The sequence below is a fragment of the Lepidochelys olivacea genome, assembly GCF_965140295.1.
Source record: "Lepidochelys olivacea isolate rLepOli2 genome assembly, chromosome: 6".
Lineage (NCBI taxonomy): Eukaryota > Metazoa > Chordata > Testudines > Cheloniidae > Lepidochelys > Lepidochelys olivacea.
Window position 1 is genome coordinate 116,862,566 of NC_140416.1, and position 487,335 is coordinate 117,349,900.

The following is a 487,335-nucleotide window of genomic DNA, read 5'->3' on the forward strand; positions in this document are numbered from 1 at the left end:
TTTTAAAGTTGAGCTTGCAATTAGGGTAAATGTGTTGCATCACACACTAGCGAGCTTGTTTCTTTCCAGCTGATTTTATTCCATTAAAATAAATCCACCTTACAAATAATTAAACTTTTCCTGCAGGTGAGGTCTGTATCTGGTTTTGTAGTGGCAGAGGGTTTCAGTAATATTTCTAAATTATCATTAAAAACGTTGCCTGAGGTTTAGGATTTACATTCCTCCAGTGTAAGGAACTTTGTTGATGAAAGCTTCAACTCACTGACAGCCTGTCTATTAAGCATAAACACTGAGGTGTTTCATCAGTTCACAGCTGAATAACGAATCCCATACAGCATAAAAAGAAACGTAAGATGGAAAGTATCTACACTATCAAGGCAGGATTGTAAAGTGTTTTGGAATTTACAAACAGAAATATATAATACCACCAATATTATTATTGTCAAGTGGAATGAGAATAGACTTGTAAATGGACAAAGGACCACTTAAAAGTTTGCAATTATCTTCCTTTCATCTTCTCAGTTTTCATTTAGGATAAATGAAAAATTATATTTTTGTTGATTACATAGCTAGATTTTTTTCCCCTTTCCCTTGCTTGCAGTTAATGCAAAAATCTCTGATTATGGAGGCAATTTAGTTAAATATTTAATGTTTTGGGAAGGGCTCTTCTGTCTTGAAAGGCTCTTTCAGTTGCAGTATTTTGAAAAGCTATCACTGACCTGAGGACAGAGAGAATTACAAATTGCTAATCTGTGTGCTACTTGAATCACAAGTGACAAACCAATATTGACTCAGGTATATTCTGTATCTTTAGTCTGACAGGGTGTAACAGTTCTGTGGCCGCATAGACTTTACAGTAGTCATTTATATCTTGTTCCATGGCCACATAGACTTCATGGTTATGTAAGTGAGGACAGAATGCAAGACTTTCTGCTCCAAGAACACAGACCCCCACCACTAGAACTTAAGAACAATTTGTAGCTGCAGTAGTAGTAGTGTGTATTTATTTGTGTGCAAGCTACGACATCACATGCCCTTGTGCACTTCATTTAGTAGAGGGCAGTAGTATACATACACTCTAGCTAGTAAATTACCAAACTGTGTGATCCATTTCAAGCTACCATATTTATGATTGGGTTTCTCACCTGCCTCAATGTTCTAGGAAAGGAGACCAGTGTTTGCTTTACAGGAAGCCTAAAACTGACATACAGCATACTAGGCTGATGTTTTCCTCCAAGTGTTTTAAGTTGTTTTAAATTTTTGGCAGCAAGTTTGGTTTAGCTAACCAGCATTAGAACCATAGCTCTGAATTGGTTTGCTTTTGTGAGTTACTAAAAATTAGTAAAGAAGTGATCGTTTATTTAAACCAAAATGAAGTCAAACAAATCTAATATATGTTTGTTTTGGGTAAACTGTGCTGCAGACCTGCTCTACTCTAAGGTCCTGATCTTGCACACATTTAGGTACATAGTATCAGATACTTCCTTTTTCTACATTATTTTACTTTCTTTGTGCAAGATAATTAGTGGCAGGTAATATATGTGTGTGTGCATAACACACACACATTGTATAGATACAGTAGAACATCCGAGTTACGAATACCTTGCGAATGGAGGTTGTTCGTAACTCTGAACAAAATGTTATGGTGGTTCTTTCAAAAGTTTACAACTGAATATTGACTTAATACAGCTTTGAAACTTTACTATGCAGAAGAAAAATGCTGCTTTCCCTTTTTTTAGTAGTTTATGTGTAACAGCCCGGTGCTTTATTTGCCTTTTTTTGTTTTTGTTTTGTTTGTTTCCATTAATGCCTGACTGCATACTTCAGGTTCCAAATGAGGTGTGTGGTTCACTGGTCAGTTCATAACTCTGGTGTTCATAACTCTGAGATTCTACTGTAGTTGTTTGTTTTTTCCTCCCTATATTGATAGTTAATACCTACCTTCCTCTTCTGATTATATCCCAAAAACAAGCGGAAGAATAAGGGTATGATCTCATTAGAAAAATTCTTAAGTAAAATTCCCAGAACACTTACAGATCAACCATTGCATTCCAATCCCCATCACAATCTTCACTTGCTGCCATGGCATTAAAAACCATTAGACTGACTGGTAAATCTGTAGCTTTCTCTAAATACATTTCTGCTATAACACCTAAAATACTCTTAGAGAGCTATGCTTTGTCATCCAGGCAACAAGGAAGTCTTATATTTTTTTTTACTGTGCTAAAATCATAAAAAAAATCCTAGAAAATATGATAGATGAAGATGGGGCAGGGCGACTGGAAGAGAATGGAGAAGTGAGTCATTGTTCTGGAAACTGAGGAACAAAGCATCAAAATGCTTGCAGATATTAAAAAGGTTGTCTAGATCTCAGCTGGATAGCCACTGTAGTATTAGATGGGTTGCTTGCACACGAGAGGAAGTTCCTGAGTAAGCAGACTGCCATAGGGGAGATGCAGGAAATATCCCTCTATATAGTTGCACACAATGGAGCCTAAATGGTAAAAAGATATATGTGCACAAATTATAAAGTACTCGTTGGTTATGGTCTGGTGCTTAATATACTGTAATAAGATTAAATAACCTTTGTCAGGTTGATATTGGTTTTTTCCAAAATGGGTCACGATTTCTTTTTAGTCTACACTTTAAAGCTTAGAAGACACTGCCTTTTTGTGTGTGTGAGTGAATTCAAAATGGATTTTCATAATTTCTTTGTATCTAACTTCTCTAATAAGGTTGGACAGATTCTCACAGTTTCTATTGCTAATACAATTCCCAGCAAATAGAGCAGAAAGTTCAGGAGAACAAAAGGAATGATCTAATTATAGTAATGGTGCAGGCTGAGCCTATGTAACCTCACTCCCTCTTTTATTCTCCTCCCCTTTTGAATGTCAGTATCTCTTCCAACGCTGCTTCTTTTCATCTTGAATTGAATTCTTGATGTGCATTGAGAACTTCACGCAGTAGATTTTTAGATAGCTTCCATCCAGAAGTATGCAACAGTTGGGAAGTTTATCAATCTATTTCCAAATTATCTTGAAGAGGTACCTTAACTAGTTCTGTATGGCTCATCTCTCTTCTTGAGTTCTTAACTTTCTAGAAAGAGCATGGAACTAGAAGACAAATTATACTCCTTTCTGTCTTGGCGGTAATAGGTGATGCCTTATTTTTTTCTTGTAATCTGAAGTTCTTCATTTGAAAGGGAATTATGTGATATGTTCTTTAATTACTGTGCCACCAAAGCTTTTCTTCTTTCACTGCAGTACAGAAAAGTCTTTTGAAAATGTAGTTATATGTACTTTTTGGTTATTAAAGTCTAATTTTACAGAAATATTTTAGTATGCTTTGACTGACAAAATGACTCAATGTCTGTGGTGGTTTTAGTCAGTCACCCTCATGGAATATGTCTTGTGTGAAACTAGGTTCACGTGCAGTGACAGGCCAGAATTATGTAGTAGGATCTTCCCTATTTCCTCTGTACTCTTTGAGGTGATATTTTGATGGGAAACCTCACATTTGCATGGAGAGGTAGTGGGAAACTGATATTTAACTGCAAGACACCTGTTGCTTTTGTTCTTCAGTTTAATGCCTGTGTTTGGTCTCAGTGCTGATGATACCACTCTTGAGTTAAGTATGGTAGATATGGATAAGGGAGCTGTGTAGGGAGAATTATCTAATGGTTAGAACTGGGAAACAAGACTCAGATTCTATTCATAGCTCTTCGAGGAACATGGTGTATCATATTGAGCAAGTCTCTTAGACTGCGTGTCCTTTAGTCTCCATTTTGCATGGCTATTGTGGGGTTTAATGGTTGTAATTCTCAAAGTATTATCCCATATTCTGCTTTGATTTGCCACTTCACTATGGTTTCTGTATACATCAACTTTAAAACTGTAGTGACATTGCTTTTAGTATTTAGGGTTCTTCTGAATATGGAAATGGCCCCCTGGAGTGATGTAGTTTAAAAAGTGTAGAGAATGATGTGAGGCATAAGCACTATGCCTGTTTCACTTTCTTGACAGTTATGCATTACAAGATCTAGTGTAAACACCATCCATGCTCATAAGGTGTGCCAGCTCCTTCCAAAAATACTGTTTGATATCTGATGCCTGTCTGTGATATAAATATGATGGCAGTTTTTTTCATTTGAAGAATATTTTGCTTTTATCCATACAAAATGCACTTCTTTCCCATCCTCACTGTCAACTACTTTCCTCATATTAAAGTATTCTCACTTAAAGGTTTAGGTTGGACATTAGGAAAAACTTCCTAACTGTCAGGGTAGTTAAGCACTGGAATAAATTGTCTAGGGAGGTTGTGGAATCTCCATCATTGGGGATTTTTAAGAGCGGGTTAGACAAACAGTTGTCAGGATGGTCTAGATAATACTTAGTCCTGCTATGAGTGCAGGGGACTGGATTAGATGACCTCTCAAGGTCCCTTCCAGTCCTATGATTCTGTGATCATCTCAAGTAATTTTATAAAAATCAACTATCCCAACTAAAGTTGTTTTTGTTAATCAGAAAACCATAAACTTGAAATTCCATGTAATTTTAAATCTCATTTATTTTAGCCATGCAACATCTTTGGCAAATTCTGGTTTGAGTTTCAGGAGTCTGTTGCATACTGTAACTATAACAAAAGTAGCAAATTTAGTTGTTGAAAAACAAATGGCAGTTTATTTTAGTCCAGTTGCTACACACAGTTTGCCAGGCGCTCAGGCATCAATTCAGTGAAACACTTAGACCTGTGCATAACTTAAGCACGATAAGTCCTACTGATGCCTTAACTGAAGGCCTAGTCCTATTGAAGGCAATGGGACTACTCGCATGCTTAGAGTTAAGCATGTGTTTAAGTGCTCTGCTAGATCAGGACCTCATGGAATAGTTCCAATGAGCATAAATTATGCTTGCATTGGTGAAGTTGAATGTTAAATACTAGGATTCCCACAGTCCTCTCAAATAAGTGAAGCAAGCAAGCTATATTCCTAATCTGAGGGGCATAAAACTCTGATGTGAGTAGAAATCTGTTGTGCAAAACTGTCCAAGAAAGCAAAAAGCTCAAGAACAACAAGGGATTTAGTGAAACTTACTAAGGGAATTTAAAAGACCTTCCTTTCCACTCTGTATTTTAACATGTGGAATGGACTACAAAAGCAGCAATATAATGTGAACATAAAAAGAAGCTAGATAGAGAGTACTTAGATGAAAAACAATTACAGGCTACAAAATACTGCCCAAAGTTATATATCGGCCCAAATGTGTTTTTTCTAATGACCGTTTTAGTCACTTTTAAAAATTCATACTAATCATTCAAAACAAGTAATTGTTCAGTGTCCAGATCTCTTTCATTATTTCCATAGATTCTAAGGCCAGCATGGACCGCCATTATGATAATCTAGTTTGACCTCCTGTATATCACAGATCATAGAACTTCCCCAAAATTTAGTGTCAAACATACAGTAGGGGTCAGATGGGCATTATTATCAAATCCATTAAATACCATGAACAGAAATGTTTATATAATGGTCAATGCTACCATGTTGTCATACAAGAATAAACTTCTATGGTTATTGTAACAGCACACAATTGTATGCAAGGTATTATTTATGTAGAGCCCAAAAGTGCACATTAGGATATATTTGATGTATTTTAGGATCTGCTTTATGCAGTATTCCCAAACACAAATGTTCAAAAATCATGAGTCAATCCCCGAAAATTATCAGACTGATTTAAAAATTATGAGATTAAAAAAACACATTGTGTTTTTATTTGACTTCTGTTTTTTGAGTCTTTAGGTGTCACATTTTCAAGCTTTTCCATGGAACCGTGAGGGCTCAAAACCTACTTAAAAAAAGAAAGAAAGCTGAAACGTATTACAGGAGCTGGGTCTTTACGACCCTTCTCCCCTCCCCCCCAACAAAAACAAAAATTCCTGAGGCTTGCAACAAAATCATTTGTGGCTATAAAGGAAGATAGGTCCCTGCACTGAAGTGCTCACAGTCTAAGCAGGAAACAGAAAAAGGAAGAGGGAAGGAACTTCCCATGCACAATTCTTCCACCACCCTTCTTTCCTCATGCACTAAGAGGCTCAGGGTACTACAACATAGAATCGTAGAATATCAGGGTTGGAAGGGACCCCAGAAGGTCATCTAGTCCAACCCCCTGCTCGAAGCAGGACCAATTCCCAGTTAAATCATCCCAGCCAGGGCTTTGTCAAGCCTGACCTTAAAAACCTCTAAGGAAGGAGATTCTACCACCTCCCTAGGTAACGCATTCCAGTGTTTCACCACCCTCTTAGTGAAAAAGTTTTTCCTAATATCCAATCTAAACCTCCCCCACTGCAACTTGAGACCATTACTCCTCGTTCTGTCATCTGCTACCATTGAGAACAGTCTAGAGCCATCCTCTTTGGAATCCCCTTTCAGGTAGTTGAAAGCAGCTATCAAATCCCCCCATATTCTTCTCTTCTGCAGGCTAAACAATCCCAGCTCCCTCAGCCTCTCCTCATAACTCATGTGTTCCAGTCCCCTAATCATTTTTGTTGCCCTTCGCTGGACTCTCTCCAATTTATCCACATGCTTCTTGAAGTGTGGGGCCCAAAACTGGACACAGTACTCCAGATGAGGCCTCACCAATGTCGAATAGAGGGGAACGATCACGTCCCTCGATCTGCTCGCTATGCCCCTACTTATACATCCCAAAATGCCATTGGCCTTCTTGGCAACAAGGGCACACTGCTGACTCATATCCAGCTTCTCGTCCACTGTCACCCCTAGGTCCTTTTCCGCAGAACTGCTGGCTAGCCATTCGGTCCCTAGTCTGTAGCGGTGCATTGAGTTCTTCCGTCCTAAGTGCAGGACCCTGCACTTATCCTTATTGAACCTCATCAGATTTCTTTTGGCCCAATCCTCCAATTTGTCTAGGTCCTTCTGTATCCTATTCCTCCCCTCCAGCGTATCTACCACTCCTCCCAGTTTAGTATCATCCGCAAATTTGCTGAGAGTGCAATCCACACCATCCTCCAGATCATTTATGAAGATATTGAACAAAACCGGCCCCAGGACCGACCCTTGGGGCACTCCACTTGATACCGGCTGCCAACTAGACATGGAGCCATTGATCACTACCCGTTGAGCCCGACAATCTAGCCAGCTTTCTACCCACCTTATAGTGCATTCATCCAGCCCATACTTCCTTAACTTGCTGACAAGAATACTGTGGGAGACCGTGTGACAAGAATACTGTAGGAGATGTGGAAATGATGTGAACCCTCAGGGACACATTGATGGACCGGATCACGTACTCCCCAGAGCACAGGGACTTCAATTGTGACATGCCCTTGTGTTGGGTGCACAGTGGGGGCACGGAGACTTCGGCACGGAAACTTCTCACCGTTCTTTCTGACTCCCAGCACGTGGGCTAGTCATTGTCATGTGCAATTATTTGGTTGTGATTAGTAACATTCCAGACATTTCTTGAGCCACATTAAGAAATCCAGTGTCTGGCCTCAGACTCTGCCCCGGTAGCATTTACATTGGAAGTCCTTCCAACAGAAACCCACACTACTCCCCTCAGATTTCTTGGTGAATTTCTAGCAACCACTTTCAACTGTGGCACCAGTTTGACGGATGATTGTTTCCTATTGCAGAACAAGAACTTTAGTACTCTCATAATCTACTCAGATCAATAACCTGGAGTATTAAAGGGAATCCTTAATAAAAAATAATTAAAGAGAACCTTCCAGACTGGGGATGGGCAAAAGGGAGTCTTAATTATGTTAGACTTCAGCAAAAGTCCATGGATAGTTGTTTTAATATTTTTTTCCTGTGACTCTTTTGCAATAATTAAAGATTTCTGATGAAAAATGGTTTGCTCCATCCTGTTACTCCTTCAGTGACACTATAATTCTGAATTTGTGCCACCACACTCCTGTCCATGACAACATGCCATGCCATCCTAAGCCCAGGAATATGACTTCATTGCAGTGTCATGCAGGAGTAGCCAGGTCATAAAGCAGGATGTTCCTGTTCAAAACTCAAATATCTGACTTGATAGCAAAAGTAAATAAGAAAATGACTGGCTGAATAACCTTTGCAAAAAGCATTGACCTGGATATTTAACTTCCTGTATTTTCATTTTTATCTTAAAATCCTGTTCTTGCAATAGTTAATTTAATAAAAATATTTTCTGCATACATAATTCATACCAACTCTCACCAAGTATATTCTCTCTATAAGGGATTTCATCCATCCAGCCAGGACACACTAGTTCTGCACTCTTATCTAACAATAGTGGGAAAGTGCGACATCATCCCTGTTGGGTGTCTCTGGTTATGCTAAATATGGGGATACAGAGGCTATGAAATTTCTCATAAACTCGACTCTCCATAAAACAGATTATTAAATGCCTAGTGAATCCATCTTCTTCTTTACTCCTGCCTTGCCATCTGTCCCTCTTGGGATGAGTGGTATTTAGGGGTTAATGCAGTGGATGTGTAGTCAGGGCTCTCAGGTTCTTTCCCCAGCTCTGCCACCTACCTTGGATTATTCACTTTACTAGAGATGGACTCAGAACTAAATCCCCAGAACTGGTGTTTTGGACTCCGACCTGAATCCAGCTTTCTTAGCTTTATAATGGATGAACCAAAATCCTTCACCAAGGCCATTTGGGGTGAAATGTTGGCCGTCAGTGAAGTCAATGGGAGTTTGGCCATTGAGTTCAATAGGGCCTGTGCCTGTGGCCCATTCTAAGGTCTGAAGTCTCCAGCTGGCTACTTTTGTTTTTACCCAAGTAACTTAGGCTACTTCAGAAACCTGCAGCTCCCTTCCTTTTATCCAGCATCATCATATTTTTTTAAACAGATGACTGTACTGTATTCACTTTTCCAGTCACTCAAGATAAAATTTCTTGGCCTTCTTTCTTGGGTTTTCTGCCGCAAATGCAAGAATATTAATGAAATCCACTTACCAGTACACCCTCATTACCAAAAGGGGAAATCTCAGAGCTGTCAGATGTGCGTATTGTTATGCAGCACCTTGGTTTCCCTGGGGTGGCAACTATCTTGGCGCTTTTCAGCATTCTACCAGCAAAATATGTGTGGAATGCTGGTGAACCTTTCCAGACTACTGTAACCCTTTCCGGAGGCTGATTTGTCTTGCATACCCCCAAGTACCACCTCACTTAAAAACGACTTGCTTACAAAATCAGACAAACATACAGAAGTGTTACAGCACACTATTATTGAACAATTGCTTACTTTCTCATTTTTACCGTATTATTATAAAATAAATTGATTGGAATATAAATATTGTACTTATATTTCAGTGTACAGTATACAGAGCAGTATAAACAAGTCATTGTCTGTATGACATTTTAGTTTGTCCTGACTTCGCTATTGTTTTTATGTAGCCTGTTGTAAAACTAGGCAAATATCTAGATGAGCTGCTGTACCCCCGGAAGACCTCAGCTTATCCCCAGGGGTATGTGTACCCCTGGTTGAGAACCACTGCTATAACACAAATGTTATATGGTTGGGTAAACAAAAAATCCCCTCACTCTAAAAATCAGAGAGGGGAATAATTTGATCTTACTTCCTTGTCCTTTTCTATCACTGAATTTCTGGTGCTATAGGCCCCATCTATTAAAAAAGTTCAACATTACCCAAATCACTCCTAAGAGTGAGAGCATTCAAAATTCAGATCTAACTCGCAGCTAAGGACTATCTCTACACTGAACCTCTCTGTGATGTAGTTTTCCCATCTGTAAAACAGATGAAATACCCACCTCGCAGGTCTTGTAAATCTTAATTAATGCATGCAAAAGTGATTTGAGATCCTTGAATGAAAGAAACTATGTAAGTGCAAAGTATTATTATTCTATTAATGTTCTGTGCCAATAAGACCAAGAAAGTGGACACCAGATTAACCTCAATGCACTATACTTTCCTAAGTCTGTTTCATTTAATTTTGGTAACATCCTTGGTGAACTAGTGAGCAGCTAAAGTAAGACCTAGAGGTCTACCCTCCTACCTTGTAACTAGAGTAACCAAAAATTATTACATATTCCCTTGTGACAAGTAACAGCTGATTCCAATTTGTGAGATGCTTTCATAAGTCTGCAAATGATAGTGAATTCACAGTTGGGCTGAACATTGTCTTCCTCCCAAAAAAACTATGAAATGTGGGGCAGCTTCTAGAAGAAGTGCCCAGGAGCTGAGCCTAGAAGGAGTCTTACTGCTGACGCTCTCTACTATACTCTTGTTATGCACCCTTACACAGAAGGAAGTTTCAGAGTAGCAGCCGTGTTAGTCTGTATCCGCTCTGTATCCGCAAAAAGAAAAGAAGGACTTGTGGCACCTTAGAGACTAACCAGTTTATTTGAGCAGTCTCTAAGGTGCCACAAGTCCTCCTTTTCTTTTTACAGAAGGAAGTATATTTTGACAGAATACAAATCTGTCCCTGAGGTTTTAATTAGGGGGAACTGCAGACTCTTTTCTTTGGGGAGGAGCATTGAGGGACCAGCCGATTGCTATGATATTGTTTTTATTTACCATAACTAGAATATCCTCATTGCAGGAGTGTTTCTAGTCAGACATAAAGTTGATCTTCTCCATTTTTTCCCAACTGTCTTTTAGTGCCCTCTTGAGGACAGAAAATTTCAAAAAACATGAACACACTTTATTCAGTCACAGAAGCTTGCCTTGCTTTTGGGACTGCTGAAGTAAAAACACAATTCTTAGTGTATGTAGCTGGAAAATCATTTAAATTTTTAAAGCAAAGTTCCATGTAACAGATAAACAACTAAAAATGAAATCAGTGGACCATTTTATACCTAGTCCTGCCTCAGCATGGGGGGATGGACTAGGTGATTTCTTGAGGGCCCTTCTATTCCTACATTTCAATGGTTCTATTATTTTAGTGCCATCATTCACATTTTCTAGGTTTCAGAGTAACAGCCGTGTTAGTCCGTATTCGCAAAAAGAAAAGGAGTACTTGTGGCACCTTAGAGACTAACCAATTTATTTGAGCATGAGCTTTCGTGAGCTACAGCTCACTTCATCGGATGCATGTGTTTCCACGGTATGCATCCGATGAAGTGAGCTGTAGCTCACGAAAGCTCATGCTCAGATAAATTGGTTAGTCTCTAAGGTGCCACAAGTCCTCCTTTTCACATTTTCTAATGTGTCAGTCCAGAAGAAGCTCTTGCCTCTTGATAGGGTTTCCTACGCATTCCCAGTGTAATGCCATACACAAAAGCTTCACTGAGAAAAGAAGTAAGGTTGGTTGAGTGTAATGTCTCCACACTATAAACCCTTTAAAGCAAGGAAAAGCCAAGTTATGGGACACCTCTTAACTGTACTCTAATGCCCAAACAGCATGTTCCCACTGAGAGTAACAGTAAGACTCTGGATCATTGCAAAGTACTACATTCTGCCTCCAAAAGCTAAGGAACCACACTTAAAACAACACAGTAATCTCTCACAATTTGACACAAAATCTTAATTACAACCTCAGCAGCATTAGCAACTATTCGGTGTTGACGTGTGCACAGGTTAAATGAGTAGTGTGTTGTGTGACTCAGATCTATGGTCCCCATGGCTGGTGAAAGCCAGTGGGAAGGTATTGAGTTGCATATGATTGCCAGTATTTCTTTGAGGAAGTACAAGCTGCCAACTTCTCTTAAAGAAATGATTGTCAGCTCCCAGAAACCGTCTCTTGCCACAAGCAATCCCTCCAGATATTGCCTAGTCTTGAGCCTGGGTTAGGGATGATACCTCTAGCAAAATTTGGAGTTCTCTCAGTCCTCTTTGAACCAGGCCAGTTAGGTTTTAGACTGGGCTAGGGTTTGTATGAAGATCAGGGGACCATGCTGATTTAGTTCTTTATTTGCTCTATTGGCTGCTTCCAATGTAGTTGACTATGGGGCATTGCTGGCATTACTGTGAAGGCTTGCAGGGGCAGATGGGTCTGTTCGAGTGTCTCCACTCCCCTCTTTCCAAAAGATTCTGTACGGGAATTGTGGGCATTTTCTCACTGTTCCCGCTCAGTGTACAAATGGGCCTTTTAGTAAGTGTGTGTGGGCTACAGTGTTTTAAACGTGTCGAACTCCAGTCTTCATATTCCCATCTCTTCCTATCCCGGCTGGTGCAGTTTGGTGACTTACCCAGTGGAAATTGCAGTAGGGACGAGGGTTAGCTGATGAGGCTCAACTAAGAAAAGATAAAGATAACGCTTGGAGGAAGGAGGAAACATCAAACATTATATCAGCATCCCCAAATGGAGTAGGAGATTGCTTGCTATTTGTTGATCAGGTCTCCAATCTGCGGGGGGGAAGGGGTGTATCTTACTGGGTTTCCAGCTGCTTTTGGATACTCAGGCCATAACAGTTGTGAAGAGCCTGTCATTGGCATTTCGCATTACAGTTTTTTCCTTTTTTTCAAGTGTGACTCTTATCATGGTTACTCATATGTTTGTCACCTCACAACTGGAGAACTGCAGAGTGCGCAAACCACTTGGAAATGGCAGCAACTGTGACACCAGGACAGCTGCAAGCAGCAAAGCCCAGGGCGCAGGCTGTCCTCAGCGAGGGGTTCTTGCCTTTAGAATTCACTTGCCCCAAGTGCTCTGCTCGTGTCAAGAGTTGGGGCCTCGCTACACTGCTGTGTGAGCCCAGAGTAAGCAGAACTCGAGTTAGCAGACCCTAGGTTTGTTGCCGACAGCTTGAACACCTACACCCATTTGTAACCCCAGGTTAGGAATTGTTGAACCCTGGATCCCAACTTGGGGCACCAGCATCTACATTGCATTATGTGGGCCCGAGTCTAACCACCCTTACCCTAGACTTCCCAGCTCCCTCCCAAATGTGGCTGCTTTAAACCTTTGTGTATGGTGCAGTGTGGGAAAACTTGACTGTCCATCAAACGTAGCTGTCCAGAGGACAAACGAAGTTCATAGATTCATAGATATTTAGGTCAGAAGGGACCATTATGATCATCTAGTCTGACTTCCTGCACAACGCAGGCCACAGAATTTCACCCACCACTCCTGCGAAAAACCTCTCACCTATAGTTGGCCCATGGGATTGTGGGATGCTTTTGGCAGATTCCCAGAACACAGATCTAGTGAGGCTGCATCTACAATGCAAAGTAATAGAACCCTGGGTCCCAGCTTGACTCAAGCTCAGACTCTCCACCCCCACAGAGTCCTGGGACCCTGGGTCTGAGTCCTGCGTTAGTGCAATTTGTGTGTATAGGGAAGGGTGGGGATAGGCTTGAGCCAGAGTTCAAACCCTGGGCTTACATTGCAATGTAGGCATACCCTGGGTGACCAAAAAGACATCTAAAAGACGCCTCTTTTCCGCTCCCTCCTTGTGTTATGGGAGGGAAACAATAGCACAGAGATGGGTTTGGGATTAGTAAGGTTTTTCATGTTTGCTTTTTAATGTCCTTCAGACCTGTTTTTGATGGAGTTTTGTATTTTAACATCTCTGCTTCTCCCAGAGAATGTTAATAGTCCCAGTTATTTGTGTCCAGTTATTCCTAAAGAACAATTTTCCAAATCCCCCACCAGGAGCTGCTCCTTTAAATTTAGACAGCAAGTCCCTGTTGCGTTGAAAAGGGGTGTATTGGGCCAAACAAGAGATAAGACATTAATAAAGCCTTGGTCACTGCTACAGCTAAGGAACAGCTAAGTGTAGTTCAGGGTTTCATGTCAAATGGTCACTGGCTTATTCCCATTGTACCAACCACCATTAAAAATCTCTTTAAACTTTTATTAAATGGGAGGGGGAAGAAAAACAGTTAATACTTTAGCTTTAAAGTGCTCTAAGTAAGGTTTTTATTTTAAAAATATAATTTATTTCCTTTTCCTGCATAGAGCCTTTTATAGGGAGAAAGTCATACTTGACAGATTTTTCGACTATATGGACTGTCCCTTTGAGGGGAAAACATAAAAATTTAGTGAGATGGTCAGCTGCTGCTGTTGGAGTCTGGCCCTGTTTTCCTTGTGACAAAAGAGGACAAACTCACAAAGCAGAAGAGAAAAGAATAGCAAAGATAGAAAATGCAGCTTCTGGCTGGTGCTGATTTTTATTTGCAACCTCACTGCTGGAGAAACACAGGCCCAGCACGTGGTCTGATCAGCCACTCTGAGATCTGGCAAACTTGTACCAGCATCACGCTGTTTAAAGTATTGCTTTTATCTTGCCTCTGCTATCACAGGCCCCGGCAGTGTTGCAAAAGGTGTTGTCTTAGCAATTAAGCCAGACTCTTTTTTTTGGTTGCCTTTATTTAATATGAGAAAAATAGGAAAGAGAATAAATAAGATGAGGAAGGAAAATGACACACAAGGAAGTGGATGATAGCAGGCACCCAAGATTCACATGCCTGGCGTTGTCCAGGATTTAGCTGAAGCCTGTAGAGGGTGATGTTATCAGTTCCCCTCTTTCTGGCCCAGTCTGGTCAGGCTGCCTTTCAGGATCAGGATCATGAAGACCCAGTGGTGTCACGGTGGATCGTGGAGTCCCAGGAGACAGTGGGGGTAGCAGCCATGATAGTAAAGCTTGCTCCCTTCCAGTCCACACATCCCCCTCTATTCCCATTCAGTGATCCCAAGCTAAACAATATCCAAGCAGGGGTGGCAACCTCATTCCATTAGAAGTAGCCAAAGAAAACATACTTCAGTGATTTCAATTATGAACATTTCCTCCCATTTCTAGAATTTTTCTGCTCGTTGTCTCATCAACCTGTGACTTTACTAGAAGCCTTGAAGACCACTTAGCACAGTTCTTTTAACTTAATTAATTTCATTTCAGTCTGTCTCCAATTTTTGCTGACTTTCATGAACAATTTTACATAACAGACTGAGTTGGACTTTTGTTAGAGTACAGGCCTCTGCACTCCACTCCACTGTAGACCCAAAATAGCTCTCCCCTTTTCAGAGACCAAAGTGGTCTCCTTGCATCCTCAGACAGCACCAGTCTTTGAAACACCCACTGCTCTGCATTGCCTCCATTAGCTACCCAAATCCTTCATGCTGCCCAGCTCATTCGCCCAGGAGTTGGAGAGCGCTCTTTGATTTCTTCCATCTTACTGAACTTCTGTTTTGAACTAAAATAATTTACTTTTAAGAAAAAGATTTGGAGTGACACAAGAACACGATTTTAATGTTTCCTGTTCACCAAGCTCAGCATGGTTAGTCATGGCTTTTGTTATATTTTTTAAGACGAGCTACTTTTCTTGAGTAGATGGAAGAACACTAAATCAGAAAACACAAGCTCAACTATAACTTTATTCACATGAACAGGGTCCTTGAAGTCACTGGGTGTACTCATGTGAGCAAAGTTATTTGTGTGCCTAGATGATTGGGGCCTGAAATAGAAAGGCACTGGAAGCATAACAATAGCTCTGCCTCATCTCTCACAGAGCAAGTCAAAAATAATGGTACCATGTGAATAAAGAACAAACATAATCATCAAGCCCTAAATATTTCTAGAAAATTAGCACCTTTTCCATAAAAGTAACTAATCCTGTGAAAAAATGGTACAAAATATTAACAGTCATCTTCTGTGTCCCACTGTAATCAACATGGATGGAGTACCTCTGATGTGTTCTCAAAACTGTTACTTAAATACCATTTAAGGTCAATTAAATAAACAGAATTTTAAAGCCTAATGACATAAAGACATAAATAACATAAAGACCTGTAATGGTCAAATGATTTGGTGTTTAGCCCTTCTTGATTTAAAACAGCAGTGAAAAATGTTGGAACCCTTGAAGGTGATTTTGAAGATGGAGAAGTGACTGTGCTGCACAAACAGCAATCAGGGACAATTAAGTGAACTGGGACAAGTGCCTCATTCTCTGCAGAGACTGCATGGGAAATTGCACTTTACATTTCAGTCTCATTGCATTTAAAATAAGGCCCCCAGCTAAGTCATTTTTCAAGTCCAACTCCAATCAAAAGATATTGCTTAAAATCTTCCTATTACTGTAGAAATGAAAGGAATGATTGTGTATGCTGATGAGCCTAGACGATTGTCTTGGAAAGAATTTGACAGTGTTGTCTACCAGTCCCATTATAATGTTATTACAGCCTCTGAAGAATACTGACAAGGCCTGAATACTAGAATAAGTGTTGGAGTTGTTTAGGATAGCTCTCTGTGGCTGCAGATTTTGTACGGTTTCTCTAAGATACTGTATTCTGTACTGCATATAGATTTTCTGTCCAGGTTTACTCTTAGGCTGATTCTCAGACAGCCTTTATAGTTACTGATTAACAGATTGGTGTAAACTTTAGCAAGGTACAGAAAATAGAAACATGTAAAGGGTGAAAAAAGGACTTTTAGAATGTTCTAAGTCTCCATTTTGCAGTTCTGTCTTGTTAAAAGCTTGTGAAATATTCACTGTTCATAAACAATGTTTTCTATAAGACTTTTATAGTCAGCATAGACTGTTCTTAGCTATATGCTCCTTGAAAAAATATATTTATGTGTGGAAGTTGAATCATTCCAGTGATTGTCTTTGTGAAGGCAGGAATGTATAGTACTTTCATACCCTTTAGAGCCTGGTGCTTTTCACACCACGCCAGCCACCTGAAGTTGGGCACCTCACTTTTATTTAGATGTTTAAATACAGATTTAAATGCCTAAATTTCAAGACTTGAAAATGTTGCCCTATATGTCTTCTGCGTATTAAAATCACTTTTATTAGCATTCACACTATTAGTGAGGAATGAGGAGGAAAGGTGACAAGGGAGATGAAATGGGTATTTGCCCATGCAGTGGAGGGACAGACTAGTTATTTTACTCAGGGCTAGATTGTGGCTTTACCAGGAGCCATGTGTCAGGGCAGTGCAGACTTGTTCTTCTCCAGGAGCAGACCCTGGGCTGAATTGTGATTCAGAGTCACAGTTCAGCCCTTGCTTCCCTCTTGCTCCAGGGGCAGGGACTAATACCTAAGGCAGCTTGGTTCCCCTACTGCTCCAGCAGGTCAGTGCGTAGGAGGGGCACAAAGCTGGCCTGTGTGAGAGGAGGAACATGTGGCTCAGCATCAGCTGCTCTATGCATCCACACACAGACCAACAATGCATCCCACCTGCACAAGGGAATAGCACTTTATGCCCCTTACTACTTTGTCAAATCACACTGAGTCCCATAGAGCCAGGCCAGATGTTTCTGTTCATTGTCATTACAACTGTAAAATGCTAGGACTACCTTTGTTTTATAATTCATATCTAGATATTTTCTTGATACAATTTCACCAAACACATGTCAACGTCTGTCACACCTTTCTACAGCCCAGTGTCTCCCACAATTCTGGTTTAAAGCTGCAGCACAGCCAGGCTGACCCTATTCCTTTCTCCAGTTTGATCTTGTCTCTGTGGCAGCAGTCAGTGGCCGTTCTTTGCTCCCATCCTTTCCTTTGCTTCGTTATTTTAAATAGTTTTCAGGCAGTAGCAAGCAGCATTCTTTGTTCTCTCTCCTCCTGGACTAGGCATTCAGCAGCAGAGTGGGTGTAGTCAGCTGGAGTCCCTGCTGCAGCACCTCCTTGCTGGGCTCCTATTCTCCCTTTCAGGCATGGCAGAGCAACTATGCAAGCACCAGGCTAAGTCCGAAAGGTGCTCCAATGGCAAGGCACCTGTAACAGGCTCCGCAGAAGGTGAATTATGCCCTGCCTGTTCGCAGCCAGCTGACTCTAACGTTGCTAGGGCATGGAGCTTTGAGTCCAAGAGGCATGTGGGGTCCCCTATCACCCTACAAAGCCACGACTCACCCCAGAGAAGCCCATCCAGAAAACACAGAGCAGAACAGGGAAAAGTGCTAAGGACAAAGAGGACTTCATTCAGCTGGGCTAGGAGGGTAAGTCCTGGGGCAATACAGGATCACAAAGATGAGACACTCATGTGGCTCCCAGCCCCTTTCCCAAGTCCTAAAATGGATCCTAAGTTCTCTCGGGAGAGAGCTAGACCCCGTCCTTCTCAGCCTTAGGGAGCTCTCGCAATGAGACCCAGTCCCCCGACCAGGAAGAGTGGAAGCCTGCAGGGGAGGGTGCCAAAGGAGACATATCTAGAGGGCTCAGGACTTGGCAGAAGGCACTGGATGCCTGTAAGCAGAAGGTGCGAGGAGGCTGCAGTCGTCCTGGCCCAGTGGAGCAAAGACCCCTGGCCAGGACTGCAAGAAGGAAGACGAGTCCCCGGTTGCAGAGGAGGCCAGGCCACCCCACCCCTGAACGGTTCCTGCCTGTGAACAGCTTGCACACCCCTGGCTGGTGAGTGAGCAAGTGGGGTCATGACAGCAGAGGGCTCCCTGCGTGCCTCTGAGGACAGTGACACTGGATCCCTGCAGGCACAAAGTGCACGGAGGAAAGGTTGTCATCCCTGGTTGTGGAGGAGACCCTGCTGCTGAATGGTTCCGTCCCCAGCCAGGAGCCATTCAGTAGTGGGGTGGTCTCCCCCACAGCTGGGGATGACTCCTCCTCCTCATGGCTCTGACTGGGGGGGGTCTCTGCTATGCCCACCAGGACTGCAGCCTGCCCCTGCTTTGTGCCCTGGTGTCTTGGGCCCCTTGGCTGTACAGGGAGCCCTCCACACCGCCACTGTCAGCACTGCCCTAATCCTGACCTGACCCCCACAACTGTAAAAATAAAAATAGTTAAAGATAGGGAAAAAAACCTTAAAAGTAAAAATCAATAAAAATAATTGAAATTACAAAAAAAAAATACAAATCAAATTCTGCCAAGCCTGCCTATCTTTCAAAGCGATCAGGGCTTTGCTCTCATCCAGGAGACTTTCCATGCTAAAAGTCTGTTCCACCATCTGGACCAATTTTGTTTCTAATTATTTTCTTCAAGTTTTTACACACCTTTGGAATGAATCATCTGGTGGCAAGCTGGAGAAGGGGACATGGCCAGCATAGGCTGTGCTACAGTTTTGAACTACCTCCCAGAAACTGCAGACCAGAAGGGAATAGCCCATATGTATCAGAATTGTGGGAGACAGTGCTAGCAGAAAGGAAATTACTGAATAAAATATTTCCATGGAAATTTATAAAAAGAAATCTGAGGCGTTGTCTACACTTGTGGCAGCATATAGTATATGTATAGCTACACACCTCAGAAAAAGGCAGACTGTGTCCACACTGTGATGTGTAGGGTACACACTCTAGGTCTTTGGGGTATCTCTACTCACCTAAGCACTGCCGCACCGTCTACACAGCTATTTATACCCGTGGTAGCTAGGCATGCAGTGTGTGTACTCTGCATACCCTACACGCTGCTGTAAGTGTAGACCAACCCTAAGGGGAAATGTGTTAATTAGCATTTAAGTTAAACAAACCAACACCTCTAATTAGCATTTAAGTTAAACAAACCGACACCTCTTATCTGCACCTATGGACAGTCAAACAAGAATGAAACATGCTTACAAGTAGCAAGAATCTAACATTGAAGACGTGTACTGTATACATCCCCAAAGATACCAATATGGAACAGCTGAACTCTGAAAATAAAACAGGGAAATATTACGGTCAAAATGATAAAAAGGGGATAGCAAAATATTTCTGTTATTTCAAGATGAATATTTTGTATCCTTTAATTCCTATTCTATAGTAAAACTATAACGACAAACCACAATGTTAAGGTATCTGTGACTGAGAAATAAAATATGGCTAAAAATTGGACACAGTGATATTCTTCTTCCTTCCAATATAACCTCTAGACCTGTTAGGGGGAAAATGCAGCATTAATTTGTAAGCATAGCAGAGCAAATGCAAGTACCAAAATTATGAAGAATTTGGACTAGAAATTATTTGGGACTACATTTGTTGGAATGCTTGTAAAGTGTCCAGGACTTGTAAATTGTCATAAGCCCAACAAGAAAATCCATCCATGGGAGAATAGAAAAAGGCATGAACCATTGAGGTCTGGGGAAGGATGTCCACTTAAATTGCATCATTCTCTTATGAGCCCATCCGAAGACTGAAAATGTTGGAGAGCCATGGTCAGAGAAAATGGGCCAGGTCCTGCCACTCACACTCATAATACGATCTTATTTGGCAAGAGTCTTATAGATTTCAGTGGGACTGCTTATGGGTTAAGGTACCACTCAACAGGCCTAAGGGTGACAGAACCGGGTCCAATCTAAACAAAGGATTTAACTAAAATACTTTAAAAATATTCCTTAGCGCTTTTGCCATTGACTTCAATGGTGCCCAGATTTGTCCCTGTGCATTAGAGAATCTATATAATAAGATTACAGGATTGTCATTCTGTTGGTGTGTCACTCTGAGCCTAGAACAGGGGTGGGCAAACTACAGCCCGCGGGCCACACCCGGCCTGCAGGACTGTCCTGCCCAGCCCCTGAGCTCCCGGCTGGGGAGGCTAGTCCCCGGATCCTCCCCCGCTGTCCTCCCTCCTCTGCAGCACCACCACCACATGGGCAGCTCGGCTTGCGCCCGCCCACCTCCCAGGCTTTCAAATAAGCCTGTCCTGCCGCTCTGAGCGGCCTGGTAAGGGTAAGAGGGGAAGGGGGTGTTTGGATAAGGGGCAGTCAGAGGACGGGGCAGTTGGATTGGGCGGAGGTTTGGGGGTGGGGCGGTCAGGAGACCGAACAGGGGGGGTTGGATAGGGGGTGGGGGAAGGGAGCAGGGGGGATCCTGGGTGGGCAGTTAAGGATGGGGGTCCAGAAGGGCAGTCAGGGGACAGGGAGGGTTGGGTAGGGGGTGGGGTCCTGGGGGGTGGTTAGGGGTGGGGGGGGGTCCCAAGGGACAAGGAGCAGGGGGGGTTGGATGGGTCAGGGGTACTGAGGGGGGCAGTCAGGGGGCGGGAAGTGGGAGGGGGCGGATGGGGGCAGGGCCCAGGCTGTATGGGGAGGCACAGCCTTCCCTATCCGGCCCTCCATACTGTTTCGCAACCCTAATGTGGCCCTCAGGCCAAAAAGTTTACCCACACCTGGCCCAGAATGTCTGTTGAGTTAGTTTGAAGTGATGGGAAAAGCTACAGGTATGGCTGAGAGCTCTTTTTGTTTAGAATAGCACCAGGTTCAATCTCACCAAGATTCGCAGTCTGTTACCATCCAATTTTTTAATTCTCAGCCATTTTGGCTTAACAAATTACACCCATGTGATGTACAGCTATAGTAAGGCATGTATCTATGCCATGCCAAGAGTCCTAGATCACTGTGCTATCAGAGTTAACTCAGCCAGTCACCAACCTCACTCCACAGCTGATTTGTATGCAACAATTTCACTGGTTGTATGAGGCCGACTGCACAGATGGTGGATTACTTGGCCCAATTGCCATGTCCTTGCGACAGCATGGGCTTTCAGCTACTAGTACAATAATAAGTATGCTTTAGCTTTTCTTAAGCTTTCATGGGTACCTTGAATATGTAACTGTTAAATATAATTATATATTTGCATATAATGGAAGTAAACTCCACCCATAGCCAGTATCAGCCCCTGGTGAAAAAGGAGGAGGGTTGGCATCAGACTTGCAGCCAGCAGTAAATCTTTGCTAAAGAAATCCATGAAATGAGACACCATATGAAATGAGGGCATTCCTGGGAAATGAAGTGTAGTAGAGTGTTACTGCGAGGGTTACTACATCATTTTGGACAGATGCGATCAAGGAAAAGAATCCAGAAAATAAGACTGGTATCTAGTAATATGGGACATTAAGTGGAAAAAGTGCAGAGCTGGTTCAGACACTGATGAAAAGGAAAGTATAGACTGCATGCATTAAAGAGGCCAAACGGAAGGAAGCAAAGGCAAGAGGTATCAGGGAAGGCTATAAGCTACTATACTATGGCATGCTGAATAAGAGAAATTGATTTGGTATAGTTTTAGACAAAGTGATGCAGGAGTGCATAGTGGTTGTGGGTATGGAAAGTGACAAGATAATTTTGGTTAAGTTGCTCTTGAAAATAGCCCCCTTTATGTTACATGTGCATATGCACTCCAAGTGAGATGTGCCAAACAACAACAACAACAAAAAAGGATTGCTGGGGGAAAAATGGACACTGTTGTACAGAAAGTGATAAGAAAAAAAGAATAATTCATCACTGGAGCCAACTTTAATGGTCACTTGGGGAGAGATGGTAAATGCTTCAAGAAGTACCTTAGCAGCCATGGATATGGACATACGAAGAAGGAAGGGGAACTATCTTACAGTATTAGACATATGATTTGATAGACATTCATACATTTAGAGTGGTGGTATGAGGGTGCAGATTACTTCCTGATAAATCGAGCTGAGCTGAAGAACATAAAGCATAGAATGCTGGTTTTTGACTATGAATACACATCATACAAGAGATGAAAATGGTCCAAAGCAGTACAGAAAACCAAGTGGAGGAAGCTTAATGAAGTGAGCAAGGAGTTTAAAATGAAGGTGTTGAAGAAGATCTTTTTAGAAGGGTTAAGAGAAAATACGAATCAATGGTGGACTCATATTACAAGCAAAATTCAAGAATGTGCAAAGAGCCTGGCTGGTGAAACAAAAGCAAGAGCCTTTCCCCCCAGTGAGATCTGGTAGAATGAGAAAGTTGGAGAGTCTGCAAAAGAAAAGAAAAAGTGTTTTCAGTTTTGGCAAGTGACGCTTCAGTGGCAGGATTTTCAGAAGTATAAACCCCCCCCCCCCAAAAATAGTGAAGAAATGGTTGCAGCCACTAAAGCTAACACGATGAAAGCTTATCTGCCCGTCTTGAAACGAAGGGTGAGAACAAAATATACAGACTGGCAAAGACTCACACTGAGAGAACTAAAGATATCAGTGAGAGCAAAGTAATTAAAGATGAAAGTGGAACTATGTTAATCAATGAGAACCAGAGTAAGGAACAGTGGAGAAATTATTTTGAAAGCCTTATGAATGAACAGAACCCAAGAGAACCAAGCTGTCTGTATCTGGTGGCACCAGTCTTAGAAAACGTAGTTGCAGAAGCAGGGCTATCCCTACCCATACACAAGGTACGCAGCTGTGTAGGGCACCAGGAATTTCCCGGCGCCCTACACAGCTGTGTGCTGCAGCAGCCCCTGCTCCGCTTCTTCCACATGGCCCCTGCTATGCCCCAGCCCCACCCCCACTCCACCCCTCCCCCAAAGCCCCGGGCCCTGCCTCTTCCTGCCCCTGCTCCGCTCCCACTCCCCTGAGGACTCCAGCAGGGGTTGGGCCTGCACTCACTGGCCGAGGTAAGTGGAGCAACCCAGCCCCAGGCCACACCGCGCTGCCTGCTCTCAGCCACGCCACCGGTGAGTGCTGGGGGGCGGTTCCCCCTGCCCCCCAAGCCTGGGACCCAGAGGAGCAGAGCAGAGCGGGCTGGGGCCAGGTCGCTCCACTTCCTGCCGCCCCCTGAGTGTGGGGTCGGGCCTGTCCATCAATCACTGGGGGTCAGGAAGTGGAGTGACCTGGCCGCAGCCCGCTCCAACAGTAAGTGCTGGGGGGCGGTTTCCCCCAACCCCCCAAACCTGCTCCTGCTCCCCTGCGGAGGCCTGGGGCCAGCCCTGCCCTCCCCCTGTGGAGGCCTGGGGCCCCACCTCCACCCTGCGGGGGGCTGCATAGGGCTATGGACAGCCCTGTGCAGAAGCATTGAGCAACATGAAAAATAAGAAAGCTCTCGGCCCCGATGGCATACCAGCAGAAGTACGGAAGTGCTTAGGGCAAGTAGAGGTGAACATATTGACACAACTGTTTAATTTTATCATGAGGACTGAGAAGATGCCTGGAGAAAGAGCACATCAGTCCCAATTTTTAGGAGAAAAGGAGACATACAGTAACTCCTCACTTAACGTCCTCCTGCTTAACGTTGTTTCAAAGTTATGTCACTGCTTAAATAGGGAACATGCTAGTTTAAAGTTGTGCAGTGTTCCCTTATGACGTCGTTTGGCTGCCTGCTCTGTCCACTGCATATAAGATTTTGTGGAAGAGCAGCAACTTTACAAGGGAGCATTGCACAAGTTCGTCTTCTCCGCCTCCTCCCCCTCTGTCCCAGCACTTCCCCCACCGCCAAACAGCTGTTTGGCAGTGCTTAGGACTTTCTGGGAGGGAAGGGGAGGCGCAGGGAAGTGCTGTGTCTCCACTCCTCCCTCCCAGAAAGTCCTAAGTGCCGCCAAACAGCTGTTCCCAGGGAAGGGCTGGGAGGGAGGGGGAAGAGCGGGGAAGCACTGCATCTCTGCTCCTCCCCCTCCCTCCGAGAAAGTCCTAAGCGCGAAGCGCTGGGAGGGAGGGGGAGGAGTGAGGAAGCGCCACATCTCCACTCCTCCCCTTCCCTCTCAGAAAGTCCTAAGCCCGCCAAATAGCTGTTTGGCAGTGCTTAGGACTTTCTGCGGGAGGGGAAGGAGCAGGGATGTGGTGTGCTCCGGGGAGGAGGTGGAGTGGGCCTGGGAAGAGGTGGGCCTGGAATGGAGCGGGGATGCGAAGAGGCGGGCCTGGAGCACCCCCCAGCAAAGTCGGTGCCTGTTCTTCTCCGGCTAAGCTGCCACTGCTGCTGCGAAGGTGCTTCCTAGCGTCCTTGCCTGCAGGGGGCTGTACCTGTATGGGGTAAGCCAGGGGCACTTCCCAACCACAGTACAGTACTGTACAGTATATAATGCCTTTTGTCTGCCCCCCAAAAATTTCCTTGGAACCTAACCCCCTGCATTTACATGAAATCTTATGGGAAAATTCGATTAGTTTAACATTGTTTCACTTAAAGTTGCGTTTTTCAGGAACATAACTACAACGTTCAGTGAGGAGTTACTGTACAAGACTGTGAACTACTGCAACATTAAAAACTCATAAGCCACACAATGAAGATCTGGGAGATTGTTATAGATAAGAGACTACAAAGAGAAATAAAGGTCAGTAACAATCAGTTTAGATTCATGCCAGGCAAGCCAGCAGTGGATGCTATCTTTGCATTAAGGTTACTTGTGGAAAAATACAAAGAGGACAACCCTGCACGTAATATTTATTGGTCTTGAGAAGGCTTATGATCACATTCTGAGAGAAGTCATCTGGTGGTGTATGAGAACGAAACAGCTACCTGAATATTGTATCAGACTTGACCAGGAAATGTATGAGGGTGCTAAAAGGCAGCCACGTGGAGAAACTGAAGAGTTTCTAGCAAGCATCAGAGTATATCAAAGGTTGGCACTAAGCCCCTTTTTGTTCACATTGGTGCTCAAAGAAAACATCCACAGAATGGCAGCCTGGTGCATGCCTTTTGCAGATGATGTGGTGCTCGTGGGGAGAGCAAAGAGGAATTGGAATGAGATTTAGAGAAATGGAAGTGTGCACTAGAGAGAAATGGCATGACAATCAGCAGAAATAAAAGAGAGTATATGGTCTGTAGACTTGATGATACCTTGCAGGAAGACAATGAGACTGTAAGTCTGGGGGCCAGCCACTACTACTACAGAAGTTCAAGTAGCTAGGTTCTATAGTACTGGATAATGATGAATTCAATAACAAACTTATAAGCAACAGGAAAGGCATGGATTAAATGGAGAGAAGTCAACAGAGTGATCTGCAATAGGAGAATGCCTATCAAATCAAAAGGTGAGATCTACAAGGACTGCAATTTGAATGGCTCCAAATGCTGGGTTTTGAAAAAGAAAGAGACAGGAGTAGAACTTGAATACAGTGGAACTGAAAATGTTAAGATGGATGCTTGCAGTTAGAAGTGAATGAACTGGGGGCGTGTGAAAGTGGTACCAATTATAGAAAAGCGGAGGGAATCTAGGCTTAGATGATTTGGACCTGTGAAAAGAAGATCAGAAGACTATATGGGAAACAGAGGGTAAACTTAGCAGTAAAGGGGAAGACCCAAAACTTGATGGATAGATGTCATACAAAAGGATTTGATTAGCTGTGGAGTTTTTGAGGAATTGCTTCAAGACAGACTGGAATGGAGGAGGACTCAAAATGTAGCTGAAAGACCAATAAGAGCAAAAGATACTAGCATGACCTAACAATCTAGTAGGAGAAATGCTGTCACAGAAGAGGGACTTCCTAGAGAAGAAATGACATTTGTGGTTATTTGGGCTGTGAGATGGGGTGTACCAGGCCCTTTGTGGTCCCCTGCTGCAGAACACATGGTCCTACTACACCCTGCCAAGAAAGGAGCAGCAAAGGTGGGTCCTAGAGAGGCCACATGGAAGTAGCCAATCATAGCCCAGAGCAGGTTCAGATAAAAGTTGCTGCAAGGCCTTAGTGGGTCAGTTCTTGGCTGGGACCAGGGGGCAAGGAAGGGTGCTCCTCTCTGGCCAAAGAAGCTTCAGCGATAACCAGAGTTTGGTTCTCGCTGCATTTGCTTAGATGGAATAGAGAGAACCTGAGAACTTTAACCTGAGCTAAGGGATGAAGATAAAGAGGCCAGGTGGGAAGAGGCCCAGGGAAACAGCAGCAACATATTGAAGTGAGCAGTATCTGGCTGCTGTTTATACGGTCCCTGGGCTGGAACCTGGAGTCGTGGGCAGGCCCAGGTTCCCCCACCAGCTGCTGGTGAAGTGGCCTAAGCCCTGAGAAGGGGACAAGACTTGTTTTGAAACCTGAGAAAAAGGGTTGAATTTAAAGACTACAGAGCTAGGGCTGAGGACTGTGGTGAGGGTAAGAGAGACAATTTTTATTGGACTTTTTACTACTGTGTTGGACTTTATGACTTGGCTGGAGGGCCGAGCCACTGAAGATCTGCCAGGCGAGGTCGACAACCTACAGAGGGCACCAGGAGCAGGAAAAGGATGGCAGTCCTGCTGTAGCAGGAGATGCTCAAAAGGTGAATGCCCCCCATTACAGGTTGTTAGTCCAAAACTATGTTTCTTTGGCACCTATACAGTATGATAAGGGTCTGAGTAACTTGTGAGCTGGCAACATACCATTCAAAGAGATGGACAGAGCTGTAAGTAGCCAAGAGGCCATGTAGGAGTGTCGTGTGTGTACTAGAGGCAGGATTTCAAGCTCAGAGAACTGACCAGCCTGAATTTTTAACACAACTACTTCTGTTTTAGGGAAACTGTTGGCTTGTTTGTACTAGGCAAAGTCAGGGATTGAATGAAGCAGGAGTGGGAATAGTAAGAGCATAGTTCCTATTGTTAATTCATGTTGCTAAAGTTGGCTTAATACACACACAAAAAAGAGGGCAGTCAAGAAGGAAAGTTTCCTTTCAGCCCCAGAGTGGAGAATGAAAAAGGTTAATGGCATTTCCAGATCCTTTTGTATCTTTGTGGTAGGCCAAAAATAGATTTCAGACAAGTCCGCAGAACAGATCAGAAGATGCAATGTCCTGTTCTGCAGTCTCCCGGAGCTTTGGTTATGTAAGAGGATGATAAAACTTACTTTGCAAACAGACTGGATGCAATAGCTGAAATGCAGTAGAAGCTAATACTGCATCTTTTCACTTTAAAAAAAACCCCAAAGTTCCAGCAGTTTGGCTGCACCAGTGGGCCATTCCATTTACAGGAATATACTACCTGCTAACATGTATGCCTTTGTGAATTCCTGGCTTATCACCAGCTGGAAGCTTGAGATCCGAGAGTGAAAATCTCATGCCACTGTGTATCTTTCTAACAGCAATAGTTTCAAATTACATGATGTCCTAAATTTAACTGTAGAAAAAATTTTAACAAATCTATTTTTCAGCTGAAAAGGATCCCAACCTTTAGAAAGTAAAATTAATTTAAATGATGTAGATCCTCGCATCAAAATCCTCTTCACACATGTACACCCTCCCATCCACGTTTCATCCCTTCAGATTGCAGTATGACTATAGAGGATCCAGATGTATTTGTTCTTTCATCCAGAATGCATTAGAATCTATCTTGTAATAATTTACTCAACCTACTTTTCAAATTTCACCTTCTTTTCCCTGTCTTCTCTAATTTGTTTATTCTTCCTTTTGAAATACTCAGCTGCGCCATATATTTTCTCAGGTGTTGATGTGTATTGAACAGCCAGGTCTGGAGTCATCCCAAGTTACTCTTCTCTGTGCTTGAACTCAGCCTAAATTTAAACCTGGAAGAATAGTCAAAAGAAGTCAGCACAAAAGAAAGAAAGAAAATATGTTCAGGGATAGTTCTCAGTGATGATGATCCTTACTCAGTCACAAATTTGAAAACAAAAGGACTGAATGGCTCAGGGGATTGGGAATGGCATATAGCTCTTTTCAGTTCTAGGCTCTTATTTTGAATCCAGCCCAGGTAAGAAGTATTTGAAAGCGGTTCCTTTCTGAGAGCTGTTCAGTGTGATGTCAGTGGTCCATCCTTTGGCTTGTTAGTAGTTTCAGAAGAGAGAGCTCAGATTTAATGGTCATGGGGCAGGAACTATATCCACACCCTTATAGATCATCAGATCAGTGTTGAGGAATATTGGTAGGTCAATGTAGGGAATCTTGCACTGCAATATTCAAGGGCAGTATCCATTCTCTTGTCAAATATGGGACTTAAGGCCTGTAAACCTGGCACTTTTCATGAATACTAACATATTAAATTTTCTTTTTTTAAAAAATCTAGTGGGTAAAGAGGACCTTTCTACTAATGCATGAAACCACAGCTCACTAAGTCTGCAGTGTATTATATTAGTGCCTATCAGTACCTGTTAACTTTGTGCTTTGATGGGCACACAACTGCACTTTAAGGGCTTCTATAGGTGATGTTTAAAAGCTTAATAACTGCTACATGCCTAAAGTGAACTAAAAAAAATACATTGAAAGAACATTAACGATACGAGAGAGCCAATGAAAGCAATTACAGTTCAGGATTAAATCTTTATTTGAGAACTCTAAGGTGTTCAGGACTTCCTTACTGTATGACTTCTTGCACTGTGGTACAAAGACCGAATACTGAATGTGGCCCATCTACTATTACCAGGGGGAAAAACAACAACAGCAGCAGCAACAATCTGATCCCAACACTAAGTCAGTGGAGTTCAAGCAGGGGGTGAAGCCGGATCAAAGACGTGTCAGACTTTTTATTAACTCACTCCAAAGAAACAAGGCACTCCACAAACACACATTCACACAGAATAATTAAAAGAATTAAGATAGGACTTAGTTTGTGTTGCAAAGCAACATGTTCTTAAGTGGAAGTTCACCATATGTTCTCCAATACCTAGATACAAAGATGAGCCACCTTAACCTCTTTCTTAATGTGCCCCATTTTGTTATGCATTGGCGTACATATTGCTGTACATGGCTGGTTTGACTTAGAGCTTTTAAGTCTTTAAATATCATTTGTTGGGATTGTATTAAATTATATCAGCATTACTTGAGTGAATTTTTTAAAAAATTTCTTGCCATCTCCATTATTCTGCCACATTTTTGGTTTTGAGGAGAAAGTAATGCAAATAACAAAATGCTGAAGGTGCTAGTAGATTTAATGCAAAGATTTTGGGGGGTGGGTGGGTGGGGAAGGATTATGTCTTCCTCTTTTTTTAAGCAGTCCTATTATGTGCCATGTAACCGCAATCAGGCTAACAACCATAATATGATGGAATATCTTGTAATCCGGTTGTAGGTTTCTATCGAGACAGTCTCCAAGTAGATGAGTTTTAAATCTCCTTAGAATTAAGAAGGGTTTCGCAACCAAATGAATTGTTTTGGAAAAATCCTCCTTTATAAATTGTGAAGAGGATAAAAAAGGGGAAAAAAAACATGTCTGTGGTGGTTAGTCAGATGTTCTTTTGGAGTTACAATGATTTCCTTCTTAATTCCTCTTCTTGTGACATTCACGTTTTAAAAAAAAAAAAAAGAGTACTACGTGCACTGCCTCATACTCCTCACCCTTGTATACATTATGAAATCTTTGCATTAAGCTAAACAAATGGATTGAATCATAGTGTAAGGCAGACAGTAAACAATTCACTCAGCTGTAAGACGGCATAAAAGCATAGTATAAATTGATACACTACAGTACAAGTGTTAATAATTGCCAGTACACTGTACAGTAATTTGTTTTAAAGAGGTGATTGGACCTAGACAACTGAGAGCATGCATCATACTGGCTTAGTGGATCTGAATTGTTTGTGTCTTTAGATTTTTAATGGGTATGTACTTACCCTTTCACCAGTATAGTTGAGACACTGGAAAAATGTATTAGATGTATTAGTAATGCCAGGTTTAAATAATGACAGACAATTGAACAATCAGCAGGTGATAATTTCCCAGGTGTATCTCTATTTATGGATATGTGATTTATTCCTACATTATCTAATTATTCCATTTTTTAAAGAGCTTTGGGGTACCCTGGAAAAGATATTTATTATTTCAGAGGGGTCATAAAGGAAGATGTAGGCTAGTACTAATAATGCTTTAATACATAAAACCAGGAGACAATTCTTTACATGGTAAATTAAACAGTAAAATATACCAATTTTGATTTGATTTGTGTCCCATTGAACTACCCTGCATTTATTTGCTTCAGCTGTAAATCCTTCCATTCTGGTGTTCTCCAGCACCCATTATAGAATTGAAGCTTGCTTTTCACCTGTCTGCTAACAGTTTAACATAGATGTCTGGGTCCAGTCCATTGTTCCAATTGTATATAGTTTAAAAATCTCTGCAGTATTTTACTCTTTCCATTGTATCTTGGCTTCCCTGAGTGCTCTGCTCGCTGCATTTTATTTGTACTGGCTCTGTTTTCTAAGCCCATTTATGCCTTTTTTTTTTTTTTCCCCCTGTACACACTTGTTCACTGGGGAGCTTAAATTGACTTCTCTCTATTCTGTATCCTTAACTAAAAATGCACCATTAAGGTTGATTGAAGTCTTTTGAAAACACTTCATAAAAAATGAAAAGCCATAAGAAATTAGGCTACCAGTGTTTGCAAATACCTGTTTTCAGCCACATTGATGGGACGGAATAAGAAAGAATTGAAAACTTAAAAATGCTGTTGATACATGTTTATATGCTACCTATTTGTGTGAATTGGCAAAGTACATGTCAAACATTTTGGGGAATAAAATATTGAGAAATGTGCCATCCTGTAGGTTTTTGTTACTTAAAACCTTTTCATCTCTTAATCCATTTCCTCTCTTTATGTTTAACTAACATATTTAGATTATCCTGTTATTATTTTCATTATTTTTAAAGGGAAAAATAATTCTTGTTCTCAAAATGTTTCTCTTTAGTTAATATTGCCAGTCACCTAATTTTAAGTTGACTCGAGTAATTTTTAAACCACACAACATATTTATCAGAGTTAGAAAGAGTGGGTAAGATACTGCTTTAAAAACAAAAATGTTCAGTAAAACTGAAACTTTAAGGCTTCTTTCAGTGAAAAGACTTATGTGCAATGGCTGAAAACATTAGGCATGTCTAATGTTCAGTACATGTGCAACTAATTAACAAAGAAACCTTATTTGGCAAGTCACCCCCCAGGAGGAAGGAGAGTAATTTCTGGACAGCACATAATATGAGAGAGAAAAATTGTATGAACATATTAAAATGAATCTTACTTTAAAAAGAGAAATATCCCGAGGGATTTGCACAAAGTTTAAAAGGAAACAAGTGCTTCAGAATCACAAGTGATTAAACTGAAAATGGCAGCTAGGTTGTCAAAGCAGTTGAGACTGCTCCCGCCAGTGAACAAGATAGCAACCAATCAAGCTGTTTCTAAACTCTCTCAATGTTGCAGTTTATTACCAATAAATATATATTTAAATGCTTTAATGATTATAGAAAAGAATAATTACTGGATTTTAAATTTCTCATTTCTTTTTTCAAACAATTGCCTTTTGAGACCTATAGGTTTGGTCTACAAGCTAACAGAGGGATTTTTAATTTTTTTTTTTTTTTTTGAAAAAAGCTACCTATAAATTCATTTTGGCAGTAGCTCCACTAAACTGAAATGTCTAAAATGCAGAAGAATTTCTCAAAAATTAATTGGCATACAATAGATTTAAAAACTCCCCCAAATTAGTTCTTCTCACCAGGGACTATTAAAATAAAAAATATGACTAATGATCAAACCTTTAGTTCTGTTAAATGAAAGCATAGCCACAGCAATGTAACATTATCTTTAGCAATACAACTCAGGTAGAGTTTTTCTTAATTATTACTACTATTTTATATAAGCAATGGAAATACTGCTAGACCTAAACTATTATTTTATGGAATACCATGCACACACATTGCAGCAGAGTGCATGTTTTCCTTTAAGAATTCTCCTATTAATGGAGGAAAAGAGCAGCAAGATCAACAAGAAAAGTAGCTAAGTACATGGAGGTCATCCAGAAGCTATGAGTTCTATAGCAGCGGTACAAGAAAAAACTGTCAGTTTCCATCCCATTAAACAAGCTATGAGCTATGTGTTAGACTCACTGGGATTACCAGCAAACCCCTACCAAGATATGTGCTAGCTGCTACTCATAGTGCTATAAATTATTCAATTCCTTTTATGCAAATAGTGTTTCACAGAAGCATAGGGAATCCATAATGGGAGGAAGAGTAACATCCATTTAGAAGAATTAAATGCTAGGTGAAGTGTATGACACTTTGCAGACAAAAGTTATTGAAAATAGCAGTACCTTTTAAAGGTCTCCACCCACCCACCCACACAGAGTTAGGGAGCTTCCAAGGTTTGTTTTTTTATACATATCACTATCTCTGTATGTGCGTATGTAATGCAGCAATGGTTGCCCTTAGAGACACTGATTCCTGCATTAACAAATATGCACAAGGGTAAAATCACAGAACTGAGGCCTCGCAGAGCATTTCTCTCTGATCTTCAAAACTAAGCCTTCATTTAAAAAAAATTGAATGTTTGGAGGAAGCCAGGCTGGAAAGGGGAGTTTAAACAATGAAAATAGGTTTGTTTTTTTAACCTTTGGAGCCAGAAAAACAAAGGGCCATTTCTTCACTACTTTCGCAGGTAAAACCTGCCATTGACTTCAGTGGATGCATAGGGCCAAATTCATCCCTGGTGGAATTCCACTAGAATTCCGTGGGCCAAATCCATCATTGGTATAAGCAGATGCAATGCCATTGATTTCAATGGAATTAAGCTTGCTGACTGTAATGGTGGTATAGCAAAGCTACTCTGAGCACACTGTCTCTTTAAGACCCTTCTCCTTACAAGAAATGATAGATGTGCACAGAACACTATGGGTGCCTCCAGCCAGGGAGCTGAGTGTCTCTCCACTATCTGACTTTAAATCCTTGGTGTTGGCTCTTTTTGAGGTTTATCCCTTTTTTATGAGTAATCTAATCAGAGAGAGTCCTTGTTGAACCGCCTGTGGGTTGTCTGCCCAATTAGGTCTGGTCTGCACTAGCAAATCAGTCTTGCTTACCTGTGTGTTAGCATTATCAAAATAAATGTTAGATAATTTGATAAGAAAGTGTTTAATGTTTTATACAATGCTTGTAGGATGCTGCATGTATTGTTCTCACTCACCTATACCCCATGTTATAAAGTGATAACAAGCATTTGCGTTATAAACCTCTGACTATATCTCATCAAACAGGGAAAAAGCCTTGTGTAAAGCAGATGGTGGTCTCTAACAAGAAGAGGTTACATTCTGTTCATTACATGCAAATGAGCCATTGTACAAGATCAAAGATCATAGACTTTGATAAGTGCATTCTTCCCGCCACCCCATGAAGAAGGGACTTGGGTGGAAACTGTTGCTATCAGCTTGATTTCTGAGGGAAGAAGATATAAAAATGTCTCACAAGGAAAAATGATAATGCTGTCTGAACTTTCACAGGGCCAGAGACTTTAAACTGAAGTGGGAGATTCCCCAGGGTTAGCCCTGAAAAACATTTTGAATTGACAGATTTCTACAACTTTGTCACTCTTAGGGTTTAGTTTGCAACTCATTTGTGTTATATGCTTGCTTTAATCTGTAAATAACTCATTTCCTTTTCCTAGTTAATAAATCTTTAGATAGTTTATTACAGGATTGGCTATAGGCATTGTCTTTGGTGTAAGGTCTAGGGTACCAAATGATCTGGGGTAAGTGACTGGTCTCTGGGGCCTGGAAGCAACCTGAATATTTTGTGGGGGGGTGGGGTTGGTTACTATAAATGACCATTTATCACCAAGTCCAGCTTGACTGCGTGGCAAGACAGACTGGAGAACCTCAGAGGACTGTCTGTGACTACATGGTAAAACTGTTATAGTGATCCAGGAGTTCACATTTGTTACTGGGTTGGTGAAATCTAATCATAGAACGTACCACCAGTTTGGGGTGTCTGCCCAATTTTTGACTGTTTGGGGTCACCCAGACTCTGCCTGAAGGCATGGGACACTTCCATTCAAAGTTATACTCGTGGCTTTCCAGATGGTTCACGGCTTGTGCACAGTCCACATGAGTGTCCCAAGAGCAGGAATCTGTACTGAACATCCTGTATGGACAATCATGTTACCCTCATTCTCCCTTCCCCTTCTCCGTCCAATCGTTAAACCCACTTATTGCATCTTGCCTTAACATTAGATTGTTAGCTTTACAGGGAAAAGACTGTTTGTATAGGGCCCAGCAGACTGAGGCCTGTGCATATTACCTCACTCCATGAGTAGCCAGACTGAAAACAATGGGATTACTCCCTCTTCTCCACATCAAACACAAACTACTGGTCCCGCCACAGTTTGTCCACTCTCATAACTTACATGGTCATCTTCCATCCCCTTTGTTCCACCAACACCACCGGCCTTCAGTGGCTGCTTTTGGCCTCCTTTCACAAGCATCTTCTTCCATGTTGCCCCTACTGATGGAATGATTACCCCAAAGCAAGTACCCTGTCCTCCCCGAGGTCCTTGTTACATCTCCCACAATGCCCATGAGACACAGCCAGCTAATAGCAGCTAGGCAGGTTGGCTAAAGAAATTCATGACCCTATCCAATTTGTTTATTTAAAGCACCCAACAACCTTCAGACTGGCAAGTTATGCACACAAGACCTACTCCTGCTCCCAATGAAGTCAGTGGCAAAAGTTCCCAATGACACCAGTGGTGAAGGATCAAGCCCATAGCTAGTCTATGTACTACGTAACCTGTGTTCCCATTTCTGCTACCCTTGTCTCCCCTCCTCATCCTCTTTGTTATTTGCTACACCCACCTGGTGCATCATGTATTAATCCAGACTGCAAGCTCTTTGGAGCTCGGACTTCCTCTCCATATAGGCCTTTCCATTGCTTTTAACAGGCTTTGGATCAAGCCCCAGGTTTGTATAGCTCCAGCATGATAGGGGCTCCAAGGCACCAACACAATACAAATAACAATGGAAATCTGTATATGACATATGTCGCTACCTAGTAACTAAGCCCCTGAACCTGCAATTTACAATGCATGGGCAGACTGCAGTGCCTGTGCAGAACCCTGCTGACTTCGCACAGAGGCAGCAGTCTGGCCTGTAAATTGCATGGCCTAAACTGTGATCTCCCTTATCCCAGTGTAAATTCAGAATAACTCTACTCAAATCAGTGGAGTTACTCTGGATTTACATGGGTGTAACAGAGCAGAAACTGATCCAATTTCTAAACTACTACTATGTTGTGGCAAATTACTAGAAAATCCAAAGTGCAACAAAGACACCTGGTGGCTGTCCTGCAAACTGCACATCTTTTAAATGACTACAAAAAACAAAGGAAAATGCCACCAAAAAGGGCTATCTGACACAAGCGGGTATAGTGGTGGCCTGATAAGCAGTCTTTGTGTTTAGCAGCTATATATTCATCTATAATTAAATGTAAGAAACACCAATTCTTTCTTACAAATTTACAGTGCTTACAGAGGAAAAATAAAACTATTTTAATTTAAAAAATTCTCTCAGATACACCACTCTCAAGAATTACACATTTCCAAAATATTAACAGACCTAACTGATGAAATTTTAAGAAAATGCAATAATTTTAGTAACCATTTACTTTGGGCCTGACGTAAAATTTATGTTGTGAAAATTACATGAAGCTCTGAATGGTATACTTTATTACATTAAAACGTGCTCTGATGTCTTTCACTGCTTTAATTTCAAAGTGTAACATGGCAGTTTACTCAATAATTATTTAAACAGTCATGCTAAGTTTTTAAAAAACAGAACCAGTTTAATGGAATTTTGATGGTTTAATAACTGATGCTAGTGATATCATCTGGTATTTTCAATTTCTGTAATATAACTTAAAAAATAAAATATAAAGTTAAGGAACAAGTACATTTGGGTTCTAAATATTAGAGGCCATATTCTGGCTTCAGCTACACTTGCATGACTCCTCCTGACTTCAGTGGCCACACTGAAATACATGTATATGCGAAAGGCTCACTAGATAAAATAGGTACGTGTATTATAACTGAGTGGTAGACTGACAGTCATATTTTCAGATCAGTTGCCCAAATCCTGCACAGGAGTTTTGCCAGAGTAAGAATTTGCAAGATTGCTCCTTATCTATTGATACTGTTCCCTCTCATTTACTGTTGCAAGATGACGGACCATACTACGATTTTTTCCAGTCCAGTTAAACCAAAGAGCAATTAATTCATATTTTTGTGAAAGTTCCTGAGGTTGTTGAAAAAAATCCTGTAAAAGATGGAGAGACCAGATTCTGCCTTCAGCTACACCAGTGTAAATCTGGACTAAGTATTTACTTCAGGGGATCTTTTCTACTGTATTCAATGGATATACATCAGCATAAGTGAAAGCAGTATTTGTCTCAAGTCGTATCCATTGTTTGGATCATGATGTTCTATGTGCATGAATGTTTGCTTCATCAACCATAGAAACTTAGTTAGTTCACACTTCATATCAATCATTATTAATTTTTACCTGGCAACTATGAATATAAACAGAACAGGACAAATTCTTCCATGGTGTAACTCCACTAAAGTCAATGGAGTAATACCAAGGATGAGTCTGGCTCAATATTTCACTTGTCCATTTTTCTTATAGAAGTTTACATTCGATTTAGCCTGGAGGGGCTATTGGCTGGCATCCTGCAAGAAAGAAACATTACAAGTCAAACCATAGTGACAGCTTTATAAAGGAGGAATTAATTTAGAGCAGTAAAAACTCTCAATTTTATAGCACAATAACAAATCCGCTAATTGGATGTTTATTCCTATCATATAAGTAAATAACAACCATCATATATATACATATGGGTGAAATCCTGGCCTTGCTGAACTCAGGAGGAAATTTACCATTGATCGCACTGGGGCCTGGATTTCACCCTCTCTGCTCTGTGAATACTTTCATAGCAAATCCTATGAAATAAGGATGATGAATAAAACGTTCAAAAGCACCTACATCATGCAGGCCTAGATTTGTAAAGGTATTTAGGCATTGCTCCACTCAGTGTTGCCAGGTCTAAGTGATTTAGATGGCTAAATACCATTTTGAAAAGCACTTAAGTCGCTTAGGAGCCTAAATCCCTTTGACTTTAATTTGGGACTTAAGCTCACAACTTACGTTGTGATGGGGCATGGATGGAGTTAAAAGTGCCAAGAGAGCCTTGGACCACATCTGCTGGGTAGCTAAGGGGCAATGAGACTGAGAAGGAAGCTCACCTGGGCAGGAACAGGCGGGGCTTCTACAAAGCCTAGGAGTTGAGGCTGGAATGGGGTTGCAGGGAGGTCAGCCTCCAGTCACGCTCCCTGATGCAAGGAGGTAGTAGGGGCCTCAGAACGGCAGAGTAGGAAGCAGACTGGGGAAGGCGCAGCAAGGTCCAAGAGGGATAGACCTGAACTGCTGGTTCAAGGGTCCCTGGATTAGAACCTGGTATAGAGGATGAGCCCAAGTTCCCCTACCAGCCACTGTGGGAGCGTCCCAGCCACTACAGTGGATTTGGGACACGGTCTGAGACTTTGAGGAAGGAGACTCTGGTAATCTGCCGGAAGAGGCAGATGATGACAACTCGGCCAGAGGGCTAAGCCACGAAGGAGAGGCACTGCAGCTTCGGACTAACGGGAGTTCGGCTGCAGTGTGAGTGACTGAAGCAACAGGCTGAGCAACTGCCAGATGCGGTGTGGACAGTGGTGAGGTAATTCCCCAGCTGAACCAAACGGTGAGTTGCAGACCCTGTGACATATGTGCTTCTGAAAATTTTACCCTACATATGTATGACTAGCTGGTTCACAGATGTTAAGCAAATGAAATGTGCCATTACTGGCTTATAAATGACAACATTCAACAGCTGATTATATGTTCCACTCGGATGGGTTTTCAGCCAATTCCAACTTGGTGATGTCTCTGAAGATGGAGGGTATGTCTATACTGCAGATAACCTGAGGCTGGGGCTGTGAGGGTCCCTGAGCCCAAATGTCTACAATGCAATTAAACAGCCCCCTAGCCTGAGCCTGCTGGCACTAGGCTCACGTCAGCCCTGGGTGTCTAATTGCAGTGTAGACATACCCTGAGAGAGATTTTGACCATTTGTTAGTGTGTAATCTGAAAGTATGTATGGTAACAGAGGGTCATTCCTGGGTCTGTGCTGTTAGCATGCGACTTGCAAGAACCCCTCCCAGCTTTTTAATGTGGGATTCACTTATACTCCACGACCAGCTGATAGGACTTTCCATTCCTGCTTAAGGGATATAGTGCCCTGAATTGTCTCCAACTGTTACCTTAGCTTAAAAAGAAGTAAAAACCAATATTTTAAAACCTAGCTGTGTGCCACTAGGTGCTTACAACCCTCTTTAGGCATTTAAATGAAAGCGTTTTTTTTTTTTTTTCCAAAAGGTGCAGCTCCTATGACTTGGCAGTATCTCTTTGGCATGAAGTTTCTTTTAGCCTAAAATGTAAATTAATAAAATGTTGAAAACTTGCCACATTGAGGCCTGGGATATTTTAATATTCAACCACTTGAGGGAACAAAGACAAGAAAAATTATATTCTGAAGGTGCTGTTTGGGAATTCAGAGTTGAGGTTAAGTTCCATTTTGCACTTAAATCAGGGATTCAACCTCTTTGCTTTGTATGGAAAAATAGGGTACATCTAAATTTACAGCACTTGCTCTCTGACTACAGAATGAATTTTCGAGAATTGACAAGTCTATTCATTAGTTTATAAATTAATTAAAAACTCTGTCCTTTGAAAAATTGTAGCATCCTTTGTGAGTCTTTTCTTTGGTCCATGTTATATTAACAGCAAAACAACACACTTCACATTTTTCATAAATGTAAAATTAATTGAAGTCTTGTGCATAGGCTGTATTTGAATAAATTAGGTTGTAATTAAGCTAAATTATTACTGCTTGTTGTCTGTAATTGTTATAATTCTGTAGGCCATGGATGGCTCAGGTCAACAGCACAGGTAACTCTTAAGTAGTGCTAGTGTGTCAGAGGTAAATCAGCCAATCATTCAACTACAGTTAATTTTCATGCAAATAGTGGTAATGACTCATTGGTATGAGGGAGACTGAACATGTATCTAAAGTTCTCATTGGTAGATTAACTGGCCCAACTGCTCTTTAAAGAGTCTATTGCTGCAGGCTAGTTTGGGCCGCAGTGCTTGAGTGGAGCGAAGGCAACAATGCAGCGGGGAACCCCTGTGCACTAAAGCACGCTGCCAATGGAACTGACGGGAGAGCCTTTAACACACAGTTATTTTGGACTTGGGCTGGGCTCTCCATGAGCCCTTTGCATAGCACAATCTCACTCATAAGCCCTGTAAACCAATCAGTCAATTGTAAATTAAGGGCTAGATTCACCAGCACACTTCAGCTGTTTTCTGCTGCTCTGGTGATGCAAAGCAGCTATAAAACACTACTTCACTGGCTGGTGCACACTGACTTTTTTGGAGTACTGGGAAGCTGCCCATAAAAGTTAAAATAAAAAATGATTTAAAGTTAATCTATAAATTTTCAAATTAAAAACCCATTTTCCTTTGGGTTTATTGTTTATTGTTGTATGTGTGCAACATTTTTAATACATTAAAAAAAACCAAAGAAATCCCCAGGCAAAAAATTATGGTAAAATAGAGCTAAGGTCAAGAGTGTATGTCCGTAATTTAAATGTAAAAATCATTACAGAGCTATCATATTATCCACAAACCAAGCATTATAAGCCCAGGAAATTCAGTTAAAGTTATACTTCAAAGAACTCTAAAAACACATTAAGTTAAGAAATGTACAGTTAAGGTACACAAAGAACCTTAACGGTGCCCTGTAATGATGTCATGGTGGGCGTGGAGGGTATTCAAAAAATCTAATGTGTCTTTAGATTCAGTTTGATCTAATCCAGGACCACAAATATTAAAATCATATGACTATTGCATGATGCTATGCAATAGTTACGTAGTTTGGGTGCCTTCACTGTGTTTTTGTTACCTTAACAGGGTTGGATTTCTTTGAAGTGTAACCTTAAGTTTGACTTTCCTCAGTTTACAATGCGTGGCTTTGTGATGTTACAATATCCCTGTAATGTTTTTTCATCAAGTTATTGAAATGCCCTCTCAACCTTAATCCATTTTAATGTATTTTTGTCTCTGAATTATACTACAATAGTAAACAGGTTACAACAAGATGGTCTTAATATGTTCGTCGTCTTCATGAAGATAATAAAGAAAACCACCAAGGAAAGCATGGCCATCGTGCAAAAGAGCTGGAAGAGATTTTAGGAACAAATGTGCTGTTTCCGGTAAAGCTGGCATTTCTATTAATGCAGAATCCTTCCCACAGCATCATCTCCACTCTCTGTGTAGTTGGTTCTTTTAAATATAAAAAGGACTGGTGTGACTACCTCTGTTCTAGTGTAAGTCAATCCACTTGCCAAGGAAAGAATAATGCACACAGCTTTAAGTGAAAAGTACTTCTGCCCCAAGTAAAAATAAGTGCACACATCAGAGCAACAACATTCTAATTAAGTAGTGTGGGAGACTGAGTCCTGCACAGACGGCCAGCAAAAGCCTACACACTGGGGGTAAAATTCACCCTTTATGAATTAGCTATGAATGTCCGTTGGTCATTTCCTCTGACCATTTGCCCTGGAACATCTGTGTTAGCTTGGAACTATTCAGGCAAGGGAGCCCACCTGCAAGGAAGTATAGGTTTGTATGAGACTCCCAGAGCTCATCTTGAAATAAGGCAAGAGTTGTCTAAGGTCACAGGAGTACCTGAGCCAGTCAGCACAAAGTGGACCTATTAATGCTAACTGTCCTTGAGGTGGTACGTTGCACAATTCTTACAGATCACGTACAAGGCAGAGTGGAATTGGCCAGGCATTCTGGAATGTCCTCATGGAATGGAGCTGCACAGGTTAGTGTGAGCAATGAAATTGCTCCATGCACTCTGAACAGCCCTGTGAATAGTGCTGGACCACTGACTCCAGCAATCTAGGTTTCAATATCACACTCATCACCCTGAGATCTGAGTTTAGGCTACCTGTGGTCAGGAGAAAATCTCACAGCAGTCCCTGATGAAGTGCAGAGCTGAACCAAACCGCATGAGGAGCGATGGTGGCATGAAACCAGATATCTCTAGCACTTCAAAGGCACTGGTCCCTGGATCTAGGTTGATACCCTGGCTCTTTTCTGCGGCCAGTCTGATGCACCAGTTTACTGTGGATGCACTTTTGGATCTGTCTAGATCTTTGGACAGACTGCAAAACACATCTGTTCAAGGTTCTTGGAGAAGGCTTTAGGTTTGCTTCCCATGTGCTGAAGGGGTGAAAAGGCTCTTTTATGTAGGTGGAGGCTGCCTGTTCCTTTTTGAATAATTATTTTAATGCTACTGAGGTTTTACACTATTAATTATGTGTTAGGTCACCCAGAGCTTCTTTTTATTATTTAAATTGAAATAATTATATCTTGCTTATTTCTCAGGAGCCTATCACTGTATTGTCTAAGTGGCAAACATAGTTGATACAAGAAAAGGAGTACTTGTGGCACCTTAGAGACTAACCAATTTATTTGAGCATGAGCTTGAAGTGAGCTGTAGCTCACGAAAGCTCATGCTCAAATAAATTGGTTAGTCTCTAAGGTGCCACAAGTACTCCTTTTCTTTTTGCAAATACAGACTAACACGGCTGTTACTCTGAAACCTGTCATAGTTGATACATGGGCTCTACTGTATAATCAGGTCAATATTCTGTTCAGTAGGTGCCCAGGATGCTGGACAGTAAAGGAGTACAGGCATAGTGGCTCAGAGGAGGAAGTTGCTTACAAATGGCAGCTGGTTTCCTGTCCTTCATGTTTCTTTTCTGTGCTAGGTTGCTTCAAAAGGGTTACTATGGCAATTGTACCCAGTCAGTACTGCTCCTTGGCATGGGACACTTTGGTATAAGAGCCATTTATCAGAACAGAGGAGCCCAGGGTTTCCCTGGATAAGCCCATGGTGCTTGGCTGCTCTGGATGCTTCAACTCAGTCACTTTCAGAAATCTGCTCCATGCTGTGTTCTAGACAGTAACCAAAATGCGGTTTGTCAGACAGGGAAGGTCAAGGACTTCAGCCCCTACAGTCTCCCAGTACCCTGAAAGTAGTGCCTTACGAGGAGGGCCTTACGCAGATCTAATACCTCAGCACCAAACTCTAGAACTCAAGCGTTTATCTTCCAAACACCATAGGGAACACATCTATCCCTCAACATTTTCATGTTCATTTCTGGACTCCTGTTTCTGGTGTATATTTTCTGAGACTGCGTAACCAGATTTGCACACACTATTCAAGGTGAAGGGTGTACCACCAACTTATAAGAAGGCAATATAATATTTTCAGTATTATTTTCTATCCAATTCTTTTTACTTCCTAACGTTTTGCCAGTGTGCTTTGAGCCCGAGGGGCAAAATGTGATTCTCCATCTTCATGCACATTTTTCTAGTAAGAAAAAGCATGGAATTAACTCTCAAAGTATGATAGACAGAATCCTTGCTATGTAACACATTTTGAGTTGTATTTTGGGCATCAACTGATTGCACTGTAGCACTAATGCAATGACACAAGAAATGGGATTTAAGCTGCCATAGAACTGTATGGTCTGTAGGTATAATAATGTGTGACATTTGTCCTAAGACAAATGCTCTCTTGGGCCTTGATCTTGCAAACACCAGCTACTGAGTGTAGTTCTGATTTCAATGTACAGTGCCTAGCATAATGGGGTCTTGCCCCAGGACTAGGTTTCTTAGGTCCAACAGTAATACAAATAATCATTGCACATTATTATTCATTAATAGTCTCACCGGCTTGTAGTCTCAAGGTAATAAGTACTATGCTTGGCATTAAGTGTTAGTGGGGTCGGGCCTTTGTTTTGAGATAATCATTTTTAACCTTGAGCATTCCTGGTCATAACAACAGGTTCACTCTTAATTGCTGCTACTGTGATATATTCAATTTTTAAAATAGTAAACAAAAAATTAGGAACTGTGAAGAAAACAAAAAATGAAACAGGAAGGCTTGAGCAAGCTACATTACAGAATCAGCTTGGATTTGTGGGACACTTGCTTGCTCCTGTTCATTACGTTATCTTAATCACATCTAGCGCTAACCTTTTTATCTGCATGTTTTTTGGTCTTACTAGTCACATTAGGAGCTTTATCAGGGGACAGGAAAACATATCCCTCAGGGGAAGCTGGGAATGAGGACTCAATTAAAACACATCTTTTGGATGACGGGAGAAGGGGTTGGAGGAAAGAAAACGCTGTCAGCCCTGGAAAGAAGAAAAAGTCAGATTTTCCCAGTTGTAGAGTGATTAAGGAAGAAGGGAAGCATCGTGCTAGCAAAAATAGGAAAAACAATGTTTCCTGCTGATAAGAGTCTCACCTGCCGTCATTTTCTCTGCTGTTCTGGTGTACAAATGCAGTTCGGGTAGTACCACTCTGTGTCAACTGGTTTAGAAGATTAGCTGTTGCTCCTTTTACTTGCCTGAGAGCTATTTCTGCATGGATGCTTCGAGGATTATTTGTCACCATTCCTGGGTTCTTAGATTTCTTATCTGAATCACAAAATGTATATGGACACCCTCCAGACATCACAACAGTAATAACAGGGTGTGCACAAAGATTTAGTTATATATAAATAGTACAAAATAAAGTCAACTATGAATGAACGAATGTCTTTTTTTTTTTTAAAAAAATGCAACTGAAATACCATTAGTTCCAGATAGTCTCCAAGATATCTTTGGCAAGTCAAAATGCCCTTATTAAAATTACTCTATTTAGCCTATATGTAATGTCCAGTACTGGAAAATATATAATGATATTTTACATTCAGGAAAGGAACCAGAATACTATACTCACGTTTATTTGCCTCATTCAGTAAAGGATCTTCAAATACATGAGGAAACATGAGGTCAGATCCAAATAAATGGTTGATGCCCTCAAGCAGATTCACATTTGTTACTCTCATGGGAGGATGTTTTGAAAAGGTAATTGGTAATCCAGGAAATCCACAGTCCATAGGGGAGTTTGTAACTGGGATTCCCTACATAATAAAACAAAAGGCAAGTAAATAGGTCTCATAGTTTGGTCTTTGAGGCAAAATACATAAGCTGCATAGATACTGTATTAGAGCATGATCCCAGAAAAACATATGCACAAATAATACTTACTAAAACAGTCTTTGAGAGGAGTCTTTGGTCTTGTAGTTAAGACACTGGACTAGGACTGAAGAGAACTCTGTTAGGTTCCTGGTTCTGTTATAGACTCCATGTGACCTTGGGCAAGTCAGATAACCTCTGTGTTTCTGGCTTTCAAATGGGGATAATAATATTTTCCTTCTCCTGCCCTTTTTCTTGTCAATGAAGACTAAGATTTCTGGGGCAGGGATTGTCTCCGTGTTAGCACCAAGAAAAATGGAGCTCCAATTCTGTTCAGGGTCTCTAGGCACTACTGTGGTACAAATAATTCATAATAATAATGTCAATGGGAAAACTTTACGTAAAGGATTATAGGATCGGGCAGTCAGTCTACTGTTACTAACTTGAGATTAAACTATTTTAGTTGCCAGTTGAACTGCAGCACAAAAATAGAAGCTGTGCATGCTGAATGGATTAACGATTATATATTTACAAAATCTGGGGATTGCTAAAGTTTGGGGAGCACTCTGGGAGCTAAGCTACGGTAGCACACCAGAGCTATTTATAAAAAAGAAGAATACATCTAATGTGTAAACTGATGATCAGCAGAGGGCTTGTAAAATTGCAGTGTTGAAAAGATCTTTATAATACCATACCAACCAATTCATAAATAAATCTATGTATACTGTTTCATAAGTAAAATCCTAGTGTCTGATGTTATGCTGAGTATAAGTCAGTGCTCATTTGTCTGGTTAAAAGAAATTTACTATTGTTTTTGAAATGCAGAAATAAATTGTAAAAAAAACCCTATAAAATATGCAAGTAAAGTGACTGTCCATCCTTAAAACCATCTCCAAGTCAATGTGAAAAGCATTAACAAGAGGAGAGAAATATAAGCATAAAGACAAAAAAGCAATGGCATACTATGTACCGAGCATTCCAACAACAACCTGAGTAGTAGGAAATAAGGTGCTAACCTACTTACTGCTGAGAAAATTTGTTTTGAAGTTTAACATCAAAAGCATTTTTTCCACTTAAATGACACCATAGGGTTTCACTCCTTACTTTCTAACAAGGACTTGAAAAAGCACAACTAGAATGCAACTGACAAACTTGAAAAATCTTTTCTGTTGTTCCACTTCAATGACCTAATGAGATAATGGCTCAGTTCTGTTCTAGCTAACTAGGTATAACATCTTCATTGAACCTTAACATAAAACAGAGATATCTCTAAAGATACTGCCTTAACATACTTCTCTTGCTTTGCTAATCCTGCTATGTTTTCTATTTAAGTGATTTCCAATGTATAAGAATACAGGTCAGTTTTGAAATAAAACATTTACACATGCAGTGACTCAATCCACAAGTGCCTTGAACTCTTGTATACAAGGACTGTGGCTTCAAGTGGCAAAAATGTGTTCAGTAGCAAAGTAACTCACTAAAGCCCTGATCCTACCAATTGACATGCTAGCATATCCATAAGGAGGTCTGTGATTGCATGTGTTTGCAAGGTCAGGTTTAAGGCAGAACCCGATATACAGGGATTTTGACATATCTGGATTGTGTGTGATTTACTATCAATGTTAGCCCTAAGATCAGGGAAATCAATTACACCTTTATTAAATTGACACCTTTATTATTTGTATTGCAGTAGCACCAAGAGAGCCTTATCACAATAAAGCATGTTGCACACATATGACAAAAAGAGTGTTTCTACCCCCAAGAGCTTACAGTCGAAATGTCTGATGAGAGAATGGGTAATTACTACAAGCAGATGGGGAGCACAAGGCAACAGTGAGATGATTAGGATTAGTGTAAGCAGCGGTCACAGCAACTGCTTAGCCATTGTCAAGTGGTTTGTAGGTATCCTGGCAGAGTTGAGTTTAAAGGAGAATATTGGCATATAATGGCTTTGTAGATGTTATGCGGAGTTCCTCTCATACATACGGGACAGTATGATACGGAGGTGTTTGGGAGAAAGTTGGACAAATGGGCAATCAAAGCTGACTAGTGATGCCTATATTAATCCTGACTACTTACAGTGTTTTATCCATAGACTTCAAAATGCTTTACTCAGGTGAGAAAGTGGTGTTACTGTGCTTTATAAACAGAGAAACTGAGGCATGAAGAGGTTAAGTGGCTTGCCCAATATAAAGCCACATAGCAAGTAAGTGGCAGAGCTGGGAAACGAACCCAGCTCTCCTCACTGTTTTACACATATGCTGTGGTAGGGATGGATGGTTAAAATGTGTACTACCTTCTGGACAGCAGGCAAATAATGGATCAATTAAACAAAGATCTGAAGAAAGTGCACCCAGTGATGTGAAAATCACCAGTCTGCAATGGAACCAAAGAATGCTCACTGCATGGCTCCTTCATATTGGGGTAGCACCTAGGAGCCCAACTATGGATCAGGCTCCCCCTATGCTAGGCCCTGTACAAACACCAAATGAAAACATGCTCCCTGTCCCACAGAGCTTACAATCCAAGTGTAAGAGAACATGTGGATACAGACCGCCCGGTGAAGGCGCATAAGGAAATATTAAGATTCCATTGGGCAGCATGATAGCCAGTGGTCTCAGATTTCAATGGTGGTGGTGGGGAACTTTCAGTGGGAGGGGATGGAGGTCCTGGGGCCACTTAGATCCCTGGAAGTTCTTGGATGTCTTAAAGTATAAAATGCAAAAATCAGTCTATGTCAAGAACATTTCCTGTGATATCTGTTTTTAATAAAAATCCGTTATGGTTTACTACAACAAAATGATTGACACAGGACAACCAGGAGACTTAAAGCTAAGCAATCTGCTGCACCTGTGGCATGCAGACTCCGTACCAAATCATAATTTTCAAGCTTATAAATCAACAAATTTCCGAACAGACTTTCCTCCATAGGAATGAGACACAGCACAGACACCTACATTTGTCTGTGGCTTCAGAAAATATAGAGGCAAGTATAATATTTGGTTGAGATGAATCGCTCGTTACCATTTTAGTTAGTTTTGAATGTGGCCTTAAGGTTACTTTGCCTTTGAAAAACTGGGTATATGGAGGTCCTGCCACCAGTGCCTGAAGTACATCTACCCTTCTGGCAGATGTTAGTGCAAAAAGAAAGGTAATCTTTTGTCAAAGAGAGAGCGAGCAGTTAAGGCTTGAATCGGGAACCCATGAGGGTAGTGAGCACAGTGTGAAGGTCCCAAAAGGGAACTGTGTTCTTTATTGGAGGGAAGAGGCGAGTAACACCTTTCAGAAACCTAACTACCACAGAGTTGGGGGAAAAACAAAAAGAGAACTTTTCTTTGGATCAGGGGATGGAACACCGAAACCACTGCTACGTGGGCCCTCAGAGAACTGAGAGAAAGGTCTGACAATTTAAGGTGCAACATGTACTCTAAAACATCCTGAATCTGGGCTTCCATTGGCTGAATTCCCTGACCAGCAGTCCAGATTGAGAAGTGTTTCCATTTGGCCAAGTAGGTTTGATCCAGTGCATTGGTTTGTACTGTTCAACATCTCTCTTCTGCTTTATCTAACCGTTTAGCATCCACACCATGGAGGTACAGGCTGCCCAGATCTGGATGCCACATCTGACCACAGTGTTCTGACAGAAGATCTCGAAGGAGGGGAAGAAGTCTTAGAGGTTGGACCAATAGACTGAGTAGATCGGAGAACTGACATCTCGACAAGGTTGGAACAATGAATATCAGTTTGGTGTGATCTTGTCTGAGACAGACCTGAGGAATGAGCAGAATGGGAGGGAAGGCATAGATTAGCAAAAACCCCAAGCTCAGTTAGAAGGCATCAGAGAGAGAGCAGGGACTGACCCACTCGAGAGCAAAATTGTGAGCATTTCTTGTAGTCATTTATTGCAAATGGGGCATTCCATCGGTTGACCTAGGCCCTGAAAATCGACCTCAAGATGCTGTTCTTCACAGATCACTTGAGATTTCTGGAGAAATTCCTGCTGAGGTGGTCAATCAGCTGATTCTTGGACCAGGTAGTGAGCGGCCATGGGGACAATGTCTTCCTTGATGCAAAATTACTTCATCGCTTCCTGATAGATCTGACTGGACTGAGCTCCTCCCTGCTTGTTCACATAATACATTGCTGTTGTATTGCTGGTAAATACATGAATGGACAAGCTCCTGATGTGAAGGAGAAAGGGTTGGCAAATGTAAATTGCTCAAAGCTTTAGAAAACTGACATGTAATATGATACGTAAAGAACAAAATTGTCAGACACATAGCTGAACATAATATGTTGAGGAATAGTCAACATGTTTTTTGTAAAGGGAAATCATGCCTCACCAATCTACTAGAATTCTTTGAGGGGGTCAACAAGCATGTGGACAAGGCTGGATCCAGTGGATATAGTGAATTTAGACTTTCAGAATGCCTTTGACAAGGTCCCTCACCAAAGGCTCTTAAGCAAAGTAAGCAGTCATGGGATAAGAGGGAAGGTTCTCTCATGGATTGGTGTTAACTGGTTAAATGATAGGAAACAAAGGGTAGAAATAAATGGTCAGTTTTCCGAATGCAGAGAGGTAAATAGTGGTGTCCCCCAGGGGTCTGTACTGGGCCCAGTCCTATTTAACATTCATAAATGATCTGGAAGAAGGGGTAAAACAGTGAGGTGGCAAAATGTGCAGATGATACAAAACTACTCACAATAGTTAAGTGCCAGGCAGACTGCGAAGAGCTACAAAAGGATCTCTCAAAATTGTGTGACTGGGCAACAAAATGGCAAATGAAATTCAATGTTGATAAATGCAAAGTGATGCACATTGGAAAACAATCTCTACTATACATATAAAATGATGGGGTCTAAATTAGCAGTTACCACTCAAGAAAGGTCTTGGAGTCATTGTGGATAGTTCTCTGAAAACATCCACTCAATGTGCAGTGGCAGTCAGAAAAGCTAACAGAATGTTGGGAATCATTAAGAAAGGGATAGATAATAAGACAGAAAATATCATATTGCCTCTGTATAAATCCATGGTACGCCCACATCTTGAATACTGCGTGCAGATTTGGTCACCCCATCTCAAAAAAGATACACTGGAAAAGATTCAGAAAAGAGCAACAAAAATGATTAGGGGTATGGAATGGCTTCCGTATGATGAGAGATTAATAAGACTGGGACTTTTCAGCTTGGAAAAGAGACAACTAAATGTGGGATATGATAGAGGTCTATAAAATCATGACTGGTGTGGAGAAAGTAAATAAGGAAATGTAGCGGGGTGGTCACCCGCTCCAGCCTTGACGGGCTTAAAACAGCCCATGAGAGGGCTGTGGCTGGGAGCAAGCAGTTCCCAGGATGATTGGGGAAGTAGGCTCAGCTATGGCCACACCCCAACCGGGGCTCAGCTGGCCCTGGCCCTTATAAGAGGGCAGTGGGCCAGGAGCTGACAAAGTCTCCTCTAGCTGTGGAGGGAGATGGGCCTGGCTATTAGGGAGCATACCTGGGTACCTGAGGTGAAGCAGGGCTGGGGAAGGCCAGAGAAGCTGGGAGACTCCAGACTGGAAAGCCCCCAGGCTGCAGGCCTGGCAGACGGCCTAGGACAGGTACTGGGGTTGCAGGGGGCAGCCCAAAGGTACGCAGAGGCAGCAGGTCCAAACCCCCCTTGCCTGTGATGATTGGCTTATACACTGCACTCTGCCTCAGTGTGCGGGAGCTCAATGGTGACTGGCAGTAGCCAAAGACTGAGGCGAAGTGGGGATAGCGGGTGGGGGTTCCCCGGGAGGGGAGACCCAGAGACTGTGGGGGTACTGCCAGGGGGCAGCACCCTGAATAGAAGGGGCACCGGGGTCTGGGAGGGACACGGGGCCAATGGCAAGCGGGACACCGGCCTGCAGAGGGCGCTCCAGAGGCTGGAAGAGCTAATTCCTTGAGAGACCAGCAGGAGGCGCCACAGGGGTGAGTCCCACACTGTGACATGAAGTGTTATTTACTCCTTCTCATAACACACGAACTAGGGGCCACCAAAGGAAATAGGCAGCAGGTTTAAAACAAACAAAAGAAGTATTTTCTCACACAATGCACAGTCAACCTGTGGAACTCTTTGCAGAGGATGTTGTGAAGGCCAAAACTATAAAAGGGTTCAGAAAAGAACTAGATAAATTCATAGAGGATAGGGTCCATCAATGGCTATTAGCCAGAATGGGCAGGGATGGTGTCTCTAGCCTCTGTTTCCAAGAAGCTGGAAATGGGCAACAGGGGATGGATCACTTGATGATTACCTGTTCGTTCCCTTTGGGGCACCTGGCACTGGCCACTGTCGGAAGACAGCATACTGGGCTAGACAGACCTTTGGTCTGACCCAGTATGGCTGTCCTTATGTCTCCTGTTCTGTCCACAAAGTTGGGCTCTCAGTGTCCCCAGATGTGTACATCAACCTATCAAGACAAATGTAACTATGGTTGTGTTTGGGGGCAGGGACGGGTGGAAATGAGCAAAATGTACAACTGCACAAATATTGCTCTGATCTGTCCACTGCTTTTGGCAGTCCTGGCATCCCTGAGGCACCCAAACTAGAATGGGCAAATAATGACAGTTTGGGCGTAAAACCAATTTTAATCTTCCCTGAAGAGTATGGAGCCAATCTTGCATGCCAAATGACATAAGTACAAAGGGCCATGTGGACAGCAACTTCAAAACATACTCAGAGTGTGGAGAAGGGGCAAGATTTTAGAACTAATGTGGATTTTAAATTTGTACAGGATGAGTCCCAGATGATCAAAGAGACATGGTATAAACTGGACACTACTAAGGACTTGGTCTTCTGATTTGCCCTGCATAAGCGAATAGTCCTGTTAAGGGAGACACTCCCTCCATCCTAAGATATGGCAGTAATGGCGGCATGCATTGGGTGAATATATGCAAGGCAGAGGATGGGCAAAAGGAGAGGACTGTGTATTGCTAATGTTGGTCTCCTACTACAAGTCTCAGCAACTTCCTGTGGCTGTGCCATATGGAAGTAGGTGTCCTGAAGACTGAGGGCAGCAAACCAGTCATCGTGATCTAACAAGGGGAGGGTCACTAGGGTGACCATATAAAACCTAATATACATGACGTACTCGTTGCCATTTCAAAGATCAAGTATGGGTTTTTGACCCCACCTTTCACTTGGGGGATCAGAAAGTACCAGGAATAAAATATCATCCCCTAATTTTTGAAGAAGGACTTCTTCTATGACCTTTGAAGTTCTTGATGAAGTAACAATTTTTGAGATGGATCCCTGAAAAGGGATGGGAGGAATTGGATAGTGTATCCTACTCTCAAAGTGCTTAAGACCCATTTGCCTCCAGTTATGGCTTCCCAATCATAGCAAAAGTGGGACAGTCTGTCCCCAGAGAAAAGGAATATGAGAGGAGATTGCTGGTGGCTAGAATGCTGTCCTTGAGGCAAAAGTCAAAAGGGCTTTTCGCCCAAAGCAGATTGAGGATGAGCTAGCTGGTTACAGGTGGAATCAGAGAACCACTTCCTCTGTTTATGCCTCCTCTTTGAAAAGGAATGCTGCCTAGAATACTGCTGGAAGTATTGAGCATATTGTTGCTGACCCCCTCGTTGCCCTCTCTGGATGGCTGGGGTATAGATCTCTCCTCCTCCCAAAACAGCTTAATGTAACACACTTTAAATAAGCGTTGAGTCTCACTGGTTTTCTCAGAAAACAGAAGCCACCTATCAAAGGGGAGGTCTTCTATATCATGTTGAACTTCAAGCGCTATGCTGGAGTTCTGTATTTAGGAGGCTCTTCTCATTGTTACAGCTGAGGCCATAATCCTGGAAGAAGCATCTGCTACATCAAGCGCCAGCTGGAGTGATGTCTTGGCTACTAGGTAGCCTTCTACCAGGAAAGCCTGACATTCCTCCCTCGCATCTTCCAGTTCCAGTTAATGTGTTCTAGTTCACAAAATCATACTTAGATAAAAGAGCCTCCTATTAGCTATGCGCATTTGGAGAGACAAGGTGGAATAAATCTGTCCATTAAATCCAGTCTCTTGGCCTTTTTCTCTTTGGGAATCAATTTGTACCTTCCCTGTTGTGTCCTCTTGTTTGTGGCAGTAACCACAAGGGAGTTTGGACCTGGGAGAGAGGAGAAATATTAAACGCCTTGAATGCGGACTTAGTACTGCTTGCCCACATGCTTAGTTAAGGGAACTAAGGAAGCTAGCATGTGCTGCAAGGTCTTCACTGGCTCCCAGAGAGGTTCATTTATAGGGAGGGCAATCCTCCCTGGGGCTGAGGACTGAAGAATGTCCAAAAGTTTGAGTATTCGCTTAGACAAACTAAGCCTGGATGCCCAAAGCTTCTGTAGCCATCCTCCTTAGGAGGTCTTAGTAAGACTTATAGTCTTCTGGAAATGGGGAAGATGAGTCTGGGACTATGGACTGATCCAATGAGGATGACGACAGATGTTGTATGAGTGGATCCTCCTATGGCAAGTCCTGTTCCTGTCACTTTGCTGTATCAAAAGCTTATCAGTCTGGTATTATCAGAACCAAAGAGGACAGTATATTTGTGTGGAAGTCATTGTAACTGTCAATATTGAATCATGAAAAGAAAAGGAGTACTTGTGGCACCTTAGAGACTAACTGTAGCTCACGAAAGCTTATGCTCAAATAAATTGGTTCGTCTGTAAGGTGCCAAAAGTACTCCTTTTCTTTTTGCGAATATTGAATCATGGTAATAACATTGTACTTGTAATAAAGTTGGATTTTCCTGGAACTTTTTATAAAAGTATCAGATGAAGGATGCAATTAGTAAGTGCCACATAAATACACTTCTCTCCATGCAAAAGGCCTCCATACACCCGTGAACATATCAGTCCAAATTCAGCCTTGTTATAAGTGGTTGTAACTCCTTCCACGACAATGAATGGAGTTATACCTCCTTACACAAAGGACTGGTTTAGGCCCATTAAGCCTGCATCTGAAATCCACATTTCATGAAAACTTGAATTTCTCTTAAGATTCATAGATGTTAAGGTCAGAAAGGACCATCATGATCATCTAGCCTGACCTACACAAACCACAGAACCTCGCTCAGTAATTTCTGCATCAAGCCTGTAACCTCTGTTTGAGCTAGAGTCTTAACTTGAGCACAATTATATTGTTGGTTAAATAAGAGGCAAGATCATTGTACTAAAGGACTCACCAAATAATGTCAAGATTAAGTGTATCTTATAAATAAGAGAGGCAGACCGAACAAAATAAGGCAGTCAAACCCCTGTTTTTCTCTGAAAAGAGATTTAAGACTGTCATGGGTGGCAAGAGATTTAAGGGTAACAGTGAAGAGCAAAATAGGTACCAGTTCAGTTTGTGATGCATCTAGTAGCAAAAGAGGTCGATGCAATTTTGGACAGCATATGCAGAGCCATCGTTGTCAGGAAGTAGAAAGTAATAGTCCCAGACTAAGATTTTCAAAGGAGCCTAAATTAGTTGGGTGCACAAGTGCCCATGAAATTCAGTGGCGACCTGATTTCTTCATCTCAGCCCTTGTCTATACAATGTTGTATAATAGCACCTGGAGTACTGTGTTCATTTCTGTACATCTCATTACTAGAAAGCCATTTACAAATTGAAGGGAACATAGGGAAAGCATCAAAAATGATCAGGGGCTAGAGATTTGTTTTAGGAGGAAAGATTAAGAGAGTCTACAGAGCAAAGTAGAGAGGAACATGCTAAGATTCTACAAATATCTGAGGGTGGAAGAGGAATTACTAGAATAGTAAAGGTGGGTAAAACTAGGGGCAATAGAACTAAATTAAGGTTAAATTTAGGCTGAATACCTGGACAAATTTCCTGACAGTAAATTCTACAGTGTTAGGTTATGCAATAGCCTCTTAAGTGAAGTGGTGGAAGTTCCACTACTTGAGACTGAATTGAACAATGCATAAAGGTGTATGTGAAAACAATCCTTCATTAAAAGAGATGACCTTCTGGATGTAATAGGTCTTTTCATTTCAAAGTTCTAAGATTTCAGTTTGACTCTAATAATGTTGAATTTTTCTTTACTTGTTGTTCTATTAAATGAAGCTCAGCTCTTGCCCTCTCCTCCATGCTCACTGTAATTCCATCTAACACTTGCAGGTTGGGCAATCGAAACACAAGCAGTGGACGGTGGGACATCTTGCGAGTAACCTGAGGAGAGACAATATAAGTTATACAAAAAATGGAATCCTGATCCAGAAGAAAAACCTGAGAATAACTTGCCTTAAGAATAAATATCTGAACGAAACCAGAGAGCTAAAAATGAATGGAGATGACAATGCTCTGTTCCTGTCCCAGGCAGTGTTATAGACAGGACATAAAAATTGATATTCTATAATTTAGCACAAAATAGGATTGAAAGAGGAAAGATAAATATATTATCTGAGGATCTGTAAATAGGGTTCTCCTGTTATTCCACCCTGTTAGTGTCTGAACCCTGCTGACAGATGCTAGCTGATGCTTGCTGATTTATGGTAGCAGGTGTACCTTGTTAACACCACCTTGGATATGAGAGGTGAGAGTGCCCCTCTGAATAAGGATTTTAGGGTTTGGAATTATGCAATTCTAAGGAAGGAACGCCAAGTCTGGAGAGAAAGTTTGGGTAGGAGTTGATGTTGCTTGGCTTCCTGCACTTCCTGTTGGGCTTTCTGCTCCTTCATAAATTGCACCCAGGTTTTTTCCTGCTTTTACTGGGCTATAGCATGAACTTGCTGGAGTTGATTCCGCTGGGTTTTCATCCATTTCAGAATCTCATTCATTTTCCCTTTTTACATTGCTCTAATACAGAAAGTTTGAAAAATCTCACAACTCCAGAAAACATATTTGAGGAAATGGCATTTCCATCCTGCTACAAAACACAGCCAGCACATTGTCTACAGGGTCAAATCTCACTTCTTTGAGGGGTTTCTCTCTATTAACAAGGTAACACAAACAAACAACAGTAGGTTCTACAGAAAATTTTTGCCACCGTTCCAGGTTCAAGCACCTGATCAAAATTCTGCAGGGCTCATTCTAATACCACTACTGTGGCTTTTACAGTTAGCACATTTAAAAAAAAAAAAAAAAAAAAAGGCAAATCATAATACCTTTCACTTTTTACAGTGTCTTTCATCCAAGGATCTCTCAAAGGGCTTTTGTAGGTATAAATATTTGTAGGGAGAGAAACTGAGGCAAAAAGAAATTAGAGGCCAAATTTTTAGCTCCTGACCTTAATTTGAGAGGTGCAAATAAATGTGTAAATAATTCTGTGCCTGAATTATCTGCATCCACAATTTAGATCATTTGGATGTCAAAGTGCTTTAAACTGCAGGTCTAAATAAACAGAAGTCCAAAAAATGGGCCTGAAATTATGTGTGTCCACAAATTTGCACTAGCAAAATCAAGGCATGGTTGAGGTCAAACTGAAAATTTCTCCCGAGAGATTTGCTCATGGTTACATAGTGGCATAGACCAGAATAGAACCCAGAGGTGAGAACTTTTAATGCTGTGCTATAAAAACTACCTGTAGTATGTCAGCGTTTTAATAGCAGATTCTGAATGGTCCAAAACAAGTGTAAAGAACAGCAGAGTACATTAGTAAATTAAGCTTTGGTGAAATCAAAACTCACTTCAGACTATCAGCAGTTGCTTGATGCAACACTCTAGCATTCACTCTGCCTTTCATGCCACTCCCACCAGACCTGCCCTTTAATGGCCTAAAGGAATCCTGTTTTTGGCAGTATTGTATGTTTCTCTAATCAATATTCTTATTTTTATATCTTAAAGGGTATAAAATAAAATATATTGGGGCAGATCCTCAGTTGGTGTAAATTGTCATAGCCCTATTGAAATCAATGGAGCAATAATAACTTTAACCAGCCAAGGAGCTGCAGTATAAAACTAATAACTTTTAAAAGCTCTAACACTGGAAAAATTGTGACTTACCTGTCACCTACAAGTGACCTTGCAGGCTACAGGCCTGGTTTTTGATAGGTGTAACTTTACCAGTAGTGTCTTTTGGTGTATAATTGGTTCCTGCTGATCAATATGAATTCTAAACTTTGTAAAAGGTAAATAACACATTCCTAAAATGCCCCTTGCATTGTTTATACCTACTGATAGTCTGTTCTGTTAACAGATTGCAGCTGATGCAGAAAGCTGCTATTACTGTTCTCCTGTGCCTGGTTTATTTAACTATATGATCCCATTTTCAAATGTCTTCCTTGGCTAGCAGAGAGGTTTCACACTGATTTTATACCATTGTAGCTTACCTACTAGTACTGGACCTAAACAGCAACCTGACTTGCTTTTTCTCTGTGTCCCAGGCTGATTTTGTTTTTAAAGGTCAAAGTCTGCAGATTTACTAACTGTAAAAATAAATGCAGACACATTTAGGACTCTCGCTTTTGTAATTTGATCCTGCGAGGTGCTGAGTATCTCCTGAGAAGCCTGACATTGTAAACTCCAATGATACCAAAGGGAGTTGCAGGTGCTGAGGATCAAGCCCTGGTATTTAGATCTACATTTATAGTTCCAAATTTGTTTTCCTATTAGAAAGTAAATATATTTCTGTTTTAAATTCACAACTGAAAAGGTTTTGTTTGACATTGCTTTTGAGTGTGCTAGTTATAAGGCAAATTACATCAGGCTGAGATCCTGCAATCCTTACTTAAGCATGTGGTCCCAGTCAGATCACTTCTGCCCCTTTAAAGTCAATCAGTATTTGACTGATTGGACCCACTCATGTCTGTAAGGGTTGGCAGGATCCATAGTTATATATGTGTAGGACCAAAGGCACAGGACTTTCCATGTGGAAATGGTTGAGGCAAGTTTTTCACTTCTATTTTATAATCTTATAAACTTTGTGTTCTCAAGGAGAGGAGAAGCCAAACAATTGTAACCAGAGACAAATTCAAACCTAAAAATCCTGATGGACGTCTCATGAAGGGCACTGCATAAATGAACATTACTACTATCAGGGAACATCTTCTTACAGTCTATAAAAAATGGTTCAGATCTCCTTTAACATTCTTTGATCTATTTCATAGACCTGACCTGTTGTGGATTAAAAAGACAGCTCACCACCACGCACTCACTTTCTGAATTTACCTTGCAGCACTGAAAAGCATAATATGTAAAAGAATGATTGCACTCAAATCACCCCTAGAACCAACCTGACAGGCACTAAGAGATGAATCAACATCCATATTATGGCTACAAAATGGTAAGTGACTGGAACTTAGTAGTTAATTAAGGAAAAATTCCCAATTATAATGAATTAGAAAGGTTAATTACCCACAACACAAACTTAAATATACATCTAGTTTACATGATCATACAAAGTAACATACTCACTGGATTTCCATATATCGAAAGCTCTTTAAGACTAGAAACAACTTCAAGTTTTTCCAGTTCAGACAATTCCTGTCACAAGTTAAAAAATAAGTTATTTGCTATCACATTTCAAAGCTTCTGAACCAAATTTATTTACTTTGGCCAAATGCAGGGGTCTTTACCCAGGCAAACCCACTGAAGGTAATGAGTTTTGTCTGAATAAGGATCTTAATATCTGGCCCATTGAATCTATAGTCTCAACACCAATATATTTTACCTGAATTTTATTAAATCCCAGGAAAAGTTTCTGTAATTTTACTAAAGGCTGTAAATTGTTCAGTTCTCGTAGTCGGTTTTCCTCTAGGTGAAGTGCCAAAAGGGAGGTCTGTCGAGCAAAGGAGCCCTCTGTAATTGTTTTGACACGATTATGATCCAATACCAACTCCTGCAGAAGCTGTAGACCTTCAAGTCCTTCGATTTGACTGATTTCATTACCTGATGAACCAAGATTATACGTGGGAAATGAGATGAAATACAGTTGGTATTCGATTGTAACACAAAACAACCTTTAACAAAAACAGCCTGTGGTAGAGAACTTCCCAGATTATCTATACGCTGTGTAAAAAGGCATTTCTTTTGATCCATTTTAATGCTTTTTGATCCACTGCCTTCCAATACCACAGAATGCCTCTTTGTTACTGTGTTACAGAAAAGGATGCATTTGAGTGCCCAATGGGCCTTCTCTATGCCATTACAGCTACTACAGTGTTGCGCCTTAAACTTTTCCCTTTGGGAAGTACTATCTTGCTTTATATTCCCCCGTGCTTCTAGAGATCTGAATGTCCAAAACTGCTTGGCTAATCTCCATTTAAAGCAATTTATCTTTCTAATTAATAGGCTGCTGAAGAAGACTAAGATCAAATCATTATTGCTGTTCAAATGCTGTAAAATAGCTGGATTTTAATGATACAGTATCATATATGTCAGGATCAATCTCTCAATTAATGGTTCCAATCTTACAAGTACTTACTACCATGAGTAGTCCCAATGATGTCCATGAAGCTAATCATTGCTGTAAGTGCTGTGGGCAAGATTCTCAACTGAGATCCAGCCCCAGTGGCATAATGGGGACATATTCTAGCCACAAATAGCCAGCAAGGAATTTCTTTGGCATAGGAGAATATCCCCTGGCATAAAACTGGCAGAGGTATCTTTCTGCACTAGCTGTCCCTTCTCTTTTCAGTGCAGGGATGTGTCAGGGTTGGGGAGGGATTATGAGAGAGTGTGGTGAGGGACACTATTCTATACCTAAACCAAGGGCATACATTAGAGCATCCCCATAGCTGAGTTGAGCTTGGCCCTGTGTTGGCCAGTGTTTGCAGGACTGGAATCAAATTAGCTTCCCTGTAAAACATTGTATGGGGGCTGCACAAATATAAACAAATGCTCTTATTACTTACCCTGTAGAAACAGCAATTTCAAATTTTTTAGTCTACTAAGTTGTAGATGGGCCAAGTTACTAATTCCATTGTAGCCCAAATGAAGAACTTCTAAACTTTGCATTATTGGGGGCAGATTTTCACCAAATCCTGCATCCCTAAAACAATTAAGCAAGTAGGAACATGAAGCCAGATAATTTCCAAACATTTTTCCTTGTAAACAGTAATTTAAGCATTTATCTCCAATTAACATCAGTTATAGACACTTTACTAACTCAACCAGGTTCAACAGAAATTATACCTGTCTATTACAGAAAGACTAAAAAGCACTGAAAAATCTAATTTTTGAAGTTTCAATAGCTTTATACAGACTTCTACGCTTACGGAAGGTAGGTCAGGTTTTACAGGATGCAGACCATGGAAATCAAACAAACATGGAAAACCACTCTTCTGCCCACAAAAGGCCTGAATACATACAATGGCAACAGCTGGAATTTGCTGTTTAATTTAGTAAAATATTTATGTAACCTTTGGCTGTATTCTCACAAGAGCCATGTGATGGTGTGGCAAAACCAAACAACAGCATGTAATTTCTGACTACTTTACTTATAAAAGCTTCATTTTTGTAACATATGACCATAATGAGGGAGTGTGGTATGATAGATTGAGAAAGGCATTGGCAGGAACTCTTGAGTTCTTATTTCAGCTTTGCCACTGCCTCTTGACCCAATCACAGTGGTAACTGAATGATTCCTGGAGGTCCAGAGCAACCTGAATTCTCATTAAACCACTAAAATTAGTGGTTGCTTAGGTGCAAGTGATCATGACTGGATTACACTGTTATGTGCAGAGTAAAGCTCAAACCAGTGCTATATATACACATATTACTTTAAAAAAGCCAATTTCACAAATCTAATAATTATAAACCAAATCAGCTGGAAGAGAGAATTTAAGCACTGACCAAGGACAGCAACTGTGCGTGGGTTGCAGAGAAGGCACGGGCACGTTAAAGGGACTTTTGGGTTGCTAGACTTAAGAACCTGAGGGGAAAAGGACACTGTCCAACTTACTTGGAGGTGGGTCTTTTGCTCATGGTTTATGTTTATGAACCCTAGTTGTGGTGTTTTCTCAAATTAATGCTGAGTTACTTCCCTCCTTTTATTAAAAGTTTTTGCTACCCTCAGACTCTGTGCTTGCTAGAGGGGAAGTATTGCCTCTCAGAGGCACCCAGGGGATGGTGTGCAATTGTCCCAGGTCACTGGGTGGGAGCTCGAGCCGGTTTTGTGTTTGTATTGTTGAAAAGGAACCCCTAGCTACTGAACCTGGCCCTTGTTGCAGCTGGCTCCACCTGGCAGAAGGGTTACATTTGCATAAGTGTCACTGAATTAAAAAGCTAGTTTTCTAGAATATTTCAAAGGCTAGTACTGAATACAAAGCAGTTACAAATTAAAACCTACATAAACGTACATTTATATCTACCCACTATGCAGTACAAACTGGTCAGCAATCTACTGCCACTGATGCACAACTTTCAGTACGAGACAGATCTGGTCAGTACATTTCAATTGAAATGCTTTTGTAAACACTTGTGAGACACTTATATTTAAGAATATGCAATATGAAACCATTAATGTTAGTATACTGCAAAATGTTGATATTTGCCATTTTTGCTGCATGCTGAACGGCTTACTCATTTCTGAAAAAAATAGTTGTCCATTCAAAACCAATAAAAATCTTATAATACATTGTCAATTGGCAGCTTTGATCAATAAAACATAACATTAAGGTGCTGAAATGTATAAAAACTGTAGTCATAGTCATAGTGCAGTGTTTCTGGAACTGTGCAAAGAATGACACCTCTCTCATTCTGGGTACCATTGTTTCACCTTGCCTACAAGCTTACACCACCACTTGACAGCTCCGCATCATACCTGACCCTAGTGTACATAAAATAAGCTTTCAAATAATACATGATGTGGATGTGTGTGGGGTAGGGTACAATAAACTCTGAAATTCTCCTTTTTGAAGAATTGTCACATGCCTATTTCAGCCAGTGCCCTTTTCCCCCAAAAGAACTAAAAAAAGAACACCACATGCTTTTGTACAGAAGCTTCCCATTCCCTACTAAATCTTACTGTTCCTTAAATTAGTCGTGTCCCCTAGAGAAGGAGAGTTTGGGACAAGAAATAAACACATACATATACTAACTGAACACAAAAAATGAGGGTAGGAAGAGCTGGACACACATTTGAGAAATACACATACACAACCAAATCTTACATTTCTCTGTGCTGCTCTGTCACTAATAATATTTCCTAAAAGCATGGAGGGAACTCTGGGTAGCAGCTTGGCAAGTCTTGTTTGATGGGATTGGACTGAAATTGGCTATAGACACTGTCAAAGTTGTAAAGACCTGACTGAATGAAACCTGACACGTTCCTGAAGTTTCAGTCCTGTTAGAATGCAAAAATAAGAAATGCAAACTGAAAGCTGATTTGAAAAAGTTCTTCAGGACATAAGCTGACCTAATGCATTGGTGCCAAAAGAAAGAAAAAAAATCGGTATGGATTCTGCTGCAGGGGATGAGAAAAAGAGCTCTTTTAGGAGATGAGATAGGAGAAGCGGTTATTGGCGGATAAAAGACTGCTCTGACTAGACACAATATTAAGAAGGAAGTTTGGATGAATATGCAAAAGCACTGCTTGACTCTATTATACAAATAGTAGCATGAATCAGTCACTAGGGCATGGAGCTCACTGATTCGAATAATTGGTTGTAACTGCTATCAGAATATTTGCATGTCTATAAGTAGCTGAGTTTTCACAGTTTTGGCTCAAAGAGGTGTACTATTACCTCAGTGTCAAGATTACAGTGATTCAATATTATAGCAGGACTTTATATAGCTTTTAAAGATTTCAAGTACCTAATGTCCCTGATAGGCCTGATTAGAGACCTATAAACATGCCACACCTGATCAAACCAGTGACCATGGACTCAGATAACTTGCCTGTGATCAATGTCAAATGCTTGAGAGGAAGGCAAACAAGCCCCATAATATATTGGTCCAGTTATGCAGTGCTGCACAAGGAGAGCGGGAGGAGAGAAGACTGGGATAATTAGTTTGACTTCCATGGGTACAGAAGCTGATGAGAGGCCCTCTGTCTGGTGGTTAGAGCAAGCAGCACTTACTTTCTATTCCTGGCTCTGCCAGAGATTCAGCGTGACCTTCACTCAACTTCTTGGTGCTTCAGTTTACCCATCTGAATCAGTGCACTCTAGGGTGTCTCTGAGCCACAGAGCTAAAGGGTCAGTGGCACAGCTGAAGGAGTAGCCACTGCTGTTGCAGACTGGGAGTAGCACACTTTTCCCTCCCAAAGAGAGTGGGGAGAGATGGCGCAACCCTACACTGCCAGTCCCCCTCCCATCCCAATGGGAAGAAGCGAGCCAAAGAGCCTAGGAGAGAGACCAGCTAGATACTCCCAATGATGTCAGCAGTGCCTGAGTTGGGGGCAAAAGGCCACCGGGCTTTCTTGCCAGAAGACAGCTCACGTTAGGTGGGGAGAAGAGAGCATCCCAAACTCATTGTCCTCCAGGGACTGCCTTTTTCAGCAAAAGGATGAAGGAATTACACAAGTTCATTTTAAAATGTGACAGTACCTGCTTACTTTTGAAGGTCCTTGCTGTCCATAGCCACTAGAGGTCACTTTCTGGTACAGCTGCTGTCTGTTTGTTAAGTGATTTTGAGGCTTTTGTCTGGGCAGTACTGATTCAATGTGATTGTAATTCAGACACAATATCTGCATAAAGCAAACCACATGAAATGAAACAGAACACTGCTCTGCTAATATAGTAGCAAAGGTGCCAGTTACAACATACCTCTAGTCTTTCAAATTCAGATAATGAGCTAATAAGAGATTGGCTGCTGAATCACTGGTATTTAGGGCTTCAAAAATTCTTGATGCAATAGATAGGCTAGTGGTCAATTTATTTCAACATATGGTTAAATAAGTGGTTTTTAGTCTTTTCGGGACTCATTTGTACCATATGAATACTGCTGACTGAAATAACTTTAGAAAGCTCTATTTAGTAAATTAGTACATAATATAAGTAATGTAATAAAAATTTCCCCTTGCTCTATTATAAAAGAAATCTGTCAGGCAGGAGTAAAGAGATTTAGAACTTTATATAAAGAGAGAAGATACTGTCACTATAAAAATAGGAAAGAAAAGCACAGAATGAGTGAGTAACTCACCTTGACATTAGGCAAGAAGATTAAACCACTGAAAGAGGTGAGATTGTTGTTCTGTAAATTCACATTACAAACATTTCTAAACTGGTCTGCTGGTACAAGATCCACAGTTCTGAATTGGATAAAGAAAATAATTACAGAAAAAGGTATCATGCGACACAGATTTCTCACCAGAAATCTAACACCTTCCTTTTACAGGAGCATCCTGATAAAACTCTACAATAAATACATTGTGCTGTTTTCTCAGATGTAGTAATACAGAGTTGATATAATTTCTATGTTAAAGGCAAAATCCACTTCACCCACATAAAGTCTGAGTATTTACACTTTAAGTGTGTGAAGTATGAGAGGTGAGGGCTTGAGGAGGTGAAATCTACCCTACTGAAGGTATGCTGCAGACTCCCATGGCAACCTCTCCAGCGTATGGGCTGAAATACTGGCTGAAGCCCCCTCCATGCTGTTTGCATGGGACAGTAGTGTCACAGGATCTGCATTTATATAGACAGTGGTTCCTCCCTCCAGTCCACATCCTCCCGACAGCCTGCTGAAGTGCTGTATAGATTGTGAAAGCATCCCAGCTGGATCACATGCCTAGTCTGGAGATGTCTGTTACGAGGCAGAGTCAACTGAGGAGAGAGCAGAAGAGGGACAGCTCCCAGATCAGAGAACACCATCACTTGAAAGGATTCCCTCACCTGCAGTGTTATAAATAAGCTATTTCAAGAAATTAGACCCCATGACATAATATCCCTCTACAGAAGCTGAAAGCTATACCATCAGAGATACACAAGAGGTATTTTAATATTGCCTAAAAACCTTTCATAACAGCCAACATCTTCAGAGATAGAATGTCTGTGGTGGAAGAGACTCAGTCTCACAGCAGCATTTAAACAGTCTGTCCCCATGTCTAAAATGGTCTCTTTCAAACACAAGTGTTGCACTGGTAAGAGTAGAGATTTGTTTATGAATATGGTCATGGGTATGGGCATGACCGTAGTGAAGTCAATGGGAGATTTGACGCTGGCATCAATGGCATCGGGTTATAAAAGATAAGACATCTTTACAGACTACAAAACGGAGGTAACTTTCATTGACAGATGTACAACTATGCATACCACAGAAATGCTTTCCAAAAAAATATAAATCACAAATCGATCATGGCAAACAGTCACAGCATACACTCTGCTGTAGAATATGTTGTGCTATAGTAGGGCAGAGTGTGCATGGTATACTAAGCAATTTCACACCATAAATACAAAGCCATAGAATCACAGAACTGGAAGAGACCTGGAGAGGTCATCCAGTCCAGTCCTCTGCAGTCATGGCAGGACTAAGTATTATCTAGACCATCCCTGACAGGTGTTTGCCTAATCTGCTCTTCAAAATCTCAAATGATAGAGATCCCACAACCTCCCTAGGCAGTTTATTTCAGTGCTTAACTACCCTGACAGTTAGGAACTTTTTCCTATGTCCAATCTAAACTGGCCTTGCTGCAAGTTAAGTCCATTGCTTCTTGTCCCATCCTCAGAGGTTAACAAGAACCTTTTGTCTCCCTCCTCCTTGTAACAAACTTTTATGTACTTGAAAACTGTTATAACATCCCCTCTCAGTCTTCTCTTTTCCAGACTAAACAAACACAATTTTTTCAGTCTTCCCTCATGGGTCATGTTTTCTAGACCTTTAATCATTTTTGTTTCTCCGCTCTGGACTCTCTCCAATTTGTCCACATCTTTCCTGAAATGTGGCACCCAAAATTGGACACAATACTCCAGTTGAGGCCATATCAGCACAGAGAAGAGCGGAAGAATTACTTCTCGTGTCTTCCTTACAGTACCCCTGCTAATACATCCCAGAATGATGTTTCCTTTTTTTGCAATGGTGATACACTGTTGACTTATATTTAGTTTGTGATCCCCAAATCCATTTCTGCAGTACTCCTTCCTAGGCAATCATTGCCCATTTTGTATGTATGCAACTGATAGTTCCTTCCTAAGTGAAGTACTTTGAATGCATCATTCTTGAATTTCATTCTGTTTACTTCAGACCGTTTCTCCAGATCATTTTGAATTATAATCCTATCTTCCAAAGCACCTGTGACCTCTCCCAGTTTAGTATCATCCACAAACTTTATAAGTGTCCTCTCAATGCCATTACCTAAATCATTGATGAAGACATTGAATAGAACCGGACCCAGAACAGATCCCTGCAGGACCCCACTTGATATGTCCTTCCAGCTTGACTGTGAACCACTCTCTGGGAACGGTTTTCCAATCAGTTATGCACCCATCTTATAGTAGCTTCATCTAGGTTGTATTTCCCTAGTTTGTTTATGAGAAGGTCATGCAAAAAACTAATTGCTCTTGATGATTTAGTGAGGTGTTTTAAGATCTAGGCTAGGGTGATATCAGCCAGATCTTTAATCAGGAAATAGTGGCAACCAAAAAGGAGGTTACTTATCTGTGACTGGAGGTTCTTTGAGATGCATGGTCCCTATTTGTATTCCAAATGTAGGTGCACATGCGTGCCATGCACCGGAGCTGGAAGGTTTCCTTAACAGTGTCTGTTGACCCACACATGTGTCATGTGTCCCCTCAAGCTACCAGCTGAGGTTATAGTAGGCCATGAGAGTCGATACCCCTCCAGTGACCCTCATACTGCTGAGTAATGCAGTCCGCAGCAGAGGGGTGGAGGATGGGTTTTGGAATATAAATAGGGACCACACATCTCAAAGAACCTCCAGTTACAGATAAGTAACCCCTCTTCTTCTTCAAATGATAATCCCTATATGTATTCCAAACATGGGTGCGTAGCGAGCAGTGTGGAGGTAGATGTGAGGAAGCAAGAGGAGTGCACTCTGTTGTATTACGTGGCCCAGAGTAGCATCCACAGCTGCCCCTTGGGTAGAGCCCTGTGCAGATACAATATTTATATCTGTAGATGTGGATATAAACTGGATATGCGCAGAGCTGCAGGGCTCTACCGGGAACTGAGCAGCGAAAGCAGCAACATGTTGGGCTGCCTCCTGCAGGAGCCGCAGCCCCGTGTGGGCAGCTCCTCCAGCATGGCTGTACCGCCCCTCCAGCCCCACCCACTTGGGCGGGCACCAGGCTCACCAGCAGCTGTCCCTGGTCACGCTAGTGTGTGCAAGTGGCTCACATGCCCCCGGACAGGACACGGAGACTGCTGTGACCCAATGAAGTTGATTGGGTCGGGACAAGCACAAATTTCTCCTCATTGATACAGACACCTAGAGAGGCCAGGAGAGCACAAAGAGGAAGGTTGGCCAAGGCAAGTTATTGTTGGGATACTACAATAAGGAGCCAGTTGTCCAGGTACGGGTACACCAAGAAGCCAAGGTGGTACATTTGTGGCTGCCACAATTGCGAAGACCTTCATGAAGACTTGCGGAGCCATCATGATGCCAAAAGGGAGGACTTTGAATTGGAAGTGGTGCTGTCCTACCTGGAAATGGAGAAATTTCTGGTGGGCTGGGTGGATGCTGATTTGGAAGGAGGTGTCCTTCATATCGAGCACTGCAAAGCAGGCCCCATGAGGGTGACAGCGGATAACAGATGCCAGTGTCACCGTACTGAACTTGGATTTCCTGATAAAGTTGTTTAGTAGCCAAAGTTCAAGAATGGATGCCCTCTGCCCTTCTTTGGGATGAGGAAGTACAAAGAGTAGAAAGCCTCTCCCCTCATAGGGAGGTGCCACTCTCTCGATGGTACCCTTTGCAAGAAGAGCATCTGCCACCTGTTGGAAAAGGTATTGATGGGAAGGGTCCGTTGGAGGCGTCTGGGGAGGAGGGTGGTACCGGGGAAAACAAAAACTTTATGGAGTACCTGTGATGGATAATCTCCAGTACCCAATGGTTCATGGTGATCTTCCCCCAATTGTGGGCAAATGGGACAAGACAGCCCCCAAAGATAACATGGGGCACCACGGGTGGCAACAGGGAGAGTTCAGAGCTCTCCACGGATGCATCAAAACTGTGTAGGTTGTTGGTGGGCAAGGGACAAGAAGGTGGCCATGAGTGACTGTTGCTGGGACTGGTGGCACCTACATGGGGTTTCCTGGTGTCACTGGTAGTAGGCTTGATAGGGCGCACAGGGGCAGGGGTGGAACTGTTGACTGCAATGCAGGGCCAGGGTATAGCTCCCTAGGGATTATAGCATGGCTTGGCAGTCTTTTAATGAGTAAAGAGACTAATTCATCTTGGAATAGAACAACTTGTCCTCATCAGAGGGGAGGTGTTCTATAGTGGTTTGGACCTTGGAGCCTGACGCCACTGGTGGAGGAGCCTGGGTCGAGTGGTACAAGGCTTGGAAGATGGAGAGATGGCTCCCAGTGCGGCCATGGAGTGGGAGTCTGGGGGTGCTGTGGCCCCCAGGGGTACGGTACCACACCGTCGCAGCCGAGTCATAAGCTGGAGGATGAGGCAGCCGTGGATGGGAGTCCACGAGAGAGAAGGGGGCTCCAGCTCAGAAAATCCCTCCAAGTCTGAAGAGCCCAGCAGCAGTGGAGCTAGTGGTACATGGTGCTTAGTCGGTAGGGGCTGGTCCAACAGGAGCAGTTCATCCCCCAGAGTGGGGATCCCCCGGGTGAGTGAGAGACCGGAGAGAACCAGGGAGGGTGGGTATGGCGAGGAGAGAAGGGGCTCCATACAGCCGGAGGTCCAGGGAGTGCCCCTGGAAACGCTGGAAGATCAAGGTGAGGCCCACGGGGCCAGCGGAACCGAAGGTCGCGGACTTGGTGGTGGGACAGGCTGTGCTCATGCTGGAGACTGCTCCAGGTGGGCAGGCACTGGGGCAACCAGCGGTACTGCCCGATCCTTCTTGAGCTTAGCTTTAACCTTGATGCGGGGAAGCTTGGGCACTGGCGTGGCAGGTTCTGCATGCAACATCTCACTCGACCTGGTTTGGGGAGGAACGCTATACTTAGAAGCGGTCCTCGACGGGGACTTGCTCCTAAGCCCATGAGAGCGCTTCCTACCCTCATGTCTGGGCTTGTCCTTAGCCACTGGTGCTGCTGGATCCAGGGCATGCAAAGTGCTGGGAGGAGTGCTCACCACTGGTGACAGATGCTGCACTGATGGTTCCGGATCTGAGTGGGTGCGCAGTCTCATGGCTTCCTCCATGAGGTATTTTCTGAGGTGGAGCTCTCGCACTTCCTGGGTCCAGGGCATGGAAGACTTGCAAATTGTGCAACGAGCAGTGATATGAGCCTCCCCAAGGCAGTAAAGACAGTGCTGGTGCTCGTCACTCACAGAGAAAGAGTGTAGGCACAAAACACAGCTTTTAAACCCCAAAACACGAGCATAGTCGGGGGGGGGGAAATGTACCCCAAATGGGTTAAACTAATGCTATCTACAACTATCTATATGCAAGAAAACAACAAAGAACTATACACAACATACTAAGTCACTCTTTTAGCCGGAAGACTAAGAGCGCAAAGGAACAGGAGGTTCTCACTCAAGCAATGTGGCAGCAAGAGGGAACTGGAGAGGTGTTGCCCCGCACAGCCTGTTATAACCTTGGCTGGGAGCACAAGGGGATGTACAACGCACATATGGGTCAACAGACACTGCTAAGGAAACCTGGCTCCGGCATATGGAGCGCATGTGCACCCACGTTTGGGACACATATAGAGGCCATAACTCAAAGAAGAATCTCATTTACACTTAACATGGCTATCCTTGTTTGGGCTAGATTTGGGATAGAAGGATTCAGAACAGAGTCAGGTTAAGGCAAATATGATGTTTTTGACCAAAATAAGTCTCTTTTCTAGAGTTGTCTGTCCAAAATGTGCATAGGCCGCACAAAACTCTGTTTGAAAAATGGAATAATCTGCTGAGAGATAGGAAAGTCCGAAACTGAAGTCACCTTTTATTCGTGTGGATCATTTATCTACTCTGTGGACCAGTCAAGAGGATTTTGCCCATAAACACAGAGACATATGAACTGAATTATCTAAACATAGGCTCTGGTTTCGAAAGCTCATGCTCAAATAAACTGGTTAGTCTCTAAGGTGCCACAAGTACTCCTTTTCTTTTTGCGAATACAGACTAACACGGCTGTTACTCTGAAACCTGGTTTTAATTATATTTTTCTAGCCATGATATTAAATGCTATTTGTAACATTTGAAATTTGAAAATTACTGTACCTGATCGTAGAGGTTGTCCAATTTAATTCATGCATTTTAGTGAAGTCCGAATGTCCTAGTCTTTCTGCAATCATATCACAGGTAAGTCTGCCACCAAATAAATCTTTAGCACTCTCGATGTCTGCTGTCTCCTGTATTACATTTACATTTAAAATGAATTTTGTTATACGAAAGCAGACCTAGAACTGTAATAATAAGGTAGGCGTGAACATTTTCAGCCCCAAAGGCAGTTTAAAAAAAAAAGTGCCTGAAAATCAGGGCTTAAACTAAAAATGTCTCCATAACCATCACTGTAGCTTTATACCATCTATGTTGCCTGCATTCTTATTGAATAGATTATGGAAATGTTCATATGCTCTAATTAAGTTTAAACTACAGATTTGTTGCATGCCCTAAAACAATATTAGGTAATTGCTTTAATAAGGGTCAGAAATCATCAGGATGCCGATGCCATCCTGATTTGTAAAAAAGATAGTTTTAACAACAATTACAATAATCTTCTGATATATAGTATAACTTACTACTGCAGTGCCATCTAAGGCTTTGAGAGATGGAAGATGGAATATTACAAACAATCGGTAGTTATCTTGTTTCCATACAATTAGATTTCCATACATGTCCAGCATGACCAGATTATTTAAACCCTAAGAAATAAAACACATAGATCAAGGTTTAATAGTATAATTTTTAAATGTTTGTAAGGAATGAAACCTAGGCTACTCCCTTTATCTTTAACCATTCTCTTCATCTTATGACTGCATGTGTCAAATCTGAAGCATCATTTAATAAAACCCAGGGCTTAATTTTCATTTACACTAAAGTGCCTTTACATAACTCTGGCAGTGTAAAGGAGCCCTAAAGTGGGCATAAGTTACACTTACACTCACTTTAAAGTCTTTTTACTCTACCAGAGTGCTGTAAGAGAGAGTCAGGCCCCCGGTCTCCAATCAAGACAATAATGCTTGTATATATGCCAGCAGCTCCAGGTGAAAGGAACTGGGGTTGCTGCATGTGTGCATGCTTGTGCTCTTGACTTTATTTCCAGTGCAATTCTTCTAATTGCAGAGTTAGGCTAGACACAATAGAGATGCATAGAATGTGGCTCTACCTGGTAAACTTTGGGTCCAATCCTGTTAGTTACTCAGCACCTCCTTCAAAGTACTGAGCACACTCAATTCCAAAAGAAACTTCAGACTAAGGCTCTTACAAAGGACAATTACTCTGGGCCCAATTTTTAAACGTGGACATCTAAATTGCATATGCAAATACAAGAGTCAGGCACAATTTAGAGATAAGGTGGGTGAGGTATTGGACCAACGTCTGTTGGTGAGAGAGACAAGCTTTCGAGCTACAGAGAGCTCTTCAGGTCCTGAAGAAAAACCTGAAGAAGAGCTCTGTGTCTCTTTCTCACCAACAGAAGTTGGTCCAATAAAAGATATTACCTCACCCACTTTGTCTCCCTAATATCCTGGGACCAACCTCGCTACAACACCACTGCAGGTACCATTTAGGCAGCCATTAAAAAAAAATATGGCTTCCCATATTTAAAAATGGGAAAGATACATTTGTACTGACGTAACAAGCAAGTTGTGAATTTACTTTTACCCACAAATCCTAAAGCAATCAAGTCCACATTTACCTTTAAATGATATATCTCTTGGTAGGTAGAAACATAGTTATTGCTGATGTATAGTTCTATTAGTGCATAGGCTTTCTGCAAACCAACCAATGAAGTAATTCTGTTGCTCTCAAGAGAGAGGTAGTGAAGATGAGACAAGTTTTCAAAAACGCGTCTTTCCAGGGTGGTGAGATGATTATTATTTACACTAAGTCGTGTTAGTTTCATGAGTTTTGAAATTCCTGGAAAAATAAATAAGATGTTCTTAAAGCATATAGAGTGAGAAGCAAAAGAAGTGGTTAACTTAGATAGTAAAACAAGCTACACATGAGAGATGGCCTGCACACTCAGACTGTGATGCAGGCAGGATCAGGGGCGATCATTCGTGGCCTGCCCTTCTGTGATCGCTAGAACATTTTCCAGAAAGAGGCTACTCACAGTCCACTTCACCCCTCTGATTCTTCCTCCAGGAGTAGCAAAGAGCATGGTGAGGGGGACTAATTGTTCACTCCTCTCTCATGCAGCAGGTTCTTTTTCTTGCTCCCTCTTCCTTCATATGCTACAGATAGGCTTTATTTCACTACACAGAAGACTATGGCCTAGCTTTTTAAAGGTATTAAGCTCTGAGCTCAGCACTGCAACGCCTAACTGATTTAGGAGCCTAAATCTCATGTTCAAAAGGGATTTAGGCACTTTGGAGCCAAAATGTCATTGACCATCAACGGTATTTAGATTTCTAAGTGCCTATATACTTTAAGAAAATGTCACTTAGGCTCCTAACTCCATTAGGCACTGCAACACGGATCACAAAAACACCTAAATACCTTTAAAAATCTGGGTCTATGAACCTAATTTTAAAATCAACCGACAATAACAGTATCTATGTGGGGACATGAGGAAATGTAGCAACTACCCAATAGGTTTTGGAATAGTCACATAGCGGGCATAAGGTAAATCTGTTCTTTTAAAAAGTGAATTTTTGACCCTTTGGAATCATTAGTTTACGAACTTCTTATTTTTGAAATTATTGAGCCAACATATAACTGTCATAAGAAAATTTATGGTTCACTGCAGGAATGTTACATGTTCAGTAAGTCTACATACTAAAAACCATGCACTCCTATCAGTTCTGAAAAATTCCTATTAACATAAATAAATTTGTTTTGCTTTTCTGAAACAATTGATCTGCTTTGTCTCTTTTCTTCATTTCTGCTAAAGACTCACCACAAAGATAAAGAGAAGGCAATTATATATATTTTTAATATGAAAGCTTTTAAATTGTATGCTAGTGATAAAGTTAATAGTAAAAAGTCACCGTCTGAAACACTGGACTATATGGGAACATTTCTGTTGTGTCTAACTTAATGTCTTGATTTTCATTAACTTCCTAAATACAGTACCTTCTAGATTTGAGATGCAGTTTCCATCTAAAGTGAGCTCTTCAAGATTAAGGCAAGATTCCAGTCCTTCTATTTTAGTGAGATTATTGTTGCTAAATGAGGCCCATCTTAAATTCTCCAATTTTTCCAAGTTGGCAATTTTGGAGAGATGTTGTCCATCCAGATCTAAGACTGTGATCTGTGAGAAAACTCAACTTTAGTACTGAAAGATTTAAGTCAATTAATTCCAACATAGATACTAAAAGGACAATACAACAAATTATACACCAAGGACCATATATTGCCTTCACATTCTTCATAGATATTTTCCAGTAATATCAACAGGCATTTCTTTTTGGATACTGGACATCACAGAGCCCTCATTTTGCAATTCAGGACTTCATTTTTAAAACCCTCAAGAAACCCCAAACCCTCAGCATCTTGCACCAGAACAAGCAATGATTCCACAATATAAACTAACCAGCTTCCAAATGCACCTGTGCAGTTACAGCTAGAAAACAGGTACACATTTTTTCTAGTGTACATCAGACCTCAGTATTAAGATTAATTTAACCTCATCTACCAATGTTACATATGATTATATTATTGATTTGCCTGCTTACACGTTTTCATTCTATGATCTAGGGATGAAATCATGGCCTGAACTGAAGTCAATGGCGAAACATATGACGACTTCAGTGGGATCAGGATTTCACCCTGTATCTAGTATCTTTCTAGCTCAGTGTTGTGGCAGAGTTTGAGTGCTTGCTAAGGAAGGATTTATCCCTTACAATTTTGATCCACAGATAAGCATTCCTTTCGCTTTAATGTATGTAACATCCCAATTCATTCTATTTTTCTCCTTTGCAAAATTCTTGGGCAGGAACAAATTAAATTAGAATCCAAAACACATTTTTATCCTTCGGTGTCATCGCAGAACTTTCTTTCACAGACACTGGCTGTAAACACTCACTTCACAACACACTCTACAGAAAGAGAGCAACCAATCCATGATTCCACCCTTTCTCAGAAAACAACCAGTAAGGCCAAGGCTGGCATTAGTGGGTGGCAAGCAGTGCAACTGCCCAGGGTCCGACACCACTGGAGGCCCCGCAAAGCTAAGTTACAGGCCCCAACCCCAGGCAGCAGGGCTTGTGAAGGGAGCCCCAACTTCACCCTCTGATTCACCTCACCAGGTCACCCAGCCTATGGGTCAGTGTCAACTGCTGGCTGTACTCCCAGAGACCATCACAAACGCCTTCCGTGGGGGCCTACTTCTTAGTTTCTGCCCTGGGCCCCAGCGAGTCTAATGCCAGCCCTGAGTAAGGCTGCAGTTTTCTTCATCAGGCTAACCAATCATGCAATGATGAAAAAAAATGGCCACATAGCTTAATTTAGCAAGTTAAGTCTCTGGCAGCCCAGGATATTCAGCTCTGTCTCCTACCTATGCCAAACAACCTTTACAGAATTCAAAGCGGTTTCTTATACAGGCTATGCTGACAGCCAAAGGACAACTTATGTTCTCTCTTCTGTCTGTGGTGATATTCCTTTTGGATAGGATTTTTTCTTTCTACAACAACATACTATATCCCTATATGAACCCTATTTCATTTTGATGTCACAAAGCGTAACGTTGACACCATATGCTGAAATGTTGGTTCTTTTGGCAATGTCTGTAAACGTGTATTTCTTAATGCACACAGAATAAAACACTATGCTCATCAGCAGAAATGTGTTTTCCTCGAGCTATTCTATACTCTACACAACAAATTGAACTGACAGAGGAGCTTTTAACCTTTTATTCTTGGCAGATTAACATGATTTCAGAGGAGAGGTCAGGACATGGATCATGACAGGCTACAGTGAACTTGGATCTTCCTATGTAGTGTTCTATGGCTTTTTGTTATGTAGTGGAGTTGTAATTGTAAGTTGTCATGCCAGACAAGAGGCAATGTGTGTAGGCCTGAAATTAGACCTACCACCATTCTTCATGTAATATGGGCTCAGCAGTGAAAATTCAGTGCGCGAACATTGAATATTAAAGTTTCAATATCCTGCCAGCTCACAAGAAAAGAGCTAGTATGTACAGAAGAGAAGATTGTGATCCGATATGGAAACTCTTATGTTTTTATATTCTACTTCAGTTGGTACATTACATTTTTAAGTGCTCAAAAATATATATTTTTAATTAACATGCATCAACTCATAACAAATATAACAAAATAAACATGTGACAGAGATAAATCTAACACCTAATGAACTATATTTAATAGAGACAGCCTTACCCTAGGATACCAGCTGCTATTGAAATGTGTTTGTGAATCCACCTTGTTCTTGCTAATTTGAGTCAGAATTTTGGCATAAGGATGTACACTCAGAACGCGTGGTCTAGCTTCATCAGTCCTAGAATGTTCTAATAGAGATGCCTGACAAAATGAAAATACTTAAACAGATAATATAACGGTATAAATAATGTACATTTTCCACAGTGTAACATGAATAGGTCTTTATGGCCTACAGTCTCCCAATTATAAGGAGATTATCGTATGTTAGTAGATCTAATATGTCTGTAGAACTAATAGGTCTAGTAGATCTGAAACATGGTAATAGATCTCATCCATTTCTAATGTTTATTATTCTACTAAAAAAATGATTGGGGCAAATCTTGAGGTCCTTACTCTGTTTTTGATCAGTTCTTACCACAGTAAAGTCCAATTCTAGTCATGGGGGATTGCTAGAGAATGGACAGAGTAAAACCTGAATAAAGAATACAATTTGGGCTAAGATATGTAAAGATTAGTGTCAAATAATTTAGCCCTTTTTTTGCTTGCCACTGTCTGGAATACCTTCTCAGGGCTTGCATACTGTGGCGAGTTAGTGTGTAGCAAGCTAGGGTGTGAATCTACAGTGCAACATCTTGCACACACTAATGCTAAGTCGAATTCCAGGACTTTTACCGTGTTGTAGCAGTGTCCACACAGTGAGTTAGTGAGTGGCAAGCTGGTGCACAGTAGATCACACTCGGCTTGCTGCACACTAACTTGCCACGTACACAAGCTCTCAGAAGCCTAGACAGTTTTTCTGCTACTTGATTTATCCTTTTTTTATTTGGCAAACATATTTAATTTCCCGTGTTTTGAATAGAGCTGAAATTAAACAGTCATTTTTAACAACTTTAAAGTGATCTAAAATCGAACATTATGAAATACCCTTCATTGTGAACCAGCATCATTACCAATATCAGCGAAGCTCTGAGTAAGAACAATGTTTGTGAAATAACTGCTGCTTCCCAGCCAGCTGCTCAGAGCACAAAATATGGCATTTTCAGAGGGCAACTAGGTGATTTTAAAAATATGATTAAATACAAATTTTAAAATAGAAGTCAGATTGTATGATTGTGCCTATAACTTCTTGTTTCCAATCTTGCATTTGCTACAAGTTACAGCAAAATGGAATATCCTACCTGAGAAATCTTTGATCCAGCAATAAAACACAAAGCAGCTGCAGCCTCTTCTTCAGTAATCTGGACTCCATCTAAATGAGTAAGAGCCTTTAATCGGCCAATAACACTCAAACGCAATGAGGCTGGCTTGGAGAAAAAAAGTGAAGTGGTGTAATTGAGTTTTTTTAAATTGTCTATATGGTTACATACAAAAAAAGGACATATGATTGCTTTCAATCCAGTCTCCTCTCATGTTATGTATGCTAAGGGCTAGATTATGGTCCATCCTGTGTGCTCACACAAGAAAGTAAAAAAGGAGATAGAAGATGCACCCCTTGCTCCCATGTCCCAGCTATGCCTACCATTGACAGCAGTGTGCATGAGAAAGCAGCCTCCACAAGGTTGCTATGCTATGTCCTCCCTGCTCATCTGGATTGGGAATGGGTGAAAAGGGGTGGGGAAGGGGCTGAATCTTGCCACACGTGTAGAAAACTATAAGGAATAACATATTTGGGCTAGGTTTGGTTACACTGATGTTGTCATAAATATAAAGGGAAGGGTAAACACCTTTAAAATCCCTCCTGGCCAGAGGAAAAACCCTTTCACCTGTAAAGGGTTAAGAAGCTAGGATAACCTCACTGGCACCTGACCAAAATGACCAATGAGGAGACAAGATACTTTCAAAAGCTGGAAGGAGGGAGAAACAAAGGCTCTCTCGGTCTGTGTGTTGTTTTTGCCAGGAACAGAAAAGGAATGGAGTCTTAGAACTTAGTAAGTAATCTAGCTAGATATGCGTTAGATTCTGTTTTGTTTAAATGGCTGAGAAAATAAGCTGTGCTGAATGGAATGGATATTCCTGTTTTTGTGTCTTTTTGTAACTTAAGGTTTTGCCTAGAGGGATTCTCTATGTTTTAAATCTGATTACCCTGTAAGGTATTTACCATCCTGATTTTACAGAGGTGATACTTTCATTTTTTCTTCAATTAAAATTCTTCTTTTGAGAACCTGATTGCTTTTTCATTGTTCTTAAGATCCAAGGGTTTGGGTCTGTGTTCACCTATGCAAACTGGTGAGGATTTTTATCAAGCCTTCCTCAGGAAAGGGGGTGTAGGGTTTGGGAGGATTTTGGGGGGAAAATACGTTTCCAAACGGGCTCTTTCCCTGTTATATATTTGTTAGACGCTTGGTGGTGGCAGCAATAAAGTCCAAGGGCAAAAGGTAAAATAGTTTGTACCTTGGGGAAGTTTTAACCTAAGCCGGTAAAAATAAGCTTAGGGGGTTTTCATGCAGGTCCGCACATCTGTACCCTAGAGTTCAGAGTGGGGAAACAACCTTGACAGATGTCAGTAAATTACTCTGGATTTACATGTGTGTATAAAATAAAAAAACTAGCCCTGAAGGATTGCAGTTATACACAGCTATGTAAGACATTAAGTGCGGTACATAACAAAGTTGTTAGCACCTGCCTTATAAGCCAGAAGTTTGCAAATACTACAGTGTTATTAAATGCAAGGAATTTGATGACCTCAGAGGAGGTGAAAGAGAAGCTCAAGGGGATTTGGACATGTCAACCTAAACTCAAGGTGGAACAACAGCCCTAACTCTTATACAGAAACATTTTAAAATTCCCATTAAATTAAATATAGAGCAAGAAAAACACAGACTGGATAATCATACTTGTAAGGAAAGTGAACAACAACATCCTTATTTCTAGCTGGAAAATATACTTACCGAAACTACCAAAATAATAATGATCAATTTCATCTTTATAAACTAGATGGGACTATGCACCTGTGCATGGGAGAAAGGAGGAGTACGCACACCTCTTAACTAGGATACATAGCTCTCGGATCCAAGTATTCAGGAGAAGAGGACTACAGAGGTACTCAGGGAATGGATGGAGAGGGTGTGAAATGGACTGAGTCTTGGATTGCTCCCCAATGCCACAGCCAGCACAGCTAGGCTGCTGCTCTGGGGGATGTGTGTGTCACCAGGTAGAAGGCTGGCACTGTATATTTCCCTTGAAAGTGAGGGAAACTGTCTCTGCCCTGTCCCCTTGCACTGGCCAGCACAGCTGAGTCAGTGCAGTGGGGGCAAAGGGTGGCTTTTTACGGCTGGCATAGATCATCAGTAAAGTTACCACCTACTCGAAGCAAGGAGGAGACGAATTATGCCTCAGAGTAGCATCACTGAGTCACAATGCTTCTAGGAGTCACTCCTGCAGATTATGCACAACCCCTTGCTCAGGACTGTTTACGAAGTCAAAGGGTCTGACAGTGTAAATCGTCCTTAAAGTGGGCACTAATTACATATACATCCACTTTGAGGCCCCTTACACAGCCAGAGTGGTGTAAAGGGGCCTCAATGTAAATGAAAACCAGGCCCAAAATTTAGCACTATACAGTCTAATTGTTGTTTTGGTTAGAAGGTTTTCTGAGAATTTTAAGCACTGACACATACCTTATGCCATGGGTTATGTCTGATATCAAGACTGAGTACATTTGAAGTGTGTTTATGTAAGACATTTATTTCCTCTCCAGTCTTTTTCAGTTGATTCCAGCTCAAGTCTAAATACTTCAATCTGCTTAAGCCTCTAATACCCTCCAGCGTGATCACATGGTTGTGGCTTGCGTCAAAATACTCCAGATTGGGCTGCAAGACAATACCGATTTGAGAATAATTGCACAGAAAAAAATAAAGCAAGGAAATATTTGGTAATAAACTCAGTTTTAATAGACCGTCTCACAGAAGGCACTGTCACCCAGATTCAATGCCCAAAGTGCCCCTTGCCCAGCAGCAGAAAGTCTGTTTGGAGAGCAGTCTGGTTAAGCAACTGAACCTTGGAATGTATATCTGAATCCAGCCCACCCTCTGATATTTCCTGATCCACCAGTAGAATACAGTACAGTTTTAATTTTCTTTTTCAGGGTGGAATTCATCCCTAGTGTGCTCAGCCATGGAAGGCCCTGTGCACTACTTTAGCCAGGGTGAGTGAGACAATCACACCATTTGAGAGTGGCGGGATCTAGAGAGTCCTTGGAAGGTGGGGGAAGGGGTCTATATCTTGTACACCGCATGGAGGGTGACTCCGTACTGGTCCCAAACTATGCAAAAGAGAGGGTTGCAGGCAGGTTGTGATTTTAGTCACATGATCTGAAATCACACAGATCCAGTGGCCCAGAAATCCTGGGAAGGGGATACTTAACAGCTACACTAGAATGGTAGCCCTGGAGGAACAGCACTGTAGGGCCTGGAGATGAAAGTCATCCTTCCTACCCCACAGTCAGAGCCCCACTCCAAGTCTAATCAGTTGGGTGTTATTAATTGTTGTGTTACTTATTATTATTTATTTGTATTAGGATAGTGCATAGAGACTCCAACCAAGATCAGGGCCCATTGTGCTAGGCATTGTAGACACACACAAGAAGGAACGGTCTCCAACCTGAAGCATTTACAATCTAAGTAGACAAGAGAGACAAAGGGTGGGAGACAGGAAGTAGAGAGAGGAGTAACACCACCACCACCATCTACCTCTTACATAACACTTTCCATCTGCAGATCTCAAAGCGCTCTACAAAGGAGGTAGGTATCATTATTCCATCGCATGGATGGAGAACTGAGGCAAGGGAGGTGAAATGACTTGCCTAACACCACTAAGCAGGCCAACTGCAGAGCCAGAAATAGAACCCAGGTCACCCAAGTCCCAATCCAGTGCTCTGCCTGCTAGTCCACACTACCTACTACAAAGCAAAAGTAGGAACAAAGGCTCTGTTTAGAGGCAGTGAACTTCACTCATTAGGAATAAATCAGGCTTGCTGCCATGCAATAGACATTAATATATTTAAGTTGTACACACAAAGGATTTTTTTCAATTAAAATATAGAACAACATTTCTTACCATGTGGTAAACATCATCTAAACTAGTAAATTCATTGAAGCTGACAATAAGTTTTCGAAGCCCTGTCAGTTTAGAGATGTCCCGCAGTTTGCTCAGGCTGTTCCCATGCAAATTCAGAACCTAGGTAAAACATTAATGAGATTACAACTGTACCATATATATACACAACCAAATTCTGTGCTACTCCATCACCGTTTTTCAACATTACAGAGCTTCAACTGCTAGCGTGTAAGAGTAAATGTAACTCTATTCTCTAGATTATAAAAAGGGCTAAGAAAAGTTACTTGTAAGTGATATGAAGTTTGTGAAGATCAGTTGCAGGGACCCTGGGACAAAGTATTGCTTTTATTTTCTATTTTGAAGGATATTTGTTCTTCACCTCTACCTTCTCCCTGAAGTAACAGAGGATGGGAAGATGGAGATTCAGTTGAGAAATGGTTTTTACTGGTCCACTGAAAGAGGTCATGGTAGGGGCAAGAAGGGAGGACAGTTTCCAATCCTTCCCCACTAGGAGAGATCTTGTTGCTTGGGGAGACTGGTTGGAAGACTGCCAGTTGGGAATTCCTCCATGCCCAGAGTACAGTTTGGGGAGAGTGGCACCCAGAAGAGGGGAGGAACCAGCCACCTGAAGCCAAACTCAGGAAAGGGAGTTATGGGTGAGTGCAAGGGGGAGTGGAGAACTGCTACTGCATCAAAGACACAGACAGGAGAGGAGATCAAAACTATTTAACAATTTGAAAGGTCAAATGTTCAGCAGGCTTCCTGCATCAAGTTTGTACAGACAAAATGAGTAACTGCAAATGCAAAACTGCAGTTAGCTGTGCAATGAAAGGAGTTCTGTATGCAAATAGGTATTTGCATAAAGGGTTTTGTGGGCCCATCAGTTGCAATGATACTGAAAACTGCGTGTAGCTATGTGGCTGTCAAGAGTTCTCCCCTTCACTGGATTTATATTTTTCTGATGCCAAAACTGACAAAATCTTTTCAGGAGTGATCACTATGATGACGCAACCATGCAGCCAAGAAAACTTTAAGACTCGCAGTTAAAGCTGACATTTTAGGCCTTAACCGGGTCTCACAAACACTAGTTCTGCATGTGATTTCAGTGGAGTTATTTATACAATAGTCAGTAAGATCAGAATCCTGCCCAATATTTGTCATTCATATTTTTATGAAAAAAAAATGGCATAATTTAGGGACAGAAGACACTGAGATTTCACGCTAGTTTTGGATCTCCAGTTACTCCCAAAGCACTGCACTGTTGTAAAACAAGTGTAACACCAGAATCAAGCCCAAATGCTAGCCTTAATTTGTGACTTCCTACTTTTGACTAGTTTATGAGGCAATCTGAATAATATGACATTGATTATGTAATAAACTTGTCCCGCTGTAAGTTTAACAGACAATACTCACCGTTATTTGACTGTAAATATTGGCCTTAGCAACTGAAAGCACTGTCTTTTCATCCAAGCAAACAATTTTGGGTCTGGCTTTTACTGTAGGCTCCATACTCATAACTTTGTCATCACATTGCAAATCACTAGACAATATAAATCCTTCTGTATTTTTCTTTCTTTCTTCTACAATTACATTGCTGAGCGTAGAAAACAGGGACTGAACTTTGACCTATGCAAAATAACATTTGTCAACATTTGTAAAATTTCTATTTTAAATTAGGTAAATTATTTAAAATTGCATACAAATATGCAGAAAGTAGAGTTAGGAAACTATCTTTCGGTAATGCAGAACTTTCAGAAGACAGCAGCAATGCTTTTGTTTGCACAAGCATTTACACATTACAGTATGTTATGAACAAAAAGTAATGAAGAGTCTATGGGCCATATCCTGTCACATATAGAACGCACACTGAAGACAACAGAAGTCTGCTTCTTCACCCAAACCCCCTAAGTCCAAGCACTGCAATAGCTCACTCTCCTATGAAGGAGAGTTAGATGTAGACCCATCGTAGCTCATCAGTACTGCAATTGTTTTGGCAGTGGACCACTCAAATGTGACAGAAAGGGGGGAAATCTCCCCTACGCTCCCCTCCAGGAGCTGAATATTTTACTTTTGCAGCACACCCTGCTTCTGCCAGGTAGCAGAGCTCAGGACCTGAACTGAGACCCCTGCATGATGAAAGCAAATTACATAGCCACATAACCACAAGGCCAGTCCACCGCTTAGCTTATAAAAAAAATCATAAAAGCTTTTTTATTTAAGAAAAAACCTGTTCAGGATCCCAACCCAGTAGCAGAATATCTGTGCATGCTTCAAAACTACATACATCACACTTTAAACCAAACTACAAACTGATAATGAGTTGCTCTCTCATTCAGGACTCCATGAAGCAAGGTTTTAAACACTGTCAAATCTCATTCATTTTAGTGTCTCACTACCTCGATGGATGGTGCATTTAGTGAGAGAGGAGCTAATTTTCAATTGTGCTTCATTGCACTGCTAAGACTTCATTTAAGTCTCTGTGCCTTCCCATCACATTTGATAATGTTACAAAATAAGAATCTGATGTAACTCTCATTGTAGTGTATGAAGTTTCCCATTGACTTCAATGGGAGTTTTATCAAGCCTTTAAACAGTTAGAGGGAACAGAACCCTGAACTTAGGTCCTTGTCAGGTAATTTGAGTGAAGGAGGAGTAATTTCAACTAGTTGTTTTTCTCTTGATCTTTGAGATCTAAAGCTTACTGTCTAACATCCTACTAGGGAAAACAAAGTTCATACCAGTGTAGTGTACTCAAATTCAACGACGTATTCAGGCAAGACCAGTTCGTGATCAAACACAAACCACTCACACTGTCGATGGCGGCAGTCACAGTTTCTATGTTCCATGGAAGAATATGTTTCTACAGCAAAAGAAAAGGAATAAACACAAGCGGAAGGAATAAATACAAGACTGTTTCATGTTCACCGCAGGATGTAGTGAACAAACACTTCTCTCATTTAAGTTTTGAGTTGAATGCATCCGATGAAGTGAGCTGTAGCTCATGAAAGCTTATGCTCAAATAAATTTGTTAGTCTCTAAGTTGCCACAAGTACTCCTTTTCTTTTTGTGAATACAGACTAACACGGCTGCTACTCTGAAAACTGTCAAGGGAGATTTGTTTTCTTAGGATCTTAATTCTCTTTAGGTGCCCTAAAGCAGCATCTAAAAATCTTATTGCAGAACCGTATCATTTAGCTTTTTATTTTCCTATGGCAACCCTGTTCCTTGCGCTACACATCCTCAGAGGGTAGTAACATGCCCTCTTACTCCTGCACAGCTGGCAGGTTCCAGTATGAGTGGGAGGCAACCTCTCTGGGGCCATTACTCCCTCTCCTGCCGGTTGGAAGGGAGTGGGCAAGCAGGGATAGGGATTGGACAAGAGACTTGGCTCCATTTCCCACCCACCCCCCTCCCAATACCCAATGGGCTAAATGAAATCTCCTGGTACAGATTATTTTCTATCTGGAGTGAGGGGGGAGCCAAGGAGAGAATCACAGCTTTTCTTTCATGGTGGACTATTGGAAAAGGGAACTTTGCTTCGGTCCCCATGGCACAATCTGCTATACTGCACTGTTACCCAAAACTAGTCCATCATTTTATGGTGTAATCACCTAACAGATTGGTTTTCTTGTCTTCCTGCCCATGGAAGGACAGGTACAATCACAGTTCCTACACTAAGGTAAACAAACGGATTGCTCTCTTCTAGTATTCCAATGACTGCAAATCCCCCCGACTGGACAGGGAAGAGGTGAAGCCATGGCCCTGTTCCCATTCTGCACTGTCCTGCAAAGTTGACTGGCCACATGGAGCAAGCAGGATCAACCACTCAAAGTTTGTTGCATTGTACATAGGTAATACACAGACTTAGTGCGGGTGATCATGACTCCCTCTAGAGACAATAAAGCATGCTTCTCAGCGTTAAAGGAATTCTCCTTCTGCTCAAGCAGAGATGGCTTGGGGGTTTTAATGATGAAGGTGTTTGATCTCCACTGAGGTATGTGTACGTGGCCCCAGTTATTACACATACACACACACACACACCCGCCCTGAACAATGCAAAGCTGGGAGAGGGATTGTGTACACCATACTATTTCTAGTATGGACTAGTGGCTGAAGAGCACAATCTGGTCTTTCGTGCTTTCCTTTAAATTCTGTGTGAATTAAACTACCACAAGTAATCACTAAAACAGTGAGCATCTTTTATTATCCTCTTTAACATTAGTTCAAAACAACATGCACTTAGGCTGGGTCAAGACCGTATTCCGAGTTCCCACCAGGACCAAAATTCCACAACAGGCTCCTAGATGTGTGAAAGACAGTGTTTAGAATACAACACTGATACAACCTCCACTTTGTGCTAACAACAGTCTACAGATACATTACCATCATTGGCAGCAGATGTATCACTTAGTAAATGTTTCCGAGGCCTGAACACTGAATTAGCCCCTGGATAGTTGACTTGACTGATGGGATCTTTTTCACAAGCTGGAACACTATGTCCAAGAAAAACTTTTGCAATTATGAGTTTCCCTAGGGATGGAAAGAAAAGAAGATTTAATAATAATGCTACCAAATTTAGTATAAACACAGGGCAATAAAATGTTGGTTGTCAGTTCGATACCATACTACAGGAGACTACATTCTGGCCTGGCAGATTAACGATCTAACAAGTACATTTTGGGAAGAAAGACTTTCGACAATTTTTTCCTAGAACAGTAGGATTTGGCTAAGATTTATAAGCAGTAAACTCAGACGTACAAAAATAAAAGAGGGTGGTGTCAAGGATCTGTCCCCATCAGAACACTCCCTTCGATGTTACTTCACACAAGTCCAGTCCTTCTAGCTGGAAAGGTCAGTGTCAGTTTAGCAGTGGCCAGCTCTCAGCCTTCTGGCCAAGGCCTTCTGGCTATTTCTCCCCTTTTCAGAGTCTCAGGTGAAACAAACAATCCAAAGTCAGCAAACAAAGCTAAACAAAAGGGCAAATTAAAAAAAAAAACAAACCTACCTAAAGGCAGTTCTAAGCCAGGATATTGGCCTCCCTTTCTTCAGAGGGGCCCTGGATGGGCCACAGTCTATCCTAGAGGCCACTTGGGGTCTCCAGCACAAGTTATGGGACACAGTCTCTTCACCCTTTTAGCACAGGGGACCTGTGCTCCCTTTTTTGAGGGACCAGGTTCTGCTAGTTATCAGGCCTCTTCCTGGGAGCTGGGAACCTTAACAGACTGCTCCCTTCCTGAGCTGCCCACTGCTAAGTAGTGATGCCTCCTTTTAAATTTCTCCATTCCTGGCATGACTTGCCAGTGTGGCACAGTGACGCTTTTCTAGCACAAAGAAGCTTCTTAACCCATTCCATGCCGGTGAAGGGTTGATACATCCTGTCACTAGTGATGCCTGTTTCCTCAGAGTGCCCTGTCCTGGCTTCAAGTTAGTACAACCCCCTTGTGTCTCCCCTCACTCCCTAAAACTCACCCTTCTTTCGAACTGTTGAGTCTAGAAAGGTTAAACTACATCTAATTAGCTTCCAGATAGGAGTGCCTCTCTTAGGTGCCTCTGAACCAGTCTAGGAGTTAGCTCCAGGCCATTATATAGCTTGTTGAGGTTTCCTAATAGAAAGGACACTGGGCCAGATTGCAGCAGGTCTTTAGGGTCCCTCCACAAAAAGACCTGTATACTCTGTCACAATCTACTGTAGTTACAAGATTTTCTTGTACTTACAAGACAAAACACTTTGAAGTGATTTATGAAATGAGCCTTACACCTATCAATGATGTTTTAAACCACCTTTCCAAGCTATTACATTACCATGTATGAATGGTTCCTCAAGATCATTGTTATTTTTACGTTCATCCTTCATTTGTTGCTGCAAAAATTCTATTCTGGGACATTCACATATACTTAAACTGTTAGACAGGAGAACAGCTTCTTCTCTTCTTGAAAGCTGCAAAGATTAAAGTAAGGTCTAAGTATGTTTATTTGACCAATGCCCCCTGTAAGAATTTCAAGACATATATCCTAAATCAGCAGCTTTACAATATGCAAATGAATTAAGGAAGAGGTGGAGAGTGGAAGAGGGAGGAGTAAAAAACAAGAAGGGCAGGCTCATTTACTTGTGATATCACAATCTAGTCAGGAGAAAAGAAAGTTAGATCGTAAACTCTTTGGAGCAGAGTATCAGAGGGGTAGCCATGTTAGTCTGTATCCACAAAAACAACAAAGAGTCTGTTGGCACCTTAAAAACTAACCGATTTATTTGGGCATAAGCTTTCGTTGGTAAAAAACCCACTTCTTCAGATGCAAAGCTTATGCCCAAATAAATCAGTTAGTCTTTAAGGTGCCACCGGACTCCTTTTTCTTTGGAGCAGGAATCAGATTTTTCTATATCTTTGAACAGCACCTAGCACAATGGGAGGGGGCAGTCCTAACTGGGGCCTTTGAGCTCTACCACAATATAACAACAACAAAGAAGCAGAGAGAGAGAAATGGGAGAGATAGGTATTTCTGAAGATACAATCCCATCACTCAACAACAAGCTGTTCACAAAACAGAAAAACAGGGAGAGGTGGGCTATAAGTAGGGAAGACGAAATGAGGATGCTGCAGAAGAAGAAAGAGAGAAGGCTCTCCTATCCCATCTCTCTACATTTTGCTTTTCATGGGTCAGAATGAGACATTTCTTACCTGAACAGTGTTTCTTACCTAATTCAGTGTTAATAGCTTCTCTCCTCATTCATCACTAATGAGACAATGACCCCTATGTATGGAATTCAACAAGGCAGTCCAATGTTTTTGCTGGAGGCTCCAAGACAAAGCCCCACCTTCAGCTCAGGTTGCCAGAAGAGTTCTTCCACAGCTGTGGGAACACTCCAGCAACTGATTATTAGCATTAAGATAACAACTTGATATAATATGTTTTAAGACAGGTATATGTCTAAGTCTCCCTTTAGAAAAAGAATTCAGTTTGTATTCTGGTCATTTATCAGACTCCCAGGGTGGGCTGAATGAGAAGAGAATCTGCTAACAGAAACAAAATGATCAGGTAAGAATTTTTTTTCTTTCCTTTACACGGGTTCTCTCCTCATTCACCAGCAGTTGGAAGTAGCAGACAGTGATTCACACAAGTTGGAGGTAGGGAGAGGTGAATAAACAGAGTTTTCATTATTCTTCTAGTAGAATAATAGGCAGGAATGTATGTAGGAACCAACCCACCTACAGCACCTTCCTATCAAGGATGACTTTGCAGAGGAATGGAAACTTATTTTGCAAATCTTCCTCACATGAGGCTCATACTCTTTCTTCCCAGTGCCCCTGTGGAATTCTGTGAATAGTTTCCCAGATGCCAAGCATGCCATATGGTGCAGGATTTTAACATCTTGCCTGCAGGAACTTTGAGGCCCTAATGCCTTCATGTTTTGGATAGAATGAAATAAACAGCATACAACTGGCAGGCGTATTCCATATGCCCAAGCTATAACTTTACAGCACTAGGAATGCCCATTTATGCCACAAACTTCCAAAGGACGGTCAAGTGTTCAAACAAAATGATAGAAGAACTACTTCCCCAGAAGAGTCCAATGTGCCTACTTACAGAACACTGCTAGGGCTGGGACCGGGACCCATGATTCTATTGTGCTTGGTTGTAGGACTCCAATAAATCAATCTGGAGAAACTCAAGTGCAGCTGAGATGGCCAGCACCTTGTAATTATTATTATATATTTGTATTACAGTAGCATCTAGAGGTCAGGGACCCAATGCAGTTGGCACGGTACAAAGAAGAAGTCCCTGCCCCAAAAAGCCTTGTTTCCTCTTGCACATGAAACAAATTTGACCAGATCAATGAGTGAAACTTCCTGGTTGAGTTTTATCTGGATAGCCTAAACTGTATCAGAGACCAATGGAGAATCCATGCTGAACTACACTTTTCTTAGGATGCCTAGGCTGGTAACTGTAGGTGTTTCTGGTCTGAATGAAAGGGGTCCCTGCTTCAAGAGGTCTGGTCTTTTCTGTAGATGCAATGTGGGTTGCTTAGCTATCTAGCAAGTGCAAAATGCCTTCTGGGTCAGTGGAGGATTAGAAGAAGGACTTCAACTCCCTTTTCCTCTTTTCTATATTCTTTATGCAAACTATCTTGAAAGATAGTAGATTCTTCTCTTCCCACAACATTACTTCTATTTGACCTCGTTACTCCCTGATTTTAGAAGGGACAAACACTCATGCCTCAATCATAAACCAACCTCTAACAGGGAAGACTTCCTCCATGAGACACAAAATTGCCTGCAATGTGGTTTCTTGCACCGTCTTCTGAAGTAGATGGTACTGACCACTGTCATACTGGATTTGATGGACCATTGATCTGATCCCACGTGGCCATGTTTGTGGGTTTTGGGTAAGGAGGTTGTTCAGACACACTACTGACAGAGCTGTCACGGTGGACTAAAAGGATGGGTGCGCTGAGATTTTGGAAATTTGTCTTCCAAGTACGCTCCTCAACCTGAATGGCTTACTTCTTTAGTGAGTATGCAAGGGTCTAGAGTGCAAATTGGGTTGGCTTTCAGCATGTTGTTTGTACTGACCTGCCCACAAGGGGATATTTGGATGTGATCAGAGAAGGACACCTAATTTTGCATTGTAGCAGGTGTGTGGTTCCACATCCCCAGAATGAATTTCTTCAGGTGCATATTGAGAAACAACTTAGGGAATGAAGCCAATGCATGCCACCAGCAATCCTGTTCATTGCAGAAAATTGCTACGGTTAACCTCTATTAGGAAATGACTAGTGCAATGAAGTTTTGGGTCTTTGGAAATCTTTTCCATGAGGGTAAAAGTGTGGCCAGAGCCAGGCTCTTTTTTTTTTTTTTTTAAACCACAAGTGAGCAATTTTCTGCATTGGATTCAAAAGCTCTTCCTGGCTATGAAGAACAGCTCCTCACCTGTAAGTTCGGATGCACAAGATCTGTTTAGAAAGACTGATGGCTATTCGTGGGTGTAACATCCTTGTAGCCATCAAGTTAGAAGCCACTGCTCGTCACAAATCACATCAAGGGTTAGACTAGGATACAATGTGAAACATCTCACTCCAAGCAAGAATTATACCCAGAGATGATGACTTTTTACCACCAAGCAGGCTTTTCTTACTAAGTATGTGAAACACCTTTGGTCTGAATAGCTATAGCTGAGGCTTTGAAGTCTCCATGCTACCAAATACCTAATCTGGGGGGGAGGGGGGAGGAGGAAGATAGATAAGTCGCTGCTACACAAAAACAAATAAAAATTAAATTATAAAACAATCTGGTTTGGAGAAACTAAACTAACTTGTTACACTACTGGAGGCAGAAAATTTGGGAGCCTGAGCTGAAGGGCGAGACTTAGTCCTGAAGCTTCCACCAACAATGCTGGACTGCCTCCCAACTGAGTATTCGTGATGAACGAGGACAGAAGCTGTGCAATCGAAAAGGAGGGAGAGAAGAAGAAACAGGGAAGGCATGAAACGGGAGTTAAAAAGAAGTAGCAAAGCACCGATCATTCCTGTGCCAGGAAGGGAAAAAGCAAAGAAGAAAGTGGAGACAACAAGGAGGAAGGACAAGAATAAACACAGAAAACAAGGGGAAAGATGAGTGGGACAAAGGGCTAAGAAGAGACGAAAGAAGAGGGAAAGGTACAGCAGCAACAATTAGGCCTTTCTGAGCTGGGCTACCAACTACTAAGGGTAAGTCTTCACGACCCACCGAATTGGCAGGCAGCAATCAATCCAGTGGGGATCCATTTATTGCGTCTAGTCTAGATGCAACAAATCGACCCCTGAGCACTCTCTGGTCGACTCCTGTACTCCAGCGCCATGAGAGGCGCAAGCAGAGTCTATGGGGGAGCGGCAGCAGTTGATTCACTGCGGTGGAGACACCACTATAAATCAATCTCAGTACGTCAACTTCAGCTGTGTTATTCACGTAGCTGAAGCTGCATAACTTAGATTGATTCCCCGCCCCCCCCCCCCCACACACAATGTAGACCAGGGCTAAGTAATAAACATTCTTCTATGCAGATTTTATCTCACCTTGTACTCTTCTATTGCCTGGAACCCATCCTCAAGCACTTGTAACAGTTGCTTTTTCTTAACTGGCAAGTCTGGGTCAAATACATAAAAGAGACATTCCAGCATCTTCCTGTAGTTTCTTAACAAAAATAAGAAGCAGGAAAATATTTCAGTGCTTCTGTTGCAAAAATAATATGCAGCCTAAGTGGAGCACGTTCATTTTACAATGTTCACTAAGAATTAGCTGGATTGCAATTAAGGTGACTTCCACTTATTTTAAGAACTACAAATAACATTGATATTCAGTGTGCAATATCTGGTGAACATTAAAGATAAAATGCATGATAAAACAAGTGTTTTCGTCCTTTAACGCATAAGGGTGGTCTCCATTTCCGGTGCCCCCTCAAAAAAAATTTTTTTTTTTTTTGCATTTCAAATGTCAAGTTCTTACTTCCTTCTCTTTGCTGGAGGTCCTTGGCAAGATTACTGTAAGTAGCTGGGAAGGAGAGTGGATAATGGAATCCATGTGAACAAAACATCTCAAAAAACCACCGTGTCCATAAGAGAAATAACCGTTCTTTCCTCTTTGAGTGATAGTCCACGTGGACTCCACTTCTGGTGACTGGCAATCAGTGACCTCACAATCAGGATCATGACTGTAGGACAGCTTTGCCAGAATGGGCATCCTGAGCCCTCAACTAAGGAATAGTGGTGGGTGAAATCAAGGACTGATCCCTAGATAGCTGCCCTGCAAATTTCTGAAACTGATATGCTTTTCATACCATAAATATAAAAGTGCCTGAGTCCTGGTGGAGTGGGCTCTAACCTGCCTGGGTGGATCTAATCTAGCTAACTCATAGCATGATCTAATACAATTAGACATCCATGTAGACAGTCTCTGGGTATGCATTGCCTGACCTTTTACCCTATCAGCAACTGCTACAAAGATTCTTGGGGAACTCCTGAAGGGTTTTGTTGTGTCAAGGCAATATGAAAGAGCATTAACCACATCAGGGGCATGCAACTTTGCTTCCCTTCGTTGGGGTGAGGCTTGGGAAAGAAAACTGGTTGGTGATTCATGTGATTCAGATGACCATCTGAAATAATCTTCAGTAAAAACTGTGGGTGAGACCTAAGGATCACTGTGTCTTTATGTAACAGCGTGTAAGATGTACCAGCTATGAGGGCCTGAATCTCTCTTAACCATCACACTGATGTCATAGCAACTAAAAAAAACACATTTTAAAAGATGGATGATATAGAGAGAAAGATTTTAGGGGCTGAAAAGGAGGTCCCATTAACCCCGCTAAGACTATATAAAGGTCACAGGAAAGAGGGAGCACTCAAACTGGAGGAAGCACATGAATAAAGGGCATGAGGAACTTAACTGCAGGGTGGGAAAATATGGTGCGACTCTGGACAGGAAGATGGTGACCTGATATAGATACTAAATGTATTCTGATGAAGCTGATGTATGGTTCTGAATGCTTAGGGACAGCAGATAGTCCAGAACAGCAGGAATTGAGTCTTCTAAAGGAGACAGGTGGCAATCTCCCATTTTCCTACATAAGTCAGTCTAGAGGAATCCTTTCTGCTGTGCACCAGTGTATTCTGGACGTCAGCTGTTCAGCTCCTGTTGATGGTAGTTAACCAGCCAGCTTCCATGCTGTTAGAAGCAACAATGCTGGGTCCAGGGTAGGATCTGACCTTCATTCTGAGAGATCACATTGGGTAAGTCAGGTAATACCGTTGGGGGCTGAGCCGACAAGAGTCTGAGGAGATCTATGCCTCCTTTTTCTAAGTCCCAGGAGGGTGAGCTACACTGGTACTCAATCTGGGAACCATGTTCCTTCCTATCCCTTTCAGATGACTGGATGGAGGAGGACTTAGCGACTCTACCAGTCTCAGCAAACAGAAGTTTCTCTGAAGAGGGAGCCCGGGAACTTGGAGCTGAGCCACAGCTCATAAGCACACTGATGGGGGAAGCCTGCTGAGGCCCAGTAGGCCCTTTTTCTCTGACTCTGAGGATCCTGTTGAGCACTCCAGGAGAAAAATTTAAGATGGACCTCTCTCAGTTTCAGAATTCTCTTGGCGAAGGAGCCACAGAATGAGCATCTATCAGGCATATTCTCCTCTCCAAAACAAAAAAGGCACTTAACACACCCATCATTAAGTGGAATAGTCATATCACAGGAGGCAAGTTTTGAACTCCATGAACTTCATTTCAGTCCCAATGGCTAAACCTCGATACCAGGAAGCTCCCTAACACTAATAAAAGGTTTTTGCTCTTTCATATATAAATATATATATATATATATAGTCAGACATAAAAAAAGACAAAAACACATTATACAAGGTCACTATCTAACTCATTTACACACACACACAAAACATCAGTAAAGTCATACACTGTACAGAGAAGAGGGCACTGCAGGAGTTCCATCTTCCAGCCATGGGTTGCAAGAACAAACTGAAGTATGGGTGGGCACAAAGTCATCCAGGCTGCAGGCACTGCCCCAATGGATACTTGTTGGCTAAAATAATCCTAACTTGCATGCATGTGCGCCAGAAGTAGAATGCATATGGACAATCACTAGAGGAAGAATCACTGTTAAATTTTTAAAGCTTCAGCATCTGATCCTGCTATCACACCACACACAGAACCCGCAGTGAACTCATTTGTCAGTTATATTATCCACCCTGCAGGGAACTTCCGTATAAACCAATCTTTAGTTTCTATAATAGCCAAACCTTTCTAAAGTAAAGGCTGAAATCCACATAAGAAATTTGGACACACCAGCACTGGAGAATACAAATCAACTGGGTGAATATGCAACCAGGTATCTGCATGTACACTACTGAGATGTGTGTTCAATACAGAGGCATACATGCACGTATTTTTTTCCTCTTTTTGCACTATATCTCTGCCTTTCCTTTTAAAAAAAAATCTGGCCATTCACATCTATATTTAAACTGAATTCACAGCCTTACGCTGGTTTATGTGTTGCTTTGTAAAATATATCTATCACTTAAAATCACTAAGTTCATATTGCTTCACATATAACTGCTTCACTAAATTGTCCTTAAAAATAATCTACTCACTCTGTTTCACTTAAAACTTCTTTATCCAAAAACATTTGAAACTTCTCTTCAAATATCATCCTCAGGATACGGTTGTGCACTCGAACGATACGATTTATTTTCAGTCCTGTGATACTATATGCTTTGAAGTCCCAGGCACAAAATCGTGACAGAATTAAATCATAGCAGGAATTAAACCTGTGTCCAGGAATGAACCATGGAGAGCAATGAATTAATAACGTTTTCTTCATTTTTTTAAACTTTTTTTTTTTTTTTCCCCCAACCAGAACCTGGTTTTTCTTCAGTTTTCAAATGAAGAGGGAAAGAAAAATAAATGATATTTTGGGGTAGTTTCTTTTTTTTTATACTTTTAGAAAATCTCTCTTTTCAACTAGAGATGGATGACCTTGTGTTACCTCATTTTGAACATTACAGATTACATTTGGCAGCAAATACTAATGTTAATGAGTTTGTGATCCACCACGTTTCTCTCCTGCCTCTAGGATTCCACGTTGCATCGCAGATTCCATAAAGTCCTCCACACATGCTTATGGCCACAGCTTTAGGCTTCTTGTCTGGAACACTGCCACATCCTGTTTGCCTCATGCAAGTGAGTAATTCTACTGGAGTCAATGGGATTACTTGCATAAAGTGAGCACGGTGAACGTGGACCTATATTACTACACCGAAACATTAAAAGAGGAACAACGATCCAGCAGTAAGGGCACTAGCCTAGGACCCAGGAGATCTGGGACCACTTCCCTACTCTCCTACAGCCTTCCAAGGCAATCACTGAGGCTCAGTTCTCCACCAACAAAATGGAATAATTGCACTTCCATGCCTCATTGGGGCGTTGTGAAGATAAATACATTAAAGACTGTGAAGTGCTCAGATACTACAGTAATGGGGCCATATCAACAGCTTCGACAGACAGCTAAAATACAGTTCTTAAAATAAGTCTATTATGGAAATGTAGCGGTTTCCCAAAAGCTGAGAAAACCAAACTGAAAACCAAATACTCTTTTCAATAATCAGAGGACAATTTTCTAGAAAAAGATAAACAACAAATGCAGATCGACTTGCAATGAATAAAAACACTGCTCTTTCTCTAAAGGACAGCTCACCTTAAGTGATCACTCTGGTTACAGTATGTATGGTAACACCCATCGTTTCATGTTCTCTATGTATATAAATCTCCCCACTGTGTTTTCCACTGAATGCATCTGATGAAGTGAGCTGTAGCTCACGAAAGCTTATGCTCAAATAAATTTGTTAGTCTCTAAGGTGCCACAAGTACTCCTTTTCTTTTTGTGAATACAGACTAACACGGCTGCTACTCTGAAACCTGTGCTAAGACCCTGATTCAAACATTGGATTCATTTAGCATTTCTCCTTGTCAATATTAAAAATCCTTGGCTTGAAAAAGCAGCTTTAAAATAAAATTAATTAAATAAAATGACAATACTAACAAAGAACGCTGTTTATAAAGGAAAGTACAGAGAGAACCTCTGAGCACATCGCACCCGGCAGCACTTTAGCAGACATGTCTGAACATAAGAGAAAGGCACAGCTGAGGTGGACAAGCTTGGAATACTCAAGCAGAAAACTGTCCTTGAAATAATGCCAACCTAAATTTGAGTCTCCCCTCAACAAAGTGTCAAGGTTATTTATACTGAGATCATGTAAACAACCTTTAATGCTTCTTTACAACAAGTAGTAAAGCTATCCAGGAGCTCGCTGTCACTGCTGCCACAGTAGTTAAAATAGCTATTAGTCATTTCAGATTTCCATATTCCTCTTTTATCTACCATCTTATTTTATAAAGAATTTCCTGGATGTGAAAAAATATAAAAAAAGATAGCAAATAATTAGTCTACAGAGGAATCAAAGTCTTGATAATATATACTATACAAATAATGGAATATTTATCTTCTACTGTGCCTAAGTATTACTATGGACCCAACACAGCTCCCATTGAAATGAATGGCAAAACTTCAATTGACTTCAATGAGGCCCCAAACCTCTGGTGTTGCATTTGGTCCAAAGAACTTACCTAAAAGTTAATGGAATCCTTAGACATTTTATGCCTTTACATCAGGCATCAATGGAGTGAATGTTAATTAAAATAACTATTGAACAAATTACAAAAACAGTCACATTTCAGTTTTAGATATACTAAGAAGACCCCAACCCCCACAATAAAAGATCTATTTTTTTCCAAAATACGTGTGTACTTTTTGATAGTCATGATTATAGCTACTGGAACATTTTATTAAATAAAGGACTAATTTTTTTTTTTAAATTACTGAATTTCTTTTGAAGAATGTTTTATAGAACAAACGTCTTCTTTCATTTTGAGCGCTCTCTGCATTTTAAAGAAAAACACTGGTACCAGAGCGAGAGAGTATTTTTTTATTTTTATGAGAGGGTGGCGTGGCCCAGTGGACAGAACAGTATGGGGTCTATTCCCAGCTTTGCCACTGGTCTGCTGGATGACCTTGAACAATCACTGCCTCTCTCTGTGGCTTGGTTTCCCCATCGGTAAAATGGTGAATAATTATATTCACCTCCTTTGTAAAGTGCTTTGAGCTCTACTGATGGTTTATTATAGCTTATATACCACAATAAATAGATGATAAAATTGTATACTTCAGGACATAAGGCAATAAATAACTTGAGGGTTAGGAAGTAAATTCTTCCACAAGCCCGTTATTCTATAAGTCTATATTAGAGTTTCTTGCACCTTTCCCTAAAGGTGAGCAGGGTGACTATGCATTCCCTGCATGCAGCACTGATGGGCTCTGTGTTAGTTTCATATAGGGCAGGGTAGAGAGATATGGAAATGGGCAGATCCAAAGGTCACAAACTTCTATACGAGTCCAGATAGTTCACTGCTCTTGCTCAATCCGTGAATAGCATTTATAGAAGGGCTGTGTGCCCACTCCCCGCTCTGCCCATGGGTTAGATACTGATTCCATTTCTCTCTAAGCTCCTATGTAGTTCTCCCATACAAAGCCGGGGTCATGAATTTAACCACCAGGACTAAGTTTATCCATATCATAAGCACGTAGTACTCCCAGCGAATGTCAATGAGAGTCATGCCTACTTAGGCCAAGGTCAGATTTAGCCCTACACATGTTTCTGAAGAAAACAGTTCCTTCAGAGAATTTCAGGTCACAATATATTAACTGGTGTTTTGGTTTTTTGTTTTTTTTTTTTTTTGGGGGGGGGGGGGGCGAGGCAGGGGAAGTTTGTTAAAATTCACTAACTCTGAATGGTAAGAACAGAAAATTTATCAATTTCCCTTCTGCTAGCAGAATCTCCCACATCCTTGACGTCTCAGCTACTCTCCTCTCTCTGCAGCTCAAAGTTTAGAAGCCATGTGAACTGGCCAGGCCCCTCAGCTCCTGCTTGCTTCCAGAGGAGTTATTCCCAAGATGTTAAAAATGCGTAACTTCAGCACATAGTATTGGGGTTCTTATTCCCTCTCGGTTGTTCACATATGTGACTGTGGTTGTGTTGTCTGACTAAATCAGCAAGCGGTTCCTCTCTAGGCTGGACAGAAACCTTCATAGCACCAGCTTGACTGCTCTTAGTTCTAGGAGGTTTATGCTATGGGTCTCTCCTCCAAGTTCCAGAAGCCTTGAGCTGTTTGGGACCCTAGATATGTTTCCCATCTCTTTAGATTGAAGTCAGTTATGGGGATCAGGGGATCTGGAAGGCATAAGGAATGCCCTGAGCTGGTCACCACTTTAAGCAGTTGATCACCTGTGCCAGGATCCTCATTTGATCTTTCATGTACTCAGGGGTGTGGTCCCATACCATTAAGATGAAGCCCTTGAAGGCGCATGATGAGTGACTGTGTCCATGGGGCGATCCGTATGCACAATACTAGGAGGCCTAGCAGTTGAAGGCTCACTGCGATCGTGGGCCTCTTGCAGTTCCAAAACAATGCAAGGAGGTCTTGAACCTTCTGGAACCTCTCGAGAGATGGATATATCCTTGCTATCAAGGTGTCTATGTCTGCTCCTAAGTAAGTTATTTGGGTGGATGGAATCAAGGTGTTTTTCTGGATGTTAATAATAAAACCATGCATCTGCAGGAGAGTCAAAGTCAGAAACATAGTTGTTTGTGCCATTACAGGGGATGGAGCTCTGATAAAAATGTCTTCCAGGAAGGGATATAGATAGCTCTCCCATGTTCTGAGTCTGGCTATGATTATCACCAAATCTTTGTAAAGACCTGGGGATTGAGGATAAGCATAGTAGGAGTGCCTGATATTGATAATGCTTTCTGCTGTAGGCAATTAGGAACCTGCAATGGCATGTTCTGATCAGGATATGTAGGTATGCATCTGTGAGATCCACAGAAGACAGAAAATCCCTCTGGGACAGGGATGACACTATAGAAGTCAGGGTCTTCAGCCAGAACTTCATTTTCTTCATCCATTTGTTGAGCCTTCTGAGATCTAGAATGGCTCGGATTCCCCCTGCATGCTCCTAAAGCAGGGGTTCTCAAACTTCATTGCACCTTGACCCTCTTCTGACAATAAAAATTACTACATGACCCCAGTTGGGTGGACCAAAGACAAAGCCCAAGGTCTTCTCCCCCAGGCAGGGGGGCCTGTAACCTGATCCCCACCACTCAGGGCTGAAGCCCTTAGGCTTCGGCTTCAGCCCTGGGTGGTGGGGCTCAGGCTTCCGCTTCATCCCCAGCAAGTCTAATGCCAGTTCTGGCAACCCCATTAAAACAAGGTCCCGACCCACAGTTTGAGAACCGCTGTTCTAAATGATAGAGAAGATGGAGCAGAACCCTGAGAATCTTTCTTGTGAGGGAATGCTCTATATCACTCCCATACCCAGGAGGTGAGAAATCTTGTTCTAGCTTAGACTGTGATTTACGGGGTCATTTGAAATAGGGGACTGGATGAAAAACGGATGGGGTGGAGCCCGTAACTCAAGGGAATATCCCTCACTCACTAGTCCATGAGCTAAGCAACACATTCCTCCAGAAACTGGGAAATCCTGCCCCCAAGCTTCCATTCTGGGGGGGAGACCTAGGTGGTCTTTGTCATAGAGAGGCTTTGGGAGCAGCAGGATTCTCCTGGGGCTTTCTTTCCAAGCCATGGTTCCACAGCTTTCATCTGGGGAGCCTGCTGTCTCTTTGCTGGTATTTCTGTAAGGATGAGGTCCGAAAGGAATGCCTTTGTGCAAAGGCCAGTCTGTACTCTTTCTCAAAGGCATGGTGCGGCATCAGAAGGGACTGTTAGATTTTGAAGCATTGTCTACTAGCTTGTTCAGATGTGAAGGAGGGAGCTATGAAAGCTGCCGCCTTCCACAGGCGGCCACAGAGGCAGAGAAACTGGAAGCAAGCAGGAGCACAGTGGGTATAGCCAAACCATGTCATTTCAAAACTCTGATCTGCCTCTATGAGCTGCAGAGAGAAGAGATCAGCCCAATTATCAAGAATTGTGGGTGGCATTGGGCCGCAGAAACAGGGTTTAAAATGTAATGTCTAAAATAACTTTACCAAGAATCACTTGGTGAACCTTCTTCAAAGCGAGTGTTGCCCACTGTTTCCAATTCAGTCACCAAGAACTGCACTACTAAGCTATTGCTTTTCTTCTTTTTTTTAACTTCCATCTGGTAAATTTTCTCAATTCTGCAACAGAAACAACATGGTAAATTTTGGTGGGAATATAATAAATGCTAAGGACAGACACAAAATTCATCTTGCTTTTTTATAGCAAATTCAGAAAAAAATAGGGATTGAGATGGCTTTTTATGGACTTATTCTGTTCTACATATAAGAACTTGGAGCCACATTCTTTAGTTTTCTTTCCACTTATTTTTCTTAAAAATTATAAGTGAATTGGATGTTTGTGAATGGTGCTGGCTTTACCGCACTGGAGGGTGAGGACCTGCAGTGATCAACAAGACAGCTATAGCATAGGCATCTTCAGGTAAGCTTCCCTCACTCCACCCCCAACATTAACTTGAGGGATCATCTGTAGGAGTAAAAGAGAGGTTTAGTTTCTCTGAAGTACTGAAAATGATGCTAGTCTGAAGTGCCACCGCAAAAGGAGCACTGGTAGCTCCAGGGGTGACTTAAGGCACAGGCTTGATACAGGTGGCTACTCAGGACATTTCAGGTTGCAATATATTCAACCCCTCCCCACTCCCAACTCCTTCAGTTGTTTCATTACTGAACTGACACAGTAGAAGTGTGCATGCTTCTTCCCCCTCCTCATTGACAGGCATCCAGGACTCTCCCTCTGGAAACCACCTCCTGCTCACCAGTTAAAAAATCTGGCATGATCTGGTTCTCTTTTAGGTCTGATGCACCACAGAATTTTTTGCCACTTTTCATTGTACCCTGGGATGGTGTAAGAGCCCAAGACACCAAAGCACATAAAGCAAGCGCTGGCTAAACTGAAGGATCAATGATAGATCTAAGGACCATTGTCTTGTAAAACACCATAGAATATAATAAAATGCTTTCTACTATTGTTAAGCTAGCAATCCAAATTCTCTTTCGGTAACAAACATTCCTTTCTAAATAGTTACGAGGTATCAGATTTCAAAAACCAGTTAACTCATTTTTTATTTTCCCCACTTGAAATCTAATATGATTTTAGTACCAATTATCTGAAGAATCCCTAGAACTAAAAATTCAATGCTTTATTAGCATCCAATGGTAATGAGACTGGCATGAATTTTTAAAATTTGACGAATACCTCCGGACTTGCCAGGGCATTTTGCTGGATCAATGTTTTCAAGACCTGTAAACTTTTCCATTCACTAGTCCTACATGGCTAAGAAATTTTGGTTCTAGACATTTTTGTTCAATCCTTGTCCTATCTTTGAGACTGCTAATAATTTTTTTAAATAAGGACACCTGTCTACTAGGAAGTAGATTGAATCCAGCAACTCTCAGTTCACATATGGTAGTTAAAAAAAGTCATTAAAATGGCTGTTATTTACTTTATTTCTATTAGATGTTCTTGGGACTTGTGGCACATGAGGCAATGTGTCCAGTGACACATTTCTTGCTCCATTGTAGTCTGTTTCCATGACAGCGGCATCTCTCTCAATGGTTTTTTTATGTCACCTGTTGTCATCCTCTTTTTCATCTTCTGCCAAGTAGTGTCCAGTCAAGGGTTGGTCTAGAAACACCCTTTTTTGACATCCGTATATGTCCAAACCACTTCAGCCTTCTTTCTTGAATCAGTCTCTGCAGTCTGTTGGTCAGTTCTTTGTATATCAGCAGCATTGGTTACTTTATCGCACAAGTGAACACCAAGTATTTTCAGCAAGCCAAGAAGGCTGAATGCATTAAATTTCCTGCTGTGGGCTTCTAGCATTTGCCAAAATTCAGTATCACATGTAAAGTCAAGAGCTTGAATTTTTCTTTTACTCCACTTAAGTCCTGTATCTTCCTATGATGTTGCTTTGTGCATCACCTAATCCATCACAACGCCGAAAAGATGATGAAACTCTGCTGCACGCCAGTAATATCAACCTAATCAGTCTCTCCATTTTCTGTCCTTATGCAGTAGTTTGAACTTTCACATGGCATCTCGACCAGTGACATTACCTTTCTAGGAAGCCCATATCGTTGCAAGATCTTCAATAGTGACTCCATGAATGCAGGTGAAAGTTTTGGTGAAATCTATGAAGTTCAAGACTAATTATCTGTAGGCAAGCCCTTTCTCAATCAATCATCTCAGGATAAAGATGTGATCTACACTTTTTTTTTTTAATCTAAAGCCTGCTTGCTTATTATTTCAGTACTTCATCTATGCCCAGGTTAATTCTGTTCAACTTTTCTGTGTTCTAAAGTAGTTTTTTCCTCGCCAGTTATCACACACCCTTAAGTTGCCTTTCTTTGATATTTTATAAAATACATCTTTCTTCCAGTCCTCTGGACAGAACTCTTTCTCCCAAACTATATTAACAGTATTCCAAAAGTCATTAATTTTATCAGTTTGGACCTCAGCTGAAATAAATGTAATACAGGCTACAAATCCTATTATCAGTCCCTTCAATTACCAAGCCCCATTACAATGAATTGGAATGTATACATATTTCACATTGCAGCTTTTATACAATTCACTAAACATACTCATCTAGTTTTCTGTTCCAGAATGTTATCCTTTCCCTCAGTGCATCTAATTTCAGAAGGAACTTCCTCTCAAGACTTGACTCCTCACTGGCTTCATCCGTGTTCTCACCATCGTCAATTGATTTTTCAATTTCCAGCCTTTTACTCTTAATAGATTTGTTATTCTGTATTTTGCCTGATGTCTGCAGCTCTGTCAGTTCATGTTCCAGCTGTTAAAAAGAATGCATCAGGATTCAAAGGCAATAGGTGAAGTTTTGGTAGAAAATTACAGTATTTCTTTTTCCACAGAAGATAAGTCTTCTAACTATACACTATAAAGTGATCATGAAAATATTTACCAGAAAACTAATTTAATAAAACAATAATTTTCTTGATTTTTTCCTGACAATAGAATCTTCTTGTTTATTTAGTTAAATAATTCTGCAATTTGTAACAAGTTACTTAAAAACTTGACAAACTTGGAACAAATAAAAACATGTACTGAACACGGCTTCAGTTATGATACATCCTGCAAAGTGGAAACTCCCACTCTTTTAGAACTAAATACATTTCTATGGCTTGTAGTAGCTTATATTATGATCAAGAATATGAAATAATGATTTCCTGATAGCCTACTGTGTTTAAATTTGAATTTCCTTTTCCTTTTGCTTCCTGGATATCTTCAGCTGTCATGGACCTTTATCCCCTTATATTGTCATGGCTATGAGGTTTTTATATGAATTTGATACTCATGAATATGAGAGACTATCAGCACAACCTAAAGTTAGGCATGGTGAGGGCAGGCACTGTATAAGTTTCCCCACTTAGGGCTTGAAACTGCAGTGCATAGAGGAAGGTGCAGAAGGGATATGCTCAGCAGGGATACAGACAACAACTGCATGTTATACTAAAAGATAAACCATGCTCTGAACTTTGAGCTAGCATCTGCATTCACAAGCTCTTTGTCATGGGTGCTCAGCACCGACAAGTGCGTGGGTTAAAGAAATGAGGACAGGTTTACTCTGGAGCAAAGGGGCCAACCTCAGCTCTACAGCATAATAATGAGGTGCTCAGTAGCCATCACCTTAGGGGAAAAAAGCCAGTACTTCAGCAGAAGTGAAGCCAGGGTTACACTGCTCCCTTACCGACCAAGATGACAAATAGCTCAGCTCTGACCTGAACAGACTCACTGACTTTTCTAATGCACCCAGGGTGAAATCTTGGCCTTGTTCATTTCAAGGAGGCCAGGCTCTCATCCCCCTCACTACCCGCATCCAGGATTGAACCCTTCGCACTACAGTGCTGACATACAACTCCCTTGCTATTGCAATTTAGGATTTCTTTTGAGCAGCACCGTAACTGAGATTTAGGTAAATTCATCTTAAGTAGAATTGCCAGGTGTCTGGTTTTCGAACAGAACGCCTGGTCGAAAAGGGACCCTGGCGGCTCCGATCAGCACCGGTCGGTGACACAGCAGGGCTAAGGCAGCCTCCCTGCTGCCGTGCCTCTGTGCAGCTCCCGGAAGTAGCGGCATGTCCCCACTCCATCTCCTAGGCATAGGGGCAGCCAAGGGGCTCCACGCGCTGCTCCCACCCCAAGTGCTGGCTCCTCAGTTCCCATTGGCCAGAAACCACAGCCAATGGGAGCTGCGGGGGCAGCAGCTGTGGATGGGGCAGCATGCAGAGCTGCCTGGCCATACCTCTGTGTAGGAGCCGGAAGGGGTACATGCCGCTGCTTCTGGGAGCTGCCTGAGGTAAGCACTGCCTGGTACCTGCACCCCTCACCCTCTCCCATGCCCCAACCCCCTTCCGCCACCCTGTTCCCCCCCACACACCCAAATTCCCTCCCAAAGACCACACCCCCTCCCACACCCCAACCCCCTGCCCCAATCCCCCTCCCGCCCTCTGAACCCCTTGGCCCCAGCCCGGAGCACCCTCCTGCACCCAAAACCCCTCAGCCCCAGCCCCACCCCAGGGCCCACACCCCCAGCCAGAGCCTCACTCCCCCACCACAACCCTCTGTCCCAGCCCAGAGCCTCCTCCTGTACCAAAAATCCCTCATCTCTGGCCCCATACTGGAGCCTCACCCCCCCAGCTGGAGCCTCACCCCCCCACTTCCCAACCCCCTGCCTCAGCATGGACCCCCCTCCTGCACCCCAAAACCCTCATTTCTGGCTCCACACTGGAACCTGCACACCCAGCCCAGAGCCCATACCCCCTCCCACACCCCAACCCCGTGCATCAGCCAGTAGCCCCCTCCGATACTTTGAACACCCTGGCTCCACCCCGCAGCCCAGAACTCCTCCTGCAGCCCAAATCCCTCATCCCTGCCCCCACACCAGAGCCTGCACCACTAACCAGAGCCCTCACCCCCTTCCATTTCCCTCCCCACTGCCTCAGCCCAAAGCCCCTTCCTGCACCCTGAACTCCTCATTGCTGGCTCCACCCCAGAGTCCGCACCCCCAGCCAAACCCTCACCCTTTCCCAAATCCCAACTCCCTGAGCCAGCCCAGTGAAAATGAGCGAGTGAGTGAGAGTGGGGGAGAGCGAGTGACAGAAGAAGCGGGGGACGGAGTGAGTGGGGGCAGGGCCTCGGAGAAGGGCGGGGCCATAGAGGGGGGCGGGGAAAGGGTGTTCAATTTTGTGCAAGTAGAAAGTTGGCAACCCTAAGTGAAATTCACACCTGTATTGCAGGATGGCAAATGTGTCACTTAAGTAAAACTGAGGCCTCAACAGGGTTTGAGTAAGAGGTAATTACTTCACAGGCTTTGTGCTGGCCCTCTGTAGTGCAGAAAATGGTAGAAAAACAAAGGGTCCATAAATCCTCTAGAAATGAAAATATTTTACCCTTCATTTCTAGTATTAATTTACCAAGCATTTCAGGCTTAAATTGTACAGTGATTTCATCTTGAGTTGGGAGTAGGGAAGTGGCCAGACTCTAGAACTGAAATATCCCCCCTCTCTTTCTGGAAGGGGGAAAAACACTAACAGCGACATGGCCATAGGGCCAAGCCAGGAAGAGGACCCTGCAGTACTTGGATTGAGGTGGGTCTGCAGGGGGTGATGACGATAGGCGAGGCATCAACTTGCGGCACAAGTAATTTATTTTAAACAGAGCTTAGGCATTTGAATAAATGCTGGGTTGTTGTTTTTCGTTTGTTTTTTTCTTTTTAAGGTAAGTTTTCCATTGACTTCAATCAGTTGATCAGCCCCTAAGAACTTTGGGCTATATTCTGCACTCAGTTACATTGTCCAACCCAAATGGGCATATCTGAAGGCATGATTTAACCAAATAAGCCTATAAAAGAATTTCTTCATCCAAACTCATATCTCCTCCCATGATAGACATTAAAATTTCTGTCAAAGGATACATTGTTTTCTTGATATTTTCGACTATTTAAACTTACATGTTTTATGTTGCAGTTGAACAATTTTATTCGATCTTCTGGCAATTTCTGCAATTTGCATTTTCTTTCTTTCAGCTTTTCAAGCTCCACATTGAGCTGCCTATGAACACTCTTTACGCGCATGTTATAGTACATTATCTTTTTCATCACTGTAGCCTTCAAGTGTCAGGAAAACAGGAAAAGTTATTCATCAGAATAATGTCAGCAACATATAATTGTTCCTACAGGCTGTTTTCTAATAATTCAGCAACCTTGTGACATTAAATTTTATATTTAAGTTTGGCTCTTAAATTTTAAACTATCACTTCTGGAATTGTATACTAGATTTTTATGGTGTTGTAAGGGCTTCATTCATTACATTTGGGGGGGTTTGTTTTCAATCTCTTTGTGATGTTCCCAGTCCACTTAGATAAGAACATAAGAATGGCCCTACTGAGTCAGACCAAGGGTCCATCTAGCCCAGTATCCTGTCTTCCGACAGTGGCCAGTGCCAGGTGCCCCAGAGGGAATGAACAGAACAGGTAATCATCAAGTGATCCATGTAGTATTGTTTCAAATAGCACTACATTAATGCATATAAGGGGATCTTTAGCGTGCACCAACAGGGTCTACATGGATCAATTAATGCACAACATGTTTGTGCATTTTAGAAATGTACACCCTGTAGTCCACGTCTGCTCCATGTAGACAAGCCCTTAGATACAATTAACCATTTCTAGTGTTTTTCCAATGTTTATTGGATAAACACTGATTTCATTTTTGTAATATCAGGGACATTTTATCAGTGTTTATTGGTTACAACTGAAAAATCAGAAGCCCTAGGTATTGTATACTGCTAGGCTTAGCAGAGTTCAATTTTTACTTTCTTATGATTTCAACAGTAGTCATTTTTTGTATTTTTATCAATTTAAAGTTTCTCAATTGCAGACAATAGTGGGGTCAGACAATAGTTATTTAATGATATATGCTGAGATTCAAAAAAAAGCTTTATAACCGTTAAAACACAAGTGGTCAACATCATGTCAAAATATACAAAGTAAATATCCTTAAAATCAGACTCTAAGTTCCTCAAGCAGCATTTTTCTAATTTTGTCTATCTGTAATTTTTCGTTATCAATGGAAATATTTTTCACCTGTGTGTGTGTATGGTATAATTGACATTTACCAATAAAAACCTAATCCTTCCAAGCCTATATATTGCACATTGGATGATTTGTCTTCGTTAAAATATTATCGTTGTTTAAGAATGTTTAAAAAAATAAAATATCAAATATGAATACATGGAAACTGTATATGAGAATACTAGTAAGCTTTTTTATTTTTAAAACAAAGTTATGCTTGATTTTCAGCTAACTTGCTTGTAGTTATTGCTATTCTATGAACCGTAATCTGTTTACAGAATATCTATCTAAAGGCAGTCTTTGCATTCTGTAATAGAACCTTTTAAATAATGAAAAATATATTTTAAAAGGACTTGCAATCAGTTTTCAAAGGGAGGGAATGGCTTCTTTCAATACAACAACACTGCCTCTCACCAACAAAGAAAGGTGGCCAATAAGGCAAACCCCAAGCATTCAAAAATCATGAGCTGGGCCTCCCAAAATCACGAGATTTTAAAAGTAATAATAAAGATTGGGCTAGTTTTATTTGCTTTCAGGTTTTGAGCCTTTAGGTTTCACGTTTCCAAGTTTTTCTCCGCATGTGGAGTAGAAACTTACTTTTTTTAATTAACGCTGAGATTCTTTCATAATCATTCAATCACCAGATATTGTGAGACTCATGATAAAAATCACAAAAGTTGGCAACACTGCATGGTATTAGTTTTAACATAAGCACTTCAATTTTGTTGGCTGAAAGACCGATCTTGGGCAGTGGAAGTGTGTTACCAAAAAATGATAAATAAAGAGGAAAAGAGGTCATAAATATTGCTGGCATAGCTATGTGGTGAAAATCTTATCCTTACCTCTGCCAGGACCTTGATTTGCTTTTGAGACACATTATATGTATCCAGCCTTTGAAGCTGAGGCATATGATACAGCACATGTGTAGCATAATTACAGAGAAGACAAACAGGATTGGGGTCATACTGAGGATCATTCAGACTCAAATCTTTTAAATGCGGTAGGCTTGCTAAATTAGAGAGTTCCTGGAAAAACAATGAAAATAGTAAAACAACAACATGTTGGTGGTCCTTATTTCAAAAAGTCTGCATTTCAGCATGAAGGCAGGACATTACTTTTAATTATTAAGAGGATATATGCAACAGCAGAGGGGGCAAAATCAAGCAGATCTGGGGTAGTATTAAAGGCAGGAGTATCGTCGTCTTCTTCCCCCAGCCCCGGAGAAGCAACCCTGCAGGGAGTCTATTGGAAGCCAGCTCCATACAGCGGAGAGAGACAAGTAGAAACTGTGGAGTGGTCACTCTCTCTGGCAGCATATCTCCCAAACCTGTGAATTTTAGCAGGGAATAGCTAACCTGTAACAATAACTTACCTGTTTTCCCCTTGGTGTTGTGAAGTCACCTACCTAGGATCTTCAGTGGGGGGGAGGAGAGGGGGGCGCACACTTGTGACCCCTGGTGGACAAACTCCAAGCCCTAGCAGGCTGCCCCATCCCCTCCACAAAGAAGCAAGTTCACTATTTCTTGGGATTAGCGAGGTATTGTCAGCGATTCATTCCAAACTTCACTACCATTGCTGCCCCTTTGACAAACTCGCTCAAAGACCTGAACCCAAAAGGGTCCGTTGGACCAAAAACTATGACAAAATATTTAGAACACTACAAGACCAGCTGACCCAGGAACCAGTGCTATTCCACTCAGATTTCTCAAAGCCCATTCTCCTGCAAACAGACATGTCTGAGGTCATACTTGGAACTGCTATCTCAAGATGGAGAGGAAGCTTAAAAGCGAGCAACTCAGCTCAGAACAGAGAGGAAGTCAGACCTACCCTAAGGGCTCCTGAACAACAGTGCCAAAAAAGCCTCCCTGAGAGAAAGAAGACTGCCTGCTCAGCCTGGTTGGAGCTGAAGGTTTAGTTGTCTTTTCTTTTGCTATCTTATATTGGATTTGGAGACATTGGGGGAGACGGATGGTAGAAAGTGACCCAGGGAGGCAGCTTTGGGTGCACGCCAGAGTACCTGACACTGTTGTCTCTCATAGGGTCCTTATTGGAGCCTGGTGGAGTGGGAGGGCCTGGGCTCCCCTACCAACTGCTCTTTGTTGCAGGGGGCATAAGCCTAATTTCCACTGCACCCCACCCTGCACCCACCGTGAGGATAGCATAAAGACACTGAAAACCCTGAGGTGAGAATAAGCTACATACAAGGGTTTAGAACTGGTCTGAAAGCTCTTCCTACCGGGAGCTGAGAGACTGCAAACTGGGTGCACTACCCACTAGACTACCTGGCCCTCTGAGAACTATTACATGTCCCTGTCCCAATCCTGTCTCTTTCCCATCCCTAGCTCCTTGTTCCAGTCCCGTTCTCCTCACCTATTAGAAGCCTGGGTGGAGAATAAGACTCATTCCAGTTTCCTCCCACTCCAGGCTCTTTCCTAGTCACAATCCCCTTCCCTTCTGAGTCTGACCCCCACTCTCGGTTTCCTTACCCCCAGCCAGTTCCTCAGAGCTTCAGTGGGTGCAATGACTCATCCCTCAAGCATTCTGCAGCAGCCTATCCCTGGGCAGGGCCCAGGTCAGATGAACCCCCTCAGGCACAGGAATTTCACTCTCACCGTCAGAGCTGCAAGTTAGTTTGTGCATCTAGGAACACTCATCTAGGAACCCTCCTGCTGCCTTGCAGTGTTACAGATGCCCTAGGTTTCCAGCCTGCCCTCAATCCTGTCCCAGTCCAAGCCGTGTTCCAGCCTGCTTCAGCCTTATTTGGGCCCTGTTTCAACCTTGCTCCAGTCCTGCACCCACCTCCTGACCCTCAGATTGATTCCAACCCAGCATCAGTCTTTGGCCTGCTTCTGGGCTCTAAGATCCTGATTTGGCTTGTCTACGGATTCTGACCCAGGGCTTGTCCCCAGGCCCCAGTTTCAGCACTGCCCTTGGCCTGCTCTCAGCTCTACATCTGGCTTCAACCCTTGGTACCTGTCCTCGACCACCACTCCAACCACCAGGACTGATCAACTAGAATCCAGAGCCTGATTGCTACTGAGACTGAGGTGACAATTAAAAGAACATAAAAATGAAATGTGAAGCCTCAACATACCTTGAAGGAACATATTCTATTACCAGAGAGGTTTAATCTTTCCAGTTGTTCATTGGGGTCAAAGCAAGTTCCTAAAATAAAACACAAGGACAAATAGAATTAAAGAGAATATGGTTGCACCTACTGGACTTGGTGAAGTACAAATTTTCATCAGACATACAAGTTTTAACCACAAAATATAATTGCACAAGATAATTCATTATTACGAGTGAACAGATCTTACGCAGAGCAACCTTTTCTTTTTCCATGCAAAACCAAACCTAACATAAAAAAGAATCTGAGAAAAATTAGCAGATTTACTAGTTGCTGTTTAAAAAAAAAATATAGTGCCTGATTCTACTCTCACTTAAGTCAATAAAGAGCTGATTTTCATGTACACTAAAGCCCATCTAACCAACTCAGGCTGTGTAAAGGAGCCTTAAAGTGGGTGCACATTCCATTGATATCCATTTTACGGCTCTTTTACACAGCCAAAACAAGGTTAAAGGGCTTTAATGTAAATGAGAATTAGGCCAGGAGAGTTTTGCCGCTGCTTTCCGTAGGAGCAGCAATGGGCATACAGGGCTTGATTCTGCACCATTCAAGTTGATAGGTGTTTTCTGTGGACTTGAATGGGAGCAGAATCAAGTTCATATACATTAGACCTCACAGCAATAAGAATTACTAAGCAGAAATGCCAGGCGTCAAGTAAATATCACCTACCAATTTTACGTATTAAGTTTCCAGCCAGATTGAGCTCCTTTAAATTCTGCAGAGTATGTAATCCCTGTAAATATTTGAAAAGATAAAGCTTCAGTCTAATACAATATTGCAAATGATGAAGTTCCTATAGACTAAAAATTGGAAGGCAGATCATTCCGATTTAAGAGTAATTTGGTAAGGGTCTAGTCACATTTTTATTCAACAATATTAGCTTTCATTGTAAGCTTCATTTTGTTCTGGCATGTAAACAGACAATGAATGCTGCTCAAAAAGAATTACTTTGGAAAGCCTTGTAATTTACACTAAAATTAAAAATAAACTCAGTCTGGCAGCTCGTTAGCTTCACAACTGTTCATCAAAAACTTAACAGAACAATATCCCATGTCCTGGGTATTCACTAACTTTTGGCTTCAGCCCATATCTCAGCCTTGGGACATCACAGTGGGATGCAGTAGTGATGTCAATCATTTATCTGTGTGATGGAGATCATGATGTCCTGGGATGAGATGCCAGCATTATTATATATTAGATGTGTCACAATAAATAATGTTGTTAATGTACTCTGTCTCCTTTCATTTTGTTCTTCCTAAGCCCTAACTCTTCAGTCACTACTTTCTCTCTCTCATTTTCCACAGCACTAATCTCCCCTTATCATCTTATCCCCTATTTTATCACTCCCTACGCCTATCCTCTGCCACTGTAATCTCTCCAGTATTCTATTTTCTATCCATTCCCATCAGTCTTTCCTCTTTCTCCATTAATGTCCATGAATGGATTGGGTTTAAATGGAGTCTAGTGGGTTGTCTCAGACTCCAGATCAGCCCCATTCTTCTTCTCACTAGGATTCACACCTGTTTTCCTTCCACTTCTCACTCAATCTCCTATGCCCAGGGTACTTCAACATGCATCAGACAGCACCACTGAGTTGTGTGGTGTGCTGCCACTTTACTCCTCTACCTCAGAATTTCTGTTCCCTGTGAAGCCCTCTGAATTTAGTATCCAAATTCCAAGACTCCTGGTTTAATCTGCCCTTGTCAATTTCTTCTCTCTCTAAATCTTCATCTTAGGCTAGAATCTCTCTTCTGCTGTTTCTCACACTCATTTGAAGATGGGGATTGAGATTCCTCTCGTCTCCCCCGAGGTGGAGAGAGGCAGGTGTGTCCTCTTCTGGCAGAAGGTTGTGTTTATGCCTTTTTCCTCCCTTTACACAGCTCCCTCTACAACACTCCGACTGCAAGAGCTCCCACTTACTCTGTGATGAGCACTCCATCCCAAAGATTAGCAGTAGACTGGCATCCATTTATTTTGTAAAGCTTGTGCATATGAGCTGCTTTGACACAACACCAGGAGGAAAGGAAATGGTAACTGCAAAATATTCTTCTGATATTATCAAGTGATAGCAAGGCCACACGGCACATGGACGTGCTAAAGGCTGCAAGTGCCCTTGGGCTGTAAAGTGAGTGGCAAGGCCAAATGTTCTTATAAGTGAAAAAAGCAGAAGCTATTAAAAAGTAACAGTTTATTACACTGAAAGTGGCTGCCCTTTGCTAACTAGAACTCTAAGGGGTCCAATCCAGCAAAACAGATTAGTGACTCTTCAAGCTGTGCAAAATCTAATTTCAGGGAACTACAGAGAAGATCGGACAGCAAACGCCTCTGCAAAAGAGTTCTCCTCCTCCTATGCTCTCTAATTCTGAGTCTTGAGATCTATTATTTTCTGCCACCCAGAGCTATTTAGCCCATGCAGTGGTAGTACCAAGCACTAGTGCAGCCAGGTCAGGAGAAACAGGCAGATTCCCAACTTTGGGTTTTTTGTTTTGTTTTTTTTTTTTAACTGGAAGAAGTTCTGTGAGGGCTGAGGAAGCAGAAGGCTTCCTGTATCAATCACCCACATCACTGAAGACTCCAGAGCAGTCTTCCTCCTCCTCTTCTCCATAGGATCACCATTTTCTGTGGGATGTTTGAAATAGTCATTTGGCTGAATGGGCCTCTTTAACTCTCTGGCTGACGGCTTGTTCCCCTATTTTTCCTCCATGAGACAGATTTAGGTGATTGGGTTTTTTTGTTTTTGTTTTTACTGAAAACCCATTAAAATGGAAATAAATTGCAAAAAAAAAAAAAAAAAGCAAAAAAGCACTGACATAATTCTGAGGTCCTGACAAAAACAAGAAAACTCAGATTTAAAGCTCAAGTCCCTTCCTGAAATCACCTTGGTGTGCACAGGAAATGCAGAGGTCTCAGAAAAGTGGGTGATTTTGTTATGTATATGCAGCATACCATAGCATATGCCATTAGTTCTTGATGTTTCAGCCCTAATTCTTTATGACTGTGGTTAAACCTTTTTGTGGTTTAATGGTCTTAAAAGATAGCTTAGTTTATAAGTTGTATTCAGATACTATTGGATCCATGCGGCATAAATAGAATGGATTAGATAGGAGAAAATCAAAGGAGAAAAAAAAACATTTTCACCTGTATCTCCTTAATTTGGTTGTTATTCAACCAAATTATCTCCAGCTTCATTAGGGTCTCCAGATTTTCAATTGTAGAAATTTCATTGTAGTACAGGTAAAGCTTTTCCAAATTAGTGCAGTGTTGTAGACCATCAATTTTCTGCATTAGAAGAAGTTGTATTACTTCTCAATGAACGACAAGGAAGAAAGAAATCCTGCTCGTCAACATACAGTATAACTATACAGAAAACTAGAGAGCAACGTGGCAAGTCAGTCTTAGAGGGCTTAATTCAATGCTCATCACATCAATGAAAAGACTCCCACTGACTTCAGTGGGCTTTGGATATGGCCCACAAAGAAAAAGCGGTAGCTGATGGAGCACTTCTTGATTAATGTTGAAGTGATTCTCTTAAAACGATATAATTTTCAAGAAAACATTTTTCTTATCAGTTTCCTAAAATTGATTTGTACTCTGTAGTGTCAGTATTTTAAAAAGTTGTTTTAGAAACACAACAATGGGGTTCCACCATGCAAGAATATAAAAATTATCAAAAGAGGTAACTTGATCATCTAAAATAGAATCTTTTCTGATCTAACAACTGGTGTGATTACAGATAATAGAGGGCCAGATCCTGAACCCCCTTGCTCACAGTGAGTAGTACCTTACTCCTCGAGTAGGCAGATTGACATCAGTGGGATTACCACTGCAGGAATGTGCTATTCAGTATGAGTAAGGGAATCAGAATCTGATCAGTTACCTGAAAAGAAAAATCATAGAGTTAACTTACCGTTAAGCAACATTCAGCAATCCATAGGTTTTTGAGTAATGGACAATACTCCAGATCTGAAATCTTCTCAATGCTTTGTCCAACGAGAGTGAGAGTTGTCAAATTTGGGAAAAATGGCATGCCTGCTATCATGGGATAACCTGAAAAAAACATCTCCAGTGTAGACGTTTCTGGTCCCTCTTGATCAATTTTCTCATAAGACAATCCATTAGAAGTGCACTGCAAATAAAACACGACTATTATTGCTCTTTTTATTTCTCTAGTATGAAAAATGCATTTTGGAGGAGAATGCCCAACCCCCACTGAAAGTCAGTTGGAGGTGGCTGCTTAATTGTCATTCGTGCCCTTGAAAAGTCCCACCTCTCCTGCCCTCATCTTCAAATATGTATGCAACTCCGTAATGTTTTTGGCCACATCTGGTATATGATGTTTAGTTTTTCGTTCACAATGACAAAGTTCAGCTCTAGCCTCAAAATGCACCTTCTGTTTCATTAACAAAAAATCCAGTTGTATCCTAATGTAATTATAAAAAGCACCAAAATACATTTCCATTTACCATATATTTATATGATAAAAGGAATATATGATGTAGTGGATCAGTAATCTATTTTTTTCAGTTCTGGAGTACTTGGTTCAAATGAACTATAGGGTACGTCTACACTGCATGCTTCTTTCAGCTGCGTGTAAAGTATATACTTGGGTAGCCCCCCTACCACAGATATAAACAGCAGCGTAGATAGGGAGGCACTCGTTAGGCAAGTGTAAGGATAAGGCCTTTTCCTGTAGCCATATTGTAAGGCCTTTGTCTGCAGCCATATTAAGAGAGCAGCAGCCAAGAAGCAGAAAATCACATCCTCATATTCCATTTAAATAACATTAAAACAATGTAATATCAGGCTGTTAAGAAGGAAATCCTGTCCTAATAGTACCCACCATCAACAAATAAAAAAACAGATTTTAAGGTGATTAAAGAAAACTTAGTTTGATAGCATTCTGTCTAGCAAGCAATCATTTATCAATAGTTGTGGCTGTAAAATCCCCATTTCTTGTTTTGTCTTTATGGTCCCCACTTCTCTATTGTTTGTGTGTGTGGTCTTTGTCTGGTTCTTTGATTGTTTCTGTCTGTTACATAATTAATTTTGCTGGGTGTAAATCAATTAAGGTGGTGGCATATAATTGGTTAGAGAATTGTTTAGTAATATTTCAGTAAAATGATTGGTTAAGGTATAGCTAAGCATGACTCAAGCTTCACTATATAAACTGGGGTCCAAAAGGAAGTTCTTGGGAACCAATTTCAGGACACAGCCACAAAATCAGAGTTGACAGACCTCAACACCCTGCCAACCACACCGTGCAGAAGATGGAGTCCCCCAGATGACCTGATCCTGATCGGCCATCAAGAAAAGTTCATCTGCCTTATTGGGAGTGGTGAGCATTGTGTGTTTAGTGTGTGCATTTTGTTTTGGTAATTGTTAAGAAATAGAGATTAAGCAGGCTATTACTGTGTAAGGCTCGTTCACTAGTAAAAGACCCTGCAAAGCCACAGAGTGTAAGATTACGAGCCCACAGAAGGGTAAGAGTGGGTGCCTAAATTAACAGGGTTACACCTGAGCCCTGGGAACAGGGTAAAGGTGGGTGCTCCTGGAGTGTGTGAGTAACGGAGAATTTTGAGCAGGTAACACAAGTAAAGACATGCCTGATTGGTGTGGGGATATACATGAGTACATACCCTACATGGCTCTCTACTTGCCCAAGACATGCCTGTCTACACTACTGTTTTTAGCAGAGTAGTGTCCTGCTGCCTGCCTGCTGCTGCAGCCTTTCCCCGCAAAGAAATACTCCAGCTGGAGCCCTTCTTCACAGCTGGGAAAGACTCAGGCAGGGGGAAGCCTTTCACTGACACATGGACACAGCACAGCATGGATGCAGCTTGCTATTCACTGCAACATGTAGCTACACATACCCTTCACGCCACCACCAGCGTAGCCATAGTAAATACAAGTCTCTGTCCAGAAAACAAAAATTACATAAAATTTCATTAAAGTTCTAAACATGACAAAATAGCAAAACATGACTTTTCCAAAAAAGAATAAATACTGTTGAGCCTCTTCCTTCAGTACCTACCAGGTAAAACTCCCATTAACTTCACTAATGGCCTGATCCGACTTCCAACTGAGTCAACGGCAAAGCTTCCATTGACTTACCTGGTGCAAGATAGGCTTTAAGAACTTGTAAAGTAAAGGCTGTGGGTTTATTTTGTTCAGTTACATTACGAAAGCTTATTTATTTCATAGAATATCAGGGTTGGAAGGGACCTCAGGAGGTCATCTAGTCCAACCCTCTGCTCAAAGCAGGACCAATCCCCAATTTTTGCCCCAGATCCCTAAAGGGCACCCTCAAGAATTGAACTCACAACCCTGGGTTTAGCAGGTCAATGCTCAAACCACTGAGCTATCCCTTCCCCCTTAAAAATTTGAATATCTCTGCACTATACGTCACAACAAAAAGGGACGAAGGGAAAATTACCTTGAAATTCTGCTTCTCTGATGATGTCCTCTTGCAAGATTCTCACTCCTGGGACTTTTCTTCTTAACATGTGACTAGTGGCCCTCCCCTCATTCTTAAGGTTTTTGACCTTTGCAGACCCCTGTTGTCATTGTATGCCATGTACTCCCCTCTGAACAGTCCAGGAGTGAGAATCCTGCACTGATGGTATTATTAGAGAAGTATATATTTCCACATAGTTTTGGCAAAAAAATATTAATAGTGACCGATATTTTGAGAGTTAAAAAAATAACGAAAACAAAAACTTACCAGCTCTTTAATTATTTCCTCTGTGTTCTGGTTATGACTTTGGATCATTTTCTGAGTATTTAAAAGTAATAATCACAGTAGAGTATCTGCTTGAAAGAATGACAACATAATTATCTGTTGTGTATCCACCCACATAATTTAAAAGCCACAGAATTTCAAATAAGTCTGGGGGAAAAAATCTCAGTTCCAAATAGATACAGTTAGAACAGGCGTGTCTTTCACAGGATTACAGTTACATTAATGGAAGAAAATTAGCAATGTCCTGAATGTTTGGAATAATTACTTTTTTATTTACACTCATAGAGTTTAAAGTCAGAAGAGACCACAGATTAAGGTTGATCATCTAATATGACCTCTTGTATAACACAGACCAAAGAATTTTATCCAGTTACCCCCTATAATGAACCTGATAACTCATGTTTGACTAAAACATGTCTTCCAGAAAGCATCCAGTGTTGACTTGAAGACATCAGGAAATGGAGAATCCATCACTTCCCTAGATAGTTTGTTCCAATGGTTAATCACGCTCACTATTAAAAATGTGTGCCTTATTTTGTCCTTGAATTTGTCTGATTTTAAGTTCCAGATATTGGTACTCATTATGCCTTTCTTATCTAGTTTAAAGAGACCTTTACTACTCGGTATTTTCTCCCTGTGAAAGTACTTACACCTCTCAATCTTCTTTTTCATAAAGTAAATAGATTGAATTATTTAAGTTTCTCACTGTAAGGCATTTTCTGCAGCCCCAAATCATTTTAGTGGCTCTTTTCTGCTCCCTCTCAATTTTTTCAACATTCTTTTTAAAATATGGACACTAGAACTACATGCAGTATTCCAGTATCAGTCTCACCAATGCTGTATTCAGAGATAAAAATTACCTATCTATTCCTACTCACTAGTCCCCTGTTTATACATTAAAGTCCTTTTTCCCCACAGTACCACACTGGGAGCTCATGTTCAGTTGTGTAAGCACTATGGTATGGGCTGCACTCTTTGTTCCTAGATGTTTGACCTTCCATTTTGCTGCATTAAAACACATATCTGTAGTATCTGCGTTTTTAATTTGTTGCTCTTGCTGTTAATAAAAGCAAAGGAAAGGCACCTTAAAATTAGTCACAATGTTTGATAAATTCATTATTCCTCAAGAAGGAAATTCCCAAATTAAGAGGTAAAGAACCCATACACAGATATGAAAATATGCTGAAGACATCAAAACATAACAGAGATGTCCTGCTGAGAATGGACCACTTTTTTGTTACACACATGATCACATACAGTCACATTAGCTAATCCTTAACATTATCAGCTTGATATTTGTACAAACAATATTGTAATTTACATCGCATGTTTCTTCTCCAAGAATCTGAAAGCACTTTACACATTTATATTTTATTAAATATGTACAGACTACACAAAACAGATCGTTCCACTCACCTTTGAAATGCTGCTGCAATATTTAACACAAAGTATCTCTACCCAACAGTTTAAAGCAGGAAATGAAGAATATTTTATCCAGTTGAAATTGCTGGGAAAATTGAAGTAAGTGGAATTGAATGAGATAAGAGTTAGAACATAGATAGAATCCCAGAGATAACCGTGGGATCTTAAAGAACTACACAGAATCAATAAAGTTTTTTCAAACTCATCCAAAAGATGACACACCCAGCAACAGCATAACTCCTGGCGCAGTTTTGGGGGCATTGTTCCTGTACTACTAAGACCGAGGGAAAAATGCCACCTACTTAGTCTCTAACATCACCTCTAGCAGGGCAATGTCCTGTGCTGGCACAATGTCAGTTGGTATCCGCTCAGGACTGATGCAGAGGGGAAAACAATAACTACTGAGTCTTCCATCAGCAACCTCCCACAGTGAGGAGAGGCAAGCATCCCCACTCTTTTACTGTTTTGGATTTCGTGGAGAGGGGGCTTAATTCAGTTGCGGGGGGGGGGGGGGGAGAGAAATATCTGAAGACAACATAGGCAGCAGGGGCTGGAAACCCTTCCTGGGAGTAGATAGGTGTGGGGGGCTGGGCAGGGGATACACTTTGGAGGTGAGGGGGAGAGGATTGGGAAGAAGGGTGCCAGGCATGGGATACCCCCTTTGGAGGTCAGGGGTGTTGGGAAGGTGGGTACCATGCAGGGGATCCCAGACTCTGCAAAGGGGATAAGGGTTCCAGACAGGGGATACCCCCTTTGGGGGTGAGAGATGGGAAGGGGGGACCCAGGAGGAGGATACCCCCTTTGGGGGCAGAAGGCTAGGAAGGGGGTGGCCCAGGCAGGGGACACCCCCCTTTGGGAGATGAGGAGTGAAAAGGGGGGGCACCAGCAGGGATACCCCTTTGGGGAAGAAGGGGGGCCCAGATGGGGGAAACCCCGTTTTGGGGCAGAAGGCTGCGAAAGGGGACCCAGGCAGAGGGGACACTCCCTTTGGGGACAGAAGGCTGGGAAGGGGGGCCCAGATGGGGGGACACCCCCTTTCGGGGCAAGGGGTGGAAAGGGGCCCAGGTGGGGTTACCCGCTTTGGGGTGAGGTGGGGTGAGAAGGGGGACCCAGGCGGGGGGGTTACCCGCTATGGGGTGAGGCGGGGTGAGAAGGGGGACCCAGGCGGGGGGGTTACCCGCTATGGGGTGAGGCGGGGTGAGAAGGGGGACCCAGGCGGGGGGGTTACCCGCTATGGGGTGAGGCGGGGTGAGAAGGGGGACCCAGGCGGGGGGGTTACCCGCTATGGGGTGAGGCGGGGTGAGAAGGGGGGCTAGGCGGGGGGGTTACCCCCTTTGGGGGCAAGGGGGGGAATGGGGCCCAGGCGGGGGGGTTACCCCCTTTGGGGGCGAGGGGGGGGAATGGGGCCCAGGCGGGGGGGGTTACCCCCTTTGGGGGCGAGGGGGGGGAATGGGGCCCAGGCGGGGGGGGTTACCCCCTTTGGGGGCGAGGGGGGGGAATGGGGCCCAGGCGGGGGGGGTTACCCCCTTTGGGGGCGAGGGGGGGGAATGGGGCCCAGGCGGGGGGGGGTTACCCCCTTTGGGGGCGAGGGGGGGGAATGGGGCCCAGGCGGGGGGGGTTACCCCCTTTGGGGGCGAGGGGGGGGAATGGGGCCCAGGCGGGGGGTCGAGGGGGGGGAATGGGGCCCAGGCGGGGGGGGTTACCCCCTTTGGGGGCAAGGGGGGGAATGGGGCCCAGGCGGGGGGGGTTACCCCCTTTGGGGGCAAGGGGGGGTGGGAAGGGGGGCGAGGCGGGGGGGTTACCCCCTTTGGGGGCAAGGGGGGGTGGGAAGGGGGGCGAGGCGGGGGGGTTACCCCCTTTGGGGGCAAGGGGGGAATGGGGCCCAGGCGGGGGGGTTACCCCCTTTGGGGGCGAGGGGGGGAATGGGCCCCAGGCGGGGGGGTTACCCGCTTTGGGGCGAGGCCTGGTGGGAAGGGGGGCGAGGCGGGGGGTTACCCCCTTTGGGGGACAAGGGGGGGAATGGGGCCCAGGCGGGGGGGGTTACCCCCTTTGGGGTGAGGGGTGGGAAGGAGCCCAGGCGGGGGGGTTACCCCCTTTGGGGTGAGGGGGGGAATGGGGCCCAGGCGGGGGGGTTACCCGCTATGGGGTGAGGGGTGGGAAGGGGGCCGGGGCAGTCACGTACCTGGGCCTCCAAGGACCCCGCGTGGGCAGGGCCGGAGCGGGCTGAGCGCGGCGCACGCTGTGTTCGGCAGCCTCTGCCGTCGCCTAGGAAACCACCTCCCCGCCCACGCGGAGGAGCCTCAAACCGCAGGAAAGACGGTGTCACGTGATACCGGTGGGGGCGGGGCTTACACCTCTCTTTCCACCGTGTCGCGCGGGGGCGGGGGCGGGGGCGGAGGTCAGACCTGTCCGTCGCTCCATCCATCGTCTCTCTCCGGGGGGGGGATGAGAGTCTCAGACCTGCCCCCAGTCTCTCTCCGGGGGGGGCGGGGGGATGAGAGTCTCAGACCTGCCCTCCAGTCTCTCTGGGAGGGGCTCAGACCTGCCCCCAGTCTCTCTGGGAGGGGGGGGAAGAGGGGCTCAGACATGCCCCCAGTCTCTCTGGGAGGGGGGGGGAAGAGGGGCTCAGACCTGCCCCCAGTCTCTCTCCGGGGGGGGCGGGGGGATGAGAGTCTCAGACCTGCCCTCCAGTCTCTCTGGGAGGGGGGGGGGAAGAGGGGCTCAGACCTGCCCCCAGTCTCTCTGGGAGGGGGGGGAAGAGGGGCTCAGACATGCCCCCAGTCTCTCTGGGAGGGGGGGGGAAGAGGGGCTCAAACCTGCCCCCCAGTCTCTCTCCCGGGGGGGGGGGGGATGAGGGTCTCAGACCTGCCCTCCAGTCTCTCTCTGGGGGGAGGGGGGGAAAAGGGTCTCAGACCTGCCCCCAGTCTCTCTCTGGGGCGGGATGAGGGTCTCAGACCTGCCCCCCAGTCTCTCTCCCGGGGGGGGGGGGGGATGAGGGTCTCAGACCTGCCCTCCAGTCTCTCTCCGGGGGGAGGGGGGGAAAAGGGGCTCAGACCTGCCCCCAGTCTCTCTCTGGGGCGGGATGAGGGTCTCAGACCTGCCCCCCAGTCTCTCTCCGGGGGGGATGAGGGTCTCAGACCTGCCCTCCAGTCTCTCTCCGGGGGGAGGGGGGGAAAAGGGTCTCAGACCTGCCCCCAGTCTCTCTCTGGGGCGGGATGAGGGTCTCAGACCTGCCCCCCAGTCTCTCTCCGGGGGGGGGCGGGATGAGAGTCTCAGACCTGCCCTCCAGTCTCTCTCCGGGGGGAGGGGGGGAAAAGGGGCTCAGACCTGCCCCCCAGTGCCCACCCCTGCACACAGTGTCGTCTGTGAGGCCCAGCACCAAGGGTCACTCCCTGGGCGAAGCGCTCACAGCAGGAGCATTGGCAGTGCAGAGGGGAGAGGCGAGCTACCCCGCCTTCTCTTGCTGGGAAGGATACAAAGCAGTCTCCAGTCCCACCCCACCTCTGAAATCCTACGTGAAATCCCTGCATAGAATTCGCAAAAAGAAAAGGAGTACTTGTGGCACCTTAGAGACTAACCAATTTATTTGAGCGTAAGCTGTGGCTCACGAAAGCTTATGCTCAAATAAATTGGTTAGTCTCTAAGGTGCCACAAGTACTCTTTTTCCTTTTCTTTTTGCGAATACAGACTAACACAGCTGTTACTCTGAAACCTACATAGAATTATCTGCCTTAGAGCCGAAAGCAGCACGAACCCTTGTAGAATGTGAACATGTAATTTCCACTGAATGCATCCGATGAGGTGAGCTGCAGCTCACGAAAGCTCACGCTCAAATAAATTTGTTAGTCTCGAAGGTGCCACAAGTCCTCCTTTTCTTTTTATGTCATTCAAGGAGTCTCATCCATCCTGCTATGGCCTTTCCCTAGGCATGAATCTAGTGTTGTATCTCCGTTAGGATAAAAAGAATGGCGGGCCTTGATTCTCTCCTGAGACCAGATTTGTAAGTGTCCTGATTTCAGCTGAGTTACTCTGGGTTTACACCAGACCAAACAAGGGAAGAATCAGGCCCCAGGTCCTTCACTTATCACAGTGGGAAGAAAAGGGAAGGTGGTAGCATTCTGTTCTCTTTAAAAATGAAAATTTAACACATTTATGCTTGTGTTAAAAACATAGTATTCCCCAAAGGTGCAACTCTAGCTCTGCGCTACTAGTTTCAGTTGAGATGACTCGTTCTCTCTGGATCTCTAGGTACGTCATTGTCAGCCTACAAGCGACTTTGCCAAATATCCTGAAGCTTGTAGCCAGGGTGACACTTTTATTCTGGCTCATTTGTCTTTCTTGATCTGGGTGACACTTGTACACACAAGAAAGTTGCACTGGTTTACCTTCAAATGTGAATTTAAACAGCTATAGGTAAACTGGTGCAAAAAGCTATGGAGACACTCTTCTTTCAGTGAGAGTGGCTTATTTGGTCTTCACTTTAATTGATTAGAAATTTTAATTTAAGTTTAACGTAAACCCAAGTGATCCATTCCTAACCTGAAATAAGTATCCACACAGCCTTTTGCACACATGTAACTATTTAAAAACTAAATTAAACCCGTAACTTTCTTGGGTAGACAATAGGACTGGTTGAAAAATTTCCATTAAAACTAAAAGAAAAGGAGTACTTATGGCACCTTAGAGACTAACAAGATAGTCTCTAAGGTGCCACAAGTACTCCTTTTCTTTTTGCGAATACAGACTAACACGGCTGCTACTCTGAAACGTCCATTAAAACTGTTTTTGGCAGAATTTTTTTTATGAAAAGTGTCTGCTTTCTATGGAAATTTTTGAATTTTCATTGAAAACGTTTTTGTCTGAAAACATTTCTAATTTCTTTTATTTTCATCAACATTTCCAACAACTCCCCCATTTTTCAACCAGCCCTACTAGACAAATCCTAACCTCAAGCTCTTTACATGTGTTTGCATTGCTCTTTCATGTCACCAGATGTCACTCTGATTCCATATAATGCAATTTTCATTCATTTAATATTTGATTAAAGATTTTCTATTTGGGACCTGCATACCTCCCAGCTATCAACATTGCGTGTGACTTATTAGTTCACGTAAATGTAGTAGGCTTTTTTGTACCAAATAAAGTGAATTTATCAATTTTTATATGCCCTTTTAGGATTCCAATCATAACCCACATATAACACTTACATAGAAACACAAAACCTTTTTATATAAAATCAGGTTAAAAGCATGGTAGTTATGACTGCCGATGAAAAGAATGCTCATTTTTTCACTTCAGAGAAAAAACAGCCATCAGTTATCTACTCTGCCTAGTCTAATTTCTATTTCTGCTGCACAAATTTAAATGCTACTACATTGGGTTCTGTAATAAAAGTCTGTCTTGCCTAGTAAGTTACTTTAATTTATTTTCTAAATCAGTGGTTTTCAACCTGTGATCTGCAAATCCCTGGGGATCCACAGACTATGTTTAAGGGGTCCACGAAGGGTGATGATGAAAATAAAGTTTCAGATGCCAGAAAACGCTGTCCATTTTTTGATCCCTCAAAAGTATGTGAATACCCACACCTACTGGTCAAAACCCAGAAGTGTTGTCATTAATATAGAAGTCCACAGTTTAACACCCTATCTCACAAGCTGCCTTAAATGCCATGCCATGCACGTGTAACATTTATAGTTGAATTCTGTCCAATCAATTTTCAGTCTAAGACTTCCATGGTAGCGGTCCGTGGAACACAGGTTGAATTTCCACAGTGGTCCACGCCTTCATTTGAAATTTTTTAGGTGTTCACAAATGAAAAAAAGGTTGAAAACCACTGTTCTAGATCAACAAACAAGGCACCATGGGGCCAGATCCTCAGCTGGTGTAAATCAGCATAGTTCCATTTTAGCTACACCAATTTACACCAGTTGATTATCTGGCTCATAATTTTAAAACAGTGATTAGATGGCCACTTAAAAATAAGCACTTGTGTCCAAAACTGAATGCTTAGTAGTACTAAGCGTAATAATAAAACAGGCTTTGTTTTTGAGCCTGTAGCTGAATGACTCATCATTGGAATCTGTTTGCATAATATCTCTAATCTCTTCAACTGCTACAGACATGCAGAGAAGCATGGCAATATTAATTATGAGCTCAACTCAACAAGAAGCAAAACTGACATTACTGCTAGATAATTCCCTGCAGGTTTATGAAGCTGTTAACACTTATATAATGTTTGCATGTACAGCATTTTCAAACTGTAAGGCAGCAGCAGTTAGGGTCTCTCTTTTAATGTAAAGGATTTTCAAACCTCTCTTAAAATGATTGAATTAATCATTTCAAAGTTCTGCCGTGCGTTATCTTTTACCTTCTGCCCTAATACATTCTGCTTTAATTCTGCTAAAACATTTTGGTATAATTTGAGATCATTTCATAGGATAGTGAAGGGAATTCTTTAAGTGCTGATGATGCTTTACTAATGGACACTTACTTTTGGGCTTCTTCCTGTTATAGTTTTGCTGACTGCTGCAGCAACTTTTGAAATCACTGATCAGATTCTCTTGGATCACTGGGCATCCTGGGTACATACTTCTGCCATTGCCTTTTACTGCTATTGATATTTTTTATAAAGCAGCAGGCAAAGTGTTTGCACCAGGCATGCTAAGCAGACATCATTGTATGTGTTTCTGGAATCCTTATCATCCTTAAATCAATATAGTTTGCAATCTATATGCGGCTCTTAGGCAGCCACTTGTAAACTGTCACGTGTATGCTTCTGACTTCCAATGTGTCTTTCATTATATCAAAATATTTCCAGTATCATTTCTGCCTACATACTTACATTACATAAAGCATCAGATTAAGTGCTTAGATACTATGGTGATGGGCATGTAAAAATACCTAAAACAGATTACATTTTAGAAACTGGATTTTCAGTGAGTTGAATGAGTTGTAGTCAATAAGACTAAAAGAAAAGGAGTACTTGTGGCACCTTAGAGACTAACCAATTTATCTGAGCATAAGCTTTCGTGAGCTACAGCTCACTTCATCGGATGCATCCGATGAAGTGAGCTGTAGCTCACGAAAGCTTATGCTCAGATAAATTGGTTAGTCTCTAAGGTGCCACAAGTCCTCCTTTTCTTTTTGCGAATACAGACTAACACGGCTGTTACTCTGAAACCTGTCAATAAGACTGAAGACATTTTAGCAGACTCTTAGTATCAATTAAGAAATGTGACAGCTGTATGCTTAGTTTTGGCTCTATTTTTAATGAAGTTTAATTGACTAATAAAGTTATGTCTTTGGATAGGTTTAAAAAAAGACTTTTCCAAGTAAGTCATTATGTACACTAGGAAATAGCACAATTAGCTTAGGAGAAGAGATATTGACCATAGTTTATCCTTCTCAATATTTGCAGCTGAACTATGATCAACACTGGCTCCCTTGAACAGACTGTAGCCCCGGAGCAGGGCTAAGGCACTAAAGCGCACACCAAACCAGCCAAACAGAGAGGACTTCAGTTTTACCCCACTGGCTAACCAGAAATCATACAAACAATTCCCTCAGACACTCCATTTCACAGTACACGATCACCACCAGCACCACTCCTTATGGGGATGAATGGTTATGACAACCAATACCCCCGTAAAAGAAAAAAGGTTCTCCTGATCCCAAAGGACCAAGCCCCAGACCCAGGTCAATATACAAGTCAGATCTTACCCACAAATCACGCCATTGCAATACTTTAGAATCTAAAATCTAAATGTTTATTCATAAAAGAAAGGAGTATAGATGAAAGTTATAATTCGTTAAATGGAATCAAATACATACAACAATTGCAAAGTTCTTAGTTCAGGCTTGTTTCAGGCTTGATGGGATTACTGCTGATTTAAACCAATCAAGTCTCTGGAGTACAAACATTCCAGCTTGGATGGGTCGTTCAGTCCTTTTTTCAGAGCTTCAGTTTCAAGCACAGTTCCTCCAGAGGTCAGAAGCAGGATTGAAGACAAAATGGAGGCGTTTCCACGGCCTTTTATATCCTCTGCCATGTGGAAGGAAACCCCTTTGTTCTTACTTTGGAAAATCACAGCAGCAAGATGGAGTTTGGAGTCACATGGGCAAGTCACATGTCCATGCATGACTCAGTTTGCAGGCGGCAGCCATTGCTCACATGCTACCTTGAACTTTCCCCGGAAGGCTCCTCAGATGTGGATTGGAGTCTCCCAAGATCCATTGTCAGTTAAGTGTTTCTTGATTGGACACTTTCTCAGAATAAGAAAAGGAGTACTTGTGGCACCTTACAGACTAACAAATTTATTTGACCATAAGCTTTCGTGAGCTACAGCTCACTTCATCGGATGCATTCAGTGGAAAATACAGTGGGGAGATTTATATACATAGAGAACATGAAACAATGGGTGTTACCATACACACTGTAACGGGAGTGATCACTTAAGGTGAGCTATTACCAACAGGAGAGCGGGGGGATGGGGGGGGCTGAATTGAGGGTCCTTTTGTAGTGATAATCAAGGTGGGCCATTTCCAGCAGTTGACAAGAATGTCTGAGGAACAGTGGGGGGTGAGGGGTGGGGGAATAAACATGGGGAAATAGGACCTAATCACATCAGCCACACTATCAGAGGCTGGTTCACCTGCACATCTACCAATGTGATATATGCCATCATGTGCCAGCAATGCCCCTCTGCCATGTACATTGGTCAAGCTGGACAAAGTCTCTACGTAAAAGAATAAATGGACACAAATCAGACATCAAGAATTATAATGTTCAAAAACCAGTCGGAGAACACTTCAATCTCTTTGGTCACTCGATTACAGACTTAAAAGTGGCAATTCTTCAACAAAAAGAACTTCAAAAACAGACTCCAACGAGAGACTGCTGAATTGGAATTAATTTGCAAACTGGATACACTTAACTTAGGCTTGAATAAAGAATGGGAGTGGATGGGTCATGACACAAAGTAAAACTATTTCCCCGTGTTTATTCCCCCCCCCCACCCCGCACTGTTCCTCAGACGTTCTTGTCAACTGCTGGAAATGGCCCACCTTGATTATCACTACAAAAGGACCCTCGATTCAGCCCCCCCATCCCCTGCTCTCCTGTTGGTAATAGCTCACCTTAAGTGATCACTCCCGTTACAGTGTGTATGGTAACACCCATTGTTTCATGTTCTCTATGTATATAAATCTCCCCACTGTATTTTCCACTGAATGCATCCGATGAAGTGAGCTGTAGCTCACGAAAGCTTATGCTCAAATAAATTGGTTAGTCTCTAAGGTGCCACAAGTCCTCCTTTTCTTTTTGCGTAATACAGACTAACACGGCTGCTACTCTGAAACCTTACTCAGAATAGTTCCTTCTCAACAAGCTGACCAAATGCTTCACTGCTGCTACTTAGAATCAAACAAAGGGTCCCTCATCAAAGACTTCTAAGCAAAGTAAGCTTAGTAAGTCATGAGATAAGAGGAAAGGTTCTCTCATGGATCAGTAACTAGTTAAAAGATAGGAAACAAAAGATAGGGACTAAGGCTGCGCAGCAGGCTATCAAGGGACTCACAGGTGCATAGCCACAGGGGCCTGGACTGGAGAGAAGAGAGGTAGTGGCGTGTGCAGGGCTGTGGTGGGGAGAGGCATCTCTCCATCGGGCCCGGCTTGGGAGCTGTTGTGGCTGGGGAGAGGCACCTCTTCCCCAGCCCCAGCCCTGGGATGCTTCAGCAAGAGAGAGCTGGGGGGAATCCTCTCTCCCTGCCACAGCCCCAGGGCAGCCTGCACCCCAAACTCCTCATCCCCGTTCCCACCCCAGAGCCTGCACCCCCAGCCGCAGCCCTCACACCCCGCACCCCAACCCTCTGCCCCAGCCCTGAGCCTGCTCCCACAAGCCGAACCCCTCATCCCCGCCCCCGCCACTCATCACCTCCATATTGGTGCACATAACAAAATTCATTCTGCACATGGATGTAAAAAATTAGAGGGAACATTGGATAGGAATAAATGGTCAGCTTTCACAATGAAAAGAGATAAATAGTAGGGTCTCTCAAGAATCTGTACTGGGACCTGTGCTGTTTAACATATTCATAAATGAGCTGGAGAAGGGCTGAGCAGTGAGGGGGAAAAATTTGCAGATGATACAAAATTACTCAAGATAGTGAAGTCCAAAGTTGACAGTGAAGAGTTGCAAAGGGATCTCGCTGGGTGTCTAGGCAACAAAATGGCAGATGAAATTCAATGGTGATAAGTGCAAAGTAATGAACATTGGTAAACATAATCATAGAATCATAGAAGATTGGGGTTGGAAGAGACCTCAGGAGATCATCTAGTCCGACCCCCTGCTCAAGGCAGGACCAACACCAACTAAATCATCCCAGCCAGGGCTTTGTCAAGCCAGGCCTTAAAAACCTCTAAGGATGGAGTTTTCACCACCTCCCTAGGTAACCCATTCCAGTGCTTCACCACCCTCCTAGTGAAACAGTGTTTCCTAATATCCAACCTAGACCTCCCTCACTGCAACTTGAGACCATTGCTCCTTGTTCTGTCATCTGCCACCACTGAGAACAGCCGAGTTCCATCCTCTTTGAAACCCCCCTTCAGGTAGTTGAAGGCTGCTATCAAATCCCCCCTCACTCTTCTCTTCTGCAGACTAAACAAGCCCAGTTCCCTCAGCCTCTCCTCGTAAGTCATGTGCACAAGCCCCCTGATCATTTTCGTTGCTCTCCGCTGGACTCTCTCCAATTTGTCCTCATCCTTTCTGTAGTGGGGGGCCCAAAACTGGATGCAATACTCCAGATGTTGCCTCGCCAGTGCCGAATAGAGGGGAATAATCACTTCCCTTGATCTGCTGGCAACGCTCTTACGAATGCAGCCCAATATGCCGTTAACCTTCTTGGCAACAAGGGCACACTGCTGACTTTGTGTCCACTGTAATCCCCAGGTCCTTTTCTGCAGAACGGCTGCTTAGCCAGTCGGTCCCCAGCCTGTAGCAGTGCATGGGATTCTTCTGTCCTAAGTGCAGAACTCTGCACTTGTCCTTGTTGAACCTCATCAGATTTCTTTTTGCCCAATCCTCCAATTAGTCTAGGTCACTCTGGACCCTATTCCTACCCTCCAGCATATCTATCTCTCTCCCCATCTTAGTGTCATCTGTGAACTTGCTGAGGGTGCAATTAATCCCATAGAATCACAGAATATCAGGGTTGGAAGGGACCTCAGGAGCTCATCTAGTCCAACCCCCTGCTCAAAGCAGGACCAATCCCCAATTTTTGCCCCAGATCCCTAAATGGCTTCCTCAAGGATTGAACTCACAACCCTGGGTTTAGCAGGCCAATGCTCAAACCACTGAGCTATCCCTCCCTCTCCCTCCCATCATCCAGATCATTAACAAAGATGTTGAACAAAACCAGCCCCAGGCTGATGCCTGGGGTACTCTGCTTGATGGGGGGAAGGATAGCTCAGTGGTTTGAGTATTAGCCTACTAAACCCAGGGTTGTGAGTTCAATCCTTGAGGGGGCCATTTAGGGATCTGGGGCAAAAATTGGGGATTAGTCCTGCTTTCAGCAGGGGGTTGGACTAGATGACCTCCTGAGGTCCCTTCCAACCCTGATATTCTATGAATACTGGCTGCCAACTAGATATCTAGCCGTTGATCACTGTTGGGCCCAACAACCTAGCCAGCTTTCTATCCATCTTATAGTCTATTCATCCAGCCCATACTTCTTTAACTTGCTGGCAAGAATACTGTGGGAGACTGCATCAAAAGCTTTGCTAAAGTCAAGATATATCACGTCCACTACTTTCCCCATATCCACAGAGCCAGTTATCTCATCATAGAAGGTAATCAGGGTGGTCAGGCATGACTTGCCCTTGGTGAATCCATGTTGACTGTTCCTGATCACCTTCCTCTCCTCCAAGTGTTTCAAAATGGTTTCCTTGAGGACCTGCTCCATGATTTTTCCAGGGACTGAGGTGAGGTGACCAGTCTGTAGTTCCCCAGATTCTCCTTCTTCCCTTTTTTAAAGATGGGCACTGTATTTGCCTTTTTCCAATCATCCAGGACCTCCCCCAGTCACCATGAATTTTCAAAGATAATGGCCAATGGCTCTGCAATCACATCAGCCAACTCCTTCAGCACCCTTACATGCATTAGACCTGGACCCATGGACTTGTGCATGTCCAACTTTTCTAAATAGTTCTTAACCTGTTCTTTCACCATGAGGGCTGCTCATCTCCTCCCCACACTGTGTTGCCCAGGACAGCAGTCTGGGAGCTGACCTTGACTGTGAAGACTGAGGCAAAAAAAGCATTGAGTACTTCAGCTTTTTCCACATCATCTGTCACTAGGTTGCCTCCCCCATTCAGGAAGGGTCCCACACTTTCCCTGACCTTTTTCTTGCTGCTAACATATATGTAGAAACCCTTCTTGTTACCCTTCACGTCCCTTGCTAGCTGCAACTCCAACTGTGTTTTGGCTTTCCTGATTACACCCCTGCATGCTCAAGCAATATCTTTATACGCCTCCCTAGTCATCTGTCCAAGTTTCCAAACCTTGTAAGATTCCTTTTTGTGTTTAAGCTCACAGAAGATTTCATTGTTAAGCCAAGCTGGTTGCCTGCCATATTTGCTATTCTTTCTGCACCTCGGGATGGTTTGTTCCTGTGCCCTCAATAAGGCTTTTTCAAAATACAGCCAGCTTTCCTGGACTACTTTCCCTCTCATATTAGCCTCCCAGGGGATCCTGCTCATCAGTTCCCTAAGGGAGTCAAAGTCTGCTTTTCTGAAGTCCAGGGTATATATTTTGCTACTCGCCTTTCTTCCTTTTGTGAGAATCCTGAACTCAACCATCTCATGGTCACGGCTGCCACCCAATTCTACTTCCCCTACCAATTCTTCCCTCTTTGAAAGCAGGAGGTCAAGAGAAGAACAGCCCCTGGTTGGTTCCTCCAGCAGCTGCACCAGGAAGTTGTTTGCTGGAGGGACAAGATGAACAGCAGTGCTGCGCCACTGGCACAAAGGCAACGGTTTTGATTCGTCTTGGACTAACCATAAAAAAAAAAAAAAAAGCATGAGGGAGAATAAATGTGAAATTTATCATTGGCTGCAGCCAAAGCAGTGCTGGGCCAAAGCTTAGTGCTTTTAAACCATTGACTTCAATGGAGGCAGAGCCAGGCCAACACTCAGAGCTTTAGAAAATCCCACCCTACGTTTTCAAGAATAATCTCTAAGAAGAAATGTCAAGCCCTTTTTAAGGTTTCCTTTTTATTGATTTAATTTTTTCTTCCTGAAATCTATCAATAAATATAAACCTAGCAAGTGCTTAAAAGCTTTAAAAATACATTTTCCTTAATGTTTTAAAATAGTAGAATAAATCAGTTTGTCTGACATGGGACTCAAACTACTCATCCTTTCCAGGCAATATCTTCTGTTCTAGGTATGAATATTACCCCCATCACTTTAGCAGCTGAATGCCTCCCAATTTAATAAGAGAACAAACTCTGCTAGCAGGAGTAGCTTGAAAAAGTAGCAGATTTTTCTTTCTTCTCTCTTCTACACATGCAGGTTGAACTGCCAATAGGGCATGATAAAGCTCCACAGATATCACTGTGAGTCTTTCCACTGATTTCAGTGGATATTGGATCAGACTAACTCAGAAGTGGGGAGGAGCAATTTCTTGTGTTTGTGATTGAAGGAAAAACATTTTGGCTCAAATCCTCAGCTGGTGTAAATTGATGTCACTCTACTGAAGCCAGTGGGGCTATGCTAATTTTGCACCAGCTGAGGTTCTGGCCTTTGTGTAGTTTCCCTATTGAAAATGTCCTCGTTTGTAGTAGGTAGAGAGTAGAGGTTCAAGGCATTGTGGGGGGTGAGGCAAACCCACAGCGAGATCAGGGCTGCTCACTCAGCTGCCGTGATTCTGCCCCAGGAGGAGGAAGCTGAATCGGGTGGGGGAATGCTCTGTCACTGTGGGGCCGATTTCTCATCTCTTCTGAAGTCATGTCTCTTGGCAGAGTTCCTCTGAGCCGCGTCCACTGGCTCCCTGGATGCCTTTGAGGAGCAGTGGATGCTGTCTGGGGTTCTCTGCTCGTTGTCCCCCTCTGGCTCTCTGATTTTGACCTTGTAACCCTCACTCCCATCCCTGGTTTCTCATTTGTTGTTTCCCCACATTCACTTGAGTCCTGGGTCCAGTGGCCCCTCCCCTTAGGCTGGGGGGAGAGGCCTTTAGATGTGGGCAGGCTTGCGCTTGCCCACCCCTGGGAGCTCAACAGGTGCCATGACTCTCACCCAGGAGGAAGAAACTGGACAGGGGGTACTCTGTGACTGTGGGGCCTATTTCTGATCCCTGTGGAAGGCATACCTCCAGGCAGATTTCCTCTGGGCTGAGACCACTGGCTCCCTGGAAGCTTTTGAGGAGCAGGGGGCTCTGTCTGGTGTTCTCTGCTCCGTGCCCCTCTTTGGATCCCTGATTTTGAACATGTAACCCTCACTCCCATCCCTGGTTTCTCATTTGTTGTCCGCCATGACTAGTTGATGCCTGGGTCCAGTGGCTCCTTCCCTTAGGCTGTGGGGAGGGACCTTTAGATGTGGGCAGGCCCACACCCACCCATCCCCAGTGCTTCAATAGGTGTCATGACATTCCATCCAAGAGAGCTGCAGCAACCCATTCCTAGGCAGAGCTCAGGTCAGATGACCCTCAAGCACAGGTATTTTACTGACCCTGCAAGTAAGGTTGCCAAGTTTCTAATTGCACAAAACTGAACACCCTTGCCCAGCCCCTATCCCTAGGCCCTGCCCCTTCTCTGACCCCCCACCCTGCACTCATTCCAGCCCCCTTCCTCAGTCGCTCACTCTCCCCCACCCTCACTCACTTTCACTGGGCTGGGGCAGGGGGTTGGAGTGCGGGAGGGGGTGAGTACTCTGAGGTGGGGCCAGAAATGAGGGATTCAGGTTGCAGGAGGGGGCTCTGGGGTGGGGCAGGGGGTTGGGGTGCAGGAGGGGGTGAAGGCTCCAGCTGGGAGTGTGGACTCTGGGGTGGGGTTGAGGATGAGGGGTTTGGTGGGAGGGGGCTCAGGGCTGGGGCAGGGAGTTAGGATGCAGAGGGGGTGCAGGCTCTGGGAGGGGGTTTAGGGATGGGGCAGGGGGTTGGGGTCTGGGTGCGGGGTCTGGAAGGGAGTTTGGGTGCAGTCAGGGTTTGGGGTATGGGTAGAGTGTAGGGTCTCGGAGGGAGTTAGGGTGTGGAAGGAGGTTCCGACCTGGGGCTGGGGGTTGGGGTGCAAGAGGGGGTTCGGGATGTGGGCTCCAGCCGGGCGGTGCTTACCTCAGGCGGCTCCCAGTTGGTGGCACAGCAGGGCAAAGGCAGGCTCCCCGCCTGCCCTGGCTCCACACTGCTCCCGGAAGAGGCCGATACGTCCAGTCCCTAGGCGGAGGCATGGCCAGATGATGCTGCACGGTGTGTGCTGCCTATGCCCACAGGTGCTGCCCGCACAGCTCCCATTGGCCACGGTTCATGGCCAATGGGAGCTGGCGCTGGGGGGTGGGGGCAACCCACGGAGCTTCCTTGATCCCTGTACCTAGGGGCCGCAGGGAAATGCCGGCCACTTCTAGTGAGCTACGCAGAGCCAGGGCAGGCAGGGAGCCTACCTTAGCCCCACTGCGCTGCTGTCCGGACTTTTAATGGCCTGGTCAACGGTGCTGACTGGAGCTGCCAGGGTCACTTTTTGACCGGATGTTCCGGTAAAAAACTGGATGCCTGGCAACCCTACTTGGTAGAGCTGCCAGTTAGTCTGTGCAACAGCACTACCCAGGCAGGAACCTTCCTGCTGCCTCGCAGTGTTACAGACTCCCTAGGCTTCCAACCTCCCTTGATCTGATTCCTCTTCCTGCCCCATCCTTGCCTGAGCCTTGTCCCAACCCATTTCAGCCTTGTCCGTGCCCTACTCCATCCTTGCTCCAGCCCTGTTACTGACCTATTCCAGCCTTGTACCTGCCTCCTGACCCCAGACCCTCAGATGGACTCCAATCTGGCTTCAGCCTTTTGGCTTGCATCTAGACTCTGATCCTGGTTCTGACCCACAGCCTGTTTCCTGACCCCAGTTTCAGCCTTGCCCTCAGCCCAATCCAAACGCTACTGCTGGCTTTGACCCTTGGTACCTGTTCTTGACCATGGTTCCAACCACCAGGCCTGACTGCCTAGATAGAACCCAGAGCCTGATAGAGGGTTGCTCTAGAGTATAGAGGTTCAGGAGTTTTGGAACCTTCTTAACTGGCAAGGAAGGAGTGGACAGAATGGTTCTTGTCTTGTCCCAGGAGCATCTCTACAAATGCACTTTCAGGAGCAGGATTATAACTAGATGAAGACCCGGAGTAGCTGAAATAAGAGGGTTGCTTGGGGGAGTTCGTGAGTAGCCATAGCCTATTATTTAACCACTGGTGGATTACCAGCCAAAGGGGACAGTGGGACAGGGAGGGTGACTTTTCACCTTAGCAGCAGCACTACTGGTGCATTTTGTCTAATATGCAGGGCAAAAACAGCCTGCAATCAAAAGCGGCAATGAAAATGAGGAATTTTCTGCCCTTTTTCTTCTCTCGTATTTCTCTCCATGTTGTATTGGCACGTCTCTGTGTCTGCGAAGCACAATGGAAATTGAAAACCTGCTGGGGTGGAACAGTGTGCAATAGTACATTAATTGGCCTGTCTGTATGGGGTATAGGGACCAAGGCCTGTCAGTCCAGGTTAAGGCATATTATGAGCAAAAACATCCTGAAGCCAATGTTAACAAATCCTCATTGGACTATTTACATCCTATGGTAGAGATATCCAGTAACATCATTTAACAGTAAAAGAATGTTGCAACATTGTTGTATCATAGCCTGGATTTGATAACCAGTTGGCCCTGCTACAAAATCAGCTTAAAGCCAGTGGTTTTAAAGATCTGCTTTCTCAGTTGGCTTTATCGTTAATTGCATATTTTTTGATCAGATGGTGATCCATAACAGGATTTCACAAAAGTTTTTTAAAAAGTCTCCAGAAAAGAAAAATTATAAAAGTTGATATTTATTGGTTGAGAGAAGCCGTGAATGTAAGAGACAGTTGCAGTGTGCCCAATGACAGCTTTTTTCTATGCTGCTATTTAGATTTTTGCTCCAGGAAACAAAAACCTGGCAGCTTTTAATACTCTGTTAATTAAGATATGAGAGGCTTTCATTTTTCTGCATTCTCCATGCAAGTTCTTATGATGAAAAAACTAGTCATCCATCCATTTATACTGCATAATTCACCCATCTGTAGCTCAGATTCCTGAATTAAAGGTTGATACCAAGCAATAGGATAGGCGTGCCTTAGGTTTATTTTGGTGATAAAGATAGCTGATTTATAATTTTAAGATGTTATGTACCTAAAGGCCCAAGAACTTAAAGCCATTTGCTACTAACATCTAATAGGGAAGTGCCAAGCTATTATATTGCATTTCATTATTATTCAGGATCATTACATCCACATTATATATAAATATGCATCAAAATATGGTTTGAAGGATGTGACTTAATTGTCTGCAATTTGAGGATAACATTCTGATTAAATTAATGCAACATCCTTTCTAATGTTACTATTCCAAAAGGTTATTAAACAAACATTATATTTTGAGCAAAGGAAGAATGAGAAAAGGAAAAAGATTAACTAGCATAACTAAACAACAATTCCTTTCTCCAAAGAAGCACTCCAAATTCATGTTTATATTATTTTAAAATAAGATGTTTTGCTAACCCTCCTGCTCTGCTTTGAAAATCTTAACTCATGTATTTTTGCTAGGAGGATGTAGCAAAAATGGCTCTTTTAATCTTCTGGTCATGTATGTGCACATTAAAAATGTCCCAGGGTGAAAAGTTAGGTATCGGTTGCTAGTATAGTAGTAACTGTGCTAAGACTTGTGTTCAGCTTCTGACCGTGCTCAGAGCAAACTAAGAGTTTTCAGAAGCCTGCTAGGAGTCAGACTGAAAGGGCTGCTCATCTAGACAAAAAACATTCTGTGTCTGTGAGGCAGATTTCTGAGTGCTGATTAAACATGACATAGGACTTGCTTTTGCATCCAGACTGGAAATACAACATCAGAAGTATCTCTAAAAGGATCCAATCATATGTCTGAAGAATTATTTTATTGTACAGTATTTTAACAATATAATAACATTCCAGTTGTCTTTAGTTGAATACCAGAACTGGGGGACCAGACTCTGGAGACTTTCTGGAGTGAGAAATTATGGTACTTCTGTCAGTTCTGTGATGTCTGATGTAAATAACGACGTAAGTACACATCATCTCACAACCCTTATCTAGCCGACTCAGCCTCCATATTTAATAATAAAATCACATGCACAATTCTTTTTAATAAGAAGTTTGTCAGGCTTTCATACTCTGTGGGAGCTTCATTAAAATTCCTGTGAGGAGAATGTAAATGTGATGGGAAAAGAATACAGGCAGCAAGTAAACAAAACAACTAAAAGCATAGATTAAATTGAAATTGGCTCAGAAGCAGCTGACATGGCCTAATGCCAATAAACATTTATTCAAGGAATGAGCTATCTGAAGGACATGGCTCTCGTTGTAAGGACTTCAATGAGTGCAACAGGAGAGAAAGAAATACCTATCTATCCCCTAAGAACAGAGAGTAGACACTACCGGCGTAAAGGACTTTATCATTTGTTGCTTGTTATTGCTGGCAGAAAAGCCAAAACATATTGCTCCCCAGAATGTTGTTTTTGGTACCCGCACTGTATTTTCAACCCATCCTTGGTCCAGCCATAATTAAAATGATTCCTTCTGCTAAACTAAACACCACAGAAGGAAGTGGAGCAAACAAACAACAGTGGCAATGAACAGATTCATGCTGGGCTTAGTATTGGCAGTGTCAGCTGCAATACCCACATCTGAGTGACATCAGCATCTTCTGGAATTAAAGAAGAGCAGGAAAAAGAAGGGCAACCCGAGAAAACCATTGTTTCTTTAGTCTGCTTCCCACAAACCAAATGGGGTTCTACTTAGGAGAAGACCCTTTAAAAAAAAAACCAGAAGGGTGCTGGTTGGGCAGCTGCTACTGCAGCCCTGCTCTAGTTTCCATGAGTTAATCAACAGATCTAAGAAAGAGCCAGCAGGGTCTATGCTGTCAGAAGGTACTATGCAGTGCAACAATTGCTACACAGAATGAGAAGCTAAATGCTACAGCTAGGATTAAAATCCTGGGATGGAGCAAGGTATCAGGGAACAGTAAGGGAGAACAGAAGTGGAAGTGAGATAATAGAACAGAGCAGAGGGAGAGGAGACAACAGGATGGGAGAAGAACAGGGTAGTAGGGGAAGCAAGCCAGAAGGAGAGAGATGAAGGAATGGGGAAGAGATAACAAGAAGATCAAGTAGTTGTGCCTGTAGTTTATATTTTCAAATAAGGAGAATGCTTGGAAGATGAAGATAAAAGACAGAACAAATAAGAGGGAAACAAAATACTTCATAGAGTTAGGGAACAAAGAAAAAGGAGAGGGTGAGAGAGAGTGGGAACAGAGAAAGGGAGCTGGAAATAAAGTCATGAATAAAGGGTAAAAAGAAAATTCCTTAAAACACACACATAGCTGACATGTTATTGTGCTTCCTGGCAGATGTTCTGTACCATAGCGCGATAAGTTTAGGGGAAAACCTGTGACATAAAATTACTGCTAAGAGAACTTGAGTCCGATCGCTTTGTATCATTGCTGTTGGTTGGCCTTGTAATTAGCATAGTGGGGCATGTAGTTTTAAATGTCAGAAGCCACAGTGACAAGTAAACTTTCTTCCTGATTTCCAGTCTCTAATTTGAGACAGTTGGGGAGATTTAAAATTAAATAAGTAAACCAGAAAGGAGACTTAGGCCTTGATTCTGTGCCTGATGTGGGTTAAACCTCTGAGCAAAGCTGCTCACATGCTTAAAGCTAAGCATATGCTAAAGTATTTTGCTGAATCAAGGCCTTGCAGAGGGACAGCCACAAAGAAGGAAGCTCTACTAGCTTGGCTGTAGAAATCTTGAAGAGACCGGCTCTACCAGTCACCATAATTGCTATCAGCCTGCCAGCCAAGCTTTCAGACTCAAGACTGAAAAAGATAAGGGTGAAGGTTAATGCATTTGTTAGTATTATGCTTCTTTGGCATTGGCCAACCAGGGAAAAGGGTCTACACAATCCACAGCAGCTTCTCCCAGGGAGACAGATCCAAGACAGAAGTTGGTCCAAGATATTACCTCACTCACCTTGTCTCAGAAAACAAATATTGAGAAAGAGAAAAATCACCATATATCTAGAGGAGAATGAAATCCGAGCAGCAAGCAGCACAGGGGCTACATAGAATATATTGAGTCAGGCAACCCTGATTGCTTTTTTAATAGAATTACAAATGTAGTGGATGGAGGGAATCCAGGAGATGTCATGTATTTGGGTAACAGTAAGCATTTGATACAGCGCCTCATGAAATTTTTCTTGAAAAATTAATTCAAGCCCATTCAGATTGGAGGACTATCCCTGACTGAGGGGAGAGGAGAGGGGCTGACACTCAGATAAGCCCCTTGTTGAAAGAACCAGCTTTGGGGGCATGTAAAGGAGACTCTCAGTTTTCATATAAAATAAATAAGTCTTGAGGGAAGAACTTTTCCTTTGCAAAGATACCCTTGAAAGTATAACCTAATGTAATCCAATGCAAACCAGTAGCCAAAGTTGATAGCAACATGCAGCTGGATACTACTTCTGCTGCAGGAAGCTAGGGGACCTAATGGTTCCCCATCCACTTAAACACTTTGATAGGGATTTTCAGAAGCAGTCAGCATTGGCCTAATTCTGCTGAATTAATGGTAAACATAGTTAGTCTGACAGCTGAGCGTGGAGTGTATCCCAAAGAATCATCTAGATCATGCTTCCCCGAGTCCTGAGGCCAGCTCTGTGCATAACGGTAAAACAGTCATGGACACAAATTGGTTGCACTTGTCTGGGAAAACAGCAAAAATTGTTCTGCACCTTGTCCCAAAATACAAATTCTAGCTCTGCTTGTGAAAATGGCCACCCCACTCTGACTGTACAAAATCAGGGTTGCCATCTTCAGCAGCTACTGCAAGAGGAATACCTTCCTTGGGTCACCTACCAGTGACTCTAAACTCACCAAGTGGTCCCTGCGAGCCCCTCCACCAGCAATGCAGAAGGAGGAGGAGGAGAAGAGGCTGAGCCAAGCTACTGCTGGGAGTCTTCTAGCCTCTCCAGCCTGCCGGCCTTCACTCTGAAAAGCTGGTGCTGAGAGTAAGCATGGAGCCCTATTCCCCAGTCCACCAGAGACCTGAAGCTAGGGGAGATCTTCCCCCCATAAGAAGTAAGCGGGTCTCTCTCCGCAACTGACCACTCACCACAGAGCCAGAGACTGAGGGATACCTTGCCTGCCACTACGGCTGCCAATAATGGCTACTGGACAGTCCCCCTGCTATAAGGAAATGCTGCCAGGTAAAGGAGCATCAATGAGATGCTGAGAGGGGAGTTTCGCGAGAAAAGCAGAACTGGGGAGAGAAGTAAAGGACTGACCGATAGGAGAGTGGGGAGCTGATGGATTTGTGACAGTAAGAGGGCGGGGAAAGGTGAGGGAACAGTGTGGAATGAATGGATCTGGGGAGGGGAAAGGAGGGAGAGGAGAGTATTTTACCCAGGGAGCATCATCTGTATCAATGAGTGTGGAGGAAAATTGTAGAAAGGAGCCTTTTGGTATACATTTGTGGCCACAAATCACTGTGTACTGAAACCTGGCTAAAAGATCACAAGCAAAGGGGAAGATAGCCTAGATCTAGTTAGACCAGGGGAGAGAGTTAACAGCCCACAGAGGGGAACAGGGAGAGAACTTGCCTGAACTGCTAACTCAGGAGGGAGAGACCTCCAGTTAAGAGGAAGATCAAAAGAGGAGGCAGGCTGGAGCCAGGGCCCTGAGAAAGGGAAGAAGTAGCATTTTTCTTTTCTTTCTGGGGAGGACTGAAGGATTGGGGGAGAGGGGTGATCTAAGGATTCTGGGAAAGAACAGGTGAGCTGTTCAAAACTTTAATCAATAATTTGGAAATAAATGATAAAATCCCTGCTGATAAAACTTGTAGATAACATAAAATGTATGTCTACACTGCATGCTTCTTCAAGTGACATGTAGACTACATACATGGGTAGCCCACCAATGATAGGTATTAATAGCAGTGTATGTGGTGAGGCATGACTTAGGTGAGTACAGTACAGACATGCCTGAAGCCTGTAGGTATGTACGCGAGTACCTACTCTATGCAACTCTCTACTCATCCAAGCAGTGCCTCCCCATCTACACTGCTATTTTTAGCAGTGTAGTGTCCCACTGTCTCCCCATTGCTGGAGCCTTTCCCCGCTGCAAGACAAGGCTTGGGCAGGGGTGAAAGACTGTGGCAAGGGGGAGTCACTGGGGAGCTGCTGAAGCCTTTCTCTCTTGTCTCCCCCATCCTGGAGCCTTTCACTGCCACATAACTTCACACCAGAGTGTGGATGCAGTTTGTCATTCACTGTGGCATATAGCTACACATACCCTACATGCCACTGACACTGATAAATAGTGTAGACATAGCCAAAGATTAGCAGCATGGTAAGTAATGATGAGGACAGGGCAATTATACAGAGCAATCTGGATCAGTGGGTAAACTGGGCCCTTTCAAACAAAGTGTCTTAATACAGCCAACAGCAAGGTCATATCTAGAAATAAGGAATACTTGCTGTACCCACAGAATGGGAATTGTATCCTGGGCAGCAGTGACTCTGGAAAAGGTTTAGGCATTGTAATGGACAAACAACTGAACACAGGCTCCCAGTGTGCGGCTTTGGTGCTAGTAAAAAGGGATCATCTGATCCTTGGATGTATAAACATGGTAGTAGTGAGTAGGAAGGTGTTTTTTTTAACACTTCTGTATGCGACGTTGGTGAGGCGAATACTGGAATACTCCGTATAGTTCTGACGTCCATATTTTAAATAGGATGTTGAAAAAATAGAGATCACAGGAAAGAGCCACAAATTATTCAAGGGCTGGAGAAAATGCCTTGCAGTGAGAGACTCTGAACTCTATCTATTGTTTGTCAAAAAGATTGAGATATGACTTCATTAGTGTATAATGAAAATACACAGAGAGAAAATACCTGGTACTAAAGGGCTCTTTAATCTTAAAGGCTCCTTAATCTAGCAGAGAAAGGCAAAACAAGAACTAAAGGATAGAAGCTGAAGCCAGACAAATTCAAATGAGCAACTAGGCACAAATCTGTACCTGTGAGGTAATTAACCATTGGAATAAACTAAAAAGGGAAGTGATGGATTCTCCCTCTCTTGATGACTTCACATAAAAAAAAATCCTTCCTGGAAGATGTGCTTTACACATCTTCCCTAAGAGGGAAGGTCCCTAAGACATAGATAAACATGGTCTCCATTTTACAGATAGGAAAACTGACACATGGAGAAGTGGGAGACAGGCTGGTTTATTTGCTGCCATCCCATTACACCCTTAGCGTTGCAGCTGCCCCAAACTCCAGTTCAAAGTCTCTCAACTCCACAATGGTTTTTCCTCTTGGGAGTCTGCTGTGTCACTATGGGCTATAAAAAGGAGGAGCCTATTCATGGTGACAGGACCAGCAGCTTGGCTAGAGGCGAAAGTGGCATCTCAAGGCACTGAAACTTTCCATGCTTTGGAAGAGGACTGTGCTATGCTTGTGTCGTGTGAACGGGAGAACTGGAGCATACTGAAGGTAGAACCAAATAGGGAACATGGTGATGTGAATGCCATGAGCAGAGTTAGTGCACTCTAGTGTCTCTCACCCTTACAAAAAGAGGACACTGCTAGATCCCAAACCCCTCTGCTCCATTACCACCATGTTTTGTTGGTAGTGCAAAATGCCACATCCTTAAAGGCCCACAAATTATAAAAGATCGTAGAGAGGATGGGGGGAGAATGTCCAGAACTTTGGCTGCCCTACAGAGGGGTAAATCTCTCCTTCAATGCAATGGGCTCAAATGTACTGGGTTTTGCTGTATTTTACAGTTCACTATACAAGCTCTGCTGAATTTGGCTCCTTGCCTTGATAAGGGTGGCTTTAAACAAATGAGGGTGTCATGATGGGGGCAGGGGAGACCGGTGTGACAACCCTATTTATAGCAACTGGCATAGGAAAATATGTTCTACCATCATGAGTACATACTGGCGATAGCCTTCCTAGAAGGAGGTTGCTCTCTGAAGTGTGGCTTCTGGTACTGTCCCCTTGTACTGAAAAGCTCTGCTATTGATGCTGGTGACTAAGCACTGATTTGATGATATACCGACTGCTAGTGAGGCTAGAGAACACTAAAATAAAGACCAGGTGGAAATTGGTGAACCTAAGAGAATTAGTTGTTAGAAATCTGAGGATAACCAAATAACCATCATTATAGATAACAGAGGGAAAATAAGCCCTAAACCTCAGTCAGTCCCTGAAGGCTTGCAAGCTGTTGAAATCTACGCTACATCGTTTTGTCACTAATGTTGGCTTCTACTTTCTCAATCAGAAATGCAACCCAGGATCACTTGACAGAAAAACTGCTTTCAGAACTAGGTTCAGAGAGATAAATAATAATTGAAACAACATTGTATAGAGTTCTACCTCCGAAGGCTATACCCAGGGATTTTAAATTGTGAGTGGTTAATTGCTCCCTGATGGTGAGGGGTGGAGCTGAACTAAGCAGAGAGACTCAGTATATAAAAAAATCACTTGCTAGATGAACTCAAGAGCAGCAAATGGAAGCAGATAACAGCAAAGTTGTGGAGGACATTTGGAGAGGGAATGTGAAAGGCTTATCTGTCAGGGTCAGCTTTTCATGCAATTCAAGATGGTCAGCAATGGAACAGTGGTGGTGACCTGCAAAGGATGTGCCATGAGGCTAGAGGCCAGAAGGGACTTCCTGTGCATGAAGCGCAAGTTGGTGGCTTTCTTGTAGGAAAAGATTCTTGGATTGGAGGGGCAAGGAGAGATACTACTGAGAAGCTGAGGAGTTCCTAGACAGCCAGGTTTGGGAAACGTCAATACTTCTTGTTCAAGGAAGAAAGCAGTTGATCACCAAGGAGTCTGGGAGAGGAGGTTTGGCAATTCATAACCACCAGAGGCAATCGGTCACTTTGGCATTCTTTGCAGAGGGGATGGAGGGGAGATAGACAAGGATGGGCAGGCTGTGGCCACCACGGAGAAGAGGACCAGGAGGAATTGCCAAATTTAGAAGTTTCCAATTGACAGCAGGTCCTCAACATGGAAACTATGGAAGATACCTCTCAAGATCCAGCTTATCTGATGGAACAGAGAGATGTAGAGGACACACCTATGGATGGCAGCTCAGCCTAACCTGTATGAAAATCACACTTGACACAAAGAATTCTCCAACCCTCCAGAGGATGACAGGTGATCTTTGTTGGGGATTCAATACCCAGAAGAACAGAAAGAACACTTTGGGAGGGACAAGAGGATAATAGGACAGAGTGCTGTCTTCCCAAAGCCAAGACACAAGATGTCACGCTAAGATTGGATAGGCTTTTGAAGTCAACAGGCAAGAATCCATTGGTGATGGTTCATATTGGTGCTAATGACCGTGTGTTGTAGGATCTCTCTCAGAGAATAGATTGCTTCAGGGAACTTGGAAGCGTGCAGAAGAAGATCATCACTTGGACATTCTCTGAGATCCTTCCTGTCCATAAGCAAAAGAAGACAGAAGGCAGAAGATTCTGGAAATGAACCCCTGGCTAGGTAAATGGTGTAGGGTTCTCATTTCGTGGAACATTGCTCCACCTTCTATGGGGAGAGAGAGCTATATAGTTTGGATGGCGTCCACCTCAGTAGAAGGGGAACCAATTTCCTTGGGGTGCTAGAATAGTCAGGAGGGAGTGAAATTAATAACAAAATGCTGGGGTAAAAAGGAGGAAGATATGAGCACTCAGCACAAAATTGAGACACTGAGACCATTATTATTCAAGGAATCAAGCTCATGAAGAGAAGAAATTCTTTAATTGCCTCTATGCCAACGCGAGAAGCCTGGGTAACAAACAAGAGCAATTGTTCATAAATTCGATCTAGCTGGTATTATTGAAACATGTGGGATGATTCCCGTGATCAGAATGTTAAAAATCAACGATAATAGACTATTTAGGAAGGACTGAGTGGGCAAATGGGAAGGGGGAGTGACACTTTTGTGTCAAAAATAGCATTATCTGTTTGAGTCACTGATAGCTCTGAAGAAAATTATCTTGAATGCTTGTGGATCAATGTTGTAACAGATAAAGCACAAGGTGGGGGTATTTGTTGGTGTCTGCTACAGACCACCAAGTCACACTAGGGAACAGGATGACTGCCGTCTTGCACGCTTGTCTATAATGTGTAGGGGGAAAAGTTGCATGATTATGGGGGACTTCAGTTTGAGTGACACATATTGGCGGTTTCACGCTGCAGGTACTAAAACATCCTTAGACTTTCTAAATATTTCCTAACTCAAAAATGTTGTACCCAACACAAGGGAATTCTATATTAGACTTTGTCTTAACAGACAAAGAGGAATGATCACAGACCTAAAACTTAATGGTAATTTAGGTACCAGTGACCTTGAGTTGATTACATGATGATGTGCAAACTGAATAAAGGCCAGAGTAGTTATATATATATATATATATATATATTTGGCTCATAATTGTTTTCAGCTTCGTGAAATTGGCCTTTTTAAAGCACTATATATTTATATATAGTGCTTTAAAAAGGCCAATTTCACGAAGCTGAAAACAATTATGAGCCAAATCAGCTGGGAGAAAGAACTTTAATCAGGAAAACATAAATGATAGTTGGGAATTGTTTAAGAACACTTCAGTAGACGCCCCAAAAGCCACAATCGAGGAGGAAGGCTGTATTCATTTAAAAAACTATGTGGCTTAGAGCAGAAATGAAGGTAGCATTAAAAAATAAAATGAAAAATTTTAAATGAAATTTTAAAATGAAAAATAACAAATGAAAGAAGGAGAAGGTGATAGTAATGAACATAAATCAGAAGGTAGAAATTGCAGAAACTTGATAAGGGAAGCAAAGGGACACAAGGAGAAATCTATGGCCAGCAGAGTTAAGGATAATAAGAAGTTTAGGTATATTAGGAACAAATGGAATCCTGACAATGGTATTAGTCCATTACTACATGAAAATGGTAGTTATTAATAATGCAGAAAATGCAGAAGTGTTGAATAAATATTTCTGTTCTGTACTGTAGGGGGAGATAACACTTTTTCCATTCCACTAGAATATCAGGAAGATGTTAAATAGCAGCTACTGAAGTTAGACATTTTCAAATCAGCATGGGTAGATAACTTGCATCCAAGAGCTTTTAAAGATCTGGCTGAGGAGCTTGCTGGACCATTAATGTTAATTTTTAATAAGTCTTGGAATACTGAGGAAGTTCCAGAAGACTGGAAGAAAGCTAATGTCATGACAGTATTTAAAAAGGATAAACGGGATGACTCATGTAATTATAGGCCTGTCACTCTGACATTGCTCTCAGGCTAGATAATGGAGCAGCTGAGATTATCTAAGAATTAAAGGAGATTAATATAATTAATGCCAATCAAAATGGGTTTATGGAAAATAGATTCTGTCAAAATAATCTGATTTTTTTAGGAGATTAAAAATGTAGTCGATGTAAGATTGTTTGACTTGGTCCCGCAAAACATTTTGATTAAAAATCTAGAATGATGTAAAATTGACCTGGCACACATTAAATGGATTAAAATCTGACTAACTGATAGGTCTCCCAGTGTAACTGTAAATGGGGAATCATAATTGAGTAGGTTTCAGAGTAATTGAGTAGGTGTGTCTTCTAATGGGGGTCCCACAGGGATCTGTTCTTGGCCTTATGCTATTTAAAATTTGGATCAATGACCTGGAAGAAAACATAAAATCATCACTGCTGAAGTTTGGAGATGCCCCCCAAATGAGGGAGTGATAAATTAATGAAAGGACAAGTCACTGATACAGAGCAAGTTGGAGCACTTGGTAAGCGATGCACAAGCAAACAATATGCATTTTGATATGGCTAAATGTAAATGTACACATCTAGGAACAATGAATATTGGCCATACTTACAGTACAGGTGACTCAATCCTGGGAAGCAGTGACTCTGAATAAGATTTGCGGGTCATGTGGATAATCAGCTGAACATGAGCTCTCTATGCAATGCTATGGCAAAAAGGGCTAATGCGATCCCTGGATGCATAAACAGGGGGATCTTGAGTAGGAATGGAGAGGTTATTTTATCTCTGTATTTGCCCTGGTGCAACCAGTGCTGGAATATTGTGTCCTGTTCTTGTGTCAACAACTAAAGAAGGTGTGACAGGGTCAGGCCAGATGGCTACAGGAGAGTGATAGAAGGCAAATATATTAGCCCCAGGTTAAGCAGGTCCCTTTTCCCTGGGTAAGATAACAGGGGCAGTTCCAGAACAATCAGGAACTTGCTGGAACCAATTAAGGCAGACAGGCTAACTAGGACACCTGGAGCCAATTAAGAAGCTGCTAGAATCAATTAAGGCAGGCTAATCAGGGCACCTGGTTTAAAAAGAACCTCACCTCAGTCAGAGAGGGGCGTGCAAGGAGCTGAGAGTGAGAGGGTGTGCTGCTGGAGGACTGAGGAGTACAAACACTATCTGGCATCAGGAGGAAGGTCCTGTGGTGAGGATACAGAAGGTGTTGGGAGGAGGCCATGAGGAAGTTGCCCAGAGAGTTGTAGCTGTCACACAGCTGATACAGGGAACATTGTAGACAGCTGCTATCCATAGGGTCCTGGGCTGGCACCAGGTGTAGAGGGTGGGTCTGGGTTCCTCCCATCCCCCCAACTCCTGATCGGACACAGGAGGAGTTGACCTGGTCTGTGAGAAACACCAGAAGGGAAGGTCTAAATTGGAAAGGGATCTGGCCTGTCCCCTACCCACTAGGTGGGACACAGAGATTGCAGGGATTGTTCTCTGCTTCCCCCTTGCTGGCCAGTGATGAGGTTAGCTGAGTGGATGGCAGGTTTGAGCCACTAGCAAAAGTGGCCAAACTGCAGGCTGCCGTGAATCTCTGAGGCAAGCAAATCTGCCAATAAGCGCAGGACCCACCAAGGCAAAGAAGGAACTTTGTCACAAAGGATATTGGTAAATTGGAGAGGGTTCAGAGAAGAGTCATGAGAATGATTAAAGGATTAAAAAACATGCCTTATGCATTCAAGGAGCACAGTCTATTTAGTTTAACCAAGAGAGGGTTAAGGTGTTGACTTGATTACAGCCTATAAGTATTTACAGTGGGAACACATTTAATAATGGCCTCTTCAGTCTAGCAGAGAAAGTTATAATACGATCTAATGGCTGAAAACTGAAGCTTGACAAATTTAGACTGGAGATAAGTTATAAATTTTTAACAGTGAGGGTAATTAACCATTGGAACAATTTTAGTAAAGATCACAGTGGATTCTCCATCTATGGCAATTTTTAAATCAAGATTGGCAGGTGGGTTTTTTTAAAGATATGTTCTTGGAATTATTTTGGGGAAGTCCTATGGGCTGTGTTATACAGAAGGTCAGACTTGGTGTCCACAATTGTCCCTTCTGGGCTTGGAATCTATGAAAATCTTAAGGTGGCAAAATTAACTGTTAATGTGCAGACTGTGGAGGAACTATGCCAACTTACGCCCTCCAAAGATCTTGGTATATAGACAACATTTTCAAAAGCACCTAAATGACTTGGGAGCCTAAGTCCCATTGAAAGTCAGCCTAAACACTTCTAGAAATTTTACCCTATACCTTCACTTCAGACTCTGTTATGTCTGTCTCATGCTGGCTTCACTTCTTCCTAATTCTAGTGATGCCACTACTTAAATCACTGTACCCTTTGAATAATTCTTGCTTTCCTGGATTTTCTTAAATATTATTCAACCAACTGTTCTATTTCAAGGGCAAAACCTCATTTCCTTATACAGCATCTTCAGTTCTGTTGTTTTCTTTTTCATGCTGTTTAATGGGAGGAAAATATGTTTGTTCAAATCCACTAGAGAGCCTTGCATTGAATGTGGTACATGATACACAGGGTAACTTAAATGACAGAGCGAGATTGTTTACAAACTGTAACAACCAGCACAGCTGTTTCCAATGGGTCATGTTTTCAGAAAGGCACTTAAGGTGAAGTTATAGTCTAGAAAGAACAGGCCACTCGTTCAAGTTACAAAAACATAGTCAAAAACGTTTACACAACTGTAAAATGCTGAGAATAAAAATTATTTTTTCAAGGTTATTCATAGTGGAACTGAAAACGGCATGAGTAATGTTAGTTGGAGGACTGGGTGTGCAAAGACTGTAGTACTGGGTCCATTATCAATATTTTAATTCAAGGAACAAAGTAGCAGATTGGTACAACAGATGTAAATTTACAGCTTGTTGCCTGCCATTTGAATAATGCAGTCTGCAGAAAATACTACAAAGTGATTCTAAAATGTAAAGCAAAACCTTTTTCTTTAAGTATTGATCTGAAGTGCTAAATACCATATCAAGTAAAGGCACAAACAAATCCTGACCCTGCAAATGTTATAGGAGAACAATTTCTTGAAAGTCAGTGGGCCTACTTCCAAAGGTAATATCAGGCCCGCTTCTACAACCTGTATGTGAACACAATTTTAAGGTTATAAAATGATTAAATTTCTCATAGTACTGTAACTCACCCACACAAATTTAGCCTTGTATTTAATGAGTCCAGTCACTCATGAATACTTTATAGGCTCCCAGTACTGTAGTAGCTGAATGCGTCACAATCTTATTTATCCTCACAACACCCATGTGAGGTGGAGAAGTACTATTATGCTTATTCTACAGATGGGGAACTTGGGACTGCAAAGACTAAGATCAAGGCTTTCAAAGGTATTTAGGCACCTAACTTCCATTGAAATCAATTGGAGTTAAGCACCTACATACCTCTGAGGATCTAGGCCTTTATGTTACTTGCCAAAGCTGTCAGTCTGTCACAGACTAAGGAATTAAACTTGGATCTTCAAAGTCCTAGCCTAGTGCTCTAACCACTTCTTACCTCTCCCTCCTTTATATTGAAAGTTAAAAATTAGAGATTTTTTTTGCATCATTACTTTAATACAGTCAGTAGAACTGGGACCTGTGTCTTTAAGGGCTGAGCTTCCTGGAAAGGGACTCTGGTTGGGGGTGAAGCTCTTGTTGCACACAGCCAATTGGAATTGGACACAGAATAAATCGCATCTGTTAAAATTACCTGAAGCTCTGAGCCATCACTGAACACCACTCAAAGTCACTGCCAGGTTGTGGGAAACCAGACCTAGTAGTCAGAGTGAGAGCCAGAGTTGGTGGTCACCAGACAGGAATCAGTTGGGTCAGGATACCCAACAAAAGCAGGAGACAAACTGGAGATCAGAACCATAAGTCAGGCACCAGAATCAGGCTGGGTCAGGATACCAGGAGGTCAGAGTCAGGAGACAAGCTGGAGGTCAGAACCATGCATCAGATGCTAGGAGTCACAGTAGGTCAAGATGCCAGGAAATCAGGGAGCAGAAGCGAGAGTCACATAGTCAAGAATAGGATAGAGCCAAGCTTTTCAGACAGTTTCCTGTTCCTGCTGCTGGCTTAAGTAGGGTGTAACAGTCTGTACACCTCTGTCCACCCCTTTTTCAAGACTATGATAAATTTTGTACAAAGTATGGCCTGTGAGGTATCATTTGAAAACTCATAATTTGCTGATCATTATTGTCTTGGTAAAATGTGTGGCAACATTGTATGTAAAGTTATAACATGCTATTCTGTATGATATTACTAAGAGCAATCACAAACCAGTTCCTCAGAGCCAAAAGCAAACTGATGTCTCAGCCAGGTGTCAACAAAATCAAATAGATCATCACCTCATTAAGTGGCCATTCTTTGGCAGGAAAAGGTGTGAGTGAGAAATTTACATCTTGGAAATAAACAACTGGGAGGTCCCCGGCCCCACAGACTTTCTGTCTCCAGAACCATAGCTGAAGATGATTCTCAAAGAAGAGGAAAAGATATAAAAATGAGGGAATATATGCCCCAAATGATCTCTCCCTTCATCTTTGCTCATGGCATTGAAACACTTGAAGGACAAAGGACTGGGGAGGGATCATGGCTAAAAGACTCAGCCAGTAAGACTCCTGTAACATGGTGAGAGAGACCCTTTGCTTAGAATTCACTTTAGCTTAGGATTGCCACCCATCTGGGTTTTACCTGGACAGTCCGGTTTTTGGCTTCTGTGTCCAGGTGCCATTTAGGGTTACCGGGTACCTGTTTTTTAACCAGAAAGTCCAGTCGAAAAGGGAACTTGGCAGTGTCTGGTCAGATGTAGTGACTGGACACCAAAAGTGTGGGGCGGGGAGAGGTGCCGGGTCATTAACCCGCACCAGCCACTGATCAACCAGGGCCACCTCCTACCTGTAGGCAGGCTCCTTGTCAGGCTGCAGCAACTCCTGTCCCAGCCACAGAGCAGAGGCAGCCCCGCTGGGGGCCAGGTAGGGAGTTGGAGATGCTCCAGCGAGCGATGGGCAGCGGGAGGAAGAGGAGCAAACAATGGGGGCAGGGCCTTGGGGGGAAGAGGCAGAGCAGGGGATGGAGCCTTGGGGGAAAGATGCAGGGAAGGGGGCAGGGCCTTGGGGTCTGGTTACCAGCAATTAGAAAGGTGGCAACCCTTACTTAAGCTTCACTTTAAGTTAGGTATTAGTGCCATTTTACCCTTTATTTCTTTGTAACCAATTCTGACTTTTATGCCTCATTACTTGTAAACACTTAAAAATCTATCTTCTTGGAGTTAATAAACTTGTTTTATTGTTTTATCTAAACCAGTGTGTTTGGATTGAAGTGTTTGGGATAACAGGATTTGTGCATATCATTTTCCATTAATAAAATGATGGACTTTATATGAGCTTGTGTTGTCCAGGAGAGGACTGGGCAGTACAAGACACAGATTTCTGGGGGAAAGTTTGGGACTGGGAATTTTCTGGTGTTTCTCTGCAGTGTAATTAAATGGTGGCTGCATACCATGTAGCTGGGAATGATTTACATGCTGGAGGCTGGGTGTGAGCAGACCACGAGTGGTTGCTCTCATAGCAAAACAGTGTAAAAGGCACCCCAGGCTGGATAATTGAGGGGACACAGCTGTTCAACAGTCATAGGGCCAGCAGGCCAGTCAGCTGCTCGGGGTTTCCACAATAGGACTACAGGAGCCTCAAACTGGGGCTGGGTTTCATGGGTCCCAGGTAAGCAAGCATCAGCAGCCTTCCAGATGGAGGGCTGTAGTGAGGCTGCTTCTAAAAACACTCCAGACACAGGTTCGAGACCTGTGGGTCATGATATCACACCCTCCCCTAGGAGTGTCCTCTAGGCAATGTGGATCCAGGTTTCTCAGGGTGGTCCGTATGGAAGGCCCAGGGCAGGAGCATGAATGCTTTCCTCTGGCTCCCAGGTGCATTCCTCTGGGCCATAACCTACCTTGCCAATCAGTCAGGTATCATAATTTGCCCTTAGAGTCGAGGACTTCATGTACAATGTATTTCACAAGGTGCATGTGGACTCCTAATGTATTCCTGTATTGGTGGGGGTGGTGATTGGACTTTATGTGGGAATGTGTTCTCAGTGTACCTTTTCAGAAGTGAGACATGGAACATAAAGTGGACCCTGAGAGTATGACTACACTGCAAATAAATACCTGTGGGTGGCCCATGCCAGTTGACTTGGGCTTCCAGGGTTTGGTCTGAGGGCTGTTTAACTGCAGTGTAGACTTCTGGACTTTGGCTGCAGCGGGAGCTCTGGGACCCTCCCACCTCACAGGGTCCTAGAGCCCAGGCTCCAGCCCAACCCCGGAAGTCTACACTGTAATTAAACAACCCCTTAGCCTGAGCTACATGAGCCCAAGTCAGCTGGCACAGGCCAGCTGCGCGTGTTGAATTGCAGCATAGACATACCCTAATGGATTGAAGGAGCTGAAGCTCAGAGGTGATTAGGTTGATTTGTCACTGAATGCAGTATTAGCCAAGGAATCAATGGTCTTGTATCCAGGAGTGTCTGCCCATGCAGAGATGTTCTGTTGAAAGCCATACCTTTTGTCCTACAGAGTAGGTGGGACCCTGTTGTCTGTGTTTGTCCACGTGCCTTTTTCCTTTTCAAGATGTCCCTTCACCTCCTCTTGGATGCAATGGATGTGTTCTACTAGGTCTGAGCGAGATGGATTGGGGGAGGATGTGGTAGTTGTGGGTGAAGGTACGGGTGGTACCCATAGTTGCTAAAGAAAGGGCCGTGGCCTATGGTGGCTGGTCCACATTATTGTATGAAAACTCTACATATGGTAACAGTAAAGAACAGTTATCCTAGTGACAGTTGATGTAGCTTCATAAGTATTGTTCAAGGATCTGATTGAATCTTTCCGTTTGGACATTTGACTGAGAATTGTAGGCAGAGGACAGGTGCATATGGACTCCTAATAAATGTAACTCCCAACTTCATGCCAGAAGTGGGAAGTAAACTGGGGTCCCCGTTTTGAGCTGGTATGATCTTGGAGGCCATGAAGCTGGACTCAGTTGTTTATCCAGAGCCGGGCAGTTTCCTCTGCAGAGGGTAAACCTGTGCAGGGAATAAAGCGAGCCATTTTAGAAGAACAATCTACTACTGTTAAGATGGCAGTGAACCACTAGATTCTGGTAGTTCCACCACAAAGTCCAAGGAAATGGCTTCCCAGGACCAAGATGGTGTGTCCAGATGTTGGAGGAGACTGAAGGGTTTCTGGCAAGGGATCTTGATGCGGGCACACATCTCGCAGGAAGCTGTAAAGGTCTTTACCGTGGTGTTCATTCAGGGCCACCAGAAGAAATGATATGCTAATTGTTGAGTTTTATATCACCCTAAGTATCTTGCCAAGGTGCTGCGCAGGACACTTGCTGTGCACAGTTGGAGAACTGCCACCCTTGCAGGTCCAGGGGGAATATAAATGCAGTCCTTCACAAACATGATCCCCTTCTGGGTGTCGTGTGGTTCTTGGCCAACTCATTGGATGGAATTCTGCAGTCAGAGGCAGAGCAGATGAGTGCAATCAGGTCCGAGCAGGGAGTTGCATTAAGAAAGTTACGGGATTTGCAAATGTGGGCTGGTTCCAGACTGGGGCCTCATGAGTCAGGGTCATATCTTCGGAACAAGGCATTGGCCTTGCCGTTCCTGGGTGGTAAATCAGGGTAAAGTTGAATTGGGAGAAAACTAGGGCCCATCAGAGCTGTCGTTGGTTCAGAGTCTTGGCCCTGTATAGGTACTGCGGGTTCCTGTGGTCTGTGAACACTTGGACCCAAATGATGGGCTCCTTCCAAGTCAAGTCTCCACTCTTCAAAGGCAGTCTCAATTGCCAGGAGTTCCTTGTCCAGGATCTCATAGTTTCACTCAGCTGATGTGAGCATCCTTGAGTCATAGGCGATGGGATGCAGGATTTGCTTGTGTCCATGCCTTTGGGAGAGGACTGCCCTTATCGCTACTAGAGGCCTCTGCTTCCACAATGGAAGCTTGCACTATGTCAGGGTGGGCCAGTACTGAAGCGGTGGTGGAGGCAAGCTGCAATTGCTCATACGCATGCCGGGGCATGGAACTTGGTGTTTTTTTCGGAGTAGGGCAGTGAGGAGTTTGTCTTGTTTTGAAAAAATTAAAAATAAATCTCTGATATTTTTGCCCCTGGCTGAAGTTGTGTGGGGCAGTCATAGTCCCGATGTGGGGGGGTGGTTTTCTGCATTCTTCTTCTCAAAGACATCAGTGTAATCACGATGCTTGCGGGGGAAGTTCCATAGTTCTCCTATTAGACATTTCAGTGCACACAACTACCCCTACTTGAGCCTGATTGGGTCTGGGTGCAACATTCATTGGTTTCTGGCCACGCTGTCAGCAGAGTTCGGACAGGAAGGTAGCTTTATGTTCTCACCAGTGAATGAGGGGGTCATGAAGGTCCAGCCAGGAAATGCGGGAAAATGCAGGGAGTGGATCACAGCAAATTGTGTCATTTCTCCATGTCCCTGAATAATGGCCTCTAGGGCAACAATCTCCTCCATAACTGGACCTGAGGACAGTGGGGAATCATCTGTAGTTTTGGTTGTGTTGAGCATGGCCTTGCATAGCAGGAGTATCTGTAGGAGCTGAAGCTGCATCCATTAAATTGTCTGCTGCTCCTGAATCAATGAGGGCCTGTTGGAGGGCAATATGTTGTGTGTGTGCGTGTGTGTGTGTGCGTGTGTGTGTGTGGTGTCTCCCAGGATGTGCAGCTAGATAGACACCTGCAAATGGGAAGCCTGTGAATGGGGCTCCGGGTGCATCTCAGAGAGGACAAGGGTGCAGGGAAGTTCTCGTCTCTCAAGGTCCAAGGTGGTTCCTCCCACCAGACCTGGGCCAGCCTGTTTCCCCAAGCTCTTTGCCAGGCTGGCATGGCCAGTTTCACCCCAGTAGGTGGTGCTGACACCGCTGCTCCTTTTCTTCAGGTGCGAGTTGCTGGACAGACAGATGTGAGAAGAATGGACTCAGCAGCACCACGGCAGCCACTACTAGAAGCATTGGATTCACCCAAATGGGCCCTCTGCCTTCAGGCAGAGAATTAAGCATGGCAGGCCCAAGTTGCCCAGCTGATCTCAGACAACCAATGGCTGCAAGAGCAAGTGAAGCATCTTAGCACTGAGAATACCATGCTGCAAACACAGCGTGCAGTGCCTTGCCTGCAACAGGGGCCTGCAATACCCTTGCCCCAGTAGTTTGATGGTTTTTAATTTGGTTTCCCAGTTATGTCAAAAGGCCTTTTACTTTTCTCTTTAATATCGTAGCCAATTTGCTCTAAAGCCTCAAGAATAAATCCTTCAGGAAGAGAGGCTGTTTTTTCTACTGCTGTATCAGCTGATCCCTTTCATCAAGCCCCATGCTCTTTGCCAGCAATGCTGCTTCTGAGACCAAAAGCCCCACTTGGCTCAGTCACTTTGGTCCAGCAGCCTATGTCAGCCCCAAAACACAAAGGGCTACAATGCAAAGCGAAGCAATTTGTGTGTGGATGTTTTGAGATTCTGCATTGTGACCACCCTTCTTCTGGATTGGACTGTCATGGGGTAGAGTCCTCATTGCCAGACTGGCACCTCCTCCTGGTTGTGATGGAGATTAGCTCAAGGCCAATACCTACATTCGCAGTCTGCATACCGACACTGTCCTTGCTCCCACCTACAGCGCCTCTCTCAGCTCCCAGAACTGCAGCATCCTCTTCTCGCCTCAGCCCTCTAGCTCATCATCATCTGTGTTCCCCCCTTCCGGGGATAGGTATATCTGCGCAACAGTCCAGTCACTACCCCAGTGGCAAGCAGGGAGGACCCTGGCAGTGTTCCCTCTAATTTTTCCCACGCATGTGCAGAATGAATTTTATGTGCACCAATATGGAGGTGATAGCTGACACATCACCTCCATATTGGTGCACATAACAAAATTCATGTGGTGGGGGTGGGGCTGAGGGGTTTGGCGTGTGGGAGGGGGCTTAGGGCTGGGGCAGAGGGTTGGGATGCGGGGGGTGCGGGCTCTGGGGTGGGGCTGGGGATGCAGGGTTTGTGGTGCAGGCTGCCCCAAGGCTACAGTGGGGAGAGAGGACTCCCCCAGCTCTCTTTCCCCGCAGTAGCACCTGGGCTGTGGGAGAGAGGCGCCTTTCCCCGCCATGACAGCTCCTCGGCAGGTCCGGGCTGGGGCACCTCTCCCCGCCGGCCGGGGCTGGGGCTGGGGCCGGAGGGGAGAGGCGGCAGGTCTGGGGCTAGGGGAGAGGCATCTCTCCCCGCCGCAGCCCTGAGCGGCACTTAATAGGCTGCTCTGCAGCCGCACGGCTTAGAGGGAACTTAGGACCCAGGACCACCCACTACACCAGGCCCCAACCCAGGGACCCTGTAAATAGCATCCTCCGGCTGCTCCTCTGTAACCTCTTTCAATGCCACTCTGTTTCCCTGGACCACTTCTCCATGGCCCCAGCACCTTCTTCGCTGTTATCTCAAGCCTCAGCTGTGCAGTCCCAGGAGCCAGCTACTGCTCTGTCCAAGGTGCTTATAGTTTTCTCAGCCCTCCAGGGACACAGGCCTTACTCCCTGGGCTCCCAGCAGCAACTGACCCTGCTCTGCCCGGCAACTCTTTTTATATGGGTCTGCTGGGCCCCGATGGGCTGTTCCTCACAGCCCCTCTCCTATTGGCTGCTTCCTGTGCAGCCTCCCTGAGGCTCTAGGAATTCCTTCTCTGCCAGTGTGGGGCGGATGCTCCATCACATGGAATCTCTTCTATGTTGTTTGATCTCATTCTTAGGCTGGAAGGGCCAGTAAGAGGCTTTCTTTTACAGGGGCTCTTTTACATGTTGCCTCTAGAACAGAAGTAGTCAAATTATGGCCCGCGGGCCACATAGAATCATAGAAGGTTAGCGTTGGAAGGGACCTCAGGAGGTCATCTAGTCCAACCCCCTGCTTGAAGCAGGACCAATCACCTATTTCTGCCCCAGATCCCTAAATAGCCCCCTCAAGGATTGAACTCACAACCCTGGGTTTAGCAGGCCAATGCTCAAACCACTGAGCTATCCCTCCCCGGCCCGTGGAACCGTCCTATCCAGCCCCTGAGCTCCTGGCCCGAGAGGCTCGCCCCCGGCCCCTCGCCCGCTGTTCCCCCTTCCACGCAGCCACACCGCCGTGTGGGCAGCGTGGCTGCGAGCTCCTGCTGCTCTGAGCAGCATGGTAATGGGGTGACGGTGGCATGCGTGCAGTGGTAGGAGGGGTGTGGGGGTCCAGGGGGCAGTCAGGGGACAAGGAGCAGGGGGCGGTTGGATGGGGCGGAGGTTCTGGGGCAGTCAGGGGGTGGGGAACGGGGGTGGGGGAGTGGGTTGGATAGGGCATGGGAGCCCCGGGGGGCCTGGCAGGGGGCGGCGGGGTGGTGGTGGATAGGTTGGGGCAGTCAAGGGACAGGGAGCAGGGTGGATTGGATAAGGGGTGGGATCCCGGGCGGGTGGTTGGGGCGGGTGATCCCAGGAGTGGGCAGTCAGGGGACAAGGAGCAGGGATGGGTTGGATGGGTTGGGAGTTCTGAAGGGGTCAGTCAGGAGCGGGAAGTGGGAGGCGGTGAATAGAGGTCGGGGTCGGGGGCCAGGCTGTTTGGGGGGCACAGCCTTCCCTACCTGGTCCTCCATACAGTTTCGCATCACGATGTGGCCCTCGGGCGAAAAAGTTTGCCTACCGCTGCTCTAGGAGCACACCTGGCCCATGTCAGTATGCAATTCTGGCAATTGTGATTGATAAGGTCTTCAGATGATGACCATGCTTCCGCTATTGTTTGTTTTATTAATTTGGAGTGTGTCTGTCTTTATGGCCATGAGGCATTTGTTATAAAAATTAAAATGACACAGGCCCCATGCAAAAACAAGTGTGGTCTGTCCAATGGAAAACAGAGTAAATGAGCCCTCCCTCTTGCTCTGAAGCTTGCAAAGCTTTTAGACTGGCCATCCTGGCTGCAAGCTGAAGCTCTCTGGGCATCTCTGGTTTCACACCGGACACCACTCCAGCCTGCAAGGGGAGGCTGAGCTTGTGTAATTTGTGCTGCTTTCCCCTCTGCCTTTCTACACACAACTTCCAGGTGTGTTCTAGTGACAGCGGGGTTGAGGGGAGCCCATGGGGGCATGATCTCCAGTGACCAGAGGAAGCCACTTGGCCTGGGTGGCAGAGCTATCTTGACTGGGCCTCCTGCAGAACTGCCTTCCCCCCAAGAATTAAGCAGATCTTGAGGGGGATTTGAGGGAGGGTTCTGGAAGGAGGGGGGCAAATCCCAGAACTGATGGAGTTAGTCAGACATGCTGAACTTCCTCTTCTGCAGGTAGATCTGGGAGAATGGGGCTTAGGTTTTGAAAATATATACTGAGTTTAAACCCTGCCTCTGCTGACATCACCCTACAGTAGCCCAGTGCCTAGGAATGACCTTGAATACAATGAAACTGGTGTTAAGGCCCACTGCTGGTAGTTAAACCACCTCCAACAGGCAAAGCACAGGTCTCAGAGTCACATGAATGTGATAATTACTCCTGGCTTTGCCACCAATTTACCCTGTGACAAGTCACATGTCCCCCAGGGTTAAATCCTGTGAGGTGATGATTGCCTCCTGCAAGATACTCCCGCTAGCTTCACTTAAGGGTGCTTAGTATCTTGCCGGAAGAACTTATCTTGTTGTAGGATCAGGCCCTTAGTAGCCATCTGTCTCAGTTTCCCCATCCAACTAAAAGTGGGGTAGTAATAATTCCCTAGTTCACAAGGGTTTTGGGCAGTTTCATGTTGGAGATCCTTGGCTCTATAATTCCCAGCCATTATTATATAAAAAACCATTAGGCTCTCACTAATTACAAGGAAACCTTGGTAGTTCACAGCTAATGACTGGGAAGCCCAATGTTGTATGCAGTGTGGTTGTAGCCTTCTTGGTCCCAGACCTGAAGAAGAGCTCTAGGGTGGCTTGAAAGCTTGTCCCCCTCACCAACAGAAGTTGGGCCAATAAAAGATATTACCTCGTCCACCCCGTGCCTGTGGGAAGCCCACGGTAAGTTCCTGCAGTCTGTGAATTAGTAAGTGCCACTCATGAGTTTATTGTGACAGCTGTCGTTTAGTTGTAATCTCATCCTTCCCAGCCTAGCTGCACACAGTAGTGTATTCTGTAAACACATGGAAATGCTCTGGGAGCAGCGCACATCTTTTATGGGGTGCCTATGCCCCCCGGGAACTCCCTGGAGTTCTCTGGGAATGGCACTGGCCCCAAGCATGCAGAGCCAGGTTCTCCTGCCATGTTGCATTCTCTTGTGCTGAGCAACTGGTAACAATGCGGGGGGGGGGGCTCAGAGAGGGAGAATGGGCAGGGCACGTTTCTCCCTCTGTACAAAGCGCTCGGTGCCTGCCTGCCTGAAGCAGTTAAATGGGGCAGAGTTAGAGCCCGGCTGGCAGATCGCTGCCCTGTGATATGCCAGCCACAGGGTGACGCAAGGGCTGGAAGGCTCCAGCTGAACAAGCCATTTTCACCTGCGTAATCAACGCTAGCGGAGCTTCAGCAGCCGCAGCTCTGAGTTACCCGCAGCCGCCCGGACTCCGAGCGGCCAGCGCCTCCTCCCGCTGCCTTGAGAGCCAAAGCCGGGAAGCCAGCATGTCTGCGCCGCCGGATCGCCGGGAGCTGCCGCTGTCGGGCTCCGGGGCGCACTGGGCCGGGGCCGGGGCGGAGGAGCGCGCAGCCGGGGCGCAGCGGAGGGATGGAGACGGGGCGCAGCAGCTGCCGGCCGGCTCCCCCGGGGAACACCCGCCCGTTGCCACGGCGACTGCATCCACAGGTAAAAGGCGAGGTACCCAGAGATGCTCAACAAAGGGTGGCAGGCAGCATCCTTCCCCTCCCCCCCGCTGTGATCTCTGCCGGGCTGCTTGGCGATTGCCAGGAGGGAAATGCTAAAGAGCCAGAGAGCTTGGCCTTTAAAAATAACCAGGCGAGGGAGTGCGCTTCTACAGCAGCTCTGGGGTGGGGGTGGGGGGTAGGGGTATTTCTGTCCGGACTGCCTGGGCTAGACCGTGATCTCCCTTTCACCTGGGTCATTTCGGACTGATTGGCTGAGTTCAAGGAATTAATTCGCATTTGCTTCGGAGATCCCAACTTGGCCCTTGTTTAATTTCAACATGTGGACTTGATTAATTGAACTTCAGTATTTGGGAGGAGGGGAGTGTGTGTATTTTCTATTTGCTCTTGGGACACAGCTTAATTTAAATATTTCTTGTTGCTGTGTTTATTTCCCATTTTCTTGTAGGGGTGTATTTCATGTCGTTTGCTTTGGGGATGTATTTGGTTTCCCTAGGCTTGGGAACACCTTTCATTTGGTAGGTGGGTTAGCAGCAGGCACACATCCGTTAATCAGTGAAATCCAGAGACTTCAGCTTCTGGGAGTTCATGGGAGAATTATATGAGGAAAGTGCTTCTATATTTTCTCTGTGGTTCCCCCCCCCCCTTCCTTTCTCAGTTGCCAGCTGGTGGGGGAATCTAACTAACCATCTACATGTGGGAAGTTGGCTGCTCTGATTTAAATTCTTATCCACTGGGAAACAGATGCCCCCATTTGCAGCTGTACGGTATTAAACTTAGGTTGACTAAGTTGGAGGTGAGAGGCTTGGCATCAACACGAGTCCCAGTTATGCAATAACCGCAGATCCATTAGGAGCAACGTTTTGGGTTGGGTCCCTCTCTGATCTCCTACCATCATTCAGCACAAAAGACTTACTGTCCAGGAGGAACCCACTTTACATGGCCATTTGTTGCCAGCTCTATTGTGGAGGGGCATGATTCCACTTACACACAGCCCTGGCCTTCTCGGTGGGTGTGTGCTCAACATGGATGTTTTGCTGCAGCCTTCCTGGCTGCTTGGTTCTTCTGGGTTCAATAGTGACATGGGGTCTAATGCCCATCAGCTGATGGAGACAGTGTCATACTGTTTTAGAGCTTTGGGCAGGCAGTAAAATCTGCCTGATGTGCTGCTCATTAGCTAACCTTGGTGGTAGGTTGTGAAACATGACTTTATACTGATGAGGGAGGTATATGGCTTGTAATGTAATTGTAAGGGAGGTGTGTGTGTGTGTGTGTGTGTGTGTGTGTGTGTGTGTGTGTGAAGGGTGGGGATCCCTCAGTAGAGAGATTTTCCTTATAAGTACAATTATACAAATGGCTATGGGGACCTAATCTTTCTTTCTTCATTTGTGGAGAGAAACATGGCAATCCTGAAGCTCAGACTATATAAAGAACAAAGACGGGTGGTTTCTTGCACAGCACAGATCAAATCCCCACTCAGCTGAAAAACTGTGATATTGTCTACATTTAATGAAAGCTTCTTTGGTGTTGAATTTATCTGTCAGGTGCCACTGATGCTCTCCAGAGTGCACTGCATTAGAAAGAGAATAGTTAGCTGGTAAAGAAAATCATGAAGATGTTGCATTTGGAGTAATTTACACAGAGGTGTTATAAATATATGTATGTGTGCCAAACTCGGGGTGGGGGGGTGGGGGGGAGGAGAGAGAGAACTCAGCAGTACAAATACTAACTGATGCTTACCGGTTGTAGATTGATGAGACCTCAGATTAGCTAATAAATGTGCTAATGTTGTTACATTTTAAAATGAGTATACTCCTTCATGTGTATTGTATAATTTTTAAAAAAAAGCCGGGGGAGGGGAGAGAGCCGATAGCACTGCATTCTACAGCACTCCATCCAGTGAATCCACTGCATTCACACACAGCCTTCTCTTTTTGTTGCTATAATATCAGTGGTTTCTACGTTTCAAGTACATAGATCATCGCACTTGTGGTCTCCTTTCACAAGGGGAAGCGTGTTGTTTACATACGCTTTCTGTGTGATTATTTTTAAGTTAGCAAATAAGGGGCATTCGCATGTTGCTGAGTATGTGGAACTGTCTTGTGTTTCTTAAAAACAGTTGGACACTGTTGTTTATAGGGTGGCATCCTGCATGCCTTGCTCAGGTGCGCAATTCCGTTAAAACCCAAGAGCTGTGGGAATAGGCCAACAGGGAGATGCATAGATGCAGCAAATGTCATCATAGAGTAGTTAGCCAGCTAATAGTCACTAGGTTGTGGAGACAGTTGGGGATAGTTTATGCAATAAACAAGACATGCAAGCAAACAAAACAAAAAATCACCAATATGTTTCCCAGTCACCCCCTAGCCATCCTGCTTGTATGTTATATATCCCCTTCCTACACCCTGGATCTGTTGTTTTGCATTTGCTAGGCTATCTGCTCCTTCAGGTAAGAACTGTGTAACCTTAAGTATTCGAAAAGTGCCCTGCACATTGTAGATGCTACTAACATACAAATAACTAAGAATAATAACAGCATTTCATCATTAGCTGTGCAAAACTTTTTTGTTATGAAATCTGAACCTCGCAAACTTTCCCTGGCTTTGGATTTTGCTATAAACTTGAAATGCAGCCAGGGACTGTTGAAAGGTATGTGAATATTTTCAAGCCAACCTGGGCTCAGTTTTGAGCCAAACCAGCTGCATGTCAAAATGATGTTAGTTGCTTTTATGTGATTTAGGAGTGAAATACAACAATTTTTACAGGGGTTTCACTCCGAGCGTTTGTGTTCAACCAAAGCCAGGGTTGACTGAAACTGAAGAAAAGGTTCACATGAATTCCTGATGGGGAGCTGGAGTGAGATATAGCTGTACTGCATAGAACTCTCATAATTAGACCCTGAGATTTCTCAAGCAAAATCTGGGCTATGGGAAGCTATGGTTTCCACATCTGTTAATTCTCCTGCATGGCTGCTATATTAGAAATCACTAGGGTGACTCTTCATCCCTGGAGGGGCAAGATGAAAGAGGGGAGGTACTGCTTCTTTTATATGTGGCTCAGCCCTTTGTGCTGAGAATGGTCTTCCCCTCCTAAAATGTGAACTTGGTTGAGGGCAGGAAGCACTGTAGGCTGATCTTGCAAGATTAAAACAGCAGTGAGAGATTGCTAAGCATTTGTATGTTTCTGAAGAAAGCTCCATGCCACCCAACACACCATCTGCACATGGATTCTGCTATTTATTTTTGTCCATTGACAGTAATTAAAATTCTTTGGAAAAAAAACATTTCCAAAAATATTGCACAGGCTGAAATCGGGCGTTTCCTGGGAGAAACACAAAAAGACAGAATGGCTAGGGGTAGATTCTGGCCCCCAGTTGGGGTGTGTTAGTGGGGTGAGGAGGGAGTAGGATGCCGGAAGAACCACACCAGAACCCTGGGAGAACAAGTAGGGTGTAGGCTGGTGCAGCCAACTGATATCTCCAGTGGGGCAGAAGTGGAACTATGGCTTCTCTCCAATTCCACACAGATTGGCAGGTCAGGGCTGGCGCTGAAAGTTATACATACTGCATTCGAGGCTGGATTAAGGGTATAGGCACTACAGGCCTGTGCTCAGGGCTCCAATTCCCAGGATCGTAAGAGGAGGTCAGAATCTCAGGTTCCATTATTTATTTATTTATGCATTTATTTATTTATTTGAAAGAGTACATTTCTAGCCCACATGCTTGTGAAGAAAAGCTTAAAAATGTGACCTGAATTTAACTGATGCAGGGACATCTGCCTGAGTCTGCAGAGAGCCTGAAACAATCACTCCAAGATGGGAGAACTGCTCCATGCACTGTAGTAAGGTGTGAATTCCAAGAGCCATTGCTCTAGGGGCCCTGCCAACATCACCCCAATAGGATTTGGTGTGTGGCAGAAGAAGAAGAGTACAGCAGGCCTAACCCCCCTACCTACCTAAACAGATATACCCTTGCTGCTGGGTAAGAGCTGGGGCTCACCCCTGTGGCCATTCTCGCCTCCTTGTGAAGGGAGAGGGGACCCCTTCTTCTAAGTAAAGAAAGGACCCTACTGCTGCTCTTGAGGGGAAATGGGGGGCTTGTTGTGACAGCCCCTGTTCCTTTGGGAGGGGCTTCCCTTGCCACTGCTACTCCAAGTTGGGAGAGATGGGGCATGGCACAGGCAGAACCAGAGTGCCCCATGTTGCCTTAAACCGGCCCTGACTGTACCCTCGCGATGGTGTAGCAGCTGGCTCTCCTGCCTTTAGCCATGGTGGCATTCAGCCTGCTTGTGTTTGCAGGCAGTGTGTGTCCCATAGCCGGCGTATTGCCCCTCACGTCCTCCCTAACACAGTTGTGGCTTTAACCCCTGCTGCATAGCCCTTTTGTTTTTAAATACGGTGGTCCTACTTGATTCCTTCAGCTCGACATGTGACAAATGTCCCTAGCAGAAATCGCTGCACAGCCAAGCCCTTAAGGGCAGTAGATTGTTGATTAGATTGATATGCATATTTGAAAGCTCAAAATTAAAACGGAGGGAGGGAAAATGATGCAGATCTTCAGGCAAGGCTGACAGCTGCATCGTGCCCTCTCCAACATATACACGGCAGCTCCAAAGAATAGGCACAAAGCCAGTGGGTCTGCAGCTTCTGCTGCAGCCGCCCACCATTCCCCTTGGCTCCCCTGCACAACGCTTGCTCGCTTGGGCTGTGAATGAGCCGGCGGCACCGTTCGGCCTAGAATACGCCTGCCTTCATGTTGATACAGCTTAGCTCGTAAATCATTTTCATTTGCTCTTTTTCCCTGTGTCTGGGGCTATCTGGGTGCCAGAGACAGCGAGGGCAGCACGATGACTAAAGACGGGAAGAGAATTTTAAATGGTTTTCAGGGCAACAAGCTCTTGAGAACACACTGACGCTGGGCCTGATGCTGGACTCCTAGTCAGGCAAAACTCGCATTGGAGTCAGTGAGTTTGGAGAGTTGGATTGCAACCCATGTAGCTACACTGCACAGGCTTTGTGCACCTACCCTGAACATCAGAACATGGGTGAATCAACAGGTTGCTGTAAGGACATGGTCGTAGTGTCTGTGATAGTCATTTCTGCCCCCTCCCCCTTTCAATGTCAGATATTGAAATGTGTTTTCTTGGCAGATTTTTTCATCCTCCTGCCACTGGGGGTTGCTCACGATGTGAATACTGGGCTCCTGGCATTTATTTATCGAATTGTTGTAGAAAGAAGGGCATTGGTAGTGACACCTGCCCTAAATGCTACCTCCCTGTATCTAAAGCAGCCACTTTCAAATACATCCACAATGTCCACTACGGTCTTGTTCACAACCTAGTTAAAGCCTTAAGGGTGAATTAAGCCCTAGTTTGAAAGTGATTTAAGTGGAGTTGTACATACTTATGCCAATACAGTATTTGGCTTCTCTTGTTCTAGATAACCAGATTTTTCCCTTGGATAATCCCTGAAAATTTTAGAAATGCCCCTGCAAATTAAGAGGTTGAACCAGGTTATATTAAAGGGGCTCCTTGCAGCCCAAACAATTCTATGATTTGATGTAAAATTTGCAAAAAGATATAGAAAAAAAAGTAGATTTATTTTTGGATCTATACCTTACTAAAGTTCCCTTATAGCTTGACTGTGCACTCCAGTCTGTGGCAAGCCAGTACAGTGTGCATTTCTTTAGCGTACCAGTCATTCAAACAAAATTCTTCAGAATGTCACTGTCCAGCACTGTGCCTCGGTTTCCCCATCTGTAAAAATGGGGACAATGATACTTGCTCTCCTTTGTAGGATGCTTTGAGGGTTATTAGAGAAAGGTGGTATGTAAGAGCTAAGTGTTGTTGCTATTGTTATTGCATAAAATCTGTACAGTAATAGGATTTCTCAAGCCCATGGAAATCAAATTCCAGGGAAAACTCTGCCATTTCCCCACCACTACTGCTGTGGAGGGTATCCTGCGAAAGCTAGCATCAGCCTGTTTATATGCAATGGCCTTTGTGTTATTAAATAAATTGATGACTCTGGGGAAAAAACTGGTCACAGCCGGTATGTTCGTGTATCTGCCCTCACCCCCCACGTACAGGACTCCCCCACGTTTAGAACTCTTAACTAATAAGGGTTGCAAATGACTTGAGGAGGACCAGGAAGAAGAAGGAGACAAGATGGGTAGGGAGGGGAGAGGTCACTCACCTCTGATGTATTAATCCCATAAATCAGTAACGAGCTGTTTTATATATCGGGGAGGGTGGGGGGAAGCGAAGTGGAAGGAGATATGAGGAAGAGGAGCTACTTTAGATGTCCCAATTCCATCGTCCTGTGGACCAGTAAATCTTGTGACATAATTTCATTTGTTTGTCTGTCTCTCTGGTCAGTGAACTACTTCTGCCCTTTTAATTCTGGTTGGAGGGGTGTGGGAGAGGGGGCATCTAATCACATTTGTCTGTAGTTGTTGTGGCTGCCATAAATATTTTCATATCATGATTTGCCGCTTAAATTGCACATCAGACTGGAAATAAGGTGCAAATTGTTGACAGAGGATAATTAACCATTGGGACCAACTTCTAAGAGAAGTGGTGGCTTCACCAGCACTTTGAATTTTTAAATCCGATTTTGATTCAAACAGGAATTAATTCAGGGCAGTTCTATGGCTTTAGTAATGTGGGAGGTCAGACTAGATGATCACCGTGGTTCCTTCTGGGTTGGAATCTATGAAATTAAAAAAAAAACCTTAAGATTTGCAACTATTTAGGGGTTTTGCCCCAAAAGATCATAGTGTACAGGTGGATTCAAGTCTGGGAGAGGAAGAAAGAGTGACAGATGCTCTCATTCTACTTATAAGGTCTGTATCCAATTACTTACTGTACCTTATTACCCAGGGGAAAGTTTGGGTAGATCCCACTGACTCACAGGAGACTTACAGCACCTGGAGAGATAAGGCCCTTTGCATCTACAAACGTTGCTGGGGTCATTACATGCTAGGGGGGACTAGACACCTTTTCTATGACTTGTTTATGGATACATCTGTTTTATATGTACTTACTTATCAGTTGAGATTGTAGTTCTTTTTCCTCCAAAGTGGTGCTAAAGCATATTCAAGTTTTGCATTATAATGGGACATTTATGTTCTAGTTTTTATTGTACTCCCTCTCTCTCTCTTCTCTTACTACCAGATCAGAGCAATTTACAAATGCTTAGGTATTTTAAACCGAAAAAATATGACATAGCAAAACTTTTTTTTCCAAAGAATGGAATATTATTTATAATGAATACTGTAAATCAGATGAAGTAAAGATACATAGTAGTATATGTTTAGCACGATTCCAGCACGAAGAGAGACTTTTCAGTGCATAGTATTTTCATGTCTAAATACAGTTTTTATTCAGGGTCAGTTATCTTTCTAACCATCTATAGGAATATTATGTGCGTAGACAAGTAAATTCACTGAGACTTACCTACAAATTTTAGGTTCTAATATATGAGAGCAGTTAAGCACATGCTTTCATTTCTGTTGAACAAAGTATTAAAGTGTGTGTTCCTAACTTCAGTGGGGCTTAAGCACATTCTTAAATGCTTTGCGGAATAGGGATGGGCTTATTTAAGCATGTGCTTAAAGTTAAAACTGTAGTTTGCTGAATCAAGACGCTGAATGGATCAGTGGTAGAGCTGGGACGAGAACCCAGGAGATCTGACTGCCTCAGTTTATCAGTGTATAAATGGATGTACTAATACTTACCTTCATTGCTAGAATGTTGAGAGAATTCACACTTATAAAGCATATCGAGATCCTTGAATGAAAGTTCTTCTAGAAGTGCACTGTTGTTGTTATTTAATTTAATCTATTATATGCCTCAAGGTCATGTTAAAAAGAAAAAGGCAGCAAAGAGTGAAAAGGGTTTCAAAGCATAACCTATACGAGCCAGTCTCTTTCAGATACTAGGAACAGTGTATGTGTTTCTTTATAATTTAATATAGCTGAGAATTGGGTTTTTTTATATTTAATTGAATAGCTGCCAACATGGAATTCTTAGAGTATTTCAGTTATTGTGATTATTAGATGCCTGCCCTTGCTACAGCATTCAATTATCATGAGATCTCATATGATAATGTCGCCATTTGCTCTGAGATTAGTTTGACACAATTGCCATTAACACCAATATTTGGAAACATCTAGCTGTTTGTTAGCATCTCTTTGTGCCGCAGTGACATGGCCCTCAAAAAATATGCCACACAGAAGTGTATGCCCCAAAATGTAAATGAGGGGGAGAAGAAGGGTGGAATTAACCAGAGGGTGTGGCTTTCTGTACCATGAAAATCCTGTAAACCCCATATAATGATGCAAGTTCTGGCTTGCATTGGGTCTTATATGGTGGGGTCCCCTGCACTGGATCACACCCAACTTTTTTCCCTTGAGTAGGGCTGAATTTATTAACTGCAGTTGAATTATTATTATTAGCAGTAACATTAAAGTCATCTTCATCCTGATCAGGAATGAGCGAATGAATGGGGCAGTTTTGTACAACATAGTAGGAAAAAGGTCCGTAGGGCCATGTGGTACATTTTGTGGTTTCCTGGAACCAGAATCCTCTTCCCTTGTAAACATTAACTGACTTTAACATTAACTTTCCATTGTAGACGCCTTAGGAGAGTTGGGCCAGATCCGTTAGATTTTGGTTTAAAACCTCCACCCCTGAAGCCCTGAGCACAATAACCCCAGAGTTACAAAGCAGCTGTTCTCCTTGCTCCCCTCTATCACATATCATTCCATCACCAGTCAAGTGACTAATACAACTTAAAAAAATGGACAGAAATCCCATCCTCAGCCCTCTACCTTTAAACAAACGGGCTTCGCAGCACGACTGTAAGGCGAATGAATTCAGGTATCAAAGTCAATGGAGCCCTGCTGATTTACGCAAGTGAGCATATGGTCCCTGCCTGATGTGAACCTTCAATCAGGGCTTAAAAAATATGCAGAGGACTTTTTCAAGGAATAGAATGAGAGAAGGGCTATGTTTAGGGCTTGATCCTCTACCATTAAAGTTCTAGCAATTTGGGGCTGGAAGGGACCTCGAGAAGTCATCCAGTCCAGCCCCCTGCTTTGACACAGGACTCCGTATACCTAGACCGTCCCTGACAAGTTTTGCCATTGACGTCAATGGGAGCAGGATTAGGCCCTTAGGAAGGAAGCAAGACGGCCTAGGAAGGAAGGGTTGGTTTGTTTTTAATACAATCCCTCTTCTGTGCTACCGTCTGTTCTGTCTGTGGCAGTGCAGGGAAGGAGGAGCTACATATACTGAATCCACAGTATGTGAACAAAGTTGTTTGTTGTGTCAGCATGAGATAGGATTGTACTAAATTCTGCTTCTCAGGGCTGGCAGGCACTTGTTGCTCATCTGAATGCCACCCCCAGCCTGCACTATGACTAAGCAGTCCAAAGATAGCGTCTTGTACACCTGGGATGTGAAAAGCACCTGACCCGAGAACAGATCCCAGCTCACTCACGTCAGCGAGAGCATCTCTCTCACTGAGTTTGATTTTAAACTAGCACTCAGTAGCAATAGAAAAAGGCCAGATTCTGGAACAAGACTCAATATATTCTGCCAAAGCAGCACTGATGTTCAGCCTTATTCAGGTCAGCAGCAGTCCCCTCCCAATCTACAAATTATTCCTTCCAGCAGCAGAAATAATCTGTGTGGGCTGCGCACAGGGAGCATTGCTGGGTCATGAGGTGTCACAGGCAGGCAGATAGATTGTTGTGACCAACCCCAGAATGCCTGGCCTCTGCTCCTGTAATGGAGCGGTCTCCCCAGATGTGCTGGGGAAGGAACATGAGCATTACCAGGTGCAGCCCATTTCTATTTTACAGAATTCTGTGTTTCTGGCTAATCTCTGTGCAGCTGGTGTGAGGGACCTCTCTTCTGGTGCCTGCAGTTTGTAGGCACCAATAATCACAAGTGCAATTTAGATCATTTAGACACTAAGGCCCTGATCCAGCAAAGTGCTTAAGCATATAGAATCATAGAAATGTAGAGCTGGAAGGGACCTTGAGAGGTCATCAAGTCCAGCCCCCTATAGGCATTTGTCCAACCTGTTCTTAAAAACCTCCAATGATGGAGTTTCCACATCTCCCTTGGAAGCCTATCCAAGAGCTTAACTACCCTTATAGAGCTTAACTACTCTTAGGCCCACATATGTTTCACTTTAAGCATGTGTAGTCCCATTGACTTAAGAACTTTGCTGAATTGGAGCCTTAAATACTTGCTATACAGCTTCATCTAAATTACTTAAGTTGTGTCACCAATATTTACACCTGCTAATTGCCGGCACAGAAAGGAGGGGAATTTTTTTTAAATAATTGGTAAAAATGTAGTTCCTGATCTTATGAGGTATGAAACATCTTCTGATCAGTGTTCAGCCCATCTCAGGAGATGCTATGTACCTCACAGGATCATGTCATTAATTGTTATCACAGAAATGATCTTCTGTACCTTTGGTATAAACATCATAGACCAAGGGAATGATGTAAATTGGAGTATTACTCTGCTCTAAATTTTAATTGATACAGCTGTCACACTTCCGCACCCAGATATGGACTGGTCACAGAGCTTGCTTATACACACCACATGTGTTCATCATAAGATCACTTAATGCTCTGCCAGGTATAGCTGAGGTTCTTTTAAAAAGGTATTTTACACACAGTACCACCTACTAGCTGAAAAGTATAATACAGTTTAGCATTCCATTACAGCACATTCCATTACAATATTTACACTATCACGCTGTCTTTGAACTTCAGTATGTATCAGTCTGTTAAGTGTCTCCAAATCCTATCGGTTTTCTAATTACATGACCTGACCATGTAACAACTTGGTCATCAGGCTGTCCATTAGTTGCAGTGACTGGCTGTGGTTGGTTTGGAATCCTTGAGTCTTCTCCTTGTTCCACGTCTGTCATCTGTAGAGTTTGCTCTGTTGATTGTTCGTTATGAGGAACAAATGGTAGATGTCAACAGTTTCTATTGAACTCTCCCCTGTCAATCTCAATCACCTCTGATCTGGGTGCTGAATTATTTTTCTTTAGGAGAGCTGGAGTTATCTATCCTTTTTCTCCATCCAATTTGACATGATCACGGTCACCAGGTTCTAGATCTGACAGTTCTCTGAGTGACGTCTGTTGTAAAAGGGATCATAAGCTCTTTTAGGGTATGTCCACACTGCAGTTAAACACCATCAGGTGGCCCATTTCAGCTGACTTGGGCTCAGGCTATGGGGTGTAGATGCAGTGTAGAGGTTCAGGCTCTGCTGGAGCCCAGGCTCTGGGTCTCTCCCCCTACCAGGGTTCCAGAGTCTGGGCTCCAGCCTGAGCCTGAACATTTACACTGCAATTAAACAGCCCTGTAGCCCAAACCCCATGAACCTGAGTCAGCTGACATGGGCCAGCTGTGCCTGTTTAATTGCAATGTAGACACATCCTTAGCATTTTTATTCAGTTTGGCTACTCTCTTCATGCCTGTTCACTTTGGAAATAGGTTCTTTTCAAAAGTTGGAACAGTACTTTTGAGTTGTCCTCCCATCAGGAGTTGTGCTGGACCATGTCCGGTAGTTGTTATTGGTGTGATCTGTAACTCAGAAGAGCGAGGAATAGATCTTCCTGCTGTAAGATTTTCTTGGCTGTCTGTATAGCTCTCAGCCTCTCCATTCACTTATGGGTAATGTGGGCCACAGCTACTCAAACAGCAAGACAGTCTGAACTGCTGAAACAGCAAACCCTTGAGTGTTAAAAGTCATTATCATAAAACCCCTAAGGTAAGGAAGTTTATCAGTTTTCTGCAGGTTTTGCTGTTTCATCATTTCAGATTGTTTTGCTATTTGAATACCTGTGGCTAGGGTTAAATCTTTCTTCAATGGTAGCTGCTGTGAAAGGTTTTTATCTATGAACCCAATAGCTTGAGCTGCCTATCTCTAATATTTTCATATTTTGCATTCTGAAAACTACAGTTTTCAGCCAGTGTATGCAGAGCTCTTATAAAACATTCAATATTTCCACCTGGTTCTTGAATTCTCAGATGGAAAAATGTTCTATCATAAACCACATTTCTCTGAGGTATAGAGTATTCATAAAAAATACCCAGAACCCTTTCATAGTCATCTTTGTGACTGGCTTCAGTAAAGTCAAAGGAGTTAAAGATATGGTCTACCTCCTTCCCCATAGCATAAATTAAAGAAGATATCTATATATTTCCAGTTTCTTTGTGGAGCTTGGTAGCAATGCGAAATGTTGCAAAATATTGTTTCCAGTCTGTCCATTCTGAAGGTTTCTCAAAGCTAAGGTTCTCGGGGGCATGGAAGAGTTACATGTTGATAAGATTCTCCAAGCTTTGTTGCTTTGTTCCTTCTGTTTCTGTTCTTAGTTTACTCCTGACACCATGTCATATACTTCTGTACCACATATGGACGGGTCACAGAGCTTGCTTACACACACCAGATGTCTTCATTATAAGATCCTTTAAAGCTTTCCCAGCTATGGTTGAGGTTTGTTTAAAAAAAGTGTTCTCACACAGTGCTATCTAGTGGCTGAACAGTGTCATACGGATTAACATTCCATTCCTCATCAGCCTTCACTGTCCAGTTCCTCTAAAGCTGATTGTTTTATTCCCTTTGGTAACCTTCCCCATTTCTTTTTATCATAATATTGAGTTAATGTTGTAGCTGTTCTCTTTATTGATCTTGTAAAATTATCATTAACATTTAATGCATAATTGTGTCTTATGAGTTCCAGGTTGTCCCAAAAGCCAGCAGATATCATATAAAACTCTTAGATTTGCAGGTTGCAGAAAAAGTTTTGGGTGAAAAGTAAAAGTTCTAAGAAAATGCATCTGAATCAGAGCAAGCCCCAAAGCAATTAACCTTCTCAGAAAACTCTCTTTATGAATGAAAATATACTTGTTTTCAGAACATGGGCAGTGGAGTAGATCTCAGTTTATTGCTTCACAATCAGAAGCCTTTATAACAAAGCGGCCCACAACTGCCACCTTCTTCAAAGAAGAAAATGTAGACTTGTGTCTCCCTTGCACATTTTGGACCAAATTTTTAAAAGGTTCTGTTCAATTCTGCACTTTCAAAATTTCGTGTGCACTTGTCTTCATAAACTGCATGCACAAATGGGAAGATGGCCAAGCAAGCAGTTTCTTGCTTGCACAGATGTGGTATCACTGAGTGCAAATGAGTGCATGCTCATTTTTTCTCATGGACAAAATAAACAGCTATTGTGAAGGCCCACTGAAAATGTGGACCAATATCTCTGATGATGCCAGTTGACCAGATCCAAATTTCCTGCATTTTGAGGTTTCAATTAAAAAAATGTCATCACTAATATTAATTTTTGAAATATCCCCTCTCTCTGAAAACTTTCACAAAAAAATTAGTAAAAAGTGTGTTTTGTTTTGACCTAGCTGTTGAGATGTTTGACATTTTCAAAAATCAAAACCTTTAGAAGAAATTTTGACATAGTTTAAAAAAACTATTTAAAAAAATTAATAAATTCTTGCCAAATTCTCAAAAGTTTCATGTTTTCTTCTTCTTTCCCATCAGCTCTAGATGTCAGTAAGATTTAGAAATGTGCTTGATCTATTGCTGGCCCTGTAACAGAAAATACAATCTTTATCTGTCAAAATTGGAGCAAGATAAATGATATTTTTAAAGCATTAGGTTATTTTTATTTTATCCAGTAAATTTCTATATTCTATTTTAGAATTACCATCACATGCAACAGTGGAACTTCTATACTTTAAAATTACTGTAAGGGGTCCTAGGTAGATGGCTTTGAGCAGCTATCATGGTTAAAAGCAAGGATCCATTGCCATTTCTTTGGATTTTTGTCTTGTCTTTCTGACATGCTGTAATTCAGTTTCCAGATACACAGGTCAGAGCTAAGGTGACACTTTTTGCGGTGTAATGCTCTATAATATGTAAGAATTATACTTGCACTTTGATCATAGCAAACGGACAGTGTATAATTCCATCTATTTATATAAGTTTGTATAAGGTTGTCCCTCACCAGGACATCTGAGTGCAACTGAAAAGCAACCTAAGGAAAGGAGGCTGAACAAAGAGTAAGAAAAAATTAATGGTTTCACAGCTCTGCAGTAGACTTTCTTTTTTTTCCTCTTGCTTTTAATAGGTCACTCTTCCAACCTACTTTACATCAAGCAGATAGCATGTTGGATGTTTCGCAGATGAATCAGACTGTGCAGTGCACTTGTGCATGTCTAGTATGCAAGTATGTCAGCTTGTATATGATCACCAGCAAAAATATTTTTTTGGAGAGTAGAGAGGTGGAATCATTCACAGCAGCTTCCGTGAAAGAAAGAGTAATGCAACTACAGTTAATAAATCAGCCCTGGATCTGAAACAGTTGAACTACCTTCACTGCTCTTTTGATTAGCTTTATCCTCTGAGACGTAAATTAAAGAGCAAAATATGTAATCTGAGAAGCTTTCCAGAGTTATCTTTAAAAATGTGAACCCAGCACTAAGAACTATGCTAAGCAGAGTCCTTTGGTCTAGCAGAATGGTCTAATAGCAATATTGGAGGTTTGTCCCGATTACATGTTGGAAGGTGGGAAGGCACAAGCTGTTTTTGCTACAACTGATCACAACCAGTTTCCCACTTTTGATGTACTAAAGGGTCTTGCAGTGATAGCGGTGGATGTTTCATCATGACAATATTTTTCTAATAGTATAAAAGCAGAGTAAGTTTGTCTGGATTGTCGTTTTCAGGATCATAGTGTACACTGTCTATATACTAGTGTTGCCAACCCTCCAGAACTGTCCTGGAGTCTTCAGGAATCAAAGATTAATTTTTAATTAAAGATTATGCCACATGATGAAACCTCTGGGAATATGTCCAACCAAAATTGGCAACCTCTGCCATATACTGTACTGTGAACACTTGCTGGGACCCCCAGTATCAAGTTGGTTGCTCCTTTTTTCCACTACTGGTCTCTGTGGAACATGCTTGTAAAGTGTTCCATGCTTCCGTTCTGGTTGGTCCACAGAGAATAACCACTTACCCCTGCTGCCAGCTAATGCACTTAGGCTCAGATCATCAAAGGTATTTAGGCTCCTAACTTTCACTGATATCAATGGGAGCTAGGAGCCTAACTAGCCCTGGGGATCTGGGCCTTAGTCCTTTAACTAGAATGGTAGAGGCATGTGCTTGGGTGATGAAGACTCAGGTTACAGCTTGCTGGCTGCCCAGAGGGGGGTTATTACTAGAAGTTATAGGAAAAATTCCATTGAAACATTTTTCACTGGAATTTGGTGATTCATCAAAATTGAAAAAAATTTGTGTGGATAGTTCAATTTTTATGATGTTCCAAAGGTTCTGTTGCATCCCTGCCTGCTAGGCAGTGTTTGAAACCTGCCTGGTTTTCTGCCACCTCTCCCACCCAGGTCCTCAGGAACTTGTCACACAGGCTGCTTTGGAGTGGGGGGACCCCAGGGCTTCCATTGTCCACTGCTCTGGGGCAGCCTGCCAGGTGGTCTGCCTGGGAGCCAGGGCTTCCTTTCCTTTCCTTTTGCAGAGAATTTAGAAATTTTTGCTTTTTGCTCCGAATCAAAACAAAACCAAAATGTTTAAAATATTGAAATCCTCCATGAAACTGAGATACCTGTCTCTGCACAGTTCTAGTTCTTATGTTTGTACTTCCTGGCGGACCACTGATTTTATAAGATGTTCTTGGCTGCATGCTCTGAAGAGAGGAAAGAGGATTGTCATGTTCTCCAGCACTTTAGGTACACATTGATTTTATCCGCTACAGTTTCTGACCCTGTGACCCCACTAGATTCTTTAGTCTTTAAGGAAATCATTCGGGGCAGGAACTAAGAGTGCACCAATATTTTAATGCTAAAAGCCTTTATTCAGAATGCCTGTGTGTTTCTATGTTCTTTGTCTAGAACTGTTCTTGGCCAATGCCCAGAGCTGGAGGAAGGTGGGGAGCAGTTTTCGGGGAGGAGCACAGAATGCAGGATTAGAAAATATGGTTCCTGGGGTCAAATCCTCTGCTGGTGTAAGTGGGAAATTGCTGACTTGCTTGGTGCCATGCTGGGGATATGGCCTTTGGTGTTTAACAGTGGTTTTCTCAGGTTGGTTGCTAGCACTGACATGCTGCTGTTCTCTAGGAGGTGTTCTTTAGGCAGATCACAACTCAGTGGCCTTGGACAACACGAGTACAGATGGTGGAAGGTATATCATGCTCTTCTATGTTAGGGTTGGTTAATCAACTCAATGAACCTGTAGATCCTGGGAGAGTGAAACCCAAAGTGGTCATTTTTCTGTCTTGTGAGATTGCCATTTTAAAAAATATGCTTAGACACTTTTCAGACTGAAATTTGTTACACTCCAGTAACTTCTGACAAGGGGTTGTTACCATGGGATTTTGCTCAGATGTATGTTTGATGCACACAGGAAAGAGAACCTAATTAAAAGTTCAGAAGATAAAACTTGTGTCACAAGATTGTGCAGGTGTCTCCTAGTAACGGCAAAAACTTAAGCCAGAGTTTTCAGATCTGGGTGTCTAAAGTTAGGCTCTTAAATCCATGTTTAGAGACCTCCATGACCATGGGCCAGTGAAATGCCAAGTATCCACAATTTCACAGATCTTGATGGGAGCAGCAGGTGCCCAGCAAGTTTGAAAATAGGGCCCTACGTTTTTAAAAGTGACGAGTGTCTTTGATTTTGGGGTCCCAGCTTCTGGCTCCTTTCACATGTCTCCTTTTCAGAGGACGGGTACTCAGCACTTTCTGAAAATCGGGACCCTTTAATAATAATCATCCCTAGCTCATATCTAACACTTGTCATCTGTAGATCTTAAAGTGTTTTACAACATATGTAAGCATCATTAGATCCATTTTACAAATGGGGGAAATGAAACACAGGGAGGCTAAATGATTTGCCTAAGGACACCCACTGGCCAATCTAGGAATAGAACTCAGATCTCTTGAGGCTTAGTCCAGTGCTCTATCCAGTAGGTCACCAGTATCTCAAGGTGAGCAATTAAGATATAAGGCACCAAATAATCACTAGTCCCTTTTGAAAATGGGGGTCCAGGCTACTTTTATTTAGGTGCCTAAATGTGGATTTAGAAGCCAAATTTTAGGTGTACAAATTTGAAAATCCTGGGTTTATTTTCTTTTTATTTTGTGTTAAGAATACTTACATACATTTTTGCTTACAGGGACAATCTCCTGATGTATTGCACCATGAGGGTTTAAGATGACGGCAGTCATGTAACTTTATTTCTAGCTTCAGCTGGTTGGGAATTTTCCATCAAAATGTTTTTTTTTCATGGAAAATGCAGTTTCCATAAAAATCAGTTTTTACTCAAATGTTTTGATTTCTTTTCCATTAGGACAATTAAAACAAAATATTTAATTTTGGGTCAGACAAACCTGAATCAAAACATTTTGGTTTGTCCAACTGGATTGAAACATTTTGGGTCAGTTCGGCGTCTGTCTGAGCTGTCATGGTGCTGCATGGGAATTGCAGTTCAGATGTCTCATGCCACAATTGTCCTCTGTGGGCTGAGCTCCCTGGCTGTACTACATATTCCATGATGCACTGCAATCAGCCCTCTGGCTGAACCCCCACAGTGGATCAGGGGACTCCTGTGACCATGATGCATCATGGTTGAGTCAGGTGGGTCCAGCTCAATGTTGAAGTGAAAGGAAACAAAACATTTTGATGTTTCCAAATAAAAAATTCACACCTTCCAATTCTACAAAAAATTGATATTTTGACTTTTTCCCCTAATTTTTTGGGACAAAACAAATATAGATATATTGAACATTCCCATGGGACCAAAATAAATCTATTTTTTGACCAGATCTGCTTCCAGCTAACATGAGTGCAACACAAACAATAAAATGCAGGACACTCAATCTAAAACAGCAAACACCACCATGGATTTATGACTTGTTTCTTGCATCTGTAGCCTGGAGAACAATTATACCTTCAGCAAGAAATTACAGACATTTTTAAACCCCAGAAAGTCCACTTATTGTATGTTTAGTTTAGTCAACACAAATGTGATCACTTCTTTCTAGCTGATGCAGTGAAATTAGGTCAGCAGCAGTGTTCAGTGTGCCTGATTGGCACAGAACTTTAAAACCAAGCAAAGTCTCTCCCTTCTTAACTGCATGTGACTTTGCTGTCAGGGCAGTGCTGAGGGCATAAAATCATTGCCAGTCTCCAGTATAATAAGTGCCCAGCACGCCTGGAGTGGACACGACAGAGCTTTCAAATGAAAATATATTTTACAGTATTTCATCTCTTACTCATTTACTAATGTGACTTCTCTGTCAGTACAGTGCAACGGAACCAAAATCAGTGATGGGCCCAGATATGCCCAGTGTTCCTAGACTAGACCTAACACAACTTTTAAAAAAATCCTCTTTTTACTTTGGGCTAATGATAAGATCTGACTGTGAAATTACAGCAGTCACTCTTGCATGATATATGAAATAAAATTTTAAAAAGCCACTTGATTCCCTTCCCAATCCATACACTTAGATTTATGTAGACAGTGCTTCATAATCCCTGCTGTGCTGCTTGCTTTAATATCCATCTCGGGGAAAAAAACTCAGCTGTTCCAGAAATTTCAGGTATCCCTCCCCCGTTGTGGGGCTTGGCTGCCCTGTAGCAACCTTGCTGGCCAAGCATGGCATGGCAGGCACTCCCTAAGGTTGGTCTCCTTAGCTTTTTAGAAACCAGTCTGTACTGGAGATGTGACTTAGTCCTCCGGCCAAGTCACAACAATGATAACCTCTTTCACGGTAGCAAAGATTCAAACTAAAAAGTCCCCACAATGAAAAGATTCTTCTGTACTTCAGGGCTTTTCTTCAGCCCACCCTCTGGACCCTATTCCCAGCCCCTTCCTGAGAAAGCCTTCCTGGCTCTGGAATAGAACACTCAGCCCCCTGGCTGTTTCCCCTGGAGGGCTATTCTCAGCCTCTCAGAGGCTCTCCTTTCCTGCTCCAGTACAGAGCACTAGGCTCGCAGGCTGGTTCCTCTGAGTACCTGGCTTTCTGCAGACCCTGTCTCAGGATCTTCTACAGGAACCTGCCCTGCGATTTCAACTCCAGACTGATCGTACACTCAGACCTTTTCCAAGACCTAGGTGTCCATCCTGACCCCCTTAGCCCTGCCCCCTCAGCTGAGAAACAGCTACTTAATTATGACACAGGTGTGATTGGCCCCATCTCCCATTAAAGGGGCCAGTCACACTGTGACACCCTCATTGAATTAGGAGCATAGGCACTGCCAGACTGGATCAGACCTAGCATCCTTCTTCAAAGTGGGATCAGCACCAGAAGCTGCTGAAGAAGGTCCAAGAAACCTTGTGTTAGGCAGATGTGGGGTAATCTATCCCCCACATAGATCTCATCCTGGTCCCTCTTTTATTGTTTTTTGTTAAAACCACCAACCCCACCCCAAAAGAAGTTTTGCTTTTTCAACCAAGAGTCAAAATTTTGTGTGGCATCCACCCCCAGTTTCTGACCCTTGTTCAAGTACATAGTCCAAACTATCCAACCCAGGTGGGCTGGGTGGGTAATGTAGGAAAATGCCCATAGTTAGGTGTATGTGATTGTCATTGGTATCAGCACATTTCCAAACAGGTTTACATAAGATTAATATCTGTATTGTATACCATATGTATATACAGTTTACCTTAGTAAATATAGAAAATAGTTCATAATAAATCATTTGTACGAGAAACTTAGCACCTCTTTCCAACTGTGTTAATGTCCAGGAGCAGATTACACTTTATCAGATTCATTCCACATTCTGAAAATATTTTCTTTATATTTTTACTCTCATCATGAATATATAAAATTTGAGTTGTGTTCCTTAGTTATAGCATATCAGATCAGTTGTTTTCCTGTTCCTTGATTGGATAAATGTGCAAACATGTCTTTCATTAATACTTGTTTATGCCAATTTTAAATCTCATTTTCTGTGGATATCAACACATGCGACTTTGAAATTAAATCTCTGCAGACATTTATGCCAGTAAAATATCATTTCTCAATTAAAAATTGAGGCATGAAACTGGCTGAAATAAAATCACTAAAACTTGAAGTATCTGCTGAACAATATTTACAGCTCTGATGACTTCGTGCTTGTTAGTATCAAAATTAAGGTAGTAAGGTTGAGATGTTTGTATCTTAAATGAATGATGTAATTCATTTATAAAATACTTGACAGTGGCAGCACAGTACATTGCAGAGTGTATATCTTAGACTATGAAAGTTTTATCATGGGAAGTGAAAAACAGGTGTATGATAGGTTGGTTGCTTATTTGGCTCTGGCTTCAGTCTGAAGTTTTATTTCATTGATATCACCTTTCTTTGACAGGGTAACAAGCCTTGTGGATGAGGGAAAGCAGTAGATGTGGTATATCTTGACTTTAGTAAGGCTTTTGGTACAATCTCGCATGACTTTCTCATAAACAAACTAGTGAAATACAACTTAGAGGGAGCTACTGTAAGGTGGGTGCATAATTGGTTGGAAAACCATTCCCAGAGAGTAGTTATCAATGGTTCACAGTGAAGCTGGAAGGGCATACGAAGTGGGGTCCTGCAGGGATCAGTTCTGGGTCCAGTTCTGTTCAATATCTTCATCAATGATTTAGATAATGGCATAGAGAGTACTCTTACAAAGTTTGTGGACGATACCAAGCTGGGAGGGGCTGCAAGTGCTTTGGAGGATAGGATTAAAATTCAAAAATATCTGGACAAACTGGAGAAATGGTCTGAAGTAAACAGGATGAAATTCAAGAAGGACAAATGCAAAGTACTCCACTTAGGAAGGAACAATCAGTTGCACACATACACAATGGGAAATGACTGCCTAGGAAGGAGTACTGCGGAAAGGGCTCTGGAGGTCATAGTGGATCACAAGCTAAATATGAGTCAACAGTGTTACATGGTTGGGGAAAAAAGCAAACATAATTCTGGGATGTATTAGCAGGAGTATTGTAAGCAAGACACAAGAAGTAATTCTTCTGCTCTACTCCACACTGATATGGCCTCAGCTGGAGTATTGTGTCCAGTTCTGGGTGCCACATTTCAGGAAATTGTGGATGAAGTGGAGAAAGTCCAGAGAAGAGCAACAAAATGATGAATGGTCTAGAAAACATGACCTGTGAGGGAAGATTGAAAAAAAATTGATTTGTTTAGCCTGGAAAAGAGAAGACTGAAGGGGGGACATGATAACAGTTTTCAAGTACAATAAAGGTTGTTACAAGGAGTTGTTATAATTGTTCCCATTAACCTCTGAGAATAGGACAAGAAGCAATAGGCTTAAATTACAGCAAGGAAGGTTTAGGTTGGACATTAGGAAAAACTTCCTAACTGTCAGAATGGTTAAGCACTAGAATAAATTGCCTAGGGAGGTTGTGGAATCTCCATCATTGGAGATTTTTAAGAGCAGGTTAGACAAACACCTATTGGAGATGGTCTAGATAATACTTAGTCCTACCATGAGTGCAGGGGCTTGGACTAGATGACCTCTTGAGGTGCCTTCCAGTCCTATGATTCTGTAATATATCTCTTGTATATTCAGTTTTGCTCTTGGGTGAGGTGCGGCTTATTCTGCACTTAGTTTTACTCTGCTATAACCACACAAGGTGTTTCAACTCTGCTAATTGCTTAAAGGCTAGGATCTTCTGCCATCCTCTAGATTCTTTCTTGCATGCAGCAGCAGCAATGTGGAATCTACAATAGCAAAAGATCACAGAGAGAAGAGACTGAAATAATGTTAGCAGATACAGTAGGCTTGATGCCATGACTGCAATCAAGAAGAATCTTGTTTGTTAAATTGAATTTGGTAGAGAACGGAGCATTCAGTCCTGAAGTCCACTTATGAAGGATTCAACACAATGGAATTAAGAATTCAAAATGACCATGACAAATTGGAGAATTGGTCTGAAATCAACACAATGAAATGCAATAAAGACGAGTACAAAGTACATCACTTAGGAAGGAAAAATCAAATGCACAACTACAAAACGGGGAATAACTGACTTGGTGGTAGTACTGCTGAAAAAGATCAGGCAGTTTTAGTGCATCACAAATTGAATGTACGTCAACAATGTGGCACAGATGTGAAAAAGGCTCATATCATTCTGGGGTGTTTTAACGGGATTGACATGGGTGGTAATTGTCTACTTGGCACTGATGAGGCCTCAGCTTGAGTACTGTGTCCAATTCTGGGTACCGCACTTTAGGAATGATGTGGACAAAATGGAGATAGTCCAGAGGAGAGCAACAAAAGTGATAAAAGGTTTAGAAAACCGGAGCTATGAGGAAAGGTTAAAAAACTGGACATGTTTACTCTTGTGAAAAGAAGATGGGGTGAGGGGACTGGACCTGATAACAGTCTTCAAATATGTTAAGATCTGTTATAAAAAGGAATGTGATCAATTGTTCTTCATGTCCACTGAAGGTAGGAGAAGTAATAGGCTTAATCTGCAGCAAGGGAGATTTAGGTTAGAGATTAAGAAAAACTTTCTAACTATAAGGGTAGTTAAGCTCTGGCATAGGCTTCTACGGGAGGCTGGGGAACCCCCATCATTGGAGGTTTTTAAGAACAGGTTGGACAAACACCTGTCAGAGATTATCTAGGTTTACTCGGTTCTGCCTCTGCGCAGGTCGCTGGATTAGATGAGTCCTCCAGGCCTTTCTACAGAAGCCTCACTGGAACAGCCATCTTGGAAGTTAGAGAGACCTGGTCCTCCAAGGCCTAGAAGGGCTAGCAACAGCCAATCAGAGTCCAGCAGGCTCAGATAAAAGGAACTGCCTGGCCTTAGCAGGCTAGTCCCTGGCTAGGAGTAGAGGTGTGAGGGAGGGGGTTCTGCTATGGCTAATGGAGCCCATCAAGTAGCCAGAGTTTGACTGGCTGAATTTACACAGCTGGGATTGCAGAGAAAAGAATCTGAGGAGGTTGGCCCTGAGCTAGGGCTGGAGATAAAAGGGCCCAGCAGGATGAGGCCCAGGGAAGTAACAGCAAAGGGTTGAAGAATTTGGCTGCTGTGGGTAGGGTCCCTGGGCTGGAACCCGCAGCAGTGGGTGGGCCCAGGTTCCCTGACAGAGAAGGGGTTCATTCAGACTGTGTGGCTGGGCCAAATGGTCAAGCCATGGAAGACCCACCAGGCTCAGCCTGCAGGGGGAACCAGGAGTGAGAGGAGAATGGGGTACTGTGCCCTGCTGCTCAGATCTGCTCAAGAGGTGAGTGCCCCTTTCAGGGGTATTCTATTCTATTAAATGATGCATTGAAGAACCAATAATACCTGGATGTGAAAAAGTCTGTGGGGGCTGTTCGGCCAGGATATTTTTCTACCTGGCAAGACTGTGATTGTGCTATGGAGTATAGACCTAGTTTCTGTTGCAGCACAGACTTCACCAAGCTAGGTAGTAGGGCTATCAAACAATTAAAGTAATTGCTGTTTTAATCACACTGTTAAACAATAATAGAATACCATTTATTTAAATATTTTGGATGGTTTTCTACATTTTCTAATATATTGATTTCAATTACAACACAGACACTATGTGTACAGTGCTCACTTTATATTTTTATTACAAATATTTGCCCTGTAAAAAAGATAAAAGAAATTGTATTTTTCAATTCACCTCATACAAGTACTGTATTGTGAAAATGCAACTTGCAAATGTAGAATTTTTTTACATAACTGCACTCAAAACAAAGTAAAACTTTAGAGCCTACAAGTCCACTTAGTCCTACTTGTTCAGCCAATCGCTTAGACAACCAAGTTTGTTTACATTTGTGGGAGATAATACTTTCTGCTTCTTATTTACAGTGTTACCTGAGAACAGGCATTTGCATGGCACTGTTGTAGCTGGTGTTGCAAGGTATTTACATTCCAGATATGCGAAACGTTTGTATGCCCCTTCATGCAAATATCTGTAATAAAAAATAATATAAAGTGATCACTGTACACGTTGTATTCTGTGTTGTAGTTTGAAATCAGTATATTTGAAAATGTTGAAAACTATCCACAAATATTTATGATAAATTTAAATTGGTATTTTATTATTGTTTAACGGTGCGATTAAAACTATGATTAATCATGATTCATTTTTTCAATTGAGTTAATTTGTTTTGAATTAATTGCTTGAGTTAACTGATTAAACAGATAGTAATTTTGTAATTCGGCAGTGATCTGTTGGAAGGTCATCCTGCAGATCTCAGGCATTTCTTGGATGATTTTCCTTAGTTGTTTTACTGGTGAGGTTATGTTATTAACAGTTGTTGCTGATCTTTAAATCTTCAGTGAGAAGTCTGGCCACAACTCTTTGAACTGTAAACCTGATAAAGGGTAAGTTGTTTGTAAAGACAACAACTTGCTTTGTATTGAAGTTCTTCCACTGGGGCTTGTTGTTGTCCAACAGGAATTACAGATCAGGTAAGAAGAGAACAAAGAAATAGCCACTGAAAATCTTCGACCTAAAATATTCAAGTTCACCTCTCAGCTGAGCTATGTTAGTGAAGAGGGGCTCACTAGAGTCCTAGGAGCAAACCGATACTGTAAATGAGGGGTTAAATAATAATAACACTTTAGCAAAACACCTGGCAGAAGCAGTGTCAGTGGGTTGTTTCCTTATTGATGATAGACTAGCATTTTTGAGTGAAATATTAAGGCCCAGTTTTCAAGCTTGAGTTCTATATCTAAGCACCTAAAATGTAAGCATCAGAATAAGGCCTCAAATGGAATTTAAGCACATGCTTAAAATTAGACATGTGCTGGAGTACACTGCTGACTCAGAGCTAAAGTAGCCTGGTTTTAGAGGTGCTGGGAACCAATAGGCCAAATCAGTGGGCTCTGTGGGTGCCCAGCACCTTTGAAAATCAGGTTTTATTGAGGGGCCTAACTTTAGACACCCATATTCAGAAAGTGTTGGCTTAGGTTCCTACATAGCAATATTTCCCTTGCTGTGTTGGTACCCGAATGACATTGACTAGGATCATCCTTGTCAGTTTCGCCTTGTTACTGACACTGCAGTGAAAGCTTGCTGCTCAGAGCTGACTCTCCCATCAATCCTGACTCCATGTCTGGTATTGCAGAGACCTGTCAGTTTCTCAGCTGCTTGTGCTTTAGAGACAGATGAGAAAGAGTGAGGAAAGGTACAGAGTAAGTGGGTTGAGATGGAAAATAACACACTTCCTGTATTGGAAGGTTTTATTGATCAAATGTTTGCAGCCACAGACATTACTTTCTACCATCAACCGTTATTGTAAGGCCAGGAGATATTCAATTTTAAAAAATTATCTTCTATACCATTTTGATTTGGCTTGGGGATAACATTGTTTTCGACTTTGGCAAGGAAACATTCATTCAGTATAACCACAAAAAGCAACAATTCACAATAAATGTATTTTCCAAATAATGCATTCCCAAAATCAATGTCTTCAGACTAATGTTAAAAAATATTCTTTAGAACATCTGATAATTCAGTACATATTAAGTGGCAGGAGAACTATACTTACTTTGTTGTTCCCATCAGCCTTGGAATTTAAATTTTTAATCCTATGTGGTACTTAATGGTCAATAACAGTTTGAGATGGCTGGCCTGATGCAGGAGCTGCCCTACAGCTGGGCTGGGCTGTCCTACAAAAACATGGTTTCAGAGGGATTTGAGGGGGTTCCTAACCTTCTGCCATTGCCTACTGGTTGTCATGGGACAATAATAAAGAAGTATCCCTACACAGTGAGCAGAGAACTTCATTAGAATACGGAAACAACAATGTCCCTAACACTACTCTGTGTCACCTTCTTTGCTTCTCTGCAGAGTTTCTGTCTAAAACCCCACCTGCCTGCCTGCTGCAGAGCTAAAGGAACACTACACATTTTCCAACCTGCATGATAGTGCAGACTAAAACATACAATCATTGTGCAGTAAATGATCCATGGGGACCCTGCTGGTGTACACTAGAAGTTCTCTTGGGCACATTAACACAGTACTGTTTGAAACAGGATGACATGAACGTGCATGAGGGAACTTCTAGTGCACGCCAGCAGGGTCCACGTAGTCCAGTTAGAGCACGACACACTAGTGTGGACTAAAGTTTATACCCCTCTGGTATGGATCAAAGCACCATGTAGACAAGCCCCCAGTGCAGTTACTTGTGTAAATTGGAGGAGAATGAGGCCCTTGTGCAGAAACGTCCCTCTCTCTGGGGTCAAAAAAGAACTAGATAAGGTTATGGAGGACAGGTCCATCAATTGCTATTCGGCAAGATGGTCAGGGATGCAACCCCATGTTTCGGGTGTCCCTAAGCCTCTGACTTCCAGAAGCTCTGACACTGGCTGCAGTCAGAAGACAGGATACTGGGCTAGACGGATCATTGGTCTGACCCAGTATGGTCATTCTTAGGTTCTTAACACTGCCCATCGTCTCAAGAGAGTTCAAACTGGCACCCTGAATGATTTATTTCCAAGACAGAAGGAAAAGAAATAATAATGGTTGTGAGGGGGTGGGCACAGAGAGCCCCTGGAAGGAGGGAAGGGGTTGGTGGGCTTGCAGGGAATCTCTAAAATAGAGTGGGATTTGGAGCAGGGGCTGCAGAGTGCCATTTAGAATTGTGGAGCCTACAAGTCCACTCAGTCCTACTTCTTGTTCAGCAATTTTTTGTGCCTGACCATCTTCTCCCCGTCTGAGATGCCTGCCCCCCATGAACCCCTACTCCCTCCAAATTTTGAGTGAGTGGCTCTGTGACCTGGCATGTGAGGTGGCAGTATCACTCATTTTTGGCCTGGCCAAAAGAAGTGGTCAAGCAATGGCCTGGGTGGCCTCTTTGGCCTGTGGGTCAGGAGGGTGGCACACAGGGAGCTTGTGGGGAGGAATGGAGGAACACAAGGAGCTCCACTGTGTACAATGCACTTGGCCTTGAGGCGCAGGCAACAAAGTGTGCACCTTCTGGTGTAAAACTGAATTCACAAATGCTATTTTCCAGAACTCAAGCTATACTCACAGGTCCTTAACTTCCCAATATAGCCTACCCAAAATACAATCTGCAGAGTCATTTATCTGCACAAAACAGAATTCTTTCTAATGTACAAACCCCGGGAGTCCCTAAATAGGGTGGAATGAAGCAAGAAGACCTATTCTAACCATAAATAAAACACTTGTATTTTATATCCCCAAGTACATTTTGGAGGGAGGGTTATATAAAACAGAAGTTTTTTGGAGGGTATTTACAGGCTCTGTGTTCACTAGGCTGCAGCTCTTTTAGATTCCTTTGAAAATCCCAGAGGGATTTCTTTTATTGGGCAGGACAAAAAGTCTTTTCGCCACCATACGTAGAACAAGGCCTTGCTTTGAAGACCAAGGGAAAGACCTAGGGCCAGATCCTCAGCTGGTGTAAATTGGTGTCAATTCCCTCACTTTGGAAGGAAAACAAGTGCAGGTCTGTACCACACTCCCAGCAGCCTCTGTATGATCTTGTGCTTTGCAGAAAGCTGCAAAGGAAGCCACCTCTGCCTGATGCTTTGTCCTTTATGAGGCTAGGCCTGGGGTTCAGTAGTTGATACTCTATTGACTTTTCACTGATAAATTCCCCTCTCCACATTAGAAAATATTTGGTAGCTACTCGGGAAGTCTTTGGTTTCCCCTTTGTTTTCTTTAGTTTGGAGGTGTAGAAATCGGTGCGCAGTACACTAAAGACTTTATTCATTTCACACTGTTTACAAGCCACTCTGCTTCATGACCTGTAGCAGTAGAAGATTAATCTGGCGTTGACCTTTCTCTAATCTGCAAATTGAAAAAATTGTCCTCTATCCCTTCGTTATGAAACTGTGATTACACCAGCTAGGATAAAAATATGAACACACTCAGCCTTCCGGGATAAGCTCATCACCAGCTGGGAGCAGATGTACGATTAGCCAGGAGCATTTTGGGGGGGGATGTTTCACCTTTTTCTGAAGCTCTTGTGAAATCCACAGTTGGAGACAGGATACTGGACCGACCAGTGATCTGTTATGTTGCCAGTAGACAGAGCCATTTCCAGTCCAGTTCTCTAATATTATCAGTAGTTGGTGCACCATCTCCAGGGCACTTCCAAAGTGATGCAACGTGCAATTTTTTGCAGGCTATCTCTGTCATTTGAGGTGGTCCCAGCTGCAAATGACCGCGTAACTTTGCTTCTGCTGAAGACTGAAATAAGCATGGAGAAGGCTCCTTACCTCCTCCCAACCCACTGCTGGCAATGTCTTTGGTGGGGGGATCATTCTACCTGCAGGTCAGACACACTGTGGCAGAGGTACCCTTAGCCCTTTCTTGGCGTCTTCCTCATGGTTTGCTGGCCACAGCTATTACACAGCCCTCCTCTCCATCAGCTCTTTTATAGACAGTACTTTCTGACACAGAGAAAATACCTTTCTGATTCCTCCCCAGAACCGATTGCACTTTTTCATCTGTCTCTTGGGGGGAAAGTGCAAAGGGCATTGTCTGCTGTGACAGTGCTCAATATGCAGAAGGGCAAAGAAGACAATGAACGAGAAGATTTCTTAAACAAACAAGAGAGCTTTCCCCTCCAGTGTTAGACTAGCAGAGATTCAACACAACAGTGCAATCTGGGGGGAAGAAAAGAGCCTGAGAGGTATGGGAATATAACTACAGTTTATAGGCCAGATCCTCAGCTACGTGGGAGCTATGCCAATTTACACCCTCTGAGGATCTGGCCCCATAGGTACAGTGTGTTACACTCTGAATCAGTAAGCTGCCTACCAAATAATAAAACCCAATCCACATCCTAGACAGAGCCCTGTCCCCTGCCAGGAGTGGCCTCGCCTGAAAGTATTTGGTCCCGAGCCAGATGTTGGAGATTCTGATGGTGACGTGACCAGGCTCCATTTTGTCTATGTTCTTGTGTTGTCTGTCCAAAACCAGCTAAAGTGGCACTGAACTGCAAGGTAAATACTTAAAAATAAAGGGGCCCATCTGATGAATGGGGGGAGGGATAGCTCAGTGGTTTGAGCATTGGCCTGCTAAACTAGGGTTCTGAGTTCAATCCTTGAGGGGGCCATTTAAGGATCTGGACCAAAAATTGGGGATTGGTCCTGCTTTGAGCAGGGGGTTGGACTAGATGGCCTCCTGAGGTCCCTTCTAACCCTGATATTCTATGATTTCAGAACCTTCTCACATCTTTCCTGCGGCTGTTGTCAGCCCAGGATTCAGCCTCTTGTGAAATATTCCCAGTCCCCCAGAAATAGGGTGACCAGATGTCCCGATTTTATAGGAACAGTCCCGATATCTGGGTCTTTGCCTTATATAGGTGCCTATTCCTCCCCTCCCACACCCCGTCCCGATTTTTCACACTTTGTCTGATCACCCTACCTAGAAATGACCTCAGTCTTCTGGGGGTGGAGGAGGGAAGGAAATTGGGACCAATGACCTTTGTGTGTTCCTTTGTCTTCCTCTACTAGGGTCTGGGACATTTCTAGACAGTGATGAGGGTGTGGCTGACAGAGGTGCATCTTTTAGCTTAGGCAGTAAGCATATCCTTAGGTCCCAGGTTCTCAGTCCCCTCTGCTGACAACCCTCCTAAGGGTGCAGCGTTACAAGCAGTGGCTCGTGTGGTGATTGAACCCAGGACCTTCAGTGGGCGTGGGTTACACAAGCAATGTGAGGGGGAAAAACCCTTTTTGTGTCATGAGCAGTAAAGAGCACAGACCAAACACGCTTTCTTGCCGTGCTGCTGTGGGCACTTTTTTTGTTTGATTGTTTGCTTTGCAGGTCACCTTTAAAAGGGTGAAATTGTTGACAAGAATGGCTGCTCCATTATTCTCAGGAGCCATGTGAGTGTCTGATTCCCCTCATTAGGGTCTCATAGCTAAAGAAGCATTGATGCCGTCTGAAGCTGGAGTTTTAGACCTGCAAGTAGCTCCATGAAAATAGACCCCAGTGTGGCACCATGCAGGTATAGAAGTCTGCGCATACAGAGCACCTTGCAGGACTGAGGCCTTAGAATTTATTCTTGGTGTGTTGTCTGACTCCCATTAAGGTTAATGGGAGGTGGGTGGTTGAATTCACTTTAGGGATCTCTTCCCTACCTTTTGTAGTGGATTTGAAATTCTTTCCCTGACGATGTTGGCTAATTATAGTAGATGAACAGTGTCTCCATGTTCGTTCGGCTCATTTCTTATTCGGTTTAAAAGTGTTTGTGTGGGGGAAGGGACTTTTCAATGTGCAACTTAACTCTGCATGAATAGGAAGAGCTTGTATGTCTCAGGGACACCATCAACTTAAAAATCACTAGATCTGGTCATAAAATGAGCCCTGACTTTTGTTTTCAATTATTATTTTTTAATTTTTCAACCAGCTCTGAAAATGACATTCTATCTTCGGTTACTAACAGCTAAGATCACTGTAATCAAAAGAATAGAGGAAAGTGGGTTTTTTTCTTGTGCATTTTGACAGCAGTTTGACTGTGCTGGGCATGTGGGAGTTCATCTCCCAGACAGAGCCTCTGAGAGAGACTTGTTTTCCTCTCACTGTAACTTCAACCCAGAACACACTTCACTGCATGCAGATTATCTGGTCCTCTTCTTTGTCACGCTGCAGGTAGAATATTCATAAGCATCTGCTACACAGGCTAGAGTTTTCAAAAGGGCCTACTAGAATTAGACACACAACTCCCATTGAATGTCAGTGAAAGTTGGGCTTTTAACTCCCCTTGTCTACTGTGCAAATCCTGCTGCCTTTGTTCCAGGGGGCGCTGAGATGAAGGGTTCTGTGTAAACTGCATGTGTGATCCTGCTCTGAAGACCCTATCTGCACGCTGAGTGCAGGGGCATCTCCGCTGAAAAAGGTATAGTTTCTTGAGCTGGTTTGAGCAGGAGTTCAGTCTGCCAGCCTAGAGAAAACAAAGTTTATTGGGATATCTGTGCATATTCGTTCGTCAGGAGAACATTTTCTGTAGGTGAAGAATCAGTGAAGTGTAGATTCCATTTATCCATCAGAGCAGATCAGTCTGACCGACCAGGCTGCTTGGGAAAGTCAGAGGAGTGACCTCATCTTTCCAGCTTGTTTACAGCTTGTACAGCCTGTAAACGGCACAATTTTTTTCTTCATTAAAAGAGAATTAATTTATGCGTCCTCTTTTATCAACTCTCCACCCCACCTCCTATAGCTGAGGGCTGTGCACTTCCTAAGGAGAAACTGCTGCTGAAGAACCATTTCCAGAATAATATGCTCATTTCATTTAATAGGTTAAATCTTTGCCATATAGGAGATTGTCTGCAAATTTTAAAAATGCTTGTTTTAGGATTTATCTACTTGACATATAACCTCTTAGTGTGACCTGAAATTAAAAAGTAAACTGAAGTTTTGATTAAGTCTGCCTCTTTGACCCCAGTTGAAAAGACTGATGGGGGTGGGGGTGAAGTATGATTAAGGGCTATAAAATCATGACTGGTGTGGAGGAAGTAAAGAAGGAAGTGTTTACTCCTTCTCATAACACAAGAACTAGGGGTCACCCAATGAAATTTAATAGGCAGCAGGCTTAAAACAAACAAAAGGAAGTATTTCTTCACACAACGCGCAGTCAATCTGTAGAACTCTTTGCCAGAGGATGTTGTGAAGGCCAAGACTATAACAGGGTTCAAAAAAACTAGATAAACTCATGGTGGATAGGTCTACCGATGGCTATTAGCCAGGATGGGCAGGGATGGTGTCCTGAGCCTCTGTTTGCCAGAAGCTGGGAATGGGCGACAGGGGACGGATCGCTTGATGACTACCTGTTCTGTTCATTCCCTCTGGGGCACCTGGCATTGGCCACTGTCCGAAGACAGGATACTGGGCTTGATGGTCCTGTGTGGCTGTTCTTATGTCCTTAGGGCCTCAGACTGAGGTGCTGCCTAGGGAATGGCAACAGGTCCCTCCCTCAGTCAGAGGGGGAGGGGCCACGAAGAAATTTTGGTTAACAAGAAAAATGGGCTATGGGGGAACTGGTCTGAGGTGCAAGAGGGAGCCAGTGGGGACACTGAGCAGAGGCCACAGGGGTAAAATGAGCTGGATTGGTAACTCAGGGTTCCCACAGGCTCTGTCCATCCACTGCAGTGAGGTGCACCCCGTGCTGCCCTGCCAGTGCTCCTGAACCCTGAGCTAAAAATCCCCTGCAAAGATGGAAAAGGCAGTTGGGTCTCCGTGTCCATCCAATTCTTGTCCTTTCACTTGCGTATGGAGCCCAAACAGTGTGTTCAGTGCTGTGTGAACAAGGCACAGTCCCTATCTCAAGAAGCTTATGATCGAAGCTTCTGCCCAGAGCACTAGTCTCAACTGCTGTGGTGGTTTGTGTGTATGGGAATACATATACCTGTCCACTGGACTGAGAGGATGGTCTCCACGCATGCCAACAAATGGCCACTGGATGATAAAGGAGGCTCTGTCTTCTGATCTGGGCCCAGTTCAGACGAGCAACCGGCAGATGTGTCTTTATAGCTTGTATCTCGAGTGTAACTAACCCCTGCAGCGTCCATTCCTCTTTATACACCAAACAGAGATGGGACACGAAGGATGAGGCTTAGGAAGAATGAAGCCCTTAGTTTCGCCCTGGTCCTGTGACATCCCAGGGAGGATGGGCGCATGTGCATATGTATGGGAATGTTTGCTCTTTCATTGCTGAGCTTTCATGAAATGCTGCTACCGTTTTGGGCAACAACTCCAAGGGGTTTGGAGGAGTTGGTTTTTTAATATATTTTTTTCCACAAGAAATGGAACCGAGGACCCAGTCCTGTTCTCCCTACTCACATGAATAACTCTAATGGAGTAAGGTGATGAAAGCTTAGCCCGTGCACTGTTCCAAAGCTCAGTACAGTCAGTGGGATTTCTCATGAGAAAGATTTCAGCCCTGACTTAAAGCCCCATGCAGCCCCATTGACTTCAAGTCAGGGCAGAATTTGACCCAACGTCTATTACTTGGAGCTAATCTTTCACCTGTTTCCCTAATGCTTGAATGCCAGGAAGAGTCTGGCCCTAATGCTCCAGGGCAGGATGGGCAGGGCACCAGAATCGTTTCATTACGGACGTGGGATGACTTTGTAGGTCAGACACAGAAGCTTTTTAGCTGTGAGACCTGGTGGAACTGCCGCCATTGGAGTGCAGAGGCATCCCTACTCCCTGTGGAGGCACATGGCACCAAGGAAATGGGGCGTGGCTCCCTCCTCCCCCCTGCTTACAGGTGAGGGGTAATTTCCACCTGCAAGAGGTGTAGAAACAGGTGTGTTGCCTCTCCTCACGGGGGAGTTCCCACAGGCATTCTACTTCTCCTAGGCAGCATGGCTCCTGGCGCTCCCTCTGGGATAGTGCAGCTGCCTGCTGCCCCTTACAATGAGCACATCCTACCCTTTGTTCTGGTCTAGTGTTAGAACTTCTTCTGGCTCTGTAGTCAGCAGGAAAGTGAACTTCTGTTGCCAGATGCTGAGCTCTGGAAGAGCCACAGTCTTTCGTGACTGGGCAGGGGAGAAAAATGCTAGTTAGATGCCCAGACTGAGATTGGCAGCGTTGTCTAGGGGATTTAGGCACATGTCTTGCATTAATTTTAATTCCATTACAATTAATGGAAGTTAAGCTTCTAATCCTAATGGAAGAAATGTAGCTAAATTCATTAGCCTATTTTGGAAAATCTAGACAGGGGTTGGCTCATAAGGGTAAAGCCTGTGGCAGGCCAGGCTGGTTTGTTTATCTGTAGCATCCACAAGCACAGAGCCCCGCAGCTCCCACGGGCCGCATTTTGCCGTTCCCAGCCAATGGGAGCTGTGGGAAGCAGTGGCTAGCATGTCCCTCAGCCCGCACTACTTCCCACAGCTCCCATTGGCTGGGAACGGTGAACTGTGGCCAGTGGGAGCTGCAGGGCTCCATGATTGCGGATGCTCCAGATAAACAAACCAGCCTGGCTGCCAACAGCTTTACCCTGACGGGCCAGGTGCCAAAGGTTGCCGACCCCTGATCTAGACTCTGGGCTTTGATTTTTCTACTCTGCCCCTCCATTTGGGTAGAGCTAGGAGACTTTCCTGTAAGTTTTCTCCTGTAGAGAGATGATGTCCCAAGGGCTACTGTGGCTGGAGTCCCACGGGAGCCAACTGAGGTCACTCAGGATAAACTGCAAAGAATGGGGCAGACAATCCCCAAAGCTGGTGGATATTCCAATACTTAGATTTACCAAGCCAGCACAAAACAGCTTCTACAATACCTCACTGGTTACCCAGAAGCCAACAACACAATTCCCTTAACATAACCCAGCCTCAGGTCTCCACCCAGACACCCAAGTCAAACATGATGAGGATTACAGAAAATCATATTCATCATATAAAAAAGTTTTACCAATCCCAAAGGATCGGACACATTACCTTCCAGGTTAATGAATATTCCAGATCTTACCCAAATGCACGCTTACAGCCAACTCTTATTAATGAAACTAAAATTTATTTTAAAAGAAAAGAGCATATTGCTTCAAAGATCAATATACATACAGATGTGAGTACAATCTTGAAATTCAGATTCATAGCAGAGATAGTCCATAGGTTATATTCAGGGTGTTCCATTTTAGGACTGGGGTCTCAATCTTGCAACTCAAACTTCCCCTGATGAAGCTTAAGCAGTTCTGAGATGACAGGATCAGGACCCAAGGGTCTTTTAATACAGTTTTTTAGTAGCCACTTGACCAGACAGTCCTGGGCAAACAATAGGCCTTTGATGTAACTTTCTTTTTTCCCAAACCTCAATGGTAATTAACTACATGAATTAACATAAGGCAATTTATCCATTAGGCAGTCTATCACAAACTTTAAAGAGACATATAGACAATGAGATTATTTCACCCAAGATTCATCTAAATGTTTATATTCCCTTTTGATCTCTGAATCAACAGCTATAGTGACAGACAGGAACTGTCTGTTTACATGGCTAACATTTAACAGGATGAGTACATACATACAATTAGCATTACCTCTAATTTCTAACAGTACAGGTTTGCATTTCAAAGTTCTAGCCTACCTAGCAAGGAATGGCCATAATTACCACGTCTAACATGTCTCTACAGGTTGACTGTAGGTCAGTTAGCCTGCAGGATGCTTAACCCTTTCTTCCCATGTGTCATACTTCGTATAAGATTCGTTGCACTTATATAACAGTGGTAGCAACAATGATTTGCATGATTATATTTTAATTAGATAATGTCACAGCTACTCTGAACATTCTTGGAGTCAGCTGTCTACTCACAGGGAAGCTTTTTAGGATTGTTTGACAGCGTGCCCAGTGAGAAACACCAAACCTCTGATTTTTCTGAACTGGGACTGCATGCAACTGGGCTTGCAAAAATTCATGTGTAATTGTGTGCCTAACTTACACTTCCATTTACTGCAGTTACATGTACACATAGGGTAACAGTACACCCCCATGGCCAGTTAGGTGCAAAACTAGTTATTTCAATAGGCAATTTGCCTAGTATGTATGGGTAATTGCATGCATAAATTACATATAAAGGTGTATGAATAATTCTTGCACATGGACGGTTTATAAAATGAGTCCCACAATATAATGCAACATCAGGAAAGAAATACTGTAACATTTCAAGTTCAAAAAAGTGTAATTGGGGCTCACTTGAGTAAGAGAACTGTACCCCCAACAAAACTAAACAGAGAAATAAAATGAGTGGCAGCATGTCTCTGTGATGAACAGAACCCACGGAATCCACCCCCTTATGTAATTCTGTGTTTCTTCAATTCCAAATACAGAGAAACTCAAACTTGGATAACATGTCTCTTGCTAGTTGGTTCATCTGTGAGTTTTCCTGACAGGTAGACTATGAATAGCTCTGAGGCACTAGCAATTCATGTGTGCTTTTCAGAACACGATACTGAGTCATTTTAAAGCCACCTACTGTAGTACTTTTAAAGCTGCACGAATTATTTTAAGTGTAAGACTCCTACCCGAGAAGGAGAGGAATTCATGCCTTCAGTTTCTCATCTGGGTTCTAACTTGTCAAAATATAAATTTTAATATTTTTTCAAAACAAGAATAAAATTGTGTGCTCTTCCACTATTCAAGGGTATGGACTTGAGTCTGCAAATCTGTGTGGCTGTCCTGTCTGTAACCACTGGACTAGACTCCTCCCCAGAGTCAGGAATAGAAACTAGGATTCCTGACTCCCAATATTCCTTTGTCATATAGCTAATTGTTATGTAAACTACCGTTAACGAGTGTGTCTCATTCCCCTCTAGAGGCTGGTCCACATAGAGACTAACATCTTGTTACTGCTACCAGTCACGCCTTCAGATAGGGGTGCTGTGGGTTTAAAGGTCTTGGGTTCCTATCCTGATGATGGTCCATTTGAAGGGTCAATATGGTTCTGCATGATGGCATCTCTGCGTTTTCCAAGTTTGCTTTTTAAAAAAACCTAGAAAATCTCACACACAAAACGATGGCAAAAGAATGTTAAGGGTGCAAAGTCAAGCACCAAAAGTTAGGAAATGCCAGAATTAAGGTTGCTGTAAGGAGCTGTAACAAAAGAAGCCATTTGCAGGGCACAACCATAAGTTTTATTGGTCCTACACCCCCAGGAAATATGCTATATATTTTTGAGCACTATCTGCTGGCAATTTATCTATTCACTATTTACATACTTATGGACAGCTCTCATAACGTGTGCCACCTTAATTTGGCCCCCTTTTGTGTATATGTGTTATGCTATGGTCTCTAATTCCATGACCTCATGCTGTTCTACAGGATCCTGCCTCATTCAGTGCACAGGATGGATAGTGAATGAGGCAGAGGGTTGCAAGAAGAAAGAAGACGCTGGAGAGAACTAACCAGGCCCTCTCCCTGGCTCTGCCACAGACTTTCTGAATGATACACTCTGATAGTCTCGCCCAGTATTTGCACTAGAGCTGATTCAAAAAATGAAAACCTATTTATGGAAAAAGAGTGGAAGTTGTTTTCAATTCCAACTGTTCAAATTTTGGGCCATTTTTCTCTCCTGGTCTTTAAGTTGTGCTAAGACAGGACCAAGTATACCATCCAAATCATCCCTGACAGGTGTTTGTCCAACCTGTTCTTAAAAGCCTCCAGTGATGGAGATTCCACGCTACTCTGAAACACAACCTCACTTGAAAGGCTATTCCGGAACTAAACTATCCTGATAGAAAGTTTTTTCTAATATCTAATCTAAATCTCCCTTGCTGCAGATCAAGCCCATTACTACTTCTCCTACCTTCAGTGGACATAAAGAACAACTGATCAATATCCTCTTTATAATAGAGCTTAACATATTTGAAGACTGTTATCAGGTCCCCCCTTCAATCCTCTTTTCTCAAGACTGAACATGCCCACTTTTTTCAACCTTTCCTTATAGGTCAAGTTTTCTAAACCTTTTATCACTTTTGTTTCTCTCCACTGGATTCTCTCCAATTTGTCCACATAGTTCCTAAAATGCGGTGCTCAGAATTGGACAAAACTCAAGCTGAGACCTCATCAGTGCCAAGTAGAGCAGGACAATTGCCTCCCATGACTTACATAGAATCTTAGGGTTAGAAGGGACCGCAAGAGTCATCTAGTCTAACCACCTGCAAAGATGCAGGATTTGTTGTATCTAATACAACATTCCTATTAATGCACCTTAGAATTGAATGAGCTTTTTTGCAGCTCCATCACATAGTTGATTCATATTCAATTTGTGATCCATTAGAACCCCTAGATCCTTTTCAGCTGTATTGCCACTTAGTCAGTTGTTTCCCCACTCATTCCCAGTTGTGTAGCTGTGGATTTGATTTTTCCTTTCTAAGTGAAGTATTTTGCACTTGTCGTCACTAATTTCGACTCATTGAATGCAGACCAGTTCTCCTATTTGTCAAGGTTGTTACCCAAATTTATCTTTTCAGTGAAGATAGAATTTTGATTTTTGTTGATTCTTTTCAAAAATAAGGCATTGCATTTTTTGTGGAAAAACAATGGCAACTATTTTCTATAACCGGCCATTTTTAAAGGAAAATAAACCTTTTTTGGTTCAAAAACGTCAACCATCTCTAATAAACGTGAAGGTGACGAATAAAGGCTGTACACATAACATTAATTCATAACTCTGGCATTTTCTAGCTTTTGATCACTTGACTTTGCAACCTTTTTTTGTTTTTGTAACCTAGCTGTTTGGCTGTAATTGTATATGTAGGTTAAGGATGCCTCTTTAATCTAGACAGGAGTTTTATAGATTGTAGTTCATAGTCAACCTTTGATCCATGTGCTGAATTGTCCATTGTGACAGGAGGTAGTTGCATAATAATCACTTACATTCAAGTGAGTGCTGTGGAAACCCCTGAGATAAATAATGGGCCATAGCCTCAGCTGGTGTAAACTGGCATAGCTTCATTGCCTCAGTGGAGTGGGGTACCATTCAACGGCACTGGCAATGCCAAGACGACGACGACGATGATATAACACTTGTTCAGTTAATACCATAGGGGAAATGTGTTATGCTGGAATCCACCCAGTTGCTCTTCTGTTGTATAATGTAACTCTAGATCTTTAATGACCATAAGCTGTTTTGTTTAATGAGCTCTATTTTCGTATTTCATCTATTTAGCACAGTACAATTCTCCCTGGCATAGTTCTCAGATGACTGACTCCCTATATCACCGGTAAAAAGAACAGGAGGACTTGTGGCACCTTAGAGACTAACAAATTTATTTGAGCATAAGCTTTCTTGTGTCTCTAAGGTGCCACAAGGACTCCTTTTCTTTTTGCGAATACAGACTAACACGGCTGCTACGCTGAAATATATCACCAGTGTTACATTTAAGTACCTGGGTCGTCAGTGTCAGTCAGAAGGAGCCCAATTCTTCTTAGCTGTTAGATACAATGGAATTGCAGCCTCAGTTGGACTGACTGCAGGCCCATATCTTTGAGTGTTGTTAAAACACACTTCAGAGGGTGGAATAATTCCCTCTTTCCTTTTTTTCTTCACTACGGGCCTGGTGAACGATGAGTCACCATAAGAGTGGCCCTGTGTCTGCTTTGCTGAACAGGTTGGATTCGTGCATGATAGAATTAGTACCATCTCACTCATGCTTCGCTCTCAGTGTAAAATCTAGGAGTTGTCTCCCTGTAACAGGATGACTTGCCCCATGCCGGGGGCTAAGCCAACCCTAAATCTATGATGAACTCCACCAGACTGGGACTGGGTAATTCTCTGTGAAGGGCAGCAGGGGGCTGCAGTGAAGGGGAGACGCTCAGGAAGAACCGACAGCTAGGAATGAGCAGGCTCCAGCAGAGTCCTAGGATTTGGGATCAAGACTGAAGCCAGGAAGGGCTGGGAGCAGCCTGCTAAACCAGGAGAGACCCTGGGCAAGCAAGGGAAAGCATGGAAAAGTTCTCCAGGTAAGGTGTAGGAAGAGAAATGCTTGGTTTGGGGACTTTAATTGGGGACTTTGTGCTATTATCTGTGAATAAACCCAAACCCCAAGGATGGGTATTTGGACCTCAGAAAAAATGTATGGCATCTGTGTAAGGAGCCCTTTGAGGGAGAAACGATTAGCAGGGCAGGGCAGAGGCACCCGGCTACGAGGGGTGCTCAGTAAGTGCCCACATCGCTATGCTCCCTCTGAGCTTTGCAAGGAAATATCCTGGGGGAATTCCTTAAGCTGAGCCATAAATGCCTGTAACTTCCCTGAAAGCTCAAGATGAAAATTAAAAATAGCCCAGTATTGCCAGGCACTTTTGGTTCTGGTGACAATATCAACCACGTGAGTGTAGCCGGAGTGATTCATATCTGTCATCAGCACCCAGGGAAGATCTGCAGCTGCCTGGGTATACATTTAGAGGTCTTGGCTCTCTGTGACTTAATCTTTCATGGCTGGTTCCTGCCATGCCTTTCGGGTGTGGGAAGAACAAGGCGGTAGTCTTTGAAATGCCATAGTACAGCAACCGTCAAAGGTGATGTCCGAGGGATCTTCTTTACCCTTCTGGTACGTTAGTCAGCACTGAACCAGTTAGGGGGAGTTACCTAGGTGCACACAGGGGAAAGCAGACATCTTAACCCCTGCCTTTATTCTTAAATTACAATGGGCCAAACCCTGCCCGCTTTACTTGAGGCTTTTGGCCCATTTTCTGTGCCTAGTGCTGATTATATAACCTTTTTACTTCTTACTCCTCTGACATGGGGGGCTGCAGTCGCAGCTTTGTTTTCAAACTTAAAGATGGGGTTGATAGACTTGGATCCACATACTATTAAAAAAGCACCAACAAACAGGCTGCAGCGGTTCTCATGGAATGAATCCCACTGAAGGCTTTTATGACATCCCAACCCACTTGGGTGCTGCTTTTGGTCTCTAATATTACAGAGCTCCACCGTAGAACGAGTCTCTTGTTAAGTTGCGGCAGTCAGTGGAGTTGAAGGATGTGGCAAACCCCCCGTTATAAGGTAATGGCACCCAGGATCCTCACAGAGCAGCCCAGACAAGTGGGGTTGCTCCTATCTCCGCTGGCATGACAGACATACAGACAGACCTTGTCTTCCTCCCAAACTCTTTTATCTCATACCATGGATGGGGGAAACTAAGAAAAGAACAAAGAGGAAGGAGAAAAGATCTTCTGCTGTTTAGGGCTGGAGGGGTGTTAGAGGAAGGAAAAGCTCCCTTCATAGACTTAAGGCTAGAAGGGACTGTTCTCATCCTCTAATCTGACCTCCTTCATAAAATAGGCCAGAGAAGATCACCAAATGGTTCCTGCATCAAGCCATAACTAGCCTGGAAGTGAGCGTGTGTGGGAGGGAGAGGATGAGGGGGTGGAGCTGCAGGCTCACTTCTGCAGCCCTTCTGAGGCTCTGATATTTTTTAAATCAATGTTTTTCCCCTAGTTCGTGTGGTGCTACAGTCTTGTCACGTGTTTAATCCTAGTAGTAATTCACCCTCTGCTCTTCAAGCATGCATGGACTAATCCTCACAGCTGCCCTGAGTAGCCAGTAAGTAAATCTTATTTCCAATTTTTCAGTTAAGTGACTTGCCCAGTGCTAGAGAGAGTAGGACGCAGTCAGGGGTAGTTCCCAAGAGTTTGCAGCTCACTGTCGTGTGTGTTAAGACCCTGAAACAGAGTCTTTCTTTCTTCCGCACCACACAGGAGTGAGAACATACTGGAAATTTCTTTATCAAGTCCACTTCTGCTGTATGGCACCGAACTGGGAAAGATTTGACAAAGTGAGCACACTCTTGTCTTAATCTTCTTTGGCACCTTCTGTGTTTAAAAATAGAGCTGGTAGAATACTGGGGCGAAACAGCATCATGAGCGTTCGTTCAAGTTCCAGTGACACTTGCTTTTATTGTTCCGTATTGGGAAACCAGGTTTATGTTCCCAATAGTATTTGGGCAATGGCTTCATTTGAACAGGGGGTATTTAGCAATTACAAGAGTATTTGCTATTCATAACTCATTGCTTATTCTTGTCATCCAGGCAGGGAGCAGAAATAATACCATGTGACTCAGTGACTACTGGAAAAATAACAAATATATTCACACAAACCAGGATCAATTTGCAATTGTTGAAAGGGCTTAATTTGCTGGATAACTTATTCACAGTTAACAGTCTGACCAGAGGGGCCAGCTTTTTTTACTGCTACTAATATGTAAGTCACAATTAAGTGAAATATATTGTGTGCGTGTTTATATACACTCAAGGTTTAAATAGTGGGGTGGTAGGTTGCCTTTTTAGAGCTCTTCTCTTTAGAAGCCATGGCTCAAAATTCTGTTTTGACCAATTGGCAAAAATATGTTACACTTTTAGGCCTCTCAATATGAGTTTGTCTCACAGTGACAAAGGAGGCTTTGGTTGTCCTTTTGTCTTGGTGCTGCTGCGGGAAGCAATATAAGTTCTGCAGAGAAGGACCTAGGGGTGACAGTGGACAAGAAGCTGGATATGAGTCAGCCGTGTGCCCTTGTTGCCAAGAAGGCCAATGGCATTTTGGGGTGTATAAGTAGTGGCATTGCCAGCAGATCGAGGGACGTGATCGTTCCCCTCTATTCGACATTGGTGAGGCCTCATCTGGAGTACTGTGTCCAGTTTTGGGCCCCACGCTACAAGAAGGATGTGGAGAAATTGGGGAGAGTCCAGCAAAGGGCAACAAAAATGATTAGGGGACGGGAATACATGAGTTATGAGGAGAGGCTGAGGGAACTGGGATTGTTTAGTCTGCAGAAGAGAAGAATGAGGGGGGATTTGATAGCTGCTTTTAACTACCTGAAAGGTGGATCCAAAGAGGATGGATCTAGACTATTCTCAGTGATAGCAGATGACAGGACAAGGAGTAATGGTCTCAAGTTGCAGTGGGGGAGGTTTAGGTTGGATATTAGGAAAAACTTTTTCACTAGGAGGGTGGTGAAACACTGGAATGGGTTACCTAGGGAGGTGGTGGAATCCCCTTCCTTAGAAGTTTTTAAGGTCAGGCTTGACAAAGCCCTGGCTGGGATGATTTAGTTGGGATTGGTCCTGCTCTGGGCAGGGGGTTGGACTAGATGGCCTCCAGAGGTCCCTTCCAACTCTGTTATTCTATGATGATTCTAAGTTGTTACAACCCAGTATGGCCAAAAACAAAGGGGAGGTTACTGTATGCCACGTGGAACAACAACATTAAAATAATTACCATGCTACTCCTGTTACTGAGTAAAACACAACCTACGATGAACTCCCAGGAGCCCTGGTGTGTTGAATGCAGGGCACCTGGTGTTCCTGTCTAGCCATTTAAGAGATTAACATCTGGTTGGAAACATTTTGTAAAAAGTTTTCCATTGGCAAATGCCATTTCAACCAAACCAGTCTTTTTTCCCAAAATCCTATAGATTTGACAGAATTGCTAGTGAAACAGAAATTCTTAGTTTTGACCAACTCCAATCAGCAGTGCTTCCCGGGTCCACGGAGAGTAGGCTCTAGCTTTAGTCACCAGTGAAGTTAGACAGACACAAGTGTCGTTAATCCACAACATATTGACAAAGGGAGTCTCTGCAGAGCACAAATATTTGCTCAAGTGAAGATAATACAGAGTAAATAGGAAGATAAATTAATTGATTAGCTGGTGGTTGTTTTATGTTTGGCACCCAAGCAAGAATCAAGCTCTGTAGTGACAGGGTTGCATGTGCTAAAATTCCCTTGGTGTTACCAACTCACTTATTCTTTCTCAGTTTTTTTAAAAAAACCCCACAAGATATAGCTAGTTCTGTGCTGCATCCCACGCACTCGAATCTCTTCTGCAGGCTGTTGCTTTCTCATATTTACACACACACACACACACACACACACACACACACACGGAAACGCAAGCAGCACTACAGTCTTGCAGCAAACACTGTTTGCGTCTCTCCTGTGAAGATCAATAGAATTCTTCCTCTCTGTTTCAGCATGATGTATTTATTTTCGCGTGTCCCGTGATGTACCGTCCGCTTTACTTGTAGCGCTTGAAGTGCTGGTCTCCTCACTGACATTCCATTCCATGAGCGAGCGTTGTGGGGTGCGGATGGCCCATCTTGAAACATTCCTGTTCAGAAGACCATTTTTATGTCCTTCTGCTTCCTGTGAGCAATTCTGGCCATGTCTACGCTAGGAGTGCTTTGCCTGTACAGCTATCCCTGTACATTAGTGTGGACGCAGCTTATATCAGCAAACTTTTGGTGGTTTACTGTATTCCAAGCCCCAGCACCTCTTCCAAGCACAATCAGCTATATTGCCAAAACTGCTTTTGCTGTTAGAACTACACTACGCTAGGGTCTACACTAGGGACTTTTGCCATTGCAGCTCTGTTGGTCCGGGATGGTACCTCCTCACACCCCTGAGCGACATAGCTGGCAGACGTTTATACCGTAGACCTCTCCTCCATCTCCTCCTTTTTTCAGATCTCCACTTGATAGTCCACTAATAGTCACAGACACCAGTGGAGAGAAACGTAGTTAAAGTCACAGTGGAGTGTCTTTATAGCCTGATACTTTACCCCTCACCTGGTGAAATACAATTGTAAATGAATAATAATATTTAATGTAGCACCCTTCATCCCAAGCACTTCACAAGCTAGGTACAAACCCAGTGAAATGTAACCTCCTGGAAGCTGGAGGCCAGCCAGAGCAGAGAGGAAAGGGAGTGTTTTAGTCAAGGAATCCAGCCCTCTACTCTTAGGTGAAATCCTGGCCCTGTTGAAGTCAGTGGTAAAATTCCCATTGACTCATTAGGGCCAGGACTTCACCCTGGGAATGCTTTACAGGATATTTACAGTTAAAGTAGGGAAATGATACAAAATAAACAGATGTTTTAATCTCCCCCAACCTTTTGCCCCTATATTTAAGTTTTTATCTTTTGTCTCAAATTTAAACACTCCCGGAATAGAGCTATTTACCCAAGGCATAAATCTAGCATCCATGATGTTCAGAATCATTGGTTGGTTTGTTTTAATTCACATCAGCCACACATTACTTTGCAATGAAGGATAAAAAGAGGCCTGTTTGCTGTTCTAGAAGCTTTGAGAGGCAGTGTGGTACAGTGGCTATGATAGTGGCCTATGATGGAGACTGGGGTTCTAATCACAGAACAGGTCAGTGGCAGTAATTGATTTCTGCCACTGTCTTTAAAAAGCATTTTTTACGCAAGACCTCAGTGTCTCTCCAGCAGAAACTACTGATGTGGACATCATTAGATCTGGACTTCATCAGAGGTCTATGAAGAGGCTTCTCGTAAATACCTACTGTAAGTAGAATGCAGTAGCATCTGTAAATCACAGTAGCTATCACATTTCATACATTGTATATATCTAGTGTGAAGTCTAATTATGGTGGTAAATCAAGCCTAATGCATCTGTGTCTCTTTGCCCTAGAGGTAGGGAAATGCAAGAGAACTTACAAAGATAATAGATGAGGACAATGGGCTGGCTTTCATCTGTGTGTGTTTGTGTGTGTGTGTGTACCCATGAGAAGTTTGGAATCACCACAAGCATGAATCCAGCAAAAGAGGAAAGGCCAAGTAAGATATATCACTCTGTGTGTATGTCTACCCACAACATATGCAAGTACACTTGTGTAATATATGTATATATGCATACCCTGTTTAATAGTTTGTCATTTTATTCTCTGCAGGCAACATCAGCTAATTCAAGACATGCATAAGGAGAAATGTAAGGATCAGGCAAAAATATGATTTCGTACTAGATACTTTCAAAGACATCACCATCACAAATGAGACCACTGTAAAAATGGAGAGAAATAGCAATATGTGTTTCTATCACTGTGGTGTTTGCCAGATTAAGCTGTAAGCTAAGCAACTGCTGAAGCTTCATGTATAGGGTGCACTTAGCATCATGTGTCAGCCAGTGCTCATATCTGAAAATACTGTTTCTACAATTCACTATGCAAGTGGAAACCTACAGTGAAATTCATAATACAATACACTACTACGTTACCCGCTTTATGCATGGGGATAATGGATTTTGGATTTTATTCTACTCTATACTGATTCTTCTAACACCATCATCCCCATAGTGTCTGAGCACCTTCCAATAGTCCATTAAGCAACATGACTAACATCTGTCACATGTCGTTTGTCCTCTCCTGGAGACGAATTGTGTGTGCAGAGTAGCGTTTTGGTAGGTTGTTGGGTTTTTTGTTTTGTTTATTTGGAGGTGTTTGTGTGAAGGGTGTCAGATGTACATGCTGCTATGTATTTGTTAGAAAAGTGCACCTTTCCACTTGGAGCAGAAGGTGGTAAGATTTTGGGATTGCCCTTAGTTCCTGTAGGAGTTCATTCCACAGTCTCGGACCAGCCCCCAACATAGCTCCGTCTCCTACGCATGAGAGAAGAATTCTTGGAGCAGATGATCAGGAATGCAATGATGCCCGACATAAGAAAAAGTGGACTATATGGTGGATAGAAAGCTGGCTAGATTGTTGGGCTCAACGAGTAGGGATCATGGCTCCATGTCTAGTTGGCAGCTGGTATCAAGCAGAGTGCCCCAGGGGTCGGTCCTGGGGCCAGTTTTGTTCAGTATCTTCATTAATGATCTGGAGGATGGCGTGGGTTGCACCTTCGGCAAGTTTGCAGATGACACTAAACTAGGAGGAGAGGTAGATATGCTGGAGGGTAGGGATAGGATACAGAGGGACCTAGACAAACTAGAGGATTGGGCCAAAAGAAATCTGAGGTTCAACAAGGACAAGTGCAGAGTCCTACACTTAGGATGGAAGAATCCCATGCACTGCTACAGACTAGGGACCGAGTGGCTAGGCAGCAGTTCTGCAGAAAAGGACCGAGGGGTTACAGTGGATGAGAAGCTGGATATGAGTCAACAGTGTGCCCTTGTTGCCAAGAAGGCTAATGCCATTTTGGGCTGTATAAGTAGGAGCATTGCCAGCAGATCGAGGAACATGATCATTCCCCTGTATGTGGCATTGATGAGGCCTCATCTGGAGTACTGTGTCCAGTTTTGGGCCCCACACTACAAGGATGTGGAAAAATTGGAAAGAGTCCAGCGGAGGGCAACAAAAATGATTAGGGGATTGGAACACATGACTTCTGAGGAGAGGCTGAGGGAACTGGGATTGTTTAGTCTGCAGAAGAGAAGAATGAGGGGGGATTTGATAGCTGCTTTCAACTACCTGAAAGGGGGTTCCAAAGAGGATGGAGCTAGACTGTTCTCAGTGGTAGCAGATGACAGAACAAGGAGTAATGGTCTCAAGTTGCAGTGGGGGAGGTTTAGGTTAGATATTAGGAAAAGCTTTTTCACTAGGAGGGTGGTGAAGCAATGGAATGGGTTACCTAGGGAGGTGGTAGAATCTCCTTCCTTAGAGGTTTTTAAGGGTCAGGCTTGACAGAACCCTGGCTGGGATGATTTAGTTGGGGATTGGCCCTGCTTTGAGCAGGGGATTGGACTACATGACCTCCTGAGGTCCCTTCCAACTCTGATATTCTATGATTCTAAGTTGCCTTCACACATTCTTGCAAGGTAAGCATGGTCAACTAAGGGCTTGTCTACATGGCTCGGGGAAAGCACTCTAGAGGGGTGTGATTTGTAGAGTGCTCTATATTGTTACTCTCTAACTGCCCCATGCAGACCCTGTGGACACACTCTAAAGGCAACCTAGTTGCACTGATGTATTCCTGTTTCAAACAGGACATGTTAATGTGAAGTCGGTACCTTTTAGAGTGCACCACCAGGGTCTGCACGGGGCAGTTACAGAGCAACATGTTGGTGAGCTTTACAAATTGCATCCCTCTGGCATGCTTTGCCACATGATATAGACAAGCCCTCAGTTACATTGAACTGTAACACAGTGATTTTTATGCCCGAAGCATGTTTAAGGTCACTAATCACATCCTCTGTTTTTTTGTCTCTTTTAGACAATGACCCAAATAATATAACACATACTGAGACTTGGGCTAGATGGGGTTTGGACTCCAACTGAATGAATACTGCATCTGTCAGATACGGTTTGGTTCCCATAAAGTAACAATTTTCCATAACATACTGCTGGTGTTTGCCTACCTATTCATTCTAAATGGATTTTTCAGAACACTAGGTCTGATCAAACCTCATTGAGCTAATGTGGCCTCAGCTGAAGATTTATACCAGGCTAGTTGCCAGAGCTACCAAAAAGGAGGTGGTGATGGGAGCGCTTTTGGAAGAAGGGGTTGACTGTCAGAGTTTAATAGATGTGCTAATCCCCTTTGCAAAGTCCTGCTATTGCTTATTGAGCAAAAAAAATGCTCTAGAGTAAGTAAACGGTCTACTTAGTGACCTGCATATGGCACTTGTGCATTTTACGTGGATTGCATACACTTTATATAGAATTAATTTTGCTAGTTAAACATAGTCCCTTTGCAGCGTATTTGAAATGCCAGAGTCAAATTCAGTAACTATTTCAGGCTCTGTTGGAACATACCCAGTAGTCCCCAACTCAATAAACTGCTCCCTCCTCCAATCACTAAAACTTGGCCTTTCATGGCGTTACGCTGCCAAACAACACGCTTTGTACTCATGCACGTGATTCCCGCTTTTTAAGGTGTCTTTTTAAGGGCAGCATACGGGTCTCGCACTTCATCCTCCTGGCAGTACATCAGTGCTAAAGCAGATTCTTCCAGCCATGTCAACAAGACATGGTGTCGTTAAGAAACTACCAGCTCTGTTTGTGATTACTGGATCAATGAGCAACTTACCAGCTGTCTTACCTCCCCATCTTTCTGCATCTCAGTGCAGGGTGGTGACATCCCATGTCGGGAATGTGATGGCCTAATGCAGGGCTGCTCTGTTTTCTGTGCTCTCAGTAGTAATAGTTGGCTTGTTGCCTGCAGAGTTATACAAGTCTCCACTTTTCCCAAACAATTACATGGATATTCAAAGCAAAGACTCTGAAAGGTAAGAAAAATTGAACATCCTAGACCTTTGTTGTGGGGGAAAAAATATTAGGGATTATTGTACCGCATCCATTTAGTTACATAACAATTTCTCACAACGTGAGTTTTTAATCATTAATTCTCGCCAGGGATTTGTGAAAAGAGATGACTACACTGCTGTATGTTTGCTTAGTGATCCACAGTGTGTTTTATTAGGCAGTCGTTGGTGCTTCTAAACGCTCTGAAGGAAATTGCACCAAGAAACTGGCAAATATTCATGACCTCTTTTTTGGCTTTAATTTTTCTGTGCCTCTATTTAGCAATTTAGGGCAAAGCCATGGCTGCTGAGGTGGTGAAAAGAGAATGTGCAGTGAGAGTTACAACTATTTAGAAAACTATCACAGTTTAGACAGGAAAATAGAGCTTGAGGGCGAGATTGGATCACTCTTACCATGGTGAGTATGATCTAACCCTAAGACACCCTGCCCCACAGTGTAAAGTGTTCATGTGTATTACACACACCTAACCCCATCCCACTGTACTCGTGCAGACCTTTGCACCTCTGTAGAGTCACACTACAGGGTGTGGGCCAGTACCGTGTGTGCCGCCCACCACCCCTGGGAGCTCAAACTGGCCGTCTACTTCTACACTGTGTTTGAGGCTCCAGAAGGGGCCAGGGACCAGCCCCTGCTGGCAGCCCAAGGGGATGTGCCGCTGCTTTGCACCCCCCTCCTAATCACCAGGAAGCTGTGGCTGCAAGAAAAGCCTCTGGTGGCTGCATTTGAGAAACACTGACTCTAGAGGCCCCATCAAGAAGGGAGCCTTGTTGTGTTAGACACCACATAGGTACAAAGCAATAGAGAGACTTACTCCACAGAATTTATAGCCTAAATAAAGGATGGGAGATAGATAAGGACGTCATGGGAAGTGAAACACAGGAGGAAAGTGACTTGCCTGAGGTAGGGTTGCCAGCCCTCCTGGTTTGGCTGGGGGTCTCCTGGAATCAGACTCTGTCTCCTGGAGGCTACTGAAGCCAATCCGGGAGATTTTAGACAGCTAAATGTCTGGCGGCACAGCCGAGCTAAGGCAGGCTCCCTACCTGCCCTGTCTCCATGCCACTCTTGGAAGTGGCGGCATGTCCAGCAGTGGCTCCTAGGAGAAGACGCAGCCAGGGTGTCTCTGCGTGCTGCCCCCACCCTGAGTGCTGACTCCACAGTTCCCATTGGCTTGGAACAGGGAACCACTGCCAATGAGAGTTGTGGGGGTGGTGCCTGCAAGGAGGGGCAGAGTGCAGAGCCACATGTCTGCCCCTGAGCCTAGGAACCACAGCTGGACATGCCACCACTTCTGGGAGCCACCCAAGGTAAGCGCTGCCTGGCCGGAGCCTGCACCCCAAATCTCCTCCTGCACCCCAACCCTCTGCCCCAGCCCTGAGCCTCCTCCCACACACAAATTCCTTCCTAGAGCCTCCAACTCACACCCTTTCCTGAACCCCAACCACCTGCCCCAGCCCTGAGCCCCCTCCTGCACCCAAACTCCCTCCCAGAGCCCACACCCCGAACGCCTTCCCGCATCCCAACCCCATGTCCCAGACTGGTGAAAGTGATGAGGGTGGGGAAGAGCAAGTGACTGAGGAAGGGGGACTGGAATGAGCAGGGGCGGGTCCTTGGAGAAGGGGTGGGGCAGGAGCAGGGCGGGGCAAAGATGTTTGGGTTTTTGAGATTAGACAGTTGGCAACCCTAGCCTAAGGTCACCCCGAGGGTTAGAGGCAGAACCAGCAATCGAGAACCCCAGGTGTCCTGTGACCCAGTCCAGTGCTCTCACTACTGGATCATGCTGCCTATGCTATGATATACTTAGGAGTACCCATTTCTGCATCAGAAGAACAGGCCTGATATCTTGAGGGAGACTGCTTCCATGGTGCAATAATGGCCTCCTTCACCAGAGGCCTACGGTGATAGAGCAGGACTGGGGGAATACAGAAATAATTAGAGGGGGCTGGAAATTTGGAGTCTTTCAGAGGTGTGGAGAAGTGAGCTTTACCGTTCTAGACAAGAAAAGGGTAACCGTCGACTCCATCAGCAAAATAATTTAAAAAACTATAGAATACATTTTACATCAGCGTGGAAAGCCTCTGATGGTCCGCCAGGGGAGGCGGAAGCTCTTTGTTGGGGGGAGGGGGGCAGAAAGATAGGAGGGGGTGCTACTAAGATTTGGTTGCGGGGGGCAGCCAGCTCCAGCCTGGGAAGGGGCATCCCAGTAACTCCTATTGCCTGCCTCGGTAGCTGGTGCCCTGTGCTTTGCCCACCCCGCTCCTTGGTGACTGGTGCTCTGTGCGCTGACGCCCCTTGCCCAGATGTCAGTGTCCTGTCCCCCACCCCACCCTGGAGGCTGGCATTCTTACTGCTGCTGCTCCCAGAGGCAGGGCATCTCTTCCAGGACCCGTGGTGGTTACAAGGCTAGACTGGGCTGGGCCTGGGAGTCCTGGGAGTCCTGGCGGCTGGCCCGATCTTCTGCGCCATGGTCTGACTGCTGCTCTAGTTCCTCTTCCAGGCCTTGCTCTTGACACTGTCCCTCCCAGTGCTGCGTGCGGGGAGGGGACATACTTGGCTTGCAGTGGGGGAAACATGGGAGAGGGGGCAGAAGCCTAGCTTCACCCCTTCAGTATTTCTGTTGAGGGGCTGTACCACCCTTGTATTCCACTGCTTTCCAGTGGAATCTGAATTCTCTCTGCCTGTTTGGCACAATCAGGCTGGCAAGGTGCCAGCATGCCATCCCATTGAGAACTGATGTTTTTGTTACATTTTAAAGTGTGTTTAGTGGCTTAATGTTCTTTGTGATGAGGCAATTTTGTATATTGCACTGGCATATTTTGTGAGTGTCACACAGACACCTGTCAGGCTACTTCCCCTTGGCAAAGCTGGGGTCAGCACTGCCATCATGTCCTTTGAAATGGGCTCCAACAACAAGGGTTTGCTACTATACTAGAACATAAGGACAGCCAGACTGGGTCAGACCAATGGTCCAGCTAGCCCAGTATCCTGTCTTCCGATAGTGGCCAATGTCAGGTGCTTCAGAGGGAGTGAGCAGAACAGGGCAAGTGAGTGATCCATCTGCATGTCGTCCACTCCCAGCTTCTGGCAGTTAGAGGCTTAGGGACACCCAGAGCATTGGGTTGCGTTCCTGACCATCTTGGCTCATAGTCATTGATGGAACTATCTTCTATGAACTTTACTAATTTTTTTGAAGCAGTTATAGTTTTGGTCTGTAAAACATCCCCTGGCAATGAGTTCCACAGGTTGACTGTGTGTTGTGTGAAGAAATACTTCCTTTTGTTTGTTTTAAACCTGCTGCCTATTAATTTCTTTGGGTGACTCCTTGGTCTTGTGTTATGTGAAGGGGTAAATTACTCTCTCTAAAATCTCGTTCATGATTTTATAGACCTCTGTCATATGCCCCCTCAGTTGTCCCTTTCCCAACCAGAATAGTCCCCGTCTTTTTAATCTCTCCTCATATGGAAGCTGTTCCATACCCTTAATCATTTTTGTTGTCCTTCTCTGTACGTTTTCTAATTCTAATATCTTTTGAGATGGGGCAACCAAAACTGCATGCAGTATCCAAGGTGTGGGTGTACCATGGATTTATATAGTAGCATTATATCTTCTGTTATATTATCTATCCCTTTCTGAATGGTTCCTAACATTGGTAGCTTTTTTGACTGCTGCTACACATTGAGCAGATGTTTTCAGAGAATAATACACCATGACTCCAAGATGTTTCTTGGGTGGTAAAAGCTAATTTAGACCCCATCACTGTGTATGTATAGTTGGGGTTATGTTTTCCAATGTGCATTACTTTGAATTTCATGTGCCATTTTGTTGCCAAGTTACTCAGTTTTGTGAGGCCCCTTTGTAACTCTTTGCAGTCAGCTTTGGACTTAACTATCTTGAGTGATTTTTTTTTTTATCGTCTGCAAACTTTGCCACCTCTTTGTTATCCAGCTTTTTCAAATCATTTATGAATATGTTGAACAGCACTGGTTCCTCTACAGATCCCTTGGGGACTCTGCTACTTACCTCTCTCCATTCAGAAAACTGATCATTTATTCTTTCCTTTGTTTCCTGTCTATTAACCAGTTACTGATCCATGATAGGACCTTCCCTCTTATCCCATGACTGCTTAGTTTGCTTAAGAGCCTTTGGTGGAGGATCTTGTCAAAGGCTTTTTGAAAGTCCAAGAACACTATATCTACTGGATCACTCTTGTCCACGTGGTTGTTGACTCCCTGCCCCATCATAGATTGATGAGGCATGATTTTTCTTAACAAAAGCTGCATTGACTCATCCTCAACAAATCATGTTTATCTATATGTCTGATAATTCTCTTCTTTACTATAGTTTCAACCAATTTGCCTGGTACTGAAGTTTGGCTTACTGGTCTGTAATTGCCAGGATCACCTCTGGAGCCTTTTTAAAAAATTGGCATCACGTTAGCTATCCTCCAGTCATCTGGTACAGAAGCTGCTTTAAGCAATGTTACATACCACAGTTTGTGGTTCTGTAATTTCATATTCATCCTGTTTCATGTATTGCATTAACATGACATGCTGTAAAATGTCAATACAGGGATTTCAGTATTCTTCTATGTAGTGAGGGAGAACCTCTGACCTCCAGCTTCCTCCATTTTGTGGAAGGGCCCAAGCAAGTCATCGATAGAGCTTTTCTACAAAATGAAGAGTAGTATTCAGGATTCCTGGGTTCTACTCCCTGCATTTCCCCTGGTTGCTGTGTGCCCTTCAGCCTCCCCATCTTTAAAATAGAGACGATGCCCCACCTTGAAAGTCCTCTATCTGCAGATGAAAAGTGAGGTGCACAGGATTGTTTGTTTATTAGTGTCCCCTCACCAGCGCCAGTATGAATGTGCTGGTGAAGCATTAAAGTTAAGGAGAGGAGAAGGTGAGAGGTGATATGGATGGAGGTGGTGGACAGAGAACAGAAGTGATGGTGTTGGAGAACGGGGTAGGGAGGAGAGCAGCTCAAATACTCTTCACTGAAACTGTTTTATGTCAAATGTAGGTTTTTGACCCAATGAGATTTGTCACAAAAGGTCTCTGGTTTCCACAGAGAACTTCATTTTTTCATCACAATATTGGCCAAAACATTGGTTTTAGAGTTTTCATTAAAAACTTCAAAATTTCCAAGGACAATTGACAACTTGTTTTTTATTGAAAATTTCGGGGTGGGGGGAGGATTTCAGACCAGCTGTAGTGGGGAGATGTGGTGGTGTGATCACTGATTTATATCCTACTCCTTCTCTACAGCAGTTCTGAACGGATGGTTGTGCTGCCTTTTCTCCATCTTGACAAGCAGCTGTCCCTCCCCCTCCCCTTAAAGAAAAGGAAATTCCCTTTGTCTCCTAGACCCAAAGCCTGAGAACCCAATGGGATGATAAAAAATGGAGGACCAGGTCCAACTCGGTCTCTGTTTGATTCTTTAGCTTTTCTCCTCCATGCCAAAAAAGCCCTCCCAGGGTCCGTCCATAATCCTAACTAAGGGCACTCCTGTAGGAGCATTGCCAGCTTTATGGCCTTTCCTCCTTATTTTTACCTTGAGATCCACACTCAAAACAGAATGGACAGAGGGTGCTAATTAAGCAGAAGCATATTTTGACAACAGAACAATAGTGCTGGTGCATACAAAGCAGGAGCTCATTAAAGCAGCATGGTATTTAGTCAGTTACGTTTTCGCAGCGATGAGCATTTCTAGGTTAAATCAGACTTGAAAAATAACCACTTACATGTAAAAGTTTTTAATATCTCAGTTATTACACACCGTAGGAATTGCTAAACTGCATTAGACCATTCATCCAGCTACCCGATTTCTTTGGCAATGGCCAGCATCTGATATATCAGTAAAAAGGTCCCTCTCTGGACCTCAGCAGTATATTTCTCTGTGCCTTATCATAGGGTGCATGCAGAACATAAGCAATGCCATTGACTTCACTGGAAGTTTTTTGCTGGGATAAGGATTTTAGGATCTGGTCCTTTTATTAGAAGTGTAACTCAACCATGTTTTATATCCAATCTGAATTTGCTGCCATAATAAACCAGCCACCAGCACAACTGTCCAGTGGGATGGCATTGTACAAACAGGGAAATATGTTTGAAGTTGAATCCACCTTGGACAATGCTGTTGTGTTAGTGACTCGTGGGGCATTTTTCAGAGTACAGACGCTCTGCCCCCTGTGTACAGGGGAGAATTACAATGCTGCATGTTGCAAATAAATCAATTATACCCGTCAAAATGTCAGCGCGCACACAGTTGAAAATGCTGACTGTGTATTTGCTGGGTAACTTCCTTCAGAGTGCCTTGTGAGATGCTCCTCAGTGCATTGTCATAGGGCCAGGGTGGAATGACAGGACAAAGGAAATTCACCTGCAGCTCAGGTTTGAACGTAAAGTCAGCCCAGGTTGGGGTGGTATTTCAGGGCTTCTGGTTTAACCCAAACTGACACCGACTTGGCAGAAGCCTACAGCTGCACATTCTTTCCACACAGTTTAAGTCTACAGACCGGACAGCGTAGCTCCTGTGTTTCCCCAGAGCTCCTTGATGGGTCTTCCGGTCAGCACCGCCTCCTTGTCACTCCTCAGACACTAACACTCTTCCTTCTTTTAAGATGCTGAACCTACATAAGCTTAGCATCAGCTAATTATGGGAGTGCCTCCCCAGGCCCACCGACAGCAATTCCAGGCCCCAGGGCAGAACAGTCAATGGGCCGAGCTGATGCCAGCTGCACTGCTGATGTCCGGGCAGCTGCTGGCTGCGCTGCTGGGCACGCTCTTCCGGCACGGCCAGGGCTTCCACATGCCTGCTTGGCTGCCTTCGCCGCTGCCGGTACCATCCTGCACGCACCTAAGAGCCCTGCGGCCTGCCCAGACGATTTAAAAGGGCCAAGGGCTCCAGCTGCCATTGCCGTTACCCCTGGGCAATTGCCCCTTTTGCTGCCTCCTCCCGCCCCCATTGGTGGGCCTGTGCCTCCCTCAGCTACTTCTGAGCTCTGGCTAGGAATTAACGCTGTGAGAACCCAGGCAGTTGTCTGGCTTGGCAAGGCCCCCCTCTTAGGGACATTTCCAGGATAGGAGGTGACAGGGCTTTGAGGTCATCTCCAAGGGCTGCTAAAAGACCATTACACCCTGTCACACATTTTTACGCTGGGAGAACTTGTAAGCGCTGTTCTTCGTGGGTGCTGCTCCACCAGCGGTAGCCATGGCGGAAGCTGTAGTGCAGACAGGGCCCTGTCGTCTCACCCTACCCTTCTCTATTATTAGTTACATTAAATGGGTCCTGCAGGCTGCAACTAAGGTCAGGGCTCCCTAGCAGTAGGCACTGCACACACACACAGGTTGAGTCAGTCCCTGCCCTGAAGAGCTCACAACATCAAGTTACCTAATGTTCATTCCTCGGGTCCTGTCAAGGTTCCTCCCCCACTCTGAACTCTAGGGTACAGATGTGGGGACCTGCATGAAAAACCTCCTAAGCTTATCTTTACCAGCTTAGGTCAAAACTTCCCCAAGGTACAAAATATTACACCCGTTATCCTTGGACTGGCCGCTACCACCACCAAACTAATACTGGTTACTGGGGAAGAGCTGTTTGGACGCGTCCTTCCCCCCAAAATACTTCCCAAAACCTTGCACCCCACTTCCTGGACAAAGTTTGGTAAAAAGCCTCACCAATTTGCCTAGGTGACTACAGACCCAGACCCTTGGATCTTAAGAACAATGAACAATCCTCCCAACACTTGCACCCCCCCTTTTCTGGGAAATGTTGGATAAAAAGCCTCACCAATTTGCATAGGTGACCACAGGCCCAAACCCTTGGATCTGAGAACAATGAAAAAGCATTCAGTGTTTACAAGAAGACTTTTAATAAAAAATAGAAGTAAATAGAAATAAAGAAATCCCCCCTGTAAAATCAGGATGGTAGATATCTTACAGGGTAATTAGATTCCAAAACATAGAGAACCCCTCTAGGCAAAACCTTAAGTTACAAAAAAGATACACAGACAGAAATAGTTATTCTATTCAGCACAATTCTTTTCTCAGCCATTTAAAGAAATCATAATCTAACACATACCTAGCTAGATTACTTACTAAAAGTTCTAAGGCTCCATTCCTGGTCTATCCCTGGCAGAAACCAGCATACAGACAGACACAGACCCTTTGTTTCTCTCCCTCCTCCCAGCTTTTGAAAGTATCTTGTCTCCTCATTGGTCATTTTGGTCAGGTGCCAGCAAGGTTACCTTTAGCTTCTTAACCCTTTACAGGTGAGAGGAGCTTTCCCCTGGCCAGGAGGGATTTCAAAGGGGTTTACCCTTCCCTTTATATTTATGACACGCCCCCCAAATCTCAGCTAGGGTGAAACACTGGCTGGGATTTCTTCCTGGAGCTCTAGGAAAAACAGAGTTAATAAGACACATGCATCTCTAAATATACTACCAAGTACATAAAGACTAACAATATTTTCCACATCTCAAGGACGATTTTAACCAGTTGATTCTGGGAAACTTTCACGGGAGAGTGCATCAGCCACTTTGTTAGAAGCTCCTGAGATGTGTTGGACGTCGAAATCAAAATCTTGGAGAGCTAAACTCCACCGAAGAAGTTTTTTGTTAGTTTCCTTGACGGTGTGAAGCCACTTCAGTGCAGCATGGTCGGTTTGCAGGTGGAAACGCCGTCCCCAAACATATGGGCGTAGCTTTTCCAGAGCATAGACAATGGCATAACATTCTTTTTCAGTGACTGACCAGTTGCTTTCCCTCTCAGACAGTTTTTTGCTGAGAAACACTACAGGGTGGAATTCTTGATCAGGTCCTTTCTGCATTAAAACTGCTCCCACACCACGCTCGGACGCATCTGTGGTTACTAGGAACGGTTTGTCAAAGTCTGGGGCCCTTAGTACAGGGTCAGACATGAGTGTTGCTTTAAGCTTGTTAAAGGCCTTCTGACACTTTTTGGTCCACTGAACAGCATTTGGCTGTTTCTTTTTGGTTAGGTCTGTCAGTGGGGCAGCGATTTGGCTGTAGTGCGGTACAAATCGTCTGTAATAACCGGCCAAGCCTAAGAAGGATTGAACCTGTTTCTTTGACTTTGGGACAGGCCACTTTTGGATAGCATCCACTTTGGCCTGTAGGGGGCTGATAGTTCCTTGACCCACCTGGTGTCCAAGGTAAGTCACTCTGTTTAGGCCTATTTGACACTTCTTAGCCTTAACAGTTAGTCCTGCCTCCCTTATGCGCTCAAGGACTTTTTGTAGATGTTCCAGGTGGTCTGCCCAGGAATCCGAAAATATGGCCACGTCGTCAAGGTAGGCGACTGCATATTCTCCTAATCCCGCTAGGAGACCATCTACAAGTCTTTGGAAAGTGGCGGTTGCATTTCGCAACCCGAAAGGGAGTACATTAAATTCATACAGCCCGAGATGTGTGATGAAGGCTGACCTTTCCTTGGCAGATTCATCTAGTGGTACCTGCCAGTACCCCTTGGTTAAGTCCAAGGTAGAGATGAACTGGGCCCGTCCCAGTTTCTCTAATAGTTCATCTGTGCGTGGCATTGGATAGTTGTCTGGGCGAGTTACAGCATTTAGCTTACGGTAGTCCACGCAAAAACGTATTTCCCCATCTGGTTTGGGAACTAGAACCACTGGAGATGACCATGCACTTTCAGAGGGGCGGATTACACCCATCTGTAACATATCCTGGATCTCCCGTTCTATAGCAGTTTTAGCTTGAGGAGACACCCGGTAAGGGTGGACCCTAATTGGGTGAGCATTACCTGTGTCAATGGAGTGGTATGCCCGTTCAGTCAGTCCTGGGGTGGCTGAGAACGTTGGCGCATAGCTAGTGCACAGCTCCTGGATCTGCTGTCGCTGCATACGCCCAAGGGTCATGGAGAGGTTCACCTCTTCCACACCACCAGCACATTTCCCTTCGTAGTAAACACCTTTGGGCCACTCAGCGTCGTCTCCTCCCTGGGCTGTAAACTGACAAACCTTTAATTCTCTGGAATAAAAGGGCTTTAGAGAATTAATATGGTACACCTTAGGCTTTCGGTTGGAGGTGGGGAATGCTATGAGATAATTAACAGCTCCCAGGCGCTCCTGGACCATGAATGGCCCTTCCCACGATGCTTCCATTTTATGGACCTGGAGCGCCTTTAAGACCATGACCTGGTCCCCTACTTTGAAGGAACGCTCTCTGGCATGTTTATCATACCAGGCTTTTTGCTCTTTTTGAGCATCCTGTAAGTTTTCTTTAGCAAGGGCTAAAGAGGTTCGGAGGGTGTTTTGTAGGTTGGTTACAAAGTCCAGAATGTTAGTTCCTGGAGAAGGTGTAAATCCCTCCCATTGCTGCTTCACCAACTACAATGGCCCCTTAATCTCACGGCCATATACAAGTTCAAATGGGGAAAACCCTAAACTGGGATGTGGTACAGCTCTGTAGGCAAAGAGCAACTGCTGCAACACTAGGTCCCAATCATTGGAGTGCTCATTTACGAATTTACGTATCATGGCCCCCAAAGTTCCATTAAACTTCTCCACCATGCCATTTGTTTGATGGTGGTAAGGAGTGGCAACCAAGTGATTTACCCCATGAGCTTCCCAAAGGTTTTTCATAGTTCCTGCCAGGAAATTAGTCCCTGCATCTGTGAGGATGTCAGAGGGCCAACCTACCCTGGCAAAAATGTCTGCTAGTGCCTGGCACACACTTTTAGCCCTGGTGTTGCTTAGAGCTACTGCTTCCGGCCATCGGGTGGCAAAATCCATGAAAGTCAGTATGTACTGCTTTCCTCTGGGTGTCTTTTTCGGAAAAGGACCCAGAATATCCACAGCTACTCGCTGAAATGGAACTTCAATGATGGGGAGTGGCTGGAGAGGGGCTTTGACCTGGTCTTGGGGTTTTCCCACTCTTTGGCACACCTCACAAGACTGGACATAGGTAGAAACATCCTTGCCCATTCCCTCCCAGTGGAATGACCCCCCCAAACGGTCTTTGGTCCTGTTCACCCCAGCATGGCCACTAGGGTGATCGTGGGCTAAGCTCAAGAGCTTGGCCTGGTATTTAGTTGGAACTACCAACTGTCTCTGAGGATGCCAGTCTTCCTGGTGTCCACCAGAAAGAGTTTCCTTGTATAAAAGTCCTCTTTCTACAACAATCCTGGATCGATTAGAAGAGCTGAGAGGCGGTGGGTTGCTCCGTGCCGCCGTCCAAGCTCTCTGGAGGCTTTCATCTGCTTCCTGTTCGGTCTGGAACTGTTCCCTTGATGCTGGAGACATCAGTTCCTCATTGGATTGTGGACCTAGGCTTGGTCCCTCTGGAAGCAATATAGAGGATGGAGCTGTTTCTGTTGCCTGTGAACCGCTCTCCGCTGGTGCACTATGTTGGGATTCAGGCTCCGGCTGAGCCTCTTGGGTAGGGTTATCGGCTGCTGCCAGTTCAGGTTCAGTGGGGCCCTCTGGTGTTGAGGTTGCAAGTACTGGATTCAGTGCTGACACGGGGTCTGGTGTTGGTTGTTCGGCTGGTTCCGGTTCTGGGACTGGTTCCGTCTGGGTCTCTGGGACTGGATCCACTACTGCTGTTGCAGACATTGGCCTGGGGTCCGGGTCCATCACCTCTGACCGGGCCCTGATAGAAGTTTCCGGAACAGAGCTAGGCCTCACGGCTTGTTTAGCCTGGCTGCGGGTGACCGTTCCCGCCCTCTTGGCCTGCTTCACATGCTTGGCCAAGTCTTCCCCCAACAGCATGGGGATGGGATAATCATCATAGACTGCAAAAGTCCACATTCCTGACCAGCCCTTGTACTGGACAGGCAACTTGGCTGTAGGCAAATTGAAAGAGTTGGACTTGAAGGGTTGAATCGTCACTTGGATCTCTGGGTTGATTAAATTGGGGTCCACTAAGGAAGCATGGATAGCTGACACTTGTGCTTCGGTGTCCCTCCACGCGGTGACCTTCTTCCCGCCCACACTCACAGTTTCCCTCCGCTCCAAGGGTATCTGGGCCTGTGGACCTCTGGTGTGATTCCGGTGCAATGAACTGTAATCTGTTGGGGTTCTTGGGGCAGTTGGCCTTTACATGCCCCAGCTCGTTACATTTAAAACATCGTCCAGCTGACGGGTCACTGGGGCGAGGTGGGTTGCTGGAGAACGGGGTGGTGGGACGATAAGGGGTCTGGAGGGTTCTTTGGGAGGTAGGTGGGGCTTTGGGCGGCCCCCGGTAATAGGGTGTGGTCTGGGGTGGTCCCTTCTGGTCTCCGCTCCAACTGCGACCAGTTTTCTTCTTCTCTGCCACCTCCACCCATCTGGCTCCAATCTCTCCTGCCTCGATTACAGTTTTGGGTTTCCCATCTAGGATGTATCTTTCTATTTCCTCAGGAACACCCTCTAAGAATTGTTCCATTTGCATTAGGAAGGGCAAATTTACTGGAGAGTCAACACTTGCTCCTGATATCCAGGCATCCCAATGTTTCACAATGTGGTAGGCATGTCGGGTAAATGACATGTCTGGTTTCCACCTTAGGGCTCTGAACCTCCGACGAGACTGCTCGGGTGTTATCCCCATTCTGACTCTCGCCTTGGATTTAAACAGTTCATACTTGTTCATGTGTTCTTTAGGCATTTCAGCTGCCACCTCAGCTAAGGGTCCACTGAGCTGCGGCCTCAGCTCTACCATGTATTGGTCAGTAGAGATGTTGTACCCAAGGCAGGCCCTTTCGAAGTTTTCTAAGAAGGCCTCAGTATCATCACCTGCCTTGTAGGTGGGGAACTTTCTGGGATGGGAAGTGGTACCTGGAGAAGGATTGCTAGGGTTTGTTGGTATATTCTGCTGGGCCTTTATCCTCTCCATCTCCTCCACATGCTTCCTTGCCTCCATTTCCCTCTTGTGGGCAGCCTCCTGTACCTCCTTCTCCAGCCGCATGAGTTCTATCTGTCTTTCATGTTCCCTTTGTTTTTCCTCAGTCTGAAATTTGGCTAATTCCAGCTGGAGTCGAGCTGAGGATTTGGTCATTCTAACCTCTCTGTTTTTAACTAACTTTACACCCGAGGTTTAGAAATAAACAAACAAAATGTGGCTGTAAAATTTTGCTGTGCTGGAATAGAATACCTATTCTCTGATAGTGACTGTCAGCCTACAGAAAAAGACAATTCCCTTGTCTCTGCTCTGGGCCCAAATCAAAGCAAAAAACCTCCAACTACTTGGAAACCTGCTTACCCAGCCCAAAGAAAAAGCAAATGGGTAGAACACACACCCCCTATTTACTTTTAGGAAGAAAAGAAAAAAAAAACCTCTGGGTTGGAAGACTGTGAATTTCCCTGCAGGAGTTAAGTACCCTGCCTCCAGGCAAAGAAAACCTGCAATTCACAAGATAATCCCCTTTTGTCTCTGCTTGGCCCCAAAGCAGAGAAAAACAAACTGCTTTCAGTTTCAACTGCTTTCTGGACTTTCTTTCCAAAGGAAAAAAAATTCCTTTTTAAAATCTGTATTTCTAGTTCAAAAAATCTCAACTGGATCTCAAAATGATTTCAGGTTAATCCCACCACTATGCCACCATGTCAAGGTTCCTCCCCCACTCTGAACTCTAGGGTACAGATGTGGGGACCTGCATGAAAAACCTCCTAAGCTTATCTTTACCAGCTTAGGTCAAAACTTCCCCAAGGTACAAAATATTACACCCGTTATCCTTGGACTGGCCGCTACCACCACCAAACTAATACTGGTTACTGGGGAAGAGCTGTTTGGACGCGTCCTTCCCCCCAAAATACTTCCCAAAACCTTGCACCCCACTTCCTGGACAAAGTTTGGTAAAAAGCCTCACCAATTTGCCTAGGTGACTACAGACCCAGACCCTTGGATCTTAAGAACAATGAACAATCCTCCCAACACTTGCACCCCCCCTTTTCTGGGAAATGTTGGATAAAAAGCCTCACCAATTTGCATAGGTGACCACAGGCCCAAACCCTTGGATCTGAGAACAATGAAAAAGCATTCAGTGTTTACAAGAAGACTTTTAATAAAAAATAGAAGTAAATAGAAATAAAGAAATCCCCCCTGTAAAATCAGGATGGTAGATATCTTACAGGGTAATTAGATTCCAAAACATAGAGAACCCCTCTAGGCAAAACCTTAAGTTACAAAAAAGATACACAGACAGAAATAGTTATTCTATTCAGCACAATTCTTTTCTCAGCCATTTAAAGAAATCATAATCTAACACATACCTAGCTAGATTACTTACTAAAAGTTCTAAGGCTCCATTCCTGGTCTATCCCTGGCAGAAACCAGCATACAGACAGACACAGACCCTTTGTTTCTCTCCCTCCTCCCAGCTTTTGAAAGTATCTTGTCTCCTCATTGGTCATTTTGGTCAGGTGCCAGCGAGGTTACCTTTAGCTTCTTAACCCTTTACAGGTGAGAGGAGCTTTCCCCTGGCCAGGAGGGATTTCAAAGGGGTTTACCCTTCCCTTTATATTTATGACAGGTCCATACTCTTCCCTTGTGATGACTAAGTGACTCCCATTAATGCTCATGAGAGAGTTGTATGTTTTTAGGGGGCAATAGACCACCACCGTGTTTTAATGGGTGAAGGAATCCGCTGCTGCTTAGCATACAGAAGTATATAGGTTATGGCACTATTCCTTTAAATCGTTTGGGACCTCTCTTGTAGGCCTCCTTGTCTTCTGTTGCAGAAGCCACCAGAGCCTAACAGAGCAGCAGTGTGTGTGTGTGTGTGTGTGTGTGTGTGTGTGTGTGTAGCTGGGCCTTGAATATGTGCATATCATTAGGAAACAGAGTTATTTAGAAACAGTCATGGCCGGGAGGGTCCGCACATTCTTAATGTTGTGTAGAGAGCAAAGACACAACAAGCCCACAGTGCCTGCTGCTACACACTGAACGTGTGCTGCACAGCTGTGTTTACCTCAATCGTAGTTGTGGTGTTTTCTGTACTTGGAATGGGAACTACCACAGCTAACATGGTAAGTGTGACCACTGTGGGTGGCTTTTCAAAGTGTTCGCCGCACATACGAGCTGAGCTTTACAGACAGCTAAGGCTATTCCTAGGAGCAAGAAATCAGGCATATAGTTATTCCAGCTTTTAGTATTTGAGGTCACCGGGCCAGATCCGCAGCTGGTGTTAATCCAAGTAGCTTCATGGACTTCAATGGATCTATGCTGATTTATGTCAGCTGAAGATCTGGCCTTGTAGCTTTAAGATCTGAAATAAGTGTCTGTCTCCTAAATGCAAATGGAGGTGAAATGCTAGTGGATGGGTAAAGGGGTGAGGGGTAGAGTGTACTTTCACATTATGATAAAGCTCTTTAGTAAAAAAAAAAAAAATAATTACTTAATCCCCAGAAGATAAATCAGAATTTAATTTTCTTCAGCAAAAGTGTTTATGGTTTGATTGGTCTCTTCAGCAAAGCGAGGCAGACAACTGCTTACTGAATCTCTGCAGTTGGAAAGAGTGAGCCTGCAAGCGATAAGTAGCTTCATCTACCCAGAGCATGCATTCATTACCTCTTCAACGCATGCCCAGGGCACTAAGTAGCATGTATCTTGTCTCAAACAAACAGCCCTTTGTCTCTACTGTGTCAGCACTGACAAGCAGACATTCCTCTGGTATTTGAGCCAGTGCGTTGGGAATAAGTCAGGATGACCTGCATTTACCTTAGTGAGCTGTTTCTAGCAAGTGACAGTAGAGGAAGTGATTTTATTTAATTTTTGTTTGAGAGGCGCTACTGGGATTTGGAATAATTATGGAAATAAAGAAGAATCAGAAAAGAAATAGACATCCATTTGGAAATGGTGGTACATTATACTGAGCGGAAACAGACAATCTGCAATTAATTAAAGGTGACACCTTAATAGCTCTGCGTCATTAATATTTATTGTTAGGTAAAATTTTGGTAATCCAAACTATTCTCTATTGTGATCAGTGAATTATTTATTTTTGAGGTCAACTTCCACATTCTCAAAACAAAACACTTGAGAAGTTAAACTCCAGTTACGGGCCTGGAAAAAATACTTTTCTCAGTTAAAAAGGAATGGGATGAAAAATTCTGTTTCCATGTAATATTTAAAGCCTAGCATAAAAATTAGAATATATCTTGCAGTACAGTAAAGTGAATGTTTGTATTGATTAAAAAAATTAGCCCTTTGTAGCGTAGTGTGTTATTCGTCAGAAAATAGCTTTTACCTTCAGTGGCAATGCTGTATGACTCATTCTCAATACTATTCAGGGCCGGCCTTATGGGTGGGTGACATGTTTGGGGATGGGGTGGGCGCCATGGTCAAGAGGCTGCGGCAGGGCTTTGCCTTGCTGGGCAGCGGGCTGGGGGGGGATAAAGAGGTCTATAGGGCGGGAGCGAGGTACTCACATGCCTCCCCTCTACCCTCCCGGCAGCTGACACCTGCCACGCCGCCAATACTCCACCTGCTGCTGCTCTCCTGCTGAATGGAAACCTGCTGCTTGGGGAGCAGTACTTAAAGGGTGCCTAAGAAAGTTCGCCCAGGGCACCATTTTCCTTACGGCCGGCCCTGGTACTATGCTCATTAACTTATTCTTGGCACCATGCCTGTAAAGCACTTAATTCAACACCATATTTAGTTGTCTTTGCTTTGAAAACTGAATAGTAAATCGTTTTAATCGATGGTAAAATGGAACGAGAACAAAGTGATTTTCAAATGTAGCTGAGTTCCTGATCTTGTGCTGCTTAGTCACAGAATTCCCTGTTGGAGTCAAGTCCTAAGTAAATTATTTCTCATTTTCTAAAAGGTATTCTTTTTTAAAAAAAAAATGTTTTGACCCAGATCCTCAGCTGGTGTCAATCAACGTCGCTCCATCGCCTTTAAAATAGAGTCTTTCTCAAAGACATGTTCTAGTTCCACCAGAAGTTATGGGTTTGATGCAGGAATCACTTGGTGAAATTCTCCGGTCTGTTTGATACAGGAGGTCAGATTAGATGGTCTCTTCTGGCCTTGAAATCTGTGAACCTACACTGATCTCCACCAGCCGGTGATCTGGCCCAGTGGGTGTTAATTGAGTGCCGGTGAAAAGTGCAAAAGTGTCAGCTCTGGACACTGAAGTCCTGTATTTATCCATAGAAATGCTGTCCCACTGGCAGAAGTAGTGCAATCTTTCCCCACGCTGCCCTGTGCAAAGCTAGAACCATCTCCAGTGATTATAGAATATCAGGGTTGGAAGGGACCTCAGGAGGTCATTTAGTCCAACCCCTGCTCAAAGCAGGACCAATCCCCAACTAAATCATCCCAGCTGAGAGGGTAGTTCAATCTCCATGCCTCTGCAGTCCTATGTATCTAGGTACAGTGATGGCTGTAGTCACTGTAGTATCTGAGCACCTTGACCTAATCCTTGGTTCTCTTTTCTGGCTACCAATTGTTATGGCTCTCTCCAGGGGATCTATCACTAACCTAAGGCCCAGTCCTGACAACCATGTCTCACATGAACAGTCCTTCCTTAAGCCCAGATCCTACTCCAACTGAGGTCAGTAGCAAAACTCCTATTGCATTCAAGGGGAGCAAGATCAAGATTTACACAAATAGTCTCATTAAAATTAATGGGCTACTCTCCTGAGTAAGAATTACTTGAGTATTGTAAGGGTTTTCCCCTACTCGTTTTAACAGGAAGTATTTTGATTTTTTTTAACTAGTGATGTTCCTTTGGAGGGCAAACGGCTAAAACAATCTACTCGGAAGCTTGCCTGAACTCTGGTGATAGACGAACAATAGCAAGGAAGCTGTGTAGAGAATAAAGACAGGACGAAATTTACAACTGCATACGGGAAGGGTCTCTCAGCTCTGTGTGGCTGGATCTCAGAACAGACATTCTGTTTCTCCTATGTGTCCCAAGTAGAAAGAGAAGAATCCTTCTCTCTAGAAGTATCTAGATCTGACCTGCAAGAATGACAGGAGAAGTTTGACTTTAGTAATAAGCAAAAGCACAAAATTCATTTTGTTCAATTCCTCATTGTGTGCAAATAATTCATCCAAAAACCAACACAGTAAATGGTCTCTTTCTCTGCAGGTTATTGTGCATGTTACTTTTAGCTTCTAATCACCAAAAGTCATATTAACAGAGATGAGATTGGACTGAATCCACTCAAACAAACATTTGCACTTATGCAGTGTTGTAGCCGTGTTGGTCCCAGGATACTGGAGAGACAAGGTGGGTGAGGTAATATCTTTTATTGGATCTTTTATCTATGACGAGATAACTGGCTCTGTGGATGAGGGGAAAGCAGTGGACATGTTATTCCTTGACTTTAGTAAAGCTTTTGACACTGTCTCCCACAGTATTCTTGCCAGCAAGTTAAAGAAGTATGGGCTGGATGAATGGACTATAAGGTGGATAGAAGGCTGGCTAGATTGTCAGGCTCAATGGGTAGCGATCAATGGCTCCATGTCTAGTTGGCAGCCGGTATCAAACGGAGTGCCCCAAGGGTTGGTCCTGGGGCTGGTTTTGTTCAATATCTTCATTAATGATCTGGAGGATGGCATGGATTGCACCCTCAGCAAGTTTGCAGATGACACTAAACTGGGAAGAGGTAGATACACTGGAGGGTAGGGATAGGATACAGAGGGCCCTAGACAAATTAGAGGATTGCAAAAGAAATCTGATGAGGTTCAACAAGGACTAGTGCAGAGTCCTGCACTTAGGACAGAAGAATCCCGTGCACCGCTACAGACTAGGGACCGAATGGGCAGCAGTTCTGCAGAAAAGGACTTAGGGGTTACAGTGGATGAGAAGCTGGGTATGAGTCAACAGTGTGCCCTTGTTACCAAGAAGGCCAATGGCATTTTGGGCTGTATAAGTAGGGGCACTGCCAGCAGATTAAGGGACGTGATCATTCCCTTCTATTCGACATTGGTGAGGCCTCATCTGGAGTACTGTGTCCAGTTTTGGGCCCCACGCTACAAGAAGGATGTGAAAAAATTGGAAAGCGTCCAGCAGAGGGCAACAAAAATGATTAGGGGACGGGAACACATGACTTATGAAGAGAGGCTGAGGGAACTGGGATTGTGTAGTCTGCGGAAGAGAAGAATGAGGGGGGATTTAATAGCTGCTTTCAACTACCTGAAAGGGGGTTCCAAAGAGGATGAATCTAGACTGTTCTCAGTGGTAGCAGATGGCAGAACAAGGAGTAATGGTCTCAAGTTGCAGTGGGGGAGGTTTAGGTTAGATATTAGGAAAAGCTTTTTCACTAGGAGGGTGGTGAAGCAATGGAATGGGTTACCTAGGGAGATGGTGGAATCTCCTTCCTTAGAGGTTTTTAAGGTCAGGCTTGACAGAGCCCTGGCTGGGATGATTTAGTTGGGGATTGGCCCTGCTTTGAGCAGGGGTTGGACTAGATGACCTCCTGAGGTCCCTTCCAGCCTTGATATTCTATGATTCTATGGACCAACTTCTCTTGGTGAGGTTATGCAGAGGTCTTCTTCGGCCAACTGGTACGGTGACTCCACACCCTACTCAGCTCCAAATTTCCACAAAAATGTGTGCCCTGAAATGTCCCGCCTAGTCGTTGCTCCTCTAAAGAATCAATATCCAACAGTTTTTGTTACTTTAACTGGAGTTCCCGAACAGTTCAGTTCAAACACAGCACTGGATTGGTTTAGATTTAAAAATAAAGCAAGTTCATTTAATTCCAAAGAAGCTGCAAGTGAGTACAAGTATAGGGAGTCAACTCAGAAATGATTACAAGAGAAAGAGGGAGCAAATGCTTTTTAGTAACTAAAATTAACAATCTAGACTTAGTTCAAGTTAAAATCCTCAACTCGTTTCCAGCAAGATGGCTGACCGAACCCCTGGGTCAGGATCCATCCCCCATAGTCAAAGGGCTGGTACCTTTTGTCTTCTTAGGTGAAAGATAAATCACTTGGGTTTCTTTGCCCCTCTCATTTATAGTCCAACGAACCACTGAAATGGATTATTCTGAGAGATATCTCCAGCTGAAAGTCCATTTCCAGATGTGAGGCAGGCAACATGGAGTGTGTTGTGAAGGAAGTGATCCACTGCTGCTTTCTCCCCATGGATTTGTCTGCTCAAATGCAAATTATTTAATTCCTTCTCCCCTCCCTCCAGTGCATTTAAGTGAACATTAGACATGTGACTGTCAATCTCCTCCCTCTGCCATGATAGCGTGGTGTATGCCTCCACCCCTTGTTAGCCTGATGGGTCTGTTTATGCAGTGTACATTCTCATTGTCTTTCAAAGTGCTTTGAAAGTAACTCCCAGGTGGGGAAAGCACATTCCTTTGTCTAGGGTGGGGTAACTCCTGCTTGGCTGGCAAACACATTTTAAGAATCATATTTTCAGTTTATGTCCATGACTTGACATCAGTTGCTTTCACCTAATTACACAATGATATTTATGACGAGTGAGTCAGAGCTTTTCATTGGCACCTTGCACGACACTTTTCAGATACGTTTCATAACATTAAAGAATTGGGGTACGCTTGAATTGGTTAAGCCAATTGAAATTCATTACCAGATATCAAGGTTGCCCTGGCACTCTGCCTTTGGGTTGTTCTTAATGTCATACCTCTCCTCCTTAAAAAGCTTCAGTAGGGGTAGCCACTGGCTGAAATGGAGACAATAGGTTAGAACTTCCTGTCCCGGATAGGGCATCTGCCACCATGTTTTCCTTTCCCTTTATATGCATAATCTCTGTCATGCTTGGAATGTCATGCTCCATCATATTAATTCAGAATGGGAACCCTTCATTTTATGTAACCAGTGGAGAATGATCACTGACCTGAAGAAAAGCTCTGTGTAAGCTTGAAAACCTGTCTTCCTCTCCAGCAGAAGTTGGTCCAATGATAGACGTTACCTAACCCACCTTGTCGCTCTAATATTGGTAATTTGTCAGACATTGGTTCAAGGATATTATTGTTCAAATTTTCCTTACAAAGGAGCAACCACTTCAAGGAATGGATGTATGGTTCTTCTTCCCCTTTTCTTTTAATATGCTGCTGCGTAGCTATGATATCCTGAAAATGAGTGTGCAGCTCATTATTTTCAAGTTAAATTAAAAAGAATATGTACATGTCATTTGAGGGACCTGCTGCTGCTAAAAGAATATTAATTCCTGTCCTCCGTTACTGTGTTACACAAACATATGCACATCCCAGAAAGACAACCTTTAAACAAAGATTTTTCATTTTTGACTGCACCATGATGCCTCTGAATTTGCTGCCACAACTGGTATCCTGATTTTCAGGTGTATGATCATGGTCGGCCCCAGCATTGCATTTAAAAAGCACTTCCTTCTGTGCAGTCAATATGCTCAAATGGTGCTCACATAATTAGAGCTGAGTGAAATTCTTGTCCAAAGGTTTTTTTGGTGAAAAATTCAGATTTGGTGACAAATTTCACCAATGTGTGTAGATGTCACCAAATTGCTCATTTAGGACCTCCCTTTCTTCTCTCCCCCATACTTCCCCCACCCCAACAAAAATCTGGGAAAAATTGAAATGTTTTTCTGTGGGGGCTTGGAATGTCTTTATGTTTCAAAAATTCCTTTAGTTTTATTTTTAAAAAATTCAAAACCATTTTTAAAATGTTCAACGTCTAAACGAAACATTTTGATTTCTGTGTAAGTTAAACATTTTCTTACCCGAAACAAAATTTTAAACTTTGAGATTTTGCTGCAAATTTTGCAAAAGTTTGGTTTCAGTTCAGCTCGACACAGTTTTCTTCTTCATTTTTCATAACTGCCAGTGAACCAACAAAATTCATTACTCATCCAACTCCACTCATGATAGAGCATCCTCAGTGGTGTTAAAACAACATTGTATAGACAATACACTGCTGGGATTGGACAGCCAACAGCCTGTTACAGGAGGTTTATTAAGGTAATATTCTCAAAGTCTGTTCAGAAAGCTGTTTTCGATTTTGGACAAATAGTTACAAACCCAGGTGTGCAGCGCAGCATGTAGAAAGAAATATTGCAAATGAGCTGGTAAAAGAAAGCAACCATTTTTAACACCTATGCATGGGAGGGCAACGGAAGGCAAACACTAAAACATAAAAATTACCATAATGTGCCTTTAGGTCACACAAAATAACTCCAGTAGAAGTGAAAATGGTCCCTAGGGACCTGATCCAAAGCCCATTGATTTCAATGGACTTTGGATCAAGCCCTTGACTGTAAAACACATATATATTCCACTAATCAAAACACAGTGCACCTAGCTATGTTCCAGACACACCCCTGCCCCTCTGTTTTTTTTTTTACCATTTTCCTGGCAGGTACCTCTTTGATACTATGAGCACTTCAGGGTTTTTGGCCTACCGATGAAAAGTGCTAAATAAGAGCTAGATTTTTATTATTCTACCATGTGTCAGATTAGTAGAATTCTTTTTCAGAAGTAGTTTCTATTTTAATCACTGTTGAACCCTGTGTGGGAAGCCCCTTTCTACTGATGCTGCTTTATGTTAGTATTTGAGTATGCTACACTTAATGTCTTATCTGATGTTTTAGTTTTAAGGCCAACATTGTATTGCATTGCATTGGTGCTCCTCAGTCCTTCCTGTTCTCTGTTTGTGAGACACAACAGTTTAGTCTTCTTAGGGCTGTAACGGTCCAGATCAGGTTGTTGGGCTTGTTACAGGAGCGGCTGAGTGGTGTTTAATGGCCTGTGATATTCAAAAGGTCAGATGAGATGATCTGTGGTCCCGTCTGGCCTTAAACTCTATGACTCTATTTTCAAAGGGTCCTCAGCCCTTTCTTGTATGCGCACAGTTTTTGAGCGCTACTGTTTGCACATGCAGATGTTGGAGTGTACAAATTCCTCATGTACTGAACTTGTACCTGCAAATTGAGTTTTCATACTGAATGCAACCATTTGCACATACCAGTGAAGGTACATCAATGAGCAAGGATGGTTGCAAGGTTGAGGCACTGGACTAGGACGCAGGAGATCTGAGCTTATTTTCCAACTGTGCCACAGACTCACTGTGGGCAAGTCACTTCATCTTTCCGTGCCTCAGTTTCCCATCTGTAATGTGGGAATAACAACACTTGCTCTGTCTGTCTTATCTTCTTAGACTGCAAGTTCTTTGGGACAGGGGCGCTCTCTTATTCTGCACAGCACCAAGAACAGAGGGCCCCAGTTTCAGTTTGGGCCTCCAAGCACTACCAAGAGATAAAGAAACTGTGCTCAGCAAGACCAGGCGCACAAAGTTGCGCGTACACAAAGAGAGGCTGCTTTCTGAAAATTTGGCTTGGGCCATATGATTCATTACAGCTTTGTGCAGTGCTTTATAAAACACATTCGTTTCTAATTTCTTTCACTTCGTGAGTACACAATTTATTCTTTCTTTCCCCCTTTCTCCCTATAATATCGCCACTGACTTTGGTGGCCCCCTGAAGATGCATTTGCCAGACTAATTCTTCTGACAAGTCCCAGTACTGCAGATGGAGTGTCTGTGTTACACTTAGAATAGAAAGTAAAACTGATCCACTGCTGGCCTTCCTGAGGCTCAATTACATCAACTACCAGTTTGTGACTCGGGCGGATGTGGCTGTCTTGCAGGTGGTACCCACAGTTATTTATCTGCTGTATGGAAAAGCCCTACAAAAACTGACTAAAGATTGCTCACCTGTCTATAGAATTTTCAGACCAGCCCATGGAATTCAGGAATATAATTCTCTATTACGTAATTCTCTATTACGTGTTTACAGTGATTTCTATAGAATCCTATTGATGTTATCCCTGATGAATTCTATAGGATTTTTCCATAAGGGAACAAGCCCTTGACCCGAAGCTCAGTGAGGTAAAGGGAAAGACTCATAGTAATTTAAATGGCCTTTCAGGCCAATCACAAATAGGCAGCATTTACAAATCCAGGGCTGTTTTTCAAAAAATCCTATAGAGTGAAAAAATGGTCCAAAACCCACTCTATTGGCTCAGCACAAAATGTGCTCCTGGCGTCCTATTAAATCTTGCCGAGTTTGTAATATGAGTAGAAAGTAGTATGGCTAGTGGGGAACATCCAAATTAGCAACCATAGCATCATCTTTATTATTTAAAGTTTCTGAAGAAACAACACACAGCGGACTGCATGTAACCATGGCAGTCGCCTCTGGTGTTTGACAATTTTGCCATCTTTATCTCTATCCTAATCCGGAGAAGGCTGAAGAATTCAATAAATATTTCTGTTCTATATTTGGAAAGAAGCAAGATGTTAATTAGTGCTGATGAAATACTCTTGGTTCCCTCAATAACTAGGGAGGATGTTAAACACCAACTATTTAAAGTGAATGTTTTTTTAAATCTGAAGTACTGGATAACTTTCACCCAAGAGTATTAAAAGAAGTGGCCAAGGAGCTCTCTGAACAAACTGGGGAAGTTCCAGAGGACTGGGGAAAAAACCTAATGTCATAACAATATTATAAAGGAGAAACAGGATGACCCAGGTTACTATAAGCTGGCATTATCCAGACATCCTTTCCAAGTAAAAACATGGAAAGATGATATGGGACAAAATCAATAAAGAATTAAAGGATGGTAGCATAATTAGTGCCGATAAACATGAGTTGATTGTAAATAGGTCTTGTCAAAGAAACTTATTTTTTTTCTAAGGTCACAAGTTTGGTTGATAAAAGTAACTTGATATATTATGCTCAGACTTCCATAAGGCACCTTAGTCCTGTGTGACATTCTGATTAATAAAAATTGGACTGTACAAAATCAATGCAGCCCATATTAAATGGATCAAAAACTGGTTCACTGGTAGATCTCAAAAAGTAATTGTAAATGCAGAATTGTCATCCTTTGCAGGTGTTTCTAATGATGTCCTGCAGAGATCTGTTCTTGGCTCAGTGATAATCTGTAGCTCTTTATTAGTCATCAGCAATAAAATATAAAATCATTACTGGTAAAACTTGCAGATGACACAAAAATTGGTGAAGTGGTAAATAATGGTGGGACACATCAGTTATACAGCGTGACCTGGATCACTTGGTAAGGTGGCATCCTTTCAACAACATGCATATCAAATCAGCCAAATGCAAGGTCATACATCTAGGAACACAGGTGAAGAAGGGGGACTGTATCCTAGAATGCAGTGATACTGAATAGGGCTTAGCTATAACAATAGATAATCAATTGAACACAAGCTCACAGTGTGATGTTGAAGCTAACAGGGCTAATGCAATCATTGGGTGTATGAGGAGAGGAATATCAAGTAGGAATAGGGAGGTGTTCCCTGTGCATACAGCAACAGTGAGACAATTACTTGATTCTAGTGTCCACACATCAAAATGGGTGCTGAAAAAATGGAAAGGTTCAGAAAAGAGCTACAAGAATGATTTGAGGGCTGGACAACATGCCTGACAGTCAGGGGCTGAAAAAGCAAAATCTGTTTCACGTACCCAAGAGAAGGTTAAGAGGTGACTCTATCATGGTTTATAAAAAACTACTTGGGGAGAAGATTTCTGATAGCAGACAGCGCTTCAGTCTAGCACAAAGTGGCACAATGAGAACCAGTGGTTGGAAGCTTCACATAAACATATTCATACTAGAAACAAGGTACAGAGTTTGAACAGTGAGGGTAATTAGCAATTGGACCAACTTTCCTAGGGCAGTGGTGGATTCTCCATCTCTTGAAGTTTTAAAATCCCAACTGGATGTCTTTCTGTTTGAGCAACAGCATATCTTTTAGAAGTTCAGGGCTGGGTACAGAGGTTTACTGGATGAAATTCTCTGGCCTGTGTTATGCAGGAGGTCAGGCTAGATAGTCATAATGGTCCCTTTTGGCTTTTAAATCTACGTTCTCATGCGTAGAAGGACCATTTCAGTGGTGTTTTGGGTATCTATAAGGTGCTGGTTCTTGATTCACTCTTTTCTTGATTCTTCTGTAGGAGAGCAGAAAGCAGGAGGTCCATGACTTGGTTTTGCCTAGCCCAGTCCATACACTTCTTCTTGCAACATGTACAAGACTTGAGCTGAGACTTTCGAAGCCGACCAGTGGATTTAGCTACAAAACTCTCAATAACTTCAATGGGAGTTGTGATGCTGAGTCCTCTTGTCAGCTGTGAAAAATTCAGAGGTGAACCTTCTAGACACATTGGTGTCTGGTCGGCACTTGCCCTGGCAGCTTATGTGTGCACTTTTTAGGGGCTGCATCTTGCATTCTTCTCTGTGTTTTGGATGTGCTAATATGTAATGTTCGGTCCCAGACAAAAAAGCTCTAACTTCCTGTAATCAACAGCACCCCTGTGTTCTGAGGTGGAAAGTTTAATAGTGGAACATGCTCATATTTGAGCCATTGAGGAAGCTGCAGAAAAATACTGATTGATTTCTTCAAATGATTTGCATAAAAATTGTAAATGAAGTTAAGTCCTGGGCATGCTCATTCGGGAAAATAAGAACTCACCCATGCACTGAGTCAAACCTTTAAGGTTTTGATGGGTTCAGATATACATGGCCTAATATCTAACAGGCCATCAAGCTGATATCCTGCATGCCACACCATCTCAGCAGGTCTAGAAATCTCTGTTTGGCTGTATGCGCTCTTTGGACCTTATGTTCTTGGATCTCACCTGGGCTAGAGGGGACTCTGAATGCACTGGCCCAGGGCAGCCTAAAAGCGGGAGAGAGTTGAGGATAGAAAAATGCCAGACCTTGCAATGGATTTGGCAAGATATTGTTAATGGTAGATGGGCTCATTGGGGCCAGGTGAGGAAAGAAGCATCAGGTGGGAGAATAGCCATACAGCTGATATAAACGGAGAGAGCTTCCCCAATAGGGCTGGGAGATAGAAAGGGAAACAGTTTAGTAGACTTGGGAGGGAAAGGAAGACCTCACAGACTTCAGCTAATTATACTTTTCACTATATTTCTCAAAGGCCCTGATTCAGCAAAGAACATGCTTAAGTCTCACTGGTTTCAGTGGAGCTACTCACATGCCTAAAGTTAAACACATGCTTAAGTACTTTGCTGAATCCCAAGGCTAAAGCAGGTGACTCATACCCATTTTACTGATAAGGAAACTTGAGCACAAAGAGGGGAAGTAATAGCAAGCCAGTGGCAGAGCTGGGACTCCTAGCCCAGAGCTCCAGCCAAACTTTCTGGGGCTCATCGCTAACAAGCCTCTAGAGCAGTGGCTCCCAACCAGAGGTACGTATCCCTAGGGATATGTCAAGTCATCTAAATATTGGCCTAGTTTTACAACAGGTGACATAAAAAGCACTAGCGAAGTCAGTCCAAACTAAAATTTCATACACACAATGACTTGTTTATAGTGCTGTAAGTACAATATTTATATTCCAATTGATTTATAATTATATAGTAAACATGAGAAAGTCAGCAATTGTTCAGTCATAGTGTGCTGTGACATGTTTGTATTTTTATGTCTGATTTTGTAAGCAAGTAGTTTTTAAGTGAGGTGAAACTTGGGGGTACGCAAGACAAATAAGACTCCTGAAAGGGGTACAGTAGTCTAGACAGGCTGAGAGCCACTGCTCTAGAGTGTCTGAGTTTCACCCATCACTGGTTAAAATGTTGCAATGGCAAACAATGCTTATTGTTTGTGAATTGAAATGAAAGTCGAGTGAAAATGCCTACACCAAGTGATGCAGTTACGCTATTACAATAGACTGTTGGTTTGGAGACATCTCTTCTGTGTCTGGATTCATTCCACAATCTGAGAATGCCTTGCTACAAACCTAGCAATCCTGCTGGTCTGTGTGGGCTGATTTTACCCAGGGCTGGCCTTACCATGAGGCAAACTGAGGCGGCTGCCTTAGGTGCCAGAGTATGGGGGGGCACCACTAGGACCCAGAGTTTCAAAGTTTTGGCCCAAGCGAGCAGGCATTGGGGCGTCATTTGAGCTCCCCACCTCAGGTGCCGAAATGTTGTGGGCCGGACCTGATTTTACCCCACCCCACACGGTACCTGTGCAACGCCCTGGTGAAGGAGTTACATGTCTCCAAAGTGGCTTCCAGGATCGAGGCCAAAACTGCAATGCTAAATATAGTAGGTCTTTCATTTATAGATACGGATGAAATTGAACACGTGTTAATCAAATGTGGAGTCCTCATTGGGTGGGGCAGCTTAGTTTATTCCATGCCCTGAATTTAATTCCAGGAACTCCGATAATAATTTGGATTTCTAGCAGCAATTTGCCCCCACATTAGAAAGTCATTTCATGATCCTATTCATGGTGCCATCTAGGGCTGAGTTTGGGCTGGGCATCTTGTTATGCGCAACCGTTTGTGAGAAGTGACTCACTCTGCTTCCTTCAAGCAATGCTCTTTGGTGTTAGCTACACATATAAAAAGCAAGCAGCCTGCAGGGCCCTGAGCTGCCCTTTTCTCTGCAGCATGAAGGGGAGCAAAGGAACAGAGAACAGCAGGCCCTAAATTCCAGGATAATGGAGCTAATGTGGTACTCTGTTCCCACCCCTCTGAATCCACACAGCTGGGGCTTTCTGGATCTGGAGGGGGCATGTTGTGACGGGGCAGTGGTGGGAGGTAGCGTGGGGCAGCAGCTCCTTTCTGCAACATGCATTCTTCTGAACCCAGCAGGGCAGCATTAAGTGATTTGTTTTTCCTGCCGGCAGGGATGCAAAGCCCGGATGTGTCAATGGTGCCACGTCTCCTCAGGGAGCTGTGCTGCCAATATGAAGGGACTTGCCCAAGAGGGAACATGGAGGAGTTTGTTTGCGTGAGTGTCCGTGATGGAGGCTGTCATTTCCCATGGGCACTTAGGTCCTCACGCTGTGTGTGGTTGAGAGGTTTCACCCATAACTCTTTCCTCCCAGAACTCCTCCTTCCTTCCTGATGAAGCAAGAGCTCTGGGACTCCATGAGCTTGCCCAAGTGGATTACCCCCCACCCTGCCCCCCGCAGGTTTTCTCAGGGGCAGTGATGGTAAGGCCGCTAAACTCTTTCCCTGCAGATTAGAGTTTTGGATCTTCCCAGCAGCTACATCATTCATTAGAAAACTTCCAAACAAAGAAATCTGCCTTACCTCAGACACGAATGACCTAGAAAAAACAGATCCCTGTGAAAACCATCCTGCGTCTCCACTCTCTGCAGTGGGTTTTGTTTATTCATCATCCATTTCATCATGTTTGTTTTACGACACATGAACTTAATAATGATTTTCACAGTGGAATATTGGAGAGAGATTACCCATCATAAGTATAGCTGTGGGTATCAGAAGCTGACCTTAATTCTGAAAGGACGCACTGAGGCAATCTAAGCAGCTGAAGCAAATGAAGACTAGAATTAATCTTAAAAAGATACTGTTGTCTATATAATTTTTCTAGTTCATGCACTATCCCTACAAAAGAAGATGTCCCTGGAATGTGATGTTAAAGATTAATGCTTCTTGTAAGCCTAATATTAAACCTCATCATTTACTGCTGCCAAATGTATTTCAATGCTGGGAATGTTTGTAGTGCTGCAAAGTGAAGGAGGGTATGAATTGCAGTTCATTTATTAATGCTCTGTTCCATTCTAGTTTTAATCCCAAACAGATGGCCAAGGGTGGCTTGGCTAAAATTCAACAAGAGCGCACTGACTTTCTCAGAGCCTTCCATTTTAAGTGCAGCATGGCAATGACACAGTGTCGGCTCCAAGTCCTGCACTGAGCCTGATTGTCATCGATTATTCCAGAATTCTGGAAAGAAACGAATGAATCACTCTGAGAACTCTTAGGGGAAAATGTTTTTCTTCCATTTGGAATGGAGCTTGGCTTAGCTCCTTTCAAAGGGCACTTCCTTGTCAGACAACCAGCATTTTCAGTGTCATTGGTGTTTGCTATTTGTCAGGTGTCATCAGTGAGGGAGGGATAGCTCAGTGGTTTGAGCATTGGCCTGCTAAACCCAGGGTTGTGAATTCAATCCTTGAGGGGGCCATTTAGAGATCTGGGGCAAAACTTGGGGATTTGTCCTGCTTTGAGTAGGGGGTTGGACTAGATGACCTCCTGAGGTCTCTTCCAATCCTGATATTCTATGATCACAAATGGAATACAGAGACAATGAATCATTCCCACAGTATCCTACATGTCAAGTTACATTCCAGCATGATTTCAAACATAAAGTCTCACACAAAGAGTCATTCTGGACCCTTTTCAGTGCTTCCCCCTCTCCATGCTGGAAAATCATTCTAACAATGGTGATAATATAGTGCCTTTCATCGCAGAAAGATCCCCAGTTCCTTTAGAAACTCACTCCTCGATAGCAGTGCTTTCTAACCCACAGATAGATAAAATAGTAGTATGATTTCAGTGCTTCACCCGCCAATGAAACACAGCTCTCTCTCTCTGGGGTTGAAACATGGCAGGAAACTGCTATGAAAATAGAGCAATGCTATAGAAGAGTTTAGGACAGGAAGTCAAGAGAATAACCAGAGTTCCCCCAGGTCAGTTCAAGGAGGTACAAATGTTTTCTCCCTGGCACCCAGGGAGATTCATCTCAAAAGCATTTGCTGTTTCTACCACCACCACTTGGGCGTTACAAATTTCTGCCAGGGGGATATAGGAGGTTCTTCAGTGTGGGTTGCTGCAGAGATTAACTGAATCCAAGCATCCAGAACAACACTGGCCACACCCCACCTTTGGCCAGCACCACCCGCTTCTTGCAGGTCTTCTCCTTACTCCTCTGGGTAAAGGGGAGAGAAGGTTGCCTTGTGTCTCTGTAGCAGTCCCAGGTGCAGGCTTCTGACCACTGGAACCTTGCTCCTGGGCTTGCCAGGGGAAGTCAGGTGTGAATATGACACTATTAAAATGATGAGGGGAATTTTAGACAGCAGAATATAACAACTCCCATCTGATCGTTAGATCTGGGTACATCTTTTATATTTGTTATCTTAGTGTGGCACAGACAATCAGACTTTTTGGGTTTTATTTAAATACCCTTTGTAAAAAGAAGAAGAAAAAAAGAGGGAATCTACATTCTTTTTTTCATGCTCTCCGCCCCCCCCCCCTTTTATTGGACCTACATCTCTGTTTAATACTGGAGAGGTTCGCTGTTGTTGATAAATACACACTTCAAGTAGATTTCCTTGGACAAGTGCCTTATGTTATTATTCTATGTGATGTACATGAAAACTGCTAGCACAGAGTGTTCTCAGGGACGAGTGACCGCCCAATTGTCTCTGAAGACAAGGAGCCAGGCTTTGGGAGAGGAAAATAATCATCTTTTCCAAGTATATAAAACCTTTCACCCACAGGGATCCTGAAGGGGCCAGCTACTTCCAAATCATGGTCACATTGAAGCCAATGGCCAAACTTCCATTGACTCCAGTAGTGCAAAGGTTCGGCCCTTTACAGGCCCAAGAATGGCTTCACCAACAGTGAAGTGCAGCCCCTTCTGGAGTGTAATGTGGCAATAGTAATGCTATATGGTCATTTGGGACAGGAAGTGAAGAGTGCTGTAGTATATCTACTTAAAACAGCGAAGGGGAGGTGAGCAGTCAGTATGCCGCTACCCAGGTCCTCTAAAATCGTAAGTGGTCAGGACTTTAGTTTTACATCTCATCTGAAAGGCAGCTCCTTCAACAGTGCAGTGGCCCCAAAACCAGTGCTCAATCTGCTGAGTCGGCTAGCCCACTGCTGGGAGCAGCTGGAATATGCTTGGGTTCTTCGCCCTTGCTCCGTGTAAGGCGATTTGAGCCCGAGACAGTATGGCCATCTCCTTCAGCAGCCATTGCAGGTGAAATTCAGGTGAGTTGCATGACTTAGACCTATGCGCCAACATAGGTCCCCTTTCAGCAACGCGGCTAACTTTGCCTAAGTGGGCTAGTGCCTTTCTCCCCAGGATATTCAGGAGCTCCGTATTAGTGCAGCTTTGTATTTTAAGACAAAAGACACTGGAGGGGAGAGGAGCTCCACCAGCAGTTTCATGTGTGTGTTTTGGCATAGGGTCACCCTACACCCCTTGGCCTTTTCTGGGACTCTCTTAACTGAAGCTGGTTTTGCCTGGGATGAAGTCACAGGGGGCCTTTGCTGTGTTTCAAACCCATTCCACAAATGAATAATCCTTAGCCCCAAGCAATGTTCCTTACATGCTTTTGTTAAAGTTTTCATTCACTAACTCCTGACCTGTACAGCGTTTGGGTGACCTCCTGGGGGATGGCTGCCAGAACAACGTCATGGTAAGACATAGAAGAGTATTAGGTCCCCATCCTGTAAAGACTCATACACATTCCCAACTTTGCATGGGCAGTCCATTGAATTATACGGGACTCCTTACATGCATAATGTGAACCACATGTGTGTTTCCAGGATCAGGTCCTTAGCACTGAACCAGAGTGTTAAGTTCACAGCATACAAACAGAGAAGTTAGATATAAACATAAAATACCCTCACTAGAAGGTTGCAATGTAACATGACTTTATTTCTCAAAACCCAGAACCTTAACACACAAGGACCAAAAATAGAGGGGGACAAAGCAGGCTGCTCCCTAAGGCAAGCAGGCGCAACTCACCCTACTTGCTGCTGTAGGCTGGCTCTTTCCAGACTGATTGCTCAAGGCCCAGAACACACACTTCCCTACAGGGCTTCTTTAGCCTGCTAGAGAGACCAGGCAACTCCCTGAGAATTAATTTTAACACAGTTCTCAACACACCCCATATTGCTATTCTGGGGATCCAGCAATACTGTTGTGATCATCTTTTTGTCCTACTCAGCTCTCAAGATGTGTTCCCAATTCACTGTGGTGCTCTCTTTGCCATTCCAGGTGGTTCTGCTTTCTGTTGAGATATCTGTGTTAAGCTATTCTCCAGCAGAGCTGCAACTCCCATTATTCATTTGGCATTTGATTCAAAAGGCTATCAGGTATGTAGGGGGTGGGGCAGATTTGGGCAACTTAACTACTTCTTCAGATCCTGTATTCGTCAAAAGACAATTGAGAGAGTGCTGTAATCTCACCACATTTTAATCAGTATAAACTGTGCAGGAGCTCAGTCCCTGGTGCAATTACAGGCATTTTTAGCATAAGAACTACCAAGAGGGCACATCTTCATTCTGTCAGTTCAGATCTAGTGAGAGTCGGTTGGGTGAAGGCAGATGGACAAGGTTGTTTGTACAGTAGCTTTTTTTGAAAGCTAAGCTGCTGCTGAAGCTTTGCAAAATGTATCAGTGTGTGGTACCCTATACATTTCCAGATGTGTAAACCTGCATAGTACAGGGCAGCTGTGAAATATTGCAACTAACAGGAAAGAAGAGAAGGTGGATACATTTTTTTTAAAAAAAAGGTGTAAATGAGCAAAGAGCAGCTAAGCCTTGTTTTAGTTCTCAAGATTCTCGGCTGATGACTATACTTTTCACCTTTCTAGATGTAAGGAGGAATTTGATTTCAAATCATATAGAGCCGGATCCTCAGCTACAGCCCAACTGCCACTACTGAGTGCAGGGCCACTCCCACTGCACGGAATTAGAGCAGCCTGGAGACTATTCTAATTTCAACCAGCTGCTAATCCCTAACGGGTGGAAACTGCCATTGAGAATTGGTATGGCATCATCACAACATACTGCCATGTCATAGAATCATGGAAGATTAGGGTTGGAAGAGACCTCAGACTGTCATCTAGTCCAACCCCCTGCTCAAAGCAAGACTAACCCCAACTAAATCATCCTAGCCAGGGCTTTGTCAAGCCAGGCCTTAAAAACCTCTAAGGATGGAGATTCCACCACCTCCCTAGGTAACCCGTTCCAGTGCTTTACCACCCTCCTAGTGAAATAGTTTTTCCTAATATCCAACCTAGACTTCCCCCACTGCAACTTGAGAACATTGCTCCTTGTTCTGTCATCTGCCACCACTGAGAACAGCCTAGCCCCCTCCTCTTTGGAACCCCTCTTCGGTAGTTGAAGGCTGCTATCAAATCCCCCCTCACTCTTCTCTTCTGCAGACTAAATAATCCCAGTTCCCTTAGCTTCTCCTCTTAAGTCATGTGCTCCAGCCCCCTAATAATTTTCGTTGCCCTCCGCTGGACTCTCTCTAATTTGTCCACATCCTTTCTGTAGTGGAGGGCCCAAAATTGGATGCAATGCTCCAGATGTGGCCTCACCAGTGCCAAATAGAGGGGAATAATCACTTCCTTCGATCTGCTGGCAATGCTCCTACTAATGCAGCCCAATATGTCATTAGTCTTCTTGGCAACAAGGGCACACTGTTGACTCTCATCCAGCTTCCCCTTTTCTGCAGAACTGCTGCTTAGCCAGTCTGTGCTCAGCCTGTAGCAGTGCATGAGATTCTTCCGTCCTAAGTGCAGGACTCTGCACTTGTCCCTGTTGAACCTCATCAGATTTCTTTTGGCCCAATCCTCCAATTTGTCTAGGTCACTCTGGACCCTATTCCTACCGTCCAGTGTCTCTACCTCTACCCCCAGCTTAGTGTCATCCACAAACTTGCTGAAGGTGCAATCCATCCCATCATCCAGATGACTAATGAAGATGTTGAACAAAACCGGCCACAGGACCAATCACTGGGGCACTCCGCTTGATGTCGGTTGCCAACTAGACATTGAGCCGTTGATCACTACCCATTGAGCCTGACAATTTAGCCAGCTTTCTATCCACCTTATAGTCCATTCATCCAGCCCATACTTCTTTAACTTAATGGCAAGAATGCTGTGGGAGACAGCATCAAAAGCTTTGCTAAAGTCAAGATATATCACATCCACCGCTTTCCCCATATCCACAGAGCCAGTTATCTCATTGTAGAAAGCAATCAGGTTGGTCAGGCATGACTTGCCCTTAATGAATCCATGTTGACTGTTCCTGAACACCTTCCTCTCCTCCAAGTGCTTCAAAATGGATTCCTTGAGGACCTGCTTCATGATTTTTCCAGGGACTGAGATGAGGCTGACTGGTCTGTAGTTCCCCAGATTCTCCTTCTTTCCTTTTTTAAAGATGGGCACTATATTTGCCTTTTTTCAATCATCCGGGGCCTCCCCTGATCGCCATGAGTTTTCAAAGATAATGGCTAATAGCTCTGCAATCACATCAGCCAACTCCCTCAGCACCCTCAGATGCAGTAGATCTGGACCCACGGACTTGTGCATGTCCAACTTTTCTAAATAGTCCTTAACCTGTTCTTTCACCACTGAGGGCTGCTCACCTCCTCCCCATACTGTGCTGCCCAGTGCAGCAGTCTGGGAGCTGACCTTATCTGTGAAGACTGAAGCAAAAAAAGCATTGAGTACTTCAGCTTTTTCCACATCATCTGTCACTAGGTTGCCTCCCCCATTCAGTAAGGGTCCCACACCTTCCCTGACCTTCTTTTTGTTGCTAATATACCTGTAGAAACCATTCTTGTTACCCTTCACATCCTTTGCTAGCTGTAACTCCAATTGTGCTTTGGCCTTCCTGATTACACCCCTGCATGCTCGAGCAATATTTTTATACTCCTCCCTAGTCATCTGTCCAAGTTTCCACTTCTTGTAAGTTTCCTATTTGTGTTTAAGCCCACTGAAGATTTCTCTGTTTAGCCAAGCTGGTCGCCTGCCATATTTGCTATTCTTTCTGCACATTGGGATGGTTTGTTCCTGCGCCCTCAGTAAGACTTCTTTGAACTACAGCCAGCTCTCCTGGATTCCTTTTCCTCTCATATTAACCTCCCAGGAGATCCTGCTCATCAGCTCCCTGAGGGAATCAAAGTCTGTTTTTCTGAAGTCCAGGGTCCATATTCTGCTGCTCTCCTGTCTTCCTTTTGTCAGGATTCTGAACTCGACCATTTCATGGTCACTGCTGCCCAGGTTGCTACCCACTTCTACTTCCCCTACCAATTCTTCCCTGTTTGTGAGCAGCAGGTCAAGAGGAGCATGGCCCCTAGTTGGTTCCTCCAGCACTTGCACCAGGAAGTTGTCCCCAACACTCTCCAAAAACTTCCTGGATTGTCTGTACACTGCTGTATTGCTCTGCCAGCAGATGTCAGGGTGGTTGAAGTCCCCCATGAGAACCAGGGCCTGCAATCTAGTAACTTCTGTTAGTTGTCTGACGAAAGCCTCGGCTACCTCATCCTCCTGGTCTGGTGGTCTATAGCAAATGCCCACCACGACATCACCCTTGTTGCTCTCACCTCTAAACTTAACCCAAAGACTCTCAACAGGCTTTTCTCCAGTTCCATACTGGAGCTCTGAGCAATTGTACTGCTCTCTTACATACAGTGCAACTCCTCCACCTTTTCTCCCCCGCCTGTCCTTCCTGAACAGTTTACACTATCCATGACAGTGCTCCAGTCATGTGAGTTACCCCACCAAGTCTCTGTTATTCCAATCACATCATAGTTCCTTGACTGTTGCAGGATTTCCAATTCTTCCTGCTTGTTTCCCAGGCTTCTTGCGTTTGTGTACAGGCACCTAAGATAACAAGCCAATTGTCCTACTTTCTCAGTATGAATCAAGAGGCCTCCCCTGGGGCACCCTCCTCCTTGTGTTTCCTCCTGGGATCCCACTTCCTCATTTACGTCAGGGCTTAGGTCTCCATCCCCTGGTAAACCTAGTTTAAAGCCCTCCTCACTAGGTTAGCCAGCCTGCCTGCAAAGATGCTCTTCCCTCTCTTCGTTAGGTGGATCCCATCTCTTCCTAGCAATCCTTCTTCCTGGAACAACATCCCATGGTTGAAGACTCCAAAGCCCTCTCTCCAACACATTAAAAATAAAATGTGGCAAGGGCATGTCCCCTTTCATTCTGCTCTGTGGTTGCAACTATTAGGTGTGTTCCACTGTGCAGGGTGGGGACAGGTTTTCTGGAACTTGTGCTGGGGAGGGTCTGGTCCATCGGGTTTCCCCCTTGCACGAAAGCACAGCAGAGCTTGAGGGGTCGTCAGGTGTCAGCCAGGCAGGTACCAAGTTATGCCAATCCCCCAGCCATTGTCTCCTGTGGAGCTCTGGCAGCCTCAGCGCTCTCCGCAGCATCCACAGAGCGACTCTGCCAGAGCTCTACGGATGCTCCAAAAGTTCCTCCTTTGCACTCGTCCCCGTGGAATCTCTTAGCCCCAACCCTTGCCGAGCTCCACTGCTCAGTATTGATGCAGGGGGAAAGATCTGGCCCTTTAGAAGAGTTAAAACCCTTATGATGGTGCAGCATTTACAGTCCATTATTATATATACAGCTAGGTGCAATCTCAAGCTGTGTTCTTTCCAGAACACCATTTTGTTTTGGGTCTCGCACAGGTCTGAGAATAGCTCTTCGCTGCAGCTTCATCCGCAGGAACCTAGTTATTTATTCATAGCCATTGGATTTATTCTGGTAGTCTGATAGGTTTACTGGATTTACTCTGAAAAGGGGATAGACAGGGCCCTTTATGTCTGTGGGTTCCCTGTGACCAAGATTTGTTTTGCCCCCTTCCTCCAATCCCAAAGTGAGATAGGCTCATCGTATACTTTGTATATAGTTAAAAAAAAAACCTTAAAACTTTGTCTGGAATGAACATGAATAGGAAACTGGAAATTAAATTAACTAACCTTGAAGTATGTATAAGGATATGTGTACGTTCTAACATTTGTAGATCTGTTTTCCATTTCTTTAGTTCCTTCTCTTTTCTCCCATCTCCTACTTTATTTTCTTTCTCTTTTCCTTTTTCTCTTCAGTCTATTTTCAATGTCATTTTAATTCATTTTCCTCTTCCCCTGTTTCTCTTTCTCTCTTCTCTCCCTCAGCCAATTCTCATTTCCCCTTTGCCAGGTCACATTCTCTTTCTTCTGTTGTCTTGTTGCCCCCTTTTATTTCCAACCGGCTCTCACACAGGCTCATTCCCTTCCACCTACTTCACTCCATGGGAAGTTTCCCTTTCCCCGGTTGTTAGCCTCTGGGCCCCGTTCTGTTTTCTCCTCTCACTTTCTCTCCCTCCATCCCTAAATTGCCATTACAAATACTTTCCTCTCTTTCCCTCCTGACACCTCTTCTGCCAGGTCCCTCTGGTCAGACCCTCCCAGCTTGTAAAAATCCTCCCACCCAGGACACAAAGATCCTTCTGAGGCAACGCAGGGAGCTCCCCTCTGCACTTAGAGTGAGCTGCGCAGAGGAGTAGGGTCTCGGCTCCCTGACTGCAGAGCCTTTTGTTAGAGACACGTGGGTAGTAGCAGAAGTCGCAGAGCTGGGAGGGAGGAACGGGGCAGCACAGAGTACGCAAGGGGTGTTATGATGCCCTGTTAACTGATGGGCAATTTCACTTGCCAGGGAAGGGTAATAATGCTTCAGACATTAACCTTTTAAGGCCCTTTGCTCAGGGCTTGCCCTGGGCACCAATTCCCATCAGTTTCCCCTGCACCAGCTAGCCAGCGGGGAGAGGACCCAGCCTTCCCTTAGACCTCGCTTCCCCCTCCCTTTATACTCTGCCCCTAGCTTAACTCATCACAGCCTGCAGCACCCTGACATTGTCACATGCCTCCTCAAGGGTAGGATCCTGGCACCTGTCTGAATCATCCCGTCTGTAAATGCGAATCAAGCCCATACTGCAGCCATTGAAGGTCATGTCCACACGGCTAAGAAAAACCGGCAGCACCGAGTGTCAGACCCCAGGTCAATTGACACAGGCTTGGGAGCTTGGGCTGCAGGGCCAGAATTAGCAGTGAGACATTCCCACTCGGGCTGGTGCCCAGGCTCTGAAACCCGGCGAGGGGGAAGGTCTCGGTTACTGGGCTCCAGTCCAAATGGGAATGTCTACACTGCTATTTGTAGCCCCTCAGCCCGAGCCCCACAAGCGTGAGTCAAATGACCAGCGCTCTGAGACTCGTTGCCATGGATTTTTCTTTGCAGTGTAGACGTTCCCTAGATAACCCACTGCAGACCCCCCCCGCATACAATCCCCTGTCCCTACAATTATAATTCTCAAAATCCCCCGCACCCTCCATTTTGAAACATTGCAGAAAAAAGATTGGCCCTCAGATGTAGAGTATGCAATGTGCATAGGAAAAAGGCATCATATAATAGAAGGCTCGGGGGTGCTTTTGCACTTAGTTCCAATGCATGGGGCTTTAAGACAGTGATTCTGGCAATATTTGATAAGTTGTTACCTTGGCAACCACACTGCCATGTGGTGAGTAGCCTCCCGGGTTAAAGCCCAAAATACATCTCACACAAATGATGCCCACATCCTTCTCTCAGGGCTCAGCCTTCAGCTGGGCCGAGATTATGCTCTCAGGGCCAGATTTTCAAAGGTGTGTCAGCATATAAATCCCATTGGTATCATTACCTTGAAAAATCTGGTCCTAAATCACTTTGCTGCTCCCCAAATCCTGGACCAGCCAGGGACTAAAATGGCCCTCAGCATAATTTAGAGCAGCCTGAGAGTTCTCACACTGAGCCGGCCCTTCTCCCCTCTGGCATGCCCCATCGTCCTCCTGCAGAGTAGGGCAAGTATGTGACATAGAGCTGCCTATACAGCCTTTATTCCGCTCATGTGTCAGATGATACAGTCTTATCATTTGGTGATGCGAGCACTCTTTCCAGTCCCATAGTATCTCTGGAGGATGTTAAACAGAAACTACTAGAGTTAGATATTTCTAAATCAGCAGGTCCAGATCATTGAACGCAAGAGTTTTAAAAGAGCTGCTTGAGGAGCTTGTTGGACCATTAATGTCGATTTTCAATAAATCTTTGAGCACTGGGGAAGTTCCAGAAGACTGGAAGAAAGCTGATGTGCCAAGGGGATGACCAGGGTAATTATAGGCTTGTCTGCCTGATGTCAATCCTGAGCAAGATCATGGAGCAGCTGATACGGGACTTGATTAATAAAGAATTAAAGGCGAGTAATACAATTAATGCCAATCAGCATGGGTTCATGGAAACTAGATCCTGTCAAACTAACTTAATATCTTTTTTTGATGAGATTACAAATTTGATTGATAAAGGTAATAGTGCTGACATAAAATACTTAGACTTCTGCAGGGCATTTGACTTGGTACCACATAACATTTTGGTTTAAAAACTAGAACAATAACATGACACACATTAAATGGATTAAAAACTGGCTAACTGATAGGTCTCATAATGACATTGTAAACAGGGAATCGTCATTGAGCGGATGTGTTTCCAGGGTGGTCCCTCCGGGATTGGTTCGTGGCTCTTCACTATTTTAACATTTTTATCAATAACCTGCAAGAAAATAAAAAATCATCACTGATGAAGTATTCAGATGATGCAAAAATTGGGGGAATGCTAACTAATGAAGAGGACAGGTCACTGACTCAGAGCAATCTGGATCATTTGGTAGACTGGGCACAAACAAACAATATGTATTTTAATATATGTAAATGCAAATGTATACATCAAGAAACAAAGTATGTAGCTACACGTACAGGATGGGGGACCCTATCCTGGAAAGCAGTGACTCTGAAAAAGATTTGGGGATTGTGGTTGATAATCAGCTGAACATGAGCCCCCAGTGTGACTCTGGGGCCAAAACAGCTAATGCGATACTGGGATGCATAAACAGGAACCTTGAGCAGGAGTAGAGAGCTTATTTTATCTCTATATTTGGCACTGGTTGCAACCACTGCTGGAATGCTGTTTCATTTTCTGGTGTCCACAATTCAAAAAGGATGTTGATAAACTGGAGAGGGTTCAGAGAAGAGCCATGAGAATGATTAAAGGATTAGAAAACATTCCTTATGGTGATAGACTCAAGCTAAATAGATTAAACTCTTTAACGAAGAGAAGTTTAAGGGGTGACTTAATTACAGTCTATACGTATCTACATGGGAACAAATATTTAATAATGGTCTCTTCAATCTCGCCAAGAAAGGTATAATAAGATCCAGTTGCTGAAAGTTGAAACTAGACAAATTCAGTCTGGAAATAGGGCGTAAAGTTTTAACAGTGATTGTAATTAACCATTGGAACAATTTACCAGGGGCTGTGATGGATTCTCCATCACTGCCCATTTTCAAATCAAGACTGGATGTTTTTCTAAAAGATCTGCTCTAGGAATTATTTGGGGGAAGTTCTCTGGCCTGTGTTTTATAGATCAGACTTTATTATCACCATTGTCCCTTCTGGCCTTGGTATCTGGGAATCTATGAATCCCCCTGTTTCAGAGGGAATCTATAGCTGAGGTTTTAGAGCATCCTTCCAGCTGGTTTGCTCTGCTGATCAGATACCTGGTCGAGGATCAAGCCCTCTCTCTCTCTTACTTTCTGTGCCTACCCTGTTACTGCCCTTACTCTCCCTCACAGAGCTGTGGCAGCCTGCCTGAACAGTACCGTATTTTCTCAAACAGAATTTCTTTCCCAACACCATTCCACATCCCGTGAACAAGGCTTATTTGTGGAGGTTTGTTCCAGCTTCCCATCACTGGACTTGCTCCAGATCTTCTGGGATGTAGGCTAGATGGTCTCGCTCACCAAACTCCTTAGGTGGGGAAGAGTGTCTTTTCATCAGAGAATCCTTCTGCACTGGTGGTCTGGATGGTTCTGCACGAGACGTCTCTGCTTCCTTCTGCTGTGGTTTTGGTATTCCAGGCGAGTGTGAGTCACCTCTCGGAAGTGCTTGCCACAGGCTCTTTCCACACCCTCTAGTGCACACACCCTCCTTCCTTGCTAAGACAGTCTCTGCCCTCTTCTCTGATAGGAGGAGAATTTGAAAGCAGTATAAAGGAGATGCTTTCCCTGGGGAACTGGTGAGGAAATATCCTTCCAGTTCCCACTTGGAAGCGTCCTACTGTAAAGTCTCTAGTATAGTGTATTTTCAGATGCAGAGGATTCTGACCATGGGTCTTCAAGATGATTTGTCTATCATAGTTTGCCTGCCCTGTCCATGTAAAAAGCACCCTGGGACTCCTCATGGAGTAACCTTTTCTCCTGAGCAAACTTCAGTGGGTATCTGCCATTAATTATTTGCAAATTTCTACTTAGTAAAACACAGACAGTGGCATAGTGATCCCAAAGCCAATTTCACTATGGCATCCTATTCCAGTAAAACCTTTCTGTTGCTTGTGGTAATGCCCCTTGGGAAACAATGGGGATAAATGTCCGAAGAGGTCTTTTGAGTTTCTTGAAATCCAGTTATTCAGAGCTATTTTAATGTCCTTGCTCTGCACCGTTGTATTCTTGACTTGTGCTATAACTACATATCTGTTTGTGATTTCCTGTATATGCTAAAAAAGTGCTTTTAAAACAGTCCTGTTTTCATGCCAAATTTGGCCTCTTTCATGCATGTCATTTGACTTTTATCTTCAAAGTGGGTAACTCTCTTTGTTGGAAACTGGAAACATAGATCCTGGTTATGCAACCCTTCCTCAAGTAGCACCAGGCTCTGCATCAGCTCCTGATACTCTTCCTCATTTTCAGTAGTACCTCACTCCACACCATTGACCTCAGCAAGCCCATTGACTTTAGTGGAGTGACTCTCAGCGCAAGGTACAGCTAGCCATGAGCAAGTGTCTCAGAATCTCTGAGTAGTCTATCTTAGATCCAGGCGACCACCTGTGTCTTAAGGTATTACTCAGCATGAGTAAGTAAGACAGAATTTGGCCCTTAGTTAGTAAGGCCAGAAAAGACATCTGGGTCATCCAGCCTGACTCCTTGCCTTTTGGATCCTATGTCATCTCTCAGGAACGTCTGCTCAGTTCTATTCTAATGCAATGATGGTGCACTGATCACTTCTCTTGCTTTGTTAGGAAAAAATTCTTCACATTTAGGCTAATATTTTCTTCCTTAAGTTCAAACCACTGCTCCATCTTCTGAGACTGTAACTAATTCCCTTCCTTCATTTATATTGATACCTTGAGAGGTATATATAGACTGTGATCGTGTCCCCCAAGTCCTCCCCTTTCCACACTACATAAATTTAGCTGCCACAGTGCCTTACCCTCCCCACTTGTCCCATGTGCCTTATCCTCCAACGCTCGTACCATTTTTTGGTGCCTTCTTTTGTGGATTCTCTAGGGTTTTTTTCCTGCACCTTTCCTAAACTGTAGGAAACCAAACAACGTTTCTAACTTATTTGTGCAAATGGTCTATAGAAACACATCAGTTTAAAATGTGACTCCTCCTGTATATTCAGGGTATCCAGGAATAGCGTTATGTTGCCCGATTCACTGAGTGGTTATTGATTATTGGTTATTTCCAGTGATTAAATTTCTGATGTTTAAAAGGTTCTAGTCCCAGAATCAGGCACAACAGAATTAAGTTCAGTATCTGGTTAGGAACCCCGATGTGCACAGCAATGACATACTGAGGGCAAAGCAAAGCTTTAGATACTGTTATTAGCATAATTAGTAAAAAAACCACGTTCCAACCCAAATGTGAATATAGCTGTAGCAAAGCATTAAGGTGGCCATGTCCTGCACCATCCCCTTACATATAGTCGCAGCCTTCTCTTGGAGACCTAGTAATGGGAGACAGGGTCCTACCCTGCCTCTGGCATGCCAAACAAATCCGATGGTCAAGATCTCAAAGCTTACATAGTGGTTTGGCCTACTATAGGGCCTCGTTACTGCCATGAATATTCCTATGGATGGATGGCCTCCATGTTCATAACTAACTTCCTCGCTGTAATAATGTTGGAGTGCCCTTATCCTAGAGGTTAGTATATTAATGATCTCAGCCTATTATCATTGCCAAGCCAGGTCTGGAGTTGTACTTTTGCAGATGTTTCTATCCTAACATATCCAAAAGCTGATATCAGTTCATATTTCTGCAGTTACCTGGTATCAGCTTATACAAAAATCCCCTAAACGTAATATTCGCAGTTCCCCAATAACTCAGGGTCACTGTTAGGTAACTCACTTATGCTAAGGCTCACAGCCCTCAAAGTCTTATGCTAACTACTTAGGTGAATGTCTTACAGGATGTAGGCTGTAGGTTTCTTGCATTACTGCTATTGAAAATACCTTAAGCTAGCTTCCTGGGCCACAGTTAGCTTTTTTCTCAATGCTGTGTTGACCTATGAGCTCTTCCTTCGCTGGCTGTCATTCTGTATGTCTTTCTTAGGCTTCCCTGTTAGCTGTCCCCATAATCTGTATCTGTGCTGTTTAGAGCCTCTTCTTAGGTGCAATCTTTTACATTCTGCCATACTGAATCTCAGCTCACTGCCCACAGCCCACTCTTTGCAGTTTGGTTCTGACCTGATTTGCTACTTCTCTGAATTGGGTGTTTTCTGCAGATAATCATCTTGGTGAATTGACACTTCCTGCGTTATAAATGGTTAATGCAATTATTTAATAATATGGATCTCTGTTTCCAACCCCTCAAACATCCTCCACTTGGAGACCTTACCATTAATTCCTACTCTCTGTACCTGTTCAATCAGTTTCTAATACACGTATTAAATGTTTATGACTGTAGATGACACTATATCATATGTATTATTGAAATCCAAGTATACGACATCCTTTTCTTTCCTTTTCTCTCCTAAATCAGTTGCTATGTCCAAGAAGGCTGTTAGATTTGGTTAGCATCACCTGTTTCTAATGAATCTATTTCTGTCAGTTATTAGACACATTTCTCCCAACTGTCCTTCTGACTCACTTATTACGGAACACACTCAAATATTTCCCAGAATAGGCATCATGCTAATTGGCCCATAGTTCTCCAGATCCTTCCTCCTAGCTTTCTTAAAGATATTGACCTTTTCCGGTCATCTGCATTTATAATTTATGCATCAATGTGTAGATGTTTTAACACTGTCTACAGAGCAGTACAATATACAATGGGAAATTATTTATGTGCTGTTTGCTGCATCTGGTGATGATAAAAGGTCTTTTCTCATAATGATATTTGTAGATACATGTTTGTCATAAACCCATATCAAATGCCCCCATTACTCATTGTTTTTCATTTGGGATCAGGCACGCAGTACACATTCTCTTTATTCTTTACATCACAATTTTTCAGGTGAAAATGAAAGTGATTGGCTCCTACATCCCCCTATGACTAGCTTGTACCGATCTGCCATCTTGCAGCATATGCCGGTGTGCTAATCTCCTCCTGAATTCCATAATGTTTTGATTGTCATAGTGAGGATGATGTTAACAGTGGAAACGTGGATGGTGTTAACAGACGACATGGAGGAACTTCCACAGTAAAAGCTAGCAGAGCAAGAACAATAGAAATGCAGGTATTCAGTCTTGCTTATGATTAGAAGATCTGTGGCACAATTGTGTGTTCCATGACTTGGTTATCAGCAGTGCAGACTGATGGGTCCTTTTGCTGTGAATCAGCCAGCCGACCACCATTTTAGGATTTCACATCTTCAGCTGACTTTTTCTTGCCTTTTCTTATCCTCTGCCATTCAGTGTCTCTCAATGACCGGTCCATGGACCGGCACCAGTCCCTGAGATCTCCCTGACACAGTTTAGGAAGGCAACAAGCTGGTCCCTGGTATCAAACCAGTTGAGAAACACTGCTGTAGACTTTTCCTTTAGATGTAGGCTGCCATGGGGCAATGCAGCCATTCCAAACACAATCAGACAAACGACCTCACTGAAAAAAAGGCAAGACAATGAAAAAAGACCATATATTCTGTCTGGCAATGCTGCAGTCTGACTTCTTTTGTGCCATTTGAACCAAGCAGTCAACGTGTCCCTTCGGGCACCATATTGTAGCATGGTGGTGCAGCTCTGAGAGCTCCATTCCTACTGCTGAAAAGTGGGAGGAAAAAAGGGAGTTTCTAAACTGCAAAACAAGTCCCACAAACTAGAATTCTAAGGCATTCCTCCCTCACCCGCTGGCCAGTTTTATTTGGCACTGCTTTTCCAATAATCAAATCCCAAGTGTCTCCTGGCACTGTACAGGTACAGCCTCTGAGTTGACACAATGACTCCTGAGGAGACTGAAAGGACTGAATAAAAAGTGGTTTGGCTTTCTCCACCTATTCTGACCGTTTGGCAAATGTTAGACAATACAGGCAAAACACAACTTACTTTTAGAGCTAGTTGGATATTTGAATTTTTTTTTCCCCCCAGGAACTTTTGACTTTTTGTCAAAAACCAAAAACTTTTGGCTGAAAACTGGCAGAAAACTAAAAGGGGTCAGTTTGGGGGATTTTGATTTTCCAATGAAAAACTGAAATGAAAAACATTGAGGGAAACAAACACTTGCCACAAACACTTTAGTTGGAAATCCAACTTTTTGTCAAAAAAAAAGTTTTAACAGAAATGTTTTGACTAGCCAGGTGACTAAAGCCTCATTAACTGATCTCCCTAAGGATTTGCTGTGAACAGTGTGGGTGGGCCTTTCCAAAGCACTCACGTTGACCTAGCTGTGACTTCAGCAGGAGCAGAATTAGACCAATGCTGAACATGTTCAAAAAGGCCTTCTTGCTTCCTTTTCCTCAGGAGGTTGAACTCAAAATGTTATCACAGATACCATGGTGATGGGTGCCTTGCAAGTACAACAGATGGAATAGATTAAGTTAGATGGTGAGCAGTTGGTGTCTTCTTAATGTCAAGCTCAGAATTTGCAGGTCTGTTAAAGCATATGTTCTATAAACAACTTAGAGAAAAACAGGGGTGGGGATTCTTAGCTCCACGGATAAATTTAGCAGTGGTAGATGGAGGTCTTGGGAGTCCTGCAGTTCTGTTAGAGAACAATATTTTCCTGTAAGGTTTCTGTTAAGATTGCCACCTTGTGACAGAGTAGACTAGGCCCAGAGGCCCCCGCCACACCCCGTCCCCGAGAGGAGCGGAAGACAAGTCCTCCACAAGGTCTAGAGCAGTTGCGGGGAAGCAGCCAATGAGGGAGGCTGCAGGGAGCAGCCAATCAGGGCCCAGCAGATTCAGATAAAAGGAGCTTCGGGGCCAGAGTCAGCTAGTTGCTGCCTGGAGATATTGGAGTGAGAACTATGTTCCTGGTTGGCTGAAGGAGCTGCAGGACCATGGACAGATCAGTTGCTGGTAGGGACCTGGGGAGCAAGAGGGAGCTCCTGGCTGGCTGGCTGCTGGGACTAAGTAAGGACTGAGCCCAGGGAGTGCTGCAGGAAGACTGCTATCGGGGGGAGGGATAGCTCAGTGTTTTGAGCATTGGCCTGCTAAACCCAGGGTTGTGAGTTCAATCCTTGAGGGGGCCATTTAGGGATCTGGGGCAAAAATTGGGGATTGGTCCTGCTTTGAGCAGGGGGTTGGACTAGATGATCTCCTGAGGTCCCTTCCAACCCTGATATTCTATGATTCTAAGACAATGTCTCCAGGGAGGAAGTTCTGGGGGTATGGCCACATACCAGGGCTGGGACTAGTTAAAGACTGAGCCCGTGGAGGGCTACAGAGATACCAACAGAGGGGTACTGGGATAGGCCCGTGGTGGACTGTATACCCTAGAAGAGATCTGTTCTGTTTCACATACAGACAGTGTGTGTGACTCAACCAGAGGGCTGAGTCACTGAAAACCCACCTGAGAAACCACTGACAGGAGTCACCACAAACTGAGAGACTTCAGGCACACACACTCAGCCAAGGGGCACTCCTGAGAGGTGGGTGCCACCCCATTACACACCTATTTCCTTTTGTCCTGAAAAATAAACTCAACTAGGTGCACTGACAACTGTCATTCAAAATGATCTTTTGGGACCGTTCTCCTGCCAGCAAGGCTCTCATGCCATGGGAACGCCCCTTACAGCCAGCAAGGTCTTGTGAAATTTGGGACACGTAGCAACTCTCAACACGAGAAAGAAAGAGCCCTGCTGAAACTGGTGAGCTGGTAGGGTCCAAATGAGAGTCTCCGTTACTCCCTGCATGGGCCAAGGGATAAAGGGATACATGCTGCAAAGTGCTAGGCACCCTCTGAAATGTGCTGGGCTCTCTCAGTGCCCCTGGAGATCACTGTGAGAGGAAGGGGATCAGCAGCTTGTTGGAAGCAATCAGCACTAAATCGGATCAGGCCTAAAAATGTCACAGTATCCATGACACTTTGTTTTCTGGGGCTAGATTGTCACAGTCCTTACTTGGCAGTACAGGACTGTAGTGGGGAGTAAGCCCCCACGTTCCCCTGCTCAGATTGAGATGCCGACCATAGCCTATCTGCATCTTTTGGTGCCTTTAAGAATCTGGCCCTGACTCCCTCCCCAGTAGAAGGAGAGAGCAGGGGAGGGACTCTGACTCTCTGAGGCAGGGTTCGTTCTCCTCTCTGTCACCCATTGCTCAGGCCAGCTGCTGTGTATTGTGAACAATAATTACACAGCACGCATATGTAGTGATGGCACAAAGATGACAGATTCAGGCAATCACATTCCGCGGTCACCCTGCAAGAACGGCTTGCTACACTGAGTAGTCTAAGGATAGAATTGCCATGTTGAACTGAAGTTAGTATCTGGGTCAGATATTACTGCCAACTACTGCAGATTTTAACTGGCTGCTTGCAACATGCAATGGGCTGAACTGGTGTAGCATTGTTATCAATTATGCATGTTTTGAATTCCTCCGTGTACCGTTCTTCCTTAGCCTGGTGGCCTCCCAGCATCTTGTTTGTTTTCAGAGGCAAGAAAATGCTGTGGCCTTCTGCTCAAATATCAGTTCGCAGTCACTGACATCAGTATGGCCCATGATTAGCATATTAGCAGGGTGGGCTACTAGTCTGTTTTCACTGCACAGGAGCTATTAGCCCACAAATCAGATAGAGAAAGAAAATGAATGCACCGCGGATAATGAGGATATTAATAATTTTTTCCTTGTGTGCTGGTTTGTATAGCTACCTGCTTTCCCTGTGCATGGAGGGAATTTATTAAAGTGACAATAGGGATTGTGATCTGGGCACTTCTGTTTGTTTTTCATTTGCAAAGCCAAACAAAGGGCTGAGCAGAGGGTGGTACATCCAAATAACCAATCTCGGCTTGTGCACAGTGTTAGATCCAGCTGTTCACTCCCACCTGTTTTAATAATATACATTCCAACAAATTATAGACCTGAAGTTAGGCTTACTCTGAAAGCGAACAGGAAAGCTTTACTAAATACCAGTTACACTGCGTAAGATCTCTGGGAGAGAGATTGTGACTTTGCCACAAACCCTGTTTATGAGGCAGTACATTGCTGTGTCTCCCCAAGTGCAACACAGGGAAGACACAATTTCCACCCTGCTTCCCCCTTGCAACAGGGGCATAGTAATTTGCTGCTTTCCTATAATGTAAGCAAATGATGATATCTGCAGTGGCTCAGCTGTGCAGGCCAGTCTGTTGAGGAGAGGGTGGGGCTGAGACAAGGCTCTGTCCAATCCATGTCCATATTTTCCAAACCATGAGTAGCGAGTCTGCAGCACTTCCTTGCTTCTGCATTGCTAGACCCAAGGACTGGGTAGTCAGAGGGATGTAGGGATGTTTGTGCGATGATCTTTATGCCTCTTGCACTGGTGTAACCCGCTGTGGAGTATGTGTTTCAGGTGTCTTCCCCTACCTCATACTCTGTGCCTAATCCACAGAGGATATGAGTCTGCTACAGCCCCAGTGACCTTTTAACTCAAGCTGTAGCAGCTCATGATTTTAGCTGTCCAGGTCCCTGGTTCAGACTCCAGTATGTCAGTCAAGGTGGCGACTGTGACAGGTTCCCTCAGGGTGCAACCTGGAGCTTGGGTACCACTGAGCCCTCTGACCCACCAGCCTGGGCTACCTCTCATACTGTGCTGCTGTGACAAGCTACAAAGCCCTCCAAGCTTGCACTTTCACCAGTATTCACACAGGTAGGGACACACCCAGCTGCAGTTACATGCAGACACTCTAACCACCAGCCTCCTAGTCTAGGACCCCCAGAGCAGTATCGTCCTGCCCTGGTCAAATCTGGCCAGTATATGGGTTTAATACCTGGTCTACCACTCCCTCAATGTGAAGAGGACCATGCACACTTGTGGTAACCAAGCTGAGGTTTTCCCCAGACACCTTAGTCAAATGCATACTGGTTTGGATTAAAACATAAAATACATTTATTAATTACAAAAGATAGATTTTAAGTGATTATAAATTATAGCAAACAGATCAACGCAGATTACCTAGTAACTAAACAAAAATGCAAACTGATCTTAACACACTAGATAGGTAGGATATGAATTAGCAAATTCTCATCCTGAGAAATAAACAGGCTGGCAGATTCGTAAGGCACAAGCTGCCTTTGCTTTGCAGCTTGAGTTTTCCAGGTTTTCATACACAGGCTAGAAATCCTTTTAGCCAGGGACCATCACTTCCCCCAGTTCAGTCTTTGTTCCTCAGGTGTTTCCACGAGTGTTGTTGTAGTGAGATACCATCATGATGTCATTTCCCCCTTTATTATCTTCTTCCAACTTGCTGGAAAGCAATTTTTCTGTGACCTGGGTCAAAGAGTTCCCATTGTGTAGTGCTATCTCTGAGAGGGTTCTATTGCACACAGTTCCTGGGGTAATCCTCGTGCTTGTGTGCATTTCCTCAATAAGCCATTAACATTGCTTGGCCTTTTTACTGTTGTACCGGAAAGGCTGCTTGTGGGTGTTTTCAAACTCACAGTGTGTTTCAGTACCACATACATAACCAAACTTCATAACTTCACATATGATGATAGCACATACAATCCAATGAGATATTAATGTCTAGCAGATCAAGACTTTTAGGATGATACCTCACAAGGCATACTTTGTGCAAAACATATCCTAATTATATGACAGTGGTGAATAAGGGGGTGCCAGGGTATCACAGTGATCATCACACAGGCTAGGCCAAAGGACAATCTAGCCCCACATCATGCCGTTTTAAGAAACAGTAGTTCAGAACGAAGGCAAACAGCACAATAAAACCCTAATTATCTAAGGTCTTTAGAAAGCCTAGAAACCTTTCAATAAGTGGGGCAGTCACTCAGCCCAGGTGGCTTTGAAATCTTCATTGCCCGCTGGCCCGGAGCGCAGATTCCAAAGCTTGCCAGGCTGGCTCATTAATTATCTGCATATTTCTGGTGTCCCCTCAGAACTTTGGAGATTCATGGTTCTACTCCCTTATTTTCCTTCATTTTGAAAAGCTCTTATGACACAAATGATGTGGAGTGTCTCATGGCTGTATTGTTTTGTTCCTGAAATAGCACATGGGTTGGTATGTTCATCAGAAATGTGCAATGGCTACAAAGGTCTTCCTATCCCTGCTTGGAGCTTCATCTCCTGCAGGAACAAAACTCAAAATTCCAATCTTGGCAGGTAAGTAAAGGAGGAACTGATTTTCATATATCTAACTTTAAATGTACAGTAGAAGTTTTTGTAGCATCTATGTCAAAACGTATAGGGGCCAAATCCTCAGCAGGTGTAAAATGAAGCCAGTGGAGCTATGCCAGTTACACCAGCTGTAAATCTGACTCATATTCTGCCACTGCCTTGGAGATTAAACTCTTCCTTTAATGTACTGTCAAAAAATGTTCAGTTGACATGTTAGACGTATCCTCTGACCACCCTCCTCCCGCTCCTAAAAATAGAGAGAAATCACTTAACACAGGAACAAACAATGCAAGCATTTTAGATCCCTGGCCCTGTGAGTGGCCAGGTGACTGGTTGTCTGCATCAGACTGTTTCTGCTTTTAGTGTTTCTTGATGCTAATTGCTCGTGATGCCTTGTCTTCTTCACTCTGCCCCAATATCTCTTCCCCTAGGTCCTACCTAGGCTGGATCTATACGACCTGTTTTCTCTCAACATTTCTCACTAGTACTACCAGTGAGTAGCACTGTCGTAGACAAAATAACAGCAGCCACGAGTGGCCGGTCTGTTCTAATGCTCCACTTACTTGTTGCTCTCATTAGTGGTGCTGCATTGCTGGAGCAATGGTGGGACACAATAGGAAAAAAATACATAGACAGTTGTTCTAGACTCTGAGCCTAGGCTCACAAAGCCATGGCCTCTCTGACCTAGATTTGGCTGCTTTCCCTTGGGCATTGGATTTGATCCTGATTTGAAGCTGATGATTTCAAATCTTCAGACTCTGTTTGCTCTAAGAGTCTGAGATGTCTCTCTTGTGACAGCTTTCCACAGGTGTAATTCCACTAGTTTCAATTGAGTCACTCCTAATTTACCCCAGACCTAAGTTCTTGTCTGTGTTGTATTGTACCTAACGCTTTGCTGTAGGTGGTATGCAGTTTTCTCTTCTGTGTTCAGTGATTCCACTGGGCTGGAGCCCAAGCTCTGAAACCCAGTGAGCGGGGAGAATCTCAGAGCATGGGCTCCAGCCTGAGTCTGAACGTCTACACTGCTATTTTGAGCCCCGCAAGCCCAAGTCAGTTGTCCTGGGCTCTGGGACTCACTGCCATGGGGTTTTGGTGGGTTTTTTTGTTTTGTTTTTGCTGTGTAGATGTATCCTCTATCTCTTCAAAGCATTTATGTTGCTGAAACAGCTTAGTAGACCTCAGGGAGTTTAAACCAAGCCCAGAGCAGAAGGGTACCCTTTCCTCTCAATGTTTGACAAGAAATGGGCTTCATTTTGTGCAGGGTTCAATCAGTCATGGCTGGCCCGCAAAAGTTCAGAGTTTCAACTCAGATCTCTCTGGACGTTTATTTGAACCGTATCCAAATTCTCTTTCCACCTCCCCCACCAAGCTTCTCTTAGGAGCTTTGAAAGCCCATGAGACTTAAGGCTCCTAAGTACCTACATCATTTTGAAAATAGGGCTGAGAGTTTGTCTACACAAGGATACGCATGAAAGTTAATCCAAATTAACTGAAGATGTATATTAAAAGTAGATTTCTGCATTAAACTCCTGTGTGTACATTCTCATTCAGAATTGAAGTGGCATTGATTCAGTGAATTGAACTAAGCAGAATTAAGGGCACTTTAATTCTGGATGAGAGTGTCCACACAGGGATTTGATGCAGTTGAACTAATCCACTTTAAATCACACCTTTAGCCAATTCAGATTAATTTTCCTGAGTGTCCCCATATAGACAAGCCCTTAGGCACCTATGTTACATAGGTGCTTCTGAAAATTTTATCCTTTGACCTAAGTTTGATCACTCTAGTGGTACCATGTGAGTAAAACGAAATAAGAGTACATTATCTCTCTTAATCGGAGCTTAATCAGCCCTAGAGACGTACATTGGATAGTTTTTTAGGAAGACTTTTCGTATCCCTGAACCATACCTTACAACTCAGGTTACTAATATTATTGTTATAACAAATACATGATACTGCCTGTACCTGTCTTTTCATTTCTGAGGATGCTCGGCTTTCTGTTGAAATGGCAAAGTGATATGAGCGTCATCCTCTGTCAGATAATTACCATGGCGATTTAGCCCAATGAGCGCTATTGGTTCCTATTTAGAGGATGTCATCACCTCCTTTTAAAACTCACCCTTACAACGCTGGAAGATTTTTTGTTGATGAGGGGGGACTCTTTTGGGGGCTGTTTATTTTTATGTTTTCTAATCCACTGGTGAGAGCTGTCAAAGACACTTATACCCGCACTTTACTGCCAGGACAAGTTTTATTTCTCTCGGCCTGTTTGCTGAAGTGGAAAGCCTGCAGGCTGTGCATGTGGTCTCTCTCCATGGGGGGGGGGGAAATGCGGAATCATTTATTATACACTCACTTTGCAAGCCTGGCTGATAACTTTGCCCTGATCCTGGGATCCCTCAGCACCCCCTGGCAGGAGCTAAGCACCTTGAGACCTGTTTATGTAAGTAGGGGTTCAGGGTGCTCAACACCTCCAATGATTGGGCCCCAAACTGAGACCTCTCCTTTTAACGGTCTAGCATAGGAATTGTTGCTGTAGTACGCAGCTTTGCCAGGGAACCCTCCTGAGCACTCACACATCGCCCTGAAGACAATGGGAGTTGGGAGCTCAGTGCTGCTTAGGGTTTAGCCCCTCGTTGTGTTCCTGAGTGTCCCTGTTCTCTACACAACCCTCCCAGAGAAAATGCTCTTGAGCTCAGCAGCTTAGCCAGTGCCATGATTTACCCAGGTTGGTTTTCTGAATTGCTCAGGAGTCTAATTGAGATAGAGCCAGTCGGCATCTCAAGGGGAGGAAAAACCGCCCAGCCCCAGCTCTGGGCTGTCTTCTTTGGACCTTCGGATGGGAAAGACGACATGCAAATGATATCACCGTTGTCTAATGCAAGATTGTAAGAGTTCAGGGCTTGCTCCTCCTATCATGTGGGTGTAAATCAGGAGACACTCCACTGAAGGCAATGGAGTTACCCAGATGTAAAACCAGTATAAGTGAGAGAAGAGACTCGGTTCTGCTGTTTCCTCCCCCATCCTTTTGCCCTGGAGCCCCTTCATCACTTGGGTTGTGACCCACAGCCTCCCTGTCTCTCCACACTGCAGCTTTCCTTCTGGGATCCTGGGGGGGAAACTCCTTGAGGAGGATAACTTGTGTCACAGCTTCACTCCTTCTCATCGGATGCATGGTCTCTGTCCTGTCTCAGAGAACTAAAGCAAAGTCTAGCCAGCTGCGTTGAGTTAGCACAAAGCATCCTCCCATCTGCCCCTGCATTCAGGACTCACATAGAGAGCTGGGGAAACGAACGTCCAGGATGTGAATGCAATTTGCCTCTGCTGCGATACATTCATTTTTTTATAATGCAGACTTCCCACCATTTCAAGTGACTAAAGCAGGACCCAACACCATTCAGGTTTGCCCCTTCTCTCCTCTGTAGGTGGAGACAGAGGGGTGGACAAGCCAAATTTGATTGGCAATCAACCTAGTGCACAGGGTTGCAACGCCACTTAAATTTGGTCTGTCTACCCCTCTGCCTCCATCTACAGAAGGGCAGATGAGCTAAACCTGAGTGGTGCTGTGACTCCAGGCGCCAGATCACAATGCCACTCAATTTGGGGGCCTTCTCAAATGAGCCCAGAGCAAATTACCCATCAACTGGGACAGGGAGGGCTTGGAGGCCAAAGGGGGATAATCTCATGAAACCCAGGACTGTTGGGAGATCTGATAATGTCCATCTCATAAATGACAGGTTTCAGAGTAGTAGCCGTGTTAGTCTGTATTCGCAAAAAGAAAAGGAGTACTTGTGGCATCTTCGAGACTAACAAATTTATTTGAGCATAAGCTTTCATGAGCTACAGCTCACTTCATCGGATGCATTCAGTGGAAAATACAGGGGGGAGATTTATATACACAGAGAACATGAAACAATGGGTGTTACCATACACACTGTAAGGAGAGTGATCACTTAAGATGAGCTAATACCAGCAGGAGAGCAGAGGGTGGGGGGAAGAAAACCTACATGCCTCCAGCTTTCACCCAGATCACACCACACGATCCATTTGTCTACAGCCAAGCTCTACGATACAACCGCATTTGCTCCAACCCCTCAGATAGAGACAAACACCTACAAGATCTCTATCAAGCATTCTTACAACTACAATACCCACCTGCTGAAGTGAAGAAACAGATGGACAGAGCCAGAAGAGTACCCAGAAGTCACCTACTACAGGACAGGCCCAACAAAGAAAATAACAGAACACCACTAGCCATCACCTTCAGCCCCCAACTAAAACCTCTCCAATGCATCATCAAGGATCTACAACCTATCCTGAAGGACGACCCATCACTCTCACAGATCTTGGGAGACAGGCCAGTCCTTGCTTACAGACAGCCCCCCAACCTGAAGCAAATACTCACCAGCAACCACACACCACACAACAGAACCACTAACCCAGGAACCTATCCTTGCAACAAAGCCCGTTGCCAACTGTGTCCACATATCTATTCAGGGGACACCATCATAGGGCCTAATCACATCAGCCACACTATCAGAGGCTCGTTCACCTGCACATCTACCAATGTGATATATGCCATCATGTGCCAGCAATGCCCCTCTGCCATGTACATTGAGCAAACTGGACAGTCTCTACGTAAAAGAATAAATGGACACAAAACAGATGTTAAGAATTATAACATTCAAAAACCAGTTGGAGAACACTTCAATCTCTCTGGTCACTTGATTACAGACCTAAAAGTTGCAATATTACAACAAAAAGACTTCAAAACCAGACTCCAACAAGAGACTGCTGAATAGGAATTAATTTGCAAACTGGATACAATTAACTTAGGCTTGAATAGAGACTGGGAGTGGATGGGTCATTACACAAAGTAAAACTATTTCCCCATGTTTATTTCCCCCCCACACACACTGTTCCTCAGACGTTCTTGTCAACGGCTGGAAATAGCCCACCTTTATTATCACTACAAAAGGTTTTCTCCCCCTCCCGCCCCCCGGCTCTCCTGCTGGTATTAGCTCATCTTAAGTGATCACTCTCCTTACAGTGTGTATGGTAACACCCACTGTTTCATGTTCTCTATGTATATAAATCTCCCCACTGTATTTTCCACTGAATGCATCCGATGAAGTGAGCTGTAGCTCACGAAAGCTTATGCTCAAATAAATTTGTTAGTCTCTAAGGTACCACAAGTATTCCTCATCTCATAAATGTATCACAAAGTGATTGCCAGCCAATTGCCGTTGATTCTGTCCATATTTGACCATACTGTACATGGCTGAGTTAAATCTTTCATACAGGCAGGCTCATGAGAGTTCTGTAGAGAAGTGTGAATGTAAAAGCTGGATTTGCAAATAGTAAGTTAGTACAAAGAGCACCATCTGCTGGTAGATAGGCATATCTAGCATTGTTGTAAAGGATGTAAGTTCAATAAAGTTGTTTTTGCACAGCAAAAGGCTGATCTGCATTGAACAGATAGTATCTGTAGATACAGTGTAATGGTGAAGGCCTCAAGGCCAATGCCTCCCCCTCTGAAAATTTAGTAGATTTGATCTGAAAAAGATCAATGAGGTACAATCAACATTGAACCTGGTGTTGCTATTTTTACAATTCTTTTTCAAAATAGAACTAGACTTTCACATTCATATGAATTAATCCAGCAATTCTATATTGGAGGCCATCACAGTGGTATCTGAGTGCCTGTCTATATTTAAATAACCTACCTTTTTGACAACTTGATAAAGACCTGTTAACATGGATCCTGGTTATTTTATACATGCGCCTAATAATTTTCTTGGCACATGCAAAAGATTCTGAACTATTCACTGGGGAAGATTTATCAGATCCTACTTTGCAGAAACTATAGTAATCACTCATTTGAATTAGCTATTTTTCTCAGCTATTATCCTCAGCTAATTTTTAGTTCCGTTCCATTACCATGGAGCACTTAATCTTTCATTGATCCAAATTGGACATCAATGGCCTTTTTTAAATTCAGAAAGTTACTCTATATGGAACCAACGATTTCTAAATTAGTTTGGTCATCAACTGTTTAATAGCTTCAGAATTTAGCCTTTAATGGAGACCATTTTGTTCAGTCAATAACTTAGCCCTGATGACACAAAATAGCCATTTTCAAAATCTCTTATTCTTTTCAATTCCTGAAAACACATTTAATAAATGTTAGTTTAGCATAAATGTAGAACTCCCATAGAGTTCCATGGCCATTTAATCAGTCACATAGTCTCTTAGCTACATACCAGCAGCGAAATTAATGGGGCTTTTACCATTAACTTCATTGGGACGAGTATTTTGCCTCAGGAGCAAAATTCACCCTGTGCAGAAAGTCAAGGCCTATGTACCACTTAAGTCAGTTCTCAAAACAAAGGTTAAGTGGGATTTACCTGGTGCATGATCCTTGGACTGGCCTTTTGCAAAAGGGGTGAATTTCTCATAGGGAGAATACAAACAATGAGCCTTTAGATCAGCGGTGGGCAAACTACAGCCTGCGGGCTGGATCTGGCCCCTCAGGGCTTTGGATCCGGCCGGTGGGATTGCCACCCCCGTGGCACCCCAGGCCCCGCGCCGCTCCGGGAAGTGGCCGGCACCACATCCCTGCGGCCTCTGTTGAGGGGCAGAGGGCTCCATGCGCTGCTCTTGCCTGTGGGTACCTCCCCCGAAGCTCCCATTGGCTGGGAAGGGGGAACTGGGGCCCTAGCCCTGGTGCATGCCACTGCCACCCCAGAGCCACTCCAGGTAAGTGGCACTGGGCCGGAGCCTGAACCCCTCCTGCACTGCATATCCCAACTCCCTGCCATGAGCCCCTGCCTCACCTCAGCCCCCTGCCGCACCCTGCACCCCTCCTGCATCCCAACCCCCTTTCCTGAGCCCCCTCGTATGCCCCTCACCCCTCCTCCGCTCCAACCCCTTGCCCTGAGCCCCTTCCTGCACACCGCACCCCCTCCCATACCCCACACTCCCTCCTGCACCCCAACCCCCTACCCCAGCCCTACATTCATGGCCCTGCATGCAATTTCCCCACCCAGATGTGGCCCTCGGGCCAAAAAGCTTGCCCACCACTGCTTTAGATAATGGACAACTTTCTTTCTGATAAAGATAAAAGTTCCCTGTTAGCAAACTAGAGTTTTCTGGAGAGATTTAAAAATCAGCTGATTTCCCTACAGTTTGGGGAGTAAACCATTACACTAGACAGGCACATTTTAATCTCCATTAGCCATCTCCACAAATGTGTTGGATCAACACTCAGATATATTATTTCTCCAAGGCTTGTATTACAGGACATCATGACTGCTTCTTTCTGTCAGTGAATTGCTTTGCTTTACCTGAATTGGCAAGCAAAGTTTTGGGGGAACATTTGAAACAAGATTAAATTCAGTGTCAGTTACTAGGGCTATTCATCCCTCCCTTTCCCACGGATATTGAACTGAATCTGAATAAATTTAAAAAGTTAGAGGGAGTCTGCTTAATCACTAGGCTCTGAATACACCACTCTTCGATAAAAGGTTAGCTATCTGCACTGAGCTAGATCCTAGATACATCTAGCCAGCAGTTATAGATTTCCCGATCTTTAATGGCCAGACTAGTAGCTTATGTATTAATATTTTCTTAAGAGACACTTTTACAACTGGAGTTAAAGTTTCTACAGTCATTTCCTATATAAATGTGGATCTGCACTGAATCCTTGTAATAAGTCAATTTAATCATACACAATCTTATGAAAGCTGCAGCGGTCCTGGGAGTTGGGATTTCTCAGTGCGCTATGCTAATTCAAAACGTTACTGAACCTAGAAACAACTCTAGTTTCACCCTAGTAACATCAGTTAGAAGTCTGGTTTCTGATCTGGCATTGGGAAATGATCAAGGATCAACAGGGAGCTTATTAAAAAGCGACAGTTATGTTTGATACCATCAACTACACTATTGTTTGTTTTCAAAAAGTGTAAATAATATTTATTAGCAGTTATTATTACATGTTTTATTTTTAACTTTTTTGCTGAAAAGCTAAACAGATACCAGCCTCTAAGAAAAATATTAGTAATCATCTGTTTTGCTGTGCTATAACCACTAAGTATAAGTGACTTGCTGCTAAGCCCCTGATACTAAGCCAACAATTTCGATTACCGTTGCACTAAGCAATTGACCAGAAATGCTAAGATCTTCTAAGGCATGGTCATCTGACATATGTATGCTGTGGGTAGAGCTGATTGAATATTGCAAACAAGCATTTGTGAATATTGGTTTTGAATTTGCTTTGTCTGGATCAGCACCCCCTGCATTCCATGAATCTTCACAGGAACAATTTTGTGTTTGCAGAAAGAGAAAGTGTTTGTGAATACTCATGTGACTGGCTGCTGTGTGTTAGATTTCTGGGTTCTAAGAACTAAAGTAGGGTTATGTTGTAACCTTTCAGGGAGAATATAAATGTTTTTTATTCTACTTCTACTTTCTCTGTGTATACTGTGAACATAACAGGCTACGGTATGGGGCCTATTGGCAAATCAGATGGTCCCGTGGTTAGGGCACTGTCACAGGACTTGGGAGATGCAGATTGAATTACCTGCTTTTAACAGGTTTCAGAGTAACAGCCGTGTTAGTCTGTATTCGCAAAAAGAAAAGGAGGACTTGTGGCACCTTAGAGACTAACCAATTTATTTGAGCATGAGCTTTCGTGAGCTACAGCTCACTGCTGTAGCTCACGAAAGCTCATGCTCAAATAAATTGGTTAGTCTCTAAGGTGCCACAAGTACTCCTTTTCTTTCTGCTTTTAACAGACACCCTGGGGCAAGTCACTTACCCTTTCTGTGTATCAGGTTTCCATATGTAAATAGGGATGATAGCACTTCCCTAATTCACAGGGCTGTCATGAGGATAAATACATTAAAATCTGTAAGGCATTTGGATACTACAGGCTATATAAGTAGCTAAGATAGATACAGCTGTTGTTAAATAGCAGCCAAAGTGTTCAGACTTCCTAGGCCCAACACTGCTTTTGGCTCCAACCATACTGAGAGTGATTTGGTCAGCAAAGTGTGTGTGTGAGGGGGAGTTATTGAGTGAGTAGCTATGGCAGGTGTGCCTGTGTGTTCTTTCAGCACCAGCCCGAGGAGTGCACCACTCATAGGGGAGAGGGCATAGAGGAGCCCAGAAAAGACAAATTGAAAATGACGGCTATGGAAAACTGGGGTTTTGACTGAATGAACGTTTCCATGACAAGCATCTGCTTTCCTGGCAAGCTCCAAATTTTCAGCAGAAAACAGAACATTTTTGGACAAAAATTGAAAATGTTCCATTTTTTGTGGTTTTCTGCTAAAAATGTTTTGTTTTTTCAATGAAAAGGTGAATTTTTTGCAGGAATTTTTTTACCCCCAATCAGCTCCAATAAGCCTGTCTTGCAGTGGGTGTTATCTCCTAGAGGAAAGGATGGGCACCTGAACACAGGTGCATTGGGGACAGCTCCTCAATCCTGCCCTTCAGCACAAAAGGGTCATAAAACTGGCTTACCCAGTGACCTAAGGGTCCTCCTGCAGTGTGGAGCCCTCAGCATGGGAGGCATAGAAGGGACAAAGGTGAGGGGGTCTGGCTGGAACACTGCAGTAAGCCCGTGTGCCATCCCCAGATCAGATCCTTAGAGTCATTGGCTGCTGGGTGCAAATTAGAGCAGCTCTGAAACTGAGGGACAAATCAGCCCCTGGCTTGCCTCAGGATGAGGACATAAATGACATAAAGCTGGTTTTGCTTCTCCCTTTGGGTCCTGTGCAACATGGAGCTCACCTGGACCCAAGGACCTTCGAGTCTGCTTGATGGTAGTAGGGTTTAGGCTAATTCTAATCTGGTGTGAATCTGGAGTCACTCCACAGAAGACAATGAAGTTATTCTGGATTTGCACCCGTGTAATAAAAATAAATAATTATCTGCCTTTATATGGTATTTTACAAAGTCAGGGAAACATTATTAGCCCTATGTAACCAAGAAGGAATCTATAGCAGAGAGAGGCAGTGACTTGTCCAGAGTCACATAGCAAGTCAATAGGAGAGTCTGGAATAGAATCCAGATGTCCTTCACTCCTAGCCATATGTTCGTTTCACAAGCCACCAGCACCCCTGAGATCAGAATCTGGCTAGCATGTTCTCTAGTGGTGTGTGAACTTGTCTGTGTGGTAGTTTTTATTGCATGATTGAAAGTCCCACTCGATGCCTATTGTGACCCAATAACCTCTCAGTGCTCACTGGCAAGGGGGTTACAGAAATGTCTTGATTCTGATGTGTACATTCTGATTCATCAAAGAATATCATGTGAGGTCCTAAATGAAAGCCAGGGCCACACTGCTCATCAATAGCACTGTGAAATGGATGTACAGATGCTAGGTAAGGAGTTAGGCAGGTGTGCTGAAAATATGTTCTTAGTCTTTTTTCAAGGCAGGTTGACCAATAGGTTTTTTGTCAGACAAGAAATGTAGATTAACCACTGTAAGCTAACACAATGACTAACCATTTACAGGTGAAGTCGGAGAGATATGAAAACAACAGGCAAGCAGCACATGGGAAAAATGATCCACAGGTGGTTATCTTGACTCTGAGTTCAAACAAGGAACTTTGCAGATATAAGCAGAAGGCAAAGAAAAAACACCTTTATTCTGCATCTAAGAAGTAAACAGGCCGTGTGTTTACATGCATAAAAATGGGATCTCCATTAACTCTGGTTTAAATGCTGCAGAAGAGTGGGATAAAACTTCTTTACGCGAGAGGTTAACCTGTCAAATTTAGTCTCTAGAAAGCATGATATGATTTTGTTTTATATGTAACTCTTTGTTTCCAACATTCTTACTGTCATTTGAATTGTGAATCTTTGATGATAAACTTGTTGTTTTCACTATAATTATATCTCAGTGCTGTGATATTAAGCCTGGTGCCACTCCTGAGTTGAAAATGTTGTGTATACTGTTTTTCCAGGGACAGCCGACCTGGTATTTCTGTGAGTGTTCAGTGGACAAGGGGATGAACACTACAGGGGAATGGTTCAATGAACTGGGGGATTGGGATGCAGCTAATAGTTACCTTTCAAGACAAAGCAAGGGCTGGCATAGCCCAGAGGAGAGTGTGTGAGTGACTAACAGGCTGGTGATGTTAGGAAACTGAAACCCAGTTAAGGGGATAACCAGGTGGCTCACAGTCCTGTATACCCCAAGAAGCATCCCACCTCTCGCAGTATTTCTGCAGGCTAAAAACCTGGCAGTGCCATTCATTCCAGGTGCAGGACTCCCACTGATCTCAGTGGGACATATGCAGAAGGATTGCAGGCTTAATGTCTTCAGATCAAGACTGGATGCCTTTCTGGAAGATATGTGTTAGACACAAGTTATTGGGCTCCCTTCATGGCTAACTGGGTAAAAATCTATGGTCTGTGATATACAGGAGGTCAGACTTGGTGATAGACACAAGTTATTGGGCTCCCTTCATGGCTAACTGGGTAAAAATCTATGGTCTGTGATATACAGGAGGTCAGACTTGGTGATTTAATGGTCCCTTCTGGCCTTAAACTCTAGGAAAATCTATGAATCTATGATTGGGCCCTAGGGACTTTAATGTACACAATACATTTTTTTCTGGGAAATGTGTTCACAAACTGCCTGGAAAGTAAAATGAAACAGAAAGGCATATTCATGAATATTTATATTTCTCCTCAACACAAAGCCATTGAGTGGTTATTTACTGCACTTTGTTACTGTTTTAATGGCTTTCTTCTGACACTCAGTGATGGCAGTGGTTATGTTTTGACAGCATTATGTTTTAGGGAAGGCATGAGCATATTGTTCTATCATTGCATTGCATAGTTCTCCCCAGGGGTGTGGTGGTAAAACAAGAAGTGGGTAAACTAACCTTTCTAGTGTTCCAGGCCAAGCAGTGCCCTTATTCAGAATGGGTTTAGGCTAGAATGACAGCAGGGTGAAAACTGGATGTGCTATTAAAATGCATTTTTGGCTGAGCATAATGAGTTGGTAGATAACACACCCATCAGTTGTGATGGTCATACAGCCAAGATTTGTTCATCACAGGAGAGTAGGAGTGATTAATTGCTTTATTCCTTAAATTAGAGGGGGATAAATACCATATTCCCCAAATGAGAGGTGGGTAAACTCCATACTATGATACTATACTTATGCTATACTACTGCATCTCCCTTAACGATGAGTTAAAATCCTTAAATAATAATTAATCCATCCAACTGTTTAGGTTGATATTAACAATTATCAACACTCATACTTTGTAGCTCATACAGAAGTTACTAAGTGATGTACACCACACTCCCTTGAGATAGGTAAGTATTAATTTTGAGCACCCAACATTCTCTTTTACAGATGGGGAAACTAAGGCAGAAAAGTTTCCAAAGTGACCTCAAATTCTGGGTGAAAGCACCCAACATTCTCTTTTGAAAATCTGGCAGTTAGCATCTGACAAATCAGGTCCTCAGGAACCAGAGCTTCCATTGGCTTCAATTGTAGTCATGGGTGCTCAGCACCCCCTGGAAATAAAGCCCCACATTTAAAAGCTGGGCACCCAGAAATTGAGATGCCTATAATTAGAGGTCACTGGTGAAAGTTAAGGGTCTAAACAACTTACCCAGGGCCTCAGAGATGGAACTGGAACACAGGAGTGGCTGACTTCCAGGCTGTGCTCGTTTAAAAACATTCAAAAACCAGTCAGAGAACACTTCAATCTCCCTGGTCACTCAATAACGGATTTAAAAATGGCAGTTCTTCAACAAAAAAAACTTCTAAAAACAGACTCCAAAGAGAAACTGCAGAACTGGAATTAATTTGCAAACTGGACACCATCAAATTAGGCCTGAACAGAGACTGGGAGTGGATGGATCACTACAGAAACTAAATCAATTTGTTAGTCTCTAAGGTGCCACAAGTATGCCTCCTTGTTTTTACAAAAACTAATTTCCCCTTGCTACATACTCACACCTTCTTGTCAACTGTTTGAAATGGGCCACCTTATTTACATTGGCCTCATTAACACTACAAAAGTGATTTCCACTCCTTCTTGTCAACTGTTGAGAATTGCCTACTTCCAACTTAAATTGAATTGGCTCATTAGCACTGACCCCTCACTTGGTAAGGCAACTCCCATCTTTTCATCTGCTGTGTATTTATACCTCCCTACTGTATGTTCCACTCCATGTATCTGATGAAATGAGTTTTAGCCCATGAAAGCTTATGCCCAAATAAATTTGTTAGTCTCTAAACTGCCACAAGGACTCCTCGTTGTTTTTGCTGATACAGACTAACACGGCTGCCACTCTGAAACCTGTCATTTGACACACTAATTTAGCACATGTGATCATTGCGTCTTCTAGTGGCTGGCCCCAGCAACTATTAATTATTAGTATTAGTATTTATTAATGATACAATAACACCTAGAGGCCTCCTGCTGAGATCAGTTAGCCCATTGTGCTGTGTTGCCCCAGGCTCTGTCCCAGTGAGCTCAGAGCCAGATTTGCAAAGATATTTAGTACTTGTGGCACCTTGGAGACTAACCAATTTATCTGAGCATGAGCTTTCGTGAGCGACAGCTCACTTCATCGGATGCATGTAGCTCATGAAAGCATATGCTCAAATAAATTTGTTAGTCTCTAAGGTGCCACAAGTCCTCCTTTTCTTTTTGCGAATACAGACTAACACGGCTGCTACTCTGAAAGATATTTAGGTGTCCAAAGGTACATATAGGCATCTCATGTGCTTTTCAAAAGCACCCAAGTCAGTCAGGAAGCCAATACCTTTGAAAGTGTGGCCTTTTGAGTCTAAGTAGACAAGACAGATGATGGGCAGGGAGACAGAGGTGAAATGATTTACCTCAGGACACAAAGCAGGTCAGTGCCACAGCCGGGAATAGAACCCAAGTCTTTTGACTTATTTCACTGAACCACATTGCCTCTGCACATGAACCCTTCCCCCTTTTTAGTACCAGGAGCCAGCAACTAAAACACCCCCATTGAATGTTAGTAAGGGGGCAACAGTCCCCTTACACTGTTACTGATGAAGGTTCCAAGTTCATTTGTCATTGATAACTGTCTGTGTGTCTATTTGACCATTTTGCAATTACATTCAAACTGGGCCTTACACTCACAGTGCTTGGAGTTTCCTTTCAAACATGTGGGTGAGACTGGGAGCTCATTTACCTTTATTTTTTCTAAAAATTAATCGGATTGAAGATTATTTTCCTCAATCTCTGGAGAAAGGGAAACTTTGCAGAAAGAGCAATTAAAAGGAGTCACTTTGCCATTTCACTATGTGTTCTTTTTTGTGTGTTTTCTTTAGGTGATGCAGAGGCCTCTCACCTCTTTGATTACGGTTCCACTAAAACATCTAAAGGAGGAGACCGGTCCTTTTACACATCTCTGATATCAGATGACTGTTACACCTCTCCACCAGATTCTACCTACTTCTCGGGAATACTGCAAAAAGAGAACAGCCATGTTACTTGTTCAGACAGCACAGAAGGATTTAACACACTAGGGCACTCTATTCAAGATGTGATGGGATTTGAGTCCCGTGGGTTGTTTAGCTCAGATTCAGGAATAGAGATGACTCCTGCAGAATCCACTGATGTCAATAAAACCTTAGCAGGTCCCATGAAAGTAGAAGCTTATAAATACATGGACATAAGTAGATCAGAAGAGGTAAAATACCAAGAAAGATGCAACACAAGCTTAGAAGACAAGAATACAAGCTTTATCGATAAGTGCCCTGAAACAGCAGCCAAGTTAGAGCATATTTCTGGATCAAAGAAACCGGCTTTTGAGGAGACAAAAGTGGCCAAAGGACAAAACTTTTTTGAAGAATCAACTGTTCCATCCTATGCAGAGGAAATATTTGGTGACCAACACAGTGCCTCATTGATTACAGCACCAGTCAAGATTACACTCACTGAGATAGAAAGCGTAGGGGAACCTGCAAACAAAGAGTCACCTCCAAATAAGCAAGAAACAGGGCTGAAACCAAGCCATGAAGTGGTTCCAACAGTGACTGTGTCAGAGCCAGAAGATGATAGCCCAGGTTCTCTCACACCACCGTCTTCTGGCACAGGTAAGATGTCCGACACCCAGTATCTTACTATGCTAGAAAGTGATTGGGTGAGATCCTGACCCCATTGAAGTTAATGGCAAATCTCCCATTGACTTCAGCCGGGCCAGGATTTCACCGACTGTGTTAAAAAAGCACCCCATTTACTTTACAGGTGAGCTCTCTGTGTGTGTTCAGAGACTTATCATTATCTAAACTAATAGCCTGATTTCCAAAGGGGCTGAGCACCTGCAGTTCCCATTGAAGTCAGCTGAACTATGTCAGGTGCTCAGTACCTTAGAGGGTGTCAACGTTGTACTGCTCTTTGCTTCTGTTCACACTGCAGAGCCGAAACCAAATGGACAGAGTGAGCTGGAGGACACATCCCTAACAAAACTCTTAATGCTTAATGAGGGCACAGGCCCCAGTGGGGGGAGGGGGGAAAGCTGCCCCCGGCTAGGGAGTCATCGTGGATCCGTGACACCCCTCTGAGAGAAACTGGGCTCCCTTTTTGTACTGGGGAGGGGAGAACTTTATAGGGCACAACATATTCCTTCCCCCGCCACCCCAGCCTCACTTAGTGAGCGGCTATTTAGTATTTCATTTTAGACTCCTCCCCAATATGTGGCCCCAGGTCTTATTCACTGCACACTGTTCAAAGCCCACTCTAGAGCAGAATTAGGACTTTCCTCATGAGTCTTTATGTAGTGCTCATCACTATTATATGTGGGTGCTTCACAAATGTGAGCCTTCCTCTCACCTCCCAGGGGTGTTGTGGTATTATCCCCATTTTACAAAACGTGGAAATGCCATCAGGTGGCATCTTGACATCCATCTGGTTCTTCTGCAGAGATGTAACCTTTAGATCCACCACACAGACCTCTGCCACTTGAGCTAAGGGGGTAACTGATAGCTGTAGTAGGTTTCCGTCCTCTGTGGGGATCAGCACTAGATGGGGATAGGATGCACACTTTGCCAGAGGGTTTCACAGATATTTGCTGACAGTAGAGGAATGCTGAGACTCAGGAATCTTGGGTTCCAATCCAGGCTCTGAAGAGGAGTGTGCACTGGTGGGCACAGATCTCTCTGCCTGTTTTCTCCCATTCCCAAGCTTGACCTTGTGCCCTCTAACCTGTCCTTGTCCCAGTCCCATCTCTTCCACACTTCTGGCTCCTCATCTCAGGCCCATTATAATTGCCTACGCAAACCCAGTCTTCACTACTCAGGCTTCTCTTCCCCATGTCAGTGTCCTTCCCCAGCCCGTCCCAGTCTCCCCTGCCTCCCAGTCTTCTTCCCCAGCCAATCCCAGTTCTCCACCCTGCCCAGTGCCTTGTTTCCAGTCTCCTTGTCCAGACAGTTCCAGTTCCTCCTTCCAACCTCCTTGTCTGATCTGTCTCTCTCCTTCCCTACAACCTCCAGCCATCCCTCTCTTCCCTGCTCCTCCCCCACTTCCCAGTCTCTCTCCTCATCCTATCTCGGTCTTCTCATACTCCCCTCCTCAGCTCCTTGTCCCAGTCTCTTTGCCTAGCCAATCCCTGTTCTCCCCCACCACCCAGGTGCCTGTCAGATCTGTCCTGCCCCCTCCCCCCGGCCTCTCCCCGCCAGCTTGTTCCCAGTCTCCTCGTCTAGTCAGTCTCAGTCTCCCCCCACTCCTCATCCAATCTCAGTTCTCCCTTTGCCAAGTGGTTCCAAGTCTCTCATTTCCTTTACTGTCTCCCAGTCTCCCCCCTTGACTACCTGTGCAAGGAGACTGGGACACAAGGCCTCCTCTTCCCCAATTTCCAGTCCCTGTCACCCTTATTCTATCCTTTTCCATCTTTCTCCAACTCTGTCATTTTCTTTCCCCATCCGCCCCCATCCCAGTCTCACCAGGCACCTTGTCACACCCTACACCAGTCTGACCCTTGTCCCCTCTGCCTTCAAGTCAGGCCTGGGGTGCCAGCAGAGGGGTCACTGTGAGAGCATAGAAAAGACGTTTCCTTGCTCTGAGTTCCAGTGCGTGGCCCCACCCTGGCCCTGAGCATCTGGAAGCAACCATTACAGGGAAAGTCTCACTTTACCCCTGTAGCCCTGGACTGGAGCAAGCTCAGCTGCTGTGTGGGGATAGCACATTTATGGTCTGGTCAGCTCTTGGAGCTGTGAGGGCTGGAATATGCTTGGTAAGGACAGAATCTTCAGAGACTTTAGCTGCTAAACTCTATGAAGTTTCTGTAGAGTATGTGTGAACTGAGGGTTTTTTTTCAAAGGCTTAGAACCTGGCCACATTTGGGCGGATTTTCACCAGGACAGCAAAAGGCACGTCCCTGACACAAAGGCTACCCCCCACCCCCCATCAAATTTGAAGTCCCTGCTCCAAAACATGGAGGCAGTAGAGCTTCACAAAGAAAAGGTTGCCAGAATTTTTTTTTTAACATGAGCAAAACAACATATTTTCCCTAGACTTGTTCTCTGAAACAGCTGAACCGTTCTAACTGAAACATTAAAAAAAATATTGGCTTGAAGCAGACACCTAGCATGGAATATTTTAGCCCAAATGGTTAAAGTTAGGCAAAATTATAGGCAACTAAAAACAGAATCTTATAATTGGAAGTGTCGGGCAACCTTAATAATAGGTGGTGTGTTCAGCCATTCCTCGAATTCAGATCTGCATATATATATTTGCTGTTTTAAAAAAAGTTTTATAATTACATAAATCCAAGTAGCTGTTATAGAATATGGTCCTTCATCTGGGACTCCAGAACAGATGATTATTCATTATCCAAATTTAATATATCGGGAGGGACCTGATTCTGCATTCCTTATACCCCCCAAAACTCCCAGTGTAGACAACAGGAGGCTTGCTCCTTTGTATCCAGATGGAGAGTGACCAATATAAATATTAAAAATGGTTTAAATATAAAAGGTCAAATTATGTCAGTCCAAATCATGAGATCTTTCCTCATATTTCACTGAGCCTTTACCCAAGACAGCCCGCATTGGTTTTAGTGGGTCTTTGCTTGAATAAGGTTAATTTCCGTTGTTACACTATGTGCATCATGAACAAGGTATTTGACAAGCAGCTCACATTGGATCTGAGTCTTTCTAATCCATGGTACTGAAAATTCAATCCCAAGTGTGAATTGCAGTGCGAGTGGAATATTGCCTTATTAAATAGAATATTGCATGTTGCATACAAAACACTGAAATGAACGTCTGTTGCAAGAGGTTGCTAAGAATTTTTTCCTCCATAAATTCAAGAAAATGTTTCCAAAATACTTATTCTGTGCGTGCATGCATGCCCCTGTACATGCACGCCCCGAGTGTATATTTATGTGTGTAATTTTTATCTTGATGATTTTCCCATTTAAAAAATAGCTAATCTTATGTTGCTGGGAGACCTTGGACATACGATGACACAGACCTCCTTGTAAAGCACATTTATGTCCATCCATAGATCTCAGAGCTATATATAATTGTTTATTATTAAATGTAACTTTGCCGGCTTGTATTAAATACATTTAATAATACTTTAGCTGAATCTGTGTTTGATTAGGCAACAGACAATGATTTAGAGCAATCAGAAGTTATCTTTGTTAACAACATTGTATTTTCTCTCTCTCTCTATCTCTGCATGGGATAACAGAACCATCTGGCTCAGAATCTCAAGGTAAATACAGCCTGTCAGAAGATGAGCTTATCAGTGCCATTAAAGAAGCAAAGGGCTTTTCCTTTGAAAGCTCTGAAGTCCAGCGTTCACCAGGACTTTACACAGAAAAACAAGATCAGAAAAGCAAGCCAGGGCGTCCAGCTGTTTCATCCCCCTTAGATAACGAAGCCAGCAGTGCTGAGTCTGGCGACTCTGAGATAGAGCTGGTCTCAGAAGACCCGCTAGCTGCTGAAGAGGTGCTACACTCCAGCTACATGACCTTCAGTCATATCGGAGGACCTCCCCCTTCGCCTGCTTCTCCTTCAATACAGTACAGCATCCTGAGGGAAGAGCGTGAAGCTGAACTCGACAGCGAACTGATTATCGAGTCATGCGATGCCTCTTCAGCTTCCGAAGAAAGTCCCAAGAGGGAGCAAGATTCTCCTCTCATGAAACCAATAATCATGGACATAATCCAGGAAGAGAGTGGTTCAAGACCTGATGCTTCCGACTTTGAAGTAAGTAAGACAACAGAGAGTAGGATGAACAGGGAAAATCTAGCTGAGTCTGCTTCCTATCTGAAATGCTCTTTTGTTGCACCCAAAGTAAGTGTGGAGCCACCAACCTCTGCCACCAGTACAGAAGAACTAAAAGAAAAAATAATTCAGAAGAAGCCACTTGAAGCAACAGTTGTTAACCAAAGTAAACTGCCTTCCAAGGACTCTGGGAAAAGAAGTCCCTTGGCTTCCCCCTCGCTGCCGTTTTTAAATAAGCAAAAAGGTAAATGCCGAAATGTATGTTGTCTCAGTAACACGTTCTCCTTGAATGCCGCTAATGGGGGATGTGTATGATTAACGTAGGAGGGTTTTTTAATCTAGCAGGCAAAGGCATAACGAGATCCATGGGCTGGAGTTTGAAGCTGGACCAGTTCACGCTGGAAACAAGGCACGTATCTTTAACAATGCAGGGTAATTAACCACTGGAACGGCTCACCGACGGGTGTGGTTGATTCTTCATCGCTTTAAATGTGTTCGTAAATGAACGTACTAGCTCAGCCACCAGTTACTGAGTTGACGTCGGAATCTGTGGGTGGAGTCCTATGGCCTGTGCTATGCAGAAGGTTTGAGTGGATGATCACAATGGTCTCTTCTGCTCTTAAAAATCTCTCTATACAATTAGTAGAGAGACTGGGGTCTGGTCTACACTACAGAGTTCAGCTGACACAAGACAGCTTACCTCAGCTATGGAAGTGTCCACACTTAAATTTCAGTCCCGCTGACATAACTTCTTCCCCCCCCCATGCCGACTTAATAACTCCACCTCCATGAGCGGCGTGGAGTCAAGGTTGATGTAGTTAGGTCAACGCAGTGTCGGTGTACACACTGTGTTGCTTTCATCAACTGTTACTGGCTTTCACGAGCCATCCCACAATGCCCCGCACTGACAGTACAATTGATACAAGCGTTCCTGGTGAGGACGCACGCTGCCGACACCAGGAATGAAGTGCCGACACGCACGAGCGATGCAATTACTGTGGCGGCTGTACGCCGACGTAAGTTGTCAACTTAATTTTGTAGTGTAGACGTGGCCTGGGCCCTTGTGCCTTTATATCATTTTCATTCGAATTTATTTGGGTCCAATCCTGCAGTCCTGACCGTAGTCAAACTGCCTTTCTACTCTATTCAGTGTCATATATCGTGCCATAACCCTGGCGTGTGGGCACAATCTAGTAGTGCATTAAGCAGTGTGACTCATACCAGTTGAGGATTCTTCCCTTCTTTCTGCTCCTCTGAGAGAAGGTTGTGATTGGATTTTTGAAAACACAATTAGGTGTGAAGTGCTTACTATTTTAATTAGCCAAGGCAGGTTGGAGAAGCACTCCTTGCAGATGGAACAGAAAGCGGTGAGGTAGTGTTGGTTCTTAGACCCTTTACCTCCACGCAACCCATTGGATGTTTACCCTAAACTAGGACAGTAAGATCAGAACTTTTCATAGTTTAGTCTTAATTTTATATCTGCTTGTTTTCATGACCTCATTATCAACAAACTAAAACATATCAATACAAACAACAAGCCTGGTTCTGTAACAGTTATTCATGTGAGTAACCTTATTCAGATGCCAAGATGTTTGTAGGATCAGCTCTATGAGCATAGGTCGGGCTCATAAGTCAGGGATCTGGTGAAGAAATAAATAACCATTAACAAATATAGTAGAAACTCAGAGTTACGGACACCTTGGGAATGGAGGTTGTTCACAACTCTGAACAAAATGTTATGATGTACTTTCAAAAGTTTACAATTGAACATCGACTTAAAACAGCTTTGAAACTTTACCATGTAAAAGAAAAATGCTGCTTTTAACCATCTTAATTTAAATGAAACAAGCACAGAAACAGTTCCCTTACCTTGTCAAATCTTTTTTAAAACTTTCCCTCCATTTTTTAGTAGTTTATGTTCAACACCGTGCCGTACTGTATTTGCTTTATTTTTTGTCTCTGCTGCTGCCTGATTGAATACTTCTGGTTCCAAATGAGGTATGAAGTGGACTGGTCAGTTCGTTACTCTGAGGTTCTACTGTATGCTCTGAAATTGTGCTAACCCTACACAAACTCAGCAGTGGAAGCAACAAGTCAGGCTCTTCCATGAGTTGTGCTGGCCACAGGAATGGGGGTGGGGGGATGACCAGATTGGAAAAAATAGTTCAGATGAACAAATAGCTTTTTGATGGCTGGAACAGTCCGCCTGAAAGAATCCCATGGTGCTGTGAGAACCCCTTTCATCCATAACAATGAGCTGGCTTGTGGTGGCCAATCTCAAGTCTTGTGAATGGACCGAGTACAACTTCATTTTGCTAATGCTCAGATCCTGGGACATGTTCCTGCTGCTGTCGGGCCAAATGCTAAAGGTCTTAGTCTAGTGTTGAGTGAAAACCTTAGCAAGAACCTCAGGACCTGGCCTGTAATTATCAAAAAGGAATCGTTCAATCATGAGTAATTCAGATTTTAGGGTTTTAAGCCTCCAGTCTAGCTTCCACTTCACCTGTTATTCTTGTCACTCAAGGGTCTTATGTCTGGGTGACCTTTGCTATGTTAAGGAGAGATCCGTGTAATGCTGTTCCCTCAGTTAACCTGGGGGTTGGGAGAGCAGGAGATTACTTAAATAAAACATACTGAAATGGGAGTCTAATCCTAGTGCCTGTGAAAAGGAGGCATTGCGTAAAGATAGGTGTTTTACAACCAGGTACTGTAATTGTATGTGGGGCAAAGCGGCTTCCCCATTACTCAGGTCAGGCAAATGCACTTGAATCCAGATCCGCAACAGCTTGAGCTACTAGGGTCCCTTTAAAACCGAGACAACCAGACTGAGTTGGTGTGCTGCCTTTTATGCTACGAACAAAGGCCCAGTAGAGACTAGATTGGAAGCACCAAACCTATAACATGACCAAATCTGAACTGAGGTCTGTTAAGGTGATGAACTAGTGCATTAATTCATGCTATCACTGTGCCTTATTCTTTTTCAGGACATCTGCTTGGGAGTGTTGGGGGGAATGTCTAGATCTCCCTCCAATGCAAACGCATAGCTGAATTCACAAGGTGTGTGAGAGAGAATGGATCTGTCTTTTTATTGTCTGCTGTTTAAGATCTTGGGGAACTTCATCTCTAAATAGACAATGGCCCAGACTCTTTGCTGCTTCCACAGGATGCAGCAGAGAGGGAGTGGATATGGGAGCTCCCTGACTGACTGGCTGGTCCTGCCAACAGCTTAGGGTTGCCTAGGGGCTTCTCTAATCTACCCCAGCTGTCGGTCATTCCCAAGGGACTCTGTCTGCTGAGGATTGCTGGAGCTCTGACCTCTCCCCTTGTCCACCTGTTCACACCACCGTTGGTGATGTCTAAAAGGGAAGATACCCACCCTGACTGGGTGAGCTCAGATTGAGTTTGTGACGCTGGCAGTTAGGGACCACCTTTCTATTTGCAAATAGAGCAAGTTTGACATGGAAATCAATGTGACACAACAAATATGGAAACTTCACAGTATCATTGTTACTGTGCAGCTTTTTAGGGCATAGCCACACTTTGTAAAATACACGTGCAGGGGATTTAACTCCAGGACTTACCATGGACCTGTATGGTGAATTTATGGGGAACACTTTAAAAATTAACCTATTGTATTACAGTGAACCAAAACCAGCAGACTGACTCAGGTGAGTGAGGGGCTGCAAGATCAGGTCTAATGCTTGCAATGGGAGATATTGTAAATTTTGGGGGTAATAAGTTAACAAAATTTTGGATTTTAAAAAGCACCTGATTTTATGTTTTAATACTTCAGAGTTGGAGGGCTCACTCCTCCGTTGTAGTGAGCTCATTCCCAGCCCAGCTGACAAGAGCACAGAAGTGGCTCTAAGCTATCTTCCTGCCTTCTCTAATCCTAGGACCACACCATGCCCCAGTGGAAATCAAAGCAGCCACAGGGCTGCTTGAACTTATGCTAGCTAGAACACTCGTCTAGGGATTGTTCCACTGGCCCAAGACATTCTGACAGGGGCTGGGCCCTTGTGAGACAGGTGCTATGATACAGGAGTGCCCTGCTGCCCCTTTCATACAACTTTAGGTCCTCTGTGCTGCAGGAGTACTGGACTGAGGAATTGACAAATGAATTTCTGCACCAGTGGAAGAGCAGTTGGGATAAATTCTATCTGTTCCCCTTCCCCCCCCACACACACTTGTTCAAATCTGGGATATGCCAGGGATGGCATTAAACAGCTGGCTAGATCTCTTCCCTGTAAACACTGAAGATTTTTTGTTTTTTTTTTAAATATTCATTAGCGGTGATAGTTTTTTCCAGAGGGTTTTTTTCATTACTTACTCACACTTTGCTGAGCAATTCCTACTGTAGTTTTTCAGCATTACTGCTTGATACGGGGCCAGTTTGTACTGTCAGAGAGAGAGAGAAATCTCCCACTGAGTTCCACAGGAATTGCACATGAGTGTCTTTGAGCAGAATAAAGAACAGGAGTACTTGTGGCACCTTAGAGACTAACCAATTTATTAAAGCATAAGGTTTCGTGGGCTACAGCCCACTTCATCGGATGCATAGACTGGAACATATAGTAAGAAGATATTTATACATACAGAGGACATGAAAAGGTGGAAGTACCCATACCAACTGTAAGAGGCTAATTAATAAAGAGGAGCTATTATCAGCAGGGGGAAAAAACTTTTGAAGTGACAATCAAGATGGCCCATTTCGGACAGTTGACAGGAAGGTGTGAGGATACTTAACATGGGGAAATAGATTCAATTAGTGTAATGACCGAGCCACTCCCAGTCTCTGTTCAAACCTAAGTTAATGGTATCTAATGTCTCCATAGGCCAAACTCATCCCTGCTGTAACCTCACTGAATTTAGTGGACTTACACCCAGGATGAATTTGGCCTGATATGTGTTTCCTTGATTTTCAGCATGTATTTTCCCTTGATGAATTCCTCCCACCCTTTCATTGCTTAAACTGATGCCAGTTCACTACCAAGGGCTATGTCCCTTTTTGATTCACACAGGGGATTCCTATAAACACCAGTGGATTTCCCCACTTGTCTCCCATTAAGTCAGCATTTGCGACTTGTGTTCCCTTCACGGTTGGTGGTGGAAACTTTCCCTACCCGGGACAGCTACTAACTAATTTATTCTCGTTTGTCACTGCTTAGCCAACAATACATATATGCTCAGCTCTGTATTTCAGTAGCTGCCACTTCCCTGGGCAGACACTCCAGAGAACTCACTGATATATCTGCAAGTGTGCCAATAAACTTATGCAGCCCATTAAGGGAGTAGAGGGTGTTCAGGACCAGGATCAGGACCCTTTATGCAGAAATAGGGCCAGATCCTCAGCAGGCATAAATCACTGTAGCTCCATTGACTTAGTAAAGCTATGCTAGTTTACAGCAGCTGAGGATCCCAATGTTGCTAACTCACAATTTCACTGATAGTCTTGCAATATTTGTTGCTCTTCTTAAACCCCAGAAGGCATGTGATTATCAGCATCCACGAAAAATAAGATAAGCTTTTAGCCCCCAGCGTTGTGGAGCAGTGCTTGAAAATGTGAACCCCAAAGGCTATGACACAGATAAATTAAAAAGTACTGAGTTTTTTGTTGTTGTTTTTGTTTTTAAGATCTCATTGTTTTTAAGCCAATCTCAAGACTTTTGGGAGGCTGACTCATGATTTTTGAACTCTTGGGGTTAGTGATGCTGGGATCTGGCCAATAATGCTTTTCTGTCTGAGGGATTAATGCACCCGTCACTGTATCTAATTAAATGGTCCCTTAAGAAGTGTGGTACATGTCTGTTTTTCCAACCTGTGAACAGTTCATTTGTTTCTCATTTGGAGAATTCACAAGGGGCTGAATGGGCTAGCCTAAAACATTCTGCAGTATTTATCTTTGGGCTGGGAGACCGAGCCTTCAAAATTTCAGCCTCACGAAAGCTCACGCTCAAATAAATTGGTTAGTCTCTAAGGTGCCACAAGTACTCCTTTTCTTTTAGTCTCAAAGAAGATATTCTGCAAAATAATTAGAGGTGAACTGGGGCTGTAATAAAAAGCATCATGTAGCCAGAACAATAGCTTTTGATCCTCAAAGTCTATAATATTGGAATTTTATCAACTGCAAGAAAAAATAATAAGGCAAAGTTCATCCTTGTGGGCAGTAAAGTCAGTGATGTCATTGAGCTACCCCGGCATGAATTTAGGTCCATACTATAGTTTAGATTGTTCCATGACTCTAGTTAGCTACTCTCAGGGTAAATGTAGTCCAAGAACTGTCAGTCATCAACCATTTAGCTTCATATATAAACATTCACATATTTTGCAATTTATCTTTATTGTGTAGTGTGTACAAAGTACCAATGTCCATAAACAATATCAATTTACAGGTCTAAACGGGCATTCTGTTACACTGATTCGACTGGATTAATTCTGGGGCTGAACATGGAAATGCAAATTGATTTTGAATTCATGCTCCATGGAATAAATGCACAGATTTCATAGCTTCTGGAGTGAGTCAATGTGAAATCACAACATTTTACTTGAAACAAGTTCATAGTCTCACTGGCTGACAACATTACTGTGAGTTTGCTGTGTATCATACCTTCAGAGAATCTGTGTGTTTGCTTGGTACCCTATAACCACTCTCTCTCCCCTCCCTGCACCGGTGCACGCCAAAGAAGTACTGTGGAACACAACAGATAGATGTGTGATTTGTACGGTGCTAATTCAAAGTCTCTATTTAATGTCTATTGCCATCCAGTGGTAATGATGAAAATGGCCATTCATTTCTCAGTTCCATTTTACAATGTCTAATAATCATCTTTTGTAAGATAAAAGACATTCCCATTTCATTCACCATGGAGAGGCCCTGCCAGCTTTTGTCAAAGATCATAAGATTTGATCAAAGATCCTATTTCTCTGTGTGGCTATAATGGGGTGTGCATTCCACACAGGAGTGGAAGGGGTTAATGGAGGCCAGATGGGCCAAATAACCTAGTAGATTGGAGGCTGAGAAGAAAGCTCTAATTAGAGGGACAGACTTACCTGTGCAGGAACAGATGGGGCCTGTATAAAGCTGGGTTGCTGCCTAGGGAAGGCTGTAGGGAAGTAGGCTGTAGTCACCCTCTTAGAGGAGGGAGTTGAAGGCTGGTAAACCCAGAGAGGGTTGGAGCTAGTGATGAAGGAAGAAGCCTAGGGAAACAGCAAGAAAAGGTAGGACTGCATGGGGACCGTGGCTGCTTGTTTTAGGGTTTCTGGGCTGGAACCCAGTGGAGAGGGTGGGCTTGAGTTCCCCTACTAGCCACTGGGGAGTGGCAAAGAACATTGGGGACTCCAGCCAGCCAGCAGATATGGAAAGACTGTGACTTCCCCAGAAGGGGAGGACTTTAGTGACCTGGCTGGAGGGCCAAGCCATGAAGAGAGAGCTGCAGATCCAGAAGTGAGACAGGATGGAAGAAGATGCCACCGGAGGGAGAGTGTAAACTGGCTGAGCTAATTCCCAGGACGGCCAGCAGGAGGTGATGTGAGCAGTGAGTTACCCTGTGACAGTGGCACACACTCATCTGATCACATGTGCTCTGGTCAGAGTCATATAATCACTGGCTACATTATTTCCCTCCCTTTCCTTTTGCAGAACAAATAGATGAAGATGGCTGCCAGCTCAGGTGACTTTGGCTTTTTTAATACTGAAACTCTAGTCTGCTCATTCATATCAAATCTTTATTTATACTCAATATTTTATATTAAGCCAAACAGAAAGAAGAACTGACATGTAACTTCTCGCTGTAACTGTAACCTGGAGTCTCTGGTTTGTTCTAGGAAAATCCTGGCTTGCAACATCTCAGATTTCAATATATCAGGAAAAACTGAACAACAGGCAGGGCTAGATCTGAAGCTGGCATGAATGGGCACAGTGCTCTTGATTTCTGTGGAACCCGCTGAGGATCAGGCCCAGTAACTGATTTAAATAGGTTTATATGCCGATTAAGAAAAGTCCTGTTGGCTATGGAAATAGGCCTGCTTGAGCACTCTGGGCATCTGCAATCAAGCCAAAAGAAGGCCAGTCAGATCAGTGGTTTTCTGTCCAGCTCTTGTATTCCCATTAATTAAAAAAAAATCTCCCAAACAAGGAGTGTATTTCAGGCAAAGGCAGAGGAACTATCTGGGGATGGGTATAACAGACTTGATATACTGGTCTCTAGCATGTTAACCTCAAGTTAAGCATATGATCAAGTGTTTTGCTAAATCAAGGCCTTCACCGTCAGTGAAGCACCTTCTTCTCACCTGTAAGTGTGTCATATACTGCTCCCTTGAACACTGTCCACTAATATGGATCATAGCTGGGGCGATGCAGCTGGGAAGCCATCAGTCTCTGGAAAAATAAATGTTTCTTTCTTCTCTACCTTTCTCTTTTTTCTCCCCAACACTGACTCTGAATGCTATGAAGGCAGTCTCTTGCCTTCCAAGGGTCCAGCATTCCTGAGCCCTAGTCCAAGCTCTACCATTGCCTTGCTTTGTATAAATCATTTTGCCTTTCTCTCTGTTTTTCCCCATCTGTAAAATGGGGATAATAATACTTACTCACCTACTTCTCTGGGATGTTGTGTAGAGTTATTTCTTATAAGACTTGTCTATGTGATGGCATGAGGTTGTGAATTGTAGAGTATGCCAATATGGAGTGCTCTAGCTGCCGCACGTAGACCCTGCTGGCATGAACTAGGAGGTACCTAGTTTGTGTTGATGTAATCCCATTTCAAGGTACTCCAGGTGACAGAACAAGGAGTAATGGTCTCAAGTTGCAGTGCGGGAGGTTTAGGTTGGATATTAAGAAAAACTTTTTCGCTAGGAGGGTGGTGAAGCATTGGAATGGGTTACCTAGGGAGGTGGTGGAATCTCCTTCCTTGGAGGTTTTTAAGGTCAAGCTTGACAAAGCCCTGGCTGGGATGATTTAGTTGGGGATTGGTCCTGCTTTGAGCAGGGGGTTGAACTAGATGACCTCCTGAGGTCCCTTCCAACCCTGATATTCTATGTTACCATGATCTACAGTTCATTCTCCCCCACTCCCTGTACACTGCACTTTGCTGCCATATATATAAGCCCAGTAAAATGCAAAATATTGTTATTGTCAAGAATTCTGGCATTGGTGAGATCTATGGTGAAAACCACACAATGCTTGTAAATATGAGCAAATTCTGAATGACAGTGTATATGGACCTGGTGTCAAACTCTATCCTCAGTTACTCCATGGGTTTTAATGGGGTTGCACAGTTGTAACTGAGGGCAGAATCTGACGCCATATGTAACTTCAGCTGGAAATCGAGTCCTCTGCATTTACCCATTTGTTAGAAAACACCTCAGCTTCTCTTAACCCCACTCACTGTGGCTGTTCATGTGTTAAAATCTACTATCCGCCCTTTTATTTTTATACTAAGGACAAATAAAACAGAGGTTTATTCTATCATTTTAAAAAAAAATCTTATTTTGAGTCCTATGCATGTAACTTTTCCTTAGTCTCTATGTCCTATCCTAGACTTCTGAGCATGGGTTCTCCCACTTCATATCTGGCTACTCCAGATAGACTGAACCAACACATTATTATGGAAGGATTCTCATCCTCACAGAGGAGGGGTGGTCCAGTGACTATCTTGAGTGCCTAGGGGTAGGAGACCTGGGTTCAATTCCTGCCTCTGTCACAGGTAGGGTGACCAGATGTCCCAATTTTATAGGGACAGTCCCAATGTTCAGGACTTTTTCTTATATAGGCGCCTATTACTCCCCACCCCCGTCCTGATTTTTCACACTTGTGGCTTGGTCAACCTTGTCAGCGGCTACCGGTGACACCTTGGGTAAGTCAGTCTCTTGCTTTCGGTCTGTCTGTAAAATGGGGTGATAGCACTGCCTTTCCTCTTGGGGGTGCGGTAAGGATAAATCTGTTACAGACTGTAAGGCACTCAGATACTGCGATAAGGGGGGCCAGATAAGTACCGTAGACAGACTTCAGTGCGTCTTGGATGGGCTCCATAGCAGTCATGTATTTATTCTCAGGGATATGACTTATTTTGCCCTCGAGCAGTTTGGCCTTTGCCCTGCTGGGTCCCCTCCTGTAAAACAGCGCCCCCCCGGACTCAGGTGAGTTCATTGTGTAGACTTTGGCAGATGGAGGCACCAGGGCAGTGGAGAATGAGAGCCAGATCACAGTCTATGCAGTGGATCAGCTGCAGAGTCTGTGATGAGCCCAGCACCCATCTCTGTATGATTTCCATCTAATCACAGAAATGAGCAATATGCCTACCGTCACAGTAGCTAAGCACCATTTGTTTCTTTGCAAGCAGTTGTAGAGTAACAGCCGTAAACGGCCCGAAGAGCTCATAAAATGGCTTCTGTTTGTGCTGAACAATGAATTGCTGTTCATGCCCTTTAAAGCCCTCTCTTGAACCTTCCCGCAACGAGCACAGTGGCAAAAGAGGGACCCTGCCACACGCTTTCAGGAGATAAGAGAAGCAAGGAACTCCTCCATTAATCTTTGCAGGGGGAGCCCCAGACTCCCTGTTGCTGCATTATGAGCCACAAGGAACCTATCAGAATAATTTGTTTCAGTGATAACATTATGAAAGACCCCTCGGTAGCCTGTACTCAATAGAGCAGGCAGTGACTGTTTCCACCCAAGTGACATTTCAGTTGTAGCTCCACGTTTCCCAAACATTATCATGCAGAGGCATTTAAAAAGAATGGAAACAAACCTTTGTCAGGGTTGGTTTTTTTTTTTTAATTATTATTATTTTAATGTCTGTGTCTACCTAGGGCTGTTGTCATGGAGAAGCAGATTTTTGCAGCTTCACAATGAATTTGTTTTTCAGTAGCTGCCTGGGAGTTCTATTTATCAGGAGCGTTTTTGTTAGAAGTAACCTTGCTGGAATAACATTAACACATCCCTTATGTTGAAAGCACATTAGTTGCTCGTGAGGTTGTTTTGGAGAAGGGAGACGTTTGGTAGAATGATTTAACAATCTGGGACTCATTCTTCATCGCCATGTTTTAAATAGACTGACTCTGTCATCAGCAGTAATCTGTGGCTGAGCTTTGAACATAAGGAAATGTTAGGTTAATATTTTAGTGCCATCTGCTGTAAGTTCTCCCACATCCTGGCCCATCTGGTTTACTTGCATCACTTTACTTTTTATCATGCTTTGCATCATTCAGAAACCCCCCATTTGTAAAAGGTGTAAATGAAGGGGTCTTTTCTGACCTTGATTTGTGTGGCATTGGGATGCAGTGGGTGCAAACAATTCCTTTGTCACAGTGCATCGTGTTTAAATTTCCTGTAGGCACCATTGTTTATCTTCACACATCTCTAATTAGAAAGTAATTAAAAATCTATGTAGGGAGGAAGGATGTTCTTGTGGTTAAGACACTGGAGTGGGAAATCTGGGTTCAGTTTTCACTTTGCCACAAACCCATTGGGTAAATCCCAGTACTTCTCTGACCCTCATTCCCCATTTGTAAAGCCAGGTATTAACACTTCCTTTCTTCTGCCCTTTGTCCTAGATTGTAAGCACTTCAAGGTAGGGACCCTCTAGCACCTAGCACAATGGGACTCCAATCTCCTTGATGGAACCTCCAGATGCTACTGAAATATAAATAATGTGAGTGCAGGGCCAAATTCTGTCCTTGGTTATGGGCATACAACCCTTGGTGACAATGCATACAGATAGTGGAGGACAGAATTTGGCCCCCAGACATTGCCTGTCTATATGCAGTGTCTACAAGGACAAAAAGCAGAGGCGAGCCATCAACATGGTTACATACTGGAGTAGTCATTCAGCCACTGTAATTATCACAGGGTAAGCCAGCCAGACTTTAAGGAGAGCTCAGGTTCCAGGTCTGACCTGTGACTAGTTTCCTCCCAGGCCAGGGGAGTTCTGGGACTTGTAGTTCCCCAGTTGATAAGCTGTAACATGGCCTGCTGGGAATGGAAAGCAGGAAATAAGAGAGGTTACCTAGTGAGAGGAGAGACTTGGAGACAGAGGAGTAGCTTGTTGATGGGGTCCACATGTTATCACACTCTATGTTAAAGACCACCAGTAGTGCCCCACAGAAAAGGGAGCCCTGGAGGGGCTTGGCTGAAGATGCCTGGGAAAGGTCTAAGGAGAGGGCCTACACACAGGAAGTCCCCTGGGGATAAGTGAAACACGGTGGCTTTTGAATGGAGTGGAGAGCAGCTTCGTGATCTAGGGGCAGGAGCCTGTGGTAGAGGGAGGAGGTGGGTTAGTGGTGGTGTGGGGGCCCTGCAACCAAGGGGAAGAACTTAGACAGGAAACTGTAGCCTGAATGATGCCCTGGTAAGAGGGGACAATGGCCCAGGGAGGGTGAAGGACAACTTGTTCTGCTGAAGCTCTCTGTTTCCTGTTGAGCCTGTTTATGTTGGAGGAGAGAGTTTTGGCCAAATTACCCAACCAACCTCAAAGGGAGAGTCTCCAGTGGGGGAACTGAGACAACAGCTGCACCTGGTGGTGGAGAGTTAAACTGCCCTTGTGCCGTAATAAATAGGACTACCTGGGAGTACAGGGATAATGCCAAGGAGGCAATTGCAAACATAATTAGAAGATAATTTACTGCAACAAACCTCAGCCATGTGGGAAACTGGGCCATGTGTCACAGGGACCTTCACCGGAACAAATGAACTGTCTCCTGGCAAACGACACGCTCTTCATCAGGTCTTAATTAGCATATTGCTAGGTCATTCTCCATCTGATTGCTCCCAGTGTAGTTTTCGGACTAGGCCTGGCTTTGAAAAGGGCCTCAGGTCACTTCCCGTTTTGCTCTGGAAATTATTTGGGGGTGCCAGTGGTAACATGTAGCCATCCAACTAACGGCCTCACTCCCAGGCACAGTGAGATAGCGGGATGTCTAAATAACATTGGCTGAATCCACACATAATTACAGGTGCAAAATGGAAGACTGCTAATCCAAATCAGACTCATTGTGTATTACGGCATGTCTGCATTGGGAGACAGTGGTGTTCTATGGCAGGGAGTGGGATGGATGGGAAGAGATCTCTAGCCATGTCCATGGTACTGGGGTTACAGGCATAAGGCTGAGGAATAATAGACTCCTTAATCATGAAGCACTTTCTGCTTTAAAGCTGCCCCACTGATGAAGCTGCTAATCCCAGTTAAAATAGTGTGAGTTTTACTTTGCTAACAATCCCATGTCTCTAACGTTTTAACTGGGGTATTTGAAGATGGGTCCTCTGGGATCCACATGTCCTTTTAGTTGGCTAAAATAAGCCCAGATTTGGATGTTGTTTAGTAGCACCTTACTCTGTGAGTAGTCCCATTGATGCCAGTGGGACTACTTATGGAGTAAGGTCCTATTGAATGTGAGTAAAGATGTTGGAATCAGGCCCATAATATTGATACTAAAGTCTGTCTATGTGCATAGCTATAGATAGAAAGACAGTGTGAGCTAGTGGATAGGGCACTGAACTGGTAGCCAGGAGATCAGGGTTCTTTTCACTGATATGCCCCTGAGCAGCCGTGTAACTTAAGTTATTTTATCCATCTGTGCTTTTCCCTCCCACACATTGTCTGTTTAGGTTGGAAGCTCCCAGAGTCAGAAACTCAGTGTGTGTGTGTAGTGTCTAACGCAATGGGGGCCTGACCTCGGCTGGTACCTCTGGTGTTACTGCTGTAGTAATAATAAAACACTGACTGAAAATATAATGTAGGCAAATCTCCTGAAAAGTTGTTCAGCTTTGATCCAAGTTTTGCACCAACCGCGTCAAATCCTGGGAGCCAGTTGTAAGGCAAAAAGGATTTGCTCATTTGGAATGAAACAGCATGGGCCAAATTCACACCTGGTGTAAGTGGGTGCAACTGCATTGATTTCAGCTAGTCTCTGGGGATCTTTGAGATGTATGTTCGGACTCTTTTTTTCAGGCTGTGGTAAAACAGCTTACTCTCTCCACTTGCTTCCAACAACCTATGTTCATTTTCTTTGTGTTAAAACACAGGGATTCTGGCAGGGATCCAGAGAGAAAAGGAGGAAAATCAGTTTATCGTGGCAGCATCTCTCACTTCTGAAGAAGCAGACGCTGCATGTGGCTCTGCACTGAAAGCTGACAGTGTCTGTGTGACTGGGTTTGTTTTGAGCAGACACACCAGGCTGGGCACTTCCCAGATGGGGTTGGACCCCATTGGTGACATCTCTTCCCCCAGGGATGAAGCCCAAGTGACAAATTCACTATATTAGAGCAAATGGTGGGTGGAGGGGGTCACATTGCTATGTGGGACATAGAGTCCTTACAAAGCAGGGTTATGCTCTGCAGCTTTCCCAGGGCTGCTCGTATTGAATCATCCCACTGTCCTGGGCAACTTCTTCTTTGCTCGCATAGGCACTGTGGTCCTGACCCTGCATTCCATCTCGGTTCAGAAATCTCCCGTTGTGGCTGCTGTACTCTGGGTCTGTCTCCTACCCAATTTCTGTTAACCCTTTGATGCCATCAGGAGCAAATGGTAGCAGGTGATGAGGGCTCTCAGCTGCTGCCCGATGAAATAGCTATGGGGCAGAGGGCCACACAGGAGAGAACATCTGCTGCATTGCTGAGTACTGTGCCAAGGCTGTGTGAGGAGCACTGTGTGGCTGCCTGTGACCCTCAGCATGAGGTTTTGCCACCAGTGGCTTTGTGGAGGTGAGGTCCAGCATTCGCAGAACTGCAGAGTACGCTGCTATATATTCCTCCGCAGTAAGTTATGCTGCGGAACAGAAGACTGGCCCTCCCCTGCTTTCAATTCCTGCTTCCCCCTTATAGATGAATTCCCCCCAACCCTTCCTTATCTGCCCTGCCTATCACCCCAATCTGACCCCACTCACCTGGGCTTATTGCCTCCTGATCTCTGTGCCTGTGCTCTGAGATCAACTCACCTTCTTGACTTGTTCCTGCCCAGGCATTCTCTGGTGTCCTGCTGGCCAGCCCAGTTTTTCCTTCCAGTCCCTGACTTGGATGGCCTGGTGGGTTGTTCCTTCAGGGGTGAATGAAGTTGCTGTGCGAGTGGAAAGGAGGGATGGGCTAGGACTCATTCCTGGTAAGAATCCCAGCCAGCTCTTGTCTCCCAGCTGTGAACACCCCTCCTTCTTTCCCAGGAACGAGGAAGCCAGACAGTTGCACAAGGGTTAAGAAAACAAGCATCAAATCAGGGTTTCTGCAGCGTACAGGGCTGCTGATGAGACGGATCGGTGTCGCTTGCTATGGCTTATTCTTACTGGGGGTAGCTCCCCCACTGTGAGGCTGCCCTCCTCATGGTGAAGGTGAGAGGGAACAGCTGCTAATCACGTGCCAGGCTTTTCTTTTCTTCAGGGACTCCTCTCCTGTTTAAGAAATGCCCTTCTCCTGACAGGCATGTTAGTGGCAGTGCTTCAGCACAGGCTGGCACCAGGATGGCAGGGTCCCTTGGCTTCCTCTGCTCCTAAGCTGTTGCTCACATGCTCTCTCAATTTTTAGAGCCATCCTCTGTTGCCTGGAGGGATTGGTGGAATGAAACCAGGACTAAGCCTGCCAAAGGATCTATGTAAGGATTTAGTAAGCTCATGTTAGAGCAACGGGAAACACCTATGGATTATCTTGTCTACCTCCTCACTAATGCAGAGTGGCTCTTCGTGGTGTCAAATGATTTAAGGGAAGGGGCTCCCGCCAGTCCGTGTAGGAGACATTTTGGCAGTCCGACTTGCCTCCCTGTCGGGAAAACTGCTGGGCCTTCAGCCGAGATCTTACGGTGTTCGGTTTCATTCTGCTGTTTTAATGCATCGCCCTCCCAGACGCACAGAGGCAGGGCGTGAGAGCAGGCTTGAGGTGCTGTCTCCCTCCCAAAGGGACCATGGACGGTCATAATTCCTGCATCTAAGGGAGTGTGCTCCCCGGGGGAGGATGTTGCCCCAATGTGGACAGGGGGGAGAAGGTCCCACCAGTCAGTCCCCAGCGTGAGAAAGTGAACCAGGGGATGTGGGGACCATGTCAAAGAGCAGCGCTCCCCACAGCCTGCACGCTACCCTTCCAACCACTGGCGCGCCTCCTTCACCCCTTTGGAAACCTGCTCACAGGTGGCTGACAGGTTCCTCTTCCTCTGTGCCATCGTCTGGGATCACTAGCCTGCAAGAACAACGGCGCCTCCACCTCCTCCAACCTAGAAACTTCCCTTGATGTGACCATGAGAAATGTCTCACTCCTCACATCCCACATGTAAAACTCCCCCACTCCTCACATGTAAAACTCTACTTTTGTCCATAGCCTTCGAAACAGCAATGTCTTGGGCCACAGGTTGTTCCTTATCCCAAACCGCTCTCCTAATACCTGGCTGTAGGCATGATACTTGGTCTCCATTGCGGCTTACACTGTTCTGTTCAGGTTTTTATAACATGTTCATCAGAGGAGTATCTGAGCACCTTCCAATCATGTGTTAAGCAGCATGACCAACATCTGCGACACGTTTGTTCTCTCATCCTCTCTCAGAGGAAGAAGAGTGTGCAGGGGCGTGTCTTGTTTTGGCAGGGTGTTTTTCTTTGAGAGTTTTCATTTGTTAACTATACTTGTTGCTATGTATTTCTATATTAGAGCAGGCAGGCCAAACAAATGGGCCGTGCAGATTGTTGCGAAAGTCAAATTTTTCAGACTTAGGCACCTGAAGTAAGGCCATAAAATGTAACCCTTCTGCCCGTCAGAGTTGGCAGCAACAAGGGCCGGGTTCAATATCTAGGGGTTCCATTCCAATAACACAATGCAAACCGGCTCGAGCCCCCACCCAGTGACCTGGGAAAATATATACCACCCCCGCTGGGCGCCTCCAAGAGGCAATACTTCCCCTCTCGCAAGCACATAGTCTGAGTGTAGCAAAAGTCTTTTAATAACAGAGAGAAACAATGTGGCATTATGTTGGGGAAACACCACCAACAGGATTCATAACACAACCCATGAGCAAAAACAACCCCACCCCAGGCAAATTGGGGCATGCCCTTTTCCCTTTGGTTCTTGAGTCCAGCAACCCCAAATCACCCAAAGTCCCAAAAGTCCAATGCCCCAAAAGTCTCTGTCCCTGGTCAGGGCAGCCCCAGAGTTCGAAAGTTTATCGGCAGAGCTTTACCTCCCAACCTGGGTGGAAATGGGACGGGGGTAAGAGGCACCTTACATGATCTGAAGCTGACCGCCCCATAGCTCCATAGCGGCGCTCCGCCAGCCGCCCCACAAACTCCTTCGCTCAGCTGCGCTCCGCTCCACCAGCCGCCCCACGAACTCCTTCGCTCAGCTGCGCTCCGCTCCGCCAGCCGCCCCACAAACTCCTTCGCTCAGCTGCGCTCCGCTCCGCCAGCCGCCCCACGAACTCCTTCGCTCAGCTGCCCCACGAACTCAGCTCCACGGCCCACAAGCAGCTCCTGCCATCCACACACTGCTCCGCGTCGAACTGCTTCACCAGCCGTCCCGCAAACTGCTCCACAATATATCTTCAGGCTCCCCCACTACTTAACACAACACTCAGTGATTTCAGCTCTTAGGTGAATTCAGCTTATAGTAGGGGAGCCCCAGTGCTGGTGCACTGTCAGCCCAAAGTGAGCTCAGCAGCCTATAACTAGACTTCTAATGAAATCAAAATTAGCTCTGATATTCCACAGTGGAGAGAGGAGGAAGTGCAATCAGCATGTAAGGCCCTCACCAAGGGGCCCATGCCACCAAGTACTACTACTTGTCCCCAGCCTCTCTCCATTCACACAGTTTTGGAACCCATGACCCTTGCCTAGCGAGTGCTACTTAGTTGATGGTGAATCCCTCCATCATAACAAAAGGCCACGTACAGTTCCAAGCACAGTTCCCATAATCAGGGTAATAACAATTTATTCTTCCTGCCCCAATAACAGAGACACTGGGGATCCCACAGCAGCCAAAGTGACCATTTGGGCAGCTATGGTCTCATTCTAGGCGTGGTGGGTGTGCCTATGCAAATGAGATCGGCCCCTGAAGTTCTTTTCCACAACTTGCCACACCTCACCACCAGATGTCAGGGTGGAGCTCATCCTGACACTGCTTACATCCTCCCCCCAGCCGAGACTTTGTCGTCCCGACAAATCACACTCCCTTTATACCAACTCATTGGTTTCCTCCAAAGGGCCTCAGGAAGCCCACTTTAGCTTCCACAAGCCTGTGTGCTAAATGTATTGGCTCCTCACTAGTCACCCCAGGTGCATCATAAGTTAACCGTTTCACTGGTCTTATCACCCTGTCTCGTCTATTGAGAATCTCTGTTGCCGAGGTAGGGGGAACATCCTCTTGAGTGACGGATGGAGAGGCTTCCCTGGAGGGTCCCTCGGCTACTGGCGTAGGCCCCTGCACTCCTAGTTCTAACGCTGGAGGGTCCAAGGTGCCCAGGACATCCTCTACCTGTCTGTCCCCATTGTCCAATAACCTGTGTGTGTCATCACAGGGGGGTCTCATCAGCAGCACCGGGGTATCAGAAATGGGCCTAAATAGTTCCGCCATTGGGTTTAGGGCGGAAGAGGGAAAACTCTCGTTTGGTTCAGCTGATCGAGACTGAAATCTTGTCTCCATCCCAGGATACACCAGGGTTGTGTCTTCCTCCTCAGACTCACTCTCAGATGTGCAGAATAGGGGTAAGTTAGCTGCAGGGGGCCCACTGTCTGTGTTGGATGGCGGCTTTGGTCTAGCACCTCTGTTCTGCCCGGCGGCCCTGCCGTGGCCCATCTCACAAGGGGTGCTTACCAATTCCCCCACAGGGAGCAAAAGGTTTCTATGCACCGTCTTTATTTGCCCTGGACCGTCTTCAGGTTTGATCTTGTAGACTGGCAGATCTCCCAGCTTTTCCATCACCAGGTAAGGTATTGCCTTCCATCTGTCAGCTATCTTGTGTTTGCCAGCAATACCCAAATTTCGCAGCAGGACTCTGTCCCCCGGCTGGAGCTCCTGCGAACGCACTCTAGCATCATATCGATGTTTGTTGCGGTCTGCGTTCTTCCGAGCCGCAGCGGTAGCTAAGCGATAAGCATCCCGCAGCTTTTCTCTTAGTCGGGATACATACTGCTGATGAGTTTCATAGCTATCTCCATCCTCTGATACACCAAAGCACAAGTCTATGGGTAATCTTGGTTCTCGCCCAAACATCAAGAGATATGGGGTGACTCCCGTAGCATCGTTCTTTGTGGCATTGTAGGCATGCACCAGAAATGCGACATGCTGGCTCCAGGTTGCCTTCTGCTCTGGTCGCAAAGTTCCCAACATATCTAATAGGGTTCGATTGAACCTCTCGGGCTGAGGATCACCTTGGGGGTGATAAGGCGTTGTCCTAGACTTTTTAATTCCTGCTATCTTCAGCACCTCCTTCAGAAGGTGACTCTCAAAATCCCGCCCCTGATCAGAGTGTATCCGAGCCGGGAATCCATAGACTGAGAAATATTTGTCCCACAATACTCGAGCAACGGTGGTGGCCCTCTGATCACGTGTGGGATATGCTTGTGCATACCGTGTAAAATGGTCAGTCACTACTAGAATGTTTCCAACATTCCTCTTGTCTACCTCCACAGACAAGAAATCAATGCATACCAACTCCAAAGGTTTGTTGCTGGTGATGTTCTTGAGATATGCAGCCCTCGTGGGCAGAGTTTTCCTTTGAACACATCGAGCGCAAGTCTCACATTTCCTGCGAACATCTTCAGCCATTCGGGGCCAATAGAACCTACTACGAATAAGTTCCAGGGTCCTCTCCATCCCTAAATGCCCAAAGTCATCATGCAGGGCCCTCATGGCCAGGGCTCTGTACTTTTTTGGCAGTACTAGTTGTGCTCGTTGTTTTTGTAAAGGGTCAGTGGTCATTCGGTGTAGCACTCCCTGAATCAGTTTTAGTTTGGTCCATTCTCTCAATAGTAGTTTACCCTCCGGGTTAGGTGGGACAACCGCAGCTGGGCTTCGCCCCTCCCTTTTGGCAAGTAGTGTATCACGAATGTCAATATCTTGCCGCTGGGCTTCTTGCCAGTCAGCCGCATTGAGCATGGGCAAAGGAGATTGGTCTAATGCAATATAGTTCACCGAAGCAGAAGGCATGCATTCAGGGGGCAGGCCCAAAGCTTCTGCAACACATCCCTGAAAGTCTTCACGGGCCTCTGGCTCTCGGCGACTCACACTGCAAATAGCTCTCACTCCATCTGTAGGTATCACAGCAACTTCTGGAGCCTGCGGACGCCTGGACAATGCATCTGCATCTACATTGCTTCTCCCTGATCGGTACTGAATGCTGAACTCATAGCTAGCCAAGGCGGCCACCCATCTCTGCCCTGTAGCATCCAGCTTAGCACTTGTTAACACATAAGTCAGTGGATTGTTGTCTGTCCACACCTGGAACTGAGCACCATACAAGTAGTCTCGAAATTTCTCAGTGATGGCCCATTTCAAGGCCAAAAACTCCAGCTTGTGGGTGGGATAGCGAGTTTCACTATCAGACAATCCTCGGCTGGCAAAGGCTACCGGTTTACATTTGCCTTCCACTTCCTGGTACAGGACTGCTCCCAGACCCTCCAAACTGGCATCAGTATGCAGGATAAATGGTTTGCTTGGGTCAGCAAAAACTAGGACTGGAGCATGAGTTAGGCAAGTAATGATTTCTCGAAAAGCCCTTTCACATCTCTCATCCCACCGTGGCCCAAATGGTGCAAAGGGGCCATTGTGTCTCTGCACAGGAGGCTTTGGGGACCTCCCCTTATTCTTGGACTTAGATTTGTTCTTGCTGGACTGATGTCCCCTGGTAAGATCATTCAGAGGCTTTACAATCGTAGCATAGTTTTTCACAAATCTGCGGTAGTAGCCACTAAATCCAAGGAAGGTCTTGAGTTCTCTGTAGTTACTTGGACGTGGCCATGTAGTGAGTGCTTCTATTTTATCAGGATCGGTACTCACACCTTCTTGGGACACAATGTGACCCACATACTTCACTGAGGTTCTGCAGAACTGGCATTTGTCAATTGAAAGCTTCAGACCATAATCCTCCAACCTATCAAGCACTTTAAGAAGTCTTTCTTCATGCTCCTCTAAGGTTCTTCCAAACACAATCAGGTCATCCAAATAAACTAACACTTGCAGTAAATTCATGTCTCCCACAACTTTCTCCATGAGACGTTGAAAGGTGGCAGGTGCTCCAGAAATCCCTTGGGGCATGCGTTCGAACTGATAAAACCCTAATGGGCAGATGAAGGCTGTCTTCTCCTTATCTTCTTCTCCCAGAGGGATCTGGTAGTATCCACTTCGAAGATCCAACACAGAGAACCACTGGCTTCCCAGCAAACAGTCTAAGGCGTCTTGCACTCGAGGCATAGTGTACTGGTCGACCACAGTACGGCTGTTTAGGGTGCGGTAGTCAATACACATCCGGATTTTCCCATTCTTTTTGCGGACTACCACAATGGGTGAGGCGTATGGGCTGCGGGACTCTGTAATGATGCCATTCGCAGCCAGCTCCTGAAGATGATGTCGCACATCTTCCATCTCAGAGAGAGCAATCTTCCTAGATCTCTCCCTGAAAGGTCGAGAGTCATGTAGTCTGATATTGTGCTCTACTCCTTTTGCACATCCCACATCCCACTCATGCAGTGAGAACACCTTGGATCTTTCACAAAGTTTCTTCCTCAGGCGATCTTTCCAGTCCTCGGACACTGGTGAATCTCCAAAGTCAAACTTTGCTGGGTCTATTGCCGAAACTGGAGTTTCATACTGGGGTTTTACAATCGACTCAGGCTCAAAGAGGTCTGCTATCTTTTGTCCTTGCTTCACAAAAATATCACGACTCGTTTCATTAGCAATCAGTATAGTCACCCTTTCCTGGGCTTCAGCAGGTAGGGTTATGACTCCACTGGGGACCAGCACTCCTTCAGGGAGCTCTCCTCCCATCGGCTGCTCTATCATTGCTAACGTCCCTTTACTGCCTTTCAGACAGGTACTCATGACAAGCACTTCTTGCTCCGTCCTTGCAGGCACTACTAAGGGGGTTGTGCCCGCGTACTTCAGTGCCCCAAGCGGTAGCTCAGATGTGTCCCTTTTAGCGCTCTCAATTTTCCTATAGGCTTCAGCACAAAGCGTATGGATCATCAGGGTATTCAGGTACTGGTCCCCAGCCCGCCTTCTGCAGTAATCCGCGAGTACCTTGAAGAGACTGGAGTTGGTCCCTATCAGCACAGACACATCGGAAGTCCCTTTAGGGTCAGGGCATATTAAGGCAGCTGTGTCTACCTCTTCTCTTACCCCAGCAACCTCCTCTGGGAATTCCAGGTGCACTATGACATACCCTTGATAGGGGTATTCATCCATGCTGAGGCCACATAGGCCAAGGCCAGTCAGTGGCTGTATAGGCAGGTGCCTAAGCATCTGTTGGTAGAATGACTGAAATATAATAGTCACTTGAGATCCAGTGTCAAGCACTGCTTTACACTCCACCCCTTCGATCCTCACCATGACCTCTGCTCGAGGCCCTATCAGTCCTGCAGGGATCCCAGCTGGACAGTCTTTTCTGGGGGAATCTTCAAATCCTGCAGACCTGGGGGGTCCCCGTCCCCAGACCCTCTGGCAGCTACCGGATCTCTCCCAACTGATCCTCAGCTTTCCATACACTAAGGAGGGGTTTTCTTCATTACGGCACTTGGCAGCACTGTGTCCATCCTGACCACATCGGTAGCAGAAGAATTGACCTTTCCCCCTTCGCCTGGGGGGGATGGTGGCTCTAAGTGCGGGCTTCTCAATCGCCACAGGTTGAGGCTTCTTATTCCTAGAAGTCTTAACTCGGTCAACGGTACTTTGCAGCTCAGCTATCCGTTCCGTCAGGACCTGCATTTGTTGGGCAAGTTCCTCTCTGGTGCTCACCATCAGTACACTGGCCATTTGCAGTGGTGTTGTGCTGGCTGGCTCCGATGTTTGGGCTTCCCAAAACTCACTGGCAGCCTGCCTTTCTTCCTCCTCTCTGACCTCTTTTATCAGCTGGGAGTAACTTGGGGGATGTTCCCGTCGTTCTCTTAGCCGGAGATGAAGTAGAATCGGGTTCTGATACTGAGTTCCTCTTACAATTTGAGCCAGTCTGGTCTGATCCATCTGCTCAGCAGTCACTGCTCCCCTCATGACAGCTCTCTGAAGCAGTCTCTCCAGTCTCTGTATGTAGGCTGAAGCCTTCTCGCCCTTTTGTTGTCGGGAATTAAGGAACTTACAGTAGCTGTCTTCAGGGCCCTCTACGCTCCCAAAGTTGTGTTCAAGGGCCTCTAGGCAGTCCTTCACACTGACCCCAGGGTCAATGAGCTTCAGGGTGCGAATCACATCTAATGCTGGGCCGCCAAGGCTCTCTATAAGGCATCTTCGCTTTTCTGCATCTGGTACGGCCCACTCTTGCAGCATTTCAGTGGTATGCTCTAACCAGGGTTCAAACTCCTCCTCCCCAGCAAATAATCTTAACTTACGACAAGAGTCTGACTCAGCATGGGGCAGCACAACCTTTTCCAATATTTGCCCCAGAGCTTTTGTCCAATCATCAGCCGAGGCTGCAGCCTCCGAGCTAGAAGCTGCTGAGCCAGGGCCCAACAAACCTGACATATTAGCCATTATACAAACAGTAATTTCCTCAAAATATAAGCACAAACAAAAAAAAATATAAATTGTTTCCCAATGTAGTGGATCACTCAACAGGTGCTTGCGAGGGGTACTGACCCAGGCGATCCCGGACGAGCCCCCAAAAATGTAACCCTTCTGCCCGTCAGAGTTGGCAGCAACAAGGGCCGGGTTCAATATCTAGGGGTTCCATTCCAATAACACAATGCAAACCGGCTCGAGCCCCCACCCAGTGACCTGGGAAAATATATACCACCCCCGCTGGGCGCCTCCAAGAGGCAATACTTCCCCTCTCGCAAGCACATAGTCTGAGTGTAGCAAAAGTCTTTTAATAACAGAGAGAAACAATGTGGCATTATGTTGGGGAAACACCACCAACAGGATTCATAACACAACCCATGAGCAAAAACAACCCCACCCCAGGCAAATTGGGGCATGCCCTTTTCCCTTTGGTTCTTGAGTCCAGCAACCCCAAATCACCCAAAGTCCCAAAAGTCCAATGCCCCAAAAGTCTCTGTCCCTGGTCAGGGCAGCCCCAGAGTTCGAAAGTTTATCGGCAGAGCTTTACCTCCCAACCTGGGTGGAAATGGGACGGGGGTAAGAGGCACCTTACGTGATCTGAAGCTGACCGCCCCATAGCTCCATAGCGGCGCTCCGCCAGCCGCCCCACAAACTCCTTCGCTCAGCTGCGCTCCGCTCCGCCAGCCGCCCCACGAACTCCTTCGCTCAGCTGCGCTCCGCTCCGCCAGCCGCCCCACAAACTCCTTCGCTCAGCTGCGCTCCGCTCCGCCAGCCGCCCCACGAACTCCTTCGCTCAGCTGCCCCACGAACTCAGCTCCACGGCCCACAAGCAGCTCCTGCCATCCACACACTGCTCCGCGTCGAACTGCTTCACCAGCCGTCCCGCAAACTGCTCCACAATATATCTTCAGGCTCCCCCACTACTTAACACAACACTCAGTGATTTCAGCTCTTAGGTGAATTCAGCTTATAGTAGGGGAGCCCCAGTGCTGGTGCACTGTCAGCCCAAAGTGAGCTCAGCAGCCTATAACTAGACTTCTAATGAAATCAAAATTAGCTCTGATATTCCACAGTGGAGAGAGGAGGAAGTGCAATCAGCATGTAAGGCCCTCACCAAGGGGCCCATGCCACCAAGTACTACTACTTGTCCCCAGCCTCTCTCCATTCACACAGTTTTGGAACCCATGACCCTTGCCTAGCGAGTGCTACTTAGTTGATGGTGAATCCCTCCATCATAACAAAAGGCCACGTACAGTTCCAAGCACAGTTCCCATAATCAGGGTAATAACAATTTATTCTTCCTGCCCCAATAACAGAGACACTGGGGATCCCACAGCAGCCAAAGTGACCATTTGGGCAGCTATGGTCTCATTCTAGGCGTGGTGGGTGTGCCTATGCAAATGAGATCGGCCCCTGAAGTTCTTTTCCACAACTTGCCACACCTCACCACCAGATGTCAGGGTGGAGCTCATCCTGACACTGCTTACAGTTGCGAAAGTCAAATTTTTCAGACTTAGGCACCTGAAGTAAGGCCATTTAAATTCAGTTGGACACCTAAATGCAAGTGGCCTGAGCATTCACCAGTCCCACTGGAGTCGACAGGGACTGCAGGTGCTCAGGCCACAGCTGTAGTTCCGTGGCTTTAAGCCCCCAGGTTTAAGCACTTTGGCCGATGGCGATAATATTTCAAAAATATTTCAAAAATATTTCAAAGTAGTGAGACTAGATAGAGCAGAACACACATCTTCTCTCAGGGCTGCCATCAATTCACTACCTGTGTGTGAGCTAGGCATGGCAGTACATTAAAAACACTCACATGTGATATGGCAGGAAGCATCGCCTCTAAGAGTGAAAGGCTCTGAAGGTTTGTCTCAAGGCCAGGTCACACACAGACCAGTGTGGAGAGCTGTCCGGTACCCCACCAGACTGGGCTGTGTTTATAAATTGCCATAATTAAAAAAAACCGCAGCACTTTGTATAATTAGAAACAAGTGGCCAGCTGTTTGTCAAACATTTAAATATCAAAACCTATGAAGCTATGAATTATAATGTCTACACCAAGAGAGCAAATCTCGGAGGGTTTATTCAAGAAAGCAGTAAAAATCTGTTAGTAAAAGGGGCAAGCTTCCTGTGCAGCGAGTACTCCTCAGGAAGCATTCTGGCTGAGTCCGACAGAATCCGACTGCAGAGTGGCCACTCTGCATTACCCAGTGCAGGCTGTGGCTTTAAGCCATCATTCGAGCCTCTGTGTTCAAGTGCTTTGAACAGGAGGAGTGGTGGTGGTGTGTTCTGATAATTCGGCACTGCAGTAATCACTTAAACAGAGAAGAAAACGGGGGCAATTCTGTCTTGTGCTGTATCTGCAGTGAAACGTTGCTTTTAAATTAAATGCACTTTTGGTACCTAGAACCTTGACTGCATCCCTTTAACTGCGTCCCGGCAATCGGAGAGATTAATGACTCAGCTTTTCCTACAAGGTGATTCTTTGAAGGCCAAGTCACTTGTTTGTTTTGGCTGTGGCATTAACTACTGTGTGTTATTGCATCTTTGCCACTAAAACAATGTCTCCAGCTGCCTGGATTTAGAGATGCTTTGCCTGGAGTTCAGATAACCTAGGTAAACCGAAGAACAGAGTCACTACTGACAAGCAGAGACCCCTAACACTTATTGGTGGTGCTGGCCAGTTAGCATTTCCATGAGTGCTGTAACATATGCATGTGTTAGGCACATTTATTCCAGTCATACAGAAAAGGAAAAAAGGGAAATTAAAAATTGTAAGGGATGTCTACACTGCATTAATGGACCTGTGGCTCTGAATCTCAGCACCTGGGTCAATTGTCTCAGGCTCCTGGGCTAAAAATCACAGTGTAGATGTTCAGACCCAGACCCTTTAATCTGGTGAGGGTGGTAGGTCTAAGAACCCAAGCTCCAGCCCTAGCCCGAATGTCTACACTATAAGATTTAGCCCTGCATCCAGGCCCTGCAAGCCCAAGTCAACTGGCTCGGGCCAGCTGCAGCTGTGCTGTGGGTCTTGTATTGCGGTGTAGATGTACCTGGAGAATTTGAACGTAAATCCCATAGAAGTGAATTGCTATTTCTGCGTGATTGACAGGTCTCCCAGTCTCCTAAGGATAGACATCCTGTCATCCGCCCAAATGACCCGACTCTTTTTATTTTCCTTAGAAAGAACACCACTGGGGAAAAGTCCCCAAAAGACGTTCTGAAATAAGAAACAAAGCACATAACACGTGACTCCCTTCACTAGCATATTTATTCCTTAGACGTAAATAGGCACAAAATGAAAAGCGTGGGTCACCCACTGGTGAAAGAGTGTTACAAGTTCCGCAGCTGTACCCAGTCCACAGAGGATGAGAGTCTGTTCCAGCCCAGCAAAGGAGCCTTGGCACTCCCTAGTTCAAACTGTAGTGGTTCGTGCTTTTAGCTCTGGAGGTCCCCAGTTCAGTCCCCCAGTGTGTTGGCCAAGATGGCAGCTATCACAACTGTAATTCTGCAAGTTACACAGTAACCAGCTCTCCCATTGTCTAGCTAGGTAGTACTTACACTCATTGGTATCTGCATTTTGAAACTGATACACAAATTAATGAATAAGGCCCCAGTCTTGCTGTGAACTCTGAGTGGGTGGGCCAGTGCCTGAGAGCCTGTTACAAAGCTTTGGCTACACCAAACTGAATGTGCTAAAAGCCCACACGGGTGATGCTGGGCTGGAGTGCAGGCCTCTTCACTAACTAAGTTCTGAATTCAGCTGTCTCCCGTGATCTTATTTCCTCAATTTTTCTTCACTTTAATACAATGAACTGTAGCCTCGCCTCATTGACAAACGGATTTGGGTGGACTTCAGGGTCTTCTATTTTAAATGCTAGGAGAAAGGGAAGGAGATCAGAATTACATTCTGTCAACCTTTTCTTGTTCTGGGCTTAATTTCTGACCTTCGTGTTTGGGCTCAGCCATGCTGGCAAAGTAATGGAAAGGCTGCATAGCTTCTCTGAATTGGTGGGGAGTTTCTTTTTGTTTGGTTGGTTTTTCTTGTTCTGTCCTTGAGTGGTTCCAGTCCTTTGTTTAATTAGCTGAGCTGGCTGAAAACAATGGATTGTTTTGGAGTTTTTATGTCAGAAAATGCCATTCTGTCAAAATCAAAACTTTCTGTGGGAACATGTTGATTTTGACAATTTCATTTAGGTGGGAAAAAAGCCTTTTGATAAGGTTGATCAATTTGGATCTTATTGGAATGGAATAATTTGGCTAGCAATTTTTTTTACATATTTTGCTTCAAGGGAAATTTCTAGGGGTGGGTTTATTATTATTATTTGGAAAACAAATTCCAAAATGCTGGAATTTCCCACAGAAAAGAAATTCTGAGTTTAAGCTGGCTCCATTAATTAGATCAATTTGGCCAAAGCCCTGATTCAAAAACACTTAAATGTATGATTTTTCAAAGTGGTCCTGTGCACTGTTCTGTGTTAGGAGTGACAGCAAGTCCATTGTGTAATTATGGAGCCTGTGAGTGAGCTTGGGTAGCATGGTTCTCATTTGGCGTGGAGGTGGATCTTGGCTTAATTGGAGACTTCCTTTATCTTTGGGGATTGTGTTGGAAGGATTTAAGATTTTTGTTTCTCCCCCCTACCCTTGGACACATGATATGATCATGTAAATTCTGAAATGTCCATTAAGAGAACCCCAATCCCCACACACTAGCCTCCCAAATCCATTAGGGTGTGATTATTTTTCCCCACCCAAAACCCCCCTGAATCTTGTGCTTTGAACGTTGTGTTTAGCTTGTTTGGTTTTTACCTTTTGGGTTACAATCCTTTTCATGAGTCTCTTTACTTCCAGACACACATGGTACTATTTTATTCTTATGTCTGTCTAACTACGGTCAGGCCCTTCAGGGCTTTGGGTCCTCAGACTTGGATCACAGATTTGGGGTCAATCAGTTGGACAGTAATTTATGTGGGGGAAGGAGATAGAATCTATTAAGACTGACTAGTAGTGAATGTGATGGTTGTCCTCAAATACAACTCGGAGACTATTAAAATAAAGCACTAAAAACAAACAAGCAAAAAGACACAAATGCAAGGGGCCAGCATGACTTTGCACAAGTGTGACAACCACAAATAAGTGTCAGTGTAGATTTGCAACAAGCTTTTTTTCCCCACTGCAGCTTAATTGGATTCTTGATGTGGCAGTAGTGGTGAACGTTTGGTGTCAAAGCTGGTCATGAAATCTGTCATGAAATCTGAGGCTTCTGACTTAAGTAATGATTATTAATTAAACTATAGCTTTGCAATCTGGGAAAGTTTGGTTTGCCAGAATTTACACTGGAGCTCCTATTCATCTGTGCAGAAACAGTGCATGGTAAAGCTCCCCAGTCTTCTAAAACACAAACTTCTTCATTCCAGATTACAAAACTAATGTTTCTTTCAGATAACATGCTTCGTTATATGGGAAGGGAACATTCGAGTTTCCGAAAGGCTTATACTTATTGATCCTTTCACAGTTTTGGAAAGGGTGTTTTTTAGCATGTCCACATAAGCTGTGGTCTGGGTTCTCTTCATTTTGTTATTTTTCCAGACAGTATCAGCACTTCCAGGAAGTGGTGACACCTTTTCAACCAAGTCAATGAGAGGGATGTGCTGTAAGCTGTGGGCATAGAATCGTACATAGCTAAAGTCAGAGTCACTTGCACGTCTTCTAGATAACCATATGTGAAACTCAAAAGCACACAAGAAACTAGTGAACACCATGGACGGGGGTGGGAATCACAAAGCTGTGTAGTCATTAGATGAAAAGTATTTTGTTTTTCAGGGGGTGTTATCTTAGGGCTTGTCTTCATTGCAAAATTAATTTGAGTTATAACTTGAGCATTGCCCCCAACTTAACTCCTTTCCACACGTAAAACCCCTTAACTCGAGCGTACTGGTGCCTTAATTTGAGTTGGCTGGCCCATTAGAGGGGGATAGGCCATCAATGCAGCTCATCAGCTGCTAATACAACTGTTCTGCAGTGTGGATGCAGGCCAGTTCCAACTGAGCACTGTTAGTCCTTTAGTGTCTTCCCACAATTCCCCCTATATGCACAGAAAAGACACACACGTTTTCCCACAATTTATTGGCAGAGAATTCATAGGGCAGTTCAATGCAAAGAACCATGGGATGTGCCTCACGCAAGTGAATTCAGCATTAGTATGGACACAACAGCCTGGGCGTTCTGCAGTGCGGCTGTTCTCACTTGAGCTTGGCTAACTCAAGAGAAGTAACTCAAGTGTAGATAACTGAAGTTTACTCTGCAGTGAAGACCAGCCCTTAGACAGGAAATCTCTAGCTAGCAAATGTGCCCTTCTCCTGGATCTTTGATATAGAGATTTAATCTACTTGAATCATTCTGATCACTGTGTGGGGAAAGTGTCACAATAAAATAAACTTTCTCCTTTCTAGCTAGATCCTAAGCATATTTTTGCTTTTTTGAAAAAACCCTCCAGAATCCTAACACAGAGAAAGTACAGCCAGTGAAGTAGTTTTCACTACTTCTTTCATTTAAAAAGGCAGTGAGCACAAGTAACAAGGTGCTGTGCATCCCTCCAAATGATTAGCAGAAAAATACTCTTCTCAAATGAGCAGTCCCGTCATGCTGTGCCAGCCTGCGTTAGCACTGGACGACATGCTCCCCCTACGCCTGGGAGCAAAGCTGGCTTTTGTTCTTCCTGGTTGCAACCAAGGGGAGATTATTTTAGAGTGAAATCAGATGAAGAAAGAACTGATGAGTTGAGCTTACTAAACACTGAAGCTGCTTTGGTGCATGTGTTCAACCATGATGAATTCAGCAGCCTGTTTGCTGGCTGAGTCAACGTAACAACAACAACCAAATGTCACCAGTGAGTGAATTTCAAATGAAGTTCAAGACAAATGGCCATGTCCCTGTGCCATGGGGGCACTCACTGTGGAGAATAGGAAGTGGGGAGCCTATACTCCCCTCCTGTGACATCCCCCAGGGTACAATCTGAACTGTTGGATCATTGTGGCCTCTTTAATTCTCCAGTCTGGTGTTCACTATGCCCTGCTTTGCTGTCTGAGCTGACACCCAGTCACTCACCCCAGCCTCTAGCATGGAAGCCACCCCCAGATTTATATCTGAGTGCTGTGCTCAGCCACTCTTGAATTACATATAGGGTGAAACCTGCATATCTCTAGTCCCAGCCTTGTACAAGACCAGAAATGTGCTATCTTGTACCGTTCAGTTACAGGCCAGTCCTTGCCTATAGACAGCCCCCTAACCTGAAGCAAATACTCACCAGCAACCACACACCACACAACAGAACCACTAACCCAGGAACCTATCCTTGCAACAAAGCCCGTTGCCAACTGTGCCCACATATCTATTCAGGGGACAACATCACAGGGCCTAATAACATCAGCCACACTATCAGAGGCTCGTTCACCTGCACATCCACCAATGTGATATATGCCATCATGTGCCAGCAATGCCCCTCTGCCATGTACATTGGTCAAACTGGACAGTCTCTACGTAAAAGAATAAATGGACACAAATCAGATGTCAAGAATTATAACATTCAAAAACCAGTCGGAGAACACTTCAATCTCTCTGGTCACGCGATTACAGACATGAAAGTCGCTATTTTACAACAAAAAAAACTTCAAATCCAGACTCCAGCGAGAAACTGCTGAATTGGAATTCATTTGCAAATTGGATACAATTAACTTAGGCTTGAATGGAGACTGGGAGTGGCTTAGTCATTATGCAAGGTAGCCTATTTCCCCTTGTTTTTTCCTACACCCTCCCCCTCCCCCCCCAGATGTTCTTGTTAAACCCTGGATTTGTGCTGGAAATGGCCCACCTTGATTATCATACACATTGTAAGGAGAGTGATCACTTTAGATAAGCTATTACCAGCAGGAGAGTGGGGTGGGAGGAGGTATTTTTTTCATGCTTTGTGTGTATATAATAAGATCTTCTAAACTTTCCACGGTATGCATCCGATGAAGTGAGCTGTAGCTCACGAAAGCTTATGCTCAAATAAATTGATTAGTCTCTAAGGTGCCACAAGTCCTCCTGTTCTTTTTGAGTGGCACAAGTCATAAGGTCCATCAATTTAACAAAGAAATTGACCAAGCACTAGCCTTTGTAACCTGAATAGGTTCTCCAAACACTTCAGCCACAAACACACTGATTTAGATTAAATATAAACCAGATTTCTTAACTATAGAAAGATAGATTTGTAAGTGATTAAGTCGTATTGGCATAGAACAGGGGTGGCCAACCTGGGCTCTGGAGCCGCATGCGGCTCTTCAGAAATTAATATGCGGCTCCTCGTCTAGGCACCGACTCCGGGGCGGGAGCTACACGTGCCAACTTTCCAATGTGCTGGGGGATCCTCACGGCTCAACCCCTGGCTCTGCCGCAGGCCCTGCTCCCACTCCACTTCTTCCCGCCCCCTTCCTGCTGTGTCCTCGCTCCTCCCCTCCCCCCCCCCGAGCCTCCTGCACGCTATGAAACAGCTGATCGGGAGGTGTGGGGAAGGAGGAGGAGGCGCTGATCAGCAGGGCTGTCGGTGGGTGAAAGACGCTGGGATCGGGGTCGGGGAGCTGATGGGGGGGCTGCAGATGTATTATTGTGACTCTCTGGCAATGTACATTGGTAAATTCTGGCTCCTTCTCAGGCTCAGGTTGACCACCCCTGGCATAGAAGACCAAAGTTGGTTACAAAAGGAAATATTATATAAAATCGCAAGCTAATTTCTATACTTTTCCGTGCTAGTATTTCTAAAAGCAAAAGGATTTCTCACACCCAGAACTTCAGAGGTTCTTGCTAACTAGAATGCCTTCTAGTTAGGATCAACCTCTCCTGTAGTCTCAATGAGGATGTCTTTGTCTTCCAGACGATCTTGCTTCCTTGTGTAGAGAAGTGGGAGGAGAGGCAGGTGAAATGATGATGTCACTGTCCCCTATGTATACTCTTCTCCTCGCTTTCTGGAATACCCCCCTCCACTCCAACTGCGGTGCAGATGTTCAGTCTGTGGTGTATGGTGAGATATGTAGTGTATCTCAGGTGAACAGCAAATTCTTCACTCACCCCTGTGTCTGTGTGAGGCTTGAGCCCTCTCCAGGCCTTTTGTTTATAGTTACTTTTAAGGGTTAGTCTGTGGGCATTTCCCAGTCTCACAACACATTTCAGTAACAAACGTATAGAAAAGTGTCATAACGTCCTATACATTGATGATACGCACTTTTAAACAGGACAATGAGTTTCAGCAAATGTCAATGATCTCTCACAAGGCATGCTTGTTACAAAATATAACCACCATATACAAGTGGTAAATATGGGGCTACAGGGTGTTATTTTGCGGTACAGTGTGTCACACCTCCGCAACCTCCTCATGCAAGGGAAGGGCAAGATCTGCACCTAATCCTCGGGACAGCTCCATGAAGGAAGATTGCTTCTTCACCCTCCAGTATGCCACACACAACAAGGGGGCATCATCTTCTAGACTGATTGTCTAAAGCTGTAGTCAGCTAGCACTTACATTGGGGTGAACAATTCATGATCTGATATGATAGAGGTCTACAAAATCATGACTGGTGTGGAGAAAGTAGATAAGGAAGTGTTATTTTCTCCTTCTCACAACACAAGAACTAGGGGTCACCAAATGAAATTAAATAGGCAGCAGGTTTAAAACAAACAAAAGGAAGTATTTTTTCACACAACGCCCAGTCAACCTGTGGAATTCTTTGCCCAGACGATGTTGTGAAGGCCAAGACTATAACAGGGTTCAAAAAACAACTAGATAAGTTCATGGAGGATAGGTCCATCAATGGCTATTAGCCAATGGCTATTAGTCCATCAATGGCTATTAGGTGTCCCTAGCCTCTGTTTGCCAGAAGCTGGGAGTGGGCGACAGGGGATGGATCACTTGATGATGACCTGTTCTGTTCACTCCCTCTGGGGAAGAAACATGTAGATTGCTCAAGTGAGATGTGAATTCACTGGAACTACCTGACTTTATGCCAGCAGAGGGTCAGGCCCGGCACAGCTGCTGCCTTCACCTTTACTTCAGTCCCCTCTGCTCATGTTGAGGATATTTGCTGACTTCACCATGGTGATTTGTGGTACATACAATCATCCTGGAACTTTACCACTAGCCACTCTGTTCCGGTTTCACTAACTCAGCAGAGATTCACCAATGTTACCTTCTAGTTCTAGGAAGCAAGGCTAATTGTGGACCATACAATGAACCTGCTTACACCTTTGGGGTCCCTCGCTGACCTGGGCACAAGGTGGCAAGGAAGAGAAAGAGAAAGCAGCTATAGGGAATTGTAATGGCTTGGAAGTGGCCGAGAAAAGCATGGTGTGCTTATATATTTCAGCTAGTTCCTGAAGATGTCTCCTTGAGCAGAGCCCTCTCTTAAACCCCCAGGCTTCACCTCTCTCCTGTTGCGGACCAGCTGTCATTTCATCAGCTGGGAGAGTGTGGTCAGTATCCTTTTCATGCAGATCCAGCCTTCCCTCCCTACTTTTCCCTCTTGGTAAGGGGTGGATTGCTCCAGCATCTCTGGGATACTGAACACTTCTCCCTGGCAAATGATCTGCATGGGTTCACATGAATCTCTTATTAATATCCTCCAGCGTCAGCTGCTCTTCCATAAAGAGCTCCTTGGAGATCAAGAGCTAAGCAGGGGCTGAAGTGTGGCTCCCCAAATTCAAGAAATGTTGCATCCTCCCATCTCTCAAAATCCCTCCTCGGTCACTCCTGCTGGGCAAAATAGAGTACCAGCCACCCAATCAGCATCCCCACCCTTCCCTGCTTCAGGAACCATGCCATGGCAGTGTATTTCAACCCAGAGCACTTAGCCACTCTGCATATAGTGCTATTACCATCTGTCCTTGTTTTCATGTGTATTATGCCCCATTTTTGTGTCCGTCCTTGACTGCTGCCAATAAGCATGAACAGGTTCGAGTGCCATCTGTGCATCCTTTGAAATGAGTGTCACATCAGAACATGCCAGGTAGAAGATGTTTCCTAGACATTGTCTACAATACCAAGAGCACAGTGTGGAAAATGTCAGTCAAAAAACAATGGAAAAATCCAGGCCAATATGCACCGTGCTTCAGTTAGAGGCAGGAGGAGTGTTTTACAGTCTGCTCTGAACCATTGTTTAATTCCAAAACCTCTTCCTTAATTAGATTGATATGAGGAATGGTCAGGAGAAAATTTCATAAATGCTACAGCTTGTACCTGCAAGTCAATACAAATACCATGATCGCAACCAATTACTGTATATGGTCTCAAGTAATCTGACTGTGTCCCCCTTTCATAATGACTAGGATGCCTGAGAAAACATGCCTAACATTTACTTTGTAAAACACTGGACTGAAACGCTAGACGCTGCCTCTTCAGGAAACGGTCAGTTTGTGCTTCTTAACTACTAACACCTCTCCTGAAGAGGGATATTTGTCAACACCCTTTCTCCCCCACACAAATCAGTACCAGGGTGCTGTGTAGCCCAGCTGTTTGTTACACAAGGCCATGGGCCTGCCTGCGTACCTGAGGTACCATATCAGCTTGGTTCAGTTGCTGCATTTTGTCCATTACATTTGCATGAACATATGTGCAGATTAATGCAGGCATTCTGGACCCAGGGCATCCCTTTATGGCAGACATCAAAATGAATCCATGCAATCTTCTGCCTCTTCCTGTCTCTTAAGGGTGGGGAAATGATACGCTGCCAGGACTTTGTACTATGTATTCTAGGAACTTCAGTCCAGTAATGGCTGGGGGACACTATGGTCCAATCTTAGCTATTTATTATTATCAAGCCTGCCTTTGTTGACATAAGTATTACATATTAGCCAGTATTATGTCATCGTAACCACAGCCATTGAGGGGATAGCTCTCTCTCCTACTTTGGCCAAGGTTTGCATTGCTGTGCACTGCTCATTGCCGCAGCCAGCTATGGGCCCAATCCAACTCCCTCTGAAGGCAAAGGGAGCCTTTCCATTGACTCCAGGGGGAGCTGGCCCAGGCCATGTGTCAAATGTTTCCATAGCTCAACGCCCTTTCTTACATGCTTGGGTCTTTTATATATATTATCCCCTGCCTCCTTTCCTCTCCAATTGTTCAAATATGTTACCGTTGCCAAGATCACAGTCAATCCATTTCTTCCCTTCTGGGATCATATATCTGGAAGATCTCCCTGGGGCTCGTTTTCTCTTCGTTGTACAAGATGGGCCTGGCTGATCATTCTTCATTTGCCTCAAGAATGTGATGCTGGTTGACAAAAACATAGTGAGTGATAGGTTTCAGAGTAGCAGCTGTGTTAGTCTGTATCCGCAAAAAGAACAGGAGTACTTGTGGCACCTTAGAGACTAACAGATTTATTAGAGCATAAGCTTTCATGGGCTACAGCCCACTTCATCAGATGCATAGAATGGAACATATACTAAGAAGATATATACACACATACAGAGAAGGTGGAAGTTGCCATACAAACTGTAAGAGGCTAATTAATTAAGATGAGCTATTAGCAGGAGAAAAAAAACTTTTGTAGTGATAATCAAGATGGCCCATTAAGACAGTTTACAAAAAGGTATGAGCATACTTAACATAGGGAAATAGCTTCAATATGTGTAATGACCCAGCCACTCCCAGCCTCTATTCAAACCCAAGTTAATGGTATCTAGTTTGCATATTAATTCAAGCTCAGCAGTTTCTCCTTGGAGTCTGTTTTTGAAGCTTTTCTGTTGCAAAATTGCCACCCTTAAATCTTTCCCTGATCGGCCAGAGAGGTTGAAGTGTTCTCCTACCAGTTTTTGAATGTTATGATTCCTGATGTCAGATTTGTGTCCATTTATTCTTTTGCGTAGAGACTGTCCGGTTTGGCCAATGTACATGGCAGAGGGGCATTGCTGGCACATGATGGCATACATCACATTGGTAGATGAGCAGGTGAACGAGCCCCTGATGGCATGCCTAATGTGATTAGGTCCTATGATGGTGTCACTTGAATAAATATGTGGACAGAGTTGGCATCAGGCTTTGTTGCAAGGATAGGTTCCTGGGTTAGTGTTTTTGTTGTGTGGTTGCTGGAAAGTATTTGCTTCAGGTTTGGGGGCTGTCTGTAAGCGAGGACTGGTCTGTCTCCCAAGATCTGTGAGAGTGAGGGATTATTTTCAGGATAGGTTGTAAATCTTTGATGATGCGCTGGAGAGGTTTTAGTTGGGGGCTGAGGCTAGTGGCATTCTGTTATTTTCTTTGTTGGGCCTATCCTGCAGTAGGTAACTTCTGGGTACTCTTCTGGCTCTATCAATCTGTTTTTTCACTTCATCAGGTGGGTATTGTAGTTTTAAGAATGCTTGATAGAGATCTTGTAGGTGTTTGTCTCTGTCTGAGGGATTGGAGCAAATGCAGTTGTATCTTAGAGTTTGGCTGTAGACAATCGTAGCAATTTCCTGTTTACAACATGAAGATCCGGAACACTACACACAGTAGCATTCCAGACTACTAGGGCTAACCCATACAGCGGCAGAAACATTTCTTCATTCCTCTCTGTGCAGACATTGTTTACCATTTTTTAATAACACAGATGGTTTTAGTGGCACATCTGTGCTCACCCCCCCCATATCTCCTTCCTAGTCTGTATACTGTTTCACACTTCCTTTTTAAGGGATGATTTTGTCACTTAATCTCATTAAAACTTCTCTTCATTGAACTCCATGAGCTGCTTATCAGAGCACAAGCCTAATCTATCATTTGTGATTAATTTGTGCTGGTCCTCTGCTGCCTCCGACAACATGGTGTCATTAGATAATGGCATTCTCCTCAAGGTCATTTATACACAGCACAAGGTACACCATCAGGGCTCTCATTAACTATGGTGGTACCCTTCTGGTTACTAGTCTCTCTGCTGTACTGTTTGATTTTATTGACAGCCACAGTTTCCTTTCCCTAAGCCAATTTCTAATGCATTTCAGTTGCCTCCTGCCCAGCATACCCGGCTTTATGACTTTATAAATCAATCTCCTGTGTTGCACAGTAGCAAATGCTTTTCTGAAATCCTCAGCACTTATCTGCACTGTTTTCCTGCTTGTCTTGCAATTCAGCCGTGTAGCCCAAGGATACAAGTACACTGATTTGTCCTTTACTAAATTACACATCTGTAAATCTTCCAAGAACCTTGTCCTGTTAGAAGCTTAATGGCTCACAGGATCAGTAATGGGATACAGAGCCTTCCACCTTCTGGCCACTGTTTTGAGTCCAGCTGTCTCACTGGTCAGTGGCATATGTGAAATTAATCGGTAGACTGTCTAGTTCCAAGTGACAAAGGGTCCACATTAAAAAGGCAGCACCATCACAACTGATACCAATTGGCATCTCCTCTGGCAGTCTCAGCAGAGAAGCCAAGCACTGAGTGGATATGGATCACAAAGCAACTTTTCACCACTATCTGCATGTCTGTCTAGGTTCTTATAATGGTGTACGGCATTGTGGTATTTGAGCACCACTCCAGACTGTCCCCCCACGTGGTGTCGAGGCACCTTTGCAGAGCAGCAGCTAAAAGCATGCATTAGTGTTGTACAGCTTCTGTGCGCTGTGGAGCAAGTCACCATCCGGGACTGTCAATTGGGCACCTCTCACCAGTACTCAAGTCACCTGAGAAGAAAGACATTCATGCGCCTCACTGGGATTTCTACTTGCATGGCAGGATTACGGGTGGTTCTTCATTTGGAGCCTCTGTGAACTCTGGGAAGCAGGGCTTGTCCGGGTTACAGGACTAGCTACGCCCTGTCCCCTTCCGGGTCTCTGAGTGCACCTCCTCAGGTCCTAGGCATCCTGCCATTACCCGACCCACAGCGGAATTCTGAAGTTCTCCCACGCTTGGCCCAGGCCCTGGGTTACAGTATGCAGTGCAGCAGCTGCACTTACCTAGCAGGTCTGACTGCGTTTGGGCACCTGCAGTTCTTCTCTTTGGAAGTCTATGACTACTGGTGTACAATGATCAAGGAGCATCCTTAAGCCCAGAGTATTGTTTGTCTTGCAGTGGGAACAAAGCATTTCGACAGGGAGAATTTTCAAACCATCTACTCATATGTCTGTTACCTTACGTCTTACCATACTCATCCTCTGATGGTAACCTAAGCAGGTCTAACTTCTTCAGACACCCCAGTGGGTGCCTGTGTCACAGCCTGGTTTTCCCGCACACCTATCCATGAGAGGGGGAGAGAGAGAAACAACCCTTTTTTAAATCATTTTTTATAGTTTTTTAATCTCCTGCATTCCAGGGCTGTTTCCTGGTGTTGTCTCTTAACAGCCCTCAAGTGTTTAAGGAGAAGTAGCTTGTCTTGAGCTTGTTTTCCCTTAAAAACCTCTATTAAATTCAATCAGCATTCATACAGTAAACATTCTGATACTTCGGTCAACAGTATTTTTAAATCATTACAGAGCTGCTCCACATCCATCACAGGGCTGTCTGAAGGAACCCTCACCACTAGGACAAAAAAGTTTTAACGTGATTTTTTTTTTATTCATTTTATTTATGTATTTGTTTTGCAGGTTTCTGGAGTGGGAGAGACCCAAAACACACATCTTTCAGCAGATGATAGAGCAGTTTCTCACCCTAAAAAGAGCACTTGCTGCAAAACTGGCAAATTTTTCGTGGGGAAAGTTCAGGAGAGCACAGGATTTTCACCATTTTGTTAGCAGAAAGCCATACTTGCAAACTGCCAGGAACATTCATTATTATTACTTTCATCATTCTATTTGCATGACAGCAAAGCCTAGAAACCTTAATGAGGATCAAAGTTCCATAGTGTTAGGGACTGTAATTACACGCAGTGAGAATCAATTCCTGTGCCAAAGAGGCAATTTAAATAGGAAAAACAAACAGATGAGGGGGGGAAGGAAGTATTACAATCCCCATTTTACAGGTGTGGGAACTAATTACTAAGGCACTGAAGACTGGGTGACTTTCCCAATGTCATGCAAGAAGGCTGTAGCAGTGATGGGAATTGAACCCAGATTTCCAGCATAGTGCATTAACCTTAGAACCATCGTTTCTCCCCTGAAAGCTAATAATTTTAAAAAAATTGGCTCCATCTGTGTTGCCTGATGGTCCCTGGAGCCATTTCCAAACTTGGGTCTTGAAAACTAATCCAGGACATATTGGCGTTTTCCTTGTGTAGATGGGGCCATACGACCAAGGAATCATTCCCTTTCCTGTGGGAACAAATGGTCCATGACCAGTTGTTGTCCTGGAGATGCTCGACAAACTTTCACTTCAGGCAGATGTACTCCCTGGTTGTGGGGAAGCTCTACTTGTGGGTATCCTCACACTGTACCAGCTTTGTCCTCTCCTTTCTAGCAAATAGAACAAAGACTTTGGGCATGATTCTGTTCTTATTTACACTGGTTTGACCCCCACTGTAACTGCATTGACTTCAGTGGAATTACTCCTGATTTCCAGTAGTGTAACTAAGATCAGAATCAGGCTTGGTGTCTATAGGCAAAGCTTCCTTTTTCACAAACAATGTGAATCTTTCTTTGCTCTCTGTAAGCAGCACATTCTCCTGAGCTCTGATGAGACCATATATATTTTCCCCCTTTATGTGACTTCCCTTTTGTGTGCTGCACTCTACCCTCTTTGCTTAGGCTATCGCAACACTATTGCGATCAACAAAAGAACAAAAAACATTTTTGTTCACAGCATGCTCCATTTCCACTGAGAACGAAGATAAATTCAGTTTCATTCAGAGGCAACACGATGCAGTCCCCAGTGCCCAAGGCTGGCAGCAGAAAGGCTGAATCTAAGCACCCATCATCAAAAAGCACTCCATTCTTTATTTTTTATTTTATTTTTTTAAATGATACATCTGTTTCCTTGTTTGAGTGGTAGCCGTGTTAGTGTGTATCAGCAAAAACGAGGAGTCCTTGTGGCACCTGAGAGACTAACAAATGTATTGGCACTCCATGCATCTTATGAAGTGCGTTTTAGCCCACAAAAGCTTATGCCCAAATAAATTTGTTACTCTCTAAGGTGCCACAAGGACTCCTCATTGTTTTATCTGTTTCCTTGGACTCGGAAGCAGGAATGGGCAGCGAGAAGCAGACATTGAAGCTAATTCTGATTTACTGCTGTCAGCTGTCAGTTCCCTCTTCTGTTTCCATGGAAACACAGGTTGGATGAGGGGAAATGGGGCAACGGCTTAACGGAATGACTTCTAAAATATTTGCCTTTCTTTTATGTTGAACGATCCTCCTCTCACTTACAAAATAGAAGGCAGGAGGAGAATCCCCACAGTAAGCCTAATCAAGGCATCTCCTTAATGTTGTTTCTGTTATGGCCTGTGTTATGCAGGTGGTTATGAAAAATGATCACAATGATCCCTTCTGGCCTTGCAGTCTTTGAATTGATATAAGTGGGAGGCTTGCAATCTGGCCCAAAGTGACTAAATTCCTTTAACTAATTGCAATATGTCTGTTTCTGACAAATGTCTGTGAAAGATACTGGGGTGCCCTGCATTTTCAACAGTGACTCGTGGGTTTGAAGGTCTGACTTGAGACTAGAGCTGAGTGAATAACAACTGGGGACCAAATTCAAAAATCCAAACATAAATAATTGGTTCAGATTTAACTGAAGCTGAATTTTTTCAGGTTTTCTCATCAAAAAGAGAAACCAGAAACAAAAATTATTTCAGAGATGCTGAGCGTGGTGTGTCCAAAAATTTCTCCCAAACCGGAGTGGTAGCTGCTGATTGCAAATGACACAAGAATGCCAGTTTTGCCCCGCGGCTCCCAGGGTCTGCAGCTCGCAGGCAGCCTGGCCAAGTGGACTGCCCCAGGGACAGGGACACCAGGGCTTCCAGACTCTAAGCGAGCCTTGGAGCTGCACTCTGGGAGCCTGTTCCAGGACCTCCCGGCTCCCACAGGAAGCCCTGGCATTGCTGGAAGCCCTGGTGTGGCGGGTCTCTGGTGCTGAGCCACAGACCCAGGAAGTGCTGGGGTCTGCAGCAGCCTTCCAGGAACCCAGACAGTGTTCTGCGGGTGCCCTGCCTTGGACTCACTGAAAGCCCATCGCACCCAGCTGTTTCACTGTGCATCCAGGGAGATGGAGGCTGTGGTCTGAACGTGGGACTGAGAACCAGGAATTCCTGAGCCGTACTCACAGCTTTGACGACGATCTTCTCTTGAAGTCACTTTATCTCTCTGCCTCGCTTTCCTCATCTGTGAGATGAAGAGTACTGAACTTTCTTCCCTGGAGTGCCTCAGAGGGTAATGGTGCGCTAGAAAACTTTGAAGAGGGTAAGCACTGTGTGAATGCTGAGCACTGTTCCCCAAGGCAAGTGGATCTCCATTACAACTGACCAGCTTGTTTTGTTTTGTTTACACTGGTTATGGCATTAAGCCAGAGCCCTGAGTTAGCACAGGCCTCTCCCACCCAGCTATCTGGTTTGTAGAGAGAGTGGTGCAGCCTCCTCTTTCCCAGTGTGCCTGGCCATGCTCCCATGTCCTCTGCCCCACCTTGCGCCCTTCAGCTCTTTGTATTTACTAGGGCTTTTGGACCACATTCTGGGCTCAGACAGCCGAGGAACTTCATTGGGCCAGATCCTCATTCGGAGTAAACTGGCATAGTCCCATTGACTTCAGTGGAGCTACACAGATGTACATTAGCTGAGTTTGCCTTCAGTAGGGTGACTCCTGCTTTACACCGATGTAACTGAGAGCAGAGTCAGACCCACTGTTTTCCATCTGACCCCAGGCTTACTGTTCATTATCGTGCCATAAGAGAGAGCATCTTCTATGGCTTGGTTCGAGTGCGGCACTGAGATGAATTCATCACTCCGCAATAAGCAGAGGGTTTGTTGTTGTTGTTTTGTTTTTTCTTAATAAAAATCATTTCCTCCCCCCCACCCCCCACTAATTCATGAAGGGCTTTTCAAAATCTGAAAAGTGCTACTGGTCTATTTGGGAGGTAGCACATATTAATAGTAATGAGGTCATTTAAACAGAGAGGAATTCCTTCTTGCAGTAGAACCTCCCACTTTTCTGTATTAGCAAAAGCACAGCACTGTCCTTTTAAACATTTTTCACTACATTCTTTCTTTGGCGCTGGTCAGAAATGTCACCTCAAGCTGTCTGATGGCTCTGCGTGATTCATGCGACTCTGAGACCTGCATTATTTACTCTGCTTTGGGGAAATCTGCAGAGGGGTTTCTGACACTTCAGACACACAACGGAATCATCACTTTTACTTGCCAGCTAATTGGGAGTCAAAAATAAGCCATGCCGGGCTGAGTTCTGCCTCTCCCTATGCCAGGGCATTAGCTCTTTCCCCTCTTACGCATTGGAGCAGGAGCCTGGGACAAGCTGTGTCCTAGGCATCACCTGCAATGCTAGCATCCCTGAAGGGGTCATGTCTGGGTGGGAGCGAGGTGACCCCTTCTCCATTGCACCAGGATGGTTGCACTGTGAGGGGCACTAGCTACACTTACCGTACATATGCAGTAAGAGGTGCCCCTCCTTGTGCTTCCCCAAGTCCTCTAAAGGAATAATACCTCCAATGCACCACACCACCCTGAGCCTCCTCCCTTCCTCAGCATTGCTTAAGCTCCTATGAGCCAATACTGAGTCCAATATTTGCTTCATTCTGAGTCAACAGAAGACAGATTAATGCCATTTAAGGCTGTTTATGGTAAGGAGCAGAAATGCATAGTGTCATGTTCTATTTGTCACTTCACACAGGCTGCTAGAGCACATGATCTAATGCAGCAGTTCTTATTCTTCTTCAATCCATATGTCTAGAGCACAGGCTCTCAACCTGAAGGACACAAACAGATCCAGAGAGTCGTCACCACCTTCCCTTTCTGTATTGCGTGATGGCAGGAGGATCCTGGAACTTTTTCCTGTTCTACCATGGAGCCATGGAAAAGCTCGAGAGCCATTGATCCAGAGCCAGGCAAACAGCTCATGTAAGCAGGGAAATAGTCCCGCTATTGTGGGGAACTTTCCTGGCTTCTGCACTACCCCGGTGAAGTGGGCTAGTGAAAGGATCTGAGTCCTCACTCCCACTTCCTTTACCCAGTGGCCTCCCTGCCCTTGAGGACTCCCCTTCCACTCTCCTGTCTGGCAGAGTCCTCGTAACCCCAACAAGGCTGGGCCCAGGATTCCTGGGGGGCTCGACCTAGGACAGGGGCTAGGGTGTCCCCACTCTGGGGTACTCTCTCTGCACTGGGCATTTCTCTGACCCACTGACCATTACATACAAGTTAAAGCAAATGCAAGTTATTTAATCAACAATTAATTTTAAAAAGAATAAGGAAAAATGGGAAAGGTGAAAGGAAACACATCAGCCCGCTCTGTGGCAGGGAACATCACAAACAGTGTCTCTGGAATGTCACGGCAGTTCACAGTCTGTTCCCTGTAAGTCCCAGGCCTTCTTCTCAGGCCCTGGCTGTGCTGCAGGGATGCTGTGGGTTGGACACTTGTTCTGGTGGTGGCCACACGTTCTCAGGCTCTCAGTGGTAGGACCCTTCTTCCCAGTGTCGCCCCCGCCCTGTCGGGGTTATGATCCAAGCCTGGCCTGCAGAGCCTCTTGGCTGAGGCGTCTCCCTGTGCTGGGCCCGCTGCCCAGGGTCCCCCTCGCTCTCCCCAGCTGCTCACCGCACCCAGCTCCAGACTGCTCCAGCCCCAGCTGCACCACTCGGTCTCTGCACTGCTGCTGCTGCTCTGCGTCCAGCTCCCTGGGCTGCTTCTTTGGCCCCTCGGGCTCTGATTGCTGCAGCTCTGCTCCCAGGACAGGTCTGCTCTGCAGGCTGCTTCTGTGACTCTGCTCCCAGCACTGACCTGCTTCCTGGGCTGCTTTTCTGACCCCTCTGGCTCTGGTTGCTGCAGCTCTGCTCCCAGGGCAAGTCTGCTCTCTCTGGGCTGTGCCTCTGGCTTTGGGGCTGCAGCTCTGCTCCCAGGACAGGGGTGCTCTCTCTGGATCTGGCACAGCTCTGCTCCCAGGACAGCTTGGGCCCCTGCTTTCTCCTTAGCTCGGCCCCACTGTCTAACCCAGGCAAATCCAGCTCACATGGAGGACGGGACCTCCCTGGCCTCCTCACTCCCTGATTAGCCAGGTTGACCTGGAGCATTGGCCTCTCCCCATTGTTCCTGGTGGCTGTCAGTCTCAAGGTCCTGATTCCCCATTGACCCGTCCCCATTTTTAGTACTGGGAGCTAGCAACTAAAACACCCCCACTGAATGTTAGTAAGGGGGCAACACTCCCCTTACACTCACACTAAGTAATTTATCTGATGGTTTTTCTCCTCTTCTTTTTCCATTCCTGACAGTCCACAAACAGATCGTGGTTTTCTCAAATATATTTATAAACTAGAAATTAACTAAAAGTGTTTATAAATTAATTCTTGGTCTTTATGTGGTTGCAAGAAATCTGAAATATGAGCTCTCTAGATTGGACATAGACAAGTAATAGTTTTTGGTCTCCTGGTTGCAAGAGTGTAACTCTTAAAATCAGGTGTTTACATCATGCAATTACATGGGATGAGGAATTGAAAACTCGCTTTCCAGGAATATTTTGCAGTATTTGTTTAGGACTGGCAGTTTCAGCAAACCACCACTTGCTGGGATATTTTCAGAAAGTAAAATGGAAAGTGGAGCAAATTTGTTTAAAAATTCCAACAAATACTTTTCAGTATTTGTCCAGCTGTGGTTTTGGACACTGCTATGCATGCTGAAATGCTAGGTTCACATCTTCATAGCTTTGCTGGGTCACACATTTCTTGTTATTTCAGAAATAATTTAGGAAGAGTCCTACAAGTGCAAATTGTACATGCATTCAGAATTAGGAGTTTGCTAAATGGCATTTTGTAGATTTATACTCCAACTGTGATTAAATGTATGTTCAGAGTCCAACAGTGTTCAATGTGCAAATTAAAAAACAAATGCATGATTTATTACATTTAAAAGAACCCTCCATGTTACAGTCAGCTCCTGCAAACACACCAGCTCACTGTATCTAGGGAATTCTCAAGGGTAGTGAAATGGGAAATGTAATGAATCAATCTGCCACTTTGCTCCATTTAGATACAGTGATCAGGTCTAAATGTTGTTTTGCTATCCCTATATGACGTTATAATTCCGTATTTCATTCGTTCACTTGCCTTCTTCAATTACTACTGCTCCTACAGTATCATCTACCAATCACTATTGAAGCTTATGTGGTTGAATATATCAACTTTGATAAAACTATTCCCTAGTTCAGTTTTGCTCAGTGTACATTCTTGCTGCTTTTTAATGAGCTAACAAAGTCTAAATAATTCCATTTACATTTGTGTTCGGTTTATTCTGTACCTTATGCACAACAGACCAGGGTACTGAGTAGAATTCCTCTTCCTGAGGAAGTAGGCTGACTGAGGGAAACTTCTCAGGCATCACTGAATTGAAATTTTCCTGGGGTGAAGGGTATTTTCTTCCTTTTGCATTCCAGTTATAAAAGCATTTGGGAAGATATGAATTGTCACATTAGGTCAGACTGGTGCTCCATCTCGTTCAGTCTCCTTCCTCTGACAGTGGAAGCAACTAACTACCAGCTGCTTCAGAGGAAGGTGCTAGAACCCCTAGTGGACAATTTGGAAATATCCTGCCCCTAAAGGAAGTTTCTTCCTAACCCCCATCTATTAGTGGTTTTGTTGTGGCCTGGAGAATGAGGATTTATATGGCATCTAAAAATGTATTTTACTCTATTTAGTGTAACTGGATTTTTTCTTAATCATACTAAGCTTTTAGTCTTGATGAATCTTGTGGCAAGGAGTATCATAGATTTGTTAGGCATTGTGCAAAGAGCATTTCCTTGGATCAGTTTTAAATGTGTTGCTTTTGAAGTTAATTGAGTGGCCTTGTGTTTTTCTGTATGGCAGATGCTAAACTGGAGCATCTGATCTACTTCCTCTAAACCATTAATTGTATAACTCTAGCCTTGTTTTCATTTCCTCTCTAAACTAAACAGGTCCAATTTTTTCCGTCTGTCCACCTATGAACGTCGTCCCGTGCCTTTCCTCATTGTTGTGATCTGACACTAAACCTCCTATTTCTGCGGGAGATTTTTACTAGTTTACTTTTCCCCAGTGCTGCGGATATCAATGATTTTAGCCTCTGGAGTGCCTGAGTACCTCTCAGTGGCGCTGTTAAGTTCACCCATGCTCCAGATACACAGGCCACCTCAGTCTCATCTTAATTGGACAGCTTATTAATGTACAGTGGTCTCTGTCAAAATGTTGAACACCCAATTAGCACTGCTGCAGTTTAAGGTTCCCTCAGCTGTATTACTTACCAATGTAGGGTTACCATACATCTGTCTGGGTTTTCTTGGACATGACCTCTTTTTTTTAGTCCTCTGATCTTCGTCCAGGAGGATTTTTGAAATATGAACAAATGTCTGATTTTTTCCTTGCTCGTTCTTTTTCCAACATTGATTCTGGTAGAACTGCAGTTCCCGGCGTACCCTAGCAGCGGCATGCGTGTTTACTGGGTTGCCACCCTTACTTCTGCGCTGCTGCTGGTGGCGGCTCTGCCTTCAGAGCTGGGCGGCTGGAGAGCGGTGGCTACTAGCTGGGCACCCCACGCAGAAGTAAGGGTGACATGGCATTGACGAGTCGCTGAAAATGATCCTGCTTGTTCAGTGCAACTTCAGGCACACACCTTGCAAAGACTTTCATGGCTACCTGATGAGCAATCAGTCACTGCTGAGAAAGAGAGGCTCTACAGAGAAATATGCATGGGCACAACAGGAAGAAGCACAGTAGGAAAGGTCTGACTGCATGTAAAAAGGTACATTTACGTTTCATTTACATTTTTTTTAGGCCATTACACTTGTTATTTATAAATGTTAAATATTCAAAGTGGAAACTGTACTCCCTCCTCTTCAAGCTCTCCCTCCCCCCGGCAGTGTTCTCTGTTAGGGAACTTGAAATATGGTAACCCTATACAAATGGTAACTACTCTAGGAAGCTTCTATGTATATTGTAATCCCTTTTGGCCTGAGCAGTTAGCCAAGATTTATGTTCTTGAGGGTTGTTTCCATTAGGGGGACAATAGAGGATGGAGCTGTTTTTTTCTTTCATATAATCCTGTTTATTTACAAAGAGTGTACAAGGTCCTGTGTCCCTGAACACAGTAGGACTTAAACAAGAGGCAATTCCTTTGCTCACGATTCCAATCCTCATTCCATCCAGCACTCTGCCCAAAAAGCTTCCCCTCTTTTCTTTCTCGCTGAACCATATTTTCAATGCTTCTCTTGGTGTCTACTTGGCTTTTCGCAGCTTCTCTCTGGTTGCATCTGGATGCTTCTGCTTGTAGACACGCACAGCTCCACCCACCAATACGGTGCAAAACCTTTCCCCCACATAGCTCAGCTCCTGACCAACCTTGCATGCTGTCTCTGTGTTGGGTAGTGACTCCTGTTGTTTCAAACATCTTACTGCAAAAAGGAGTTGAACTGCTTCTTACTAGGGCTGTCAATTAATTGCAGTTAACTCATGCAATTAACTCAAAAAATTCACTGTGATTTAAAAAATTAATTGCAATTAATCGCACTGTTAATAGAACATTAATTGAAAGTTAAATATTTTTGGATGTTTTTCTACATTTTCAGATATATTGATTTCTATTACAACACAGAATACAAACTGTATAGTCCTCACTTTATATTATCTTATTACAAATATTTGCACTGTAAAAATGATGAACAAAAGAAATAGTATTTTTCAATTCACCTCATACAAGTACTGTAGTGCAATCTCTGTCATGAAAATGTAACTTACAAAGTTACAAACAGTACCATGCGAACGCCTGTTCTCCCTTTCAGGTGACATTGTAAACAAGAAGCGGGCACCATTATCTCCTGTAAATGTAGCCAAACTTGTTTGTCTGAGCGGTCGGCTGAAGTAGGACTGAGTGGACTTGTAGGCTTTAAAGTTTTACATTGTTTTATTTTTGAATGCAGTTTTTTTTGTACATAATTCGACATTTGTAAGTTCAACTTTCATGATAAAGAGATTGTACTACAGGACTTGTATTAGGTGAATTGAAATATACTATCTCTTTTGTTTTTTACAGTGAAAATACTTGTATTCAAAATAAAGATAAAGTGAGCACTGTACGCTTTGTATTCTGTATTGTAATAGAAATCAATATATTTAAAAATGTAGAAAACATCAAAAAATTTAAATAAACGGTATTCTATTATTGTTTAACAGTGCGATTAATCGTGATTAATTTTTTTTATCATTTGACAGCCCTACTTCTTACCTTTATCCTGAATGAAGGATAGATGTGTCACACCCACGAACTTCAAAGGAGTTGCACTCAACCTGCATCAGCACCATATAATGACTCTTACACAGAAAGGGTTACAGAAGTAGTACAATATTTCTCACCTATGCACCAGGAAACACACATACTTACCTTATCCAGCAGTTCTGGACAGAAAACTTTAACTGAATGCATTTTCAGGGCTAGATTCTGCTACCCTTACTCATAATTAGTAACAACTGCTTCTCAAGTTGTCCCATTGTTTTTAATGCTATCTATCTGTAGTACATATATGGCCCCAGTTATAGCAGTATCACAAAAGATCTGTGAGGTAGGGAAGTATTTTATCCCTGTTCTACAAATGGGAAACTTAGACGCTTGTCCCAGGTCACACACAGTCTGTGGCTGAGCAGGGAACTGAACCCAGTCTCCCAAGTCATAGACTACTGCGCTAAGCTTCCTCTGTGGGTTTAATAGGATATGCTAGTAATTGGGTTTATTGTATTCTTATGCAACTCTGCATTCCCTGACTACTATAGCTTTGTTCTCTATACTTTATATGGTTTTGTGATTGTAATTTTAACCCTTTTGCCTACAGAATAGAAAATGAAATTTTCTCATATAATCAACTTTGAAAACTTCCAAATCTGGCACCCCCTTGTCACTGTATTACAAAGGGGGCGGTGATGCCCCTTTTTATTCAAATACCCTGAGACTGAATCGATTTTCCTGTGGGAGATCCCTGGTTACCTCTCTCCACCATGAAGGTCTCTGTACTTCCAGCAAATTCTACTGCCTCCCCTATTATCTGTTTGTTCTTTTCTCTCCTTCCTCGTTTCAGTTTGAATTTAGTGCCAGATTTAGCACATGCCTGCACATGCCAAATTCAACTTCATGCTGAGCCATGGAAGACCCTAAGGGTCAATGTCAATGGTGTGGAAATTCAGTATTTATTTTGCTGAATCAGGATTGGAATCTCTCTCTGTTTTGCTTTGCTCACACTATTTCCTGGGTATGCCTTCATGCCAGCGGCCCCCTTGAATGGGTACATCCCAGGTTATAGTGACTCAATGCTGCCTGTGGAAGCACGTGCCCTTGCTTTGTTTTTTTATGGCTGTTCTCCCAGGTACCATCACAAAGTAATACAAAAGTGTCCTCACACTTTTTTTTCCACCAGGAAACACAATTCTAACCATTTTACAGTCTCGGGCTCTGGAAGATCATTTCCTGATCTAATCTTTGTTTTTTAAGGTCAGGCTTGACAAAGCCCTGGCTGGATGATTTAGTTGAGGATTGGTCCTGCTTTGAGCAAGGGGTTGGACTAGATGACCTCCTGAGGTCCCTTCCAACCCTGATATTCTATGATTTCTAATTCCCTCAGGGTCCATAACATCATCTAAAAATCAGCCCGGTTATCTTCACTGGCAGTAGCATCTCTCAGCCCAAAATGTTTGTATGATTTCTCTTCACACACTCAACCCTATTCCACCTAGACTGCCCCTCTCTCAGGGCACTTGTGTATGCTCTGTGTTCTGGTATTTTCTATCCTTTGTTGTCCTTGTTTACTCACAGCCCTGTTATTGTAATAATTCTCTTCCTCCTCTCTGTTTCCAGGAGATGCATTATCTTAGGATATAGCTAGACGGCTTCCTGCTGAGCTCCCTCCTTCCCTCATCAGTAATCTGAAAGCCTTGCCAAATTTCCCATATTAGCAGCCGACAGATAGGCTTCCCTATTTCTGAGATGCAGCCTGCTGTGACTTCCCTGCTACCCCAAGCTGCATGAGAACAATCTAGAGCACATGATTGCTCATACCCGTTCTTTCCCTTTGTGATTCATAGAGAGAATTTTCTGTCTCAAAATGTCTCACTCCCAAAGAGGCCAATGATTGGACTATGACACAAAAGGCATTTTACTGCTATTTAAATTCAGTTTAATATGAGTATTGTGTTGCCATTTGCCTGAAATAGCTGAAACTGCTATGGCACTTTTAGCAATTGTCTTATATGGCCTCCAACACTCTACCATTAATATATTTATTCTCATATTGTCCCTGTGAAGTAGGGGAATATTCTTATTTCCTGTTACGGACGTGGCAGGAACTTGACACAGAAAGATTAAGGCTGAGTTTTTCAAAGGTGCTGGGTGCCCCAATCCCCTTGAATTTCAGTAGGAAGTTAGCACCTAATTTCCAGAGGTACCTTTGAAAATGCCAACCCTCATAACTTGCCCAAAGTCACAGAGGTGGAAAATGGTGCCTGATCTCCTGATTCCCAGTCCAACGCCTTAACCACAAGCCCATCAGTCTAATTTCTCTGTCCTGCCATAAACAAGCACAGTGTACCTTGTACTTGTGCACTCTTTAACTAGACTCAGTTACAGTTCTATTTCTGCACATGATGGTCAAACTACCCCTGCTCTTTATATCCGAATAGATACTAGCACTAGGAGCTTTAAAATTTGGGCTTCATCCAATAGAGGTACAGGGAGGTGCAGATGGAGAGGCAGCTGCTCCACTCTCCTCCCTGAAAGGCTGGATGTGGAGCTATGTGCCGCTGGCTTGCTGTACTCCTGCGTTTCGAAGGAGCACCATATTTTTCGAATGCGTGGCTGCTTGGATGAGTGCTGTGTCACAGCTACACTTGATCTGCCCTTCCAGCACCCCCTCATTTGAGTCCTGGCTCCCTTGGGCAAGGGAGTGCAGAGAGAGGTGTCAGCCATGAGGCACAGCCCTCCATGCTCAGTAGTTGCCAACTAAGCACTGGCTGAGCATGAGTGGTGGGACGAGAGCTGACTCCTCGACCCCCAGAGCTCTGGTTGGCTAGAAGCCTGGGAAGAAATCCCACCCCTGACTTCCTTGCCTCCCCTTGGAAAAGGGGGATGCCACTCCAAAGAGGGAGCTCAAGCCAGCCTGGGGAGAGGGGATTTGTTCAGGCTACCTGGTTGCCTCTGGCCCAGTTGGGTGGGAGAAGAGCACATGCTGATAGAAGGAGCAGGCCCAAATGCAGGCTGGACTGAGAGATCGGCCCAGAAAGCGGGCCAGGCACACTTCTGCAAGAGTGGTCCAGACCCTGCAAAGGAAGCCCTGACCAGCATGGTGACCACAGGGACAGACACCTGGAGATGCAGTAGAGACCAGAACTTACCACTCCTGATCATATGTGGCCTCTGCAAGGGGCACCAGGTGCCCTGTCTGGAGACTCAGAGACTGGGCCATTTGGACAGTTTGTTGGTTACGTTAGGATTCTTTTGTTGTTAAGTGTGGGGGGCTCAGTGTGTTGTGTTATTGCTGGGGCTGTATTTGGGGCTCCCCCAGTGGTCCCTTGCTGATCCCTTTTGCTGATTGTGGCTGGGTCCCAGCCTACTAGGAGGGGATATAAAGTCATTGGCTTTCTACCCAAGCATAGCAGTTATTCCTGGGTACATTCCTGCCTCTCTCTGAGGGTTGTGGGAGAGAATCCAGGGGGATGGGCTTACTGGGAGGCAAGTGGGGTTCTCTACCCTGACTCCCCGAGGCATGTGGGTTGGAATTTGGGGACAGTAAATGAACCAGGGTGCTCCCGCCTCCAGGCATGGTCTTGCGTTTCCTCCTCATGGCTCTGCAAGTGGAAAATGGTGATAGAGGAGGGTTAGTGGTTCTTCACTAGGCCAGCTAAGCTGCCAACATAGGAGGAGGGTGGCTCAGGGACCGAGTGGGAGGGATGCATTCGGTAGCAGTCATCGCCACTGCACCAAAAAGGTACTTTTAACAACTGCTGCCAAATGTGGAATGGGCCCAGGGCCCTGGTGTGCCATCAGAGCTTGCTAGAAGTGTATCCTCCCTGCCACGGTTGGGTATGTTGGGGGAAGGAAGCGGTTCCTTAACTCTCTTCCTCTCTCCACCCCCTCAGAGCAGCACATAGCCCTGTCCAAGTGGGAAGAGGAGTTTGGCCACCTGACAGGCAATCCCCAGGCTTCTTTAAAAGTTTGCATGATCTCCAGCCAACTGTTAGGTGTTTTATACTCCTCTTCCTATATGTCATTAGTATCATTCAAATCACAATAGTGGCCAGTAGTCTGAGCAGAGATTGTGGCCCCATTGTGCTCGGTGCCGTAATAATAAGAGGCAGCTGATATCCCAACGAGCTTGCAATTTAAATAGACAAGACAGAGAAAGGGAGGGAACTGAAGGGCTAAGTGATGCACAAGGTCACACAGGAAGTTCGTGGCAGAACAGGGAATTATCAGTGAAGTCCCACGCCAGCACCTTAACCACAAAGCTGTCCTTCCTCTTGATTACTGGTGCATTAAGAGAGAGATTAATGAAATGAGGTTATCCATAGTGCCAACTGCTGCACCTGACAATGGCATAAATTATATAAAGTTAACAGCAAGAGGCTTAAGTGCAATAGCATGGTGAGAATGTGGGGAACATGGAACAGCCTTCATGCAAGCCCCTTCAGAAAAGGTCCCAGTCCTATTAGGCAAATCGATGTGTCCATGGGAGTGGCAGGAACTTATCACCCTATAGGATCAAGCCTTGAAGGAGAAATGATAATGTAACAACTGCATCCATCTGAGAAAAGAAACACCTGATTACAAGGTTTCCAAGCATTTACAATCGTTAGCCTCACTGGAGGGAATCAAATGATTTTTCTAGTCAGTGGCAGGAATAATTTCCTTATTTTTATTATCTCTGTGAGGGAGACAGTGCATTAAAGAGCCAAGGAAAATTGTCTGTAATTGAAAAGGCAGGAGTAAATCCTGACTGGTCTTATGTATTAGACCCAGAGGACCTGTTCTAGTCCATGGGCTAAAATCTTAGCTAAGTTTGGAGTTTAGAAGTACAGTGGGGATGTAGGATGCTCAGTGAAGTGGATCTTTGTTAAGTTGACAAGAAAAAAATGGAATGATGGTTTCTTTAGAGTATGGGGGTGAATTAAGTGCTGATGTGCCTCATGCCATGTAGCAAAAGCCAATGGTTTGAGTAGAAAACTGGCGCTGAATATTAATAGGTAGGTCACCAGACCCCAGAGATTTCCCCAAATACAGACAAAGTACTGGATCTCTTCTGTAAATGACAGGGATTCAAACAAACACCCCGATCCTTCAGTGGGCTCCACATAGGTGGATGCTGGTGCCCACATGGAGCCCCATTGAGTTTAGTGAGGACTGGGGCCATAGCTGCTTGCTCAGCAGTAGTGATCTATGAACCATGATGCACCTTACCCCTAAAAGGTCACTTTTAAGCATAGGGGTATTTTTTGTTTGGTTTTGTTTTGCTTAAATTGTATTCGGTATTACTGGGAGATGTTTGTGGCCCTGTATTAAGGTGGTTTTAAAAAAATACTTTGGTCACAAACCACAATTTATATAGTACTTGGGCAATTGGGAATTAATGGCGCCTGCATCCTAAGGTGAACATATTTTCAGAATCAACAACTGGGACGTTCTTGGAGCAATGAAATCCTCAGGTGCTCTGCAGTCTGATTCCATTCTCCGGTGTGCCCAGCCTGGTTTGGGCAATCTCCAGCTGGAGCAGCAGAGCGGATCAAGGAGAGGCTGAGCCCTGTCAGTTTCCCCCCGGCTCCTCCCAAGACCCCTCAGAAAGGAGGGCTAGAAGGACCACCTGTTACCCACCCCCCCTTGCTCTCCAGTCCCCATCCCACCCGAGGGGCTAAAGCAAAGTAGTTTACCCTGACTAGCCTGGACCATCAATTGACTGGACTTCTATTGCGAGGCTGTTGCCTGATGCTATGGCAAGCTTTGGCCTTAAACAATGGTACGTGAACCATACTTGCTATGTAGGGAGTGAAACAGAGGTGTGTAATTCATCTTATACCAGTGAGGCAGCTTGTCTCAAACAAAACTCTTGTCACTGCAAACAACCCAAACACTTTGACTGGTGATATGAAAATCCCAGACATTCCAGACCTCCCGAAGGAAGTTCCTGGGAGACTGAGGCATCTCTTGGAAACTGAGACCTATGGTTTCTTTAGCCATAGACATACAGCTACAGATATGAACTTGACCAGTAAGCCCAAAGCACCTTTTTAATGGGTTTATGGGCTAAAACCCTGAAAAATGGCATCTCCTAAGATACACAGCTCAGAGAGAGTCAGGGCAAAGGTGACTTTGTGCAGCCCAGGCTCTGGACCATTGTGGAGGCTGAAATAGAGTCTGGTGTAAGTTAGAGTGACCCCAGGGGCTGCAATAACTTATGGCCTTTTTGCTGGGCTGCCTACGACTTGCTCTGCAGCCCAGAAAATCTGTAGTGCTGATTAATACAATGAATACGCCCCTAGCCCTGTACCCAGCATGGCCCCTATGCCAGCATTTCCCCAGAACAGCATGTAGCAGCCGGAGTAGGGCCAGAATGCAGTCCAAGGGTTTTTCATGGAAATATTGGCAGACCCATAACTAAACTGTATGTCTATTGGATGCCCTTTGTCTATAATATCCTTCAAACATTTCACAAATCTCTTTAGTGTTGGGATATTTTTACATAACTTCTGACAATGCATCACGGCCATTTCTGGTGCTAATTCTGAAAACAGTTTAATGAGACAAAATGTTTGCATAGCAATATTAAGGAAGACAATCAAAGTGATAAATGTCATAAAATCAAGATATGGCTTTGTCCTTAATGTGACACAGTATGCCTTGAGATTGAGAGACCTCGAGTTAAATTTGAAAACATCAAACCATTTGGAAACTCTTTCAAAAGCATTGCACCCCGGGTTGAGCTGAAGACAGTTTTAGCCTGATTTTTGAATTCCTGTGCATTAAGGGTATAAGACAGCGGTTCTCAAACTTTTGTATTGGTGACCCGTTTCACACAGCAAACCTATGAGTGAGACCCCACCTGATAAATTAAAAACGCTTTTTTTATATGTTTAACTCTATTATAAATGCTGGAGTCAAAGTGGAGTTTGGGGGTGGAGGCTGACAATTCGCAACCCCCCATGTAATAACCTTGCGACCCCCTGGGGGGTCACAACCCCCAGTTTGAGAACCCCTGGTGTAAGACCTTAAATGTTGTTTAAATATAGCTTGTCACACGCCCACCTCCTTTCAATGAATGGCATGAGTACATGAGATTTGATGTGCTAGATTGTAACAGGTGCTTCAGAGCTGTTGTGGTCTGTCACGTAAATTCAATAAAGACAAGTGCATCACTTAGAAAGGAAAAAATCAAATGCACATCTACCAAATGGGAAATAACTGGCTAGGCCGTAGTACTGCTGAAAAAGATGTGGGAGTTGTAGTGCATCACAAACTGAATATAAGTCAACAATGTGATGCAGATGCGAAAAGGGCTAATATCATTCTGGGGTGATTTAGGTGAGATGTTAGAAAAAACTTTCTAACTATAAGAATAGTTAAAACTCTGCAGTAGGCTCCCAAGGGAGGTTATGGAATCCCCATGATGGACAAACACCTGGAAGGGATGATCCAGGTTTACTTGGTCATGCCTCACGGCTGGGGACTGGACTAGATGACCTCTCAAGGTCACTGCTGACCTTTCAAGGTCACTGCTGGCCCTATGTTTCTATGATGCTATGAGTCTGGGTCCATGTACCTAAATGGCTGGAAGCATTACCATCTCAAGCTCTGATCTCACGAGATCTCGTAAGCAATGTAGGTTGGGCTGGGTCACTGTTTAAACGAGCAGACCTTTAGGAAGTGGTACTGATGATCCAATTGCTGCCACGTTCCCCTCTGAATCAGGATAGAACCATGCCACAGCGCGGTGGTACAGGGCACTGTGCTGCCCAGGGTATCATCCTGCAGCTGGAGACGTTAAACTAACATATTGACTACTTGTGGGGAGCCAAGATTTGGGATTAGAGGGGTAGACAGAAATTAGTCAGGTAGTGATCCCTACAGTAATGGCTCACTCACCTCTATTAACCATGCCAGAGAATCCTGTAAATCAGGGGCTAACATGAGGGAAATGCAACCCTTATTTTATGTATTCCTTAGTCCTCACTTCCCCCTTGCCTTTGATCATCTTCTCCATTAGTTCATCCCTCTCATTTCTACAATGACTCCTGCATGAGAGGGATCAGGTCTGCCTTTCTGGCCTTTGAAAATGATTTTAAAACCTAAACAATGAGGTCATCAGGCCTTTGGCTATAGTAGCACTAGCAGATTTTACTGTGTAAAGATCAACGGGTTCCATATTAAGATTCTCGCCAGATATTGGCTTTGACTGTGGGAGAAGTTGTCCAAGAGGAAGATAAGTGACCTGCTACTGCCAGCTCTAGGGGACCTCTGTTAGCTTAAGCGCTAGAGGCCTGTTTCTCTGAAGCAGTCCAGTCCCAGCTCCCTATGGGTGGGTGCGCAATGTACAAAGCTGTATCTGCAACACAAGGATTTTTTACAATACATTGGGTTCAGTGGGAATTAAATGTATCCAGGATGAAAACTGGAGAATTTAGCCCTTGATATTTATGTGGCTGTTACACTGAGACTGAGTTTAATGTACAATTAGAATGTATCAATAACAATATTTAATGTGATGGCATGGTCTAGAAAAGTGGTCCCCAAACTTTTTACCTTATGCCCCCCCTTACTGCTGCCCACTTCCCACCATAGGGTGACCAGGTGTCCGGTTCAATCAGAACACCCGGTCAAAAAGGGACCCTGGTGGCTCCGATCAATACTGCCAAGCGGGCTGTTAAAAGTCTGGTCTATGGTGCTGTGGTGCTAAGGCAGGCTAGTCCCTACCTGTCCTGGCTGGCACCGTGCTGCACCCTGGAAACAGCCAGCTGAGCCAGGTCCTAGGCAGGGGGGCTGTGGGGCTCCACGTGCTGCCCCCACCCCGAACACCGGCTCCGTACTCCCATTGGCCAGCTCCTGACCAATGGGAGTGGGGGGGAGGGCAGTGCCTGCAGGTGAGAGCAGTGCACAGAGCCACCTGCTGCGCCTCCGCCTAGGACCCAGACCAGCTGGCTGCTTCCAGGGTGCAGTGCGGTGCTGCCAGGACAGGTAGGGACTAGCCTGCCTTAGCGCCGCAGCACCATCGACTGGGAGCTGCCTGAGGTAAGCCCACACCCCAACTCCCTGTCCCAGCCCTGAGCCCCCCCAACCCAGAGCACCCTCCTGCATCCCAAACCCCTCATCCCCAGCCCCACCCCAGAGCCCGCATCCCCAGCCGGAGCCCTCACCCTCTCCCGCACCCCAACTCCCTGTCCCAGCCCTGAGCCCCCCCAACCCAGAGCACCCTCCTGCATCCCAAACCCCTCATCCCCAGCCCCACCCCAGAGCCCGCATCCCCAGCCGGAGCCCTCACCCTCTCCCGCACCCCAACTCCCTGTCCCAGCCCTGAGCCCCCCCAACCCAGAGCACCCTCCTGCATCCCAAACCCCTCATCCCCAGCCCCACCCCAGAGCCCGCATCCCCAGCCGGAGCCCTCACCCTCTCCCGCACCCCAACTCCCTGTCCCAGCCCAGGGAACGTGAGTGAGGGTGGGGGAGAGCGAGCCACCGAGGAAGGGGGAATGTAGTGAGTGGGGGTGGAGCCTCAGGGAAGGGGCAGGGCCTCGGGGAAGGGGCAGGGCTAGGGTGTTTGGCTTTGTGCGACTAGAAAGTTGGCAACCCTATCCCCCACCCTGGGAGCCACAGCCGGGGACTTGGTTGGAACCAGGTGCCACAGCTGGGAGTGGGGCTATTGTTGGGGCTGGGGGCCGAGGCCGGGACCGGGGCGGGGGCCAGAAACAGAGCCTGAGCTGGGGCTGGGGCCAGAGCAGAGCTGAACAGAGCAGGGCTGGGTGGCATTCCCTCCCCATCCACTATGTGGGCTGGCCCAGGCCCCACCATGGCCTTCTAAATGTTCCTCCGTGCCCTCCTAGGAAGGCGCACCCCACAGTCTGGGGACCACGGGTCTAGAAGATTAAATACCAGTCTGGGAGCTGGGTACACTGGAAGTCTAATCCCAGTGCTGACAGTGACTTGTGTGATGGGTTTCCATGTCTCGGTTTTCCCATCAGTGAAATGGGGATAATAACACTTATTAGGGGATGTTTTGAGGATTGATTAATATATGGACTGTGCTTTGAAAAGGCCAAACACTGTGTAAATGCTAAGTCTGCTTATTGCCAGTGCTATTCATCTCTAGGATGCTAGATTAATTAACCCTTGCCATGTCTCTGCAAGGGAAATGGGGAAGTACTACCCTTCATTTTACTGCTGGGGAAACTGAGGCAAGGAAGGTAAGTGACTTGGCTAAGGGGAAATCAGTGTCCAAGCTGGGATTAGAATTCAAGAATTCATGGCTTCCATGCCTTATGCAGAGAGCAGGCCCTCTTTACATTTAAGGATGCTCATACCACATGTACATCATGTGGGGCCACCTTTAATACAACGTTTGTTTAAGAACTGTCTAATGTATCTCCTAGGAACATAGCCCCAGGTCGTTGCTGTCTCCTAACTCCGTCTCTCCAAAGTCCCATTATCATACACACTCCCCTTTCTGCGCTTGCTTTTTTGTGTGATGCACAGACTGGGGGGCTTGGGCATGGTGACTGGAATCCAGTCTCTGCTCATTTGTGCTCTGTCCTGTACCCAGACTTGGAAAGCGGCGAACATTTTGGTGGTTTATTTACTCTGTCGTTTCCTTGCGTCTCTGGACTATTTGGTCAAATCTCAGTTCGCAGCCCATTTTAAAAAAAAATAAAGAGAGACTGGGCTGCATTTCTGGAGCTGGCTTCTGCCCTGAGCTGTAGCCATGCCCTCTCTGGCCCTGCACAGATGTGACCAGGAGCAGGACTCCTGCAGATGGACAGGTGTAAATGAGGGGGATTTGGCCCTCCATCCATCTGAAGAAAACAGTGGATTTCTTAATGTTCTCCAGAAATTTCTGGAACATTAATAGTCACAGGGGGAGTAAATACATAGGAAGCTGAGCCCCACCCCACCCCACCCAATTTGTTTTTGTTTCTGTGCTGTCAGGTTCAGTTAACCATTTCGATGACTTAACAGAGCTCAGCCTCCAAGCGAATGCTTTTGATTTGATAGGCAACTGCATCCCTTTTTCAAAGGAGCCTGCTCCCTAGGGCAACCACATCACAGTGCTGATTTGCTGCAGTGAAGACTGCAGCGCGTACAATATGCCCTCCCCCCTCTCCCTGTTCTGCTTACAGCATCGGTCTGTAGCCAGTGCAAGGAAGCAGCCGTGATACCCACTAACCTATTCATGCTTTGGAATGCCTCAGTGAGAACCCAGGAAAGGAGCCGCAATTCCTAATTCTTCAAGATGCAAGCCAGTGCCGATTCTACCAAGATGGACTGTCTGTGGAGCAACTGGAAATGTCAGGGTATTATATCTATTCTAGTGTTGCATGCCTAGAAAGACTGCATGGGAGAGAAGGCAAAGGCAGCATCCATCCATTTTGCATTGTTCACCTGTGGGTCTTTGCATGCTTTTTATTTCCCCAGAAGATTTTCTTTGAAGTAATTTTAAAAAACAACTCTAATTATACGCTTTGAGTTTCTTTTATTTCTCCAGTCCCCAGCTTTTACATCTTAAAAACATATAACGCAGGACGTTTTCCTCTCACGCTGCAGCTCCTATCAATGCCACTCTTCCCTGATCATGTAGCTTCTTTCCTCATCTTTGAGGATCATTGCCAGACTGTGCCCAGCATGCTTTTGTATGTCGTGGGCTTTTAGAAGAGGGCAGTAATTATGAATTTGTGTCTGTTTAGGCTCCTGAGGTTTACTGACAGTCCTGTTTTGGAGTTTCAGTGCATCCTTTTGGATGGGACACACCCATTTTGAGATCTGTGTCCACTGTCAACACAAAGAAAATGTAGCCCCAGCAATAACTGTAATAATACTCAGAATACTGTTGCATTGCCACACATTTGTCAGTTTGCTGTATGGTAGCCTTTAAATTTATTCCATGATTATTTTTTCTAGCACACCCCTAAACCACCTGCTGTAAAATATTGCGCTGTTTTGGTCATCTGTTGTGTAACTGACAAGAACAATAGAGGCTATGTTCTGTTATAACAAATTTATTTTTGAGATGGTCCATGTTAGCATTGGGTGTGGCTGGCTACCTTCCAGCTCGCCTGACAGCTTTTCAGCCATTTTTATTCAGCTTCACACTTAATAGCGAGCATCTATCCTTTGTTTTGTTAAAAGACTGTCTATGTGACACTGCTTGGGGAGCAGATTACAGAAAAATAGATGGAAAGATGGATCAGTCTTGTCATCTTATGTATGTGTGTGGCAGGCTTTGTTTTATTAATTCTGTAATAATCTTTATGACAGCAAGGTTCATTTTTTTTTTTTACTTTGAACATATTGTGAATTACACTGTAGCAGCATCTGCTTAAAGAGCCCGTGCTTCTTTTCAGATGTAATTTCTCCTCCTCAAAAGAATATAAACCCTGGTAATTGTAATGTGATCTGGAAAGCCTTCTGAATGTGTTTGGGGAGCAGGGCGGTTAATTGGATCCATCCAATTGCTGTTTCTGATATATTTTAAACCTTGGTTCTGCACATAATCATCACCACATTCTGAGGGATTTATCCTAAAGTCAGGCAGCTACAAAGTAAACAGAGGCACCTGCTAATACAAGCCCCCGGCAGATCACAGCTTCCATTGTGTTAATAAAGAACCATTTTTCACCACCAAGATTTATTATAACAACATGAATTCTGTATACTAAATTCCATGAGTTACTTTAAAACAAGGCTAGATATTAAAATGCTACCTATTCTTGTGGAAAAGAGAAAATTGCTGAGTCAAGTTGTCAAGCTCATCTTGACTTAAAGCCAGATTGGATTTTTTTGTCCATCTTTACAAAAAACAAAAAAATATATACATAAATTACAAAATAGAGGGGCACAGGGTATGCTATCTTTGCTTAACAAATAATTAATAGTATTCTTGTGCCATCTGTCTTTTTGCAGTCTGCCCTTTGAAATCAGTAGACAGTTTGACTTAAAATTGAATGACACAATATGACCCATGTTGGTGAGAAAGAACCTAGTTGGAATAAATGATTACTATCCTTTACTTATCTTTTCCTTTCCCTTGATGTAGCTTTTTATGCCTGGGGAATAGGAAGTGGGGACTTTTGTGATGAAAAGAGGGAAGATACTAAAATAGCCATAGGATATTGCCTATGTCTGTAACATTCTACTGATCAAACCCAAATTCACATGGCTGCAGAACTGTAACCCCCTCAAAAATAGACACAAGAAGAACAAACATTGGGGGGGTTTATATGGTCAACAATAGACTGTGTTGACACCCCCCCACACAGACCTCACCCCCAAATATCTATTTTCTGAAAAATAAAGTTGTTCAAATTTTCCATCTTCATTAATTATTGCTTCATGTCAGGTAACTTTTTTCCTTTCATAGGGCTGTCTATGTACATGCAGACAAAGATAAAATAATACAATGAATTTTGATTGAAGTTATGGAAAACTTGAGTGGTAGTTAGCACAACTTTTAATTTACTAGAAAACCAGGTGTGTAATTAACTAAAATTAAGGACTAGGCAATGTAATATATCAATACTATTTTGGGGTAGGGTAGTGAAAAGCTAGGCGGTGTTTATTCTGAAAAGCAGCAGATAAAGTAGTTGTTGCTTTCGTTTTGCTCATCTTAACATGCTTTTTGTAAATATTTTTTGTGGTAATGGAAATACATTCAATGTTGGTATGTAATATTCAAATATATTGCAGTGTAATTTTATCCCTCTATACTGGAAGTATGACATGATTGTATCAATCACAGATGATGTTACAATCCTAAGGGAGAACCAAAGTCATTCTCCCCTGCTAGACATATGTCCCATTTAAAATATTATCATTGAGAGTAAGGTGAATTACAGCAGACTGTTGTTTTGTTTGCATCTTTCACAGTTAGAAGGTGATGTGTCTGAAATAGACTGGGGTTGAGCTATCCAGTATGTATGATGGTGCAGAGGTAGATATACCACTGTGTATGCCAGCCACTGCGGGCCTCCAGACACGAACAGTCAGAAGAGCTGACTGCAGAAGGTAGTACTTCAGAAATGATGTCACAACACCAGGCAGTCACGTTGTGCAGTGCTCTGAAGTAATTCCAGACGTGTGACTGTTGGAAGCTGTGTTTCTGAGAGTGGCTTAAGAACATAAGATGGCAGCATCTACCGCTTCAGATATATGGGCTGCTAGACCAGGCATCCTGACCTTCTATGAAGATGTGGCATGATGCTCTAGGACAGTGGCTCTCAACCTCTCCAGACTACTGTACCCCTTTCAGGAGTCTGATTTGTCTTGCGTACCCCCAGGTTTCACCTCACTTAAAAACTACTTGCTTACAAAATCAGACATACAAATCCGAAAATGCCACAGCACACTTATTACGGAAAAATTGCTTACTTTCTCATTTTTACCATGTAGTTATAAAATAAATCAATTGGAATATAAATATTGTACTTACTTTTCATTGTAGAGTATATAGACCTCATAAAGAAGTCATTGTTTGTATGAAATTTTAGTTTGTCCTGATTTCGCTAATGCTTTTTATGTAGCCTGTTGTAAAACTAGGCAAATATCTAGATGAGTTGATGTGCCCCCTGAAAGACCTCTGCATATCCCCAGGGGTACACGTACTCCTGGTTGAGAACCACTGCTCTAGGATACCCTGTAATCGATACTTACGGCATGTACCAGTTACATTAGAAAAGACCCCCAAACGCCTTGCATTGCACAGCTAGTTATTTGCAATACTCTAGCCAGGCAGTCACCTCTGCTTTCATTTCCCCTTCCACAATCCACTTCTTAGATATCCATGAGTGATAAGTTTCTGTCTGCTTGTCTGTTGACCTACAAGTCTCAATTAAAAAAACAAATGTGAAAGATTGCAAGTAAAGAACCTGTGGAGTCTTTATAGAAATGCCACTAAATACTAACTATAGCATTCATCTCTGTAGCACCTGAAGGCCAAGGGTGACTAAGGAATGCAGGTGTCTTTGAAGTCCATCTTACTTAGCTTCATTGGAACAATGTTATGAACAGGGCTTGTACTGGCACCTGTTTTCTGAGTATTATCTTACTTTTTCAATTAAAGTAGGAGCTGCCTTTAAAATGGTTCTGAAAAGCTAGACCAAGCATTTCTCCATGGCTATGTTCTCTGTTTTCAGTACTGATAGCAGTGTTCAATGGTAATAATATTCACGTGTGCATTTAAAGTGTAATCTTGTTAGCAGCTTTGAAACCATTCTAATCAGCCACCTTGTCATAAAATAGTAGTTTCGGCCTATTGTTACTGTCGATGCTTTTCACATTTTCAGAGGTGGATCGTTTCAACAGACGTTATGGATTAGATCCTCATCTGGTGCAACCTGGTGTGGCTCCAAATGAGCTAGGCTAGTTTACACCAGCTAAGGATCTGTCCCTGAGGATCTGTTGTATGTCTTGTGCTGAACCTTTATAGATACAGATGCTTGGAGCCAGGTTGTCAGCTGATATGTATTGGCTTAGATGCCAAGAGTTCTATGGAGCTACAATGACTCTGACCCACTGAGAATCTAGCCCCTTTTTCTCTTTCAGAGGGTGTCCTGTAAAGACTGAACAAATGTGGTCAAGTTGTAGTTTAAGGGAAGGACAGTCTTCCAATTTCAGGTGTTCTTTTTTTGCAGAAATTATAAGGCTAAGCTTACCAAAATCAGTATTAAGGATGTATTTAGTCCCTAACCTGGGCTGATGCATTTTGAAGGTTAGCACAAAATAAAGTTTGTTTATGAAGTTTGAGTAGATTGCATTTTAAGCAGACTGAAATAAACAAACCCTGTTACTCCATTAACATGCAAACAGATTAAGGGCCAAACTTTCAACCCTGCCTGTAACATTTCACCTGCAAATTGGGTGATTAGATGCAGTGACCTGATTTGTGTGCATAAATGTTGTTATATGAGCAAACTTTGTGAGGGTATTATTTTAGGGTCCCATTTGAAAATTATACCCAGGTTCACCACAGACTTCTATTGGGATCAGATACAAATTCAGAAAAAGGGTTTTAGCTATTTGATAATCCAGGTTTTATGAAAAATATGGTCACTGTACCTACTGGGTTCCGGGACGGGGGCGGGCGGAAGCCCGCAATATGGTCACTGTTACTATTGGGTTCCAGGACGTGGGAGGACGGAAGCCCGCAATATGGTCACTGTAGTGGGGTGGTTACCCCGCTCCAGCCCTGAAGGGCTTAAAACAGCCCTGGGAGAGGGCTGTGGCAGGGGAAAAGATGGGCTGTTTGGGAAAGCAGCCACAGCTGTAGCCCTTATAAGAGGGCGGTGGGCCAGAAGGAAAGACCTCCTCTCTCTGGCTCTAGAGAGGGAAGGACTTGACTGCTGGGAAGCTGAGGAGGGTATCTAGGGTGGAGCAGTGCTGGGGAAGGGCAGAGGGAGCTGGTAGCTCCAGCCTAGCAAACCCCAGGCTGCAGGCCTTGTTAGGGTAGAGCAGTACTGGGGAAGGGCAAAGGGAGCTGGGAAGCTCCAGCCTAGTAAAAACCCAGGCTTCAGGCCTAGTTAAAGGCCTATAAAAAGGTACTGGGCCTGCAGAGGGGCAGCCCAGAGATAGGCAGAGGCAGCTGGTCCAACCCCCCTTGCCGATGATGAGTAGTTTATAGGCTGCAGTCTGCCCCAAGGAGTGGGGGCTAGACAGTGACTGGCAGTAGCCACTGAGGCAAGGGAGGGATAGGGATTGGGGGTTCCACTAGCAGGGGAGCCCCAGACTGAGGGGGTACTGCCAGGGGGCAGAACCCTAATCTAGAAAGGCACCGGGGTCCGGGAAGGACACGGGGGCCAGCGGCAGGTGAGACACTGGCCTGCAGAGGGCGTTCCTGGCCGGAAGGGCTAATTCCCAGGACGACCGACAGGAGGCACCGCACCGGTGAGTCGTCGCCCTGCGACGGTCACTATTATTACCTCTCCTCAATTTGTTTCCCCCTTCAACTTGATATGTGCCCCGTCACTCGTTCCCGAAGTCCATCTCACTGGCACACTGAAGAGTTACACTGACAACCCCATCCCTGGACCAAGGCTGGTGCAATACCCTGGGAGCTCTCATCCTGTCTGTCCTGATAGCCTAGGAGCTTTTCCTCTCCTCTTCACTGTGGTGTTCCTGTAAGCTGCCTTTGTATGGCATTCTGAATAATGGGGCCAGTCAACAAATCTGAAACCTCTTCCATGCATGTTTTCAAGAAAAAGTTCATTTTCTTTCAAAAATGTGTGCTGAAATTTTTAATTTTCTTATTGAAACAAAATTAAGTGCAAATTTTCCATTTGCTTTTAAGCAAAGTGAAAATTTGGGGTCTTTCTTTCTCCCCCTCTGTTTCTCTTCCCTTTTTTCTCCCATTGGAGAAGAGGGGGGAGGGGAAAGAGAGGGGAAAAACCAAACCACTTTCACTTTGATTCTAATCAAAACCAGCTTTTCATTTCAACGAAACACTGAGACATTTCGAACATATCACTCAAAAAGTCATTTTTTATCATCAAAAACCCCTTTTCAGTGAAAAAAATCTCAACCAGCTCTAGTGACTAGGCATAAGCTCCTATAAGCAGCCACGCTCTGCCCTCCTCGTGGCTTGCGTTATCAAAGTAGCCCCGTGCTAGACTTGCACAGACAACTCTTCAGCAGCACTGTACTGGAGGGGGTGGAGCAGCACTTTGTGGCTTGCTAGGCTGGTCAGGTTTAGCAGCCCACACTTAGGGGTGGGCAGCTTTATTTGGGAACAGGAAAGGTTCACATGACCAAACCTTCCAAGGTTAAAGGCCAGACTGTGCCTGGACCCCCCTGCACATGTCTGCAGTGTGGGGGAGGACACAAAGCGACTGCCCCACTTTGTGCCCCCTTGCTTCAGCAGGGCCCAGGCATGATAGCCCCTTCTTGCTGGCCACACCAACCTCTGTGCGTCACTAGCTAGTAGAGCTAGCGAAGTGGGGAGGAGGGAGCTCGTTGCACCATCCTAAGTGATAGTTCAGCAGGTGCACTCCCACTATGCCCCTGGCAGCTCTGGAAGGGGGTGCACAGGTGTAGGTGGGTGGGGTTTCCCCATTCCCTTGGGGGTGCTGTGCGCCAGGAGTTTTAGGAGGGACCACACAGTCTCTCCCTGAGGTGGTGCCTCTCCACTCCTCTCGCAAGGCAGGGCTGTGCCTGTCTGGTACAACTGAGCCCTAAGCTGTTAGTTTCATCGAGAAGAATGGGACAAGCCTGCACAAACCTTTCAGGGGAGAGCTCTGTGTGCGCAAATGAGGCGTGAGCAAACTAGTTTACATAGTTCACACCTTTGACCAGACCAAACCCTGACCATGAAGTTTGGAAAAGCTCATCTAACCTTCTTTCTTTCCTTTCTCAAATGTTGCCTTTGTCTGCTCTTGATTTTAGTCAGAACCAGAAGCATTAGCAATGCAATGCCATGAGAGAGGCTTTTCTGATGGTATTTCTGACCTGACCCTGACTATTACAATGGAGTGCTGGAAACAGAGGCAGTAGAGTCTAGTGGTTAGAGCTCTGGACTGGGAGTCAGGGTTCCTGGGTTGTATTCACATAGTTGCCTCTGGTTCCATTGAGGATCTTGGCTGAATCACTTGCATTCTCTGACCCTCAGTTTGCCCAGCTTTAAAATGGCAACAATAGAAACCACCTTGTCAGAGTGTTGCTGGAATTAGTTAGTGTTTGTAAGTAACTTTGAGCACCATGGATGAAAAGCACGAATCTACTGGGCAGGTATAAATTATTGTTAATCTTTCTTGTTCAAAACTCTCTTCTCATGAGATTTGCAAACTGATTTCAAGACAAAGATTCAGGTGAGTTTTTGGATAATAAGCAGCTAAATTCTCAGGACCAAATTCTGCCCACTGGTGTGCATGTGCAACTCCCCCAGGTTTCTGCATAAACTGCATATGCACATCTGAGGCTGGAACTTGTCCCTTTGATGCTTAACTGAACTTCTATATCTTTTGCGGCGTTCACATGTCATTCATCAGAACCGAGCCCTCGCCAACCAGAAGAACATCAGGCAAGGGACCAGAGTGCAGGAGATGCAATCTCTGAGCATGGCCCAGGATCTCAGTCTGGCTTTTAGAAAAGCCGGGGAGGCACATATTTCTGTGTAGAGTAGGTCTAATTACTATTTCACATTTTGTGGGTGTGCAGAACCTTTTCAAGATACACGCAGTGGTGGTTTTCTTAGCTGAGAGTAAGATCAACTTGCTGAGCTAAGATCCAGGAGATAGAATAAAGAACAGGCAATGGTCCTGAGTGGAGAGGAAAGAGGATACCTGCAGCTTAAGTCTCACCAAAGAGACCCAGCTTCAAACTATCTTCAGAAACTCTCTCCACAGCAGAAGTGTAGCGTATCTGAGTTGCTTGTGGATTCTCGTTGACATGAGGCAACCTCCAAAGAGCCGAGACCTATTTATGTTCTGGAGTGAAACCAATCATAGAACACCTGTACTCCGGGAGCACAGGGTTGTTGTTTTTTTGGTAAACTTCCTTTAGAATCTTCTCATTTCCTTTTGAATAATCAAATTCTTTGATTAAGAAATTGAAACTAAAACCAAGAAAGTTGACTGCTGTGATGAAAGCCACTAAAAACAAGGACAATCGTAACCCTCCAGATGTCCTTCAGCACCTCCTGTACTCAAAATGAGGCTTCACCACTAACTTCTATTTTTTCTGAGTCCCAAAATGCCAAGCTATAGGCTCAATCCTTCAGTCCTTACTCAAGCAAAATTCCCATCGATCCCAATGGGACCGCAGGATTAAGAGCCCACGGTTAGAGGGCAGACCCGGGAAGATGTGTACAACTTTGATGTTTTATTGCTTCCAGTTTTAACAAGGCCACCATGCTTATTTAAACCACTGAGATTTAAAAAAAAAAAAAAAAAGTGAGATTTTAATGGCCTGGCATTTGCTGGCTCCTGCTCATTTTATGTCCTGTCTGAAAATAAATCAACTTAAACAATACATTTCAACTTCCTTCATTGTCAGAATGAGAATGCCTTTTAAAATACAAAAACAACAAAGAGTCCAGTGGCACCTTAAAGACTAACAGATTTATCTGAGCATAAGCTTTCTGAAGAGGTGGGGTTTTTACCCACAAATGCTTATGCTCAAATAAATCTGTTAGTCTTTAAGGTGCCACCGGATTCCTTGTTGTTTCTCAAAAAGAAAAGGAGTACTTGTGGCACCTTAGAGACTAACCAATTTATTTGAGCATGAGCTTTCGTGAGCTACAGCTCACTTCATCGGATGCATACCGTGGAAACTGCAGCAGACATTATATACACACAGAGATCATGAAACAATACCTCCTTCCACCCCACTGTCCTGCTGGTAATAGCTTATCTAAAGTGATCATCAAGTTGGGCCATTTCCAGCACAAATCCAGGTTTTCTCACCCTCCCCCCCCCCCCCCCCCAAACTCACTCTCCTGCTGGTAATAGCAGGAGAGTGAGTTTTTGTGTGGTGGGGAGGGGGTGGAGGGTGAGAAAACCTGGATTTGTGCTGGAAATGGCCCAACTTGATGATCACTTTAGATAAGCTATTACCAGCAGGACAGTGGGGTGGAAGGAGGTATTGTTTCATGATCTCTGTGTGTATATAATGTCTGCTGCAGTTTCCACGGTATGCATCCGATGAAGTGAGCTGTAGCTCACGAAAGCTCATGCTCAAATAAATTGGTTAGTCTCTAAGGTGCCACAAGTACTCCTTTTCTTTTTGCAAATACAAACTAACACGGCTGTTACTCTGAAACTTGTTGTTTCTGTGGATAAGACTAACACAGCTGCCCCCTGATACTTGACACCATTTCAAAATACATCTCCTTGAAAATGGTCTACGGAGGAGTAATTCTGGCTATGCTGGGGACCTAAGCTAGCTGTGCATGCAAGGGCTGAAGTCATTGGGAGCTGGTCAGTTGAAGTCCGGCGCGTGGGGTTAACTCTGACTTCAGTGAGAGCAAAGTTGGGCCCTTTTTAGTTGCATGGGATGCTGTACCAATCTGATGTTAATTTTTCCTTACAATTAAAGATGGGCCTGAGCCCTGACATTTGAGATCTGGTAGAGGGTCCATATCTAAGCTTCTGAAAGTTTGATAGGGATGAGGAGGGGGGCTGGATCTGTGGTCCTGGTTCATGCCCATCTCTACTTAAAATTAACATTGATTGCACGAGGTGTGGCAGGAATTCTGCCTGTTTTCCTTCATTTCCATTGCAGATTAGGCAGGTTCCTATTAATAAAATCCTGTACACAAATCTGCAAGTGGCAGGCAGGCTTGTTGTTTTATTAGCAAATAAGACATGGAGTGGGCCTCTTGTCTACAGATGTTGTTTTTTTTTTTAAAAAAAACCAATGGTTGTCATTCCTAATCCTGCAGCCTTCCTTGTGTGAAGAAATCCCACTGATGTCAACGAGAATGTCACATGAGGAGCAGTGGCAAGACTGGTTCCTTAATTATTATCAGCCACCTAGTATTACCATGTATGGGGCCAATCCTGTCACATTTAATCACATAAGCAATCCTAGTTCTCCCGAATAATCCCACTGACATCAGAGGGACCATTCTTGGGATTAAGGAATACTCAGGGGAGTAGGGGGTTACAAGATCTGGCATTCATTAATTGTATGCCTGTTCTCTTGTGTCTCCTGTTAGTATGCTGTATGTCGTGCATGCTGAGTTATCTAGAATGCCGGAAACCCTAACTCACCTTGAAACTCCTGTTTGTCATTCTTGAGGTCTAGGAATGTCTTTGTCTGTCTTCTCATAACACCAAGTGACTAAGATTGCAGAATAACCCAGGCCCTGAAAGCCATTGCTCTGAAAGGGATGGGAGGCCTTTTGGATAGGGATAATGCACACTATTGCCAGGCTACAAACCCAGGGTCAACTCCCACTCCTGGCCTCTTGTCCCAAGGGTTGGGAGAGCAAGAAGGGTGACCTCTCTGGCTTATTGAGAGCTGGCATAGGTGGATTCTCAGGGGCATCCTGCCCTCAGGGAGAAGGGTGGTCTCTGTGATATGGGACTCAAGGATGAAGGGCTGTAACCCGAGAGAAAAGGATGGGATCCAGAGGGGCCCAACAAGAATGGGGGGAAAAAAACCTTATAAAAATAGCAAAGACACTCTGTCGGCTCTGCAGTTCATGGTAGCAGTCTTCCGGAGAATGGCTGGCACGTCTCAGCTTCAGAAGTTGCATCCCTCTGTATTACATTTAAATACAGATGACTGGTGGCCGGGGGGGGGGGGGGGAGCAGAGGTGGGGAAATGATATATTGGCATAGAAAGATGTCTTAACGAAGTGATGAGAGAAAACACTGAGCAGGTAGCCTTTGGATATGCTTTGATACTGGGAGAACCCTCTGCTAATCAATGCATAAATAGTTGGATACATAAATAGCTGGATACTATTGGCCAGATTTTAATCACCCTTCATCATGTGGAGAATCCACTACTTTGCCAACATGCACAAACATGTAAGTGGATCTGTAGCAGTGCCCTCTGTGCCCCAGGATTGAAATCCTGGCCCCATTGAAGTCCACGGTAAAACTCCTAGTGACTTCATTAGGGCCACGCCATCATCCCATTTCTCTGAGGTCAGAATCTGACCCTGTAAAATATATATAGTTAAACAATGGAAATAATTTTCTGAAGTTTTAAATTAGTGTATGTTTTACTGGAGCATAGGAGGGATTTTAAATACTATTGTTACATCTAGGTTTGTCTGTTTCTGACTGTTTCTAATGTGCTTATCATGATAGTCCCAAGGCATCCATTTTTCAGGGGGTTAAAAATTCATTTGGTAAGAAGTAGAGATGGAGTCAAACCAAAACCCTGGATCCAAAGACTGCAAAACTTTGACAGATCACACCTGGACCTTGGTCTATAATGAGCCCAGCGAAACCCACTGAGCTAAAATTTCCCACCATGTGAGTGATCTCTGCTGCTCTGTGGCTCAGGCTTTGTCCTAGTAATAAGTCACAGTTCTCAAATATTAGTCCAATAAAGGCTGTTAATTAACAAGACCTTCATTGTTACATTCGGTTTCCCTAGCTTTCCAGTGTCACTACTGCCACTGGACAATTAATTAGCGTTTGTATACGTGCATCAAAATTCTTTTCTTAATTTCTCATCCACAAAAATGCTACCCAGGGAATGGTGAGCCATAAGCCCCGCTGCCCCACATGCATACCATACAGGTCCTCTGGTTATGGTGTTCACATGTGAGGGAAAGTGTCTTGTGATGCCATCTCTATGCTGAGCTGTGCATAGGCTTGTACGTGGTCTTCCTCTATTGTGGGCCATTCCTTATGCTTGCAGGCTAACCCAGAATTTTTACAAAGATTACTGGTTTATTAAAATTCCAGAGAAAATGCTGCCCTCCCACATGTTTAACGGGGACAGGTGTGGGAATGCTCGTGCAATATTCTGTATAATGATACACTCCCCTTCTTCCTGCACCTCAGCTTAATGCCATAAAACACCACTGGTATCTTAGTGGATGCTTCACTAGTAAGGAAAGTTGGAATTGCACTGACCTATGTCCACAGGCATTGGGACCACAGCAGGCTCATTTCTTGGTCCTGTGTCAATCAGCCACTGAGTCCACAGGGTTGTCTTTAATTCCTGTAGTTATAACCTTACCTCCCCTTGCACTCTGATTGCACTCTGCTCTCAGAGGCTGGCTAGGGTATGACCTGCCAGGTGGGCTGCCCACAACAAAAACTTAACAGCGGCAGAGTACATCCAGTAACTGCCACACCCTGCCCTGGTCTCATCAGACATTGAGTATCCAACGAAGAAGATTCTTGTCTCCTCCCTCTGGAAGAACAAAATCAAACGCTGCAACATAAAGCGCATGAGTTACAATTGCTCGGACAATTTTGAATTGTAGAGGAAGAACTGGGGGAAACAAATATGTATGATTTTCAGACTTGAGCAGGGAGATGCCTTGTGGGTCCAAAATAACTCATCCCGTCAGTGCAGAATTGACTCTAATGTATTTATACACAGGAATCCTATCAGTCAAAAATGTTCATTTTCTGTCTCCCCACTCCTGTCTTTTTCTCTTAAAACAATATTTTACAAAGAAGAAACATGCATGAGTTTGAAGGCATGGGGACATTTTAGACATAATTTGACTAAAATCATGTATCCTCCAGATACAATTTTGGGATGTCCTTCAAATATAAAAGATAACACAGGCAAACTGGGGATATAGCAATATGCGTGTTTTGGTGACCACACAAACCATTAAAGCTCTGTTCTCATGGTTACCATGAGGTCATCACAACCCTTGATGAATGTGCATAGTAATATAGCTCACAGCAGCGCCCTCAGGCCCTTTGTCCCTGTCCTTGGTCCCTGTTTAAGTATATGCTGTCTAGTGCATCAGTGCTGTATATGGTGTGTTTTCCAACTTTTGAGATGCTAGATGCCCAATAACAAAAAACATTTTCCAAAAGAAGCAATGATGTCTGCCAGGAGAAGTTTCCAGGCCCTGTACCCAAGAAATTTCCTCAATGGGATAAAAGTCACAGGTTACTGACATTATTTATTTTTGAGAACTTAGGTCTAACTTACACTGCAAGCAATACATTTGATTCCTACCTGTACCCATCTGGAACTGTTGCTACTAAGTTCACCTAGTTGGATTGCTAGTGTGACTGCATGGCAGAGAATGGAGAATTCAGGTTAGCTTAATGAGATGAAGTTATATTTAAAATGATGGCTGAGAGTTTGAAAGTTTCTTCTTTCAAACCTAAGGTTTGTGTTGTTTGAGCTATGTTTTGCAGAGCTCTCCTGCGTTCATTTCTAACTCAGAATAATGAACAAGCTAGACTCTAAAAGTAGACCGCTAGTAAATGCATTTCTCCATTGAAAACTCTTCAAAGAAAGTGACAACACTGATTTGTCATAGCCTGAGAGCCCGATCCTGCTCCCATTAAAGTCAGTGGTAAAACTCCTCTTAAATTCAGAGGTGCAGCATCTGGCCTTTAATGAGGAGAGAGAAATGGTGCTGAACTTGAGGTTGTTTTGATAAATCATAGAGGACTTTATACCTCCACAAGTAAATAGGGCCTACAGTGGATTCTACTGGAATTAATACAAAGATATGGAGTGAAAGTAATGTCACCCTTGTTACAGTAAATTAAAAACCAATCATGAGGAGCTACTGCTAAACAGCTTTTGCATGTTAACAGCTGAGGTTATAATGTTAGGCTGGGGTTTTCAAAGAAGCGCGAGGGAGTTAGGGCTCCGAATCCCATTGAAATGGAATGCAATTTTGGTGCCTATTCTCTTACACTCCTTTGAAAATATCATCCTCAAAGGTGAGGTGCTCTATAGCTTGTCACTTTGTCTGTTTAAGATCTATCAGGTTGAGCTGTGCATGTGGCTCTGCTATCAAATTATATGCAAATCACATGTCAGTATCATAGAATCATAGAATATCAGGGTTGGAAGGGACCCCTGAAGGTCATCTAGTCCAACCCCCTGCTCGAAGCAGGACCAATTCCCAGTTAAATCATCCCAGCCAGGGCTTTGTCAAGCCTGACCTTAAAAACCTCTAAGGAAGGAGATTCTACCACCTCCCTAGGTAACGCATTCCAGTGTTTCACCACCCTCTTAGTGAAAAAGTTTTTCCTAATATCCAATCTAAACCTCCCCCACTGCAACTTGAGACCATTACTCCTCGTTCTGTCATCTGCTACCATTGAGAACAGTCTAGAGCCATCCTCTTTGGAACCCCCTTTCAGGTAGTTGAAAGCAGCTATCAAATCCCCCCTCATTCTTCTCTTCTGCAGGCTAAACAATCCCAGCTCCCTCAGCCTCTCCTCATAACTCATGTGTTCCAGTCCCCTAATCATTTTTGTTGCCCTTCGCTGGACTCTCTCCAATTTATCCACATCCTCCTTGTAGTGTGGGGCCCAAAACTGGACACAGTACTCCAGATGAGGCCTCACCAATGTCGAATAGAGGGGAACGATCACGTCCCTCAATCTGCTCGCTATGCCCCTACGTATACATCCCAAAATGCCATTGGCCTTCTTGGCAACAAGGGCACACTGCTGCCTCATATCCAGCTTCTCGTCCACTGTCACCCCTAGGTCCTTTTCCGCAGAACTGCTGCCTAGCCATTCGGTCCCTAGTCTGTAGCGGTGCATTGGATTCTTCCATCCTAAGGGCAGGACTCTGCACTTATCCTTATTGAACCTCATCAGATTTCTTTTGGCCCAATCCTCCAATTTGTCTAGGTCCTTCTGTATCCTATCCCTCCCCTCCAGCGTATCTACCACTCCTCCCAGTTTAGTATCATCCGCAAATTTGCTAGTAGTCTAGCATGCCAGGAGCATACCACCTCATGTGTATTCAATATGGACTTTTCAGAATCCTGCGACTGTAATTGGGTCTGGGTAATTGAATGGTCATAAAAATCATGCAGTAAACCCATTGCTCACAGCATGGCAATTTATTTAAGATGGGTTATGTGGACTGGAGTAAAGTCATTCATTCTCTTTCTGCAGGTCACTTCCTCCCTAGAAATATGACTGGGGATCTAATTCATTTGTTGGTGTTAATTCGTATTATGAATCACCCCTCTCTAATTTATAAGTGAATTTTGTGCTCATGAAAGACAGAAACCTAAATGCTGTCTTAGGGCATGTCTACACATATAGCGCTGCAGCGGGTCTGGTGAAGACACTCTTAGACGACAGGTCAGCGCTCTTCCATCAGCATAATAAAATCACCTCCACACGCGGCAGAAGCTATGTCAGCGGGAGAAACTCTCCCGCCGACATAGAGCTGTCCACATCTGTGCTTAGGTCAGTGTAACTTATATTGCTTGGGGAGGAGTTTATTCACACCCATGAGCAATGTAAGTTCTGTCAACATAAGCTGTAGTGTAGACGTAGTCTTAGATCAGGTATAGCGCTGGTACAGTAAATCCTACACCAATTTGTCTGCACAGCTGTGCATGTGCCTGAATCCTGGCCCAGAAAACTGGTTGTGTTAGTATTGACTGAGGCTTTCTAGAACAGAGGCTGCTAATTGTGACAGCTTTTCTGGGGGTTCTACATTGTGGACAAAAAGGGACTAGGGTGAGGCTGTGAAATGCCATTTCAGTGGTGACTCAAGGTAAGATTTGAACTTAAGACTTCAAAGATGGTGTTCCAAGCCTCTGTTTGCCAGAAGCTGGGAATGGGCAACAGGGGATGGATCACTTGATGATTACCTGTTCTGTTCATTCCCTCTGGGGCACCTGGCATTGGCCACTGTTGGAAGGCAGGATACTGGGCTAGATGGACCTTTGGTCTGACCCAGTGTGGCTGTTCTTATGTTCGTATGATAGAAAACCTACTTGGCCAGCAGACCGAGTACAACATATTGTGCACTGAATTGATATTACATTTGGAGCTGCAAAATAGTGTGTGTGCACACTGGGCTGGTATCCTTCCCCTTTGAATTTCACCTTGACTACACTTAAGAATAACAAGGGCATTTGAAGAGAGGATGTAGCCATTGTTTGTTGTTCATCTGGCGACAAGGGGTTGATTAGCCATTGCACTGCCCCTTGTGTATCATTTACACCCAGGGGAGTGTAAAGGCTTCTATTTGAGGCAGTAATGATTTACACCCCCTTTGTGGTGGGGTAAATGGCTAAACAAGGGGCAGGGGCCGCTGTGAACCAAGTCCAAGGATTCTGGCTACAGTTATTTTCACAGCCTCAGACTTCTCTTGTGTTCGACACTTGTGGTCGGTTTTGTTGTCTAGAGGAACACCCATGTCCCAACCTCCATGTTACTGGCTGCCACATACGTGAGATCTTTTGCTCTTTGTAGAAGAGGCACAGACTAAATATCTGGGGCCAGATTGTTGGTCCTGCTATGGCTGCTTTGCACTGCTCTGGTGATGCAAAGCAGCCATAAACCAAGCAGGCATGCCCCCTCGCCTCTGAGGATTCCCCCTTTGCAGCCACTGTAGTGGCTCCAAGATCATGCCAAGAATAGGGGGCATACCCATGGGAAAACTAGGACATCCATTTGTCCTGGAACAGTCAGCATCACAGTAGGTGCATTCTATCTGGATGCCACTGGAACATGCAGCACAATCCCTCCTTGAGTTCCCCATGTATCAGTCACAATCTAACTCTGAATCTCTGCAGATGGGAGCCAGGCTTGGGCAAAACGGAAACCTGCCCTGTTTGAAATGAGATTTCCCTTGTTTAAGAAAAAGTGAGATGTAAACGTTGGAAAAGACGGTTTAAGTGGCTGGCATACAGAGGCAGCTCTACTTTGTAGCCTGGTCTTTTAAGCAGCTTCATTTTAATATCATTCATTACTATGGGCCTGATCCAGCTCACAACAGCCAAATCCTGCCAGTGTGAAAGCTGCATGCTGACTTCCCAGCTGGCTAACCTGCCCAGGGGAAGGGCTGGATTGCCACAGTGGGAAACCAAAAATACTCAGTCTCCATTTAGCTCTGCACCCTGGAGTTATGGCGTTGCTTGAGGAAGAGAAGGGCTCATGTTGATGAGCTCAGCGCTTCGTGTCCTGTGCCCCCAAAAGTACCTATATTAGAGCATCTCATACTCTCTCTTCCCCGTGCCTGTCCAAGGAGCCGTCAGGGACTTGCTCACTCCATGACCGGGTGTCAGGGACGTGAGACTGAGTGACACCATCTGTCCTGACTGTCAGTTTAGCCTCTGTCCTGGTTTATTCACTTACAGCCTCAAAGGTATTTAGGCTGTTAACTTCCATTGAAATTGGTGTAAGGTAGGAGCCTAAGTACCTTTGAGGATCTGGTCCTTACGACAAATCCTTTTGCATCCCACAGGCTCGGAGGCCGTGCAGACTGACCCAGCATTGTTCCACTGCACATAGGAGGGATAAGATTTGGGGAACCCATGCATCACAGTTCTGTGGGTCCTCCCAGCCTTCTGCCATGCAGAAGGAGTTTGGGGCATCAGTGAGACCGGGACCGGCAGATCCACCACTACACGTGTCCATGAGTCATTGCCTCGGGGCTATAGGGAGACTTGGAGGCTGCTGCTGCTCCATAGTTTGGAGAGGAAGATTCCTTCTCCTAACCCCTATGAATCTCTACTATACTGACCATCCCAGATCATTCATCTGTGCCTTCAGGGAAGAATTTGGACCAACTTCTGTTGGTGAAAGAGACAAGCTTTCAAGCTACACAGAGCTCTTTGACCTGATCTGAAGAAGAGCTGTGCGGAGCTCAAAAGCTTGCCTAGTCCACCAACAGAAGTTGGTCCAGTAAAAGATATTACCTCAGCCACCTTGTCTCCCTCACATCCTAGGACTGACATGTCTACATCACTGCAGACATCCTTTGACATATGTCCATCCTGCGGTGAGTTTGCAGCAGTGTGTCCTCACTAAGAATTGCCTCTTTCTTCTCTAAAATACAATGTTTATCTTTAAAGAGAGAAATCCAGAATGATCTGTTGAGGGAGGAAAAGGCAGTGAGAAGGTGACTGATCTGTGAGCAGCTTTAACTTTTCAGCCTCTGCCTCTGTATGCCAGCCACTTTTAACTTTTCAGGGTTAGATTGTGACTGAGCGGCCTGCTGTTGCCGAGGCCAAATACTAGTAACTACCGATAATTCTTTTATTAGCCAATTCTTTAATATGCCTTAGCAAAAATTTCAGTTGTAAAACAGGTTATGTCAGGATGATGCACACGTTGGAATATATTCTCATTGCTTTAGCCATTCAGCTCCTTTTCTCATTGAAAGGAGTAGCAGTCCTGGAAAGCCCTATGTATCTAGGTGAGAATATAATCCATTTCTAGCCTATGATAGTACTGGGCACATGACCACAGCTGGAATTTGTGCTAAATTGCATTGGTTAATTAAAGAATTAGTTGCTGACTTTGGGACTTATCCTTAGCTGGTGTAAACCAATTCAGACTACTTGTTTTTGCCCAATTGACGTTGATATAGCTGTCCATTCCCTATTTAGCAGGCAGTGTTTTCTCTTGGTGGGTGGGCATACCATTTCTTCTGCAGATGAATGTACATGCACAATGCCATGAGCTAGGCAGTTAACACTTGCACTCACTTCACTGGTCTGCAGAATATGAATTAACATACGACATGAGAGGGGAATATAATCAAAGGTATTGCACGGTGGGTTTGCATTAAACCCCTAATGACATCCCCAAGCAGCAGTTTTAGGACTTTTTAGGTATAAAAATGAACAGGGGGCTTCAAATAATATCTCCCTTCCCAAATCCATATTTAGAGTCAAGCAGATGCAGACTCTCGCAGCTTATGCTCTGCAAAACACTTGTAGTAGTGAATCTAATTAGTTCTGCAGATATCCTACATATTGGCACCATGGGAATCCATCTCTTCTTAGTTGGACACACTGTGTAAATGAATCCATCATATTTAGGCCCCAATCCTGCATGCGGTCTGACATGTGAGTAGTCCGACTGAATTCAACAGGGCTAGTCCTGTGCATAAAAGTTTGAAGGATCCAGACTGAATCCATGCATTTAGAAATATGAAAGGATTCTCTTATTTATGGTCCGTATATGGAATAGAATGGAACTTGAATGGAATAGAAAGTGAATAGAATTTGACTTTAAATAGCAAAGTTTGTACTCTAGCCCAATATACTTTACAATACTGAGTAAGAGTGAGAACTGTAATGGTAATGAGTAATAGCTTATTCCGCAATGACTCACATCTCTTTGGAGATTATAATTATTGCTGGGCAAATAATCTGCAACAAATATTTTATTCTATTAATTTTGCGCCTTTTTCTTCTCTTTGTGAATTTTCTTTGAACAGATCATAATTTTACTGAATTTGTTCTTTATTCAGAATTATTCCACAGCTAACGTATAAATAACACTTGATCTGTACCATATTCAAGCAGTTCATCATGAATAGTCAATGTTTGTAATTAGAGCTGTTTTTGATTGGACATTATGTCACATGGCATGGTTCTGTTCCCTGATTGGATGAAGGCCACTGTTAGAAGCAGATTTCGGATATAAATATTTGGCATCATGAATTTTACAGGAATAGTCAACAATGTTTGCTTAAATTTTGATTTTTTTGGTGAATACTCCTGTTGGTAAAATCATTTTGCTACAATGTTCGTGGTACATGGACACAAAATGGGTCCAAGCCGGGAAAAGTGAACTTTAAAAGGTGAAGATGTAGTTACAGAAAACGTTTTGCAGTGTTTGCCCTGCTCAAATTAAAACATATAAGTTGTATAGCTAGAGAAGGTTGGCTAAGTTTCTTAAGAAGTCTCATGGGGTTTTTAACTTCCAGCTGAACGGTCACCAGACTAAATTGGACCTTTCCTTAAATGTCTCATTAGTTCCCTAAAAATGTAACAAATAGAACTGGTCAGAAAATAAGGGTTGTTGTTTTTTCTCTGCTGAAAGCATCAATGAAAATGGGGAAAAAGAACAGTTCTCATTTAAACTTTTCAATGGAAATTTTTTTTGTTGTTGTTGATGTACCAAAAACTGAAAAATATTTGGGATTTCTAATGAAAAATCTAAAATTTTCAAGGAAAGAAGACACTTCTTAGAAAAATTTTCATTGAGTCAAAAACTCAGTCTTCCTTCGAAAAAAGTTTTGATGGGAAATTTTGGACTAGCCCTAGTAATAACCCATAGCCCTGCATGGAAGAGTCATGGTGGAATAAGTAATGAGGCTGGTATGAGACTCAGATACGATGATCTGGTTTAAGGGCAAAAATGCTGCCCACTAAGCCATACTGACACTGCAATATAGAGTTATTAGGCCAGGTTTTGATCTTGTTTGCAATTTTGTGTTTCTGGAATAACTCCACTGATGTCAACAGAGTTTTACTTACACACACGCACACTGTATCTATATAGTCATTTGTTCCTTTGGCTAAGTCTACACTACGAGGTAAGGGAGTGATTCCTAGCTTGCATACACATACTCGCATAGCTGTGGTAGCAAAAGCAGCAGCCACATGGCTTAGCAATGCTAAGTATCTACCGAAGGGGTTCAGGTGGGTTTGTCTTTGGCACGGCTAACCCATGCTGCCGCTGCCCATGTTATCACAGCTACACTATTTATACTCAAGTAGCTTCATCGAGTTAACATATGTGTATGCAAACTGGGGATCACACCCTAGCTTGCAGTGTAGATGTAACCTTTGTTTCTCTGCAAAAGTGCTTGGTCACCTGAATCTGCAACAGTAGCTTGCTTTGAAATCCTTGCCGTGCTGGAGTTTGACTGATTTAGATCTTCTCTTCCCAGCTATCGACCTGTTGTACTGGCGTGACATCAAGCAGACTGGGATAGTGTTCGGAAGCATCCTGCTACTGCTCTTCTCTCTGACCCAGTTCAGTGTGGTCAGTGTTATTGCCTACCTGGCACTAGCTGCTCTCTCAGCCACCATTAGCTTCAGAATCTACAAGTCAGTTTTACAGGCCGTGCAGAAGACTGATGAAGGCCATCCATTCAAGTGAGTGCAATCATTGCCAAAGGGGGGTATATCCTGCATTATTCATTGTTAGTGACAGAGTTCTGTATCTGCTGTAAACACTTTCAGACCATAGACATGGTGGGTTTCTTTCCCATAATGGGGGGAAAATGTTATTTTCCGCTGCTTGGGGGTCTTAAAAGTCCATGAACTGTATTTGCTCAAATTTAAAAAAAAAAAAAAATCACCCCTCAGACCTTGAAAATTTTAGCCTGAAAGCTGAAAGATTTAGGAAGTTAGAAGCTACTAGAAAAAAGGAGCAACTATAGTAAAAGTTATCGCTGTCCCTGGTGTTCCAGCTATAATATACTTTCCCCCCATAGCAGCAAGAATACTGTCCTACACTTGTTTTTTACGGAATGCCTAGATTAATGAGCTTTCCGTAAAGCAACTTGGACACAGATAACACAAGATAAGTGTTAAATGTTAATACTTCTGTTTTCAGAGGGAAAGTCGTAGCTTCACCCCAGCAAGATGAGTCTCAAGAGATTGTCAGCTGGAGGAGATGACAGAAGCCTGAGATAGGAACCCCACAGATAGATTTTCTTTCTCTCATGTGGAAATGCGGGCAAGGAATCCCCAGTTTCCAAAGGATCCTAAAGAGAGCCCTCCATGGGGCATGGGAAAGGGGTGATTGGATGGGGTGGGCCAGGGGACACAAATCATTCTCCCCTGCCTCCCCACTGAGTTTCAGAGAGAAAGCTTATATGGCCTGGTGTTGGAGTACCTTTTCCACATGGACCATCGTAATGCTGGCAAGCTGCCCTTGAATTTGGCGCTGTGCTGTCAAGGAGGGGAGTAAGAGATACTGGTGTTCCAGAACTGATGCAGAGGCAGGAGACCTGTGAGCAGATGGCTCTGGTCTCTGGTCTTCTGCCATTCTCCTGGAATCTACAGTGTCTGAGAGGCTGGCTCCATGGCCCATCCCGTGGGGGGAATAACTCGCGTGCCCAATGGCAAAATATGGCGGGAAGAGCCACAGGAGGAGCCGTGTCAAGTTTCTTCCCCTTGGCCTCCTCTCATAGATTTTACTATTGGATGAGGCAATGAGGTCCATAGTTGTCCAAGGGTGAAATAGCCATGCAGGGGGGTAGTGGTGGTATTGAGAGTGCTGTGGCTGCTACAGCTGCAGAGAAAATGAGCTCCAGGGTAGTAGGGAACAGCAGGGGGAGAACAGCACGAGAGTAAACAAACTGCAAACTTGCCTGTGTTTCGTAACTGGATCTGTGTTTCTGGCAGAGCCTACCTGGAGATGGAAATGTCTCTCTCACAGGACCAGATTCAGAAATACACAGACTGTCTCCAGTTGTACGTGAACAGCACAGTCAGAGAGCTGAGGAGACTCTTCCTTGTCCAGGACTTGGTGGATTCCTTAAAAGTAAGATTTGCTTAACCATTTTGAATCCCATTGGAGAGGAGAGATTTTACAGAGCAGAGCACTGCTTTCCTTAGTTTCCATAATGATAGTGCCTTGACAAAACCTAGATGTGTGTTACTGGACAGTATAAAGGTTCTGCTCTTGTTCTCTCTCTCTCTCTTTTTTTTTTTTTTAACTAATAACTTTATATACATTAGTGATTTAACATTACACATTGGAATTGAGTGATCCATGACATAAGAATTATTAAAGATTTTGGTCCAGATCCTCAGCTGATGTAAAATGGCATAGCTCCGCTGAAGTCAATGGAGCTTCTTTGAGTTACTCCCTCTAAGGAGCTGGCCCACAGAGCGCTTTGTTTTCCACCATACTACACTCCTCCTGCAAGGTACCCGGGACTTGGCTAGCAGCGCGGTTGCCCATACACTCGCTGGAACCCTATGAGACACTGGGATGTGATTCTCCACCTCTTCCTTGCCCACCAACCCATCCCATCCCTCAGCTATGTCATTTTCTGCTGCAGAAGAATGTCCCTGTTACTGCTCAGCCATAATGGTTATTTATTATCTGTTGTTTTAGGAGTACCCAAAAGCGTGTTAGGTGCCCCCATGCCCCTCAGAACAAAGAGGAGACTGTCAAGAAGCAAGCCATTTGGACTTGAGCTCTTTTGAAAATTTTACCCATAGTTCCTGCCTCGAGGCTTACAATCTAAAGCGTCAATCGTGCAATGTACCCTGTGCAGGAAGACCCCTCTCTTCAGTGAGGCTCCACACAGGTGCAGGGGTCTGCCTATGCTGAGCTCATTGCAGGATCAGGCAAAAACGCAATGAAGAGGATGAGGAGGGGAACTGCAGGGGGGATGGTAGTGGAAGGAAGGATGGGGTTATGTAAAAAAAAAAAAAAACAGTGGGATGGCTTACCTTGGTCTGCACCCTTCCTAAAAATTTGCAGGGTTTTTTTTTTTTTTGCATTGGTTTTGAAAGTGTATCAAAAATTAAAGTCACCTACAGCAGATGTCCCTAGTTCCTAAGCATGCTGGTATTCTAGCTAGTTAAGTGAAGCTAACGGAATAATAATATGCCCATATGCTAGCTAGTTAAATGAAGCCATTTATTCTTGTGCTGACAATTTCAGTGATTGTCAGGAGATCTAATGATTTGTTTTTAATTTAGTTTGCAGTACTAATGTGGCTGCTGACTTACGTTGGAGCTCTCTTCAATGGCCTGACTCTTATGATCATGGGTAAAGATCATCATTTATTTTAAGATCTGTTTTTAAACGTGTGTTAACCATGGCAATTTTTTTGTTAGAAAAACCAGCATAGTCCCGCATTGTCTCACCTCTGAAATGTGCTTTCTCCACAGTTAGACAATTATCTTTGTTCTACTTACTAATACATATTCATCTTTATTTCTTATTCTGTTGGCCCCTGACATATATCAGCCAGTTGCTGTGCTTAGTGGCTTCTCAGCTGCTGGATACATAGTGATATAAATTTCACATTTGGAAGATTCAGGCAGGGTTCAGTTTTAATACAGCTTCTTGAATCATCTCTTGGGACAAAATGACATCATGTGCTTTTTTGCCTCCTCTTTCAAGAGGAAACTAGATAATGCATCTTGTTTTCTGTGAATAACAATCTCAACTGCAGAAATTTAACACTGTTTGTTTTTCCCCTAGCTGTGGTCTCTATGTTTACTCTACCTGTTGTATATGACAAGTATCAGGTAAGTCAAATGACTGTACAATAACTATCATTCAGATTGGATGTGTGAATGGTTCTAGCTTTCCAAGACCCTGTTGATCTTCAGATGTCTGTTTTTGCTCTTTGTAGGCACAGATTGATCAATACTTGGGACTTGTGAGGACCCACATAAACACTGTCATGGCAAAGTGAGTTGAACAGCAGATTTTTACAAGAAGCATACCTTAGGTTCACTTGTGTCCTTAGGGCACATCCATACATTGGGGATGGCATGGAAGGTTATGGCCCCAAGGGGAGCAAAAGCAGGAATTCTGCCACTGAGAGAATGCCCACCAGACCTCCTCAGTGCATAGAGGGAATGTGCCCGAAGCCACACACCCCTTTCTGGAGAGCAACATACTGCCACCTGCGGCCTAGTCCTATGCTGCAGACCAGTGGATATCAGGGGAGGAATCACATCCCTGCATCCTCCTTTCCACTCTCCTTCCCGTTTGGGTAGCTATGAAGGGAGCAGCCCTGGCACTCCCCTGAGTTCCTTACACAGGCTGGATAAGGGAGAAGATGCTCTTTGCTCCCTTTCCTCACTGCCCAGCCCCAAAAGGGCTGGAGGCAACTTGGCCCTTGATACTCTGGGCTTATTTCATCCACTCTTTGTGAATATAACGGCTCATAATAAACTAACCTGATATTGACATGGATGGTTGAGGTGCTTCTGCAGATGAGCAATGCTGTTGTCATGAACAATCTTCTTGTTCAAGAAAATTTGCCTTCTGTATGTTCAAGTGTGAAGCCAATATGTGCACTCACTCTTATGCTTCATGTGCTGAAGAATTAAAATTCATCAAGTGCAGAAAGATGGCCAAGGGTTTGGCCCCATTTTAAGTTCTCCAAATGGGGCTTAAGTGGGACTTCACGGGTGCATGGACCTGGTGCTGGTGCACAGTGGGGGATGTCACCCCAACATTTCATTTGGGCACCGGGCTTAGGACTCACCTCACATAGAGAAACAAATTGTAGCCCTTTACTTATAGTAACAGTTAGTGTTTGCTGTGACCTAAATAGCTGGAGAGCTCCGGGTTGCAGATCTGTCCAACAGCCACCTCTCTCTCCCAGCCTCTGACCACATTTCGTTGGGGTTGTATAGAGCCGCTCTGATCTACACTCCTGAGCACTCGAGATCTGCTGTATTATAAAGATTGACCAAACAAACTGAACCCCTGGCTCTGAGCACCACTATCTTCTGGGGATGTTAAAAATCAGGATCCAAATTTTGTATTTTAACCGTATCGCTAGTTTGTTACAGATGATAACATATGGTGGGAAATCAAAGGAACGGCAAGTTCACTGAGTATATCCCGGGTATATATGAACTGTTAGACCCTGACTGCTCACTCCTGTGCTCCTGGGTACAAGGTCCAGCTCATCCATGTGGGCAGGCTTTCTTACCCCTTTCCCATTTCTTTCCTGTGCAGGTGTGTAGTTTAACCCACAATCTAGCCCTCTTTGTTTCTAGTTGTTACACACACATCTTTACCAAGGCACCGAGAATGAAGGCTTAAGCAAAGGTGACCTTTTAGCTAAGAAAAGTCACAATGCTATGAAATGATTTTGATTAATTGCCATCTCACAGTGTAATCCTATTTTTTACACCTAGGATTCAGGCGAAAATCCCAGGCGCTAAGAGAAAGGCAGAGTAAAGCAGACCTCAAGAATCCATCAACAACAGTAGTGAATAATGGGGGAATCTGGAGTGCAAACAGCTCTGCTTTTACACTTTATTGCAAATTTATTGTTCCTTTTTTTTTCTCAACACCATGTTCTTAAAACACAAAAGCAGCTCTTTTTCCTTGCTGCTTGTGTACTCTTAGAATATTTGCAATCACTTGTGTCAAGCACTAAAGTATAGTAAAGAGAAAAGTGTACTAGATGTGGTTTTTGTGTTGCTTATAAAGTGCATGATGGTGAGAGCCTAAATAATATTGATTTTTTAAGTGTTTTTTCTTCTATTGGCATTGCTTCTATAACTTTAATGTTACATGTGGCTAGGGCTTTCCTGCTTAGTGCACTGATGCAATAGTTAAAATTGCTTCTATGTCACTGGGTCGCTGGTTGGGTTCATCTTTATTAACTATATAGAATTGTGGGCTAATGTTTTAGTGTTTTCCAGCACAAATGGAATAAACAGTAATCAGTACTTATAGTAATCAGTTTTGTATAACTAAAAAACAAAACAAAAACCCAGTACTTTTGTTGTAAGGGATTGATGGGCTGATTTACATGTATGGTAACTGGAGAGTTCCAGCTTGTTAAATTTATTACACTTTGTATTACATTCTCTGTAGTTCCTAATGGACTTACTTATGGACTCTGAATATTTGCACTTATGTACTTGATACCGAATGCAGAAATAAATGTTACTAAACGTACAAAGTTCTCCCTCTTGTTGCCATTGGGGTCACATTAGAATTTGTAAAATCAATACTCCATCTGCAAAAAGATTAGGGCTTGTTTGTTGGTCTCTGGGAGCTATTTATGCCTATTCCATGCAGTTTTGCCACTACAAAATTGTTCAATCCCAAAAGATTGTCTGTACTTAGTTCATTTAGCAGTTTCACATCCTGATGAGTAAACAATGGAAATAAAGCAAACTTCCTAGTGCCAAAAGTTGTTTATTTTGTTGGTGTCATTACTACATTTCAGGCACATGTAATGGTCAATGAATTCTCTTGAAAGTTGCCTGATTACCTACTTAAACATGGGCCAAATCAGACACAACACAACTCGGAAAGCAGTCAAAATGGCACTGGCCATTGTTCAGTCTCACCATACCCAGTAGTTTGACTGTTTTAGCACAGATTTCAAGGGATAAAGTGGGCAAGCTGGAGTAGTCCATATTGATCACAGGTGCTGAGAACCAAAATGAGCACTTCCTTCAGTTCAAACCTGGTTTACAAAGCCTTTTATAAATTGAAATTTAGTTTGAGAGCCAATAGATTAAAGCAAATCCCTATTGGTTGGGGCTGGTTGAAAATTTTCCATGTCCATTGTTTTTTGACAAGAACTTCGAGGCTTGACAAAATGAAAAGTTTCATGAGAAGTGTTTGCTATCTGTGAAAAATTTTGACTTTTCATTTAAACCTGAAAACCAGAATCTTTTTGACCATGCATTTATAGGTTTTGGTTTTTAGCCTGCAGTTGAAATTTTCTTTAGAAGACTTTTTCTACAGAGAGAATGGGGGGAAAGGGGATGGGAATTTCTGACTAGCTTTAATGTTGATGTCACTGGTGTATATATTTCCTCTCAGAAAATTAAGCTTCATATCTAACATGAGCTCTTGGAGCATTGAGCATTTGTCTGGTCTTTTGTGAACTGAAATTGTTCCTTAAATTCATCTATTTCCTATCTCTAACTGCCCAGTCACTTTGCCAACACATTCCTCAATCATGGATTAGCCACCATTGTGCTAGGCACTGTACAAGCACACAAAACAAACAGGTGGTCCCTGCCCCAAAGAGTTTACAAACTCCTACAATTTGAATGGCGTAACTATTGATTTACGGCAGCATAAATGAGAAGAGAATCCGACTCCTAGGGAAAAAATGATCCAGCAATTGCAGAAATACACCTGCATTGTTCCAGCTTTGAGTTATTTAATCTTCAAGATGAGTCTCGCCCTTTTTAACATTTATATTTAAATATCCTTTTTAAGCTTATTATAACATTTTATAAACCTCAGCTACATATATATTACAACAACATCTTTGTAGATCAAAGGCTAAAAACTCCAGATTGATATATTTTTCTTTTGATCCAATGGAGTAAATTTCTTTTAATTGGTGCAGTTATGAGAGTGTTTAATTTGAAGCCAGTAGTTAAAATTGAACAGAACAGCCATCCGTGCTTTAACTGCATTTCTGACTTCCATATTCAAAGACTCCTAGGGGGACAGGTTCTATGCTGCATTTCCTGAGAAGACCGTGTGGGTGTAGCTGAGGGCATAGATTGGTCTTCAGCACTTTTACTACCAGTGATGGAGTGTGAGAAGGACAGATCCCAGGGTAACTTTTGGGATGAGTTGTGGTGCTGGTGGTTAGTTTGACTGGAAAATTAAGAAAATGTGACATTGTCTCACTGTTCCCCACGCGTGTGGGACTCCCAATGTGATTTTTATAGACTCAAGTAGAACCATGTGTTAAAAATTCTACCTTTAAGAAACACTTAAATGTTGATTCTTCACCTATGACAGTGGTCTCCAAACTTTTTTGATCATGCACCCCTATCAGTAAAAAAAATTTTGAGCACACACCCAAATATTTGTATATTTATTTATGTATAAATTTTATACATGTACTATTGTATTAATGTATTATGTACATTATAAAACATACACAAAAAATAGAAATTAAAGGATGAGAAACTATTTAAAATATTTTTTTATTTTATTAATGGTACAAAAAACCTTTTTGCTCTCACTAAAAAAAAATAATATTTTTAGTGAGAGCAATGTGATTGAATATGCTTCATTATTTTTGAAAATCTTAGTTTAACACTTTGTGATACAGCAATTCAAAGGTCTGTTTCTAAGTTCAGTTTATTTCTTACCTTGGTTTTAATGGCTGTCATAGCTGAAAAAGATGCATAGATCCAAATGGAAGAAGTACATCATTGGCTGCGCTTACTAAATCATGATGCTCATTTTTCACTCCCATCCACCAATTATGCAAAGGTTTTTGTTGAAATTTGGCTAGTAAATTTCCATCTTCCCTGATGTCAATCAGTTGTTCTTGCAAACTAATCGGAAGGTGTTGCATTTTTATATTTTTAACAAATGGGTTCAAAACCCACTGAAACTCTTCATTTGGAAGATTTTTAAACAGGTTAGAAAATTCTGTTTCCAAGTTTTTTAAGTGTGCAGGTAGAGTTTTTAAAGGTGACACACTTACATTGTTTTCAGCAACAAAATCACATAATGATGGAAACATTTCCAAACATCCATTTTCAAAATGCTCTCTCCATAGCACAAGTTTCTTTCGAAAAGCAGTTAATTTCTCTCTCTCTGTTAACACATCACCTTTACCTTGCAGGGACAGATTAAGTGTGTTTATTTTTTTTGAAAATATCTGCTAGGTAGCATACTACTGACAGCCACTTGTCATCACGGAAAAGGTCAGCAAATTTGGAACACTTGTCTTTTTGTAAAAGAAAAATGCTGTAACTCATCTTTAAGTTCGACAACTCTTTCAAGCACTTTGCCATGAGATAACCAGCAAACCTCTGTGTGGTACAAAAGATTTTCATGGTCACTCCCCATCTCATTACTAAGTATTGTAAAGATTCTACTATTTAGAGGTCTTGTTTTTATAAAATTAACCACATCGATGACATCCTGTAGCACTTTGTGCACTTCTGGCTCCAACTTCTTTGCTGCAATAGCTTGCCTATGAATGATGCAGTGAATGAATTTCACGTGTGGTGCTGTCTTTGTAACCTTACCCTGGAATCCTTTCTTTATTCCAGTCAAAGCAGCCACTCCATCAGTGGTTACACTTGCAGTTTTTTCATAAAACATTTTTTTTATTAAAGAAGTCATTTACTGTTGAGAATATATCTTCTCCGGTACATCTTTCCTTTAGTGGCTCACAAAAAACGTAGTTCTTCATGTATTTCATTATTGAAACAGAATCTAGCAAATACCATAAGCTGAGACATGTGAGAAACATCTGTACTTTCATCCAACTGTATAGCAAACCTCCCACACTGCGTAATTTGTTCTAATACTTGTTTCTTCAAATTTTCAGCAATGTTTTCTATGCGTCTTCCAACAGTATTTGCTGACAAAGAAATGCATTTTAGTTTGTCGCCATATTGTTTTCTGTGTATTATTTCATCCATTTTTACCGCAGCAGGAAGAACAAGTGTTTCCCCAATGGTATGTGGCTTTTTGTCTTTTGCTATTAAGTAAGAAACCTCAAAAGAGGCTCCTAAACATTTATCGTGAAATTTTGTAAAGTACTGGATTGAGTATCACATGACTTTAAACATCGCTGAAAAAATTGTAGAGGTTTCTCTTCATATTCCGAATGCTTAGTTTTTAAATGTCTTGCTAATCGTGATGGCTTCATACTATCATTAGCTAATATCTCAAGGCATAATATACACTTAGGGTGAGGTTCCTCGTTAACGATAGTGGATGTAAATCCATATTTCAAATTGTCTTCTTGATAATTTTGAATTTTTTTGGACGACTTCTTGTCAGATCTGATTAGACAGTCATTGTTTTTACCTCGTAACGTGGCTGACGAAGAGCTTGTACTAGGAGTAGGAGAACTGTCAGCTCTGCCATTTTCTTGTTGTTCGCTTGTGCTTGCATTATTAGTATTATCTTCAATCTGCGGTTTCTTTGCAGGAATCTTTTTAAGCTACTTGTCCATTTTGTGAGGGTTAGTTTAGTTAAAACTAGATAATATAATCAATAAATCCACTTAACCGGGCACACGTAAACTGCAATACGTCGCAATACGCTGAAAGCGAATAAACAAGTGAGGGCACCCCTGTCAACCCCTCTGTGTTGTGGAACACCCACTCTTCCCTCAGGATACCTTGCAGGGCCGGCTCCAAGCACCAGCGTAGGAAGCATGTGCCAGGAGCGGCATTCTGGCCAATTTTAGGGCGGCGCTCCTCTGGCCGCCCTTTCCCCCCCCCCGGCGGCACTCCTGCTGTGCCCCCCAATGGATTGTCTTGTGCACCTCCTGGGGCACACGCACCCCACTTTGGAGACCACTGACCTATGAAACCATCATCTCCCTTTTACATTGTTACCCAGCTGCAGTAACATCAATTCCTTCCATGCCACCCTGTGACCATGAGAACCAGCTTTATCAAAAGTCCTCCATGTTGTTGGATTCCATAAGCCATATTCTTTGAAAAATCCTACAAAGCCCAGTCCTTCAATGGGATCTACTAACACAGAACCCCTGAGTTCCTGGGGAGACCTGTTCTCTATAGGTCTTGTACCATGAGCATCACCGTAGTATCTGACTATTGAGTCAATGAGACTCTGGACGGGGGGGTCCATGCTAGCAGATCCCATGCAGGATCAGGTTCATGGTGCAGTATTTTGGGGGTTTTAATATGTTGATTTTTGTTTTTTTAATAAGTAGAAAAAAATCATGCAGTGCAAAAAGCAGTGTTGAGCTATTCACACGAAAATGTAGCTGCCCAAAATAACACTGTATGTACTGTAACACTTAATGACATGAATTACAGGAATGAGGGGAGATCAGAGTACCCAGTCTACTACCTCCATTCATTTCTATCCCTCTTTTACATTCAAAGTAAAACACAACAGCAGACAAGCCTGATTGGTAAGTGAGATAAACGTTGCAGGGTTTCTAGAGAGTAGGAACCTAGGAGTTAGCTCAGACAGGGTGAAATGGGAATTCTAGTGTTGCTCTCTCTTCTTTTCTACATGCTCCTTATCAGGGGAACTTTAAAGAAATTACACTACCCCTGAGCCCCATGAATTACACTGGCTTCCCATTGCTTCTAGAAGCCATTCAAAGTGCTGGTTCTAATCATTAAGGCCTGGATTCAGCAAGATATTTAAGCATATGTCAAACTTTAAGTCCTACTGATTGCAGTGGGGCTACTCACATGCTTAAAGTTAGGCGTGTGTTTAGACCCCGGTTCAGCAAGATACTTAAAGTCTGACATGGTTTCTGGGATTTGGCTTCTCTCTCCCTGTGCACCGCCTCGAAGGTGGCTGATGCTATTGCAGACAACTCCTACATATGTTCATTTAGGAATGGAAGATGGTGCATTTTCAGCTCAGACTCTTCAGCTGTGAAATTCACTTCCTTTGGTGATCCACCAGAATACAGAGTTACTGACCTTCAGAGAGTTATACACACTGCAGCTTTTTGGTAAAGCACGTGGTTGGATATGGGTCACCACTAAGTTATTTGTGATTCGTTCGGACAGTGCAGAAAAAGTTGTGCTTCATACTGTCCAATATTCTGCTATATTTCAATCAATGTAACAGCCCATGTGCTGGGGTGATGGGCACCTTGATCATTCGGTCCATCAGCCCTCACAAAGAGAGCACCGAGCACAACACATCATTCATGTTGTTCTAGCCACTCCTTCAGCCACCTACTGGCCAGGCTGTCAGACACTCGATCGGCATAGCGCACCGCAACCCATAACCCCTTAACCCAAGCGATCCACCAGCCTCAGCCTCCCAAGTAGCTGGGATTACAGGCATGCTCCACTGCGTCCAGTTGTGATGGGAACAAAAAAAAAAAAAGTACATTGTAGTGGAATCCTTGTAAAGAGATTTGGAATCAGGGGAAACATGGGGTTGAATGTTAATTTATAATACTCCTACCTCCATGACAGTCATAGGACGTGTGCCTTTAAACTGCATACTCCTTTCTTTCAGGTCATATCGTCTATAAATTCTATGGGCCAGGTTGTCAGCAGGTGAATGGGGGAGCTTCATGAGTACAACTTGGGCAATTTACACCAGTGGAGCCACACTGCTTTACACCAGCTGAAGATCTGGCCCTTGAAATAGGCCAAAATTAAAAATATTCCTGCTTCCCTGGCTCTTTCTGTACTCACAATATTCTTTTCTATTACCTGCAGATTTACTTGCCTCAAAGCTCTTTACTGATCTCTTTTACTCCTCCTCTTCTCTTCTAATATTAATCTCAAGATAGCAGGAATATAAAACACATTAGTTCAGGAAAGTCCCTGAACTGGGAGGGAATTAGCATGCTGTACCGGTCTGTTAATCGCTGATCTATCCTCCTTCTTCTTCCCCTCCCACTTTCAAATGGTGTGGAACATACATTTCTAGCCCTGGTAGGACACAAGATTTCACGCGTTTAGACTATCAGCCTTTCCTCTTGACCCAGGCACTGTGGATCAAGTATGGCAAGTGCCAGACATCAGCCCAGGGTAACTTCCAGTCCCCAGCGGCCCCTTTTCTCACCTCAGCTGTTTTTAATGTTTTGTTTTCTCCACCACAGAAAAATGTTCTTTCAGGGAACTTACCTTTTAACGGCCTGTGGAGCACAGAAGCAATGGAAAGTGATGCTGCAAGCTCCAACAGGGTTGCTAAGACTGGCAGGTGTCCAGCTGTTGCCGGACAAGTTCCATTTGGCTAAGCAGAGGAGCAGTAACAGGACTTGTCTCCGCCATGCTGGAATGGGAGGAGAATAGCAAAGGCACCGAGTAGAAGCAATGAAGCATGCTAGTGGTTTCCATTGATTTCTGCTGGATTTGTTAGTTGTTTTCACTGTAACCCACAAAGAAATTCCATAGATTCCTGGGATCCTGTCCGCTGGCAGCTCAGGGAGAGGCACACAGTCCCTGGTAGGGAAGGGGAGCCAAGGCAGACTCAGAGTCTGCCCAGCAACCAATAGGGAGTGAGAGGCCCTTCCAGGGAGTTGAGAAAAGGGGAGAAGCCACTTTGGAGTCAGTCTGGAGCCAGCCAGGAAAAGGGCAGGACTGGCTGTGTGGGGAGCTGGTGAGTCCCAGGCCTGCATGCAGGGTTCCCCCTGAGAACAGGCCTCTAGGGACCTGACAGCAGATCGCTCAGCTGGGTTTTTCCTTCCCCACTGATAATTCCCAATTTGTAGAGTTTGCTGGGAAACTTCCCCAGCCAGGCTGAATTCACCCTCCAGCTCCCTAGGTGAGACCAGTCACCTATGGTCAGCTCTGCTCCATCTGCTAGTCCAGGGAAGCTGCCCGCTGAGTGTGTGTCTGGAGGCTGGGCTAGGAGGCTACAGTTTGGATGTTAGTGTAGTTGTGTAACCTACACCTTGAGCCCTGCATCCCTTTGTGGTGAGGGGAAATTGGGACCTGCCTAAGGAGAATCCCTGCCAGCAGAGAGCAGCCCCTCTGCAGTGACTGAGGAGCCCAAAGTCATCTTCGAACCTGAGGATTATTCATGGAGTTTGTAAGTGCACCATCTTTTAGTTAGTTAGTCAGGGAATTTGTTTTGGGGACCCACTACTCCCTGAACTGTGTCCTCGAGCCAGGGAGTAAGTGTTGGAGGATTTTATAACCTGCTACATATTACACCTGTGAGGGGATTTACCACCTTCTCCCACTTGTGAGTCCTTTGGGCTGTACTGAACCCAGTTAGCCACACTGCTAAACCACTGCAAAGAAGAATTTTGTGGTTATAGGTCATCAAGGGCCTCAGCAAAGTACGCATACCAACAGGACACTAATTTTACATTTGCTACATCAAGTCACAGGTATTTTCAGTGTGGGCACCAGTGACCCTAAAAATAGTGTTTTTCCCTGTTATGTTGTATTTGTCTCCTGTTTAATATAATTATTGTGTTGAATATATTGTATGTGTTTGTGTTATTTCTTGGAAGTCTCCAGTAATCTGGCAAGTAAGTGGGGATTACCCTGTAGTTAGAATTTTCCGCCAAAGCTGCCCTGGTGACCCTGCCAGGAAGGAACGAGGGGGGTGGAGGCACCACCAAATAATTTCATAGGAAAAAAGAAAGAAGATACACCCTGCTGAGTGGGTGGCGGGATCCAAAAGAACCCAGACCTGTAAGTGGATTGGCATTAAAGGAGGTAACCAGGTGGAGAGGGGGCGCTACATCACTGTTTAATATCAGGGGGTAGCCGTGTTAGTCTGTATCCACAAAAACAACAAGGAGTCCGGTGGTACCTTAAAGACTAACAGATTTATTTGGGCATAAGCTTTCATGGGTGTTTTCGTGAAGTGTTTTTTTACCCACGAAAGCTTATGCCCAAATAAATCTGTTAGTCTTTAAGGTGCCACCGGACTCCTTGTCGTTTACACTGTTTAACATCCTTCCGGGGTTTCCCCTCCAACTTAAATGGAACAGGAAAGGGGTCTGAGGACTGTATATGCAGGTCCCATAAAAGTCCCAAAGAGGGTTGGTGTATTGTAATACTCTACACTAATCATTACAATATCATCGTCCAAAGGAAGAGATCTCAGGTGCAGGTGGAGATTGTGCCAAGAGCTTTGTTCCACCAGTCAGAGTCGGGGGTAAGGCAGCTGAGAGTGGCTGATGCTTCTTCATAAACCTCTTTGGAATGGCTGATTATTCCTGTATGTGCTGGGGTTTGCTCGTTATTTCCTTGTTATCTGACTTTCTACTTCCTAGTCTTCAGCGTTTCTGTTTGAGCACGCTGTAAACAAAGCCTCACTTGGCATTTCTTCATGTATTGCTGCCAGGACTCTTGTAGCCAGACAGCTACAAGAACTAGAGGTTTAACACCTCTGCTGGCTCGCAAACATGCCCATGAGGTGCCACATGTACAAATCAGCCACCTTTCGCTCAGCAGCACAATCTTGCCTAATCCCAACTGCTGTCAATCCGAGCTAGATCACAATCCTCTGCAGGGGATAGTGTGCGAAGCCTGGGAGAAACTGCAGTTTACCAGCGTCACAGTTGTTCCCCTCTTGTTCCAGAGAAAGATTTTTTTACTGCGGGCACCAGATGTGTGCAGCTCACTTCCTGCTGTACACCCACCTAAATCCACTTCTAGCCATTGTTCTGTTCCTTCCTCATCCACCTCAGGGATGAGTGGCAGCTTCACGTATGTCCCAAATCGACGATCTGGGCAGCCTTCATCGTTTGTGCAGAGGGAGTGAAGTAGGTTACTCCCTGCCTGGCCATGTCCAGCCTAGTTGCTATACCAACGCCAACCTCTATCTAGTCCTTTATCAACAGCATCCTTGTTACAACCAACTGATTTGCCTCCCTTTCTCCTATTCATTTCTTTCTGCTCATTTTCCAGTCTGCTCTCTTTTTCCCATTATAGAACCAGAAATATTTGATGAACTGTCACTCATCCTCTGCAAAAATGCAAGCAAGATTTAAGTCGTAGCTTCTAAATATGCATCTGCAATAGTATGTGCATAGAAATGTGTTTACATGCACATGAAAATCTAGCACAGGGCATGTACCTTGTTGCCCTTCACCCATGGGTCTGGCAGAAATGCAGCATCTCAGATACCACAGAATAAAGAAGAAAAATAGGGGTGATAAAATCAGATCTACAGAGATGCCAGGGACCAAATTCATCCCTGGTCTCATTCCACTGACAGAGTGTTTAGTCCTGGGTTATACGGAATGGCCCAAATTTAGAACTGGTTAACGTCATTAAAACAGGTGCAGTTCCCATGAGCCAGAGTCATTACTTGCTTCTGCATTAGTGTACATTGTCCATAGGGCCTAAGAGGGTTGGACAATAAAAATGTGATGTAACTCACTCCAATGTGGCATTCAGGAAGAGTGCAACGTGAGTATAACTGACATGCTAAGCGGATGGAAGAGGGCTGCATAACGGGAAAAGCATTTAACAACATTGTAGTACAAAATAGCCCCTCCACACTTCATGGCATATGCTCCCATTACTTGCTTTTCCTGATGCAGTTTTGGACCCTGGGCGAGCAAGTCACACTCATTTCTCATACTCACTCAATACCAAACTGGTTCAATATTACAACTTACACCCCTTTATGACGGACTCTTTTCCAATTCATGTCACTGTTTAAGTCGCAGAATCATTTGGTCTAGTGGGCCTAACTCCCCTTTATATTATGGCCCACTTGCACCACTCTGCCAATGTTAAAGGTCTGTAAAGTGGGCACCCACTTTACAGACCTTTAACACTGCCAGAGTGGTGTAAAATGGCCTTAGTGTAACTGAGAATCAGGCCCTAAATATCTATAACTCTATAGATGTGAAAAGAAAAGGAGTACTTGTGGCACCTTAGAGACTAACCAATTTATTTGAGCATAAGCTTTCGTGAGCTACAGCTCACTTCATCTGTATGCATCCGATGAAGTGAGCTGTAGCTCACGAAAGCTTATGCTCAAATAAATTGGTTAGTCTCTAAGGTGCCACAAGTACTCCTTTTCTTTTTGCGAATATAGGCTAACACGGCTGTTACTCTGAAATCTATAGATGTGACTGTAAAGAATGGGACACCTTCTCTCATAGATAGTGGAGGCAACTTTAATGTCAGATTTCTTTACATTAAAAATCTACGCTTCCAAACTAGACATCAGCTGTTTCAGACCCAATTTAATTTTTGATTATTCCACAGATGCTAACTTGGAAGAAGCATGACATATGTAATTGATAATGATGTTACACAGAACAATAAAACACCACCCCAGGCATAAAATAAACATAATTACAGAACAGTTGCCAGTAGAGCAACAGCTTAATTTGTCTCTAGTCAGCAAACTTAGAACACTTAAGTAGGTAGACTGCGGTGAGAGGTGGAGCTGCAATACTCACAAAATGGCTGGAGCAAAGTGGTGTCACTTCCACCATCTCCCTGTCCGGTATTTGGCAGATGTAGCACTTCCAGGGCTGGAACATCTGCTCCTTCATTCCCTTTCTTCCCCACATCCTGCAGCGTTTAGAAGCTCATCCCGTGAGGCAACTGAGTTCAATGCACTAGTGAAAGTAAAAAAAAACAAACAAACAGGTACTTCAAGGTTTCAAAAAGCAGAGACCCGTCCTGATCCCAGCCCTTAAGCATGGCCCCAGGGTCAGCTCTGTCCAGGGGCTCAATATTCACAGGGTGCAGCCTTTTACTCCCCTCCTGTCCTGGACCTTCAGCATGGCCTCCTCTGCTTCCTCTATGCAGTTGAGAAGTGCAGTGGGATGGGTTCACAGCCAAGATAGCCTTGCAGTGGTCTGCCATTCTCAACTACTATGTGGTGAGTATCCTCCCCCTGCCGCCGCACCCTGCCCCTGGAGTATCAGGCACCCCTCCACCCCACTGCCCTTCATTTTCAGGTTTTACTGATTGTCACCCTTTTTTAACATTTTTGAATAAACGCCTTTAAATTCCAGGGAAATTAAACAAACCGACAAACAAACACACACATCCTCCTCAGAAAAACAAAGGGCCTTAGCTACGTAATAATGTTGAAGTCTTTCTCCTTAACTTCTTATTGCCATGCTTTTAAAGCTTGGAGTGGATGGAGTATGTCCTGATGCCCCCTTAACTGGCACTAAATGTAGCTTGGGTTTGTTATTAGTCTATTTTTCATCTCGTGGGCTAATTCAGATCTGTTATTAAACCCTCAAATAATTCGCTAGCCCTATTTTAACCCACCTCTTAACTAATCTGTCATTATTCTTTTATTTGTATGTCTCTAGCTATGATCACCACCACTGTTCCCTTTTTGATTTGTATTGCTAATTAAGGACATAATTCAAAGCCCCTTAAAACCTCTTCATCACTTGTGCTTCTTGCAAATTACCCACTAGTATTTAATCTTCCTCATACATCATTAAAAAGACAATGTGCATACAGAGGCCATGACTGTTGGTTGGTAACACGTGCATTACAATAATTAAGCACAGGGTTCCCACTAAGGTTGTAGGTAGAACCTTCATTCCAAATGTCACCGCTTTAGACTATTTTTTTTAAAAATTGCAATATTGAATGCTATCGTTTCAAATTAATGTATATGTATTTTCAACCTTAACGAGTTTGGGCTTGGTCTGGGAATACACAGTTAAGGATGAGGGAAATTAACAGTGGCTCAGGCACAGGCAAATCTTCACGAGCTAAGAGCACTGTCCCTTCAGAACGGAAATTGCCCTCCCCCAATGCCAGCGCACTTGCCATAAAACAAAGAGGGCTGGCAGCACCGCCTGTCTAACCTGTCTGTCTGTCCGTCCGCCCCAGGCTGGCGGCGGCGGCGGCGTCTGTTGGCCCTGCAGCCGGGCCCGGGGCCGCCGCCCGACGCCCGCCCTCGAGTCCCAGAGCTCGGCCTCCGCCAGGGGCCGCCCGAGGGCTCGCGGCGTCCGGTTCCCCTGGCAACCGAGGGGCCGGCTGCGGGCGCGGCGGCGCGATGGAGGCGCCCTGCCGGGGGGTCCCGGTCCCGGTCCCGGCCCCGGCCGCGCTCGCGGCCCTAAGCCACCTGCACGGCGTGGGTGAGCGGGGCGGGGCGGGGCGGGGCGGGGCTGGAGCCAGGGGGTCGCTTGAGGAGGCCCCAATAAGGCGCTGCGGGGGCGAGCACCGGGCTGGGCGTGGATCCTGGGTGGGGTCCCGGGCTGGGCACGGCCCCTGGGCGAGGACGTTGGGCTGGGCACGGCTCTGTGGGGGAGGGGCACCGGGCTGGGCACGGCTCTGTGGGGGAGGGGCACCGGCTGGGCACAGCTCCTGGGGCGGGACGAGACGGGACACCGGGCTGGGCACGGCTCTGTGGGGGAGGGGACACCGGGCTGGGCACGGCTCTGTGGGGGAGGGGACACCGGGCTGGGCACGGCTCCTGGGGCGGGACACCGGGCTGGGCACGGCTCTGTGGGGGAGGGGCACCGGCTGGGCACAGCTCCTGGGGCGGGACGAGACGGGACACCGGGCTGGGCACGGCTCTGTGGGGGAGGGGACACCGGGCTGGGCACGGCTCCTGGGGCGGGACACCGGGCTGGGCACGGCTCTGTGGGGGAGGGGACACCGGGCTGGGCACGGTTCCTGGGGCGGGACACCGGGCTGGGCATGGCTCTGTTGGGGAGGGGCACCGGCTGGGTACGGCTCCTGGGGCGGGACGAGACGGGACACTGGGCTGGGCACGGCTCTGTGGGGGAGGGGACACCGGGCTGGGCACGGCTCCTGGGGCGGGACACCGGGCTGGGCACGGCTCTGTGGGGGAGGGGCACCGGCTGGGCACAGCTCCTGGGGCTGGGCACGGCTCTGTGGGGGAGGGGACACCGGGCTGGGCACGGCTCTGTGGGGGAGGGGACACCGGGCTGGGCACGGCTCCTGGGGCGGGACACCGGGCTGGGCACGGCTCTGTGGGGGAGGGGCACCGGCTGGGCACAGCTCCTGGGGCGGGACGAGACGGGACACCGGGCTGGGCACGGCTCTGTGGGGGAGGGGACCCCGGGCTGGGCACGGCTCCTGGGGCGGGACCCCGGGCTGGGCACGGCTCTGTGGGGGAGGGGACCCCGGGCTGGGCACGGCTCCTGGGGCAGGACACCGGGCTGGGCATGGCTCTGTTGGGGAGGGGCACCGGCTGGGCACGGCTCCTGGGGCGGGACGAGACGGGACACTGGGCTGGGCACGGCTCTGTGGGGGAGGGGACACCGGGCTGGGCACGGCTTCTGGGGCGGGACACCGGGCTGGGCACGGCTCTGTTGGGGAGGGGCACCGGCTGGGCACGGCTCCTGGGGCGGGACGAGACGGGACACCGGGCTGGGCACGGCTCTGTGGGGGAGGGGACACCGGGCTGGGCACGACTCCTGGGGCGGGACACCGGGCTGGGCATGGCTCTGTGGGGGAGGGGACACTGGGCTGGGCACGGCTCCTGGGGCGGGACACCGGGCTGGGCATGGCTCTGTGGGGGAGGGGCACGGGCTGGTCATGGCCCCAGAGCAAAGGGTGATTACATAATACTCAGTTGTCATTTGCCCTATCTCTGGTCCTGAAGGTCAACGGGGTTAGTGACACTGGGGTGTAAATTGCCCCCCTCTCCAGCCCCACTGTGGGATCCAGACCAAGAGCAGCCCTGCTGCTGGGAAAGGGGTAGGGGAGTGGGATGGGGGTGAGTTGTCTTCCTGTCCAGCTCCACTGCCAGCTAGTTGGGGGTCCCAGAGGCAGAACAGGGGAACAGCTCTTCGAGCATATGTCTCTTGCCTCCTGTGGATCCAGAGGGGGTAATTTGCTGCGATAGGGGGATGAAACAATGGCTCATCCCACTGGGGTTCCCTTCCTTACCCAGATGGATTTTGGGGCAACTCCATGAGGATTCAACCCCCAATTGCCCTATTCCCATCCTACAAGTATTTCCACAGGAGGGTATTCTCTGGGCCAATGTTATTTACAGGACAACCTTTGTAGAGTTTTATTCATGTGTAAGTAGGAAAAGCTACCTTGGGAGGCATATACTTGGGATGCTTTATATGTATTTTACACTATGTATTTGTTCAGATATACCCACACTATGGCAGGCATATTGAGACCCCTATCCTGCAATGAGGTTCCTGTGGGCAGACCCCTGTATCCATGCAGAGCTCATTATGGTAGCAGGGCCTGATTTTGAAAATCGGTATTATTCAAAGTATCAGTTACACATTATTTCAGATATGTCTATAAAATATGACTAAAATATTATTTGTCTGTCATTGCTATGGGCTGTCTTGTTCCTACTTGACCCAGGAGGTGTCTGTCTATTAATGTGACTGCCATAGGCATGTAAATCAGAAAGCTGCTAATCTTTCAGAAACTAGCATTTTGTGGGGGTGGGTAATATGTGTAGACAATACATTTATTTGGTTTGATTGTCACATACACAACCATCTGGTTTCTCTGTGGGACTCAGACTTTTTGGCAAGCATATATGTCATGATCTGTTTAGGTCCCTAGATCCTCATGTTGTTCTATTGCTTCTTATTTTTGCAAACCATTCTTTTAAAATCTCCTTGAACAGGTAATGTTTCCACATGTGTAAAATCCCCTGTACCTACACATAGCACTAGCACCTTGGGAAAACCATACATGGCAAAGAATCCTTCTTTGACCTCCATTTCTGCTGATACATTGGAGAAGTGAACACATTTTACACACTGGGCAAATATTGCATTCAGGTGCTGAGACAGGTGGTGTGAGACAGACGCCTGTGGTCTCCTATGAGCTTCTGCAATGAGCACATGGCATGGCATCTGAAGGAAGAAGGTACTTTGACAAACACTCAAAATACAGAATCTTTCCTTTTGGGCCTTAAGAGTTTGGAAAGTCCTTGAACTGACTTGAATGTCAATTTTGTTCAGGCGATATCTGACAAGAAGCTGGTTGTGGTGCTCCCGAAAGGCCTGGAAAATAAATCTGCCATCTGAAAACACATTTATCACTATATCTGTCACAAGAAATAAAACGCACTCTTGGGACAACAGAAAGGGCTAGAAGATAGATACAACATTGGGAAACTTCAGCAATCAGGAGTTTGCTGCTAAAGCATTAGTGAAAGGAGGTTTTGCAATAACTAAGAATGGAAGAAATTGATTCAGGAGGAAAGATTAACCACTATCTAGGGAGAGGCATTGTATTAGAATAGTGTAAGCAATGAGGTATAGCCAAGAGTAATGGAATTAACTAGAACAAAGAAAAAAATAGATTAGATATTGGGGGCGGAAATTCCAAACTCAAGTTTTATTAGACTGTGGAATACCTTACAAGGGAAATTGTGGAAACCTTTTGTTGGATTCATTTTAAAAATAAATTGTACGGGAGGGCTAGACAGCTCTAGTGATTGGTAATGGGCTATGGAACATTTTTCCTTTAGGTTGCCAGTCAAATCTGGTTGATAGAGATGGAAAGTTGTTATTGTCTGATACCTGTTTAGTGCCCAATGAAAAACATGAATTGTTAGTCTTGGACTAGTTCCTTGTGGTGAGATGTCCGTGTCATAACATATTTACCACTGATAGCCTCAGCTGAGAGCTCAAGGACTGAATGGGGATGGAGGCTGCATATCCTTGTTGTTATCCCTGAGTAGATTTCTTTAGTTTAGGTTTGAGGCAAGTTGGCAGGGCTTTCTGACAACCAGGTTGAGCCCATTGTGCTAGGCACCATACAAATATATAATAAATGTCGGTCCCTGCCCCAAGAGCTTACAGTCTAAAAGACAAGATGTAACAGAGGGATGAGACAAACAGGTGGGTCAGAGTGGCATGAGATGGCGTAACATATAAATATAATAGGATGTGAAAATGCCTAGCCAGTAGTAGTGATCACAGCTCTCTACTTGCCTGGCCATTATCATTTTGCAATTTACCATATGCGTTACAGAGGAGGTGAGTTTTGAGGAGGGACTTGAAGCAAGACAAGATGATAGCTTTATGGATTTTGATTGGGAGCTTTTCTCATGTGTAAAGGGCGGCCTGGCAGAAAGAGCGTGTCAGAAAAGGGGAGAATTGGGAGATCAAGGCTGGTGTTGTTGAGAGAGTGAAGGGAGTCAACATTATGATAACAGAACAGTTACATAGAGAGGGGCTAAACTATCGAAGGTGGGGACTTTGTAAGTAAGGATAAAAAGGTTGTGTTTGATATACTGGAAACAGGGAGCCAATGGAGAGCCTTAAAAGGGATATGTGGCATAGTCAGTGCAGTGAGTCATGAAGATGATCTTAGCAGCAGCATTTTGAACGGATTTGAGGAGAATGAGGTCAGAGTGTTGATCACAGTCGTTAAGGCACAGGATGGTTAGGTCTTGGACAAGAATTTTGGCAATGTGGGCAGATGGATCACTTGATTACCTGTTCTGTTCATTCCCTCTAAAGCACCTGGCATTGGCCACTGTCGGAAGACAGGATATTGGGCTAGATAGACCTTTGGTCTGACCAGTATGACTGCTCTTATGAGAGGAAAAGTCGACTTTTGGAGATGTTGTGGAGGAAAGAAGTGGCAAGTTTTAGACACGGCCTGGGTGTGAGGGTAAGAGGACAGGGCCACGTCAAAGAGGAAGCCAAGATTATGTTCTTGAGTAACAGGAAGGATGATTGTGATCGAGAAAATAGAGGTCTTTGGTGGGGAGGGAGAATAGGTCATGTTAAGTTTCATTTGACAGCTGGATATCAGTAAGGAAATGTCAGAAAGACAGTATGAGATTTTGGGTTTAGATAGACTAAGGTTCCAGAGGGGAGAGAAATTTCTGTGAATTATTAACATAAAGATGGTAATTGAGCTGCGATTATGGATGAGATTCACTCAGAGATAAGGTGTAGGAGGAGCAAAGAAGGGGGCTGAGGATAGAGACCTGCATATATTGCCTTGTCATCAGCAGAATCTTCCTGTGAATAAAGAGTACTTTTCTGCATTTTGCAGGTTCCCTTTCTTAAGCCTGTGTTTGGTTGGGATTTACTTCCTTTAAAAAAAACTACATACCACCTTGTAAATGGGCACTATCCCGTTTAACAAATGGTCCTGAATGTAAGTATGCCAGAAAACTGGCAGATGCATTGAGTCAGATAATAAATGGCTGAATTTTTTTTATTTTATTTTTTTGCCCAAGGATGTGGAAGCAGCAGTTCATAAAGAGCTTTCCCGTATAAAGTTAGAGATCTATCATTCAGGACTTGGCATTCATAGTCAGCTGCCTATAGGCCTGCCCAGTGGGCCTCCTAGCTCAGCCTTTTTGTCTGCAAAATTGGGTGGGCAAGAGGAGAGGCCATCACCATGGAAAGCAGAGAGAGAGGGTGGGGAAACAAGGAAAGACATACTGAGGGAAGGGAAGGACGGCAATACAGAATAGGAAGGATACATTATAATGGTTTGTAAAGGGGACAGCGTTAGCTTTTGAAGTAAAAATGAGGGAGAGAGAGAGAAGACCAAATAAATAAAAGAAATCAAGAGGGAATCTGGGAGAGAGGACAGAATTAAAGCAATGGAAAAAGATAAAGAAAAATCAAGAAAAGACTTGACAAGCAGCAGTGTAATTAGTGACATGATTTTTATTTTTGCACAGTATGCCCTACATTTATCATGTTTCTGGGGAAAGTAGCTCAGAGATCTGTTGATCTGCAAGTGGTAAAGAGATTGCAATGACAGAATGTTGTTGTTGAAATAACTTGTCTCTAATTGCTGCTTACTGCTGGGCCTATAGCGCAGGGCCAAATTTTGCTGTGATTTACCTCCATTCAAGCCAACTATATCCGATGGACCTCCCTTCTGATCTCACTTACGTTGGTTGAATCATGAGTAACTTAATTCAAGTCAAAGGAGTTACACCAGCATAAAAGTGGTAGATTGTTAAAATCGGACCTAGAGACAACAGTGGGGTATGTAGGGTGTAAGTTAGAACTTGGCATGAAGGCCACTAACTTGACATAAAATTCTAATGAAGACAAGGTAGTTTGTAGTTTTCACCCAAGTTAGCAGGTCAAATAAAGAATATGGGCGAGCCTAGGGTTTTACTTTAAGTTAAATATTAAGAGTTAAGAATACACCATTTTTCCCAGTGAAGACAGCCTCCATTTTGTGGTCACAAGTTCATGACAGCCCCAGCTCAGAACTAGTACCCCTGTTTTATGGCACCTCAATAGACCAAAGTCCTTCCAGTTTTTCCTTAAGGATTGGGGCCCTCTGTGGACCAGAGGTCCTGACCATTTGCTGGATCAGAAAGAAGGCTATGGATCAGGTTACTACCAAGCTATTTAACCAAAAATCTTTCTTTGCCTGTTGGTCACTGGAGAATCCAGTTTGAACTAGATTATGTGAACCTCTCCGGGGGGTAGCTTCAAAAGGCATCCCGAGTACCTCTTAGGACAGGGGTTCTCAACATTTTTTTTCTGAGGCCCCCCCTACCATGCTATAAAAACCTGTATGGCCCTCCTGTGCCATGACAACTGTTTTTCTGCATTGAAAAGGTCATTGTTAAGAGGTAGCAAGCAGGGCAATTGTCCAGGACCCCACGCCACAGGGGCACCATGAAGCTAAGTTGCTCAGGCTTCAGCTTCAGCCCTGGGTGATGGGGCTTTCTGCCATGGGCCCTAGTGAGTCGAAAGTTGGCCATGCTTGGCAAACACCCTGAAACCTGCCCATGGCCCGCCAGGGGCCCCCAGACTCCTGGTTGAGAACCATTGTCCTAGGAAACCAGATTCATATGTATTGTCCCAAATAGTTCTTTGAAGATCTTAATTCTTCCCAAATATTGCATTAATTGTGTCTTCTTCCTAAAAAAGTTCTGTACAGTCCCACAATAATACATAAACCTTTGCATTTTAATACAATGAACTCCTAAACTACTTAAGCCTAATATAGTAGGGTTTAACTTAGTTCAGTAAGGTTTATCCAGTATTTTGTCATGTCTGTCATGATATGTTCCCCTAGAACTTTATACTTAATTTCTTATGTCTTTAATTTGAGGAATGTAAAAGGTGCTGCCCTAGTTTAGAACCATGAAAGTAATCAATTTAACAAATAGTTTTGGAATAAAGCCTTCTCTTTTAGAATAACACTTATAAAATAATGTAGCAGTATGAATAGATAATTTAAGGTTAAGGGAAAAAATTTGAAGCTTTTAATTTTATAATGTTTTCAATTTAGAAATACAACTGAAAAATGAAGCGTATGCATTCAGTGAGGAAGCTGTGCAGCACCTTGAAGATGCTGTTGAAGCTATTAAGAAACTGGTAACATAAAACGTGAAAGTATAAAGTATTTAGAGTCACTTGTACATGAGAAAGATTTACAGTGTGAAATGTGTGAAATTAATATTTTACTGTTGTATCGTAAGCAACTTTCTGTCTGAAGGTCATATTTTCCCATCAGAGAAGGGAAGACAACTCCAGCTGAAGAAGTCAGTGGAAGCTGTGCATGCACTTTGCAATGTGCACAATTTGGCCCTAATAATATAACCCAACTAATCCAACCCTACCAAGATAAATCACACAGCCAGGGAAAATGTGGGATTCTGTTACTTTGGAGCAGGGGCAGATGTAAGCTCCCAATTCAATGGGTGTACTAGACCACATCCAGCCCTGCTCCTGCTCCCCCTGCTCCCCTTCTCATCTCCCCCCAGGATGTAAGGAAGTTGCCATTGCAGCCTGGAGTGGGCAGGAGCGTACTAATGAGGTACCCCTGCCCCAGAGGCAATGGCACAGGCTCCCCCGCTTTCCCCACACCATAGCTCCCTGCCAGGCTGGACAAGGAGAACAGTCTGACTTGCCCCTTCTGCCCCCACACCTAAATCCTTAGTGCTCTCTGCTTATTCAAGGCTTCCTGTTGGTGCATGGCACTGAGAGGAGCTGTAGTGGGTTCTGACAGGAGGGACAGGAAGGCAGAGTTGGACCTGGATGCTGGCCATGCTCCCCCCAAGCAGGAGTGCTCCCTGTCCACCCTCTATACCTTCCTGCTGGCTCGAGGCTTCCCGCCGCTGCTTGGCACTGAGAGGAACTGCTGCAGGTTCTGGCAGGAGAAGGGATCTGGGTGCCAGTTGGGAGACATGAGATGCAGTCATGGAAGTGCACATGTGGGCTCGATGTCTATGGGTGCAGTTGCAGCCATGGACCCTGACTAGAGCTGCCAGTGCTTTGGAGAACTTCCCTAGGACTAGGACCAGTCCACACTTTGCGTAAGTGTATGCACTTGCACTGAAGTCAAGAGAGGAAGGATGCTCTTGTGGTCAATGCAATGGACTGGGACTCCAGATCTGGGTTCCCAGCGCTCTCACAGATTTCCTGTTTTGGTTTAGAGCAAATGATTTAGGCCCCAGTCTTGCAACGAGCTTGTGTACGTGGAACCTCACTGAAATTAATGGGGCTCCACATGAGTGCCAAGTCTGCTTGTGAAGGGCTCTTTGGAGGATAAGAGCCTTATTCTTTCACTTAATCCCCTCTGTATGAATGAGAAGAATACTTCCGTGTCTCAAAGGGTTATTGTGAGGATACATCCATTATTGATTGTGAGGTGCCCAGATGCTACAGTGATCAGCACTACAGAGAAGCCTGTATTAAAAAATAAAGCAAATAAGTAATTTTGACGTGGGTGTTTTTCCCTCTGACCCCAATGCACTCTTTCCTGGAGCAATTCTTAGTGTCCTTCACTACAGAGAGATGAGAACTCCCATATGCATGGTTAGGGTGTCATCAGTGATATTTCTTAACTGGGAATGGCTGTTCATAGATGATTGGCATCTGTCATAAGGACATGGTAGACATTTAAAGCCAAAGTGGTTTCAAATAAAATGTGTTTTAAAAAATCTCTTTAATTGATCTGCTGGTAAATGTAAATCTCTTATAAAACTCTCCTTTCCCACTTCAATACTACTCTAACTCACCTATTTCAACCCTTCTCTTCAGTAATTAATCATTAAGGCTGCAATTCTGTCATGGAGGTTGCAGAAGTCATGGATTCCGTGACTTGCCATGACCTCCATGACTTTTGCGGCTGCTGTGGCTGACCTCAGGGCCAGCTGTTCGGGCGCCCTGCAGCCAGCCGCACTGGCTGCTGCTGGAGCAGCCCTGAGGCCAGCCCCACTGGCCGCTGCTTGGAAGGCCTCAGGCAACAGGCCCCAGGGAGTACCTGAGCAGCAGTCCTGGGGGCAGCCCTGGGGAACGCCCAGACACCAGGACCTTGGAGTAGCCAGTGGCTGAGGGCAGTCAGCCCCTTCGGCCAGTGCAGGAGCTAGCCATTGGTCCCTGGGACCCCCCCAGAGCAACAGTGTTCTGGGGCTCCCCAGAGCAGCAGCACCCCATGCCCCCAGGAGCTGCTAAGTTTTAGTCAGGGGTATTTATATTGTAAAAGTCATGGACAGGTCACAGGCCATGAATTTTTGTTTATTGCCCGTGATCTGTCCATGACTTTTACTAAAAATACCCGTGACTAAATCTTAGCCTTATTCATCTTATTAATCAGCTTACTCATGAGTTATTTTTATGTCACTAGCTCAGTTCAGTAAAAGTGTTTTCTTTTTCACTTTTACTGCTAATTGAGGCTATAATTCCTCTCCAGTGAAACCTTCATATTTTCATTGTGTTTCTTGTATATTATTGCCAGCTCTTCAGTCTTTCTACACTTAAGAAGAGCAATGTGTACTGGGTGTAAGTGTAGGCATGTAGAATTGAGTATTTGAGGAATGGGTCTTGGGCTACCTCTTTTCTTTCCATCTTGCTTAGGCTGGTGAAGATAGCCGTTAGCAAAACTGAAGGGAAGGCACAAAAAGGCAGGTCAGGCATTAGGCAACCACCTAATTGTCTTGTAGGCAATCGCCTAGGTCACCACTTATTTATGGATCAGCCACTCTTCCTCACCCACCTCCAGCTGGAAGCTGTATCAGCACAGCATTGATCCAACCCTCCCTCCCCTCCCATACAGTTTCAGGGGTCTGCCCCTTTAAGAGCTCCTCTCAGCACTGACTCCAGCCTAGCTTTGATGGGTGCCTATTTAAGGGTGCCTCCAACACACACACCCTAGGGGTTCATAGCCAGGAGCTGACCTGCCAGTGTGCTAGCCCAGGATTTGAGGGTTTTTTTCTGACATTTAAATAATGTCCCCCCCCCAAAAAAAACCAGAAGCTGAGAGCCAGGATCTGCCCCAACAATGTTGTTCTTGCGCAGCTGCTCCCCCAACACAGCTTTTAGAGTGGGGAGAGGGTCTGTCCCTTTAAGAACTGTCCCACGTGAGAAGCCTTTTACCACACCAACATGGCTCTGGCCAGCCCTCCATGGGACAAGGTTTTTTGGAGGGTGGGAGTGCCTAGGCTAGGGTAGCCATGTATAAAGGGGGAGAATTAAGAGTTTAGTAGCCCCAAAGCACTTTTTCACATATTGTTCTGTTAAGTGATTGAGGTTGAATCTAACCTTTACGTGATCATCTATTTGTTAATTGTCAGGAAAAATTAAGAAGACATACCCTTGAACTTCTAGAAGAGGAGACTATAAAAAATAGTAATCTCCGTTTAAAACTCCAGAATCTTCCAGAAATGGTTACCAAGGAGTTGGAAGGTAGTGTCAAGTTAACCAACTCTGAGAATATAAGTGGGGAGACAAAATAGAAATAAATATAAATAAAGTAAGAGAATCGCAGCTGGGGACCTATAGTTGACAGTTCCTACAGTAATGCATTAAAGATTACAGAAAATAAGCCATATTCAGATTGTTGTTATACAGGTTTGTTTGGTTTTTTGCAACAACTGCACATGTTATATTTCTAGCTCTTGTTGCTGCGGCCCGTGAATCCAGTACTGCTAAGATAAATCAATTACAGACTGCACTGAAAAACATCACGTGTGAAATCGAATCACTGAATCGGGAACAAATCCTTTGTGAAACACAGAATGCTGCTATGTGGTATGTATGTATTAGCTTCAAGGTTCAGTAAATCATATTGATAGAGTATTAAGGAGAAATGAAATGGAATCAGAGCCTGGTGAATGAGTGCTTGTCCCTCGCTTTTGCAGCAAGCTGCAAATCTTCCTAGGCAGCTCTTTGCTGCAGTAGCAGCCCTGCTTTTGAAGATCTTGTTTATTGAGCTGCTGTCACTGCCTGAGCCTGATGCCATCTGTCCCTTGCTGTAATGATAGATTGGCTTATGGAAAAGTGTCTACAGATCTGGCTATGATGACAGCGGCAGAGGGAGAGCCTTCTGCCTGCAACAGTGAATGTCAGAGGACAGTCAGAAATAAGGATAGTTTTAAATTTGCAGCCCCAGATCACCACCTGTGGGAGAGAGCTCTGAGTTAGGTGTTTATGCTGAGATAGTCCCCTAATGCTTTGGGGGGCAATGCCATGCATAGTTGTGTCAGCATAACTTCCTAGTATAGACGCAACATACAGTGACAGAAGGAGGAGTTCTGCCAGTATGGGAACACCACTTCTGCAAACAACATTAGTGATGCCAACAGACCCCCTTGTCTGTCAGCACAACTGCGTCTACACTGGGGATTTTGTCAGCATAGCTATCCTGGCTAGGAGGTGTGAAGTTTCCACTTCCCTGAGTGACATAACTATATTGGTATAAACTTCAATTGTAGACCAGGCCAAAATCTCTGCAAACACCCCCTCATGGAGATTCCTTTTCCACATTGTCCCACTGAGATGTAGGGGCATTTGCTTTGTCCATGCCAGATTTTATGTTCCTGTCACTTTCTGCCAAGGAGCTAGAGTTGTTCAAAAAGAGATCATAGCGTAGTTTTTTACTGCAGGAAAACTGATTTTTTTTCATTCCTTCTGTTTTGGAAAACAGTTCATCTATTTTTTATTAAACTTTCAGAAAATATTCACACCTGAAAAAGTAAAACTTTGAGAATGTTATAAGCAACTGAAAATTAACCTTTAAAATGGACAGGCTTAGATAGTCTTAATGATAGGCAATTCTATATGCACTTCTGTACCTATATTTTATATCTATATGGTGCTATAGTTGTCAGAGTCATGAATGTAAGCTTTACTGTATTGAAAGGTAGAAAATAAAGGTTCAGGTCTAGAGCTACACTGCAGTGTTTTTACTGACTTCCGCAGGCTTTGGACCAGGACTTTAATCCTTATGGCAGGTATGCAGTATAATCTGTCTCTGATTTATTTTTGCCAGTAAGGAGCAAGAGTGGCTGTGGGTCCAGCATGAAGAAGCTGTAGCCTTACTGAACCAGCAGATGGCACAAAAAGCTAACACAAATATACTTTTAAATGAGTTTTGCAACAAAAAAAGGGATGCAGAACAAGAAATAATCAACCTAATGAATGCTGTGCAAGAAGTGAAAGATGTTCTAGCTAAAGAAATAAAAATATTTAATGATGAAAAAGAAGTGTGGGCTAGAAAGGTAAATATCATGCACTGTACTCCAGACTCATAAACGTATACAGGTTAATATAGCTGCAAAACTGAAATGGTTTTAGGAATTATACTGAAATGTTGATGTTTGTTCAGTGCCCAGCACAATGGGGCCCTGGTCCATGAGTAGGGCTCCCTAGTACTATGATCATACAAATAATAAATCATAATAATATTTATGCTAAACATTTTACACAGTTTGCTCTCATGGAGTCAAATTATGTCTTCATACCAGTACAACAGAAAAGTGACTTCTAACAAACTCTTTGTATTGGAGAGGGGGTGCAAAACACACACACGTGATAGAATTTAAGAGAATATAAGAGCTTTTATATACATATATATATATATATATATATATATATATATATATATATATATACACACAATTTCTTATATTCTCTTAAATTGCCTATTGAATTTTGACTCATGTTTAATTACTTTAATATGAGGAGAGAGAAAGGAGAAAAATATCTTTATTTTATAGCTTTTATATTTTGTCTTTCTTGATTTCTGTTTTGAAAAATGCCATAAAATACCTCTTAAAGGATGTTATATTCTTTTAGTTTGACAAAAATATTTTTCTGTAGAACAAATTATAGGCCCAGTACTGCCAGAACCTAATCACGTGCCTAATTTTATGCACTGTGAGTAGTCCTATGTAAGTTAGTGGGACTGTTTATAGCATATAAAACTAAGCATGTGCGTAAGTCTTTGCTGGGTCAGAGCCTAAATTAATACTGTATTTTAATGAATTATTAATAGGATTTTCCTGTAGGGTTTGTACACACAAATTATAGACAGTGCTCCTGTAGAAAGTTCTTTTCTTCTAGTATAATTTTTATTGAAAGGCTCCAGAGACTGCCCTATTTACAAATATAGAGACTTTCTTCTTTAGTTAAGCAATACATAGTAGCTTGTAAAACTGGTTATATTTTTAAATGTAGAACGCAAAGATGAAAACAAAACTTGATCTTCAGAAGGCAAAAACTTCAGGAAAAAAGGATGAATTTGAAGAATTGTCCAAAAAGCTATCAGCTGTGCAGTCTGAGATAGCTCAAAATTCAGCGGTAAGGAGAAAATAGCTTCTCGCAATAGAGTTCTTATTTCAATGCAAATTTTTACTGTAAAGGGCATCAACTTTGAATTTAGTAGCTAGACAAATTGGAGGGAGTTAAGAGAAGAGGGCTGGAGGGACCAGCTTCTATGAAGAAAGAATGAAAGAGCTAAGGACTTATCTACATCAGGAAATTAACCGGCATTATTAACCAGTAATTATTCCATAATAAAGTCACTTTTGTTCTGGAATAGAGTGTCCGCATGGGGGAATTATACCAGTATTGCTATAGCACAGTGGTTCCCAAACTTGTTCTGCTGGTTGAGCAGGAAAAGCCCCTAGCAGGCCAGGCCGGTTTGTTTACCTGCCGCATCCGCAGGTTTGGCTGATCGCTGCTCCAGGCCAAGGGTTCACTGCTCCAGGCCAGTGCCAGCGCCGATTCCAGCAGCTCCCGTTGGCCTGGAGCAGCGAATTGCGGCCACTGTAGTGCAGACATGGCCTTAGCTACCATTGCCTGGGAAGGTGATGTTTCTACAATGACGGAAAAATTCCTTCTGTTGCTGTAGGCTGCGAGCACACTGTGGAGTTGTGCTGGCACAGCTATGTTGCTACAGGACCCTGAAGGGCAGACATGGTGAAATAACACATGAGCATCACAGAGTGATTGGATTAGCAGCTGATGGGTCGGCTCATACTTCCTGATGGGTCAGCCAACTTGAGTTAAAAGCACTACTGCACTTGTTAAGGCTTTTGTGTGTGAACAGGTGTTGAGTTAGGGGCTAAACTCAAATTATAATTCAAGTTAACTCTGCAGCGAAGACAAGTTAGAGGATAGTGTTCGTAGCTCAAAGATCTTTAAATCTCTTTTGGTTACCACTGTGACTCAGTTTATTAACACTGTTAGTGATAAAATAGAGTACATATAGAAAAGCACTGGCTTGACTAGTACCTTAAATATCTTTTTTTTGTATATTGGCTAATGGTTTTGTTTGTGACATTTCAGAATAAATATTAAAAAGTTATACAAAAATCATATGCAAAAATTACATGGTCTTTAAAAAAGAAAAAAAGTAGCAGTAAATGAATAATGTGAATACTATTTATGGAAATATTGTATATCAGTACTAACTAAATTAATTTTAATAGACTATTTTTAATGAGAAAGTTCAGATAGCACAACTGAAAGAAAGAACCGAACAACTAATAATGGAATTAGAACTTAAAATAACGGAAAAGCTGGAACTCTGCAAAAGGAAGTAAGTGATTTGATTGTACTCTTTGCTAAACTTGTATCGGCATTTAATATTTCTGTAATCTTTAAGGAGTTAACAACAGTATTTTTTTGTAACCAGCCAGATTTAATAAATTATTTGAATAATTGAATATATGGAATGGTAAGTAACTTCAAGTCAGCTATTGTATTTATAAATGTAGCTTTGGTATCTAATCTGTTCATTGGTTGCACAATCCAGTGCTATTCCTGGGAATCAAACTACCCCTCTTTCTAAAATATTGCAGGTCACCTGTCAGTCTTTCTGTTTGTGTGATTGTTTATAAAGACAGAATGGCTGACTTCATTCAAAATAGCAATATTTTAGGGGCCAATCGAGTGTTCACTGAAGTCAGTGGGATTCTTTCCATTTATTTCAGTGGGCGCACACACACGAAAAGTAACCCAAATGATATATTGGTGAATTTGAGGTAGTTGCCATAGAATAAATATTCACATACAGTGTACATAGGGCTAGAATTGTGCCCAGCTGCTCCTCGTGTGTGGGCTGGGGAGGGTACACGTCACCACCAATGCACTCTGTTGCCCTCCTGCACAGCTACAATCCCTGTGTTCTGTAGGGCAGGGACACTCCTTCCATGTACTCCCAAAGGTGAAAGACACCCCAAAGGGGCAGGGAGGAAGCTGAGCCATGGATTACTTTAAATGGTACTACTGAGCTCATCATTTGGCTCCCAGATTACCCCGACTGAAGGGCGATAGTGAAATGTACACATTCTCAGTAATTTCTCTGAGCTTTTTAACAATTTTGAAATTAAGTGGTTTTTTAGTTAATGGAAAAATACAACATGGAAATTTTCTTCGCAAATCAGACTTCCAGTTGAAATCCAAGATCTTGCCTCCACCAATGGCCAATACCTGATGCTTTGGAGGAAGGCAAAAGCACCTAACCGTAGGGAAAATATTAATCCTGGGAGCTTATTGCCTTGAACTCTGAATTTTGACTACCCTTTTCCTAGCTGGCATGACTACGTGCATCTTTTCAAAATCCAGCTGCAGTCCAGTACCCGAACATGGCCCTGACCTGTCAACATTTATGTACATGCTTCATTTTATTACCATGAGTGTTGACTTCAGTGGGACTATTCATACTAATAAATTGAAGCACATGTATACATGTTCACAGGCTCAGGGCCTTTGTGACATGCTGCAGTGAATTTCACTGGCTGGTATGACAAAAGCATTCCCTTTGTATGATTGTTATATTTTATAGTCCCCAAACTGTGTGAGGTGCCTTTTTTGCTCTACATTTTCTTGCCATTATCTCTAGCTCCACCTCATATTATATAATGGGCAAGGGCATTAGTCAGTTAAGTTAAACTGTAGACCTGCCGTAGTATGTTCTTTCTTTCCCTGTAAATGGCACAGATCCCAAAGCCCACGCCACATGAGGTTCTCAGGTTTCCACATTTCTTTGTTATGAAGCCAGCAGTTTTTCTCCTCTTCCTTTCTTAAATTCTTTCCTCCTTTGTCAGATTTCTTACTTCTCACATTTTTCCTCTAGCTAGGAGGATGGGCCAGCTGGCTCCTTGCTTGACCATGGTCAATCCTACATGAGGAGCAAGGAAAGTGAATAGCTGTCATGCTTCTCCTGCACTCTCTAAGACACACAAGCACACAATGTCCATCAGAAGCAAGAAGTATGAATTTGTTTTCAATTTGAATTCCATCCACGAGGCTGGTATCACTGGGTATGTCTACACTGCAGTCAAAGGTGTGATTGCAGCTTGGGTAGGCCTCCTAGCTCTAATTTTGTGGCTAATTGCAGTTTGGGTAGGCCTTATTAGAACTAAATTGGTTAAAATTAGCAGTGAAGATGCAGCTGCACAGGCTTCAGTGCAAGCTAGCAACATGAATAGATACCCAGGGTCTCACGGCAGTCTAGTATAGCTCACACTGAAGTCTGTGCTGCCACATTTTCACTGCTATTTTTAGCAAGCTAGCTAGACCACAGCTAGTGCAGGTATGTCTACACATGCCGCTATCAGATCTCCGGTTGCAGAATAGACATACCCACTGTCGTTGGCTGGCTTTATCAGCTTCATAAGTTGTATATTAATCAGGTGTGTACCTGGGAAACGCCCACTGCTGAGTAAAAAATCTCTGTATTTGATAAAAGTTCAAGGTGTATTCAAAAAAATTGTATGTTGTGTTTACACTAAAGGTATAAGAATAAGACTACGTAATATTTAATGGCCTATTGGTCATAGTGCTTTGTTCATGTTCACTCCTTAATATGTCTGCATTGGCTTTGCTTCATAGATATAGCCTTGATTCTGACCTCCTCCTTTTGCAATCAAAAATTGCCCAAGAAAGAGAGCATCTAAATATTGATATAGCAAAGGTAAGAAGTAGAAGATATTTTTTTACTACTTCATTGGTTTTTAAAATATATGAATATATATGAAATGTATGAGATCTTGGACCAGAGTTTATGAAAATGCCTGAAAAACTACACCAACAGCCAGCGTTTCTAAAATGCGGCCACCAGTGGTTTTTCTTGCGACCACGGCCTCCTGGGCTGTGATTGGGGGTGGGGGAGGGCAAAGCAGCCCCCCTCCCTTGCCCCCCGTTGCTCCTGGATTAAATGCCTTGGTGTTGTCTGCTGGGGCTGCAAGCAGGGGTTGGGCCCTGCCCCCCTCTGGAGACTGCTGGGGCACAATGCTGGAGGAACAGGCAACTGGTGAGTTCCCCCACCTTCCCAAGTGTGGTGGGGCTCAGGCTTTGGGTTTCACCCCTGGGGTGGCATGGTGGCAGGCTCCGGCCACAGGGCTTCGGGCTCCAGCTCTGGACACACAGTTTCAGATTCCATCCCCAGCCACAGGGCTTTGGGCTCTGGCTTCGGGCTCTGGCCTCCCACTGTCTCCCCTGGACCCCCCCAACACTGTCACCCCTGGCCCCTACTTCTTACCCCAACCCCCCATCTAGGGCTTAATTTGTTCACAGGCTTGCCGGGAGTGAGTAAGCCTTCTGTGAAAAGTGGTACGTGTATGTTTGTTAATATCACTTTTTATAACAGGCTTACTAGCTAGCAATAAATAGATTACAATGATTTGGACATGTGTATGTGCATATTTATTTGTTTTTCCTAAAGCTAATTAAGTATTTTAGGAAAAAGTATGACAGCGGCCACCAGCAAGAGTTGATGGCTGCACTCTGAGGCCACCAAAAAATTTGTCCTGGAATCCCTCTAAACAGCCAACAGGAATCATGAATAAGGCTCAGTGTTTGTCACGGAAATCATAGATTCCATGACCTCGGTGACTTCTGCAGCAGTTAGTGTGCCTGGCTCGGGGGGCCGCCTGAGCAGCTCAGGCAGCCCCTGGGCCAGTTGCACCGGCTGTTGCTGGGGCAGTCTCATCCATCCCGCCCCCCAGCAGCAGGCATTTGGATGTGGGGGAGGGCCTAGGGCTGGGGGTTCAGGTGCAGGGCAGTGCTTACTTAGGGTGGGCTCCCTGGCAGGGCTACAGGAACTCCCCTCCCTCAGCTCCTAGCTCCACTGTGCCTCTGCCCGCAGGCACTGCCCCCGCAGCTCCCATTGGCCATGGTTCCCAACCACTGGAAGCTGCAGAACTGGGGCTTGGGGTGGAGCAGAGGCAGCACATGGAGCTCAGGAGCCGGGTAGGGAGCCTGCCCCAGCCTCGCCAACCCTCCCACCCAAGAACCCACAACGCTCCCCCCCCGCTGTGCTCCCCACTCCCCAAGCACCCACGGTGCCTCCCAGGCTACCCCCCAAGGCGTGCCCACCCACCCCACATCTTTTAGTCAGGGGTATATAATAAAAGTCATGGACACGTCATGGGCCATGAATTTTTGTTTACTATCCATGACCTGTCCGTGACTTTTACTAAAAATACCTGTGACTAAAACATGGCCTTAATCATGAACAATTGGCCTTCTTTTACACTTTCACATGATGGTGTGACGTTTGTAATTAGCTTTTGTATATAAGCCATTTTGGTGTATAGTACTATGAATACAGCGCAAATCTATTAGCCATAAATAACTGCAAAATACCTGTGATCTGATCTGTTAATAGGTATAATTTATATAAGCAGCATTATTTTATGTTGTAGTGTGTATGCAGAACATTTATTTCTTGATCAGAACTACTTTTTGTCACTTTTTTTATTGTTATATTTGTGGGTGCACTCTAGGTTAATATTCTAATATTGGACTAATTTTTTTCAAGTAATCACTTGGGCCCAGAGGCTGCAAGTGGGTGAGCCATCACACTTGCACAGAGCCTCATTGACTGCAATTGTTTGCAAAAGTGGGGCCTGACAAGGCACAATCCTTTGCATGTTCAGGGTTTAAATAACATTTGTTTTATTTTGATCCATGTTTGTTTTAGGGCACAGAAAACATATCTTGGGAATCAGACAATTTTTATAGCAGGTATTATTTTCGATGTACCCTGCTATAGCATTGTGTTTGAGTTGTTTACATAGGAGTGAAGTAATAAACTCTAAATAAATGGGTCCCAGTGCACAAGAATCAATGACAAAAAGTGAAATAGTATAACTGACCATGGTCTATAAATTGAGCATGTTTTCACCTTTGGATTTTACTGCTGTTTCATCCTCTCTTTTTTAATACATGCCATTTCCTTAAAACAGCTCTGTAGTGGGGCGGCTGCCCCACTCCTGCAGAACAGGGGTTAAAAGCCAGCCCTTGGAGAGGGCTAAGACTGAAAGCCGATAAGAAAAGGCTGATTGGGAAAGCAGCCACAGCTGCGGGCGGCTCAATCGGGGCCCAGCTGGCCCTTATAAGAGGGATGGGGGCCAGGAGCGGGAAGAGTCTCACTCTAGACCTGGAGGGAGAAGGGCTGGCTGCCTGGGAGATGAAGGTGCCTAAGCAGAGCAGGGCTGGGGAAGGGTAAGGGGAGCTCCCGCCTGGTAAACCCCCAGGCTGCAGGCCTTGGTGAAGGCCTACACAGGTACTGGGCTTGCAGAAGTGCAGCCCCGGGTTATGCAGAGATAACTGGTCCTACCCCCTTGCCTGTGATGAGTTGCCATTACAGACTGCAGTCTGCCCCAGTGAGCGGGGGCTATATGATGACTGGCAGTAGCCACTGAGGCAAGGTGGGTTTAGAGGGTTGGGGGTTCCCCTGGGAGGGGAGACCCAGAGTGTGGGGGTACTGCTGGGGCAGAACCCCAGGGTAAAGGGCACCGGGGTCCAGTGGCAAGCGAGACACTGGCCTGCAGAGGACGCTCCAGAGCTGGACATGAGCTAATTCCCAAGACGACCAGCAGGAGGCGCCACACCAGTGAGGCATCGCCTCGCTACAGGCTCACTCTTAGGCAAATGAACTTATTTCTCTAGTAGCTATCATCAGGTAAAATTAAGGACCCAAATTCACTGGTACAGCTCTGGCAGTTGTTTTTTTGTTAATCACTCCCATGATTCAAAGTAGATATAAACCTGACTTAACCAGCCAGTTAAATTGGGTTTGTGGCTTTTGTCTGGAGCTGGAGCAGCACAAAACGGTCAGAGTGGACTGGTGAATGTTTCCTAGGGTCTGTTCCAAAGAAGCTGTGCTACAATGGAGCTGAAGATTTGGGTGAAACAATAGATGAGGGTTATTGCGTGTCCCAGGTTGTGATATTTTCTTGGGGTGCCCAAGACTGAGAGTCACCTTGTTACCCACTGCTTCCAGTGAGAGGGAGTCTAAATTGTAATAACTGGGTGTCAGCTCCCTTACACTGCCAGCCTGTCAGCCACTCAAGCATTCTTCTCTGGGCTTATGACAGCCCTAACTTTGACTTGCAGATTAATACTAGATGCAACCCAGTCCCTGAGCTCCTCTGAAGTGTCCCCCAGTAGTATCTGGCTTCTGTCATGGGACACTCTCAGAAATTACCAGGTAAGCTGTTCCCAAGGGAACAGTATACACACAGCTTGACTGGTGCAAATCAGGATGCGGTCCTTTATAACATTCCTATGCTGAGCTGTATTTGTAAGGAAATAGTCATAAGTGTATTATCAAAGATTAAGATTTAAGAGATACTGAGTCAGGCTGATGGAAACATAAATGGTTACATAAAAAAACAAGTATAACACACTTCTTATAGTCTGAACTTAACTTTAACAGGCTAAACATCTGTCTGAAAGCAGTTTTATCTCACGCAAAGCTTTCTTCCAACATCACTAACCAATATGGCTAGGATCCAACTTTCATGAACACAAAAAGGGCTGTTCTTTTTGCTTCCTCGGTGAAGGATAAAAAAGATGTCTGCCCTCTTGCCTTCCTCTTATACGCCAAAGACCGCTGTTTTTGTCCCCATAGTCAGGATGACCCCTGAGGTTCTTTTCCTGGGATGCTGGCTCCCAGGTGTCTTCACATACTCCTGCTTAGTCTGCAGGCAGATTTGGCTTCCATTGTGTTGGCTTATCATGCTTAAACTACATAGTCAACAGAGAGACAGGTGGCTAAACGTCCTTTGTCTGACCCCAAACCTGTTTGTCAGCTCTACCTTGGACACCAATTTTGGGACATATACACAGCTCCTTAAATAGTATCTGTACATACATCTTATAACAATTATGAAGATAAGTATGTTATAGACTTTGCTAGTTGGTACTGAGGGTTTCTTAGGGTCACACAGGGGTGCTGTGAAGTTTAATTAAGTAAAAGTCTCTCAGATTTTCTGATGGAAGGTGATGTGGCAGTACAAAGTATTATTACAATGACTATTAGATATATGTAAAATAGACTGGGAATTAGAATGAATATTTAGTAACTATCTTTGGTCTTTATTTCTAGGCTAAGGAAGAATTAAGTACAGCTGAAGGCCTGAATAGAAAACTTAAACATGAAAATAAATTTATAAGTAGCCAGTATCGAATATTACTGGCGGAAGAGGAACACTTACATGCAAAAAGGGACGAGGCAGCAACAGAGTAGGTTTAAACTGTCAATTTCTTAATTCTGAGAATTAAAAGCGTTGTAGAGCAGTTTTTAAACTAAGAGCTGAGGGAAAGCCGACAGGTGTGGAGGAGCATGTGGTTTGGACAGAGATGTCCCGTAGGGGAGGATCTATTAATGGAGATTCTCTGTATCTTAGTAAGGAGGAGAGGATGGAATATGATAAAATACAGGTAGGATCTGATAAGAAAACAGCCAAATGAAAAAGAGTCCCATTCAGTTATTTCACATAATGGCAGACAGCTAAAAAGTGACAAATTTTTAAGTGCTTATATACAAATGCTAGAAGTCTAAATACTAAGATGGGTGAACTTGAGTGCCTCGTATTAAATGAGGATATTGATGTAATAGGCATCACCAAAACTTTGTGGAATGAGGATAGTCAATGGGACACAATAATATCAGAGAACAAAATGTATCAGAAAGACAGAATAGGTCATACTGGTCAGGGAGTGGCACTATATGTGAACAAAAGTGTAGAGTCAAATAAAGTAAAAATCATAAATGAACCAAATGGTACCATAGAATCTCTATAGATAGTAATTCCATGCTTGAATAATAAGAATATAGCAGTAGAGATATACTACTGATCAGGATGGTGATAGAGACTGTGAAATGCTCAGGGATATTAGAGGAGCTATACAAATAAACTCAATAATAATGCGGAATTTCACCTATCCCCATATTAACTGGGTACATATCACTGTGACAGGTTCCCCAGGGCACAACCTGAAAGTGGGGTATCACCGAGCCCTCTGTCATAACAACCTGGGCTCCCTCTCACACTATGAAGCTATGCCAAGCTGCAAACCTCTCCAGGTCTTGCACTTACACAGACACCCACAGGCAGGGACACAAGCAGCTGAGTTACATGAATGCTTCTCCTAGCCACTCATGAACCAACAATAGAGAGGCTCCAGCCAATTCCCCACGGCTCCCCAGCCTGACCAGTGTAAATTTATTACCCAGTTTGCCACTTCTACAAAGGAAAGCAGACATGTGCCAGCTTTTGTGCACTGAGCAGATTCCCCAAGCACTTCAAGGAAAACACACTGTTTTAGGTAAAATATAAAACAGATTTATTAACTACAGAAAGATAGATTTTAAGTGATTATAAGTAATAAACATACGGAATAAAGTTGGTTACCTAAGAAATAAAAATAAAATCACAATCTGAGTTCTATAAATTAGACAGGATTTCAATCAAGCCATGTCTCACCCTGATGGTATAGTTCCTTAATACAAAACCTGGGATTCTCCTTTCCAGCCTGAGACCGCCTCCCCATTTCAGTCTTTGTTCTCCAGACATGTTTCCAAGTGTTGAGTTGTGGGGAGAGTGAGGACAAATGATGATGTCACTTCCCCTCCTTTATAGTTCTTCCATCTTACTGGAAAGACCTTTTGCTAAGAGGTGCGTCAAGCGGTCTCCATTGTCTGTGTGCTCTCTCTGAGAGGCCTCCATTGTATACAGTTCCTGGAGTAGTCCTTGAGAGAGTGTATTCCTCTTAATGGGCCATTATCAGTGTCTGGCTGCTTCCTTGTTGCACCTGAAAGGCTGGTTGTGGGTGTTCCCAACCTTGCACCATATTTCAGTAACACACACATAGCAAAACTTCATAACTTCCCATACAATGATAGCACATACAGTCCAACAGGGTATTAATGTTCAACAGATCAAGACTTTTAAAATGCTACATCACAAGGCATACTTTGTACAAAGCATATCATAATCACAAAACTATGGTAAATATGGGGGTGCCAGGGAGTTGCTTTGGGCTACAGAGGGTCACAGTCACCTCAGGATGGGATGCAGAGATAAACTTTCTTGACATAAGTAGGGGCATAGCGAGCAGATCGAGGGACGTGATCGTTCCCCTCTATTCGACATTGGTGAGGCCTCATCTGGAGTACTGTGTCCAGTTTTGGGCCCCACACTTCAAGAAGGATGTGGATAAATTGGAGAGAGTCCAGCGAGGGGCAACAAAAATGATTAGGGGACTGGAACACATGAGTTATGAGGAGAGGCTGAGGGAGCTGGGATTGTTTAGCCTGCAGAAGAGAAGAATGAGGGGGGATTTGATAGCTGCTTTCAACTACCTGAAAGGGGGTTCCAAAGAGGATGGCTCTAGACTGTTCTCAATGGTAGCAGATGACAGAACGAGGAGTAATGGTCTCAAGTTGCAGTGGGGGAGGTTTAGATTGGATATTAGGAAAAACTTTTTCACTAAGAGGGTGGTGAAACACTGGAATGCGTTACCTAGGGAGGTGGTAGAATCTCCTTCCTTAGAGATTTTTAAGGTCAGGCTTGACAAAGCCCTGGCTGGGATGATTTAACTGGGAATTGGTCCTGCTTTGAGCAGGGGGTTGGACTAGATGACCTTCTGGGGTCCCTTCCAACCCTGATATTCTATGATTCTATGATTCTATGACACCTTACATGACTGCTTCTTGGAGCAGCATATTCCTGAAACCCACAAAAGGAGAGGCAATTCTTGATTTAGTCGTAAGTGGAGTACAGGTTCTGGTCCAAGAGATGAATATAGCTGAATCGCTTGGTAATAGTGACCATAACGTAAGAAAATGTAACATCCCTATGGGGAGGGGGACACCAAAGCAGCCCACCACAGTAATATTTAATTTCAGAAAGGGGAGCTACACAAAAATGAAAAATGTAGTTTACAGAAATTAAAAGGTACAGTGCCAAAAGTGAAATCCCGGCAAGCTGCATGGAAACTTTTTTAAAACACCGTAATAGAGGCTCATTTTAAATGAAAACCTGTAATTAAAAAATATAGTAAGAGGACCAAAAAAGTGCCACCGTGGCTAAACAGCCAAGTAAAAGAAGCAGTTAGAGGCAAAAAGGCATCCTGTAAAAAGTGGAAGTTAAATTCTATTGAGGAGAATAGAAAGGAGCATAAACTCTGGCAAGTGAAGTGTAAAAATATAATTAAGAAGGCTAAAAAAGAATTTGAAGAGCAGCTAGCCAAAGACTCAAAAGTAACAGCCAAAAAAAAAAGTGCATCCGAAGCAGGACCCCTGCTAAACCAACAGTGGGGCCATTGCATGATTGAGATGCTAAAGGAGCACTCAAGAAAGATAAGGCCATTGTGGAGAAACTAAATGAATTCTTTGCATCGGTCTTCATGGCTGAGGATGTGAGGGAGATTCCCACACCTGAGCCATTCTTTTTAGGAAACAAATCTGAGGAACTGTCCCAGATTGAGGTGTCATTAGAGGAGGGTTTGGAACAAATTAATAAATTAAACAGTAATAAATCACCAAGACCAGATGGTATTCACCCAAGTGTTCTAAAGGAACTCAAATGGGAAATTGCAGAACTACTAACTGTAGTCTGTAACCTATCATTTAAATCAGCTTCTGTACCAAATGACTGGAGGATAGCTAATGTGATACCAATTTTTTAAAAGGGTTCCAGAGGCAATCCCTGCAATTACAAGACAGTAAGCCTCACTTCTTTACTGTAGTTGCAATCAATTTGCCTAGTGCTGAACAGAATTATGACAGATAGATGAATGTGATTTGTTAGGGAAGAGTCAGCATGGTTTTTGTACAAGGAAATCATGCCTCACCAATCTACTAAAATTCTTTGAGGGGGTCAACAAACATGTGGACAAAGGTGATCCAGTGGATAGAGTGTTCTTAGATTTTCAGAAAGCCTTTGACAAGGTCCCTCACAAAAGGCTCTTAAGCAAAGTAAGTAGTTATGGGATAAGAAGGACGGTACTCTCATGGATCAGTAACTGGTTAAAAGATAGGAAACAAAGGGTAAGAATAAATTGTCAGTTTTCAGAATGGAGAGAGGTAAATAGTGGTGTCCCCCAGGGGTCTGTACTGGGACCAGGACTGTTCAACATATTCATAAATGATCTGGAAAAAGGGTAAACAGTGAGGTGGCAAATTTGATGATGATACAAAACTACTCAAGATAGTTAAGTCCAAAGCAGACTGCGAAGAGTTACAAAGGGATCTCACAAAACTGGGCAACAAAATGGCAGATGAAATTCAATGTTGATAAATACAAAGTAATGTACATTGGAAAACATAATTCCAACTATGCATATAAAATGATGGGGTCTAAATTAGCTGTTACCACTCAAAAAAGAGATCTTGGAGTCATTGTGGATAGTTCTCTGAAAACATCCACTCAATGTGCAGCGCCAGTCAAAAAAGTGAACCAAATGTTGGGAATCATTAGGAAAGGGATAGATAAGACAGAAAATATCATGTTACCTCTATATAAATCCATGTATGCCCACATCTGGAATACTGCGTGCAGATCTTGTTGCCCCATCATGATTGATGTGGAGAAGGTAAATAAGGAAGTGTTGTTTACTCCTTCTCATAACACAAGAATTAATGATAGCCAGCAGGTTTAAAACAAACAAAAGGAAGTATTTCTTCACACAATGCACAGTCAGTTGGTGGAACTCTTTGCCAGAGTATGTTGTGAAGGCCAAGACTATAACAGGGTTCAAAAAAGAATTAGATAGGTTCATGGAGGATAGGTCCATCAATGGCTATTAGCCAGAATGGGTAGGAATGCACAACCATTCTCTGAAGTGTCCCTATCCCCTGTTTGCAAGAAGCTGGGAATGGGCGATGGGATGGATCACTCAATGATTACCTGTTCACGTTCATTCCCTCTGAAGCACCTGGCATTAGCCACTGTTGGAAGACAGGATAATGGGCTAGATGGATCATTGGTCTGACCCACTATGGCCATTTTTTTGTCCTGATTTTTAGAGAAGGCAGTTTTATTTCTGAAGCTTTTCTTTTTGAAGAGTAAAATCACTTTTTATGACTGAAGATATAACTGATCTTTCTCCCTTGGTAGGCTTGAACGATTATCCAGTTGGCTGGATGAAAGACTTGACATTATGTCAAAGCGTGTGGTGGAGGAGCAAAACTTGGAGGATGAAGTTGAGAGACTCGAAGATATCTTTCAGTATGTCACTTTTCAATATTGACTGTATTAATGACCTGGCTGCAGCTTAATCATGGGCCCATGTGAGTTTGGGAAAGACTAAAACTTAAGTATTCAAAGATACTTTAAAGAGAAAGCCAAATGAGTTTATAAACCATACCAGCAAATTGGTATAAAATTACATGCAAAGAAGTCTTGCTTTTTTAGTTACCGATAATGCCGTCTGCAATTTATTATCGCCAGGCAAAGTACACACAAACAAGAAGATTAAGAACAAGACACTGATTCAGAGAAATATTATAGAAATAGTATTGAATACATAACTTCAAAATCAAACAAGTGTAATGGCTCAGATCCCAGTCCAGGCTAGAGCCCTTTTTTGGTGGGGCAAAGGGGCTGTAAACCTGCCCTAATTGGGTGGCTGAGGTTTTCTCTGATGTGGTGCAGTCCCTGGGTTGTGTAGACGTGGTGGTATAGCCTGCATCTTGCTCCCTGGTGTAGAGGATGTGCTTGGGATGAGTGTTCACGGAGCATTGGTGCACTCTTGTGATCTGTGGTTGCTGGCACAGCTTTTTGGGGCCTGTTATTGGCTGGTACATTAGAACAGCGGTTTTCAAACTGTGGGTCGTGGCCCAGTACTGGGTTGCGGAATGTAAGGCACTGGGTCACAGCAGTTCTGGTCAGCACTGCCAACGGGGCCATTAAAAGTCTCATTGGTGGTGCTGCCTCCCCACCTGTTCCCTCACCACGCTGCACTCCAGAAGCAGCTAGCAGCAGGTCCAGCTCCTAGGCCGGGGGGGCCACAGGGCTCCATGAAATGCCCCTGCCCCAAGCACCGGCCGGGGGGAGGGGGTGGGTGCCTGCGGGCGAGAGCTGCATGGAGCCGCTTGTGCACCTCCGCCTAGGAGCCGGACCTGCTGCTGGCTGCTTCTGGGGCGCAGCGTGTTCCGCGGTGCCAGGACAGGCAGGAAGCCTGCCTTAGCACCCCCACTGCTTCGCTGACCACGAGCCACTCAATGTAAGCCTGTGCTCCAATCCCCTGCTCCATCCCAGGGCCCCTTCCTGCAGCCCAAACCCCTCATCCCTGGCCCCAGGCCAGAGCCCTGACCCCATCCTGCACCCCTGCCCCAGCCCAGAGCCCCTTCCCACACCCTGAACCCCTCATTCCCAGCCCCACCCCGCAGCCCTCACCCCCGCACCCCAACCCTCTGTCCCAGCCCTGAGCCCCTTCCACACCCCAAGCCCCTCATCCCGAGCTCCGTTGGGTCACGGGCATCAACAATTTTCTTCAACTGGGTCGCCAGAAAAAAAAAGTTTGAAAACCACTGCATTAGAGCAACTCATCCAGGGGGCTAAAAACAGCAGTGTGAATCCTGGAGCTTGGACTCTCAAGCACATCTGACCATAGGTTTAAGACCCTGAGCTCCAGCCCAAGCGGCAACATCCACACTGCTATTTTTAGCATGATAGCCCTGTATAGCATGTAGCAATCAGAATATATTATCCCTGATCCTTGAATCGCTGTGAAATGACAGAATTATGCTCTAATAACTGTCCTAAATGGGCAGGTCCCACATGGGGGAGTGGCAACTCCTTGAACTTCAGCTCTCAGAGCTTATTTTTCTGCCAGAAGGCATGGTCTGTCCCTCTCTGCAGAAAAGGGTGGGGGAGGTCAGTGCTCTAAGCCTACGCAGAGGCAAGGAGCGCATCTGCACAGACACCCCTTGTCTTTTAACTGCCACCTATTTTCCTGGCTTCATGCTGCCTCTTGTTAGCGTGGTTCTGGCAGGAGCTGTGCTGCCAGCCTCTCCTTGCCTGCTGTTATCCCCCCTGAATCCTTCTCAGGAGCATTTCCTGGCACCTCATAAATATGCAGGTGCCCTAGTTATGGATAAAATGTAGGAAAATAATTGTTCTCACTTTTTATGTTGAAAAAGGAAAAGACCCAATAGATATAGTCTGATGTCTATCTTGGTATTTAACTTGAACTGACCCAACAGGATATACCTTCTGTGTATATATGAAATTGAGAAATAAAGGGTAAGGAATAGCCAAACAATGTTGTAAAGAGAAGGAAAATCTCATATTGAAGTACTCATGCAGCGAAGTCAGTAGTTTAAAAAATGTAAGGAATAAATTAACAAGAAGAGGAGGTGAACTAATTATCACTGTCTCAATATTATTTGGTTATCCGAAATAATGCTAGGAATCTCCTACAGAAGTGGTAGAAGCCCCATTGGTTAAGACTTTTAAAACTAGACTGGACCGAGCTCTATATCTTATGGAATAATCCTGCACTCAGAGAGCTGGATTGGAAAGTCTCTTCCATCTCTAATGTCTTACATTTTATTATACAATTCTGTGAACTCCCATTGACTTAATTGGCACTTAGTATTTCTCAAGATCAGCCCCAGTGTTATGTGCAGTGTTACAGGAAGGCAGCATGATATTGTGGATAGAGCACTGGATGGGGATTCAGGAGACCTGGATTCTGTTCTTAGCCCTGGAGTGCTGCGTGACCCATAGCAAGTCACTGCATCTCCGTATGCCTTAGTTTCCCCATCTGTAAAATGGGAATAATGATACTGATTCCCTTTTTAAAGCACTTTGAAGTCTGTTATGAAAACTGCTGTGTAATGTATTATTATTAGCAATTCCGTAGGAATTTAGCAAAGCTTTTGATACTGTCTCCCACAGTATTCTTGCCAGCAAGTTAAAGTATGGGCTGGATGAATGGACTATAAGGTGGATAAAAAGCTGGCTAGATCGTCAGGCTCAATGGGCAGTGATCAATGGCTCTATGTCTAGTTGGCAGCCAGTATCAAGCGGAGTACCCCAATGGTCGGTCCTGGGGCTGGTTTTGTTCAATATCTTCATTTATGATCCGGAGGATGGCGTGGATTGCACCCTCAGCAAATTCACAGATTACACTAAACTGGGGGGAGTGGTAGATATGCTGGAGGGTAGGGATAGGATACAGAGGGACCTAGACAAATTAGAGGATTGGGCCAAAAGAAATGTGATGACGTTCAACAGGGATTAGTGCAGAGTCCTGCACTTAGGACAGAAGAATCCCATGCACTGCTACAGACTAGGGACCAAGCAGCTAGGCAGCAGTTCTACAGAAAAGGACCTAGGGGTTACAGTGGATGAGAAGCTGGATATGAGTCAACAGTGTGCCCTTGTTGCCAAGAAGGCTATTGGCATTTTGGGCTGTATAAGTAGGGGCACTGCCAGCAGATCGAGGGACGCAATCATTCCACTCTATTTGGCATTGGTGAGGCCTCATCTGGAGTACTGTGTCCAGTTTTGGGCCCCACACTACAAGAAGGATGTGGAAAAATTGGAAAGAGTCCAGTGGAGGGTAACAAAAATGATTAGGGGGTGGAGCACATGACGTATGAGGAGAAGCTGAGGGAACTGGGATTGTTTAGTCTGCAGAAGAGAAGAATGAGGGGGGATTTGATAGCTGCTTTCAACTATCAAATTGAGTGGGGAGGGATAGCTCAGTGGTTTGAGCATTGGCCTGCTAAACCTAGGGTTGTGAGTTCAATTCTTGAGGGGACCATTTAGGAATCTGGGGCAAAAGTTGAGGATTGGTCCTGCTTTGAGCAGGGAGTTGGACTAGATGACCTGCTGAGGTCCCTTCCAACCCTGATATTTTATGAATGTATATGATAAGGAGCATGGGAACACACACACACACACAAAGGAGAAGAAGGGTAAAGTCTTTGTTTTGGTTTGTTTTTTAAATAGCCACCTGTACACAATACTATTGTCTGTAAGGGTTCTCTCAGAGAATAGTTCTAAAAATCCAGGAAAAATAAATCCACTGATGAGGGGTGAGCAAACAGAATTTTATAAATTGCTGAATAGCAAAATACTAGTATTATTTTGCTAACCAAATGTGGACAGAATATCAGTTAGGGCATGTTCAGCTGTCTCTGCGGGGCCACCCCACCTGCATACATTTTAAGTCTACTGGGGTGGCAGCCTGAGGGTTGGTGTAAGCCCTGCCCTTCAAGCACAGGAGAGTGTCCACTACCACCTACTGCCAAATCTTCTTGGGGCTTTGGGTAGTCGCTTTTCCATCTCCCTCTTGTATCTCAAAGGAGAGCAGGTCACTGGTAACAGTGTCTCCTGAAAACGCAGTCAGACATTTGGGAGCAGGATTACATCTGCCTCCAACTACCAGCGTTTTTATTTTCTTAAACTAAAATCCTCTTGAATGTGTTGAGTCCACAAAAAATTGTTGCATGCTAGTGTTTGCCTTGGGACTTTTACATTAGCAAATATATATAATGTGTGCAAGTGAATGCATGCATCCATCTGCCTTGAGGCTCCAATCTGTGCAAGTTCTTCTGTATTAGTTACTGCACCTAAATCATACCAATGTAGCATCTCTGTTCTTAAACTTTTGCCCTAGTGTTTTGGGCTTGATTAATAGGATCTCTGATTGCCTTCTCTTGCAGTTTGTTATTGATTCTGGCATAAGTCAGGACTCTTGGCTTTGTCATAGCCTTTACCAAGTGCCTGTTTAACTTTGCAATCATGTCGCCTACAACAACAAACCATATGAAGCACAGAACCATGACTGCACACCAAAATAGGTGCATTTCTGAGAAGTGAGTCCCCAGCTGGTAGGAGTGCTTAGCTTGCTGCCTTAGAAAATGCTTTTAAAAATTGTATATTCAAAAAATGACTTATAAAATAAAGTAGTATGCAAAGGTTTAGCATTACTTTGAACCTTTATTCTTGTTTCAGAAACACAAAGGATGCCTATGCAAGAGAACTAGAGAATCTAGAGCAATGTTTAAAGAGAGAAAGTGAGATGAGGTAAAATTACAAGTCACCATCTTCATAAGGAACAGATCAACATATTAATGATTTACAGTGACTTTGTTTAGATTTTTCAAATAAGACCTAAAACCAAGGTCCTAACCACCCAAAGCTCCAGTGGTCCTTTTTGCTGGATAAAGAGTGATTCATCTCAATGTCTTGGCCAAATTACATCTGGGGTAATTGTATTCTGTCTTCTAAATTCCTCTGCTGTCTCATTTGGATGAGATATTCTTCACTTCCTGGCCTGTGGTGGTGTTGTGTGGTAACAGCTGCTAAACTTTACCAAGTAGATGGCTCTGTAACAGCAATTCATTAAATTGTTCTGGTTTGGGTAACAATTTAATTTTGTAAAGCACTTTGGGATCCTTCCAGATGGAAAAACACTGTATACTTGTAAGCTATCGCTGTTGTTTTCCAGTTTAGGGCTGATCTTACACAATTGAGGTCAATGGGAGTTTTGCCATTGATTTCACTGGGAGCAGGATCAGACCTTGAGTCTGTGTGGCCTAATTTTCTCAAGTTCCAAGCGCTCACAACTCCTGTTAAAGTCAATGGGTACTTAGAATGCTCGCACCTTTGAAAATCATGCCACCAGTCTGGTAGACATTTAGGACTCCAGCTGTCATGAGCACAGTGGACTGGGAAAGAGGATGGTCTGTTTTAAAATGATTTTGCATCTTGGATTATAACAGCTGCTTTCTTGGGGACTGCATATTTTTCAGCCTTTAAATAGAGCCTTCCATTGAGTTTGTTTTGTTTGAGGTGTGGTGGTGGGGAGGAGGGTGGAAGCATGTTCTACAAAGACCACTGAAAGCACATTATAATAAGAGTTATGCTAAATGCATCCCTATTGATGAGATCTGCCAAGATGTAAATTGCATCACTCTGCATTCTCTGTTTAAGCACTGATGCTTGGATTTAGATGCCAGGAGGCCCTTTCCTGTCTCACTCTTTTAGTGTGTATGGGCAGGGGGAAGCTAGCTATGGAAGAGGCCCCAAGTTGGATAAATCTGAATTAACTATTGTAACTGGAGTTGTGTGTGAAAGGATGATAAAATTTTCCCAGTTTGCTTTGAAGTTTACTTGGCAAACTCAGAACTCCAAGTGAACCTAAGGGGTAGGAAGGGGAGAAATACTCACAAGCTGAACCATCTTCAAATTCTGGTCTAAAACCCAGTTTTACTCAGCTGTGCTCAAGACGTGTTGCTCTTCCAAACCAAAAGGGACATGTGTTATTTTTAGAGAGGCAAGTTCTACATACTTCTCTTAGGGCTTTTCTCCATGAGAGCCTCCAAGCTGTTTGACTCTGTTTTCCTTACAGAGGTAAGAACTGAAGCTCTCTGGCCATATTGTTCCATCCTCTTTATTATCCACATCATTACCCCATTGCATGGCTAGATCTTCTCTAGGAATTATTTTTGGAAAAATCTACAGCCTGTGTTATGCAGGAGGTTAGACTAGATGATCACAGTGGTCCCTTCTGGCCTGGAAACCTGTGAATTTATGCTGTTGGTGGGATCCTCTCAGAATCAAGTCTGCTTTGTTACTTTACACATGCAATGCAGCTCTGATTTCCCAGTCAGTTACAATGCAATGTCATGTAATGGGTGATATTGTTTATCTACTTGCCACTAGAGCTTTGCTTCAGTGGAAGCAACTTCACCTAGCAAAGAAGAAGGAACTCTTGTGGGTAACAGAGGAGAAATTCATGAATGAAATGAATGTAAGACTTGAGACTGGTAAAAAACGTCATGCTGAGCTAAGTGGAGAGGTATGTTAACCAGTTGGCATTACAACAAAGCCTATCCATTGTAATCCCCTACCTTTCATGCGGTTCTTGGCAAAGTGGTTAAACTTTAAGGGCCAGATCCTCAGTTGGTGTACATTATGATTTTGAAGGCATTGTGTCAGTTTATATCATCTGAGAATCTGGCTTTAACCGATGATTAATAAAATTGTAAAGCAGTTATGATTACACAGCACTGTGTTTCAAATGACGACTACATCCATTTTACTCAGAGCGGTTATTGTTTAATACTGCAAGTGAGCCAGTGTGTACTGCAGAAATGATTGTCCCTGTTAATTTTGTTTTCTGCAACCAGAATGAGTATTTCCGAAAAGAAATTTTGCAGGCTGAGGAACAGGTCAAACACCTTAGTGATGATATAAATAAAAGGGAAGCTGAATGCGAGAAGTATGAAAACAGCTTAATAGAACACATACAATGGCTTGAGGTAAATGTCATTTTTAAAAAAATTCTTAAAAAGAGTTGTTTAAATGGGGAGATGACGTTTGCTCGTGTAAATTGACACCACTCTATTGACTTCAGTGGTGCTACACCAATTGCCACTAGCAGATAATTTGGCCCATGATTACTAATAGTTTCAGGAAAAAGTGATTCAGTGCCATATTAACTCTTTGAATGCTGTACTGACGTTCCTAGAACAGGAGAGGTTTGGGTTGGCTTTTTTGGGTTTTCTTTTTCTTGCTAAGCAGTTATGACCTGATCCAAAGCCCACTGATATCTCTGGGCTTTGAATTGGGCCCTTAGCACTTACTAGCAGTGGGTAAAGTCTTCCTTTGCAACTGGTACAAGGCTTTGTGTGCACTGAAAATAAGAGCAATGAAGTGGTGGATTCCATGCAGGGAGCTTTCCCACAGTTACTTGATTGCTAGATGCCAAAGGCAAAGAGGTCTGATCATTGTTTGGTTTAAACTGCCTTAATCCCACCTGTTCCCTGAACTGCTAGATGAGACCTAAGTGAGAAATAAAATAAAACTGGTTTCTTCTTAGTAGTCTTCCAGACAAACCAACAACAAAGGCATCAGTCTGAGTTTTGTGGCTGATATATCTACATATATATATACATATCTATATATATACATCTAGTACAGGAAGTTGATTGAACAACTCATACTGCTACTAAATTGTGGCATGCCCTCCACATGTGTGTCCTTATCCATATGTATGTACTCATATCTATCAAATGGAATTCCATGCCGAGAAAGTGCCCATAAAAAGTGTAAAAGATCTGCAATAAAAAATGTAAAATAAAATATAGTGGACCAAATTCTTTCGTGATTTTCAACCCCGTTAACTTTGAAGCAGTTGCTTGGAGTTGATCAGTGTGAAATTTGTCCCACAATATTTAGATAAACAGCACAGGCTTTATGAAAATATTAGTCTCACTGCTGACATGATGGGCCAAATTCTGTTCGGAGTTACAGAGCTGTAAATCCATTGACATCACTGGTGTTGTGTGAGGCGTAATCCAGGGCAGTTTGGTCCTATGTGCACTAATCTTCTGAGTGCTCTATTATAGTTTCCAGCAGCCCTCCTTCAAAGAGAAAGGAGGACAATATGAGACTCTGAATGAGAACTGACTGGAGCTTCCAGAAACATCAGGCACTTCTCCCATCCGGTGTATGTAGCATTTCCTCTGTCTCTAGGTAACATTTCCTGGTTGTATGATTCTCAGCCGTCAGTCTAATGGTTCAGAATAGGATAAACCAGACATCCTTAATGTATGAAATATCCCAAGCCTCTTCTTCTCTCTCTCTTTCAATGCCTTTGTGTGTATGGATCTAAAATAATTACACACTGGATCTCTCCTTATGTGCACTTCCTGGCAGCTGTGCTGTTCAAAAACATACATAACGTGTGATAAATGCTCTTTAATTCCTACTCTAGTGTCTTTAATAGGGTTGCTCTAACATCCCACAATAAATGTGACATATGAGGATTACCCTTTGCATGTGGACTAGACTGAGTCAAGTCAAAGATAATGATATACCCTTTGGGGTAGAAAAATAATGGTAACTATTATTTCTCCTTCAGTGGTTCTCTCTCTGGTTTTTCTCTTCTTTAACTGTCTCCGTTTCTTCCTGTGTCTTCACTTTTTATCATTTTGGTGTTGCAACAACTTGTGCCTCTTCCTGGGGCTTCTACTCTTTTGTACTCTTCTCCAGTTGTGCACACCCTAGTCATTTCAGTCATACTTGCTGCAGTCTCTGCTCACTTATTTATCTTATTATAGTCTTATTTGTCTGTAAAGCAATGTGAACACCCATGGCTCTATCTGCTGTTTCTTCTATTGCGGTGTTCTGTGCACCCAGAGCATATTCCTGTGCCAATACAAGTATTGCTACTTGAATTCACTGCTTCTATTTAAATCACTTTGTAATGTGGCTGGAGATTCACGATGTGTAATGTCAAAAGAATTAATTAGGCTGTCTCCTCATTCTGGATATTCAAATTGCCTTCATTTTGCCACTCTTCACTTTCAAATCTATGTCTCTCAACTCTGCAGTTTCCAGTTAATCTGTTCATTTTGTCTTCCTTTGCTACAGTGATTATGTCCACTTTAATAGATCGTTAATTAACATTTATTTTCACTAAAGGATGATGTCAAAGGTAAAACTGAAGAGATATATCAAAAAGAACAACAACTAATTCTGAGCATCCCTCTCATAGAAGTAAGACAGAAAGAGTTGGAAGAGAAGCATGAAAAATATGAAGACTTGAAAAAAGTAGTCTCAGGTAGATATTAAATAACTCCGATGCACTTCGAAGCTTTCTGCTTCTGTCTTAGAAAGAGATCTGACTTGGTAATATGGGTGACCTCAAAGCTAATGAGCAACTGGCGTTCCACAAAAGAGGAATGCCTGAAAAATTTGAAGATGACTTTGTAGAGGTTTAAGATTAATATAGACCCTGAAGATAGGTATTTTGTTTCCCCTCCCCAATCTTTATCCTAATCCTCTTTACTTAACTTTGTGTGTTATGGTGAATCTGGTATTTTGATATATTTGTTGTATTTGAAAAAATTATTAAAATTATATATAAATAAGAGGTCTGACTGTACCAGAGCTGTCTACCATAGTTCAGATGAACTGTAAAGTACAGTAAAGCTCTGAGGGCTTTGTGCACCAGATAGATTATGACATCTGGACACTACTGAAACATTAATAATGAATAATAATGTCCCTATACAGAAGATCATTTGTTGATGGAACATCTAGTTCTGTCGTCTAAAAAAACCTTTTCCTGATGTGTAGAACTAAAAGATGAAGAGGCAAGACTGACAAAATCCATTGATCGGTCAGTCAGGATGATTGGTAAACTCAAGAAGATCATGGTAATGGTTTAAACCTTATTTAACGTTATTTGTTAAAGTTTCCTAAATCAGTTTTCTTCCTCTCTGTTCTTGTGCTTTTTAATGATCTCCCTCCGCCCTTCCAATACCATCTTCCTATAGCTGCTGTGCAACTGGTCATGCACAGAGATTCTGGCTGGAGGATGCTTGCATAGCTTGATTCAGAGCAGCACTGTCCTTTGTCATGCAAAAAACTGACCTTGATCTTGTGACCCTTAGTCATAAGCGCTGTCCCAATGGAATTAAAAGGATGACTTAAGTGAGGAAGGGGCTGCAGTATTGAGCCCTGTGTGAGCTCTGTCCCTGTACAGAAGCTGACCGTGGCTGGTGCAAGAGCCTTTGCTGCTTCTTGGTAAAACTGTCGGGTATCTTTGTCTCATGATCTCTCCAGCTCATTGCCTATCTTGACTATATCAATAGATAACAGCATAAAGGGAGAGAAATTCAGAGTCACAGATGGTTTGTGTGAAAGACACAGTACTAAAGAAAGGTGTCTGAGTCACAAACAAAACCGCAAGGTTTGTGCCTGGCTGGCCTGATACTGCAAGGATGGAGCTCTGTGGTTGCTGACGCACAAAAGCCCACAGTCACAGATGCTAATCCTTATTCGAGAAGGAAATGCTCCTTCTCCAAGCATCTTTAAATAGGCAATAGCTTACCCAGAATCTGTGTTCCAAACATTTGTGTACCACCAAAGCCTTCATCAATAGAAATATGTTGTGTGTGTGTGTCGCTAAGCTCATCAATGTGACCCCATGTCTGATTTAAATAGACAGGAAATGAGGTTCAATGGTTAGTGTATGAGACAGTGTCAGGAGACCTGGGTTCTATTCCCAGCTGTGCCACTGGCTTGCTGACCTTGAGCAATTCCACTTCACCTTTCTGTGCCTCTTTTCCCTACTGTGTAAGATGAAGATAACTAGGATTCCTTTTGTAAAGCTTTGAAATCTTTCTGCGAAAGGTGCCCCATATGTGAAAAGTATTATTATTATTATTAATTTTTTAGGTTACAACAATTATAGTCCAAATACAAGATCAATTACAAATGAAGCAAAATAATGAAGGATTTATTCATTAATAGGCTGAGCTGAAGAATGAATTAAGAATAAAGCGTGACCTGGCATTTGACCAGTTGAAAGAGCATACAGAAGTTCTGAAGTTGCTAGAGAGGGACATCTATGAGGTCGACAGGAAGCTCGACATTGTGAAGACAGAAAACTGCAGACTGAAATTAGTGAGTATACTGAAGTATACTGATGGTTTACATCACAGCTTGTCAGCATGCAGGTCTCTCTTCAATTTTCTTTTCACAGGGAAAAATAGAATTGGAGAAGGATGAAACAGAATTAACACTATAAATGCTTCAGCATGCAAAATAGGAGCCAAATTTTGCCTTCTGATGCACCTGTGAGGCTCCCGGTAGCTTCGTTGGGAGACACGTAGGAACATCTAAAGGCAGGATTTGTCCCTTTTACATTTTGTCTGTGAAGGGATCTTTCATCATTGAGTAGAAAAAGCACTGGTGCATCCAGTCAGGTATATAGGGAAAGGCTTCCCTGCTAGCTGTGGAAGACTGTGTGAAAACTGAGGTATAAAAGCAGCCTGTGTTGTTTGGTATTGCAACAAGGGAGACAATCCCTTTTGACTTACACAGCCATTTTAGCTCATTCTTTTGTTCTGGAGCAGTGGCTGGAGCACTGTGTGTCAGAAAACCCAACCCCACTAAGTGATATGAAATGGTCTCAAGCTGAAACTAGGTGGTAAGCTATCCCCTCTTAGAATGGTGCACTGTTGTGATGAGAGGTGAGAAACACTGGGATTCATTGTGGTTACTGCCCAGAGAGGGTTAACAGTGCCTCCCTCCACTCTACAACAAAGATCACAGGAAAGCTGACTTGTTTTGACTCTACAGAAGGTTTGCATGCAGCATGCTGATGTTCAGCTTTCCAGGTGCATTTTCTTTCAGGGACTGTAGGAATCCCTACATTTTCCTTGATGGATCCAGCTCTGGACTCGAGTGATGATGACATGATCAGTCAGTTCTATCCTGGCTAAGCATTTGTTGCTGCCTATTGTTTTCCAGGGTTAACGTAGTTTTCAAAAGGGCCTAGTCCCATGTTAGAAGCGACTTCGAGCTGGAGGTGTGAATTCCAGCTTGAGGAGACATGGCCACACTAGCTCCGATCAAGCTAGCACACTAAAAATAGAAGTGTAGCTGCTGTGGTGCAAGCAGTGACAGGGGCTAGCCATCCTGCATGCGTACCTATGGTCTCAGATGGGATTGTACTTGGAGTGGTTAGACCCGCGTGCCACCATGGCTACACTTCTATTTTTAGTGCACTAGCTCTATCAGAGTGCAACTTATGTTTCCTCAAGCTAGAGTTTACATCTTCCCGCTCTAGACATACCTTTAGGCATTTAAGAGCCCAATTTTCATTGAAAGTCAATAGACTTAGGTTCATAAGTGCCTGAGTCATTTCTGAAAATGGGACTTAGGCTCCTAAGGCTCCTAGATATTTTTGGGAATGTTACCCTAAGTCTTCCATTGCTAGGTCCTGTGCTAGGTGTCAAACTAGCCTACAAGAATAAAGGAGTTACTTCTCCAGAAAAGATCTGAGCACATTAGACTATTGTGGAAGCAAAGTCTTGATTGCTGATCTATGTCAGGCCACAACTCAAAGCTGAAGCTACACCTTCATTAGACACAGTGAGGTAAATTTCCAAAGGGCTTTCTGAATTGTGTGTTGTATTTGTATGTGCCCCTGTTTGAATGCACAGAAGCCTGGTTTTACGAGTGCAGTTGCCTGTATTTGCATGCACTAATATTACAGATGCTCCTTAGGAGGTGCTTTGAAAATGTGACCTTATAATTTATTTTCCGTCATATAAACATAAGCCTTCTTTGGAAAGACAGCCCTTTTACCATAGTACAGTTATCCCTCTCCTTGATGCTCAGTATAGGAACAATTTCAAGATGGTCTGTTCATGCTGACACCCAAATGCTGGTTGCTGTACGTCAGGGGTGGGCAAACTTTGTGGCCCAAGGGCCACATCTGGGTATGGAAATTGTATGGCAGGCCATGAATGCTCACGAAATTGGGGTTGGGGTGTAGGAGGAGGTGAGGGCTCTGGCTGGGGGTGCGGGCTCTGGGGTGGGGCCAGAAATGAGGAGTTCAGGGTGTGGGATGGGGCTCTGGGCTGGGGCGGGGGAGTAGGGGGCAGGAGGGGGTGAGAACTCTGGCTGGAACTGCAGGCTCTGGGGTGGGGCTGGGGATGAGTGGTTTGGGGTGTAGGAGGGTGCTCCAGGCTGGAACTGAGGGGTTCAGAATGTGGGAGGGGGCTCCGGGCTGGGCCAGGGGATTGGGGCACAGAGGTGTGTGAGGGCTCCGGCTGGGGGTACAGGCTCTGGGGTAGTGCTGGGGATGAGGGGCTTGGGGTGCAGGAGGGGGCTCTGGGCTGGGATTGAGGGGTTCGGAGGGTGGGAGGGGTATCAGGGCTGGCCAGGGGGCTGGGGCATGGGAAGGGCTCAGGAGTGCAGCCTCTGGGCAGCACTTACCTCAAGCAGCTCCTGGAAGCAGCAGCATGTTCCCCCTCCGGCTTCTACGTGGAGGCGTGACCAGGCAGCTCTGCACGCCGCTCCGTCCGCAGGCGCCATCCCTGCAGTTCCCATGCCACAGTTCCCAGTCAATGGGGGAGTTGCGAGGGCACTGTCTGGGGCGGGGGCAGCTTGCGGAGCCCCCGGCTGTCCCTATGCGTAGGAGCCGGGGGAGAGACATGCTGCTGTTTCCGGGAGCTGCGGCATGTGCGTGCAAGCCTCAGGCCCCACTCCCCAGTGGGAGATGGAGGGCTAGATTAAATCGGCTGGCAGGCGGGATGTGGCCCATGGGCTGTAGTTTGCCCACCCTTGTTCTACGTCCTCTACTGCTGATGATGTAGCAAAGGAACTATAGAAAGAAGAAAATCAGTTTCAACTCCAAAAGCCAGAGCCACTGGTACCTGAAGTACAACAAAGATACGAGTTTGGAACCTGCTTTTGTACTTCACTATTGTCTTGGGACAGTTAGATATAGTAAAGAGACACAGGGAAACTAAACTGCGAGTAAAGAGCGAGGGCCAAAGCCTCAGCGGGTATAAATCAGCACAGCTACATTGACTGACTGGTTTAGTTATCATTAATGTCATTGTTCTGGAAAGTGAAATGGATGCCTGATGTTGAGGAAAAGTGTAGCAATGGAAAGAGTTTTGTCCTGGGGAGTACACCACCCTCTGTATATCTGTAGGTCACAAAAATAGCTAAAGAGATCAGGAAGAAGAGACCAAACACAAATGTTTACATAGCTGCAATGATTTTCTCTGCAGTGCAATGCACAGATGAAAGCAGATATTTTGACAATGAGCCATGAAGCCGAAAACCACAAATCAACAACAGTAAAAATTCTGAGTGATCTGACAGTCCTTCATCGTGAGTAACATGTCATCAAAGGAAATGTTCAGTTATTTAAAAACAAAAATGATCATATTCTCAGTATTTGAAAAGGAAGACTATTTTAGAATGTTTGTTTCTCTGACAATCTGCTAACATTTTAAAACTGAATTTATTTTAGAGCTTTTTCTGAAGGGATGGTCAGAGGACAGTAGCATGCAAAAGGTGGGTTTCAACATTTTTTGACAAGGTATTTTTTAGCATTGAAAATAATTTGGTTACCATGCAAAAAAGAATAATAGAAGATTTGGCACTGTAAATAGTCTACTACCATTACTCTGCCACAGGGTAAAATACAGGAAATTAGAAATTTTCTAGCACTGCATAAAAATAATGATTGTAAAATTTCTTTGTCCTAGGTTGGTTCAGATTCTATTTCCCTCATGCTAGGTTCAAACAAACCTAAAGGTTGTCATCTTTCTTTAATGTTTTTTAAAACTCAACCTGCAATAAGAAACTCATGAAAAAATCTACAATAAGAGCTGTCTCTGGATCTCAAGAGTGGGTATGCCAACCCAGCAGAGCTATACAGTTGGTGTTTGGACAATCTATGAAAAGTCAGGAAATGCAAAACAAAAGCATCCGAATGTTTTGTGATTTCTTTTTCTTTACAAGAAAATGATTTTTCCACTTTGTCTCATTATAGGAATTTGTGGCGAATGAGAAGGAAATCATGGCTGCAATAGCAGATCTTGTAATGAAACTTCATCAGAGAGAGAAAAAGATTGATTTTATTAACAAAGGGCTACAAAATAACTTTGATGGACTGGATTCTTTGTTAGAAAGTAAATCCAGCACAGAACCCAGTAAGATACACCAATCCCTTTTCTTTTACTTTGTATCCTGATGGAATTATGGTGAATTTGTTCATTTGGAATAAACAGTGATAACACTTCAGAAGTAAGCTCCATGGAGCTACATCAGTTTCCACCAGCGAGGATCTGGACTTACATTCACAGTGGAAAAGCTATTGTGTTCATTGGGAAAAGTATGCATATTTTATTGCACAGCCTGGGTGATGATGATACATTTAATTTCCTGTTCCTAAAGGCTAATTCAGTAAGAAAGCTGTGAAAAATATTTAGAGCTTCACTGTTCTCTTCAGAAACACATTTTAGCTTTTCCACAATGGACGTGCGAAGGCTAACAAGTCAGAGCTGCTGCCTGGCCTGGCGCTATATGATTAGCATTATGGCACTGCAAGTTTAACTGATGGTTAGGATGCCTAGAATTTTTTGTATCGGCAACTTCTATTGTTTACATTTTAAATAATAATACACTGGGACTGAGCATGAACGTGTCTCCTCTTAGGGCCGTTCCCTCCATCCCCCATAATACCTTGCTACTCATTTTAGTTCCGGTGGTACAGGCTTGTGCTTTGGATGCTAAAAGTCCTAAGCTCTATCCCAGGGAATGTCCGTGGTATGTGCATGCATATGGCTATATTCCTGTAACAGAAGTACATTGGTTTTTTGATTATAGGATTTTTAAGCAGAAAGGTTCTTGTAGTCATACACCTTTGAGGTGATTGGGATTTGGATTTGGATATTTGGACAGCAAACTAGAGAAAGGGATGGGTTAAATCTATAAGGAAAAGAATATTTCTGCTTCAGCTTAAGGCCTGATGCTGCCATTATTTCATGTGTGGAATGTTCACTGTGGTCAATGGAAAGTCATTTCATAAAAGGACCACAAGGATCAGGCAAAAATGGGTCTGTTTAATTACATCCATCTTAAACTAAGTATCTATAATTAACTTTTTTGTGCAAATGAGAGCAGATACTGAGAAAAGCTTGCTAAAATATGTATTTTATATTTAAATTCCAGATGTTTCTGAAGGATAGAATATTGGAGTGAAAAGGTAAGTATCCATATATGATCCCTAGGCTACATTTACCTACTATAAACTATGCTCTTAACAGATTACTGACTAATAGAAATTTTAGGATTAATATACAAGGTTCCCCAGTCTTATCCAATGACATGCTTATCATTAGTGCTACTTGGGTTTTGTTTTCACATTTCTTTTTGACAACTTAGGGCCAAACTTTTAAGCCTGGAGTCACGCTGTCCATGAACAGAAATGCATATGCAATTGCTTTTTTGTCATTACCATAGCTGTGCGTGCAAATGTACATTGCAGTTGATCCAGAAACCCAGTCACCCCAAGTGTATGTGCAGTCCCAGTAATTGTGTCTGAAAATACAGGTACAAGACTGTGCACAGAACACTTTTATTTAAAAAAAAAAAAAAAGTGACCAAATACTAGCCAGGGTAGTTGGTATTTTAATGCCTATATTTATCAGAGCCTTATGGATTTCGGTACATAAAAAATGGGAATGTTTGTATGCAAACAGATAGATGTACCCAATCTCATTTAAGTAAATGCCTATTTTCACACCCAAATGTGTTTTTGTGTGTACCATTGTAGAAGTCCTTTTTGAAATAGTGGCTCTAATTTTCCAGTTAGGCAGTATAGTTATTAGGACAAAAATCCTAAGTCTTGTAGTAAGAGAGAATACTACATAGTTTGCATCTGAACAAGGAACAGTGACATCTGGAGGCAGGTAAGCTGGTGTAGAGTCCAAAACAAATACCCTGAATTATCTGAAGGTTCCATAGTATGGTCTCCTTTGACTAGATCTGCATCAGCTTTGCTTTGAGAAGTAAGCTCTCAAGCAGCTCTCCAATTCCTTACAGCCTAATTGGGTAATAAAACACAACATGCTTCTGTGACTCTTAAACAAACACACTGACTGTTATACCAGGGTATGCCATGATCAGTACATTTTTATCCTCCTCTCCCCTCTTTGTAATTACTTCCACAGGCTCAAAATTTAAAAAACAGGTCACTGGTTAACTTGCCCCAAAAGAGTTGGCTGATCAAAATACCCTTGGGAAATGGCTGCTCATATTTTTACATCTGAAGCAGTTAAAGGCTATGTTGGTTACCATGTCACTTCCCTCTGCAGATTAATGATCATTTAAGTGTTGTAAGATGATGATTCTCAGTCTGTTTCATACTGTCACCCTTGTCTTATGCTAGCACACCTCTTGTGAATACCTCCATTCTAGCATGTAGATTGCTGTGTTATGTGTAAAAGTAATACTAGGAGAGCATTAAAGAATCCACTTAATGGGACAGGGACTGCTCCTTAGTGTCAGCAACCCCATTTCTTTCTCTGCCCTTTCTCCCTCTGTGTGTGTGTTACATACACTAGCATCAAGCTTTCTATCATTGCCTACAGTCCCCCTGCTCTAACTCCTCCAGATCAGTGCTGGGTGGCAGCCAACCAGCCACATTTCTCACCTTTACAATGTTAGTGGTGGCTCAAGCTTTATCAGCGTGATTGAGTGTACACCAAAGCAAAACCAACGGATATGAAGCACCCAATGAGGAAACAGACAATTATTTAATTGCACCAAAACCCAACAATTTTCAACAAGGGTGAAAGGCATGGAGAGGTCTCCCCCATGGAGGCTCCTTCATTGCTTAGAGATTGACAGATGCATCACATGTTTTACTGCAGAATGTTTGCTAACAACAGTTGTTAGCTAGGAGAACCAATTTCTGGATAGGAGTATGCAGGCAGCATATTAGGAAAACTGCCTGAGTGGAAGGGACAGTACTCTTTAATAGGCTCCATATGGAAGATTGTATAGTCAGCACATCTCAAACAAGACTGAATGATGCAGTAAGAAATGTACTATAGAGAACAATCCTGCTCTAACCATTCTGTGCTTCGTTTCCTCGCCCGTGTTTTAAGATCTAAACTGAATTGGGCTGCAAGTTAATAGGAGGCTGTAGCAGGGGAAGGGAGGGGGTTCTAGTGGGAGTAAAATGCTAATATATAACTACAGCTGCAACTTTAGACATTGAGTGTTCTCCACAAACCTCTTATTTTTAAGGAGATGGTAATTCCAAGTGAGCGGGTGACAGAAGCCAGACACTTTACCAGAAAACCACAGCTCTATTTTGCAACTTTATTCAAACAGAGGCTAATATATGGCATTGTGAAATAAATAAATAAGGTACATGTTTTTTGTTTGTATTACAAGGTATGTCCCACCAGTATTTACACATAGTGAAAAATGTATATAGATTAAGACATTATCCACTTCGATTTTTTACAAGCCCTTCATGAAGTTAAAGTACAGCACTTTAAGATTACATACTCTTAGATTCTGTACGGTGTTTTACCCAGAAAATGTTTTGTACAGAAATGACAACTTCAGTCTAAGAAGAGCTGAAGGGCATAACAAACAGTGAAATTCTTTAATCCATGTTACTGCGATGGTTTCATTGCGGGTGTTGGCACAAATTACATTTAATGTCCATTTGCTCCTTCTGAAAGGATGCGTGAAGGTTCAGTGTACTTTGCAGTAAGTAAGTAAAAGAGGGCAGGTGCAGGTACCAAAGCCAACAGTGGTAAATCCTGGCCAAGTCTCTCCAGTTTGGAAATAGAGATGATTCCATAGGCATGAAGTAACCAGTGGCTAGAAAGAACAACAAGCCTTTTCTTCCTGACAAGAAGATCCTTGAAAGACTTGTAAAAGAAAAAGTGGTGTTAATGTTTTCACACCTACATTATATCTGACACTTAAGTGAGAGGTTGTGCACAATGCAGGGAGAGGCACTATATATAAAGTCTATTGGACTTGAGAATGATTTGACTCTAATCACTCTCTATGATCTTTCCCTAGTCCTCCTTGGGAGAGGGAGTTGCATCAAGGACTACCAGTTCATGCTAGTTTCCTTGAGCTGGACCCATATGCCAAAAATGAAAAAGGCTTATTCCCAGAATAAGCACAAGAGTACAGACAAATACATGAGGCAAGGCAAGCTAGCAGTCTCCACTCAAGTCAGTATTCCAGAAGATATTGTAGCATATGCCAGATATCTGATCATGCATTAACAATGAGCTAGTGTTCCTTATCTTACTTCTCAGGCCTCAAGGCTCTGCTGGTAAAATTAAGTTTTAAAATCTATGACAGAAGAGACATTTCTACCTACCTCTACTTCAGAGGCAGACATGTACACAGCCAGAGTAACCAAAGATAACACCAATATAATATATGGGAATGCATAATCTAAAGGCAAACATTGCATGTATTAGGGGGAGGGAAAAAACACCACCACTTTAAGTACATTTCAGCAAAAGACGTTAACTACTGCTATGTATGCAACTGTTCCACTGAATCAGTCCAGCCTACTTTAGCCCACGGATTTGAAATTTAACAATCATGCACTACAGTATGAATGAGTGATAAACAAGCACAGAAGTTTACTTTTTGACCTTCTAGAGCAGTAATACTCGGATTGTGGCTCACAAGCCACAAGTAGCTCTTTAATGGGTCTCCTGCAGGTCTTTGTAGCACGATATGAAAACACGGTGTGGTTTAACCAATCAGGATGCTTTTACTAGGTTAACTTATTTGCTGTGAGAATAATTTATATCCAAAAACTAAATATTTCCCCTGTCATTCACACTACTGTGGCTCTTTTGGGTAATGTTGTTCACTAATTTGGCTCCTGAACCACTGAAGTTTGAGCATCACTGTTCTAGAGGTTTCAAAATCCATTTCCTCCAAGGCCCAAAGGATCATATTTCTACATAACATAAGAACGGCCATACTAGGTCAGATTAATGATCCATCTAGCCCAGTATCCTGCCTTCCGACAGTGCCCAGTGCCAGATGCTTTAGAGGGAGTGAACGGAACAGGGCGATTTATTGAGTGATCCATCCCATGCTGTCTAGGCCCAGCTTCTGGCAGTCATAGGTTTACAGACACCCAGAGCGTGGGGTTGTGTCCCTGACCACGTTGGACAATACCCATCAATGGACCTATCCTCCCTGCATTTAACTAATTTTTTTAAACCTAGTTATAGTTTTGACCTTCACCCCATCTCCAGCAATAAGTTCCACAGGTTGCCTGTGAATGGTGTGAAGAAGTGCTTCCTTTTGTTTGTTTTACACCTGCTGCCTCTTAATTTCATTGCATGACTTCTGGTTCTTGTGTAACGTGAAGGGGTAAATAATTCCTTATTCACTTTCTCCACATCATTCATGCTTTAATAGACAGGTTTCAGAGTAACAGCTGTGTTAGTCTATTTGCAAAAAGAAAAGGAGTACTTGTGGCACCTTAGAGACTAACCAATTTATTTGAGCATAAGCTTTCGTGAGCTACAGCTCACTTCATCTAATAGACCTCTCTCATACTATTTCTAATTAGGCTCTGTACATTTTAACATGCATCACTGAAGTTTAATAGCCCTCTGGCTCCCTCCTCCACAGCTAAAGCACAAATGTGAATAGAAAAGTGGACAGAAGAGTCCGCTGAAATGGGAGCGTGCATGCTGAGTGATGGCACGGTGACATGCTGCCCTTTCACACAGGAACCCACAGCCTTATAGCGCAAGGCTAGAACTCGAGAATGGAGGGGGCCTAAGAATAGCTACATTTTCCAATTTGCTTTAGCCCCTTCTGAAAGGAGAGGTATTTCTGCTGGAAAAGAGAGATTAAGTTCATACCACTAAAATGCAGCATAATCTTCCAGTCCACACCCGCTGCTTTGAGGGGTAAAAGGCAAGGCACAGAGCCATGTGTCCAGGAGGGAGGGAATAGCACACGAGGCAACCTCTCCTCGTGGATTCCTCAAGGTCTGGAGGCCACAAACCCCTCTTCATATTGGCACAGGCAAGTAGCTTTTAGAATAATTTAGAACAATAATTTTCTCTCTTGAGCTGCTGACTGCATTTGAGTGTTCTCTAGCCTCCCATTGTCACCGCTTTCCCAATGCATTCCTTAGCATTTGCTAATTCTTGCCTTTATTTAAAATATTTCTTTCTGGAAGGCTGAATTTACAGAACTGCAATGAAGCTTGGAACAGCATTCCTACTACCTAGGGAGCGAGGCCAATGCTGCTTTGGAGAGGTCTGAAAGTTATCTGTGGTTTTAAACCAGTGTGTGTGTGTTAGGATATAGATATTCAGGCCAGTCTGCAAAGGCCTATACTTTAAGAATTTGTGTGTATTGTTATCACTTAGCTAGTTCTAGAGGTATAAAAGAAAATCAAAATCACAGTCAGCCTGTTTATGGGCCTTCTCTTACAGTGACAGTCTTAGGCCCTGTTCTTAGGCTAAGATCTCTGGCTAAACAGCAGAGGCAGCCATAAGCTAGGAAATGTATGGTCACATCCCAAACTAGTCACATTGAAATAAGGCAATCTGATCTATCATCTCCAGAGAAAGGGAAGAGCCTAGAGAATGTAAAAGGAGGTTTAGTTTGATAGCATTCTATTCAGTAAGAAATTATCAATAGACACAGCTGGGAAACCTTTATGGCTTAATAGATGTAGTTGTGAAATCCTCACTTCTGTATTGTTTTGTCATTATAGTTCCCACTTTGCTATTATTTGCATGGTCTGTCTGGTTCTGTGACTGTTTCTGTCTGCTGTATAATTAATTTTGCTGTTTCTGTCTGCTGTGTAAACTAATTAAGGTGGGGGGATATATTGTAACATGATTATTTAACCAATTATGTTACGATTGGTTAAGGTATAGCTAAGCAGAACTCAAGTTTTACTCTGTAGTCTGCAGTCAATCAGGAAGTAAGGGTGGGGAAATTGGAATCATGTTTTGCTACGGGGGGGAATGGGAACAGGGACACAGGTACGGCTCTGTGGTGTCAGAGCTGGGAAGGGGGACACCAAGGAAGGAAACTGGAATCATGCTTTCTGGAAGTTCACCTCAATACACATCGAATTGTTTGCACCTTTGGACTTCGGGTATTGTTGCTCTCTGTTCATGCGAGAAGGACCAGGGAAGTAAGCAGGTGAAGGAATAAGCCCCTAACAGCATGCGTGCAAAGAGCTATCTTAGCTAAACTGATAGTATACTTAATGCACTGTCATGTTCTGCTAAGGCAGCACTGAGTTGATTGGCTAAGGAACTTACTATTGATTTACAACACCAGCTCTATGATTTGTCAATGTTTTCCCAAGAAGCGGGGGGGGAAGGGGCACGCTTCTTCATGTAATAGATGGCTGTGTGGAGTAATCTCATTTTATAATAGCACTGCGGGCAGATATTTGAACAACAAAGGTAATTTTGATGAATGTTTCTTTATACATTTAACGCAATAGCCTTACGCAAGCAAAGCAAAAAAGGACATACTTTGTCCACTGAGCAAGGTGTTCTTTTTGTTAAGGGCATACGTTTTAAAAACAAACTAAACAAAAAAAAACAAACAAACAACTTACAGAGCAGGCCTCCTCCAACTGCTTGAAGTACAGTTAGAATAGGAAAGAAGTAGAGTGCTGCATAAATACTTTTAAATCTATCTGACTTTCCTAACCCACAGGCAATCTTCTTAACCAGAAGCGGTCGGAGCAGCATCATCAACACCAGACAGAAGGCATAGTATATAAATACAATGGTGTATCTATAAAGGAAAAAATACTTAGTATTTGCATTACAGTAGTAACTACAGGCTCTAACAGACCTAGGATGCCTTGTGTTAGGCACTATACACACTCTCACACAAAGAAAAGTTTACAATCTATATAGAGGGTGGGAGGGAAAAACAGGCCCAGAGAGTTCAGTTGACTTGTCATAGTTCACCCCAGAAGGCAGTGACAGAGGTGGGAGCAAACTGCAGGTTTCCTGACTCATAGTACAGCATCCTCTCTAGACCAAACTGCCTCCCCAGGGCAGTGAAAGCAACATGTAGGTTAGTTCTTAAAGGCTGCCCAAATCTATAGGTGTTTCTTAATTCTCTCTCCTGAAGTGTAACGAAGATGTATTGAAGCTCGCTGTTAGAGTCTCTGTACTCCTAAACCCTCATGAACAGGCTCCCTTGCATGGCTGCTCGCTGTGACACTAATTTAGGAGATGTTAAAAGGTACAGGTTGCTACTCTCCAGTGTAAGACTACTATAATTACCATTACTTGAGTTCTTTGTGCAACTACCTAGAGCAGGGGTGGGCAAACTTTTTGGCCCGAGGGCCACATTGGGGTTGCAAAACTGTATGGAGGTCTGAGTAGGGAAGGCTGTGTCCCCCAAACAGCCAGCCCCTGCCCCCTATCTGCCCCCTCCCACTTCCCACCCCCTCAGAACCCCCAACCCATTCAACTCCACCTGCTCCTTGTCCCCTAACTGCCCCCTCCCAGGACCCCCCCCAACCACCCTCCAGGACCCCATCCCCTATCCGACTGCCCCAACCCCTGTCTGCACCCCCACCCCCAACAGGCCCCCGGGACCTCATGCCCTATCCAACCCCCCCGGCTCCCTGTCCCGACTGCCCTGACCCCTATCCACACCCCTGCCCCCTTACAGGCCCCCTAGGACCCCATGCCTATCCAACCCCCCCCGTTCCCTGACCCCGCCCCTAAACTTCCACCCCCTGACTGCCTCCACAGAACCTCTGCCCCATCCAACTGCCCCCCAGGACCCTCCGCCCCTTATCCAACCCCCCTGCCCTGGTCCCCTTACCATGCTGCTCAGAGCAGCATGTCTGGCAGCTGCCCTGCCCAGCCCAGCCAGAGCCAGACATGCTGCTGCTTTGCCCTGCAGGAGTGCACAGCTCTGCTGTCCAGAGCGCTGCCCACGCAGCAGCATCGCTATGGGGAAGGGGGACAGCAAGGGAGCAGCCCGGGGCTAGCCTCCCCAGCCGGGAGCTCAAGGGCCAGACAGGACGGTCCTACAGGCCAGATGTGGCCTGCAGGCCGTAGTTTGCCCACCTCTAACCTAGAGATATGTAGAATTTCTCCCAAAGAGCCAGCATGCTGCAATGTGCCAAAAACGCTGCCAGTAAAGCTGCAGTTACAGATTGTTGGCTTGCTGGTTTACTATGATTCACTATGCTGGTGCTTTAAAGAAGCAGCACAAAAAAGAAAGCTCACAAGACTTCAAAGGGGGTTTGGTAGCCCACTGGTCTGGGTTAGATAAGCCCTTTTACATTCTACACTGTCAAAGAGGAATTTCTAAAGAAGTCAGTCATTTAAACAATTGTTAAAATCAACATTATAAGCAGAAGAAAGGAAAATTGATGCACTCTACCAGATGAAAGAATGACTTTGTATTTGTGAAGTGTTGTGAATGTTCAGATTTTTTTTCTTCAATTAGTGGCATATGGCTATATTTCAGACTAAGGTTATAGTAAGCTGACTTCCTTGGTTTATCCTCATTTCATCTAGAACAGCACTCAGTATAAAGTTTTCTATCTCTACCTCTGTTTGAAAGTTATACAAACTTTAGAATTTAAAGCATGTATTTCTACCAATACCTGGAAAAAAATTTATTACTGTTCACTCATAATTAGTATAAGCTGCTGTTATAGACAAGCAGATTCACAAATAAACTGAAGTCTAGACTACCACTAGGACTTTCCATTTCTCACACAAGGGCCAATAAAAGAATTAATAAGCACTTACAGTGTTCCATTTTGAAGTGCCATATAAACACAGCCCCCAATTCAAGACAGCACTTGGGCACATGCTTAAGGTTAAGCATGTGCTTAAGTGCTTCTCTGGGTAGGGATGCTTTCCTGAATCCAGGCTACATTAAGTACATTTTGGCAAGCAGATTACCGTTCTTACAAGAAGTACTAACTTAGCAGAATACGGCCACATTTCAGGGTTAAATGTACCATAACCCAGCATTTTATAAATTTCTGAAACACATATGGTGAAATAGCAAACTGATAAAAAAATACTCTGACTTTATACTCACAGAGGATAGACAGCTTCATGAGTACAGTGTATAGTTGTAATGTAATCAGGACTTGGGTTGTAAAGCATCGTATACCAGTCAGAAAGCATCTCTACCTTGCAAGAACGGATATACAGAAAACCTACTGGATCACTCACAAGCAGTGTAACTATTGCTGCAATACTGCATTCGAATAAGGCAGTAAGATGCTGAAACAATGCACTGGAACTGCAGAGGGAGGAAGAAAAAAGTTCTTTAATACCACTTGAAAATCAACAGGGAAAAAAAGTCAAAAATATCAAATGCTGAGTGAAGTATAAAGACTCTTTCAATTCTAAACTGTCTATTGTGTTTAAATTCACTATGAAAGATGTGCCAAAGCCACAGTTATTACAAAATGAAGATTGAAGTAAGCATGATACTGAAAATAATCTTCTCATTTATCTGAGTCACACTATTTAGTGCACAAGTGCAGTTGTACTTCAGCTAAACTTCTGAAACTAACATTCACACCACATTTAGTCTAGCAAAATGAAAGATCAAATATGCAAGGCAGGTGAGAGTTATACAACTTCCTACAACGCAGAAAGCATATTCTTTGTTCAGCAAAACTAAACTATTAAGTATTGCAACATTATAAAGCCCTCTGCCTAATTCACTGGCAAAGTGAGAACTAAGCACCACCCTTGATATTTCCAAGGCATTAATTTCTAAGTTACCTATTCTTTATAAATGGTGGTTTTCATTTTCATAGTGACTTGCTACATATGTTTTTTAAATAAAAGGGCAAACATTTTAAATCAGATGCATGAAACTCTCACTGGAGCTGAAAGCTCATGTTAAAATGATATATTTTAGTGGGTTGAGAGTTTATAGTATGAAACATTAAGTGTTTAGTATACTGTTTGCACACCACGTTAAATGGGCATCATTTGTAAAATATTTACACAGCATGAAAATACAGAACGCAGCCACGTTCTTTAACAAGTCTGTTATAAAGTGCATTCAGAAACCTAGGATACTACAGTAAAGGTTAAGTATCTTCCCGTCAGAGTATTACTATATCTTTATAACCCCTTTAGGCCAAAACCTGACATATGTGAGCATTCCCTCCTACACCAATGAGGATTCCTTCAATACATTTAAAACAAGGAGTTGGGTATAGGGCATTTCCTGGGCACTGTGACCATCTGGGAGGAACTTGCAGCTCTAAGATGAAAATTAATAAACCCATAAGCACAGTGTGCCCAGAAAATTAGCAGCCTGTGTATCTGCCTGCCCAGTAGCCTGACTGCTTTAGCACAACTCAATTTGCCTTCTCATATGAATGATATACATTTATGGTGGGCCTTTTTGTTTTTAAATTAAATAAAAAGATTACTAACCTCTTTTTCCCTGAATACCATTCAATGAAGAACCAGTGCAAAATCAAAGGAAGCATAGCCATAAAGCCAAGGTATAGCCAATCATAATGCCCTGGAGATCCTGTACACTCCCGACAGATTTTATCACCATCTGTTCGCTGTCCTCTCGGACAAACCTACAAAAACAGCACCACAAAACTGTATTTACAAGTGCCTAAAAACCCAATAACTGATTGATTGCTTTGTTGGAAGCCCAGTTAAAGGGAGTGTGTGGGCTGACAAATTTACATTATTCAAGGAAGTTCAATCCCTCAGCCCTCCACTTGCCCCAATGATCCCATCCCCTGAGCAAACTCGTCCCACTCTCATTCCATCCCTTACGCTCACTTTCATCTAGCTTGTTCCCCTCACAATACAAAAATGCTTTAGTCTCTTGTGTCCTACAAAATCCCACCCACCTTTAACCCCGCTTGTCTCATTAACTACTGCCCCATATCCCTTTCATCTCTAAGCTGACTGCATGCACTGTTTACCAGCATTGTCTGGAGTTCTTCTCCTCCAATTCCATTGTAGATCCTCCAATCTAGCTTCCACCCCTTGCACTCTACTGAAATTGCTCTTGCCAGAGTCTCTAATGACCTCTTCCTTAAAGCTCAGAACCAGTACTCCATCTTGACCTGTCAGTCACTTAGTCAACTGTGCTCCTCGAAATCTTGTCCTTCCCTAGCATCCATGACTCTCCACTCTCCTGGTTCTCCTCCAACCTTTCTAATCGCTCCTTTAGCGTATCCTCTGCCTCCCTTCAGCTTTCGGGGGGGTCCACAGAGCTCTGTCCTTGGTCCCCTTTTCTTCTCTCTCTCTGCCTTATCGCTGGGTAATCTCAACAGCAAACACAAATTCAACTACCATCTCTATACTGATGACTCACAGATCTATGTCTCCACTCCAGACCGGACTCCTGTCTGAACTAAAATCTCAGCCTGTCTCTGACATCTCCTTGTAGATGTCTAGCCATCAAGCTCAACATGGCTATAACAGAGCTCTTAATCTTCCCCTACCTATCTTCTTGATCATTGGGGAAAATGCCACTCTCACACCTGGCACTCAAGCCCATAACCTCGATGTCATGTTTGACTCAGACCGCTCTCTAGGTCAGTGGTTCCCAAACAGTGGGTCCCAGGCATGGTGCAGAGAGCAGGGTTGAAGTGTGAGCCCACACTGCACTCATCTCACAGTGGTGGTTCCTGTCCTGCAGATTCTGGGCCTGCTCCAGGCATTGCAACCTCATGCATGGGGTTGCAGCACCACTCAGGCTTGAAGAGGCAACCAAGCCAAACCTGAGTGCCGTTGCAATCCTGGGCACTGGGCTGCAAACACCCAGAGCAGGGACCCGGACCCAGGCCCAGCTCCACTGGACAGGAGCTACCACTGTAGGGTGAGTACAGATCAGGCTCTCTCTCCAACTTCCCTTTGCACCAGTGTTAGGGTTGCAGTGGTGGGGTGGAAAGTGCTGCTACAGGTGGTCGGTGCCCCCTCAGTGGGGCAGAAGAGGAGAAGGATACTGGCGAATGATTTTTGGCTCCTTCCTTCCATGAATTTGGACCCTGGGTGGGTCACAAAAAAAAGACAAAATGCATTTGGTGGGTCGCCTTAGTAAAAAATTTGGGAACTGCTCCTCTAGGTCTTCACAGCTAGGCTGTGCCTCAAGCTTGCTAATTTTTTTCTGCATAACATCTCTAAGACATGGCCCTTTCCATCCATTCACACATTTAGAACTCTTATTCAGGGTCCCCGTCATCTCATGTCTTGATTCCTGCAACATGGTTTTCTCTGGTCTTGACAGATGAAATCTTAGACCCATTCAGAATGCTGCTACTGCTACTAAGATAATTTCCCAAGCACGTCACTTTGACTATGTCACCCCTTTCTTGCATCCCTGTCTTGGTTCCCTCTTCTCTATCACATCGAACATAAGCTACTTGTGTTTCAAGGCCCTTCACAACCTATCCCCAGCTCTTTTTCACTATTCAGATGTCAGCTCCCTCCTCCGATGGGCCTAAGATGCCAGCCTCCATCGTCAACTTGGTAAATCTTCAAACACACAGCTACGTGCTTCCTCCCATGCTGCCCCTCTTGCTTAGGAGCTCCCTGTAAACATCTTCCTTCAAATCCCTCCTTAAAACTCTCCTTTGCTGGGATACCTATAAAAAACTTGACAAAAGTCAGGCCACTTGGTGTGCTGAGACCATTGATTAGCATGCTGATCAATGCTACCTCAGTTTCCTTGCACTCCCATCTATTTGTCTGTATCTATCTGTTGTCGCTTGTCTTACACTTAACGCTACGATTTAGTCGCAGAGGTCATGGATTCTGTGACTCTACCGAACCTCCATGACTTCTAGGGCTTGAGGAGAAGGCGGGATTGTGCGCCCCTGCCCTGCAACTGGAGCTGGCTGGAATCAGGACCCTGCAGCCCCAACCCCATGACTTCTGCCAGGGGCTGCAGCTGCGTGCCCCAGCCCCACAGCCTCCACCGGGGCCGCCACTGCCACCCCTGAGCTGATCGAGGTAAGTGGCACTGGGCTGGGGCCCACACCCCTCCTACCCCCCACACCCAAACCCCCTGAGCCCACTAACCCCCTGCCTTGAGCTCCCTGCCACACCCCTCCTGCACCCCAACCCCCCTGCCCTGAGCCCCTTCCTGCACACCGCACCCATTCCCAAACTCCTGCCCCAGCCCTACATTCAACTTCCCCACCCCGATGTAGCCCTCGGGCCAAAAAGTTTGCCCACCCCTGGTTTAGACAACCTTATGCCTCCTTTGCACGTGACACAGGCGACACCACATCACAGGCCAAGATCAGGCCCTAGATCTCGTTCACAAATTCAAGAGTCTGTCGGAATTCGGCACTTACCCCACAGTCGCCGTAGATTTGAGTGGACGCATTTAAGTATTGTGCGGTTCTCCCGCAATACAAGCCAAGGCAGGCTGGCTGGATAGCTACAGCTTTTAAAAATACAAGGAGTTGCAACACTGTAGTACCTCACGTTACTGGAGATGCAACAGCAAAGCCGGTGGAAGAGTTTGTGGCACCGCACTTAAGAAATGGAGTTCTAGGCCCCCACTGATCCCCCCCCACTCTTCCCCCCTCCAGCTCCCAGGCATCCCTCCCCTGCCCCCCTCCCGCCCGGGGGCAACCCCCCCACCCCGTCCACTCCCTCGGCTCCAGGGACCGCCCCTCCCCCGCTGCAGGGAAGGGGGGGCGGGGCTGCTTTGACCCCGGGACAACCGGGTCTCAGGCTGGGTCCCGTCAGGGGTCCCCGCCCCCACGAGGGGGCACCGGGAGGGGCCCGACAGGCGGCGGCCCAGGGAGGAACGGGACGGAACAGACCCTCCCGGCCCGGGCCCCGGCACGGTCACCCCGGGGGCTGCGCTCACTCATCTTGCCGCAGCAGGGCCCACCCGCCGGAGCCTCCCCGCAGAGCACCAGCAGCAGCCGCCGCTTCCGGACTCCTGGGGCGGGGAGAGGCGAAGCTCCACCCCGCCCGTCTGCGTCACTTCCTTCTCGCCTGCGTGGCAACGGCGGGCTGACTCCGCCCCTACTGGGGGCGGGGTTTCACATCCCCCATCCCGCTTGTGGGCGAGGCCAGGATAGCCCCCGCCTACCTGAAGGCGGAGCTCCTTGCGGCCTCTCGCCCGGTTGGGCGAGGTTTCCCCGGCGCTCCCCCAATGGGGGCCCGCTTGGCCGCGCACCCGCCCTTATGGGCGCGGTTACCGCGCAAGCCGCACCCCGTTGGTGCACGACGTCGGGCGGACTCCGCCCATTTGGGCGTGGCCAGCCTGGACCCGACAGGCTCCATTGGTCCTGCCCGCGCCTGGGCGTGGCCGCCACGCGGCGCTGGCGGGGCGAGCGGCGATGGCGGCGCCCGGCTGGCTGCCGCCCGGCGCGCGGGCCGTGGCGCGCGTGGTGGACATGCACACGGGCGGGGAGCCGCTGCGCATCGTGCCGGGCGGGCTGGAGCCGGGCCCCGCGGGCCCCACGCTGCTGGCCCGGCGGCGCCACATGGGCGCGGAGCTGGACCACGTCCGGCGGTTGCTGGTGCACGAGCCCCGCGGGCACCGCGACATGTACGCGGCGGCGCTGGTGCCCAGCGAGCTGCCGGCCGCCCAGCTGGGCGCGCTCTTCCTGCACGGCCAGGGCTACAGCACCATGTGCGGCCACGCCGTGCTGGCGCTGGGCCGCTTCGCCCTGGACGGCGGCCTGGTGCCGGCGCCGAGCCGCCCGGAGACCGCGGTCACCATCCACTGCCCCTGCGGGCCCGTCACCGCCTTCGTGCCCTGGGACGGGCAGCGCAGCGGCAGCCGCGTCCGCTTCCACAGCGTGCCCGCCTTCGCCGCCGCCGCAGGTACCGGCCCCTGCCGCGGGCAGACCCCGAGCTCCTGTTCCTCAGAGCCGGGGCGCCCCCGTCTGTGTGGGATCCCCCCCCCCGGGGGCGACCCCTGCCGGTGTGGTACCCCTGTGAGCCCCTGTCTGTCAGCCCCCTAATCGTAGTGTGGGAGCGCCCCTTGTCTGGGTGATCCCCGAGCCCCCCTCTGTGGGACCCCCCGGGGCGACCCCCGCCTGAAAGCCTGACCCCTTGTCTGTCAACCCCCCCAATCGTGGTGTGGGGGCACCCCTTGTTTGCGTGATCCCCGAGCCTCCCTCTGTGGGACCCCCCGGGGGCGACCCCCGCCTGTGTGGCACCCCGTGACCCCCTGTCTGTCAGCTCCCCAGTTGTGGTGTGGGAGCGCCCCTTGTCTGGGTCATCCCCCAGTCCCGCTCTGTGGGACCCCCTGGGGTGACCACCGCCTGTGTGGCACCCCTGAAAGCCTGAGCCCCGGTCTGTCAGCCCCCCTGTCGTGGTGTGGGGGCACCCCTTGTTTGGGTGATCCTCGAGCCCCCCTCTGTGGGACCCTCATCCACTGGAGCCTTGGGGAGGGGTGCCCCTGTTCTCTTCCCCCCCCCCCAGACTGTACGGCCCCCACGGGTGAAAGTGATGACTGTGTGCATGACTAACAGCACTAAACCTGCTCTCGCTTTCCCCACGTCTGCCCCCCCGCCCCCGGTGTGAATTTGTGAGGTATCTAGGGAGGGGTGTTATGGGTGCTTTGGTTCTGATGCTGCAACCAGCTTCAAGCATGTTTCAGAGTAACAGCTGTGTTAGTCTGTATTTGCAAAAAGAAAAGGGAGGACTTGTGGCCCCTTAGAGACTAACCAATTTATTTGAGCATGAGCTTTTGTGAGCTACAGCTCACTTCATCGGATGCATGCCGTGGAAACTGCAGCAGACTTTATTTATACACAGAGAATATGAAATTTTTTCATAATTTTCATAATTCATTTTTTCATATTCTCTGTGTATAAATAAAGTCTGCTGCAGTTTCCACGGCATGCATCCGATGAAGTGAGCTGTAGCTCACGAAAGCTCATGCTCAAATAAATTGGTTAGTCTCTAAGGTGCCACAAGTACTCCTTTTCTTTCTTCAAGCATGTGTGCAGGCCCCTTGCCTTTGGAAGCAGGTGGCAGCATCAAAGGGCGTGGCAGGGCTCTGGCAGCCAGCAGACTTTCTGCAGAAAGGATTATAGTTTGTGCCCTGCATGATGCTGCCACCTGAGCCCATATTGGGCTGGCAGCCTCCAGCTCTGCAAAACTGAGTGCACCCTTATTCCTGGGAATTAGAGTGGGTAATTTAAGACTGTGTAAACATCAATAGTTTGAAGGAGAAAGCTTGTCCAAGATTGGTGTCTCTTGGTCTGCAGGGTAGTTATGGAGATACCATTTACTGAGATCACTCCAGAAAACAGAGGAATGATTTGTTTTTAACTTTGTATACTCCACTCATTAAGGGTAGGAAGAGGACAGGCAGGTGAATGTTTTGGTGGGGAAAGGTTTCAGAGTAACAGCTGTGTTAGTCTGTATTCGCAAAAAGAAAAGGAGTACTTGTGGCACCTTAGAGACTAACCAATTTATTTGAGCAGAAGCTTTCGTGAGCTACAGCTCACTTCATCAGATGCACTGGCAGTTTCCACGGTATGCATCCGATGAAGTGAGCTGTAGCTCACGAAAGCTTCTGCTCAAATAAATTGGTTAGTCTCTAAGGTGCCACAAGTACTCCTTTTCTTTTGGTGGGGAAAGGGGTTTTTTAATGAAGTTTGTACCTACTTTTGACTCCACAGAAGAATAGACCTGACTATGGATCTGCCCGATGTTGAAATTGGTGACCAGGTCGAGAGGATGAAGAACTCTGCTTTGTAGGGCTCTCTGCAGATGACCTACCTAATGTTTCTGAGACCCTTTATTAAGTAACAAAAGAGCAGAACTTCGGATAGATTAGAGACTTCACAATACCTGCAATGTTTTAGGATGATATGCTATCCCAAATTTGTGTCTTCATTATTGCATAACCATATTCAGCTTCTGTAAGTACACTAGGAGTCACTCACACTCTTCAGTCTGATGGTCTCCTGCGTTTTGCTATTTCATTTTGCTACTGCATTAATTCCTTTAGCTGTTCCGCTTCCTGCCCTCCAGCATCCTTTCCTTTCCAAGACTCCTTGTTTCCATTTTATATCTGCATCTAATAATTGGTCTACTCACTGTCGTTTGTTTTTTGGTTTGGGTTTTTTAATATTTCTAATGATTGAAACTCATGACACGATTTCTAGCATTGTGTTCCTTGACTTTCCTGTGGAGTTCTGTGCCATTCACTTGCTTTAGCATCTAACTATATTTACATCTCACTTCAAAGTAAATCTGACACTGTAATTAAGTTGATTTACCCTACTGTGTTTGTTGGAATCCTTCTGAATTGATTGAATCTGATTGCATTATCTTGCATTAATAAGCATGAGATAAATTGTTTTTAAAAAAATCTAATACTTCTAATTTGGAAAGAGTACAGTCTGTATAGTTGGCCAAATTCAGCTCAGCAAGGACAAGGACAAATTGTTCCCTGATTTAGAACCCAAACTGACCTATGGATTTTAACAGGAGAGTTTTTCCATTGACTTTAATGGAAGTTGGATCAGGCTCTTATAAGACTCAGCACTTACCTCTATCCTTTGTCAAAGTGCTACACAAAATTATCCTTGTTACTATGCTAACAGTTGCATTAAAATCAGCAACGTTGCACTGGGGTGTGAATTAGGATAAAATTTGGTTTCCTGTGTTGAGAGGGTTGGGGTGGGGGGGGAGATAATATTAGCCATATATGTTCATGCACGGTTCTGTTTGCTTTTCCCTCTCTCCTGTTCTGTTTAGATGTGACCGTTGATGTTCCTGGCCATGGGAAGGTGGTGGTCGATATTGGATATGGTGGTGCTTTCTATGCCTTTCTCAGTGCTGAGAGATTGGGATTAGATGTTTGTTCTTCAAAGACTCAGGATCTTGTAGATGCAGCAAGTGCAGTAACAGAAGCAGTAAAGAGACAGGTACAGAAGATGCCAACATACCCCAAATACTTTTCTAACAACGTAGTAATATTGCAGGGTTTTTCTTAGAGGAGATTATTCATGACGTTGGAATTCTATACCTGGAATTTAAAACAAAGAGTAAATATCATAATAGACTTTCTCAGGTGTTTATGGGTGTGACTGTTCTTGCCCTGTTAATGTAATTTTACAGTTTAGTTAACTTAAACTGTTGATTATATTGCTAGAAATGTGTTGAATAATCCAGATAGCCAGAGGTGCTGGAAGTGGGGGAGTTTGTGTCCAGCTGCAAATACAAATTTTTTTAAAATGCAGAAAACACACACAGCACAACTTGCTTCAGGAAACATAGGCACTGCCCTTCTGGATCAGACCAAGGTCCACCCAGTCCAGTATCCTGTCTCTGACAGTGGCCAACACCAGCTGCTTCAGAGGACGGCATAAGAATACTCCAGTAGGCAGGTTTCATAGATTCTTTTTGTTTTGTTGGTTGGTTTTTCATAGAATATCAGGGTTGGAAGGGACCTCAGGAGGTCATCTAGTCCAACCCCCTGCTCAAAGCAGGGCCAATCCCCAATTTTTGCCCCAATCCCTAAATGGCCCCCTCAAGGATTGAACTCACAACCCTGGGTTTAGCAGGCCAATGCTCAAACCACTGAGCTATCCCTCCCCCCTGTGTGGCATAGTCTGCCTCCCACATTAGGTCTCAGCATACACTACTGTGAAGCAACTGCATTGTTGTGTTTTGTGATGTGTCTAGCAAGATTAAGTGGCGTGTACGCCATATACCTATCAAATACACGCCCGACACATTAGGTGCTGAATGCAAATCATTTATTTGTAGAATTGGGCATTACTCATAGCAGGTTAATTTAATGTTTTCTTCACTGTGGAAGATGTTATGTTATAACTTCTCCGTGTGATCAATATTCTGTGTTTTTTTGACACAGTTTCTATATCACGCTTTAAGGGGAAAAAAGCCATAAAGTTTCAACTATGTTCTATATTTCCCATGCTTTAGTTGTCTTAGCACAATACCGAATTACAGATGCTTTGTGTTACAAATGGCTCTGTTTTAACCATCATAATACCCAAATAATATTTAGCATCTTTCTAGCAATTTACATTTTCAAAGCTCTGTATAAATATTAGTCTTTCCAACACCCATATAAGGTAGGCAGCTATTATCCTCATTTTACTGTTAGGGAAACCTCTTCATCTCAGTGTGCCTCAACTAAGGGCTTGTACACACTTGCGCTTACTTCGCTATAACTTAAGTCGCTCGAGGTATGGAAAAGCCGCCGACACAGCTACTGCTGCTCAGGGAGGTGGAGTACTTGTGCCAACGGGAGAGCTCTCTCCCATTGGCATAGAGTGTCTGCACTCGTACCACAGCTGCATCGGTACGGCTGCCTCGCTGTAGCCATTCTAGTGTAGACTAGCCCTAATCCAAATTCAGAGCCAGGGCTGAGGACTCTGGAGTTGCTGTTTCCAGTCTACTGTACTGCCTTCTGAATGAGTGATCTTACTAAAAAGTGTAATATTAGCATATTTTTAGTTTGAATTTTGTATTTATGTCTTCTTAATGACTTCAGGAGCGCCCATATCTAGCATCAAATTGTCTACTGTAGTCTGTTTAAATGTCTGTCATGTTTGTGCGTGTCCCACCTCCCACTCAATGCACACATCCCTGTACAGCCCCAGGCAACAACATCACACTGATGGTTTGTAGTCAAGCAAATATTAGACCTGAAAAATGCATCCTGAACAGAGCTTAGGAAATCAGTGAAGTCAAATCTTGAAGAAATACCTGAGGGTTTGAGTTGCACATGGGAAATTCCACAGTTCCACGATGTCTGTAGTCTTAAGTGAACACAAGATAAAAAAGTTGCTGTCCTCACTAATGAGCCTCAGTTGTGTTACCTGTGGGCTAGAAACAAATGTGCCCAAGAGTCATTAGAATGGCACATTTATACCTGTGTGCACGCCCACCTCGGTCATCTTGAAAAAATCTTACTGCAATTTCATTGAAAATATTTGATTGTTGTATATGTCTGTATATCCATTTTGTGTGTTGTTCCTAGTTTAAACTTCATCACCCTGATAACGAAGAGCTTGCTTTCCTCTACGGTACTATATTAACAGATGGAAAAGATGCATTTAGTGATGAACCAACAACCAACATCTGTGTGTTTGCAGATGCACAGGTATGAAAACATGCTACTTTAAGAGATACAAGATAAGTAATGCCTGGTCTGTGTGTCTATTAAGAATGAGTTAAATTCTCTCACGGTGCTGCAAAGGCATTGTCTTTGAAGTGTCATCTGTTCCTTAACAGTAAACTATTTCAGTACAGAATGAAAGCAGGTAAATATTTCTGAAAACATGAGAGAGGCTTTCAGTAAGGATTAAAAATGAGTTTAGTAGGTAGGACTCTCCCAACTGTCACATAGGAATGATCCAGAGAATACCAGTCGAGAGAATTTAGTTGCTCTGGATTCTGTTAGTGATTATCTGCAAGTGTTACAGACCTGAAAGTAACATGAAGGTTTAATACTTGAGTAGTAATTATGAATATTGTCAAACTAGGATCCCTCACTCCTAGTATTTTGCCAAACAGAATCATAGTCTAAAAGTGCCAGAACCCACTTAGTTTCTTTTGTGCTTCTCTCAGCCTGTCTATTTACAGAACCCCAGAGCTAGGAAATGCCAATGTCTGTAATGCTATGGACTGTAGGGGGAGGCGTTTTTCGTGTTTTTGTAATAAAAGAGAAAAATTAAAAGCTAACGAACGTTTTATTTTTTAATTTAGGTCGACAGAAGTCCGACAGGCTCAGGCGTAACTGCTCGCATTGCCTTACAATACCATAAGGGACTCATCCAGCTGAATCAGACCAGAACCTTTCGAAGCAGCTCAACTGGTTCCTTGTTCACTGGAAAAGCAGTGAAGGCAAGCAGCAAACCTCTTCTTTTCTGTGTATTTTAAGGTGTTTGTTGTGAATTCTGTGCTCATGCCAGTGAGGAACTAACAGCACAGGCTTAAACCAGGCATAGTTGCACTGTCTACAGACAGCTCTGCCACTGTAGTCACTTCTGATCTGTAGCATCCCTATAGTTTCAGTCCTGGGCCTGTTTTGAGCAGAGATTGCAAGTCTTGACAGATTGTGTGTCTGAGAGCAGTGTGTTATGGATAAATAGGGACGAAGATTCACCTGACACAGTAATCTTTCCATTATGATCATAGGCTATACAGAAAGGAATAAACAGTATGATGATGAAATTCACAGATGATACAAAATTGAAAGGAACTGAGGCTGGAGGAATAATTCAGAGACCTAAAATAATTAGGAACATAGGCAGAAAATAATACAAATGGGGGCAGGGGCGGAATAATCCAAAACAGACATTGTGTGTGACAAACCGAAGAAGTGGCACTGCTGAAAGAGACTTGGGGGTGACAGCCAACTCCAGATCAAAGATGAACTCGAAGTGAAAGGAAAAAAGACCAGTGCAGTTTTGCACTGTATATACAAAGGCTCCTCATCAGAGGAGAGCAATATTTGTATGGCTTTCGTATGGTTACAGCTAGAATCTTGCCTTCTGGGCACTTGTTCTCCAAAAAAAGATTTCTGAATTGGAGGGAGTTGAGTGAAGAGCACCAGCAACATGGGCTGGTGGGAGTGATTTACAAAGAAGATTAGGTTCAGCTGAGTAACAATTAGAGAGAGACATAGGAGGCTGCATACATTGGAAGGAGGAAAATTGGGTTGAACTTGGGATGGGAAAGCTTGTGAATGTCAGAAAAATTTCCCCAACAACTATTGGACTAGGAAAGGGAAGGAGCCATGTGTCTGAGGCAGGCTTGCCAGAGGTAACTGCAGTTCCATTTAAAGTGCAAAACTATTGATTAACAAAACCAATAAGCAAACCGCACGATCTTAGGCCATGTCTACGCTACCACCTATGTCGGTAAAACTTATGTCGTTCAGGGGGCTGAAAAAAACACACGCCTGAGCGACATACGTTTTGCCGGAATAAGTGGTGGTGTGCACAGCGCTATATCGGCGGGAGAGCTTGTTCTGCCGCCGTTCGTTGGGGTGGTTTAATTATGTCGACGGGCGCGCTCTCTCCCATCGTCGTAGAGCAGCTACACGAGAGATCTTACAGCGGCGCAGCTGCGTTGGTGCCGCTGTGAGGCCTCTAGTGTAGACACAGCCTTAAACTGTGATTTCTGTTCCTGCAGCAATAGTGGAGCCTTTCCTTGACTTGACTTGCCTTCCTGGAGCTCCCCGCAGAAGTCGTCATAGGCTGCTATTTCAAATCTTTTATACAGCAGCTATACACTTCTTGCCTGTTAACTGATGGCTCAGTCCAAGCTAGGTTGGCCTGTGCCAAATAGAAGCCATTATCAAGGTGTGGCTCAGTAAGGCCTAGTTTACTCTTGAAAGACAGGTTGACATAGCTAGTTGGTCAGGGGTGTGAAAACACACTCCTGACTGATGTAGCTGTGGGTGTAGGTGGGTTATATCTGCGAGTGACTCTGTAAGTAAACAAAAGCCCTCTGACTGTAACTGCAATTGGTAAGAGCTGAGGAACACCCAGAGAAGCAGTGCCATTGGTGACCCAATTTTATTGTACTCCGCTACCTACTGTGTAGTAATGCTCTTTTGTAAACAGCGAAGAACCCCCTCAATGCCCATTCAATTTAAATCTAAACCTTTTCTCTTCTCAGGAAGCAAAGTGTGGGGACTATAACGCTGTTGTAGTAGAAGTCTCAGGAGAAGCCTTTTATACTGGAACAGCAACCTTCGTTGTTGAAGAGGAGGACCCACTGAAATACGGATTTTCTCTAAAGTGACCTTTGCCATCATTCAATTGCCAGCTTTTAGATAGTAACCAATATCAAAAAGATGATCGTTGTAATCTGTAGGGGGGAAATATAAATACACTGTATTTACTTAGCTCATATATTCCTCATAGACTGCTGCAGCTATGAATGGTTAAAAACAAATTCATTTAAATATCATAGAGCAGAGCTTAAAAAAAACTTTCCTGGTATCATGATTACTTGTATTACAAATAAAGATCACAGGCCACATTATTCTGTAGTGATTAGCATGTATTATACAAGTCTGGGTCTGTTTGAAACTGCATTTACAATTATATTTCAAATGCTAGATAGTAAACAAAGCGAAGTTTGAAGGGACAATTTCAAATATAAGTGCCTCTTGTAAAGACATTATGTACTTTAAACTCTACTTCAGTGCAAGGATTCTGTTAAAATGCAGTATTCTAATCTCCCATTTTTATTGTTTTAATTCTTGTAACATGGCCTCCGTCACTGATCTTAAGCGTTTCACAGTCATTGTTTTTGGCTCAATTGCCCTGACTTGGTCATCTCACTTTAACTACTGTAACCTGTCTGGCCTGCTTCCTTGTTCAGATCTCTTAAAAGATACCAGAGCTGAAGTTATCTTTCCTGCTCTACAAACATTACCCCTGTCAGTGGGTACTTCCATTGACATCCTGTCTCAAGTCACTTCGTATTCAGGCTCCTTGTCATGACAAACAAGGGGCTACCATGCCTCTGCCTGCTATTCATCTGTCTCCTTTCTGCATTCTTGGCATTGTGCCTTTTGATATGCTGCCCTCTGCACCTGGCGTAGGCTGGGTCATACTTTGCCAATACTTTTGTCCTTCCAATCATTTAGCCTCCATTTCTTCAAATATGATCCCTCCTTACTTCTCAATAATCCCCACACTATGTTCAGATATGTAGTCCAGTGTCCTCTTTGTTTCAGATCACAAATCCGTTGGGGGCAGGGAATTTCTCTATATGGGCTAAATCCTAATCCCAAAGAAGTCAACCGTAAAAATCTGACTTCAGTAGCGCCAAGATTGAGCCCTATGTTTGTAAAATGCTGGGTATGTTTGTAGCACTACATAATATGCAATCCACTGTTGTGGTTGGATGTAACGTACTAAATAGTAAATAATGCCTTTCACTTGTGTAGCTAGACCCTTCATAATCTATTGCAAGCTAAATCTAAATTGTGAGCCTGGAGTCTGTGCTACCATGATAGAGCAGACTAGAAAAAAATGTGGCAGCTTGATATAAAAATGCTAGTAAATGTGATGAATTGGTACAATCCAACCCTAGTGCCTGATAAACTCATTTTATACTGTCCCATAAATTCAGATTTTATATTTACAATGCATATCTGTAGTTGGATGAAGAAGCTGGTGGCTTTAACAGCTAGTTGAGACATGAACCCGTTTGGCACCTAGGAAAGTAGTTTGGAGTCTTGGAGTAAGTACTTTAACTAGAAGTTTCTGTTGAAACTGTTACCTATGAAACAGTTAAACTGATGCTGAAATCTATAAGTGATTATAAGAGGTGTAACGCCCACTGAGATAACTGAGGTCATTCACCCTCCAAGTTTTTGTTTCAGGATGCCTGCAGATTCAGGAAAGCAACACTACTCATTTTGCTCTCAGGCATGTTTTCAGTGTTATCTTCAAAACTTCAAGGACTTGATATCTTTCTCATCCATTTCATCTTGCCCTTTAAAACCACAAAAGTGTTATGAAACTCAGTTTCATAAGACCTCTTTAAAGTCTGCTAAGTCATTCAATGCATGCAGAACTGTTTAAGTTAGCATTTTTGGAGGGGGATTATATATTTGCTACTATGTGGTATATATACATACAATGGAAAAATACAAAGAGCATGAGGCTTTGTCTGCGTGGGAAATATACTTCAGTATAGCATAAGATGTGAATTTAAACTGCTGTAGTTATACAAGTATTGCCCCCAGGTGGATGCTCTTATTCTGGTTTAAGAGGGACCTTTTCTGTGGTTTAGCTTATTGCTTAGGAAGGAGTTTAAGCTATACTGAAAAAAGGCACTCTGTACCAGAATCAGCATCCACCTAAATTATACTGCTGTAACATAAAATTTCCCTGTGTTGACAAGCCCTTAGTAACAAATTAGATTAGGCCTTGTTCAGATGTGCTGAGCAACCCTAGCTCCTGTCAAAGCCAAATGGAACTGCAGGTGCTCAGCCCCTCTGAAAGAGAGGTAATTTGTTCCTCAGTTTCCCCACTTGTAAAAATGAGGGCAGTAGGAGTGGGACCCCTGAAGGGACTTAGGCATTGCAATGCTGAGCATCACAGTGCCTACTTTAGCTGTGTAGAAAATTAGGAACAACACTGTGATCCTCAAAGCTGAGTTAGGCAACCAGGCTCTCTAGACAGTGAATGGGAAGAGAGAGGGAGGACTTTAGAATGTGATCCACAAAAGCCATTGTGCTAAGCATGGAGCTGCCTAATCTAGCCAACTGGAGATGCTGATCAGAGGGGGGATTGTGCTAAGCCCTGCCACTCTAAGACTGGGCTGCCTGGAGGTGCCTAGCTCTGCTTAGCGATCCATGAACGGGCACCTGCAATCAGGCAGCTTAAATGCCTAATACTCACTGGGCCAGGGAGCGAGATTGTCTAGTGGTTAGGGCCCCCATGTGGGAGATCCCAAGTCCAGTCCCTGTTACAAAACGTTTTATTTATCTACAGTTGAACAGCTTCAAGGGGAGAAACTGAAGAAGCCCCCCTGCCCATCAGAATATCCCAGGTGCTTTTTTAAAAAACCAGCTGCAATGAACCAGGCTATTGTAGCATCAGAGTAGATACAATTGGTGGCATACTATGATGTATGGTTTGCTGGGACACGTCCTCAGTTGATGTAAATTGAGGCCAATGGAGCTATGTCAATTTAGGCCAAGTGAGCATGTGCTCCTCTGTAGCTAGGTACTGATGTGCCCTCATCGTTGTAGCAGAGTCCCTGTATTTTGCTAGGCTTGTAGGGCCAAATCCTGCAGTCCATACTGTGGTAAATCAGGACAAAGAGGCAGCAAATGAGAAAAAAAATCACAATCACACCATTTCTGAGCCAGAGAAATTCTTGGATGTGGTCTGGAAAAAAAGAGTCAAATTAAAATTCCATGTACATTTTAAAAAATGTAAAAATATATATTGAATAGTATCTGATAACTCCATTTGAGATCAATCTCTCTATTAATTTCAATGAAGAATGAGTACCTTACTGTTTTCAGTGATGTTGCAGCCATATTGATCCTAGGAGATGAGACAAGGTGGTGTGGTCATATCTTTTATTAGACCAACTTCTGCTGGTGAAAGATGTTTCTAGCAGGCAAATGGCAGCTTCCATGGAACAAGCTAGGAGATATCCATAGTTTGAAAGGAGTTTAGGCATTGAGGTATTTCTTAATGTTTGTCAATTTTAATTAAGCTCTAGGGCATATTTATCCACCTATAGAATGCACAATAGGAAAACAGTGGAATCGTCCCTTAAAAAGCTTAACAATGATTTGAGCCAATTTGATTTCTGCCTTTCCTATCACCTAAGTCTATGGCTACAGCGACACAAATTTGCCGTGAGCTAGCATGAGTATAAACAGCAGCATAGCCAGGGTAGCATATGGGTAGCGGCAGCAGAGGACATGGGTGAGCTATGCCTAAAAAAAACCGTCTGGAACCTGGTGGGTATGTAGTAGCCCAGTGCCTCTGCTGTGGCCAGGGGCGGCAGGTTTCTATAATTTTTTGTGGTGCCCAGAATGGTTTATCTTCAAAATGTTTTGGGCTAGATCCACCAAAGGCTCAGAACTACAAAGCCTAATATTTAGGCACCCTGCTACCTAGTGGAATCCACAGCCACAACCAGCACCTGTCAGGGGTGGTCAAAGTATTCTGAGTCCTGCCCCTGTGCAGAAGGCTGGACTAGATGGTTTCTTGAGGTCCCTTCTAGCCGCACATTGATTCTAATAGTTAGGTGCTCAGTCTCCCTATATAATCTATGGGGAGGGATAAGTGCCTAAAAAAGGGATTCACAGAAACCAGCAAGCTAAGCGGGCAGCTACCCTAAGGTACCACTAGGAAATGGTGAGGGCTGTGGGTGTTAGCCTGCCCCAAAGAGAGCCAGGTCAGCCCTTTTTTACAGACACTCGTGAGGGTGGTATCTGTGCCTTCCCATATACACAATAGGCCAGTGTTCAGAGCACTGCCTGATTCAGAGCCAGGTCTTGAACCCAGAGCTTCCCCTCTGAATGCTCCCTCCACTCGGCTATAGGGTAGTGTCCTTATTATCAGGGGTGTCGTAGGTAAGACATGGGCGATGATTTTTCCACCATACGTGGCACTGATGAGGCCCCAGCTGATGACTGTCAGAGATGATGGAGGTATACTCAATCCTGCGCATGCAGGGGGCTGGATGAGATGACCTCCTGAGGTCCCTTCCTGCTGACATTTCTATGACTCAGGGGTGGATCTCTTTTAATCCCGCTTCTTGGAGCAGTTCCACTTTGTATTAATACTTGAATAGTCATTGGGCCAGTGAGCGAAAATTACACTATAGCCAGTGGTTAGCAAACGCTCCTGGGAGACCCAGGTTCCAGTCCCTGCGCCAATGACTAAGTCAATAGTCCCCAAACTGTGGGGCGCACCCCTGAGGGGGCATGGAGGAATGTTCGAGGGGGCACGTGGCAGGGCCCAGACCAACCCCTATGGGGGCGCCACTCAGTCCAGCTCTGCCCCTAGCCGCAGCTCAACTCCGCCCCCTACTCTTCCCCCACCCCAATTGCAGCGTCACTGCACCCCATCCCTGCACTGCCCTCAGCTGCACCTCCACTCTGCCCCAGCCCAGCTCTGCCCTCAGTCCCGCTCTGCCCCCCAGGCCAGCTCCGCCTCCAGCGCCGTCCCCCAGCGTCAGTTCTGTGCCCAGCTCCACCTTCGACTCCCCTGCTGAGCCAGCCGCGCAGTAATGGAGGGGGCACGGACAGCTTCCATTACTAGTAAGGGGGGGGGGGCGGCAGGAAAAGTTTGGGCATCACTGGACTAAGTGAAGCAGCTTCAACAGGAGAGACACAGAAAAGCGCGCGCACGCACGCACACCCCCTTCCCCAGGCCCCAGTGATGAGGGCGCTCACCTCGGAGGTGGACGATGTTGTTTCAAGTCCCTGCTTCAAAGCTGGCAGTGTGGGGATTTGAAACTAGGTCTCCTACGTTGTTGGTGCGGGCTTTAACCACTAGCTAGTGGGCTGAGGGAGGCAGGAAGGGGGTACCATCACTAGGGTTGCCAACTGTCTAATCGTGCAAACCCAAAGACCCTTGCCCCGCCCCTTTCCTGAGGCCTCGCCCCTGTCCTGCCCCCTTCTCTGAGCCCCCCCACCCTCACTCACTTTCTCCAGGCTGGGGAAGGGGGTTGGGATGCAGGAGGGAGTGCAGGTTCTGGGAGGGAGTTTGGGTGCGGGCTCTAGGCTGGGGCAGGTGGGTGGGGTGCAGGAGGGGTCAGGGGGTCGACACTTACCTCGGGCAGCTCCTCAAAGCAACCGGCACATACCTGTGGCAGCAGCTCCTAGCCAGGGGGAGCCGGGGGGGGGGGGGGTCTCCGCATGCCACTGCCTGCAGGTACCGCCCCCCGCAGCTCCCATTGGCTGCAGTTCCCAGCCAATGGGAGCTGCAGAATTGGCGCTCAGGGAAGGGGGCAGCATGTGGCAACCCCCTTCCCCACTCCCAGGGTCCACAGGAATGGTGCTGGCCACTTCCGGGAGCAGCGCAGCGCAGGGCAGGTAAGGGTGGAGTCTGCCTTCACTCCACTGCCACGCCAGCCTGTTAGTGCCCAACATCTGGCGTCTGGCTGAAGTAGCCACTGGGGGAGAGAGAGAGAGAGAGAGAGAGCGCGATGCCAGGAGACTCCTGCTGAAAGCAGAAGGGTTGGCAACCCTACCCATCACCCCAGAACACCCTATAGTGCCATGGTTAGGCCCCTCACCTGGGACATGGGAGACCAGCATTCAAGTACCTGCTCCAAATCAGGCAGTGTGAGGCTGTGAACTATACGTGCTCTCACCACTGAGTTATAGGGTGCAAGGCACTATTCCCTCTGGCTTGGATTTTTGTGAGAGAGGCTTGACCTGGCTTAAATACCGAACTGTGGGAGAGGGCTCACAGCTGTGCATCCCAAGAGGCGATAGATGCCTCCCTCATGTCCAGATTTAGCCCCCCCCCGCAACTCCCTTTGAGGGACTGGGCTTAGGCCACCCCATCCCTCTCCGCTATATTTCCTACTCGCTAGCTTGGGGGGGGGTCCAGCTTATCGTGCTGCCTTGTGTGTATTCCTTTTGCAGACACCGAACTTGTCCCATGCATTGTATGGGCAGCCTGGCGTTAGGCAGCACAATGCTGAGCCTAAGTCCTGGATCTGGTGCCTACAGGGCTAGGTGATAGCTGAGCAAGGGGGCTGAGGCTCTGCAATTTGGAGGCAGTGGCGGTGAGGTTTCTACACCACTCTGTGTCTAGGTCTGTAGCTACGTGGTGGAGCCATTAAAAAAATAACCCACTGTTAACGACTGCATTTCCCCTGGACAGTGCGGGTTCTCGTCGGTGCTCAGCGCCGCTGGCTCATGAACTAGCCATTGCCAGAGCAACTGAAGCCCTGTAGCTTCTCCAGTCAGGCGCTTTGTTTCAGCAGTGCTTTGACCAGCAGTAATGGCCTTGCCGGCCAAAGGGCAATGCATGCGCGACGTGGGTAACACACGCATCAGCCCTGCAGCTAACCGCCGCTGGAGCCATTTGTAGTTATGAGCCGGCGGCTGCACAGTAGAATCAGGAGATTAAATGCCAAGCTGGGAGGGAAGAGCCAGCATGCTCGTCAGCAGGGCCATGGAGGCACAGGTCGAGGGGGGCAAATTCTGTTTCGGCCACCCGTGTAATTCCACGGCGCCCAGATGTCCTCTTGCCAAACACCCGCTACAACAGTGTCCTGGGCCGTCTCCCCTGTGGCTGGGTGCTAAGTTCTTTGGTGGTGAGCGTGTGCTCATCAAAAGGTGTAAATGCTGTGCCGTATAGTTGAGGGCGGTCACACACATTAGCTGTAGGTTCGTGTTTATGGCCTTTTGTGTGCGACTGCCTTGCAATTGTTTGTACTAGTAAAAAGCCAAGCTGTGAGTTAAAGATCATAGAATCATAGAATATCAGGGTTGGAAGGGACCCCAGAAGGTCATCTAGTCCAACCCCCTGCTCGAAGCAGGACCAATTCCCAGTTAAATCATCCCAGCCAGGGCTTTGTCAAGCCTGACCTTAAAAACCTCTAAGGAAGGAGATTCCACCACCTCCCTAGGCAACGCATTCCAGTGTTTCACTGTCACTGCATTACATGCTCCAGCTGCGTAAACAATTACATGCGTAATGGAGGCTGCCAGGGTAGCGAGTGCCAGCCCAGCATCTATTCTGGGGAGGAAGGATGGAGGGAAACGTCTCAGCTCCCCTTTGTAAGCTTTGGGGTCGGGGGGGGGGGGGAGAGCACTTGTCCCAGCACGCTAGTGGGGTGCAGGGCTTGTACGCTTGCCTTCCCAGGATGGCCTTACATCTCAGGAGCCGGGATGCCTGCCAGTAATTCTCCACAGGATAGCTATACGTTCGATGAGTAAAGTTAAGCATGTGTGGATTTGGAAGCTCGAGTATTTAGTTCCTTGGCATTGTTTATTATTAATAGAAACTATTATCCATTGTGGGGCTGAGTCCCTGGCCTTTTCTGTCACTCGCCTGCTTTTAACAGGCAACATACTGTCATCTCTCCAGCACCAATGAACCTGTGCATTATGAGTCGCCTTTAGCTCTCAAAGGGGATCTAAACCTGTAGTTACATGGACAAAAGATCCAAAGGGCGTTTTTATGAAGGGCAATCTACTATTCTTCGGACAAAAGTTTCCGAGGGGCCAGCGGCTAGGAAGACAGCTGCTGGATGCATGCTGCGGCTGCGTGGCATTGCATCCTGTGCATCCTGTGCCAGTTGTCAGCCAGGCTGTTGCAGAGAATGTCTGCCTTTTCGGGGGTGTTGTAGGCAGGGCTATGTGTCTAGTAGCAGTCAGGGGCGCTGGGATCCTCACATACACACAATCTGCTTGGGGGGATAGCAGGGGCTGTTTGAGGGAGCAGTCTCAGGTCCTATTCTGGGGGGTGGGAAGAGTCCCAGCTCCTGGAGGAAAGACAGGATGCGGTGCGCATGTGTGAGGGCAGGGTGGTCCCAGTCCCGTCTGTATCTGTGTATGGGGGGGACCGACGGTCCCAGCCCCTGTGTATATGTGTGTGTGACAACAGGGCGGCTGCTCCGGTGTCCTACCTCTTTGTATGTGTCTGTGTTGGGGGGTAGTGGCTACTCCCAGCCCCTATCTTTGTGTTGCGGGGAGATGTCTGTCTGTCTGTCCGGGGGGGGGGGCGTGTATTGGGAGCTGTCTCTGTGCTGGGTGTGTGTGTGTGTGGTGAGGGGTTCCTGGGTGTGTGGTGGGATGTGTTGAGTGTCTGTGTGTGTTGGCGGTATGTGTCTGTTTTGGAGTGGGTGGGTGTCTCTGTGTGTCTGCCTTTGGGGTATGTCTGTGTGTGTATTGGGGGTCATTTGCTGAGTGGGGGTCTGTGTGCCGAGTGTGTCTCCAGGGTGGGTGGGTGTGTTGGAGGTATGTATGTCTGGGTGTGCTGGAAGGCATCTGTTGGGTATGTCTGTCTGCTGGAGGTGTGTGCGCTGGGGTGTGTGGATGGCTGGGTTATGTCTGGCTGTGTTGGGGGTCTCTGACGGCGGGGACTCTCTGTTGGGGTGTCTGTGTGTGTGTTGGAGGGTGTCTTGGTATGTGTTGGGTGTGTTTCTGTGTTGCGGTGTCTGTGTGGAGTATGTCTGTGTTGGGGTGTGTCTATCTGTGGGGGGTGGTCTGTCAGTGATATGCCTGTGCGTGTGCTGCGGCTGTGTGTTTATATGTTGGGGGTATGTTGTCTGTCTCTTCATTTGTTGTGGGGTCTGCTGTTGGGGGTGTCCTGTGTGTCTCTGTGTATTGGGGGTATGTCTTTGTGTTGGGGGGTCTGTGTGCTGGGGTGTGTTTGTGCTGAGGGTCAGGGGGTCTGTGCAGGTTTTGTGGGGGGTGTCAGGTGGTGACTGTGTGTGTGTTCGAGGTGGCCACATTGGGTATGTATATCAGTCTGTTGGGGGTGTCTGGCAGGGAGTGTCTGTTGGGGAGGGGCATGCACAAGGGGACAAGGACACCGCCCCATAATCGTCGGGGGAACAGAACTCCTCCAGCCCTGGGACCGTGGTGGCAGAGAGAGGGAGCGCTTCCTGGCCACAAGGCTGTGAGGAGGAGAGCGAGTTCCTGCTGGAGCGCAGGGGTGCACTTTTTGACCCCAAGGGGTCAAATTTAAATTTCTGCACATGCCCCTGATGTTGGGTATATATATGTGTCAGTCTGTTGAAGGGTGTCTTAATGGGGGGAGGGTGTCTGTCAGGGGGTGTCTGTTGCATATGTGTGTCAGTCTGTTGTGGATGTCTGTGTCAGGGGCTGTCTGTCGGAGATGTGTGTCAGTCTGTCGGAGCTGTCTGTGCCAGGGGCTGTCAGAGATGTGTGTCAGTCTGTCAGGGATGTCTGCTTCAGGGAGTGTCTGTCGGGGATGTGTGTCACTCTGTCAGGGGTGTCTGTGTCAGGGGGTGTCTGTCGGGGATGTGTGTCAGTCTGTCGGGGGGTGTCTGTGCCAGGGGCTGTCTGTCGGGGATTTGTGTCAGTCTGTCAGGGATGTCTGCTTCAGGGAGTGTCTGTTGGGGGTGTCTGTGTCAGGGGCTGTCTGTCGGGGATGTGTGTCAGTCTGTCAGGGATGTCTGCTTCAGGGAGTGTCTGTCGGGGATGTGTGTCAGTCTGTCGGAGGTGTCTGTGCCAGGGGCTGTCTGTCGGGGATTTGTGTCAGTCTGTCAGGGTGTCTGTGCCAGGGGCTGTCTGTCGGGGATTTGTGTCAGTCTGTCAGGGTGTCTGTGCCAGGGGCTCTCAGAGATGTGTGTCAGTCTGTCAGGAATGTCTGCTTCAGGGAGTGTCTGTCGGGGATGTGTGTCACTCTGTCAGGGGTGTCTGTGTCAGGGGGTGTCTGTCGGGGATGTGTGTCAGTCTGTCGGGGGGTGTCTGTGCCAGGGGCTGTCTGTCGGGGATTTGTGTCAGTCTGTCGGGGTGTCTGTGCCAGGGGCTGTCAGAGATGTGTGTCAGTCTGTCAGGGGTTTCTGTGTCAGGGGGTGTCTGTCTGGGATGTGTGTCAGTCTGTTGTGTATGTCTGTGTCAGGGGCTGTCTGACGGAGATGTGTGTCAGTCTGCTGGGGATGTCTGTGTCAGGGGCTGTCTGTTGGGGGTTTCTGTGTCAGGGGCTGTCTGACGGAGATGTGTGTCAGTCTGCTGGGGATGTCTGTGTAAGGGGCTCTCTGCTGGGGGTGTCTGTGTCAGGGAGTGTCTGTCGGGGACGTGTGTCAGTCTGTCGGGGGGTGTCTGTGCCAGGGGCTGTCTGTCGGGGATTTGTGTCAGTCTGTCGGGGTGTCTGTGCCAGGGGCTGTCAGAGATGTGTGTCAGTCTGTCAGGGGTTTCTGTGTCAGGGGGTGTCTGTCTGGGATGTGTGTCAGTCTGTTGTGTATGTCTGTGTCAGGGGCTGTCTGTCGGAGATGTGTGTCAGTCTGTTGGGGGTGTCCGTGTCAGGGGGTGTCTGTCGGGGATGTGTGTCAGTCTGTTGGGGGTGTCCGTGTCAGGGGGTGTCTGTTGGGGGTGTCCGTGCCAGGGGGTGTCTGTCGGGGATGTGTGTCAGTCTGCTGGGGATGTCTCTTTCAGGGGGTGTCTGTTGGGGGTGTCCGCGTCAGGGGGTGTCTTTCAGGGATGTGTGTCAGTCTGTCTGGGGTGTCCGTGTCAGGGGGTGTCTGTCGGGGATGTGTGTCAGTCTGTCGGGGGTGTCCCTGTCAGGGGGTGTCTGTCGGGGATGTGTGTCAGTCTGTTGGGGGTGTCTGTGTCAGGGGGTGTCTGTCGGGGATGTGTGTCTGTCTGTTGGGGATGTCTGTGTCAGGGGCTGTCTGTCTGGGGTGTCCGTGCCAGGGGGTGTCTGTCGGGGATGTGTGTCAGTCTGTCGGGGGTGTCCGTGTCAGGGGGTGTCTGTCGGGGATGGCTGTCAGTCTGTCTGGGGTGTCCGTGTCAGGGGGTGTCTGTCGGGGATGTGTGTCAGTCTGTCGGGGGTGTCCGTGTCAGGGGGTGTCTGTCGGGGATGTGTGTCAGTCTGTCGGGGGTGTCCCTGTCAGGGGGTGTCTGTCGGGGATGTGTGTCAGTCTGTTGGGGGTGTCTGTGTCAGGGGGTGTCTGTCGGGGATGTGTGTCTGTCTGTCGGGGATGTCTGTGTCAGGGGCTGTCTGTCTGGGGTGTCCGTGCCAGGGGGTGTCTGTCGGGGATGTGTGTCAGTCTGTCGGGGGTGTCCGTGTCAGGGGGTGTCTGTCGGGGATGGCTGTCAGTCTGTCTGGGGTGTCCGTGTCAGGGGGTGTCTGTCGGGGATGTGTGTCAGTCTGTCGGGGGTGTCCGTGTCAGGGGGTGTCTGTCGGGGATGTGTGTCAGTCTGTCGGGGGTGTCCCTGTCAGGGGGTGTCTGTCGGGGATGTGTGTCAGTCTGTTGGGGATGTCTGTGTCAGGGGCTGTCTGTCTGGGGTGTCCGTGTCAGGGGGTGTCTGTCGGGGATGTGTGTCACTCTGTCAGGGGTGTCTGTGTCAGGGGGTGTCTGTCGGGGATGTGTGTCAGTCTGTCGGGGGGTGTCTGTGCCAGGGGCTGTCTGTCGGGGATTTGTGTCAGTCTGTCGGGGTGTCTGTGCCAGGGGCTGTCAGAGATGTGTGTCAGTCTGTCAGGGGTTTCTGTGTCAGGGGGTGTCTGTCTGGGATGTGTGTCAGTCTGTTGTGTATGTCTGTGTCAGGGGCTGTCTGACGGAGATGTGTGTCAGTCTGCTGGGGATGTCTGTGTCAGGGGCTGTCTGTTGGGGGTTTCTGTGTCAGGGGCTGTCTGACGGAGATGTGTGTCAGTCTGCTGGGGATGTCTGTGTAAGGGGCTCTCTGCTGGGGGTGTCTGTGTCAGGGAGTGTCTGTCGGGGATGTGTGTCAGTCTGTCGGGGGGTGTCTGTGCCAGGGGCTGTCTGTCGGGGATTTGTGTCAGTCTGTCGGGGTGTCTGTGCCAGGGGCTGTCAGAGATGTGTGTCAGTCTGTCAGGGGTTTCTGTGTCAGGGGGTGTCTGTCTGGGATGTGTGTCAGTCTGTTGTGTATGTCTGTGTCAGGGGCTGTCTGTCGGAGATGTGTGTCAGTCTGTTGGGGGTGTCTGTGTCAGGGCCTGTCTGTTGGGGATATGGGTCAGTCTGTTGGGGGTGTCTGTGTCAGGGGGTGTCTGTCGGGGATGGCTGTCAGTCTGTCTGGGGTGTCCGTGTCAGGGGGTGTCTGTCGGGGATGTGTGTCAGTCTGTTGGGGGTGTCCGTGTCAGGGGGTGTCTGTCGGGGATGTGTGTCAGTCTGTTGGGGGTGTCCGTGTCAGGGGGTGTCTGTTGGGGGTGTCCGTGCCAGGGGGTGTCTGTCGGGGATGTGTGTCAGTCTGCTGGGGATGTCTCTTTCAGGGGGTGTCTGTTGGGGGTGTCCGCGTCAGGGGGTGTCTGTCGGGGATGTGTGTCAGTCTGTCGGGGGTGTATGTGTCAGGGAGTGTCTGTCGGGGATGTGTGTCAGTCTGTCTGGGGTGTCCCTGTTAAGGGGTGTCTGTCGGGGATGTGTGTCAGTCTGTTGGGGGTCTCTGTGTCAGGGGGTGTCTGTCGGGGATGTGTGTCAGTCTGTTGGGGATGTCTGTGTCAGGGGCTGTCTGTTGGGGGTGTCCGCGTCAGGGGGTGTCTGTCAGGGATGTGTGTCAGTCTGTCTGGGGTGTCCGTGTCAGGGGGTGTCTGTCGGGGATGTGTGTCAGTCTGTCGGGGGTGTCCCTGTCAGGGGGTGTCTGTCGGGGATGTGTGTCAGTCTGTTGGGGGTGTCTGTGCCAGGGGGTGTCTGTCGGGGATGTGTGTCAGTCTGTTGGGGATGTCTGTGTCAGGGGCTGTCTGTCTGGGGTGTCCATGTCAGGGGGTGTCTGTCGGGGATGTGTGTCAGTCTGTCGGGGGTGTCCCTGTCAGGGGGTGTCTGTCGGGGATGTGTGTCAGTCTGTTGGGGGTGTCTGTGTCAGGGGGTGTCTGTCGGGGATGTGTGTCTGTCTGTTGGGGATGTCTGTGTCAGGGGCTGTCTGTCTGGGGTGTCCGTGCCAGGGGGTGTCTGTCGGGGATGTGTGTCAGTCTGTCGGGGGTGTCCGTGTCAGGGGGTGTCTGTCGGGGATGGCTGTCAGTCTGTCTGGGGTGTCCGTGTCAGGGGGTGTCTGTCGGGGATGTGTGTCAGTCTGTCGGGGGTGTCCGTGTCAGGGGGTGTCTGTCGGGGATGTGTGTCAGTCTGTCGGGGGTGTCCCTGTCAGGGGGTGTCTGTCGGGGATGTGTGTCAGTCTGTTGGGGGTGTCTGTGTCAGGGGGTGTCTGTCGGGGATGTGTGTCTGTCTGTCGGGGATGTCTGTGTCAGGGGCTGTCTGTCTGGGGTGTCCGTGCCAGGGGGTGTCTGTCGGGGATGTGTGTCAGTCTGTCGGGGGTGTCCGTGTCAGGGGGTGTCTGTCGGGGATGGCTGTCAGTCTGTCTGGGGTGTCCGTGTCAGGGGGTGTCTGTCGGGGATGTGTGTCAGTCTGTCGGGGGTGTCCGTGTCAGGGGGTGTCTGTCGGGGATGTGTGTCAGTCTGTCGGGGGTGTCCCTGTCAGGGGGTGTCTGTCGGGGATGTGTGTCAGTCTGTTGGGGGTGTCTGTGTCAGGGGGTGTCTGTCGGGGATGTGTGTCAGTCTGTTGGGGATGTCTGTGTCAGGGGCTGTCTGTCTGGGGTGTCCGTGTCAGGGGGTGTCTGTCGGGGATGTGTGTCAGTCTGTTGGGGATGTCTGTGTCAGGGGCTGTCTGTTGGGGGTGTCCGCGTCAGGGGGTGTCTGTCAGGGATGTGTGTCAGTCTGTCTGGGGTGTCCGTGTCAGGGGGTGTCTGTCGGGGATGTGTGTCAGTCTGTCGGGGGTGTCCGTGTCAGGGGGTGTCTGTCGGGGATGGCTGTCAGTCTGTCTGGGGTGTCCGTGTCAGGGGGTGTCTGTCGGGGATGTGTGTCAGTCTGTTGGGGATGTCTGTGTCAGGGGCTGTCTGTCTGGGGTGTCCGTGTCAGGGGGTGTCTGTCGGGGATGTGTGTCAGTCTGTTGGGGATGTCTGTGTCAGGGGCTGTCTGTCTGGGGTGTCCGTGCCAGGGGGTGTCTGTCGGGGACGGCTGTCAGTCTGTCTGGGGGTGTCCGTGTCAGGGGGTGTCTGTCGGGGATGTGTGTCAGTCTGTTGGGGATGTCTGTGTCAGGGGCTGTCTGTCTGGGGTGTCCATGTCAGGGGGTGTCTGTCGGGGATGTGTGTCAGTCTGTCGGGGGTGTCCCTGTCAGGGGGTGTCTGTCGGGGATGTGTGTCAGTCTGTTGGGGGTGTCTGTGTCAGGGGGTGTCTGTCGGGGATGTGTGTCTGTCTGTTGGGGATGTCTGTGTCAGGGGCTGTCTGTCTGGGGTGTCCGTGCCAGGGGGTGTCTGTCGGGGATGTGTGTCAGTCTGTCGGGGGTGTCCGTGTCAGGGGGTGTCTGTCGGGGATGGCTGTCAGTCTGTCTGGGGTGTCCGTGTCAGGGGGTGTCTGTCGGGGATGTGTGTCAGTCTGTCGGGGGTGTCCGTGTCAGGGGGTGTCTGTCGGGGATGTGTGTCAGTCTGTCGGGGGTGTCCCTGTCAGGGGGTGTCTGTCGGGGATGTGTGTCAGTCTGTTGGGGGTGTGTGTGTCAGGGGGTGTCTGTCGGGGATGTGTGTCTGTCTGTTGGGGATGTCTGTGTCAGGGGCTGTCTGTCTGGGGTGTCCGTGCCAGGGGGTGTCTGTCGGGGATGTGTGTCAGTCTGTCGGGGGTGTCCGTGTCAGGGGGTGTCTGTCGGGGATGTGTGTCAGTCTGTCGGGGGTGTCCCTGTCAGGGGGTGTCTGTCGGGGATGTGTGTCAGTCTGTTGGGGGTGTCTGTGTCAGGGGGTGTCTGTCGGGGATGTGTGTCTGTCTGTTGGGGATGTCTGTGTCAGGGGCTGTCTGTCTGGGGTGTCCGTGCCAGGGGGTGTCTGTCGGGGATGTGTGTCAGTCTGTCGGGGGTGTCCGTGTCAGGGGGTGTCTGTCGGGGATGGCTGTCAGTCTGTCTGGGGTGTCCGTGTCAGGGGGTGTCTGTCGGGGATGTGTGTCAGTCTGTTGGGGGTGTCCGCGTCAGGGGGTGTCTGTCAGGGATGTGTGTCAGTCTGTCTGGGGTGTCCGTGTCAGGGGGTGTCTGTCGGGGATGTGTGTCAGTCTGTCGGGGGTGTCCGTGTCAGGGGGTGTCTGTCGGGGATGGCTGTCAGTCTGTCTGGGGTGTCCGTGTCAGGGGGTGTCTGTCGGGGATGTGTGTCAGTCTGTTGGGGATGTCTGTGTCAGGGGCTGTCTGTCTGGGGTGTCCGTGTCAGGGGGTGTCTGTCGGGGATGTGTGTCAGTCTGTTGGGGATGTCTGTGTCAGGGGCTGTCTGTCTGGGGTGTCCGTGCCAGGGGGTGTCTGTCGGGGACGGCTGTCAGTCTGTCTGGGGGTGTCCGTGTCAGGGGGTGTCTGTCGGGGATGTGTGTCAGTCTGTTGGGGATGTCTGTGTCAGGGGCTGTCTGTTGGGGTTGTCCGCGTCAGGGGGTGTCTGTCAGGGATGTGTGTCAGTCTGTCTGGGGGTGTCCGTGTCAGGGGGTGTCTGTCGGGGATGTGTGTCAGTCTGTTGGGGATGTCTGTGTCAGGGGCTGTCTGTCTGGGGTGTCCATGTCAGGGGGTGTCTGTCGGGGATGTGTGTCAGTCTGTCGGGGGTGTCCCTGTCAGGGGGTGTCTGTCGGGGATGTGTGTCAGTCTGTTGGGGGTGTCTGTGTCAGGGGGTGTCTGTCGGGGATGTGTGTCTGTCTGTTGGGGATGTCTGTGTCAGGGGCTTTCTGTCTGGGGTGTCCGTGCCAGGGGGTGTCTGTCGGGGATGTGTGTCAGTCTGTCGGGGGTGTCCGTGTCAGGGGGTGTCTGTCGGGGATGGCTGTCAGTCTGTCTGGGGTGTCCGTGTCAGGGGGTGTCTGTCGGGGATGTGTGTCAGTCTGTCGGGGGTGTCCGTGTCAGGGGGTGTCTGTCGGGGATGTGTGTCAGTCTGTCGGGGGTGTCCCTGTCAGGGGGTGTCTGTCGGGGATGTGTGTCAGTCTGTTGGGGGTGTCTGTGTCAGGGGGTGTCTGTCGGGGATGTGTGTCTGTCTGTTGGGGATGTCTGTGTCAGGGGCTGTCTGTCTGGGGTGTCCGTGCCAGGGGGTGTCTGTCGGGGATGTGTGTCAGTCTGTCGGGGGTGTCCGTGTCAGGGGGTGTCTGTCGGGGATGGCTGTCAGTCTGTCTGGGGTGTCCGTGTCAGGGGGTGTCTGTCGGGGATGTGTGTCAGTCTGTCGGGGGTGTCCCTGTCAGGGGGTGTCTGTCGGGGATGTGTGTCAGTCTGTTGGGGGTGTCTGTGTCAGGGGGTGTCTGTCGGGGATGTGTGTCAGTCTGTTGGGGATGTCTGTGTCAGGGGCTGTCTGTCTGGGGTGTCCGTGTCAGGGGGTGTCTGTCGGGGATGTGTGTCAGTCTGTTGGGGATGTCTGTGTCAGGGGCTGTCTGTCTGGGGTGTCCGTGCCAGGGGGTGTCTGTCGGGGACGGCTGTCAGTCTGTCTGGGGGTGTCCGTGTCAGGGGGTGTCTGTCGGGGATGTGTGTCAGTCTGTTGGGGATGTCTGTGTCAGGGGCTGTCTGTTGGGGGTGTCCGCGTCAGGGGGTGTCTGTCAGGGATGTGTGTCAGTCTGTCTGGGGTGTCCGTGTCAGGGGGTGTCTGTCGGGGATGTGTGTCAGTCTGTCGGGGGTGTCCGTGTCAGGGGGTGTCTGTCGGGGATGGCTGTCAGTCTGTCTGGGGTGTCCGTGTCAGGGGGTGTCTGTCGGGGATGTGTGTCAGTCTGTCGGGGGTGTCCGTGTCAGGGGGTGTCTGTCGGGGATGTGTGTCAGTCTGTCGGGGGTGTCCCTGTCAGGGGGTGTCTGTCGGGGATGTGTGTCAGTCTGTTGGGGGTGTCCGTGTCAGGGGGTGTCTGTCGGGGATGTGTGTCAGTCTGTTGGGGATGTCTGTGTCAGGGGCTGTCTGTCTGGGGTGTCCGTGTCAGGGGGTGTCTGTCGGGGATGTGTGTCAGTCTGTTGGGGATGTCTGTGTCAGGGGCTGTCTGTCTGGGGTGTCCGTGCCAGGGGGTGTCTGTCGGGGACGGCTGTCAGTCTGTCTGGGGGTGTCCGTGTCAGGGGGTGTCTGTCGGGGATGTGTGACAGTCTGTTGGGGATGTCTGTGTCAGGGGCTGTCTGTTGGGGGTGTCCGCGTCAGGGGGTGTCTGTCAGGGATGTGTGTCAGTCTGTCTGGGGGTGTCCGTGTCAGGGGGTGTCTGTCGGGGATGTGTGTCAGTCTGTTGGGGATGTCTGTGTCAGGGGCTGTCTGTTGGGGGTGTCCGCGTCAGGGGGTGTCTGTCAGGGATGTGTGTCAGTCTGTCTGGGGTGTCCGTGCCAGGGGGTGTCTGTCGGGGATGTGTGTCAGTCTGTCGGGGGTGTCCGTGTCAGGGGGTGTCTGTCGGGGATGGCTGTCAGTCTGTCTGGGGCGTCCGTGTCAGGGGGTGTCTGTCGGGGATGTCTGTGTCAGGGGCTGTCTGTCTGGGGTGTCCGTGCCAGGGGGTGTCTGTCGGGGATGTGTGTCAGTCTGTCGGGGGTGTCCGTGTCAGGGGGTGTCTGTCGGGGATGGCTGTCAGTCTGTCTGGGGCGTCCGTGTCAGGGGGTGTCTGTCGGGGATGTCTGTGTCAGGGGCTGTCTGTCTGGGGTGTCCGTGTCAGGGGGTGTCTGTCGGGCATGGCTGTCAGTCTGTCGGGGGTGTCTGTCGGAGGGTGTCCGTGTGCGTCGGGGGCGCGCATGGTCCCCGCCCTGCGGGTGACCAGGGGTCTCGGCAGCGCGGGGGTGGCCGGTGAGTCTTGCCGGGCGCCGTGTGCGCAGTCTGGCAGGCTGGAGTCGGTTCCCTGGGCAACGGGCTGGAGACGTCAGCGGCTCCCGGAGCCCCCGGAGCCCGCACGCGGCAGGGGACGCGGGCGCGCGGCAGGCAGGGCTCAGAGCCCGCCAGGCCGGGCAGGGAGCAGCAGCCCGAGCCGCGGCTCCCCCGACGCGGGCGGCTCCGCGACCCCGCAGCAGCCGGGACCCCAACCCCTTGGCCGGCCTCGGGCCGAGCGTGCGCCCCACGCCCGCCGCTCTCCCCGGGGCGGCGGGGACGGGGATGCTCGCTGCTCATGGAGCCGCCGCCGGCGAGCCCGGGGCTGCTGAGCGCCCTGTCCCGGGCGGGGGCCAATGAGAGCGGCGGGGCGGCGGAGGAGGCGGGCTGGTCGGGCGCGGCGCTGGCCTCGCAGGCGCTGCTGCTGGCGCTGATCTTCGCCCTCTCGGCGCTGGGCAACGGGGCCGTGGTGCTGGTGATCGCCCGGCACCGGCAGCTGCGCACCGTCACCAACGCCTTCGTGCTGTCGCTGTCGCTCTCCGAGCTGCTGGGCGCGCTGCTCTGCCTGCCCCTCGCCTTCCTGCGCCTGCTCAGCCGCCCGCGCGGCGCCTGGCTCTCCGGCCAGCGCCTGTGCCTGGCCAGCGCCGCCCTGCACGCCGGCCTGGGCATCGCCGCCACCCTCACCATGGCGCTGCTCTCCTTCGACCGCTACTGCGCCATCGTGCGCCAGCCGCGCCGCAAGATGGGCCGCCGCCGCGCCGCCCAGCTGCTGGCCGCCGCCTGGCTGGCGGCGCTCGGCTTCGCCGCGCCCTGGTACCTGCTGGCCCAGGCGGCGGGCGCGGGCCGCGGGGCCGGCGCGGGCCGCTGCACCTACGTGCTGCTGCCCTGGGGCTCGTCGCGGCTGGGCCCGCCCTACAGCGCGGCGCTGATCGTGCTCTGCTACCTGCTGCCCTTCGCCCTCATGTGCTTCTGCCACTACAACATCTGCCGGGCCGTGCGCCTCTCCGAGAGCCGGGTGCGGCCGCTCTCCACCTACGGCCACCTGCTGCGCTGCTACGGGGAGATGCGCACCGCCACCACCGTGCTCATCATGATCGTCTCCATCATCTGCTGCTGGGGGCCCTACTGCGTCCTGGGGCTGGCGGCCGCCGCCGGCCACCTGCCCTTCTCGCCCACCGTGGACGCCGTGGCCAGCTGGATGGCCTGGGCCAACGGCGCCATCAACCCGCTCGTCTACGCCGCCCGCAACCCCAACATCGCCATGCTGCTGGGCCGCAGCCGCGAGGGCGGCTACCGGACTAGGAACAACGTGGCCGCTTCCCTGGCCGCCCGGGGCCAGCGCCTGGAGGCCCGCGGCCGGGCCGAGCCAGGCCGGGAGCGCTGTGCCCGGCAGCGGCCCGGCGGCCACGCCGCCAGCACCCTCTCCTCCTCCAGCCCGGCCAGCGGCGGCGAGGTGGCCATGTGGGCCTGCAAGAACCCGGCCGTGCTCTTCTGCCGCGACGCGCAGCCCGGCGCGGCCGCCCTGCCGCCCAAATCCGACACGGCCGATACCAGCCTCTGACGGGGCCCGCTGGGGAAAGCTGCCTGGCCGCGAGCTGGCTCGGGCGGCGGCACGGGGGCCCACGGGATGGGCTGGGAGACCTGCGGCTTGGGCCGTTGGAAACTCGGCTGAGCAAAGCGCTGGGTCCTGGGGAGCAACGTTCCGGGGGCTGCCCTGGATGAGCTAGTGGGTCTGCTCCAGTTCTTCATGCGCTGGCTCTCCCCATTTCAACAGGGGCTCAAAGATGCCCGGGAAGAGCTGCTGAAATGAGCCCAGGACACAGCTGAAGAGAGGGAGGGTGGCAGTAATCATCCTGTGACTGACTCTCTATGAGCTCATCTCGCTTTAGCCAAAAAGTGCCAATAGGAAGTTAAGAACAACACGAGCCCCCTGGCCCTTGGGAACCATTAAGTGCCAAAAAAAAAAAGTGTCTGAAAGCTGAGTATTGCCAGCTCAAAGACACACAAAACGTATCACACTGTGAAAACCACAGCTTTGCAGGAGACAATTGCTTTAACACATTATATGTGGAAATACACCAAGTCTCAGCCTAGGACGGACTGAATACCTTGAGGTTCATTTTTAAATCCCAAACAAGAAAAATCCCATTCAGAGCTCTCCAGATTTAAAGAAAACATGCAAGATTAGCAGGCAGAAGAATGAAACTTGAAGCCCCATAAAATCTGTGATATTTCAGTATATACATTCAGTGTGAGAAGTATTTCAAATGGGGAAAATTCCCAGAAATGGGAGATCAGTACTATATTCTGATCCAGACAAAATTGAAGAAAGATAAAATATGGGTTTGGAATAGATGCGGCATCATTCAGTTTGTAGACTTTTGAATTTCCTCTTGGAGATGGACAAAATGTCTAATTTCATTTAACATCCTTTGAATAGATTTATATGAGCCCCTAGGGAGAGGCAGGTATTCTGCTGAAGGAGAGAAAAAGCAATGTAATGAGTCTAGTTTGTGTTTTGGGGTGCACATTACCTGCTCACTGCATTACTCAGTTGACCTCTTAGAATTTAACGATATTTGGAAAACAGCTTTGATTGCCAGTACTGATATTATATATAAAAACAAAAAGAGCACAAATCAATATGTTGAAACCAACTCACATGAAATGCTGCTGCACAACCAATCCTCAACTTGGGATTAGGGAAGGTCATGCCTGACTAATCTAATCGCCTTTTATGATGAGATTACTGGTTCTGTGGATGAAGGGAAAGCAGTGGATGTATTGTTTCTTGACTTTAGCAAAGCTTTTGACACGGTCTCCCATAGTATTCTTGTCAGCAAGTTAAGGAAGTATGGGCTGGATGAATGCACTATAAGGTGGGTAGAAAGCTGGCTAAATTGTCGGGCTCAACGGGTAGTGATCAATGGCTCCATGTCTAGTTGGCAGCCGGTATCAAGTGGAGTGCCCCAGGGGTCGGTCCTGGGGCCGGTTTTATTCAATATCTTCATAAATGATCTGGAGGATGGTGTGGATTGCACTCTCAGCAAATTTGCGGATGATACTAAACTGGGAGGAGTGGTAGATACGCTGGAGGGGAGGGATAGGATACAGAAGGACCTAGACAAATTGGAGGATTGGGCCAAAAGGAATCTGATGAGGTTCAATAAGGATAAGTGCAGGGTCCTGCACTTAGGACGGAAGAACCCAATGCACAGCTACAGACTAGGGACCGAATGGCTAGGCAGCAGTTCTGCAGAAAAGGACCTAGGGGTGACAGTGGACGAGAAGCTGGATATGAGTCAGCAGTGTGCCCTTGTTGCCAAGAAGGCCAATGGCATTTTGGGATGTATAAGTAGGGGCATAGCGAGCAGATCGAGGGACGTGATCGTTCCCCTCTATTCGACATTGGTGAGGCCTCATCTGGAGTACTGTGTCCAGTTTTGGGCCCCACACTTCAAGAAGGATGTGGATAAATTGGAGAGAGTCCAGCGAAGGGCAACAAAAATGATTAGGGGACTGGAACACATGAGTTATGAGGAGAGGCTGAGGGAGCTGGGATTGTTTAGCCTGCAGAAGAGAAGAATGAGGGGGGATTTGATAGCTGCTTTCAACTACCTGAAAGGGGGTTCCAAAGAGGATGGCTCTAGACTGTTCTCAATGGTAGCAGATGACAGAACGAGGAGTAATGGTCTCAAGTTGCAGTGGGGGAGGTTTAGATTGGATATTAGGAAAAACTTTTTCACTAAGAGGGTGGTGAAACACTGGAATGCGTTACCTAGGGAGGTGGTAGAATCTCCTTCCTTAGAGGTTTTTAAGGTCAGGCTTGACAAAGCCCTGGCTGGGATGATTTAACTGGGAATTGGTCCTGCTTTGAGCAGGGGGTTGGACTAGATGACCTTCTGGGGTCCCTTCCAACCCTGATATTCTATGATTCTATGATTTATGAATTTATTTTTCCTCAGAGGTTCAGGATCTCAAGCCTTAAATTAATACTTTAATTAATCCATATGCTCTAGCTACATTACTTTATTATAAAAGTACCTACATGCTATAAAACTACAGAGATAATAGGAATTTGTAAGGTACATGATTTCAGAATACTATTTATCAGTTTTTCACCATCATTTAATTTATTATAATTGCAAACATGCAAGCAGGCTTGGTTTGTGTGTCCCTCAACAAACAGCATCTCCAGCATTGTGCTCGAGGGCTGGTTTAGTACTGGCTTAAGTTGCATCTATTCTTGAGACATTGAACATCCCTTAGCAAGTTTGTGCCAGAGTAGGGGTGTTAACTGGAGTAACCTGGTCAAATTCCAGCTCAAGATATTACCTTCCACATTCCTAAAACATCCCCTGAACTTTCAACTGAATAGAATATTCTTTACCTTCCTATCTGAAATCTTGTTGCTGAGTGCTGTTAAACCATTTCAGACATAGATGTTTTGATCTCAGTGTTCTTTTCCTATCTGTTTAAGTTCCCAGTCCTGTAACCCTTTCACACACAAATAGTTTCACATCAATGGGGAGCACCTGTGTGACTAAGGATTATAGAATCAGGCCATTAAAGTTTGTAAAACAGGATGGAAGACTGTATAAAAAAGCTTCAGGTGGGAGCTAGAGAGTAGTAAAGTTAAATAAGCATGGCCAAGATAGTTCCTCTTAATTAAATTACTAAATATCTATACATTTAAGCTGTGTCTATAAATTGCTTCTTGATTGTTTAATTGATTCCACATAGATAGGCTAATAGTCTTCATAACACTTCATCAACACATCAAATTTGTGAATTAATTTTGCCATGTTTGATCTTAATATACAGCTAAAAGACCCCCCAAAAAGTATATTAGTGCGTACAAATTCTGGAAAGAAGAGGGTAGAATTCACCACAGCACAGATGTATCAATTCAAACATTTTTTAATGTATGCATAACTATTATTATTATCCCAGTTTTTCCTTGAGCAGGATTGTTTCTGCCATCTGTTCAGATCTTCTCTGTGGTTACCTTCTGAGGAAACATGGAGATGTCCTGACGCTGGTCTCTGATAGGTGTACTATTGATACATAGCTCTGCCAAATGGAATTCACTTGGTCTAAACAGACAAACCAAGGAATTGATCATTTTTCTCTTTGGGTTATAATCTGTCTGCCAATATGTCTTAATTTATTATTATTATTATTATTCTTGTTGGTTTGTTGTTGTTATTATATAGCTAACAAAAATCGAAGAACAAACAAAAACCACAGTGGGATGATGGAATGGATTTAAATAGTGCAGTAGAAACATATCTAAGAAAAATGAACCAAACCATTGTGAGGTTTAACCACTGTTTACACAGAGCTGTAAATCTGATGCACTGGCTTAATGTACTTTGTAGTGCGAACCTGGCTGGCAATTTTTAAACCAACTGTGTGGCAGACACAATAACTATTTTATGTGCTATATCTTAGGACCAAATGTTGCATCAGTGGGTGTGCAACTGCTTGCACAGGTTTTGTGTACTATGTCTTGTGCACACAATGAACGAAAATTTCTCTAGGTAGTACTCTTCAATGCTTACTCTTATTACACTAGTATCTGAGCCCTGTCTAAACAGAATGGGATAGCACCCCTGTGAGGTAGGCTATTAGTTCTATTTTAGAGCTGGGAAAGTGAGACACAGAGAAATGAAGTGACTTGCCCAAAGTCACAGGCAGAGCTAGAAATTGAACTCAGATCACCTGAATCCCAGTCCTCTATCTGACCCACAAGACCACCTGCCATTCTTTACATCTTCAACCGTGCTTGCATGCACGGAACAAGAGCAAATGCAGTACAGAGTATAATGTTTACAAGCGAATGTTAGTGCATACCAATCGAAACATGCAAGTGATTCGTATGTGCAAAGTTGCATGTGCGCAAATGGATGCATGGTTGAGGGCCCTTTGCAAATTAGGCCCCTTGTATGAAACACCAGCTTTTTCAGGAGTCTCTGGGAAGGAGTCTCTTCACTTGCTCTCTTCTGAAGTGGAACTGCATGAATATCTGCTAGAAATCCAGCCTTTTTAAGCAAACATCTTCACCCTCCAGTCCCGGCAACAACACTAGAGCTTGGCAGTTCAGGTACAAGCCACAGGATGTGCACATTTTTAAAACTCTTGTTTTCAAAGTAAAACTGAATGATAAGGTATGTTCAATACACACTGCAGCAAAGCCTAAGTAGAGAGATGGAGTTAAAATTGTTCTGTCATTTAAGCAACCTGTGCTTGTTCTGATGGACGAATCCCTCAGCCCACATGATACCTGACCAGAGATGGGACCTTGCGTCACTAGCAAGGATCACAAGATGTAAGATTCCATTTCCAACAGGTACCTTCCTCATATACTGTCACGCTTCATCCAGCACTAAGGAGTCTGTTCTCAAGTGTAGCAGCCGCACAGTAACTGTTTCTGCAGGAAAATCCTTCCCCTTGTTTCTCATACCGCAAGGCTCACGTCCTTGTCTGAATTTCCTGTTCTACCCCATACAAGTTTGTGCCTAGAAGCCTGCAATACCTCTTTCTCCAGGACAGTCTGTCTCATGGGATCCTCACGCTGTACATGACAATTTTCCTTCCCTCCTCCACCACCCCTCCTGGGCTACCTTGGTAGTCATCCCCCTATTTGTGTGATGAATGAATAAAGAATGCATGAATGTGAAGCAACAATGACTTTATTGCCTCTGCAAGCGGTGATCGAAGGGAGGAGGGGAGGGTGGTTAGCTTACAGGGAAGTAGAGTGAACCAAAGGGCGGGGGGTTTCATCAAGGAGAAACAAACAGAACTTTCACACCGTAGCCTGGCCAGTCATGAAACTGGTTTTCAAAGCTTCTCTGAGGCCTACCGCGCCCTCCTGTGCTCTTCTAACCGCCCTGGTGTCTGGCTGTGCGTAACCAGCAGCGAGGCGATTTGCCTCAACCTCCCACCCCGCCATAAACGTCTCCCCCTTACTCTCACAGATATTGTGGAGCACACAGCAAGCAGTAATAACAGTGGGAATATTGGTTTCGCTGAGGTCTAAGCGAGTCAGTAAACTGCGCCAGTGCACCTTTAAACGTCCAAATGCACATTCTACCACCATTCTGCACTTGCTCAGCCTGTAGTTGAACAGCTCCTGACTACTGTCCAGGTTGCCTGTGTACGGCTTCATGAGACATGGCATTAAGGGGTAGGCTGTGTCCCCAAGGATACATATAGGCATTTCAACATCCCCAACAGTTATTTTCTGGTCTGGGAATAAAGTCACTTCCTGCAGCTTTTGAAACAGACCACAGTTCCTGAAGATGCGAGCGTCATGCACCTTTCCCGGCCATCCCACGTTGATGTTGGTGAAACGTCCCTTGTGATCCACCAGAGCTTGCAGCACTATTGAAAAGTACCCCTTGCGGTTAATGTACTCGGCGGCTTGGTGCTCCGGTGCCAAGATAGGGATATGGGTTCCGTCTGTGGCCCCACCACAGTTAGGGAATCCCATTGCAGCAAAGCCATCCACTATGACCTGCACATTTCCCAGGGTCACTACTCTTAATATCAGCAGATCTTTGATTGCGTGGGCTACTTGCATCACAGCAGCCCCAACAGTAGATTTGCCCACTCCAAATTGATTCCCAACTGACCGGTAGCTGTCTGGCGTTGCAAGCTTCCACAGGGCTATCACCACTCGCTTCTCAACTGTGAGGGCTGCTCTCATCTTGGTATTCATGCGCCTCAGGGCAGGGGAAAGCAAGTCACAAAGTTCCATGAAAGTGCCCTTACGCATGCAAAAGTTTCGCAGCCACTGGGAATCGTCCCAGACCTGCAACACTGTGCAGTCCCATCAGTCTGTGCTTGTTTCCCGAGCCCAGAATCGGCGTTCCACAGCATGAACCTGCCCCATTAGCACCATGATGCATGCATTGGCAGGGCCCATGCTTTCACAGAAATCTGTGTCCATGTCCTGATCACTCACGGGACCGCGCTGACGTCGCCTCCTCGCCCGGTATCGCTTTGCCAGGTTCTGGTGCTGCATATACTGCTGGATAATGCGTGTGGTGTTTAATGTGCTCCTAATTGCCAAAGTGAGCTGAGCGGCCTCCATGCTTGCCTTGGTATGGCGTCTGCACAGAAAAAAGGCACAGAACAATTGTCTGCCGTTGCTCTGATGGAGGGAGGGGCGACTGAGGACACGGCTTCCAGGGTTGGCTTCAGGGAGCTAAAATCAACAAAGGGGGTGTCTTTACATCAAGGAATATTTCAGGCAGGACTTCACGGAGGGTTCCAATAAGAAATGGTGCACCTAAGTTATTGTTCTTATTGGAACAAGGAGGTTACCCTGGCCTCTGATTGATACATGGCTAGATTTACCTCGCTGCACCTTCTCTGTGAGTGACTGCAGTGTGACTTAGAGGAATGAGTCCCCTAGACAGGGGAGGGCGGGAAGCAAATGAGTACAAAACAAATCTGGTCTATTTCTTGTTTTGATCCACTCCATCTATCTTTTACATCTTTGGCTGGCAGCAGACGGTGCAGAAGGCCTGCATGCCATCCTCATCTCTTGCCTGCCCGGCAGAAGATGGTACAGTACGACTGCTAGCAATCTGTATCGCCTGCCTGCTCACCATAAGACGGTTCAATAGGACTGACTGCAGGACTAAAGAGAATGACCTGGTCAAGTCACTCCAAATTTAGTCCCTGCGCCCATGTCTGCCCAGGCGCTCCCAGCCGATGTGGCCAGGAGCACCTCGGACACGACGAGGATGGCTACCAGTCGTACTGCACCGTCTGCTGCCACAAGGCAATGGGTTGCTGCTACTGTGTAGCAATGCCTTACCGCGTCTGCCAGCACCCAGGAGACATACGGTGACGGTTACCTGAGTGGGCTCCATGCTTGCCGTGGTATGGCGTCTGCACAGGTAACTCAGGAAAAAAGGTGCAAAACGATTGTCTGCCCTTGCTTTCACAGAGGGAGGGAGGGAAGGGGGGCCTGACGATATGTACCCAGAACCACCCGCGACAATGTTTTAGCCCCATCAGGCATTGGGATCTCAACCCAGAATTCCAATGGGCAGCGGAGACTGCGGGAACTGTGGGATAGCTACCCACAGTGCAACGCTCCGGAAGTCGACTCTAGCCTTGGTACTGTGGAAGCACTCTGCCGAGTTAATGCACTTAATGCACTTAGAGCATTTTCTGTGGGGACACACACACTCGAATATATAAAACCGATTTCTAAAAAACCGACTTCTATAAATTCGACCTTATTCCGTAGTGTAGACATACTCTAATAGTAGTTAAGCACTGAAATAGGCTTTCAAGGGAGGTTGTGGAATCCCCATCATTGGAAGTTTTTACGAACAGGTTAGACAGTCAGCTGTCAAGGATGATCTCAGTTAACTTGGTCCTGCCTCGGTGCAGGGGACTGGACTGGACGACCTCTTGAGGTTCCTTGCAGCCTAAGATTATAAGCTTATATGTGGTTCCAATTTGTTCTGTACTTATTCTTTTGGTGGCAACCAAATCTTGCAATTTCAGCAAAAGTAGGCCATTATAGAAGACCACTGAACTCAGCTTTGCATGTGTGGAACAATGTTTTCCAAACAGTGGAATCCCTAATTTAATGAATAAATTCGCATCCATGATCTTTATGTACATTTTCAATTCTACCTTATACATAAATGATTTGTAAACCTAGCCCTTCTTATAAATTAGTAATCATGATGGCCTCTTTAAAGTATTTATAATTTTAAGCATCACCATAAACCCCCTGTCTGTGCTAGGCAATCAATTATTTATCTGTAAGTACAACCGCTTGCACTAGATGACCCTATTTATAATTTAGATGGAATGCTCATCCTATATAATATTACACACACACAAAAACGATGTATTTTCCTCATTGGAGCAAAGCCATTTAGGATGTATCCCTTGGCACCTTGCTGATGCGCAGTGTCTCATTCATCCTTTCCCAATCCCAGAGTGGAAGGTAGCTGCATGGTAGACACTTACTTGGATATTGTTCAAATCCAAGTGAACTTTGATTTGTTCTCTCTCGAGGTATTTGTATTTCCCCATATAAGGGTAGCTGAAGGGATCTGTGTAGAAGGTCATGCTACAGCTTCATGAAGAACAAAACCAAATGATTCCTATAGACTAAGAACCTCTGAGTCATATACATGGACAAAGCAGTGAGACAAATTTATTTTGAATCACTGAACCGGCAATTCCCTCACCACAGAATACATTTAATTTGATTATCCAACCCAGGCACACACACTGACCTAGTCTCAGTGTTAGGAAAAACATTCTGAATAAAAAGGTCACTTATTTCTACTGTGAAATCTAATGTACCAAGGCATTTCTCTTCCTCGCTGAACTATGCCCATAGCTGCTGTGTTTAATCTGGTGCATTTTACAGAACATTTGATAATATATTAGCCCCAAAGTTGTGTCAAGTTTTGAATTAAGCATCTCGGTGTGGATCATTTCCAGAAAATGTTTCAAGCTGTAATCTAGCCCTTCTCTTTGACTGGAATGACCCATTATACAACCCTTCATTTAAAAACAAAATTATTTTGAACAGATGTTACAGTCTGGCTTGACTACACAGCAAGCGATCTCCGCACAATCATTTTGGCGTCCTGAAATGCAGTGAGACACACACCAAATTAAAGATGGGTCGACCCTGTTCACAGGGCTGCCTGGGCTCTACAGCTGTGGCAGTATGTTTCAGTGCTGAGACTTCGTAGCCAAGGTGGTCAATAGTTCATTGTTTGCTGAATCACTAGGATGGCATTTTTAACCAGTTAGGGAGCAAATGCCTATTGGCCTTGGAAATCACATGCCTTGTATTGGTTTATGGCAGGGGTGGGCGAACTTTTTGGCCCAAGGGCCACATCTGGAAATAAAAATTGTATGGGGGGCTATGAATGCTCACAAAATTGGGGTTGGAGTGCGGGAAGGGGTGAAGGCCCTGGCTAGGGGTGCGGGCTCTGGGGTGGGGCCAGAAATGAGGAGTTCAGGGTGCTGGAGGCAGCTCTGGGCTAGGGCAGGGGAGTGGAGTCTGTGCGGGGGGGGAGGGCTCTGGCTGGGGGTGTGGGCTCTGGGGATGAGGGTCTTGGGGTGCAGGATCTGGGCTGGGATCGAGGTGTTTGGAGGGCGGGAGTGGGATCAGGGCTGGGGCATGGAGAGAGGCTCAGGGATGCAGACTCCGAATGGTGCTTACCTCAAGCGGCTCCCGGAAGCAGCAGCATGTCCCTACTCTGGCTCCTTCGTGGAGGCGCAGCCAGGTTTTCTGCATGCTGCCCCATCCACAGGCACACCCCTGTAGCTCCCATTGGAGCGCCAAGGGGACCATTGGAGCACGTAGGAGCCACAGGGGGCCATGCCGCAGCTTCCGGGAGCCGCGTGGAGCGTCCCCCGACCCTGCACCCCGGCTCTCCTTCCTTCTGGAGCAGGGGCCCATGAGCCAGGAACATGCACACAAATCTAGACCCCTTTATAAGGCTAAGTATTGCAGAACACTGACCATACATTCTGCACTGGGGAGGATGGCTCCGCATCCTTTTAAAAACAAATGGCAAAGTGAATTCACCGAGCTCATCAAGAGTTCAGTTTTCTGAGCTAAGATCGCCTGTCAAACGCGAAACTGAAATGATAATTTGAGGTTCTCCCCCCCCATTGTTTGAACGGCACTGTAATCCATGTTCACTAACCAATAATCGGTTTATGGGCACAAGTTTGTTCAATAATTAAAAAGGCCTCAGATAACCAAGCAGGACTGAGTTGATTAAATGATTGTTAGTGCATAACAGAAAAGATAAGCATTAGCAAATTCAACCCATTAGAACCAATTCCTACAGCCCTTTGCAAGCAATCGATATCAGCCTGCTTTGGTCTGCTTGCTAGTTTTCAGCCTGTCACACTTATACCCCAAGATTCTTGGGGATGAGGGGAAGGTTACAGTTTCAGCTCCTAGGAGTTCCTCTTTGCTCCCCTAAATATATCATAGTTTGGTGCTGTTCCAGATTTTGTCATAGGTCATAAATTTCCTACCTGCGTAATTAACACCTGCTCCTTACCCATTGTTTCTGTGTTGGGGCACTATATTTATATATATTCCTGCCAATTGAGGTTAAAACATTACTTGCTCAGCCAAAAGAGCATGGCACTTGTGTTAAACATCACTAGATCTTTCTTAACAAGTTTAGCAAGCTTGTATTTTTTTCTCTTCTTAGCATGACCACAGCAGTTTATGGGAGGTCTGGTTCACAAGTGAGGTATAGGCCCTTAAAAAGTCCGGCTCGGAGGTCAACATCACATACTGAAGACATTCACAATGAAATGCTACCCCATATTTTTGTGTTCAGTTATTTGCACAACTGGATGTCGCTAAACCTGACTGTCACAGGCATGATTAAAATGAATCTTTATTAACGTGGGTATCAGGGGAGTTTAGATATAGCACGTGACATTTTGGCTGTCCCAGGCCCTGCAAAATCGCACACCTTTAGGTATGCAACAGAAATATGCGAAATGCAGAGACAAGGGCATTCTGGAGTTCTCCATTAGGGATGGCTATGAAAGTTTAAAGAGCTCAAAAGTGCCACCAGATGGCACTATTGCTTTCTGTAATGGGCCTTTGCCGTTGAACTGTATAATCTCACGCACACACCTACACAAAAAGAAAAGGAGGACTTGTGGCACCTTAGAGACTAACCAATTTATTTGAGCATAAGCTTTTGTGAGCTACAGCTCACTTCATCGGATGCTCACGAAAGCTTCTGCTCAAATAAATTGGTTAGTCTCTAAGGTGCCACAAGTCCTCCTTTTCTTTTTGCGAATACAGACGAACACGGCTGTTACTCTGAAACACACCTACACAGAATCTTGTTCACAGAATTTCAGGGTTCGAAGGGACCTCAGAAGATCATCTAGTCCAACCCCCTGCTCAAAGCAGGACCAATCCCCAATTTTTGCCTTATAGCTGAAAAATAGAAAAGGTTCTGAAATCCGTCCAGACATTTTGATCAGAGCAGTGGAACCTCCTGCCTAACGAAAGGAAGTAGTTTTTGTAGGGCAAGTATCCCCTTGTTATATACAGTACCCAGCACCAGTCTGGCTATTATGGCCCAGATTTTGTGAAATGTTAAAGGGGGGGGGGGCAGGGAGGAGGAAGATATCCTGTGGGTTTTCCCAGATGGACTTTTCTTGCAGAGGGGGTTTTCCATCTGCAGAACAACCAGCAGTTCTTTCCCCAGACTCCACAGATCCCAGGGACTGCACCAGAAGCCAGGGTCCACAGATGTTGGGTGCCTTCACACTGGTGCTGAATCCCCCTGCTTCCCTCCCCAAGCAGTACAGCTTACAGTACATAAACTTTATGCTAGATTCCCTGCATGTCTTGGGGGTATGAGATGAATCCCTAACCCCCATGAGCCTGATCTTCCTGGATCTACAGTCCCCATGCAGGGTTCTCCGTGGGATCTGGGCCATAGGTTCCAGCCAGTTTCTGAAATGGTTCTGAACATGGTACCTGCTTGGCTACACTTACAGCTAAACCACATCCTTTGTCAGCCACAGGCTGTTCCACAGTTCAGACAAAGCTCGAGAGGGTAAGTGCACAAGGCCAACCCATGAGTCAGTGGGACAGCTGGGATTTGAACTCTGGCCCTGGGTGCTATGCTCTGACCACTGGACCACACAGCCTCCCATAAACCATACAGGCCCCCCAGGCTGCTCTCACACAGATGTAAAGCAGGAGTAACATTGTTGCTGTCAATGGAATTACACCCCTGTAAAACTAACGGGAGAGGAGAATAAGTTGCGTTTTCTGCTCAAAGGGGAAGGAAAAGTGACCACCAGTGGAAAGCAGTACCCGTATTTTACAACTCCAGGCAGGCCGTTCAAGTACAGGCCACTTTTCCCGGGCAGGGGCAACTGTTTTCCATTGTACACCTGCAGTCTACATGACAAAATAGCGATTTACTCCAAAACAACAGATACCCAGCATGAAAAACCACTCACTTCCCTCACCGCACTATCCTGACTGAAGACATAAAAAAAGAGGCCGACCACAGGCCCCAATCCTGCAATCGCACGTGCAGCAGAGTAATGCCATTCAGCTCACTGGGCCTGTTCACGGGCAGGAAGCACAGCACGTGCACAAGGCTATGGCTCTCCATGGTACAGCAGCACTCAGCCATGGGGGAGCAACCCAGGCTGCACGAGGACCCCTGCAAAGCGTGGGTGTCGGCAGAAGCAGCAGGCTGAGAAACGACACTGGAACTGGCTTTGGGAGGAGGTCAGCACCAGCACTAGGAAACACTGGCCCAGGCCAAATAAATGCTTCCAGCTCTCTTCTAGCTCCTCCGATGTGGGGCAGAGTGGGGCCTGCTGCCCCCCATCCCTCCTGGCCAGCGCAGGAGCAGCCGGTTGTGTAGAGAGCGAGCATGGAGGGAGATTGAAAGGGGAAAGTGGGCGAGAGGGAGGACAAATGGACCTGGGGCGGGGGGAGCCCGAGAGGGTTTTATATCACCTCTGGGCCCCCCCCCCCCCCGACACCAGGGGCCAGTTTGGTCTCCAGCACAAGTTCCTGCAGCTGCCATTGTGGGACCCTGCGGGCAGCACGCTCCAGCCATGCCGCCTCCCTGCCATACTCAATGTGTGCAATTACAGCCATGCCTCTGGACAGTGAAGAAGGGGGACCCCCTGTGGTAGATGCTGTGTGAGCACAGAGTCGCAGACAGTCTCTGCCCCAAAGAGCTGATCGGCTCCCTTTGCCAATGGCTGTGAGAGGGGCTGGCTCTGCACCGCCTGGGAACTCCCCGCCCTGCCAATTGCGCCAGCTTTACGGCTGCTTTGCACCACTGAAACAGTACCAAGGATCCAGCGCATTATTGGTACAGGAGTGCACGTCGCTAAGGAGCCGGTGGCCAGAGCACTGCCCTCAATGAGCCTGACCCTCAGCCCCAAAGCTCGCGGGGTGGCCATTGGCGTGTTTACCTCAAACAGCACATACACAACGACACATTATTGTGAGAAATAACCTCGTGTACAGCAACCTTCGACCATTACAGCTCACGCCATCCCCCTGCCGGATGCAGCGAATATAAATGCGGAGCGACGTCCAGAATTCAGAAGACAGCAAACCAGGAGCAAAGGCGCTGGCCTAGTACCCACAGTGTGCCCGGAAATGATCACAGCCGCGGGGGGGTCCTGGCACACTGCCCGTACGTACGCTGCATTTGGGGATGAGGAGGCAATGCTGTCCCGCTGGGTGTGATGGGCGTTGGCTCGGTTTTGCTCTCTGGCTTTCAGATCTGAGCTCCTTGCAGCCCAGGAGTTAGTGTGCAAGAATCACACATCATCACAGGCCAATTATCACCTGGGAAGTGCTGAGCGGTACAAGGACAAACAGCGCCGCCGCTGGTTCAAGTCCAGGTGTGGTGCGAGGGAGAACTGCCTGAGCCCACGTAGGCTTCCTGAACGGCCAGGCTCATGCTGCTTGCGGGCCAAATGCTGAAGAGCTAACTCATCCGGCAGAAATCCTACTCCCTTTGAGGGTTGAGAGGGAGCGTGCACGTGCATGGTGGGTGTAACGAAGACCAGCTCAGCTGTGGTTTATTTCATTTTGCAGAGCTCAGTATTCACATGGGACCAGATCCTCGGCTGGTGTCAATCAGCATAGCTCTGTTGACATCAGTGGAGCTATGCTGATTTACACCAGCTGAGGCTCTAGACCACTGTGTCTTCCTCCACTACAGCACTGCCTTCACCCCTTCTCTCCCCTCTGCACGGATTTTCGCTCACTTGCTGCCCTCTGTCCCAGTTTTGGAATAGTCAGGAAGAACATGGGTGAGTTAATTCCTTGGTGGGAGAGAACGCCCGTCTGCTGGTAAAGGGATCCTTTCCCAGTGTAGTCATGGGTCAGTACAAACACCTAGGTCAATAGACTCCTAGTCTGATTTTATTGACAAGGTGCACTTGTTTTCATGAATGAACAGCTAAAACAGGAGCAAACCTCGCACAGCTGGAGTAACCCCCTTCGGAACTCCAGCAAAGCGGCTGTGTTCACACCGTCAACCAGATGGCTTTGCCCACCCAAACAGACCCCAGGTGCTGTCCAGAACTTCTGTGTCTACTCCCCCGGCACATTTCAAAGTCCTCCATGAGCTGAATGCGCTCGACCTGCCATTTCACAGTCAGTGCAGTAACCAGGATGTGGGGAGTCTGGCGAAGGATTGAGTATTTTATATCCAGCCCTTCAGGCCGACACTCCAGCTGACCAAGTTTTTAGGCTGCTCTTAAAGCTCAACTCTCCCACCAGCTTCTCAAATCCACCTGATCCCACCTTCTCCAGACGAGCCAGGCCTCTGTGAGCCCCTCCCCGGTTTCCAGACTCTCCAAAGGTGGACGGTGGGTGCTGCTTTGCTTAGTGCCTTGGCCAGATGAGCACCAGCCCTCCTAGCTGGTGGTGGGGACTGGCTTAGGTTTCTGTGTCCTTTCTTTCCCGACACTGGCTGGCTGCATCGTACATCACCAGACTGGAGTACGCTCAGCAGCTGCCTGGTAAGGGAAACCCTCAGTCACCTGCCTGGACCAGTAGCAACAGTGCACCAGCCTCCAGGGTCAGGCGGCTGAAATGCAGAGCCTGGAGTGAGCCACAATCTGTCGCTGTGGCGCATAAGGAACCATCCACACTGGGGATGACCGTGGAAAATCTGGGGATGGCTGCCCTCTTGGTGGGAACTAGGCGCCTGTGGTAAAGGTTTCATGAAGTCTTGTAGCCTATTCAGAATAATGGGTGTTTACTGCTCTGTGACTAGGGTGACCAGACAGCAAATGTGAAAAATCGGGACAGGGGCTGGAGGGTAATAGGAGCCTATATAAGAAAAAGACCCCAAAATCAGTTCTGTCCCTATAAAATCGGGACATCTGGTCATCCTACCTGTGGCGTTTGCTCTATTCCTAATCCTTAAAATAGGAACTACTACAAATGCAGTGATGAATTTAACAGTAAAGGTCTGCTTAGTAAAGGCACAAGCTTGGCTGGCTGTTCCTGACCGGTGTGTTTTGTGTGACGTTATTCTGAAATTCAGGATGAATCAAACGTTTCTATAGAAAAAGCAAAGGCTATTGCACTCCCTCAGCATTCATTCAAGGGATCATTTGAGTCTATTTACCTTCACCACAGCAGGCCGGGCGCTGCACCATGTCCGAGACACGGAGACTGTACGATCAACGATTCAAAGCAGGTTGTTCATCAGATTGTTTATCAAGTGCTTATCAGACCCTTAGACAAAGCTCCCAGCAGGGAGACATGAAGTAGTGAGAGTGATGGATTGGGATTATCCCCTACTAGGGATGAAATCAGGAAGGTGTGCTTTTACTTCTGTTTCTAATTAGTATGGAAAGAAGTGTGGGGAAGAAAAGAACACTCCCACCCCAAAAGGGTTTGGATCCCTCCAAAGAATGCTGGTAGCTTGTCCACCTCCCCAGCCCTTAGACACAGGAATAGATAGGAGAAAATATTATTGTGTAATATATTTTTACATGTGAAATGTTACTTTAAACCCTTCCTTTCTCCTTGGTTTTTCATGGTATAAAGCCCTGCACTGGTTTCATGTTATGTTAACAATCAAACCGTACGGCGAAACTCTGTAACAAACAGCTGTGATGTTAATCACCATTACACATGCCAGGGCAGCTGGAGTTTGACAAAACATGAGGTCACACAAGCTCTCTTCAGTGGGAAGCACTGGTCTATAAATAGGAAAACCATCCTGTATTTGCCAAGACTGACATTGCCTGTGCGTTTGACCACACCAAAAGGAAGCTACAACGAATAAAGACTAATGGTGAGCTGGACAGAGGTGCTCTGAATTACAGACATCATCAATGTACAGTGTTGTGCTTAACGGGTGCAATGCTGCTGTTAGTGGCCAGCTTGAAATTAAAGTTTTTAAATGCAGGCACTTCTTTTGAGCAAGAATCCTGAAAAAATGAGAAAGCACTGAAAATCCAGGAATCTTGATGGAAAGTGTATAGAAAGAAGAATTGCGTTATGATCGGGGATTTCAATCTGGAGGATATATGCTGGATGTGTCATGCTGCAACTAGTAAAGTAACTCTGGAGTTCCTAAAAATCATAGATGATAACTATCTAAGGGCTTGTCTACACTTACCGGGGGATCGACGCATGGCGATTGATGCATCGGCAGCCGATTTAGCGGGTCTAGTGAAGACCCACTAAATCGACTGCAGATCACTCTCCCGTACTCGACCTGAACAAGAAGTGCAAGGGGAGTCGACGGATCGACATAGTGTAGTGTGGACCCTGCGGTAAGTAGATCTAAATACGTCGACTTCAGTTATGTTATTCATGTAGCTGAAGTTACATAACTTAGATTGACCTCCCCCTGTAGTGTAGACAAGGCCTAACACAACAAATATTGTAACTCAGTGTAATTCCATATTAGCCCTCATTTTGACAGATAAAGATAAATTGATCAGTGACCTAAATATTGACGGTTGCCTAGGTGCAAGTGATCATGACCTAATCTCATTTGCTGTGTGCAACCAGACTATAGTCCCAACAATAAATATATTTGGTGCTTTTAAAAAAGCGGTTTCCCAAAGCTGAAAACAATTGTGAGCAACATTGAGTAGGAGAAAAAGAATGTGAATGATAATTGGGAATTGTTTAAGAATGCTTTTCAAATACCTAAACCACACTATACCACAATCTGGAAAGAAAGCTTCTTTGGGTAAAAAACTTCCTGATTAAGAGGAGAGATGAAAGTAGAAATGAAAAATAAAAAAAAATATTATATAGCAAATGGAAAAATGTGGAAGTTAATAGCAATGAGCACAAATTGGCACTTCGTACATGCAGACGATTGATAAGGGAAACTAAAGGTATCAGTAAAACATCTGTGGCCAATGGGGAAAGGAAAATAAGGAATTCTTTAAATATATCAGTAACAAACAAAATCCTAGCAATGGTATAGGTCTGGTACTAGATAAGGATGGTGAAATTGTAAATCATGAAGTAGAAAAAGCAGAAGTGTTCAATAAATATTTCTGTTCTGTGTTCAGAAAGATGATGATGTATTCATATCTTACTCTGATAATACAATACTTTCTACTCAGTCAGTAACTGGGGAGGATGTTAGACAGCAACTATTAAATGTTTTTAAAACTGCAGGAATGGATAACTTGCACCCAAGAGTATTAAAAGAATTGGGCAAGATGCTATCTGAAACATTTAAAAAGTTGATTTAAAATGGAATGGTAAGTAATGAAAGAGACAAGTCAGTTATTCAGGTCAACCTGGACCACTTGGTAAGGTTGGCTTGTTTGAGTAACATGCTTTAATATGCCCAAATGCAATATCTAGCAACAAAGAATATAGGTTACACTTACAAGATAGGAGACTGCAGCCTGGAATGCAGTGAGACAGAAAAGGACTTAGATATAACAGTAGATAACCTATTAAACATAACCTCCCAGTGTAATGCTGTAACTAAGAGGACAAATACAATCCTTGGATGCATAAGCAGGAGAATATCAAATAGGAGTAAGGAGGTGGAATTACCTCTGTATATGGTAAGAGTGAGACCATTACTGGAATATTGTGCCCAATTCTGATATCCACACTTCACAGAGGATATTGTTGGAATTAATATTAGATAATTACAAATATTAATATGGGTGTCTGGGGGGGTGTCTCTAAGTTAATAAAGAAATTTATGATTAAGTTTGAAGGCCAAATGGTATTTTATACAATTGCTCTAAACCTGCCTACCAGCTTAAAATCAGCTGTCACTACACCCAAGACCAAGGCAGTAAGGTAGTATTCAGAAGCATGTGATCGGTACACTTACAAATAGGCAGCCAGTGGGGAAAACCGGTTCATCCTGGTGTGCTCCAGCCTGTTCAGGTAAGGTCTGACAAAGAACTTGCCAATTCCAAATCTTTTTATACCTTTTCACAAATCAACAAGGTCACCACCAATTACCACTGGAGCTAAGAACTAATTTAAAGGCAGTTCACCTGAATGTTCAATTTTAATCCAGAGAAGAATTACAACCTCCTTTCTCCCTAAGATCTTTCCTTCCTATCTCTTCCCTTCCTTCCTGCTGACCATCAGCTTTTCACTGCACTTGGTTCACATAGGCTTGGCTTTGCAGATGACACTGGTATCCGGGGTGAAGTTCCATGTTGGCTCCTTAAGACAGATTCTTATTGTCTTATTTAAAGCCCTCTGCAGTCACCTCTATAGACAGAGACCTTCTTTTTAGAAACTTCCCCTTATCTCAGCAGTTGTTCTTTGAACCAGATACTCTCCCTACCTCATTCCTTCTGGCCCTATAACTCATTGTTTTCAAGGCCTTCCTTCTCCTTGCTGGTCAGGGCCTTTCTTTACAACACACATTTTTCCTTAACCAAACTTAAGCTAATTCGAATTTGTTGATTTCATATTTATCCTACAGATGTTGACAAATTAAAAAGGGTTCAGAAGGGCGCCAGAGGCTTCTGAAGCTCAATCTGTGTAGTTTATCCAAAAGAAGATGATTTGGTCACAGTCTACAGCACCTATATGGAGAAGAGATTTCTGATAGCAGATGGCTCGTTAATGTAGCAGATAAATGTATAACAAGATCCTCTGGTCAGAAGTTGACTCGAAACAAATTCAGACTAGGAATACGGTGCAGATTTTTAACGTTAAGGGCAATTCGCCATTGGAACAACAATGTGGTGGTTTCTCCATCACTTGAAGTCTTTATAATCAAACTAGCTGCCTTTCTAAAGGAGATGCTGTCCCACAAACAGAAGTTATTGCTCAATGCAAGAATTACTGGGGGAGGTGAGATGCAGGAGGTCAGCCGAGATGAGCACCATGGTCCCAGCTGGCCTTCAAATATATGCATCTCCCCTTATAATGAGGCACTTCCCTGTTGGCACTGTGTTTTCTCCCCCACGAGCGAGAACATGTCACATCCCAGGACAGCCGCTGCCCAACAATTGCTTCATTTTTCTAACATGGGCACTTGTTTTGATAAATGGCTGATAAATACCTTCTTCATGCTCAGGATTAATGTCATTTTCCCCAGCACTCACTCAGACTAGTTAAGGCTGAGAAAGCAGGAAGTCGGCAGATTCGCTCCAAATGAGCTGATGCCCTGTTTTGCATGTTTTGATGAATATACATTGCCTAATTTACATAAAATGTCAGCAAATAGCCTGATTACCCCAATTTAAGCCTGACAAGTCAGCAGCACGGAACACGCTTTAGGAATAAAGCGGTCGCTGTGCTCCTCGCTGGCTCTGGTATCTTGCCTGGGTTGGTGGCCAGATAACCTAGGCAACTCCTTGAAGCTTTGTCCTCTTGCTCCTCCTTTGGGAGGGGATGTAGCTGTGTTGCCAGCCCTAAACTGGGAAGGGGAACCTGGCTGCTTCCTGCCATCACTTGGGCTTTCTCTAGCTGGGCTGCTGGAGGCTCCTTTCCCCTCACTGCCCCTGCTTGCTACTCCCATCCCTTGCTTGAGGGAGGAAGGAGGGTTCTGGCTGGGCAAGAGGAGGGTCCTGGCTGTGCTGGCTGCTCCCTGGCTGGAGATGGGGCCACAGCCATATCTCAGGGTCATTCTAGCCTTAACCTTGAGTCTCTGGCCAGTGGTGGATTGGGGATAGGGTGACCAGATGTCCCAATTTTATAGGGACAGTCCCGATTTTGGGGGCTTTTTCTTACATAGGCTTCTATTACCCCCCACCCCCTGTCCCGATTTTTCACACTTGCTATCTGATCACCCTATTTGTGGGACTATGGGCATCTGGGAGGACTCTAACCACAAAATGTGGCCCAGAGCAAAGGACTGACCACCCTTCCCTCGCCAAAAATATCCCACAGGTTATAAAGCCTAGAACATCTCTTCAGCTTCTCCAGAATAGGCCCCTCCCTGCTGGAGCTGGATCCCCGTACCACACGACTGCTGGCTCTCCTTGCATTGTGGTGGGCAGGGTAGGAGCCCTGGATGCCTTTGGCTGCTTTAGAGCCACAAAACAGATGAGATATTGAACTTAAAACATCACTGAGAGCTTCCCACGTGCAGACCAGGGGCTGAGGTGGGCTGATAAACCACATCTGTTTGAAACTGCGGAGCTATCAACTAGACCAGCGTTTGTTAACCAGTGGGTCGTGACGCCCATGGTCATGAAAGGCAGTCAGGGGACGGGGTAGCAAGACATTAAAAATTTTATACTCTAAGCCCAGAAAAGCTCTCTCCCCCCCTCCCCTCACTGTTCAAGGCCAAATATTCTCTGTTAATCTCTAGAAACACACACATACAACTTGTATTGATCTTTTGGTGTTGTCACGGAGATATGTTTTACTCATATTTATACAGTAAACATAAGCGGTCGCAAACATTTTTGACTATGACTAAGGGGCTGTGAACCGGAAAGGTTGAGAAACACTGATCTTGACTAATATTATTTGTTACACAGAAGCTCCTAGAGGCCTTGACTGAGACTCTGTCAAACCATGTTGTAAGAGACAATCCCTACCGCAAAGGGCTAGTTTAGAAGCTAAATTCTGCTCTTATATGCATGTGATTAAATCCAGAGTTACACCCATGCTTTTCTCTGGAGTTACTCCAGATTTACAGTGGTGAAATAGAGCGGATTTGCTTCTAAGTGTTTATAAATGTAAATATCCATTGCTTGAAAATAGACCCAATGTAACTGAACACAAATGTCTGTCATAGAAGTCTGCATATAGGACTCAACTCAGCAATGGAAAATCTGGTTAATGAGACGTCATCTTCAGCATTTAGTAATTTGAATTAAGTAAATCAGCATTTGTATCTTCATCCCATGTGAAACCATGCTAGAGCATGGAAGAGCAGGCAGGCCAAGAGCTGTGTGCCAGGCTTCTATGAAGATCTGCTTCTGCTGTCATTTCGGCTGCAGGAAATCCTTTGTTTATCACAAAGGAAGCACATACATGGTTTTGCCCTCCCTGGTTTTCTTCCACGTGAGATCGGAGATGAAAACTTAATGCTGTTGCTGAGGCAACTGCTCTAGAAATGAAAAATAATTGCTGGGAACATAAAGCCACAGTACAACCAGGTTCTGGTGCTGTAGTCACGGTGCATTTTAGACAGTTTACCCTCATCATTTTAGAATGAACTATTTCCTGTGCTTTCCATAGTGCTTTTCAGCTGGGAGATCTGAAAGCACTCGCTAAAGAAAGGTAGGTGCCATTATCCTCATGGTGAAACAGAGGCATAGAGAGATTAAGGTCCAGAGCCAGTGGGAGTTAGGATGCCTTAAAAAGAACAAGAGGACTTGTGGCACCTTACAGACTAACAAATTTATTTGAGCATACGCTTTCGTGAGCTACAGCTCACTTCGAAAGCATATGCTCAAATAAATTTGTTAGTCTCTAAGGTGCCACAAGTCCTCCTTTTCTTTTTGTGGATACAGACTAACACGGCTGCTACTCTGAAACCTGTCAGATGCCTTAAGTAACTTGTCCAAGCTCATAGGGGTGGATCTCAGGGGCAGTCCAGGAATCAAAGCCAAGCTGCCAGGTTCTTACACAAGAAGGCAGCGTGGTGGGCAGGACTTTGGAAAACGTCGTTTATAGGCAGGCTGGGCAGAATTCAATGTTTATTTTAAAGATTTATTTTTATTGTTACAGGTGCTGGCAATGAAGGGGAGGGAGTAAGGTTAGCGCCGAGAGCGGGTCTGCAGGAGGCTCCCTACACAGCCAATAGGGCCCAAGTTGCTGGGGCACAAAGTGCTTGGGAAGCTGCAGTGCTGACCTGTGGGAGCAGAGACCCCCAGCCAAGACTGCAAGGAGAAGGTAGAGGATGAGCCCTGGCTATGAGGACAGAGTCATTTAGCAAAGGGTTGGCCTCCCCCAGGGCTGGGGGTGGGGCTCCTCTCAGTCCCAGCCAGCCAGTCTCTGTTCTGCCCCACCAGGACTGCAGCCTTCCCCGTGCCCTGAGCCTGCAGGGCCCAGGGGGCACCGGCTCTGTGGCAGCACAGAGAGCCCCCTGCAGCCACAGGAGTGAGGGAAGGGGTCCATGATGGGGGAGAGGGGCCCCTGAAGGGATCCCTGCACTTCTGCAGGGATGGTGACACCCGCTCCCTGCAGGCACAACTGGGGGAGGCTGCAGGTCCACCAGCTGCTCCCGAGTGGGTTTTGTTTGTCGACAGCAGCAGAAATGGACATTTAATGACACCTAGCAATTAAACGCGAGTCCTGCCATGCCTACTTCTAGCTGTGTCATGCCCCTGTAACAAAATGATCCCTGTCCCAAAGGTGACCTGTCACCATATTAAAGGCACAAGCCCTAAAGGTCCTTGCCGCATGACATCATAACCTAGGAAAGGAAAATGTTCAGCCTCTTCCCAGCCATCGTCCTCTGCAGGAAGGAGCGCTGGCGAGCCAGGCACCCCAAACGCAGACCATTTGGAGCCATGGCCAAGAGCACGAAGCAGCAACGATAATTATCCAAGGATCCAAGCAGCAGCGGTCGCCGCCCCTAGTAGTGTTCCCCTAACCTGAGCATTTACCTACGTAGGAGGAAGAGGCAAGAAACTCCCAGCAGTCAGCCGGATATCTGTGAAGTGATTTCGCACTCCTCTGGCTCTCCCCCCATGCCTCAGAGCGCTTTCGCCTTTTACTTGCCGAGCCAATGGAACAGTGAAGTTACTCGATAGGCCAGCAGTTCTCAAACTGTGGGTCGGGACCCCGTGTTAATGGGGTCGCCAGGGCTGGCGGCAGGCTTGCCGGGGCCTGCGGCTGAAGCCTGAGCCACACTGCCTGGGGCCAAAGCTCAAGGACTTCAGGCCCAGGTGGCAGGGCTTTCGCTCCCTGCCAAGGGAGGCAGAGCTTGGACAGGCTCAGATTTCAGTTCCCCCCTCCTGGGGTCATGTAGTAATTTTTGTTGTCAGAAGGGGATCATAAGAACATAAGGACGTCCATACTGGGTCAGACCAAAGGTCCATCTAGACCAGTATCCTGGCTGCTGACAGTGGCCAATGCCAGGTGCCCAGAGGGAATGAACAGAACAGGTAATTCTCAAGTAATCCACCCCGTTGCCATCGCGGTGCATTAACCAGGTATTTCGTCTAGCTCCCTAGATTAATACCCGCACAGTTACTTAGCATCAGAGGAAAACATAGGGCTGCTAGGGGACAACATAATCCAACATGAACATCTCAGAGGCTAGTAAGATAGCTGGTGGCTCTCCCAGAGCTGAAACAGCCACTGCAGCTGTAACTGCTTTGCATGGGCCTCATAGGAAACATCACAGTGAAAGCCTTAGGACTCGGCCTAGTCTGGACTAGCTAGGTCGGCTCACTGCTTTACCTTCTTCGCCAACCCCCTCCCCCATCATGTCCAGAAGCGCTATGGCATGGCTATTCTAGCAGAAGGCAGGGAACCAGGTTCTGTCCAAGGAGCCATATGAAGAGAGTGGATACTGCACCTCCTACCCTGCATTAGATAGAAGAGAGGTCAAATGACTTCACTTTAGGGTGACTCCCATTGTGTATTATAAAGAGGAGCCCTTATTTAGACCCTGATTCAGAAAAGCATGCGAGAATACTTAAACCCAAGAGAGCCAGCATGGCCTAGTGGGTAGAGCACTGGCCTGGTGCTCAGGAGACCTCGGCTCTAGTTCCACCTCACCCAAGAGACGAGTCATTTGAACATTCCTGTACCTCAGTTTCCCCATCTGTAAAATGGGGATAATGGTACTGCTTTTCTTTGTAAAGTGCTTGGAGCTCTACTAATGACAAGCTAGGTGTTCATTATGTGTTCAACTTTATGCACATGCTTAAGTGCTGTCCTGAAGCCAGTCTGTGGCACTTAATATTCCCTGACCCTCAAGGGAGTTAAATAATTGATCTGATAAAACATGTATTTTAAGCATTAATACTGCAAATAATCACTGTGCTCCAGTATGGAATTCACTAGCCCCTGGGGGAAAAGTGCTGTAGAAATAAGCTTTGCCCTGGATTTTAGCTCCCTTTATAGCTCTGAAACAAAAGCTGTGACTTCACTTCAGTGAAACACAGAGCTTCTCTTGGGCACCAGCCTCCCCCACGTCGCTGGACACCGCTCTCGCCCCTCAGCACACGCACTTTTCATGCTTATTGGGAATTTTTCCCAACCAAACTAATGCCCTGACTGAGGCTGACCAGAGGAAAGAAAAATTCAGTCCGGGCACTGGTTTACAACCAACCAACCCAGAGACAGGTAAGTTGTGAAAGGATAAAAAGACAATTGACTCAGAGTTAAGGGGAAAGAAAGTAAAAATGTTAGACAATGGTTCACGTCAGTCACTTGCTGCCATGGTAACAATTTGGTTTTGAAAGGATGAAAAGCACGGAGAAGGCCAAAGAGCACGTGAGACCTTTTCCTCTGCAACTCGCTGACTGGCATTTTTCACATGGTCTTTGTGCTGCTGAGCAGCGAACGCCTCCTCCACTCGCCTTTCCACGGTCGGGGGGGGGGGGTAGAGTGGTACGCTCACCCCCCAAAGCAGCGGGGCTTAGCCTGAACACCCAGGAGAGATGAATGGGGCAATGCACACCTCTGGGACCGATTGCTTCAGGCTGGCCTCAGGCACAGCAGCGTTAGTTACACTCGGCTCGCAGTGCCAGGCTTTTCTTTACAGACATGACGGCCAGAGATTTCCTTTTTATTTTTAAATCTGAGCTTCTGACACTCCCATGACTCCAGGTACTGCGCCCCTTAATACAAAGCCACACTGCCTGGGCCTAAATCCAGCCCTGCCTGGAGCTGGTGGGGAAAGTCACCTAGTTCCAGTCTTCTTTTAAGAATCGATTTTTGTTTAGCCATTCGGAGTTCGTGGAAGAGACAGCTCATGGGACACGCTGTGTAGTGCCCAGCACAGTGACTTCTCTTGAAAACGTTTGTTATCCTGCTGTCATCTGGTGAGGGAGAAGATAAGGTCTAATTTCCCAGTGAGCTAGGCCCTAGGTGGGTGGGTTCTGCGGTGGATATTTA

General features: G+C 44.7%; 6 protein-coding genes across 10 annotated transcripts; 4 read left to right on the plus strand and 2 right to left on the minus strand.

The window, feature by feature from the left end:
- Positions 1–35,764: 35,764 nt before the first annotated feature.
- On the minus strand, positions 35,765–119,160 carry LRRC9 (leucine rich repeat containing 9). Of its 3 annotated transcripts, none has more exons than XM_084631510.1 (34): positions 119,097–119,160; positions 116,909–116,999; positions 115,475–115,560; positions 112,661–112,879; positions 111,892–112,032; positions 109,423–109,486; positions 108,721–108,791; positions 106,469–106,651; positions 104,506–104,661; positions 101,121–101,329; positions 98,526–98,657; positions 93,018–93,194; positions 89,937–90,054; positions 85,691–85,826; positions 84,272–84,418; positions 82,627–82,748; positions 81,302–81,514; positions 79,889–80,008; positions 78,451–78,642; positions 76,012–76,137; positions 74,834–74,974; positions 72,570–72,747; positions 71,191–71,411; positions 70,073–70,195; positions 69,552–69,682; positions 63,392–63,500; positions 62,797–62,936; positions 59,161–59,297; positions 57,978–58,195; positions 57,722–57,790; positions 54,413–54,538; positions 44,122–44,305; positions 43,646–43,817; positions 35,765–36,887 (listed from the first exon to the last, which is right to left on the minus strand). In XM_084631510.1, the coding sequence occupies exons 3-34, from the start codon at positions 115,520–115,522 to the stop codon at positions 36,848–36,850; spliced, it is 4,563 nt and encodes a 1,520-aa protein (XP_084487636.1). In that variant the 5' UTR covers positions 115,523–115,560; positions 116,909–116,999; positions 119,097–119,160; the 3' UTR covers positions 35,765–36,847. The 3 variants fall into 3 exon arrangements, with proteins under 3 accessions (XP_084487636.1, XP_084487638.1, XP_084487637.1); XM_084631512.1 differs by lacking the exon at positions 35,765–36,887 and adding an exon at positions 39,852–40,922; XM_084631511.1 differs by lacking the exon at positions 35,765–36,887 and adding an exon at positions 41,866–42,285.
- Positions 119,161–157,947: 38,787 nt separating this feature from the next.
- On the plus strand, positions 157,948–364,407 carry RTN1 (reticulon 1). 2 transcript variants are annotated; one of them, XM_084630811.1, is made up of 9 exons: positions 157,948–158,360; positions 272,259–273,026; positions 276,625–277,407; positions 358,423–358,630; positions 359,888–360,026; positions 361,199–361,268; positions 361,707–361,753; positions 361,861–361,919; positions 363,386–364,407. In XM_084630811.1, the coding sequence occupies exons 1-9, from the start codon at positions 158,180–158,182 to the stop codon at positions 363,426–363,428; spliced, it is 2,298 nt and encodes a 765-aa protein (XP_084486937.1). In that variant the 5' UTR covers positions 157,948–158,179; the 3' UTR covers positions 363,429–364,407. The 2 variants fall into 2 exon arrangements, with proteins under 2 accessions (XP_084486937.1, XP_084486938.1); XM_084630812.1 differs by lacking the exons at positions 157,948–158,360; positions 272,259–273,026; positions 276,625–277,407 and adding an exon at positions 337,196–337,451 and having other exon boundaries at positions 363,386–364,394.
- Positions 364,408–376,434: 12,027 nt separating this feature from the next.
- Positions 376,435–421,775, plus strand: CCDC175 (coiled-coil domain containing 175). The gene is made up of 19 exons (XM_084630524.1): positions 376,435–376,701; positions 387,417–387,552; positions 388,793–389,021; positions 389,980–390,102; positions 391,236–391,345; positions 393,643–393,724; positions 398,147–398,283; positions 403,164–403,274; positions 408,018–408,089; positions 409,731–409,866; positions 410,198–410,329; positions 412,497–412,635; positions 413,154–413,233; positions 414,333–414,485; positions 417,611–417,713; positions 417,856–417,899; positions 418,381–418,540; positions 419,562–419,595; positions 421,644–421,775. The coding sequence occupies exons 1-18, from the start codon at positions 376,620–376,622 to the stop codon at positions 419,576–419,578; spliced, it is 2,046 nt and encodes a 681-aa protein (XP_084486650.1). The 5' UTR covers positions 376,435–376,619; the 3' UTR covers positions 419,579–419,595; positions 421,644–421,775.
- A 13-nt stretch (positions 421,776–421,788) lies between these two features.
- On the minus strand, positions 421,789–433,351 carry JKAMP (JNK1/MAPK8 associated membrane protein). Of its 2 annotated transcripts, XM_084630525.1 has the most exons (7): positions 433,251–433,341; positions 432,727–432,818; positions 429,833–429,987; positions 428,469–428,675; positions 425,998–426,179; positions 422,749–422,825; positions 421,789–422,281 (listed from the first exon to the last, which is right to left on the minus strand). In XM_084630525.1, exons 1-7 carry the CDS (start codon positions 433,252–433,254, stop codon positions 422,063–422,065), a joined length of 936 nt encoding a protein of 311 aa, XP_084486651.1. In that variant the 5' UTR covers positions 433,255–433,341; the 3' UTR covers positions 421,789–422,062. The 2 variants fall into 2 exon arrangements, with proteins under 2 accessions (XP_084486651.1, XP_084486652.1); XM_084630526.1 differs by lacking the exon at positions 432,727–432,818 and having other exon boundaries at positions 433,251–433,351.
- Positions 433,352–433,706: 355 nt separating this feature from the next.
- Positions 433,707–443,437, plus strand: L3HYPDH (trans-L-3-hydroxyproline dehydratase). The gene is made up of 5 exons (XM_084631036.1): positions 433,707–434,218; positions 437,114–437,283; positions 439,368–439,490; positions 440,096–440,233; positions 442,016–443,437. Exons 1-5 carry the CDS (start codon positions 433,729–433,731, stop codon positions 442,139–442,141), a joined length of 1,047 nt encoding a protein of 348 aa, XP_084487162.1. The 5' UTR covers positions 433,707–433,728; the 3' UTR covers positions 442,142–443,437.
- Positions 443,438–460,587: 17,150 nt separating this feature from the next.
- On the plus strand, positions 460,588–463,107 carry GPR135 (G protein-coupled receptor 135; the record flags this gene model as incomplete). The annotated part of the gene is made up of 1 exon (XM_084629818.1): positions 460,588–463,107. The coding sequence occupies one exon, from the start codon at positions 460,588–460,590 to the stop codon at positions 461,848–461,850; it is 1,263 nt and encodes a 420-aa protein (XP_084485944.1). The 3' UTR covers positions 461,851–463,107.
- Between the last annotated feature and the right edge of the window lie 24,228 nt (positions 463,108–487,335).

What these genes read in the sequence shown, in the direction of transcription:
- LRRC9 (XM_084631510.1), bottom strand. Translation starts at nt 115,522, where the DNA reads ATGATCCAAAGTCATAACCAGAACACAGAGGAAATAATTAAAGAGCTG. An exon ending in AAACTTAATACGTAAAATTG is followed by an intron (nt 108,792 to 109,422) that starts GTAGGTGATATT and finishes GTTTTATTTTAG; the next exon opens with GAACTTGCTTTGACCCCAAT. An exon ending in AATTTGAGTACACTACACTG is followed by an intron (nt 81,515 to 82,626) that starts GTATGAACTTTG and finishes TATTTTGCATAG; the next exon opens with GTCAAAGTTCAGTCCCTGTT.
- RTN1 (XM_084630811.1), top strand. Translation starts at nt 158,180, where the DNA reads ATGTCTGCGCCGCCGGATCGCCGGGAGCTGCCGCTGTCGGGCTCCGGG. An exon ending in GTTTTTAAATAAGCAAAAAG is followed by an intron (nt 277,408 to 358,422) that starts GTAAATGCCGAA and finishes TTCTCTTCCCAG; the next exon opens with CTATCGACCTGTTGTACTGG. An exon ending in TTGTATATGACAAGTATCAG is followed by an intron (nt 361,754 to 361,860) that starts GTAAGTCAAATG and finishes TGCTCTTTGTAG; the next exon opens with GCACAGATTGATCAATACTT.
- CCDC175 (XM_084630524.1), top strand. Translation starts at nt 376,620, where the DNA reads ATGGAGGCGCCCTGCCGGGGGGTCCCGGTCCCGGTCCCGGCCCCGGCC. An exon ending in ACACAGAATGCTGCTATGTG is followed by an intron (nt 387,553 to 388,792) that starts GTATGTATGTAT and finishes TATTTTTGCCAG; the next exon opens with TAAGGAGCAAGAGTGGCTGT. An exon ending in ATGCTGAGCTAAGTGGAGAG is followed by an intron (nt 409,867 to 410,197) that starts GTATGTTAACCA and finishes TTCTGCAACCAG; the next exon opens with AATGAGTATTTCCGAAAAGA.
- JKAMP (XM_084630525.1), bottom strand. An exon ending in AAATCTACGGCGACTGTGGG is followed by an intron (nt 429,988 to 432,726) that starts GTAAGTGCCGAA and finishes CTGTTTTTGTAG; the next exon opens with GTTTGTCCGAGAGGACAGCG. An exon ending in TGGTATTCAGGGAAAAAGAG is followed by an intron (nt 428,676 to 429,832) that starts GTTAGTAATCTT and finishes CTCCCTCTGCAG; the next exon opens with TTCCAGTGCATTGTTTCAGC.
- L3HYPDH (XM_084631036.1), top strand. Translation starts at nt 433,729, where the DNA reads ATGGCGGCGCCCGGCTGGCTGCCGCCCGGCGCGCGGGCCGTGGCGCGC. An exon ending in GTGTGTTTGCAGATGCACAG is followed by an intron (nt 439,491 to 440,095) that starts GTATGAAAACAT and finishes TTTTTAATTTAG; the next exon opens with GTCGACAGAAGTCCGACAGG. An exon ending in TCACTGGAAAAGCAGTGAAG is followed by an intron (nt 440,234 to 442,015) that starts GCAAGCAGCAAA and finishes TTCTCTTCTCAG; the next exon opens with GAAGCAAAGTGTGGGGACTA.